The sequence below is a fragment of the Myxocyprinus asiaticus genome, chromosome 29 (assembly GCF_019703515.2).
Source record: "Myxocyprinus asiaticus isolate MX2 ecotype Aquarium Trade chromosome 29, UBuf_Myxa_2, whole genome shotgun sequence".
Lineage (NCBI taxonomy): Eukaryota > Metazoa > Chordata > Actinopteri > Cypriniformes > Catostomidae > Myxocyprinus > Myxocyprinus asiaticus.
In genome coordinates, this window is record NC_059372.1 from 26103599 (window position 1) to 26672930 (window position 569332).

General features: G+C 39.3%; 19 protein-coding genes and 1 long non-coding RNA gene across 35 annotated transcripts in view; 11 read left to right on the forward strand and 9 right to left on the reverse strand.

The window, feature by feature from the left end:
• Positions 1 to 14158, reverse strand: part of LOC127420474 (calcium/calmodulin-dependent protein kinase type IV-like) — a 72870-nt gene extending 58712 nt beyond the window's left edge. The window contains exon 1 of the mRNA XM_051662796.1: positions 14002 to 14158. The gene's annotated coding sequence lies outside the window, so the exon portion shown is untranslated. The remainder of the gene's footprint in view (positions 1 to 14001) is intronic.
• A 21744-nt stretch (positions 14159 to 35902) lies between these two features.
• On the reverse strand, positions 35903 to 48385 carry adnpb (activity-dependent neuroprotector homeobox b). 2 transcript variants are annotated; one of them, XM_051662571.1, is made up of 4 exons: positions 48307 to 48385; positions 40178 to 40294; positions 39682 to 39774; positions 35903 to 39568 (listed from the first exon to the last, which is right to left on the reverse strand). In XM_051662571.1, exons 2-4 carry the CDS (start codon positions 40283 to 40285, stop codon positions 36734 to 36736), a joined length of 3036 nt encoding a protein of 1011 aa, XP_051518531.1. In that variant the 5' UTR covers positions 40286 to 40294; positions 48307 to 48385; the 3' UTR covers positions 35903 to 36733. The 2 variants fall into 2 exon arrangements, with proteins under 2 accessions (XP_051518531.1, XP_051518530.1); XM_051662570.1 differs by lacking the exon at positions 48307 to 48385 and adding an exon at positions 47787 to 48156.
• Positions 48386 to 49038: 653 nt separating this feature from the next.
• dpm1 (dolichyl-phosphate mannosyltransferase subunit 1, catalytic) lies at positions 49039 to 54831 on the reverse strand. Its single transcript, XM_051662581.1, has 9 exons — positions 54663 to 54831; positions 54374 to 54473; positions 53716 to 53749; positions 53559 to 53635; positions 51739 to 51764; positions 50827 to 50922; positions 50557 to 50625; positions 50351 to 50465; positions 49039 to 49680 (listed from the first exon to the last, which is right to left on the reverse strand). The coding sequence occupies exons 1-9, from the start codon at positions 54791 to 54793 to the stop codon at positions 49576 to 49578; spliced, it is 753 nt and encodes a 250-aa protein (XP_051518541.1). The 5' UTR covers positions 54794 to 54831; the 3' UTR covers positions 49039 to 49575.
• Positions 54832 to 57055: 2224 nt separating this feature from the next.
• Positions 57056 to 115255, reverse strand: LOC127419710 (collagen alpha-1(XX) chain-like). The gene is made up of 42 exons (XM_051661358.1): positions 115136 to 115255; positions 113973 to 114094; positions 108583 to 108687; positions 106899 to 107042; positions 103719 to 103874; positions 95589 to 95780; positions 94618 to 94785; positions 94321 to 94440; positions 93552 to 93716; positions 84039 to 84197; positions 83755 to 83924; positions 83028 to 83157; positions 82749 to 82894; positions 82528 to 82657; positions 80780 to 80919; positions 80495 to 80621; positions 80077 to 80216; positions 77663 to 77795; positions 77420 to 77562; positions 75717 to 75846; positions 75093 to 75209; positions 74821 to 74967; positions 74665 to 74721; positions 72454 to 72492; positions 69689 to 69827; positions 69435 to 69577; positions 69141 to 69250; positions 68854 to 69012; positions 68358 to 68435; positions 68043 to 68129; positions 67834 to 67887; positions 67525 to 67620; positions 65791 to 65844; positions 65361 to 65414; positions 65161 to 65214; positions 64998 to 65069; positions 64364 to 64399; positions 64197 to 64263; positions 63884 to 64072; positions 63655 to 63732; positions 58757 to 58915; positions 57056 to 58653 (listed from the first exon to the last, which is right to left on the reverse strand). The coding sequence occupies exons 2-42, from the start codon at positions 114067 to 114069 to the stop codon at positions 58625 to 58627; spliced, it is 4713 nt and encodes a 1570-aa protein (XP_051517318.1). The 5' UTR covers positions 114070 to 114094; positions 115136 to 115255; the 3' UTR covers positions 57056 to 58624.
• Positions 115256 to 117390: 2135 nt separating this feature from the next.
• Positions 117391 to 120795, reverse strand: LOC127419717 (uncharacterized). Its single transcript, XR_007893714.1, has 3 exons — positions 120698 to 120795; positions 117902 to 117997; positions 117391 to 117630 (listed from the first exon to the last, which is right to left on the reverse strand). It is a non-coding gene; the product is annotated as an uncharacterized LOC127419717 (long non-coding RNA).
• Positions 120796 to 121570: 775 nt separating this feature from the next.
• Positions 121571 to 135115, reverse strand: slc35c2 (solute carrier family 35 member C2). 3 transcript variants are annotated; one of them, XM_051661361.1, is made up of 10 exons: positions 134779 to 135115; positions 134182 to 134325; positions 133885 to 134035; positions 132099 to 132162; positions 131924 to 131996; positions 127216 to 127384; positions 127017 to 127100; positions 123471 to 123646; positions 123041 to 123170; positions 121571 to 122620 (listed from the first exon to the last, which is right to left on the reverse strand). In XM_051661361.1, the coding sequence occupies exons 2-10, from the start codon at positions 134290 to 134292 to the stop codon at positions 122493 to 122495; spliced, it is 1086 nt and encodes a 361-aa protein (XP_051517321.1). In that variant the 5' UTR covers positions 134293 to 134325; positions 134779 to 135115; the 3' UTR covers positions 121571 to 122492. The 3 variants fall into 3 exon arrangements, with proteins under 3 accessions (XP_051517321.1, XP_051517322.1, XP_051517323.1); XM_051661362.1 differs by lacking the exon at positions 134779 to 135115 and adding an exon at positions 134691 to 134761; XM_051661363.1 differs by having other exon boundaries at positions 122965 to 123170; positions 134182 to 135115.
• A 19-nt stretch (positions 135116 to 135134) lies between these two features.
• On the forward strand, positions 135135 to 137052 carry taf13 (TATA-box binding protein associated factor 13). 2 transcript variants are annotated; one of them, XM_051661367.1, is made up of 2 exons: positions 135135 to 135277; positions 136093 to 137052. In XM_051661367.1, the coding sequence occupies exon 2, from the start codon at positions 136118 to 136120 to the stop codon at positions 136490 to 136492; it is 375 nt and encodes a 124-aa protein (XP_051517327.1). In that variant the 5' UTR covers positions 135135 to 135277; positions 136093 to 136117; the 3' UTR covers positions 136493 to 137052. The 2 variants fall into 2 exon arrangements, with proteins under 2 accessions (XP_051517327.1, XP_051517328.1); XM_051661368.1 differs by having other exon boundaries at positions 135184 to 135277; positions 136117 to 137052.
• Positions 137053 to 138141: 1089 nt separating this feature from the next.
• tnnc2.2 (troponin C2, fast skeletal type, tandem duplicate 2) lies at positions 138142 to 142293 on the reverse strand. Its single transcript, XM_051661366.1, has 6 exons — positions 142181 to 142293; positions 141042 to 141093; positions 140786 to 140929; positions 140489 to 140603; positions 140271 to 140407; positions 138142 to 138599 (listed from the first exon to the last, which is right to left on the reverse strand). Exons 1-6 carry the CDS (start codon positions 142181 to 142183, stop codon positions 138568 to 138570), a joined length of 483 nt encoding a protein of 160 aa, XP_051517326.1. The 5' UTR covers positions 142184 to 142293; the 3' UTR covers positions 138142 to 138567.
• A 1591-nt stretch (positions 142294 to 143884) lies between these two features.
• On the reverse strand, positions 143885 to 155194 carry tnnc2.1 (troponin C2, fast skeletal type, tandem duplicate 1). The gene is made up of 6 exons (XM_051661364.1): positions 155048 to 155194; positions 149156 to 149210; positions 148808 to 148951; positions 146650 to 146764; positions 145887 to 146023; positions 143885 to 144486 (listed from the first exon to the last, which is right to left on the reverse strand). Exons 1-6 carry the CDS (start codon positions 155048 to 155050, stop codon positions 144455 to 144457), a joined length of 486 nt encoding a protein of 161 aa, XP_051517324.1. The 5' UTR covers positions 155051 to 155194; the 3' UTR covers positions 143885 to 144454.
• A 23770-nt stretch (positions 155195 to 178964) lies between these two features.
• Positions 178965 to 192266, forward strand: si:rp71-17i16.5 (phosphatidylinositol 4,5-bisphosphate 3-kinase catalytic subunit gamma isoform). Of its 3 annotated transcripts, XR_007893713.1 has the most exons (12): positions 178965 to 179038; positions 182447 to 184437; positions 184624 to 184689; positions 184829 to 185054; positions 185153 to 185247; positions 187962 to 188108; positions 188228 to 188318; positions 189132 to 189262; positions 189456 to 189567; positions 189956 to 190113; positions 190552 to 190714; positions 191171 to 191319. XR_007893713.1 is itself a non-coding variant. In XM_051661359.1 (11 exons), exons 2-11 carry the CDS (start codon positions 182458 to 182460, stop codon positions 191426 to 191428), a joined length of 3264 nt encoding a protein of 1087 aa, XP_051517319.1. In that variant the 5' UTR covers positions 178965 to 179038; positions 182447 to 182457; the 3' UTR covers positions 191429 to 192266. The 3 variants fall into 3 exon arrangements, 2 of the variants coding, with proteins under 2 accessions (XP_051517319.1, XP_051517320.1); XM_051661359.1 differs by lacking the exon at positions 190552 to 190714 and having other exon boundaries at positions 191171 to 192266; XM_051661360.1 differs by lacking the exons at positions 184624 to 184689; positions 190552 to 190714 and having other exon boundaries at positions 191171 to 192266.
• Positions 192267 to 204061: 11795 nt separating this feature from the next.
• Positions 204062 to 295816, forward strand: lamb2l (laminin, beta 2-like). Of its 3 annotated transcripts, none has more exons than XM_051661354.1 (35): positions 204062 to 204167; positions 232187 to 232262; positions 254735 to 254904; positions 258776 to 258911; positions 259931 to 260004; positions 260179 to 260367; positions 260800 to 260863; positions 261001 to 261203; positions 261308 to 261428; positions 261541 to 261729; positions 262481 to 262660; positions 262770 to 262882; positions 263353 to 263432; positions 265196 to 265352; positions 272426 to 272566; positions 272660 to 272821; positions 273046 to 273167; positions 276830 to 276950; positions 277147 to 277339; positions 277845 to 277988; positions 278167 to 278398; positions 279370 to 279533; positions 279612 to 279836; positions 280166 to 280380; positions 282121 to 282217; positions 282340 to 282712; positions 283872 to 284056; positions 284369 to 284616; positions 285797 to 286012; positions 286092 to 286236; positions 291252 to 291459; positions 291557 to 291698; positions 294594 to 294770; positions 294859 to 295018; positions 295216 to 295816. In XM_051661354.1, the coding sequence occupies exons 2-35, from the start codon at positions 232226 to 232228 to the stop codon at positions 295350 to 295352; spliced, it is 5520 nt and encodes a 1839-aa protein (XP_051517314.1). In that variant the 5' UTR covers positions 204062 to 204167; positions 232187 to 232225; the 3' UTR covers positions 295353 to 295816. The 3 variants fall into 3 exon arrangements, with proteins under 3 accessions (XP_051517314.1, XP_051517315.1, XP_051517316.1); XM_051661355.1 differs by lacking the exon at positions 204062 to 204167 and adding an exon at positions 206147 to 206218; XM_051661356.1 differs by lacking the exon at positions 204062 to 204167 and adding an exon at positions 228756 to 228808.
• Positions 295817 to 298522: 2706 nt separating this feature from the next.
• Positions 298523 to 369465, forward strand: lamb2 (laminin, beta 2 (laminin S)). Its single transcript, XM_051661357.1, has 34 exons — positions 298523 to 298654; positions 298808 to 298878; positions 323220 to 323389; positions 323546 to 323681; positions 337372 to 337445; positions 337539 to 337727; positions 337841 to 337904; positions 342335 to 342537; positions 342628 to 342748; positions 342845 to 343033; positions 348164 to 348343; positions 348663 to 348775; positions 350640 to 350719; positions 350816 to 350951; positions 352134 to 352292; positions 352369 to 352496; positions 352658 to 352787; positions 353072 to 353264; positions 353386 to 353529; positions 353673 to 353904; positions 355948 to 356111; positions 358053 to 358277; positions 358732 to 358949; positions 360059 to 360155; positions 360336 to 360708; positions 361818 to 362002; positions 363032 to 363273; positions 364421 to 364624; positions 364769 to 364913; positions 365022 to 365229; positions 366307 to 366448; positions 366529 to 366705; positions 366774 to 366933; positions 368662 to 369465. Exons 2-34 carry the CDS (start codon positions 298848 to 298850, stop codon positions 368796 to 368798), a joined length of 5349 nt encoding a protein of 1782 aa, XP_051517317.1. The 5' UTR covers positions 298523 to 298654; positions 298808 to 298847; the 3' UTR covers positions 368799 to 369465.
• Positions 369466 to 370620: 1155 nt separating this feature from the next.
• LOC127419939 (ubiquitin carboxyl-terminal hydrolase 19-like) lies at positions 370621 to 421306 on the forward strand. 5 transcript variants are annotated; one of them, XM_051661772.1, is made up of 26 exons: positions 370621 to 370964; positions 371957 to 372278; positions 382448 to 382579; positions 382729 to 382865; positions 383253 to 383765; positions 401163 to 401496; positions 401600 to 401756; positions 401922 to 401993; positions 402080 to 402195; positions 404617 to 404840; positions 404964 to 405156; positions 407672 to 407805; positions 407916 to 408074; positions 408274 to 408384; positions 408558 to 408668; positions 408787 to 408888; positions 409091 to 409231; positions 409361 to 409479; positions 409581 to 409724; positions 410259 to 410581; positions 411175 to 411288; positions 411398 to 411614; positions 411735 to 411887; positions 412360 to 412526; positions 412609 to 412784; positions 416102 to 420004. In XM_051661772.1, the coding sequence occupies exons 2-26, from the start codon at positions 372113 to 372115 to the stop codon at positions 416381 to 416383; spliced, it is 4497 nt and encodes a 1498-aa protein (XP_051517732.1). In that variant the 5' UTR covers positions 370621 to 370964; positions 371957 to 372112; the 3' UTR covers positions 416384 to 420004. The 5 variants fall into 5 exon arrangements, with proteins under 5 accessions (XP_051517732.1, XP_051517733.1, XP_051517734.1 ...); XM_051661773.1 differs by having other exon boundaries at positions 404623 to 404840; XM_051661774.1 differs by lacking the exon at positions 416102 to 420004 and adding an exon at positions 420141 to 421306 and having other exon boundaries at positions 370622 to 370964.
• Positions 421307 to 426243: 4937 nt separating this feature from the next.
• On the forward strand, positions 426244 to 432197 carry LOC127420438 (uncharacterized). Its single transcript, XM_051662732.1, has 5 exons — positions 426244 to 426871; positions 428109 to 428503; positions 428588 to 428748; positions 430321 to 430453; positions 430537 to 432197. Exons 1-5 carry the CDS (start codon positions 426577 to 426579, stop codon positions 430705 to 430707), a joined length of 1155 nt encoding a protein of 384 aa, XP_051518692.1. The 5' UTR covers positions 426244 to 426576; the 3' UTR covers positions 430708 to 432197.
• A 570-nt stretch (positions 432198 to 432767) lies between these two features.
• lrrc23 (leucine rich repeat containing 23) lies at positions 432768 to 437922 on the forward strand. Its single transcript, XM_051662210.1, has 8 exons — positions 432768 to 432981; positions 434584 to 434693; positions 434861 to 435123; positions 435300 to 435430; positions 435534 to 435670; positions 435883 to 436087; positions 436261 to 436320; positions 437123 to 437922. Exons 1-7 carry the CDS (start codon positions 432862 to 432864, stop codon positions 436291 to 436293), a joined length of 999 nt encoding a protein of 332 aa, XP_051518170.1. The 5' UTR covers positions 432768 to 432861; the 3' UTR covers positions 436294 to 436320; positions 437123 to 437922.
• Positions 437923 to 440268: 2346 nt separating this feature from the next.
• On the forward strand, positions 440269 to 452742 carry LOC127419891 (transketolase-like). The gene is made up of 14 exons (XM_051661697.1): positions 440269 to 440522; positions 443118 to 443235; positions 443660 to 443773; positions 446093 to 446190; positions 446514 to 446705; positions 447193 to 447320; positions 447432 to 447628; positions 447957 to 448121; positions 449457 to 449613; positions 449717 to 449847; positions 449977 to 450060; positions 450257 to 450353; positions 450500 to 450619; positions 451907 to 452742. Exons 1-14 carry the CDS (start codon positions 440419 to 440421, stop codon positions 452077 to 452079), a joined length of 1878 nt encoding a protein of 625 aa, XP_051517657.1. The 5' UTR covers positions 440269 to 440418; the 3' UTR covers positions 452080 to 452742.
• Positions 452743 to 455198, reverse strand: tnnc1b (troponin C type 1b (slow)). The gene is made up of 6 exons (XM_051661701.1): positions 454970 to 455198; positions 454395 to 454425; positions 454110 to 454256; positions 453836 to 453950; positions 453214 to 453350; positions 452743 to 453102 (listed from the first exon to the last, which is right to left on the reverse strand). The coding sequence occupies exons 1-6, from the start codon at positions 454991 to 454993 to the stop codon at positions 453071 to 453073; spliced, it is 486 nt and encodes a 161-aa protein (XP_051517661.1). The 5' UTR covers positions 454994 to 455198; the 3' UTR covers positions 452743 to 453070.
• Positions 454239 to 487079, forward strand: si:dkey-32e6.6 (extracellular matrix protein 2). 2 transcript variants are annotated; one of them, XM_051661699.1, is made up of 11 exons: positions 454239 to 454283; positions 458988 to 459177; positions 459278 to 459427; positions 463327 to 463394; positions 463856 to 464285; positions 464506 to 464621; positions 465432 to 465564; positions 467593 to 467750; positions 467832 to 467971; positions 479303 to 479629; positions 486187 to 487079. In XM_051661699.1, the coding sequence occupies exons 2-11, from the start codon at positions 459150 to 459152 to the stop codon at positions 486374 to 486376; spliced, it is 1740 nt and encodes a 579-aa protein (XP_051517659.1). In that variant the 5' UTR covers positions 454239 to 454283; positions 458988 to 459149; the 3' UTR covers positions 486377 to 487079. The 2 variants fall into 2 exon arrangements, with proteins under 2 accessions (XP_051517659.1, XP_051517658.1); XM_051661698.1 differs by lacking the exons at positions 454239 to 454283; positions 458988 to 459177 and having other exon boundaries at positions 459193 to 459427.
• A 13658-nt stretch (positions 487080 to 500737) lies between these two features.
• On the forward strand, positions 500738 to 531065 carry LOC127420064 (biglycan-like). The gene is made up of 8 exons (XM_051662015.1): positions 500738 to 500955; positions 518585 to 518853; positions 523862 to 523974; positions 526813 to 527026; positions 527154 to 527264; positions 528378 to 528471; positions 529692 to 529830; positions 529912 to 531065. Exons 2-8 carry the CDS (start codon positions 518604 to 518606, stop codon positions 530107 to 530109), a joined length of 1119 nt encoding a protein of 372 aa, XP_051517975.1. The 5' UTR covers positions 500738 to 500955; positions 518585 to 518603; the 3' UTR covers positions 530110 to 531065.
• Positions 531066 to 547091: 16026 nt separating this feature from the next.
• Positions 547092 to 568296, forward strand: LOC127420435 (beta-1,4-galactosyltransferase 3-like). Of its 3 annotated transcripts, XM_051662725.1 has the most exons (9): positions 547092 to 547320; positions 547497 to 547638; positions 551584 to 552070; positions 553495 to 553730; positions 554349 to 554539; positions 560821 to 560943; positions 562323 to 562337; positions 564724 to 564828; positions 564964 to 568296. In XM_051662725.1, exons 3-9 carry the CDS (start codon positions 551809 to 551811, stop codon positions 565277 to 565279), a joined length of 1248 nt encoding a protein of 415 aa, XP_051518685.1. In that variant the 5' UTR covers positions 547092 to 547320; positions 547497 to 547638; positions 551584 to 551808; the 3' UTR covers positions 565280 to 568296. The 3 variants fall into 3 exon arrangements, with proteins under 3 accessions (XP_051518685.1, XP_051518686.1, XP_051518687.1); XM_051662726.1 differs by lacking the exon at positions 562323 to 562337 and having other exon boundaries at positions 547092 to 547638; XM_051662727.1 differs by lacking the exons at positions 560821 to 560943; positions 562323 to 562337 and having other exon boundaries at positions 547092 to 547638.
• Positions 568297 to 569332: the final 1036 nt, after the last annotated feature.

Below are 569332 nucleotides of genomic sequence, written 5' to 3' on the forward strand. Positions count from 1 at the left end.
GGCAATCTACCTACGGGTACGAAGCCAGCGCGGCTAGCACTGGGGGCAATTTGGGGACCCCAATGGGACCACCTCTGCCGGGTATCCCCCCACGGACCTCCCATTCCCCAGCACGCTCATCTGCCCCGATCGGGCTTCCGGATGAGTCCGCCGGCTCATCTCAAGGCAAGTTCGACCTCTTGTTCGGAGCCCGCAAAGCTGATGAGCTCTTGAGCGCAGCATCGGAGAGTGGGCTTGTCCAGCTGAATGCAGAAGCCTCAGCTGGGCCCCCCTTTGGGTACGGTAGCCCAGTCACAGGCTGATGCGGAAATGAAGGACATGCTTTCCCGGGCAGCTGCGAGCGTCGGGCTAGAGTGGAACCCTCCGCTCTCCCCTGAACCCTCGCAGCTCGATGATTGGTTCCTGGGCTCGTGGCGCCTCTCAAAGCAGCCACGCCCTGCCCCAGTCCCTTTCTTCCCGGAAGTGCATGAGGAGCTGACAAGATCGTGGGAGGCACCTTTTACTGCCCGGTCCCGATCTTTCAGCTCCCCCACCCTCACTACCCTCGATGGCAGGGCAGCCAGGGGCTATTCGGTGATTCACCCGGTGGATAAGGTGCTTGCGGAGCACCTATGCCCACAGAGCGCTGCCACCTGGCACGGACGCCCAAAGTTCCCGTCCAAGGCCTGTAGGTTTACGTCGTCCCTGACGGCCAAAGCCTACAGTGCTGCTGGACAAGCCGCCTCCGCCCTGCACGCCATGGCTCTCCTGCAAGTCCACCAAGCCAAGGCGCTAAAGGAACTGCACGAGGGTTGTTCCGCTCCAGATTTGATGCAGGAGCTGCGCTTGGCGACCGACCTCGCTCTCCGGGCGACGAAGGTCACGGCGCGGTCTCTCGGGTGGGCGATGTCCACCTTAGTGGTCCAGGAGCGCCACCTTTGGCTCAACCTGATCGAGATGGGTGAGGCTGACAAGGCACAGTTCCTTGCTGCCCCCATTTCCCAGGTTGGCCTATTCGGCGACACCGTTGAGGACTTTGCCCAGCAGTTCTCGATGGTGAAGCAGCAGACAGAGGCTATCAGACACATCCTGCCCCAGCACAGCTCAAGATCCCGCACCCTGCCTGCTCATCGCCAAGGGCATCCCCCTGTGGTGACTGCACCGGCTCTGCTGCAGCCCACCCCTTCAGCCCCTACAGCACCGCAGGAAGCAGATGCCACCCGTCTCAGGGCCGGCCACCAAGAACCCACGGAAGGCTTCGAAGCACCCCTGAGATGGGCGACCCAGGGACGACGAAACCCACCTTGGAGCTGGTAAGCAGACAACTCCATCCCCCGGTGGAGGGCCGGGAGGAGAATCTTTTGTTGCTTTTTCATTTAATTTTGCCCAAGTGGCTGCGGTACCCAACAGTTCAGCAAAAGTGTGGTTTCCTCGTTCCCTGGGTCACATACCCAGTGTGCATGGCCATCATCATGACCATGTCCACCTTTTCATCCTTGCAGGTTTGGTGCTCCAGCGGCGGTCTCCCTGCCCCTGCGCACCCAGCTGTGGCACAAATCCGCACCCGATGTGACAGTCTCCACGGGTCACGAGGACAGGCCTCTTCCTCCCCTGTCCCAGGCTGTTCCGGGGGTGGTCACAAGTAGCCAGGTAAGTGCTTTGATGTCCCTGAACTCAGCACAGCCACAACATGGCGTGGCACCTCAGGCTCCGCCCCACCGCAAGGCCCCACCTGCCGGTACATCCGAGGAGATTGTCCCCTTGGTCCCCCTTGCGCGGAGCTTGGATGCGTGGCTTGCGCTTCCAATCCGTCGCGATGGCTGATCCGGACCGTCCGACATGGCTAAGCGATTCAGTTTGCCAGGCGTCCGCCCAGGTTCAGCGGCATCCACTTCACCTCGGTGAAGGGCGAGAACGCTGCTACCTTGTGTGCGGAGATCACTACCCTCCTATTGAAGGATGCGATAGGGCCTGTCCCTCCGCCTGAGATGAAGAAGGGGTTTTACAGCCCCTACTTCATTGTACCGAAAAAAGGCGGTGGGTTGCAGCCAATCTTGGACCTGCGAGTACTGAACCGGGCTTTGCACAGACTCCGGTTCAAGATGCTGATGCCAAAAACCATTCTGGTGAGCGTCCGGCATCAAGATTGGTTCGTGGTGGTAGACCTGAAGGATGCGTACTTCCATGTCTCGATTCTACCTCGGTGTGCATTTGAGGGCCGGGGGTATCAGTACGAGGTCCTCCCTTTCGGTCTGTCCTTGTCCCCTCGCATCTTCACGAAGGTCACAGAGGCAGCTCTTGCCCCATTAAGGGAAGTGGGCATTCACATTCTCAACTATCTCGATGATTGGCTAATCCTAGCTCACTCTCGGGATATGTTGTGAGCACACAGGGACCTGGTGCTCTTGCACCTCAGCCGACTAGGGCTTTGGGTCAACTTGGAAAAGAGCAAGCTCCTCCCGGTTCAGAGCATCTCTTTTCTCGGTTTGGAGTTGGACTCAGTCTCATTGACGGCGCGCCTCACAAAATTGCGCGCACAGTTGGTGCTGACCTGTTTGAAGGCGTTCAAACAGAAAACAGTGGTTCCACTGAAACTCTTTCAGAGGCTCCTGGGGCATATGGCATCCTCAATAGTGGCCACTCCGCTCGGGTTGATGCATATGAGACCGCTTCAGCACTGGCTTCAGACTCGAGTCCCGAAATGGTCATGGCGCCGCGGGATACATCGCGTGGCCATCACACCGATCTGTCACTGCCTCTTCAGCCCTTGGACTGACCTCACCTTTCTACAGGCAGGCGTTCCCCTAGAGCAGGTCTCCAGGCACGTTGTGTTCCTCCTCTAGAGTCAGCAGCAAGGTCAGGGAGTACGAGGAGCAGGTCATCCTGGTAGCACCCTACTGGCCCATCCAGATGTGGTTCTCAGACCTCACGCTCCTCGTGACAGCCCCCCCTGGCAAATTCCCCTGAGGAAGGACCTTCCTTCTCAGGGATGGGGCACCATCTGGCACCCGTGACCAGGCCTCTGGAATCTCCATGTCTGGCCCCTGGACGGGACGTGGAAGACTTAAGCGGTCTACCACCCGCCGTGGTAGACACGATCACTCAGGCTAGGGCCCCCTCTACGAGGCGCCTGTATGCCTTGAAGTGGCATCTGTTCGCTAAATGGTGTTCTTCCCGACGTGAAGACCCCCAGAGATGTGCAGTCATATCGGTGCTTTCCTTCTTGCAGGAGAGGTTGGAAGGGCGGCTATCCCCTTCCACCTTGAAGGTATATGTAACCGATATAGCGGCACACTGCGACACAGTGGACGGTAAGTCCTTAGGGAAGCACGACCTGATCATCAGGTTCCTGAGAGGTGCCAGGAGGTTGAATCCCTTCAGACCGCACCTCGTTCCCTCATGGAACCTCTCTGTAGGTCTTCAGGGTCTACAGAGAGCCCCCTTTGAGCCCTTGCAGTCAGCTGAGCTTAAGGCACTCTCCTCAAAGACTGCCCTCCTGACTGCGCTCACTTCCATCAAGAGGGTAGGAGACCTGCAAGCATTCTCTGTCAGTGAAACATGCCTGGAGTTCGGTCCGGGCTACTCTCATGTGGTCCTGAGACCCCGGCTGGCTGTCCCGGACTTACCTGCTTGTGCGTGCCACTACACGGGACGAAACCGGTTCCACCCGGAGATTGTAGAACCTCGCAAAGGTGTTGGGTGTTGCCCAGCCTGCTGCTCTGCAAATGTCTGTTAGAGACACTAGGCCCCATCGTCCGAATGACAGACAAGCACTACACCCCATCTTCCGAATGACTGACAAGCACTACACCCCATCTTCTGAATGACTGATAAGCACAACACCCCATCTTCCGAATTACTGACAAGCACTACACCCCATCTTCTGAATTACTGACAAGCACTACACTCCATCTTCCGAATCACTGACAAGCACTACACTCCATCTTCTGAATGACTGACAAGCACTACAACCCATCTTCTGAATTATTGACAAGCACTACACCCCATCTTCCGAATGACTGACAAGCACTACACCCCATCTTCCGAATGACTGACAAGCACTACACCCCATCTTCCGAATGTCTGACAAGCACTACACTCCATCTTCCGAATCACTGACAAGCACTACACCCCATCTTCCGAATCACTGACAAGCACTACACCCCATCTTCCGAATCACTGACAAGCACTACACCCCATCTTCTGAATTACTGACAAGCACGGCACCCCATCTTCCGAATGACTGACAAGCACTACACCCCATCTTCTGAATTACTGACAAGCACTACACCCCATCTTCCGAATCACCGACAAGCACTACACCCCATCTTCCGAATCACTGACAAGCACTACACCCCATCTTCAGAATCATTGACAAGGACTACACCCCATTTTCCAAAATACTGACAAGCGTCTTCCCCCATCACACATTTCTGCAATCAATTTTAACACGTTCACCTTTCCCTGTGGTGCTACTGATAGCATACTCAGACCACTTATTTTCACGTCTGTAATTGGCCTAACATGGCGTAATTTTTAAGATCATAAGGCCCATTATTCTTATATTTTACACTTATTCCCCATAGTAAAAATATGTTGAAATGAATAGACAGATAAACATTGTATATAATCATAAGATTGAAGTGGGCCATGACAACCTTATTCTTTGTATACTACTTCCATTATTAAGAAATCAAATACAGCAATTCACTTTCAAAGTAATTAGAATTATAGCTTTAAAGCAAATTACAAAGACAAATCAGATTCCCCCCAAAAGCGAGGAGGGAGTGGAGAGAAATATATTAAGATAAAAGATTAAGAACCTAAAATTTGAACAGAGATGGGAACTGCTTAAATAATAATATAATATTAAACTATGATTATTCTTTCTCTTTGACTTTTCTGGTTAATTGGTTAAATGGGAACATAATTAGCAATTATACTGCCCTGAAATGGCAAAACGCAAAACTGAGTAATGACAGTAATCAGGTGTCTTAGACTATGATCAATGCGTGACAGACGAGTTTGGCTCAAACACTATATTGCCAAAAGTATTCGCTCATCTGCCTTTAGACGCATATGAACTTAAGTGACATCCCATTCTTAATCCATAGGGTTTAATATGACGTCGGCCCACCCTTTGCAGCTACAACAGCTTCAACTCTTCTGGGAAGGCTTTCCACAAGGTGTAGGAGTGTGTTTATGGGAATTTTTGACCATTCTTCCAGAAGCGCATTTGTGAGGTCAGACACTGATGTTGGACGAGAAGGCCTGGCTCGCAGTCTTCGCTCTAATTCATCCCAAAGGTGCTCCATCGGGTTGAGGTCAGGACTCTGTGCAGGCCAGTCAAGTTCTTCCACACCAAACTCGCTCATCCATGTCTTTATGGACCTTGCTTTATGCACTGGTGCGCAGTCATGTTGGAACAGGAAGGGGCCATCCCTAAACTGTTCCCACAAAGTTGGGAGCATGGAATTGTCCAAAATCTCTTGGTATGCTGAAGCATTCAGAGTTCCTTTCACTGGAACTAAGGGGCCAAGCCCAGCTCCTGAAAACCAACCCCACACCATAATCCCCCCTCCACCAAACTTCACAGTTGGCACAATGCAGTCAGACAAGTACTGTTCTCCTGGCAACCGCCAAACCCAGACTCGTCCATCAGATTGCCAGATGGAGAAGCGTGATTCGTCACTCCAGAGAACGCGTCTCCACTGCTCTAGAGTCCGGTGGCGGCGTGCTTTACACCACTGCATCCGGTGCTTTGCATTGCACTTGATGATGTATGGCTTGGATGCAGCTGCTCGGCCATGGAAACCCATTCCATGAAGCTCTCTACGCACTGTTCTTGAGCTAATCTGAAGGCCACGTGAACTTTGGAGGTCTGTAGCGATCGACTCTGCAGAAAGTTGGCGACCTCTGTGCACTATGCGCCTCAGCATCCGCTGACCCCGCTCTGTCATTTTACTTCGTGGCTGAGTTGCTGTCATTCCCAATCGCTTCCACTTTGTTATAATACCACTGACAGTTGACTATGGAATATTTAGTAGCGAGGAAATTTCACGACTGGACTTGTTGCACAGGTGGCATCCTATCACGGTACCACGCTGGAATTCACTGAGCTCCTGAGAGCGGCCCATTCTTTCACAAATGTTTGTAGAAGCAGTCTGCATGCCTAGGTGCTTCATTTTATACACCTGTGGCCATGGAAGTGATTGGAACACCTGAATTCAATTATTTGGATGGGTGAGCGAATACTTTTGGCAATATAGTGTATGTTAAAATTCAGTGAAAATTTTATGTGAAAATGCAGTCACTACAAAATCCAAATAAAAATAATTCAAGCCATTTTTTTTATCAGTTTCAGTGTTATTTACTGAGTGTGGCCTTTTTAGGGTAGTAAAGGGTTTTGATACAGTATTTTTAAATAGTGAAACTAAACGTGTAAAGTCATTTAGGTAAATATAAAGAAATTTAGATGGGTGGATGGATGGATGGATGGATGGATGGATATAAAGTAATGCCATGTCAGCACAAAGGGTTATTTTCATGGCAGAATCAGAGTATCTTAATGTGCAATGACAAGCAATAAACAACAAACTACTACAGCACTTTAAAAAGATAGATGTAAATAAAAAAGACGTAAGACACGAGGTGAAGACAGACAACATCTCTCTCATCAGCGACACAAAGCTTTCAACAGGGGAAATAGAAGCACGCGTCCCGCAAGTCACTACTGTATTCAAGCCATGATCGCAAATGATACCATCAGCTAATATTGGCTGGGATAATGCTTTACAATTCAGGTCCAGTATTTAGCTAACAACCGCAGCGTGATTTTGGGGAGCTGAAGTGGAGGGAGAGGGAGGCATTTGATATGCGGGAAGAGGGAGCCTGTGGTACATTAACAGAAGCCACATGGTCACTGCTAGAAGCACCACCAAGCTTCCTTATGGACACTAAAATATACGCAATGCACAAAAATATATCTTATTACGTACGTCACTCGCATGACGGTCTTTGGTCTATAGCAGAGTGAAGCCAGTCACCTCTTAAATGTAGAAAGTGTTGTTGCTTTCGGCCAATGACAAAAATTGAAAAATACTACAAATTTCTGGTGCTATTTTGTGATTGCTTGGGGTGGTCTACAGCCCACCCTCAATGCTTGCAACACACAGCCCACCCCCAAATTGCTTTTAACCAATGCATAGATCGTAAAAATAAAAATATTTTATTTAATACCGTGTTTGCCAAATGTTTGATTGGGTGGGCAAGACTCACATTTGGGTGGGCTCAGCCCACCCTTGCCCATGCCTACATCCGGCCCTGATCACACATTTCTTTGCCTTAATGCACATTGTAGATGTACCATTCTGTGACATGCTGAAGACCATTTTGGCAACAATATGTAATTACTAAATATACATGCATGATTAATCCAGATGCAAGGAAAAATACTGAGGTAAAAAGTAAATTTCTCAGTTGTTTCCAAGTCTTAAATGAATTATTCCTAAATATGATGCCTTAATACAGATATGATGTTGCTGGGTTTTGATTGAGAAGCAGATCTGTACTTAAAACAATTAATTAAAATAAAATAAAATAATTAAACAGCTATTAAATAATTAAAATAAAATAATCTGGCCCACATAAGATGACGTTTAGTCCGAACGTGCCCATGCAGTGTGTGCATGCATGCAGGAGAGAGATTTAGGCTATTAATTGATTTCAGAGTGCCAAATGTATTTTTGAAATATTTGAAAAACTTTTGGGGATATATTTAATATAAAGAATACATTTATTGAAAAGATGCTATTTTATATAGGCTACTGTATATATTTCTTGTTATGATCTGTATGCTGATAATTCCCCCACATGGGGAAAAAAATAGATATTTAGCTTATTTTGGTTGAGGCAAGTCCCTTATTTTAAGATTGTTTTCTAGACAAGGTCTCTTGTTTCTTGGCATTTTTTTTTTTTTTTTTTGGTCACTACATTTTGTTAGATTTATGATAACATATTTAAAACAAGTCAGTATAGCTCCTGTAAGTATACTTTGACATCACTCTCATAGTTCCCTTCATCTTTAGAGGCAGCACATAAAACAATCCCAAAGTTTCATAGTAATTATAAAACTGAACAAACTCTACAATGTATGGGAATATGTCTTGCTACCGTTTTACGAATCATATTTAATTTGCCATTATGGGAGGGTGTTCGTAGAGATTACACAAATCCATCAAGGTGAACAGCTCATTTGTTTCAGGCTGATATGATTAACAAGTGTTTACTTAATGTGTTCAGCTGTAAACAGCACATCTGAGCTTATCAGCTGACAATTGGACAAGATACTTTAGATGATTGGAGTACAAAAATACACCCATCCACACACTATTTTTTTTTTTTACAAAACGCATCTGTGGGAGGTGTGTAGTGTGTGGGCAAAAGTTAAAAATGTAACTTCTAAGTGCATTTCATATGTAGTGTCGCATCAAAATGCCCTACAGGAGTTGTAGTAGTGTATGTAGTAGTGATTGACCGAAATGGGCTTTTTAATGGCCAGTGCTGATATCCAGAGAGCAGGGTGGCTGACAGACTGATATAATGCCGATATATCACACAATTTCATATAGTAAATAACATAAACATAAAATTGCTAAAAATGAATAAACTCTTATTTAGCACTATATTTACTCAATTTCACACTAGACTTTAACTTTGTAAAAAAGAATACAAATAATAATATTGAATTTTAAATGGTAGATAGCAGTTTCTTCTGATTTCTGATTAGTCATCAAATTTCAGTAATTTATCTGAACATGAAGAAATTGTTAATATATTAGGAAGAAGGAAATAACAGTACACACAGTAGTCCTGCAACCATGGATGGCATGTCCATGTTAGCAATCGCATTTTCTCAAAAAAATACAGAATCAAACCAATCGCACATACAGTGCATAGTGTATAAGACATTTACTTATAGCACACGTGAAGCGCTTTTACTTTGAAGTTGCACTTACATGCTCGTGCGGATCCAGCACGAGCAGCAATCTCCTAACACTTTAAACATCCTGGATCACCTGCTTGGATTGTCACGGACTTACAGTCATGATTTGTGAATCAGAGGAACTTTTGATCCTGATTCTGAAGTTTTGATTCTGGCTGACAGAATACGCGCTTCAGAGGAAGATATTAGATGAGCGATCGACGGGAAGAAAACGCTGGATTTTTGTGAGGTTTGTGAATTACATCTTTTTAAACCAGATATCTACATATTTGCGGACGGTATATAATAGAAGTTTTATTGATATTTGCCTTTTATCACTAGAAAAGTTACAGGGAACTGTTGAGGAGAGACTGTTAAAATACATGCGTCAGAGGAAGATTTATGAGTGTTCCACAGGATGCTGGATCTGCTGACGTTTTGTGAGGTTGGTTTATTTCATCTGTTTAAACGAGATATGCGCATATTTGCATATGACGGCATATGATATTAATTTTACTGATATGCGTCTGCAGCTGCTCAGATATGCGGACTGTTACAATGACACTGTGTTGCACACTGGTCTATTATTGTAGTAACACAATGGCATGTAACAACAAAACGAACCGTGACTGGTTGATTACATGTCTCAATCACTTCATATGCAAGCAGGCAATTCTCAGCGCCCTCAAGAAACAAATCGGCCAATGGGGAAAAGTTATTGGCCGACGCGATAATTAAAAAATTCTGAATATCGGCCGATTTATCGGCCTCCGCGATATATCGGTCAGCCACTAGTATGTAGTATTTCACTGGTTGGAAAATGAACAGAAATATGGTTCATGTGTCATATTGTGTATATATACATTCTTTTCCACTAAATACATTTGTCTTTTTGGAAGATCTTGAGGGTAGCTACTGTAATGAGTCTCCAAAATTAAATAACCTCTTAATTGGCACCATCCCTAGAGGTAAAAACAATGTTGTGTGACACACTGCTAATGAGCATTAACATGTTTATAAATAACATACATATAGACAGTCAGCTTCAATTGTAACTCATTGATAGTGAGTTTCCTCTACTTGCGTTATGGAGAAATGTAGTTGTGATGAGGAGGAGGGCATGGCTGGGCCGTGATTGTGCACAGCCGGTTTCCGCACTGTGATAAGCCATGTGAAAAATCAGAACAAGGTAGCTTATGTTCTAGTTAAGGTTCTTCACTCTATCTAGTTCAGGGCTGCCAGCACTTACTCTCATAAGTGGGATAATTTGTTGAATAGCTGGAGGTGATAGAATGCAGGATGAGGGCTGAATTGATTTAGAGTTCAGTTCAGTAGGAACAAAAATAATGATGCTGACATTCAGCATATCAGTGTTCTCTGGAGTGCCTTTATATGATTTCAATGCACCATCATGTCAATAGAATGGGTGTGTTAAATTTACTTTGGTTACTTGCATAATGTTATATTTGCAATGGTTGTTATATTTGTCTTCATCAATGCCTAATGCCACTTTGCACCAAAGTCATCTTTCAGTTGCCGTAAATAATGGGAGTAAATTTGCATTGCTATCTTGGAAAAGAACATGCCTCAGACTCCACATTATAATCTTGCCAACAATGCTGGGTAGCAATGGATTACATATAATTTGGTTTACATAATCATATTACACAATTTAAGGATTTAGATTACATTACTTTTTAAAATTGAATAATCAGATTACAGTTACTTTTTATGGATTACATTATAAAAGTTTTGATTATATTTACAATCAGCCAATAGAAATAACTAGTGCATAATTTATAACTTACAAAAATGATATAGATTGAAAAGATTCCACATTCAATCCTAATGTACTTTTGGATTTGTAATAGTTTTGAAAGTTTTAATGTCATATTGAAAGTATGAGTACCAGCATTTCAAAAGAGTTATCATAAATCCCTTGTTCACCTGTCCATAATTAGACACTCTTTGGTAAAAACACATATTGCAAACAAAATTTTGCAAATAGGTGACATGCAAATACACTTTGGCCCATGCTTCAGGATGGCAAAAAAAGGGCCTGTCATAGGTAAGGCCACACCTTCTCATGATAAATTATGAGGAGGTAAAAATCGTACATCTCTACATCATATTTAAAGACATTCACTCAATGTTCATTTCATAGCCAGTTAAAAAATTAGTCCAATCTCTATTCCTAATTAACAGCAATTCTCTTAAAATTTAAAATTAATGCATGTTGTCATTGTCTTCCATTTTGGGTAACATAGTGTTCATTTTTCTCTTTTGTTTTCCCTTTTCAAGTACCGTTTGTTTTACTCAGTGACAAAAACAGCACATTGCTGTTTGATTTGATGTTTATGGATGTTTCATGAAAGGAGTGTTAATTGTCACTTAATCCATTTTAAATGAATGATTCAATTTAGCAAAACATGCTAAAGTGTTGTCTAAAAGATTGTGTTATTGATTACAATTTTAGTCCTTTAATTTGTAATCAGTACCGGATTACATTTAAGATCTAGTCAATACTGCTTGCCATATAAGCAATAACCACATGTCTCTGAATCACATTTTTGAGAGACCCTCAAACAGACAAGACCTGTTTACTTTTTTAATGTATGTTAAGAAATGCATGTTCCTGGTCTTACTGTGAACAATTCATTGGTGCCAGTTTTCCCAAAACTTTGTGTCTTTATAATCTTTATTTAAAATGTAATTTTAAACTTGCTTTTCCTCTGAAACAACTTTCCTTTTCTGCTGACATCACCTTGGTCTTGTAGGCTATAGGATAATGTTTACCAATAAGCTATTAAGCCATTATTTGAGCAAACTCACATTTAGGTCTGGAATGGAACGGCCATTTTTCATAATCCAAACAAGTCCTGATGGATAAAATCAAGTCCCACCACATTTTTTTTTTTTTTTTTGAATGGAAACAAATGGGAATTAAATGGGATTTCATGTTGAATTTTTCAGCTATAAGTATAAAAGAGTTCCAAATAACATGATAGATTTATACTCTACTTTTAGGACTCTCCTTTTCCTGAAGTTTATCTTATTGTTGGGATGGATTAGTAATCCACCCTATATCTGACCCCAGTCACGATTTGAATGGTCATGAATGCTAGCCCAAAAGTGGATTTATTTTTGTGATAAGATTATTTTTTTATTACAGCTGCATTTACATCACCAGACCAACAACTATTTGCATTTCATGAGGCTCGTTCCCCTTTTCATCTCTCACTAATACAAAAAATATATATTGTAATGCAATTACACTGCAATCATGCTAATTCCACATCAAGTTCCCAGCTCACCTGTGTGTGCGTCTGTCACTTTCACAAACACCTCTCTGGCTGTAAAGACTCTTTAAATGTGGCACGGCGCGTTTCAACAGCTACGAACTGCAGCTGAAAGTTCCAGAAGATTCTTCAGTAATCTTTGCATGCGAACATTCCAGATTCTGCTTATAGCACATCCTCAAACAGGAAGACTAGAGATTACTACTAAACAAAAGTACTGCCATCACATAGATGTGCTCTGTCCAGGTCGGCTATGCATTTACAATGTAAAATACTACAAATCTCAAACACACTAATTTCCAAATATTTATGACATAATTTAGGGAGTTTAGCTCACTTTTGTGAAATATTAATATAATGAAGATGTGCCTGCATGCATTGGGGAAAGCATAATAGTTCATTCCTTTTCAATAAGATTTGTGGGACTCCAAACATTCAATGGTTTTGCAAATTGAAATCTGTCACAAAACTGACATGAACCATTAATATACCATATCATTTCCCCCAGACATAATTCTTAGAAAAAAAGAAAAAGAAACAGTAGTTCCAAAAAGGAATAAAAAATATCATCAATAAAAACATTAAGATAGCTTACATTTTTGTTTATTTTACTATGCATGTCCAACCCAGGGGCGGTTCTAGAGGTGGGGGGCCAGGGGTGGCCGCGGCTGGACAGAAGCCTAAAAAATCCAATTTTATATGTTTTAAAGTTATGACAATTTTTGCACTGGTGGGGCCCAATGTCATGATTATCAGTCAAAAGAAATGTCTTTTTTTAACACAAAAATTTGAAATTGAGCCAGAAAATGAAATCAATGAGCTGGTGTGTTATGGTGTGGTGTGTTGTGGGCCAGGTTTGGTGGGCCGCTCTGGGCCAGAAAGTCCATTAGTCCCAGTCCCCCCACCTATCAGAAAACATAAACACTAAGACACACATGCACACCAGCAACCTTGCTGTAGTTACTGACCCTGGATTTCTCTCCATCCTAAAACATGTTCACTCTAGTTAAGCCTACTTGTAAAATCAATAGCATAGTATCTCAGTATAATGACAAGGACAACATGACAATAGGAAAATATGAGACAACTGCACAAGTGGGCAATCACGTTTAGTGATCTACATATGTATAAGAGCAAAACTCCGGTTCAGTGCGAACAAAACAAATGAACAAGCCCATGAAGGGATGTTATGTCACAATATGTCCTTTATTAATAATTCATTGGTTATTTAAAAAATGACCTTCCACCCCCAACAAACGTCTCTCTTTGATTTCCTGCCTGCACAGAACTCACAGAACATCTGCTTATACATACTGTATAGTCTATATATGACCTTTTCTGCCTTTATTCGATACGAAAGTGTCAATCTTCACTCTTTTTTAAGGATTCAAATCACATGTTAAACAACTTTCAGCTGTTAATGCTGTCAGGGTTCTAATTACTCCAGGAATAATTAAAAAACGCAACACTGGAGGCAATAACGCGCAGAGAAGCATCTCTCAAAAACCAAGACGCATTCATCGACAGGTTGGATTTCACGACTGCCGTCATCATGTTTCCTCACAAACTCCAATCAAAGAACTTGACGGCTACATGAACGTGGTTGGAATAGAAAGAAAGCGTAATGTCTTACTTTGTTTTTACTGTGCAAATATTTTCAGTTAGGACTGTAGAAGGAGGAAAATCTTAAAACAGGCAAAGATTTACGCCGATGAACAAAAATATCTGAACTTGGTTTACCTGCTCGGGTTGGCACAGAGTACGCACGGGCTGGATGAAGGAATCCAAACTTTGAAGAGCCCCTTGATCGGGTGTTAATAGCTCTTTTATGAGAGACGCAATGCTGCTGTCTGTCCCTCCCTCTTTCTCTCTCTCTTTCTCCCACAGAGAAATAAATAATCTCTGCTTTCATCTGGATCACCGAATCTCCATCCCTCCCTCTCCAGCGCCTCTCTCTGTCTCTCTCGTGCGCACACACATACAGTGAGAATTAACGCATTGTCTAAAACGCTTCCAGGTAAGCAGGTGTGCAGAAATTGTGACGCTCTGAAACCCCTCCAGTACATTTTTTTTTTTCTTCTGGGGGTGAGCAGCTGCATGCATAGAATCAGAGAGTAGGCTATTTGGGTGTACGAATATGCTTGTTCCACTGTGCGCTTTGCTGTTTGGTCATTATCATCAAATGTGATTGAATTGAGTAACACGTTTTTCTTGTAAATGGACGGGACTTTAGTTTACAAGTATTTAATAGCCTCCGAAAGGCGGTGAATTGCAGTGACTAGCAGATTGCGAGCAACCGGATTACTACATGGGATTAAACTGCAACAAACATCATTTCATTATCTGCGCATTAGAAGAAAAGCCCGAGGCAGTCGTGAAAACTGCTCACTAGCAATTGCTCTCGTGTCCAGTTTTGTTTACGGTCCATTGACAAACAAGGCTGTCCGAGATGATATAATTTACTAAATCTAATTTAAAACAAGTGTCAAATTCGTACAAATGTGATCTTTGTGTCTATGTTGGTTTACATTTTTGAAAAACATTCATTGCATTTGCTACAAAAAAGTGATTTAACCATCAAATAAATAGAATTAAAATACCTTTCTTGTGCCTTGAATATAAACTTAATCGAATTTTTTATTTAAAAAAGTTTTACAACTTTTCAATGTAAAGAAAAAAAAAAGTATCCTTACATGTATCCTTAATTGTTAAGTCACAAATATCAAGATGTTTTTTACTCCATTTGGACTGAACAAAATGTGCCTTTTCATAAAAGTGTAAAAAAATATCTGATATACACTGGCGACCAAAAGTTTGGAATAATGTACAGATTTAACTGTTTTGGAAGGAAATTAGTACTTTAATTCAACAAAGTGGCATTCAACTGATCACAAAGTACAGTCAGGACATTACTGATGTAAAAAACAGCACCATCACTATTTGAAAAAAGTCATTTTGATCAAATCTAGACAGGCCCCATTTCCAGCAGCCATCACTCCAACACCTTATCCTTGAGTAATCATGATAAATTGCTAATTTGGTAATTGCTGATTTAGAAAATCACTTGCCATTATATTAAACACAGTTGAAAGCTATCTGGTTCATTAAATTAAGCTTAACATTGTCTTTGTGTTTGTTTTTGAGTTACCACAGTATACAATAGACTGGCATGTCTTCATGACTTTGTTCATATAGGGCATCTGAACACACAAAACTGTTTTAGATCATTTAATAAAATTTTATTGGTTTTATTTTACTTTGTTACACCTGTGATTTTCCTGGTATAAAGTGACTGGCAATTAGAAATTAATGGATTAGACTACAAAAAAGCATCCCAATCCTTTAGAGAAGCAAATATGTGGACACACACACACACACACACACACACACACACACACACGTTGGTGCAGCTATCATTATGAGAACTCTCCATAGACATAATGATTTTTATACTGTACAAACTATAGATTCTATCCCCTAATCCTACCCCTAAACCTAACCCTTGCAAAAAACTTTCTGCATTTTTACATTTTCAAAAAATAGTTTAGTATGTTTTTTAAGTGATTTGAATTATGGGGACACTAGAAATGTCCTCATAAACCACATTTATAGTGTAATACCCTTGCAATTACCAGTTTGTAACCTAAATAAAGTCCTCGTAAAACACTTAAACCTGCCCCGTTGAACACGCTTTTGTGCATCGTCTTTCCATGTACACTCATTGAGGAATATTTCAAGATCTACTTATCACATTATGTTGTGTTTGGGGCTCATTTGAATCGGGATAGTCTGCTGCAAGTTGCAATACGTCATTGTCTATGTTATATGTATGTTACAGGAAGTAATAAGGATAAATGTGACAAAAAGACACTCATATTCATTACATTTGTGTCAGTGTGAATTTCATACACTAATACTCACTGCAGTTTTGCCTCTGAGTGAAACAAATTTGCTCATTGCATTTTACTAATTGAGACCTTTCCAACGATATATAACACATGGCTATCTCATATTTTTTATGCTTTTACCAACTCTGAAAATAATTGTTGTGATAACAAATGAGCAAATTCTGAGAACAAAGCAGTTTTAATTTGTCAGCAAATTAACAAGCATCATTATACACTAATACATACACACACACACACACACACACACACACACACACACACACACACACACACATATATATATATATATATATATATATATATATATATATATATATATATATATATATATATATATATAAAAAGAAGTACAAAACCTGTCATAATTACTAAAAAAGAAGTTGACAAAATGATCTAATGCAATATCTTGGGAAAATACATGCAATATGAGAGATTTATTAACAATTTTAGCAGGCCACATAACACAAGGGTTAAAAGTTAAAAATTATTTTCATTATAGAAAAATGTAAAAGTATGTTCATCAGAGAAATGATATAACTTAACATAACATAATCCGGAGAAGAAGTAAAAAAATGAGCGGACACATCATTGACCCTTATACACTTAATGCCACTATATGATACAATGATATCATTATGGTGCATTAATGTGCATTAATGTGCACCAACAATGGGCAATGCGTTTTTTGGAGTTCCCTAATGACCCATTGCAGTTTTGTGGGGTTTATGATGTCATTAAAGCTTTAGACAAACCAGTAGTCTTCCACAAATGAAATAATACTGGCATCTCAGCATGTAAGGATGTGTTTAGTAAACCCCACGGTTTCATGCCATAATGAAGTATATCAGTCAGACAGGGAAATGAAGAGCTCCCCCTTTTTGCTGTCTATAGCCATTATGTCTCTCTGGGTTCTGGGTATAAAGTAGAAGAGCTAGTTTCTTCTTAATGGGATAAACCACTGAACCACACAGAGATCAGACCAGCAGTGCTGTACTAGGTCCATAGTGTGCCAATGGGATACGGACATATGGCTGTGTAATACGCAGGAACTAACCCCTGTGCATGTGTGGCTTCCATTTTCGAATGTGAATATGCTAAATTATTCTGGTTTCCTTATCATGCTATTTTCTCTGATATCTGTACATGACTGATCAGAACAAAAATTCGATATGGTGTGATTTAGAAGGTAATGCAACATAAGAGCATGTTCATTCAAATTCAACAACAAAACTTATTCTGTTAAACACATATTTATAGCCCCAGGAGTTCAATGCAGCAACTCAGAGCAATGGTAGATGTAGACCAATACCCCAGGTTTAGAGTATGACCTTGATATTCTAAAGAAATAGAAAGTTAGCCATGCACATTATGATGAAGAGACAAAGCTTGGTTAAGGACTTATCAATACTTGTCATGTGTATTTTGTTGATTCATGTCTTTTATTTTGAAAAGTTTAGTTCCTGTTCCCTTGTCATGTGATTTCATGTTTTCCCTCCATGTTCATGTGTCATGTTTTCATTGATTTATTAATTATCTTGTTAGAGTTGTGTTTGTTCATTGGTTTATGTTCTCCCATGTCTTGTATTTAAGCCCTCATGTTCATCATTGTCTTTTATCAAGTATTGAATGTATGAGGATATGTTTTGTTCTAGACAAGTCAAGTCAAGTCAAGTCAAGCCAAGCCATGTTATGTTTATGTCAAGTCAAGTTTTAAGTCTAGTCAAGTTCATGTTTCACGTTTATAGTTAGGGTTTTGGTTTCACTTTTGTAAATAAACTGCACTTGGGTTCTCTTCACTCCTTCGTTATCGTCTTCATCATTGCCAGCAGCTAGCAATGTTACAGAATACTTGACCAAATAATGAACCCAGCAGTTCGGCTCATACGCCTACGTCAGAGGAATCGTCTCCTGGAGGATTACGTAGAGGACTTTTGCCAGCCAGGTGGATTTTAATGTGGTCACCCTCAAGGACATTTTTAGGGTGGCGTTAAGTGAGCCGATTTCCTCCTTGATGCCTGGAGGTCGCAGTTCCCTCAGCCTGGCTCAATATATCGACATCGCCCTACAGATCATTGGTTCCACGTTCACTGTGGGGGAGGCGGACGCCGAACCAGAGGTCCAAGACATGGCCGCCACTGAGCCAGAGGTCCACGACATGGCCGCCGCCGAGCCAGAGGTCCACAACATGGCCGCCGCCAAGCCAGAGTTCCAACCCCGCCTGGACCCTCCGAGCCCTGGACTTCACCTTGGCCTGTCGGTCCCTCGACATTGCCTCAGCTCTGCGTTCCCTCGGCTCCACTGCAGTCTTTCAGCCTGTTGGCTTTGCCATGGTCCCTCGTCCCTCCGGTTCCTCCTTGGTCTGTCGGTCACCTGGCTCTGCTTTGGCGCTCCGATCCTCTGGCTGTGCCTCGTCCCTCCGATCTGTCAGCTCCACCGGGGACCTCCTTCCCTACGGCTCCACCTTGGTCCTCAGTCCCACCGGCTCCACCTCAGTCTACCGATTCCCCCAGCTCCGCCTTGCTCCTCCGAGCCTCCAGCGCTGCCTTGCTCCTCCCTGCCATCGGCTCCACCCTGGGCCTTCGAGTCTTCGGCTACTCTCCGGGCACCAAGTTCCATGGCTCCGCCCCTCGAGCCTCTCACGGCTCCGCCTTTCATGGCTCCACCCCCCACGAACTCTGCCCTGGTCCCATGCCCCTCGCCCTTTCTCTCCACGCCACACCCCACGCCTCAAGACCCCCCTTCCCCCTCCAAGCTCCCTACAGAACTTAGAATTTATGTCATGTTTTACGTGTTTTGTTTATGTGTTGGGGCGTCGGGAGCTGTGCCTTAGTGGGGGGGATATGTCATGTGTATTTTGTTGATTCATGTCTTTTATTTTGAAAAGTTTAGTTCCTGTTCCCTTGTCATGTGATTTCATGTTTTCCCTCCATGTTCATGTGTCATGTTTTCATTGGTCTATTGTTTAATTATCTTGTTAGAGTTGTGTTTGTTCATTGGTTTATGTTCTCCCATGTCTTGTATTTAAGCCCTCATGTTCACCATTGTCTTTTGTCAAGTATTGAATGTGTTTTGTTCTAGCCAAGTCAAGCCATGTTATGTTTATGTCAAGTGTCAAGTTCCTGTTTCACATTTATAGTTAGGGTTTTGGTTTCACGTTTGTAAATAAACTGCACTTGGGTTCTCTTCACTCCTTCGTTATCTTCTTCATCATTGCCAGCAGCCAGCAACGTTACAATACTGCAGAGTGTGGTTCTCATTTGTGCACAGCGTTTCAGATAAAACCCAACAAAATAAAATATAACAAAGCCTTGTTAAGGCAGTCTTGTCTTTGACCCATGGTCCATAAAATCAAGAGCTTTATAATTAGCAATTGGGTTTTAAGGGAAGAAATGGCCCAACTGTCAGGCCTGTTCAAGACAACCTATAATTGGACCACAGGCACACCCATTGAGCCATCTACACAGTGTCCCTGCATCATGCATTACTGTTTAATTGTAATAATTAAATTGCCCAAATGCATTACAATCTAATAGATCACGACTTAAATGACAATCTGTTTAATGTAGATAAATAAGCATGTAAGCAATGTGTATTGGAATGGTTACCAAACATGCACTGATCTGGTCATGTATTGCAGAATTAGGTATCAAAGGATAAAGGAAGCATTTTGAATGGTATTCACCACACTTTTTTTTTTCTTGTGAACTAACATGCATTTGTCTTTTTTCAGATGTGGAAAGAGTGAAATTTGGCTTTCGCCTACACAAGTTCATACTGTGGCCTTGGGTATGTGTGACAAAGCCTTCCTCTTATAGCCATATCCTGTAAAAAAATAAAAACATCAGTAACTGTGAATGTATGTGTCTGTGTGGTAGCTTACAGACTAGATCGATTGAATATCACATACTGGTTGTCCAAAGAGCAAGATGGACCTACGCCTCAAAAATATGCAGACACAAAAGCTGTTGCCTCTCAACAGGGAATGATATGGGTACGTTCACTCACTGTGATTTATTTTAGGAATGCTATGGTCCTAATAAGGTGCCAGACGTGGTCTTCTGCTGTTGTAGCCCATCCGCCTCAAGGTTCGACGTGTTGTGCATTCTGAGATGCTATTCTGCTCACTACAACTGTACAGAGTACAGAGTTATCTGAGTTACCGTAGCCTTTCTGTCAGCTCGAACCAGTCTGGCCATTCTCCGTTGACCTCGCTCAATGCGTTTCCATCCGCAGAACTGCTGCTCACTGGATGTTTTTTGTTTTTGTCACCATTCTGAGTAAACTCTAGTTACTGTTCGTGAAAATCCCAGGAGATCAGCAGTTACAGAAATACTCAAACCAGCCATGGATGAAATCACAGAGATCACATTTTTTCCCCATTCTGATGGCTGATTTGAACATTAACTGAAGTTCCTGACCCGTATCTGCATGATGTTTATGCATTGCACTGCTGCCACACGATTGGCTGATTAGATAATCGCATGAATAAGTAGATGTACAAGTGTTCCTAGTAAAGTGCTCAGTGAGCGTATAAGCAAAACAGTGAATAAACATAGAATAATTGTACTCTCTTTACTATACTTTGTCTTGTTGAGAATTTTCTGATTATACAACATGGTTTAAAAGGAATCATTTCCCAGGCTAATGGGTTATTGGTCACGTGTACAAGATGGCCTTAATTATGAAGCTATATTTGAATGGGGATGTAGGGCAGGAATTACTCTGACATTAAGTGAGTATAGAGGTTAATCACAAAAGGATACATTCAGTCTACGATATGACAAAGTGCATTGTTAAGATCGGCACTGTAAGAGCGTCACTGATCCAATAAATGAGCACATTCACAGTGTTGTCTCTCTTAAATTTCTTAATTGGCTGGTCTCTGAAAGTTGATAGGAGAGTTGTTTTTTAGCACGTATCGACTGAAGTGAGCTGGCGTGGGGTGGGGGGGGGGGGGTTGTTCATTAATCACATAGACATAATGGTGAGCAGTTCTTAGAAATATGGGACAGCCTGTGATGGCTGATATTTGGGAAAAAGTTAAATGTATTTTATTTTACAATTTTCTGTCTATATTGGGGTTTTTATGAGTATCTCAAAAATATGCGCTATTTTCAGCCTTTCATGCGCAAAGCTGTTTTATCTTCAGACAGAGGTTTCCAATTAGCTTGCTCTCTCCTCTTGTAGGTCTTAGAAATCAGCAGTCTTACACACCTACACACACTATTATATATTGCGCATCTGAAAATGTGTGCTAGCATAGGCCCTTATTCAGGCTTATCCAAACTGCACGAGTACCAGGAAGAAATATGCACAATTGGATCACTCTTGTTGTTACAGTTTCATGTTGGAGTTTGGAAGAATGTGAGTGACCTGTAGTTTGGGCAGTGGTGCGTTATACCCATACAGAAATCTGATGGCCATATATGAACATGTATATAAAATTGTAATTAATTTATTTGGGAATAAATTTAAAATATACCAATTCCACCATGATTTGGAAAAATATATGTTACATACATGAAAACGGACATTTTTTAAGTATTTTGAAATAGTATTTTACAATATACACTCACTGAGCACTTTATAAGGAACAATATGGTCCTAATAAAGTGACCGACGTGGTCTTCTGCTGTTGTAGCCCATCCGCCATGCTATTCTTCTCTCTACAATTGTACAGAGTGGTTATCTGAGTTACCGTAGCCTTTCTGTCAGCTCGAACCAGTCAGGGCTGCTTTTCCAGAAAGCATCGTAAGCCTAAGCAGATCGTAGAAACCATTGGTGCCAATGGCCTCTACGATCAACTTAAGCTTACGATGCTTTTGGGAAACGCAGCCCTGGCCATTCTCCATTGACCTCTCTTATAACAAGGCATTTACGTCCGCAGAACTGCCGCTCACTGGATTTTTGTTTTGTTTTTGTCACCATTCTGAGTAAATTCTAGAGACTGTTGTGTGTGAAAATCCCAGGAGATCAGCAGTTACAGAAATACTCAAACCAGCTCGTCTGACACCAACAATCATGCCACGGTCGAAATCACTGAGATCACATTTTTTCCCCATTCTCATGGTTGATGTGAACATTAACTGAAGCTCCTGACCCATATCTGCATAATTTTATTCACTGCACTGCTGCCACATGATTGGCTGATTAGATAATCATATGAATACGTAGGTGTTCCTAATAAAGTCCTCACTGAGTGTATGTATAATGTTAAATGTACAAGTAGGCCATGTCACTTTTTTGCTAACATTTTGGTCCCCCCAATCCTGAATATGTGGTTACATTCTTGATTTTCACTGTTCTAGTTTATTTAATTTGAAATGGCATTATGACTTGCAGAAGATGTGTACAGGTTGTACAGTATTAGAAAAGGAATGTATCGTTACCCAGAGCAGTCTTTCCCCCAGATTTTAGAGGTCACCAGTAAAAAGAAATATACCCTAAAGAGGGAAAGCATGAACTGGGTCAGAGTAGAGATTCTTTCACTCAGTAGATGCTTTTGCAAAGACTCTTTAACTCATTCTCATTCATGCACTTTTCAAACTCAAAGCAAAGAATGTATGTTCAGGAACATAATACGACCAGGTCACACCTGAAATCAATTGGGCACTGTTGTCACAGCCTGTCTCCATCGTGTTTCCTAGGACTCTTATTTTGAAGTGAGAAAACCCAAGTGCAGTTTATTTACAATGTGAAATCCAAAACCGTAAATCCAAATGTGAGTACAAAACAAACATAAATGACTTGACTTGACTTGACTTGAAAGAACAATGACACTACGTTACACCAACACTACTCGAGCATAGACAATGGCAAACATGAGGGCTTAAATGCATGCCTGCTCTTGTTGTGTCATTGGTTCATGTTTTAGTAGTCTTGTTATTGATTGTCATTGTCATGTGTTTGCCCGTGTCCATGTATTTAAGCCCTCATGTTTGCCATTGTCTATGGTCGAGTAGTGTTGGTGTAACCTCGTGTCATTGTTCTTTCAAGTCAAGTCAAGTCAAGTCGTTTATGTTTGTTCTGTACTCACATTTGGATTTATGGTTTTGGATTTCACGTCGTAAATAAACTGCACTTGGGTTTTCTCACTTCAAAATAAGAGTCCTAGGAAACACGATGGAGACAGGCTGTGACAACTGTTTTCTCCCCACAAATGAAAAGGTTAAAGTGTTTAAAATAGCACAGGGAATATTCTTACCTCACAGCCCCAAGCCGTCTCTCTTTTAAGGTCAATTCAAACTTTTTTATTTAAATACCTACTCCTATAGAGCAAAAATATGTGTAAAAACATACAACAAAATAATTTACCAGTGATATAATATTCATATATAACAGTCTTCATTAAATATTATGCCTCACATTATGCCTCATATCATTTTGTCTGTAACAGGTTTCTGCACAAGAACATTTCATTTGGGCATGTCCTACTCAAAGTTCTTGCTTTGTATCCAGTTTGGCTCATAAAAGTTTATTTTTTGCAAAAAGCATCAGCTCTACCCTTACAAAAATGAACTGCAGTTAAACTGCAGTCTGATTGCAGTAATACATGCAGTATTGTAGTATTGTAGTACATTATTGCAGTAATGTAGTAAAAAGTGCAGTTTTGTGTAGTACAATGATGTTGTACTGCACAATGACAAACGTTACTGCACTTACAATGCCTTTTAACTGCAGTATTGATATAGCGCACTACAGTACAATTGCAGGTCAGTGTAGTACTACTACAGTTCATTGAAGTATGCCTGCATTCCACACTGGTATAACTGCAGTACATTGCAAAACAATAGCAGTTCAGTGAAGTACAATTTCAAATCATTGGAGTACAACTGTAGTTTGTGTAGTTAACCTGCAGTGCAGTGCAGTAGAACAGCTGTACTGCAGTATAAATGGAGCTGCAAATGCAAATGCAGATTTCACATTGAACAAAACTGCAGTTCTAAAGCATCTAAACTAGGGCTGTCAAAATTAATGCATGCGATTAATTTACAAAGTTTGACACATTGTTTATTTAACGTGATTAACGTAATTACCAATTTGACATTAGATTCTGGCATTCTATTCAGGTCTGTGTGAGATCTATCTAAACACTAGTTGCAATAGGGCGGAACCATTGCGATGTAACCACAGGGGACCTTACACAGAGACGCACCACAAACAAACACACAGCATCAAAGTGACGGAGAAACATAAACGACCTCTTAATGGTAATTGTTTTGTACAAAACAAACGCAGACACAGCAAACAAAAGACTCATTCACGCGACTCGTTGGAGTGAAAAAGCCAGCGTTTCCTCTGCGCCTCTGTCTTACCAGACTATTCGGATGAAATATAATTATGAGGGCAGTATTAGCGCTAAAAGCAAAACAAAGCCCTATTTGGATGGTCATTGTTTCTCAGAGTGATGTCTGTGAAACAAAATTCACATGGCTCCTCTGTGATAAAACTCATGCATTCGGATAACAATTAATTTACGGTGGAAAAGTGAGTTCGGTCATCCCACAAACCCGGAAATTTGCTTCTCATGTTGTCAGTCACACATAATATTTGTAATATTTGTATTAGAGTGTGTACAGTTTAGTTGACTTGTTGATTAGTTCTCCCACTAGTCATTGCGTTGGGTTGGTGCCTACTAGTCAAGGATCACATGAATTGAGTTGCGCTTGTTCCATATTGTGATAGCACAAGGAATATTCCTTAGTCCACAAACTGCATTCTGTGTATTTTGTGAAAATACATTTTCAAATATAGGCTATGTATATTTGGAATAACGCTAAAGTGTAAACAGAGTGAACACAGAGCACTTTGCTCAAGCTTTCATTTCTCACATGCTGAGATGCTAGCGCATCATCAGTTGCGCCCGCACGCTCGCTCTCTCTCTCTCTCTCTCTCTCTCCAGCATGCAATCAAACACACACTCTCACCAGGGAGAGAGAAAAGCCCCACATATACCACATACAGTAGAGAAAATGTGTAAAATACTGGGAAAAGTTAGATTAGCACAACTTTTTTCAATTTGTCTTCTACATAAGAGCTCCCACTTAGTGTGGTGGAGCGGGAATGTAACTTTATTAATTTGAATAATTTCCAACATACATTTGACAAATAAGACATATATACTGTATATATAGAGTCATATTTCAGCATTTTCAAAATCTGTGACTAACTAAAACAATTATGCAGTTAAATATTTTAAACAACATTGCCAATGCTTTGTGTTCTATACATTACAGTACTGCAGTTTAGAGGTCATGTACTGTACTGTGCACTGCATGTACTGTATCACATGTTCAGGACACTTGCTCTGATAATTTGTGAAAAAGGATGCCTTTAACTTTTTCATGTTTTTAACTTTTTCATATTTAACTTTTTCCAATATTTTCATGTTTATTTTATACTTTTATATTTGCTAGTGAATTTGTAATCTGAAATATTGCATTGCTGATGCTCAGGTGTCTTAATGGCCAGGCACACCTTTAAAAGCTTTTTTAGTATTCCTGCAGTTTCAGAACTGCAGTACAAGTGTGGTAATTTGGATGAAGTATTCCTGCAGTTTTCAGTACTGCAGTCCAAGTGTGGTAATTTGGATGCAGTATTCCTGCAGTTTTCAGTACTGCAGTACAAGTGGGGTAATTTGGATGCAGTATTCATGCAGTTTTCAGTACTGCAGTACAAGTGTGGTAATTTGGATGCAGTATTCCTGCAGTTTTCAGTACTGCAGTACAAGTGTGGTAATTTGGACGCAGTATTCCTACAGTTTTCAGTACTGCAGTACAAGTGTGGTAATTTGGATGCAGTATTCCTGCAGTTTCAATACTGCAGTACAAGTGTGGTAATTTGGACACAGTATTCCTGCAGTTTTCAGTACTGCAGTACAAGTGTGGTAATTTGGACACAGCATTCCTGCAGTTTCAGTACTGCAGTACAAGTGTGGTAATTTGGATGCAGTATTCCTGCAGTTTTCAGTACTGCAGTCCAAGTGTGGTAATTTGGATGCAGTATTCCTGCAGTTTCAGTACTGCAGTACAAGTGTGGTAATTTGGATGCAGTATTCCTGCAGTTTTCAGTACTGCAGTCCAAGTGTGGTAATTTGGACGCAGTATTCCTGCAGTTTCAGTACTGCAGTACAAGTGTGGTAATTTGGATGCAGTATTCCTGCAGTTTTCAGTACTGCAGTCCAAGTGTGGTAATTTGGATGCAGTATTCCTGCAGTTTCAGTACTGCAGTACAAGTGTGGTAATTTGGATGCAGTATTCCTGCAGTTTCAGTACTGCAGTACAAGTGTGGTAATTTGGACACAGTATTCCTGCAGTTTCCAGGACTGCAGTTCAAGTGTGGTAATTTGGACGCAGTATTCCTGCAGTTTTCAGTACTGGAGTACAAGTGGGGTAATTTGGACGCAGTATTCCTGCAGTTTCCAGTACTGCAGTTCAAGTGTGGTCATTTGGACACAGTATTCCTGCAGTTTCCAGTACTGCAGTTCAAGTGTGGTAATTTGGATGCAGTATTCCTGCAGTTTCGAGTACTGCAGTTCAAGTGTGGTCATTTGGACACAGTATTCCTGCAGTTTCCAGTACTGCAGTTCAAGTGTGGTCATTTGGACACAGTATTCCTGCAGTTTCCAGTACTGCAGTTCAAGTGTGGTCATTTGGACACAGTATTCCTGCAGTTTCCAGTACTGCAGTTCAAGTGTGGTAATTTGGATGCAGTATTCCTGCAGTTTCTAGTACTGCAGTACAAGTGTGGTAATTTGGATGCAGTATTCCTGCAGTTTCGAGTACTGCAGTTCAAGTGTGGTAATTTGGACACAGTATTCCTGCAGTTTTCAGTACTGCAGTACAAGTATGGTAATCTGGACGCAGTATTCCTGAAGTTTCCAGTACTGCAGTTCAAGTGTGGTAATTTGGACGCAGTATTCCTGCAGTTTCAGTACTGCAGTACAAGTGTGGTAATCTGGACGCAGTATTCCTGCAGTTTTCAGTACTGCAGTACAAGTGTGGTAATCTGGACGCAGTATTCCTGCAGTTTCCAGTACTGCAGTACAAGTGTGGTAATCTGGACGCAGTATTCCTGCAGTTTCCAGTACTGCAGTTCAAGTGTGGTAATTTGGACGCAGTATTCCTGCAGTTTCCAGTACTGCAGTACAAGTGTGGTAATTTGGACGCAGTATTCCTGCAGTTTCCAGTACTGCAGTAAATGTGTGGTAATTTGGACACAGTATTCCTGCAGTTTTCAGTACTGCAGTACAAGTGTGGTAATCTGGACACAGTATTCCTGCAGTTTTCAGTACTCAGTTCAAGTGTGGTAATTTGGACACAGTATTCCTGCAGTTTCCAGTACTGCAGTTCAAGTGTGGTAATTTGGATGCAGTATTCCTGCAGTTTCCAGTACTGCAGTAAATGTGTGGTAATTTGGACGCAGTATTCATTCAGTTTCCAGTACTGCAGTAATCCTGTGTCCAATTTACCACACTTGTACTACAGTTAAAAAACTGCAGTTATTTTTTGTAAGGGTAACTTTTGCTCTCATACACACGCACACACCATCAGCAACTTCTTTAGTGTTGACTGAGGCTATGGCAGCTGCTTTTGTATGTTGTTTCCCTCTAACTATTCTGCTGACCTTGAGCTTGTATTATCAGGAGAATAAAGACGTAGCTTCAATCTCAGCTGAAGAAGACGGGAGTCATGGTGAAGCTGTATGAGAGCGACTGATTGAAAATGATTTCTATCAAGCACCATGCTTTGGCCAGTTTTGATCTCAAATATGAGAGACACGTGAACTAGGGAGTTAAAGAGTTAGAGTTTTATTACCACTGTTGCCCTGGTTACTCAAATGACTCTTACATTTTTACACAAATAAATGAAATGTACTTAGAAAAATATGCTTAAAATCATATGAACTCGCATGAGATGAACACTTTCAGTGTAATAAAATAAATAATATAATAATAATAAAAGCTGTTCTATTTTGCATGGAGATGGTCGCCAGATTGGGGCAGATGTGTTGAGATCATGTGACCAGCCGAAAATTATGCGCTTTATCTCAGAAAATCCCAGTTTCTTTGACATTTCCCTGCTATTGGCTAATTTTTTTTTTACAATGACATCAGTAACATAAAATATTGATTTTATGTAATGCCACATTTTAACTGCCAACCCGATCTCATAAAAAGTCGTACATAATTTACGAGTTGGCTATTTTGTATAGTCTCTCACAATGTTGTTCACATAAACTCATACGACTTCATCACATGCAAATTCCCGGATGTCTAATGCAGAAGTAAGTGTGAGTTCCGCGCACGAGGCGTTAAGGACATACTTGTTAATGTTATGCCCTAACCCAAACCCCTTATCTAAACTTAACAAATCAGTATAGTGTGCAAACATGATGGGATGCTGTTGTGTGTGAAAGAATCTAGTAATTGCCGCGTATTAGATGGAAACAGTGTCCAGTGATGTCATTGGCTGTAGTGAAAGTCGTAGGAATTCAAACGAGTGCAGTCGCACAATATCATACGAATTAGCCAAATTTAGAAAAGTCGTACGAATCCTGACGATTTCGCCGTGAGAGTGTGTTGTAACTGCCATTCTAGGCAATGCAACATAAACAAAAGTGCTGAGTGGACCTTCAATGTAAGCCTACTGTGAGTCACTGTTTAAAAACAGTCTGCAAAATGACAACTAGAGTGTATATGAAGGGCGTTGATTTGAGAATAAAGATTTGAAAGATGTAAAACCTATCATCACCTCCAAGTTGCAACCATACGTTTTGCATAGTGAGCAGAAGCTGTGAAAAGTGAATTATTTGTCAGTAATTCAAAACCAAGACTAAATTAAATTTTCATTGCATATGGAAAAGGTCTTTTTAGCTTGACCAACTCAAAAGACCAATACACAACAGCCTGTCAGTGAGCAAATAGATATCCGCTCCCATCAGTGGGAATAACAACAGATTTAATTTCAATCTTTTGCTCTCTCATCCTTTAAGAAAGATGCACAATGAATAATCAATAGACGTGAATTTAATTAACTCCTTGAATTATTGATTTACCTTCAAATATGGCCTGATATCCAATATGCCTATTTTGATGTTAGTTTTTACAGCTAAAGAACAGAAAGGGGATACCTTAAAGGGATAGTTCACCCAAAAATGAAAATTATTTTATCATTTACTCACTTTCATATTGTTCCAAACCCCTTTCTTTCTTTTGTGGAACACAAAAGGAAATATTTGGGACTGAACTATTCCTTTAAAACATGCTGCATAAGACAGAGATAATCAGACAATTTCGGTGCATAGAATTTAGAGGAGGTTAAGTGATAAACAGGAGATGTACAGAGGACATATATTTCCGGCCATCAGGAACTCAGTACAGGGCACAGATTGTTCTTGTGGCCAGGGACCAAAACATGAGCTGAATGAAGAACCTTCCAACTGTGCAATGGAACATCCCACTGAGATCCCCCTTACATAAGCATTTTAACCTCTCAGTGCAGGCCAACAAGAACTACGGTGTATCACATCAATGGCCATCAATACAGATACAGCACCGCAGCAATACAGCAGGTAGATGCACCAATTTGAATGTCATACTCAGGCCAGCTTTGACATAATATAGTATAAAAACTATGAATTTACTACAAATGAATAACAAAATATTAGAAGTTATTCCTATAATTTCTATACCTAATATCTATACCTAATGTGTTGCTAAATTAAGCAATACTAAGTGTGAGCCAGCAATGTTTTTTTTTTTTTTTTTATAAGGATATGAGAGCACCAAAAGATATTTCACAAAGGTGTCTTTCTTTTAATGGTCCCTTTTCCCTTTCTTTAGTTTTCAGGCCAACCTTTCATTGCAGAAATATATTTTCATTGCACAACACACTTTTAATAACACTGCCATCTAGTGATAATAGACAACTACCACATATCTAACATTTTTAAATCTCAGTATCCTAATTTTGTTGAGTGGCATTGTGAATACTAAAGAAAACTAGATTTTGTTTATGTTATTTATTTATTTATTTTATTTAATAGCTTTTTTTACTTTAATGTATAGGACAGTTTACATTGAAAAAACATTTTTTTTTGCTTTAACTTAATTTAATTGGTTCCACACAATGAAAATTAGTTCTCTGATATGAAATTAAAATGTAGGATCTACTCAAATACTTTGTGTAGTGAAAACATAAATTAATTGAGTTAACCTAACTTAAATTTGATCTGTTCAAATAACTCTATTGAACATAGCTAGCAACAAACACATGAGCATATTATATACAGTATATTTTTGTATTGTATGAAAAGTATGGTGTTGCTGAGAGCTTACAGATCCCCAATCAGTCATTATTATACTTATGATCTCTCAGTAATTGTTTCATGAGAAAAGCAATACACACTGATTTTTCTGTAATAATATACCCAACCTCGACCTAACCATGCACAGGAAAGTTGAGTGAGAGAGATGGGCAGTGAGACCCTGTAAGCACACTGCTCTTGTGTGTCATGACCATGTGCACTACAGATATATATATATATACTCGTGTAAGGGAGATTGCTAATTATTTTATCATTATTATGTATGACCTTATATTAATTGAAAGTCTCAATGGAGTGTATATTTTTATTTTTATTAATTTGGCACACCACAGGGCAATTAAAAATAAACTAGTGAAGGCAAAAAGGTGACAAAAATTTTGAAAAATGGTGACTAGTAAGACCTAAGACATACTCTGCAATTCACTGTGGAAAATTAAATAGCATTTTATCCATCTTATGGGGATTTTTGAGTCACAGATTCTATGAAATGTGAATTACATTCATTTACAAAAATACACAGTTTTGCTGATTTGCGATTTCTCAGTATGCATCGCAACATGAAAAAAATTATGTGGTTAGTGTTGAAGGCTTATTTTTTGCCGTTTGCTGACTATATGGTGTTTTTTTTTTTTTTTTGCCACCGTTAGTAAGTTGATGTGTGGTAATGTTAGGAGCTCATCTTTGAACTTAATGAGGGTTGTTGATTGTCACCGTTATTGAGGTTTGTGTGTTAAGGGTTGAGGTCTATTGTGTCTAAACAATTGTATGTAATACCTTGCAAAATAAACCTCTCTTCAGAGGCAAAGATTAAATTCATATAAAAATAATTAAATGGTGACAAAATGAAATGAAAGTTCTCATATTGTAAATTGATAGTTGGCTGAACAAGAAATGAGTAGTTCTATCAACAAAAATGTATGCATTTAGTGAATAAAAAAAGTAAAACAATGTCAAACAATTGTATGTGCTACCTTGCAAAACATACCTCTCTTCAGAGGCAAAGACTGCAGTTAACTTCATGTAAAAATAATTAAATGGTATCAAAATGAATGTTCTCATACTGCAAATTCATAGTTGGCTAAACAAGAACTTAGTAGTTCTCTCAACAAGCATTTTTGCATTTAGTGAAACAAATTCACATTGACTAAACAAAGCAATGTTAGTGAGTACAGTTGTTGAGAGAACTCAAAAATCTGCATCATGTTGCCTTGATTTTTAAGTTTATTTAACAATTCTTTTTTTTTTTTTTACAGTGTACCCTTATTGGTTCATATCTGTTTTAATCTAAAATCTTGATACTGAAAAAAATGTATATTAAAAGTCCACAAACGCATTATGCATCAACTACCACTGTATTAAATTACAATGTTTGAAATTTCAGTTATCTGACTGTTTTCACTGAGTCACAACTTTTGGAGACTCTCAGTTCAAATATAAAGGAATGTTCTGTTAAATGAGCTAAACTTTATTGAACCCGGAATATTCCTTTAAACAAAAACGTTCTTTTTTGTACTGTATTTACAACATGTGCAATACAGAACATCTGATGGATGTAACACAGGTAACATTTACCCCATAATCAGAGACACAGATGTTGACTCAGACCCAAAACATTTAAAAACTTCTCCAGCAGTGGAAGAAGCTTTTGAGAGATTTTATAATATGCTTTTTACTGTTTGGTAGCCAGTGAAACCTTTGAACACATCTAAGGCCTTTAATGTTTTGTGAAGTCAAATACCTCTAAGCATTCAATGCAGTGCTTGTGCTGTTTCATTTTCAAGATATTTTATGGTTAGTTGCCAGCTTTTACCCTTACAGTAACTCCCTCCTCCAAGCCCAACCTTTGGCACTAGTACCTGACTCTCAAGTGCCCTGCATTAGCGCTGCCCTGACCATGACCAGGAGACTTCAGCATTTTTCAAACTGAGTCAACATGTTCCCCAAGCCAAGGTTCATGTTTTCAGGACAACTACCAAAGCTATATAAGAACTGCATCTTTAAGCCAGGTTCTTTTGAAAATGAACTATAAAAATCACAATGTCCATTAAGGATTAGATTATGTATTTATCAGTGATAATAGTTCAACACCTTTACAGTAGGAGTGTTAAACAACCCCATTCAAGCAATAGCATGTGTGGGTGTTGACTGTGCAGATGTTTACTTGATATCATACTAAAGAATGTGTGATTTTACACAAATAATACTATTTAAAGTACAGCATTTAAAATGCAGTGTAGAGCAGAATAATTGGTGATAATAGAGTGACCTCATCAAATGTGCCCTTAATCGAATCAAATCAAGTCACCAGAGCTGCTTTAATTACTCACCAACTTTCTTTCATTTCCACCTTGTCCTTTCTAGTATGCTTTTTTTTTTTTTTGCATCCTTTAAATGCTCTGCAAGTACATAGTTGACATCTTTTACTAATTATATGTTACTATATTTATGTTAAACATAAATAACAAAACAAAGAAATGGAATTTAAGTGCTGGAAAAAATGACCAAGAATACCTTTAAATGTGGATGAGGCAGTTGAAGAGTAATGACTTGTTTTCAGTGTCATCTGTAAAATTAATTGACAAGGCATTTAGCACAGACATTGAAAACAATGAGTTCTTGCAACACGGTAGACTAAAGAGTTATCCTTAATTTCTGCACAAGACAGGCCATTAGTGTTGCTGCACAACGAAACCACTTCATGAAATGACAATGACAACAATACCTTCTGGAGAGATTTTATATATATATATATATATATATATATATATATATATATATATATATATATATATATATATATATATATATATATATATACTTTTTAGTGACTCCAGCCATATGTAAACTAAAGTACTGTTTTATTTTCCTAGTTTAATTACAAAGTAAAACTTGAAATCAGAGAAATTGCAGCTTACAATATACTTGATAACCAGGCAAGAGGACATAAGCTTTTTAACCGCATTACAGTTTGCAAAACGTAATTACATTAATTTTAAAATGTACCTCCTTTGTGCTGTAATGACAACATGAACTTAAGCTGGCATGGACTCCACAAGCTTATACAAAACCTAATTAACCATGTTATCCCAGCATGATTTGAGAATGTCCCAAAAGCGTGTGCTTCAATGGAAGAAAGGGAATCTAACCTTTAGTTAAAAGCAGTTAGCATGGAGCATGTTTACAAGCACAGCAATATGCTGTGAACTACCATAAATCAGCTTAATCAAAACATCGACAATGCAACAAAAATGTGCAAGATTAGTAATAATCGGGATATTCTCTGCTTTTTAAGTCAAAATGTAAACAGGCATGCACACAACACTTGCACACATTGGAGAAGACAATAAGAAGTTAAGTTAAAAGCCGGTAAAGGTGTTTTCATGCAATGCGAAATCGGGGTAATGGGCAAAATCTACATGTGCCGTTGGGTTTATGCTTAAACCGATTATGACCTTACCTCCATAAAGGAAAACAGTTTAAGGCATTTACATGGCCACACACATTGTCAGCCTATTAAGCATAAACAGAGTTTTAAAGAAGTCAACTTATGGTTTAAAGAACTCATGGTAAACATAATGTCACAAACTTGCTTATTTGATTAGTGACCTTGAAATAGGCAAGTTCAAAATCTTACATATTTCTTAATCAATTTACATCATAACATTTCTTTGCTTTAAATTTTTCAAAATGATAAAACTTTGCTTATTTCCAGGTTTAAAATAGATATTCACATTACTGAATCCCAAATTTTCAATGTGCTCTCAGAATTTTAGGCCCTACTGTACATCACAAAGTTTTTGGAGGCTTGTACTCTGTCCTGTATTATTCTGTAGTCAACGCATTAATATTCTAGCTAATATATATTATCATTCATCAGATTTCATCTGAACATGTGTATGATGTGTGTGGCAATGTTCTGAACCCTAGTGCTAAACTCAGGACCCGTCCCACACTATCCACCGGAAGCAGTGCTGCTGCCCAAAGCTCCTCTCTGACTGCAGAGGGCACTATAGAGTTTCATCCTACCCCTCTAGTCACTCAGGTTCCCCCTCCCCCATTATGATACTGCTCTGTAGACAAGCACATCTTGCTAGGCCTGTTTATGCCTCTCTCCATCGGTACCCACTCACCCCTACCCACAAGTGCGCACACATTCGCAGCTCTCTCTCTCTCAGACTTGCATAGTGGGAAAAGTCATTCTGTGAGGGTGAGAGTGCACTTTACAGATCTTTCCTCCATTTTGAAACCTCTATCATGTAAAATTTCCATTTTAAATGAACCCCACTACAGCATTCTTTGGTTAGATAACATATGATAAACCATCTCCATCACATAGAAACATACTGTAATAGAAATATTCACGGCCACTAGTATATACCATGAATTAAATTTTGACTTTACATTCATGAGTAGACTGACCTCAGGGCCATAAGGATTACAACAATTTATCTTAATTCTGAATTGCATATAGATCTCTTTAAAGATAACAATTCTTTTCAGTGTAATAGCAAAGAAAAATCTCTAAAATGACAACTAAAGGAATGGATTAACACACCCAATTAGCAAGAGTTAATTTCAGTAAGCCGAGAGCAATCGTAGGTAAAGTTTAAAGACTTCTGTATTGCCAAAATCCAGCTATGCCCAGATGGAAGTCACATGAATCACCTGCTGCTTAATTAAAACTCCATTCGTAACACCTTATAATACAGGTAAGCTCACTTTCTACTGGGAAAAATGTGAGTGAAAAAAGCAATGCATTTTTACTTCTCATGCCGAGCAAATGATTAAAGGAACAGCTCACCTAAAAATGAAAATTCTTTCACCATTTACTCACCCAAACCTGTTTGGCTTTCTTCCTTCCATGGAACACAAAAGATGTAAGGCAGAATGTTAGCCATAGCCATCATTCACTTTCTTGAATGGTTACTGAGGCTGTCATTCTGCCTAACATCTTCTTTTGTGTTCCACAGAAGACAGAAAGTAACATACTGGAATTCTATTGTTTCTGAATTGTGTTATGAGAGGTGTTGAGAACATGGATCTACAAACTAGACGTGTGCAGTTTGCTGAAAACACGCTACAACAGTGAAGATGAAAGGTCATAGAGAGGTGGAAAAGTAGAGACTGTGCAGGGTTAAAACCACTGAGAGGACAAAACAGCACTTTATTTTTCAGAATGAAAAGAAAAGGAAAAAAAAAAGAGAGGAAAAACAATAACATAAACTGGAGGTCACAAATTTAAACACAAAGTTAGACTGAAGACAGAATGCTCATTCTGGACCTCATGTTACAACAGCAGTCCATCTGTAGAATTTTCAGTGAAATCGTTGGAAGAGAAAACAAACAGCATTCAGCAGGGGCTGAACCAAACACAGACTAGTCTACTTATCACAATGATACAGTGGTCAATTTAATGGCCATTTATTGTGAAGTTAGGGCAGTGGATGTATGGAAAGCTGCTCTTAAAGCAAAACACAAGTTTTGTAATGGCAATATATTTATATAAAAAGAAAATACTTCAATTATAAACAAGCAAAACAAAAACAAGAGATTGTTCTGTTTAATAAGCATTTTTATATTTATATATATATTTTTAGCAAAATGCTATACTTTTGTAAATAAAAGTAAACAAGAAAAACAGCCACCAAAGCCACATCCATTGTAAATGTGATCCAATGTAGAACATATGACCATTAAGCGTGAGCACAAAAAGTATAGTAAATCTTTTTTTTTTTTTTTTTTTTTTTTAAATCAGTGAGTACACCTTCACATCTCCTTAGGCATATCTAAAAGACTGTACAAATATACACTATCTATTCTATATAACATGAAATTCATGAAAAACTGTGGTGTTCTAATAAACACTCCTTTAGCCACACAACAGTGGCTGAACAAACATTAATAAGTACGTTTCTGGTATATGTTAAAGAAACATAAACTGAAGGCAAATCATGTTCTATTGTTTGGTGCATGTTCAGTGTTGTCTTTCCATATCCTGAGAGACAGTCAACCCTGGATTCATTCGCAGTCATCTTCATAAGTTCAAAACTGTGAAATATGACTTTTTTGCCTTTTAAATGGCTTTTGGAGTAAAAGAAAAAGCATATCCTTATAGCTACTCTCTGTAACCAAGGCCCAGAAGTTCAATGAGGCAGCATTGTTGGTGTACGTCAAACATAACACAAATGCATATATATATATATATATATGTCCATTTAATTTACCCTGTCCTGAAATCAGACCTGTTGCTTTGTTAAAACAGTCTCTGATTTTGATTGTTCAAGCTTGTTTGTGACATCTGACTGGCACTCACCTATTGGCCGCTTTTTTTCCTCTAACATGTCTTTTGACCCATAGCCATTTTCGCTGTGGGAGTCATCCCTGATATCAGAGTTACTCCCATCCTCTTTGTTATTGACCTCTGGTTCCTCACTGCTAACTGACTGTGTATTTAGCCAAGCATTCTTTTGCTGTTGCACAGCACTGACTTTCTCCTCATTATCACTGTCCGAGTCCACAGCAATTGGTTCTGAATTGACAAGTGCTCCAGGTTTTAAGGTGCTCTCGACTGAAGCATTGCAGTGGCTCCCTATGGTGGCCTTTTGACAATTCGAGTAGAGTGAGGCTTTCGTAGCAAACCTTGCCAGCGTCCCCTGCTTCTGTTGCAGGTCACCATTGGTTGTAGCCCTTTTCTGAATGTTAATGGCATTGGCAGACCGGCCTATACGATTTCTAGAAGTTCGACTTTTTGGCTCATGTTTGTTGCCCTCAAAATACCACTTTGAGTCAAAGTTTATGGGATGTTGCAAATGTACAATGTCTTCCATTTTAAATCCCAGTAAGACCCAAGTTTGTAGCGTTTCACAATTAAGCATGCATCTCCTCCTTCGATTCGCGAAGTGGCTTGAAATGTCAGATTTCCAAAGCCAAAGACTGGATGCCAGCTTCTCCACCTCTCGGCGAGTGGGGTAGGGCTGCTTGTTAAAGTACTGAGTGAGGAACGCTTTACGTGCCTCGTAGGACTCATTCTCAAGACCCTTTGGGTCCAAGGCAAAGACCACAGGGTCCTCAGGTGACACTGACCTAGCCTGGTCATCCGTAACAACTTTCCTTTTCTTTGGCTCGGTCTGGTCACAGTGTGCTAGACCTGACCTCTTGAGGCCTGCCCCCTGGGCCTGCACAACTCTGGCAGATGGAGCGGGTCGACCATTCTGAGTTTTGCTTACACCGCGGCAGTGCACTAGATGCAAAGTGATGGTGGAAGCTGTCATGTTACTAGTATAGACACCAAGGCAATGAATACACTTATAGGTCAACTTCTTCTCTACAGGATGAACCGTTTGTATAACTTGATGCCTCTCACGCAAGTGGTGGGCTAGAGAATCTGAAATAGGTCCCTTGAGAATAGAGAAACACAAAGGACAAAGTGTTTTCCCAACATCCCTCTTATAGGGTACAGCCGCTTGTGGTGAAGTCTTAGCTGGTATGGCACCTGAGGCATCAGAGGATGTCTTTGGGATTTGTGGCGTAACCTGTTTATGCACATACGATGATGGCAATGCATTGTTTTGGGCATGGAACGCCACAGATTCTTCAGGGGCATCTCGCATATTATATGTGGTGACAATCAGCTGGACGTTCTTCGGATTTCCCTGCTGAAGTGTAAGGTCAAATGTAAGTGGCGAGTCTGTACGTTGCTCGATGGATTCGTTAGGATGCACCCCTCGCATATGCGTCACCATTTTTTCGACATCATTGAACGTGGCCTTGCAGTGTGGACAGGACAGGCCATGTATCAACATGTGGTTAAGAAGCGTGTCACTAGGTAGGTAACGGTTGCAGTACAAGCACTTACTGGTGAAATTGTGGATTTTCATTATGTAGTTGGCCACCGCTGGCACCTTCTCTGCTTTGTGCTCTTTCTCAAAATGTGAGCTATATACATTTTCTGGAAAGAGTTCATTGCAGATGGTGCAGATCTTCCATTTCTGAGTATAAGATGTGCCAGTGACAGAGTTGCCTTTCTTGGGGGTAACAGAAGTCACAGTAGTAGCCGCTGCCTGAACTCGTGAGGTCAGTTGAGGAATCTTTAGTACAGATGTGGATGCTGATGTAGAGACTGAACTGCGGAGACTAGCAGAGAGCTGAGGTTTATATGTTTGAGACTGCTGCGCCATCGATAGCTGCACCTGTTTTCCTCCAATGGTCAAGGCTTGGGTAGACCCTGGCTTCAGACCAAATGCCCCTTGTTTCAGGTGAACACCTGACAGGAACCCAGTTGAGTTCAAACTTACTTTTGGAATGACAATTCGGCTCAGCTGCTGAGTAGACAAAGGCTGCCCTCCAGCTGCCACTGCCGTTCCCTTTGGCATTATACCAACAATGCCCTTATCCCCCTGAGCCTTAGGGGACACCATTATTACAGGCTTCGCACGAGGTACCACAACGTTGGTATGTCCAATCATGGCAGTAACTTGATAACCAATGCGCTCATGGTCCTCAATGACATGCTGCACAAGTGCTTCATAGGTACGTGGTACAAAGAGGCATCGTTTGCAATGGATGGCTGTACATGTATTGTTGGCACCAACAGCAATGGTGCTAGAATTAGCATTACTCCCTGTACCGGAGCCTGCTGTCCCATTAGGTGGTGTTGCCTTGTCACCAAGCCTCGCCACGTACGGTGCCGCTACGTGTTGGAAATGTTCCCGGTAGATATGCTTGCGCACCACATTGTATAGTGGATCCCTGTAAGTGCATTTCTTACAGTAGTACACTGCCTGCTCAACATTATCACGTGTCTTATCCAGGCGAGCAGCATCCTTTGAGCCAACCCCTACTGCCTGAATCCCACCAGCATTCTGTCGTACTGCATTGTTCGGCATATGAAACAGTCTGATGTGTGTCTCCAATGTCTTTTTGTTCCCATTGTAAGTGCAATAAGGGCAGTTCAAAAGAATGCGACTTTCAAAATCCTCGCTGTGCACATTACGAAAGTGACTCTTGTAGGCTGAGAAAAACTTTGAGGAGAATGTACATCCTGAACAACAGAATGGCTTTGATCGGTACTCCTGAGAAAACAAAGAGGGCAACTGGGTCAGAAAAACTTGGATTTGGTGGGAAACCAAAACTGACCAAAGATTAATAATTGTTTCCTTAATTAAGCTTTTTAGGTACTGCTCACTTGTGATTTGGTCATTGAGGGATCCCACATGCAAACATCGTCCCATGATGTGTTCTTAATGTAGAACTCATTGGGAACAAATTCTTTATAGTCCTTAAAGGGAAAAGAGGAGCACATAGTGAGAAAGACTGTCTCATTACAATCATTATGATCAAGGCTACATACAAAGTTAGAATTTCTGCATATTTGTGCATCTGACTAGTGTAAGCATTATTGTGTAAAAAGAGAGGAGTGTAGAAAACAACTGTATAAATTGTACATTGCACCCTTAGCTTGTTTCAAAACCATATGACTTTCTTCAGTGGAAAACAAAAGGAGATGTTAAGCAGAATGTTAGCATTATTCACTTTTCACTTTCATTGTACAGAAAAAGATGCAAAGTGACTGGTTATTGTGGCTAACATTCTGACTAACATCTCCTTTTGTATTTCATTGGAGAAAATGTTCCATGAAGGTGTTTTTGCCCATGTTGACATTTAACCTATGTAGTACTTACATCACTGTGCTCCTTGCAAAACTCCAAGCCAATGTCACCCAGCACTTTTTTCACATTTTTCCTAGCTTTCCTTAGAGTGCTGAGGTTGTTGACTGGGAGTTGAAACATTCTGTCCACCTAGAAATAAATTATTCAAATTAATTTGGGCAGGTATACATGCTGCTTGAAATGCAATTAACATGCATTGTCAAGTTATTACCATTATTCATGAATGTTAATTCCATTGATCTTCAGCACAGAAAATATGTCTGGTTTTGTCTTGCAATAGTTTGAATGACTTTATAAAATACTGTCACAATGTGGTCTATGTACCAATGCATCTCATTGAGTGAGTTTACAAAGATTATGCTTAATAAGCCAACAACATGTAAAGTCATGTAAATATTTATTGGGGAAATGTCATTAAATGGTTTAAAGCAAAACCTGATCAGCACATCTAGATTTTATCCCATTACCCTGATTTCTCTTTGCATATAAAATGTCTTTACCCACATTCTGGCAGCTTATTAATTGTGTGCATGTCTGTTTACGTTCTGAAATCAAGTCCAGGGGAAAAAAACTTATGAGTTTTATAATGAGCTGATTTCTGACAGCTATCTGCACTTTGATGTACATGTAAAAACATTTGCTGTGATGCTTCATGTCAGAGCAATGGTCTTGGTCACTAAAGCCGGCATCACACAAGCAGACTCCAAACAACTCTATGTTGACTGAGGGTGTCACACTTGCTAACCGTTTTGCTGAGATCTTGCAAAACAGAGGTTTGTCATACTTGCTATTACAAAATGGTAGAGGAGTGACAGACATAACTCCCCCTGACTCTCTGATTCCCTGTGGAGCTCGCCCAAATAACAACAGGAGAACTGCGTGACAGTGATTTAGGTAGGGCTGTGTGGTATGGCCAAAAAAAAAAAAAAAAATTCACAATATTCTTTCTTGTGACATTCCACAGTCCAGCTCAATAAGTGGTGGTAATGCACCCAAAGCTGGACTGCCAACCCCCATTAAATATCACAAAATACTTGCCTGTAACAGCGCTATGGATCATGAAAAATAATTTATTCTTTATTTTTGTCACACATTATACATTTTGCACATATACAGTGAAATAATTTGTTTTTTGTATCCCAGAGCGCAGGATCAGCCATGATATGGAGCACCTAGAGCAGATAGGGTCAAGGGCCTTGCTCAAGGGCCCAACAGTGGCATCTTGGCGGTGCTAGGGCTTGAACCACCAACCTTCTGGCCAGTAACCCAGAGCCTTAACCGCTGAGCCACCACTGCCTGCAAACAATGTATAAATAAACAGCAATGGTCTTGATGTTGGAGTTGTTGCTGTGTTCAGTCGATAGTTGTTGTACTGCATTTTCAGTGCTGTCTTGTTCGGTACACAGCGATATTAAATTAGCCGGATAGCTAGCGGCTACCGAGCCTCATTGCCGGTTTCCATGACAGCAGGGCTGACTACTAATTCTTTCTAACAGGCTGATTTCATGACTGTGATTCAGTTAGCTAGTTGTGTGAATAACTTTCCCAAACGACACGTACCTGATCTGTCTAGATGTAGGACATAGGCTAAATATCGAAAATTACTCAGAAGTTTATCATTGATATCGATATTGTTTTATTGCCCAGCCCTAGATTTAGGATGTGATTCACTGAGTAACTTTACCTTGTGAATTGTTCCCCTCAAGGTTTGCCATAGAATGCTTTTGTCCATATGCAGCTTTCAGTGAATTAAGAAATTACGTTCAATAAAAACAGGCTGTTGTGCGCTTTCTGATTTCATTAGTCATTTTAGTGGAGGAGAACCCAAGGATAATTGCTTGGTGACAGAATCACTATGGATTACAATATGGCTGCACAATTATTCGAAAAACTAATCACGATTACGGCTGCCTCGATTATGTAATCGTGAAAATTGACGATTACAGCGTTCAATTTAAGTATGCTCGTGTTGCCTCAATGGTCTCTATTTACAATGTGTTTTTGCAGCGGTTGAGTATTCTAACCAATCACTAACATGTTGAGCAATGAAACGGCAATGGCCAATCAGAGCCGCTTAAATTAATCCTCCGTCCTATCAGTAATGACAACTGATCCTAATGTGCAGGTTTTAAACCGTCTGAATGCCCAGATGCTTACTTTATGTTCCACCTCTGGTCGTGGTGGCACACGAAAATTAATACAGAGGAAACATCACCTGACACGCGAAAAGCACTTTGGAATTATTTGGATTCATTGCATCCACAGTTCCCTTTGAACTTAAATGTTAAATACACTGCAAATGAGCAACACGACAAAACTAAAATGCTTCCGTTCGAATCAAGGCATAGACGCGGTGTAAATAATTGATTTATTATGCTGATTAGACATCTTTGTTTTTAATGAGAGCATTCACGAGAGTGCAGTACTTTGTGCGGAGCGTCATTGAACTTGTGTCGAAATGCAGGTCTCAAACAGTGTAATCCTGTAGTGAGTGACAGCAGTCATTGTAATGGGAGAGTATGTCGCGTTGCTCGATTTCTGTGTACAATTTATTAAAAATCTAATAACAGTTTTGTTTTGTCATGTTAGTAAGTAGGCCAATGTGAATTTGATTTGTACAAAATAGCAATAAAGTAATTCAGCTTAACTGTTCTAAGTTTGTTTTGGAGGCATAGCCAACATAAAGAATATAGCATGAATAGCATATTTCAGGAGTCACCGTCATTGTTATCGCATCTGCTCTAATAAGACCCATTTGCCACACAGCTGGTATTAGTAGATTTAACATTTTCACGAATCGCACAAACTCCGATCGCAAATGACTGTTTTTAATTTCCAAAGTGCAACCACTGAGGCCAAAAATGATCTAACGTTGATCGTACATAAACAAGATCACCACTGAAGATCTAATGGGATGAATGTTCCCCTGTCTCGCCACCAAAGGGCTCACTGAACGCAGTAAGTAACTTGGTCAATTTAAATCGGCTGTTAAGTTTGAAAATTGAATATGTCATATTTACTGTATGTGGACTAATAATTTAAGAAGTAATTTAGGAATAATTTAATTTCTTTTATAACATAGATATCCATTTAAAATAAGTTTTATTTGGCCTAACATTAACAAACATTATTACAATATTTAATGCTTAAATGATGCTTAAAAGAAACTGGAGTGCAGCTCATATCCACCACTGAAATCTGCTACTTTGCTTACTTTGTGACGTCAAGGTAATTTAATATTTTAAATGACAATAATAATCGCGATTAAAATATCAAGGGCAATAATCGACAATTATGATTTTTGCTATAATCGTGCAGCCCTAGATTACAATCTCTATTTGAGATTATATGTGGCTGAGCGCAATGACCTCAGTTCTTCAGTAAAAGTTGGTCACTTGAAAAGAACTCAAGAGCCCGCCCCTGCAGAGAAAATTTTTTTCGAACAATTTTTATGTGCTTTTCCAGGTGATGGAACCATTACCTCAGCAAGGAGTCCCGACGGTCAAGAGATTAACGACCTCCCGCTGGCAGAGGCTCATGCGCACTCAATCTCTTACCTATTGGCCGGTGATTATGTAAATGAAGCTTACACCTGAAAATCACTTGAAAAATCAGCTAGTGTGGTGCCGGCTTAAGGAGAGGCAAAGATCTAAAGCAAATGAGCCATTCAGCATCTTTCTCTCTGTCCTCATCACAGCCTGCGATAATGAGGTGCATACAGAATAAAGACTACAAAAAAGATAACTTCGTTTTGCCATACAAAATTATTCTCTTATTTTAAACCGAAAATTATAGCACAAACAAAAAACATGAACACATCTAACGAAGCTGTGGCTCAGAGAGCCTGTAAGTCTACGTGCATTGTAGATCAGAGCTCTAATGAATAATAAATATCAGAAATTGTGAAATAAAATCGAAAAAGCCCACTAAACTTATGACATCCCCAAAATTTGACTTTAACTGAACAAACAGTAAACTGCAACCACATAAATGAGGTCAAGAGATCAACAAAGGTCAAAGGTCATATACCTATATGACCAGTCACCAAGGAAAACCTGTGTCAGCTTTTGGCCTAACCAATGACAGGCATCACTCTGTATAGCCTTTTTGAACAAAGAGCAGCAGCTTCACTTCAGCACAGAATGGGGGCTCTCTCTCTTTGGTTAGGCGTTCCACATCACCTCATTGACTTTCTCCCATCGTTTCTAGATGGCGCTAGAGGACATCTCTGCCTCCATGTTATATAAGCCTCTCCCAGTTCTGCCTGACTTTTTTCCACTCTCTTTTTTGTGCAGTCTTCTGCATTACAGTCCTGGAATGGCGCCTCCTGTTGAGGCAGCATCAGAGGGTAGTGTGTGGAACACACCTATTTCTGCAGTGTCTGCTCTGGGTGGAAGTTATTTTCTGAAGCCCACACATACAGATGACTGAGAATATATACATACTGCATATATACACAGGCAAATCCTGACTGATTAAGTAAAAACAAATATATGATGCACATCAGAATACATCTGACTTTTCATATTTTAGTTTCAAACTGAATTCCAGAGTCAACTTCAGTCATGACTGTCTCTCTCAGTGACCTCCCTAATCATGTCATTATAGACAAAACATTAACCCTGTGTCAGCATGAAAAACAAAGTGGTCTAATACAAGCATTACAATTTTGGCTTTACTCTAACTTTGAATCATGCTGTGATGATGATTAATGCTGAATGACATCTACACTGAAATTACACGGTAAAAAGGTAAACAGCGGCAAATATTACACAGAGGAATGGACAACATTCATTATAAATTACAAAGTGAAACAGCAAATTATATGGGAATGACAACATACCTGGGTGACTCCCGAAACCTGTCAAGAAAATGTCCTGATCCTATTTTACTCCATTATATTTATTAAAAAAAAAAAACAATTAAGAAATTATATTTGGCATCTAGAAGCATATTTTTGGGTCATTAAGAATTTTTACATTGCGACATTATTTTTATGACAGTTACACACATTTAATCCCCTAATTCTCATTACTGCAATGTGAAAAAATTATGTTTTTTAAATTGTAAAGCATTTATAGTTTATACATCATAGTAGGCTTGTATTTGCTCGGTACTGCCTTTCATTTTACGCAAGTCCTTTTATTATTCATTTCAAGTATTTTCTTTTTTTCTTTTCTGTAACAGTAGAAAATTATTTTGTAACGATGAGGAGACTTATCATTGAAAACAATGGAAAGAGTACAAGAAAAATGTCTAGACGCATTACGATAATGAGAATTGGGTGGTAAAATTCAGGTAAGTGCCCTGAAAATAATGTTGTAATAAAAAACTTTTAGTGATCCTAAATGTAAGCTTCCTGTTCTTTATGCAAAATATAATGTAATATTTTTTGCATTGATCAGGGGTTAAATATGACCAGTGATATAGCCACGGGTCTGCAGGTGCCACCTATTGGGCATTTATGCCCACCGAATCATTGTCTCATACCCCTATTCCACCAACAGTAAAAAGCTTGCTGGCTTCGAACCATGAACTGCTAATGTCAGAGGCTGTTGAGCTGAATAATGTCAGAATTAAAACTTTCAATACAACAGCAGTTTAAAAAACAAAACCAGATCGCTCTTATTATAAGGAAGCTATTTACACTGTAAACACCCGATGCAGCGATGAGATACGCATTCAGTTGAATGTATCGTTCAGCGGCTCCAACCACTTTATCTTCCCTGTCTAATAAAATATTTGTTGTCATATATGTGAATTGATTGCTATGAATTGTATTAATTAGCCTATATATTTAAATAACTTCCAACCTGTTCATCAAAACCAGTTCGAGTTGACAAGATGCTGAATTAAATAACTTTGGATGTTAAAATACTCTCAAAACTCCTAAAACCCAAAACGTGACCCACTTTATTTTTAATATAAAATAATGTTCATTACAAATATCATATCTATCCGTTGCATCATCTCTTCCCGACTTTTATGAGGGTAGAGTTGTGACACAAAATTGGTCCATTCTATGGTTAAAATGTCGAGTCTGGGCAATTCTTACATTATGATGAAGTCAGTTACTAGTATTTGGGTGTCATGTGAGACTGAACACTTTAAAACCAGAGGGAATACTTCCTGCTGGAAATATCATGACAAAGCATGTCAAAGCTGACAAAAATGGCTCACAGTACGTAGACTAGTTTTCTTGTGATACTGACTGACATGTGAAACACAATCCATAATATAATCCATTATAAAATGTAAGGTGGACAATTGGACCCTCCAGGTGGCCCGTACAGTTGTAGGGGTGGGTGTGGTTGTGGTTGTCAAGGTGGGCCAATACCTCCCTGTGTATCCAGGCCTAAAATAAATTATTGTACTCAAACACGAATATTGTTGATTGATCTTTTAATATTCTTAAAGTAGAAAACCTTTAGTAGCTAAATGTCCTAAATATGGCCCTGGAAACAATAAACTAAACACTAAAAATGTACAAAATTGTATTAAAGCTGATGTAATTTCTGTGCCGCTATCTCCACCGAACGGAACTGCAAAAATAAACAATATTTTCAAAACAGCTTTCCGAATACACTCCTCACCTGCATTTGTTCAAACAGTCAAATAGTCCCACCCCTAATTGGTCGTGTAACATTGTTGGGGCGGGTCGCTCAAAACAAACAAAATAATTTTTATAGTGCCACAGAGACACGATGTTTATAGTTTTTGAGAAAATGAACCTATGAATGGCTTACTTAGTTATTTCTGCATATTAAGCTAGGATAGAAGAAAGTATTTTAACACTGAAAAAGTAGCATACTTCAGCTTTAAATAAATAAATACAACATTTACAGATCTCATACAATCGATAATATCTTATGACCCACCCACCCATAAGTTTCTAGCTACACTACTGAATATGACCAGGACATTTTCTTGACAGGTTTCGTGAGAATCACCCACTGACTAGTAGAAAACTCTGACCAGACGATCAATAGAAATCTCACGTTGGACTGTTTACTTTGTGACCAGATTCAGTAAAGTAATGACTGTTTATTATTAGAGAAACTGCACATGCAGAGATAAATATCATTCAAACATGTCGGCATGAAGTTGACGAGTGATTCGTTGCACAGGTGAACTATTAATGAGATAAATGTCAAAGCAATCAGAGGTATAACTGAGCGAGCTGAAGTGAGTGGTCTGATTTAAGGGTTTGTGCGGATGATAAAACCACCAACAGACTAGAAAAAAAGTCGGACAGGTAACTACCCATCAATATAGACTTTCCTTTTCATCCACAACCAGGTGCAGCAGAGCGTACACACACACACACACACATATATATATATATATATATATATATATGTGTGTGTGTGTGTGTGGACTGTATTTCACATATCAGTCATACAGTGCGCGCGCGCACACACACACACACACACATAAATAAATATTTATATATTGTGTTTTTTTTTTTTTTTTTTTTTAAACTAAGACACATTTCCCATTCGTATTAATATGCGAGTTAGCAGGCTAGCCGGTCTCATATTTTATTCTGATTTAATTTCTCTGGTCTGGTTCTCCGTTGACTGCTCCCCTACTACGTACGCTGTGAAGAGATTTTAGTTACCTGTCTCGAGCTCCCGCTAACACAAAGCAGCAGCCCGTAATCACACTTTCCCTCCTCGCGAGCCGAGCGCCTCGTCGTCCACTTCACGGGCGGACACACCACGCCGTAAGAGGGAGCTCGACTCCTGTCACGGGCCGACCCAGAGCTGTCTTTCTGCCGGGGATGAGCTGCTGCAACTCATGTAGCAGCTCCTGTGGTGGTGTTTGGGCTCCTGGAGGGAAAGGGAGTGTGAAGCGCCGAGCGCCCGCTGCGTTTACGACGATGCACGGTCCACCCAGACGCACAATGATGATATAATTGAAAGCAATTAACGTAATCCGCCATCCACTTAAACAATACGACCCGGTCCAGCACCCAGTACACTATCAAAATGGCGTGTGAAAAAGGGCGGAAGTGACGTGTGTTTGATTAGCATTAAAAATGCATTGTGCCTACGGAGAGGAATTGGGGCTGGGGATTTGTGGTACCCCGTGATCACCAATCAAACATTTACCGGTCATAGAGGGATCTAATTGCTTACCTGAGCTTTACAAGGTGTCTCAAAAGGGTGTCTTTCTGCGCATATGAGGTTTTATTAAGTGGTCCTGAAATTGGTGTAAACAGCCCCCAGGGTGCAGTTGCGCGGAATGAACCCATAGGGGGCGCCACCTCCTGAAACTTGATTGGATAGAGGCGTCTGCGTCAATTCTGCATCTGGTATCTACCCCCGCATTGAGTCGGATGTATACAGTGCCTCGGTACTCACCCAGCGTCGGAGTAGTGTGGGTTCAGGTAGTGGCGCTGTACTGCTCTTTACTGCAACTCACCGGGACTACTTCTGTATGTGCAATGCTGGGTTTGCATGTACTGGTGATTCCCCCACCCACTGGCCCTTCAGCACTGGAAATATTCTCCAACCCTGTGGCTCTTGAGCTCTAGTTATTCCCCCACCCCGCATGTCCCAGTCCTCCCACCTTGACGATGGCTGCATCAAACTCACTCTAAACAATTCTTATATTATGATGAAGTCAGTTACTATCTTTTGGGTGTCATGTGAGACTGAACACTTTAAAACCAGACGGAATACTTCCTGTTGGAAATATCATGACAAAGCATGTCAAAGCTCATAGTACATAGACTAGTTTTCTTGCGATACTGACATGTGAAATACAATCAATAATACAATCCATTATAAAAGCTTACTAATTTGATCATAAGCCTAGATTAATTAGTAATATCTAGTTGTAATATACACAGCCATTGCACAACCAAACCGAATTTGCAATATGAAATGTTTATTTCATACATAGCATCTCTACAGCCACTCATAAAGGTACAAAATGTTTTTAGAGGGGTTTGAGCCTTTTATAAAAATGCTGATTATCTTGGTAGATATGAACTAAGTTCAATCACTTTTCCAAAATAAAAAAAGGGGGTAATGATCTTAGTTGTCTGCTTTCTTGATTAGAATAACAAACAAACAAAAAAAACAAACAAAAATTGGTCCTTTTTATGAAATTCTGAAAATGTTGCAGACATTTTTTATGTGAATTTCAAAACACAGTAATAAACCCAGACTAAGAAGAATATTAAGTGGTCAAGGCTTATTGATCTATACAAAAGCATCTGTCCTTAGTCTGCAGCCTTGTATGCATTCACAGAGCAATAAACCAGAATTTAAGAATGATGGGACAATTCATTTGTCATTATTTAAACAACTTATTATTAAAAGAACAAGAATGCCAACTGCATTGCAACAATTAGAAGCAATGATCATACATCAATAAACAGAACCAAATGAGGTCAAAGGTTATGTTGTGGCAAAAAGAGTGAGCAATCCTTTCAGGAAGGAGACAATTTCATTCCCACCCAATTTGGATTCCCCATAAACACGGTCCACAAATGAAATAGGAACCTGTGTGAGAAACAGATAAGACCCATTTTCAGCAATGCATAAAAAAAAGTACTCTGCTAGTTGAAACAAATGAAAAAAAAAAAAAAAAACTTCTCTTAAATGTATCCATGTATGGATGGATGTATAAATGTAATAAAAGTGAAAGTGTAAACTTAATAGTCATTATGTAATAACAGTCTTATTATGTAATTAAACATTAAAACAAATTAGTGTAGAGTATATACACTAAATAGTAATAACAGTCTTATTATTATGTAATTAAATATAACAAAAAATTCTTCTAAATCAGGGGTTCTCAACGGGAGTGGTACTAATCTAAATAATCTAAATATATTAAGTGAAATAATAGTTTTGACTTAATAGTAATAATGCAATAACAATCTTATTATTATGTAATTAAATATTTAGACATTCTACATCATCTATATGTAATAGTGTAATATAGTATAAGCTTAACAGTAATAACAGTCTTATTATTATGTAATTAAATACTTAGACATTCTAAATCATCTATATGTAATAGTGTAATATAGTAAGGCTTAACAGTAATAACAGTCTTATTATTATGTAATTAAATATTTGAACTAATTCTAAAAAATCTAAACTAATCTAACTATTTTTTGTAACAAAAGATTTAAAGAAAAATGCAGAATGAGAGAAGTGTGCTGACCTCCCCAATTGTATAGCCCAGTTGTCTAGCACGGACAATCATCTCCATCTGGAAAACGTAGCCTTTTGACACGCACTGCTCTACCAACTTTTCAAGAACTTCCTTTTTATAGAGCCTGAAACACACAACAGAACACAACACATGATAGGAAACAGTAATCTAACAATTTGATTAAAAAACAAATTCATTTATTGACATGCACTTACCTAAAACTCCCTGTGAGATCAGATGCTCCTGGTCTGAGTAGCACTTGTGTGATAAAGTTGGCTCCTCGACTACAAGAAAAACAATTATTTAGTTGATTCAAACAAAAAACTAGTGCCATAAAATCTATTCTACACAATTAAGGATGTCAGTTTAATATGAGATCACTAAGTATTTGTGCCCGTCAAAATGACCATGTCTGCATACATGACAGTAATTAAATATAAATAAATCATAAACAGTTTATAGTTGAAGCTGCGTCAATAGCGTACCTGATTAGTTTCCGACGCAGATCCCATCCATACACACCACCATCTCCACTGTACCTTGTGCCAGACACCAGGTCATATCCACCCTCTTTCTGTTTTCTGACCGTTCACAAATGCATATAAATGGCTGGTATTGAATCTGATATTGCCAAAAAAAAAAAAAAAAAAAAAACTATTCCGAAGCAAAACTAGGCTCAACCAAATTAAATGTGCAGACAGAAAATTCTCTTAACCCTATAAAGCCATACATATCCTATTTGATACATGATTGTTCATTCATGCCCATCACAAAAAAAAAAACACAGCTTTGAAATACTGACATAATTTACATAATATGTATTTTTAGTGTGAACTGATATTTATATGTAATTTGATATATGTAGCCCACTCTTATCATTTTAAAAATCTCATTGTTTTACATTACAAGCTATTATGATGTAATTTTACTACAACCTGAGACCCAGCAAAAAGTTTTACAGTTTCGCTTATAATATTTTGGTGCAGAAAAAGCATATGATAATAATTGCCGTTATATTTTATTTGATGAGCTGAATTGTAATACATTTCTATAGACCAAGGAGAGGAAGTTGTCATAGCCAAAAATTTGGTATCTCTGAAAAGCCCATGGATACCTCAAAATTTACTACTGTGGCATGTAAGGGCTAAGAGAAACTTAAATAACTAAAAGTCATATACAAAAATGAACTGCTGGGTCTCAGGAGCATTATGAACTTTAAAGCCTGATGTATCAAATATAATTAAAAAAATATATATTACATAAAATATTTTTTTTTTTTGGTCTATAGGTTTAAAGAAATGCTCTATTTAAAAAAGATCTTCTGACTATTAATTTATATGTCAGTCTTTATAGGGTTAATATCAGCAGCATGAGGTAATGGAAAGGAAATGACTTACTCGATGAATTGTGGGATAAACTTTGGCTGTGATTAGGAAAAAATAAACAGATTACAGTTGAAGTCAGAAGTTTACATACACCTTAGCCAAATACATAAACTCCGTTTTTCACAATTCCTGACATTTAATCGTAGAAAACATTACCTGTCTTAGGTCAGTTAGGATCACTACTTTATTTTAACAATGTGAAATGTCACAATAATAGTAGAGAGAATGATTTTTTTCAGCTTTTATTCCTTTCATCACATTCCCAGTGGGACAGAAGTTTACATACACTTTGTTAGTATTTGGTAGCATTGCCTTTAAATTGTTTAACTTGGGTCAAACATTTTGGGTAGCCTTCCACAAGCTTCTCACAATAAGTTGAAGGAATTTTGGCCCATTCCTCCAGACAGAACTTGTGTAACTGAGTCAGGTTTATAGGCCTCCTTGATCGCACACGCTTTTTCAGTTCTGCCCACAAATTTTCTATCGGATTGAGTTCAGAGATTTGTGATGGCCACTCCAATACTTTGACTTTGTTGTCCTTAAGCCATTTTGCCACAACTTTGGAGGTATGCTTGGGGTCATTGTCCATTTGGAAGACCCATTTGCGACCAAGCTTTAACTTCCTGGCTGATGTCTTGAGATGTTGCTTCAGTATATCCACATCATTTTCGTTCCTCTTGATGCCATATATTTTGTGAAGTGCACCAGTACCTCCTGCAGCAAAGCACCCCTACAACATGATGCTGCCACCCCCATGCTCCACGGTTAGTATGGTGTTCTTCGGGTTGCAAGCCTCACCCTTTTTCCTCCAAACATAACGATGGTCATTATGACCAAACAGTTCAATTTTTGATTCATTAGACCAGAGGACATTTCTCCAAAAAGTAAGATCTTTGTCTCCATTTGCACTTGCAAGCTGTAATCTGGCTTTTTTATGGAGGTTTTGGAGCAGTGGCTTCTTCCTTCCTGAGCAACCTTTCAGGTTATGTCGATATAGGACTCGTTTTACTGTGGATATAGATACTTGTCTACCTGTTTCCTCCAGCATCTTCACAAGGCCCTTTGCTGTTGTTCTGCACTTTTCACACCAAACTACGCTCCTCTAGGAGACAGAATGCGTCTCCTTCCTGAGCGGTATGATTGCTGCATGGTCCCATGGTGTTTATACTTGCGTACAATTGTTTGTACAGATGAACGTGGTACCTTCAGGCATTTGGAAATTGCTACCAAGGATGAACCAGACTTGTGGAGGTCTACAATTTTTTTTCTGAGGTCTTGGCTGATTTCTTTTGATTTTCTCATGATGTCAAGCAAAGAGGCACTGAGTTTGAAGGTAGGCCTTAAAATACATCCACAGGTACACCTCCAATTCAGTACACCTCCTACCAGTAGCTAACTGGCTAATTGTCTAAAGGCTTGACATCATTTTCTGGAATTTTCCAAGCTGCTTAAAGGCACAGTTAACTTAGTGTATGTAAACTTCTGACCCACTGGAATTGTGATATAGTCAATTAAAAAGTGAAAAATATGTTTGTAAATAATTGCTGGAAAAATGACTCATGTCATGCACAAAGTAGATGTCCTAAATGCCAAAACTATAGTTTGCTAATATGAAGTCTGTGGAGTGGTTAAAAAATGAGTTTTAATGACTTCAACCTAAGTGTATGTAAACTTCTGACTGTATGTACACAAATGTTTCCCCAAAGATTTCCGTATTTGAAAACAGGTACAAATAATTCAATTTAAATTTCCCAAAAACTCTAACTAATATCAATCAATAATTTAATCATCATCAAAATAATAATAATAAATGTTGTTCAAAAGCAACTTACATGATGTGAGAGATCTGCATCCATAATGATAACAAAGTTTCCTGTAGCATGCTTAATACCGTGGATGTATGCCGTTCCTGAAATTACATTAACATGTCGGTCATGCAACTCCTTTTGCTCAAAGGAGGACTAAATAAACAAATATGAAGCAACTTACCCAAACCAAGTTTTTGTGCTCTCGGTCTCAAGAGCTAAAAAAAAAGAAAGATGCTAGATTTCATTATTTCCTTTTACATGCAATCAGGTGCATCATGATCATATTTGCATGATTTGGGTCACTTATTAGCTCATATTACAACAACTCATTAGATCCATGTGTAAGTGCAAGACAACAGTCGAGTGTTGCAGATTCGTTAAGCATGCATGAGGACCCAGGTTCAAATCCAGACCTAATAAATATATTTTTTTAATAAAGCAACATCTAAACTGAACTTAAAAGCTAGTGATCACCAGGGATTTTTGTTGTATGGAAAAGAACAGCATTTATATTGTAATTTCTCTTTTTGTGTTCCACAGAAAAGAAGTTATAGAAGTTGAGTGACATGGGTGTATGGATGATGACATCATTTTCAATTTAAAGTAAAATATATGTGGAAGGTGCAGTACAATTGGACTGATTAAGACATGTGAGTTAAAAAACACACACACACACACAAATATTATATAATAACAAAATGTAAAATATTACAAAAATATGTTAAAAGCTCCATTCAAAAATTCACGTTATTCAACAACATGAGGGGCACGACTGCACACTACTGAATGCAATGAGCTGTTAATCAATCGACATGTGTGTATGATGACGGCCAACTCACAATCTTATCAGCTCCGTAGATCTTCTGCAGCTGCTCGGCGATCTGTAGTGTTCCGTCTGGACTGCCATCATCAATAACAATGATCTCATAGTTGTAGCCACTACGTTACAAGGCAAAACATATGATTTTCATGGTGATTTCTATTGAGATCCCCACACAAATATCTAATATTCTAAAACATATGGAATCCAATGGTTGAGTGATCATGCTGTGAGTGACAGCTCATCATTAGAAATAACTGACACACAGCTTAACTATTCCCATTGATTACTTATCACAACGTGATTACCTCTTGCCAAAGTATTTCACCAGCAACCATATAATCAATGGTAGGTTTTCTCGTTCATTGTAGGTTGGAAGCAACACAGAATATTTGTCAGACTGTTCCCGAGTCTTCGCATTACCTCTCCGGCTCGCCATGTTGGCATCTCCAACGTCAAAATAAACACCGGATGTTTACCTTAAAACGTTGTCCGTGGAAATCAGTAGCTCCGTCCTTTGGTTCCGCAGCAGATAAAGAGAATTAACTGAGCAAAGGATTAGAAATTACCTATCGAAATTCTTTAACCAAAACAAGCACTGTAAGTGAACAATATATTGCAAAATTATCCACATAACGTTTAATTTGTCATAAAATCCTGTCAAATCAAATAGTTTTTAAAAGTTTCCATTTGAAGGGAAGTTGTGTCCAAATTGAAGCACAATGCTTCGAAATATGAATTCAAAGTACTGCATTAGTGGTAAATCGCCCACGTGTTTTGTGTAGAGTTTTCTAGAAATGTGGCGCGCGCAGATCTCCAATGTTTAAAGGGATAGTTCACCCAAAAATGAAAATTCTCCCATCATTTACTCACCCTCATGCCATATCAGATGTGTATGACTTTTTCTTCTACTAAACACAAATAAATATTTTTACAAAAATATCTATGCTCTGTGGGTAAATGGTGGTCAGATCTTTGAAGGTCCAAAAAGCACACAAAGGCAGCATAAAAATAATCCATACGACTCCAGTGGTTAAATCCTTATGTTCAGAAGTGATATGACAGGTGTGGGTGAGAAACAGATAAACATTTAAGTCCTTTTTACTATAAATTCTCCTCCCTGCCCAGTAGGTGGTGATATGCATAAAGAATGTGAATCACCAAAAACAAAAGTAGAATGTGAAAGTGAAAATGGAGATTTATGGTAAAAAAGGACTTAAATCTTGATCTGTTTCTCACCCACATACACATTGTGTTCAGCAGAAGAAAGAAAGTCATACACATCTGGGGTGGCATGAGGGTGACTAAATGATGAGAGAATTTTCATTTTTGGGTGAACTATCCCTTTAAAGGTCATTAAAAAAGTTTAACCCCTAAAAAGGCCGTAACCATGGGGGGAGGCAAACCATGTTGAGGTCACAAATATAATGGTCCTCTTTGATCCTTTAATATAGTAAAGGCACTGAATGCAATAATTTTCTGAATAAAGGCTTGAAATGCGATAAAGGCCCAAAACTGTATAATTTTTGGTTTTATAAGATAAATGTATTTGTATAGTTCACACAGTACAAGACAAACACTGTGTCTGCATTGCTAGCAGTTTGCCTGTTTCAGTCATCTTATCTCTCTTTTTCGTGCTGTCTCAAAGAAAAGACGAATATAATTAGAATTTCTTTTCATCATTGATATATCTGTGAAATTACATGACTGTGTCAGCTGGCTAGCAAAAAGAAAATACACAAAATTATTTACTACCCTTAAGTAGACCCTCATTGCTTTTTCCTCCCAGTACAATCTTCATACATAATATTTTCTTCAAGAATCCTAACGCTGCTCTTTTCCAAACAAAAACAGTTCATATTGACCACTGCTGTCAAGGTCCAAAGAGAGAGAAAAATCATTATAAAATTCCATAAAAGTAGTCCATACAACACATAGCTGTTGTGTGGCCCCAGAAAGTTTGGAATATAGTGCACTTGTCATTTGGACTACTGTTATGATGTCTTTATACTGAACCGTTAATAATGCTTTACAGTATTTGTCCTTTTTGAAGCTTGACAGCTCCTGCTCACTATAAACTGTTATTGTATGGAATAGAGCTGCTTAAAATATCTATTTTTATGTTCCAAGAAAAAAACCCAGCATTTGAATTTTGAACAACAAAAGGGTGAGTAAATCAGTGAGTAAAAGTAAATTTTCCATTTTTAGGTGAACTATTTCCTTAACTGGTGACTCTTTTTTGAGCACAGGTCTGACAAGAACATACTTAAAATAAAACAGTCTCTTTTAAAAGAAGACTCTTAGAAGATGCTGTACAAAATTTAGAATTAATTAAAGACATAAAGAAATTATTTAGAAAATCTTAAATTGATTTTAAATTATTACCTAATAATATTTGCATTAAGATTACATGACACTGTCCTTGCCAAAACCTAAAAACTCAACTGAAGCCACAATTCACAGGTATAATGTTCTAGTTTTAATCTGAGGGTGATAACGCTCTACTTTTTTTTTTTTTTTAAGATAATTTTCTTACAATATCAAGAGAATTTTCTAAAAAGCTACTTCAAAAGCCTGCCAGATTACCACATTCATTCAATTCCTTAAAATAAATAACAATTATAAACAAATGTAAAAAATATGTATAAACCATCCTAAATGTATACATAAATAAGATAAAGAAGACAAATGATCAAAAAAATAAATAAAAATAAATTTATTTTTAACATATAAATGATGTATTTTTTTTTATAAGTCATGGGTCAGGAAAGTTCTCATTTTAGCATATAAGAAAAGATATACAATTTTTATTAATAACGCATATTAACTCAATGCATTTATTGCTAAAACTGTGGAGGATGTGGTTAGGGGCCGTGATTTTAAATGATGCTGCATCCAAGCCACTAGGTGTCACTGTAAGTCCAAGATGACATAAAGACAAAATTTACTGAGTGCACCTTTAAGGGTAAGTTCACAAAAATTTACATTTTGTCATCATTTACTCACCTTCATGTTGTTCCAAACCCAAACTACTTTCTTTCTGTGGTACACTTACCACACGTGTTCACTGGTGCATGGTGAGCGAAACGGGTGTTTTGAATACATTCCAATGGGAGCATAGTGCCATGCTTGCAAGGTGGATTCTCACTGAAATGAATTGAAAACGCCCGCTTCGCTTTGCTCACCATGCGCCAGTGAACATATATGGTAAAAGAGATGTTAGGCACTATGACACCATTCACTTAGGAAAAAAAGTATATTGTGAGCATACTGCTAAAAATCTCATTTAATGTTCCACAGAAGAAAGTCATATGGGCTATGAACAGCTTAACAGTGAGTAAATGATGACAATTTTTTTATCTCTGCGTGAACTATCCCTTTAAGAATAAAATGTCTATTTCTTTTTATTTATTCCTTATTTATATTCATTATATTTCAGTGAATCAGTATTGGTTCACTGGCACAGCATGGATATAACAGATCTCAGGTGAGACACATTTTTCAATTTTGAATAGTTCCATTTCATTCCATTTTTACACAAAAACAAAAGAGCAATTAACTTAGTATAATCATATAAAATACAATAGACAGCACACCTGCATATGTAGAAAAGTCAACATAATATCACAGTGTACATTATTTCATATTGACATGTATTGCTATTGCAAAATATTGCTTATTTCATATGTAAAAATACTTGGTACAAAAATCAGCAAGTAAGGGATCAAGATACTGGAAGGGGAAGTATTGAAAGTAATAAGCCTTCAACAATATACATTTAAAACACATATAGTGCATTAAATACAATAAAATACATAAAATATTAGAAATATTCTTAGTGCGGATTTTATCTGTTGTTTAGTAACACACTAGTTTCTCGTCTGGAAATGTCTAACTCTATAAAATGGAGTCTGCGTGTGTTGTGACCTCCTCAGCTTTCAAACAGAACATCAGTGCAGCACAAAATCTGTTCCACACAAGAATCTGCTGTTGTCTTGTAGCAGCAGATTAGGTTGAAACTGGGTAGTATAGACAGGGGTCAGGGATGATCAGTGCTTTGGTGGTCTCAGGATGTGTTTGTAATGGAGATCAGTTATCACTTGGAGAAAATAAAGTCAAAAGAGTCCATAAACAGGCTCACTGAAAGTCAACCGCTGGAAGAATTGCTTTATCTGTTACTTCCCACAATGTCTTTCCACAAAGTCTGGAGAGGGAGATGATTCTGGCAGCACTGAAATAACATCAAGTGACTTTTCACTGACTTTGCAATTCAAGGCTGGTATCCGAGGTATGGATCCTCTGTAAGATGAGAAAAACATCAGAAGTAATTTTACCCACAGGTCAACAAGGAGCTCACATAATTTTGCATGATAGTCAAAATGAAAAGGGATTCTGTACTTACCTGCAGCAGGGGCTCCTCGATAACACCCACTGCTGTCACAAACACCAGAAGGGCCAATTTCTCCTTGTTGTCCCAGAGCTCCTGGAATACCAGGAGGTCCTGCTTTACCATCTTCTCCTTTGGGGCCTGGTTCCCCTGTTTTAGTTTCACCTGGAGGTCCTGATATATTACAAACAAATAGTGCTGCAGTTATCACTTTACCATTAAAATTAATTTAACTGGGTTTTTGTATCAGTATATGTTTAAATTTAAATATTGTTTTAAATGGGGCCATATCATGATATCTTTTTAAATAAAAGAGTTTGATCTACAATGTAAATACACTGTAACCGTCAGAACTGAACATTTTCTTACAAGACCCCAAAAGACCATCTATTGAAACTAAGCTGCAAAAATTGTTCATTCCAAAACAGCTGGATTTTAGATGTTAGAAACCCATATTTCACTTATCATTTACACTTTACAACCCACATTCACACATAATGTCTATTCTGCGTCAAGAAACTTGGCCCGCCCAGTCAGGATGAAGTAATAAAGATGAACTAAATAATGGATACTATGACCGCCCACTATTTACACCTGGTATTAACACGGTTATTTCTTTAACCTCCTGAGACACGAGCATGACTGCTGTGTTCATTTTCCATCCCCATTTTTGATTTTTAACTAGCATCCCCTAAGAAACGCAAAAAATAAAAAATAAAAATAAATAAAATACAATTGTGTCCACATATGTGGGCAGCGGGACTAAGTTGTAAAATTTTTAACAATAAAAAAAGTGTTGAAGGAAGTCAGATTTTTTTTTTTTTAAACAAATAGTTTATTATGTTTCCAGAAGTGTTGGTTATTCATGTTTTTGAGATGTTACAGACAAAACATCAGAAATTAGCATAAATAATTCTGATTCAAAGTATTGGCCAACATCATCCAATCACTGCCAACCATGTTAAAATAAAATTATACATTATACATTCTGAATCTATGTACTGATTACCATTATCCCATGTCTGCCTAACATGTTGAGTGGTCCAAACATCATCTGCAGCCTGAAACTCCAAGAGACTTACAAATAACGCAACCAACTCAGCTGCATATACTGATAAATTATTTGACAATCTTTTGTTGACATGGATTTTAAATTCTGGGATGTATATTCCAATTCCAGTTATTGCAGTGTCTGGTGCTTTAGATCCATCTGTATATATTTGTATAAAAAGGAAATAATTCCTCCTTAAATAATTATCTATATAATTATTGCAAATACCCTCATATATTTATTTGTCTTTAACTAGATTTAAGTCAAACTTACCCACTGGCAATACCCATGGTGGTACCACTCCTATAGCTGCCGATGGTCCTAAAGTAATCTGTGACAAATTGTATCTCTCTACCTCACTCTTAATTCCCCAACCAAATCCTCTACCCTGTTTGCTCTGATATTCTCAACAATTTTTAACACATTACTTGCCAAGTGTTCTTTAGTACTGCTCTATAGTCTGCCCCAATACGCCAGTGCAACTTTTTTCCTTATTATTCTCAGTGGTAGTTATCCTGTTGCCACAATTAATGAATTAATTGGAGTGGAACAGTAAGCTATAATACATAATCTTAGAGCCCCAGCCTGCAGTCTATCCAATATATGGAGATTAGTTTTAGCTGCAGCTCCATAGATAATACACCCATAGTCTAATATAGGTCTCAGCATCCCCCTGTAGATATTCATCAATTATTTATTGTCAGTTCCCCAACTATTACCAGATATAGCTCTCATCAAATTCATAATTTGTTTACCTTTAGTTTAAACTTATCTACAGTATATGTAGCTTCCATGTACTGTATATCTATTATCAAACCACAGTCCTAATTATTTAAAGGTTGTTACACCTCTAATGGACTACCATACAGAAATAATTATTTTACTCTGGAATTGATTTTCTTGAGAAGAACATACAACATGATTTACTGATTGATAATTAAGTTTCCACTGATAACACTGCCTTTTGATTATTATTTCTTCTATATGTGGTTGATGAGACCACATTCTACATAATATTTTTCTGATATTGCAGATCCCACCTTTACTCTAAATGTTCTCTTATTCAAAAAATGTGATATCCAGTTGCACATTCTTCCTTCAACCCCCATTCGCCTTATTTTAACAAGTAACCTCTCCCTCCACACTGTATCATATGCTTTTTCAGTGTCAAAGTACACTACTGCCACTGTTTCTTTCATATTAAATGCCTTTTTCTATTTCGTTACTGATTCTTGTTAGTGCATCTAATGTTGACCTTCCTTTCCTGAAGCCTCACTGATCATATCTAATCAATCCTTTATATTCTAGGAAATATGACAACCTATGTACTATCATATTTCCATCACTTTACATAAATTGAATGTAAGTGCAATTGGCCTATAATTCATGGGACTTGAAGATTCTTTCCGAGCTGGCTTTTTTAGGTTCACAAATGAATTGCCTCAGGTGTGCCAAGTCCCATCTTTCACCGGACCACGATGACACGTTTATTTCGCTCAACAAAAATGAATGGTCAGAGTAAGTAGTAAATGGCCTTTGTAGGCTATGTACAGTATGCATTTTTTTTTACTCTATCAGTTCATCAATAGGCTACTTTTTAAAGAAGTGCCTGCTGTTAAATTGGTTAAATATATGTTATTCTGTGAGTGGATGCCATATTTGAGGATAATACTATATATTACGTTTATGTTTCTTACAGGCCAGTTTTTCCTATACAATGTTTTTTTGTTTTTACAGCATAACTGTTATAACTTTCTTAATCAAACAGCTGTCATTTTTTTGTAGATCATAATGCACGTTGCAAAATAATCGCAAATTTTCAGTGCAGTTTTTAGACTTGGCTCACCTGTTAATTATTTTCAGCAATGTGACTGTTATAAAATGTTGGGCAACTTTTACTTGGTGATTTTCGTTCAACAGGCTATTAGGGTTTCTCTTATTGGTCCTCCACTGCCTATTCATTCAGTTGTTTTTAACAAATATGCCTATATTGGCTAACGTTGATTCCGTGAATCATTCGTTTGAATGTACAGTAATCATAATGCAAGGTAATACGTTGCAAATATATGCCCTTTACCAGTGGCATTTAGTATTGGATTTAGCTACTGGAATAGATGAAATATTTCATGTGGGCCGCATATACAAACAATGTTTTATTAATATTATTATTTTGACTGCTTTTTGATGGTTTCTTACTTTTTAGACTAGCTGACTACCAAATTTCCATTTAAACTTTAATGAAATTAGTCTTTGCACACATCCCTAATACAAAAATAGTCTGCATTGTTCGCTTCAGTCAGCTCTGTGTGAGGTTGCGAGCGAGCAGCCTCTAGTGGGTGTGTTAGACATACAGGTGCGCTGTAAAATTAGATGATCCAGCGTTTACCATATTACAATTCATATTGGAAAGCTTGTCAAAGAGATCCCTTCTCAATGTTGGCTAGAGATGCAGAAAGCTTTAAAAAACATTTCACAGACCAAAACAGATCAAAGCAATAGTAAGCCATCTATCTGAGGCCATGCAGGTGTCAGTAGACAGAATACCAGAAAAGGCATATTAAAGCTTAATGAAGCTTGCAGCAAAGACTTAAAAAGTTCCCAATTTCATAACTTCTACACAATATTTGGGTGACTTTGTGCTGACCAATATATTTGTGTTTCTCAAGAATTCATTTAAGAAAATATGAAATAAACTAAACATTTTATCTGCTATCTTTATTAGTCAGGTGCATTTCTAGAAACTGGAAAAGGTATCAATGTGTCTTTTTTTTTATGGTGTGTTGCTGCCTTTGCCTGGTTCTTTTTCCTGCTTTAAGACTTTTTTGTCTTTTGCCGATCACATGCCTGTTTAAGGAAAATGAGCCTATAGTCCATGTACGTGGTCATTGTGTTTAACAGCGTGCTGTTTCGCAACAGAAATCAATGATATTTTTAAAATGGTATATCGAATGAAACAAGAGTCTATAATCTTTTGACTCGAACAGGTTTTAATGTAAAAACTTGATGTTTCTTACCAGATGTATGTTTAACCCTTTAATAATAGGCTAGAGTCTCCTGAACTGAGAACAGTCAGTTTAAATTAAATTAAATTAGGCATAGCCTATAGCGAAGCCAAAATGTAATGTCAACACATGTGGACACGGGGTCTCAGGAGGTTAAAGCTGCTTGTAACTGGCAAAGTTTAAACTATTGTTATAGTGCAGCGGTTGATTGACAGGTGATGAGTAGTGCTTTGCTGCTCTCCGGGACACATTTCGGACGGATTAGCATTTACACCTCAAATGCGATGTGGTCACATTTGTTTTTGAATACCTCCGTATGTGGTTTTTATGATCCATTCACAAAGCGTTTTAGACATTGTTTACACCTGTATTTAGTGCTGACCACTTGTTATAGCATCACCCGAAACACATCTTAATACCAGGTGTAAATGGGCTCTATTCTAAGCACCAGATTCAACAGATTCAGTTCTTGAAGTAGTTCTGTGGCTCAGGTGGTAGAGTGGGTTGGCTACTAATCGCAGGGTTAGCAGTTTGATTCCTAGCCCACATGACTCCACATGCTGAAGTGTCCTTGGGCAAGACACTGAACCCCAAGTTACCCCCAATGGCAGGTTAGCATCTTGCATGGCAGCTCTGATGTCATTGGTGTGTGAGTGTGTGTGTGTGAATGGGTGAATGAATCACAGTGTAAAGTGCTTTGGAGGTTAAAAAAAGGTGCTATATAAGTGCAGACCATTTACCAACTATACCAAGCCCCACTGAAAACCTGCAACCCATCCATAAGCACAGCAGCAAAAACAGCCTGATAATAAAACAATGTGATATGACCCCTTCCTGGATACACAACTATATTTCAATACCTGCAAATCCCTTTACTCCTTGTGGTCCCAGCATATTGGCTCCTGGAGACCCTTTTTCACCGGGCATACCTCTGCGTCCTATAAGTTAACCACAGAATTACACTCAAAGGAAAGTACAATGCAGAATTTGAATTCAAAATTTAATGTGACTATGGTCAACCAGACATATCAGATCTGGAGTTTGTCTAGCAAATTGCATCTCTACAGAAATGAAAAAGTTGAGTCTTACCCTGTTCACCAGGGTACCCAGGTTTTCCAGACTCCCCTCTGCTTCCTTGTCGCCCCTGAGGGCCACGCGATCCTGGTGGCCCCCTTCCCCCTGGTATACCTGGCTCTCCAGGTGGTGCTACTGGTTCCTGGATGGGCACTGGCTTCCGATTAATCTCATTCAGAAATGTGTCCATCTTCAGCACCTCGTCTAGAAAATAAAAAAGCTATAATCAACTCTAAGTGAAATGCAATTACTCAGGCCAAGACTGAATTACTGTGATTAAATAAAAACGGACATGGAAAGAATTGAATGGGGAGAATTTACTACATACTGTGCACAAGCTTTTCACAGGCCTGTGTAACAAGCTGGTAAATCATGGCAAGAGACTGTGGCTCTCCCTAATAAAAGGAACCATTATCAAAATCAACAAAATAACCTATGTTTAGGTTCACAAATGGCATGCATATAATTTTTTCTATTGAGAGGCTTTCAACCCACCTTCTCTCCTCTCTCACCCTTACTTCCTGGAAGGCCCTTCGAAGGGGGAAAAATACATGTTTTAAACAATCTAATATTGGACATCTACTAAACATCACATCCTTGTGCTCATATTTACCATCCTGTCTGTCAGTAATATCAAGTAAAATGTAATACTTCTCCTAGAATTCTTCCTCTGAATTATCATTGATTGGGTGGATAGGAGAGTATCACAAGTACAATTTACTCACCCTCATTTCATTCCAAGTCTGTACGACTTTCTTCTTCAAACAAACACCAAAGGAATTATTTACAGTAGAATGTCCAAGTTCCTCTTTTTCATACAATGAAAGTGAATGATGACCAGGACTGTGAAGCAATATTGTAAAGGCAAGATTTTCAGTGAATAATGCCTTCAATTTTGGTCTGTTCCTCACAAAAAGCTACCTTATGGCATTAGAAGACTTGGAATATAGTGTACAAGTTACATTCTGCTTTTTTGTCTTTTTTTGGAGATTGATAGCCCCTGGTCACCATCCACTTTCACTGTATGGAAGTTTGCAGCACAGACATTCCGCTAAACTTATGAAGAAAGAAAGTCATAAGGCTTTGAGTGAACTATCCCTTTAAACTGAAGTATGGTGGATTTACTCACAGTGGGCCCTACAGGACCAAGTGGCCCTCTCTCTCCCGTTAGTCCTGGATGGCCGGGTATACCCTGAAAACCCTACAAAGAGAACACCCTGAGATGTAAAGAAGAATGCAGCAAAAGCATATAATAGATATCCCTTGAATGCATGTAGGTAAGGCTGACTTACTCTCGGCCCTGTAATTCCAGGGGGACCCATGTTACCTTCCACTCCTCTGGTGCCCTGTGTAAAATTTGTGGACAGAAATGCAAATGATAAACTGTACATTTCATTTGATAGAATTCAAACACAATTAGACCAATAAGTGTTGTAACCTATTACAGTGGTACTGGCTCTAAAGTGATGCCCAGAGCCACACTGAGACTTGCCTTAGGACCAGGAATACCCTCTTCGCCTTTTAGACCAGGAGGCCCTGATAAACCCTGCAACCACACAATGAGGAAAGAGTGTGATACACACAAAATTAGATAGCATGAAATAACATTGGATTTTTCCATTTTCAGAAGAAAATGTGAGTGCTGCTTCCTGTGCTAAACATGATTTTTGTGTTGCCATGCAGTTGCTAAGGTTTTATAAATGTTGCTTTGTGGTTGCTAGGGTGCTCTGGGCAGTTGCTAGAGCACTGCTAGGTGGTTTTATTAATTCATCATGACAAGTTATATGACAAAGTTTAATACTTAGTGTAAGAAGTTTAGAAAAATTAGCAATAGTAATAGCCTTAGCAAGCACCACTAAATATATGACCAGCTATAACGGTCGAGCTGGGTGATGACCTAGAAGATGGATTCACAAGATTACCTGACTACCAGGTCTTCCAATATCTCCTTTTTCACCTCTGGCTCCTGGTGGACCCTTTACAGAGACAAAAAGAGAAAGGTTTTTAATCTGTTCCACATGCTTTATAGATTACAGGTGCATCTCAATAAATTAGAATGTCGTGGAAAAGTTCATTTATTTCAGTAATTCAACTCAAATTGTGAAACTCGTGTATTAAATAAATTCAACACACACAGACTGAAGTAGTTTAAGTCTTTGGTTCTTTTAATTGTGATGATTTTGGCTCACATTTAACAAAAACCCACCAATTCACTATCTCAAAAAATTAGAATACATCATAAGACCAATAAAAAAAACATTTTTAGTGAATTGTTGGCCTTCTGGAAAGTATGTTAATTTACTGTATATGTACTCAATACTTGGTAGGGGCTCCTTTTGCTTTAATTACTGCCTCAATTCGGCGTGGCATGGAGGTGATCAGTTTGTGGCACTGCTGAGGTGGTATGGAAGCCCAGGTTTCTTTGACAGTGGCCTTCAGCTCATCTGCATTTTTTGGTCTCTTGTTTCTCATTTTCCTCTTGACAATACCCCATAGATTCTCTATGGGGTTCAGGTCTGGTAAGTTTGCTGGCCAGTCAAGCACACCAACACCATGGTCATTTAACCAACTTTTGGTGCTTTTGGCAGTGTGGGCAGGTGCCAAATCCTGCTGGAAAATGAAATCAGCATCTTTAAAAAGCTGGTCAGCAGAAGGAAGCATGAAGTGCTCCAAAATTTCTTGGTAAACGGGTGCAGTGACTTTGGTTTTCAAAAAACACAATGGACCAACACCAGCAGATGACATTGCACCCCAAATCATCACAGACTGTGGAAACTTAACACTGGACTTCAAGCAACTTGGGCTATGAGCTTCTCCACCCTTCCTCCAGACTCTAGGACCTTGGTTTCCAAATGAAATACGAAACTTGCTCTCATCTGAAAAGAGGACTTTGGAACACTGGGCAACAGTCCAGTTCTTCTTCTCCTTAGCCCAGGTAAGACGCCTCTGACGTTGTCTGTGGTTCAGGAGTGGCTTAACAAGAGCAATACGACAACTGTAGCCAAATTCCTTGACATATCTGTGTGTGGTGGCTCTTGATGCCTTGACCCCAGCCTCAGTCCATTCCTTGTGAAGTTCACTCAAATTCTTGAATCGATTTTGCTTGACAATCATAAGGCTGCGGTTCTCTTGGTTGGTTGTGCATCTTTTTCTTCCACACTTTTTCCTTCCACTCAACTTTCTGTTAACATGCTTGGATACAGCACTCTGTGAACAGCCAGCTTCTTTGGCAATGAATGTTTGTGGCTTACCCTCCTTGTGAAGGGTGTCAATGATTGTCTTCTGGACAACTGTCAGATCAGCAGTCTTCCCCATGATTGTGTAGCCTAGTGAACCAAACTGAGAGACCAGTTTGAAGGCTCAGGAAACCTTTGCAGGTGTTTTGTGTTGATTAGCTGATTGGCATGTCACCATATTCTAATTTTTTGAGATAGTGAATTGGTGGGTTTTTGTTAAATGTGAGCCAAAATCATCACAATTAAAAGAACCAAAGACTTAAACTACTTCAGTCTGTGTGCACTGAATTTATTTAATACACGAGTTTCACAATTTGAGTTGAATTACTGAAATAAATGAACTTTTCCACGACATTCTAATTTATTGAGATGCACCTGTATATATCTTATACTGTCTCTATAGAAGAAGTGTTAGCATACCACTTTTCCCATTACGGTTATTCCCCGTGGACCTGTGGATCCAATAGTGCCAAAGCTGCCCTCAGGGCCTGGCTTTCCTGGAGGGCCCATCTCACCCTGGTTAGAGGCAGAGAAGAGTGATGAAAACTTTAATGAGATGTATAATAGGAAAATCAGTACTATCAAGAGTGGGTTGGCATGGCTAAGTGGTTAAAGAGCTAGGTGGGTAATCCAAATGTTTAGGTACAAATCAGAGGCTGCCTATAGAGGTTGCAAATTTGAAATATGGTGGTGACTTCACACACCATATCTCTGTGTGAGTTGCCCTACCTTTTGCCCCACCTCTCCTTTTTCACCCTTCTCCCCACGAGAGCCAGGTTTCCCCTGAAGTACAAGCATTGAGATCAGTTCATATCACTAATAATGTCTCCAACATTTTGCAGTCATCATAGTGATGTACTGAATATGATTTTACAAGCTCACAAATTTTCATGTCAGTTTTTGTGCAGTGGTGTAGTATATAAGGGCTGTATACTCACAGGTGGACCAGTATCTCCAGGTGCTCCAGGGACATTGGTGGTACAGGTGCATGCATATGGAGGGGCTGGACAGCTCTCCTCGTCTCTCTAGAGGACAGAGAGTGAAACTCAAAAAAATAGAAGCTATATTTACGAGTACTCCTACAATTCTTTCTTTATTACATACATTTTGCCACATCCATGTAAGGACATCCATGCTGAGATGTCAATTCAACCTCAAATTAATTGTCTGTCTCATGTCAGTGAAGCACTAGATGGCTAGACTGAGATTGATTTACACCTTGAATTAATCAGAGGAGTGTGGCTCTCATGTACCTGTGCGGGCAGATCACAGCAGGTATCTTCTGAAGCCCAGGTGGTGTTGCACACAATCTCAAAGGACTGCAGCTGAAACTGTGGGAAAAACACAATATTACAGGCTTTGACGTTCAAAACTGACCATGTGTATTGCCCTATAAGTGAGTATATACAGTGCCTCCAAAAGTACAGTATTTGGACACTTATTCGACACTTAAAATGCATTTAAAATAAAATTGTTGTACTTAATTTTATTTAATGTAATTTTAATAATTTAATATTTTTATTTAAATATTAATAAATTATTAATTATTATTTAATAATATATATTAATTATAAATTATATAAATTATATATATATATATTAATAATACATTATTTAATAAAAATGTCATATTTAATAATAGAAAATATTATGGGTGGGGTCAATGAGCATCAATAGGTTAAACAGGTGCATCTGTGTGAACTTGAAGGGAACTGACTTTTTATCATATATAATGTAAATCAGACTCACAGCTGCAGATCCGCTGTGTGGCCCACGTGTCCTTACTAGTTTGCCCAGCATTTCAAAGCCATCAGTTGGCAAAGTTCCCAAGGGGCGTGCAGGCCTCTCACCAACCCGCTGGCAATCTACAGATAATGATACGCTCACCTGACTGACAGATAAATGAATCTGCAAAACACATTGGATACAGAGATTAGAAGAATTAGTGGGACAAAATGTACTTGTCAAATCTTAATTTTCTATCCCCCTGTCGCTGTATACGAAGTACACTCTCCAGCAATCTCTCTCTCACTTACCTTATGAAAGCTGCCATAGAAGACAGAATGTACTTGTGGCTGGTCAAAGGTAAGCTCCTGTATCTCTCCTCTGTAATCCAGACTGAAATACAGCAGCACCTTCTTCTCAGCTGAAGAACAGAACACAGAAAACTTCATTTCATGAATGTGACAAGGCAATTATGCACAATATAGAGTAAAAATCAGCAATGTTTACAATGAGGAAAGTCCTGCTAGAAAATTTGAACCAGTCTTGAATTTAATTACAAAAATTAAGTCAAAGCACTACTTCTAGAATCCACCAGAGGCACTCACGGTCCAGCACCACCCCCATCTTGGGCTGGAAGTCATTGTCTGTGAGCTGCCAGAGGGCAAAAGGCTCCCTTGGTGAGTCCTGCAGAATCCTGAAGGCCATGCTGATTGTGTGTTCTGGAGAAAAGCCAGCTGGGTGGATGAAACTGAAATACAGAGGGACACTTAAACAAGGCAGGGTATAAGCTATAACTGAAGGGTGTAACTGGACTGTTTACAAATATGTATATGCATCTGTGCGTGTTTGCATTTCTCACCCTGTGCTCTGGGTAAGTTGAACATCTCTGTAGAGGGTGTAACTGGGCAAGGCACTGAAGATGAAAGGCTCGGCTGCCACACCCTCAATAGTAGAATGAGCTCTCTGAGTTAGACCAAATGATTCCATCATGTTGAAGCCTAAAAAACACAAGTGTACACACATATTTGAGCTCATTTACATAATGCTGCTTTCAAGAACTCTGAAATAAAGCAGTATAACCTAATAATGGTTGCAGTGGCATAGCCAAAACAATTGGATGGACAGGCCAAGAGAAATTATTGATTGCATGAGACTAGTAAACTTATTTATTAATAAACAATTACTAAAGCTTGTCTACTTCAAAAATATGAAAAGATCAATCAACAGTATTTATGTTTGAGTATGTTCAGACAATATATAGTATATTGTAAATATTTTACATGCGTAACATATGGAACATTAGGAGGCATTGCCGAGAACAGATAATTAGGGATTCACCAAAGGAATTTTTGAAAATTTATAATCAGAATGGGCATTTTTACAATATTATGGACCATTTATGTCATTTTTTGTTTTTGGACGGATAAAAATGATGGAAATGTGTATTGTCGCTATGTCTCTGCTATGGTTTACTGTCAATAAAATGACTTTTCTTTTGTAATCATGTCACTGCGTTGCAACTCTACGCTCATTAAAGTGGAGGTGAAATGACGCCGCTGCGATGGCACGGTAAGAGAGAAAATTCATAAGTAAATCAGGTTCGGAGGTATAGCTATCAGAGATATACACGTCCTCAAGTTTCCTCAAGTTATGACAAATAAAAGTCATAGCAATAAATTGCATATATAAACAATCATATGCAATAAACATTTGCATATGATATTTGAAAATAACAATTTTATTTTAGACGAATGGGGAAAAAGAGGCTGGAGTTTAAAAGTCTTTTTATCATCCAAAATTATTTATTTCAGTGTGGCTTATTTATGCCATCAAGAGCTGTTTTTGTTGCAAAGAATGGCAGTTTTAACGAATGAAATTCATAATCAATTAATACATATGACATTATTTTAACTTAGAAAATAAAGTGTATGGAGTTCAAAGTCTTAAGGCCTGGGTAAACTTCGTTTTTCTGCGTTCCGGATCGGATCGCGTCCGACCGACCGCATTGCCTTTCAAAGTATACTCTTCTTACCGCAAGCGAATATGAACACGCTAAACGCATGCGCACTATGACTGTTTTGCAATACTCTTCTAGTACGTCAATGGCCGGCGCATGTGGCAATGATGTGCACAGACGAGGACTGCGTCTGCTTTATGAGAAAATGTGACTGTGCTGATGACGAAATTTGTGTCACGCATACTGTGCGCGAAGCAATCAGCAACACGGACAACCGAAGTATACTTAGACCTTTAGGAGTTTTGAGAGCATTTTAACATCAGTATTTTAACTGAATTATATAACCAAATAACCAAAGTCTCTCTAGCAAGTCAGTCCACTGGCGGCCATCTTTAGAATGCTCTCGGGAGGCTATTTCCAGTCATGCCAGTTCAGCTCCTATCTACCTGAATGGAGAAGACCGAAATCTCCAAAACGGTTTGTCAAGATTACGATCAAAGAACATATTTCAAATCAGCAATAAAATATGACAACACTGGTCTCATAAATTGTGCTGCTTTACCTCAGATTACGCTAAAAAACAAAATTTTCCCAGCTTGTATATCTAATGCGCATGCACATTCTCAAGCTGACTGACAGGCGATGTCTATATCTTAAAGGTGATTAGCTCTTTAAACCTGTAGGTCGGGACTTCATTTCTACATTCACTGACCGTTGGCTGCTGTTGAGCGTTCCAATTTCTCCCATTAATTTTTTTATTTTTTATTTTCTCCCCTTTTTCTCCCCAATTTGGAATGGCCAATTCCCAATGCGCTCTAGGTCCTCATGGTGGCATAGTGACTCACCTCAATCTGGGTGGCTGAGGACGAATCTCAACACACCACGCGCCCCACCGAGAGCGAACCACATTATTGCGACCACGAGGAGGTTACCCCATGTGACTCTACCCTCCCTAGCAACCAGGCCAATTTGGTTGCTTAGGAGACCTGGCTGGAGTCACTCATCACGCCCTGGATTCAAACTTGCGACTCCAGGAGTGGTAATCAGCGTCTTTACTCGCTGAGCTACTCAGGCCCCTCTCCCATTCATTTTAATAGAAGTGGCCCATCTCTGCTAAATTTTCTCTGATTTAACAAGGTATATAATTTAGCATCTTATGTCAACTCGATCTGGTTTTGATGAACAGGTCAGAAATTATTAAAATATTTACTACAAAAAATTATAGCAATCAATTTACATATATGACATTTGTTACAAATAATTTATTAGATGGGGAAAATAAAGTGGTTGGAGCTGCTGCACGATACAGGATGCCCGTCAACTGAACATGCGTCTCATCGCTGCATCGGGTGTTTACAGAGTAAATAGCTTCCTTATAATGAGAGTGCTTTTTGAGCTGCTGTTGTTTTGAAATTTTTGGAGCTGACATTATCCCGTCCGACAGCCTCTGATGTTAGCGGTTCATAGTTTAAGGCCAGTAAGCTTTTGGCTGTTGGTAGAACATTCGCAAGACAATGACTGGGTGAGCCTGAATGCCCAGTGGGTGGCCCTGGCCCACTCAGGTACACCTATGGCTACGCCAGTGGTTAATCGTTTCTATCTACAGTATGTGCTATGTAAAAGTTGCACAACTGCCCAGAAAGACTCTCGTCAGTATATGATCTTACCTTTAAGGATGTGATTTCTGACTGTCATCTCAGGACACACTGAAAAATATAGAAAGCATGTTATGCTTGAAAAGAGCTGTAGTTATACTAGTAGTGAAAAGTTCTGTAAACACCAAAAGCGTAACAATAAAGCAGACAAATTAAATAGCAGTAAATTGCTATTCATCACTTCAAGAAGAATTAAACAAATAATCATCAGTCTGATTGAAAACCAAGTTTACTCAATAGCTTTTGGAGCATTTGCACAAACAAAATTATTCACATAGCTGCAGTGGCTCCAGACAGTTTTTATCACTGGGTGCAGACAAAAAAAAAAACTCAGAAGACAAAATTTCACTATAATGCTGGACAAATTTTTGTGCCAGGTGTGAATAGATGAACAGACACAATCTGCTTGGGGAGGGGGGTGGTTAGCATCAACACTTTGAAATATAACAGCCTTAAGTTGTGAAGCTTTCTTACATGACCAACATCTTCAGACACACGGAGAACTTGAGAAACAACAATAATTAAAGCCAAAAGCTCACAAACAATTCAGATTCACAAAATTTTAACCGTAACCTGGGATTATTTTATTGGGTGTTTTATAGAATGTAAAAAAACGCTGAAATCTTGAGAAGGGTATAACTCCAGGCATAGCTCCAAAAAGGGGCATGAGCCCCAAATCACCATTAAAGATATAGGGAGCCCCTAATGTTAATCCTTTTGGAGTTGGCGCAACCCCTTTTGGAGGAACTTTGTCCCCTTTTGGAGTAACTTTGCCCTCTTTTGGAGTAACCTCGCCCCCTTTTGGAGTAACTTTGCCCTCTTTTGGAGTAACCTCGCCCCATTTTGGAGTAACCTCACCCTCTTTTGGAGTAACCTCACCCTATTTAGGAGTAACCTCGCCCTCTTTTGGAGTAACCTCGCCCCCTTTTGGAGTAACTTTGTCCCCTTTTGGAGTAACTTCGCCCTCTTTTGGAGTAACCTCGCCCCCTTTTGGAGTAACTTTGCCCTCTTTAGGAGTAACCTCGCCCTCTTTTGGAGTAACCTCACCCTCTTTAGGAGTAGCCTCACCCTCTTTAGCCGTAACCTCACCCTCTTTAGGAGTAACCTCACCCTCTTTTGGAGTAACCTCACCCTCTTTTGGAGTAACCTTGCCCTCTTTTGGAGTAACCTCGCCCCCTTTTGGAGTAACTTTGTCCCCTTTTGGAGTAACTTCGCCCTCTTTTGGAGTAACCTCGCCCCCTTTTGGAGTAACTTTGCCCTCTTTTGGAGTAACCTCACCCTCTTTAGGAGTAGCCTCACCCTCTTTAGGCGTAACCTCACCCTCTTTAGGAGTAACCTCACCCTCTTTAGGAGTAACCTTGCCCTCTTTAGGAGTAGCCTCACCCTCTTTAGGAGTAACCTCACCCTCTTTAGGAGTAACCTCGCCCTCTTTTGGAGTAACTTTGTCCCCTTTTGGAGTAAATTCGCCCTCTTTTGGAGTAACCTCACCCCCTTTTGGAGTAACTTTGCCCTCTTTTGGAGTAACCTCGCCCCCTTTAGGAGTAACCTCACCCTCTTTAGGAGTAACCTCGCCCTCTTTTGGAGTAACCTCACCCTCTTTAGGAGTAACCTCGCCCTCTTTAGGAGTAACCTCGCCCTCTTTTGGAGTAACCTCACCCCCTTTTGGAGTAACTTTGTCCCCTTTTGGAGTAACTTCTCCCTCTTTTGGAGTAACCTCGCCCCCTTTTGGAGTAACTTCGCCCTCTTTTGGAGTAACCTCACCCCTTCTGGAGTAACTTCGCCCTCTTTTGGAGTAACCGTGCCCCCTTCTGGAGTAACTTCGCCCTCTTTTGAAGATTCTGCCCCCATTTGGAGGTCTCCGGCCTGCAGCTATACCTACTTGGAAATCTTTATAACAGATGGCTGATGATCAAATTTGTTATTTGTTAGCTAATGCTAGCCCTGCATCAAAATATTTGACAGCATATCCTAATGCCTCCTGTTAACTGTTCAACATAATTTACAGTTAAAAAGACTTGTCAATAGAGTTATTTATTTTGATTAAATGAAATTCAGTTAAAATAATTATTTTCTGTGGTTTTAGTCTACAGTTTAAGAAATTGAGACTGCTTTTGATATGAATTACACCATCGTCTGAATTTCTACATTAAAATTTCAATTACGCACCCTGGACACAAATACTGTATGTGTTTGGTTTGAATAGGCCTTAATTGAAAATCTTACCTTCGTTTTGAATAGGATGCAGGCGAGGAGGAACCTGAATTCTCACTGGAGCGGTTGCTTTATGAGACAATTACACACTATTACAACTGAGCAAAACAAACAGCAATAGCTTTTTTGGCTGAGATATGCTTCACTCACAATGAACAGGATTCTAACCTGTGGGATGAAGGATGGTTACTGCAGCGCCCTCTACTGTCCCCAGACGGGAATACACACTGATGCGATACACTGTTTCAGGCTGCAGTTCTAAGAAACAGTGACTGCTGCTGGTAGCATCCACTATATCCTCTTTTGTGTGTTTATCTGTTAACACACATACATAAAACTAGAAGTGTGATCCAATACAAACTGTCATTTCACCACTAATCACTAAATGATTAAAGATTTTGATTTTATGATGCCACGTATGAGCTGAGCGGGTCTAGTACCTCTGAGGGCCTGGATGACTATGCGATAACTGCTGACTGCTGCTACAGGCCTCCAGGACACACAGATACTGGAGTCATCAGACCGCACCACACTCACACTGCTTACCCGCAGACTGGCTGGTTGTGTAAAGAGAGCAACACACATTGGGATGTAATTACAAGACATTACCTGGCTTAGCAAACACTTAAAAGTGCAGTATGAAGTGTGAAGTATCCATTTGAATGGTACACATTAGCTGTGCCCAAATTATGCACTATACACTATGCTCTCAGCCATGATGTGTATGAATTTTCAAAGTGTAGTATCTTCCCAAATGGAACACTTAACAGTCTTTTATTACAAGGAGGCATTCGCCGTTTAACAGCTGACGGAGGTGACGTTTCAAAGGCATTCGATGTGTTGCCGCTAGCTTTAACACATTAGCCAGCCTCAGTTCATCACTCGTATCTTAAACAATGTACATACTGACACAGCGTGGGGTGATGATAAAGCATTTTTAGGTGCTGTTGCTACGTTCTCTATTATTTACAATAGTTTTTCAGAAGTATGTTATTTGAAATTGGGACACAGCTATTGTAATACTAATGTTATTGAATTGAGGTCTACATGTGTGTGTGACTCACTTGTCTTCCCCTGAGCTGAGGCACTGCCGCCCTCCCTGTTGCGGTACTCAGCAGTGACTAGCACACTGTAACGAGTGTCAGGCAGCAGATTCTGCAGCAGGACGCACCTCTCACTGCCTGCCAATGACACCTATTACAAACACCCCACAGGACTACATTACGCATGACACCACATAACATTTTTAACACAAGAAACAAATTGTGTGGAAATCAGCTCAGTTTTCACAGGCACTGCAGTCATTAGCCGTGTTTCCACTATCGGGCTAAATGAGCGCATGCTAGTGCGTCCCAGGGCCAGTTGCATTTACACAGTCACTTCCAGTGCTTAACTTATCTTGCTAGCAAGCTTATGTTTACATATGATATACTCTCGATACCTCTGATACCTCAGCTTGAGCTTCCCTATTGCTTAAGAAATGGGAGGGGTGTGTAAAGTTAGCACCAGGATGGTGTATTAAGGGCAGGTTTAAGGGCAACACTGCGGGGCTATTGGCCCGATGGTGGGAATGCAGATCGATTTTGGTATCAAGGTCCGATGCTATTGGCCCTGGCTGACCAATTGATAGCCCTGGCTAGCACAGGCCCGATGGTGGAAAAGCAGCTATTGTGTCCAGAACTGAAAGACTGTGTACATCAATATTTTTGGATTACACATTTGGCCATGCATAAAATATACACAAGGAATTTGCCTTGATGGCACACAGGACATTTCCATATACACTACCGGTCAAAAGTTTTGAAACACTTGACTGAAATGTTTCTCATGATCTTAAAAATCTTTTGATCTGAAGGCGTATGCTTATATGTTTGAAATTAGTTTTGTAGACAAAAATACAATTGTGCCACCATATTAATTTATTTCATTATAAAACTAAAATTTTATTAAAAAAAAAAAGAAAAATTATGTTTTTGAAATTGATGACTTGGACCAAATAATAAAGAAAAGCAGCCAATAAGTGCCCAACATAGATATTGAACTCCTTCAATACTGTTTAAAAAGCATCCCAGAGTGATACCTCAAGAAGTTGGTTGAGAAAATGTCAAGAGTACATGTCTGCAAATTCTAGGCAAAGGGTGACTACTTTGAAGATGCTAAAATATAACACAGTTTTGATTTATTTTGGATTTTGTTTAGTCACAACATATTTCCTATAGTTCCATTGATGTTATTCCATAGTTTTGATGACTTTACTGTTATTCTAAAATGTGAAAAAAAAATTATAATAAAGAATAAGTGTTTTAAAACTTTTGACCGGTAGTGTAAGAGCCAACAGACAGACACAAGACCACATAACCATTCAAACACCAGAGGTCAACTACAACTGTGTGTATTGCTATGTAAACTAAAGCCTACTGGCTTTTTTTTTTTTTTTTTAAAGGACGAGCTGTTCAGCATGTCTCGTCCCCAATTCCTGTTTCGCTGGAAATATGTCAAAACACCAAATAGAACTGCCCTCATCAAGGCACTTCACCATGAGCTTAACAGTTATTTTTTTGTGTGCCTGTTTTATCATCCTCCAGGCAGAAATCCTAAGTCAGATCACTTAGAAAAGTAATAGCACACCACTCCTTAACAATGCACATGATTAATGGTGTCAGTTATGTCTCTCAAGTTACTTTGCCATAGGATTAGGGGTGTGTTCATATCATTAACCCTAAATATGAGCGTAGTTTTAGTGATGTTTGCCTTATCAAGCACTCACTGTGTTTTCCCTTGCGTTTCCAGTGAGGGGAGTGTAGGACACATGGTAATGCTGCACATGGGCATTAGGGTGAATCCAGCAGACCAACAAACTAACTGCTGTCTCCTCTGAGATAGATAAACTGCTGGGACCACCTCCTGATACTAAAACAACACAATAAACAAACGAAAGCTAGTCATGTGTTTTAATGCTTCAAAAGTTATATCTGAGGATATTTCTACGTGTGTAAGTGTGTATACTCACAGGTGCTGTATCGTATTGCCACAGCATCACTCTGAGCCCCATCGGCATATAGTGCTGACAGTGAGATCTGATATTCTTTATCTTCCTCAACCCCCTCCAAGATGGCCCCCTCACCCTCCCCATCAACTTTCAACTGGAATACATCCACAAATTACCTCTCAACTGATCATTTTTTATTTTTTTTTATTTCGTACAGGGTTTAAATACAGGTGCATCTCAATAAATTAGAATGCCGTGGAAAAGTTCATTTATTTCAGTAATTCAACTCAAATTGTGAAACTTGTGTATTAAATAAATTCAGTGCACACAGACTGAAGTAGTTTAAGTCTTTGGTTCTTTTAATTGTGATGATTTTGGCTCACATTTAACAAAAACCCACCAATTCACTATCTCAACAAATTAGAATACATCATAAGATGTAAAAAATTTTTAGTGAATTGTTGGCCTTCTGGAAAGTATGTTCATTTACTGTATATGTACTCAATACTTGGTAGGGGCTCCTTTTGCTTTAATTACTGCCTCAATTCGGCGTGGCATGGAGGTGATCAGTTTGTGGCACTGCTGAGGTGGTATGGAAGCCCAGGTTTCTTTGACAGTGGCCTTAAGCTCATCTGCATTTTTTGGTCTCTTGTTTCTCATTTTCCTCTTGACAATACCCCATAGATTCTCTATGGGGTTCAGGTCTGGTGAGTTTGCTGGCCAGTCAAGCACACCAACACCATGGTCATTTAACCAACTTTTGGTGCTTTTGGCAGTGTGGGCAGGTGCCAAATCCTGCTGGAAAATGAAATCAGCATCTTTAAAAAGCTGGTCAGCAGAAGGAAGCATGAAGTGCTCAAATTTCTTGGTAAGTGGGTGCAGTGACTTTGGTTTTCAAAAAACACAATGGACCAACACCAGCAGATGACATTGCACCCCAAATCATCACAGACTGTGGAAACTTAACACTGGACTTCAAGCAACTTGGGCTATGAGCTTCTCCACCCTTCCTCCAGACTCTAGGACCTTGGTTTCCAAATGAAATACAAAACTTGCTCTCATCTGAAAAGAGGACTTTGGACCACTGGGCAACAGTCCAGTTCTTCTTCTCCTTAGCCCAGGTAAGACGCCTCTGACGTTGTCTGTGGTTCAGGAGTGGCTTAACAAGAGGAATACGACAACTGTAGCCAAATTCCTTGACACGTCTGTGGGTGGTGGCTCTTGATGCCTTGACCCCAGCCTCAGTCCATTCCTTGTGAAGTTCACCCAAATTCTTGAATCGATTTTGCTTGACAATCCTCATAAGGCTGCGGTTCTCTCGGTTGGTTGTGCATCTTTTTCTTCCACACTTTTTCCTTCCACTCAACTTTCTGTTAACATGCTTGGATACAGCACTCTGTGAACAGCCTCCTTGTGAAGGGTGTCAATGATTATCTTCTGGACAACTGTCAGATCAGCAGTCTTCCCCATAATTACGTAGCGTACTGAACCAAACTGAGAGACCATTTTGAAGGCTCAGGAAACCTTTGCAGGTGTTTTGAGTTGATTAGCTGATTGGCATGTCACCATATTCTAATTTGTTGAGACAGTGAATTGGTGGGTTTTTGTTAAATGTGAGCCAAAATCATCACAATTAAAAGAACCAAAGACTTAAACTACTTCAGTCTGTGTGCATTTGATTTATTTAATACACGAGTTTCACAATTTGAGTTGAATTACTGAAATAAATGAACTTTTCCACGACATTCTAATTTATTGAGATGCACCTGTACATTTTGACCAGAAATGTTCAATTATTTTTCTAAATGTATGTGATTATTGGATGAGGATTTGTAGAAATCATTTCAAAAATATTGCTCGACACAAAGCAAACTGAGCAAAAAAAAAAAGAAAAAAAAAAAAGAAAAAAAAAGAAAAGTATATTCACTACAGAAATTTCTGAGTTTCCTATGATATTTTAATATTTTATTCGTTAGCGTAAATCTTCCAAGGCAGGAAAACTGTGGTTAATTATTTTCTTAAATCCATTAAAAAATGTCCACGTTTTCCACACTATAAAAATTAAAAGATACTTGAGGCACCATTAGGGTTCCTCAGTTGTCACACTGGAAAAACTTTCTGCAGTCACTCTAGACTGTCAACGGTTCCTTCTGTAACCGCATTATAAGGAATAGACTTTGAGGCTCCTTGAGAACATAAATAGGATATCTGAGGCTTTGAAGGTTGTCTGGAGGATCTCCAGAGGGTTCAGCTTAGGTGTGGCAGCTGAGGTACCCCAAATGGTGCCTAGAGTATCTTTTAATTTTTACAATGCATGAACGTGGAAACCCTGTTCATAATGACATTAATCACACATTCATGTGGCCATCCATTCTATTTCTGACAGATCTGATAGCATAGAAGCAATGTATAAAGTGCTGAGAGCTGGAGCTGACCTGCCTGAGATCTCCTCCACTAAGGGAGATCCATTTGATGAGATAAGAGACCACGTCATCTGCTGCGGCTTCCCATCGTACTGTTATGTCACTGCCAGAGAAGTTAGTTACTCTCAGGTCTGAGGGAGCAGGTACCTTCACTGAGAGATAGATTGGATGGATGGATGGATGGATGGGTGGGTGGATTTGTGGATGGTTGAGTGGGTGGATAGATGGGTGGATGGGTGGGTGTATGGAGGGAGGGGTGGATGAATGGAGGGATGGGTGGATGAATGGATGGATGAATAGGTGGATGGATGAATGGATGTATTGAGGTGGAGGAATGGATGAAGAAACAAAAATTTGAATGAGCAAAAATCCTCAAATTTTGCATTAGTTTGTCAAAAATTTGTCACAAAAAGATATGTATGTAACTTACAGGTAGTGACATTGGCTGTAACAGGAGTGGACAGGCCTTTGTCGTAGAGTGACAGCACTGACACCAGATATCTAGAGAGTGATGACAGATTCTGCAGTAACACTGTGTTCACACCTTTGACTTCAACCTGAGAAGCAGGGAAAGAAAGAGTGTGACATACAGTAGCAAGATGTACTTTTATTACCAACGTGAGACAAGAAAGCAAGGGCTGTCTGCATAACTACAAGCTGTTCAAGCAGAACATCGAGAATATAAAAAAGGGAGAGATGTCCTGGATCTGCTCACCTTCTTGACATCACTGCCATGATTGGTGCTGTAGATGATGCGGTGGGTGGGAACATCGACAGCTCCAGGGACCCACGTGACCCTCAGAGTGCTGTGGCTGACCATAGGAAACTGTAAACTGAGAGGAGATGGCAATGGGACTGAAAGAGAGAAGATGAGAGGGAATGAGCAAAGGATATAGAGGTAGACGGATACGGTTTTATTTGTTGTGGTGCCGGACTAAATTTGAGTCGTCTAATTTTTTAAATGATGCATTTGAAACATAGTTCTTAGTTTCCTGTAGTGTTGGAAAGTCTGACACATTTCAGTTTTTGCAAACTGTTTGTTTCAGTTAATCAGTTCAAAAAATTATTGAGTGATTCTTTTACAGTTACGTCATTCACAGGAGTGTTCAAAGAGTATGTGTCTGAAGCAAAGACAGTCAGTGTTAGAATAGCAGTGAACAGCACATCATTTACAGATGGTTGTTTAAATAGTTTCATTTTCCAGTAATATCGTTTTCGTAAAATTTTCATTTTATAATTAACTTTGAGCAACTAGGATGTTAATGTAGTTAACTGAATGTTAATTTTAACATGAGAAGCAGCCATCTAGGTTTTGATATTTACTAGAGCTGTCAAATTAATGCTGTCAAAAATTAAAAAGTTTAATGAGTTAATGTTTCTTAATTGTGATTAACACATTTAATGTTAATACAGAATAAACCAGCATAAACTCTGGTTGGAAGGGCGGAACCTTTGTAATGTGTTGATGTTTCCACAAACACACACAGTGTCAGTGATAAAGTGATGGGGAAAGGATCTCTTAACTCTATTTGATGTACAAAACAAGCCTAGATGGAACACAGAATGAAAAGTTTTTGTCTGCTAGCGATTTTCATGTGGAGTTCAAATTGGTGCTTGATGCTGGTGTTGATGTTCTGACACGGATCATGAATGTGGCTTCATGATTGCTGTAACAAAGCGGATAGCCACAGTCTACCATCAGATTAATATTGTGGAGGATGAGAGTTTAAGAGATTTAATGACCATTGCAATGAATATGCAACCTATGTGGGGACTAGTTCTTTTAATTAGTCAAACTCCCACTTAGACTTTGGGAAATGTTTAATGTTACTTGAATTGGTGATATTTCAGTACATTTCTATCTTTATACTGTAGAAGGCTTTGTTTTGAAAATGTAAATAAAGCATTATATTGTTACATATTGCTTTGTTTTTTTTCCTAAGAAGGAAATAAATGCATTTTGAGTCAAATTTCAGCACTTTCAAAATTTGCAATTAATCATGAAGAATTATACGATTAATTGTGATTAAGAAATTTAATCGACTGATAGCAGTCATAGTACCTACATTAAGTGGGAGCATATGGGAAGAAAATCATTAGAACTGGCCGTTCACACAAAACACATTCCTGCGTTCAGCTGCGCTATTTTTTCATTGTTGCTCAATGTACACTTGCATTAGACAAATGTCTTTGACCAATACCAAGTTTCTCATTGTTTTTCTTTCAGTGTCTCATGCCATGAGATGCTGTGTAAATTTAAAAGATGCATCTTTTTGCTGTGTTGCATCTTCCTATTTTTTAAAGTAAGAACATGTTCTGTGTGAACGGCCCATAAGTAGGGAGAGTGTTGACATAGTAAAATTCTGTGGGAGCGGCATGGAAAAGTCAGCCCTGTACAGACATCTATATAAAGGCAGATACAGTATGTTTCTGTGTGAGTGTTGATAATAAATGAGTATTTACAGGTGGTGCCGATAGCTGTGACTGGATCACTTGGGTCCTCGTCATAAAGAGCATAAAGAGTGACTGAATAATCTGTGGATGGCATCAGATCCACCAACTCCACATCTGTCTGAGCAGGTCCGAACTTTACCTGCCACAAAAAACACAGGAAAAGTGTCAAACCATTGTGATTAGAGACAGCGCACTTAGCCACATGGGACATCACAATAATCCAAACTGACCTCTCTGGCATCATCAGGCTCTCCATCAGTGAGTGCTGAGTACAAGGCCATGTACTGCGTGGCTCCTGCAGCTGGCTGCCAGCTCACCTGCAAACTACTGGGGGAGGAGGCAGTGACCTTCAGAGCCTCAGGCATGGCCAGTGGCACTTCAGAGAGGAGAGGACAGGTTTTTTGTGAGATATATATATATATATATATATATATATATATATATATATATATATATATATATATATATATATATGATTTATATTCATGAATTTCAGTGCTGAGACTCACATGTAGTGAAGGTGCCTCTAAGAGCAGAGCCCACATTGTTCTCATAGACAGGGAAGATGGATATATGATATTGTGTCTGTGAGGACAGTCCTGTCAGCAGTGTCATGGAGTCTGTTCCATTCACCACCACCTGAGAGCAAAAATGAAATAACACACCATCAGTTTATTCATTTAAACAGAACATAAAGAATGATTTATAGTTTATAAGGACTTAGAATGTATTGCTTTAGACCACCTTTGTGTCCTTTTTTTAACCCCCACTGACCCAACTTACTTATATTGCATGGACATAAACACCTCATACCTCCCTCAGAATATCTTTGTTTGTGTTACAAAGAAGAAAGAAAGTCATACGAGTTTGAGACGGCATGAGGGTGAGTAAATGATGAATTTTAATTTCTGGATGAACTATTCCTTTAAGCATATTAGAGACACTTGCCTAGTCAAAGTATTACCAATTTAAGCAGAGAAAGTGTCCTGAAAGTGTTGTGTAGATGGCAGCAACAATCAGCCAAGCTGATTTCTCATTCCCTGTGCTTTTACATTTACATTCCACAGTGACATACTATAAACCACAGACATCTCAAACCTCACTCAAGCAATTAGAGCTTTAGACATCTTTACAAGACAACAGCCTTCAGGTGTGTACCAATGCATGGCAGATACCAACTCCTAGATATGTAGAAACATTTTTAGTGTCTAAGGGAGCACTACAAACTTGGCTCACCTCCTTCAGACTCTGTTCTTCTGCGGTGTGGTACACCACTCTGTACTGCTGGGGAGCTCTGCTGGGGGTGGTCCAATGCAGATGCACCTCTCTCGAACTTAGTCCTACGTACTGCAGATCAGTTGGGCTTGGATAGGACAGAACTGGGTCCTGAGTGGGATGTTCCATTCCTTCTCCACAAAAGACACACACACACACACACGTTTTTGTTAAAATGTGAGTAAACAGTGATATTGCGTGGGAATGTGTTGAATCACCAGTTAATGTGTGTGTGATCGACATACTCTTCGCTTTAATACGGTCTTCAATCTTGCCACAGACGATACGAGCTAGTCTTCCCACCAGTTTACTGAGCAGAGGAAAATCATTCACATTATACACATTTAGCTCCAGAGGCTCAGACGCCACCTGCCTCAACTCTGCCTCATCTGCATTTTTCACACCTAGTGTGGTTGGAAAGAGATAAAAAAGATATAACATATGTTATAACTATAGCAAAGGTCATTTTAATTACAACAGAGAACAGGCAATGGCATATGTTCCCTTACGACTCAGTACACTTGACATTGCGTCACTAAGCTGATGCATATGGGAGTGTCCTTCTACATGACCTAGTTGAAACCTCTCTACAATAATGGCAATTCTAATATTGGCTATGGTGTTTAAGCCCCGCCCTTTTAGGTATGAAACTGTCTGCTATAAATTCCTCAGAAATTTCTTCTTTCATGACAGCGATTCATCTCTCATCTTGAACCCCTCTACAACTTCGCCGTTGACATACACGAGTCAGCAGGTGGGATATTCACGGCAACGAGAAGACTCTCCGCTCCCCTGCAGTGTTCTGGCGAACATTTACTCCACCTTTGACGCATCACTGGTGAACGGACCGCTTCAGCTTCCTGATTCCTTGCAGCACTTTGGCACATATTTTGTATCCTTATATATAAGGTTTTGTATCAATAATATAATCCTTATTGTGTTATTGTGTATATGTATGTGTATATATACTGTGTGTGTGTATATATATATATATATATATATATATATATATATATATATATATATATATATATATATATATATATATATATACACACACACACACACTACTGGTCAAAAGTTTTGAAACACTCATTCTTTATTATAATTTATTTATTTATTTATTTTTTTCACATTTTAGAATAAGAGTAAAGTCATGAAACTATGGAATAACATAAATGGAACTATGGGAATTATGTTGTGACTAAACAAAATCCAAAATAACTCAAAACTGTGTTATATTTTAGCATCTTCAAAGAACTCACCCTTTGCCTAGAATTTTCAGAAATGTGTTCTTGACATTTTCTCAACCAACTTCTTGAGGTATCACTCTGGGATGCTTTTTAAACAGTATTGAAGGAGTTCAATATCTATGTTGGGCACTTATTGGCTGTTTTTCTTTATTATTTGGTCTGTCATCAATTTCAAAAACTTTTTTTTTTAAATAAAATTTTAGATTTATAATGAAATAAATTAATATGGTGGCACAATTATATTTTTGTCTACAAAACTAATTTCAAACATTTAAGCATACGCCTTCAGATCAATAGATTTTTAAGATCATGAGAAACATTTCGGTCAAGTGTTTCAAAACTTTTGACCGGTAATGTATATATACAGTTGTGCTCAAAAGTTTGCATACCCTTGGAGAACTGGTAATATATGTACCATTTTTAAAGAAAACATGAGTGAGCAGGCAAAACACATTCCTTTTATTTCTTATGGGATTCATATTCAACTGTAGGTTATAATAGAATGGCACAATCATAAAACAAAACATGGCAACAAAGAAAAAAATGAAATGACCCGTTCAAAAGTCTGCATACCCTTAGTTCTTAATACTGTGTATTGCCCCCTTTAGCATCAATGACAGCGTGCAGTCTTTTGTAATAGTTGTCTATGAGGCCCCAAATTTTTGCAGGTGGTGATGCCTCCAGGTCATACAAAGTCTTTGGTCATCTTGCATGAACCGCACGTTTGAGATCTCCCCAGAGTGGCTCGATGATATTACGGTCAGGAGACTGTGATGGCCACTCCAGAACCTTCACCTTTTTCTGCTGTAACCACTGGAGGGTCAACTTGGCCTTGTGCTTAAGGTCATTGTCATGCTGGAAAGTCCAAAAGCTGCACATGGGGCGCTCTCATGCAGAAGAATGCAAATTGTCTGCCAGTATTTTCTGATAACATGTTGCATTCATCTTGCCATCAATTTTCACAAGATTCCCCATGCCTTTAGAGCTCACACACCTCCAAAACTTCAGTGAGCCACCACCATGCTTCACAGTGGGGATGGTATTCTTTTCACTATAGGCCTTGTTGACCCCTCTCCAAACATAGCGCTTGTGACCATAAAGCTCTATTTTGGTCTCGTCACTCCAAATTACAGTGTGCCAGAAGCTGTGAGGCGTGTCAAGGTGTTGTCGGGCATATTGTAACCAGGCTTTTTTGTGGCATTAGCGCAGTAAAGGCTTCTTTCTGGCAACTCGACCATGCAGCTCATTTTTGTTCAAGTATCGTTGTATTGTGCTCCTTGAAACAACCACACCGTCTTTTTCCAGAGCAGCCTGTATTTCTCCTGAGGTTACCTGTGGGTTATTCTTTGTATCCCGAACAATTCTTCTGGCAGTTGTGACTGAAATCTTTCGTGGTCTACCTGACCTTGGTTTGGTATCAAGAAATCCCCGAATTTTCCACTTCTTAATAAGTGATTGAATAGTACTGACTGGCATTTTCAAGGCTTTGGATATATTTTTATATCCTTTTCCATCTTTATCAAGTTCCATTACCTTGTTACGCGGGTCTTTTGACAGTTCTTTTCTGCTCCCCATGGCTCAGTATCTAGCCTGCTCAGTGCACCCACGTGAGAGTTAACAAACTCATTGACTATTTATACACAGACACTAATTGCAATTTAAAAACCACAGGTGTGGGAAATTAACCTTTAATTGCCATTTAAACCTGTGTGTGTCACCTTGTGTGTCTGTAACAAGGCCAAACATTCAAGGGTATGTAAATTTTTGATTAGGGCCATTTGGGTGATTTCTGTTATCATTATGATTTAAAAAGGAGCCAAACAACTATGTGATAATAAATGGCTTCATATGATCACTATCCTTAAATAAAAGACAGTTTTTTGGCATAATCAGTCATATTTTCAATATCAATGCCAAAATTTCACAACTTCTGCCAGGGTATGCAAATTTTGAGCACAACTGTATATAAAACTAAAAGAGCCGCTTATGTGTTCGCGTATTTTTAAAGATGTCGTTCTGTAAGTGTTTTCTTATGCGAGGGACACATCCCGCCGTCAGATCAGCATGAGAGATGCATTCACTGTCTGAGCTGTGCCCAAGCAGAGACAGCTCTTATAGAGACAGACTGCCCTCATTGTGAGGGCATGAGTCTCAAGACACTTCGCTCATGAATCGCCCTCGTCCTAAGGGATGGTTCAGCCTCATGCGGCCAACCACCCTCCTCTTCTGTGACTACCGAGGGATCACACGAGGAGGCACGGCAGGGCCGCGAGGTCGAGCAGGATGAATTTGTGGTGGACCTCGTGCTGACACATGCCCCACGAGCCCCTCAATCTCCATGTACTGCATCTATGCCGATACAGTGTGTGCGTGACGAGCTTCAGCCCTCTGTAGGAGCGCGCTGCCTCGTCATGTTCGCCGGTTCTGATGCTGGGGATGATGATGTTTTGACTCTCGCTGCATCTGACGAGTGGTCATTAGATGATGTTTCCCCCAGCGAGGGCGAGGTGCGTGCATGCGCCACTGAAAAGGAAATACTCTGAGTCCTTTCAAGGGCGGTCGAAGAGCTTGGTCTCGAGTAATCTCCAGAGAAACCTGAAAAACCACGCCTTGATGAATGGTTCGGGTAGTCCAGACGCCATCAAGCAACCACGTTCTGCAGATCTGCCCCGCTTTTTCCGGAAGTTCATAACGAACTGACAAAATCCTGGAGCTGCTGGTAAAGCCACGCAAGCCGTGGCCCAAACGAAGGCATCCGCCTCAGCGCAAGCACCGTGCTGACGGGAAACCCCCATCGTGCAGCAAAAGCACTCCTGACAATGCTGTTCCCCTCTTCCCCACTGCTGTTTGTCAGGAAAGGAATATTGTTGTTCAAAATGTTGTTCAATATGTTGTTTTATGTGTCTCACATTAATCACATGCAATAAAGTTTGCACATTATGCACAACTGGTTCCCAGTGGTGAGCGGTGCATTATATCAGGTATGAACATACAAAGACTGCAAAAAAAGTACAGCGCTCGCAAGAGACGCTCACACTTTTTCAGTAAAGAGCTTTCCCACTTCAAAGCACACACATTTTGCACAACTGCTTCCCAGTGGTGAGCTGCACATTATATATTGTAATGAACATACAAAGATTGCAAAAAAGAGTACAGCGCTTGTTGCACATGCAGGAGACGCTCACGCTTTTTTAATAAAGAGCTTTCCCACTTCAAAGCCCACACATTATACACAACCGCTTCCCAGTGGTGAGCGGTGCATTATATCATGTTATGAACATACTAAATTGTCCTCTGTCCAGTTACGTGGACATGTGGTAAGCTCTTACTGACATTCCGACTGGGTGCTAAAAACGATCGAACATGGTTATACGATACAATTTGCAAGTCGGCCGTCCCGTTTCGGGCTTCGGCCCATTCATTTTCTGAGATGCTTGAATCGCGCACTCTCGACGGCCATTCAAAATGTTAACTCAGAAACAGATCTTATCGCACATCTGTCCTCTGGACTGATTGATTATTACTAGCCAATCAGAGGCATACGTGGGAACCACATGCTTTTATAGCGGACAGCTTCGTGCCTAATTGGGCGTGGCTCAAACACCATAGCCAATATTAGAATTGGTGTTATTATAGAGAGGTTTCAACTAGGTTGTGCAGAAGGACACTCCCATATGCGTCAGCTGTCTCGTTCCCCTCGTCTCAGGGAACCGAGGTTACGTACGTAACCGAGACGTTTTCATCACTAGCAAAAAGCATTAATCCCTACAAAGCATCTCGGGATGTGATCCAATATTCTTTTATTAACTGCACATCTGTTAACACAGGGGTTTTCAAACTGGGTTCTGAAGACCCCCAGGGGGCCACAATTAAAATTCAACGTTGTAAGGCATCTCTAAAACTGCTTTATAATGATACAATAAGGTTGTATTCAGTAACATTAGTTAACTACATTGGTTAACATGAATTAGCAATACTTAAACAGCATTTTTTAATCTTGTTTAATGTTAATTTCTGCAAATACTTATACATTTGTAAAACTAAAAGTTGTATATGTTAACATTAGTTAATGCATAATGAACTAACAATGAACAATTGTTTTTTTTATAAATTAACATTTACCAAGATGAATAAATGCTGTTAAAAAAATATAGTAATACTTTACAATAAGGTTCCATTCCTTTACATTAGTAAATGCATTATATATCATGAAATAACAATGAACAATATATTTTTTACAGCATTTTTATGCTGTAATTATTATTATTAATCTCAAGTGCATTAACTTATGTTAACATATACATGTTTAAATTTGTATGACTTTGAAAATGTATTACTATATGTTGAGATTAACATTAAGCAAGATTAATAAATGCTGTAAAAGTATTGCTCATTGAAAGTTCATGTTAACTACTGTCAACAAATAGAACCTTATTGTAAAGTGTTACTGATATTTATTGAAATTAACGCAACAAAAATACACTTGGATTGAATTGAAAATGTTTTTATTTTTATTTTTATTTTTTTATTTTTTTTAGGTTTATACATCTAATACTACTCTATTAGTGGGTAGAAAAAAGATACACTGTAAATTAAAGGTAATGTAAATATTTTCCAGATAATATTTTAATTTAATTTGTTAATTTGGCTATAGCACAATGACAATATACAGTTATACAATATACAGTTTTTTTTTTTAATCCCTTTGGTACTATTTTCACATGCAAGTGGTACATTTTCAAAACTCTTAGTACAAAACACCAAACTGATCACACTTGTAACAAAGCTAGTCATTCTTTCAAAACCTGCTAACATGCTTATATAATCACTGTTTCAGAACACAAGATTATTGTGACGTGTAATGAGAACGTTTACAACAGAAGGATCTTCTTTCTATTTAGTCATTTTATCAATTTGTTCATTCTGTAGCAAACAATGCAAGACACATGCTTCAAATTAACCTTAAAGATGTTAAATATTTTAAAGTCACATTAGGAAATACACTTACAATGCCTGACCAAACTAACATTACTGTAAATTCATAATACCTGTAATAATAATTGCAGTTGTGTAATGTGTAATCAAAAGATGTGAATAATGAAGATACAGTATGATGCTGGACTCACATTCTCTGTCAATTCTGACAGTACAGAATATGTTGTCAATATGTGATACTGTAAGAATTGTGTAACAAGTACAGTAATGTACACTGTAATGTAATTTACTGTACCGTACTCTTACAGTACAGTATGAATTGATAGTTTAGGAGTGAGTAGTAACATTTACTTTTAGTCATTTAGCAGATGCTTTTATAGTAACCAAAGTGAATTACAAATGAGACTCACACATTTGTCACAGTCCTGTAATTTGCTTTAAAGTAGTTAGGCCTTTGTTTACTAAATCACATAGTGGACAATGATGGGCTCACCAGATCCTGCCCTCCTCCTCCCTCTGATGCCCACCTCTGTGACTGGCTTCCAGTATAAAAATGCATTATTTGGTTCCTGTTCCTTGCAGTCTATACTGCACTTTGTTGACAAATTGCAAATGCTCATACACACAATCTGAATGCATACTGTAAACAATAGTGGTTACGTATGATGTAAATTGGCAATACTGTAACAAATGCATTATGTTTTCCTGTTCTGAACTTGTGATTTACTGTAGATGTTGATATTTTACAAACACATAAAATAGTCAAACCAGTTGAAAATCTATAGATATACCAAATGATTCATTGATTAACCATTATGATCAGTTGGATGAAATTATATTAAAATGTATTAAAACTGAATGACAACAGATGCAAATGAAAAGTTTAATGTTAAAAGCATTATGAGGTACACTCGCGGCCAAAAGTTTGGAATAATGTACAGATTTCGCTGTTTTGGAAGGAAATTGGTATTTTAATTCACCAAAGTGGCATTCAACTGATCACAAAGTATAGTCAGGACATTACTGGTGTGAAAAACAGCACCATCACTATTTGAAAAAAGTCATTTTTGATCAAATCTAGACAGGCCCCATTTTCAGCAGCCATCACTCCAACACCTTATCCTTGAGTAATCATGCTAAACTGCTCATTTGGTGCTAGAAAATCACTTGCCATTATATCAAATACTGCTGAAAGCTATTTGGTTCGTTAAATGAAGCTTAACATTGTCTTTATGTTTGTTTTTGAGTGGCCACAGCATGCAATAGAAAGAAACAGCTTTCTCTAGAAACGCGTCAGTCAATCATTGTTTTGAGGAATGAAGGCTATACAATGCTTGAAATTGCCAAAAAACTTACAGTTTCATACAAAGGTGTACACTACAGTCTTCAAAGACAAAGGACAACTGGCTCTAACAAGGACAGAAAGAGATGTTGAAGGCCAGATGTACAACTAAACAAGAGGCTAAGTACATCAGAGTCTCTAGTTTGAGAAATAGACGCCTCATATGTCCTCAGCTGACAGCTTCATTGAATTCTACCTGCTCAACACCAGTTTCATGTACAACAGTAAAGAGAAGACTCAGGGGTGCAGGCCTTATGGGAAGAATTGCAAAGAAAAAGACACTTTTGAAACAAAAAGAAAAGGTTAGAGTGGGCAAAGAAACACAGACACACACAGAAACACTTAACCCCATTGAGCTTTTGTGGGATCAGTTAGACTGTAAGGCGCGTGAGAAGTGCCCGACAAGACAGCCACATCTTTGGGAAGTGCTACAGGAAGCGTGGGGTGAAATGTCACCTGAGTATCTGGACCAACTGACAGCTAGAATGTCAAGGATCTGCAAAGCTGTCATTGCTGCAATGGAGGATTTTTTTGATGAGAAATCTTTAAGTAGTTTAAGAAGTTCTGAACATTTTTTTCAAATTGTAATAGTCATTTTTCACGTTATTAATGTGCTGGCTATCCATTGTGATCAGTTGAATGCCACTTTGGTGAATAAATGTACCAATTTCTTTCCATAAGAGCAAAATCTGTACATTATTCCAAACTTTTGGCCACCAGTGTATATATAGATGAAACACTTATTTGGTGTGGTGAAAATGTTACTTTGTGATTTTGTGTTTTGTACTTAGTCAATTGACATTATGCTAAAATGTTTGAAAAAACTGCATTTTTGATTATCTGTTGTGATATTAGTACTATTATAGTTATACTATAATAGATATTAGAGTTTTGAAAATTTACCACATACTTGTGAAAATAGTACCAAAGCGAACATCAACAACAAAAAACTGTCTTTAGAATGTCACACTATTTATTACTATTTTTCCCACACAGTGTAAATGGGTCTTTATACATGAACTTATAGCTGCCTTAATATTTTAGAAAGTGGGTCCCTCACAAGGGGATCATCATATTTCAGGGTCTTTGGCATCAAAACATTTGAAAACCGCTGCATTAAAACATCAACTCCTGTATGGGTATGGCATGAATATTGTACACACATGAGAATAAATCCATGAACCAACCATAAATGCATGAACCAATCGGCCCTTTCCCACCCACAGTCCCGGTACTTTTCCTTTAGTAACTTTCTAGATGAGAACTCTTATGAGGAATGGGACACCCGAGGATACTTTTCTCTTTTGCATTCGCATTAACAAAAGTACCTCCGTAGTGATGTCATCTAGTATTTTTCTTCTGACGTTGCATGTGAGATTCAATAGCAACAACAACAAAATCAACAACACTCACGGGGGACACGAGGATCGTATCTACACTTTTGTTAGGGCTGTTTTATACAAATTCTGGCTGCATCCGAAGACATAGGCAGCTACCCTGCTGCCTAATCAGTTAATGGTTTACATATCAGCATTTTTGGATGAATGAAACTCTTAAGGAAATTGGTCTCAGGACAGTTTAAAAAGCACCTTATTTTCATCCTACATCCTTATGCAACCTCTGAATTAAGCATTTTCCCGTTTTCGGACACAGCCTGTGTCTACAGGTTACAGTTTAGGCTGGGTGTGTGGTGCTCCGTGCTACACCCAGAGTGAGAGGAGAGACACCTCGCCTCACTTCCATAGAGCACACGCTGAACTCAGCAGACAACATGTTGAAAATGCATATAAACTTATTTATCAACACAATCTTTTACAATAAAGGCTTTAATAACTCAACATAAATTACTGTACTGAAATACTCACTCATTTACTTAAAAAAGATGTCTTCGTGCAAATTAACCACGCAGAAAAATGCACGCAAATCTTCCCTCATGTAAACTAGATTTCATGACTGTTTGGTCTATAATAGAATTCAATTACCCACTCTCAGTAAACATCTGATTATTTATATCCATCATTCCAGGAAAAGAACCTAACATGGGCTTTAGTACCTGCAGTGGGAAAGGGCCTAATTTTTTCAGATTTATCCAATTTATCCAAATATATTTGGACATCTTTGTCAAACCATACACAACCATTTTACACATGTATATTAATTTATATTAAATTATATCTAACCTAACCCCACCCACCCTACATACAAGTCTTTGGGCACAGGAGTCTCACCAATAGCGATGATCTCCACACCGGAGTTCTTCAACCTGTTGGCTGCAGCAATGGCATCGTCCTGAGATTTGCCATCAGTCAAGAGCAGCAGGAACTGTGGTGTGTTGGGCCGTGCCCCTGCCTCCTCCTTCAGATTGTTCTCAAGAACATGGATGAGAGCCTGACCTGTGATATACAGATCATTAAGTTAAAAATGTAAAGTGCTGATGTTCACAAGTCATCTTCCAATTTATGGACATGTCTTTGTATCAGTTTCATAAGATCATTGTATACCATAAGCTTGGTTGTTATTGTATTGAAGTTGGATAACCTGTATCTGCGCAGCCAAGATGGTTTAGATATTTATATATGATACAAATATTTATTATAAACCGAAAAGTCCAACTCTTGATTCTGATTGGATGAGCCATGTTTGAAGTTGTTGAAAAATGACTATATACGCACAACTGTGACAGTGCATTTTATATTAATGTGCCAAGTTGTTATTTTGCAACCACAAAAAAAAAAAAAAAAAAAAAAAAAAAAGCCTACAGTTAAGCTAATGAACTACTTTTTTTGTTCAGATAATTATTAACTATTATTAATAATACATGTAACTTTCTATTGAACATTAGTAACTTTAATCATATTGTACTCTGCTTCGTGATGTGAAAGAACACCCTTTACCCATGGTTAAATCACTGTAACACACGTCCTTGAGTGCTTGTAATACACGTCCTTATTTAATCCTGATGTAATCATGAATTTTAATGTTGGTGTGTACACATACCCGTGAAGGTGTTGCCTCCCTTGTATCTGAAGTTCCTGATGGCCTCCAGAAGCGGCACTCTAGAGGTGAAGTTATTGAGATTCCACTCTGTGCGTGGGTCTCCACTATACTGAGATAACGCTGACATGATAACAAAACAAACATTATTTATTGATTCTCATCCATGCTGCTAGTAATAACGTACAAAAGTCACACCAAAAAAATACAGTCAACCTTTATTTGAATCAAAATGTCAATATTATTTGCATTCGATATAAATTTCAATGTACTATATATAGCCCAGATATAACATCTCACCTATCTGCACGCCCTCTGGGCCTATGTGAAAGGGAATGACCAGGCCCTCTAAGAAGTCGCGCACCTTTCTAAAGTTGGTGCGGCCGATGCTCCAGGATCCGTCCACTAGAAGGACCAGATCTGCCTGTGCACCAGCGCTGCATTTAAACGGCTTTCGTGTGGATACAGCTGGAGATGGACAAGAATCAAATGGACAGGGGGACAATACTATTGTTTTACTACAGGCTAACATAAGAGTTAAGAGAATATAAATGTTTTAGTGAATATCTTTTAATGTCTTTAAGTCTGTGCAAGAAGGGCTGGCCTGTGGGTTTGTGGGGCCCTTTGCAAGATTGCATTTTCATTCATAATATAACACTTTGCAGGCCCCCTTCTGCATGTTGGGGCCCAAGGCAGCTGCCTGTACTGTCTATAGGACGGGCTGGGTGTGCATGTGTCAGTGCAAGTACAGTTTGTTTTGCTGTAAGCAACTGTGCATGATCAAAGGATTTTTATATCTGCAAACATTTTGCAATCTTCTCTGTACCTATATCAATCTATTTTTACACCCATTTCGAAAGATCCTGTGTGTGTATTTGTGAGAGTTCCTACACTGTGCATTCCAATCTGTGTGTGTGTGTGTGTTTTTATGGGAGAAAGGAGGGAACAAATTTCAGTCCTGAGGCAAAAAAGTGGCTCTGATAACAACCTACACAGTGTCATAAATTCTGTTTTGTATCTAATTCTGTTATTAGCCCCCACATATACAGACACAGGAAACATCAATAAAGCCCATTAACTCTATTAAGCACTGACCGTAACTTGTTCCCTGGCCTGTATGCCAGGTGTCTCTTAGTAAATGTAGATTAAACACAATTAATGTGAGTGCTACAAATGTTCATGTGGTGTAATTCATCTCTCTTCCAAATAAAACCTGTGATGTCTTACTAATACTTTGTTGGCCTGATGATGTGCATTATAAGTGGTGTTACCTGTGACAGGTTGGGTTGGGGAGGTTCTCTTTGGTTTTTCAGTGTTAGGGGGCACATCTTTTACTGGCTTCCCTCTGGTCTCTCCTTGATCATTTTTATCCTCAGTCTTGAAACGGTTCTTGTCTTTTTTCCACTTATTCTCTTTGGTACTTTTATCAACCTTTGGCTCAACCTCAGGTAAATCAGGGGGCTCTATAGTCACAGAGATTACAATTAGAACATTATGATAGATAGATAGATAGACAGACAGACTGACAGACAGACAGACAGACAGATAGATAGATAGACAGATAGACAGATACACAGATAGAAAACTATAAGTAAGCCATTCATAGGTTAATTGTCTTTAAAACTGTAAACACTGTGTCTCTGTGGTGGTATAAAAATTGTGACTTATCCAATGGCGGGAGTCAACCAGTGAGTTGGGTGCCTTACAGAAGATGGGGACGTATTCAGAAGGCTGTTTAAATTTTTTTTAAATATATTTTTGTAATTCTGCTTGGTGGCGCTGAAATTACACACTTTTTAAAGGGATAGTTCACCCAAAAAAAAATAAAAAATTCTCTCACCATTTACTCACCCTCATGCCATCCCAGATATGCATGACTTTCTTGACTTTCTGCTGAACACAAGCAAATATTTTTAGAAGAATATCTCAACTCTGTTTGTCCATAATGCAAGTGAATGGTGACCAGGACTCTGAAGGTCCAAAAAGCATATAAAGGCAGCATAAAAGTAATCCACATGACTCCAGTGGATAAATCCATATCTTCAGAAGCAATATAATAGGTGTGGATGAGAAACATATACATTTTTAAGTCCTTTTTTTACTTAAATTCTCCACCCTGCCCAGTAGGTGGCGATATCCACGAAGAATGTGAATCGCTGAAAACAAAATAAGAAGAATGTGAAAGTGGAGATTTATAGTAAAAAAGGACTTAATTATTGATCTGTTTCTCACCTACAATTATAATATCACTTCTGTAGATATGGGTTTAACCACTGGAGTCGTATGGATTACTTTTATGTGGCCTTTATGTGCTTTTTGGACCTTCAAAGATCTGGTCACCATTTACTGGCATTGAACCTACAGAGCTGAGATATTCTTCTAAATATCATTGTGTTCTGCAGGAGAAAGAAAGCCATATACTTCTGGGATGGCATGAGGGTGAATAAATGATGAGAGAATTTGTTTGGGTGTACTACCCCTTTAAGCTTATGTTTTAGGTTTTAGTTCTGTGTAGTTTTGCGTTTGTCATTGTCAAGACAAACGGTTTGTTTTCTGTTTCTTCTGGTTGTGCGCGAGAATCAACATGTAATAAAACACAGTTTCTGCGGTGGGGCAGCTATAAATGGTAAATTAGATATATGCAAGAGAGGAGACTAATTACAATTCAGTATACAAATGTTACAGTGTAGGTTAGTTTTTTAATGGTGAATATTTTAACAATGTAAAGTGGGATATTTTCACATTTTAATCTTATATTTCTTAAAAAGTATAAAGTTTACTAAAAGCTGCACTACATAAAAAGTTTTTTGGTTACAATTAACAAAAGTTATTTACTGAGTGAGTACATAAAAAATCAGAGTTCAAAACCCTGTCTTTGTCTTCAATAATGATTGTTATTTAGAGCTGTCGGGTCAGATCTGGTGCGAAATCGCTGGCTTATGTTATTCGTCCTTGCGTGTTTACGTCTTGTCCTTAAGCTCAGAAAAGAAGGGCTGGCTGTGTCTCACGCATGTTGGCTTGAGAAGCTATGCCAGTACAGAACAGCAGCGACAGGACATCAGTCTACGAATGGGTGTTTAACTATTATCTGTTTAGTGAAGTTGTTTACTTGCTATAATGCTTGGATATGTTTTCTGGTAGGGTTGTTGAAGCTTATATTGGTTGTCATGCAGGAGCAGACTGGGACTAAAAAGTGGCCCTGGACTTTCTGGCCCAGAGAGGCCCATCAAACCCAGCCCACAAAACACCACACCATAACGCTCATTGATTTCATTCCCCAGCTCAATTTCAAACTTTTGTGTTGAAAAAAAAAAAAAAAAGACATTTCTATTGACTGCTTGTCATGGCAATGGGCCCCACAGTGCAAATTTGTCATAACTTTAAAACATACTGTATAAAACTACTGTAAATTTGATGAGTGGATTTTTAGAGAAAGCACTAAAATAAGTACTTTATAGCTCAGACAAATAACATGTCCAAAAACTTTTTTTCCAACATACAGATGTTGGGTTAAAATATACATGAAAGTACAAGGGAAAATGTGTATTTTAGGTGCTGTGATAAGTCAACATTTCTTCAAAGTTTTTTAAGATATTAATCACCTTTCAACATTTTTCTAGATGTGCAAATAAACTATTGTCTTAGTTAATATAAGGTTGTGGAAACAATAAGTATAATTATAATATATTATATATGTATATATAGCTGTCACAGTCACAGTCGCCATGTTTCCTAGGACTCTTAATTTGAAATGGTTTTTATCCTCTGTCTACTGTTTTCTCCAGACTACGTTTCCCAGCATTCACATCCCTCATCACTGCCATCTGTTCCCCATAATTGTCACCTGTTCCCGATTCTGTCATCAGCCCTCTTGTGTATAAATACCCACTAGGTTAGTTCCATCATTGTCAGTTCTTGTTTGTTGTTATATTGTTTATGGTGACACAAATGTCTTGTTTTGGTAACCCTAGTCATTGTCTTCTATGTATCCTCACCTTCTTGTCATTGTTTATTAAAGGATTGCTGCATGTGGATCCTGTTCTCTCACCTCATCAATACAACATGTGACAGAAGAACTGACCCAACTAAATGGATCTACTGCCTGCAGTCAGCATCCTCCTCCTCGAGCAATGGGACCATCCAGTTGAGGATCATGTCTGAGTTTCTCCACCTGGCGAATCAGTGCACTACATGACCGCTCTCTGGTGATTTACTTTAGAGTGGGTCTGAATAGTGCACTGAAGGAACTGATGCCTCTGGCAGATCCTCACTGGATGCTGGCTGACTGTGTGGAGGTGGCTCACCCTTCCCTGTGGGAAGGGAGGATGAGGCTCCATGGCTCCTGTCTCCAAGGTAACTCCTCTCCATACACTTTCCCCCTAAATGTTTTTGGGGGGGCCCTCACAGTCTCCAAGCTCTAGTGGTTGATTCCCCGACACAGTCTGCGGTAGCGACCATGGAGGTGACCCTTCCCACATATGCTGGTGTTTATGAAGGCAACCCCGGGTCACAATCAATGCCCATGCCTGCCGCGGTTAACGAGCCAGTGCCCATTCCTGTAACCTCGACCGTCCCTGTAACTACGCTCCCAGTTGTCCAGAAAAGGACACCTTTCCCCAGTCGCTGCTCATGGCCATGGGAGTCATTTCCCAGTCATCCAGGGCTCTTAGTCCTGAGCCTCCCACGACTTCACCATCTACCATAGAAACTCCACCTCCTGACCTGGTCCCTGTCCTATGGTTGCCTCCCTGGCCTCCTGATCACTCCCAGACTCCATGGTCTTCTCTTGGATCCTCCCCAGTCACCTATTTCCTCCTGCCCCCTTCACCTTTATGCGCCAGGAGTTGCCTTGTGGGGGGGGTGTAATGGTCACAGTCACCATGTTTCCTAGGACTTTTATTTTGAAGTGGTTTTTGTCCTGTCTCCTGGTTTCCCCGGACTACATTTCCCAGCATTCACTTCCCCCATCACTGCCATCTGTTCCCGATTCGGTCATCAACCCTCTTGTGTATAAATAACCACTAGTTTGGTTCCATTCTTGTTCGTTGTTACACTTTGACACAAATGTCATGTTTTGGTAACCCTAGTGATCGTCTTCTATGTATCCTCACCTTGTCACTGTTTATTAAAGGATTCTTTTAACTCAACTTGCATTTCTGCGACTCACTTACTATTGCCCTTTTAGCAGATAGTCTGTTTAAAATCCACTAGGAACAAGGTACTAAAAGGCAATTCCTCATGTATATTCAAGTTGTCTATTGTACTGATTTCATAGTAATGTACATTAATTTGTTTCATGTAACCATCTCCATAACTTCCAAAGAAATGATTAAAGAAACATTATTTTTCCATTGCATATTTCTTAATATTGTCAGAGTATATTTAATCTCTGTTCTTGAACATATTTCAGTAGCTTGTATAAAATAAGTGTGTTCCATTGAACTCGGCCATATCACAGGTTTCACCTCTTAAATTGTGTAGTGCAATACAAACATTATTGTGTAGTGGATAAAACACTTGTTTAATCATTTAAATATCAGTTTTGTTTATCTTCCAAGCACATGATATATTGGTTATAGATGGTTAAACCAATAACGTAATAGCAACACTAACATTTTGAGAAAGCATGTTATGGCTCTGCAGGTGAAGATTTCTGAGTGCTGATCACAGGCAAAGCAGATAACCTCAAACCATGAGATTAATCCATGCAGAAGAGCAGTGTCAAAACACAACTAGTGTAAAATGTTCCTCTGCAAGTTGCTTGCAATTTTAGGTTTCAACCACAGATGTTGCTAGAGAGCCCAAAGTTCTATAGTGCAGCTTTTAGCTAAGAGCTTAACTGCAGAAAAAAATAAATAGAATTCTGAAGAATATCAATACTACCTTGCAAGCACTGTAATAAAAATCAATGACTTATTCAAAGATACAGTAGGTCATAATAGCCATGGGATCTGCCTGTATTCCCATACCCCGTCTAGTCCTAAATGGACACTTAGCATAGGTGGACAGGGTCCCCTCCATGTCCTGTTCCCCCTATACCATTTCTGCAGCTTTGATTACAGGTGTGTGTGTGGGAGAATGGACTCTTATTAATAGGTTAGTAAAAGAGCGGACACCAGTCCAACCATCTGCAGGTCCACCAGTAAAACATGTATAATAACAGAGATTTGGCAGGACAGAAGGTCAGCACACTGAAGTTCCTCTTCTCTGAACACCGGGTAGGGCGGGAACTATAAAAGTATGTCGGGTTTGTCAACTGGAGATGTTATGCTGTTAATACTTCACTTTAGTAACTTAAGGCCAATTTCACACATCCTGTGCCAGTAGCAAATAAGCAGAAAATTGCAATAGCTGTAATGTAAGACCTTAAAACATATATACAGAAAATAAAGTGATTTCTAGTTTACCACACTGAAGGCTAAATTTACTAAACAGTTGACCCAGGTTTGTGCAATATCTCAGCACAAAAACCCGTCTCATTTACCAACCACCCGCAATTTATTTTAACAAGGCACTAAATGTGCTGAAATAACGCTGTCCCTATTTGAATAAGTCAATGTCTGGTTCTAAAATTAACACCCGGTAAGCTGCCAATGCGGGTAAAGTTCTTAAAATACAGGAACTAAATTATTTTAATTGACATTTGTTCCATTAACAGATCTTGAATGTGCATCCTTTCAGTCATGCATAGAGAAGCCGTTTTCTGCAGTACTATTCAGAGGTGCTGCAACACCGCTACTGAATCTACAGCATGAAACATATGGAAACCGTGGAGTGCCATTTAAAAAAGAATGAAGAAACAATTGATCAATCTATTAATTTGAAAAAAGCGTGAATAAATAAACTATTTTATAAATGGACAAATAAACACATTTAAATGTTTATTTAATTCACGTTTAAAAATGTAATTATATTTAACAATTAAATTGTGCATTAATAAATCATCAATTTAATACGTTTTAAATGCAATTAAATATAACAATAAAATAGCACATTAATAAGTCACTTTTAAATGCACCTTTTAATTTGCCTTTTAAAAAAGCATTTGACAGTTGCTTTTCCTCGTTTATTTGCCAATGGCTTTTCTTTTTTGTTTTACTTTGGCTTTTCTTTATCCATTTGACAGTCGAGTTTAAAAATGCCATTGGATAGTTGACACGTGGGAGCAACCAATGAACTTTTGACTCAGTTTTAAGACACCCCCTCTCCCACGTCCCACTTGAAGGAGATGTATGACGGTCTGTCATTGGACGGCTATTGATAGAGGTTTATGTGGTTTATGAAGCCCGCGCAAATGAAACAGAAGCGAGGCGTGTCAGAAGTTAATGGTCACTTGTCGCTGCTGCAGTTAAATGCCGTGTGCGGTCCTCCACGAACGTGTACAGTGGTGCGTGTCCAGGAAGGGAGCACGGTAACTGCAATGCCGTCAAAAGAATGATCCATGCCGCTGACTGAAAGCACATGGGGCCCCATGCTCACGCTCCAACACCGTGAGATACCGAGCAGCTGGAGAAAGACGCCGGACCTCCGGGCCTCTATGCGGCCTGACCTTCCAGTTATTCAGCAATTTCATATGACTTTACTGTATGACCGCTCTCTCTGTCATATTTGTGAACAAACCCCCCATATACTGTACCTGGATCATTCACAACCATTGGGATTCGATAAAACTGTACTAAAGTGTTTCTATTCATACAGTTTGATAAAGTTATACTGCTATTTGCTTACACAACCGGAATTTTTTTTTTCTTTCAATTAAAGTGATACCTTTTAAGTGACATGACTTCATTTCACACAATTCAAGCAGTGAAAGGGGAGAGCAAATATAAATAAAACACTTGTTGATTTTTGATATTTTTTATTCAGAAAATGTTTAGCTTAGAGCTTTGACATTTTACCTCAAATATTTATGACATGTTAGCTACCATTATCTGTGTCAATTAAATGTAAAACACAATCGAGTCTGACAATTAAACTGTAAATTAATTAATGTTAAATCCATAACACCCAGACTACAGTTGCAAGAGAGGTATGTGATAAAGGTAGCAATACTTCACAAAGCACTTTAATGCCAAAGTACAGTGTGTTTAATTTGGGTATAGCTACTGTTATAGTCAATAAACATATTTATGAAGATGTGCACAACACAAGATTAAGAATTACAGGCTTTATTTGCAACATTATAAATAGTCATGTATACAGCAGGAAGATATTAATAGTATTTTTAAATTAGTATTCAAAAGAGACTGTTTTTAAATGCTTGACAACAAGTAAAACACAACAGTAGTTTAAGCGCTACCATTTTCAACAAAGTATGCTCGCCTTCTGTGTATCAGCTGGTCCGCCTTTTCCGGATCTGTTCTGGGAGAGGGATGTGTCTTAAAACAGAGTTGAAAGTTCTTTGGTTGCTCCCACGTGTCAACTGTCCAATGGCATTTTTAAACTTAATTGTCAAATGGATAAAGAAAAGCCACTGGCAAATAGATGAAGAAAAGAAACTGGCAAATAAATGAAGAAAAGCAATTGCCAAGTGCTTTTTTTTAAATGTGATTTAAAAGGTACACTTAAAAGTGACTTATGAATGTGATATTTTATTGTTACATTTAATTGCATTTAAAACATGAATTAAATAAATTATTAATGCCCAATTTTATTGTTAATTATAATTTCATTTTTAAATGTGAATTAAATAAACACAATAAAATGTGTCTATTTACTTGTCCATTTATAAATTGGTTTATTCATGTTTTTATTTTTGAATTAATAGACTGATAATTTATTAATTTTAATTGGCACTCTGCAGCTTCCATAGAAACATAAAGAACTACCAGTGCAATCCAATTCCGAAACAAATGACTCTTTTCAGAGAGTTTTTTTTTTTTTTTAGAGAATCAACAACATACAACGTGACCAGAGTTGAACAAATGACTCTTATGAGCCAGCTCTTTTAGTGAGTCAAAAACACTTATACTGTACATTAGTCGGTGAATTAATTAATCTGACTGAATTAATTGACTCACTCGAAATAAACCATAAACTGTTACAGTGTTATGTGTACTTAAGGCTCGTGAAACTTAAATAAGTAACTGACATGTTGTTCATACAACAGTGTTTAACTCTCTATGAAAATGAGGTTTATTACCTATTGTGACAAACTAAAAAAAAAAAAAAACTCTTTAACATCTTCTTTAAAACACAAATGTCAGATTGTGGTAGTCTGCTGCATTCTCCACAACTTCGCACTCTGAACCGACCTGCAAGTGTCTGTCACTGCATGTGTAACTTGCATCAAGCTGACAGATATCTTCTTTACAAACAATATCACATCCTGTTGATAAATATGTTTGTAATTAACACCTGGGAAACTGGCGATGGGCAAACAATGTTTGCAGGTCCTCTACCTGTGGTTGTTGGTTCTTGGTAGAGCACGGTGGGCAGGGCTGCCAGAGCTTCTGACACGTCATCCACCTCCCCAGAACCTGAGCCAGTGGCTGGAATCTTCTTCTTCTGCTCCCTGTTCCCACTGCGGATTAACTCCTCCTCACGCAAACCATCAACTGGGACACACCAGGAGGAAGAGGAGGAAAAGATCATGGGTGACAGAGGAGATGGAAGGGACAAACCATAACTACGTGACAGACAATAAAAACATATGAAATAAATGATAAAATGAATGAATTGATAAAATGAAGTTAATTTTTATTGTTAATTTATCTGATAAACTATTAGCCAACTTATTAGACGTCATCTTATTATAAGACAACATAAAGACCCCATGAAATAGCATGATGAGCACAGTTTTCTTTCCTGTGTTTACGTATTTCCTATTGAAACAGAAGTTTGGGCAGGACATATTGAAGGGCTTGTCCCTTTGTTTTCAAATAGCCAATAGCTTTTAGTTTATGTCACAGCCATGAACCACAATTTGCTTTTTGCTAGTCAGTTGCAGGTGTTATTAGGGGGAGGGACATTTCATTTTAGAGAGCATTTGATTGGACAAAAATCTGTGTAGTGCAAGATAAGTCATCAGTATTTTTGGTCTGTTTTCCAGGAAGAGAAAGTCAAATTTTTAAATGCATATAACTGCTAAAATGTAATTCTGTAAACGTATAGCAGTATACTAGCATATAGATATAGAAAGCTACAATTCTGATTTAACATTCTTTAAATCTTATTTAGATCCTTTTATGTCAAAGCAAGCCAATAAGTACAAGTTAACAACTAATTGGTGTTTAAGCCCCAGTTTATCAACACCAGCACCTCTTTGACATTTAAGCCGATTCACATGAAAAAACTGAGTGCATGCTTTAGCTGTTATGAGTGAACAATGGAATAATCCTCCCCAGACAAGCAAGACTGGCCCTCTAGCCAAACCCTACAGGCGCCTGTCCAGACCTGCACAGCTCGACACAGTAACCTACTCTCCCAACCTACACACAACCTCTCTCCTCTCAACATATCACAGATATTTAGCATAGTCTGCATCTTTTGACAATGAGAACACTATGCTCAAATGAATCTTTGTCTGGAATAAAGTCTGATGTCCTCCACTGCAATGCTTTATGGCAAAAATATACATTCTTATTTTAGCACTTTAACAGCAAGGGTGAAATCTGAATGCTAAGATGGGTTCCCCATTCATTATCACATATCATGATTCTTACAGGGTGGTCTTATAAGGTGGGGTATTACCAGAGGCTATTTGGCAGAGACGGGCCACTTCTATTAAAATTAATGGGAGAAATTGGAACAGCCTTTTAGATACAGACATCGGCCATCAATCTACTCAAGAATGTACATGCGCATTAGCTATTTTTGCGTAATCTGCAACAAAAAAGCACAATTTATGATACCAGTGTTGTCAGATTTTACTGCTGATTTGAAATATGTTCTTTTAATGTAATCTTGACAAACCGTTTTGGAGATTTCGATCTTTCCCCATGCAAGTAGATAGAAGCTGCACTTGTATGCCGTTTGGTTACATAGAAAAATAGCTGCCCAGCTTGCCCGAAAGCATTCCAAAAATGGCCGCCGAGTGGAATGACTTACTAAAAAGACTTTGGCATTATTGTGTTTTTTAAGGGAATTCCAAAAGTATTCTGTACCTATAAAAACACAAGCATCATGCCAGAGATTTCATTTAGAGTTTGTCACAGCCTGTAATCCTGCAGGAATCCTCTTTCCGACACTGTCAATTACAGACAGTCCCCCTCCCAAATGGGTGAATACTGTGTTTGCGTGAGTAAACTGAGTTTGAGGTGTGTTAAAAGTAGTTTTTCATTGACACAACAAAAGGACTGTACCTTGTTGACAGATCAACAAGGAACTACTTCAATAATGACATACAGATTTCTGTTTTTCACACACATACAGCACTTAACTGTGGGAAGATCCCTCACCTTCAACACCCCATAGTGAAACAAGCCCATAAATTAATATAGAAGAATGGTTCTGAGACATAGCTATGGACAAAAATAAACAGAAGCTGTGTCCCAGATGCTGCAAGTGCTATGCATTTATAGAATATACTATGCACTCAGCCACATAGCGTAAGAATTTTCAAAGTGCTTTATCGTCCCAAATGGAACACTTAACAACTACACAGAAGCATTTGTCATTTAACAGCTGATGAAATTGATGCTTCAAACGCAAGTGATGGGTTGCCTTTCAATTTGACACTTATATCTCAAATAATGTACTGTACATATTTACACAGTGTGGGGTGATGGTAAAGCAATCAACTCATATTTACAGTATAAGGTGCTGTCTTTACTGAAGTTTCGCTAGTTGGCACATTCTCCATTATTTACAATTGTTTTGTCAGACCAGCAATGCAGCCAGGTAACTCCGCCCCTTTTGCTATGAATGGCAAGTCACAAGCGCTGACTGCATGAAGTGTCCAAGGCTGAGTTCGGAATTGCATACTACCCATACTACTCGTACTACTTCTGCCATATGGCAGAAACAGTAAGAGTAGTATGGTAGTATGCAATTCAGAACTCGGACCAACATTCCACACTCCATTTTGATGGTTGTAGTGGTGCACCATTCAGGTACTCATAGTACACTTCTTTTTGTTGGATTTTAGTGTAAACATCACACTCCTTACACTACAAAATGGCGCAGAAATGTGTGGTTTGGGACACACCAAGAGACTTGGAGGGTGGGATCTTTTGATTTTGGCCAGTCAGGAACCATCCAGAATTGGATAGCAACTGGGTAGCAACATGCTAACAACCACGCATAACACCTTAGCAACAGCATTTCAACTTCCTAGCAACCACCCTGAGCACCTTTGCATAACAACATGCTAAAAAACTGCCCAGGCCACCACCCAAAACCTTAGCACTGTTGTGGCAAGTTTTGCACAGGCAAGCACCACTCACATTTTCTTCAGAAATCTTATTTTTTCTCTCTCTCTGAACTCTGAGCCTTTTCACATAATCCTCCTTTCCCATGATCCTTCACTTATTCATAGAGACAGGACCTGGATTCTGTGTTTCTCATCAGTTGACTACAGCCTTCCTCCATTCCATGCACTCTGATTCTCTCATACTCTCTCACTCATCCTCCACTCTTACTGGTGAAGCGTCTCTTTGCAATGAGTTTCTCCTGTGTTCCATTGAGTGCTAGGACTTGGAGGAGGTATTCCTGTCTGGAGTCCAGGCCTGCCACTGTGGCTCGGCCGCGTGTGGTTGTCAGCATTAGCTCTGGCTGAGGAACCTCTGGAAAAGATAAAGAGGAGATATAGATTTAAGGGAATTTACTACATTTTATGCTCCTTCCATTTCATTCAATATGAATGGAGAACGAGAATGCAAGCATGTTTTCACAGCATACTAAAGTTCAAGTCTGGCAAACTCTGAAATGAAAAACACATTTGACCAATTGAGGATGTACACATTGCAGATTTACTTGGCTAAAAATCTAATATGGAGGAATGAGAGAGCCATCATCCGATATAATACAAGTTTAAAAGAATGCCCCATTACACAAATGTCAAAAGTGATAGTGGTTTTAAAGTAAGTTCTCATTGTAAAGCATGCAAAATAAAGTGGCGAATTATGAAAATGTTTATCTAGGGTGGGGATTTTAAACCTTTCAACCTCCAACCTTTCAACTTTTGACCTTTAACCTCTGGTTTAAAACCCTGGATCTAGAGAATGGGCAGTGAGTTGATTGTGTATATTATACGGATTAGGTGATTAGGTTAACATCAATCACGCTGTATGTCAGTAATGTGTAAGAAGATGGCACAGTGTTAGAATGTATTATTACATATGGTTGCCAATTTCTGTCTGTCTCCCCCTCATCTCTTCTTGGAGCACTATGGGACATGTATGGTGTTTGTTTTTCAGTGTGAACTTTCTTGAGACTGCAACAGACCTGTCTGGACTCACCTAGCTGAAAAGGAGTGGAAAAGCAGATAAGAGAAACAAAGATAAAGGGGAAGGAGGGAGTGAGTGAGAGAGCAGGAATGGGAAAGAGACACATGGGAAGGGTGAGAATGGAAGGGGTTTGACGGAAAGATAGAGACACATATAGAGTGGTAACAAGTAAGATATCATAGACAGAAGCGATATGAGGAGACATATCCTCATTCCATCATTGCTTAAAAATTCTCACACATTCCTCACCTGTCCTGAACAATCTGAGAGAGAAAGAAAAAAGAAAGAAAGAGAGAGAGAGATGGAAAGAAAGACAGAGAAAGAATAGAAAGAAAGAGAGTAAAAGAAAGAAAGAGAAAGGAAGAAAGAAACAAAGAGAGAGTAAAAGAGAGAAAGAAAGAAAGAGAAATACAGAGGGAAATAAATAAATGAAGAAAGAAACAAAGAGAGAGAGAGAGAGAAATAAAATAAAATAAGAAAGAAAATTCATTTTGAGGGTTAAAGGGTTAGTTCACCCAAAAATGAAACTTCTGTCATCATCTATTCACCCTAATGTTGTTTGAAACAGAAGAGATTTTTTATTCTATCAAACAAAGAAGGATATTTTAGCAAATATCTAAATATTTAGCCGACAATATTGGTTGCTGCCGATGCCCTTGAGAATGCCTGATTGTGATTTATGATTTGTTTGTTATTATGAGTTGTAAGAAATGAGGGCGATAGAATCATGATAATGTTGGCAGTGAGCTGACACTGCATACTGTATACACTGTAGTATACAACATATGTTAGTGAAAGCTGTTCACCAATTTCATATTTAATCACAACAGCTTTTCTCTAAAAGCCCCTCCAATATCCACAGTTAGAGAAGTCTCACCTGTAATGGGCCGTACACGGACCTTGTAGCTCTGCACTGGCCCCTCTGCCTCCTTCCATTTAATCTGCAGCCGATCTTCAGACAGAACTGTTAGCTTCAAACGGCCTGGAAGCATATACAAAAGATTCATGGAGCAAGTTTCATGGAAATGCAAGTTCACAACATGTTATAAGCAAAGAAATGCATATGTGTAAAGAATGAAGTCATTTCTACTTGATTTGTACAGTATATGGACACACAATGTGTGTGTGCGCGTGTGCATGCGTGTCAATGGTCAGTGTGTCTGTATGCACAGAGTGACCAGTGGACAAAAGCAAGCTTGTAACTGTCAGAAAGAATCATGGGTAAAGAGCTCTGTATTTAGGGCTTTGGGGGTTAGGCTGAGAGCTGTATTTCTTCAAAGATCAAAGCCTTCCTCTAGATGCCTCTCAATGCCTTTTTTTCCCCTCAACTTCCCCTCTGAGAAGTTCTAATATTTGAACGGGAAGTTTTTCATTCAGTCCTCCTTTTCCTTCATCACTGTTCTCTTGCTCAACTCTGCCCTTGTCCTCACCTTATCTGCATAATTTCCACATGCCAACTTGCCACAATCCCCCTCTTTCATGTTCCTTGCTGTCTTTCCCTCTTCCCAGATGTCCAAGACCACTCAAAGCAGGCCCTGTAATGGCCTGCAGGGTAACAGGGGGTTGAAGACCACAGGAAATCTGCCTTTCGTTGGGGTTGAAGGTCAGCCTGAAAGGGGGCTGCTTGCATGTAGCGTCAAACCCCAGATGAGAGTTAAAGCTGGGAAATCCCCAAAAATCACAAAGAACTTTGGTCCATCTTACTGACCAGTCTGTAGCCTCTATAAGTTAAGGCACATTTTCACTCTTTTGTAGTGTGGTAACAGAAATATCAATGCTCTGCATTAACTGGCAGTGGATCAGAGCCGAAAAGAAGGTTTCCGCCCGACAGCAGCACCACCAACCCAGAAGTCAACAAATGTGCGGCCAATCGTTCAGACAAAAAAAACAGAGCAGAAAACAGGCAAAGCATTTATCCTGTAGGGAAGACAGTGATAACAAGAAGACTAAAGAGCACACATAAATTATTTCAAGCATTTTGAAGGCAAATTTCTTTGCCAAATGTGGCAACATCCACTGAGGGCTTTGTGCAGCTGTCTGGGGATTGCACAACTGCCCGCAGTAAATTCGCATTCTGCAGAGTATTCTTCTCTGGTGAGCTGCTTACCGAGAGTTTCCTTCCCTTGAGGAAAGTAGTGCATAGAATGAATGTACAGCTAAAAGTTTGAGATGTGGAGTGAAAAACTTCACTCTGAAGATTTTAATCTGTCTCAGTAGATTTAAATATACAGTACCATGCAGAAAATGTTTGACTTTTACTCTTTTTTTTTTTTTTTTATATTGTTGCGTGGGATTACAATACACTTTTCTTGCATGGGTGTTGCGATGTTTGGTCCAGTTAGATGAACTCGCAGTAATGTAGATGACATTTTCCAAACAAAACAAAAAACTTTCTGACAGCATTTTAGAAGCATCACAATAGAGTACATTGTTAAAGTGGCAACAAGTAATTGTTATTTCTACTTTATTTTACAACTATTTCTCCATGTTAACCTAGTATAGTCAGGTTGATTCATTCAGGTTGATAATATTTGATTTATAATATATAATATATTATAATAATTTATTTTGAATATTTTTGACCAGTTCATTAAGATGTTACCACATTCTTCTCATTATTTATGTTAACTGATAAATAAAAAAAATTCACAGTGTAAAAAAATACATAATGAATATAATTTCTGAACATCTTAACATATTCTTTCTCTAAAAACAATATTTTTACTGTTAAAACATACATCATTGAAGTAAATGCAATAATACACTACACTGAAAAATAAATGGTTTTGTGGCAAAGTAAATATAGCAGAAATGATTAAATACTTTCTAAATTGAATAAGTTAGTTTAAGCGTGAAATTGAAAATATTAAGTAAATTCTACATTTGTCCTCAATTTAAACATGTAAAAATGAATGCACTAGCTTATACAGAAGTAATATTTATGATTGTTTATTATCTTTACAGTGCATCATCATGTATTAATCCTAAAGTTGATAACCTTTTATTCGCTAATTTGAGTAAATTTCACAGGTAAATAAAATAAGTAAATTTTACTTAACTTTTCAAAGCAGGTGTTTCCAGCATGCAACAGGCTTAAATAATTTATGAGCTTGCATTGTTTCACTGTTTGAAAGTTTATTTACACTGTTTTTATTATTGATTTTGTTGTCACGTTTGGTAACTTTGTGAAGTCTGAAGTTCATTTTCTACTATAAATGACCAATTCAAGATAAAAAAAATGACCTTTTGATTGTTACATCATCATGTTTTTTTGCACTGAGTGTTGAGGTCTGCGTCTACAGCTCTGTATATTGTTTGTAACGTCAGTAATGCAAGATGATGTTGTCCAGTACACAACATAGCATGCATAAAGCTTCCTGTGGACAGGCTTGGGAGGGTTACTTTGAAATGTATTCCACTACAGATTACAGAATACATGCTGTAAAATGTAATTTGTAACGTATTTCGTTAGATTACTCAAGGTCAGTAACATATTCTAAATACTTTTGATTACTTCTTCAGCACTGGTAGATTTTTTCACTTGTTTTGACTATAAAAACTCTGCCAGTACAGTAAGACAAAATACACATGTTAAAAATACATTCTCTGAAAAACCTAAATATCTTATGCAGTGTTGTTTCTAAAACAAGATCAATTTGATTGATCTTGTTTAAAGGATTTTTAGATATTTTTACAGGAAAACAATACAAAAATTATTATCAAGAATACGATTTTTGCCCAAATATCAAAGGTCTTACTAGAAAAAAGAAATTATGTGGTAGGTGGCACATATCAAATTGATGTCCACATGAATGGCCGGACCCAGTGTTTCCCAGCAGAACATTGCCCAGAGCATCACACTCCCTCCACCGGCTTGTCATCTTCCCACAGTGCATCCTGGTGACATCACTTCCCCAGGTAAACGGCACACATGTACATGGCCGTCCACGTGATGTAAAAGAAAACGTGACTCGACGATCCAGGCAAGCTTCTTCCACCGCTCCAAGGTCCAGTTCCGATGCTCGCGTGCCCATTGTAGGCGCTTTCAATGGTGCACAGGGGTCATCATGGGCACTCTGACCAGTCTGCAGCTATGCAGCCCCATACGCAGCAGGGTGCGATGCACTGTGTGTTGTGACACATTCCTTCAATAACAATCATTCAAATTTTCTGTGGCTTGTGCCACAGGAGAGCTTCTGTCAGTTCAGACCAGACTGGATAGCCTTCATTGCCCTCACGTATCGATGAGCCTTGGGTGGCCAACACCCTGTCGCTGGTTTGTGGTTTGTCCCTCCTTGGACCACTGTCGTTAAGTACTCACCACTGCTGACCAGGAGCACCCTACAAGCCTTGCCGTTTCAGAAATGCTCTGACCCAGTCATATGGCAATAACAACTTGGCCCTTGTCAAAGTCGCTCAGATCTTTACTCCTGCCTGTTTCTCCTGCATTCAACATGTTGACTATGAGAACTAATTATTCGCTTACCATCTAATCTACCCAGACCTTGACATGTGGCCTTGTTAGATGATCAACGTTATTCGCTTCACCTGTGAGTGGTCATAATGTTTTGGCTAATCAGAGTATATGTAGTCTATAGCAGGGTTTCTCAACCTTTTGCCCACTGCAACCCAGTTTTTTTGTGGGGGGGTACTTAATTAATCTAGTTATGTTTATATGCTTATAATATAGCAGCCTAATATCTATACCCCAATATTTGTAGCCCAGGTAATTTCATAAATACACAAACATTTTCAAACATTAATATATATATAATTTTTATAGTGACATTTTTTTATATTAAGAATTCTTCATTTTATAATATAATATCATACAAGCCTATATAAAATCCTTAATTTGGGATTTAACAGTTCAGTTTTCTCATGGTTTGGTTTTAATTTTTCAAAGAGCTACTTTCTCCCACATTCATAAAAAGACAAACTAAATTGTGCCCAAGACAAACAAATGACCAAAACGGCAATTGCGAGAGGGGTAGCCAATGGGTGGCCAGGCTTCAGTCCATGGTGGCCACGGACACCCCTGGTCACCCCCTAGCTCCGCCCCTGCCCACGTGCCACATGTTGAGTAACGCTGCTAACGCATGCAATGCTACGTAAAGAGACCTTGTCCAAAAAGAATAATTCGTAGCATTTTTGGATTATTGTGATTCGACAGCTAATAATTAACATCAGAGAAATGCAGCCTCTTACTTACAGTTGTTTATGCAAACCTGGAGATATTAACACGATTCGACAATAGAGGTCACTGTTGCCCCAAACATTGCAAATATACAGTTCTATTCTTCTAATTGGTAATCTGTACTCATGACAGAAAAGATCTCACGATCCAAACCCAGTGGTAAAGAAACCCTGGTCTATAGTATTAGTATGTCTGCAATTATGCCCAGAAAGGACACAAATGAGTTAAAGGTGAATTGTGTCCTTTCTGTGCAAACTTGAAGTTCCAATGCAATCCAAATGGTTTTGGGTGACAACAGACCAAAATGTAACTCCTATTTCACTCTACATATGTACATGCAGTCTCTAGGCACAATCATGATTTCAAGCTCTATTATACTGCCTAGTGCTTGACACATATACAAAGCACTAGATGGTGCTATAAAGAGTGATCGAGCTTAAAAATCATGATCGCCAAGGAGACTGCAGATGTCAAGATTTATAGTGAATTCTTTTTAACATTTTGGTCTTTTCTCACACAAAACAGATTTGATTGCTTCAGAACATGGATTGAAGCAGTTGAGTCTTATAGATTACATTTATGCTGCCTTTATGCGCATTTTTGGGTCACCATTCACTTGCATTGTATAGAGAAATTCAAAACATCTTCGTTTGTGTTCTGCAGAAGTAAGAAAGCCATACACATCTGGGATGGCATGAGGGTGAGTAAATGACGAGAGAATTTGTCATTTTTGGGTGAACTATCTCTTTAATGTGGCATACTATTTTGTGTCTGTGTACATGACTGCAACATGAGCCATAATGTTATGCCATAGCAAAGTGCAGCAGGCTCTGCATTTTGGCTGGAAAAAAGGAAACCCAATAATGGAAGCAATGGAAATTTTCTGTGGCTCTCAAATTATGAACACCCTTAGGGCTGTACACAGATACATGTGAAAATACAGGGACAAAAGTACATTAACTGGAGAATTTTAAATGTAAGGATCATTACAAAGAATTGTTCAATCTAAAATTAGCACAAGAGCCTATAAGGGTAGCTTGAGAGAAAGGTAAAAGATAACAGTATTTAACCTTGGGTATGAACTTCAGAAACCAGCATTAGGAGAACGGTCACTAGGATGAGAGTCATCTGATCTGGGAAGAAGAATGGAGAGCAATGGGCCGGCATGATCGAGCTGGTATCAGTTAAAGACCTGTGAAAGAAATGATTACTGTGAGCAAGGATGCTGACTTTGGTCATTCCATCAAACCAACATCGCATGCAACGCTATTCATATCAACTTTTCAGGCTAAGTTCTCTGATGAAGCCACAGACAGACAATTCACAATGCTTTAATGTCTGAAACTCAGCTTTAATTATACCCTTCGAAATAACAAGGGACTGAGAGAGAGAGAGAGAGAGAGAGAGAGAGAGAGAGAGAGAGAGAGAAAAGGCTGCGCCCACACTTGTCATTAGGAGTGCCATTTAAGATAATTACAAGACAAGGGGAGGGAAAGCTGAACACCTGCTATAACATATTTATAACCCTAGGACTACATGTTCACATGTGTGTCTGCAAAATGTGAATGTAGCTTTAATATATAGAATATAGGTTTATATGTTTGATTATTTCATGTGAGCTAACCCACTTTCATTGAAACCCCTAACCTGTCCACATCAAAAATTAATGTTGTTAACAGACGAATCTTCTGAGTAGTGTGTTTGTATGATTAACATAAAAAATCCAGACTGTGAGAGAAGTGCAATTATTTGACACCTATTTAACATTTGACATCCATTGCTTCAGGCCAGTAATAAGAGGGTTTTTGCATGCACTGGCTTGTTATAATGAATACAGCGTAGCTGGACTGTAGAGCTCTGAATAAATGTTGAATCTCTTCAGACACCACACCTAAAATCAGCTGTCGAAATCTATTAACGCTAAACAGGCATTATGAAACCTTTCAGCTAAAACTCAAACAGCCCACAAATATGTGGAAACCTTCACATTCCTACTGGTGAGACTTTGCCCTCTGACCCATAATAAACTTATAAACAAGACAACCATGATTTATAGAAATAATGATAAACTCAGTCAGATTCGTAAAGCAATACGAGCAATTACAGCGAGGAAACATATTTGTTTTTAAAATTGAAGTTTTCTGTCTTTTGCAATACACGAATTCTCCAGAAACACACATATTCACAAATATGTCACAATGGATAAGGGTTTATCGGAAATAAGACAGTTTACCTGAAGTTGTTCTGTTCTTTCCGCTTGTACCTGGCGCATTCCACACAGGTAAGTGATGTTAACACACTGAGTTCCGTTCACTAACTTTCCATCCGCTCCCGATTCATGTCTCTGCTCTGGTGGGTTTGGTGTGAAATCTGATACGGTTCTTCGCCCTCCTCTTGTAATATAGAGGCGGGGAACACATTCAGGGTGGTATATCAGCTGTTCTGCAAAGCTGTGTCTCGGAACTTATAGGGGCCATTCACACCAAACACGTCTTTGTGCAAAAAAATAAATAAATAAATAAAAATAAAAATACCTACACGCAGCGGCACGACTAGAGCAGAACGCAATTTTGAACAGTTGGAGTTCTTTTTAACTTGACAAAGCGTCCAAAAAACCCAAGATAAAACGTCAATGTAGCGCATGTTTACATACAGTTGTGCTCAAAAGTTTGCATACCCTGGCAGAAATTGTGAAATTATGGCATTGATTTTGAAAATATGACTGATCATGCATTTTATTTAAGGATAGTGTTCATATGAAGCCATTTATTATCACATAGTTGTTTGGCTCCTTTTTAAATCATAATGATAACAGAAATCACCCAAATGGCCCTGATCAAAAGTTTACATACCCTTGAATGTTTGGCCTTGTTACAGACACACACAGGTTTAAATGGCAAGTAAAGGTTAATTTCCCACACCTGTGGCTTTTTAAATTGCAATTAGTGTCTGTGTATAAATAGTCAGTGAGTTTGTTAGCTCTCACATGGATGCACTGAGCAGGCTAGATACTGAGCCATTGGGAGCAGAAAAGAACTGTCAAAAGACCTGCGTAACAAGGTAATGGAACTTTATAAAGATGGAAAAGGATATAAAAAGATATCCAAAGCCTTGAAAATGCCAGTCAGTACTGTTCAATCACTTATTAAGAAGTGGAAAATTCGGGGATCTCTTGATACCAAGCCAAGGTCAGGTAGACCAAGAAAGATTTCAGCCACAACTGCCAGAAGGATTGTTCAGGATACAAAGAAAAACCCACGGGTAACCTCAGAAGAAATACAGGCTGCTCTGGAAAAAGACGGTGTGGTTGTTTCAAGGACCACAATACTTGTTGACCTCCTCTCCAAACATAGCGCTTATGGTTGTGACCATAAAGCTCTATTTTGGTCTCGTCATTCCAAATTACAGTGTGCCAGAAGCTGTGAGGCGTGTCAAGTTGTTGTCGGGCATATTGTAACCAGGTTTTTTTGTGACATTGGCTTCTTTCTGGCAACTCGACCATGCAGCTCATTTTTGTTCATGTATCGTCGTATTGTGCTCCTTGGGCTAAACTAACCCAGCAAGTTGGGTTGTTCATTTTAACACAGCAAATGGGTTGTTTATTCAACCCAAATGCTGGTTAATTTTTACAGGAATGCTGGGTTAATTTGATCTCATAAGTGGGTTAATATTTTCAGATGTTTTATCCTTTAAAAGATATTGTAAAATAAACCACACCATGAACAAATGTGTAAACATGGTAGCTCTTTTATATTTGGATGATTATAAATACATTCAGTGAGTACACTTAAACTATTTTACAAACATTTTAATAAACAGCATGTAGAACAATAAAATAACATTTATAATTAATGTTAAATACACTTGGCATTAAAAACATTAAACACCCATTGTATTATTAAAAGGATAGTTCACGAAAAAATGAAAAATCTCTCATTTATTCACCCTCATCCTAGATGTGTATGACTTTCTTCTGCTTCCAAAATTATTTGTTTTGTTTAGAATATTTCAGCTCTGTTGGTCCATTATATACAAGTGAATGGTGGCCAGAACTTTGAAGCTCTAAAAAGTACATAAGGGCAGCATGAAAGTAATCCATATGACTCCAGTAGTTTAATCCAAAGATATGATAGATGTGGGTGAGAAGCAGATCAATATTTAAATTCTTTCTTACTCTAAATCTCCACTTTAACATCAGAAAGAAAAACTAAACAGGTGCCATGTGTGACTTTTAAACGTGAAAGTGAAGATTTATAGTAAAAAACAAACAAACAAAAAACAAAAAAAAACCCCGTCATTTAACCACTGGAATCATATGGATTACTTTTATGCTGCATTTATGTGCTGTTTGGAGCTTCAAAGTTCTGGTCACCATTCATTTGCATTGTATGGATTGTATGAACCTACAGAGCTGAGATATTCTTCTAAAAATCTTTGCTTGTGTTCAGCAGAAGAAAGAAAGTCATACACATCTGGGATGGCATGAGGGTGAGTAAATGAGAGTATTTTCATTTTTAGGGTGAACTATCACTTTAAATGTTACTTATAATTCTAGTGTCTATTACTAGAAAACTATTTATGCAAAGAATGAATAAAATCCGTAAAATTAATTAAATTAAGAATTCAAAATGATCTATGTGCAGGCCTGCTTTGCTAAGTGTAGGAAGTAAGGGAATACAGCCTTGACATCTCAGCCAGTGTGAGGTACTCCACCATATTTGTTCCAACCTACAAAAAGACAATAAGAAAGAAAAGCAAAAAGGTTAAAGGAAGATATCAACCCATAATGTTAGCAATCTAACAGTCATCAGAATACTGGAAGCATGGTTAATAAATGTAAATGTTTCTGTGCAATAACAGGTTGAAGTTTGCACCAGTTTGTGATTTTTCACAGTCTTTGCCTCACTGGTGATGATTTTAAAGTAAAAAAAAAAAAAAAAACTCAGACTTTGATTCTAATATTTGATGGTTCATACTTTGTTTATTCATTAATAGTTACCTTAGGCTGCGGACCCCTCGTACAGAAGCCTTGTACAATTGGCTATCAACTGCCTCTTAAGCCGACATTTTTTCCTTCAGCTCAACCAACATGAATCTGCACACAGGACTGAGGGATTTCATAGGCAACAAGGATGCATCTATGCTGCCTTCAAAAATGTATCAGATAAAGCTATCTCAGTAGACAGGATGTGACACAAACATTGGATTCGGATGTGCCTCGGTCCCTTCCTACCTCCGTATACAGTCTCCTGGTTTCGGATGCAGCCATAATATATAACTGGATTGCTCATGACGTCATAACAGTGAAGACACTGCGCCACCATATTGCTATGCCCAAACATTCCAATGTCCCTATTGACTTAATAGGAAATCATCTCATTTCAGCGAGTAAACATTAGTCATCCAATCACTGATTTTATATCTGAAATCTGCATGTACACCCCTACAATGCAAACGTCCAACACATGTAATTATTTATTTATTTTTTCTCTCCTTTTCTCCCCAATTTGGAATGCCCAATTCCCAATGTGCTCTAAGTCCTCGTGGTGGCGTAGTGACTTGCCTCAGTCTGGGTGGTGGAGGAAGAATCTCAGTTGCCTCCGCGTTCAATCCGCACATTACCGCGGAGACAAAGCGTGTGTGGAGGCTTCACGCTATTCTCCACGGCATCCATGCACAACTCACCACACGCCCCACTGGGAGCGAGAACCACAACCGCAACCACGAGGAGGTTACCGCATGTGACTCTACCCTCCCTAGCAACCACGCCAATTTGGTTGCTTAGGAAACCTGGCTGGAGCCATTATTATTTATTTATTTAAAGTTGGGAATTTGTCCTGTTTCTTGAAAGCCAGAGCGAGTTATGTATATCTTTATCAAACAGTATCATGCTCTCTCTCCTTCTATCACACGCAAAGTTGGTTAAAATGAAACTGATATGCTAGGTTTAAATGGCAAACAAACACGTGTTTATGACATGTATCCATGTATGACTACAGAGAGCACTTCAATATGTAAACAAGCAAATCCCGGGCATTTAGAAATCCTGGTCTGACTTTTTAAATTCCTGTTCGGGGGTAAGGACGTATTGTCAACCTAAACAAGCAGCTATTTCAGCTTTTCATAATTGCATTACAACTTGTGGACAGTTTTCCCGCTTTCTTTGGTGATCGTTGTGCTGCACTGATAGACTGAACACCAGGGCAGGTGAATGCTCTGACATTGCGATCCACATATATCTTCTCCTTTGTGATGAATATTACCCAGAACGAGCAAATTAAACATTAAACATGATTGTCACAAGAGGGCGAAATGCAACTGTCGTATCTGCAGATCGGAGACGGTGAAACGGGGGTGTTTTCTCTTATCAGTCATTGATGCTCTATGAGAGTTTAGGCATACCAAGATGGCCGCTCGAACACTTCTGGTGGCTTCACCTCCTGCTGGCAGTTGAATGTTGCATCAGCGATCCAGTTCTACATATATATCAGTGGGCTAAAGGCACACCTTTGGTTTTTGGGAAATTTGCTTTTATCCCACAAAATGCATCAAGATCGAAAAAGGATTTCATTTTATTGAATATTGGTAGAGCAAAATAATTTGTGTGAAAACAAAAAACAACAGAAGGTTGTCTTGATTAAAATTCAGTTTTTAAAAAAGTTGGCGAGGGGCCTTTTACCCCACATTAAAAGGACCTCAGAGAATTTATAATGAAAACATGTAGAAATAGGGGCAATAGTTATAGGTCAAAATTTGTCAACTAATGCAAATAATCTTGAGACAGCAAGATGGTTTTTTTTTTTTTTTGTAACAAATTAAGATAATGCTTATTTAAAATAACTACTTAAGAAAAGAATGCACAATTTCCTGTCAATTTCCAACACATTTGGCAACTTATATCTCAAGTAGTCTATAAACAAATAAATCTCCATTGTGATTGGATCAGTCAAAGTGAGCCCGCTTTGAGCATTTTCCAGAACAAATCTATTCCCACCACTTAAAGGTGCAGTATGTCAGAAATACTTGTTTTTAATGACACCTGTGGCCGTTAAGTGCAGCCAGCTACCTGTTGCTCGTGCTCGCACGCACACACTCTAAAGGGACACGAGCGAGCGAGCCAGCGTCGACCAAAACAATGACGTAACTACAAAGAGACAACGTGATTCACTAGCATCATTAAAATTACAGTTATGATTGTTTTGCTACAAACTTTGAGACTGTATATTTGACTCTCCAATGCTGGAACAGGGCTAAAACAAAGTGTGGATGTAGGTCTGACTATGCGAGACTGTAGTTTGAAGTAATCACTTTTCTTTGCATGATATGTTGACTGCATTTATAGATAGTCTGTGTTGGCGTTAGCTAGCTAGCCAGCTTTATCAATAGCTGTTAGCTAAATTTAGTGGATGATGACAGTAGTTGTTTATAAATTAGACTGTACATTATAAATATGTTGACACAATTCAGTATTGATGTGATACCATCACAACTGTCATTTTGATACATCGATGCGCTACTGTTTTATAATAGATTGTATATATTTTCTGTATAACCAAGTTACGTTACACTAATGAATGGAGCTTTCTGCATTATCTTGAACATTGTCTAGCATTCATTTCATGTGTTATTGTAGTTTAGCTAAAATGACAGCTCAATCCTCATGGCACTATATTTCACATGCCAGGAATCAAATGCTCTGACGATGTTCACTCTAGTTTTCGCTCGTTCAAGATCACGTTCCCGCTTAGCCAGACAGGATTCAGTAATTTTTTTTTATTTTTTATTTTTGGCTTACTCTGAGTTTGTGTAGGAGTCGGTGTGGTGCTGGGAGCCAGACACTCGCTGGATTCCATCTCTAAGATACCATTACCTAGTGTTGCAGTTTGTTGTCGCTGTTGAATAGCGGAAGAGAAGCTACTGTCTGAGGCAAGGCTCTCGGGAGCGCGCAAAACCTCACATCCTTTGGATTTTCCCGGCAAAAGCGACCCGCTCCTTTCGCATGAAAATCAGTCTACAGGCTTTAATAGGCAACCTAGGAAGTCCGGGAAGGGCTCATTTTTTAAGTTGTATTACAAGCCGTTCACACATTGGCAAAAGGTGAATATTACATAAAAATTGTGTTTAATAGGGACCTTTAGCCGCTGCAACAGGGGTACTTTTCACTCCAAATTGGACAGTAATTGAAAAAATTTTGGTTTAATCACATCGAACAAAGCTGAAAATAACAAATTAATTTTGTCAAAAAATAAATTACATATTTCAGGAATTTTAATTTTCAACATTTAAAAAAATTATTAAATATTAGATCAAAGTGCCTTAAAATCAGCCTCTACACATCTCATGGATCCAGAACATGTTGCAGTGCATAATAACAAAGTACTGTAGTAGTTTTTGTTGCCAGTTTGGGAGAAAATAAAATCACACGTGCCTTTTTACCCCAGGAGGCCTTTAGCCATGTTGTATCCTCCTGTTTGCTTAAGAAACTTAAAGGTGCTGGTAGCGATTTTTACAGTTCACATAGCAAAAAAAGCAATGTAGCAAAATAGTGTTCTCAAACCATCTGACTACAGACAAATTTTCCCCCACGGTTTACAGAGACTAGTGCTGTAACTGAGACAAGTGTGATATTTCATTGCACCTATTTCATTGATATCTTTCAGAGAATAGGGACAATTTCTTCTTGATTTTATTATATATATATATATCTTACAGCACCTTTAATTACTTATTTTATATAACCAAACATTGCAACAACTTAATAAACACCCATAATTTCAATAAGCTATGTTTATATCCAGATATTTCATCTAGATATTGTTGGACATGTATAACTTTGTATAGCAGAACTTTCCTGGTAAAAAAATATTAATAAACAATATAAACAAACAACAACAACAAAAAAAGTCAATCCACTAAACAAATTCAATGAACCCAGTATCAGGTTGACGGATTTGCAAACTTTCTTCCCTCTACAAGAAAACTCCAAATAAATTAAACTAATAATATAATCTGCTTTGCTGAACACTGCCTCCCTCTCACCAGGCTGACAGAAATTGGCTGAATGATGATAAACCAAAGTAAACGAATGCCATTTATAAGTCTGCCGTGCATAAAGGTAAAAGGGAAGGAATCCATGTTCATGCATTATATTACAAAACATGTGCAAGTAATTCTCTCACATTCTATAGTTCATAAGAAAAGGAATTATTGCAGGGTACTGATTAAGAATTGATCTTTAGTAAAATAAGTCCTTTATTGTCATGTAAACAGAAATGAGTAAGGCCACTTGGGGAATTGGTCCTGTGCTGAGGCCACAAGCAGTTTTTAATCACTCAAGTAACTCTTAGAGTGTCTACCAAAGAGCAAAGTTTGTCTCTATTTCCTTAGTATAACAGAAACACATACTACAGAGATATAACCTAGTGCATTATACCACAAATGTCCAGTGGCTTTTTTATGCCTTTTCAACTCATAACTGGGTCTTGTTCTCTATCTGTGGTTGACATGACTGTCTAAAAGGAGAACATTCCTAGTGTCTTTTCAGCCCTCTTAAGTATAGATATGATATGGCATTATATGTCCTCCTCAGTCTAATGAAGAATCTCATGCTCCTCTTCATCATTTGTGTCTTCATAATAGTCATCTTTGGTCTGCAGAAGTGGAAGCTCAAGGTCTGGGTTGTCTCTGCCTGGAAGCTGTCGCACCGCAGGGGTTTTTCCTAGAAAGACAAAAAGACCCAGAAACTAAAAGCACAGATAATACCAGGCCTGCCCTTAAGCAAAACAATTAGCGAATCAGGTTGTCTGTGGTGTCACGTCTGTATGTGAATGAGAGAATCCAGCTTTGCACAATTCCTTCTTCCCAAAGGCCTGCTGTTGAATGGCCTAAATGTCTAGGAATATGATTAATTCCCGATTAGGTATTGGTATAATATGACAGTGTCTTGGAATTGTGCTGAGAAACGTAATGAGAACTGGAATACACCGGTAAAGAGTTTGCAAGTGACCACATGGTTAACACAAATGTACGAAGATCTTTTACATACAAAAATAACACACTAACCCCAACAACTAGATGAATCAGCTGTGCCATGTAAATGAGTTACATATCGAGTTACCAACTCCCACATGAGCCATACCTTTGTTATAGTATGTTTTGAGGCCAATATGCAGTGATATGCCAGACAGACAGACAGCAAAGCCCAGCCAGTTCACAGTACTCATTTTATCCCCCATGAACTCCACTGCCAGCAGCAGAGTGCACACCTCCTACAGGTGACAAAACCAAAGACAAGACAGGGAAATGTGTTTCAGTGGAATGTCTGTTTGAATATTTTAATATGAAGGTTTTGCTTTGAAAACTAGCTGAACTACTGAGAATGGCAAAAAAAAAATAAAAAGCTACAGTATGTATAGAAAGAGGTTTTGCATGGGAAAAAAGAGGAATACAAAAAATAATTGTAATTTAAACAAATGTAAAAAAAAAAAAAAAAAAAAAAAAAACATGTAATAAATACGTTCATATTGGTTGTGAAAGTAACTAAGAAATTCCTAAAAACGTATTCTCACCTTAAAAATGCCCGCAATAGACAGTGTGAGGCTGGATGTGCGGGACACCAACAGGAACTCTGAGAAGCCGAGCCCAAAAGCCAGCACACCACCCACAGACAGAGTCACCAGAGAGTAAAACAGGTGGGAGACCTCACTGACACGGAAGAGCTTCTCCGTGGTACTCACACTCAACCCTGATCATGCATAACACAGGACGAAGACACAAATGCACTGGTGACAAGACACAACATATTTCAGACTTATGATATACAGACTTACAGTATCTCACGAAAACTGTAAAAAATGTGCAGGTAACATTTTACTGTAATGTGATCAAATATATACAACATTATTTACAGAAAATGTTAAAGTACAATTGTAAGTATACATTATAGCAGTATTTGTTGTACTGAATCTATGCCTATGAATTTATGCCTTTAAAACAAATACCACAATACAATAAATACTCATATTTTTAAAAAGTCTTTATATATAAGTGTGTGTGTGTGTGTGTGTGTGTGTATGTATATGTATGTAATATATATATATATATAATGTATACACATATATGCAGTGCCTTGAAAAAGTACCCCCTGTGCAGTTTTCACAGTCTTGTGTCAGATTCCAAATTTAGAATATATTGAAGTATGATGATTTTTTCCCCTAGCTGGTACAACGTATAGCATATCATGACATATAAAAAAAAAAGTCAAAATCCCTTAAAATGATTATTTTTTAAGCCTAAACAGTGAAACATGCTGGTAGTAGCATCATGTTATAGGGATGCTTTTCAGCAGCAGGGACTGACAATCTTGTGAAGATTGATGGGGTAATTAATGCCACAGAATAACACAGAGATTTTGGATAAGAACCTACTCCACTCTGCCAGAAAGTGTAAAATTAGGAGGTAGTTTGTGTTTCAGCAAAGCCAGGGTAACACTGGAGTGGCTTAAAATGAATAAAACTTATGTCCTTGAGTGGTTCAGTCAGGGTCTTGACCTCTAATCTGTGGAGAGACCTCAGAATTGCTGTCCACTGCCAATTCCCAACTAACTTGGTACAGCTTGAGCAATTTTGCAAAAAGGAATGGGCTAATATTGCTTCATCACATTGTGCAAAGTTGAATTATCCAAAAAGATGTAATCAGAGACAATACTATTTTAGAAAAATACAATTGTAATTTTTTTAATGTTTGTAATCAGTGACCGTGTGTAAGCAGCATATGTATCTAACATAATTCCGTATTTTCAGTAAGCAGAATTATTAGCTAATATTTGCATTTGGTGTCACCATTGCCCTGTTCTGGGCTGTTTTTAGTCCCAGTACATTTCTGATGGATCATTTAGCACTTTTAGCTACATTTTTAAGGAAACAAACTGTTTTGCATAGGTCTATAAAGTAATAATAATAATAATAATTGAAAAACATTCAATCTTAACTTTTCTTGATTCACGCTTAGTTTAAAGAACCATGAAACAAAATGAACTGTGAGTTCAGTATCATGAACTGAACCGAATCGTAAGATACAGTGCATCCGGAAAGTATTCACAGCACTTCACTTTTTCCACATTTTGTTATGTTACAGCCTAATTCCAAAATGGATTCAATTTATTATTTTCCTCAAAATTCTACAAACAATACCCCATAATGACAACGTGAAAGAAGTTTGTTTGAAATCTTTGCAAATTTATAAAAAAATTAAATTAAATTAAATTTAAAAAAAAATCACATGTACATAAGTATTCACAGCCTTTACCATGACACTCAAAATTGAGCTCAGCTGCATCCTGTTTCCACTGATCATCCTCGAGATGTTTCTACAACTTGATTGGAGTCCACCTGTGGTAAATTCAGTTGATTGGACATAATTTGGAAAGACACACACCTGTCTATATAAGGTCCCACAGTTAACAGTGCATGTCAGAGCACAAACCAAGCCATGAAGTCCAAGGAATTGTCTGTAGACCTCTGAGACAGGATTGTATCGAGGCACAGATCTGGGGAAGGGTACAGAAAAATTTCTGCAGCATTGAAGGTCCCAATGAGCACAGTGGCCTCCATCATCCGTAAATGGAAGAAGCTTGGAACCACCAGGACTCTTCCTAGAGCTGGCCGCCCGGCCAAACTGAGCGATCGGGGGAGAAGGGCCTTAGTCAGGGAGGCGACCAAGAACCCGATGGTCACTCTGACAGAGCTCCAGCATTTTTCTGTGGAGAGAGGAGAACCTTCCAGAAGAACAACCATCTCTGCAGCACTCCACCAATCAGGCCTGTATGATAGAGCGTCCAGACGGAAGCCACTCCTCAGTAAAAGGCACATGACAGCCCGCCTGGAGTTTGCCAAAAGGCACCTGAAGGACTCTCAGACCATGAGAAACAAAGATTGAACTCTTTGGCCTGAATGGCAAGCGTCATGTCTGGAGGAAACCAGGCACCGCTCCTCACCTGGCCAATACCATCCCTACAGTGAAGCATGGTGGTGGCAGCATCATGCTGTGGGGATGTTTTTCAGCAGCAGGAACTGGGAGACTAATCAGGATCGAGGGAAAGATGAATGCAGCAATGTACAGAGACATCCTTGATGAAAACCTGCTCCAGAGCGCTCTGGACCTCAGACTGGGGTGAAGGTTCATCTTCCAACAGGACAACGACCCTAAGCACACAGCCAAGATAACAAAGGAGTGGCTACGGTACAACTCTGTGAATGTCACTGAGTGGCCCAGCCAGAGCCCAGACTTGAATCCGATTGAACATCTCTGGAGAGATCTGAAAATGGCTGTGCACCGACGCTCCCCATCCAACCTGATGGAGCTTGAGAGGTCCTGCAAGGAAGAATGGGAGAAACTGCCCAAAAATAGGTGTGCCAAGCTTGTAGCATCATACTCAAAAAGACTTGAGGCTGTAATTGGTGCCAAAGGTGCTTCAACAAAGTATTGAGCAAAGGCTGTGAATACTTATGTACACGTGATTTGTTTTTATTTTTAATAAATTTGCAAAGATTTCAAACAAACTTCTTTCATGTTGTCATTATGGGGTATTGTTTGTAGAATTTTGAGGAAAATAATGAATTTAATCCATTTTGGAATAAGGCTGTAACATAAAATGTGGAAAAAGTGAAGCGCTGTGAATACTTTCCGGATGCACTGTAAGTGAACCGTTACACCCTTAAATGAATACTTATAAATTTTTTTTATGTTATATGCTTATTATACTTTGCTTAATTTTTGGGCCCTGTTGCAGAGTTCAGTGATTCACAAATATAAAAAAATCTGTTAAAATTACTCAATCTCAGGTTGTGCAAATCATTTGAGTGAAATAATGGTTGGGGGCTGAGTACATTAAGGCACTGTGCATATATCTATATTAGTATAAAAACACAACATTTCTCTTTTTATATTTCACAAATATTTGGGGGTAAATATGACATTTCTTTTTGAGTTTCACCCTTACAGAAGATAAAATCTGCACAGTGTATGTAGCCTAGAAAAATAATAAACACAGCTCAAAATCCAGAGGGAAGTCAGCGAGGCATGCAAAATAAAAATAAAACATACATCTAACTAACCCTCATTAAGAAGAAACAGAGGAAAGAGGCCCAGCAACATGAGGGGCTGCAGATGGTACATGGTGTCAATGGGGTTCTGGAGGCCTGTGTTGAATAGAGATGGACATAACAATCAATCATACACTACAGAATGAACACATTATAACAAAACATGCTGACACAGCCGCTCCCGCCCCCCAAGTTTCTGACCAAGACTTACCCAGCTCTGATTTCTGCATAAGAACTTGGGTGAGAGTCCAACGGATTCCTCCAATAAAAGATGCCAAGAGGACCATGATGAAGCCCTCCAGATTAAACTGGGTAGACTTGAGAGTGAACATGAACAGACCACTGGCAATCAGCAACACCACTAGGATCAGGAATGGGTTCTGTTGGGTTAAAAGTACGGGAACACTTCTAGATCCAGGGTCATTCTCAAACACAAGCACACATGTAAACTACAGTGAACACTTGTTACCAAGGCTTGGTAGTAATTTAATGCATGCTAAATCAAAAGTGATCTTAGACCGGCATCCTGTGGGTTATAGAATTGATTTTTCACTCTTAATGCACTTTGCAACTGCATGCATTACTGACTGCTTGCCATTAAAATTCCAAGTACTAAGTACCAAAATGGAGAGGAAGCTTTCTGCCTTTGTCTTGTGATGAGGAGGAGGGCGTGGCAAGGCCGTGAGGATGCACGCCTGGCGCTGAGTTGCCCCAATCAGCGGGAGAGTGAGAGAGATAAGAGGACCCGGAGACGCCAGAGAGAGAGAGAGAGAGAGAGACAGACACGCGGCAGTGTGTGTGTCTACGTGTCAGTGTGAAGCAGTGTGTTATTGTGTGTGACTGAAAAGTGCAATAAATGTCTATGTGTACTGTTCAACCCAGTCCCAGCTTCCTCCTTCCCACACAACAATGAACCTTGTTACACTGGTGCCGAAACCCAAGGAGGAGGAAGGATTCGCTGTCATGGAGTCCGCATGCCGTCCGCCAGGAGGTGGAGGAGCCCGATGCCATCCGCCTTGAGGCAGTGCAGCTGGCTGAGGACCATGTGACGGAGTGTTCGGGGGCCTGCAAACCGGAGTGTTTTTTTTTCTCTCCCTCTCCGCTCTCTCTCTCTCAGGCTCTCCCGCTCTCTTTCTCTCTCCCCTCTCCTTCCCCTCATCCTACTCAGGTTCCCAGGAGGCGGGGAAGACCAGCCGGCGGCAGAATGGCCGAAGGGGCAACTCCTCCCCTCCAGGGAGGGAGGGAGGAGAGAGTAGGTCAGGCCGGTTGGTTCCCCGGCCTGAATCGGGCAATGGGGGTATGTGATGAGGAGGAGGGTGTGGCCGGGCCGTGAGGATGCACGTCTGGCACAGAGTTAATTAAAAGTCTTTTTGGTTGTTAACCCAATTCCCACATCCTCCTTTCCGATGAACAAGAGGCGTGTCTGCCACATGTCTCTATACATAGAACAGTGATGGAAGCTGGAAGAAATCACAAGGTACTGCTAAAAAAATACATTTATGGGGCTTTGTTGTATATGACTTTATATAAAGATTGTATGTTTCATTTGAGTTAAGATTGTACGTATTTTTTTTTTTATGAGATTTGTCTTGAATTTATTTTCCTTCTTTTATGGTTTAATAATCTGTATAAATCAGCTGTATTAAATTAAAGTTTCAAAAAGTCCAGTCTATAAATTTCCTTCCCAGCAAAGGTCTGAGCAAACCTAACTCAGGAGTCAATATCTTGTATGACTATTGAATTAAATGAACAACATGCATTAGAGGAATATTCATTGCAGGGCCTCACTGTCCTGTTTTAGAGTTTGAGATGTTGTGGACTTTTCAGGGCGAGGGGTCACAGGTTCAAACCTTGCTTGATTGACATTATGTTTTTAAAGCAAATAAAATTGCAACTGTAAGCAAGGGCGGATTTAGGGTCAGTGTGTAATCACGGCTTAGTCTAGACCTCTGTGAATATGCATGGGGCCATCCTTTGATTCAAGATTGGAATATAATACACTTTATAATAAAACTTTTAATGTTGCATCTGTGAGGTGTCATTTAACATAAAACTAAAAGGTCTCACTAACTTTTGTCTCAACCTAAAATATGCTCAAAGATCAGAAGTTGCGCACCTTAAACCTGTTCTTTAAAGCATGATTAAGAAAAAAAAAATGGTCCCCTTCGGCTTTCCTTTATTCAATGCACATTGTGTGCAATTGACCGTTCTATGATTCTTCGGGTGTTTTAAGTTGGTTTAAAAGATAGCAGGCTGTAATAGGCTAAAATAGGAGCGCATGAAAAAAAAAAGAGAGTTGCTAGATTCCGCAAAGTTTGTGAGGTTCATGCCATGGTGTCTTAAAAGAATGAAACTGTAACTAAAACTGTAATATGAAACCGTAATAAAGATGCACACACCTATTCAATTTCAATAATGTAAACTTCCATTTATTTGTCTCTAGCAGGCTTCAGTGAACATCAAATAGAACATTTTTGAGAAATATCGATGGATTCCCATTTGTTAACTTATCATTTCTTCAGAAAGATTTGTCATTCATGTCCATTTTCCACTAAATTACCTATTCAATAGCGTTAAAATTTTCTAATACTCTCAAATTGCGTAAATTACATGCATCCACAACGGGTAGGCTGCTTTGATTATTGGCCATGCCAAATATGTACATTAGAAATTATTACATCATGCATACCTCACAAGACAGGGCCTTCCACATACTGTTACTACGATATTATCTTATTGTATATTAATATTTTCATGCATTAACATAAAAAGTTGTATATGTTAACATTTGTTCATGCACTATGAACTAACAATGAACAATTGTATTTTTTTTAGTAACTAAGATTGATAAATGCTGTAAAATATTGTTCACTGTTAATTCATAATAGCTAATGCATTAACTAATGTTAATGAACCTTATTGTGTCAAATTATGTCATCATTACTCGCTTGTTGTTCCAAACCTGTCTGACGTTCTATCTTCCGTGGAACTCAAAAGGAGATGTTAGGGAGAATGTTAGTTTCTGTCTCAATCCACTTTTATTTTATGGAGAAAAAAAGATGCTGTGACAGTGAATAGTGACTGTGACTAACATTCTGTCAAAAATCTAATTCTGTGTACCTTAGAAGAGAGAAATTCATACAGGCTTGAGGGTTAGTAATGATTTACCATGTTCTTAATCCCTATCAGGTGCAAATGATGACAATGGAGGCTTTTCTTTTTTTCTATCTTACGTCCTTTCTTTTGTTTTTGTCTCCGGACAAGTAACTTTTTTATTTGGACAAGTGAATGACCAATTTACTTGTCCGAAGGACAAGCACATGACGATGCTTAATGTCGAGCCCTGTAATGGGTGTTTTCCCGATGACTGCAAAATTCCAGCTAAAAAGTTTGGAAGAGTAAGTCCAAATGGACTTGGTTTCAAAGCCGCATTCCACAGCTCCGGTGTGGGAACATTTTAGCTTTAAGCCGAGAGGAGAGTCCATTAATGTGAACAAGCCGGTATACTGACTTTGTTTAAAAACAGTGGCAATGAAAAGTGGCAATACAACTAACCTAAAAACTCTAAATCATAACCATCCCATCCAGTTTTCCGAGCTGGGAACAAAAACCGCAGTTGGAGATGAAGAGAGGTCTTCGCGATTTAAATTATTATTATTTTTTTTGACATTCCAATTCCAATGTCTGAATAAGAATTAAGAATTAAAATTTCATTGCTGTTTGAAAGGGTGTACTTGCTTTTATATGCCATTATATTATCATTATATCTGTGGCATAATATGGTCTTACAATGACAGTAATATCGTTTATCGCAATTATTTCTGGGACAATATATCATCCAACAAAAGTAGTCATCGTGACAGGCCTGGTCACTGCAGCTGTTATTTGCTCCACAGTGCATATTCTATAAACAATCTGCTTTCTGTCTCATTCTGTGAATGGAATCCACATGAGATCAGTAAAAGAAGCTGTTGTAACCACGATGATGATTGAAAGCTGTATGTACTGTATTATTCAGTAGCCTACTGTAAGTGCCGCCCATGATGCAAGTATATCAGAACCAGACATGTATTTGCTGCATTTTGTGATTTTGGACTGAAGTCTCCCTTAAAATGTCTGGAATTGCCTATGATTTTTTGAAAATGTACAGGTTAGTAGCATTACCTTTTAAGAGAAAGAAATAAAAAAATACTAGTACAATCAAAATAATCAACTGTTGTAAACAAATTGGTGACTTTTGGTATAAAGCACTCAGAGCTGACAAGTTTTCCTATTAACAGGGAAGGAGCATGTAAAAAGCATTCCACAAATTTTAATTTTTAACGAAAGGTAGTTTTGCCATTTAAGAGAAGATGATCTAAAGATGACAGACCTAAGATTTCTCCTGAATGTTAAAATATACTTCACTTTCCATAACCACAGTAGGAATGCGCTTTTGAAAAATTGCCTTAATTTCCATTAACTGCCCACTAGAACATGCTATTATTTATGCGGCCTGGAGGAGGAGAATGATAATACATTCCCCTTACATGGACAGACTGCAGCTACCAGCACAGAGTTGGAATAAATAAATAAATAAATAAATAGAAGCCTTAAAAAACATTGCTAAGGGACAGCATGATGTTGCCTTGTGCAACAATGTTTTGCATCACCATTACAGTAAACCAGAAGTGCTTGCTACAAATCATTAAAACATTTCGGAGCTAAAACAAGTTTCAAACTGCTCTTTAGCTAGCCATTTACTTGACAATTTAAATTACGTTTAAATATGCTAAAAAAATAAAAATAATAATCCGCCATGATACTAATTATGGTTAAAAGGGTTTTGGGGCAGCTTCTTTTGAACAATAGCTTCCCTTTCTTAGTCTTTCAGTCTTAGGATCAATAGTACACTGACATTCAATAAGAAAATAACTTACCGGCTCCTCTAGTTTGAAGACCAGGGAGAAAAAGAGAATGAAGAGTACAGCCGAAGACTTGGTCATGGTGTACCTAGAGGAAGCATATTTCAATGAACATTATTATGTCATTTCAAATTGACTTCTATTACAATGCAAGGCACCCAGTCTGTCGAAGAAAAAACAACATGCTTACAAACTGATAGTGATGAAAAGGAAGCTCCAGTTGGATAGTCCGATGTCTAGCGCTGTTGCCAGGGCTGATGGACACAGACAGACAATGTGGATGGAACGAAAGAACTTTTTGCCAATTAACAAAACTCATTAAAAGTATAGATATAATAATGAACCACTTTATCACTAATAGACAAGTCAAAGATGTGGTGCATTGAGCTGTGCTCATGCTCTCAACATATAAGAGCTGTTGGTTCACAGCAACAGGTTTGAGTCTGACCCGAGTCATGTCCTGATCTCAATCTTTCTTTCTGAAGGGGCGGCCACACTACGGTTTTGTGCATGTAATAACAAAAAATATTATATTAAAAATGTATAAATATACTGTCTACTCACTTTCCTGCAACAATAAAACACACAGCTTTGAAATATGTATTCTTTAAATTGGGCCAAGAGGTCAGTGTGTGACGTTTCTAACTTCTACTGGTCCCTGTCTTTCTGTCATTCAGATTCGACTTGTGTATGCAGCAAACTGCAAAATTTCTTTGCATGAGCTTGCGTTTCAGTTCACCAACATTCAGATGCATTTGAATGGGAGTGAAGTGAGCATGAAGTGTAGTGTGACCATGGTTTCACCCCTACTTTCCTGCAAACACTCACTCTACTTTCCCATAAATAAAAACTAGGTAAACCCCTGAAAATAATAATAATTATAAAAAAAAAAGGTAGAAAAGGTTTGAATCATTTTACATTTTATGCTAAAACTTGATAAAAATGAATTGATCATGAACAAAAGTTGGTGCTGAGGGAGTAGTTGATTCATACACATAAAAAGCATGCCCCTGCTCTGATGCTTTTGTTTTTCCTGTGAGGCTGCCAATTAGAATGGGGTGGAGACCCTAGGCTAGGCTAAGCAAGGTAAGACAAGTTTATTTATAGCACGTTTCACACACAATGACAATTCAAAGTGCTTTATATAAAATGATAAAGAAAATATAAGATCAAATTCATTTTAAAACCAATTAAGAACAAGAAATAAGAATAAAATGTAAATAAATAAATATTTTACTCTAACCAGCTACACATGAAGCCTATTTTAATAGGTGCTGGCTTCACTTCATGACGGCTGCTGCTGTCCCAATATTTTCATTGTTAACTTTTTACCCTGGCCAACGGGACTTTTGTTTTCTACTTTTGATGCTGTGTTATGTTGGTCCCAAACTAGAAATATAAAACATATGAAATTATACTTTTAAATATGAAACTAAATTTTGAAGTATATGCTCTGACATGACAAAAATAAAGTTTAAGGATGCTCTGATGCGGCATTTCATTTACACAGAACCAAAGTAGCATCAGAACTGCCTTTGATACTAAGGGCTGAGGTGGGTCAGAGCAAGCATAATTTAGTCTAGCTTTTATGCACCATTGAGTCTATACATAGAATTTTAAGCAGGCCCAGAGCAGTCTTAACTCAGCTGTGTTAAGACGCCTTTGGAGGCATCAGTAAGAATAGGTTTTATATTAAAAATCAATCAGTAATTTTTTTGTATCGTATGAAATTTTTCCCCCCAGCAAAGCTTGTTTATTGTAAAGACAACGAAACATGCAACAAAAAAATATAAATATCATTCCTGACACACACACATATATATATTATATATATATTTTTTTTTTTTTTTGTAGTGGGGCCAGCGAAAATTTTGGCAGGACAAGTAAAAATTTGAACTACTGGCCCGACTGGGCAAGCAGAGAAAAAAAAACCAATTAACACTGAACCCTGAAGAAGAAAAATTAAATAATCCAACCTGTTGGGGCCACTTTAGAAAGGTAAACTTTCCAGGAGAGGGTTACTCGAGGCTTTCCCGTCCAGCACTGCATTGCAGAGCGTGTCAGTGTAGAGAAACAGAATATTATAGTGAGGTGGACTAGGGTCATGAATAAAGGAAAGTGGAAGTCCTAAAGCAAATGGAAATGACAAAACAGTATTAAAGACAGCCATATCATTCCAACCCAACAGTACAAGTGAGGACTCATTAATACAAAAAATATAAGTTACAAAAAAAATTACATGCGAATTTCAATGTGGTGGATCTATACCTCACCTTCATGAGCCACTTGTTGTAGAATGTTATACCAATTGAAAATACATAGTAGAAAAGCACCAAGCCCACAGTGCGCAGCGCCCTGCAGATGAACTGCATTGGGCACGCCATCCTGGACAACCCGGATCGAAGGTGCAGCTTCCTCTAGATTGTTATGAATGTAAGGGAAGTAACTTTTAGTCCGATTTAAGCCAGTGTGAAAAAGATGTGGTCCACGAAGAGACACACAGTATAGTAACATATGGAGAGAGTCAAACGTTGAGTAGATAAGATTATGCAGGGCCAAAGTTTGACTTTCGTGCGTCGATTGCGCCGTATTGGTCTAATGAAAAGTGCAAAACATGTCCACACTTTATAACATAGGAGGCTGCATTTTTATGAGGTGTAATACACTGTTGTAATCAATGTGTTAAATTACTGGCTAAAATGTAGTCAATCAACAACAATTCCTTTATCAGATCTTGGTTCAACATGTTCTCAAGCATCGCGACCATTGAAAAGTTTGTTACCTGATTGATGCGTCACGCGCACGCTGGCTGTAACATTTACTGCAGCTAACTAATATTAGCTTTAGTCAGTGATCACATGTTTTCTTACCTCCGCGTTTACGTAGTCCTCGTAAACCACAGGCCCGTAACATTAAACGCTATGTAACCATTATCTGCACACGTGCTGTAGTGACATTGCGCGCGCGACTTCATCATACAAGTGTGTCATTCATATAATTATATGTTTGTCAAGCAACAGGCACCCCTGTGTAGTTACTTATGCTATGACGTGGACGTTTCTGTGCTGACATATACAGCGCAGCTCGGGAAAACTTGAATTCCACACCTAACAGATCAATCGAAGCGTTTTAAAATGAAATGTTTTTTATTTTCTTTATGTAAATTCTCTCACTCGTTCTTTAAGCCATTGTGAATTGCGCCAGATCGCTGAACATAAGCGATTGCCCTGTAACATCCAGAACTCTATGTGGCGCTGTACATTTTAAATCACCTTCCAGTGGCGCAGAAGAAGAGAATGAACATTATTTCCTGTTTTCTGCAGATGCTGGTTGGGAACTGTAGCTTTTGTTAGTATTCAGTTTTGACATGTAAGTTAAACATAAACACTATGTGAATGTCTATTTACGTTTTCCTAATTTGATCTCAGTCTGTAATGGCATGTATTATCATATTTGCCTTTTTGTTGTATTGTTATTAGCTTTAATGCAGACAACATTGCCTGGTAGTCTTCGTAAAGGAATGTTTCAGTACAAATTTGTGCATTCGTGGCATAATTATGCACCGCATAATAGCAGATTACCACATAATAATGATAATAATTTCTAATCGTCTATCGTTTCTTAAAATAAAAATAATTAAAAAAAACATTTACAGTAAGACATTTACAATGGAAGTGAATGGGGCCAGTTCATAAACGGTAACATACACATTGTTTCAAACGTATAGCCATAATACATAAACATTATTTGTGTTGAAATTACCTTAGTGTGGTAAAATGAGAGATTTACCAGGGTTATGGCGTTTACCAGAGGGTATACTGGTTTACGTCATGACAACAAATTTGTAATATTGTAATGTATTACAGATAAGATTGTTAAGCAAGTTTGTAACACTAAAATCATGTTAACAGATACAATGTTTAAGTCTTGTGGCTATACTTTTGAAGCAGTGTGTATTATAATGTTTATGGACTGGCCCCATTCACTTCCATTGAATGTGCCTTACTGTAACCATTATATATATATATATATATATAGAGAAAATGATTATTTGTGGAAATCAAAATTATGCTGCAGTGCTGTCTATTGAGCTTAACCTGTATTAAACCCGGAACATTCCTTGAAGAGACACGTAATCATTGACTCTTGAAATGCTGTAGAAAGTAAATGTTGCTCTTGCACAGCTTTGTTGTGCATTTCTGTTGAAGAATGGCTGAGGAAGAGGATGATCCTGGCTTTGACGAGGATATTGATGACGGAGGTAACGGTGCAGACTCGGGCCAGGGTAAAAGAAAGCGACTTTTTTCGAAGGAGCTTCGCTGTATGATGTATGGGTTTGGAGATGATCAAAATCCATACACTGAATCAGTGGATATCCTGGAGGATCTGGTGATCGAGTTCATCACGGAGATGACACACAAGGCGATGTCTATAGGGCGCCAGGGCCGTGTTCAGGTGGAGGACATCGTCTTTCTCATCCGCAAGGACCCTAGAAAGTTTGCGAGAGTGAAAGACCTGCTCACAATGAACGAGGAGTTGAAGAAAGCTCGCAAAGCCTTTGACGAGGCAAATTATGGGTCTTAAAATGGGCCATTATTTGTTATGCTTTTATTTTATTCAACCCACGTGAATATGGTTACTTTGTTCCTCTGTTTGAGTTTTACCTGTTATAAACATTTGTACGGAAATATACATCTTGCATAAGTCCAGTTTTATTATTGCTCTGTATTTTTTGTGTTGTGTGATAGTCCATAAGGATATTGTCTTAAAACACTGTGAAATATTTTTCATTTATTCCTGAAACAGTTTCAGTTTTGCAGTTTAATGAACGAATAAAGATGCTTGGTTAAACATTTATCTAAGAAGACAAAAAGGCTATGCTTTTATACTATTTTGTCAAACATATGTATACCTTGAATATCCCAAGAAACATGTCTCTTTTTAATTATGAGAGGTCTGTCTTTCTTTTTTCTTTTTTATAAACAACCTTTATAGCATAATACCTAAATGACAGTTTGGCTTGTACTTAAACTATGATGGCATTATTTAATACTGGAAATGTTAAATATTTGTCTGTTAAATAGTCCCTGATATTGGCTGTTCCCAGTAACAACGTGAAACATTAAAAGCAGTAAAAAACAGAATGCAAGCACCTTTGTCCGTAATAAACAGTATATATACAACTGATGTATTGAGGCTGGTGAACGTCGAGAGATTTTACAATTGTGGTAGAGTTTGTAAACTTGCAGTGAGACGCTAACTATATCAGAGACTATTTAGCGAGACGGGCCACTTCTATTAATGTGACTTGGAGAAATTAATGGTCATCGGATGTAGAAATGAAGTCCCGCCTTACAGGTAAAAGAGCCAATCATCTTTTATGTACAGACATCGCCTGTCAATCAACTCAAGAATTTTTTGTTTTAGCGTAATCTGAGGTAAAGAAGCACAATTTACGATACCAGTGTTGTCAGATTTTACTGCTGATTTGAAATATGTTCTTTAATTGTAATCTTGACAAACCATTTTGGAGATTTCGGTCTTTACCTATTCGAGTAGATTAGAGCTGCACTTTCATGACTGGAAATAGCTTCCGGGGAGCGTTCCAAAGATGGCCACAAGTGGACTGACTTGCTAGAAAGACTTTGACTATATTCAATTTTCACTGACATTGCACCTTCTAGGTTTAGTTATATCTTAGCTATACATTTGTAAGTCACGTTATGACATTGCTGCCGTACAAGCCAAATAACGTAACCCATTATTCATTATGTGTCAGAAGCCATTCAAATTGCCACTTTTGAAAGTTTCAGTGTGAGTTGAAATCATTTTTGATGTCTAGTTAATTAATTTATTTATTTATTTATTTATTTATTTTTTTTTTGCATTCTTAATGTGTAACCTTTTAATGTGCAAATAATACTCAGTAGCCATTGACCATATAAACAAGACAACTGACTGATTTACACACTTTGGAGCACACATAAAATGTCATCTTGATAATTTATATCTCCTGAAATGTGCAGTACAAAAGAAGAGCAATTTCCTATGGCTAATCACTTTGGTATTATAAAGGTTTGGGGTTTGTGGCTTGTGGCTCAAATAAACAGTAATAGTTATAGTCTTTGGTATATACAGAAATTTTGCACTAATTTGGGTAAGAGACTTGTGAGAAAAAAAAAAGAATGTTTAACTGATAAATTCCTCAAAACAAAACCATACAATTCAAAATGTCAGACCAACTAAACATATTTTTTATTATGTTTTCAAGCATTAGTTCTTCAGTACAATGAAATGGTGGTGGCTTTGGCATTGGTCAATGCAGCGATAACAAGCTGCTGATCTAGACTAAATCTAGACTTAACACCCACTAATGTGGGGTCTACATGGCACGTGCTTCAAAGGGAACTTATGAACCACACCACTGCTTGGCACATTGGGTCTTGCATTAGGGTCAGAGCCCAAAATCAGGAGTATTGTGGGCTGAACCTTGGCAAACCCCACAAAGGTGTTTGTCTGTCTGCTGAAGAGGCGAAATGGAGGTTTAGAGGCAGTGAGGCAGACAGAGGATGAAAGGAGGAGAGTTTGAGTGGCATTAAGAGGGTAGGGTTTCATTCGGCAGGGATGAGAGGGGGGAGGAATGTCCATGAGTCTCTGTTTTACTGCACGTTCTCCATCATCTTAAGGAATTCTGTGGAAAGATGGAAGGAGGTATTTAGTGTTATGTGTTTCAATATTACATCAAACTTGATTGGATTCCCTCATATACAGGTGCATCTCAATAAATTAGAATGTCGTGGAAAAGTTCATTTATTCCAGTAATTCAACTCAAATTGTGAAACTCGTGTATTAAATAAATTCAATGCACACAGACTGAAGTAGTTTAAGTCTTTGGTTCTTTTAATTGTGATGATTTTGGCTCACATTTAACAAAAACCCACCAATTCACTATCTCAAAAAATTAGAATATTTTGACATGCCAATCAGCTAATCAACTCAAAACACCTGCAAAGGTTTCCTGAGCCTTCAAAATGGTCTCTCAGTTTGGTTCACTAGGCTACACAATCATGGGGAAGACTGCTGATCTGACAGTTGTCCAGAAGAAAATCATTGACACCCTTCACAAGGAGGGTAAGCCACAAACATTCATTGCCAAAGAAGCTGGCTGTTCACAGAGTGCTGTATCCAATCATGTTAACAGAAAGTTGAGTGGAAGGAAAAAATGTGGAAGAAAAAGATGCACAACCAACCGAGAGAACCGCAGCCTTATGAGGATTGTCAAGCAAAATCGATTCAAGAATTTGGGTGAACTTCACAAGGAATGGACTGAGGCTGGGGTCAAGGCATCAAGAGCCACCACACACAGATGTGTCAAGGAATTTGGCTACAGTTGTCGTATTCCTCTTGTTAAGCCACTCCTGAACCACAGACAACGTCAGAGGCATCTTACCTGGGCTAAGGAGAAGAAGAACTGGACTGTTGCCCAGTGGTCCAAAGTCCTCTTTTCAGATGAGAGCAAGTTTTGTATTTCATTTGGAAACCAAGGTCCTAGAGTCTGGAGGAAGGGTGGAGAAGCTCATAGCCTAAGTTGCTTGAAGTCCAGTGTTAGGTTTCCACAGTCTGTGATGATTTGGGGTGCAATGTCATCTGCTGGTGTTGGTCCATTGTGTTTTTTGAAAACTAAAGTCACTGCACCCGTTTACCAAGACATTTTGGAGCACTTCTTGCTTCCTTCTGCTGACCAGCTTTTTAAAGATGCTGATTTCATTTTCCAGCAGGATTTGGCACCTGCCCACACTGCCAAAAGCACCAAAAGTTGGTTAAATGACCATGGTGTTGGTGTGCTTGACTGGCCAGCAAACTCACCAGACCTGAACCCCATAGAGAATCTATGGGGTATTGTCAAGAGGAAAATGAGAAACAAGAGACCAAAAAATGCAGATGAGCTGAAGGCCACTGTCAAAGAAACCTGGGCTTCCATACCACCTCAGCAGTGCCACAAACTGATCACCTCCATGCCACGCCGAATTGAGGCAGTAATTAAAGCAAAAGGAGCCCCTACCAAGTATTGAGTACATATACAGTAAATGAACATACTTTCCAGAAGGCCAACAATTCTTATGATGTATTCTAATTTTTTGAGATAGTGAATTGGTGGGTTTTTGTTAAATGTGAGCCAAAATCATCACAATTAAAAGAACCAAAGACTTAAACTACTTCAGTCTGTGTGCATTGAATTTATTTAATACACGAGTTTCACAATTTGAGTTGAATTACTGAAATAAATGAACTTTTCCACGACATTCTAATTTATTGAGATGCACCTGTATGTGGTAATGTAATTTATAAAACATAAACACACCATCAAAGTCCAGCATGCCATCGTTGTTTTTGTCTCCATCTTTAAGCAGCTCATCAATCTCGTCATCTGTGATGGATTCACCAGTGCTGCGGATGATTTCAGCAAACTCGTCTCTGTCGATGTAACCGTCACCATTCCTGCAGAATAACAGTGAAGTGAGTTCGATCTTGGGCCACCATCCAAAACAGGTGTACACAGGAAGATATCAAATGACATACTTGTCCAGCACACGGAAGCATTCAGCCAACTCTTCTTCACTCTTGCCAGCCTGGTCCTCCTTTAGGAGTCTCACCATCATGACCAAGAACTCCTCAAAGTCGATGGATCCACTGCCTACAGTTTTCCATAGTGAAGAACATCACATGTTTGCTTTTCATGCTTAATAACTAAACAGATCTTATTATTAATCTGTTATTAATGTATGCATATGCCATCACTTAGTATAATATGTGGAAATGTGTCTTGAAATGATTTCAGAGGGCCCATTTATGTATGTATTTATTTATTTTCCCTACCATCTTCATCAACCTCCTCAATGATTTCTTCCAACTCCTCTCTGGTTGGATTCTGACCCAACATCCTCATGACAGTACCCAACTCCTTGGTGCTGATATCACCACCACCATCGGTGTCGAACATGTCGAAGGCAGCCTTGAACTCTTAAAATTGTCAAAGAAAACCATTTAATGTAACGGAAAGATGTTAAAGATGTATGTGAGGCAAGAACTGCAAACAAATATTATAATATAATGTGTCTGTTTGTACACTCACCGGCAAGCATCTCCTCGCTCAAATATGAGCGGGCCTCCTGTTGCGCGTCAGTCTGCAGAACGACATGGTGAATGGTTAATTTCAATGGGTCACTGGTAACACTTCACAATAAGGTTCCATTTGTTAACATTAGTTAACAACATTATTTAACATGAACTAAGAATGAACAGTACTATTACAGCATTTGCTAATCTTGGTTTAATGTACTAATGTTAGTTTCAACATATACTAATACATTTTTAAAATCAAAAGTTGTATTAGTTAACATTTGTTAATACACTATAAACTCACATGAACTAACAATTAACAATTATATTTTTATGAACTAATATTAAGATGAATAAATGCTGTAAAAAATGTATATTGTTCGTTGTTTGTGCATGATACCTAATGCATTAACTAATGTTTACAAATGGAACCTTATTGTAAAGTGTTACCAAGTCATTTGTTTTTGTTTTCCAAATAATCTATAATTCAATTCATGCCTGTGTTCTACTGTGTTAAAACAGGGTTGTAGGCCCTGCGAACAGCAGTGGGTGCCCCAAACCCCCCTGCTGGACAATACTGTAACTATTTTAAGGCCCAACAAGTAATCCCCACAGTCAGTGACTGTACATGGTAATTCCAAAATAGGACCCTTGGAATGTGTCGTCTAAGCTTTTAGGTAACTCATTTAACCTGCTGACCAGTTGCATATCAAATAGCATGATATCCACCACCACCACCACACACTTACTGATTTTTGGTACCTTCCATCCCTTTCTTTTAAACGCTTATTGATCCCAACCATACTTTACTGATATGTGTAAAACGCTCATGTATACTTTAAAAGTCTGAATTAAGTAATATGACACAAATTGGGAGGAGAGTTTCTGAACACAAAGGCACAAAACGCCACAAGTGCAATGTTATCTCATTCCATTGAATTTTTATTCTTCATTAAAGAAATTATTAAATGAACACAAAACCGAATGGTAACTGTTAATAATGTTTTATATATTATAATATATAATAACAACAGATATAACTTACATTGACAGGCCTAGGTGTAATTCTGATAGGTTATCTGATTACTTTCTGACTATAAAGACACTTGCACATTTGATGTTTTCATGCGCTTAGATTATATAAACTCTTACCATGGTTGTGGATTAGCCTCCCTCACGTATATCCACGAGACAAGCAGTGGTCAACGCGATCGCACCTCAACAGAAAGACTAGACGTCAAGTGACAGTTCAGACACACTTTAAACAGCCCACCCAAGACACGCCCATCGCCGGTCCAGATTTAGAATCTTGAACTTTTAGGGTTCCGAGGCCCCGAATAAGCCAATCGAAATGTGAAATGTGTATGCTAATGGACGGTCTGTTAAAACACGGGAAAATTGTGTCTGCTTTATTCTGCTCTGTTTACTGACAGAAAGCCTATATTAATTAGTTTAGAGGGGAAAAAGTCTAGATTTGTCAGTATTGGAAATGCTGATGAAATTATTATTATCTTTTGAGTCTGGTGTTTTGTTGTTGTTGTTGTTGTTGTTGTTGTTGTTTGGAACATGTAAACAATATGTAAATATCAATTGGGCAAAAAGTCCCTGGGACTATAGTTCAATGCAGAAAAGACTTTGCTTTTATCTAGTTCTGCTCAAACCAAGTTTGTGAGAACTAAGTAACACTCTTCAAACATAGCTAGAATGTCTCATATTGTTATAATTATTTTAAATGAAATCTTAGAGCAAGGAATACTATAAAGCTTTTTCCAAAGTGTACAGATGGGAATTCATTTCTTAAATGGTGAGAGCCGATAGTGTTCTCCCCTTTTAGTCAAGCAGAGAAACCTTAAACCGATTGGGAAAGTGCTGTGTTGCAGTTCGTTAGCGTTCCCTGAATAGCATCTCCACTACACTCCGCCCCACCTAAATGCCAAAAACACAGGTAGTCCACACCCTGAAGACACTAAACCTGACACTCCTTGTATGGCATGTCTTTCCTGAGTGAGGAATCATAAGGATGTGGATTGGAGAAAGATGCAGGGGGAACCCGGAGGAGGGAGTTTCGGACTGTATATACCCTCAGGCAGAAATGGGGTGATTCAAAAGAATTTGAGGGGTGATGTGTACCACAAGAACAAAGAAGTCCTGGTTTACCGCCTGCCATCTGAATGATTTCATACTGTCTCCTAAAGGATGGTCCTGAGTTAAGATTATGGCATCTAACCATTGCAGCTGCGGAAATTGCATTTACAGCACTGGCAAGAGATACATCTATAAAGACTAAGAGGTGTCAAAAGGATCACATGTTTTTCCAGCTAAGAAGAAAACATGGACTTTCAAGCTTTTGCCTTTTTTCCACCACAAGAACATACTATGTATAGAGTATATGTGTAACTTGCATCCCTTTACTGCTGTGGCATGAGAGGTTGACATAAGGAATCAAAAGTGGTATTTTTTTGAATGGTTATGTGAAGACTTTAAATATTATGTTGTTTACATCAGAAGGCAGGGTAAGTATGAAGAGGGGAAATAAATATCGTAAGTGACCAACTGAAGAAAAAATAAATACAAACCTCAACATGCGTTTATGGATCTATTCTGGATTGCCAAACCGAAGAAAACAAATTGGTTTCGACATAGGGTATAGGGACGGGGCAGATTGAGGGGGTAATAACATGATCTTGGAATGACACAAGGGTGGGTGATAAGATCACACAAATCTCAGTTATAGTTTCTAGAAATGTAACATTTTGATTCATAACAAACTTTCTTTAGGCATGAAAGTGAAAATGCTATAGCTTAAATGATCATGTTAAAGCACTGAGTAAATTAGCTTCAGTTTTCACACAAGGAGACCATATCTAATTTTTATTCAAAATCAATTGAAATTAGCACAAATAATGAGTAGCTTGGCCAAAACCTCATGCTCTTTCTTTTTAATAGGTATATGCTGCTGACATGTGAGCTAAAGAAAAGAGGAGATTTCTTATTGCCATGACAACACAACATTATGTCAACTGTTTCTGAGAAAAATAATAATGCAGGGATATTTTGAAACACTTCATGGGTGGGGACGAAGTGAAGGGGGTTAAAAGAAGCTGGGATAATGTCTTGGGAGGGAGCAGGTGCAGTTGTGGACAGCTGGGGGCAAATCATGGTGGGTGGGACTATAGGGTTAGTGGCTTCCTCTTAAAAGGTATGGATGGTTATTTATAGACATATTCAAAGTCCAGTCACTGAGGGGCTTTGCCAAGGAGACTACACATCCACCATATTCTCTGTCTTTCGAAGCCAATTCCAGTCCACTCTTACTGTTAAAACTGGGTGGTTGTGCTCCTCGATACTCTTTTCTTATGCAGGATTTGGCATGGGTTGTCCTCTGCTTAGTCCCACTTTTGGTGGGTTGAATCTATTTGATTTTTTTTACTGGACATTCTCCATCATTTTCAGAAACTCTGAAATGAAAACGGAAAATGAATGTCAAACCCACGGCATGGTATTTATAATATAATTCAACAAGAAACTCTATTTAATTAGTTAAATCAAAAAATACTTGCCTGGCCTCTCACTAATAGCCATAACAACTGAAGCATCAGGAAAATATTTTTATTAAATTATGTTATTATTAATAGAAAGTATGTTTTTTAAAAAAAAAATTTTTTTATTAAGGTGCTATGTTTGACACTTTCAACTGGTGGGCAATTATTACCTTTATGAGGGAATATTGTGTTTTTAACCATATAAATACAAAACAATTCAATCTGAACAATTATGACCAATTATGACAATTATTACCTATAAAATTAAACAAACATCAAATGCACAAGTAGCTGAAATAATGCAGAAGATTAGATTTTTACAGCTCTATACTATCTATAGAAACAGTATATTTTAATGTCCATTTAAACTTTTGGAGTTATTATGAGTGTTGTCTTCAAATTAAGTGTATTCTGAGCATTCATATAAAACCACTTCATATTAGCTATACATTACAGGTCACTATTGTGTCTGCGCTGGAACTAAGCACACTGTATAACTGGATAGGCCTAGTGTATTATAAAATAATATACACTCACTGAGCACTTTATTAGGAACACCTGCACCTACTATTCATGAGATCATCTAATCAGCCAATCGTGTGGCAGCAGTTCAATTCATAAAATCATGCAAATATGGGTCAGGAACTTCAGTTAATGTTCACATCAACCATCGGCATGGGGAAAAAATGTGATCTCAGTAATTTCAACCGTGGCATGATTGTTGATGCCAGACGGGCTGGTTTGAGTATTTCTTTAACTGCTGATCTCCTGGGATTTTCACGCACAACAGTCTCTAGAGTTTACTCAGAATGGTGCCAAAAACAAAAACAAAAAAACATCCAGTTAGTGGCAGTTCTGTGGATGGAAACGTCTTGTTGATGAGAGAGAACGGTTACATGTTCGAGCTGACAGAAAGGCTATGGTAACTCAGATAACCACTCTGTACAATTGTAGAGAGCAGAATAGCATCTCAGAATTCACAACATGTCAAACCTTGAGATGGATGGGGTACAACAGCAAAAGACCACATCGGGCACTTTATTAGGACCATAGTGTTCTTAATGAAGTATTAAGTGAGTCTATAATATAATTATAATATGATAATATGAAGGAATATAATTAAATACATCAAATGTTTAACAAAAGATACAGTATAAAAAGACAGGCATTTTTGCCTCACATTTAAAATATTTTTGCCCTGAGCCCTGGATCATTTCTGACCCTTGTGTGTGGGTATTTGTGTACAGCTATGGATCCTTTTGATCCCACATGAGGGCAGCACAGAAAACATTGTTAATGAAAAGTAAATAAGATACCATCAAAATCAATCTTTCCATCTTTGTTTGTGTCCGCATCTGCCATGAGTTCATCTATATCTTCCTCTGTCACTGGCTCTCCAGTGGCATGCATGATATTTCCAAACTCCTCACGATCTATGAAACCATCTTGGTTCCTGTTTAATGGGACAAAATAGGGAAGAAATCAAGTGGTGGCTCACAGTTGACTTCATTCCATAATGCACTTATAGACAAATAAGACACCATTCAATATACAAATACCATATACCATATATACAGTAATTAGCATTTCGATATATTCAGTATTTATTAGGTAAGAAAAGGGTTGTCTAAAACTGTGGCAGACATCACGCTTTCACATGTCTGAATCTGGTCAGTCTGATAGAGTCGCACCTTCTGCAGATCTTTTAGCTAAAATTTCTGTATACATCATCTAACATCCTCATGTCCCTCCAAATTGTATTACATTTCCTGTGGCACAAAATGTCAAAGCTGATATTTTACATAATTAAAATGCATGGTGATTACGGAGTGTCAAAAATACTTTGGTCATGTCTTATCTCACCTGGATTATAACAAATGAGCCAAGATGGCCTCTAACTGCACTACACAATATTTAAAAATGTTAAAAAAAAATTAAAACTCCTGCTCTAGGATCAAATTCTTATCCTGAATTTTTTAAGCACCTTCCCATTGTGGACATGACAGATAAAGTCAAAGACCACACACCTTTTCTCACCCTGTTGGTACTTCTGTTTGGTGTAGACATTGGGTAACATACTTGTCAAAGACACGGAAGCATTCCGATAGCTCCTCCTCGCTCTTGCCAGCCTGGTCTTCCTTTAACTGCTGCACCATCATGACCAAGAACTCCTCAAAGTCGATAGTGCCACTGCCTGAGGATGCAAAACTTAGATGTAATACGGGAAGAGACAGGGGAAAGACAATGCTGAATGCAAATAATGCAATGCAACTAACAGAATGCAAATAAAAATATAAATTGGGGTCAAAATACTTCCGAAACATTTAAACAATTTCCAAAATTGCCAAATTTTAAAGAAAAGATCCATCAGGGGCACAGTAATTGTATTACATAGTACTCTAGTTACTTTGTAGGCATGTGGATTTCAGACGTACAAGAATTTCTTTTCAAGTGGACAAAAGTGGTAGTAAATCTTTCATCTTTCATTCACAGTTCAATTAAATTGCTGATAAATTTCATTTGCATAAACAACGAAAATTGAAGTTTGGCACACATCCTCAGAATGTCCTGTTGTCCATTTGTGCCTAGTTTTAAAAAATTTGGAGATTGCATTCACAAGATACAGTCCAACTAGATATTATATAACACACCCAAAGCATGTATAGGTGCCAATCTGTAGAAAATTAAAAGCCATATGACAGATTGTTTCAGGAGCACGTAAGGATTCAGAAGAAAAATAATTATGCTAGCATTTGCAGTTCCGGAGTTTATAACCCAAAAAAACGATATATTATCTTATTATAGCACCACCTGGCCAATTCTCACAAAATTTGGAAGACAGCCTAATTTTGGCAACCTGTATTTGGATGCCAAATTTCATAATGATCAGCCATTCACAATGCAAGTTATTAGCTCCTGATTGGCTACTGGCACCCATTTTTTTGAGTTGTCCAATCAATATTTTAAGGGCAGGTTAGCACATAACCCAAAAAACATGCATGCCAAATTCCAACTTCCTCGATCAAGCTGTTACTTCCTTCAAAAAATATTTTAAAGTTTACAATGTATCAGTAAGTTTAGACTTTGCGTTCAGAAGATATGTCAGTGAATTTGTGGCTATGATCAAAAATGCAATGGCTTTTTCTTTTTATACCTTTTTGTCATGGAGGAGTTAAAAAAAGTACATTTTTCTCAAAATTAAAAATGGAAGAAAAATGTTCTGGGCAATGATGAAATTAGAGATATACATTTTGTTTTGCTTGAATTCACTTATATGTTTGTGAAGATATAGCCAGGATTTAGTATTTACTGTATGGTTTTTGCTGCCTTTTTTTATTTATTTATTTATTTATTTTTATTTTTTTTTTTAAATGGACCTCATCGTAATATTAACTAAACAGCCTTGGTTTGCTTGACACATTGTGATGTGGTTACTACTTTGTAAAGTGTCAGGATCCTGGCATCTTGGTCGGTCTTGTTTGCAGTTTTTTGGTGTCAGCATTCTAAAACCCAGGCCATGTTTTCCCTTGTTATATGTGAGCACATAGCTTCTGTTTGTGTTCTCTTGCCTGTGCTCTTCTTTCAGTTCTTGGTCTCCTACATTGCCTTGTTATAAGTTTATCTGTTCCACCTGCTTCCCTCATTATCCTCCTTAAAACAGGTCAAAATGACCTGTGAGTCCATCCAAGGGTTAAGTGTATCATTGTTGGTGATTTTCAGTGTTATGCTTTTGGGATGTCAAAGTTTACATCAACATAAGAAAGAAAACTGCACTCAAGACATTTCATGAGGTCTTTTTAAACAAAGCTGCTGATAAGATGCATGTGTTCTTACAGCAAATACATTTGATCAGATACACACACAACTATCAGCTACACACATTTATTAGCATAATATTTGTGTACCAGAAACATGTTCAATCATAATAAGGACATATTAGGCAAAATATTAGCCTAAGAAACCATTTACTTTAATTTAATCTTTTTTCCATTCAATTAAAAAGTGAAAGGTGACTGAGGCTAACTGTTAGTCCCTAGCATTCTGCAAAACATCTCCTTTTTTGTTCCACAGAAGAAAGAAAGTCAAACAAGTTTCGATGGAACAACATTAGGGTGAGTAAATAATAACAGAATTTTCATTTTTAGGTAAAGTAACCCTAGTACTGTATAATGTATGATGAGGCACAATTACTTAAGTAGGCTCCTTTTCAACCCCTGGGATTGATTTAATGACTTACCATCTTCATCTACTTCTTCAATGATGGCATCCAGCTCCTCTCTGGTTGGGTTCTGACCCAACATCCTCATGACGGTACCCAACTCCTTGGTGCTGATATCACCACCACCATCAGTGTCGAACATGTCGAAGGCAGCCTTGAACTCTTTTATGTGGAATGAAAAAAAGGATTTCAGGATGTGAAAAGCTGCATAATCAGTTTGATTTTTTTATGATATCAATTTCAAAGGAAGGAAGAGTGATTCAAATGTTCCTCAGTAATGGGCTCCAACAACTGTTCAGACTTCTCTTCAGCCACATGTAATATGCTAAATCATAATAAGCTTGTCAATGGCGTATTCACACTCACCAGCAATCATGTCCTCACTCAGGAAAGAGCGGGCATCAGTCTGGGCATCAGTGGGCTAATGAGAAAGAGAAAGATTACTGTATGAGAGCCCCATGGGGTATATCAGAGTACAACAGTATGAAAGTACAAAATGACTTCCTTCATAATTTTGAACCACATTTGGTAGATGTTTTATCCAAATCAAAAGTGTATTCAAAGAATTAATTTGATCAGTTTGTGTGTTCCCTAATAATTGAACCCATGATCTTGGTGTTCCTAGCACTATGCTCTACCAGTTGAGCTACAGGAAACCCAGAAAATTTTCAAGGGGGATTTCCTAAAAAGTATTATAATGCAGGAAAGGTATTTCCAGAATTATTAATGAGAAAACAGGTGGTCAGTGTCACAGCATAGGAACAAACTTATGGAAAACTGTTTCCAGTTTATATAATATAATATAATTTAATAAAAAATTTCTGGTAAGATTTACTGTTTTATTTTGCAAGTTTTTGCACACATTTTTAAGTAAATTTTAATGGTATCAAATTAAATAAAATCGACTTTATTTTATGACATAATATTGATTAAATTGAATGAGTAAATTTAACTTAAGTTAATACAGTAATGTTAACTTGCAAATATGATTTACATGGTACTTAAACTTATCAAAATTTAAATGAACATTTCATTAGAACACTTTTGGACTTCCCTTATAAACACACATTTAACCACGTCCCACATGACATACTGAAGCCTTCCAAAGGAAAGCTTTATGCACACTATGTAGTCTATTAGACAACATCACCTTGCATTACAGATGATTGAAACAAGATACAGAGCTGTGCACGCAGTTTTCAACAATTGGTGCACAAAACATGATAACAATCAACACATAATTTTTGTGATTATGAACAGGTAATTCTGAATAGAAAATTAACTTCAGACTTCACAAAAAAAAAAAAAAAAAAAAAAAAAGAAATTACCAAATGTAAAATCAAAATCAACGCTAAAAACAGAGTTAATAATCATGCAAATAGAGAAAGTATAAAAGCTCATTAATTATTTAAGTATGGTGCTTGCTGGGAACACCAGCTTTGAAAAGTAAAATGTACTTATTTTATTTACCTGTGAAATTTTCTCAAATTAGTGAATAAATATGACAAGCCTTTCTACTTCAGGATTGGTACATGATGACAAATTGTAAAGATAACAAACAATCATAAATAATATTTCCTTACAAAGCTAGAGCTTAAATTTTTACATGTTTAAATTGAGTACAAATGTAAAATTTACTATTTCAAGTTCAAAATTCAACTAACCTATTAAATGTAGAAAGTACTTAATATTTTCTGCTATATTTACTTAGCCACAAAATATTTTTTTTCAGTGAATAATATCATATAATATAATATACTAACATAATATAATATAATATAATATAATAGTATATAATCAGTGATGGGTAGAATACTTCTGTATAATGTAATCCAATGTAATCCAGGACTGATTACAAATTAAATTATTTAAAATGTAATCATTAACTTTCAAGGTAATCTAATATGATTTCTTTTGGATTACTCATTGCATATTTTAATGAAAATCCAATCATTAATTTTAAATGTGTAATGGGGGTCTGGGTAGCTCAGCGAGTAAAGACACTGACTACCACCCCTGGAGTTGTGAGTTCAAATCCAGGGCATGCTGAGTGGTTCACTCTTGTGGGGCATGTGGTGAGTTGTGTGTGGATGCTGTGGTGGATGGTGTGAAGCACCCACACACACTATGTCTCTGCAGTAACATGCTCAACAAGCAATGTGTGGATTGATGGTCTCAGATGCAGAGGCAACTGAGATTCTGGCACACTGATTGAGGCAAGTCACCACACCACCACAAAGACTTAGAATGCATTGGGAATTGGGCATTCCAAATTGGGGAGAAAATAATAATAATAATTATTTATTTTTTTTAAATGTTACAAACCAATTAACACTCCTTTCATTAAAAATTAGTAAAACATATATAATGGGTCTGTCCAATACTTTGTGAGCTGCCTAGCTGTCTCCTGCCTACATAGGCAGCTTTCTTCTTTGGCAGAATCCTGACTGAAATGGAGCCTCTGAAGAGACTGATTTAGAATGCTCTCAATAGGTGACAACTCAATGCATCATTCAAATAGTGCTCATCACATACATCATGATGGAAACTCGACTCACAACTGATTTCAATACAGGTGACGTGAGAGGCACGACGCAATACTCTACTGAGGATAAACATAGCACACGCTCAAATTTTGCCTGAAATAGTCAGTTTTCTATTATTTTTAACTATTGTTTGTCAATAATTTTCAGTATTGAACTGAATGTAAGCAAATAGTTCAAATGTATTTTGCTTCATCCACCATCTTTGATTTATATTTCCACAGAGCTCATCACAGTGCATTCTGGGATCTGGATATGAAGATACCTTAGAATTGGGCCTTTTGGAACAGCCTTTGCATTGCACCTATGATGACTTAAAATGCTGCCTCCAGAGGCAGCTCACTTGATTTTGATACAGACCAATATAAGCTAAACTAGCCTACATATATAAACATATATAGAGAGCTTTCAAATTATTTTTGTTAAGCAAATATTGCATTGCTCATTTATTTTTAAAGAGTTAAAGTCAAGTAATAAATCAAGTTATTACTGTACATGGCTTTATGTAGAACGGGTCAACACTTTCTTCACTGTGTTTAGTGTGAAATAGCTAAACCTATCACACATATTTTAGGCTCTGTCTTAGGCCACTCTTTAAAAATTTAGAAGCATAATCAGTAAATTAGTAATGTAATCCACAAAAGTAACTGTAATCTGACTCTCCACATTATAAAATTATAAAATGTAATATAATCCAATGGCAAGTACTCGATTTTTGTAATCTGATTATGTAATCCATTACTACCCTAATATAATATAATGTAAAAATATTTTGACACCACACTTAAAAATGTATGACCTTCATCGCATTATACAATCAAATGTTAGACCAAGTGGAATTTGCAATCAAATGATGCAAGAACTTTCTCTGAATTAATTTAACTTTTCTTTGCTGTTTTTGCTATTATTTGGGTCCAACTGGTCCCAAGGTCATTTAAGTGGATCTTTAAAGACAGTCACCCTCAAAGGAACAGTTCCACCAAAAATGAAAATTCTAGCATCATTTTCTTACCCTCATGTCGTTCCAAACCTGTATGACTTTTTCTTATGCAAAACACAAAAGAAGATGTAATGAAAATCAACAAACAATATCAACGCAATGAGAAAAGCTAAAACAGCTTGTAAACGCAAGCCACTGTGAACGAGTTTCTCTTAATCATAACACTCATGAAATGTCATGCTTGAAATGTATGCTTGTGTGCTTGTTGTGTCTTTCTTTAAAATAAAATGCCACTTAGTTTTATATTTTGTCATCTATTACAATAACAAAGTACATTCATTCTTAGGTGTGCTTCAAGTGTCCAATTATCATTCAATTTTGGATAACCTGAAGGTAGTCATAGTGGGTGGAGGAGGTGGAGAAATAGGTGTATATGTAATGGAAGCAGGTGGTAGCTTCCTAATAAGATTTATTGAGAAATCTGCAATTGAATACACCAATAGATAAAGGTGCTTCCAGATACCAACACAATGTAGAACGTGCTGAATAATGAACTCCAACACAGCAATGATATATATGAACGCCATACTTATTCCACATTTCACATATTGTCTGACAAGCTGGACAAAGGCCAACAAATCGACAGTGAAGCCACTGGAAATTTTATATAAACGTAAATTTAATACCAATGCATATTAGAGAAAAAAATACTTACCGCACTTTCACTAAACAGCTGAAGCTGTAAAATGACCTTTTCTGCTACCTTCTTGTTGTTTGTTCTGTCTGCTCATCATTGATATTTGTGTTATTTTTTTATATTTATTTTTTAGGTATGTAGTGTTGCAACTTATTTATGGCTGTGTTCCATTATTTGTTTGGTGGGTGTGCATTGTACTGGTTTAGGTATTAGTTTGTATGCATTATCTGTATGTGATATTTGTGATAAGTTTTTTAATTTTAATTTTAGGTTGCATTTTTAAGAACTGGCCAATGACAACAGATGAAAATTAGCCTATAAGGCTAACTCTGGCTCTTTTACAGTCAATGTTCTATTTATTAATGAGCACTGTCCTTATATAAATAAAAAAATAATAATAATAATTTTACGATCAATGTGTTCTTGGCAATGTCCTCAAATGAGACAGAATGTGGCCTTCTAGTTGACATTTAACAGTCACAATTATTCCACAATCTCTATGTTGTTGATATTGGCAATAATGTGTTCTTGTTAAAGCACATTTGCAGGATTTTTTTCAAGAAAGTTATTGTAAACTGTGTATGATAAATGTACAGACCCTGCAAGTGGAGGTGGAATCACAAGAGGTCTGCCAAAAAACATGTGCTCACATACTCTATGCACTTTGCACAGTATCTCATATACAGTAGCTGTGATAAATACCTTTGTCAAAAACAGAAGTAGACCATCATTATAACAACACTTCTTGTTTTTTTATAAACAGTTGGTTGGGTTCCATGTAGCTCAACTGGTAGAGCATGGCACTAGGTGCTAGATAACACCAAGGTCCTGGAAACACACACACACACACACACAAAAAAAAAAAAAACATACTGTGGCAGAACTACATGCCCCTCCCTTGAATTATCTTCTCTTCTGAGGGCCATCGCCATGCCAAATTCTGACTTCCTAGTATTCTTATATTTAGGGGTAGGTGTAGGGGTGGGCTTTGGGGGTTGGGACCAATGACTCCCTACTATGGTTAGGGTTAGGGGTGGGGCCGTAGGGATAAGGACCAATCAGGTAGCAGGGAGTAAGAATCTGGCGGGGAGTCAGATTTCGGCACAACACCGGATCACGCTCCATTATACCTGGACCTTACACTATCTTCACTCCCCAACCTTCTTATAGCCACATTGCACCGCAAGGATGCCAGACTCCCCTTTATTTTGGACACTAATTCTCCATGGACACTTCATGCCCTTTTCTGATCATTTTCTGTTATTATTATTTAAAATAAAAGCCTCTCCGAAGTCTGACACCACACTCGCTGTGTCTGTCTCTTGCTCACCCCACCACAATACCTTTAATGCATTGTAAGTTGCTTTGGATAAAAGTATCTTGTATGTAAATATCTGGTAACCTCACACAGAGGTAGAATTACATTTCCTGCCTCAGATGCACATGCTCAGTAGATACCAAAGATATTGCAAATGTCAAAGTAAAAGATGGTCTCAGCACTGTAATTAAGCTCTATCTTCTCTGATGATATAGTTTACCACTTTTGTCCAGAGACATAAACAAGGCCAAACCCTATCAAGCCAACAGCAAGCGATTGCTTAAAAATGACAGGAAATGTAGAGAGTGATTCTACCAACCAACATTCTAAATACTTAACAGTAATGATATTTGTACTACTACATATAAAGTCTGACAAATTGATTGATGTTTCCCACCCTGTAATTTTATAAATTACCAAGTATGTTTCGAAATGACCAGTAATAGGCACAGCAAATCCTTGGTTTGCTTTGAGCAATTCAAGTCTTACATTGTTCATAGCTGATTCCCTGTTGTGAAAATTTAAAAAGCAGCATTTCTGTGCCTACATATCCAGCTGGATGTGTAAGTGCATGCTTTCAAGTGTTCCTTTGACCATGCTCATGTACTACTGACATATCCAATGCTGTGTTTCATCCTCAGATTCAAGATCTTCAACCAGACAAAGGTATGTGCTGTCTCCATTTTGTGCTCTCATGCTAAAAAGATCAGGCACTGAATGAAGCTTCTCATCCATATTAAATCCATTTTAAAAATCTTACCATACTGACAGCTTGTTGGTGAGATCAAAGAGTATCTGAAAAAACAGAAGATCAAAAAAAATTGATCTTCCTTCCAGCAGCCTTCCTCCTAAATGGCTCCAGATAGACAAACTTCTCCAGACTCCCCTAATAAGACCTCTCATAGTAATCTCATCTTTTCAGACAATGGCCAGGATTGGACAAGATACTACAGACAAGGAACTTGTCAACCAATGCCTGTGGAGCCAAAAGAAAAGCTCCACCCACCACCTTTATCCCTGTCTAATCCATCGCCACCTCTATGTGCCCTCTATTGCCCCATGTTTAGCTGGACAAGTGTTCTCAATGACATTTCCCCCCCAAAATTAAAAAACAAATAGGGAAAGCAATGAGAGGTTATTGAAGCAGTGGATTAACAGACATTTCAGAAACATATGCTGGCTACACTATCGCACATGCAAAGGAACAAACAAGCACACTGTCCAGTTGTGGCAAGAGGACAGGGGTAGGATTTGTTCCGTTACCCGCATGCTTGCATTTCTTCACCTTATCTGTCAGTAAATCACTCCCTTTGGCTGTGTATCCATGCCGTGCTCTGTTAATGCCTCACTTGGACATCCTCATCATCACAGAGACAGCAAGAATAATGCACAACAGAGATGTGCAGGTTATAGCCCTATAACTGGAAGAGAATTTGCATTTTCGACCCATGTGTTTCCTTTATCATTTCTAATGGGTTTTTAGAATAGCGGTTTCAATTTATGAGTAAAATAAGGTGTGGTTGATATTCCTTGATTTTTATGTTTTAAAAAGGCATGTCACTGCCAAGTTGCTACATAAGGACTACAGCTGTCAGATTTGCTAAACTTGTAGTTGTTTTAGTCACACAAGGGTTTCAAAATTCCCATTTGAGCTATGATTATGTGTAAATTATGATCTTCTAAAAACCCATTAGAAATACAGGTGGGAAAATATGGTGAAAGAGCTTACAAATTACAGGTCACATAGAACATAGCCTCTATTGGGAACATTAAAAAAGATGTGGCTAAGTGTGTTTTGGTCCTCCCACACACCTCCCACACTGGGTACTTAATATTGATCAGAACTGACAGGCGTAGTCACATTTACTGTCATTGAGAAGGGAGTTGTGTTATCAGATTGTTATGTGTGAATTAGGACTGTCAGTTGATAATTTTTTTTAATCACGATTAATTGCATATTGTTCTGTAGTTAATCGTGATTCGTCGCAGATTTTGAAAATGAGAAATGTTATGCCATATATACTTATTTTCCTGTCAAAATGCATTTATTTCCATCTTAGGAAAGAAAACAAAGCAATATGTAGCAATATAATGCTTTATTGACATTTTCCAAACAAAGCCTTACACAATATAAAGATAGAAATATCATCTATTCAAGTCTAATTGGGAGGCTGACTTATTGAAAGAATTAGTCTCCATAGGTTGAGTATTCATTCATATTTTCATTCATTTTATATTTCTATATTCATAATTTTACATTTAAAATATTCATCTCAAAACATTATTTATGCATTTGCATCTGCTGTGTAAATGCATTTATTCCTGCACTTTGAAAATACACCTAATTGCTACTTCAGACGCAGCTTCTGTGCCAACTTTACTGTGTAAAGATGGCTTTAGTCCCCATAGGTTTAGAATTCATTGCAATGGGCATTAAATCTCTTAAACTCTCATCCTCCACAATATGAATCTGCCAATAAACTGTGGCTATCAGTGTTTGTTATAGCAATCTTGAAGCTGCGTTCATGATTCACGTCAGAGCGTTAACGCCAGTGTCCAGCGCCACTTTGAACTCTATGGGAAAAGCGGAGTGATAGTTAAGACTTGCTGTGCTTCAGTTGTAATTAAAATGCGCTGAAAATAATTGATTTCTATCACAAGTCCCATCTGGGCTTGTTATGTACATCAAATAATAGCACTAAGAGGTCCTTTCTCCACCATTTTATCACTGACAGGAAACTTCCCTGTCAGTGATTCCCTGAGGGAAGTGCTGTTGTGGTGTGTGTGTCACTGTAATGACTCCGTGTGGACATGTTACAAAGGTTCCAACCTCCCAATGAATATTTATGTTTAAGTTGTATTAACAGTAAGTGCGTTAATCGCGATTAAGAAAAATTAACTTGTTAAACTTTTTGAATTCATCGCATGCGATTAACACGTAAATTCCGACAGCTCTAGTGTGAATACTTGTGAATACAACTTTTAGTGTCCAGTAATATTTGTAGGAGTTTTTACACATACAGATGTTGACAACTGTCACAACATTGTTTGGCTCAACATTAATAAAAAGAGAGAGAATAAGAGAAGTGGGAAAAGGAGAGAGACAAATGGCAAACCTAATCTGACACACATGCTAAAAGAACAATTATACACTAGTTTCAGTCCTGTAATCTGAGTAGACAAGTGGTGTTCTAAGAGTGCTGATATTTAGTATAACAGCAATGGGACCCTTCACTGTTTGTATCACTCCACTTGTCTATGTTGGCAGCATTTTCCACAGGCTATCAGACTGTGCGTTGCTCAGCTACCTGCAAAGGTTGATCTTGTTCTGGCCTCAATTGAGACTATTTTTGTTTGGGGAAAAAAATAGACAAAATAACTGGCCATATTGTGTCAAAAATGTAAGTAATAATGTAATATTAAATTCTTGTTTATAGAACTGTTGGATAAAAGCAAAATCATACAATTGTGCTGTGGTACTGAATAACAGCTCTCTTTCTTGTGTGATATTGCTTGAATTACTAGATCTCTATACAGTTGTGCTCAAAAGTTTGCATACCCTTGAAGAATTGGTAATATATGTACCATTTTTAAAGAAAACATGAGTGAGCAGGCAAAACACATTTCTTTTATTTCTTATGGGATTCATATTCAACTGTAGGTTATAACAGAATGGCACAATCATAAAACAAAACATGGCAACAAAGAAAAAAATGAAATGACCCCTGTTCAAAAGTCTGCATACCCTTAGTTCTTAATACTGTGTATTGCCCCCGTTAGCATCAATGACAGCATGCAGTCTTTTGTAATACTTGTCTATGAGGCCCCAAATTCTTGCAGGTGATATAGCTGCCCATTCATCTTGGCAAAATGCCTCCAGGTCATGCAAAGTCATTGGTTGTCTTGCATGAACCACACGTTTGAGATCTCCCCAGAATGGCTCGATGATATTAAGGTCAGGAGACTGTGATGGCCACTCCAGAACCTTCACCTTTTTCTGCTGTAACCACTGGAGGGTCAACTTGGCCTTGTTCTTAGGGCCATTGTCGTGCTGGAAAGTCTAAGAGCGTCCCATGTGCAGCTTTCGTGCAGAAGAATGCAAATTGTCTGCCAGTATTTTCTAATAACATGCTGCATTCATCTTGCCATCAATTTTCACAAGATTCCCCATGCTTTTAGAGCTCACACACCCCCAAAACATCAGTGAGCCACCACCATGCTTCACAGTGGGGATGGTATTCTTTTCACTATAGGCTTTGCCGACCCCTCTCCAAACATAGCGTTAATGGTTGTGACCATAAAGCTCTATTTTGGTCTCATCACTCCAAATTACAGTGTGCCAGAAGCTGTGAGGCATGTCAAGGTGTTTTTTGAGGCACTGGCGCAGTAAAGGCTTCTTTCTGGCAACTCGACCATGCAGCTCATTTTTGTTCAAGTATCGTCATATTGTGCTCCTTGAAACAACCACACCGTCTTTTTCCAGAGCAGCCTGTATTTCTCCTGAGGTTACCTGTGGGTTTTTCTTAGTATCACGAACAATTCTTCTGGCAGTTGTGGCTGAAATCTTTCTTGGTCTACCTGACCTTGGCTTGGTATCAAGAGATCCCCAAATTCTCCACTTCTTAGAAGTGATTGAACAGTACTGTCTGGCATTTTCAAGGCTTTGGATATCTTTTTATATCCTTTTCCATCTTTATCAAGTTCCATTACCTTGTTACGCGGGTCTTTTGACAGTTCTTTTCTGCTCCCCATGGCTCAGTATCTAGTCTGCTCAGTGCATCCACGTGAGAGCTAACAAACTCATTGACTATTTATTCACAGACACTAATTGCAATTTAAAAAGCCACAGGTGTGGGAAATGAACCTTTAATTGCCATTTAAACCTGTGTGTGTCACCTTGTGTGTCTGTAACAAGGCCAAACTTTCAAGGGTATGTAAACTTTTGATCAGGGCCATTTGGCTGATTTCTATTATCATTATGATTTAAAAAGAAGCCAAACAACTATGTGATGATAAATGGCTTCATATGATCACTATCCTTAAATAAAATGCATGATCAGTCATATTTTCAAAATCAATGCCAGAATTTCACAATTTCTGCCAGGGTATGCAAACTTTTGAGCACAACTGTAGCTTGTATTTCTGTGTTTACAAAACACTACTCCTTATTTTCCCTCCCCCTTTTGGTCCATTCCTCTGTTCATCTTTTCTTCTTCTGTATATCTTTCTTCTATGTGACAGCACAAGAAGTGACCTTGTCCTGTCTACATGTCATTACCCTTTCATGCCTTATCCAGTTTCTCATAGTAATCCTCAGACAGCTAGAGTTTCTAGGGAGTATCTACTCCCAGGTTGTGTCTTAGTGTAGTTAAGTATGATATAAATGCTTAACACTCCCACACACACTTCACCACATGTAACAAAGTCAAATTAAAGCCATGGTATGTAGAGATGCCACAGCCATTTGTAGTCTAATGTCATGGTCAAAAGCTATGATTAAAAGCACATATTCAGCCGGGTGACGCTATTGCCAAATTATTGTGAGCATGACCGTGTCAACCACTGATTGAATCACTCTCTCTTTCACACAATATGCACAGTAGGCACCTAACTCATTATAATAACAAATAACATAATTTGGTAATGCTTCACAATCCTATACGTTAACATAAATGCATTGGTTATTATGAACTAGCAATTTTAACGTTAACGTTTATTTATAAATATATTATTGCTCACTTTTAGTTCATAAGCCATTAATGTTAAAAATGGATTAGTAAATGTACAAATTAACTTTAGCTGATTTAGCTGCTCCTGTCCACCCTCTCCACTCTGGGCATCACAGGAACTGTGCTTGGCTGGTTCAAGTCCTATCTCTCATGAAGGTCTTTCAAGATAGCCTGGAGAGGTGGGGTGTCCAAGTCACATCAGCTATTTACTGGGATACCTGAGGGCTCAGTGCTTGGCCCACTTCTCTTCTCCATACTGTATATACAACATCAATGAGGCCCATCATTCAAGCACACAGGTTTTCTTAACACTGCTACGCCAATGACACCCAGCTCTACTTGTCTTTCCAGCCTGACAACCCCACTGTAACTGCTCGGATCTCGGCCTGCCTGACAGACATCTCGGCCTGGATAAAGGGACACCACCTTCAACTCAACCTAGCGAAGACAGAGCTTCTCGTCTTTCCAGCCAACCCTGCTGTTGAGCACATCTACAATAACACCATCTGAAACGGTCAGAAACATGGGGTAACCTTTGACAACCAGCTCAATTTCACCAACCACACCTCAACAACAGCCCGATCCTAAAGATTTGCATTCTACAACAATAGGAAGATAAGACCCTTCCTTTCTGAACATGCCAAACAACTCCTTGTTCAGTCTCTTGTCATATCTAGACTGGATTACTGCACTGCTCTTTTAGCTGACCTTCCTGCATGCACAATTAAGCCTCTGCAAATGATCCAGAATGCAGCAGCACGGCTGGTTTTCAATTAACCCAAGAAAGCAAATGTTACACCCCTCCTTGTCTCTCTACATTGGCTGCATGTATTAAGCTCAAAGCTCTGATGCTGGCATACAGAACTGTCATTGGTTCTGCGCCAGTTTACCTACAATCAATTCTGCAGAGCTACATTCCCACCAGAAGGCTGCAGTCTGCAAATGAGTGGTGCCTTGTGGTACCAACATAAAGAGGCGCCAAATCACATTCCCGGACTATTGGCTTCACTTTACCTAGATGGTGGAAGGACCTTCCCAACTCCCACCCCTCAAAAAACATTTTCATGAGTATGTAATTGTTGTGTAATTGTTTAATGCATCAGAGTGTTAAATTCAATATTATGATCTAGTCTTTCTCATTGTGATTATACTGTATATTCATGGTACTCATATATATCTTTATTACAAGGGCGTAGCAGCACTCTTTAAAAAGGTGATTTCTGTCCCCCGCACTTTTCCAAGCTAAACCCATACCAAGTCCAAATGGTGGATTTGTATACAGTATTCTTTTGTGTTTTGTTACTTTGGGCTGATTGAGCGACCATCCAGCCAATCACAGGTGAGTTTCATGAGCTGAAACAACCCTTACATAATAGGCCGTCAGTCAAACAGTCTAATCAACGCGGCTCCGTTCATTTCTGCAAAGTTGCTTTCAAAAATGCTCATTTATCCATGCTTTTTATCTGTATACCGTGTGGCCCGGCCCTACCCGGCCCAAACGATACCATCAGATTTTAAGCCCGAACCCTGACCCAAACCCGAAATCACTTACTATTTAATTTCTTCTCCTAGCAAGTACTGTTGCAATAGGCTGTATTTTATGTAAGCATATAGGCAACACTTCTAACAGTACTGAAACAGTAAACATACACATTTTTAACAAGGCACAGCAGCCCCTTTGTACACTAAAGCAGAATGTGGAAAAAGCATTGCCTTACTGTTTATTTGCTGTGCAGAACAAGGGGGTTATGGTTATGGTTATGGTTAAGGTTAGGGTTGGTAGGGTAGTGTAGGTTAGGGTTAGGGTACGGTAGGGTAGGGTAGGAAAGGGTTAGGCTTAGGTTTGTGCATGGGGGAACGCATTCTGACAGCGGAGAATGTTACCGTTAGTTACTGTTCCCCCATACAGATCTGCTGTGGGGAAACAGATCCCAATGGGGAAACAGAGTTCGACACAACACCGATCCTGCATGAAACACTGAAGAAAAAGTGAGACATAGTGCAAATATGAAAGACATTCATCCAGCATGTGTTTACATAGGAAAACAATGGGAAAACAGAACAGACACACGCAAAAATCACATACGGTGTGAATGGCCCCTAACTCATCCGTTCGCACGTGTCTGTGAATGAGAGCACGTGCACGAAACAAGTTCAGTAAGCCTGTTTATTTTTTCATTCATTACAAACCCGAACCCAACCCGAAGTCCTACTTGAAAAACTGACCCAAACCCGACCTGAAACCCATCGGGTTCTCAGGCTCCGTCGGGCCCGCATCGGGTTGCAGACCTCTACTCTATGTTTGTGTGCAGTCGACAAGCTGTAGGAAAAAAAAAAGAGCGATTTGCTGTGTTCTTAGAACAATTAGGCATTTTACTGAAGTGAATAGATATGTAGACACTCTTTTTTATACATGAAAACTTATAGACGTTATTGAAACTCATAATTATAAGACTATTATTGTTGTCTTTTGATAAAAGTCATGCTCAGCAGCTCACAAACTATAGGGAAATGATAGATTTGCTTTGTTCTTATAACGCTTAAAACCTCTATTAAAGTCTCTTTGTAGGTCTGTAGACATACAAATTTTAAAGGATTACAATTTTCTATTGATCATTAATTCAGTGACTATCTCATTTCACACAAGACACTCATTTGTCACCACCCTGGCATCACCAGAAATGGTCACTGAACGAATCATTAAATGTATCTGAATGAATTTTGGTAAACGTAGTCAAAACACTTGAGCCGTTTAAATCCCACAATGCACAAGCACAGAGTAAAATTTTTTATTGTGCACATGCACAATTGTCATTATTGTAACTGATTAAATCATTTATTTAGGACCAGCTTGTGGTCTGTCTTTCATTGCCATGTGTGAAACAGAAGTAAGTGCTCCACATGATGCCCTTTATTTTTGCAGCTAATTTTGGAATTATTTTGCAATATTGAATCTTTAAAATACCACAAATATTAAAAGTAAATAAAATGTATATATTAAAATAATACTTATATCATACTAATATATTAATATATACTGTAATATATTAATACTGCACTGTAAGTGTTGGGTCTGTTCAAGCCACCTTCTGACAGCTGTCAGTTTTAAATGACTGCTACACCCCTGCTTTATTATGCCAAAAGATGACCAGTTGATTTGTAATAGTCAGTGAGTTGTGAGGGGGAAAAACAAACAAACAAACAAACAAACAAAAACTTAACAATTGCTTCCGGTCTCCCTTCCCTTTAAAGTTTCTAAATCTCATGACTCTAAAACTAATGAGGTGTCTATAAATGTATGATGGTGAATTTGATCATCAGAGTAATTATTTTCTCTTTATGGATGTATGTACATAAAAGAATAAATCACGCAGAGAAGAGTGTCCTGTCATCGCTGTTTCCAATTATCAAGTACTGCAAGGTCAGCCCCCCGCTGAACGTTACCAAGCCCTTCGTCCATATCATTAAGGCAGACTGTGGTGGTGGGACTATCTTTACAAACAGTAGGCAACCCCTGTGGGGTTCAGATAACAAGCCTTTATTCTTCATGAGTAACTAATGTCACTCTTAGCTCTCCAAGAGACTTTAGCTGAGCTAAATGACAGCACCATCTGCAATCTCTCTCCCTCTTTGCCTTCATGTCCTTAGCACTCCTCCTTTTTTCCTCGCCCTATTCCTGGACATTCTTAAGGACAGCAGCTGAATCTTGGAGAACAACTAGACATGTTGCAAACTAAATAAGGAAAGAGTTGTGAAACACCCTCCCTCTCGTCCTCTCCCTAATGCCCTCTTACCTCCTATAATAACACACTGTATAAACACTCTACAGTCGTTCTTATCCAAAGCAATTTACAAAAATGCAGAAGCTACACATATGAGACCACTGTAAACAACAGATGGCAAGCATGCAATTTGAAACTTTATCTCCTTTAATAAATCTAGTAAATGTACAATACAACCATGTGCAAAGAAACAAGTCAACACACATGATGTGAGATTTAATCTGCGTCTGAAGATTGGGATGTTCTCACATATTGTGGAAGTTGATTCCACCATTAAAGTTAAATCATTTTAATTAAAAGTTACAACATAAAGTGTATTGTCAATTGGTCATCTAACCAGCTATCCTGAAACTAAATATGAATAATAATAATAATAATAATAATAATAATAATAATATGAACACAGTGCAACAGGGTTGCTTCAATGCTAGCTTGCTTCCAGGGTTGCTTCAGTGCTTCAGTGATATGTTGTAATAATTTTATTTATTTATTTTAATGCACATTTAGGTACATCGAGACACTCATTTTGTTTAGAGATGAAGCTGGTCAACCAATGAAGATGATTTGTGATTCTGTGAAAAGAAAATGATTGAAATGATAATACACAGAACAGATATTGACAAAAAAAGAGAATAATAATACAAATGTAATAAATAACAATAAAAATAGAATTTAAATAAGTAATTAATAAAATAATAATAACAATAAACTATAAAATAAAATAAACATTAAACAAGACATTAATGAACATAATACCCCTTGATTATGATGATGATTAGTTTCTGAGGGTATGCAGCTCAAACATTTATTTAGCTGCAATTGATGAGTACTGTCTATGAAATTAACTCTCTCTCTCTTTGTTTGAAGTACATCAACCACTGAAACCGTGATATATTGTTCACAGAGTGTATTAGAAATGTCTCCAAACTCATCCATAGTATGTGAATATATAATTAACAAATGGTATGCCTACTGTAAATAACAACAGACAAAACCTTGCTTGCCAGCCTGAGTTATATAAAAACTTTCGTGCACAGCCTCCTATAACAAAAGGCAGTGGCTATTTACACTAAATACAACCCCTAAGTGCAACCCCTAAACCTAAACATAACAAAAAATGTCCAATGGTTTTACTACAGTAGCCATAGTATCACCATGGCATTTTGTAATAAAATCATAGTAACCACAAATTTTTACATGGTTACTATATTACTGTAACACCATATTGCTGTAGTAACAACGTGGATAAGTGCATTAAAACTATGTCTATAAAAAAACATGGTTACTACAATATTACTATAGTAAAACCATGGTTAATTTTACCCAGATCAAACTAACTCCCCGACTGACAGTTTTTATTAATTATTATAAGTAGTATTAAAAGAAATATTAAGATTGGAATCAGCAAAACAGGATTGGAAAAAGTGGGGGAATCGAACCCGGGTCATCCGCTTGAAAAAAAGCACACATATATTGGTTTGACACACTAGGCCATTGGAGAACAATTGAAAAACAAAAACAATGTATCTTCAATTTGTTAAGATTGTTTTGTTTTCAATATTCCAGACACATTCAGCGATAAACAGTTATAACTCTTAAATGGCTTAGCAAATAAATTTCCAAAATAGTATTACTGTAAAACGTGAAAAGCTAATAATATTTCACAAGCTTGTTTTCATTATTTTCACTTGATATTATGAGCATTGGCCAGCAAAAGCCGTTGCAATGTGAGTTACCCAGGGAAGAGTTGCTCTTGTCATAGTGCTAAGTAAGGGACCGTGGAGAAAGTGCAATTTTCTTTTTTTTTGTAATAGCTTGATGTGTGACTGCGTGTCCAATATAAACCTTCTTTTTGGGGGGGGAGTGCGGGGGGATTTCTCCTGAAGTCCACTATCATCTCCACTGTTGAGCGTGTTCAGCTCAAGGTTGTTGTGACTGCATTAGACAGCCAGCTGGTCAACCTCCCATCTGTATGCAGACTCGTCACCATTGCGGATGAGGCCAGTGACCGTGGTGTTGTCTGCAATCTTCAGGAGCTTGACAGTGGGGTCTTTTGCAGTGCAGTCATTCGTGTACAGGGAGAAGAGCAGTGGAGAAAGAACGCATCCCTAAGGAGCACCAGTGCTAATAGTGAGGGTCCCGGATGTGAGTTTCCCCTGTCTAGCTGCTGCCTATCTGACAGAAAGCTGGTGATCCATCGACAGATTGGGGTGGGCATGGAGAGCTGGGTCAGTTTTGTTGAGAGAAGATCAGGCATGGTGGTACTGAAGGCTGAACTGAAGTCCACAAATGGGATCCTTGCATAAGTCCCAGGTCTGTCGAGGTGATGCAGGATAAAATGCAGTCCCATAATGACAGCATCATCCACAGACCTGTTTGCTCAGTAAGCAAACTGAAGGGGGTCCAGCAGGGGTCCAATGATGTCCTTCAGGTAGGCCAAATCCAGTCTCTCAAACGACTTCATGACCACAGACGTGAGAGTGACAGGTCTGTTGTCATTAAGTCCTGTGATGGGGGCCAGTTGGTCAATGCAGACTTTCAGACAGGCAGGTGAAACATCGTCTGGTCCCGAAGCTTTCCTAGTCTTTTGTTTCCAAAAGACCCAGCACACATCCTCCTCACAGATCATAAGTGCAGATTGAGTAGCAGGAGGGTGGAGGAGGGGGGTTCTAGGAGGTGTTGGTGTATGTGTGAAGTGAAGATCAGAGCAGGGGAGGGGTGTGAGACTGGGCTTTTCAAACCTGTAGTAAAACACATTCAGTTCATCTGCCATTAGTTGACTCTATACAGAGCGAGGGGGAGGTGTCTTGTACTTGATGATGCTTTTCAGGCCTTTCCACACAGATGCAGGATCGTTGGCTGAAAACTGGCTTTTCAGTTTTTCAGAGTAACTTCTTTTAGCCACTCTGATTTCCTTAGTCAGTGTGTTCCTGGCCAGGTTGTACAATATTTTATCCCCACTTCTGTAAGCATCCTCTTTGGCATGATGAAGCTGTCTGAGTTTTCCTGTAAACCATGGTTTATCATTATTGAATGATAAAAATGTCCTAGTAGGGATGCACATATCCTCACAGAAACTGATATATGATGTCACAGTATCTGTGAGCTTGTCCAGGTCTGTGGCTACAGCCTCAAAAACACTCCAATCAGTGCAGTCAAAGCAGGCTTATAGTTCCAGCACTGCTTCATTGGTCCATACTCTACAGTCCTTACTACAGGTTTAGCTGATTTTAGTTTCTGCTTATAGGTCGGGAGAAGGTGAACCAGACAGACAGTCCTAAAGCTGCACGTGGGACAGAGCAATATCTATCCTTTACAGTGGTGTAGCAGGGATCCAGTATATTCCTGTCTCTGGTGGGGCATGTGATGTGTTGTTTGTATTTTGGCAGTTCATGGGTGAGGTTAGCTTTATTAAAATCTCCCAGAATAATAATAAGTGAGCATGTGTGTTGTTGCTCCGTGTCTGTGATGTGATCAGCCAGCTGCACACTTGTGGCTGGACATAAACATTCCAGAATGAACTAGGAAAACTCCCATGGTGAGTAGAAAGGCTTACAGCTGATGAAGAGTGCTTCTAAATTAGGATAGCACATCTTCTTCAATGCCGTTACATCTGTACACCAACTTTCATTGATGTAAATGCATGTTCCACTACTTCTCGTTTTCCCCGATGATTCCGCAAAGCGATCCACTCTGAATAGCTGGAAGCCCAGCAGATGTAACGCGCTGTCCGGGATGTCTTCATTCAGCCAGTCTTCCATGAAACACAGAGCAGCAGAGCTAGAAAAGTCCTTATTTAAGTGAGCAGAAACAGTTCGTCCATTTTGTTGGTGAGGGAGTGGACATTCGTCAGATGAATACTCGGCAGCGGAGTCCTAAAGCCACGTTGACGAAGCTTCACAAGTGCGTCGGCTCGCTTCCCTCGCGTGCGCCTTTTGGATAACTTGTAGAGCACCGCTGCACCTCCAACTAACGCCGGGTTCACACATCCTCCGTGAGTGTGGCATGAGTGAGCCGTGAGTGGGGCGGTCGCGTTGGACGTTCACATTGGCCGCGTCTCTTCCACGAGAAGCAGCAGCGCCTCTGCGCAGAAAATAAAATTATCTATGGGGTCCTACACCAATTCTTTTCTTTAATAAGGTCATAATAAGCTGAGGTTATATAGGCAAAAATAGGCTCAACATCAAAACTATCCGCTCACTGCCACATCTGGGACGCTTCTGGGATGCTTCATCTCACGACTCACGCTTGCAGTGTAAACGGTGACAAGTCAAGTCATTTTTTTGTATAGCGCTTTTCACAACACACACCATTTCAAAGCAGCTTTACAGGAAATCATGCATTAACAAAAACAAAAAATGAAACTGTAATATCTATAATGTCTTACAGTGACCATTGTGTAGTTTGATTAGATATGATTGTAAAATGTGTATAGAAATTAAACAAATAATTAATAATTGTATTTAGATCCCCTGTGAGCAAGCTGAAGGCCACTGTGGCAAGGAAGACAAAACTCCATAAGATGTTTGTTAATGGAGAAAAATATCCTTGGGAGAAACCAGGCTCACTGTGAGACCCTCTGGCTAAACAACATGAATATAATGTCAATATTGGTTATTTGTGTGAAGTGCAAGTAATGATTTTAATTTGCAAATTAAGTAAGTGTTAAGGTCCAGTGTTTTAAAAATAAAAATAAAAGATTTTATTAACTTTAAGATTAATGACTAACGTCTTTGAAGTCCATCCTGGATTAACTGCAGAAGTTTACATAGATGCATTGTCCTTTGTTAGTTGGTTGATGAAGGCTTTTGTTGGCAATTAAATGATAGTCTATTTATTCCATTTCAAGAGTGTAGTCCATCAATAGACAAAGGTGATGCAGGCAGAGATTAATGAGGTGCATCGCAATTCAATCTGCAGGTCATTTCGGTGAGGTTCGGTGGGGTCCACCCTAAATCCAAGGTTCAGGCAGTGGCATATTGTTGTATTCAATGTCTTACAGTTGTAGTTGGCATCAGTTCATCCTCTGAAGTCAAAAGACTGAAGTGATGTCTGGCTAGCACCGGCTGTAGTTTGTCGCCATCTCTCAGCGACAAGTAGCAGTGGAGTCCGACACCAAGCAGGAGCGGAGCTGGATCTGGCAGGCTCTGGTAACCTCAGGATATGACTGGTTTTGGTTGAGACATGGAAACAAATAGAATAATATTAGCATAGATGCCATTCTATTTTATGCAGAGTTATATAGATCATGATGGATGTTTCTGGTTCAGGCAGACCTAAGTAAAGCAGCCTAATTTTGAGTTGAAGGAGAAATTAGGTGTATGCCTGGCTAAATAGATGAGTCTTCAGTTTTAGACTTAAACTGAGTGAGTGTGTCTGCATCCCGAACACTGCGAGGAGTTAATAATATTAAGAAGAGGTTCTGAGATTACTGGGAATACCTCTTTTAAGAGCTTAGTTGGTATTGGATCATACATGTTGTGGCTTTTGATTTTTTTATACGTTTTGTTAGCTCTTCATGACCTATGACAGTGAAGGATTGAAGTTGCTCTTGAGCAAAATTATGAGACACTGTTTTCTGAGTTACTGTGACAGTTGATTGCATAGTTCCAATTTTATTTCTGATAATTTCAATTTTATCGGTAAAGAAATTCATGAAGTCATTACTCTTGTGCTGCGACAGAATATGGTTCTGTTGAGGCTTTATTTCTAACCAATTTAGCCACAGCACTGAATAAACAACTAGGATTGTCATGGTTATTTTCTATAAGTTTGCTAAAATATGCTGACCTGGCAGCTTTTAGTGCCTGTCTGTAGCTACAGACACTATTCTTCCATGCATCGCAAAATACCTCTAATTTTGTATTCTTCCACTTGCGCTCCATTTTCTGAGCTGCTCTCTTGAGAGCATGAGTGTGATCATTGTACCATGGTGCGAGGCTTTTTTCATTAATTTTCTTTAATCGAAGGGAGGCGTCTCTATCAAGAGTGCTAGAGAAGACTTTATTTATATTTCATATTTATTATATGTTATTTCATCAAGATCTTCTAGACTTTTTTGCTAGATTATTGGAAGATTATTAGTGAAGCTATAGTTCTTCCTGAATGATAGCATGGTGTAGACTGAGTGACATTAGCTGATTGCAACAAACAAGAGATGAGGTAATGATCTGAGATGTCATCACTCTGCGTTTTAATTTCTATAGTATCAACATCAAATCCATATGACAGAATTAAATCTAGCATATGATAATGGTGATGAGTTGTTCCTGTCACATTTCGTCTGACTCCAAGAGAGTTGAGAATACGGGTAAATGCTAATCCCAATGTGTCATTTTCATTATCTATTTGAATGTTGAAGTCACCAACAATTAAAGCTCTATCTACATTAACTACTAGATCAGATAGAAAATGTGCAAATTCACCAAGGAAACCAGAGTAAGGCCCAGGTGATCTATATACTGTAGCAAGGGCAAAAGATGACAGAGATTTTTTATTTATTTCTGACGGTGTCATATTAAGCATTATTAGTTCAAAAGACTTAAACTTATATCCTATCCTCTGAGTAACACCAAAAACTTCACTGTAAATTGTAGCAACACCTCCTCCTCGACCCTTCAGATGAGGCTCATGTTTATAACAATAACCTGGGGGAGTAGATTTATTTAAAGTAATATATTCATCCGGTTTAAGCCATGTTTCAGTCAAACAGAGTGCATCCAAACTATGATCTGTAATAATTTCATTTACAATTAGTGCTTTGGTAGAAGAGATCTAATGTTTAGTAGCCCTACCTTTATATGATGTTTATCTGAATTTGTTTTAGTTTTTTTCAAGTTTGACCTTAATCGTTTTTTTTCTAAATGATTTAGTGAGAGTTTTGTGTTCGGCAGTTCGAGGAACAGACACCATCTCTATGTGATATCTAAGTGATACAGTCTCTATGTGTTGTAGTTTATGAGACCTATGTGACATCTCAAGGCAGCAAGCAGACGTTCGGATTAACCAGTTTGTCTGCTTCCTGACCTGGGCCCCAGTTAGTCAAATATTATCACTATTAAGTCTATAAGCCAAATTACTAGAGAGGAGAGCAGCACCTTCCCTGGAGGGATGGAGTCCGTCTCTTTTTAGCAGGTCAGATCTACCCCAAAAACTCTTCCAATTGTCTATAAATCCTATGCTATTCTCCACACACCACTCAGACATCCAGCCGTTCAGTGACACTAATCTACTATAAACCTCATCACCACAACAAGCAGGGAGGTGCACAGAGCATATTACAATGTAATAACTTTTTGCAAGTTCACGCACCTCTTTACCATTATCCCTAGTGATCTCTGACTGGTGAAGCCGGACATCATTAGTGCCGACATGAATAATAATTTTAGAAAATCTACATTTAGCATTAGCCAGCACTTGTAAATTTGATCTGGTGTCAGACGCTCAAGCCCCCGAAATGCATTTAACAAAGTTGGCTGGAGTCTCTATTTCCACATTCCTTAAAATAGAATCACCCATTTTTAAGGCTCTTTCAGCATGATTCTCAGTGGGTGCATCACTGAGTGGGGAAAATCGATTGGAAACCCTAACAGGAATCGCCCTGCTGCAGGGGCTCTAGAGCAGGAACCAAAGTGTGTGTTGGCTGCTGTACTACCCGTATCTGAAACAGTATCTACCAGCTTCTCTCTCACTTACCTCCACTGGTGTTCGGATGCGTGTCTCTAACTCATTAACCTTCTCCGACAGCCTGACTAATTCCTTACATTTATCACATGTAAATCCCTCACTGCTGAAGGAAGAAGCTATAGTAAACATGTGGCATGTAATGCAGGAAGCAATAACATGAGCAGATGCCAGGACTTACCGCAATTGTTTGCTGTTGTTGTTGTTATGGTTGTTCTTGAGCGGCGAGGGATGGAGATCGAAGTGGTTCCTAATCAACAGATGTTTGCGATTGATGCAATAATTAATGTAAAACACAGTGGAGAACACAAATGCACGAAGTCGAGACGCGAGATGTAGACAAGCGGAAACAGGTGTGCGCGGTATAATACACACAGATGAAACAGTAGAAAAGCGGAAAAACCCGAAGCACATGGTAAAACGGCAAAGGATAAAACGATGAACGTATAAGAATAAGCAATGCTAAGCAGGCTAGCAAGCTACAAACACTCATGCAGCGTGCCATCAGCAACATCTGTTAATATGGGCGGCGAAAAGAAAATGCGCCGCTCACGCCTCGCTCACACCCCTCTCACGGAGGATGTGTGAACCCAGCGTAAGATGTCAAATAAAACGTCAGAATAATCAAACAACGGCAAAACAATTATCAAGTATGCTCTGCTGAATATTCAGCATTTCATCCCTGGTGAAACTGATCAGGAAAGAGTGACAAAAAACACGACAAACAAACAAAAGTAACAAAAACGCTAGAAATCTCCACACCGAAGCAGCCATCTGCGGCGCCATCTTGAAACATCTTATGAGGCCAATGCTCAATAATGAAAACAATCTTGAGGAATATTATTAGCTTTCCACATTTTACAGTAATACTATTTTGGAAAGTATTTGCTAAGCCGTTTAAGAGTCATCGCCGTTTATCGCTGAATGTGTCTGGAATATTGAAAACAAAACCATCTTAACCTCGCTTTTCTGTGTTTCTACTAGACATTTTGAGTGAAAACAACCGCACTTTGTGGCAGGTGCTCCGTTAACAAAGCCGCTGCAAATGACGGCATTTAAATTACATTTCATGTAATTTCAGAATGAAAGTACCAAAACCTCCATGAGATCTTTTTCACAGCATAAATATTCGTTGGCAAAAATAATGAATCAAGTCAACTAGCTTCTGCTGTAATGGTAGGAGCTACTTTAAATATCGATATGCTGAATAAATCGCTATTTAAAGGTGCAATATGTAACATTTTTCATGTAATATTCCCCCGTTTTTGCCAATGTGTGAATGGCTTGTAACGCAACTTAAAAAATGAGCCCTTCCCGGACTTCCTAGGTTGCCTATTAAAGCCTGTAGACTGATTTTCATGCGAAGGGAGTGGGTCGCTATTGCCGGGAAAATCCAAAGGATGTGATGTTTATGCGCGCTCTCGAGAGCCTTGCCTCAGTGCTTCTCTTCCGCTATTCAACAGTGTCAACAGACAGTCTGCAACACTAGGTAATGTTATCCTAAAGATGGAATCCAGCAAACGTCCAGCTCCCAGCACAAAACCGACTCCTACACACACACACACACAAAAAAAAAGTTTATCTACTGAGTCCAGTCTGGCTAAGCGGGAACGTGATCTTGGACGAGCGAAAACTAGAGTGAACATCGGCATGGCATTTGATTCCTGGAGGGACCTTCGTTCGGTTTTGGGGATCAAAACCAACCCTGAATTGGCATTCTTCTTATTGGACAGGTAAGCTTACATAACTGCAAAGCATGTGAAATATAGTGCCACAAGGATTGATCTGTGTAATTTTAGCTAACTTGATCTTGCCTGCTAATGCTGATGAATTGCAAGCTACCTTGCTTCATAACTTTCAAATAATTTCAATGATCTTCTGTTTATACAAAAAGTCAGGTTAATGTCAATGTTAAACTGTCATTATTCAGCAAGGTAAACTACAATAACACATGAAATGAATGCTAGACAATGTTCAAGATAATATGAAAAGCTCCATTCATTAGTGTAACTAATGGTTATACAGAAAATATATACAATCTATTATAAAACAATAGCGCATCAATATATCAAAATGACAGTTGTGATGGTATCACATCAATACTGAATTGTGTCAACATATTTATAATGTACAGTCTATTTTATAAACAACTACTGTCATCATCCACCAAATTTAGCAACAGTTATTGATAAAGCTGGCTAGCTAGCTAATGCCGACATAGGCTATCGTATAAATGCAGTAAATGTATCATGCAAAGAAAAGTGATTACTTCAAACTACAGTTTCGCATAGTCAGACCTATATCCACACTTTGTTTTAGCACTGTTCCAGCACTGGAGAGTCAAATATACAGTCTCAAAGTTTGTAGTAAAAAAATCATAACTGTGTAATTTTAATGATGCTACCTCATCTGTCAGCATGATGTGCGTGTGAATCACGTTCAGCCTCTTTGTACTTTACATCATTGTTTTGGTCGATGCTCGTGTCCCTTTGGAGTGTGTGCACGAGCACGAGCAACAGGTAGCTGACTGCAGTTCATTTAACGGCCACAGGTGTCATTAAAAACAAGGGTTTCTGAATCTTATATACTGCACCTTTAATTAAAAATAGCTATTATAATTTAAAAAGCTATACTTGAATACTCGTCGTCGTTTTCTTTTTCTTTTTTATATATTAAAAGAGATATATGTATGTCAAAACGAAACAAAGTGCTGTCATTTCCATCTCAAAACTTTTTAAACTGGATGGATTTCTAAGTATTGAATGAACATAAGCCCCACCTTCCTACGAGTCACTCACAGGTCCGCATCCCGCATCCCTTCCGACGTTTGGTCGCTCTGTGTACAGATCAAGCATCACCGACCGTGTCGCAAAAATCTTTTATATAAAAATATATATTCATACCTTCGTCCAGATGTGTTTCAAACGTGCCATTCCATGTTTCGTCGTATGGACTACTGTCTATGCGTGTCCGTCTCCTGCACAGCTGGATCTCAACATCACTTTTGAGATTCTCCAGTCGTTAGACCGAGGACACTGCCTCTTCAGATCCATCCTGCCTTCAGATACAGCTGTGCAGGTACTGGTTTGTGTTTTTGTGGTGATGACCATAATCTCTCTGGTTGTTAATGGGTGCACTCTGTTCAGTCTTGGACATTCAGAAGATTTATCCTGGGAACCACAGTTTGCCTTGCTGAAAAATCTCATTGTGAGTGACATTCTACTTATTGTCACCCAAGGTCCGACGGTAACACACTGCCTGCTGCAGAAAACCACACTGCTGTATGGAGCTTGGTGCATCAACCAGTTCTTCATTAACACCACATGTGTTTTCTGCACTTTGATGACTATCACCTGCATGGCTCTGGAGCTTTACCTGTACGTGTGTCAGGCCATTTACTACCTGAGTATTCTAACAACTAAGCGCCTTTACCTCATTATTGGGCTCACCTGGCTTATTCCGGTGAGCGTGTCTGCTGTGATCACAGGGCTGATAAGTTTAGGGCACAATCACTTACTGCTGGGGAAACCAACTACAGGACTCCTCTGTGAGCCGGGCACACCTGGGATTTCCACGGGCTTCAGCTGTCTTTCGTTAAGTGGTGGGGCTCGTAGTGACTTTACTTTGCATCTTTTCCTATTCTTTCTCCTACCTGCGTATGTATCAGGAAGCATGCAATGCCATACAGCCTTTCCAGCAGGTAAACAGAAGGGCACGCAAAACAGTAGTCTTCTACTGCTTCATGCTGCTTCTTCAACTGCTCCCCATCTTTTTGAAGGTAGTGTCAGACGCTCTGTTGGAACTTGAAGGCAGTATGGCAATGATCCGCTCGACGAATTACCCTCCAGGCTGGACTTCAGTAGGGACCCTGCACATCATGTTGCTGGTGATGCTTCAGGTGCCTCCGTGTATTAATCCACTGATCTACGGTCTGTGCGACAAGGAGGTGAGGGAAGTTCTGCCCAGGCTGCCGTGGTGGAGGAGGGAAAACCACTAAGTGAGCCCCAGACAGGGACATAGACTAAAGACAGTAGGTATTGGGTCAAGTATTGCAAATGTTCTCATAGAAGATGTTTCAGGGAAATTTTGACAACATTCTAAAGACATTAAAAATGAATATATACAGTAAGAGTGTGAATGTCTGTTATTTGTTACATTTGTAGATCTTGTTTTCAAAGTTTATTTGAGTATCAGAATATGTTAATAGGTTACAGGTGAGGTACAGGTATATAATCAAACACACAATACAAGAAATTAATGCAAGGTACTTTGAATGCAACTCAGTTGACTGCATAGCAGGTGCCTTCCTTATTTTGTCACACTTTTTGAATTTATGTTTGGTTCACATTAAAAATTTTCAGAACATTATAAATGCTCAGTGCTTATGCTTATGTTTCTTTGTAAATAAATCTTTATATTCTCAATATATCCTTTGATTCCTACTATTGCAAGCAATCAAGTGAAATAGCTGCTTCATTCCTTTTGAATTTTAATCTACAGTGGTCACTTACCCTAAACGACTTTTGAAATAAGTGTAAATACCTGGCAGATTGGAACAGATGGAGTATAACTTTGAAGTGGTAGAACATATGCTGAAAGTTGTGAAATTGTATCATGTTTACATTTTCTAAAGGTATAGTTCACACAAAAATAAAAACAATTCTGTAATTTACTAACCCTCATGTCATTCCTGTTAAGACTGTTATAGGAATATTCAATACAATATTGATTACCACAAAAAATAATTTTGACTTGTCCCTCCTTTAAAAAAAAAAAAAAAAAAAAAAAAAAAAAAAAAAAAGAGCAAAAATCGAGGTTACAGTGAGACACTTACAATGGAAGTCAACAGGGCCAATCTGTAAACAAGACATAAACGATATGCGTGTTAACATGATTTTAGTGTGATTACTGCTCACTAACCTAGTCTGTGTAAAGTTTTAGCCAGTTTTACAACTTTATTGCCATGACGATGTAACATCAACAAACCCTAAAACGACTGTAAAAATGACGATTTAAACAAATTTACAGCTCAAATAATACATGCATTTTAAAAGAAGAATAAATGCAAGTGCTTATATAAAATTATAAGCTTCACATTTCTGCCTTCAAATGCTCAAAAAATTGGCCCCATTTACTTCCATTTTAAGTGCCTCACCCAGATTTTCTTTTTTTTTTTTTTTTTTTTTGTGATAATCAACATTATGCCACAAATGCTGTAGACTGAGCTTGAGGACCATTTAAGAGTAGCATCAACATTCTTCAAAATTTCTCTTGTTTCACAGAAAAAAGGTAAAGAAAACAAGGGTGACTAAATCATGACACAATCTTCATTTTCGGGTGAACTTACCCTTTAAAAATGACCTCGTATGGATGCAAAATAGTACCATGTTCACACTCTTAATAATTACCTGTCAAGAATGCAGATATAATGAGGCAGAAAAAAAATATATTATAAAGGTTAAATTATTTCCTGACTGTAAACCAATGCAGCTAACAACTTATAAATTACAGAAATACTTTTCCATGAGGGAAAAGATTTGTACAAAGTATATTTACAAATCTTTATGTGAATTCAAGGGAGAAGGATGTTTTAGTCATGCTTATTCTGTGTACATTTTTGTGACAAGATGAGAACCTTTTCTTCAGTTCAGTCATCTATTTGTAAGTTAATTAATCATGAATATATATATATATATATATATATATATATATATATATATATATATATATATATATATATATATACATATGAGTAAAAGAATATACTATTTTTTTTTTTTTAAATAGGCCTTTGTTTACTTGGTTAAAGGTGCAACAGTCTTATTATCTTTCATCACTGTCAATTTTTCAAAATAAAAATAACAGTAAAAATCACAAGTTCACACCATTGTTAAAATATATCAGTCAGGGAATGGAAATGTGTCCAGTCAGGTGTCTCCATAGAGATGTCGATATGCCATTCCTGTGCTTAATAAACTGTTTAAAATGATGAATACATTTATAATTGGACTCTTGTGACCTAATTCAATCAATATTACAGAGAAACTACTTCTCCATGTTCTTAATCCACAGAACAGAATGTACATTCATTGTCAAATGAGTGTCGTGTTCTTGTTGAACAGCTGGACTTTTTTTTGTCTTCCTAAAATAGATATGGCTTGACAGTAATTTCTGGTACTTGATAAACCAAGTATGACTATTACAAATTGTTGAGTTAGTATTAACTCTTCCTGCACTGTTTTTGCTAGGGACATGATTGATACTTAAAATCATGCATTTTTATTTATTTATTTTGAAGAGAGGTGTGCTATTATAGTAATACATAAAAAATAATAAAAAAAAAAAAAGATTACGCAATTCTTTTTTCCAGCCTGTGCTCAACATCTGTATGGATGTAGTTATTCAGCATCCATATGACTGTATAATCAGATCCCTTACAAGGGTGCATTCACCACATCCAACAATGAAGTGAATAAAAGCATCTGCTAAATAGCTAAATAAGTCAAGAATAATGCAAATCATTCAAAGACATAAAGACAAATTAGTTTATGATACTGATATTCTGATACTGACAGTCCAAAGAAGCAAACAACATTCTGTTGCCCCTCCAGCATGTTCTGTAAGTGACATGAAATAAATCTGCACATCATAGGGAAAGGAAAAAAATATTTTACACTTGAATCTCCTAATTTTTATTTTCTGAAATTCTCCTCGTAATCTAGGCTATAGGAGCCCATTCAGCCAAGTTGTTCAGTTTTCCCTTCTTTGTATGGCACACTTTCTTTGGGTACAGCCCAGCTCAGAGTTCAAATCATTGCCAGTTAGTTCATTCAGCTGGTCTTAAAATTGGATCTGACCTAACTAATTTTTATTGAGCACACACTGAAATAAATTTTTGAGCAACTGTAGATCCAACAGGTCTTGGTAACAAACTACATTGGAGAGCTTCCTCTAGTGGTTATAGAGGGTAATATATATATATATATATATATATATATATATATATATATATATATATATATATATATATATATATATGTATGTATATATATATATATATATATATGTATGTATGTATATATATATATATATATATATATATATATATGTATATATATATACAATTTTAGAGTCACATACAGTATATGCTCTCCAATGTCCTTTTCAATTCAAACACTCCTATCTGTCTTTACCAGGGATGCAAAACACCTTTTAATTAGATCTTGATAAACACTTAAATTATATAAATGTTTAGTTTAGATTTTTTTAGGGCAATAGGTCATAAAAATAAAAATCCTATTAAGGCATAAAAATTATTTGGTCATGGAAAATCTGTTCTGAATTAAATTAAATGAGAGACAATAAGTGTGGAGTGACTGACTTTTTCTTCCTCTCAGGTGCAGAGAGACAAAAGAATGAGGAAGTGATGAGCCGTTGTGCAATCAGTGACTTCACGTTGATGCATTACAGTAAGGGAAATTAAACAGACACATTCTCTCTCTCACACACACACACTCACACACAAGCCTGAGAAACTGACCAAAGACAAATACATAGGTAAGAGCTATTTTACAATCGTATTTTTTTAATCATGCAATATATGTTGGTGTTCAGTTGGTAATGTTAACGGGTTGTGAAATAAACAACTGCTAGATGTTTTTTTTTTCTTCTCTCTTTATCGAACAAAGTGCAACACAAAGGTGTCTGTTTAGTTCTGTATGAAGGCTCTTTGTATGGAATATACTTATAGAAGACTGTAGCTTTTCTTGGCTTGACTTTAACTTGAATAATGTAAACTGTGAGCTCAGCAAGGCTCAGCCTGAGAGTAAGACTGATGCACACTTTAAAGAGTGGCTGGTAGAACCAGATTTGTTTGTTGCCAAACCCCGTAACCTAAGAACGCATGTATTTTAACTGGTACAACTAGTATAATGATATTATGTTTTGGCGAGGTAGGGATAATGCTGCCAGTGTCATAAATCTAAATAAGAATTTACACATTTGTAAGTGCAAAACCTTATTAAATAATTGTGAGGGAGAGCGAGGTAAGATTCACCAGTGAATAAGTTAAGCCACCCAGTGTTTAAATTTTTTTCTACAATTTCTGTCTGATTGAAAGTAGCACATGGGAAAAGTGTGAAGTATTATATACCCTGAAAACCTTTTTTTATTTTTTTATCAATGTCAATTTCCTACGTGACCGAGTTGTATATAAAAGCACATTTATCCACATTAAAAAATGTATGTGATACATATTGGTGATTTGCCAACATATAAAATCTCTGGCAAAGTGAAACCCACATTTGCTTTAAAGAACAAAAACAATTTCACACAAATGAATATATTAAAGTAGGTATGTTGCGGAAATGCAAGGAGGAAGCAACACTTCAAATTTAACAGCAACATTAATGTCTGGAGTGTTAAAGCTAAAGTATTTAGCTACTTTAAATACATTCTCTTATGCAGAGACAACAGTAAGTAAGCCATTTATAGCTTAATTTTCTAAATTAAGCTATAATTAAGCAAAAACTGTAAACACTGTGTCTCTGTGGCACTTTTAAAATTGCTCTGTTTGTTTTGGGCAACCCATCCATTCTGAGAGTGCAACAGTGCCTGCCCACATTTCTGGAAGTATTTTTCCCATTCATTTTTTTCCACAGGCTTTTCATAAAATCCTTCTTATAAGAGTTCTAAGCCATGAACCAAACCAACCAGCTCTGAGATGAATCGCAACATTACAAACTTTGATTTGAAGCAAAAAAGTATTTGACAGTCTGCCAAAAAGCCAAAGGTACAAGACTGTGTACTTACCCCCGGTTGTCGCAAGTTCGAATCCAGAGTGTGTTGAGTGACTCCAGCCAGGTCTCCTAAGCAACAAAATTGGCCCAGTTGCTAGGGAGGGTAGAGTCATATGGGGTAACCTCCTCGTGGTTGCTATAATGTGGTTCTCGCTCTCGGTGGGGCACGTGGTGAGTTGTGTGTGGATGCCGCAGAAAATAGCGTGAAGCCTCCACACGCATTATGTCTCCACGGTAACATGCTCAACAAGCCACGTGATAAGATGCGTGGACTGACGGTCTCAGACGTGGAGGCAACTGAGATTCGTCCTCTGTCACCCGGATCGAGGCGAGTCACTACGCCACCACGAGGACTTAGAGCACTTTGGGAATTGGGCATTCCAAATTGGGGAGAAAAAGAAAAAAAAAGGGGAAAAAAAAGACTGTGTACTTACCGTCTTTTACAAGAGCACAAACTACAATCCCATGAAGCGCTGCGAAAGACGTAATCGAAAAAACTATTATGGAAACTAAAACATTTTTTTTAATTGATTTTAGGTCGTTGATTATATTCATATAGACAATATATTTTAAGCTTACTGCAAAATATTCTGATATATACAAATATATATGTAGTTTGATGGTGTTGGAAGACTTGATTGCGTCATTCGCTATGCATCATGGAAGTGGGTGGTCGCTGATTTGTGATGATTCAATTATTTAAAACATCACATTATTTGCTAAAAACATACACTACCGGTCAAAAGTTTTGAAACACTTACTCATTCTTTATTATATTTTTTTTTCCTTCACATTTTAGAATAATAGTAAAGTCATCAAAACTATGGAATAATAGAAATGAAATGGGAATTATGTTGTGACTAAAAAAATTACAAAAATCAAAACTGTGTTCTATTTTAGCATCTTCAAAGTACTCACCCTTTGCCTAGAATTTGCAGACATGTACTCTTGACATTTTCTCAACCAACTTCTTGAGGTTTCACCCTGGGATGCTTTTTAAACATCTATGTTGGGCACTTATTGGCTGCTTTTCTTAATTATTTGGTCCAAGTCATAAATTTCAAAAACTTTAAATTTTTTAATTTTAAGTTAAAATTTTAAGTTGGTAAAGTAAGTTAATTTCACAATTTCTGCCAGGGTATGCAAACTTTTGAGCAAAACTATAATTATATAGATAATGCATAATTTGCCAGTTATAATGTTTGTTATCTGAATCTCCTGCACATCCAGCACATCAATTTGGAGATGTTATAAGACTCAATTCCTCTGCCACACTGTCTGACGAATGGCATGACAAAGCTAAGGAGTGTTCACACCAAATGCATTTTTGTTTCAGTGCCATGTTTTTAGATGTCAAAACCATGCCTTGACACACCTAAATCATTTTCTATACACTGCTTCTACCTTTAACGCGAGTACACGTTCGGGCTGAATGGCCCCTAAGGTGTGTTTGCACAAGTTCTCTGAAAATTTTCGATTTGGTGCCACTGAAGTCGCAGAAATTACATATTTCATTTTTCAGTATTTTACAGTCTCTGAATATCTTGAAGTATTGTCCATTTTCTGCATTTGGACCATGAAACATTTCTCACTGTCCGTACATTTAAATAAAACTTTCACCTAACCGAAATGTAAACTAAACAGTTTTATCATTAAAATTTTGGTGGTTGGTTAATAAGTAAACTTTTTGAAGAACAGCAAAACCATTTGGAATGAGATAATGAATTATTATATTAAATTGTATCATTCATTTGTAATAATGCTCATATTTCTTGCATGAAAACACAAATTGTAAAATTTTGTCATGATAATTCCACTTAACCCTTGACATGGCCCAACTTAACCCTAACATAGGGCAAGTTGAGCCGTGGTATCACTTTTTGAGAAGTAATTTTTTCTATGGCCCTTTGTCATTGCTTCCATAATTTCAGTGGACAGTAGACATCCTGAAAAATAAATAAATAAAACAATTAGGTTAACTAGTTTTACCCATCTCCTTTCTCCTTAGATAAAGAACAATTTAAGTAAAACTAGCACATCTCACCAATCTACACAAGCTTTACCTTCAAAAAGTTTAGTATTTCATTGGAAAATGTCAGGGGACGTGAATATTATACATGTGATTTTTAAATAAAAGAAGCTTGTTCTAATGTAGATATCTCTTCAGTTCTAGCACTCATGGAGAACAAATGGGAGACATATGAGCAACAAAAAATATTGTTTAGTGGAAACCTTGAACAACTGCTTTGCTCTGATCACAGTCTAGTATTTATTTGCAAGTTACCTGCAAGGGAAGGTTCCCAGTCAGTGGACAACCAGAAGCCTTTTAGGATCAAACTCCCAGCGCAGTGCAGTGCCCACCAGCTTCGTGTGCGACTGTGTATGCTAGCACAGGAAACAAACAGACTCCCTGAGCCATTTGCACTTTTGGACCCAGAGAGATACAGTCTGCTGTACCACAAGGATGAAGAGTGGTATGAAATCTATGATGACTTTCAGGTATTGAGAACTTTGGATGCACCCTGGTTTCAGGGTACTGATGGTCTGCAGAGTGTTTGCGTCACCATTTTGGCTCAGCAAACTGCTTCTGAAGAAAGAATACACTTCCAACGTGTCCTGAATGACCTAATCGGCTATGATTTGGACACCTCAGACACTAATCGTTTAAATGAGCTGAGTTTTACCCGAAGAAAGTTTGCCACACCACGAAGGAAGGAACTGAAAAACCGGGATCCAAAAGCTTACGCCACAGAACCGTGGACAACTTCTACGCCACTACCTAAGGACCAACAAGATCATCTTCAAAGGAAACTGCCCGTGAAGCTTTATTACTATAGTTTGTGTCTTTTCATTAAAGCTAACATGAAACATACCCCCAGTGATCTACTCAAGATTATTTGGGAATCATTGCCAAAGGAGGACCAGTCATTTGAAACTTGGTCTGTTGATCATGTCCTCAAGGTGTGTGGTAGAGAGGAATTCTTGAGTGGGGCATTCCAACTCTCAGACTTCCTGTGGGTCAGGCACTGCCTGAAGAACATGTTGGAGCTCCATCTCTCAGTTGTTGCTGTTTCATCCATTCTAGATGACAAAGTGAGAAAAGAGTATTGGCCTCTGGTGGACAGTCCCACAGGCCTCTCCAGCTCCCATGAGGAACTTTCCCTGGCAGGGAAGGAAGTAGAGGAGATTGTGATGATTTCCCTGTGGGACTGTGAGAGAACATTCCGGGTAAAACTTCTAGGGTTTGACATCCCAGAACTCCCAAGTAAAGTATCTCAATTTGTTTATGTGGAAGCCACCATAATATATGGGAGCAAGGTTGTGTCATCAGTTTGTTCAACTCCAAAAGAGTTTACAGATGAAGTGCTGTGGAACACTTGGCTGGAGTTTGATATTCTGATCAGAGATATACCTCATGGAGCTAAATTAGGCCTCACGATTAATGCCAGTACCATGGAGGACATGTCGTCAATCAAGGACACAAAGTCAAGCTCTTCTAAAGTGCCAGACGACCAGAAGGGAAAAAAGAAAGTTCTATATTTTGTAAACCTCCAGTTGATTGACCACAGATGTCTTCTTTGCCAGGGCCCTCACACACTGCATATGTGGCCATTCCCAGAATGGGATGAGGAGGTGTTCACTTATGAAGCTGACAAGCTCTCTACCGCCACTAATCCTGATGTGGCCACATCTATGGCAATTACTTTTATGTTGGATCGCTACAGCTTTCCTGTTGTCCTGCCGCATAGCAGAAGCTCCTCTGGTACTCTCTCCCCTGGTAGAGTTACATCTGCTGTTTCAGACATCTCCTCACCAATCCTCTCAGCAAAATCCACACTCTCCTCTCCATCTAATGAGTCTCCTCAAAAATCACCCTTGGGAAAAAAAGATTGCCTGAGAAGGCTCAAAGAGGAAAGCATCCATTATGCTTCAAATTTACCCCAGTTTCTTCGCACAGTGGACTGGATGAAGCCAAGTGCTGTCCAGGATGTCCACTGGCTCTTGAGTCACTGGGAACCAGAGGGCATAGAGCTGCCTGTGGCCCTTGAGCTTCTGAACGTGGATTATGCTGATATGAAGGTCAGAAGATTGGCTGTTGAAAGGTTGGAGATGCTGTCCAATGAAGAGGTACTTAAGTACCTGCTGCAGCTGGTTCAGGTAAAAAGTTATTCAGTATAATGTAAGTGAACAGACCTGCATTATATAGCAATGTCATGGAGTAATGAGTCTCTTGATTTTGTGAATACAAATTAGGCCAAAGCTAAGTTAATGGAAATAAGTTCTTAGAATTTTGACCTATTATACCTAATAAAGCATGTTTCTAAATCGTCCTATTTTCTAAAGACTCTGAAAGTCGAGCCGTATCATGATAGCTGTCTGGCACAATTCCTCCTCAAAAGAGCACTAAGAGTGAGTCATTTTCTTCCAGTGTTGCATTCTTAAGTAAAGGATGTATTGCTTTTCTATGCATATTATGTTCACTAAAATAATATACTTAAAACATTTCACCTGCCATAAAAAAGGTTATTATTTTTTACATATGCAACAGAGCAAAAGAATTGGGCATTTCTTTTTCTGGTACTTGCGGAGTGAGGTAGCAGGATGCCCATTTTTTCGTCAGCGTATGGCTGTCATACTGGAGGCATACCTGTTAGGCTGTGGAGAGTCAATGCTGATAGAATTCCAGCATCAAGTGCAAGTAGTGAAGTGCCTGCATGATGTGGCTCTAAAAGTGAAGACACTCTATCCAGATAAGACGGATCTTCCACCAACAGGTAAAGTTCAAACAACTTTGCCCTGAATATTATTTGTGTTACTGGTAACACTGATAAACAGTATATACAGTAGTGTACATTATCTTCTATTGTGTCAGCTCCTCAGAAACTGCAGGAGTTATTGGAGGAGTGTAGTTTACCTTCTGACTTCCAGGTGCCTTTTGACCCCCGTCTCAGAGCAGGAAGTATCAGAGTGAGTTTGTTTGTTAAATTTACAAATCTACATATATGTTCCCTATCTGTCACTCACTCGACATTGGTGTCGATGTAGTGACACTAGGGGTCACTCTTGGGAGCCCGAGACACCTCTGGTCTTTGATAAAAGGCCAATGAAAATTGGCGAGTGGTATTTGCATGCCACTCCCCCGAACATACAGGTATAAAAGGAGCTGGTATACAACCACTCATTCAGATTTTCTCTTCGGAGCCGAACGGTCATGCTCACTGAGCTGAATACTACTGTTCATTCACCTCTGCTGGATCTGACGGCGCATTTCAGCGGCTTCTCCCTCCTCTGCACTGGTGCACTGCAGAGAATGCCCCTGGGCGCTTCGGCAGAAAAACTAGAGAGTATATTTTCTGAAAGAGCATTTTCCCCCTCTAAAAGAGTATATATTTCTCTAAAAGAGCGCACACATGGAACGTCTTTTTAAAGACGCGTCTTTTTAAAGATGCTTTTCCGATTGTGTGTTATTCCTGGTTGTGCTCGTTATCTCTCGCCTTCTAACGGTCACGATCACTGTCTTTCGTGTCTGGGCACTGCTCACGCGGAGACAGCATTCGTGGATGGTCATGTTCTCATTGCGAGAATATGTCCATGGCAACGTTGCGGTCGCGGCTCGCCTTCGTAAGAAAGCAAGCCACCCCAGAGGCTCCCGCCTCGGTCCTTTTACCAACGGGTTTGAGGCCAGCGCAGCTAGCACTGGGGGCAATTTGGGGACCCCAATATGACCGCCTCCGCCGGGTATCCCCCCGCGGACCTCCCATTCCCCAGCACGCTCGTCTGCCCCGATTGGGCTTCCGGGTGAGTCCGCCGGCTCATCTCACGGCGAGTTCGACCTCTTATTCGGAGCCCGCGAAAGTGATGAGCTCTCGAGCGCAGCATCGGAGAGCGGGCTCGTCCAGTCGGAAGCCTCAGCTGGGCTCCTCCCTTCGGGGGTCGATCGCCCAGTCACAGGCTGACGTGGAGATGACGACATGCTTTCCCGGACAGCCACAAGCGTCGGTTAGAGTGGACTTCACCGCTCTTCCCTGAACCCTCGCGGCTCGGTGATTGGTTCCTGGGCTCGCGGCGCCGCTCAAAGCCATGCCCCACCCCGTTCCTTTCTTCCCGGAAGTGCATGAAGAGCTGACAAGGTCGCGGGAGGCACTTTTTACTGCCCGGTCCCGATCTTTTCAGCTTCCCCGCTCTCACTACCCTCGATGGTGGGGCGGCCAAGGGTTATTCGGCAATCCCCCGCTGGACAAGCCGCCTCCGACCTGCACGCAATGGCTCTCCGCCTTCCACCTCCTTTTGAGCTGAAGACGTGCGCTGTTAATTCCCAGTAGTGTTCACAAAAGTTGTTCCCTGGTTGACTTCCTCCGAGCCCCGTGGCAGTCGAGTTTTCAGAGAGACTCGCTGCTGGCCCAGTACACGCGCTAACTAAGAGCCCGGTTCTGGGGTAGGTGCTCCGCATGTGGCGGTTCCCTGTAAGGCTAACCCCATGCGATCTGTATCTTCCGCTAGTTCGTTTCCCTACTGGCAAACTGCGTCTTCCTTGGGCAGAGCCCCTCTGCCTCAGTCTCCATGTTGTAGTAACTCCTCCCCCATTGGGCAGGATCTACCTTGAAGGCTCTCCACATGGTTGGAAAGACCATGTGATGTATTCTTCCACTTAAATATCCCCCCCTCTCTTGGGGCGAGGTGTGGTCTCCGCGGTGTCCTCCCCTTGGGAGGGACACCCCCCGACTAGACCTGGCGGCCTAGTCAGATAATCCCCCTTCTTTTTTAGGGAATGGAAAAAGAGAAGGGGAAAGAGGCCACGACTGGGTTAAGCCTGTCTCTATCTCTGGGTAGTCGACTTGTCCCCAAAAAGGGCCGTTCGACACTCATAACTGTGTTGGGGGAGGTTACGTGTCGACCTGGTGTGCTGGCTATGAGGCACACAGCAAGTCTGCCCACCGCACACCGCCAGTTCACGTAACACAGTTCAGCCTTGTGGCGTTTTGTATAGGGACCCCTAGTGTCACTACATCGACACCAACGTTGAGTGATTGACAGATAGGGAACGTCATGGTTACTGGTGTAACCTCCGTTCCCTGATGGAGGGAACGAGACGTTGGTCCCTCCTGCCACAACGCTGAACTACCCGCTGAAATGGCTGGACCTTATATCGGTTCCTCAGCATAAAACCTGAATGAGTGGTTGCATACCAGCTCCTTTTATACCCGTATGTTCGGGGGAGTGGCATGCAAATACCACTCGCCAATTTTCATTGGCCTTTTATCAAAGACCAGAGGTGTCTCGGGCTCCCAAGAGTGACCCCTAGTGTCAGTACATCGACACCAACGTCTCATTCCCTCCATCAGGGAACGGAGGTTACACCAGTAACCATGACGGTTTCCAGTATTGAAAATTAAAGATGCGCTCAACATAGTGGCTCTCGTAAGGCAGGCCAGCTCCTTGTAAAATAAAACATATTTTATTAGGCCACGAAAGACTTTAAACTTTATCATAAGTTTGAATGTAGCTAATTTGCAATGTTCTTAATTTTGCTTCCATCATGAGTTTCTCTATGTTTTGGGTTCGGTCTGTTCCCAACCCCATTGCAACCCAACCTAAACTGTTTGTAAGCCTTCCTAAACTGTTCTTTGCCAATCGTAATCTCTCTAAAATGATTCCCTAACTTAAAACATTCCTCAAAGCAGCTTAAAGACTGTAAGGTGATGGCATCTAAGAAGAAACCACTTTGGATTGAGTTCTCCTGCATGGAGTCAGAAGCTCCAGCCTCTGCACCTGTAGGCATCATCTTTAAGCATGGAGATGACCTCAGACAGGATATGCTCATTATCCAGGTTAATAAGCAACTTAAATCTAAAGGGATTTAAAAACAAGTTGTAATACAGACATATGTTGACTAATGAATAAAAACTGCCTTCTGTAATAAAGAAATGAACATTACATTGTTTTGCAGACGCTCAAGGTGATGGATTCAATTTGGCAAGAAAAAGGTTTAGACCTAAACCTGGTGCCCTATGGGTGCATTTCAACAGGATATAACATAGGTATATGAACAGTCTCTGTCCTGTTCTTAGGAGTATAACACATTAGTGAGAGCATCTTACACTTTTAACAAATATTGACAGACAGATCTTAATTATGACCAGCTGACTGTACACTATGGTCCTAATAAAGTGGCGGACATGGCCTTCTGCTGCTCTAGTCCATCCGCCTCAAGGTTCGACGTGTTGTGCTTTCTGAGATGCTCATCTGCTCACTACAATTGTACAGATTGGTTATCTGAGTTACCGTAGCCTTTCTGTCAGCTCAAACCAGTCTGCCCATTCTCCATTGACCTCTCTCATCAACAAGGCATTTCCATCTGCAAATCTGCCACTTAATTGATGTTTTTTTGTTTTTGGCTCCATTCTGAGTAAACTTTAGAGACTGTTGTGCAAGAAAATCCCAGGAGATCAGCAGTTATAGAAATTCTTCAACCAGCCCATCTGGCACCAACAATCATGCCACAGTCAAAATCACTGAGATTAAATTTTTTTCCCCATTCTGATGGTTGATGTGAACATTAACTGAAGCTCCTGTCTTGTATTTGCATGATTTTATGCATTGCACTTCTGCCACATGATTCGCGGATTAGAAAATCCTATGAATAAGTAGGTGTACAGGTGTTCCTAATAAAGTACTCAGTAAGAGTATTTCTTCAAAAACATTCATTTTGACAAATGTGATGAAAATCTGTGTCTACTATACTTCAAACCTTGTTTACAAAAAAGACAAATTAAGAAATCTTGAGCAATACAGCATATAACAACCACTCTGACTTTACATTCAGTTATATACTGTATCTGTCTTTGACACAGGTATGATTGAGATTGTGCGAAATGCAATCACTATTGCTTCTGTTCAGAAGAGTCAGGGAGGAATGGCAGGGGCATTCAAAAATAATGCCTTGTATGACTGGCTTGGGAGGAAGTGTCCATTCCAGGAAAAAGTAAGTAGATATACTACTGTAATACTCTCTTATACTGTATGAGCTACCCTCTCACACTCCACTGCATTCCCTCATATTTGCTTTCTGCCATACTTAGCACCAAAACAAAACAAAAAAAAACACATTACATGCCTCTACAGTCTGACAAGCATATATCTGATTATTCTCTTCCTTATGTCTTTAAATACAACAGCACTTTCAAGCTATGGAAAAGTTTGTGAACTCTTGTGCCGGTTACTGTGTGGCCACTTATGTTCTGGGTATAGGTGACCGCCACAATGACAACATTATGATCACTGATCAAGGTAAAAAAGAGTGCAAGTTTTTGTCCTTTACATCTAAAAAGACTGAAACCAATCGTTTTTCAAATGATTTATTCAATGAATTTGCATAACTGGTAAACTGCGCAGAAGAACAAAATACAAGAAAACTATCTAATGAATTATTCAGTCATGGTCTTGTTATATCTGGTAATTGAAATATATTCATACATCTCACATATTTGACATGCCATCCATATGAAAATATGGGTCAAGTATTTGAAAAGTTACGTTACACGGCACAGTCTGATTAGCACAAAAGAATGGAGCATTTAAATTAAACATGGGCATGAATATGTATAGCAGTTTTTTTCCTCATGAATTTGTCCACTGAGAATCTGACTAATATTATTACCTCCTCTGTTATTCTCAGGGAATTTGTTTCACATTGATTTTGGGCATATCTTGGGCAACACCAAAAGCTTCATGGGGGTGAACAGAGAAAGGGTGCCCTTTGTCCTCACCCCTGACTTCCTCTTTGTCATGGGCAGGGTGAAAGGCCGTCACAGCCTCTACTTCCAGAGATTCAGGGTATGTTTTGACACAGCATCTTAACAACAAGCGAGACACTGAGAAAAAAATTTGGTCAAAGATGTTTGCATAGCACGTTTACATAGAAAAACAGCGCAGACAGATAAAAAAACGTGTGGTGTAAACAGCCACTAAAGCAGCTGCATTTTGACGCACAACAATAAGCTGATGATCAAAATTATGAAAATGGAAGAAAATAACACTTACATGAGGTTTTTCTCTGGTTTTGACATCAAACATGAGCATGGTAAACATGCATACTCACAACACATGCACACATTGAAGCTGAAGTATGTAACTTTTTCAGTTTCGAAATATTTCTATCACAGCTTGATATGCAGAGACAACTATAAGTAAGCCATTTGTATGCTATTTTTCTCAAAAACTGTAAACACTGTGTTTCTGTGGTGCTATAAAAATTCCTCTTTTTGTTTTGAGAGACCCATCCAGCCTGACACAACATCACTGTATCAAACAAATGGAGTGAGTTGGGGACAGGACTATCTCTTTGTTTGATCAATGGCGGATGGGGGGTGAATTCAGAAATTACGCTCCGTGGCGCAGAAATTACATACTTCAGCTTTAAGCTGCCAGAATGAAGGTAAAAGTTCTTACATGCAGACAGAAATCGGAATAAAAGACAAAATCTATAAGCCTGTTAACATACATAATTTTACACTGATTAAACTTAATAACTCGACAATGCGTATGTTGATTAGGGTAAGGTCATTAATGATTTAAGCAAAAATGACATGCACCACAATTTAACTCAGCATGTAAACACCTTTACCAGCATTCTGGCAGCTTATTCAAAGTGCGCATGCATGTTGAATATTTTGACATCAAAAATGGAGAAAAAACATGTTAATTTTAAATGCCATGTATATATGGTTTTCTTACATTGACAGGTTTTTAGAATTAGCAAATTTTTTATGTTTTTGTTCAGTTTATGACCTTTCCTGTTTACATGACCTTTACACGTTGTCAGGTTATTACGCATAATTGGTGTAAGATCAGTACACTCTGGTCACTCTATTTATTTATTTTTTTCTCTTAGGACACTTGTATCAATGCGTATCTGTCCCTCCGGTCTCAGTCCCGCATGTTTGTCACACTCTTCTCACTCATGCTGCTCACGGGAATTCCTGAGCTCAGCACGTCACAGGACATGCGCTACCTGCGTACTGCGCTGCAGCAGGATCAAGGGGAGGAGGAAGCTCGTAATCATTTCCTGCAGCAAATCACCCTTTGTGAGCAGAAAGGATGGACCGTGCAAGCAAACTGGTGGTTTCACATGATGGCTGGCATTAAATAGAAAATATGACAAAACGACACACTGTTTTGACAGATAATGTGAGTTAGAAAAGGGAATGCAGCGGGGTTCAAAAGTCTGAGAACACATTGAAAAACTAGGATTCAGAAACCTGGAAATAAACAGACAGTTTTAGAATTACATTTTCTTTTAAAAAATGAAACGTTGTGACATAAAATGAATACAAATTATTTAAGATTCTGCACAATTTCTAGATAACTAATCAAGTAAGCAAATTTATGACACTGAAATGTAAAACTTTTTTTTTTTAATTTTTTTTTTAGAGTGCATATTGTCATTAAAGCAAAAGATTTGTAATTAAAAATGCATTATCTGTAAATCAGCTTATAGTGCTAAATAGAAGCATTTTCACTAGTGGTCTCAGAATTTTGGACTCATTTCAACTTAATGGAGTTCTAAACAAAGGCTCGGGAGGAGCTTGTCAAGTTAGTCCAGTCAATCACAATGCAAGTGCAAATAAGCAGCTACTTACATCACTCCCATGAAAATTCTTCTGACATCCCTAACTACCCCAACTCTCAACTTAGAGAGCTTAGAGATTGAGCCCCTCCTTTACGGACAGCAAGCCAAATTTGTTTACCCTTAACAATTTGTTACCATTTCCACTTCAAGGACTAGGTGGACATGCAAACTCGTGAAATGATGTTATGTCCCCTAGGGGTAAGGGTTAGCAACAGCTGGCAGAAGAGGTGTTTTAAACTTGCAACAGTCACCCAATCGCTGCTGACAGGTGGAGCATTTGGAGAACTGTTTTTACCATACAAACTACATGGAGAAAGTTTTTGTTCATTACAAATAATAAATGTCATTCTTTTTGCCACTGCAATGAGTATGTTTGATATTTTTTCAATTCAAGAATCATTATGGAATTTCAGTCGCAGAAATCACAGATCATTGCGACCATGACCATTTAAATGACCATTAGAGTGTCATGACTACTGTGAGTAATGAGGATGACTAACCAGGAAAAGAGATGCAAATAAATGGTGTAATCACATGCTCTCATATGACAAATGGTCTGCTATTTGTAGCCATTGCCTTTAGAGGGCACCCTGGCCCATATTCACCTCACATGCACCAAGTAATGAGGCAGTGGAGATAACATGAAAAACACGTTGCATGTTTTTGTTTTTGATTGATTGCATTAGAGACATCATATTGCATACCTGATAAATTCCCCCTGTCCAAATTATGCTGTGCCAGATGGGGTTTCTGTTCCTCTTAGCGATTATAGTGAGAGAGGGGAGGAGTGTTTGGGGGGTGTAGTGTTTGGGGGGTGTAGGGTTGTTGTCAAAGCCAGCAGTTTGGGGGGCATGGGCGGGGGGCTGTAGTAAGTCTGTCTGGGAGATTGTTGCCAGACAAACGAGCCTCCATGCTTCTCTCAGCCCTCCTCTCATCCACCATCCTCTTCTCATTCTGTTCTTTGTTCACTCTTTTCTTGTATTTTTAATTATGTACTTATATTTCATTATTTTCACATTTCTCATTCAATCATGTCTTATATTCATTCATAGCACTTTATTCATCGTTTCACTCTTATTTCACATTTTTGCTGCTCTTCCTTGCACTCTCTCTCTCTCTCTCTCTCTCTCTCACACACACACACACACACACACACACACAAACACGCACACACAACAAGACTGCATCACTGTTCTGCTGACAAGTATTGTACCTCTTGTAGGACTGTCCAAGAATTTTGAATCTGCCATTGCAAATCAAAAGGTAAGACCATTCACAATAGGTTAAAAGTTGATGTATTTCTTTACATTTTATCTATTTCATTTATTTCTGTCTCTTTTTTTAATACATTAAATTTCAGCCACTGATCCAACATCTTCTTCAGGCCAGACGAGAGTACCTGTATATTCATTCTGTTTACAGCACGTGATAAGAAACTATATTCATTTTTAATTTGTACATTTATATTTATAATTTAAAGAATTTTTAAGCCACTATTTATGGGTGTACAGTATAATATACATTTGTTATTGTTTGACTCAAGTGATGCTTTCCACTCCTTGATATTGTTTACATTATAAGATTTTTGTTTCCAGTACAACCAACATGATCAAAACTGTAGCATTACTTTATAGGAAGTCCTCTGCATGACATCGTGCTTTTAAACCCACATGGATGTGTGGTTTAATGCCATCGCCATGTGCACTCTACTGGGTCACACCCTAAAAAAGAAAAAAAACAACAACAAATCAAATACATGTTTGATTCAGCCCGATTTTTATAATTGAGAAGATGTGAATGCTCCAGTAATTATGAGGGTGTGTTAGAGGGCAAGTCAGTTCATATCAGTCAGTTCAATAGAGAGTGCACAGTGAAGTAATGGTTTCCAGTGCTGAAAGAGCACTGACCTAGTTCACATCTGACAGATCAGCCAGCATCCCCCAAAAACACACTGCATTTTAATATTTACAATACATTTACAATATTTTATATAAACATCCTTAAAACAAGATACATTTTTCTTATTTGTTCTACAATTTTACATTGGAAGTTTTTTTTTGACTTACAGTATGCTTAAAACAAGAAAAAACATATCTTGTTTTAGGGATGTTAAGATATTTTTACTGGGAAAAAACAACACAACAATACTGATTACGTTTTTTTTTTTTTTTTTTTTTTTTTTTTCAGTGTACCTCTTCACTTCTGCATCTTTAGAGATTTTTTGACAGTTATTTGTTTGATTGCTTTTGAATTGACTGAAATGCACCATGGAACACATCATAGTTATCAGCGTTTGCATTTTATTGCAGTGTTCAGAAACCTTGAATGATTCCCATGCTGAAAGCAGTACAGTAGCAGCAGTCATGTGTTTAAATGTTGTTTGTCCTTATTTCCTCCCAAGTACAGGGTGCTGTAATTACATTTTTTGTAAAGCAAGGAAAGAGAGAACCCTATTGGCCTTGCAAATGATTGCATGTGGAAGAATGGCTTAAAAAAAAAAAACAGCAGCAACACCTATTAGCTACATGTACCTATAACTTTACACATCCTTGTTTTGTAATTTATAATCACAGTCTGTGAAGTGACATTTCCGCTTTAAAGGAATAACTCTATTTCAAAAAATTGAATGTGGATTATAAGGGAACGCATGTTGAGTTAAAAATTTAAAACACTATATTTTTCTATAGCCTGCAAACATGTAGAGATTGTTGTAGGCACTATAGGTGTGTCTTTAATAAAAATCATTCTTTTGAAAGTAAGAACAGGTGTGGCTTCACTCAGCAAGAGGCAGTAGCTCATTTGCCTCCAGGGTTAATCCTAAAGTTGCACTCAGTAGTTTTTCCTCATTAAAAAGTTTTCCTCATAAAGAAACGAATGCTACTTTTGAAAAATATTTTTAAAATCATGTTGTTGTTTTTTGTTTTTTTACAGGGAGGTCACCTCCATGTTGGTGATTACATGACTGCAAACTTATATTCACTTTATCGCTGTTACCTCTCTGTTATTGGATTATTTTGCTCACAGAATAAATTAATCATGGCTGATTGCAAATAGCACATTTCTAAAAATGGCACTGGTGACTGAAAACTTTGATGTCTGCCATAGCCAAGCACAATATGAACAAAAAATTACAGAGTGCAAAATTAAGATACACAGAGTCTATGTTTTTGTCTACATACAGTGGCCCTGAAAAGTATTTGGACACTTAAGCCTCACTTAAAAATGCATAAATGTCTGAAATATAAAACAAAATATGTATTTCAATATATATTTCAAATTATAATGTCCATAGTTAAAGGAATAGTTCACCCAAAAATGAAAATTCTCTCATTTACTCACCCTCATTCCATCCCAGATGTGTATGACTTTCTTTCTTCTGCTAAACACAAACTAAGATTATTAGAAGAATATCTCAGTTCTGTAGGTCCATACAATGCAAGTGAAAGGTGACCAGAACTTTGAATCTCCAAAAATCACAAAGTCAGCATAAAAGTAATCCATAAGACTCCAGTGGTTAAATCCATATCTTCTGAAGCGATGTGATAACTCTGGGCGAGAAACAGATCAATATTTAAGTCCTTTTTTAATATAAATCTCCACTTTATCTTTTACTTCAACATTCTTCTTTTGTTTTTTTGCCAATTCACATTCATCATGCATATCGGCACCTACTGGTCGGGGCTGGTCAAAGGTGGAGATTTATAGTAAAAAAGGACTTAAATATGATCTGTTTCTCACCCACCCCTATCATATCGCTTCTGAAGATTTAGATTTAACCACTGGAGTCTGGATTAATTTTATGCTGCTTTTATGTGCTGCTTTTATATGCTTTTTGGACCTTCAAAGCTCTGGCCACCATTCACTTGAATTGTGTGGACCTACAGAGCCGAGATATCCTTCTAAAAAACCATAGTTTGTGTTCAGCAGAAGAAAGAAAGTCATACACATCTGGGATGGCATGAGGGTGAGTAAATGATGAGAGAATTTTCATTTTTTGGTAAACTGTCCTTTAAGTGTAATGAACTCAAGTGGTTACTCTGCTAGGACACCTGTATGAACTTGAGAGGAACTGACTTCATACATCCACTGAAAATCACTGTGAGACTAGTTGGAAAAGTGACATTTGTTCTGAGAAAATGTCTAGCACCATTTGTTTGCAGATGCCACTTAGTTTCATATCTTGCATATAATGCAATGGCATTTTTAAAGTGTGATTTATTTTTAATTGTCGCTTATTTTGTGGGAAATATATGTTTACGATTTAAAAACATATTTAAGGATGTATTCAAATGTGTGCGTGTGTTTGTCCTTGTTATCCCCCCTGCTCTCACACAGACCCGCTGCCATGCTGATTCTGGGAGGTCCTCTCTTTTCAGCACTGATTGTCCATGGCTAAGCTGCTATGACACACCACAGCATCTCTCAGAGGGGCCCTCCAATTACCACAGAGACACACCAACTACCATAAAAAATGTGCATGCTATGTATGGGAAAGTCCTCAGGAAGCAATCCATAAATCGGTATTAATAAATGAGACTGGTTACTGGGGATATACTGTATGTTTAGTAATAGGAGTTTAGGATTGAAAATGGTCTCTGATACTCTTTAGCAGCTCTTTAGTTGTTTGTAGAAGCCCTGTTAAATGCATTAACCCTATTTATGTATAAACTTATAAAATGGTGCCACACAGATATGGTCTTCTAATTTGTTTCTACCTTTTCCAGCGTGACTGATTTCCTCTGGTGTTCAGAGTGGACTGGGGTTTTCTAGCACCATTTGAAATCGGTCGTGCTGAAAGGCATGACGTCCCCTTCACGTGAGGATGACATGACCAGACCACAGACCACTTTTTAGATGGTGAAAAGAAGGGGAACTCTTGGGGTGAAGTTAAAGGTTGTCAATCAAAAAACCACTGTAGTAGAATGAAGCAGTAGCTCATTGTCTAACCCTAACTAACCCTAACTTTTCTACTGAGAGGAACATGCTGCATTTATCAAAAGCAGCAATGCAATCCAGGTTTGAGCTCCATAAGTTTTACATTAAAAAATCTTTTAATTCTGACATAATTTTCAGCTCAGGTAAAAAAAATAAAAAAAAAATAAAAAAGAGTTCATCCTAATATATATATTATGTACACTTTTATTACAAGAGTTCAGCACAATGTCTAAGGTGGTTATGGCCCCTAAATACAAACTCAAAGTAATCCCAAAATTCCATTGTATTCTGTGTGTGTTTAAACATTTTTTTAATTTTTTTTTATTTTATTTTTTTTTATGTTTTTATAGAATGTTGAGGTTTTCATTGTGGCTCCAGAGGCCCTTGGGGGCCCCTGCCATATCTCAGAATTAAAATGTCATAGAGATATGGGGTTAGGCTATTTTTACTTGGGCCAGTGTGCTGAGGGCCATTGTGGGCTCCCAGGGCCCTCTAGAGACCCAAGGAGACCCGTGGTGGCCCAAGACATATCTTAGAACCAAAACGGGAGTTGGCTATTCTCACTTGTGGCAACTCAATTTTGCAGAGGCAAGTTTTTCTTTAGGAGATGGACCTGTTCTGTAATGTAATCTTTTTTAAATAAACTGTGTTCAGAAGTCATTACCGTTTTTATGTCTTGTTGTGTATATTTATTTTAAATTATAACCAAAGCCTAACTGTCCATTAGAAGAAGCTGAATTCCTCTATCATCCCTTAATATCACTTACACTAATCAGGTGCTTTCTGTCACCTGGGTAACCGAATCTCCATGAATCTCTCAGCCAATCCACTGGCTAACTTAATGGTGCGTCTCCACCAAGGTCTGTCTAAACTTGATGTCACTCCCAGTCTTTTAGGACTGGAGATAAGACAGACAAAATCAATCACTGATTGAAAAGTTTGTGAATACACACCACTGACAAATAACCTAACACCACATACCAGTGCAATAACCTTAATACCACTGTGATCAGATGTAATATACATTTTGTGCATGCTCTTATCGAGTGTGTGGCTCTGTTCCTAGATCACATGAGTGCAGAGGCCCTGTGGGATGCTCTGAAACAATGCTCTGCACAGATCCTGCAGGAATACAATGCAGAGCCCTCAATGTTGAGCTTGTTGGATAATGAGGTTCACACCTAAAGTTTCTCTAGACATAACTAATTCAAACAATTTCTGCAATATTCAACTTTTGTTCAAAATCCACTCCATTATGAGACAGCACCAATGTTATGTAAGACTGGAAGACACTGATGAAACAGGACCATCTGAAGCACCTATTAGGAATGAATTACATGTTTCGCTGTACTCCGCATAACCAGGCCATCTCTGCCCACCTTCTCCAAAGTAATCACCTTTTTGACTATGAAATGGACCAAGCTGACACCTGCCAAGAAAAGAATAAAGAGATCAGAAAGCACATGGTGAGGCACAACTTCAAAACAGCAACGGGAAACAATAGGAAGCAGAGGACCAAATGCCCCACCAAACATTGAAAGTTGACCTATATGCTCTACTCACCTCAATGAACTGAGCAGCTAATGCTGGCGCAAGAAATTTAGTACATCAAACTGGAAGCTTCTATTGTTCCCTTTAAAGATGTGATCAGAGTTAAAGCATTCAAAAAAGCATTTGTACTAGCCCTCCATTACCATTGGGGGGCAGCATATTATATACAGTTGCCCCAAAAATTATTTGGAAACTTTAGCCACACTTCAAAACTTACATTTAAAACAATATGTTGTCATGTTTCAAATGAAAAAACAAAAGATATATTGTTCAAAATTAAGACAAAAGTATTTGGACACTTTCTGGTTGTCAAACGTTAGTGGAAGATGTCCATATTTAGTATGCTGAACTACACCTGTGGTTACTCCGCTAGGACAACTGTGTGAATATAAAGGGAACTGACTTCATACTATACTGTGCATCCACTAAAAATCACATTGAGAGCAGTTGCTTAAAAATAAAGGCAAAATTAAAGTGACCAGATTTCTGAAATGAAAAACGGGGACATTTCTAGTTATAGTGGTAAATATGTCATTGAAATTTCACTCATCTAGGAATTAAAAAAACGTGGACAATTAGGATATTTTGTATTTTGACCATGGTGAATGTAGTAATGTGATGAACTATAGCATATCATACTCTGTTGAATATGTCTCAATGAAATTCCGATACGGAGGTAAAGTTGATAGTTTCTGTTACATATGAGTTCATTCTTTTCTACACTGTATACAGTCGATGACATTGTGGCATAAAAGTGAACTAAACAAACATATAAACAACGATTGAATATTGGAACTATTGCAGCTGACTCCACAACGCAGGGACACCTGCCCTTGGTCACATTCTTTGCATCACCCTTCTCACTCTCTTCTAAAATTCTTCTAAAAGTAAATCGGTAGGCTGCTAACTTGCTTGCTGGTAAACTGGCAGAGGAATTTCAAAAGAAATGAGCTCACTTGACTACTATTTCACTCAGCATTACAACTGAAATAATATGTAACACTTACACTATGTATTATATCAGGGCCTGAAATTCATTTCTGAAGGGCTGATTGCCCCCCTTAGATGCTTCATATTGTTGGGGATTTTTTTCCACTTTGTAGTCATGACATAAAGATATTGAATGTTGTATAAGAATAATTATTATTTATTATTACAAAATTTTACCTAACTGTTTATATCAGTTATCTCAGATGGTATATCCTATGAACCTGTTAAACTCTTATGCATTATGATGCTTCTTTTCAGTCACTTTTTCCCAGCATGGCGCAATGTAATCTATGCTGTAATGTGCTGATTTACATTTATTGTTGTTTTTTGCAGATACTTTATTATACAAATCATATATTTTTCCATGTTATTAATGTTGTATTCTTATTTTAAATGCATTCATTTCATATAATACATAACAATATCATTCTTTGTAACATAACTAGTATGTGCCTCACCTCGACGCTGATGATGATGATTCTTTTTAATTGCGCTTCCTCTCTGGTCCAGTTCATAATGGCAAACCTGGTGCGAACAAGTAATCAGTAAAGGAAGACGAATGACTTAAAGCTGCTATAGCGAGCAGCCCCCTCTGTTGGACAAAATAAATAGCACACAATTAACCTTGTTGCCTGAAGGCTTCAATAGGGGCTTTCTTGTCATGTATTTTCACTTTGCGGACTGTTTTGAAAGCGCAGTAAAAACGGGGACATTTTCGGGTACAGCTCCAGTCAGGAACAGACCGTCAAAAACCGGGACTCTCCCCGGAAAACGGGGACGTCTGGTCACCCTAGGCAAAATGGCTAATTTCTTTGCAGATTTCACTTGGTTTGATTAATATATGTAATATATGTTGTCATGCAAGACTTTGAAACCCTAAAACCTAAAAGAACAAAACATTATACTAAATAATTATTTGACTATATTCATCATTAAACATGCAAACTTTGCATTCCTAAATGACCTCTGACCTCTGCTGTTCATGCACCAATTCCTCTTTCACCATCAACTGCCCTGGTTCTCATGGCTAACACTATATTTCACCCCCAAACAGATCCCTTAATTAGAAAACAATCAATATTTGTGATGAGAACAATTCTGCAATACAGTTCTCTTATGTATTTACATAACATTTTGCTCTGCTTGAATTAAAAGTGAAATATCCCATTTTTATAGAAATTAAAATTGTTACATTGTTATGTTTTTCAAATCCAAGTTTTCCTTTATCCAGTTTTGCTCACATTACATACTAGTATGTATTTCTCAGTAAACCAAATCCATTTCTGGTGATTACAGGGAGAAGGCTGTAATGCTTGAAGCCCTGGAGACCTCTTTGGTAGGTTGAGGGAGAAAGGATTTTAGCAATCATCTGCAAGTATGTTTGATATCTTAATGCCTCTATCAACTTAATTTTTATTTGATTTCTGTTACCACCTGTCATGTGAAATAACCAGTCATTCCATCTAAAGCAATTATTGAGTGCATCTCTTACTGCTACTGGACTGAGGCATTTTTTTAAGGGGATAGTTCATCCAAAAATGAAAATTCTCTCATTTACTCACCGTCATGCCATTCCAGATGTGTATGACTTTCTTTCTTCTGCTGAACACAAACAAATATTTTTAGAAAAATATCTTGGATCTGTAAGTGAATGGTGACCAAAAATTTGAAAGTCCATATAGCACATAAAGGCAGCATAAAAGTAATCCGTAAGACTCCAGTGGTTTAATTCCTGTCTTCTGAATTGATCCAATAGGTTTTGGGTTAAACACAGATCAGAAGTCTTTTTTTTTATTTTTATTTTTATTTTATTTTTTTTAATGTTTTATCATAAATCTCCACTTTCACTTTCAAAATGTGAAAGGATGTGAAAGTAAAGTGTAAGTGAAGATTTATAGTAAAAAAAGAACTTAAATATTGATCTGTTTCTCACCCACACCTATCATATTGCTTCAAAAGACATTAATTAAACCACTGGTGTCTTATTAATTATTTTTTGTGGCTGTTATGTGATTTTTGGAGCTTCAAAGGTCTGGTCAGCATTCACTTGCATTTTACGGACCTACAGAGCAAATATTCTCCTAAAAATCTTTGTGTTCTGCAGAAGAAAGAAATTCTTACACATTTGGAATGGCATGAGGGTAAGTAAATGATGAGAGCATTTTCATTTTCAGTGAACTATCCCTTTAAGGCCAAAATTATTGCTATTCTTTATTTTAAATCACATTTAATATAAGAAGCCTCACATTAATATGTGATGTGTCTTGACCTGAATTGATTCTGCTCAAAAATAGAGCATGTTACTCATTCCTGAAATGGGAAAGGAATGTAATAAACATATGACAAAATGGAGTACCTCAAAACTGCTGTAAACAATGTGACTGAGGGCAACAATCAAGCGCAAAGAATATTTTATATGGTCTCTTTTATTTTCTAGTAAATGTTATCATATTATAAACCATCAACAACACTTCTATGCTGAGGAGGATGTATGGTGCTGTGTACAGGTGCATCTCAATAAATTAGAATGTCGTGGAAAAGTTCATTTATTTCAGTAATTCAACTCAAATTGTGAAACTCATGTATTAAATAAATTCAATGCACACAGACTGAAGTAGTTTAAGTCTTTGGTTCTTTTAATTGTGATGATTTTGGCTCACATTTAACAAAAACCCACCAATTCACCATCTCAAAAAATTAGAATATGGTGACATGCCAATCAGCTAATCAACTCAAAACACCTGCAAAGGTTTCCTGAGCCTTCAAAATGGTCTCTCAGTTTGGTTCACTAGGCTACACAATCATGGGGAAGACTGCTGATCTGACAGTTGTCCAGAAGACAATCACTGACACCCTTCACAAGGAGGGTAAGCCACAAACATTCATTGCCAAAGAAGCTGGCTGTTCACAGAGTGCTGTATCCAAGCATGTTAACAGAAAGTTGAGTGGAAGGAAAAAGTGTGGAAGAAAAAGATGCACAACCAACCGAGAGAACCGCAGCCTTATGATTGTCAAGCAAAATCGATTCAAGAATTTGGGTGAACTCCACAAGGAATGGACTGAGGCTGAGGTCAAGGCATCAAGAGCCACCACACACAGACCTGTCAAGGAATTTGGCTACAGTTGTTGTATTCCTCTTGTTAAGCCACTCCTGAACCACAGACAACGTCAGAGGCGTCTTACCTGGGCTAAGGAGAAGAAGAACTGGACTGTTGCCCAGTGTTCCAAAGTCCTCTTTTCAGATGAGAGCAAGTTTTGTATTTCATTTGGAAACCAAGGTCCTAGAGAAGGGTGGAGAAGCTCATAGCCCAAGTTGCTTGAAGTCCAGTGTTAAGTTTCCACAGTCTGTGATGATTTGAGGTGCAATGTCATCTGCTGGTGTTGGTCCATTGTGTTTTTTGAAAACCAAAGTCACTGCACCCGTTTACCAAGAAATTTTGGAGCACTTCATGCTTCCTTCTGCTGACCAGCTTTTTAAAGATGCTGATTTCATTTTCCAGCAGGATTTGGCACCTGCCCACACTGCCAAAAGCACCAAAAGTTGGTTAAATGACCATGGTGTTGGTGTGCTTGACTGGCCAGCAAACTCACCAGACCTGAACCCCATAGAGAATCTATGGGGTATTGTCAAGAGGAAAATGAGAAACAAGAGACCAAAAAATGCAGATGAGCTGAAGGCCACTGTCAAAGAAACCTGGGCTTCCATACCACCTCAGCAGTGCCACAAACTGATCACCTCCATGCCACGCCGAATTGAGGCAGTAATTAAAGCAAAAGGAGCCCCTACCAAGTATTGAGTACATATACAGTAAATGAACATACTTTCTAGAAGGCTAACAATTCACAAAAATGTTTTTTTTTTATTGGTCTTATGATGTATTCTAATTTTTTGAGATAGTGAATTGGTGGGTTTTTGTTAAATGTGAGCCAAAATCGTCACAATTAAAAGAACCAAAGACTTAAACTACTTCAGTCTGTGTGCATTTAATTTATTTAATACACGAGTTTCACAATTTGAGTTGAATTACTGAAATAAATGAACTTTTCCACGACATTCGAATTTATTGAGATGCACCTGTATGTGAGTGCGTGTGCATGTAATGTTGTGTATGAAGGTGTATGCACCACTCTGTCTCCCACATCTAAAACTTTATTTTATAAAGAAGCAGAATTGGTGAGCAGATTTGACTGAGAGCAGAACATATAGTGGATAATGATGTTTTATTTTTTTTTATTTTTTTTTTATTCATTCATTCCCACTAAAACTTCAGGAGACTTTGATGAGAAGGACAATTAACTTGTCTAACTATGGAAAGAATAAAAGAAATAAATAAAATAAAAACTATGATAATTTTTTCTTCTCCAGGGAAAGTGACTTATGATAATAATAACAGTGTGCATTTATTTTTCATGCCAAATATCGAGAGCGTAAAGTGCTGTAAACGTTTTTGGAGAGTTTTTTGAATGGGCTCAATAACCCCTGTCAGAAGAAACAGTAGCAACTCTGAGTCTCACTTGCATGTGCACATTGATTTACTCACCCTGAGGATACGAAAACAAATGGGCGTGCACGTTAAACTTGTCATTTGAGAGTTTCTTTCAAATACACGCTATGACGTCGCTAAACAACCGCTCTTATCTGTATATGATACGGTGCGAGAAAGGAGCAATTGGACTCCTCCTTCCTCAGAAGTTAACGACAGTGTGTTGTGTTGCAATAGAGCAGGTGGACGGGAAGCTCACGGCAGGGGAGCGTTGCGCTGCTCACGAGAGTGAACCACAGGTGAGAGTATTGAAATTATTATTTTTTATTATTATTATTATTATTTTAAATCAGTTTAAATGCTCTCCTACAACTCAGTTTAAATGCTCTCTTAAAACTGCACCGACATTCTTCACTGTGACACCATAAGTAGTTTACAAGAGAGTCCATTTCTAATGATATACTGCATGCATTTTCTTTTCTTTCTTTCTTTTTTTTTTTTTTATTATTATTATTTTTTTTTTTTACAAATATACTTGCTCCTCCATGTGCTGAGAATGGAGATCCACTGAAATTGAGCTTCTTTTATTTATGTAGCATGTTGATATTCATCAAAACAGAACATTTTATATCAATATTTGGATCAACATGTATTTATGCACAGTGGTCGTTGCATTTCTTTTCCTTTGTGTCTTTCTTTATGTTAGAAGCTAGTAATGAACACCATCTTGCTGCCTGTAATGAAAACATTCTTAGAGGAAGAGAAGAGAGAAATAATTTATTATAACCGCAGGGTGTGGACTTTAAATGAGGATAGAATCAGTTTGATTGGATGTCCTGACAACATGACAAAGGCCAAATCCAATTTCAAAACATTTAAACTCTAAACAGATCAAAAGCCAGTGCAATTTTGGGAATAATTTTATTTATTTTTTTATTTTTATTTTTTTCACCCTATCAACTTCAGAAACCTCCCATGTTCCCAAACAGTTTCTCCACACTTTACTATGAATGCTGCACCATCTTTCTTTGTCAAAAGTCCTTGTATTCTGTTCAGTCTTCTCACAGATTGTGTTTTGTCAGTGTTACTGAAAGTGACAACTGTCACCCATTTGTGAATTCAGCTGTATAATTAATTGTAGTTAATCAGTATGTCACAGCATGTGACTCACATGATGTTTTATTCTAGGGAATTTTAGAAAGTATTGAAACCATGGCTAGTAAGATTATCGCAGATTATTGCAATCTGTATGGAATGCAAGTTTGTTTCAAAAGGTGCTGTTGCTCTAGATATTTTTGCCATTCACTAATCACCTTTGTTCTCTGAAAGCTAGAGAACTCATTGTGACATTTAATCAGCTTTGCGTGTTAAGGCTTGTTCATCATCTTGAATGTTTGTGCTATCAGAAAATCATACCAATCTCTCACTTCATTTATCCTGTGCACATATGCAATTGTTCCCTGTGCATGCAACTATGTTTTATATTTTATTCACTCTTAAACTGTTGCTTTATTCTGGGTGTCTAAAAGCCTTTATGACACATCATGCATTGCCTTGACCTTGAAGTGACCAAGTGCAACTGCTGCCGTTGACCAAACTGTTTACCTTTACTCTCCTACATACTAGGGATCTGCACTTTTGCACTAAGTTGTACTACTTTCAATCTGTTGCTGCACTTACAAACAGTATCAGATTTTCCTTTGCCAGTGCTGTGTGCATGTGCATGTGCATGCATGTTTTGGTGGTGATAGGTGAAAAGTTTAGACAGACATTTATTTAGTTTTCATGAGTTTCATGAGTGCACAAAGTGCAGTGCTACACACAACAACCGTGCACTACGTCTTACGCAATTTTCGTGAGAGCGCTAATTCTAAGTGCAATTTTCATGCCTGCGCAGATGGGCATGGGTGGGAGTGCTAGTGTTGTCTCTGGGTGTATGCACACAAATAGGGGTGTTTTTTGTATGTAAATGAAGTGGCACAAAGCGCAGTTTGCTATTTTCCTGAGAAATAGGTCATTGTCACCTCAAAATCACCTCTGTTTTTAGCAAAGCATACATTTCTAAATTTAGTTCTTGCATTTGCAGTTTGGAGATTCTACCAGCTGGTGGTAATAAAGTTCATGTCCAAACTCTTAAAATATAGTGGCACATCAAATAATGTCCATGACAATAGCCGTTATATGAAACAAAAATTTATTAGATTTCTGTTAAACTATCTATATGGTTTATTTTTCAGTTAATATTATTATTATGTTTACATTTACAGTTGTAATTTTTCACCTGTTGTCGTCAAGTGATTTTTAAGTCACTGCAAAAGGAGCCGGTGGAAGAAGTTGGAGAGAGAAAAAGGTTTGGATTTGGTATTATAATTATTATTTTTTTACCACTTCATAATTTTGATTATATTTTTGTTTTATTTGAAGTGTAATTTGAATTTAGAAAAAATGTTTGTTTATTATTTTCGTGTTTCAATAAATGAATTAAATTTTTTCAAAATCAACCGGTAGAAATTATGTGTGTTCCGATACAATCACTGTTAATACTAGCCATTAATTGCATGTTAGATGAAAATTAATAATAATATTACTAATAATACAACTTAACGGAGCGTAAATCCAAATTTTCCATGCATATAAAAGCATGTCACTGTTATAGAAACTTTCTTTTGTTAATGCACAGAAGTAAAGCCATATTTCTATTCTTCTCATTTATTGCAGACAGACCATTTACACTACTAACTTCTTATGAATGTGCTGTCTTTGTTTATATCGCTGGTGCTAGACAGGGAATGGACTATATAATAGGATGCAGATGCTGCAATTACCGGAGAAGAACCTCAGAATTAAACTGAACTTGACCTAGCCCATTAGTGCATTGTGTGCGTAATTTCGCCAAACCCACATTAGCACATGGTTGCACGAAAATGTCAAAAGTCATGACCATGCCCACTGACTGACTTTGGGCTTATGACTTAAAGCATAGCACTGCTCTTAGCACTAGTGCTCTTAAAATAGAGTTCAGTAGTTCGCAAGTTAACGTAATCTTGTGTTAAGGATAATGTAAACGTGTGGCTCACTGTCCAGGGTGAAGGGCTTGAGGCTCAAGACTTGACCTGAGCTCAAATACCCCCCAGACTGGATTAGTATTGATGGAGTAGAAAGAAGGAGATGGGGAGGTTGAGGGATGCCGGAAACACTCTATGCCTCGTAGAGGCTCGGTGGCCGTTCAAGCAAGCCAGCCCAATCTGTGTTCGAAAGGTAGGAGCCCTCACTGCAATAGACGGGGGAGTTGACCCGGCCGCGAATGGGAGAGCCCACGATACAAATGAACGTGAATAGCTCACATTGAGTTTGGGTAGGAGATCCCACTGCTGATCGAACAGGAGAGCCCTCGAATGGATTGTGTTGGAGGGGTCTGCAGTCTAGCAGGATCGCACGAGCAGAGGCGTGAATCCTAGCCGCTCGAAACGACCTTGACCCTCGCTGCACTTCGAATGGGGAGCCCACGATACAAATAAATGTGATTTAGCTCACACACTTTCGAACGGGAGGGCCCTTGAGTATAAGTGGTGGGCCCGTCCAACAAATTGAGATGGGGGGCCCCTGGACTGGCCAGAGAGGCCCCCGTGGCGTCTAAACGGTGGGGCCGGCCTAGATGGTTGACAAGAATAAGCAAGCATCCCCCCGGCCCTGGTCATGAACACCTCGTGGTTAGATGATGAGGGTTTGTTGGGAGGGAGACGGTTAGTACGGATGTAGCTGAGGTAAGCGTAAGATGACCAACGGCCTAGTAGACGTATTTGGTGTTCGTGCAGGCCTTTTTGGGCTGCTGTGGTTGCGGCACCAATATGGAAGGAATGGCTTGAGTATAGATTTCAGGGATGCTGTATTTGATCAGAATGGATTTGAGGTGTTTTTGGAACCAGAATCCGGAAACTGCATGGTTTTTGTCATCTACGAAAAGTGGATCGAGAGTGGTTCTGTTTAGGGACTTTCTGTAATGGAGATAGTGTGCTAGCAATTGAAAGGGCTGGTTGGGAGTTGACAGATTGAAAATGAAAATTGGATGCCCTTTTTTGGTCTGATCTGTTTTGCTTTGTTTGATAAGATATCTGATTGTCTCGTTGTCTATGATATGGAGGTCCAAAATGGTGGGGTGGATTCTTGGGTCGAATTTAGCTGTGGTAGTTAGTTCTGAACAGTGAAGGAAGCCGAAGAAGTTTAGGATGAACACTGTGTCTTGTGTTTTTGCGGTGTTTGGAGAAATGTAGTCCTGTTGAAGAGTATTTAAGCATCGGATTAGCAGGTCAGTGGTGAGGGGGAGCCTAGTGTCGGTTCTGGTGGGTTGGTATTTGTGGATACGTTTAAGGAGAAGTGAGATCTGGGGATGGTTTATTGTGAAGGAATTTTGGCCAAAAATGAATTTATAGAAGAAATGGATGCCCCTTAGATATCCTTCGATAGTTCCTGGATGGAGGTTTTTTGATTGATTGAGGTGTGAGGCGAAGGAGGATGTGGAGAGGAGCGAAAAATCAGGAAATGGTAGGTTGTAGATTTGGTGAAAATTTTTAAAGCATTTCCATGCTCCCCAGTAAGTTTGGAGGGTTTGAGGGGAAACGCCTTGAAGGATGGAGTCTAAGGAAGCTTTATGGAGGAGTCTGAGAGGGTGGTTTTTCAGTTCTGAACAAGGAGGAACTGGGGTTGGTGTTGGGTTCGCTTCTGGGGCCAAGGCTCTGAATCTCTGAAAAAGAAAACGAGAGAGAGAGAGAGTCAGCAATCTTTTTTTTTTGTTTGTTTTTTTATCCTGGAATGTGTTCTGCTTTGATGATGAATTGGTTATGGATTGAAATCTAAATTGGACAGTGGCTTGGTTATTGCAGTGAATTAGGATACTTTTGGATGTCCGTTCTGATCCCCAGGGGAAGCCTGCTACCATGATGGGATATAGTTCGAACACAGAAGAATGAAATGAGTGAAAAAATGAGTGAAAGTCTTGACTGGATAATTGGCCAGTTCTTTAGCTAGTGTTGGAATGATGACAGGAGTATGGAGGTACTTTCTGAATAAATTATTTATTGAAGGTTTTTTGAACGGACATATTTTGATCCACATATATGCAGGAAGCAACATGCTGGTTTGTGGCATCGGAAATCATTTAAGTTGTTCTGTTTGCCTGCTGAAAAGCTAACATTTCTTCCATTATAATCTTTGATGGATGAACGTGATGGTTTACTGCTGGGTTGGGGGATGTAGTTAGTTGGTTTGGTTGTGGTATCGGCAGACTGGGGGGGTGTGATTGTGGGGCAGTAAGAGGTTTGGTGCGTGGTTGATCTGCAAACGGCGCATGAAATGCTCCTGCATCCCAGGAACACTCTATTGTGGAGATTTAAATCTAGCGCCCCCCAGTACTGACACTGATCCCACTGTGTGACTCTTGCTGCGCATTTGGCTGAAAAAAGCTTGTGGTAAGTGAAAAAATGGCTTCCGCTGTAAGAAAGAGATAGTTCTGCTATGATAGATAGGTAATCGTTGAGCTTGCACCATCTATGTGGAAACATGGAGCATATGACTTCAGTAAAGCACCTGAAGGCGATACAAAATTCAGTGAAAGTGAGCGTGCGAGAAGAGCTGGGAGAGGGATTTTTTAGATTTACTGAAAACTCCCTGCAGTCTATAGCTCTGACCGTATTTTTGTGTGGGATTGCTGACAGTAACGAGGAGAGATCTATGTCTGCACCTGCGAGAATTTGAGAGCGGAGGTGATTGGACACTGGCGGAGGTTCTGAGATTGCAGCGTTTGAGGGAATGGCGAGAGGTATAGCTGTTTGGAGAGTGAAAGTGGCTGCTCAAATTTCTGCCACGCCACGGAAGCACAACTCACATATTTTTCATTAAATTCAACCCAAATCATTATCAAAGGACATAGATTATTTACTTTAGCATTCTTCATTATTGAAGAAGGGAAAAACCTTGGTAATTTTTGTGTGTACTGTCTGCAACCTGAACCACATCGACTTGCCCCATGTTTGATACCTGTGCCGTGTCCTAGCCGCAATGCAGCGTGGCGCTTCTCGTCCGGTGTGCGACCACCTTTATACAGTTCTGGAACATCATTCGTTCTAAAAAAAATCTCTGAAATGACCCTTTGAGGAATGCCTGTTCTTCTTCTGAAGATTCAGAAGAAGTTCAAAGGTGATCATCGAGCAAAACATGTGGACATTCTCTAACATGTAATTGGATCTTTGATCAAGCACGTATCTCTTCAGAGACCTGAGGCCTCAGGGATTCTGTTTATCCTTCTCAATCCTGTATTGTTAAATGCTAACTAGACTTGATGTGCGTGTTTGTGATCAAATCTTGAAAACCATTCTATGGCACTCATAGGCAACATGTCCTTCTCTATCATTTTGCATAGTCTACCTGTGTTTCTCTTTTGCACTCCACATTTTCAGCCAACACTTACGTGATTATTGCGATAATATCAAACCTTGGGAGACAGACAGGTGATTAATTCTTAGGTGATTTATCATAGTGTGTTGTCATTTTGTACTTCTAAACATTATTATAGTATTTGCAATGAACATAATCGTAGTTTCAAGTGAAATGCTCCCACACCTTCGACAAACCCAATTCATTTTTACATGTGTCTTTGTCTCAGATGTGACATACAGCTACATTGTGCCCTCTAGCAGTGTTTAATTATGGTGTTTTCACTGACTACATATATGATCACCAAAAACAACATTCAATGTGCCTAAATTGAGTAATTTAGCTCATCATAATAAGTTGAAGCATAATTGTAATTAATTGATAGATGATTAAGCTTATCATTGACACTCAAAAGTGTGTTTGTGTGGACAAAAAAGTTTTGAAAATTTTCTTTATGATTCATTCTGACTCTACAGGTGAGATAAAACACTGAGTCAAGGTATAAGTTTACACTCGGCTACTGTTTAGTCCTGTATTCCGGAAAGGCCGGAGGGAACAAGCCTCACGTGAGAGCATTCAGGTTGTCTGGTTAGAGATTAACCCTGGTAGAAAGTGTACACATGAGCAAGAACCTGCAGCCGTCCTACAGTGGAATTCAGTTTCCATCTTACAGAAATACACAAGCACATACAATGACTGTCATGCATTAATGCAGACATACAGAGCACATACACTTAGGCTATGTCCACATTAATATGAATACATTTGATGATGTTTTCGAAACGCTGTCCGTCCACACTGCTGTTTTCAAGCATTTTCCATCAGTTTGTCATCCACACTAAAATGTATGAAAACTCTTAATTCCCATTACTGAGCATGCAAAAAAGTTGCAGTTCCATTTACGTTTTGAAAGGCAACAGTCCTCGTGTTTCATCATCGGACAGCAATTCCGAGTAAACCTCCTGTCGCCTTTGAAGGAATGCAATGTGAAGGTTGTACAAAGTAACATTTATCTTTAACAACACTATCAAAATGGATAGCAGGTACAACAACGGCGCTACAACATGGGCCGTCATCTTGATAGTTTTGGGTTGAATGAATCACATGACTGTGTCATATGACAACAAATACATCATCGTTTTCAAATATCTTAATTTTCTTTGCCCACACTACAACACAAAGACGGCGTTTTCAGATTTATCCACTTGGGAGAGCGTTTTCGAAAAGCTCAGTTTTCACTGTCAAAAACGTTGTCTTAATGCCTTTTCACACTAAATGCAACACGATTATGAGAGGCGAATGGCCAGCGAATGCCCCTCTCCCATAGAAAGCTAAGCAAATTTTCGCCATTAGCACATTCATGCCTTTACAATAGGTGCCGCTAATCGACAAGCAATTTTACCCCGGTACGGTAGGTGGCTCAACGCACCTTTGAGCTGTTCCGCCCTCTGCCCATCACCAGGTTAAAATACATGACCACTTTGACAAGTTTACAAAACAAACAAGAAAAGCAAACGATTCTCTAATGAGCAGATCGAAAAAATAAAATGCATCTCTCTACAAGCTGCAGCAGCGGTGACAAGTTTGTTTTTGATTTCCTCAACAAGAAAGAAAGAATTTCGAGACACTTCACAAACTATTTCAGTTCACCTGCTGGACAAGTTGACTGACAGTATTATCATGTATACACAGTCTGAGGGGTGATTAGACAGAATCGAGTGTAAAAAAATGTGTAACAGTTAACATGTTATCATTTGGAACAATATTTATTATATGCCAATGTCTTGTGTTAAGTGCATTTGTTTAAAATCATCGCGTAATGCACACTCATAATGATGTTAAAATAAATGTTTAAAACAAATGTTTGACTGTATCTTATTGCCATGTACATCTACTTGCTAGAAACCCTGCATGTTACTAATTAAACGGGATAAAGATTAAATGCTATAAGAATGCAAGCAATAAAACAGATCTCACCCAACAAAACCTATCTTCAGTGTGACCCATTATTAGATACTGTAATATTGCTAAGGACAGATGAGGCTGTTAACAACTATTAAAAATAGCACAGCAATAATGATTTTGTTTTTGGTACTCAAAAGCAAACAGAGTGCACTGCAAGTCACAGCAATTGTGTTAATACAATTAATATTTGGCGAAGTAAAACATTTATGATCCATAAAGTTGTTTATTAAAAAAGTGATACAAAGGCAAAGATGCTGCAATATATATTATATTAAAGATATAAGAAAACTCGCATAAGATTAAATGCAAAGGCCAAACAATGCAGCAATATGGAATAAATTATGAAGGCAATCCACATAAGATCAGATCATTTTTAAAAGGGATGCAAGGCAGTGATGCAGCAATATAATTTACATGTTAAGAGAACCCATATGAGAATTTTTTTTTTTTTTTTTTTAGTTTTATGGCATTTGATGCAGATGAAATAAATATCTTCACTGCTGGATTTCAGAATTTCTTTCTCGAGTTACACACTCGACACACTCACCCTAAAAAAATCTTAGCTCTGTTGTATCGTGATTCAGCACGAATGTTTGCTGCAGGTGAGAATGGTTCCTTAGAAATCCATTGTTTTGATTCAAAAGGTTGATGAGATATCGTGCAGAAAATTCGCGTTTGGTGTGCAAAGGCCTTTAGTGTGGACGGAAGGCCAAAACGTAGAGAAAAAGATGCGTTTTCAAACGAAAACGTATTAGTGTGGACGTGGTCTTTGGTATCACTGATTTAATCACACAAATGCATGAATCACTATTAGCATGTGCTGTCTTTGAATCTGAAATGTTATCATTTTCATATAAAAAGGTAGAAGTCTTCAGATAAAAAAGTCACAGGCGCCTACCATGGACTATTTTTATTAGGTTAAACTTTCCTGGGACTAAAGGCAGCCGCACACTGGACGAGAATGCACATCGATGCGGTTCAGTTGGCAGAGAGTACACACAAAAGTTAACAATGTTTTTCCTTTATTAAAGAATGAACAAGGCTAGAGTAAATAATCCATGTCCTTTGATAATGATTTGGGTCAAATTTAATGGAAAATATGCCAGTTGCGCTCCGTGGCTCGGAAATTTGAACAGTCTCCGGAGTTGTAGGTGGGTGCCGCCGGCAGACCCCTAATGGCGGTGATGGTGTGTGTACATTCATAGAAAACAATTGTTTCGAATTTTAGAACGCGCCATGTCATCCACCAGACGCATCCGGTGTGTGACCCCCTTAAGAGTCTTAACTTTGACTTTACGAAATGTAAGCATGTAATGTAATGCACTGATGTAAATTGGTTTGTACGAGTTATTTATGCATTTTAATGTTAAACTGTCAACAATGAATTTTGATGATCAAAAAATACATACATTTGGACTTCCGGTTCCGGACGCAAATGGAGTAGACGTGTCCACCTCGCGCTCCCACTACAGATTTATCTATTGATAATAATAATAAAAAAAAACTAATTTTCAAGTATCATCAACCTAATTTAGATAGCATAGTTCTAAAGCAGAATGAAGAATGGCATCCAAATCAGCCAAGCAAGCAAAGAAAAATATAACAGCAAAAGACGAACCACCCGTGGCTCATTGCGAAGTTAGCATGTCAGCATTGGCCAGCCTACTTGAGGAACACAGTGCCACTCTCTCTGCCGACCTTAAAGCTGCTTTGACTTCAATCGAGGCAAAGCTTGATTTCGTCCAAGCTACGGTGTCAGATCATAGAACGCGATTAACTTCGCTGGAATCAAATGCTGACCTATTTCTGCAAGCCAGTCCAAGAAATGGAGGCCACGTGCGCAGAACTAACCGAGAGCAACGCAAAGCTCAAGGCGAAAACAGCAGACCTTGAGGGCCGCAGCCACCACAACAACATTAGAATTGTCGCTTACCGGAGTCTATCGAGGGTCCTCGTCCTACAGTGTTTTTCTCCGAGGTCTTGTCAGAGATCCTTGGTGATCAGTTCCTAACATCCCCCCAGAACTTGACAGAGCACATAGAGCCCTCACTGCCAAGCCAAACTCAGGAGAGAGGCCGAGAGCAGTAATTGTTCGATTCCATTGCTGCCAAGTTAAGGAGTCTGTGATTCGCAAAACCTTCAAAAGAAGAGGAACGCTGCAGTACCGGGGCAAATCAATCACCATTTATGATGACTACAGTCCAGAAGTCCTGGAACAACGCGCTCAATTCCGAGGCATAATGACAGACCTCTACAGTCTGGTAGAGTTGGGGTACTCGAGTTCGGACTCGAGTCCGAGTCACGAGTCCAATTTTAATGGACTTGGACTTGTCACGGACTCGGATGCATTTTTACTTGGACTTGACTTAGCCTTTTGGACTTGGGATTTTTTTCAGAGTCCAGAGTCCATGGCATTTGTGATGCAATGAAAAACGAACAAACAAACAAAAAAATAACATAACATAGGGTGACCATACGTCCCCTTTTCCCCAGACATGTCCTCTTTTTCAGACCTGAAAAAAGCGTCTGGCTGGGATTTCAAAATTGCCTCTAAATGTCCGGGATTTCGCTTTCATATTGATGTGCTCTCTACAGTTAATTCTATCATAAATTCTGTATATTTGATACTGCACATCAGTTTTCATGAGTATATATGTCCTTACATGTGATTATTCTGGCTGAGAGCAGTAGCGCACACTCTTTCAAAGTACTTTTTTAACTGTCTCGCCAAAGCCAGATGCTCCCATGCTGTATGTGTGTGGGAAAGAGATCGCCATTCGCCAGACGTGCTCTGCTGCTCTCATCCAGAAATATCAATAACGTAAGGACACTTTTAAAACTACGTTCCCCAACTCTGCAAATTATTAAATAGAACACATGTTTTATCAGACTCACGCTTACTACGCAAAGTCATTTCTAACTGAAAATGTTGACTATATCGAGACAAAATCAAATTTACTATGTATCAGGGACATTTAAACTAATATGACGGATGAAATAGACCATGAAGGAAATTGTACGACTCAGTCCATCACATAATTGTAGCGCAACCTCTGTGTGTTACCTGTAAAGCTGGCACTTGCATTTTAATGGCTTAAAAGTCAGAAAATACATTGAAGAACACAAGTGAGGGGAGAAGTCTCTATTCACCTATTATCCATAATAAATAATGTGAAAATAACGAAACGTCAGCCCAAGGTTAGTTTGAGCTTGTCTTTTGGGAAGTAGGCTACACCTGGACACAGCAGGACTGAAAAGTGTGAAGTGTAGTACTGTAGTATATAAATATTTTTTTAATGTTATCTGATCTTATCTGTTTTTATTTTATGTTGTTGTATTTAATTTTATGGGCATTATTAAATGTCTTAATATTACCATTTATTAAATGTATTAAACACATTAAATGTATTTAATTAATTACATTCAATGTATTTCGCCCATAATTTTAGATAAAACTAAACTAAACTGAATGGACAAATTGAAAATGAAGTAGAAATAAAAACAAAATTAAAATTCGAAATAATAATAACTCTGGTTGTGATGACTAATGCAGCTTTCACTTTCTTTGGTGTATGTTTGAGTGGAGGGGAAAAGCAACAAATAATTGAAATGTCAACAGAATGCAATAAGAAGTCTGTTGAAGGACAGTTTTGTCTTCATACACCAAAAGCATATGCTTTCATTCTAAAACCACTTTGAAATTTGTTCAGCAGGATACTAATCATTTGTTTTTTGCATTTATATTGACAAATTGTTTTTCTTAGTTGTGAAGGTTAAAATAAGCTTAAAATATTGATGTTTTGTTTACGGTTACATTTTTAATTCAGATTCTTGAACAGATTCATTCAGACTCAACACTGGCTCGGCCTGTTATGGACTCGGTCTTGGCCGTTTTCATTTGTGGATGATGCGAATAAATTTCTGACGGCACACCGCAGTATCCCATAACAGGCGATTGCCACAGAATGGAAATTCCTGATTGCCTTTGACATTATTCATGTTATGGGGTGGCTTCGTTATGTGATCGAGGACATTTAGATGCCTGATAAACAATTTCCTGTTCCTATGTGGTCAGCCCCTTTTTTTTTTGTTCATACATTTGGTAATATTTAAAGCTGGCAATTTTCCACACACTGTGACTGGCTTAAAAAGGTAGTGCTTGGACTTTGTTTACAAAAGACTGCAAGATCGGGCCAACTGGTTGCACCATATGTTCTCTTATGCGAGCATCGCCATATATTCATAACCTCCTTTAATAACATTATATTGTGGTGTTTATCTATGCTGCTGAGTGCCCTCCTTTCTCCCCCTTTTTAAATGTTTTTTTTTTATATTATTATTTTTTTATTTATTTATTGATTGTTTTCAGTTAGTTTTAGTATTTCCTATATTGAATAACGTCCCAGTTAATTTCGTAACCTCCAGGGAATGAGACATTGTGTCGATGTAGTGACACTAGGGGTCGCCCTTGGGAGCCCCAAACACCTCTGATCTTTGAGAAAAGGCCAATGGAATTGGCGAGTGGAATTTGCATGCCACTCCCCCGGACATACAGGTATAAAATTGCTCGCGACCACTCATTCAGGTTTTGTGCTGAATAGCCAAGACAGGGTCCCGGCCATTTCAGCGGGTAGTTCAGTGTTGTGGCAGGAGGGACACAAAGTCTCGTTCGCTCCGTCAGGGAATGAAAGTAACCAGGACATTCCCTATCTGTCACTCACTCAACGTTGTGTTGATGTAGTGACACTAGGGGTCCCTATACGAAACTCCACAACTAGCTGAACTGTGTTATGTGGACTGGCGGTGCGAGACGGGAAAACCATTGCGTGCCTCGTAGCCAGCACACCTGGCCGTCACGTAACCTCGGGGACAAGTCGACTGCCCAAAATGGGGACAGGCCTCGTTCAGCTGGGGACCATAAGTGTCTGCGTCGGGGGGATGTCCTTTCCCAAGGGGAAGGCACCACGGAGATCACGCCCTGCCTGAAGGGGAGGCAAACGTGTGGAAATACGTCACATGGTCTTAACGAGTCTTGTCGGCAGTGTCGCATGTGGAGAAGTCCCCATGGTAGGTCCTACCCAGAGGGGATGAAGCTCTACAAACACGCTGAACAGTGGCAGAGGGGGACTCTGCCCAAGGAAGATGTGGGTTTACCAACGGGGAAACCGTCTCATGGAAGATACATCACACATGGTTACATACAGGCAACCACAGCGCATGTGGAGCACCTACCCTAGTACAGGGCCTATTAGCACACATACTGGGCCGGCATTGAATTTCTCTGTGAACTCATCTGCCACAGGGCTAAGGAGGAAGGACATCCAGGGTCCACGACCTCGTGAACACGGCTAGGGGGTAAAAATGCACACGTCTCCCCCTCCAGGAGGGGAAAGGCAAAAGTGGTACACCCGGCCAGTTGTCCCACAAACTTACCTGTTTGTACCTGACAACACATGGGACGAAACCAGCTCAACCCGGAGATTGTAGAACCTCGCAAATGTATTGGGTGTTGCCCAGCCCGCTGCTCAACAGATGTCTGCTAAAGAGGCGCCATTGTTCAGGGCCCAGGAGGCCGCAACACTCCTGGTAGAGTGTGCTCGTAGCCCCAAAGGGGGCGGCACGCCCTGGGCATGAAATGCCAAAGCGATGACATCAATGACCCAGTGGGCAACCCTCTGTTTGGAGACAGCGCTCCTGTGGCAGGGCGAAGGGTGGGGCCGGGTTGTGATTCCGCACACCCGGCCTCAAATTAGGCTGATTAAGCCAGAGAGGAATAATGCCGACCAGAGACGGCAGTGCGACAGAGAGAGTCTGGTGCCGGAATCCGGGAAGAAGGAGGGATGCGCCGTAGAAGAGTCCTCGCCATTACCATCCACCCCAATGGAGCAGCCGTGGCCATCTGCCGGGGGACAGAGGAGCCTGGCCGCCTGAGAGCAGAGGAACGGCCGCCAACCACGAGGGGAGGAGGGGCTCCTAACCAAATTCCTGGAGAGGTCAGGGCCGCTGCCAGGGGCAGAGGAGACCCCTACCAGCAGCTGAAACGTGGCGGGGTCTGAGACTGCCAACAGCGAGCGGGGAGGGGCTCCTGGCCGACCGCCTGGAGCGGGAGGACCGCTGCCAGGGGCAGGAGACCCCTTCCGTCCACCGGAACACGGCAGGGCATACCATCCGCCAGGGGCCCGAGGACTGCCTCCGATCTGCCCGGAGAGGTGCGGCTGTCCTCCACTAGAGGGTGGAGGAGTGGCCGAGGACCAGGCTATGACGTATTGGAGAACTGGCGAGTAAATTTTTTTTACCACTGCCGCTCCACGTTGGCCTTTCCCTCTCTTTTTAAATATTATTATTATTATATTAAGTTGGTATCATCGGCCATTACGGTGTGTATGTACCGTGTTTTTTTATTGTTGTTTCCCTCCCCTTGTCACCCTCCCAGATACAGGAAGGCGGATGTACGTCATGCCGGGGGCTCCCCGGCCTGAGAGAACGAGGGAGGAATGTGGCAGGGCGGAGGGCGGGGCCAGGTCGTGATTCCGCACACCTGGCCCCTAATTAGGCTGATTAAGCCCAAGAGGGATAAGGCCGACCGGAGATGGCAGTGCAACAGAGAGAGAGTTACGGATAGCTGTCCGACACCTGTGAGTGTGTTTGTCTTTTTGGTTAAGTTTATCATTAAATTTATCATTTATATTATCAAGCCGGTTCTCGCCTCCTCCTTTCCATTGAACTGTGTTACAGCTCCCTTTCCGCTGTCCTCCAAAGCAGACAAAGAGCTGCTCAGAGCGTATAAAGCACTGCGTGCAAATAGATAACAGTCCAAATAGATGCACAAAGCATGCACCGGACACAGCAATGACAAGTCTGTGTCTGCCTCCTCCTGGGGCAGCTCGTGAAGGTTCACCACCTGATCCTGAAACGGGGTCGTGGGAACCTTGGGCACATAGCCCAGTCAGGGTCACGTGAGAATATTCCGAACTCCAGGCAAGTGTCACTGACAGAGAATGCCTGCAGGTCCCCTACCCTCTTGATGGACGTGAGCGCAGTCATAAGGGCAGTCTTCAAAGAGACTGTCTTTAGCTCAGCTGATTCCAGGGGCTCAAACGGGGCTCCCCGCAGGCCTCGCAGGACCACGGAGAGATCCCATGAGGGAATGAGGTGCAGTCTGGGAGGATTCAGCCTCCTCGCGCCTCTAAGGAACATGATGATCATGTTGTGCTTCCCAAGAGACCTACCGTCAACTGCATCGTGGTGCGCTGCAATAGCAGCCACGTACACCTTCAAGGTGGAGGGGGACATCCACCCCTCCAGCCTCTCCTGCAGGAAGGAAAGCACCAACCCGACTGCGCATCTCTGGGGGTCTTCGCATCGGGAAGAACACCACTTAGCGAACAGACGCCACTTCAAGGCATACAGGCGCCTCGTAGAGGGAGCCTTAGCCTAAGTGATCGTGTCTACCACCGCAGGCAGTAGACCACTTAGGTCTTCCGTGTCCTGTCCGAGGGCCAGGCCTGGAGATTCCAGAGGTCTGGTCACGGGTGCCAGATGGTGCCCCGTCCCTGAGAGAGGAGATCCCTCCTCAGGGGAATTCACCAGGGAGGGGCTGTTGCGAGGAGTGTGAGGTCCAAGAACCAAGTCTGGGTGGGCCAGTAGGGTGCTACTAGGATGCTTCCACAGGCAGCAGCGTTCTCGCCCTTCACTGAGGTAAAACGGACGCCGCTGAACCCAGGCGGGTGCCTGGCAAACTGAATCGCATAGCCGAGTCGGATGGTCCTGGTCAGCCATCGCGACGGGATGGGGAGCGCAAGCCACGCCTCCAAGCTCCGGGCGAGGGGGACCAAGGGGACAATCATGTCGAACATGTTGAGGGGGCTCAAACTCCAAGCTTGTGGCCGTGCTGAGTCTGGGGTCATCGAAGCACTTACCTGGCTCTGAGTACCCACCATAGAACAAGTCAGCGATGGGGGAGGAGGGGAACCTTCCTCATAATCCGCACAACCGCCCGGCTTGGGTGTGTTTGTGCCGCAGCTGGGCGTGAGGGGGGGGCCTGCCTCTGCAGCACCATGCCTGCCGTAAAAGTGCGGTGTCCAGCGATCGTGATAACGATGGCCGTAAACACTGGGTGTGTGACCCAGGGAATGAGGAAACTGCTCTTTTTCTGAAAATGTGGGTACCGCAGCCCCTCGGGCATGCAGCGAAATCAAAAGAAAAGGCAACAAAAGATTCTCCTCCCAGCCCTCCACCGGGGGATGGAGTGGTCTGCTTACCACCTCCAGGCCTGTAGCGGGTCTCCACGTCCCTGGGTCACCCATCTCAGGGGCGCTTAGAAGCCTTCCTCGGGTTCTTGGCAGCGGGCCGTGAGACGGGGGGCATCTGCTTCCTGCAGGGGGGGCTCTATGCCAGGGCCGGGCTGCTGGCCTGGGCTGCGGTGGAGCCTGTGCCGTTTCCTCAGGGGGATGCCCCTGGCGACGAGCAGACGGGGTGCGGGATCTTGATCCGCACCAGGGCAGGATATGCTGGATGGCCTCTGTCTGCTTCTTAACCACCGAGAACTGCTGTGCAAAGTCCTCGATGGTGTCACTGAATAAGTCAACCTGGGAGACAGGGGCGTCAAGGAACCGTCCCTCTGACGAAGGAAAGCCGCGACCGCAACATTGCCATGGTCATGTTCTCGCAGTGAGGACATGACCCGTCCATGAACATTGCCTCCACGTGGGCAGTGCCCAAGCACTTGAGACAGCGATCATGGCCGTCAGAAGCGGAGAGGTAACGACTGCAACCAGGAATTAAACACAGATGGAAAGTCATCTTTAAAAAGACGCTCTCCGTCAGTGCCACTCTTTTAGGATAAAATATACTCTTTTATTGCAAGAATATATACTCTTTTAGACTGTTGAAGCACCCAGGGGCGTTCTCTTCACTCAACCAGTGCACGAGGTGCAGAAACCGCTGTAATGCGCCATAAATCCAACAGCTTTCTTAGAGGTGAATGGAACGGCAGAGGGATTCAGCTCGCTGAACACAACTCTGAAGAAAATATCTGAATGAGTGGTTGCAAGCCAGCTCTTTTATACCCATATGTCCTGGGGAGTGGCATGCAAATTCCACTCGCCAATTCCCATTGGCCTTTTCTCAAAGATCAGAGGTGTTTGGGGCTCCCAAGGGTGACCCCTAGTGTCACTACATCGACACAATGTCGAGTGAGTGACAGATAGGGAACTGTTTTTTTATTTATTACATTTTTTTTTTTTTTTTTTTTTACCCTTTTTCGATATGCAGCTTACGAACGTATGATTGTTATGCTATTGCACTGTTTATCTTAAATTCTGTTGATTGGCACATTATTGTTGTCCACCTTTTTCTTTCAATATGGGGGTTCTTATTTTGGTCTTAAGGATTGAGGAATGAATGAAGTAAGGTGGAAGTAGGGAAGTGTATGGAAGATTTGGTTAAAGTTCTAAACTTTGTGTTAAACTTTGTTCTGGGGTGTGCAGTGTTTATTGGGGTTTGGGTTTACCTGATGGGAGGGTTGTTGGGGATGTTTTTTGGGGCACATTTAGCTGACAATTTTTTTTATTATTATTAATTTTCTCACATGTGCAGCACTTTTTTTATGCTTATATGTGGCCTTTTTTTCCTCTGGAGTTACACCTCTGGGCTGACTTTAAGAGCAGACAGTTTATACTGGATCTTCTAGGTAGGAGGAGTGGATCCAGGTTTCCTAACTTGCACATAGAGCTTTGACATTGATCCTAATGGGTAGTGATTTAAGATTTGTGAGTTGGAACGTTAAGGGCTTAAACCATTCAGTGAAGAGAAACCCGAGTTCTCTCTCATCTTAAGCAGATTAAAATAGGGGTGGTCTTTCTGCAAGAAACCCACTTACGCTGTATGGATCACTCACGTCTCACTCGAGGGTGGGCGGGGCAGTCCTTCCACTCATTCTTTCAGGCCAAGGCAAGAGGGGTAGCCATCTTGATTGATAAGCGTATACCTTTCACACCAACCAATGTCATATCAGACAAGAATAGGCATTATATAATAGTTGCAGGTAAATTATGCAATACTAACGTAACCCTGGCAAATTTTTATGCCCCAAATATCGATGATTTTAGCTTTTTATGAAAATGGTGAGAAAGGGGGGCCTGGGTAGCTCAGCAAGTAAAGACGCTGACTACCACACCTGGAGTCACAAGTTCAAATCCAGGGTGTGCTGAGTGACTTCAATCAGGCTTCTTAAGCAACCAATTGGCCCGGTTGCTAGGGTGGGTAGAGTCGCGTTGGGTTAACCTCCTTGTGGTCATTTATTGTGGTTCTAGCTCTCGGTGGGGCACATGGTGAGTTGTGCATGGATGCCACAGAGAATAGCGTGAAGCCTCCACACGCTAGGTCTCCACGGTAATGCGCTCAACAAGCCATGTGATAAAATGAGCAGATTGATGGTCTCAGACGTGGAGGCAACTGAGATTCGTCCTCCACCACCCGGATTGAGTCACTACGCCACCATGAGGACTTAGAGCACATTGGGAATTGGGCATTCTTAATTAAGGAGAAAAGGGGAGAAAAATCCCCCCCCCCCCCAAAAAAAAAAAAATTTGGTGAGAAAGCAGGGAAGTTTTTAGCCAGTCAGTTACACGGGATCTGAACTAAACAAATTATAAGTGGGCTTCACCTAGATAATGGGGAGATCACAACAGATCACAGTGCAATCAGTGACAGGTTCAGGGAATTTTACTCTACATTGTGTGCTTCAGACTCCGCTTCTAAGCAGGAAGCCATGGAAGAGTTTTTTAAGGCCACCTTAATATACCTACTTTAACTTCTGAATTTCAAACTCGTTTGGAGGAACCAATCTCTCAAGAGGAAGTGGTAGCTTCCTTGCAATCAGGGAAATCTCCAAGACCTGATGATTTTCCATCAGAGTTCTTTAAAAAAATTCTGCGCAGCTTACCCCTCATTTGACTTCCGTCTTTTCTGAATCTTTTAGGACTGAGGCTCTTCCCCCAATGCTGAACCAAGCTTATATTTCTTTATTACTCAAAAAGGACAAAGATACCCTGGATTGTGCCTCATATAGGCCTATTTTTTTGCTTAATTGTGAAGTCCTTGCCAAAGTGCTAGCCTCTAGGCTTGAATATGCCCTTCCCACTGTTGTTTCCCCTGATCAAATTGGGTTTATAAAGAGCCGCCAGTCCTTCTTCAATGTCCGCTGTTTATTCAATGTTATTTATTGTCAACAACCGGTTATTCCCAAGTGTGTAGTCTCCTTAGATGCCGAGAAGGCCTTTGACAGGTTGGAGTGGGAGTATCTTTTTTTAGTTCTGGAGGAATTTGGATTTAGTCCAGTTTTTAAATCCTGGACTAAGCTATTGTACAGGGCTCCCTCTGCAGTGGTTGCTACCAACAATCAATACTCAAAACCATTTGATTTTCACCACGGGACTCGACAGGGTTGCCCTTTGAGCCTGTTATCATTCGCTTTAGCCATTGAGCCTTTGGCAATTGCTTTACGTGGCAGTCAGCAGATCACTGGAATAACTCACGGAGGTGTTGAGCATAGGGTGGCTCTTTATGCAGACGACCTACTACTTTTGTTACTAGCCCACAGACTTCTTTGCTTACAGCTTTATCCTTGCTTGAACGCTTTGGTCAGTTTTCTGGATACAAACTTAATCTGAACAAGAGTGACATTTTCCCCATTTAAATATACCATTAAAGTTAGTGAAAAGTAAATTCACCTATCACGGTGTGTTACATGCCATTATAAACACCTTTTCAAACATAATTTTGTTAAACTTTTCGAACAGATTAAACAAGATCTTTCTAAGTGGTCCCCCCTAAAAAAAAATTCTAATTGAACATATTAATTCTATTAAAATGACAGTGCTTCCTAAATTTCTTTACCTCTTCCAGAGTCTGTCTATATTTATTCCCTTGTCTTTCTTTAGATCTTTGGATTCTACTATTTCTTCTTATATTTGGAATGGTAAGCATCCCCGCCTATGTAAACGTTTCTCCAGAGGCCTAAATGTAGTGGTGGTATGGCCCTACCCGACTTTAAATTTTACTATTGGGCAGCTAATATACGAAATATGCTGTACTGGTGGCATTATCACCAGCTACCTAACAGTCCATCCTGGGTTGTAATGGAAACATGTGCTCACAAACCAATCTCTCTTCCAGCACTTCTCACTGTTGCAATACCATTGACATCCCATACACCTGTCAACTGTCCGGTAGTGAAACACTCACTGAGGATTTGGGCTCAGTTTAGGAAAACATTCAGCTTCCGAGACCCTTCTCTTTTGAGCCCCATTGCCCGTAATCACCTCTTTCAACCGTCGATACAGGATGGAACATTTCAGGGTTGGCACGGTAAAGGGTTCAAATGCTTTAAAGACCTATTTATTGAAAACACATTTGCTTCTTTTGAACAATTATCACAACAGTTCAGTCTTCCCAAATCAGACTTTTTCAGATTTCTGCAAGTCAGACATTACATTAGGTCGCTTATATCAGAATTTCCATCGCTACCCCCTGAGAACCCTTTAGATAGTTTTCTTTTGCATGATGCATTAGCCAAAGGTTCAGTTTCTACCATCCATAATCTAATAGCAGGCTGGGCATCCTCCTCTTTACTCAGTCTTAAGAGGACATGGGAGGAAGATCTTGGTAGACCATTTTCAGAAGATACATGGGACAGTGTCCTCAGGCTGGTCCATTCTTCATCAATGTGTGCTCGGCACTCACTTATCCAATTCAAAATAGTACACAGAGCCCATATGTCCAAAGTTAAATTATCATAACATTTTCCTGGAACTAGTCCCTTATGCAACAGGTGTAATTGCGCAGAAGGCTCATTAATCCACACGTTTTGGACATGCCCTGAGTTAGAGCGCTACTGGCGATCTGTATTTGAGACTCTTTCAACAGTTTTCCTGCACAGGTCTGGTATCATTGTTTGGAGTTGCCCCACAGCAGTCATGTTTATCAGAGCCTATGACTACAGTCCTCGCTTTTACTTCTTTGTTAGCATGCAGAGTAATACTATTAAAGTGAAGGGAAGCTGCTCCGCCCACCCACATCCAATGGATCAGAGATGTAATGTCATGCCTCCACCTTGAGAAGATTAGATACTCTTTAAGTAATAAAATTCTTTAGGATCTGGTGCCCATTTTTTGATCATTTCGAATGTTCCAAATAATGCCTGGTTACTGATCGAGCTTGGGTCTGTTAAACTCCAAATGGATGTCAAATCGTTCTTATCTTGCACATGTGAATATGCAGTTACATGTATAAATGTGCATGTTTGTCTGTATTTATGTCTGTGCACATATGTTTATATATAATTATATGAACTGCTTCAAAAGTATCTTGCTGACTCTTTATATGTTCATATTTACTGTAGTTCATTGTAGTGTCTTAAAACTAATAACCCATCATCTGCTGCTGAGATTTTTTTTTTTTTCATATGGCATTGCAAGCAGCACATGTTCTCCTTTCTTGATTTGTATCTAGGTGTTTGTATTTAGGAAAATAAAGTGGCTTAGGACAAGGAAATGTACATTTACAATTGTGTGCTTTACCTTGCATGATATAAGATCTCAGTATGTATTACAATTCATTTCCAGTCAAATCAATATATCATGTCCATTTATTTGGTAAGTAGTAATTTTATTTAATTTGATATATTATTAACGTTTAGCCCCACTAGTCTCATAGAATGAATGTTACTATTACTACATTTTTGCAAACTGAGTTTTACGTGTCGCTTTCTCAGACAGAAAAATTCTAATTGGATTATTTATGAAAACTGGGACAGATAATGGACAATGTTGCTTTGTGTCACAGCGAATAATATGAAAATAATTCTAGTTTTCTGTTTAGCATTCCAGTTTTGATGAAACACCAGGGGCCTATATTATTTTAATACTACTGAAGGAGTCAGTTTTGTAAAATAATTTTGAATTGTTTTTCTGAATAAACATGATATATCAGATAAAGATTGCATGAAAAGAGAATTGTACTGTAAAAAAATACATGGATTTTGTGAAAGTTTAGCTGAACTGAAAGTGTCAGAATAAACACCTTGATATTTTTTTAACACTGATATCATGTTTTTATGTGTATAAATTATGTGTAAATATTCCCAACACTCTGACAGTGCAGTCTCTGCATGGTATACGTGACTGATAGCATATTTCTAAAATATCTAAAATAAGTGTCTTTTTAAACTATAAAAATGGTTGATAAAGACACGACTTTTGGGAGAAATTAAATAACATTTATACATTGGGTGATTTGTTCGTCATATTCATTATCATTTAAAAGCAACATAATTTAAATTACATCCACTTTATCAGCAACAAAGCACATGAACGCAAATCACATGATATCTACCTTTGATCTCGTAGGTGGCTGATCCACTGTGTGAAGTGAGAGCTGTCTGACTTGACAGCACTTATTTCACTCCTCCTCTGACTGCTGCCACCTACTCAAAACAAGGGTTTGGCATCTCAAACGAGCCTTTTGTGAGTCAATTAATCATTTAGCCCTAGCTCCAAGTTCACTGAAGTTCAAATGTTCTTGAATTTTAGCTGGATCTCATGAGGTTGAGATATCGCACTGAAACCAGGTCTGTCAATTTATCCCTGTAGTTACATGCAATTTCAGCTCGTTCTCATTAATTGATTCAATGCTGTTATAGAATGCCACGGCTCTTCAATTTAGGAAGGTAATCTTACACTATGACCCTTGTCCCAGGATAGTATATATCTCTGTTGTACCTGCTTTGTTGAGAACAGATGTCTTACGTTTGCTGTGAGCATTTATCTGAGAAAGGAAACCTGAGCAGCATATATGGTTGCAGTATATGTCACTCTCTGATAAGGAGTAAGGGAAACATTTTAAAGCCAAAAACCTGACAGTCAATGCTGGCTTGGAATAATTTAGTTCACTCCAAGTTTCTGTTATGTTGGAGTTTTTTGAATAGTGGAGCTTGAGCTTAGGTCAAGCACAGGTACAGTTTAAGATTGTTTTTCAATATATTGCTTTACTCATTGAGCAATTGCTATGTTTATTAAATCATAGGGTTTCTAATAAGCAAGCATTCGGTGTGTTAGCTTTCACTGTACTATAGTAGCTAGTACAAGCTAGTTAGGTTTCCTCTACTTGAATTATTTAAGTTGAGCTTACATGGCAAATTTAAGTTCAACCAAAGAGTTTAAATTTAAGGTTAAGTGCCATTAAAATGTATGAGTTAGCTTACTCAATATTTCAAGTTAAAAACAATTACCATGCATGTGTAGTACAAAATCAAAATCTGAAAGTTCTATTAACTGAAACTTGGGAGTTTATTAACTCAAAAAATTGACTTATTAGGGTTTACAGTGCAAAATAAAAGTTTTTTCAGGCATTTACCTTTTACATACAAAGTTACCACACAAAATGAGATGTTACGCAGAATATTAGTCTCAGTATCCGTTTACTTTAATTACATCTTTTGTCCATACAATGAAAGTGAATGGTGACTGAGGCTAACATTCTGCATAACATTTCCTTTTACGTTCCACAGAAGAAATGTCCGGAACATATGAGGGTGAGTAAGTGATGACAGAATTGTCATTTTTGTGTGAACTATCCCTTTAAAGAGTGTTTAATATGTTATTCATTAATATTGATGTCTATAATACAGTATTTCACCTGTGTTAGTTCAAACTTTCGAGGGACATGTTAGTGAAGTAACAGAAACTTTCATAATCATTTCATATTTAAAACTGCTTTGAGTACAATGTATTTTTGAATGTGTGTGTTTTTTCCATTTCATCCTAAGGTATGTTTATGACTATACTATAATGCTATCCGTTAAAAAAAATAAATGCTTAAGGTGAAGAGGGAACTCCTTCAATGAGAGATGCCATTATAAAAAGTTAACTTGCACTAACTCCATCAGTTTCAGTTAGGCATCTCTTTCAGGTATTTTGTAAGTTTAGAGGGCAGAGGGTTGAAAGGAAAGGGGGTGTATGGTCAGAGAAAGCCAAAGCATCACTGTCCTCCCCACCGAAGCCCTTAACCAGCTCAACGCCCCCCTGAAGAATGGTTCAGTGCATTCCGTCAGCCTAGAGACCAGCTCCCCCTTTCACACAGTGGCTTTTCAGAGTGACAGCTGCATTTGAATAAGAATCGCCCTCTATTCACCTCATTGCTGTGGTGACAGGAGTGGAGAGGGCGGGGGAATCGTGTACGTCCACTCTGATTGGCTTATGCCGTTCATTCTGTTTTTGTCTGGAAAGGCCAGTTTTGCCTCTAACGTTTTGTGTGTGTGTGTGTGTGTGTGTGTGTGTGTGTGTGAGTGAGTGTGTGTGTGTGTGTGTGTGTGTGTGTGTGCAAAGTTAAGCACTCATTTGTTATACACACTGAGTCTCTCTCACACACACAGAACTCATCTCTCATTTTGTCCCTCACTCACACACACACCTACAAACTTACAAAGAAAACTTTCTGACAAAGGGTCTTCCCTGCACAGAGGGATTTTATCAACTGGTGTGATTCCGTGAGTAAATATTTCTTCTTTTAATATACTTTGTTTGGCATAGATTCAAAGAGCCTTTCCCGTTTGGTCTATAGAGATGCAGCCGATTCATAGCTCAGTCATGCTGGTTTTATCTTCAGTTTTGACTCTGTCGTCTGTAATTCCTCTGGCTTCATCTCGTTACCCACTTTATCTGTGACTTTTGTCCCTTTTCTTTGATTTGTCAGTGTCATGTTGTGCTCTTTATCTGTGAGGCATCATACCTCACTGTCCTGTGATGTACTATCTGGACAGATTTTAAGGAATGCAACATTTCTTTATGTAATTACATTTACTTTTCTCTGGTTTGTCTTTGATGTGCAACAGGATTTCAGCATCATAAAATATCTAAAAAGTACCTGCACACTGTAAAGAATGTTTTGTAAGGAAAGTCAAATATTTGCTTCAGATGGTAACATCTAAATTAACATGTTTTATTTTAAAAAGAATATGATTTGTTATGACTGATTCAGCCTAATTACAAGTAATTTCTAAGGGTCAGATCAGGTAGAAAGGGGTGCTTAGGGTAACAACTGCAGTTAATCTAAAGTATTTAGCTTAATTCAGTGATGTTAAACAATATTTTTGACTTAATACCAGTTAATTAAGATGATACCACATGAAGCACATTTTTAGATTAACAAAGTGGTAACCTGCAATTGTTACCTCCAGGATCCATTTTTACTTGATCTTACCTATACAAATACTTTTATTATAACCAGATAATTCAAAAGCAAATTGTTTTTAGGTTACCTAAAATAAAGCATCAGTTTCACTCAGTAAATCTCTGTATATCAGTTAGGTCTTTTTTTGTTGTTGTTGTCTTTTGTCAGTCCAGCTGACTTTGCGATATTTTTGAAGATGGTAGGTTGATGTTGTTAAATAATTTTGGGTCTATGTGATTTGTACTTATTTGCTGCCATCATTTCTGTAAAAATCTGCCCTCTCTAATAGTTGAGTGACTATGAAAGATTATTGTGGCAGTGAAATGTAAAGTGGTTATGGTACTGGAGTGGAGTCTGTGTGGGAAACTCAGGCTGTGGTATTGTGTGATGGAGCTGACCTGTCATTCCTCTCACCAGCAGACTGAAGAGCCTGCAGCCAGGGGCCCAGTGCTCCTCTCTTGAGCTCACACACTCACACACACACACACACACACACACACACACACACACACACGTGGTTCACTATACTTTCTAGTTTCTCACTAGATTTAAATGTTGTATATTTATTTGGTGGAATACACTATGAAACTTTTTTATGATTATGTTACAACATCTTTATTTCCATCCATTTAACATCTCACAATAATTTATATCATATGTTCTTGATTTAATGAGTTTTCAGAATTTCAGCATGATTTTCTTCATCAGTAATTAATTTTAAATTGGTCGAAAAAGTGCAATGAATTTAAATTAACTAAATATTTCAATTTTAGTTGGTTGAATTGTTTTTTACTGCGTGTCCAGTAAAACTGGTGTGATGAACTTATCAAGTCCAGAACTGTCTACTGTCTTTTGGAAGAGCAAATATTTTTTTTTCCAAGTAGAGTTTGTAACGCAGTGACCGTAAGGAGTAATGTCTACACAGATGGTTACTTAATGTAGATAGCATTGTCTTTAGAGTGTACAATCAGTAAGCAATCTATCATCCAGCATTTATCCCTGGGAGGAACAGCAATACATTGTAAAAAATGTTTTGTTAGGTAACTTAAAAAATGAACTTCATATGGTAACATTATAAAATGTGGTAACAACCCGAACCCTAACATGTTCTAACCCTAACCATAATTGCCTGGTTTTAATCAAGTCAAAAACTGTGATTTAATCAACTTGACAAATTAGGTGACACAAATAAATGTCATTATGCTTTATGTGGTGACTTTTAAATTAGCTGGTTTGATTCCAGTCAAAAATATAATTTTTCATATCAACTGAATCTAAATCAACATTAGATTATACCAATAAAACTAATGTTAAGAGTTAAAGGAATATTCCGGGTCAAATATAAATTAAGCTCAACCGACAGCATTTTTTGCATAATGTTGATAACCAAAAAAAATTAATTTTGACTTGCCCCTCCTTTTCTTTAAAAAAAGCAAAAATCTAGGTTACAGTGAGGCACTTACAACGGAAGTGAATGGCGTCAATCGATAAATGTTACAATACTCACTGTTTCAAAAGTATAGCCACAAAACATTAACAATATGCATGTTAACATGATTTAAGTGTGATAAAATCACTTACTAACCTTTTCTGTGTAAAGTTATAGCCAACTTTATAACTTTATTGCCATGACGATGTAATGTCAACAAACACTAAAACCCCAAAATGACTGTAAAAATGACGATTTAAACAACTTTACAGCTCAAATAATACATGAATTTTAACAGAAGAATTAATGTAATTGCTTTTATAAAATTATATGCTTCACATTTCTGCCTTTAAACCTTCCAACAGTTGGCCCCATTCACTTCCATTGTAAGTGTCTCATTATAAACTCAACTTTTGCTTTTTTTAAAGAAAAGGAGGGACGAGTCAAAATAATTTTTTGTGTTAATCAGCATTATGCCACAAATACTGGCAATTGACCTTAACTTGTATTGAACCCCGAATATTCCTTTAAATCAAGTAGAAATAGCTCCATAAGGTAACAATTGCAGGTTACACTTTTTTCAGTGTATGACATTTTCAGATATCTTGCAGACTAAATTTGGATTCGTGGCTCTTGTTGCTGCACACAATAGTTTTTTTTCCCCTTGGTTTAATTTCATAACAGTTTCTGCATTGCTTACTGCAGTATAGTTGGGTAATTAACTTGTACTAGTGTGATTGATATAGCCCAGCATGTTACAGTGCCGGTAAGGTAGACACATCGAGAGGATAGTGCATAAAATAATTACTGTCAAAAGTCTGTGCTTAATGGAATAGATGCACTGACCTTCTTGTTCTGGTCAAGTGCTTTTCATTGATTGTGTGTCAATTTGCACATCATTGTAAAAAACACATTTCAGTACATAGGTTCGAGCATTTCAAACACCGTTAGTGTTTACTCTATTTAATGTTTGTGTCCAATGATCAATTAATTCATGTGGAAATAAGGACCATGCCATTTCATCCCACAATATCCCTTTTTAAATATAACAAAAATGAGTTTCATAGTCAGATGCATTTATTGAGCATGATTGTAAATCACGATAAATGTCATGTGATTGCCACTTCTTCATCAATTTAACACTTAGGGCACATAGAATGGGGGCCTGCTATATTTGTTTTAAATGCTTTATTTACATTTTATAGTATATATTTATTTACTATTTGTTTTATATATTTGTTCTAACATTTTTTCTTTGTATTTCAGGCCCCTGGGTATCAGCTGCTCATGTTTGTTTGATAACCCATGATGATGGTCATGTATTTCAATCTCCTCTTTCTGGGTAAGTCAGAGATTACATTCAACTGAATCAAGTACATTCTGGAGTATTTTAGACATTTCAAGTCGGGATCATAAAACGGCCGATGACAACACAAACAATCCTATGAGATTATCAAAGTCTTACTCTCCAGTGCGATGAATGGGGGATAAGCTGCTTAAACAATGTGAAGTTCAAACACGCAGACCCCTACCTAACCCCCACCCAGGAGTTCTTTCACAGAAGCTCCCACGAGAGCCCTTTTCAACACCGTACAATCTAGACTTAAGCAATGAAAACATGGCCAACCTGTTGCCCCCTTTCTTCTTCAGCATCAGTGCCTGGTCCTTTAACTCTCTGAAGAGCAGTAATCAGAGGCACTGAGCTTGCTTGGCCTTGCTTATTTGTGTTTCATAATGAAAGGTGTATGCATCATGGAGAGGAAACTGTACACCTGGGGCCAACTCTGCTCAAAAAGGCGAGGAAAGTTTCTTTCAGTGTTTGCACAACATTGAGAGATCAGGAATCGCTGTAATGACCACCCTAAACATACTAACAAAGACATATGGTCTGTGGAAGTTGTAGAGTTGTATGATAGATTGGGAGAGTGACCTTGGGGTGTCAGAGAAGTGATATCACAATGTGATCTCATTAGTATCAGCAGTTATTCGTTCAACATGATCGCATGGGAAATCAACATGCTGCTTCCAAATGTTTATGTATACTGAAATCGACCCCATACTGCCAGATTACTGACAAGTGGCATCCCCATCAGAAATTTTAGCATAAATTCAAATGCATTTACCGTTCTTTGTGGTGCTACTGACACAGGGGTTTTGGTCTCATGGAAACCAGTAAGTGATAGCGTTTAGATAAACAATGATGAGTGCGAATTGAAGGTTGCATTTTTTCTCTAAAAATTTAATTAGTACTTTTCTGATGGTTAGGTTTAGAAATGCGGTTTGGGTTATGGAGCAGGGTAATAAAATATGCATTCCTGTTTACTGTATTTCATCATTTACAACTAAAAAATAACAGCACGCTGTTGGTGCCACACAGTGTACATTTCACCTCAACATCACTTACAGCTTTGGCCACTGGGGGCAGTGATTCGAATTTCGGTAAGTACAGACTGATTTCAGCAGCTGAACTTTCAAACTCCTGTCGTAAAATTCACAGTGTAATCAGTCTGATTCCTTTGTAAATTGTGGTTTTAGTGCACATATATTTTCGTACGTTTCATAGAGATTAAAAAGATTCAAGATTTGTACCTCTCTAAAGTTGTACATACTGTAGGTAAAAGGCTTTATGTTTTAGATGTTTTCAGCACATTGATATTGTATTTTTGCAGTGTATATCTACATATACACAAATGCATGTGTACACTTTACATTAGAATCACTACAAATACAAGATCACCCTAGATTTTTTTTGGTTGTTATTTGTCACTGCCTATTTTAAATCCAGGATGCCAAAACTTCATCTCTCAATTTCTTCCCATGTGGCATCACCTAACAAGGTTCTCTTTCACATTGCTTTCACCCTCAAAGTTAAATCATTATTTGAAACTCCTAGTACCATTATGATAATCTGCTATTTCCCAAACATTGTCATGGATTGGTGTATTTTGAAGGGAGGACCCAAATGCAGAGAGCAACAATGAGCTTTTATTTAAATATAAAGAAAACAAACATAACCAAAAATTCCCACAATGGAAAAAAAGGAAAAACAAAACCAAACTAAAAACTTGAACCGACTGGGAAGGTAGACAGAAGACACGAGCACTTGACGACAGAAGAGACCAAAACAATCCAGTACAGGACAGCATACACGAGGAGCTAATATAGGGAGAGAAATAAAACAGGTTAACAAGAGGCAGGTGAAACAAATGAACTAATAATGAGCAGACAAGGAGGCGGGGTATGATGCAAGACTGAGACATGTGGCAGTATGGAAAATAAACAAAGCCATGCGCTCTCACATTCACAAACACAGGAATGACACGAGTGCATAACGCCAGAGACTACAAGGCAACATGCACTCATGCCAAACGACAGACGAGATGGGACATTTGTGCAAGGGTTCAGGACCAAATAAACAGGCACCAAGACAGAAGCGGCCGAACCGCGGCACAATATGAAAACAGATTGTGACTCGGACGTGCAGCTCAAAGCGAGCGCAACGCCAAGCATGCCCGAGGTCGCGAGAGACAGACACAAACAATTGACACAAGTGCATGCCAAAAGGATGACATAAGAGCAATGCAGTCATGCCAATAAACAGCAAGACAAGAGAAAGCATGACAATGCCAAAAGTGCGAGCCATGCGTTCTCACACAGACTAGACAAGACACTAAACATGAGTGTCAGAGCTCAGCCACAAAGACAACAAAAACACAACCGACAGAAGTGGCTGAACCCTGACAAACACAGCATAAGAATTAAGTTCCTCCTGAAGGAGGTGTGTAAAGGCAACAGAAGGCAGTCAATCCTCTAAACCATATGGTACAAAACAAAGCTGGGCTCATTAATAGTGTTACTGCTTTCTATTTACACACATTCTGTATGCAAAGATAGTGAAACATTGAAGTTGTGGCACAAAGTTTAGTGCATGTGCTCTCGACACATTTAAGCCCAAAGTAAACTTCAGGTAGACATGAATGCTAGGTGTCTGCATACAGGACGTGTGATGCAAATTTCATTATCAGCAGAGTGCTCGAGCAATGAACGTGAGTGCCATTTTTATAATAGTGTGTATTCTGAAATGCACCTGGAATTATTTGCACTAATTAGTGGGTCCACAAAGTGGCAACACTTACATTTGAGCCATTGCTATCATGAAGAAGCACTAGAAGAAGATGCAATCACCGCTAAAGAACAGAAGACGAATGTGGAAACAACAACAGTGGATGTGCAATGTGGATGTGTCAAGAGTGCATGTGTGAAGGGGCCTGGGTAGCTCAGCGAGTATTGATGCTGACTACCACCCCTGGAGTCGCGAGTTCGAATCCAAGGCGTGCTGAGTGACTCCAGCCAGGTCTCCTAAGCAACCAAATTGGCCCGGTTGCTAGGGAGGGTAGAGTCACATGGGGTAACCTCCTCGTGGTCGCTCTAATGTGTGGTTCTCGCTCTCGGTGTGGCACGTGGTGAGTTGTGCATGGATGCCGCAGAGAATAGCATGTAGCCTCCATGCGCTACGTCTCTGCGGTAACGCACTCAACAAGCCACGTGATAAGATGCACGGATTGACGGTCTCAGACGCGGAGGCAACTGAGATTCGTCCTCCGTCACCCGGATTGAGGCGAGTCACTACGCCACCACGAGGACCATGAGTGCATTGGGAATTGGGCATTCCAAATTTGGGAGAAAAGGGGAGATAAAAAAAGAGTGCGTGTGTGAGGTGGTCAGGAGATACCTTCATTTATATAACTCAAGTTTGAAGGACTATAAGACATATTTATGGGTCTAAACTCCTAAAGAAATAGTCTAGTTTCTCATTGTAGTAGTAGCGTGCACGCGCCAACCACCTGTGTATGTGTGCACAGTCAAATTAAGTATACTTTGAAAGGCTTTGCGTTCGACTGTACACAGACACTAAGCGTTCTCATCAAAACCAAAGTATACTTTGGGCTTAACATCACGGGCTTGTGCACGTCTCCTGAGCCTGCGGTACTATTAGCTGTCATGCTAACATGGGTGATGCAGGTTCAAGTCCCCAATAATTTCTGTCACTTTCTAACACTAAATCGGTTATATTAAAAAGGTAACAATTTTATTTTTACATTTATATTTATGTATAAGGCAAAGTGTATATTTTAGGTGCTCTGACTTGTCACCTTTTCCCATTTATGGTCCTGCGGTGTGACAAATTAACTTTTAAAAGTACAAATATTCCATGTAGTCTTTCAATTAATATGAAATCGAATGCATATTACTTATAAAATAATGAAGTACAATTCTGTTTAAAATAGTTGTAGGTGGAGTACAGCATGTCACACCAAAGGACATCAACTTTCCAAAATTATTTCATTTCAACCACCCGAATGTTTTATTGAGTGTGTGGTTTAGATGAGGGTGACATGAAAAATAAAGAGTTCATTAGTAATATCTCTACTGTAATACTGAAAAGAAGAGAGGAAGTGCAGAGAGCTTTCATTTCGTGAGTGTGCTTCACAGATAATGGAATGAATACAGTGTGCTGAGGATGTCCATTAGTTGTGACATGGGGTAGAGGCCAGAGAGAGAGAGAGGGAGAGGGCAACGAACAAGCTTTAGTTTGGCCCATTATACTCAGTGCAATTATCAGTACATCATTTTATTTTTTTCTAAAGCTCCTTATATACTCAATCGTCAGCCATTTTTCTACAACCAATAACCATTTATCCTATTTATATCCACTTAAAAGATTGAATAAATGGGAAAATGCAGTGGCTGTGTTCCAAGCCCACCTAGATAGCATTTTTAGACTTCATAGGTGCACTCCCCAACACAAACTAAATTATGCTGCATTATAAGATACCTCATTTAATTTCGGTTTGAATGTTACCTAAAGCACGAAACATGCTCTGTGCAAGTACATGAGCGACATTTTGCTACACAAACCTTGATTTCATCCGTTGTTGCTTCCAAAATGTGTCAGACAACAATACACAACTCAAGTATGCATTGCATTCTCAATGTTGCCGCAAGTGGTGGTATGGCAGATATTAGTATGAACTGTTCGCTTCTACGGTGAGATTTCTCTTTCAAGTCAACTGCTGTCATGGCGGACCAACTGTTTGAAGAGAGAATATTACTGAGCAAGTAAGATAAAGTTATCTTATCCCCCCCCCCGACCAAAAGAGTAATGAGGTTTGTTTCAAAAACATACTGTGCGTCCACATACTTGAGTAAAGCATGTTTTTGGCCTTAAAGTGTAGAGAGTAGGCAGTGAGGCAGCTCATTTGGGTTTGGAACAAAGCTATTGTCACCACAGTATTTAGAATAACCGGATGAAGGTGTTTATGGTTCTGTGTTGTCATCAGTGGCAACTTAGAGTGCCAGTCTTTTGTCCCAGACACACTTATTTTGATATTGATGTTCTTTACAAGAATGATTGTTGTTTTTTTCCTGTTGTACATTAATCAGTGGGTCTTAGTGTATACTTTTGTGGTTCCTCCTAAAATCTTTCCTCTTTACCTGTCTGCTGTCTCTGTTTTGTATAATTAGTAAATGTCACAAACAAAATCTCTATTTTGTATTTTTTTTTTATTTGGAATACCCAATTCCCACTACTTAGTAGGTCCTTGTGGTGGCTCAGTTACTCACCTAAATCCGGGTGGCAGAGAACAAGCCTCAGTTGCCTCCACTTCTGAGACAGTCAATCCGCACATCTTATCACATGGCTCGTTGTGCATGACACCACGGAGACTCCGCATGTGGAGGCTTCACACTATTCTACACACTACGCACAACTCACCACGCGCCCCACCGAGAGTGAGAACCACACATTATAGCAACCACGAGGAGGTTACCCCATGTGACTCTACCCTCCCTAGCAACCGGGCCAATTTGGTTGCTTAGGAGACCTGGCTGGAGTCACTCAGCATGCCCTGGATTCGAACTCATGACTCCAGGGGTGGTAGTCAGTGTCTTTACTTGCTGAGCTACCCAGGCCCCCAAATCATTTGTAGATTAATATTTTCTGCTAGCGTTCATGAGGAAGTCAACAACAGAATATGTTCTGTTCAAGTGTGAACTGTATAATACAAAGATATTACCTGTATATTTTCCTCTTAACACTTTGTTTCTGTGGATCAGAAAGCTTAACAGTGTGTTATGTCAGAATTTAGGGCACGAGCGGAATGCTGAGAAATGACAACTCAGGTCTCAGGTGTGTGATTTCCATAAGATACTTTTTAAAGATAGTTTAAGTGGTGACTGGAAAGCCTAGTGGGAAGAAGGATTGTTAAACAGCCTTTGAAGGATTCTTATGGAGGTTTCCCTCTAGGCCTTCCCTGTTTATAGCAGCTGTCAACCTCACTTATTCCTTTCCTTTGCTTTTTTGCTTTCTTATTTTTCTTATGCAGGGGAGGAAGTATTTTGCCATATTTGTTTAGACTAATACTCATAACTCCTTAATGTAAGATAAGGACCTGAACAATTCTTTCAATATGATCTCTCCACTCTTTCCCAGATAACATGACTTGTGTTTTTAAAAGTGCCTTTCAGTTGATTACAATTTTTAATCGTGATTAATCGCATAATTTTTCATAGTTAATCGTGATTAATCGCAGATTTTGAAAGTGCTGAAATTTGATTCTAAATATACTTCTTTTCCTGTCAAAATGCACTTATTTCATTCTTAGGAAAGAAAACAAAACAAAATCTAACAATATAATGCTTAATTAATATTTTCCAAAGTATAAAGATAGAAATGCACTAAAATAGCATTAAATAATATTAAACGTTTCCCAAAGTCTAAGTGGGAGTTTGACTAATTGAAAGAACTATTTTCACCAAAGGTTGCATATTCATAGCAACAGGCATTAAATCTCTTAAACTCTCATCCTCCACAATATTAATCAGACTGTGGAAATCTGGATTGCTACAGCAATCGTGAAGCCACGTTCATGATTCACGTGAAAGTATTAACGCCAGCATCAAGCACCACTTTGAACTCCACATGAAAAGCGCTTGCAGACAAAAACGTCTTGTTCTGCATTTTGGTGATAGTTAAGACTTGCCATTCTTCTGTGACAGTTAAAATGCGCCTTACTTAGGCTGAAAAAAACTTCTGTCACAAGTCCCATCTGGGCTAATTTTATACAGTAAATAGTGTTTAAGTTAAGAACTCCTTTCTCCATCATTTAATCACTGACACTGAATCACTGATGTGTGTGTTTGTGGTGTGTCCGTCAGTGTAATGAGTCCGGGCAAACACATTGCAAAGTTTCCGCCCTTCCAACCAGTGTTTATGCTGTATTAACGGTAAAAGCATTAATTGCGATTAAGAAAAATGTATGCTTTAAATTTTTTTAATTAATCATGTGCGTTAACGTGTTAATTTTGACAGCTCTAGTTTTACCGTTATTTTTCCATGGCAAAAGTGCCAGTTCATTATATGGAGCTGTGGGCTCTGTGCCCTGCTCTCCTTACTCAAAGTGGGTCAGTGAGAATGTGTGTTAATGATTGGACAAGGAATATGATCAAGGTGCCTGTAAGTGTGCACGTGCCTTTTAATGGAATATCTCTACAGTATGTCTCTTAGAACAGGTGCACTTTGTCAACTCTGGCCTGTTTTGAAATGAGCTTCATGTAGACAACATCTATAGGCTTAGAGACTGGGGCCATATGTATTTCTTCACAAGGGCTTTATTGTACAAATATCAGTCGATCTATAAATAGAGGTATTGTCTAGTGATAAGACTCTTGTGCCAAGTGTTAGATTGTGATTGTGATTGTGTTCGATTTCAAAACAATGGCTATGTTGCTTTGTCTGTGCCTGCAAGATCGCTATCTGATTTTAGTTCACATTCCAGTACTGGGTTTTGGTGCACTGTCTGTGCAAGACTACCTTTTATTCTTAAAGCACAATGCAGTCCTCTAACGAAGAATGCATATGCATGCTAAATTATTTCATGCTCTAGGAATTCTGTTTTGAATAAATAAAACATCAATAATAACAAATTATAATGAATACAAAATGTTTAAATATACCATACTCCACCTTCCAGCAATACTGCAAACCATGCAGCTTTGAAATTTATATTCACTGAATTCAGCCAAGAGGTCAATCTGTGTTTAAATCCTCTATTGGTACAACGAGGTCTAAGTTCACCAAACCAAACTTTTGTGCACAGTGGAAGATTAAATTTTTCCACGAGCTTGTGTTTCTGCTCTCCCATAAACGCATTCGTATGAATGTAAGTGAATAGGGCATGAAGTCTAATGGGACCATGGTTTTGTGACTGCTTTTAATGAATGATTTAATTTGAAGTAACAAAGAAAGAAATGATTGACTGGCAAACTAATTAATTAGAAGTAGTTGCAGGTAGACATGCTTTTTGTGGGTGAAAATGTGTTGCACTGTTTGGGTCTTAGGTCTCAAATAAGGCCACATCCATACTAATCTGTTTTCATTTTCATAACATCATCGTTTTCAAAAGTATGAAGTAATGGAGAGCGTTTTCAAAACTCTCTTTTCTCTTCCAGTGTGGATTGGAGGTGTAAATGTATCAAACATCAATGCGTTTTCAAAGGAAAACATATTTGTGTGGATGTGGCCTAAGGTGCATGGCACAATCATGTTTTTTGGAGCCTCTTCTGTGCAGCACATGTGGGGGCTTGTCCTCGTCTTGCAGAATGTTTTCCTTAGCTACAGATGGGCATTTTGTTAACTTTGTGTCAGATACTTTTACACTTGGAATTTTCTCTTAATGAATGACATTTTCCTGGCTTGGCATTCCTGTACTGCTATTGCAATGCAGTTGCCCATCTGCCTTTGGAACCGTTGTTGTTAATATGTCTTCAGGTAGATGTTTAAGTGAAGAATCGCGTGTCTGTGTGTGTAGTTATTATGCATGAATTAGTTTATGTAGTTTGTTGGTGTTAAAGAGTGAAGGGGCAAGTGGCCATGTGCTTCAGTCTAACGCAACAGATGTTTGTTGGTGTTCTTGTTTATGATTAGTTCTATTCTTGTTTACAGTTCTTTTACATGTACAATAGTTGGCAACAAAAAATACTTTTTACTGCCCTTGTTCAGATATAAGGGACAGTCATTGAGGCCAGTATCACAGACCAAATTAGTGAGGTTAAACAAATGTTTGTGGTAAAGAAAAATCAATGTATTGTCTGTAGAGATGTGATGGCTGTCGGCTAATCATCTAGTTGTCTGACAATTGACTAGTCGATTAGTGGGGTCGAATACTAACACAATTTTTTTTAGTGGTGGTTATACTAATGATGCAATTCTCAAATAAATTAAGAGACTCCACTTCGTGGAGTGTGTTTTTGTGTCATTATAGCTTGCTGTGATTAAAAGTAAATAATAGTCAGCACAGTAAATCCCTCTGTAAGAAGTTTCTTCTCTTTAATGCTTTAGGTTTAGTCCTTTTATGTGCTGCTGTTACAGCAATCAAAGTGCAGAATCAGCAATACATTACAAGATGATCACTGTCAGACATGAAATCCTCTGCTGAGTAATATTTCTGTATTTGTGAGGTGTTGTTGAGAGATTAAAATATTTTGCTGATTTTGTCTGACACTGCTTAAATAAATAGATGCAGGGGGAAAAAATTTAACTTCTTGATGTCATCAAGTTCATTAGTTCACAAGTTCATTAATATTGTGTGTCCATGCAATATTATCTTGCAGTTCTGTGCTTTTGAATGTCAGCAAGGATCCATTTATATGTAGTCCATTTATTTGTTGAATATCCATTAGTCACCATGTTCAAGTGCTGCATTTTGCATCCATACAGTATATCCCTCTGATACGTGTCTGATCGGGGTCACGTGAACATAACAGAGTCTAATTATACATTATTATCTTTAACACCAACCAGTCGAACAGTCGTTCAAACAAATGAGCAACTAGTCAATTATATAAATGTGTAGTTTTGCACATCCCTAATTGTCATGCAGAGTTATACATATACTTTGAAAACCTCCTAAACTATACTGTAAATTCTATCAAAGAATTAGAGCAAATTCAAAGTAATTAAGAAACAATAAATCTTAATTATTCATGTTTACCTTATATGGTCTTCATAATGGGTAAAATTGAGCATTTTAGCCCAGTTAACTAGTTGCAAGTAGTCTTAACTTAGTGTTAAAATAGTGTTGTTTTCACTTCCTAACTTCAAAAGAACTGGCTAAAAATGAATTATTTTATTGAAATATGGGATATAAATGGGAAGTTCTGATCTAAAACAGGGACAGCCAATTTATTAATTTATCCTCCCCAAAACAAAATCTGCTGCATATACAATTTTTATTTTTATTTTGCAAGGAGACAACTGGTTTAATCTGAACAGGATGCAAGTTCACCAATGATTTTTTTTTAATCAATTGTAAAATGTTTTTGCAAGATATTTTCATTTATGAGTACAAATTAGATTAGATTATTTTTCCAATGATGGCCTCAAGCTATACTGTAAAATAAAAGCAGTGTTTGTTTTCACTTAATTCGTCAGCGGAACAGATTTACTGTAAGAGGAAATCTAATGAGGTACCCTCATCTGCTGATTTATTTCTAAAGATGATTCATCTCTCTCTCTCTCTCTCTCTCTCTCTCTCTCTCTCTCTCTCTCTCTGTTTCTTCCTCTCTCTCTCTCTCTCTATGTCTCTTTCATGTGTGGAAGCTCAATAACAGACTATGACAAAACCATAGCCAAGACCTGTTCTTGCCTACCCAACCCCAAACACATACTCTCACAGTCACATTTTCCCCTTTGCTAGTCAGAACATGAGAAACCATGAAGAAAAAGTGCCAGTCCTTCACCTCAGGGAAGCTGTTACGAACGATGCATCAGTGTCATCTCTCAAAAAAGTCTTTATGGAGAAATGGGATTTTCTGGTGTGCGTGGCCTGTAAAAAAAACTGCACTCTGTGCTTATGAAAGTTGCTCAGACTCCTGTTCTGTAATTAAGAACCTGAACTCTTAACACATACAGTGGATATAAAAAGTCTACACACCCCTGTTAAAACAGAGGGTTTTTGTGATGTAAAAAATGAAACAAAGATAAATCATATCAGACTTTTTGCACCTTTAATGTAAAAATGACAACCTATGCAATGACACTGAAAACCAGATTTTGACAGGCAGAGAAGTATAGAATAAAATTTCAACACTTTCAAAATCTGTGGTTAATCGCAATTAATTATGAACAATCATGTGATTAATCATCGAGAATAAATATTTTAATCGACTGACAACACTAATTAAAACTAAAAACAGGCATATTTATATAACTGAGTTGAAAATAATGGTGTATTTAACTAAATATTTTGTCTCACAAAAGGACACATACAATGCCGCAAAGGGACTTCTGTGAATTGTTCCTTTTTTTTTTTTAAAGTGATTTACCACAATGAATTGGACTTTTCTACTTGAGAAAGAGAGGGAATTCTAGAAAAGCGTGTTTTGTACTGCCTCCTCTCACTCAGCTGTAAAGCAGTGTGTTCAATAAAATGTGATGTTTTGTCACACTACACCACTACTTGTTGCAAAAAGTAGCTTGTTACTAGATCTTGAAAACAGATCAGCCACTGTCACGCTACTAAAAATGTAGTTAAGTTTTTTTGAGTTGCTGCATTTAGTTAGTTACTCCACAAAACTGGGCATACTGAGTGACTCCAGCCAGGTCTCCTAAGCAACCAAATTGGCCCAGTTGCTAGGGAGGGTAGAGTCACATGGGGTAACCTCCTCGTGGTCGCTATAATGTGGTTTGTTCTCGGTGGGGCGCGTGGTGAGTTGAGCATGGTTGCCGCGGTGGATAGCGTGAAGCCTCCACACGCGCCATGTCTCCGTGGCAATGCGCTTAACAAGCATCGTGATAAGATGCACGGGTTGATGGTTTCAGACGCGGAGGCAACTGGGATTCGTCCTCCGCCACCCGTACTGAGGCAAATCACTACACGACCACGAGGACTTAAAAGCACATTGGGAATTGGGCATTCCAAATTGGGAGAAAAAGGGGAAAAATCCCCCCCCCCCAAAAAAAGTTACTCCACAAAACTGCATTAGAGCATTACAGCCAGATAGGTGTTTCACTGAGAGATGTAAACTCCACTGGGTATCCTATCAGAGCTTTTGCTAGACATTCAAAGAAATTTACACCTAAAGAAAATGACTTCTAAGCCTATAAGCACAGTATCATTGACAGGTCTCGGTGTGAGGCTGCTAATTGTTGAGCCCTCAAGTAACGTTTGCCCCGCTGCATTGCAGGTATTCACGCCAGTCTAATCGCCCTGTGCACTGCCTGTAATGCAGCTGTTTACCCAGGGAGAGTCGGATGTGTGCAGACTCACATTCCAAAGATCAGAGCCTTTATTCTATCGTTAGATAGAATAAAGGAATTTTATGGTATGTAAGTTAACTGAGGCACACTAGATTCTCAGGCACACTATATTAACTTTAGTTTAGCACTGTGACTTATTAGCTTATACACTGATGAGCCAAAACATTATGACCACCTGCCTTATATGCTTTTGATCCTCCGTATGCCGCCAAAAAAGCATTGACCCGCCGATGCATGGACTCTACAAGACCCCCCCCCCGAAGGTGTCCTGTGGTATCTGGCACCAAGACATTAGCAGCAGATCCTTGCCAGGTGGAGTCCCCGTGGATCGGACTTGTTGGTCCAGCACATCCCACAGATGCTCAATCAGATTGAGATCTGGGGAATTTTGAGGCCAGGGAACACCTTGAATTCATCATGTTCCTCAAACCGTTCCCATACAGTGTGTGCAGTGTGGCAGGGCACCCAGGGTTTCCCAGCAGAACATTTCCCAAAGCATCACACTTCCTCCACTGGCTTGTCGTCTTCCCACAGTGCACTCTGGTCCCATCACTTCCCCAGGTAAACGGGGCACACATACACGGCTGTTCACGTGTTGTAAAAGAAAATGGGACTCATCGGACCAGGCGACCTTCTTCCACTGCTCTAAGGTCCAGTTCTGACACTCGTGTGCCCATTGTAGGCGCTTTCAACGGTGGACAGGGGTCATCATGAGCACTCTGACTGGTCTGCGGCTACGCAGCCCCATACCCAGCAGGGTGTGATGCACTGTGTGTTGTGACACATTCCTCCCGTAACCATCATTAAAATGTTCTGTGACTTGTGCCACAGTAGACCTTCTGTCAGTGTGGATCAAATGAGATAGCCTTCGTTGCCCTCGTGCATTGATGAGCCTTGGGTGCCCAACACCCTGTCGCCGGTTTGTGGTTTGTCCCTCCTCGGACCACTGTCGGTAGGTACTCACCACTGCTGACCGGGAGCACCCCATAAGCCTTGCTGTTTCAGAGATGCTCTGACCCAGTCGTATGGCCATAACAATTTCGTCCTTTTCAAAGTCGCTCAGGTCTTTACTCCTGCCCTTTTCTCCTGCATTCAACACATTGACTATGAGAACTGATTGTTTGCTTACTATCTAATCTACCCAGACCTTGACATGTGGCCTTATTAGGAGATGATCAACATTATTCGCTTCACCTGTGGGTGGTCATAATGTTTTGGCTAATCTATGTATTATCTAATGCAATTTATGGCACCTGTTGTTGTTAAATTTTTTGATCTGAAAAGGGGCCTGGTTTCAATATTGTCATGAACTTTGTAGGCTTATCTGCACACTCATAACCATGCAAACAACAGGGTTGGGTAATTGAATGGTTTACTCATATTTCTGAACATCAATTTCCTTTACATAGCTGTAACTGGTATGGCTGGGCAATGTACGTTGTAAAAAAATTGCATCACTATTGTATATTTTTCAGACTTTAGATTATATTTAACATGCCAATATTTGTGTGTTTGTTCGCATATGGCTTAAAATGTGAATTTTTCAATCAGAGATTCAAATTAGATTCAAAATCTTTTATGTACGTACTAAAACACAGCAATATTCACAATCTTGCTTTATTTTATGTCGCCAACAAAATCATTGCAAATATATTGTGAATATTAAAATTATCACTGAGGTATACTGACTCACTTCATGTTGAGTCTACTCCCCTTCTCTGATTCACTTTCACTCATTCCCTGTCTCATTATTCTCTATTGAGATGATGAAATTATTGTTCAGAGTCATTGGTGTGTGGAAAATGTTAGCGCCAGGGGGCCCAAAGAGTGAGAAGTACACCCCTGTCCATGAGCCTGTCAGAGACCACTGACCCCCCAAGACCTGTGTGTTGTAAAAAGGGACTAAAAACGGTTCAAGGAACGAAGACGAAAACAAAAGAAATTATTTGCAGAATGTAACCGAAAACAGGAACAAAGTGATTTTCAATTGTTCCGGAGTGAAAACGTTATTTTTAAAAGCTGGTAACCGGTTATAACCAGTTAATTAAGTTCCAATAGTTTTTTCATGACACCAAAGACCAAAGGGTTTATCACAGTAATTTTTGGAACTACACCACATCATATTGCCTGAAAAACATGTGCTTTGATTCTGAAGGAAACTGCTGCATCAAACATTTCTTTGCCTAATTTGCCATTGTGGATGTAGCATTCTGTGAATGAAGACCTTTTTAAAAACTATGAATAATTATTACATATACATGTACAGCTAATCCATGTACAAGGAAAACATTATTAGAGGTCAAAAGTAAAATTCTAAATCTTCACTGAATTATTGTTAGATATAATGCATTAATACAGATTTGATGCTGTCGTGTTTTGACTGAGAAGCAGATTTGTTATTAAAATTACTGTTAATTAACTGTATGCTTGTCATGATTTCTATGCTGATAAATCCATCAGACAGGAAAAAATTTAATAGCTTATTTTTGCTTATTTTGGTGAGGCAAGTGGCTTTTTTTGGGCTTGTTTTTCCAGACCAGGTTGCTTGTTTCTCTTGTGAGATTTGGCAACACTGCAATTTCACCCACCCCTTAGCTCAGAGTACTGTCATTTTAAAAAAGAACGCTATTAACCGTTCTGTTATTTTGTTCTATCCGGTAACCTTTTCGAAAGGAGGCTGTGAATCTTCTGAACCAAAACAGAAAAATACAGTTTTTGCTCAGAACGAACCAAAATGACAAAAATGTCATTTTAGTCACTGGTTATAACAACCCCACTGTGTCAAGCCATCCTGCAACATCTACTTCAGTGGTTCTCAACTGGTTTTGCTTCAGTACCAAGATTTTACATTGGATATCAACCCAGCGACCCAACACAGGACCAAAATTGTTCAAATGCACAAAACTAAATAAAAATGTCCTAATAATCAAATATTTTAAAGGGTTAGTTCACACAAAAATGAAAATTCTCTCATCATTTACTCACCCTAATGCCATCCTAGTTGTGTATGACTTTCTTTCTTCTGCAGAACACAAGCAAAGATTTTTAGAAGAATATCTCAGAGGATAGGTCCTCACAATGCAAGTGAATGGTGACCAGAACACCAAAATCTCCATAAAGGAGGTCACGTGATGCCATGCAAGAAGCAGACGTGTGAGCGACGAGCTCTGCGCACTTTGCTAAATTTTTTATTATTTTCATGTTATAATCTGGTGATATTTGATAGACCCAGTTACACATTTTCTCTTTGAGGCAAAGCATGGCAAAGAAGTCAAAATCCTCGGGCTCTGGAGATATTAAAAGACACTTACGTGTTCGGGATGAAAGCCCTGACAGGCCTACAGACCGGGGACTCGATTTGGATGGCGCAGCGTCAGTTGTCCAACATGTTGGTGATGATGACGAAGGTTCTTGCTGACTTGGAGGATCTCGCTGTAATACGTTGATCGATTACGGCTGATGTTGAGAGACGAATCGATTGTCTGGAATCTTCGGAGAGGGAATTAACCGCTAATCCGCCCATGACCAAAGTTGATTTGAAACATCTCCTTGAAAAGCTTGAAGGAATAACGTTCAAATTGTTGGAATTCCTGAGCATGAGGAGGGCAGAGATATGGTGAAATTCCTAGACGAGCTTTTCCAGAGTCTGCTCGACATAACAGGCCACAAGCTGGAAATCAAGCGAGCTCACAGAGTCCCAGCTCACAGATTTGCTGAGGGAGATAGGCCCCGATCGATTCTGGCCAGATTTCTGAGATCATCCGATAAAGATCTTGTGTTGCGTCAGGCGAGGAGCAAAGGGAAGCTTTCTTGGAAGAACCATAATATTTTCTTGTTCCCGGACTTTGCGAGTTCAACAAGAGAGAAACACGATTGGTTCAAGGAATGTAAGAAACTCTTACATCAGCGAAAGATCACTTTTGAGTGATAGAAACGTAGGACGGTCGCAAAGTATTTACATGTCCCAATCAGGCAATGTCTTTTATCGAATCAATGGGTGAGTAAACCATTGGGTGTTTCTCATGTAATTGGGTCGACTCGCTGTACTTACTCTGGCTTTTGAGGAAGCTGAGCATCATTTTGGTTTCTTTTTGCTTTTTGCATAGGCTCCGCCGAGCGGCTGGAGTTTGTTTTGTGAATAACACTTTTCTTTAAAGAAACTTTTGCATTGACGAAAGATTACATTTGTATTGAAGTTCCCGGCCAGTTGAGAGTGGACACTACGGATGACCACAAAATATCTACGTGCTCAAATAAAGGATGTCTTTTATAAAGTTGACGGATTGTGTAAGTCATGGTATATACTTTTATGCGGCCTCCGAGTGAATTGACTCGACCATCCGGGGAACTGGGATGCCAGTTTTGTTTCTTTTTGTATTGGTTCCGCCTAGCGGCTGGAGCTTGTTCTATTGAATAACACTCCTTTGGAACAGCTGTGGATTAATCTGTTCGTTCTTCATGCTTATTCCTCTTGCTGGCTGGAGTTTGTTTTGTTGAGTATTTTTACGGGACATTGGAATGATTACGTCATCTGCTGAACTCATAACAGCCGGCTCACTGAACATTCGTTTGTCTGTCTGAGGAATCTGAACGGTTTTATATCAGCTGGAATTTGTTTTGTGGAAGATCACACCTTTGAGACAGTTCTGTGAATGAATCTACACATTCTTTGTGTTCATTCTTACTATTGGCTAGGGTTTATTTTACAAAGTATTTTCTGTTATGTAATTTTGCCTCACAAATTTGTGAGGCAAAATTGAGCAATCCGATGGCAAAGTTGTCGTGGAGGCTCGTGGGCGTTCATGAACCTTTTGAGTTTAGAGGGATTGTCGCCTGTTGGCGCTTTCGTGCGCGGGGATAATGCTCACATTTTTCTTTTTTCTGTTTTGTTCGGGGGGAAGTTCGGGGTTTGATTGTTTCACTAATGGGGAATGTGGTTTTGTTTTTGACACACAATTTATTTTTTCTACTATATCAAAATGTCAAATGTTAATATGAGTGTACTATCTCTCTCCACATGGAATGTAAATAGGTTGGGGCACCCCATAAAAAGAAGGAAGGTTATTACTTTTCTTAAACGTAAGAAATATGATATTGTGTTTCTTCAAGAAACACACCTTTCCCCGCAGGAAGCTGAAAATTTGGGAAGATATGGGGTGGACATGTTTGTTTTAGTGCTGGCTCAAGTAAGAGCAAGGGAGTCATTATATTGATTAATAAACATCTACGATTCAAATGTCTCAAACAGACTAAAGATAAATTAGGGAGAGTCATTATTGTTTTAGCTGAAATTCAAGGGCAAAGGTTGATTTTGGCTAATATTTACGCACCTAACGCTGATGATCAGGGCTTTTTTATAGATCTTGAAGGGATGCTGCAAACTGCTGGCACCCCTCATGATATAATATTGGGAGGAGAATTTAATCTTTTGACGGACTCAGTCCTTGATCACAGTGAAGCAAAAGTGTGTAAACCCCCTAGAGCAACATTGACGCTTCACAGAATGTGTACAAATCTTGGTCTTATGGATATTTGGAGACTTTTGAACCCATCTGGTAGGGACTATACATTTTTTCATCAGTCCATAAGATTTATTCTAGAATAGATTTTTTTTTTTAATATCCAAATCCCTCATTTCATCTGTTGTTGTTTGCTCAGTTGGAAATATCTTAGTCTCAGATCATGCCCTGGGTTTAGAGATGTTGCCATATACAAAGAAAAAGAAATCATATAGTTTGCGCCTTAATGTGTCCCTTTTGCAAAATCCTGATTTCCAACAAATGTTAAAGACTGAAATCAATGTTTATATGGAGATCAACTGGTCCTCACTATCCTCTGTGGGCGTGGCTTGGGAGGCACTTAAGGTGGTTCTTAGGGGTCGGATCATATAGTATGCCTTATTCATCAAAAAATCCAAAGCACGAGAACTCGTGGAGTTGGAAGAGAATATTAAAAGTGCAGAGGCAGAGCTGAAGCATCATATGTCAACTGATGGCCTCAGAGAATTGACCCAATTGAAATATAGATATAATACTATTTTGGAGGGAAGCTATTGGCTAGATATATAAAGCAGAGAGAGTCTCTTTCTATCATTCCCTCAGTAAAATCTGCTGGTGGTGAAATTTTTACCTCAGCCATTGATATTAATAATGCCTTTAAAGAGTTCTATCTTGATCTTTATATAGTTCCACGTCTTCGTCTACTGATGAAGTTATTAGAAACTTTGTGGAACCATTAGATCTTCCTAAACTGACGATTGAGCAAAAAAACTCTCTTGATTCTGAGATAACCTTGGAGGAGCTCGACGAGGTAATTAAGTCCCTACCTACTGGCAAGGCTCCGGGGACAGATGGTTTTGCCGCAGAATTTTTTAGATTCTATGCTAGAGAACTGGCTCCACTTTTGTTAGAAGTTTATACTGAATCATTAAAGAATGGAAAGCTTCCTCCAACCATGACACAAGCCCAGATCAATCTGATTTTTAAAAAGGACAAAGATCCAAGTGAGTGTAAAAGTTACCGTCCAATCTCCCTGATCCAACTAGATGTAAAAATATTGTCAAAAATTCTGGCTAACCGATTAAGTAAGGTTATGACATCTCTTATTTATATATAGATCAGGTGGGGTTTATTCGGAGCCATAGCTCTTCAATATCATGTGGTCGTCTCATCAATATCATGTGGTCAGTAGCGAATGATCGGTCTCCGGTCGCTGCCAGCTCACTTGATGCCAAAAAGGCGTTTGATATGGTAGAATGGGATTATCTTTTTAAGATTTTGGAAAAGTATGGGTTCGGGAGTACATTTATTGGTTGGATTAAGTTACTTTGTAGACACCCAGTAGCAGCGGTACAAACAAATGGATTAATTTCAGGTTATTTTACTCTGGATAGGGGCACTCGGCAGGGTTGCCCTCTTTCCCCTTTATTGTTCTGTCTTGCCCTGGAACCATTAGCAGCCGCGATAAGAAAGGAGGAGGATTTTCCGGGGGTGGTTGCGGGAGGTGTGGCGCATAAGCTTCTGCTTTACGCAGATGATATTTTATTATTTGTCTCTGAACCTACTAGATCTATGCCTTGCCTCCACAGAATTATTAATTCCTTTTCCAAGTTCTCAGGATACAAAGTCAATTGGTCTAAATCCGAAGCTTTGGCTCTGACAGCCTACTGTCCAGTAACGGCTTTCCAGCCAGGCGCCTTCCAGTGGCCCAAACAGGGCATTAAGTATTTGGGGATTTTATTCCCAGCAAATTTGTCTGATTTAGTTAGTGTTAATTCTGACCCTTTAATAAAAAGGTTTTCGAGTGATGTGGGCAGGTGGGCTTCATTACATTTATCGATGATTGGGAAGGTTAATGTAATTAAAATGAATTGTATTCCAAAATGTAACTACCTGCTACAGTCTCTCCCTGTAGATATCCCCCTCTCTTATTTCAAGTAATTTGATAGCATAGCGAAATCCTTCATTTGGAATGGTAAACGTCCCAGATTGCATTTTAATAAGTTACATAGGCCGATAGACAAAGGTGGGCTAGGCCTACCCAAGATTTTGTTTTATTATTAAGCATTTGGCCTCAGGCATTTGGCTCATTGATCGCTTCCACCTGAAAGAGCCCCTCCCTGGTTTCCCATTGAACAGGAAGTCCTTGCCCCTATTTTGCCACTGAAAAGCCTTTCTATCAAAGTAACCGGAGAGGTTAAATCACACCCCGTTATTTCACATTTGCATGTGATTTGGACAAGAGTGGCCAGAGTATTTAATTATGACATTTATTTAAATGTTGCCTCAAGCATATGGCTGAACCCCAAATTATGTATCAACAAGTCCCCTTTCTGCTGGTCAGAGTGGATTGTGAGGGAGGTTACTACACTCAATGACCTGTATGAAAGTGGAGTGTTGAGATCTTTTGAGAATTTGGTTAATCATTTTGGGATTCCCAGATCTCAGTTCTATAAGTATTTACAGCTACGCCACATGCTCTGTACTGTTTTTGGGAGTAGCACACACACCCCTAAAGTGGCAGGTGCTTTGGGAGAGGTGATTGCTGCTTTTGGAAAAGGTCATGAGGCATCAGTGTATTACTCCCTGCTAATTCAGAGTCTGGGGGATGGAGCCTTGACTTCTCTCAAGAGAGTATGGGAAAAAGATTTGAATTTGGTATTGGAGGATGGAGTGTGGACTAAGATTCTGAAAAATGTCAAGTCTGTATCTAGAGATGCAAGGGTTCACCTTATGCAATTTAAGATTTTACATAGATTTTATTGGACCCCCTCTAGATTATATAGGCTTGGTCTTAAAGACACACCCACCTGCTGGCGATGCCAATCAGAAGTTGGAAACACTACCCATGTCTTTTGTGGGGGTGTTAAGATTCAGGTGTTTTGGTTGAGGGTTAGGAGTTATTTGTGTGATGTTTTGAACATTCAGGTTTTGCTTTGTCCCAGACTCTGGGATTTTGGGTGATGGGGCAGTCATGAAATGAGGGGATAATCACATTAAAAATTGGGTTCTGACCAGTCTCATGATCGGCAGGCAAGTAATTTTAAGGGGTTGAAAGTCAAGTGGAGCACCCTCTTTTTCAGAGTGGTGTGTGGAAATGGGGAGGGTAGATGCATTTGAGGAAGCAGTAAGTAGAAGGCTGGGGTTTAGGGATTATTTGTTAAAAAATGGGGCAAATATTTAGTTTTTTTGGGGGACTCTCAGGGAGGGGATGTGGAGAGTGTAGTTTAGTTTAATCATGTGTGCTTATTATTATTTTATATATATATATATATATATATATATATATATATATATATATATATATATATATATATATATATATATTGGATTGTGTGTGTGTGTTATGTGGGACCACAGGGGTGTTTGATAGGGGTCAGGGTGGGATTGTATTAGTGGGGTTTAAATGTAAAATGTTGATTCTTTGTATATGTGTTGAGTTTTTCACTGTCATGTGCATATGAATCAATAAAAATTTTAATTACAAAATCTCCATAAAAGGACATAAAATCAGCATAAAAGTAATCCATTAGATTCAAATGTTTCAATCAATGTCTTCTAAAGTGATCAGGTTGGTTTTGGGTGAGAACAGACCAAAATAAACTCCTTTTTCACTGTACATCTTGACAGTAGTCTCCTTGGTGATCATAATTTCAAGCTCGATTATACTTCCTATAGCACCATCTAGCGATACGTGCATGTGTCAACAGTAGGAAGTGTAATTGAGCTTGAAATCATGATCATGCCCATAGACTGCAATGTCAAGATGTACAGTGAAAAAGGAGTTACATTTTGGTCTGTTCTCACCCAAAACCGACTGGATCACTTCAGAAGACATTGATTAAACCACTGGAGTCTGATGCATTACTTTTATGCTGACTTTATCTCCTTTTTGGAGCTTCACAGGCCTGATCACCATTCACTTGCATTGTATGGATCTACAGAGCAGAGATATTCTTCTAAAAATCTTTGTTTGTGTTCAGTAGAAGAAAAAGAGTCATACACATCTGGGATGGCAGGAGGGAATGGTAAATGATGAGAGAATTTTCATTTTTGTGTGAACTATCCCTTTAATGTTTATTAATATTACCATAAACTGCATAGGGCCAACAATTCTGAACAGTTTAAATATGACAATTTTGTAAATGGTTTGTAAATGTCTCTTCAATTTCAATTGTTTCATGATCTCAACAGCCAATAATTCACCATATACAGTAAAACACATTTTGGTCAGCACCACAAGCAATTTATATCCTTGTTGCAAGTAAACTTGTATTTATAGTTATGTAGTCTGAATATATCTTTAACTTTGCATAGTTTTGTTAATAGTTTTTGAGGATAAGGGCATGTCATGCAACCTGTCCATGTTGGCATTTGCAATTAGCATTATTTTTTCACTGCTGTCCGCAACCTTATCTGAACAGAGCTGCTACCCATTTTTGGGTCGCGACCCTTCCAATTGAGAACCCCTGATCTACTTGATGATAAACCATGGAGGCCACACAAACTCCTCTATAGTCATGTGGTTTACCAACAAATCCCAGAGTCTCAACAGCATGTTTGCCACACAAGACCTCCCACACATCTGTATCTCACCATGTCAGGTAACCCCATTATGAACTGTGTGGATTTTGAAAGCCAAAAGCTGTGTATTTTGAGCTCTGCCTTTGCAGAGGTAACCATGTGGAACAAAGCCAGTTATTTTCCCAACTCAATGGGAAACTAAACACTCTCTCTTTGAGACTGCTGCCTGGGCAGGACCAGAAGCTGCATGAGGTCATCAAACAGAAGCTGTGCTGTACGTCGTGCCTCTACCAATCATTGTCTCTGATGTGTGGTGTTATGTGTTAGAAAAGACTGAAACGTGGATTTGTTTGACTTTTGTATCTTGAAGCGGATAGGTTCAATTGCATTCACCCCTTCCTTAGAAATAGAATTTCAGAAACAGAATGACTTCTTCCCTTCTTTCCTTCTACTTCCTGTGTGTGTTCTGTCAAGTTCTTCCAGTTGTTGCTCAGGACATCCCCTCAGCTCCACACGGCTGCATGGAAGGCAGCTGCTACCCGGCGACAGGGAACCTTCTGATTGGCCGAGCTATCAACCTGACTGCCACCTCCACCTGTGGCCTGGAAGGACCTGAGCAGTACTGCATTGTCAGTCATCTACAGGTATGCCCAACATAATTAAATAATCTCATCCAGTTTACTCATTTAACCCTTCCATGCTGTTTTCATTAAAGATCCACCGTAGCTGTGACCGTACATTAAAAATCACACATCAAGAGTCACAATTTGGCGTTTCGCGATAAATCGCTACAATTTTAAAAATGCATATCGGATGAAAATAGAGACTCTAATCTTTTGACTCAAACAGGTTTCAGTGTAAAAATGTAATTAGGTTTCTTACCGGATGTAGTTTTGTTGCCATTTCTTCCAAAGACAAACTCTGCTATCACCACCAATGGACATGTGTCTAATGTGTGTCTCCTTTATGTTGGAGACTACCTGTCCAACTAACTGTTAGAGTTAGTTTGTTTATGTCAGTGTCCTCACAATATGCACAATTCGGTGTGAAACAATTGAAAATGGCATGTGGATTAGCCACAGATGGAGAAGCCCCTGAAACTGAAACTGTGACCAAAAAACCATGCAAACCAAACTGTGAGAAATTTGAACTGTTACATCTCTAAAAACAAAACAGAAAAATTAACATTTGTGTTTGCAGGTAAAATAAAACAGATAATTAAAGGAAAATCTTTTCTGCACCCTTCTACATTCTTTCTCTTTTATATACAATCAACATGAAATTCATGCAATGATCTCTTGCTTTGTAAAAAATATTGTCAGTTATCATTGGTGCTCTTTGCCCCTGCATGTATGGCCTTGTCCTTCAGCCTATGCTGATGGATATTATTTGTCATACGAAGATAGATGTGCTCGCTCACGCAACCTGCTTTAGCACATAACTTAATTTTTTTTATGCGTTATAGATACATTTGCACACACAATTTTGTCCCCAAACTAAAACTACATGAGTTAAACTCAGACTCATCTCATGGAAACTTGGCATTCATCAGTTTATCATTGTTACTGATTTTCCCTCTATCTAAACACACAAACACATTCACATACTCCACACTTGATCAATTACAGCCAGCTTCACGTGTTGCACGTTTTCCTTAGTGTGCCACTCCTCTGTCTCTGCAGTAAAATCCCTCCCTGTATTTCTGCGGCCATGAATTAAGGGCTTCTCTGTTCAATATGTGTGTGATTTAAAAGATCTTGTATTCATTTTTTACATCTACCCCTGTTTGCTTTCTCTTTTTTATCCTGAAACACAACCCCTCCTTTTTTCCCTTCAGGTGTGTAAAGCACTTCTTTCAGCCCTCATAAAATGTACTTTCATTGACGGCATTATGTTTGATGTTTGTAGGTCTATGAATGTTCAAAGTACTTAGTGCTCTCTTAGTTTTAAACAAATTGCATCCGGCATTTAAGGAGCATAAAATTGACATAGACCCTGTTAAACTGCCTGGAGGCACCATACATCATAGACATGGAGAGCAGGTGTTACCTGTCAGCCGTCTGTCAACTTATTTGTCAGTAGCATGTCTGCAGAATTCGGTTCACTGCTATTTTTATTTCAAGGATAAAATAACACATAAGGTATTCCTGTAACTCTGCTCTTTTTCTCATTAAGCACAGGCAACCCTTAAATAATGAAAATATCATGAGGCTGTCTTCTTTTAAACTACTTGTACTTAATGTACATGAATCCACGTGTATTTACATCACTGTACCTTGTGTTATATTGTTCAGACATAAAAAAAGAAAGAGAAGCTGGGTTCAAAGGTTCGTTTGGAATATACTCGTTGCAAAATACAAGCATAAATATGAAGATAGAAGACACGGGACGAATGCAACTGCGCTCTTTACTCATCTTACTCGCTCAAAAACACTATATCCCTGAAAATGAATCAAAACAAGGAAAGAACAATGAAACAGTTATACCAAATTAGGTAAATAAATGCCTTAAAGGAATAGTTCACCCAAAACTGAAAATTCTCTCATGATTTACCTACCTTTAAAGCATCCCAGATGTGTATGACTTTTCTTCTTCAGCAGAGCCGAAGTGAAGATTTTTATAAGCACAATTCAGCTCTGTTTGTCCAGAGAGTGCAATAAACAGGTGCCATCAGGCTGCTGGCTATTTGATGCTCCAAAAAGCATATTTAGGCAGCATAAAAGTAATCCACACGACTCCAGTCGATCAATTAATGTCTTCTGAAGCAAATCGATAGGTTGGTGTAAGAAACAAATTGATAATTAAAACATTTTAAATTTTAAATTGTTACTTCTGGCCAGCGCTGGATTGCTGTTTGAAATGACCTAATTCTCGCGTGACATTTGATCCTTTGTAGTATACAAAGCACACGCTTCCGACTCACGTGAACGCACCATTGTCCTTATGTTACTGATGCGTCGACTGCTGGCAGGAAGTAATTTTTTTAAGTTAATAAAGTTTTAATGATCTATTTATTTTTTACACAAACCTTTTGATTTGCTTCAGAAGACATTCATTGATCGACTGGAGTCGTGTGGATTACTGTTATGCTGTCTAAATATGCCTTTTGGCCCGAGAAACAGCCAGCAGCCTGATAGTATGGATAAACTTGCATTGTATGGATATACAGTGCTGAAATGTGCTTATAAATATCTCCTTACTTCGGTTCTGCTGAAGAAGGAAAGTCATACACATCTGGGATGCTTTAAAGGTAGGTAAATCATGAGAGAATTTTCATTTTTAGGTGAACTAACCCTTTAACTGCACTAAATATATTAATCTCATGCAGTGACAGCTGAGTGCTTTAAGATCCATACACCAAAATAGTACAGGGGTGAAATTGTTTTTCATTTTATTTGCTTCAGTCTCGATGTGTATAGACCTTTCATCGGCAGTTCATCTCACAAATTCATCACAAATTTGGTGTGAATAGGCCAAGTTGTAGTAGAGGAATTAGAAATTCGTTTTTTGTAGAGCCCCAGCGTAGCATTCCTGTAGTTCATAATCCTTAAAGTGGGCTGATCTCTGTTTATCCTATTGTTGGCAACCCGCACTCAAACTTCCTCAGTTTGTTTGTGTCTATGAGTGCGTGACCAGTCTGTAGACACAATATTTTAGAGGTGGTGAAGATCAGAAATAGATACTGGGGTACTTCTCTGGTCTTTGCCATGACCTTTTAAAGAGTGCTGAAGAAACACATGTGTCTCAATTTTTTTAGCCAGGCCACTACTGGAGATGTTGTTGCCCATGACAACTACCCAGCTTAGTCAAAGTGCTCTGGTGTTCTCCCCTGCTAACTCTCAAGTTCTGACCTGGTTTCAGGAGTCCCATTCCCCTTTTCTCTGCTTTCAGGTTGGCTTGGAACTTGCCCCCCATTTTGAGGCAACATTTTGCCCAGGCTGTGACCCAGAATTTTTGTATCACTTTGGCAGCTGCTTAAGCCACCAGCCAAGAGAGTTTAAAGAACCCATTAAATCAAAATTAGAGTTTTGTGGCTTTTTGTGTGTTTTCTTTTATATGCTAGTGTTGTAAAAAAATCACTTTTAACAGAGATACACATTTAAAACTGTCAGTCTTTCTCATCCAGAAAACAAACCTAAAGTATTGATGACTCGTATTGCACTACACATTTTTTTCCAATCAAATGCTCTCTATAATGAGAATGTCCCTCCTCCTGCAATCGACCAGATAGTATTAAATCATGTTCATTACTATGATGTAACTAAAGTCCATTGGCTATTAAAAAAAGTGGAAAAGCCAATTTCAGTATGTCCTGCACGGACTTCCTGTTTCAATAGAAAATACTATTACAAAGCATGACAGAAAACAGAAAACTATGCTTGTCAAGCCATTTCATGGAGTCTTGAAGTCCTTAAAGATCCAGATCGACTCCAGTCAGAATGTGCTGCTGTTAATAAATGTTCTGGCATTTTTTCTGCTCTCTCTCTCTCTCTCTCTCTCTCTCTCTTTATTTAGGAGTCAGATAAGTGCTTTATATGTAACTCGCAGGAGTCATATGACCCCTATCACCGCAGAAACAGCCATCCAGTGGAGAATGTCATCTACCAGAGAGACAGCAGAGCAGAACTCACATGGTGGCAATCTGTAAATGGTGTGTGTGTGTGTGTGTGTGTGTGTGTGTGTGTGTGCGTGTGTGTGCATGTGCGTGTTTTGGTATACAGTGGCCCCAGAAAGTATTTGGACACTTTTCTCCACCATATTTGCAATAACTTTAAACCAACTGGTGTCAAGGTCATTCACAGAGGTGTCTTATCAGAGTAACCACAGGTGTAGTTCATTACATTAGCTATGGACAAGTTCAGCTAGTATTTGGCAATTAGAAAGTGCCCAAATACTTTTTGTGTCTTAATTTAAAATAGTTTATGTAGTGTTTTATTATTTAAAACTTTACAAACCTCTTGTCTTTTAAAACTTTTTTAAAGTAGTGCAATGACATTCAAATATTTGTAACTAGCTGGGCTTCCATCCACGTAGTTTTATGCAAATTTTGGGATATTGCATAAAAATTGCTGGATGGAAACACCAAGTTGCAAATAAAATCTCTAATATGCACATAAAAAAACGTATACGCTCACTTGAGGTGGAGAATTTTTTTAAATTCAATCAGATGAAATGCGCATAAACTATGATGGAAACATATTTACCTAATAAGCTCCTATTGAATTTATTAGGAATACAAGATGCACATCTAGATCTGCATGGCAAAGACATAAGGAAGGAGGAATGCACACACATAGTACTCCCAGAACTGTGTGACACGTTGTCCCTCCCAGACATGAGACAAGTTCTTTACAGTGTTTGGTCTGTGTGCTCTAAACCACAAGTATTTTATTAATAAAAGATTCACAGTGGCTATAATTTCTCCGGAAGTAACAAATTTGTTCTTTTGAACACATGGGATGGAAACACGGCTTTATTCGCACATTGTTTTTGCCTTATTATTTTTTTTCGCATAAATTAATTTAGCAACTTAGATGGAAACATAGCTACTGTGGCTTAAGTGTCCAAATACTGTTTGGGGCCACTCTGTATGCATACAGTATGTGTATGAGTTTAATTGAATACTTAGAGTACATATTTCTGCTAACACTTTATTTCATTTGTTTGCAGGAGAGGAAAATGTCAGTATTAGACTGAATCTTGAAGCAGAATTCCACTTTACCCATCTCATCATGAAGTTTAAGGTACTGTATGTGAATATGTTTCAACTTGTACGGCACAACAGAAATTTGATAACATTATATTCAAGTGTACATCAGCATAACTGAAACCAGTCTTCCTTACTTTTAACCAGATTATTTAAACTGTTATCCAGACTTCACAAAGACTTTTGCCTTACTCTGCTTGCATCTGCACAGACATTTAGGCCTGCTGCTATGCTGATTGAGCGTTCTTCTGATTTTGGCCGTACGTGGAGGCCGTATCGCTACTTTGCCTACAATTGCACCAAGACTTTTCCCACAGTTCCTGCCCACTCTCTTCAATTTATTGATGAGGTCATCTGTGAGGAGCGGTACTCTGATATTGAGCCGTCTACTGAGGGAGAGGCGAGTGTGTGCTGAGGTTATTTTCAATATGGATGGGCATTATCGAGTAATTTTGTATTCGAGTACTCTAGCCCACAAAAAACAAGTAACTGATTACTTGTTATTAAAAATGTAAGTTAAAAAAAAAAAAAAAAAAAATGTATTCACAAACATCACCAAGGTCAACGTTTCAACATTTCAAAGTTAACTTCAACAAACTTATTTTGGAAAAAATGTATGGCAAGCAAGTGCGAAAAAGAAAATCAATTTTCAATTTTCGATTGGTATTTTTAATAGTCGATTTGTTGGTGCAGAATGAGTACTTGATTAGTCGATAACTTGTGCACATCCCTAATTTTCGTATGTATGTATTCTTTACTGTTACTCTTGCAATGCAATTTTCACTTCTAATCTCACTAATACTGTAAGATCATATTGTTTTGTTTGTCTTAGGTCATTTACAAAGTTCTTGATCCTGCAATTCATGTCGAAGACCCATACAGTCTTGAAATTCAAGGTTAGTGCAGTACTGCATAACAGTCATATTATAATAGACACAGCAGAACATGTTAACACAGATACAGCATTCAAAGTACAGTAAAGTTGCCATCAGTCATTATGCAGCCATTAAGTGTACTAATGATCTATCCTCAGATTTGTTGCGGATCACTAACCTTCGGATAAACTTCACCAAGCTGCACACTCTGGGTGATAACCTGCTTGATCGTCGTCCTGATGTGCTGCAGAAATATTACTATGCACTGTATGAGCTGGTTGTGCGTGGGAGCTGCTTCTGTTATGGCCATGCATCTGAGTGTGCACCAGTGCCAGGGGTGACCACCCGAGGTTCTGGCATGGTGGGTATAATCAGTCTCATGGAAATATGGAATTTAAATATGAACTTCAATTGATAGTTGTCATGATTATGGATAATGGATCATCTTTGCTTTTGTTTGGACAGATTCATGGTCGTTGTGTGTGTAAGCACAACACAGTGGGATTAAACTGTGAGCATTGTAGAGATTTCTACCATGATGCACCCTGGAGACCTGCCGAGACTGATAATGCACATACCTGCAAGGGTAAGATACACACAAATACACACACACATTTATACTTCATAGAAATTCAAGAAAAGAATGCTATAACTTAAATCTAAATAACAAATGATGTTGATTTGTGACTTTTTCCCAGAATGTAACTGTAATGGTCACTCCAACCTGTGTCATTTTGACATGGCTGTATATCTGGCTACGGGGAATGTCAGTGGAGGTGTGTGTGACAACTGTCTCCACAACACGATGGGCCACAACTGTGAGACCTGCAAACCCTACTACTACCAGGATCCAGCTAGAGATATCAGAGACCCGACAGCATGTATCCGTAAGTTAGCCAGCTGCTATCTGCTGTTCATTATCTTTTTTAGTAAAATTCTAATGCTTTCAGATTGAACAGAACCACCTTAGGTTTTTTCCTTCTGCAAGGTGACAAGAGTGTCAAAGTTTCATGTGGGAATTCACTACAAATTTTTTGCGCCATCTGATAGCATTGTGTATTTGAATGCACTGTCTGCATTGTTTTAGCACCTGATATAAATTAAATAAATTATGCAAAATTATGTAAATCAGGTAACAACACAAAAATGTTGAATGCAGTTTGCACAGTGTAATTTCCAGTCTTAAGTGCTATGCTGTGGAGGATGCAGCAGACTAATGAAAATTGGTACACTTTAATGGGACTGTACAGCACTTGAATCAGCTCTGTAAAATGCAGAAAGTGCACATGACTATACCTTGCATCTGGATATATGCTCGGTTAGAACTCTATTATTTGATCATTGTTTAATGAATTAACGATCAATTACCACAATCAGTTAAAAAAAATTGAACTTGTTTTCTTTCAATAAAATTCCATTGAAAGTGCAACATTAATTGTGCTGCCCAGAGTTTTTACAAAGAAAGTGTTTTTGCTGAAAAGAATGATAATGTCTTATCCAAATACACATGATGCAGCACTATTTCAAAGCATTTAGCACCTGATTAGGTTGGGTTAGTGAGTAAAACTTGTTCTCTCCCACCTTATTATTGCTATAAACCTCTCTCATTCTTCCTGTGTGTTTTCTCTGTGTGTACAGCCTGTGACTGTGACCCGGTGGGCTCTCTAGAGGGAGGAGTGTGTGACAGTCAAACTGATCTGGATCTGGGTATGATTGCCGGTCAGTGTCGCTGTAAGAAGAATGTCAAAGGTCAGCGCTGTGACTACTGCAAAGAGGGACACTATGGACTCAGCTTAAACAACCCACTGGGATGCCAACGTAAGTGTGTGTGTGTGTGTTTGTGTGCTAGAAAGAGAGTGTGTGTGAATATGCCTTGGAAGCATTTACTATATGTGTGACATTTATTCTGTAAATGTGTCATTGGCAGCATGTAACTGTGACCCCCGGGGCATCACTATGCTGGGGGCCCCATGTGATCAGATCAGTGGTGACTGCTACTGCAAGAGATATGTAACAGGACGCTACTGCAATCAGTGCCTAGTAAGAGTTAATTCTCTCTTTAAAAAAAATTCATTAAAAAAATATATATGCATACATATAAAATTGAAAATGCAAAATACAGAATTCGAGTTCAATTCAAATTTCGTCTGAAAAATTCTGTGCAGTATCTGTTCTAAATTTGAAAATACAAAATTCGGATTTAAACAATTCCAAATTCCATTTCTGAGTCCTAAGAAAAAAAAAAAAAAAAAAAAAAAAAAAATATATATATATATATATATATATATATATATATATATATATATATATATATATATATATATACAGTATATATATATATATATATATATATATATATATATATATATATAAATATATATATAAATTATTACATATATATATATATATATATATATATATATATATATATAATTTTTATAGAAGTATTATACAGATATGAAGCATTCTCTGTTATAATGTCAGACGCTCATTTTTGTTTATGTGTCCAGCCTGAACACTGGGGACTCAGTAATGACCTGGCTGGCTGCAGACCCTGTGACTGTGACTTTGGAGGATCAACCAGCAACAGGTGAGTCACTGACATGTGTTTGCATCTATTGAGTGTATTTACCATTGATTAGCAATTAGGAAATGTTAGGTATCTGTGTGATACTTTGCTATGCTAAGATTAAATTGCTGTATTGTTCTGTGATATGATTCAGCTTGGTACTGAAGTAAAAACTCTAGAATTTCGATAAGCAATTCAAAGGACTGAACATCAACTGATTTCATTATGAAAACAGCTCTTTAAGGCACGGGTGTCAAACTCATTTTAGGTTGCACATGGAACTTACTAGTAGATGCCAGATGCCTTTACATTAGATGTGCCTATATACAATATACATTTGTAAATACATATTCATCAAACAAAAATATTGACAAATATTTCAGTGAGAAAACCACTCACTGCTCTTGGCTGGATAACTTGAAATGAAAATTCTCTCTTCATTTACTCACTTTCATGCCTCCCAGTTGTGTATGACTTTCTATCTTCTGCTGAACACAAACAAAGATTTTAAGGAGAATATCTCAGCTCTGTAGGTTTATGTAATCTTGCTATTGCAGTCTCCTTGGTGATCATTATTTCAAGCTCGATTGAACTTCCTAGTGCTTGACGCATGTGCAGAGCTGTAGATGGTGCTAGGAAGTGTAATCGAGCTTGAAATCATGATCGCCAAGGAGACTTCTGGTGTCAAGATTTATAGTGAAAAAGGAGTTACATGTTGGTCTGTTCTCACCCAAAACTGATCATATCACTTCAGAAGACATGGATTAAACCACTAGAGTTATATGGATTACTTTTATGCTGCCTTTATGTGATTTTTGGAACTTCAAAGTTTTGGTCACCATTCACTTGCATTGAATTGACTTACAGAGCTGAGATATTGTTCTAAAAATCATAATTTGTGTTCTGCAGAAGAAAGAAAGTAGTACACATCTGGGATGGCATAAGGCTGAGTAAATAATGAGACAATTTGCATATTTGGGTGAACTTTTAAGTTGCAGTAAGCCATCTAATAGCAGATACTAACAAAAATAGGCCAAAAAAACTTTATGGCTCATTATTAACAGAGTAATACTTCCACAAAATTGAATCAGTGTTAATGTATCAAAAGCCTATCTATTTTTTAAGTGAGACTTGGAAACAATTGAGAAATTCACTTATTTATTTCCTCTACTAATATTTCCTTGTATCTATCATCTTTTCATCATTGCCGTGAGCACAAACCTGAAAGTGTGAAAATGAACTGAGACAGTTGTGTTACCCGCGATCCAATTTCACATGAAAAGCGTGAATTTGCATATACTGTACAGACAGTACAGTATGTACAAGTATCGAACACTGTGCGTAATTCGGCCTGCAGTCTGTGTCTTCGACACCCCTTCTTTAAAGGGATAGTTCATTAAAAAATTTAATTTCCATCATTATTTACTCACCTTCATTTAGTCTCAAACCCTAATGACTTTCTTTCTTCTGTGGAACACAAATGGAGATTTTAGGCAAAATTTTCTCTGTCACCATTCACTTTCAGTATATGCAAAAAAAGCTGCAAACAAACAGTACACTCTTTAAAATGTCTTTGTTTGTGTTCAACAGAAGAAAGTCGTAGGTGTATGAATGTGAATAACAGGAACGTGAATAAATGATAAATGATAATGAGGATAATAAATGACATAATTTTCATTTTTGAGTGAACTATCCCTTTAAGGTCTTGATGTTGGAGATAGTGTTGGTGTGGTTTATTTCACAACTATTCCTGATCTCTGTTTCTATTTGATCGTCACTCTCAGATGCATGATGGACAACGGTCAGTGTGACTGTCGACCTCACCTGATTGGTCGGCAGTGTTCTGAAGTGCAGCCTGGGTATTTCTGTGCTTCACTGGATTATTACAAATATGAGGCGGAGGGAGCCATAGGGCACTCCCCAGATGATCCCTCTCTTCCAGTGAGTAAAGCTCAAATACACAAGATCAACTTCCTAAAATCCCCTGATTTTGGGAGACTAAACTTTTAGAGTTCATGTCATATTATCAAGGCAGTGCCATAAATCTTTCAGTTGTTATGAATAAGTCTGTGTTTTGCTATTTGAGGTGATGCTGGTATAATGGGCCATGGAAACAGGCTCAGGCATAGCTAGAGAGAAAGACAGTAGTGTGAAAGAATTCTCTTATTTTTTAGTTGAATTGTCTTTGTTAGCCCCTAATGTCTTGTTTTAAAACTAGTATGTGTAAAATGTACAGCCACATTGCTCAGTGTACATTCATGTGAGTTCTGTTCAAGTGAGTTGAAACCTGAGGTACTTTTCCCTTCCCATGATGCTCTGCTCTGCGTGACACAAAACAATCGCAGTAGCCTGCTTATCTGAGACAGTCATATCGCCATATCACCTACACACACACAGACAAAGACAGGTATACCAAAACACGGTGTTGTAACCATTGGATTACAGGCTTGACACTGGTTTTAACTCTGTGACACCCTGGGGTTTGGGGATGGCTTTGGTTGAAGTGCTGTGGGATATTCCTGTAGTACATCTGTCTTAAAGTGTTAGTTCAACCAAAATGAAAATGTTCTCATCATTTACTCACCCTCATGCCATCCCAGATGTGTATGACTTACTTTCTTCTGCAGAACAAAAACAAAGATTTTAAGAAGAAAATCTCTGAATAGCTCTGTAGGTCCTTTTAGTGCAAGTGAATGTTGGCCAGAAATCTGAAGGTACAAAAAGCATATAAAGGCAGCATATAAATAAACCATAAGACTCCAGTGATTAAATCCATATTTTCAATAGCAAAATGATAGGTGTGTGTAAGAAACAGATCAATATTTATGTCATTTATTACTATAAATCTTCAAGTGAACGTGGAGATTTAAAGTGAAAAAGGACTTACATATTGATCTGTTTCTTACCCACACCTATCATATCGCTTCTGAAGACATAGATTTATCCACTGGAGTCTTATGGTTTATATATATGCTGCCTTTATATGCTTTTTATACCTTCAGATTTCTGGCCAACATTCACTTGCACTAAAAGGACCTACAGAGCTATTCAGAGATTTTCTTCTTAAAATCTTAATTTGTGTTCAGCAAAAGAAAGAAAGTCATTCACATCTGGGATGGCACGAGGGTGAGTAAATGATGAGAGAATATTCATTTTGGGGTGAACTATCCCTTTAAGATTGTGTCAGTTTGGCTGAGGGTTTGAGGGTGTTGTTTAGGATGGTTTGAAAGCAGTCATCTGCTTAATCTGTTTTTGTTGAGTTTTATCCACTGTACACTGTGCTGGAATGCAAACAGACAATGTTGGTTGCGTAGACGCACTGGAGCACACACAAAAATGCATATAAAATGCAGGATGTTCCACAGGTCCATGGCTGATGTGACCCAGAATAAGATCAGACAGCAGAAAAGATGCCATCCTGTCAGACAGAGTTATTAATGCCTGCCACACACATACACACACAAGCACTGTCTGTTTCACACAGTCTCTCACTTTCTCTCCACCAGCCTTCTTCCAATTCACACACAGTGCTGGGTAGATTCCTTCTGAATTGTAATCTAGAACTGATTACAAATTACATAACACCTTGGATTACATTTTTAATATGATTGCTTTTCGATGACTTTTGACCTAATTCTTGTTTATTTGATGTCACATGCATTTGAGTAGTACCATTTTGACTTACTTAATGGATCAAAAGAGAATTAATATGATATGTTTAACTCACTATTTGACTGTTTCTGAATGAAATAAAAAAGACACTTAAAATGTTTTTACTCCAGCAATTTTGGCATTACAAACATCACCCATGTGTGGTAAGACCAGTTATATTTGTGAATCAACTTCACAAATAAAAAAAGTAGTCTAAAAAGTATTTTTGTGAAGCAATTTGCGAAATTAAAATGTCATGGTTACTTGTGTAACCTCCATTCCCTGATGGAGGGAACGAGACGTTGTGTCGATGTAGTGACACTAGGGGTCACTCTTGGGAGCCCGAGACACCTCTGGTCTTTGATAAAAGGCCAGTGAATATTGGCGAGTGGTATTTGCATGCAACTCCCCTGGACATACGGGTATAAAAGGAGCTGGTATGCAACCACTCATTCAGGTTTTATGCTGAGGAGCCGAGATAAGGTCCGGCCATTTCAGCGGGTAGTTCAGCATTGTGGCAGGAGGGACACAATGTCTCGTTCCCTCCATCAGGGAACGGAGGTTATACAAGTAACCATGATGTTCCCTATCTGTCACTCACTCTACATGGTGTCGATGTAGTGACACTAGGGGTCCCTATAAGAAACGCCACAATTGGCTGAATTGTGTTACGTGAACTGGCGGTGTGTGGTGGGCAGACTACTGTGTGCCTCATAGCCAGCACACCAGGTCGACACGTAACCTCCCCCAACATAGTTATGAGTGTCAAACGGCCCTTTGGGGACAAGTCGACTACCCAAATGATAGAGACAGGCTTAACCCAGTCGTGGCCTCTTTTCCCCTTCTCTTTATCCATTCCCTAAAAAAGAAGGGGGATTATCCGACTGGGCCGCCAGGACTAGTCGGGGGGTGTCCCTCCCAAGGGGAAGACACCGTGGAGACCACACCTTGCCCAAAGAAAGTGGGGGATATTTAAGTGGAAGAATACATCACATGGTCTTTCCGACCATGTGGAGAGTCTTCAAGGTAGATCCTACCCAACGGGGGAGGAGTTACTACAAACATGGAGACTGGGGCAGAGGGGCTCTGCCCTAGGAAGACGCAGTTTGCCAACAGGGAAACGAACTAGTGGAAGATATATATCGCATGGGGTTAGCCTTACAGGGAACCACCACATGCGGAGCACCTACCCCAGAACAGGACTCTTAGCACGTGTACTGGGCCGGCAGCGAGTCTCTCCGAAAACTTGACTGCCACAGGGCTCAGAGGAAGTCAACCAGGGAACAAAGTTTGTGAACACTACTGGGAATTAATGGCGCACGTCTTCAGCTCCAAGGGAGGTGGAAGGCGCTATGTGTAAGCGATACACCCGGCCAGCAATCCTGGGCTTATCCGCTTGTGTTGCGTGCCACTACCTGGGACGAAACCGGTTCCACCCGGAGGTTGTAGAACCTTGCAAAGGTGTTGGGTGTTGCCCAGCTCGCTGCTCTGCAAATGTCTGTTAGAGAGGCACCTCTGGCCAGGGCCCAGGAAGCTGCTACACCTCTGGTAGAATGGGCTCATAGCCCTACCGGGGGCGGCATGTCCTGGGCGAGATATGCCGTAGTTATGGCGTCAATGAGCCAGTGGGCGATCCTCTGCTTGGAGACAGCGCTTCCTTTCCGCTGTGCACCAAAGCAGACAAAGAGCTGCTCAGAGATTCTAAAGCTCTGCATGCGATCCAAATAGATGCATAAAGCACGCACCGGACACAGCAACGACAGGGCTGGGCCTGCCTCCTCCTGGCGCAGTGCTTGCAGGTTCACCAGCTGGTCCCTAAAAGGTGTAGTGGGGACCTTGGGCACAGAGCCCGGTCGGGGTCTCAGGATCACATGAGAGTAACCCGGACCGAACTCCAGGCACATTTCACTGACAGAGAACGCTTGCAGGTCACCTACCCTCTTGATGGAAGTGAGCGCAGTCAGGAGGGCAGTCTTCAAGGAGAGTGCCTTAAGCTTGGCTGACTGCAAAGGCTCAAAGGGGGCTCTCTGTAGACCCTGAAGAACTACAGAGAGGTCCCATGAGGGAACGAGGTGCGGTCTGGAGGGATTCAGCCTCCTGGCGCCTCTTAGGAATCTGATGATCAGGTCATGCTTCTCTAAGGACTTACCGTCGACTGCGTCGTGGTGTGTTGCTATGGTGGCAATGTACACCTTCAAGGTGGAAGGGGACAGCCTCCCTTCCAACCTCTCCTGTAGGAAAGAAAGCACTGATCCAACTGCACATCTCCGGGGGTCTTCGCGTCGGGAAGAACACCACTTAGCAAACAGACGCCACTTAAAGGCAGTTGCCTCATAGAGGGGGCCCTAGCCTGAGTGGTCATGCCTACCACCGCGGGTATCCTGTCCAGGGGCCAGATATGGAGATTTCAGAGGTCTGGGCGCAGGTGCCAGAGGGTGCCTCGTCCCTGAGAAAGAAGGTCCTTCCTCAGGGGAATTCGCCAGGGGGGAGCTGTCGCGAGGAGCGTGAGGTCCGAGAACCACGTCTGGGTGAATACCCACCTCCCTTAACGGGGCAAGGGCAGCCTCTGCGATCTTCGTAAAGACGCGAGGAGACAGGGACAGGCCGAAAGGCAGGACTTTGTACTGATACGCCTGACCCTCGAATGCAAACCGCAGGAAGGGTCTGCGTCGAGGAAGGATCGAGACGTGGAAGTACGCATCCTTCAGGTCTACCGCCGTGAATCAATCTTGATGCCGGACGCTCACCAGAATGCGTTTTTGCATCAGCATCTTGAATGGGAGTCTGTGTAAAGCCCGGTTCAGTACTCACAGGTCCAAGATTGTCCGCAACCCACCACCTTTTTCCGGTACGATGAAGTAGGGGCTGTAAAACCCTTTCTTCAGCTCAGCTGGAGGGACAGGTTCTATCACGTCCTTCCGTAGGAGGGTAGCAATCTCCGCCGAATAGGCCCGCCTGGGAAATGGGGGCAGCAAGGAACCATGTCTTGTCGGCCTCGCCCATCTCGACCAGTTTGAGCCAAAGGTGGCGCTCCTGGACCACTAGTGTGGCCATCGTCCGCCCGAGAGACCGCGCCGTGACCTTCATCGCTCGGAGAGTGAGGTCGGTTGCCGAGCGCAGTTCCTGCATCAAATCTGGGGTGGAACTACCCTCATGCAGTTCTTTCAGCACCTTGGCTTGGTGGACCGGCAGGAGAGCCATGGCATGCAGGGCAGAGGCGGCTTGTCCAGCAGCACTGTAGGCTTTAGCCGTCAGGGACGACGTGAGCCTACAGGGCTTGGACGGGAGCTTAGGGCGTCCACGCTAGGTGGCGGTGCTCTGCGGGCATAGGTGCACCACGAGCACCTTATCCACCAGGGGAATCGCCGTATAGCCCCTGGCCGCCCCACCACCGAGGGTAGTGAGAGCGGGGGAACTGCGGAATCGGGGCCGGCAGTAAAAGGTGCCTCGCATGACTTCGTCAGCTCCTCGTGCACTTCCGGGAAGAATGGCACTGGAGTGGGACGTGGCTGCTTTGAGCGGCGCCGCAAGCCCAGAAACCAATCATCAAGCTGCGAGGGTTCAGGGGAGAGCGGAGGGTTCCACTCTAACCCGACGCTCGCGGCCGCCCGGGAAAGCATGTCCATCATTTCGGCATCGGCCTGTGACTGGGCAATCGTCCCCGAAGGGGGAAGCCCAGCTGAGGCTTCTGCATCCGACTGGACAAGCCCACTCTCTGATGCTGCGCTCGAGAGCTCATCATCTTCGTGGGCTCCGAACAAGAAGCCAGACTCACCATGAGATGAGCCGGCGAACTCATCCGGAAGCCCGATTTGGGCAGACGAGCGTGCTGGGGAATGGGAGGTCCACGGGGGGATACCCGGTGGAGACGATCCCATTAGAGGTCCCCAAATCACCCCCAGTGCTAGCCGCGCTGGCCTCATACCCGTAGGTAGAAGGACCGAGGCAGGGAGCCGCTGGGGTGGCTTGCTTTCTTACGAAAGCAAGCCGCGACCACAATGTTGCCATGGTCATGTTCTCGCAGTGAGAACATGAACCATCCACAAATGCTGCCTCTGTGTGGGTCACGCCCAGACACGAAAGACAGCGATCATGACCATCCAAAGTTGAGAGATAACAACCGCAACCAGGAATAACACACAATCGGAAAGGCATCTTTAAAAAGACACATCTTTAAAAAGACGTTCCGTGTGTGCCGCTCTTTTAGAGAAATATATACTCTTTTAGAGGGGAAAAAGCTCTTTCAGAAAATATACTCTCTAGTTTTTCTGCCGAAGCGCCCAGGGGCGTTCTCTGCAGTGCACCAGTGCAGAGGAGGGAGAAGCCGCTGAAATGCGCCATCAGATCCAGCAGAGGTGAATGAACAATAGTATTCAGCTCAATGAGCATGACCGTTCGGCTCCGAAGAAAATCTGAATGAATGAATCAATTTTCATTGGCCTTTTATCAAAGACCAGAGGTGTCTTGGGCTCCCAAGAGTGACCCCTAGTGTCACTACATCGACACAACGTCGAGTGAGTGACAGATAGGGAACTAACTTTCTAACACCTGGTTGATGGCTCATATCAGGTCTGTGTATGCAATTCCACAATCCTCCTCCCCCTTATGAAAACACTCAAAGACTTAAAATATTAAAAAATAAAATAAAAGAAGAAATAGAGGGATCAATAAATTATGAACAATTTACTGCAGTTGCCTGATTAATATGTAATCATGTGATAAAAAAAAATCCTTTTTTTATTCCATAAAAAAGTAACAGTAATTTGATTGATTATTTGAAAATTTAATTGAATCTAATTACAAGATTATGTAATCAAGATTACATGTAATCTGCTACTACCCAGCACTGTTCCCACATATACAAATACACTCTCTCACTGTCTAACACCTCACTCACTGGTTTCAGAATGGGTGTAAAATTGTCTTCATCTTTCACACTGTAGTTTAAAAGAGAAAAATGCTTAAGATATGTTCAAAATGGAATATTAGCAGACTGCTTAGTGTGCAGTATACTGTTTACTGTTTGCATTTTTGATCCAATTTTGTGTAACTTTTAGCCATCAGAAGAAATAATGGGTCAAGAAAGTGATGTTAAATATTGTTCTGGTTCAATCGTCATTTGAAATAGGTCAAGTCAAGCGCATTGCATTTTGGCATATGATATCCAACATAGTAGGTCAAGTATTTCATGCATACAGAAAATCTACATACAGTGCACAGTATACATACTGAATACTCTGCAATAATTGCACAAGTAATGTGGTAGTACGCTATTCCGAATACACCCTACAGGTTATACAACAGAAACAAAAGTATTTTAATGAATGTGAATACAATATATAGCCTGTGTACTTGTTTATTAGGGCAAGCCAAGGCCTCAAGCTGAGACCGACTGTGTGCAACATCTCAACAACCAGCTGAGAAGACACCGGCGTCACCGGCGCATTGCCACCGCCCAGCAGCAGAGGGCAGCACTGAGACGCATCCAACAGTTGCAGCAAACTGTGAGTCTTCTCACTCACACTCTGCTGTTTCTCCTTACCTTACACCATGCAGCTGTATTTAAATTGATATGAATCTGTGCGCATGTTTTTCAGCCCAGCGTGAGCACAGTGCACAGAGAGAGACAGCCAGGTCAGATGGTCACGTGGACTGGACCTGGCTTTGCTCGGGTTAAAGACGGTGCTGGCCTTGAGTTTACAATCAGTAACATTCCTTACGCCCTGGAATATGACATCATGATCCGATTTGAGCCAGAGGTGTGTGAAAAGTGTCCCCACCAGGCTTCTTAACTTGCTTAACCAGCAAGACTTTGAAAGGCTGTGCTGGCCTACCAGGTAGACCTGCACCAAAACAACAACATCCAGAATAAACCATTCTGGACTACCATGGAAATTCAGGCTGGTTTAAGACGGTCTTTTGGTTATACATGTCCAGTGTTCATTGTGGAATGCTATTAATGCATGGTCTTGTTAATATGCAGTCTACAGAAGACTGGGAGGCTTTAGTGAGTGTCACATCTCTGAAACTGCCCATGAGTCTCCGCTGTGGAAACATGCTACCCACAGAGCAGATGTACACAGTCACAATGCCCCATCACAGGAGGTAATAGCATTTTTGTGAGTTCATGTCTGTGTGTGTCCGTGCTTGCCTTTGTGCTTATCTGATGTATCGTGAATGCTTTGTTTTTGGATGCATGCCTATATTCATATTTCTGTGTAAGCACATCATGCATAATTTAGCAATTCTAGAAAATTGCTATTTTTAACCTTGTTTAGCCTTGCTTTACTTCATGAGAAACCTAGTTCCATTGAACTTGTTTTGATCATTTTCCTGCATGGCAGAGTCTTTAGGTGCCATTGTAATCTGACTCTAATTCAGTGGCGTAGCACAAACGGCGGTGGCCCAGCCACAAGAGAGGAGGCTTTCTGTATATATATATATGAATTAATTTGACAGACTTTTACACATGGATAAAACTTGTTAATTACAATGTTTTACAACAAGTTAGTTTGTTTCATTGCATCTTATGAAGGAGTGAAATAAAGCATCTTACCTTTAAAAACATCCTTTTCTCCTAGAATTTTCTGCGCAAACTCCTTCACAATGTCTGTTATGTCCATTTGACGTGCGCACTTGCTTTCGATGCTGAGAACTGCAAGTCCAGAAAGTCTGTCCTGGCTCATTGTGCTTCTCAAGCAGGTTTTTATTTGTTTTAGTTTAGAAAAAGACCTCTCTAGAATTGCCACCATGACAGGGATAGTTAGAAAAAGCTTCAGAGCATTAGCCACATCTGTGACACTTGGAAGAATAGATGCATGCTTCAGGAGCAGCAGCTCGGTCAGATCTTTAATTGACCCTGTTTCAATTGCTTTTATTTCTGACCGCAGGGCACTTCGAAACGAAAGCAATTGTGATGGAAAATTGGAGGAAATGTCATTGCAAGTGTTTCAGCAAATGCATGCAACAAATTATCAGTTGCATGCAGGAGTTCACTCAGACGTAAAAAGTGGAATCGTCTGACTGTTGTATCCAAACCTTTGAAACGACGTTTCAGCTGAGAAACAGCTGTATCAATGCAAGCATAAAAAACACCTACTTTGACATTTTTCTTGGGGTCTGTGAGATGCTGATCCTCTCTGAGTTCATCAAAGTGGCGCTTTATAAGTCGTGCACGTTTTTGAGTGGAATGACCGCTGATACCCAAGGATGCAGCAAGGCCTTGTGCGGTGATTTTGATGTCCTCAAACTGATCCCTTAGCAGTGATACGGTGTTGCAAGTATTTTCCATTAAGGTTGCTGCTTGAAGAAGGTCCACATCTTTGTTCTGCAATATATGCAAAACTACATTGACAGACTTCAAAATTTTCTCCTGAATCACAGTCAACATTCGAACTCGAACGTTTGCAGTGATTTGACAAGCCCTGTCGCCTCTGTATGTTCTTCTGCTTTTTTGGAATGTAAAGCGATTTTGGTCAGTGCCCGTAAGATGTCAGCATAACGAAAACGTATGTGCGTAGAGAGCATTGTGCCTTGACGCCCATCGCGTGGGACAAAGTCTTTTCAGTGTTGGCTTTGAAAGCTGATTTTCCAACATTTCCCACCTTTTGATGCTTTGGCTGAAGAAAACATAAAGTCTCTGAACCACGTCATAGAACTCTTTGATGACAAGCATCATTCAACACCAAATTCAAATTATGCACTGCACAATGTGTGTATACAGCATTGGGCTCCAGGTTTTGGATATGTTTCTGCACCCCAAAATAAATCCCACTCATGGCACTCAAGTGACAGTCCCTTACTTTGTTTCAACTTTGTTTGAAGACCCTCTGCAGTTTGATCGGTTATATTCTGGAATCAGAGAAAACTCTCACAGACATGAATGCCAACTGGATTATCATTTTCATCTTTGCAAACGGTAACATATCTGAAAACTTGACTGAGTTGATACATTTTATTGACATCCTGAGTAGTGTCCATTATGATTTAATAAAATTCGGCCTCCTTTATACCAGACACAATTTGGTCATGCACCTTCTGAGACAACAACATAATCAATTAATTCTGAATTGCTGGACTTAAATAACTGACGTGACTTTTTTTATCCAGTAACTTTCACAACACCAGATCATTTATTCAATTACTGTCAAAAAGTTCCCGTTGTTTGGGTCACCCAGTTTTTCATTATGTCCTCTGAATGCTAGATTACACGAGGCTAATGTCAGTGATTCTTGTTAGCATCTGAGTCCAAAAATTAACCTGACTCTTGTATTCGCTGTCAGGTAGAGCATCAACTGTTAGGTCGTTTTTCCATGTATCATACATTACGCAAGCTGCTAGATGAGCACGTGAAGATTCGTGTTTCTTTATTTTGCCCAAAAGGCCCTGCCAATCATTAATTCCTACAGTCCAGGATGGATGGTGGGATGGACACCTCCTGTCTGCAAAAAGCCAACACAGCTCACAATAGGCACGGTCCATATATGGCGAATAACACAGCCATTCCATGGAACCTTACCCATCTTAGAACGTTTGTAATAAAACTCCTTCGAAAAGCATCTGCTATGTTTGTCCCTGGGATAAGGCCCCTCTGGTTTAAATGGTCCCTTGTTAAGTATGGTCCTTTTCACATTAGGATCAGTTACATCAACTGGGAAGTTCGCTCTATCTGTTGGATAACGTGTATCTGTTACCTCATCTGTAATATTTTCAGTGCTGCTGTCATCTGCCGGACGGTGAGATCTGCTTTCAGCTTCGGGGTCTCTGTCTGGCGTCGGGTTAGTTAGCAAATCTGCACCCAAGTTAGCAATAGCTCTGGCCATGCTGGTACTGCTACCTTCCCCAGTACTGGTGCTCACAGCTGACTCCCATTGATTTGAGAGAAATATAGATGAGATTTCCAGTAGTTTTGCATTGAATTGCTCTTTTCGGTGTTGATTAATCCATTCTGGGCCCTAATGAGATATTTTCTTTTACTCATTTAGTAAAGAATCCGTTATTATAGACTACTACTAGGTTCACTGTCGAAGCAATTGTGGAGATTCTAGATGATCAAGGATTGTGATTGGATAAGAACATCAACAACAAAAGAGATTAATTGTGATTGGCAAACACAGGTAGACATCTCAGAATAGGCGATAATCGTGGGTGAGCACTGTTAAAACACTATCGGTTAGGTTTAGGTGTTGGTTTAGGTTAAGGATGTCTTTTTTGTTTGTTTTTGCTCGTTTATCTTTTAGGACAATATTGGTTAGGTTTATGCTATAGTTGTAGGTTAGGGAAGTATGTTTTACTCATTAAAAAAAATCCATGTAAAATTCACCCTACAAACCTCGTCTGATTACAAAGCCATTTCACTTGTGCTGATGTTAAAGGATGTAACCAAATATTCAAAAAGGCAGAGGGGCCTAATGTAAAAGTTCAAAGGTGAAGTGTGTAAATTGTGCACTGATATTGTCACCAAACATAATTACTAAAATAATGTTTTCAAACCGGTTTCCCGTGAACACTCAACCTTCTGCAACTGTTCAGCAATAAATTGTCTTAACACAAAATCACACCATTTTTTGAGCCAATATGTAGCAATGTTTTTATAACACTGTTTTTAAATGGTACAGGGCCAAAGTGTTTACACTAATCTAAATATTATGAGTGTGTTTAAATATTATGTGTTTAATTTGCAGAGACAGATCAAAAGAAATGAACAACACTAGATTGTTTAGAAATGTTAGTGTATCATTTTCCTAATTGTATGTAACTCTTAACAGGTATATTCAAATGCCAAGGCCCTTCTGTTTTGAGCCAAACAACCACTATGTGCTGTCTATCCGTTTCCAGCGTCATGGTGTCTCTCACCGACATCTCACCGCCTTCATCCTCATAGACTCAGTAAGCATTTTCTCCAATTACCATTATCAGTTTATACACAATTATATGATACAGTAAGAAAAACATTAATGCTAGCACTGCCCTCTGGTGTGTTTATTGTGGTGAAGATTCATATGACTATACTTCTGTTGTTATAATGATGTCAAATTTTTTTCTCTCTCTCTATCTCTCTCTCTCTCTCTCTCTCTCCTCACAGCTTGTGCTGATACCAAAGTATGAAGAGCTCCCTGGTTTCCAGAGTAAAGATGCCCCAGACGAGCGTAGGCGCCTTGAGATGGAGTTGTACATGTGTTTAGATTCTTTCATGACCATACCAATGCCTGCACTGGCCGAGTTGTGCACAACACTCATCTGCAGCATCTCAGCAATCATACACAACGGTGCCCTGGGTGAGTCACACAGTGACAGGGGTCAAAGGTCAAGTGTTAATCTTGAAGGTGGTAAAAACTCTTTCTAAAACAACAGAAATTATATACAGAAATATCAGGGAATATAATTTTAATATTGTGAATTTCAGGCCTGGAAAAATCATGGAAATTAAAAAAATCTTTAAAAATCACAGATAAGTCATGGAAATATACTGTATATTTTCCTAGTTATGTTCAGCTCTAAAATATTTTATCATCTTGAAATTGCTCATTGTGCGTGCAATCTCAAATTTTAAAAAATCCCTATCCAGTAATTACGAACGACTGGAAATTTCATGAAAATTCTTTGGTCAAACTGTGTGGTAACCTCATATACATATAGCTACATACTGTATGCATTAAATCACATGACATAAAATGCTTCAATTCCCTTTTCCTTTAGATAAATATTACTATTCATATTTTTATTAATATCTTCTAAAAAATTCTTAGAGTAATTATAGTTTGAATTCTTTTGTTTCTGCAGCATGTGAATGTGACCCGCAAGGTTCCCTGAGTGCAGAGTGTGATAGAGTTGGAGGCCAATGTCGCTGTAAGCCCAGTGTTATTGGCCGTAAATGTGATCAGTGTGCACCAGGGAGGTATGGATTTGGGCCATATGGCTGCACTGGTGAGACAGCTCTTAATTTGACATTGATAGTGTATATCTGTTAAATATATTTAATTTATATAGACTATTGCTTTAAAAATATATATATATTTTTTTCCTCCATGATAGTTGAGAGCAAATTCTAAATGATTTGTATATATTTCTCAATGTCTTTTCCCCCCATCTTTGTCCTCAACAGTATGTGACTGCCACTCGCAGGGCTCTGTGGGGCATCAATGTGACCCGGTTACGGGCCAGTGTCCCTGCCGGCATGGAGCGATGGGGCGTCAGTGCTCGGACTGCCAACCGGGTCAGTGGGGATTCCCCAACTGTAGGCCATGCCAGTGTAATGGCCATGCAGAGAGCTGTGACCCCGAGACAGGTGCCTGCTACGAGTGCAGAGACAACACAACAGGACAGCTATGTGAGAGGTGAGAATTTTACTTCTCAAGAAAGGGGTGCTGCAGTTTAGTGGTTAAAGATCAGAACCCTTAACTGAGAGGTTGTAGGTTCAAACCCTGCATGAAGTTATCAATAAACTATAAATGTGCCCTTGAGCAAAGAATCTAAAAGAGTAATTCACCCAAAAATGAAAATTCTCTCATCATTTACTCAACCTCATGCCATCACAGATGTTTATGACTTTCTTTCTTCTACAGAACATAAATATTTAGAAGAATATCTTAGCTCTGTAGGTCCACGCAATGCATGAGAATGGTGACCAGACTTTTGAAGCTCCAAAAATCACATAAAGGCAACTTAAAAGTAATCCATAAAACTCCAGTGGTTTAATCCATATCTTCAGAAGCGACATAATGGGTGTGGGTAAGAAACAGATTAATATTTAAGTCCTTTTTTTCTGTAAATCTCTCCACTAGTGAAAGTGGAGATTTATAGTAAAAAAGGATTGAAATATCGATCTAAGACATTTTAAACCACTTGAGTCTTATTAATTAATTTTATGCTGCCTTTATGTGCTTTTTGGAGCTTCAAAGGTCTGGTCACTATTCTCATGCATTGTATGGACCTACAGAGCTGAGATATTCTTCTAAATATCTTTGTTTGTGTTCTGCAGAAGAAGGAAAGTCATACACATCTTGGATGGCATGAAAGTGAGAAAATTAGAGAATTTTCATTTTTGGGTGAACTATCCCTTTAATATTTACTCTTATATAGTTTAAACCCATATGATTTATCTTCTGTGGAACATAAAATGAGACAATTTTTTATAAATATTTCAAGTTATTTAAAGGATATATCCAGACCCAATAATCCGGTAGCAACGGTTAACAGCTGGAAGGAGGAGAAGAATATCAGTTAATAAATGGATACATAAAGGTACATTGATGCTTAATCCTCTGCACCATCACGGAGTGTCCCATCCTGTCCTTTCTCACTTTAGGTGTATGAACGGTTTCTTTGGTAACCCAGTTTTGGGTTCTGGTGAGCACTGTCGTCCCTGTCCATGTCCAGGTCATCCTGACAGTGGACATTCCAATGGAGCTTCTTGTCACGTAGACTATGCCTCCAATCAAATCCTCTGCCAATGTAGCCAAGGATATGCTGGTAAAACATAAATTACAGTAAGTCAATGAATCAAAGTTGTTGAAATAGTTTAATTGATGCAAGACTGACTTCTCTCAGATCCTCGCTGTGATCGCTGTGCTCCTGGTTATTATGGGGATCCTGAGCAGCCTGGTGGGGCGTGCCGCCCATGCCAGTGCAATGGGAACATTGATCCCCAGGACCCCGAGTCATGTGACCCACTCACCGGTCAGTGCCTTAGGTGCCTGTACAACACAGGCGGCCACTTGTGCTCTGAGTGTAAACCTGGTTTCTACGGAAACGCACTCACACAGGACTGTAGGTGTAAGTACAGTGACCGTTCTTCTTATGCCTTATAACTATCATTATTTACTCACCCTTATCTGTCATTACTTTTCTCTCTTCCGTGGAACACAAAAGGAGATGTTTTGCAGAATGTTAGGGACTGATAGCCTCAGTCACCATTCACTTTTATTGTAATTTATTGGGGGAAAAATATGTAATGAAAGCGAATGGTTACTGAGGCTAACATTCTGCCTTTTTGTTGTCCAAAAAGTAGATTTTTGGGTGAACTATCCCTTTAAGCCATTTTTATGTGAAATTATATTCTGGGAATACATTTATATCCAATTCTGCTTTCTTTTGTTCTGCAGGCTGTACATGTGTAAATGCAGGCACTTTACCGGCCTACTGCACCGATGGACAGTGTCACTGTGATAGACAGACCGGACATTGCCCTTGCAGACCAAACATCATCGGCCACAACTGTGACCAGTGTGCCCCTAACCACTGGGACTTCGGCTCTGATTATGGATGTAAACCATGTGGATGCTCCCAACCAAATGCCCTCAGCACCCACTGCAACATGGTATGGCCTATTGTATTTAAGTACAGTACAATGTCTTTAGATGCTGTATTTAATATATGCCAGTGTAAGGGGGTTTAGAGGAAAGGAGGAGGTGAGAACCGGCTTGACAACTTAAATAATAATTTATTAACCAAAAACACACACACAACCAAAAACACAGCACAGCTGCCTGCAATTCTCTCTCTCTCGAACTGTCGTCCCCGGCCGCCTTTATCCCTCGCGCGCCCCGTCAGGCTGATTGGGGACCGGGTGTGTCTCATTCCAGCCCGGCCCCGCCCTCCTCGGCTCTACAGCCAATAATACATAATATTGCTGGTGTCTTAGATTTGAGTAGGTTTCAGGGCCATTTACACTCCCTCATGTCAATCAAAACCATTATGATTTTCTTGCTTTTGTGAAGCATGAACGTGGATTTTTTTAAGAATGTTCAGCCACTGTCATCTATACAATGAATGTGTAATTATTACTTCCAAGCTCTGTAAAAAAAAGCAAAGAAGCAATATAAAAGTAGTCCATGCAACTTGTGTGCTACATTTCTATATATTCTGAATTCTTAGGGGCTGTTCACATGGAATGCATTTTTGGCATGTTTTTCTATGTATCATTCCCTAGACGGACGGATATTTGACCGTTGCACTGCATTTCGCTGTTTTTTCAGCATCACATTTTTAGACGCTGTGCCAAGTAAAAAAAAAAAATTTACTTTTAAAACGTGTCTCGAGACACATGCACATTTTTTACACTCACTGAACACTTTATTAGTAACACCTGTACACCTACTTATTCATGCGATTATCTAATCAGCTAATCATTTGGCAGCAGTGCAGTGCATAAAATCATTCAGATACAGGTCAGAAGCTTCAGTTAATGTTCACATCAACCATCAGAATGGAGAAAAAATGTGATCTCAGTGATTTCAACCGTAGCATGATTGTTAGATCCAGACGGGCTGGTTTAAGTATTTCTGTAACTGCTGATCTCCTGGGATTTTCACGCACAACAGTCTCTAGTGTTTACTTAGAATGGTGCCAAAAACAAAAAACATCCAGTGAGCGGCAGTTCTGCAGATGAAAACGCCTCAACGGAGAATGGCCAGACTGGCTCAAGCTGACAGAAAGGCTATGGAAACTCAGATAACCACTCTGTAGAATTGTTGTGAGCAGAATTGCATCTCAGAATGCAAAACACGTTGAACCTTGAGGCAGATGGGCTACAACAGTAGAAGACCACGTTGGGCACTTTATTAGGACCATAGTATTCCTAAAAAAGTGATCAATGAGTGTAAGCTCAAGAACCCAGTAAGTCGGAAGAGCTCCTTATAATCTTCTGAAAGAGGGATTTTTGTGTCACATCGCCAATCACGCTGCATCAAGTTTGGATATGCAAAAATTTTAATGATATACATAGCTCTCAGATGGATTCAGAAGAACTGGAATATAGGGCACAAGTTATATGGACTACTTTTTACTTGGAGCTTTGCAGTAAAAATCACCATCTGCTTTCATTGAATGGAAAACAGCGATATTCTGCAAAATCTCTGCATTTGTGTTTCATGGAAGAAAGTCATACAAATTTGGAACATTTTTCCAAATTTGGAGTAAATGATGAAATTTCAGCTTTGGATGAACTATTTCTTTACTGTCTTTGCAATAATTATGTTTTACAATTAAATATTCTCTCCTGTTCTTTTTTCTATCTTCTACTCTCTATGTCCTCTTCTGTCTTATTTCATGTTGTTAGTTCAATGGTCAGTGTCATTGCCAGCCAGGTTTTGGAGGGAAACAGTGCACAGAGTGTGAGATGTTCCACTGGGGTGATCCCAGAGTGCAATGTGAGGGTGAGTATTGCACACACATACATACAGACACACATCCAACTCCTCTTCTGCAAGAACAGCCCTGCTTCTACTCCTCTGTGCCAGATCATTAGCCCTCATTGTTCTATCTGTCCTCTATACAGAGTGTAACTGCCACCCACTGGGGTCAGATACAGCTCAGTGTGACCGTGCAACTGGTGCATGTGAGTGTAAGGAGGGAGCTTCAGGACGGCGCTGTGACGAGTGTGCCCGTGGCTTTACTGGAACCTTCCCCAAGTGTGTTCCCTGCCATCCCTGCTTCCAGCTGTGGGATGATGCAGTGTGCCAAGTCCGCCGTGATTTGACCCACATCAAGGATGTCATTGCAATGATTCTGGAGAAGGGAGAGGTGCCCAGTATTAGTGATGCCCGCATTCATGAATTGGAAAGGAAGCTGGAACAGGTTCAGGACCTACTACGAAATGGAGACAGAGAAGGAACCTATAACTTAATCAACCAGTCCATCGATGACTTGAGGTAAAGCCTGCACAGGTCCACTCCAGCCATAAGTGTGTTGTGCTGTATACCAGGGTCAAAAATTCAACAGGGCTCAGGGCAAAAAGGATACTGAAACTGACAAAAATGCACCTGATATTTAAAATGTGGGGGCAAGAAAAAAAAAAGAAAACATCACAGCTACTCCAAAACTGCAAAATCTATTAAAGGAAGAGGGAAGATAACTGTATGATCTATCATAGTGACTGGCCAATTATTTAGGAAGTATTATAGCTGAACATTTATAGTTTATAGTATATTATTTTCAGATACTTGTGTATTTTATATTGATTTGATTTTATAATCAACTGCCATAATTGCCCTGATTGAGATTTGTTTTTCTTAAATTATTCAGTTGAAGTATTTGACATACAGTAAATGGATGGAATGCTGTGTGTTTTATAAGGTTAGTAAATAACTATGCCTTCAAAAGAAAAAACAACTCCAGAGGGCAAATATTGCTCCTTTGTTAAAAAAGTAAATTTCTCTAACTCTGCAGTAAAGGTCTCATTTAAGGGTGGGACGGGTGGGTCATGTCCCTACCACTTTTTCCCTTTGCCAATTTTGTCCCCACCACTTTTTTAAATAGCTTTCGTCAGGTGTCTAATGCAAAAGAAATATATTCATTTCTTGAGCTGGAGTTCCATTTCATTTGTGTGTGTTATAATAAGTGCCGATCTGGCACTGGAGTTTGTCATTCTTTGTTATAATTAGGGCTCATCGCGGCTGTTATCAGTTGCTTTGTGACAACAGGTGGCTACATTCTCTTGTGCACACAGACGCACACTTTGTTCTGCAGCTTGTGCTCCTTTCCAGTTAAACTGCAAAGCAAAATTGCAAACATATGTGTCCCCGCTCATATTTATTGGACCGCTTGAATTGATCATCAAGAATGACCATTATCTGCACATAACATAATTTATTTTCATGTGTTTCGCCAATTCACGAACCCTTACTAACCCCCAACTCCAAAAAAAAAGCAAAAAAATAAAAAATAAAAAAATAAAAACAGTCCCCACCACTTTTTAAAACAAAGTGATGCCCATGCTCTGCAGTATACAGCACTTTCACAGTTGTGAGACTTGCACATTGCTTCGGAGTGTATTTCTTCATTTGAATTGACTTCTACTATTTTCGTCAGAGCTGAGATAGCTTTGACTGATGGGCGTTTGATGGGTGTGGTTCACGAACTGAATATGACAGCAGAACATGATGACGCTCTGAAACGGAACCTAACCACATTGGAGCGAGAACTTAGAGACTTGAACAATACACTTCACCAACTGCGCAGAGAGCTCGAGAACTACCTCACTGCTGGGCTGGCAGGTAAATCAGTTGAAGTGGTTGATTGATGATTGTATAGACTACATATATAAAATTCAACTTTGTCCCTTGCTTGTTCGTTTATAAAATAAAATTGCCAATTTGTTTATGCTTTTGGCTAACAGTAAGATTGCACTAGCTCTATTTAACACATTCTATCATGTACATCAATTTTGAAGAATTTCACAGATTCTCCTCAGAAAATGCAAAAAAGTCTGCAAATTATGTCTGGGCCTGCTTATGATTCTCATACTCTACCATTTCCTTAAAAACATTTGATTCATGCTGATGTCTTTTGTTATTTTCCTTTTATAGAGCAGTTTGAGAATGTGCGCAAGTACTACCAGAGTTCACTGAAATCAGAACAGCGCTGTAATGCCTCTGTATACGGACCCCAAAGCCCTGTGGAACATTCTTACGATACACGCAACCGTACCGAAGCCTTGCTGAAACAGAGAAAGGACAGCTTCCTACGTACAGTTGCTGCTAACAATAAATCTCTGTCTGAACTAGAGGGAAAAGGTCATGAGATGGACAAAAAGGTCCGCCACCTCAGCAACAAGGTAGAGACATGGGGCAAAACTTTGGTCTAGAGACCTAGAAGTGGACCTGGTCATTAGAAGGTACAAGTGCAGAAACTAGCTCAGAGTACCCTTACCTACGGTGGTCCCAATACTTAAGACACACTTAAAAATGCCTGAATACCATCTGGTCATTTTTAGTGGTTGTATGAATTCAGTTCCCCATAAGTTCATACAGGTGTCCTAGCAGAGTAACCACAGGTGTTGTTCAACACATTTATTATGGACATGTTCCACTAAGTTTGATAACCAGAAAGTGTCCAAATTCACTTTTTTTTTTTTAAAGGGATTGTACACCCAAAAGTGAAAATCCTCTCATCATTTCCTCACCTTCATGCCATCCCAGATGTTTATTACTTTCTTTCTTCTGCTGAACACAAACAAAGATTTTTAGAAGAATATTTCAGCTCTGTAGGTCCTTACAATGCAAGTGAATGGTGACCAACATTTTTTAACACCAAAAAGCACATAAAGGCAGCTTAAAAAGAATCCATAAGACTCCAGTGGTTAAATCCATGTCCTCAGAAGCGGTATGATAAGTGTGGGTAATAAACAGTTCAATATTTAACTTTTTACTATAAATTCTCCTACCTGCCCAGTAGGTGGTGATATGCATGAAGAATGTGAATCGCCAAAAATAAAAAAAGAAGATTGATAGTAAAAAAGGACTTAAATATTGATCTGTTTCTCACCCACACAAATCATATTGCTTCTGAAGACAGATGTAACCACTGGAGTCTTATGGATTACTTTTATACTGCCTTTATGTGATTTTTGGAGCTATAGAATTTTGGTCACCATTCACTTGCATTGTATGGACCTACAGACCTGGGATATTCTTCTAAAAATCTTTGTGTGTGTGTGTGCGTGTGTGTTCAGCAGAAGAAAGAAAGTCATATACATCTGGTATGACATGAGGGCGAATAAATGGTAGAGAATTTTTCATTTTTGGGCGAACTATCCTTTAATTTTGAACAATATATCTACAGTATTTTTTTATTATTTGAAACCTCACAAAACATCTTTGTACTATATTTTGCTTTGATATTTTGTTATATAAAGCAATGGCATGCCTTAATTGTCAAAATACTGTACTTTTTGGGGCCACTTTATATACAGTAAATTACATGTTCATAGATTCTTGTTTGTCTTATGTCTTAAGGTATGTGGTGGCCATGGCAACACTAGTGCAAATAACAGCTGTCCTGATAGCCCATGTGGGGGTGCAGGTTGCCGTGACAGCGAAGGTGCGCTAAAGTGTGGAGGAAGGGGGTGTAAAGGAACCATTGGGGCCTCAGTGGCGGCCCTGAACCACACTGATGATGTTCGTAAGAACCTGACCACCACAAGCGAGGAATTACAATTGTTGGCTAAAAAGGTAAAAAGGTGTTTGTTTGAGCGTGGGTGTTGTGTTCACACTTATGAAAGAGCTTCAATAATCTCTGCTTTCCTCTCAGCTCAGAGACATTGCTACACTCGCCCAGAATGTGAAGACTCAAGCGAAGGACACTCTTGATAAAGCCCAGAGCAAGAAGGAACTCTTTGAGAACTCCAACAAAAAACTGAAAAACTTCATTCAGAAGATTAGAGACTTTTTAACAGGTTCGTTTGCTGTCAAATAGTAACGTCATAACATCAAATGGAACTGATTATACATTTGTATTTCAGTTTGGTTTTGTCATGTGAAATGCTGTTCTCAGAGTCATTAAAGGGATAGTTCACCTTAAAAATTAAAATTATGTCACGTTTAAAACCCAAATGATTTTCTGTAACATAAAAGGAAATTGTGACAGATCACTAGTTCTCTAGTGAAGGAGGAAGCGGGAGCCGGAAAAACAATCCAACGGAAGTCTTTTTATTCAAGCACTTTTCAGTGTAACACCAAACGGTTTGTTATTCAGCACAACAAATTAACATATAGATCAACTTGGCTGCGTGCGTCTCTCTCTCTTCCCTCCAGCGGTCTGGACTGCCCTTTTATCCCTCTCCAGCTCTCACTGCAACACAAAACAGCTGTTAGAGATAATTTCCCACAGGTGTCAATCCTTACTGCTATTCCTCTCCCAACCTTGCTCTCTACAGACGTCGCTCGGCCACGCCCCCATCACCACATACCCCCATCGCCCGACTCAGGCCGGGGAGCCATCCGGCATGTCACTTACTCCTCCCCCCATTTCTGGAGAGGAAATCTGCAACAGCCATCTGCACCACCTCAAACTTAAAAGGCTGGAGAGCTAGATACCAAGGGGTGATCCGCACGTTGGTCCGAACAGAGGGTGAAAGCACGCCCCAACAGATAGTATCGGAGGGTGAGGAACGCCCACTTGATGGTCAAACACTCAATTGTGCTGTACTTAGTCTCTCTCAGTGAGAGCTTACGACTAATGTACAGCACGGGGCACTCCTCCCCCTCCACCATCTGGGACAGTACCGCTCCCACCCCCCTGTCCGATGCATCCGTCTGCAAGATAAAGCGGAGAGTGAAGTCGGGTGAGTGCAAAAACAGACCACTGAAAAGTGCAGCCTTCACTTATGTGAACGCCTACTGACACGGTTCCATCCACTGGACCAGATCTGGTGCCCCCTTTTAAGTCAGATCAGTCAGCGGGCTGGTGGTGGTCGAATAGTTAAAAAAGTAAACCTACCATAATAGCCAGCCAGCCCCAGGAACTGTCTCACCTCCTTTTTGGTCTTAGGTTTTGGGCAGGCTGCATCTGCATCAATTTGGGGCCGCACCTACCCTTGACCCAAGTGGAAGCCCAGACACCGTACTTCCACCCACCCAATTGCGCACTTCTTTGGATTTGCCGTGAGTCCCGCCCATCTCAACGACCTCAGGACAGCCCTCAGATGTCGCAGGTGCTGCTGGCAATCATTACTGAAAATACTTTTGTCGTTTAGATAGGCAGTGGCCTAAGCAGAGTGTGGTCTGAGGATTCTGTCCATGAGCTGCTGAAATGTAGCCGGGGCCCCGAACAAACCGAACAGAAGTGTCACAAATTGGTGTAATCCGAATGGTGTGGAAAATGCCGTCTTTTCACGGGACATGGAAGTTAAGGAGACCTGCCAATATCCCTTCGTCAAATCCAGTGTCGAATAAAAGCAAGCCGCACCTAACTGATCGAGCAGCACATCAATCCGAGGCATCGGGTATGCATCAAACTTAGACACCGCATTGACTATTCTATAATCCACACAGAACCTGACCGAGCCGTCGCTCTTAGGAACCAACACCACCGGGCTGGCCCAGTCACTGTGGGATTCTTTTATTACCCCCATATCCAGCATGGCCTTTAATTCTTCTTTTTTGTGCTCGGGTAATCGGTAGGGACGACTACATACCACTAACCCTGGTGTCATTTTGATATGGTGCTCTATGAGAGTCGTACAAGAGAGGCGAGAACATGTCGGAGAATTCTCCTTGCAACCTGGCAAAATCCTTGACTTGGGATGGTGAGAGGTGGTCTCCACAAGTGACCGGGGTGACTCTTAAATTCACCTCCAGTCCGAGCTCCTCCATCTCTGGAACCACCATCGCCAGAGTCTTGGGGACTGCCTCTCTCCACGGTTTTAGGAGGTTGAGGTGGTAAATCTTATGTGCTCCTCCTCTATCCATTTTTTTCACCTCATAATCAATTTTCCCAACTCGCCATGTGACCTCAAAGGGTCCTTGCCATTTGGCGAGTAATTTAGAGCTCGATGTGGGGAGCAATACAAGGACTTTATCTCCTGGTGTAAATTCCCATAGTCAAGTACCCCTATTATACAGCTGGCTTTGACGTTCTTGAACCTGGGTAAATTCTCCTGTGTTAATTGCCCCAGTGTGTGGAGTTTTGCTCTCAGGTCAAGAAAATATTGAATTTTGTTTTTGCTGTTTGAAGATCCCTCCTCCCCAATTTTCCCACAGGACGTCAGCACGCCATGCAGTTGACGCCCATACAATAATTCAAATGGAGAGAACCCCATGGAGGCTTGCAGGACCTATCACACTGCAAATAATAAGGGCTCGAGCCACTTTTCCCAATTTTGAGCATCTTCGTGCATGAACTTACGAATCATATTCTTTAGGGTCTGATTAAATAGTTTGACCAAACTGTCTGTTTGGGGGTGGTAAATGCTGGTCCAAATCGATTTAATGCCCAATAATTCGTACAGTTCGCGTAGTGTACATGACATAAATGTAGTGATCAGTGAGGATTTCTTTTGGAATCCCCACTTGGGAGATAATTCTGAAGAGTGCTTCCGCAACACTTCGTGCTGAAATGTTGCGCAGAGGCACTGCTTCCGGATATCGTTGCATAGTCTACCAGAACCAACACAAAGCGATGCCCACATGCTGTCTGCTCTAATGGCCCGATGAGGTCCATACCAATTCTTTCGAAGGGGACATCGATCAAGGAAGGGGGCACAATGGCCCTCTTGGTGTGGCCGGCAGATTCACCAGCTGATATTCTCGGCATGTTGCACACCACCTGTGAACATCCCTACAAATGCCCAGCCAATAGAAATGGGTCATTAGATGCTTTAGTGTTTTTTCCTGTCCTAAGTGACCCGCCATCAGATTATAATGAGCCATCTGGAATAACTTCGGTACTAACAATTGGGTTGTATCCTCCTTTGTCGGAGTGTCCTGCGTCACTCGATACAACTGATCATTGATATTTGAAAAATACGGAGTTGCGAGTGCAATGTCTGGCTGCATGCATTTACCATCAATCACTCTCACTTGATCGAAGGTGTGCCTAAGGGTCTCCTCTAGCGTCTGCACCAGAGGGAAATCCCCTGCAGGGAATCCTCTATGGGCTGGGGAAGCCGAGACTTCCCCCTCACTTACATCCTCCAGATGTGGAGCTGACATAGACGGCCATGGTACTGCTTCCCCAGCCAGCGAATCACACACCACACACCAATACACTTGGTTGGGGACATAATTCCTTGTTTCTGGGGATCTGGAACAGGACGAGGGGAAGGAGAGGGGGAGGGAGGAGAGAGACAGAGAGAGAAGAAGAGAGCTTGCCGGCCCCCGAATACACCGCTATATGGTCCTCAGCCAGCTGGATCGCCCCATCCAGCGATGCTGGTCGGTGGCACTGGACCCACTCGGCTGTCCCTTTCGGTAGCTGGGTGATGAATTGTTACAGTACCACCAGATTGAATACCTCCTCGGCGTCACAATCTTCAGCCAGCATCCACCTTCGGCTGGTGTCATGGAGCTGTCGAGCGAATGTGAACAGGCGGCTGAGCTCGCTGAGCGTAAGTGAGTGGAAGTGTTGGCGATGTTGCTCTGGGCTTCAGCCGACCCATTGCAGGATGGCTTTCTTTAGATCTTCGTACACCAGGAGGTTGGACACAGGTAGTTGTTGGGCAGTGAGTTGGGCTTCCCTGGACAACAGCGGCATGAGGCAGGAGAGCTCAAGGAATGCCTCCAGATCATCCTGAGGTCCCATCTTTGTCAGCGTGGCATGCGGTACGGCCATAGGTGGGTCCAGAGTCACGGCTGAAGATCACTCCTGGTTTACCAAGCTCCGTAGCACCTGCCGGTCCTCCGCTTGAGCTTGGAAGAGCGCCTGGAACTGCTGCTCCTGTTCCATACGCAGCTCAAACAGAGACTGATGTTGGGCTTGGTGGATGCTGGCGAGAGTCTTGAACACTTCGGCCAGCAGCGAGGACTCCATGACGGCATTTTCTTCCTCCTAATTCCTGGGTTTCGGCACCACTGTGATAGATCATTAGTTCTCTTGTGTTGGAGGAAGCGGGAGTCAGAAAAACAATCTAACGTAAGTCTTTTTATTCAAGCACTTTTAAGTGTAACGCCAAACGGTTTGCTTTTCAGCACAACAAATGAACACATAGATCAACTCGGCTGCGTGCTCTCTTCCCTCAGGCTGTCTGGATTGCCCTTTTATCCCTCTCCAGCTCTCACTGCAACACAAAACAGCTGTTAGAGATAATTTCCCATAGGTGTCAATCCTTACCGCTCTTCCTCTCCTGGCCTCACTCTCTACAGAAGTCGCTCGGCCACACCTCCATCACCACAGAGATATTTAGCAGAATGTTGGCATGATAATAGACAATAACCAGGGGCTGTCAAGCTTCCTTAAGGACAAAAAAGCCCTATACTGTAGCTTTGTCTGAGCAACAGCTCAAAATTCAAGTTATTTTCTGCAGATTTTCCCCTTCGCCATAGCTCTTTAATTTCATTCATGCTTGCACACATTCAAACCTGGTGCATCACGACCAGTTTTGAGAAACACCAGAATCAATGACGTTTGCTTAAACCTGCTGTGTCAGGATCGGTGCACAATTGTGAATGAGATTTGAGAGGCAGAGGGGAAGATGTTCAGAAAATAGTGACTCATATTTCAGTCTACCAATGGTTTTGTCAATTTTGTTGTATGGAAAAGAGCATCTTGAACATTCTGCAAAATATCGGCGTTTAGTTTTTTACAGAAGAAAGAAAATAACGTAGATTTTAAACAACATGAGGGTAAATGAAAACAGAATTAAAAATTTTGCATGAACTATTCCTTTAAAACATTTAAACAAACCAAATGTCAATTTATTATTTGTAAACCATAAAAAAGCTTTTTTAATACTAAAGTTGATGTTATATTCAGAGGAGGGAGCAGATCCAGAAAGCATTGAGAAAGTGGCCCGGCAGGTTTTGGCGATCACCTTACCAGTCAACAGAACCGTACTAGGCAATATAGTCCAGCAGATCAAAGACAACATCGCCAACCTCACCAACATGGAGGGTGTGTTCAACCGCACATCAGAGCAACTGGCCGTGGCCAGGGATGTGCTTAAAAGAGCACAAAATGCAAGGTAAGTGAGATAATGTTTTTTGCTATTTTTTCACAACAATATATTCAACATAAATGATGTTGGATCTGCTTTTCTGTGTGATTTTGTGTTTGCATAGTGCACAAGCAGAGGGAGTGAGTGATAATATCAATAAAACTAATGAGGCACTTGAAACTTCCCAGAGTGCCATAAAGAAAGCTGAGAAAGAAATTACCACAGCCCTGCAAAACCTGAACAGTGCCCAGAACATCACCACTACGGTAATTAACCCCTTAAACTCTATGGACCCGGCACGCCATATATCACGAAAAATGTTTACGCATAAAACGTTAAAGTCCCCATATACATAATTCAGGCATATCATTTGAAAGCTTAGAATCTGAATTTTTCTGAGAATACCATCACTTTCGCATGTGTTACATAAAATAACAAAAGATGGCCTGAAAACATTGCGTCACAAATTAGTGCCCCCTAGAGGTAATGGGGTAGAAATATTAATATGAATATAAAAGTCTTTCATGTAGCACTTAAATGGAAAAGTCATATATCAGATGAAAGCTCTCATTCTCAGGAATGTGACTATACAGTTTATTTTGTTGCCCTAATACCACAGTTCAAAAGATTTTCTAAATAATCACAAAGTGAAATATGATTTGTGTAAGACATCATATACAAACGTCTCTTTAATGGGCTGATCACTGCTGCTGTAAGCCCCAAGTAGCCAAAAACTTTATTTATGGTCTTACCTTAGGCAGTTTTAAAACAAAATTGCCATTTTTACTTGTCTGTGAGCTTGCTTTGCTGAATAATCTAATGTTGTATCTTAGATGTCCAGAACAAAATATGCCATCCAGCAGGAAAAGCATGCTAAACAAATCATCATAAAAATATGTTTTCGACTATTGGTGATAAAATGTCTTACCTTTGACAACTAGACTGAGCTACTAGTCCACTCAGAGGCCAAAATATTTGATGAAACAATGGGGGGGTGGCGTAAACTGAAAATTAGACTAAATGTCTATGGATGAGCACATCTGTGAGGGCTAAAATGCGTTAGAGCGCCACCTACATTTCAGATCTTTGAAACATCTGTGTGTTCATGTGTACATACTATATACACACTTAAAATAAGCTACACTTGTATGACTGTCTTTGCATCATATTAAAAAAAAATCAAACCAAGTGGCATTTATTTTTAAGGAATATAGTATAAACTCACTTTCCAAGCAAAATATTTTTATACATCCACTAAAAATAACCTTGAGCTGGCTAAAATTAATAGTAAAAAATGCAATCTGAAAAGTTAGTAGGGAGAAAAGCTAAAGCATTATTTGTTTGCAGAAGCCACTTGGTTTAGTATTTTGTATCTAATGCAATAACATTCAGACATTTTTCAGTTGGATTAAAGTGCCTGGAAGTGCCCAAACCATTTTTGAGGCCACTGTATCATGTGCATCATATATGTTGGCCCAAAATACAGTGCATCCGGAAAGTATTCACAGCGCTTCACTTTTTCCACATTTTGTTATGTTACAGCCTTATTCCAAAATGGATTAAATTCATTATTTTCCTCAAAATTCTACAAACAATACCCCATAATGACAACATGAAAGAAGTTTGTTTGAAATCTTTGCAAATTTATTAAAAATAAAAAACAAAAAAAATCACATGTACATAAGTATTCACAGCCTTTGCCATGACACTCAAAATTGAGCTCAGGTGCATCCTGTTTCCACTGATCATCCTTGAGATGTTTCTACGACTTGATTGGAGTCCACCTGTGATAAATTCAGTTGATTGGACATGATTTGGAAAGACACACACCTGTCTATATAAGGTCCCACAGATAACAGTGCATGTCAGAGCACAAACCAAGCCATGAAGTCCAAGGAATTGTCTGTGGACCTCCGAGACAGGATTGTATTGAGGCACAGATCTGGGGAAGGGTACAGAAACATTTCTGCAGCATTGAAGGTCCCAATGAGCACAGTGGCCTCCATCATCCGTAAATGGAAGAAGTTTGGAACCACCAGGACTCTTCCTAGAGCTGGCCACCTGGCCAAACTGAGCGATCGGGGGAGAAGGGCCTTAGTCAGGGAGGTGACCAAGAACCCGATGGTCACTCTGACAGAGCTCCAACATTTCTCTGTGGAGAGAGGAGAACCTTCCAGAAGAACAACCATCTCTGCAGCACTCCACCAATCAGGCCTGTATGGTAGAGTGGCCAGACGGAAGCCACTCCTCAGTAAAAAGCACATGACAGCCCACCTGGAGTTTGCCAAAAGGCACCTGAAGGACTCTCAGACCATGAGAAACAAAGATTGAACTCTTTGGCCTGAATGGCAAGCATCATGTCTGGAGGAAACCAGGCACCGCTCCTCACCTGGCCAATACCATCCCTACAGTGAAGCATGGTGGTGGCAGCATCATGCTGTGGGGATGTTTTTCAGTGGCAGGAACTGGGAGACTAGTCAGGATCGAGGGAAAGATGAATGCAGCAATGTACAGAGACATCCTTGATGAAAACCTGCTCCAGAGCGCTCTGGACCTCAGACTGGGGTGAAGGTTCATCTTCCAACAGGACAACGACCCTAAGCACACAGCCAAGATAACAAAGGAGTGGCTCCGGGACAACTCTGTGAATGTCCTTGAGTGGCCCAGCCAGAGCCCAGACTTGAACCCGATTGAACATCTCTGGAGAGATCTGAAAATGGCTGTGCACCGACGCTCCCCATCCAGCCTGATGGAGCTTGAGAGGTCCTGCAAGGAAGAATGGGAGAAACTGCCCAAAAATAGGTGTGCCAAGCTTGTAGCATCATACTCAAAGACTTGAGGCTGTAATTGGTGCCAAAGGTGCTTCAACAAAGTATTGAGCAAAGGCTGTGAATACTTATGTACATGTGATATATAATATATAATTTTTTTTTTTTTTTTTTTTTTTTTTTTTTAATTTGCAAAGATTTCAAACAAAAATTCACGTTGTCATTATGGGGTATTGTTTGTAGAATTGAGGAAAATAATGAATTTAATCCATTTTGGAATAAGGCTGTAACATAACAAAATGTGGAAAAAGTGAAGCACTGTGAATACTTTCCAGATGCACTCTACTCTGTATATACTTATGACCTGATCTAATCTTCCTTCTATCCCCTCAGGTTGACAACAAACTCGTAAATGTAGGCAACAACCTGATGGATGTGATGATGCGATTGGCTAATCTGTCCAGTAGAGTGGACTTACTGAAGAACAAAATTGAGCAGAACAGGGAGATGGCACAAGATGCTAAGGCCCAGTCGGACAATGCTACACGAGAGGCTGCTGGTCTTCAAGAGGTTTGTTTATGCATGCATGCATCTATATGGATTTATGTAATGCTTTTGGCATTACCCTTCAATGTTTACTTGTGTGTGGGTTTACCAGGAACTAACAGATGTGGAGAATCTGTACAAGGAGCTGAAAGCGAAGGTACAATCTGTGAGAGGGAATGGCGAGGGGGATGTTAACCAAAGAGCCATGGACATGAAGAAAGAGGCAGAGGAGCTTCTTAATAAAGCCTCTAAGGGCATTGAAGCCATCAGAGGTATGTGCACTGCCGCCACTTTAAACATTTACTAAATTAAAGTGCTGCCTCAGACTGATGAAATGTTATGTCTACTAAAATTCTTGTTTTATATTATATTCAGCTTTGTATGTGAATATTTCTGAGTTCTTTGACATTTATTTGACTTTTTACTTGGCTATTATTTAATGCTTTTGTTCTGTTTTCCTCCTTTGAAGAACTGGAAAGAAAGTTGAGAAAAAATGAGAAGAAAATGCAGCAGCAGCGGATTGAACTGGCAGATCTGGAGAAAAACGTTACAGACATCAGAGAATATATCCGAATAAAAGTCATGGGCTACAACAACTGTCAGTAGAAATAGTATATAAAAGGACAATCTGAAATCCGAGTTTTCCCCCCTGTTATTGTTACGTAAAAACCCATATTGCTATTTCAGTAAGAATTAGCAACCTCGCTACTACCAATCTGATCAAATATGGCATTTTAATGCTCATGTTCAAGTAGTTGCCTAATGTGATTTTGTATGCTATGTTCTCAAAACGATTAAAAGAATTAATGAGTCTGTCAATTTTCTGCTAAAGTGGCTTTATTTCCGTGATGTGTGGCTTGAAATATTTCAACATTCAGTCTGTCAGCAAAGTTTTATTTTTTTATGACATTATTGACAAACTTTGGTATGAAGCACTAGGTCTTATTGTCATCCAACTAAATGCAGGTTAAAAAGCAGATAAAATGGCCTAGCCCCATATTTCATTTTCCTTTATTGTATAAAAGACATATATGGACACATTAAATAAACCTTTGATATTAAATTGTAAATTGATTGTGTCTTCTTTATATACTCTAAACCTGTTATTTTATGTGTTACAACTGAATTACAGGAGGGGGCGACAAAGAATGTAAAAAAGTTACCTTACAACCCTGTCAATAACTGATGTCTGTGTGGAGCAACCTTCCAATTTCCAACATACTGTATATTGCCACTTTGACCTTGTGTTTACAATTTTATTGCTTATTCCTCAATTTCTGGGTTGTTTACATACATAAAATGTTGCCTGTTTAGCTCTCTGCCTCTGCTGCATCTTTCTCCTATCTGAGTCTGTTATGCAGAATAAATTAATCTCTGTGGAATAATCCTCTCTTTGTTTGGATCAGTGAGTTAAACTGATCCTGAGCTTTGAATCATATTATACAACTGAATCACATTTATGCACCTTAAATTTGAATGCAAAATATTTTTCATCCCTTCTAACTATATTGCCCTGGTAGTGCTCTACTCTATCGTACATTTCACAAGAAAAATTTATTTGATAGAACACATCAATTATGAGTCTATATCCAATAGTAAAAGGATTTGTGACTACATAAATCTGAATTTAATTAAAGTATGCTGGTGTTTTGTTTAAAGTGGTAATGGCATGAGAAATACATTTGTAAGTTTCAGAACTTTCTCATATCTGCAAACAAGAGCCTTTGTTGAAACCAATCTGCCTAAACGACTCGTACTCTACTTCCTCCATATTGTGATGTCACACCGTGGTAGACATTTGCATCTGACCGCCTCCACAACAACACATCAACGCCTACTTTACCTTATCATTTCCATTACTTGCCAAATTTGTTGGGGGGGGGGGTTGCCAAGGGTGCCATACAAGCTAGCGGTGAGCAGTGTGATGGCAAGAGGAGAGCAGGTCAGTCAAGAGCAGATAGCAAATCACAACAGTGGCCGTTAACTGTCAAGTCTTAAAGGAGAAGTAGCACCAAAACAGCATTTCTTATAGAGGGTCAGAATGAAGGTGGAAAATGGTCATTTTTACAAATATATGACTGTAAAAACATAAAGTAAAACTTTACTAATATTATAAGTGAACCCCAAGGAACATAAAAAAATAAAAAAAATTAAAAAAAAGTATGTTACGACCCCTTTAAAAATTATTTTGTGCACTCTTTACACAAAACCAGACAGAATGTTTAACATAAAGGTATTTAGTCAGTGATTTTCAGAAATATAAAAATGTTTAAAAAAAAAAAAATTAAAACAGCATTGGATAAAATTGTATTGCCATTATTACAATTGTAACAGTAACACTTTACAATAAGGCTGTATTCGTTAACATTAGTTAACACAACAGTTAACATGAACTAACAATGAACAGTACTTCAGCATTTATTAATCTTGGTTAATGTTAATTTCAGCACATACAAATGCAATTTTTAATTTTTTTTACATTTAAAATTGTTTATAATTTGTTAATGCAGTATGAACTAACATGAACAAACAATGAATCACAGTATTTTGATAAATTAACGTTAAAGACATAGTTCACCTAAAAATTAAAATGATCTCATCATTTAGGCTCACCATCATGCCATCCCAGATGTGTATGACTTACTTTCTTCTACTGAACACAAACAAAGATATTTAGAAGTATATTTAAGCTCTATTGGTCCATACAATGCAAGTGAATGGTGACCAGACCTTTGAAGCTCAAAAATGCACATAAAGGCAGCATAAAAGTAATCCATAAGACTCCACTGGTTAAATCCATATCTTCAGAAGCAATATGATAGATGTGGGTGAGAAACAGATCAATTTTTAAGTCCTTATTTACTATGATTTCTCCTCCCTGCCCAGTTGGTGGCGATATGCACAAAGAATGCGAATCACCAAAAACAAAAGAAGAATGTGAAAGTGGAGACTGATAGTTAAAAAGGACATAAATATTGATCTGTTTCTCACCAAAACCTATTATATCGCTTCAGAAGATATTGATTAAACCACTGGAGTCTTATTGATTACTCTTATGCTGCATATATGCGATTTTTGGAGCTTCAAATGTCTGGTCATCATTCACTTGTGTTGTGAGGATCTACAGAGTTGAGATATTCTTTTAAAAATCTTTGTTTGTGTTTAGCAAAAGAAAGAAAGTCATCCACATCTGGGATGGCATTAGGATGAGTAAATGATGAGAGAATTTTCATTTTTGGGTGAACTATTCCTTTAACCAAGATTAAGCTGAATGCTGTAAAAATCACTGTTCATTTTTAGTTCATGATACCTAAAGCATTAAATGTTAACGAACAGAACCTTAATGAAAAGTGTTACTATTATAACTTATTTTTATTATGAGTTCGTGAGAGGAATCCTTTTAAAATAATTTCTCAAGAGCGCGCATTCCTGTTCTAACACACGCGTTCACGCACAGGGCGCTTCGGAAAACAAGAAGTAGAATCTTGTTTTGTTTTTCTAAAGGAGTCTGTGACTGAGTCCAAAAACTGGAAAACGCTGCCTTCGGAGGCTGTATACGGAGGAAGGATGAAAAGAAGGTGCTTTTTTAAACTGTTCTGAGACCAGTTTCCTTAAGCGTTCCATTTATTAAAAAGCGCTGTCGGTTAGGCCATTAACTGACAAGGCAGCAAGTCAGCTGCTTACGTTTTCGGATGCCACCTGTGACGTCACCCCGATCCAGCATGCATGAGACGCGCAGGGGTCGCTGAAATCCAGCGCGTAATTTCCATCAGTCATTCACACAGCTGTAACAAGACTTCAGAAAGTCCGTCTGATACTCTGATAGCTCTCAAAGTCTGCGGCGCGTCTCATCTCAATGGCTTTACTGCAAAGAACAGCTTGACCACCGAGAATATCAGAATAAAAATGTGAGTAATCGCTTCCAACTTGAACTTAAATAAAAGAACTCGGTGCTTTGGGCATGTTTATATATTATTACAGGTAGATTTTGTCCAGCAGTTGTATGCATGATGAGATGATGAATTTCAGTGACAGCTTATTGGTGATTTTCATATTTTTAGAGGCGTGCGACTGCACGGGGGACAGGACCATCATAAAGCCATGCGCGTTTTTGTTTTACTGTTCATCTCTGGTAAGTGTAACATGAATCAAGTGAATCATTAACATCAAGCTGTTTTAGCTGTGTAGTATGTAGGCTACTATTATGTATATCAAGACAAGAAGTTAATAGATGTTATTCTATATTAAATTTAAGTAGTCTATTAGTGTAATTTACAGTGCCTGAGTTAATATATATATATATATATATATATATATATATATATATATATATATATATATATATATATATATATTTTTTTTTTTTTTTTTAATGTACAGTTATTGAAGAGTTTGTTGAGGCTATTCCCTTTGCTTTCCCTGTAGGCTACCCTGCTACCACTTGACTGAACCAATTTTGGTATCACTTTAAAATAAGGTTTCATTATTTAACATTAGTTAAAGGAATTACAGTTCAATACGAGTTAAGCTCAATCTACAGCATTTGTGGCATAATGTTGATTACCAAAAAAAAAAATAAAAAAAAAATAATAATAATAATAAATAAATAAATTGACTCGTCCCTCCTTTCTTTTAAAAAAAAAAAAAAAAGCAATAATTTGGGTTACAGTGAGACAATTACAATGGAATTGAATGGGGCCAATTTTTGGAGGGTTTAAAAGCAGAAATGTGAAGACTTACATAAAAATGTCTGTTATAACTCATGTACTATTTGAGCTGTAAAGTTGTTTAAATCATAATTTTTACATTTGTTTTAGGGTTTTCTTGACATTACATTGTCATGGCAGTGAAGCTGTAAAATGGCTATTACTTTACACGATTGTATCACACTAAAATCATGTTAACATGCATATTTTTTACATCTTGTGGCAATACTTTTGAAACAGTGAGTATTTTAACGTTTACAGATTGGTCCCATTCACTTCCATTGTAAGTGCCTCACTGGAACACAGATTTGAGCTTTTTGTAAAGAAAAGGATGGGCAAGTCAAAATTAATTTTTGTGGTAACTTGTATTGAACCCAGAATATTCCTTTAATTACGTTATGAACTAACAATGAACAATACTTCTACAGTATTTATTAATCTTGTTTAATGTTAATTTCAACATATAGTAATACATATTTAAAATAAAAAGTGTTATATGTAAACATTAGTTAATACACTATGAACTAACATGAAATAACAATAAACAATTTTATTTCTATTAACTAACATTAACCAAGATTAATAAATACTGTAAAAATAAACATATTGTTCATTGTTAGTTCATGATACCTAATGCATTAACTAATGTTAATGAATGTAACCTTATTGTAAAGTGTATTACCCTAATTTTGTTTGTTAAATAGTTGAGGGAATTACTTTATATAACTTCACGATTTGGAAATGTAATTTAACCAAAGAGCCATGGACTCTTCCTAATTTTTATCATAATTTTATTTGATCTCTGCAAGTTATACATACTTTCATGGAGTGGGATGGACTGATTGGCACATTGCATGCTTTATGTGTCTGTGTCAGTAACCTGAACCAAGACCTTATTTTCCCAAGCATACAAAAATTTTACATTTAGAATTTCAGCAAGGTGTATTGCCATGTTGACATGCCTCATGAATCCTTTACACAACTGTTTATAGAATTGAAGTTTATTGCATTAATGTCTCAGTAAACAGCTCAGACTACCTGTTTTGGCCCCACAGTTAAACAGAGTCTAAATGAGTCATTATCAAAGGTCTGTAGATCATGTTATTACCCCCCTTGGGCCCCCAATTAGCTTATATGGTGATTTCCTCAGACTGTCTGGTTCAAGCTGAAACAAATTTATGGGCATGCGAAAAGGGAAACAAGAGGTCAACAGGTTACAGAAAGGTGATGTGGTAATGACTATGTGTACTGGGTTAGTGAGTGACAGTTCTTCACTTGACAAACACTCATTGAGTCAGATGTGTATGACTTTCTTTCTTCTGCTGAACACAAAAAAGATTTTTAGAAAAATAATTTGTGAATGGTGACCAGACCTTTGAAGCTCCAAAAAGCATATAAAGGCAGCAATAAAAGTAATCCATAAGACTCCAGTGGTGTAATCCATATCTTCAGAAGTTATATGATAGGTGTGGGTGAGAAACAGATCAATATTTAATTCCTTTTTTATTTAAATAAATCTCCACTTTCACTTTCACATTCTTCTTCTTTTTGTTTTTGGTGATTCGCATTCTTTGTTCATATCGCCACCTGCTGTGCAGAGAGGAGAATTTATTTTAAAAACTGGCTTAAATATTGATCTGTTTCTCACCCACACCTGTCATATCGCTTCTGAAGACATGGATTTAACCACTGTAGTCATGTGGATTACTTTTACGCTGCCTTCTGTGCATTTTGGAGCTTCAAAGTTTTCACCATTCACTTGCATCGAAAGGACCTACAAAGCTGAAATATTCTTCTAAAAATCTTTGTTTGTGTTCAGCAGAAGAAAGTCATACACATCTGGGATGGCATGAGGGTGAGTAAAAGATGAGAGAATTTTTGGGTGAAATGTCCCTTCAACCATATAACACAAATCCTTGATTACATTATGTGTTTTTTTAATGAATTAAGCATGCCTTTTGGATATCAGACAGTAAATCAGACTGAACTAAGGCCTTTTAAGTTTTTTTATTAAATGTATATCAAAAGATCAAGGAAAATGTGATTCATCATTGTAAGACGCCTTTAAAAGAGCCCAAAGAAAGGTTAAATGAGTTTGAGAAGTTACAATTAGAGAGATTTTACATTTCACTTTGCACTGTTTTACTAGCATCGCTTAATAAACCACTGTCTTCCCAGAGTTCAGTGTCTTTCTTTATCATTTAGAGTTAATGATGTCCAGTTGCTGTAAGTATGTGTAGGTGATGGGCTGCAGGGCTCGGCAGAAGCCTCTCTGTCTGAGAGGATTGATAAAGTTGACAGGAGAAGCTGGGGAGAATGAAGGTGTCAGAGGGAGAGTGGTGAAGACAGCGGTGGGTGTTATTTTTGGTATGGCTCTAATGAAAGTAGCAGGAGTGTAGGAGGCAGACAGCAGAAGAGCAGGTGCTCTTATTTTATTCTATATTTACTGTCTACTGCCTGTCAGAGTTTATTTTAGATTTTTTGAACCAGTTATACACGGATTGTGTGATTTGGACACACTAACAAACACTGGTGGTTGCATGTTTTTGAGTCAGTAATTGTCCTTTTGGTTGGCCCTCAGACTGGGCAAATAGGTAGAACCATTTTAAGCTAAAACACTTGAAAAAGCAAAGGATAATAAATAAGGAATATTTAATGACAGACCATTGAACTGAAAAAGACTGTAATACACACCTTAGTTGGTAATGGTTTTTAAGGTTTCTGTCCCTAAAATGCACTTGTGTGTTGAAGTACCTCTTAAATAAGGCTGTGTCGAGACAAATGAATATCAATATATTGCTATACTTTTTCTCATGATATTGTATCGATACTTTAGATCCATGTATCGATATTTATATACAACTATTTGTGCTTTCATATCATGTCCAGCATTTCATAAAGAAGAACCAGGTCGTCTAAATACTGTAAGTGCACACTCAGAGCGGCGTTCCTCAATAAAGTCAGAGAAGCTTTTATGAGGCGCGATAGAGACTGAAATTGAGCCCGTTTCTCTCGCGGACATGCTGGGCCTCTCTCACGCTTTCAGAACTAGGGCCAGGCAAAAATATTGATTATCTGATTTATCGTGATCTTCATTTGAACAATCCCGTTATCGATTCTTAAAATCCTAAGACTGCTCTTTTAATCTATGCGCAACCCTCTAAATCACTAGCATATGCGACTAAAAATGTGTGTGATAAGCCACTGGCTTGTAATGTTTAAGATTTCACTCACCAGTGATTGAGTAGTGAAGTGATGAAGATGTTCAGCACCGAGATCTTTTCACTGTGTGTTGAGAGTAAAAGTTTGGTTTGAATCATTCCGTGTAATCTGCCCAAAGAGAAGATCCACGCAATCCATTTGTCACTGAATAATATCTTTTTTAATAACCTTTCTGTCCTTTACTGTCAGTTGTTGATCAAAACAGCAAAAAAGAAACATTTAATTATAATCACACATAGCACGTATGCTGTAAAAAAAAAAAATAAATGATGCAAATTCGCTATGGGTTCCCTCTGGATTTTCCTATGTGTTTTTATAATGGGGTTTTTGAACTTATGTGTAAAATAAGGTCTGTGGTACACATTACTTGATGATACATAGACATTTTGTTCTACAGCATAAATTACACACAGTCATACCACAAACGTGAATTTTAAAGCCGCCATGCATTTTTTTTTTTAAAGTATGTAATTCAATTAGGCTTCAAACTGCATGTTTGAGGTATGAAAGTGTGTAATTTATGTTGTAGAACAAAACGTCCATGTATTGTCAAGTAATGTTTACCACAGACCTTATTTTACTCACAAGCTGAAAACCCCATTATAAAACTCATAGGGAAATTTTGAGTGAACCCATGGCAAATTCTCTTCCGGGTTCGTCTACAATATGACGTCACAGCAGAGCAGCTTAATACAGTCAACAGGAATGCTTATTTTGCTAACTCTACTCTCTAACCCAAACCCCAACCCTAAACTTAGCTGTAGTTTTAGAGCAAAAATGCAACCATTGTTTATGTGAACGCAATTACTTCCTAGTTTCCGTGGAATCAGAACCCGTGTCTCAGATGCATGTAACGCATTTGCAGTAGTGCCACGCGGAAAGGTGATCACATTTAAATTGATGCAAAAATTTCTGATGGGGGATGCCGTTTGTTAGTAATTCAGCAGTATGAGGTAGATTTAGAGTACATGAACATTCTGAAGAAGCATGCCAATTTCTCATGTCACATTGCACATGGCACCATTTTAAGTGTTTAATATAATTAAATAGTAAATAGTAAAAGTTTTTTGTGTAACAGCACCCTAAAATTCAGTCATAGTCTTTTTTCAGGAAAACGTCATGGTTACTTTTGTAACCTCCGTTCCCTGATGGAGGGAACGAGACTTTGTGTCGATGTAGTGACACTAGTGGTCACTCTTGGGAGCCCCAAACACCTCTGCTTTTTTGAAAAAAGGCCAATGAGAATTGGCGAGTGGAATTTGCATGCCACTCCCCCGGACATACGGGTATAAAAGGAGCTGGTATGCAAGGACACTAGGGGTCCCTATACAAAACACCACAACTCTCTGAACTGTGTTACGTGAACTGGCGGTGTGTGATGGGCAGACCACTGTATGCCTTGTAGCCAGCACACCAGGCTCTTATGAGCGTCGAACGGTCCTTCAGGAACAAGACAAGCCCAACGATAGGGACAGGCTAGCCCAGCCGAGGCCACTTTTCCTCTCTTTCTCCCCAAAAAGAGTGGAATTTGTTAACCGACTGGGAGCCATAAGTGTCTGCGTCGGGGGGTGTCCCTCCCAAGGGGAAGACACCGCGGAGACCACACCCCTCCCAAAAAGGGGGGGGGGGTATTTTGAGTGGAATACGTCACATGGTCTTACCGAGTCTTGTCGGAAGTATGTCATGTGGAGAGGTCCCATGGTGGGTCCTACCCGAAGGGGGTGGAGTTTCTACAGAGCATGGCGACTGGGGGCAGAGGGGCCTCTGCCCAAGGAAGACTCAGTTTGCCGTCAGGGAAACGATTTTGCGGAAGATATCACATGGGGTCGCCTTCGGGGAACCAGCACATGTGGAGCACCTACCTCAGTACAGGGTCTCATTAGCGCACGTACTGGGCTGGCAGTGAGTTTCTCTGCAAACTCAGCTGCCAGAGGGCTAAGGAGGAAAGTCATCCAGGGATCACAGTCTGTGAACATGACTGGGAGTCAAGAGAGCATGTCTTCAGCTCAAGGGAGGGAAAGGCGCTATGTGCAAGTGGTACACCCGGCCAGCTGTCCCAGAACTTACCTGCTCGTGCCTGCCAATACACAGGACGAGACCAGCTCAACCCGGAGATTGTAGAACCTCGCAAAGGTGTTGGGTGCTGCCCAGCCCGCTGCTCTGCAGATGTCTGCCAAAGAGGTGCCACTGGCCAGGGCCCAGGAGGCCGCCACACTCCTGGTAGAGTGGGCTCGTAACCCCGCAGGGGGTGGCACATCTTGAGCCTGATATGCCATCGCGATGGCATCAATGACCCAGTGGGCAATCCTCTGTTTGGAGACAGTTCCTCTCCGCTGTCCACCAAATCAGACAAAGAGATGCTTGGAGCTTCTAAAGCTCTGCGTTTGATCCAAATAGATGCGTAAAACTCGCACCGGACACAGCAATGCCAAGGCTGGGTCTGCCTCCTCCTGGGGCAGTGCTTGCAGGTTCACCACCTGATCTCTAAAAGGGGTCGTGGGAACCTTGGGCATATAGCCCGGTCGGGTCTCAGGATCACGTGAGAGTAACCCGGACTGAACTCCAGGCACGATTCGCTGACAGAGAACGCCTGCAGGTCCCATACCCTTTTGATGGAAGTGAGCGCAGTCAGGAGGGCAGTCTTCAAAGAGAGTGCCTTAAGTTCAGCTGACTCCAAGGGCTCAAAGGGAGCTCCCTGTAGACCCCAAAGGACTACAGAGAGGTCCCACGAGGGGACAAGGCACGGTCTGGAGGGATTCAACCTCCTAGCGCCTCTCAGGAACCTGATGATCAAGTCGTGCTTCTCCAAGTACTTACCATCTACTGCATCGTGATGAGCCGAAATAGTGGCTACATACACCTTCAAGGTGGAGGGGGATAGCCGCCCCTCCAGCCTCTCCTGCAGGAAGGAAAGCACCGATCCGACTGCGCAGGAAGGGGGTCTTCGCGTCAGGAAGAACACCACTTAGCGAAAAGACGCCACTTCAAGGCATACAGGTGCCTCATAGAGGGCGCCCTAGCCTGAGTGATCGTGTCTACCAGGTCTTCCACGTCCCGTCCAGGGGCCAGACGTGGAGATTCCAGAGGTCTGTTCACAGGTGCCAGGTGGTGCCCTGTCCCTGAGAAAGAAGGTCCTTCCTCAGGGGAACTCGCCGGGGGGGGGGGCTTGTCACGAGGAGTGTGAGATCCGAGAACCATGTCTGGGTGGGCCAGTAGGGTGCTACTAGGATGATCTGCTCCTCATCCTCCCTGACCTTGCACAGGGTCTGTGCAAGTAGGCTCACTGGGGGAAATGCGTATTTGCATAGTCCAGGGGGCCAGCTGTGTGCCAGCACATCTGTACCAAGGGGTGCCTCGATCAGGGCGTACCAAAGCAGGCAGTGGGAGGATTCCTGGGAAGCAAACAGGTCTACCTGTTCTCGACCGAATCGACTCCAAATCAGCTGGACCACCTGAGGGTGGAGTCTCCACTCTCCCCTGAGGGTAACCTGACATGACAGTGCATCTGCTGTGGTGTAGAGGTCACCCGGGATGTGAGTGGCTCGTAGCGACTTGAGGTACTGCTGACTCCAGAGGAGGAGACAGCAGGTGAGTTGTGACATGCAACAGGAGCATAGAACGCCTTGATGGTTAATGTACGCTACCGTCGCTGTGTTGTCCATCCGGACCAACACATGCTTGCCCTGGATCAATGGCCAGAACCTCCGCAGGGCGAGCAGTACTGCCAACAACTCTAGGCAGTTGATGGCCAACACAGCCACGGGCCAGTCCAGGAGCCGTCGGCTGTGTGCCCGTTGCATACGGTGCCCCAGCCCATCTTGGAAGCATCTGTTGTACCACGACATGGCTGGAGACCTGCTCTAGGGGAACCCCTGCCCGTAGAAATGCAAGGTCGGTCCAAGGACTGAAGAGGCAGCCACAGAACGGCGTGATGGCCATGCAATGTGTCCCACGCCACGCCACGCCATGCCGGACTCAAGTCTGAAGCCAGTGCTGAAGCGGTCTCATATGCATCAACCTGAGTGGTGTGGCTGCCGCTGAGGATGTCATATGCCCCAGGAGCCTCTGAAAAAGTTTCAGTGGGACCACTGTCCTCCGTCTGAACGCCTTCAGACAGTTCAGCACCGACTGCGCGCGCTCGTTCGTGAGGCGCACTGTCATCGAGACTGAGTCCAACTCCAAACCGAGAAAAGAGATGCTCTGAACCGGGGAGAGCTTGCTCTTTTCCCAGTTGACCTGAAGCCCCAGTCGGCTGAGGTGCCAGAGCATGAGGTCCCTGTGTGCGCACAGCAACTCTCGAGAGTGAGCTAGGATTAGCCAGTCGTCGAGATAGTTGAGGATGCGGATGCCCACATCCCTTAGCGGGGCAAGGGCTGCCTCTGCGACCTTCGTGAAGACACAATGGGACAAGGACAGGCCGAAGGGGAGGACCTTGTACTGATACGCCTGGCCTTCGAAGGCAAACCGCAGGAAGGGTCTGTGTCGAGGTAAGACCGAGATGTGGAAGTACGTGTCCTTCAGGTCTACCGCCGTGAACCAATCTTGATGCTGGATGCTCGCTAGAATACATCTTTGCATCAGCATCTTGAACGGGAGTCTGTGCAAAGCCCGGTTCAGTACTTGCAGGTCCAGGATTGGTCGCAACCCACCGCCTTTCTTCGGTATGATGAAGTAAGGGCTGTAGAACCCTTTCTTCATCTCGGCTGGAGGGACAGGCTCTATCGTGCCCTTGCGCAGATGGGTAGCGATCTCTGCATGCAAGGTAGCGGCGTTCTCGCCCTTCACCGAGGTGAAGCGGACGCTGCTGAACCTGAGTGGGCACCTGGCGAACTGAATCGCGTAGCCGAGTCAGACAGTCCAGGTCAGCCATCACGACGGGTTGGAAAGCGCGAGCCACGCGCCCAAACTCCGGGTGAGGTGGACCAAGGGAATGATCACGTCGGACGTTCCGGCGGGTGGACCTTGCAACGGGACGGAGCTCGAGGTGCCACGTCAAGGGGATTCGAGCCCCGTGGCCGTGCTGAGTCCAGGGACATCAAAGCATTTACCTGGCTCCTGCCGCCCACCATAAGATTGGCCGAGGAGGGGGGAGGAGGAGTCTCGTCCCCATAATCCACCAGAACCAACCCCGTGTGGGTGTGCTTCATCGCCCGGAGAGCGAGGTTGGTCGCCGAGCGCAGTTCCTGCATCAATCCCGGGTCAGAACTACCCTCGTGCAGTTCTTTTATCGCTTTGGCTTGGTGTACTTGCAGGAGAGCCATGGCGTGCAGGATGGAGGTGGCTTGTCAAGCGGCACTGTAGGCCTTAGCCGTCAGGGATGACATAAACCTACAGGCCCTGGACGGGAGCTTCGGGCACCCACACCAGGTGGCGGTGCTCTGCGGACACAAGTGCACCACGAGCGCCTTATCCACCTGGGGGATCACCGAATACCCCCGGCCGCTCCACCATCGAGGGTAGTGAGAGCTGGGGAGCTGAAAGACCGGGACCGGGCAGTGAAAGGTGCCTCCCACGATCTTGTCAGCTCCTCATGCTCTTCCGGGAAGAAAGGAACGGGGGCAGGGCATGGCCGTGGGTGGCGCCCCGAGCCCAGGAACCAATCATCGAGCCGTGAGGGTTCAGGGGAGAGTGGAGGGTTCCACTCTAGCCCGACACTCGCGGCCACCCAGGAAAGCATGTCCGTCATTTCTGAGTCGGCCTGGGACTGGGCGACCATTCCCGAAGGAGGAAGTCCAGTCGAAGCCTCTGCATCTGACTGGATGAGCCCGCTCTCCGATGCTGCGCTCGATAACTCGTCGTCTTCCCGGGCTCCGAACAAGAGGTCGAACTCACCCTGAGACGAGCCGGCGGTCTCGTCTGAGTGCCCGACTGGGGCAAGCGAGCATGCTGGGGAATGGGAGGTCCGTGGGGGGATACCCGGCAGAGTTGGTTCCATTGATGTCCCCAAATCGCCCCCAGTGCTAACCGGCACGGCCTCATACCCATAGGTAGAAGGACCGAGGCGGGGAGCCGTTGGGGTGGCTTGTTTTCTTACGAATGCAAGCCGCGACCGCAACATTGCCATGGTCATGTTCTCGCAATGAGGACAAGACCCATCCACGAACGATGTCTCCACGTGGGCAGCGCCCAGACACGTAAGACAGCGATTGTGGCCGTAAGAAGCGGAGAGATAACGACCGCAACCAGGAATAACACACAAACGGGTAGGCATCTTTAAAAAGATGTTCCCTGTGTGCCGCTCTTTTAGAATGAAAATATGCTCTTTTTTTAGAATGTACTCTTTTGTTGTTCTGCCGAAGTGCCCAGGGGCATTCTCTGCAATCCACGGGTGCAGAGGGGGAGAAGCCGCTGAAATGCGCCATAAAATCCAGCAGATGAGGTGAATGAACTCGCGGATGAATTCAGCTTCAATGAATAGAACCGCTCGGCCCCGAAGAGAAAATCTGAATGAGTGGTTGCATACCAGCTCCTTTAATACCCGTATGTCCGGGGGAGTGGCATGCAAATTCCACTCACCAATTCTCATTGGCCTTTTTAAAAAAAAAGCAGAGGTGTTTGGGGCTCCCAAGAGTGACCCCTAGTGTCACTACATCGACACAACGTCGAGTGAGTGACAGATAGGGAACATGAATAAATCCAATCTTTGTTTTTCTTCAGAAAAACATTGGGAAAAAATAGAAATATTATATGAAAACAACATAAAAAGCCAAAAGAAACTTTGTTCATAATTTTCATCTTGAAAGTCAAAGCTGTGGTGCAGTGTAGGGATAGGAAATGGCAACAATCCCTTTGACTCTCCAGCCTTCAGTCTCTTTCTTCTAAATGTTTGCCTTCTGTCTTTTTTTTATTATTATTCCTATGATGTGTAGTGAGATCATACAGCCCCCAGTGTGCAGCTGTGTGGTGGGAACCCAGGTAAAAGAGTAGGCAGAGACTGCTGCAATCAGGACGGTACTGTGATCCATAGAGCCGCTGAATGCTGCCTCTGCCAAACACCCCGGAACTCTGCACTTTATAACAATGGGGCAGTGAAACTCTTTGATAGAACTTTGAAAAGAGAAAATAGAAAAAAAGGACTATAGGGAGTGGAGAGTAGTAGTAATATGAAAGGGGAAGATTCACGTCTGTTTATTTGAGAGAGTAGAGTTGAATAAGATTTCTCCCTTGGGGGAAGAGAATTCTTTTTGGATAGAGGGAGAAACCAGGGGCCTGTCTCATGTTGGACAGTAATTGGCGTGTCCACGTAATGTGATAAAATGCGACTAACTTTCCCAGACAGAATCTTGGCTGTTGTTCTTTGTTTTCTAATAAAAAGCAGTTGTCAGGCTAAACTGCTGTTGTACTTTAGCATTGCTTTTAGGCTTCACTGTAAATTTGACACCCTGTACAGCATGAATCACTGCTTCAAAACGCACATGGCTTCAGTCTGAATATGCACCTTTCAGCAAGGTAGAATAACGTCCTGGTTACTTTCGTAACCTCCGTTCCCTGATGGAGGGAACAAGACGTTGTGTCGATGTAGTGACACTAGGGGTCACTCTTGGGAGCCCGAAACACCTCTGGTCTTTGAAAAAAGGCCAATGAAAATTGGCGAGTGGTATTTGCATAACACTCCCCTGAGGTGAAGTGGTCGCTGCTGAACCTGGGCGGACACCTGGCGAACTGAATCACGTAGCCAAGTCGGACGGTCCGGACCAGCCATCGCGATGGGTTGGAAAGCGCAAGCCATGCGTCCAAGCTCCGGGCGAGGGGGACCAAGAGGACAATCTCGTTGGACATACGGGTGGGGCCTCGCGGCGGGGCGGAGCCTGAGGTGCCACATCATGCCATGGCTGTGCTGAGTTCAGGGACATGGAAGCACTTACCTGGCTCCTTGTGACCACCCCCGGAACAGCATGGGACGGGGGAGGAAGAGGTTTGTCCTCGTGACCCGTGGAGACGTCACATCGGGGCCGGATTTGTGCCACAGCTGAGCACGCAGGGGTGGGAAGACCACCGCTAGAGCGCCAAACCTGCCGAAATGGAATGGTGGACGGTGCTCGTGATGACGCCCATGCGCACCGGGTATGTGACCCAGGGAACAAGGAAACCGCTCTTTTGCTGAACTCTTGGGTACCGCAGCCACTTGGGCATGCGACGAAATTAAATGAAAAGGTAACAAAAGATTCTCCTCCCGGCCCTCCACCGGGGGATGGAGTGGTCTGCTTACCAGCTCCAGGGCAGCGGGTTTCCTCGTCCCTGGGTCACCCATCTCAGGGGCGTTTCGAAGCCTTTCTCGGGTTCTTGGCGGCCGGCTGTGAGACGGCTGGCGTCTGCTTCCTGCTGTAGGCTCCACACCGGGGCCGGGCCATGGGGGTGGGCTGCGGCGGAGCCGGTGTAGTCACCACAAGGGGACGCCCTTAGCGACGAGCAGATGGGGTCTTGAGCCGCACCGTGGCAGGATGTGTTGGATAGCTTCTGTCTGCTGCTTCACCACCGAGAACTGCTGGGCAAAGTCCTCGACGGTGTCGCCGAACAGGCCAACCTGGGAAATGGGGGCGCCAAGGAACCGTACCTTGTCGGCCTCTCCCATCTCGACCAGGTTGAGCCAAAGGTGGTGCTCCTGGACAACCAAGGTGGACATCGCCTGCCCGAGAGACCGCACCATGACCTTCGTCGCCCGGAGGGTGAGGTCGGTCGCCGAGCGCAGTTCCTGCATCAATCCCGAGGCAGAACTACCCTCGTGCAGTTCCTTTAGCGCCTTGGCTTGGTGGACTTGCAGGAGAGCCATGGCATGTAGGGCGGAGATGGCTTGTCCAGCGGCATCATAGGCCTTGGCCTTCAGGGATGACGTAAACCTACAGGCCTTGGATGGGAGCTTCGGGCGCCTGCGCCAGGTGGCGGCACTCTGCAGGCATAGGTTCACCGCGAGCGCCTTATCCACCAGGGGGATCGCTGAATACCCCTTGGCCGCCCCACCATCGAGGGTACTGAGGGCGGGGGAGCTGAAAGATCGGGACCAGGCAGTAAAAGGTGCCTCCCACGACCTTGTCAGCTCCTCGTGCACTTCCGGGAAGAAAGGAACTGGGGCGGGGCGTGGCTGTGAGCGGCGCCGCGAGCCCAGGAACCAATCATCGAGCTGCGAGGGTTCAGGGGAGAGCGGAGGGTTCCACTCTAGCCCGATGCTCACGGCTGCCCAGGAAAGCATGTCCATCATCTCCGCATCAGCCTGTGACTGGGCGACCGTACCCGAGGGGGGGAGCCCAGCTGAGGCTTCCGCGTCCGACTGGATGAGCCCGCTCTCCGATGCTGCGCTCGAGAGCTCATCACCTTCGTGGGCTCCTAACAAGAGGTCGAACTCGCCGTGAGATGAGCCGGTGGACTCATCCGGAAGCCCGATCAGGGCAGACGAGCATGCTGTGGAATGGGAGGTCCGTGGGGGGATATCCGGCGGAGGTGGTCCCATTGAGGTCCCCAAATCGCCCCCAGTGCTAGCTGCGCTGGCCTCATACCCGTAGGTAGAAGGAATGAGGCAGGGAGCCGTTGGGGTGGCTTGCTTTCTTACGAAGGCAAGCCACGGCCGCAATGTTACCATGGTCATGTTCTCGCAATGTGTACATGACCCATCCAGGAACGCTGTCTCTGCGTGGGTAGCGCCCAGACACGAAAGACAGCGATCGTGACCGTCAGAAGGCGAGAGATAACGGCCGCAACAAGGAATAACACACAAATGGAAAGGCATCTTTAAAAAGATGTTCTGTGTGTGCCGCTCTTTTAGAGAAATATACTCTTTTTTTCAGAATATACTCTTTTATTTCTGCCAAAGCGCCCAGGGGCGTTCTCTGCAGTGCACCAGTGCAGAAGGGGAGAAGCCGCTGAAATGCGCTGTCAGATCCAGCAGAGGTGAATGAAAAGCCGTGAGAATTCAACTCAGTGAGCATCGACCGTTCAGCTCCGAAGAGAAAATCTGAATGAGTGGTTGCATACCAGCTCCTTTTATACCCGTATGTTCGGGGGAGTGGTATGCAAATTTTCATTGCCGTTTTTTTAAAGACCAGTGGTGTTTCGGGCTCCCAAGGGTGACCCCTATTGTCACTACATCGACACAACTTCGAGTGAGTGATAGATAGGGAACCTCTGTTTATTTAAGTATATTGTTTCTCTGTGATTTTCTCAGTAAAGTGCTAGGCAATGCACAATGGTGCAATGTTTATTGCACTAGGCAAATAGTGCTGAGTTTTGTGAATAAGGCAAATAAGAAGTCTTCCTTTTTTCCATAAGTCCACATCCTCCATTTCTCACACTTTTTCAGCCTTTTGACCTTTGTTCAAGTATGTCATGTCTCATGCTAACTCCAGATGTGTGTATCACAGCTGTATATACCTCCATATGCAGCCTTTCTGTGATTGGCAGCATATGAAACACTTTAACAGACTCTCCTTAGGGAAATGAAGAATGATCTCATCTGTCATCAGGTCAAGGGAAGGTGTAATTCATGCTTAGCTGTACCCATATTCCACAAAGTACCTAAACATCCAAACAACATCCTCTTCAATGAACTGAAACAGTTCCACCAAATACCAAAGGCCATTTGAATGGATAATGCATATGATAGTAAATCTCTTCTGTGCTTACACCATGTTAGTGTAAGATGGTCTTATTTCTCCACATTTCCTGTACTCTTTCTTACTGTCAAGCCATTATGACAAAGGAGAACTCTAACTGCCAATAGAAATAATTAATCTCTAAACAATTTGGAGCATTTTAAGAGGTTATAAATAAAGAAGCAGAAGAAAGGTAACAGTGCACATGCAATTAACAGATTAGGAGGAATATGACTGCTGAAATAAACATTAACAGACTTGCCTAGGGGGTTAAGTTTAGCGTTCTCATGGTTATAGGTGAAGTGAGTAATTTCTGTGCCACTAGTGCAGAATAGCAAAAACTGTATACGAAACCCTTAAAAATAGGTTTCCCAAACACTCCTCCTGTCTTCCATTGGTTGAATAAACAGTCCTTCCCCAAACTCACACCATTGGTTGAGCCAATGTTGCTGTGTCGAGCTGGTTGGCATGCTCAAACACACCTTTTGTGGAAATCAGCCCACAAATGGAGACTTGTGTCTTTGCAGAACAAAAATGGGCATTTCCCAATCAGTGGGCATTTTCAAACCGGAATGGGCGTTTTTCAGATGCTTTACACAATTTGTCTACTACATTGAGATTCCTTAATTTCATTGGATTGTTGAATAACGCCCATCCCAGTTTGAAAATGGCCACAGATTGGGAAATGCCCAGTACTGTTCCGCAAAGTATACAGTATTTCTCCACATATGGCTTATTTGTAGTTTATAATAAGCTGGGATAGGAGAAATTATTTTAACATTGACAAAATTATACACATCATCATCATCATCATCATAAATGAATATGTAAAATGCAAGTTAAGCCTTTGGATGTGGTCAGGTTGTTTGGGTATGTTTTCTTACTTATTATAATCAGATAGTCCAAAGGGAACATTACAGGAAGACACTGTCATAACACACCTGATTAATAAACCAGCTCCCCCACTTATTCCCTCTAGTCCTATCAGGGAAAAGGTATGGTGTGGATTTAATTTACACTCTTATGAGGACTGCTCTCATTGGTGACATCAATTCATTGTGTTTGTGTGTTCGACATGTTACCAGGAGTTTTTGTTCCAACAGACCACAGCTGTATTTCTGGATTTTTTGTAAATATTTTAAGCAGACAAAATCAAGGAAAAATAGATCTTTATTGTTTATTTCACTGAGCTTAAAATGGCATGAATTCAATTATAAAAAGTGATTATTCTAATTTTTGCATTTTAATGATGCTGACCTTGTGTATACATGTGGCTGTACTTTAAAGACTCCATGAAATGGTTTGACAAATGTAATGTTCTTTTCTGTGCTGAAGTATTTCCTATTGAAGTAGGAAGTTAGGGCAATATTGGCCCTAATGTCTTTATTAAATAGTTGTTTAAAGGGATATTTCACCCAAAAATGGCATGTTGTTCCAAACCTGTATGACTTTCTTTCTTCTGTGGAGCACAAAAGGTAGAATGATAGAGACTGACAGTGACCAATTTTTTCATACAATGAAAATGACTGCAGTAGTTTTGGCCAGAGGAGGTGCAGTAGAGTGTCGGGGGCAGAGGGCATTAGGAGGGTTGTGTGGATGTGTGACTGGAGAGGAGCTGAATGTGACAAGGGCTGGAAATAGCAGCAGGGTTAGAGGAGAGAGCAGACTCTGAGACTGGACAGTGGGCTCCAAATAGCAGCCAGCTATCATCAGACATGCTACAATCACAGTGCCAAAATAAACACACTAGAAAAGGAGCCAAATAAACTGCACCAACATCCTGCGTCCACATCTATTCTCTATATTTCACATTTGCCTACAACAGCATCTGAATGTTGCATCACCATTGCAGTGAGGCCCTGTTGAGACTGTGTCAAAATTCAGAACCTTTAGAGCTCATTGGTGAGAACTGTGAGTGACTTTAAATAGTTTGCAGTGTTGGTTTTATTGTCCCACCTGTTGTGGGTAAGACAAGAGGCCCTCGTTATACACAGTGGCCCTAAATGTATTTCGTAAAAAAACATATGAAATAAAAGTAACAGTTAAAATGTTTTGAATATCATGGCAATAGATAACAAGATATCAAACCAAGTGGAATTTATTTTAAAGAAGGATAGCACAAACACACTTTTCGGGCAAATGTTTGTTAGGTTTTCAATGGATAGTTCACCCAAACATTATAATTCTCTCAGCATTTACTCACTTTCATGCCATCCAAGATGTGTATGACTTACTTACTACTTCTGAACACAAAGATTTTTAGAAGAATATTACGAGAATATACAATGCAAGTGCATAGTGGACAGAAATGTAAAGGTCCAAAAAGCAGATAAAAGCAACATAAAAGTAATCCATTGGTTAAATCCATATCTTCAAAAGCGATATGATAGGTGTCGGTGAGAAACAGATCAATATTTAAGCCTACACTTTCACTTTCAGATGTGAAATTGAAACTAAAAAGGCTCCACATGTGACTTTTAGATGCGAAAGTGAAATTGAAAGTGGAGATTTATTGTAAGAAAGGACTATTGATCTGTTTCTTACCCAGACCTATAGTATTGCTTATGAAGATGGAGTCTTATAGATTACTTTTATGATACTTTTATCTGCTTTTTGGGCCTTCAGATTTCTGGTCACCATTCACTTGCATTGAAAGGACCAACAAAGATTATGCATTTATTCAGAAAGCTGTTTGAAAACAAGCATTTATTTATGCAATTCTGTTTGGTGTTGCTAATGGAGCAGAAATTACACACTTCAGCTTTAAATGATAAAACAGTAGATATACTGTTTTAAATGAAAAGGAAAAGTATTTGGACACTTCCTGACTGTCAGACTTATTGGAAAATGTCCATAGTTAATGTGATGAACTACACCAAATACCCTTTAAGGCGACAATCATACATTTTGTTTCTTTATCTCAAATCACGCTAAAAAAAGTATTTTTCAGGCTGGTCCAGCTAATGTGCATGCTTTCTAGAGTAAAAAACAATAGGTTCCATTCCTACATCTGCCATATTGAGCATTGCAATTTCTCCTTATATTGTCTTTGATCTTTGGTTACTCTGATCACAAGGACACCTGTGTGAACTTGAGAGTAACTAACTACATCCACTAAAATGAACTTGGGACCAGTTGGTTAACCCTCAGGGGTCGACGGACGCGCCGGCGTGTCCTGCTGGATTATATATATATATATTTTTTTTATTTATGCAATTTATTCCTGTGATGTAAAGTTGAATTTTCAGCATCATTACTCCAGTCTTCATTGTCACATGATCCTTCAGAAACCATTCTAATATGATGATTTGCTGCTCAAGAAACATTTATTTTTTAATTATCAATGTTGAAAACAGTTGTGTACAAATTTTTTCAGGATTCTTTGATGAATAGAATGTTCAAAATAACAGCATTTATCTGAAATAGAAAGCTTTTGTAAAATTATACACTACCGTTCAAAAGTTTGGGGTCAGTCAGGATTTTTTTTTTTTTTTTTTTTGGAAAGAAATTAATACTTTTATTCAGCAAGGATGCATTATATTGATCAAAAGTGACAGTAAAGACATTTATAATGTTACAAAAGCTTTCTATTTCAGATAAATGCTGTTATTTTGAACTTTCTATTCATCAAAGAATCCTGAATTGTTTTTTTAATATATTGTGTATATGCCCTTTATCAGATATTACATTTTATTCTGTTCCCAGGGGAGGGGTCTTTGTCTCCTCAGGTGTGAATCACATCAATATTCATGATCATTCACACCTCCTCGCATATGACCTTTCTAACACTAAAAGTGTCTTACAAAAGTTAAATGACTATATTGTTTTGTATGAATTGTTTTGTATTAGGATGGTTTTCACATCATTTTGTAGCAAAAACTCTAGGCTACAAGATCCAGTTCTCAAAAGTCTTGTGAACAAATGTTTAGTATGTGTTATATGGCCTTATTTCAGTGATTTAAAATGTTTTTTTTTTTTCAAAAACCACGCATAAACATTATTTTCTCAAAAATACAAACATGTACATACATGTTGCTCACATATTATTGTAGCCCAGTTTGTGCTGAATACAGTGTTATTAGACTTTAGCCATTAATATGTTTTTAAGCAACTGAGAAAAGCACAAATGTCAAGGCATGTCAAAACTTCTCCACGGCCCAAAAACACCCTCAGACCCCAGAGGGAAAACAAGTACAAAATTGTCTAAGAAAGGTAAAGTTAGTTTTGAGAGAAAAAGGAAAACGTTCTAGTATCATTTGTTTGTAGATACCTCTTGGTTTGATACAGTATTTTAATGAAATTCCTGTGGCTAAGATGTCCAAATGCTTTTTGGGGCCACTCTATAGCAGGTACCGCATCACTCAGACATATGGAGATGCTGGAGACCTTGTGTGTAAAACCAGGGTTGCATTTTTAGAAGTGCTGTCATAGGGAGGGTCAGAATGTTGGTACAGATGGCACGCATTCAGGAGTTCTGGCTTCCATCCATCCATCCCTGGTCAGATCAACTCCTCTCCCCTAGAGGATCTGTACCTCAGGATAACATTTTCTGTATTCCGTCAGCAGGTGGATGAATGAGTTGGAGGAAATGAGTTTAGAGTCTCTGAATCAAGCAGACGCAAGTGTGGACAGTATGTCAAAGGAAAGCACAGGAAATAGAGAGTCAATGCAAACTAAATAATTATTCATTAGATTTTAAAAGAAAAATGCTGGTGACATCTGACAAACTCTTGGTCGCAGTGTTGTGGAAGCTACTTTAAAACTGTTAAACTACAGTCAGGCTAGGCATTTAAAAAACTCCTTTAGCTACACTAGCACTCAACCCTTGAGATGAATGTATTCATTTTATATTTAATAAAACTAGAAAACCCATAATTTAGATGGATGGATGGATGGATGGATGGATAGATAGATAGAGGCTGTCATATGTTGGTGTTATGACATATGTCAGAGGGCCTCTGTGCTTCTGGACTATTTAGGAAGTGACCGGCTGCTTTCTGTCACTCAATTTCTGAAGTATGTGTCATGTTAGTGTCACTTCTTCACATCCCATCAACAAACAGTTCCCAGGATTAGAATTACTGTCTGGGGTTGGAGACCAGCACAAGGAGTGATTCTCTGCCTTCCTTCTCTTCAGAAGAATGAAAAAGTGGAGCAGGCATCCAGCTTTTGAACAAAGCAGACAGTCCCAGCTGTGATAATCTCTACCTGGCGTACTGTGCCAAACAAAAACTAGCAGAAACTGAAGACTACAGATAATAGAGGGAGAGAGGTATACTACATTTACTGAAGAAAAAAAAAATTATGAAAAAGAGCAAGAAACAGAAAGAGGGTCTCATTCACTAATAATTGCTATCCGCAAGATTCAAAACTCTAATTAAAGGTTATTACGCTCTCTCAAAATTAGCTATGAGAACATGCGCAGTAAGATCTTTGTGTAAGGCAAGTGTGCCATTATCAAAACCATTTGAAACTAAATAAACTTGCTTTGAAAAGACCCAGGGACAGAAAAAGAAGCCCTCTCTTTGTCTCCTCCTCTGGGTCATGACAGGAGATTAGCTTAGACAGGACAAACAGGACACCAGAAAGCACAATGAGAAATGCCCAGTCTCAAATCATAGTGGCTGTGTTTTTAGAGATATAGATAACACATTCTGCCCTACTACAGACTGCATTACGTACTACATTGAGATTTTGTCTCTATTCTGAGTCAGTGAACCTTGTCAGGACCACTGTGTAGATCCTTTACCAGGCCCCACATATTAGTAAAAAGAGATTTTAATTTGAAGGGCCAGCAAAGCTACAGACATAAATAGCCCAAATGTTTAATGTTTAGCTCTTCATTAAAGGGATAGTTCACCCAAAAATGAAAATTCTCTCTTCATTTACTCACTTTCATGCCATCCCAGATGTGTATGACTTTCTTTCTTCTGCAGAACACAAATTAAAATTTTTAGAAGAATATCTCAGCTCTATAGGTCCTTTCAATGCAACTGAATGGTAACCAGACCTTTGAAGCTCCAAAAAGCACAGACAATCATAGTAAAAGTAATCCATAAGACTCCGGTGAATTAATATATGTCTTCTGAAGCAATGCAATCACTTTAGGTGAGAAACAAATCAATATTTCAGTAATTTTTTACAGTAAATCTCCACTTTCACTAAAGTGAAAGTTTAGATTTATAGTAAAAAAAAAAAGACTTAAATATTTATCTGTTTCTAACCCACACCCATTATACCACTTCTGAAGACAGATTTTACCACTGAAGTCATATGGATTACCTTTATGCTCCCTTTATGTGATTTTTGGAGATTGAAAGGTCTGATCACCATTCACTTGCATTATTAGGACCAACAGAGCTGAGATATTCTTCTAAAAATCTTTGTTTGTGTTCAGCAGAAGAAAGAAAGTCATACACATCCGGGATGGCATGAGAGTGAGTAAATGATGAGAGAATTTTCATTTTTGGGTGAACACTACTATTTAGTTGCTTTAACACTTCTGTTTTGTAAGAAAATTACCAACAACTCTGTTCGGGTCAAAAAAGACCCGGTAGAGTACAGTAGATATACAGCACCTCCATTTTGATCATAAACATGCATATTGCCATAGGCTTGTTTTTTACACTAAACACAAGATTTTATAGAAGCATTTCAACTGGAACTCTTTCCACCTTAATGTCAGAGGTAGTATACTATTATTTACAGTTAATATACAGAAAACCCTTCATTTTAAGTGAAAAAAGCTGAACATTTTAATAGTTACATTGTGTCTTCTTGAAACAAATACAGAATCATAGTTTCTGTTCTAAATGATTCTAAACAATTGTTCTAAATCTCATAGAGACTTGGGGGTGGGCTCTTTTGCTCTGGGCCAGTAATCAAACTGGTGGTGATTGACCACACAGAATTATTTTTTTTTTTTTTTTTTTTTTTTTACACTACTTTGGTATACAATTTTAAATTTACATATACAGTATATACTATATTACAGTATATGTTTTATGTTTTTCTGAAACAGCAAACAGGAGTTTGGAGTCTTAACTTTGAGATCTCTTCCTCAGCGAGTACAGTAAGGCAACAGCAGGGCTTTGTTAGCTCAGAGGTATGCCTGCCTTGCCAGCTGTCCTCCCACATTCTTCACAGCTTGTCCATGTAAGGCAGAATCAGAGAGTGGCACACAGACCGAAGGAAGGGCAGCTTTAACAAACCAAACCTTCAGACAACATATTAAAAGGACTGTTCACTCAAAAATAAAATATGTTCATCCAGAAAAGATGTAATGAAAGTGAATGACTGAGACTGACATTTCGCCTAACATTTCATTTTGCGATCACAGAAAAAAACAGTCATACAGGTTGAAATGAGGGGTAAATGAGAGAAAATGATGACAGTTATTTTTTTTTATTTTTTTTATATTTTCCCATTAAAGTTTCATACCTGGATGAGAAGCTCCAACATTTATGATCATCATTTATTATAGGTGTTGTGACTAAAGGAGAGACTATTTCCCTTTGTCAATCATTAAAGTGAATTTTTTGTCCTCCATCCTTAACTTTATGTCAGTTTTGCTACCTGCTTTGTCTTTTCTAGCCAATAATATTTAACAGAGGATGTTTAAGAAGGGACTCCTCTGCCTTGCACTCACATTTATGCCTTTGTCTCCCATAATTCAGTTTCTGGCTATTTCATGGGTCAGCCCACTGCCAGAAAGATTAAATGTAATACCAGGGCCAGATTTGTCATTGCTAAGTAATTATATTTAGTGTTTCTGGACTGTGGAGTGTTGTTCCACATGTAGGGAATAAAACAGAGATGGATTTTTCATTGTGTTTGAGGGTGTTTTCCCAGCATCTTCAGTGTTGTGTGTTAGGGACAATGTCAAAACAGTGTCAAGGTTTTAGTTTGGTGCTAGGTGTCTGTTTGCATGTTATGGTGGGTGTTTTGCTGTAGGTAAATGTGCGTGAGGTGTGTGTAGTGGCAGAGGGGTGAGAGATGGTGCGGTGCCAGACTGTTGCAGTTGTCTTGTGTTGAAGAGTCAGGTCTATAAAGATAGTGTCTGTAAATTCTGTAAACAAAAGTTTTCCCAGGCTCCTCAAGTCTGTGCATGTTACTATACTTCCTAATTGTATTTGTGTTTTAGTTGACATTTATTTAATATCTTACAGACACTCTTGTGTGTGTGTATGTGTGTGTGTGTGTGTGTGTGTTTGGGCAGGTTTAAGTGGTTTACGAGGACATTTTTTAGGTTACAAACTGGTAATTACAAGGGTATTATGCTATAAATGTGGTTTATGAGGACATTTCTAGTGTCTTCATAATTTAAATTGCTTTAAAAAAATACTAAATTATGTTTTTTTGAAAATGTAAAAATGCAGAAAGTTTTTTGCGAGGGTTAGGTTTAGGGGTAGGTTTAGGGGATAGAATCTATAGTTTGTACAGTATAAAAATCATTATGTCTATGGAGAGTCCTCATAATGATAGCTGCACCAACATGTGTGTGTGTGTGTGTGTGTGTGTGTGTGTGTGTAAGTGTTTAACACAACACCTGTCCCATGCAGTCAGCTCCAGCACTCTGCTCTCCTGACTTTATACCCCAATAGCATCACATAGAATTTTTTTGGGACACTGGCAAGAATGTTAAACAGCTGTTGGGTGTTGTTAAAGTTTATTCTGAAACATTCAATAACTTTCCATCTGTCTCGATCTCTTTCTGTTCATCTTTTATTAAAGACCCCATGTAAACTTTTACAACATTCGTCATTAGACAAATTTTCCCTGTGTTGACATATTTTCTATTGAAACAGGACATTTTGGTCAGAATATATCGGATGGTTTTTTTACCTTTTTTAAAAAAAAAAAAATAATCAAATAGGCTTTAGTTACATCACAGCCATGAACCATGATTTGCTACTTGCTAGTGAGCTGCATGTATTGGGGGAGGGACATTCGAATTCTAGAGAGCATTTGATTGAACGAAATTTCTGTAGTGCAGCATGAGTCACCAATATTTTTGGTCATTTTTCAGCACTTTATTAGGAACACCTGTACACCTACTTATTTAATGTGATTATCTAATCAGCCAATCGTGTTGCAGCAGTGCAATGCTTAAAATCAAGTAGATTCAGGTCTGGAGCTTCAGTTAATGTTCACGTCAACCATCAGAATGAGGAAAAAATGTGATCTCAGTGATTTCAACCGTGGCATGATTGTTGGTGCCAGACGGGCTGGTTTGAGTATTTCTGTAACTGCTGATTTCCTGGGATTTTCACAACGGTCTCAGGAGTTTACTCAGAATGGTACTCAGAAAAACAAAAAACATACAGTGAGCGGCAGTTCTGCGGACGGAAACGCCTTGTTAATGAGAGTTAAGTGGAGAAAGGCCAGACTGGTTCGAGCTAACTGAAAGACTATGGTAACTCAAATAACCACTCTGTACAGTAGTAGTGAGCAGAAAAGCATCTCACAACACGTCGAACCTTGAGGCGGATGGGCTAAAAGAGCAGAAGACCATGTCGAGATCTTTATTAGGACCATAGTGTTCCTAATAAAGTGCTCAGTGAGTGTACATGAACTCAGAGCTAACAAACATGAACTGAAAGCCATGGGGTCTTTAAAACTAAATGTGACTGAATTCAACCCCATTTACTTGTTTCCAGATTTAACTGAGGCTGCAGCTCCGGGAGGGTTAAGCACTAAATATGCTCAATAATCCAAACATCTCCCCTCTTACTAAAGCAGCAATGATCCTCCTCATAGAAACACCACTTAGGAGGTACTTTAATGGAAAATTGCTGTAGCTCTAGCTCTAGTTGACCAAGCTGGCAAGGGAAAATAAAGCGGATGTTCAGTTGATTTTTTAGTAAAGATGAAAGCCTCTGCTAGAAGAGAGACCAACATCCCAAAAATAATAATGCTCTGCTCATCATTCCTGTATCTCTCTTTTTCCTTCTGTTCAACAGTCCTGGCAACAACCAGTGCGCAGGAGCCTGACCATGCACATGGATGTACTCATGGAAGCTGTTATCCAGCAACCGGCGACCTCTTGGTGGGTCGGGAAAACAAGCTAAAAGCATCGTCCACCTGCGGCCTGCGGAGGAGAGAACCCTACTGCATTGTCAGCCACCTGCAGGTAGAGCCCTCACCAGCTCTTATGGGCTGTCTCACATTTACACACACCATTCCCAGCTTTTTCAGAAGATGCTAATATAAACGTGTCAGACAACTCAAATGAATGTATTCACTGGATAGATGACCCATTCCATCTCTATACCTTCGCCATTTCTAGGAGGAGAAGAAGTGTTTCCATTGTGATTCACGACGGCCTTACGATCCGTTATCCAACTCCATGAGTCACCGCATTGAGAATGTCATCACCACCTTCAAACCTCACCGCAAGAAGTCCTGGTGGCAGTCTGAAAATGGTGAGATCAGAAGACCACAATCACTTTTGTCAAATAGATACAGTATGTTTACCCCTTCACTTCCACAGTAAACGATTAAAGGAGCACTCAGCAATTTTTGGTTTATGTTGTGATGGCCGATATGGCGGTTGTATTGGACTTATACTGATACCTAGTGATGTGGATGTAGCATTGCGCAACAGCAAAAGTTTTCCATTGCAAATGTGTAAATGCAATTTTCGCAGTCAGCCATGTTTAATTAATTCTGTGAGTAAAAGTGTCCAATAATAGGGGGGTAACTATGATAAAGTGAGTAGTATTTGGCTGGTCATGTGATCTCAACATGACAACCCCCATAAGTAAAAAGCTCCATGTAAAAAGCTTTTATTAGGCTACTGATTTGACTGGGAGTCTTCATCTCAAGTGAGTGTACATGATTTTAAACATATTTTTCATAAGTACTATTAATTTCTTTGTGTAAAACCTTCATTTTTTTTTATCCCCTTTTCTCCCAATTTGGAATGCCAATGCGACTCCAGGGGTGGTGGTCAGCATCAATACTCGCTGAGCTACCCAGGCCCCATGTGTAAAGCTTTAACTGCTTTATAAGATAGAGACATAGACAAAAGTTGACAGGAAATCATTGAAGATACAGGATTGAGACATGTTGCAGGTCATTACTCTCAATATATCTGGAGCATGTGCATTAACTGCTGCACTGTGGCTCCAATCACAGCTAAATTTTAAGACCTAGGAACAACCATGTGTTTTGATGGAAATACACACATCCGTTTGCTCTCAGATGACAGATGTCAAATGGAAAGTAATGTGTTTTCCAGGAAATATGATTGCCTCCCTGAGCCATGCAAACCCATCTGCTTGGCAAGAACTTACACTGAAAACACTTCACATGCATTATTAGAAGGTTGATGTTCAGGGCAGTCTATTAATAACACAGAGGGTGATAGGGGACGCTCAGAGTTTGCATGCACTCTGGTTTGGAGCAAAATGGCGCTGCAAATTGACCTGAAAAAAGTACAAATGTATGATTAAAAATTAAAATAAAATTGTTAGTGCTACAATAAATGTAGGTATTGAGAAAAAAAAGTACATATAAGTAAAAGAGTGGAGAAATGGAGGATTGTTGGTTGACTTGGCTTTTGTTCAAAGCTCACCCTGACACATTCTCCCTAAACCTTGCAGTATTACAGATAATTACAGATGGAGTTTGCTGCTGGCATACCAACAGAGAGAGGCAGAGAGGGATGAAAGAGAGAAGTAAAACTCTAATAGAGAAAAACATGGATGAAAACCAGGATGGAAGGAAAGAAAATATAGAGGGGGGGAATCAGTTTAATCCAAACTTTAAGGTTGCCTGAACTTAAAGACCTATTGAAATCAAAATTAGAGTTTTGTTGCTTTTAGTCCATGTATGTTAGCATACAGAGTTCATTTGCTAGTGTCCTCAAAAGTGTTGACAAAATTCACTTTTAGCAGATATATACATTTAAAAAAGGTTTCTTAGGTGAATAAATATTTTTTCCTCGCCCAGCTTTGCATCGGGACCTTATAACAACCGGTTATAACAAAGGACTGTACACTATCCTGCTTATTACATGGCTACTAACCAAATAACAAACAAAACTAAACAAACAAAAATAATAAAATAAAGGGAAGTAATTAACCTAGGAATATGAAAAAAATAATAATAGTAATACAGAAAAACTTACCTACCTACTCTAACAAAAAGAAGTAAACTAAATACAACCAAACAGGCAGGTCACCCCTACAAACCTGACTGCTTTAAAGGCAGAATACTAGTCGTGGTTTCAAGTATTAAACTGCACATGAAGTTACTGCTCTCAGAACTAACATAGCAGATAAGAATACACACTGAGTTTGGCGTGGCGGTTGGCAGAGAGTTGGGAACAGCACGACTGGCCCAGAGTCGTGACAGCTCACATCTGAGAGGCAGCACAGGGATTTTATAAAGCACAACTTCAAAAGCCACCAATCACTGTTACAAGTTGGAGCAGCTCATTTGCGAATCGGCAGCATCTGGAACAGACAGACACTCACAATGCAAACGAGACACCCACACACACAGAGAAAGAGAGAAAAACAACAACCAAAATGCAGAAAATAACTCAGAACATAACAGCTGGTTATTCAGGAAACCTGTTTGAAAACAGTCACTATTTTTGCTATTCTAGTTGGTGCCACTCAAAATAAAGGCACATAAAATACACACTTATCCATTAACCATGGTCAAATCACTGTAACATACTGCTTCTTGTGGCTTATTGCTTTTATAAAATGGCCATAAAAGACATGTTAAATAAGTAGTTACAATTGAAGTCAGAAGTTTACATACACTTAGGTTGAAGTCATTAAAACTCATTTCTTAACCACTCCACAGATTTCATATTAGCAAACTATAATTTTGGCAAGTCGTTTAGGACATCTACTTTGTGCATGACATGAGTCATTTTTCCAGCAATTGTTTACAGACAAATTGTTTCACTTTTAATTGACTATATCACAATTCCAGTGGGTCAGAAGTTTACATACACTAAGTTAACTGTGCCTTTAAGCAGCTTGGAAAATTCCAGAAAATGATGTCAAGCCTTTAGATAATTAGCTAATTAGCTTCTGATAGGAGGTGTACTAAATTGGAGGTGTACCTGTGGATGTATTTTAAGGCCTACATTCAAACTCAGTGCCTCATTGCTTGACATCATGGGAAAATCAGCCAAGACCTCAGAAAAACATTGTGGACATCCACAAGTCTGGTTCATCCTTCATACCTGAAGGTACCACATTCATCTGTAAAAACAATAGTAAGCAAGTATAAACACCAAGGGACCATGCAGCCATCATACTGCTCAGGAAGGAGATGCATTCTGTCTCCTAGAGATGAATGTAGTTTGGTGCGAAAACTGCAAATCAATCCCAGAACAACAACACTGCCTCAAAACTGCCATAAAAAAGCCAGAGTACAGTTTGCAAGTGCACATGGGGACAAAGATCTTACTTTTTGCAGAAATGTCCTCTGGGCTAATGAAACAAAAATTGAACCTTTTGGCCATAATGACCATCATTATGTTTGGAGGAAAAAGGATGAGGCTTGCAAGCCAAAGAACACCATCTAAACCGTGAAGCATGGGGGTGGCAGCAACATGTTTTGGGGGTGCTTTGCTGCAGGAGGGACTGGTGTACTTCACAAAATAGATGGCATCATGAGGAAGGAAAATTATGTGGATATACTGAAGCTACATCTCAAGACATCAGCCAGGAAGTTAAAGCTCTGTCGCAAATTGGTCTTCCAAATGGACAGTGATCCCAAGCATACATCCAAAATTGAAACAAAATGGCTTAAGGACAACAAAGTCAAGGTATTGGAGTGGCCATCACAAAGCCCTGACCTCAATCTGATTAGAAAATTTGTGGGCAGAACTGAAAAAGCGTGTGCGAGCAAGGAGGCCTACAAACCTGACTCAGTTACACCAGTCCTGTCTGGAGGAATGGGCCAAAATTCCAGCAACTTATTGTGAGAAGCTTGTGGAAGGCTACCCAAAACATTTGACCCGAGTTAAACAATTTAAAGGCAATGCTACCAAATACTAACAAAGTGTATGTAAACCTCTGACCCACTGGGAATGTGATGAAAGAAATAAAAGCTGAAATAAATCATTCTCTCTACTATTATTCTGACATTTCACATTCTTAAAATAAAGTAGTGATCCTAACTGACCTAAGACAGGCATGTTTTCTACGATTAAATGTCAGGAATTGTGAAAAACTTTAAATGTTTATTTAGTTTAAATGTATTTGGCTAAGGTGTATGTAAACTTCTGACTTCAACTGTACATATATTACTAATAATAATCACAATAAACAATTTTCCGCCATGTAATATAGTTCATTTGTAACAGTATATGCTCTTTACGGGTGCCAAGCAAGAAGGATATTATTTAAAGCTGAAATTATGTGATTATACTGCATGTAATTTTTTACATTATCTGATAGAAAACCTTTATATCTTAAAGTTGAATTTCAATTATATTTACAGTTTTAGAGCATGAGACAGGCCCCTGTGTGTCAGCTGTGTGACTCCTCTGTGTTTATTGAAATGAGGGAATTTATTAGGGGCTTTCACAGGAAATGGTCACTATTTTAGCTCATGGTCGCCATGGCTTCAGAGACTTTTCTTAATCAATGTCATATAATGAACAGTAGATCAGTTGTCCAGCACTTGTAGTGTGTGTCACAAGCATAGAACTGTCTGGGTCAAAGGACATCCCTCATTGTGACCCTGTATCACCCCTGTATTTCTGTGCTCTTCCGAAACCTAGTGAGGCAGCATTTTAAGGCATAATAGGCATACTACTGATGCAAAGGCTGATCCAAGGCTTTTTTAACCAACATTTGTGTGTGCTATGTATTTTGATGCTCACTAGAGTAACAGGTTGTTAGTTTAGCAACATGTTAACGTCAGTGTTGGGTGTAATCCAATTACAAAGTAATTTGTTACTTTAATTACTTTTCAGTAAAAAGTAGTGTAATGCATTACATTTTAAATTCTTGTAATAAAGATTACAGTTACTGACTTTCAATTAATTTAATTACTTTTAAGTACATTATTGGCTTATGCTTATTTCTAATATATTATTTATATAGAATACATGAAGTATGGCCCCATAATGAGTCATTGTGAATGAGAAATGTGAGGTGCTGACTGTATGACTATGGAAGCCGAGGAGTGCCAATTAAAAAAGAATAAAGGAATAAATGATCAATCTATTAATTTGAAAATAAAAATGTGAATTAATAAACCAATTTATAAATGGAAAAAGAAACAGACACATTTAAATGTGTTTACTTAATTTATGTTTAAAATGCAATTATATTTAACAATAAAACAGCACATTAATAAGTCATTTTAATGGACCTTTTCAAGTGCATTTAAAAAAAGCATTTGGCAATTGCTTTTTTTCATTCCTTTGCCAATTGCTTTTCTTCATTCATTTTCCAGTTGCTTTCATGATTGTCTGACTTTTCCTTTTCTTTTTCCATTTGCCAATTCATACCTGCTAAAGCCAAGGGGTGCCAATTAAAAAAGAATGAATCAATATATTAATTTGAAAATAAAAACATGAATAAATAAATAAACCAATTTATAAATGGACAAATAAATAGACACATTTAAAAATGTAATTATATTTAACAATTAAATTGTGCATTAATAAATCGTATATTTAATTTATGTTTAAAATGCAATTAAATGTTACAATAAAATTGCCAGTGGCAAATTCTCAGGGCTAGCAAAGCCTTCTCTGCTGGCCTAACATGCCAAATAAATAAATATTTTTCATCCTTTCATTCTCATTCATCTTTTTGCCTATGTATTTTTAATCGCTTTCCACTCTTAATTAATCTACAAACAAATAGAGAAAAATGAAAAGTTTATCCAGTCAAAATGTATTCCTTGATACTTACAAGCGAAGTGTGACAACTGTTTCACAAATCACATGCCTGAAGCCCGAAGCCGAAGCAGCGCGTGAGTCTGAGCTCCACCCCCTCAGGCCTTCAGAATTTCTGCAGAATCCCTCAACAGTGCAAATGGATGGGCAGCTAAAGTCAGATTGTCAGATTCATCAGTCAGTCAGATTGATTTATTTGTTCTTGGTGGGTGTGATCTTTAGGATATGTCCCGGTCGAGACCTTCTAGCTGGCCTTGAGTGACGCAATAACGCTTTAAGCGATGTACGTAATTTGAAAGCGAAGAGCGCGAGATCTTGCTGACGAGACGGCTGTTATCACTGCTGCTATCGCCGTTGAGAAAGAAATCCTTATGGATTTAAAAACACGAGATGTTCTGCATGACTGTGTGATTGCTTAATTTATTAAACAGGAAAGGAAGACTGATTTTCACTTCAAGCTAATTGGTAAGTGCTTTTTGCATTGTTATAGCAACATCAGGAGTTTTCTAACTGTAAATTAGGCTGCTTGAGCATTCAGTGTCAGATCAAGTTTTGAAAAGTAGTGCTGCGTTCCATTCAACTCGGAAAGTCGGATTTTACAACTTCCTACTAGGAAAAGTGCAATGGAATGCATCTTGAAGCCAGAATTAAAACTTGTAGGCTCATGCAGAAATTCTCAACTCCGATTTCGCCGAGATGCAGGTCACACAAACATGTCGACACTCAGAGAGATATACAAAGTAAGTTATAAACATTAACTTTATTAATATCGATAAATGAGTTTGTTTCCACATTACATGATATTAAAGTTTGTTTAACAAATGCCTGCAGAAACAGGTGTATAAAACATTATAATCTCTTTTGATAATCGTACACCTGTAGCACAAATGCTAGTGCTGCAGCATTGTTTATCAGTTGGGTTGCTAGGAGATATCTCTAATGAGAGTCAAACCCCTGCTAAGATAACGGGAGCGTTGCAGTTCCGAATATCGGGGAATGGAATGCATTTATGGTTGGAGATATCAAGTAGGAATATCCCACATCCAACTTGAATGGAATGCAGCATAACCATGTACCCTGACAAAATGAAATTTTTTGCAAACAACATTTAAATCACAAATATTATTAGATAGATTTTTCCAGGTATTATAGACCTCCTTGGTAGATTCATATGAAAAATTATGATTTTTGAATGTCTGTTCGGGAGAAGTTCATTTCACAAAAGTCATGCTGCAGTTAAAATTAGGCTTGCTTGAGTATTAAGTGTTGTTTCAAGTTCTGGCTTTCGTGCTTGGACGTGTTTTTAAAATGTCAGGTGGTATTACTAGTTAGCTGCGACATAATATATGATGCCCAAAGGCATAGTGTGTCTTATTCATTGTGAAACTGTGTTTTCTTAATGGCATTAATCACACTGAAGGCCTTGACTTTAAATGCATGGCCCGCCACTGAAAATAGCACATTAATAAGTCATTTTTAAATGCACCTTTTAATTTGCGTTGTAAAAAAGCATTTGCCAATTGCTTTTCTTCGTTCATTTGCCAGTTGCTTTTCTTCATCTAGCCGCCAGTGGCTTTTCTTTTTAATTTTACTTTGGCTTTTCTTTATCCATTTGAAAATCTAGTTTAAAAATGCCATTGGACAGTTGACACATGGGAGCAACCAATGAACGTTCTACTCTGTTTTAAGACACACCCCCTCTCCCACGTCCCACTCGAAGGAGATGTAAGACGGTCTATCATTGGATGGCTATTGATAGAGGTTTACGTGGTTTATGAAGCCCATGCAAAAGAAACAGACACAAAGCGTATCAGAAATTAATGGTCACTTGTCACTGCTGCAGTTAAATGCAGTGTGCAGTCCTCCCCAAACGTGCACAGTGATACGTGTCCAGGAAGGGAGCCGGTAATCGTGATGCTGTCAACAGAACCAGTCCTTGCCAATGACTGAAAGCATGAGGCCGCCATGCTCAGATACTGAGCAGCTGGAGAAAATGCCGGACCTTCGGGCTGCAGCAGCCACTAGATCCTTCCTGAAGTAAATGCTTCTCTGTGCGGCCAGACCTTTCCTCATCCACTCCTATCAAGTGGTGACACCACATCAACTTTCAGTGATATCACATTCCACTTAAAGGTTCTGTAAGTGATTTTTTTAATGGAAAAGTATGCAAAACATTTTCCTACTCCCTTAAAGATATTAATGAAATAAGTGTCCTGAGATATCTCACCAGTCTCTGTGACAGCTGCAGACTTTGTAAACAGCAAACAAAAATGTGTCTGCGGACCGCAGACAATGATGCTTTCTGCCTGTCAATCATTTTGCTCGTTCTCATTTGAAGTGGATCATTGAGGCTATGATTTATAATGTTTGTCAGTTGAGGGCGCTATTGTGCCACTGTTGAAATTGACAGTCACAGGAACAAACAATGCTGCTGTTTTGCTTGGTTTTTGTCTCAAAATTATCTTTGGAGGGCAGGGTCTTGGAATGAGGGGGCATGGTTAATTCAATGGCCTGCGATCGGTGGGTCTGAGCGGTGCAAATCGGCACTGGCCAGTAGAGCCCTCCGAGCCCGAGCCCAGGTCCGACGACAGCATCTTACGAATGCCACGGCTGAGGGGACAGTAGCATCCAGTTCCTGGGAAGAGAACAAAGGTGCTTGATAACCAAGACAAGACTGAAAAGGTGACATCCCTGTAGATGACACTGGCAGAGAATTGTGTGCGTACTCTATCCAGGAGAGATGGCAACTCTAGGAAGCAGGGTTCTGGGAGGCCAGACAATGGAGCATCCGTTCCAAGTCCTGGTTGACCCGCTCAGTCTGGCTGTTAGTCTGGGGATGGAAACCAGATGAAAGACTAATGGAGGCCCCTAACTGCCGGTAAAACTCTCTCCAAAAATGGGAGACAAACTGTGGGCCTCTGTCAGAGACCACATCCACCGGGAGGCCATGGATATGGAAGACGTGGTCTATAACAGCAGTCGCCATCTCCCAGGCAGTGGGAAGCTTAGGGAGGGGAATGAAATGGGCAGCCTTGATGAAACGGTCTACCACTGTTAACACCATGTTATTACCCAAGGACGGGGGAAGACCAGTAACAAAGTCCAGGGCAATATGGGACCACCGGTGGGAGGGAACAGGAAGGGGCTGGAAGAGGCCGGCAGGTGGGCGATTGGAGTGTTTGTTTTGAGCACAGGCCGGACAGGCTACCACAAACTGATGGACATCTCTAGACACTGTTGGCCACCAGAACCTTTGATGCACCAGTGCCAGCGTGTGCCTGACTCCTGGATGACAATGCAACATTGGTGGCATGGCACCACTGGAGGACAGGTGACCGGACCAACTATGGAACTAACAGCAGACCGCCCCCCCCAGACACCCCCTCTGAGCAGGTACCATCCTGAAGGCTCTCTTGACCCAAGCCTCGATCTCCCACGAGACCGCCACAGCCACCTGACTGGAGGGGTCGATGGGGTGGGGATAGACTGGGCGCTCGGGTCCAGGAAACACTCGAGAGAGCACATTGGGCTTAGTATTTTTGGAGCATCTGTTCCAAGTCCTGGTTGACCCGGTCAGTCTAATGAGCCCCACTGACAGAGACTCCTCGATGTACTTATCCATGTCCTCCCGTTTGGGACCAGACAAGGAGTAAAGATGGCCTTGTGGTGGAGAAGTTCTTGGCAGCAGATCCACAGCACAGTCATATGGGTGATGCGGCGGGAGAGATGCAGCCCAGGACTTGCTGAAAACCCCTGCCAGGTCATGGTAATCGGCTGGAACCCCCATCAGATTTTTGGTTCGACTGAAACTCAGGAGAGGACAAGATAGGAGAGGGTGCAACTCCCAGACAATGCTCAAGGCAATAGGAACTTAAGAGTCCTTAGTCCAACAAACAAGAGGATTGTGCTTTATTAACCAGAGGTGCCCCAATAATACAAGAGCAAATGGTGACCTGATTAGGTAAAGCTCAATCTCCTCCTCACAATTGCCGGAAATAGGCAGACTCACCGAGGCCATGACTTGGGAGATCCTCTCCAACGGTCTTCCACTGAGGTCACTGGCCATCCGAGGAGATGGCAGAGACCAGATGGACAGGCCCAACTGGATGGCTAAGGAGGAGTCGATGAAATTCCCCTCAGCCCCGGAGTCGATGAACATCAAGCAGTGATGTTGGCCCTTCCTCCAGCAGAGCATGGCAGGGAGGAGAGTGCAATGGACTGGGGCAGAATCAACAGACATTGTGCTCACCAGTATGCGCCCATCTACTGGCCTTTAAAATCACTTTAAAAGGTGCATAAAAAAAATTACTTATTAATGTGCTGTTTTATTGCTAAATATAATTACATTTTTAAACATAAATTAAATAAACTCATTTAAATGTTTCTATTTATTGTCCAAATTGGTTTATTTATTCATATTTTTATTTTCAAAAAAAATAGATTGATCAATTATTCCTTTTTTTTTATTTTTTTTTATTTTTATTGGCACTCCTCGGCTTCCATATATGACTTGTGTATATCAATGAACAATAAATAAATATTGACATTATTTTGAATTTGTTGAGTGGAAAAGTGTTTTAGGAAGTAACTTAAAAGTAAAGTAATTAGTAATATGATTTCTATCAGGAAGACTTGCAGACTTGAGTGAATTCAAGATGACATTTATTTGATGAATGTAAAACAGAAAATGTAATGTCTCTCTTTGGCGTAAGCCCCGTCTGGCGGTCCGAAGAAGTTGTACTTGGAACCGTCATATCCTGCCAGAGATAGGAGGCAGGGGCAAGGAGCCTACTCCTGTGCAGGACGGGACTCGACTGGTGGTGGTGGGGTGGTGGAGGTTGCCGTGTTAGCACAACTGAAACAGCAATGTGATAGAATGTGAGCAGACTTATAAAGCAATGGCTTACATGTGATTGGTTAGGAGTTACCTAGCTAATGATGCAATGATGTACAGCTGCTTGTCTTCCAGCTAGAACTATGCTGCGCTTACATTTCTTTTTCAATTAAGTAATTAGTAAAGTAATCTGATTACAATTTTAGAGAAATTATTTGTCATTTGTAGTAGACTACTCTTTTTAAGTAACTTACCCAGCACTGGCTAACGTCAAACCCTATTGATATCAATTGTCAAATGAAGCGCTATTTGTGAGGTGCGCAGAGTTGCGGCCTATGTAGAGTGTTCCAAATCATCGCTTATGATGTTAAATTTCAGTTAGGATGCTGCCTAAGAAGGCAGCTCGCTCGGTTTTGTAACAGAGCTTTTGTCTGGTTTTCTGCAGGGCATGTCACTAATGTTACATATGTTTTAGAGGGGAAAGTCAAGTGCTACACAAGTGTATACAGAAGTAGCCTTTTAAAGGATTCTTGGCATGTGCTCTGGACCGAGGCTTAACGACAGCCCTTAACAACTTTCTCCTCCAGCCAAAACACTGAAACATGTATTGAAAAAACAGCAAGCCATTCAGTAAATTTCCTTTTGTGCTCCAGTTCAACTTTCCTGGCCTCTCCCTCTCCATCCGTCCCTCATTCTCTTGGGCTGCGGTACAACCTCTCTCTCCTTTCCTCAACGACGTTTTACTTCCTGTTTATCTGCTGATTATGAGACACAGGTTAAATCTAGCTGTTACATAGGCTCCTTGAGAAAACAAACACACAGGGCGGCTGCTGTGGACTGAGTTACAGCTTTGTAATGGTAATGCAGGGAGGCACAGGTTATCTGTATGTGGTGCCAGCTTTGCAGAATACACTATCACTCTAGATGAATAATGAAGAGCTAAAAAAAAAAAAAAGTAGATTGTTAAACCTAATCTATTTCTAGCTCTTTTTTAGTCACTGCAGTACACTGCATGCATTTAAATGGAAATGTGCATATTGTTACTTTAGAGATGAGTCAGAACCTTCATTTACTCACCCTCATGTTGTTCCAAACCCATGTGATTGTGCAGAATGTTTTGGACTGACAGTCTCAGTCACCATTCACTTTCATTGCATACAGGTGCATCTCAATAAATTAGAATGTCGTGGAAAAGTTCATTTATTTCAGTAATTCAACTCAAATTGTGAAACTCGTGTATTAAATAAATTCAATGCACACAGACTGAAGTAGTTTAAGTCTTTGGTTCTTTTAATTGTGATGATTTTGGCTCACATTTAACAAAAACCCACCAATTCACCATCTCAAAAAATTAGAATATGGTGACATGCCAATCAGCTAATCAACTCAAAACACCTCCAAAGGTTTCCTGAGCCTTCAAAATGGTCTCTCAGTTTGGTTCACTAGGCTACACAATCATGGGGAAGACTGCTGATCTGACAGTTGTCCAGAAGACATCATTGACACCCTTCACAAGGAGGGTAAGCCACAAACATTCATTGCCAAAGTAGCTGGCTGTTCACAGAGTGCTGTATCCGAGCATGTTAACAGAAAGTTGAGTGGAAGGAAAAAGTGTGGAAGAAAAAGATGCACAACCAACCGAGAGTACCGCAGCCTTATGATTGTCAAGCAAAATCGATTCAAGAATTTGGGTGAACTTCACAAGGAATGGACTGAGGCTGGGGTCAAGGCATCAAGAGCCACCACACACAGACATGTCAAGGAATTTGGCTACAGTTGTCGTATTCCTCTTGTTAAGCCACTCCTGAACCACAGACAATGTCAGAGGCGTCTTACCTGGGCTAAGGAGAAGAAGAACTGGACTGTTGCCCAGTGTTCCAAAGTCCTCTTTTCAGATGAGAGCAAGTTTTGTATTTCATTTGGAAACCAAGGCCTTAGAGTCTGGAGGAAGGGTGGAGAAGCTCATAGCCCAAGTTGCTTGAAGTCCAGTGTTAAGTTTCCACAGTCTGTGATGATTTGAGGTGCAATGTCATCTGCTGGTGTTGGTCCATTGTGTTTTTTGAAAACCAAAGTCACTGCACCCGTTTACCAAGAAATTTTGGAGCACTTCATGCTTCCTTCTGCTGACCAGCTTTTTAAAGATGCTGATTTCATTTTCCAGCAGCATTTGGCACCTGTCCACACTGCCAAAAGCACCAAAAGTTGGTTAAATGACCATGGTGTTGGTGTGCTTGACTGGCCAGCAAACTCACCAGACCTGAACCCCATAGAGAATCTATGGGGTATTGTCAAGAGGAAAATGAGAAACAAGAGACCAAAAAATGCAGATGAGCTGAAGGCCACTGTCAAAGAAACCTGGGCTTCCATATCACCTCAGCAGTGCCACAAACTGATCACCTCCATGCCACGCCGAATTGAGGCAGTAATTAAAGCAAAAGGAGCCCCTACCAAGTATTGAGTACATATACAGTAAATGAACATACTTTCCAGAAGGCCAACAATTCACTAAAAATGTTTTTTTTATTGGTCTTATGATGTATTCTAATTTTTTGAGATGGTGAATTGGTGGGTTTTTGTTAAATGTGAGCCAAAATCATCACAATTAAAAGAACCAAAGACTTAAACTACTTCAGTCTGTGTGCATTGAATTTATTTAATACACGGGTTTCACAATTTGAGTTGAATTACTGAAATAAATGAACTTTTCCACGACATTCTAATTTATTGAGATGCACCTGTATTTTTACAAAGAATGAAAGTGAAAGATGACTAATAGATGAGGCTAATATTCTGCCTAAAATCTACTTTTGTGTTCCACAGAGAAGAAGTCATGTGAGTTTAGAATAACATGAGAGTGAGTAAATGATGACGGAATTTGCATTTTTGTGAACTATCGCTTTAAATTTACAGAGTATGAAAAGGGAAAATAAGAGGCTTATACAACGGAGCACGGGTGTACTGTTATTATACGTATTTCACACCACATACTCTGGATTACACTGACAATTACAAATCAGAGATTTTTGTATTCTGATTTCTAGGGGCTTTTAAAAGTGCTCTTATTAATGTTACCTATTAACCCTTAAACTGTCTACCTGCTGTATTTTTCTCACTTCTACTCTCTCCCACATAGGTCAGGGGGTATTTGATATCATTTATTTTGCATCACACAATACATTTTTTGCATTATGTTGGTGAGTTCAGTTGCAAAAAAGGTAGAAAACATCCATGGCTAATGACAACATAAAAGACCCCATGAAATGGATAGATAAGCACAGTTTTCTTTCCTGTTTTGATGTGTTTTCCTATTGAAACATAAAGTTTGGGCAGGGCGTATTAAAGGACTCGCCCCTTTTTTAAAATAATTTAATGTTTAAATCCCTTATTTTCTTAGGAAAATCTGAAGTTTACCTTCAGTTGGACCTGGAGGCAGAGTTTCACTTTACTCATCTCATCATGACTTTTAAGGTAAGAAATGTTTTTCCCTCCAAGAAATTGCATTTACTCTTGGTTTTAAAGTGGCTGTTACCTCTTAGACTCACTCTTTATATTTCTACACAGACATTTCGTCCAGCAGCTATGTTGATTGAGCGATCAGCAGATTTTGGACGAACCTGGCAGGTGTACCGTTATTTCGCCTCCGACTGTGACTCCAACTTCCCAGGAATTTCTCAAGGTCCTCTTCGCAAGGTTGATGATGTCATCTGCGAGTCACGATATACTGACATTGAACCCTCAACAGAAGGAGAGGTGAGAATTATTAAACAGGAATATTTTGCCCCAGTTCATTTGTTGAAGAATGCAGACATACCTGAACTTTTATTTTAATTTAAAAAAACATCTTGCACATCTTCTGCTCTTAGGTGATTTATCGTGTTCTAGAACCTGCTATCCATATCGATGACCCTTACAGCCCAAACATTCAGAGTAAGTGAACCCTAAGAATCATACCATCTGACCATAACACTCATCAAATCAGAAATGGCACATAAACCATCCTATAAGAGACATTATAGGCTAAGTGATAAACAGTCTTAAGCACTTTTAATTTAAATATTTCCCCTGAGGAACTTATAATGTTAGTAAAGTTGTTTTCCACCAAAAAAGTCATAATTTAGTAATACAGTATATGATCATTTTCCACCCGGTCTCTTGTCCTCTGTCTAAAACGCTCAGTTTAGGGCTCAGCGTCTCCTTTAAACTTCAATGTAAACACCCACTTATGATTAGCTAACATTGTGCATCCCCTCGAATTAAGCCATATACTGTATATCTGAAACACATTCAGAAGGAAATGAACCAGCTCCACAACAATAAAAAATTAAATTGCATGTTTAATACATAATGCACACCCAACACATTGCATCCGAATGTGTCAAACTGTTCACTTAAGCACATAAGCACCATAAACTATAAATATCAAACAATCATGACAAATGAAACATTTATTAATGTAACTGGTTACTTACAGTTTTGCATTTAGATCCAACAGTGTTTTTAACTGCTCCAACTTACAATAACATTATCTGAACTTCCTTTGCAAAGCTTGAATCACACTGTGACTGGTTCACAAGCAATTATACACACTGAAATGATCTGTAAACACATACAATCCATGAGGAAACATGACGCACACACATATCATCCTGCACTGATGTGATTAGGAAATTTGTTAAACTTCAGTCATTATTTCCTATGTTGGGATTGTTCAACAGAGGCTAAAGTAGAGATGCTGGTCTTCACAGTTGCAACAGCTCGCATGTTCCATCGTCTACTCTGGACGAGACGCGGTTCTCCCAGCCAGTGGTAGCAATGGAATGAAACAGAACAGACGTGTTTTTAAAAGTTAAGCTTGAACAGCTCTTGAAACGCGCCACCCATCATCAGAAACGCATCAAAATGGTTGAAGACGTCAATCTAGTGCATGTTTACATAGACCAACAATTAAAATGAGTGCAAATGGTTGCAAAAACTCATCCAGGATGTATTTATACTCAAAACAGCAAGGCGCAGAATAAGTGTTATAACTTGACATTTCGTCTTTTAAAAACTGCATGATGCATGATAATGGTTGAATCAGTTTGTATATTGCATAATTATGTAGAAAAACTTTTAAAAACGGTAAAGATGAGCACAAGAATGTGTCCTGTGTAAGTCCCTTTTGGTATGCAGGAATATTAGGCCCATCTTGCTCTCACCTCTTCACCTTTCTAACTGAGCGCCAGTCTGGGGGGGGGGCTAAGGGTGCGATGTTGTAAAGTAGGCATTGATTTCTTGCTGTAGAGGCAGTCATTTGCTGATGTATTAATCTCTGTGACATCACAAAGTAGGGAACATCCAAACGAGCTAGTAGTATTTGTCTGGTCATGTGATTCTAACATGGCAGCCCCCAAGTGAGGACCCTCTCTATAAGGTTACTTATATGGTTGGTTGGCCTTAATCTCAAGTGAGTGCTTATGATTTCAAAATTACTAATGATTTGTTTGGTGTAAAATTTAAGAAATTACTGAGTACACCTTTAAAGTACTTCAATTACAGTCAAGCTACTTTTTTGGAAAATAGTTATGTTCTAATCTAATTATAATAAGTAACTAACTACAATTAAGCTAATGGGGATTCTAGACAGCATTTATATGAGTCCAATATTTTTGGCCAGTTTTCCTGGAAGAGATCATGTACATTTTAAATGTGTATATCTGCTAAAAGTAACTGTTGTCAACCTTAAGGGGTACAGTGGCAGATATAGTACATAGCCTTAAAGCTAAAAGTAAACACCAAAAACAAAAACTCAAATTTTGTGGTGTCAGCACACTGCAACTCAACATGCAGTGCATTTGCAAAGAGTTATCACTCTAAGGAGTTATGTGCAGAATTGTGGAGTGACATTAGATGTTAATATTTGGTGACTTTGTCAGCCTAGAAAGGTTGGATGGAGCAAGGTATTGTGCAGAAAGCAAAAATAGCTGATGATTAATTGCCTGGTTAATGTAATATTCCCATATGGCTGTGAATTCTCAGTCATGCAGTGTGGGCAAGGGGTGGGTGTGTATAGATTGATCCCACACTCTCTCACATTGCCTGTCTCTCACATTGTCTTATGCTGAACATCTAGAGCGTGTCTAGAAGAAACAGCATGTGCACAGAAGCTGCACACTCTCAGGTCTTAGTAAACCTCAGCCACCCTCACACACACACGACTCTAGAACTCCATAATTTCCCCTTTGCATCTCTCTAGCTTTACTTTTCTCTATAATTCATGTAAGTCTCACTTCATTGAGTGTCTGTGAAGCGTAACAGGAGTCTATCCACCACACGTCTGCTAAATGCTTCCACGCTTGGCTAACTGTGACGTCTCACTGAGGGCCAGGGGCCGGATTCACAAAACTTTCTTAAGAAGAAATTTCTTCTTAACTACCATTTTCTTCTTAATTTATAACTTAAGAAAAAAGTTAAGAATATTTTGTATTCCCAAATAAACATTTTAAGAAAGTTCTTATCTTCTTTCTTAAGAAAAAACTTAAGAAGCATTCAAGTTCTCCCCCCAAAAAAATCTTAAATATCAATGTAAATAACATCTTAAAGTTAGGATAAACTCACAGTTGTCTTAAATTCTAAAAGGTAAGATGTTTAATGAATTACTGGGTTTCTCATGTTGAGTCTGAAGTTGCAGTGGGCTGTTTACGTAGAAATGTTATTTTAGATAACAACAAAAACATTTTTGATTATATTATTATTTTGATTTGTTTAATTATATTAAATTTTCAGCTTTCAAACCATGTAAATGTTATCACCAAATTCAAACAATAAATGTTGTTTTGAAGCTTCTTAATGTGGTGACCAGTCATGCTAACGGATGCGCTGGATATAGCGCTCTCTCTCCGTGATAGAAAGCTGAGACTTTCTTTTTCGCCCCCCATCCACATCCCTATCAGAGTTGGGCACAGCGGAGACAGCCTCCGCCACCTTTTCCCATTTACCCGCCTCGTACTTACAACGTGATAATTATCAAGCTTCCCAATGAGAACTTTTTCCTTGCAGTAATTTCCTCAACAAGAACCTCTTGTCTGCTAAAGGTTTTGTTTCTTTTCATTTCCTCCATGTCAAATTAAGTTATCAAATTAGCAGCAAGTAAATTCTCCTATGATGGTTGATGTCGTTAAACTAACACATCTCACGCACTTTATATTCAAAAACATTATAGTGATGTGCTTGTTAATAGATACATTTATTGTTACAATTTACCAGTGTTGAAGTAGCCTACTGAATTTGTTGTTGGCTATATGACGAGGCAACTCCATTAGCAGGCTGATCAGACAATGTCAAAGCCTGTTTTTATTCTTAAGAAAACAATTCTTAAGAAAATATTTGAGAACTTCTTAAGAATTTTTCAAGAACTGCACTTAAGAATGTTCTTACGAGCTTCTTATAATTTATCCTAAGAACTTTCATAATTTTTTTTCTTAAGAACATTTTCGTGAATCCGGCCCCCGGCCTGTGACTGAAGGGAGAAAAGGTTAAAGGTCATGGGTTAACAAGGATTAGGGATGTTTTATAGGGGTTTGAGGATGTTCTCATAATTGGGTTGTACCATTTGTGTGGTTAATGAAAGTTTGCCATCATCTGCTCAGGTGAGGCCAAGAACCTGAGGACCAAAACAAACTTCCTCAGCATTGCAAGAACATATAGAAACCTCAAATTATACACTGTAAAAGTGGTAACCTGCAACTTACTTGATCTAACCCTTAAAACATGTTTTGTATGTGTAACCTAATTTACATGTAACATTTTGTTCAGTGTAGAGACTGTCTGAGCTTTTGCTATAATAGCAACCTGTTGTGATTTTTATTACTTCATAGTCCAGGGTCAGACAGACTAGTCCATGGCTATGTAAAACCCGAGGAATGACTTCTCTTTTGGTTTTATGTGTACATCTGATTTTATGCATTGCACTGCAGCCACACGATTGGCTAATTAGATAATTGCATGAATAAGTTGGTGTACAGATGTTCCTAATAAAGTGCTTAGTGAGTGAATATATATTTTACTTACATTGTTTTTGGGAAAAGCATATTCAAGAAATGTAATCTAAAACTCCTTAGAGGATAAAGTATAAACTGTATCATTATTTTAAATTTAGCTCTTTCATCCATATTTTTGTATAAAAATAAAGTATATAAAACAAATACACAAACATAAAGCTGGGAGATGAAAACTACTTAAAATTATTGTGGGCTTGGTTTTCAGGCATATAGAGATGGCTTTGATCCATCCATTTTTACATCAAAGATGCTGTTACTGTCCAACTTCTTGGTTTTTGGGCCAACTTCCACTTACCCTAAAGTCTTTCCTCATTACAGATCAGCTGAAGATCACTAATCTTCGTGTGAACTTCACCAAGCTGCACACTCTGGGTGACAACCTGCTGGACTCACGCCCTGAGATCAAAGAGAAGTATTATTATGCCATGTATGAGCTGGTCGTCAGGGGCAACTGCTTCTGCTATGGCCACGCCTCCGAGTGTGCACCTATTGAAGGGATTAAGGATGACATTGAGGGCATGGTGAGTTTGGTGCGCATACCAAATTGCGGGGCCAAACATAAAGTAGTCAGATAATGCCATAGAGAAGCTGAAATTGACTTTTGACTCTAGGTACATGGGAGGTGTGTTTGCAATCACAACACCAAAGGACTGAACTGTGAACAGTGTGATGACTTCTATAACGATCGGCCCTGGAGACCTGCAGAGGGCCGTAACACTAATGCCTGCAAGAGTAATTATCAATAACCAAAATAAGGAGATCATAAATACATAGATTTTTGATATATCACAACATGTAATTATATACTTTCCACTTTTTTTCCTCCAGAATGCAACTGTAATAGTCATTCCAACCTGTGTCATTTTGACATGGCTGGATATCTCTCTACGGGGAACGTCAGTGGAGGTGTGTGTGACAGTTGTCTCCACAACACAATGGGCCGCAACTGTGAGACCTGCAAACCCTTCTACTACCAGGATCCAACTAGAGATATCAGAGACCCTGGGGTCTGCATCGGTAAGTGTGCCACAAAGCTAAGAAATGTGTGCATAGGAACTGAGGACACGTGACGCCATGCGAGAAGTAGACGTGTGATTGCGAGCTCTGCGCACTTTGCTAGTTTTTTAAGTATTTTCATGTTATAATCCGGTGAGATTCGATACACCCAGTTACATATTTGCTCTTTGAGGTAAACATGGCAAAGAAGTCAAAATCCTCAGACTCTGGAGACATTAAAAGACACTTACGTGCTCAAGCTGAGGCCTCTGACGGGACTGTGAGCTGGGGACTCGATTTGGAAGGCACGTCGGGAGAAGAAATTCAGCGTCAACTGTCCAACATCTCGGTGATGCTGACGAAGGTTGTCGCTGACTTGGAGGATCTCGCTGTAATATGTCAATCGATTATGGCGATGGAAACTAAATTCTCTGAGTTGGTCACAAGAGTGTTGATGTTGAGAAAAGGATAGATTATCTGGAGTCAACGGAAAGGGAATTATCCGTTAATCCGCCCGTGTTCAAAACAGACTTGCAACACATTTTGGAAAAACTGGAATTTCTTGAAAATATGAGCCGAAGGAACAGTATACGGATTGTTGGAGTTCCTGAGCATGAAGAAGGCAGTGATATGGTGAAATTCCTGGATGAGCTCTTCCCGAGTCTGCTCAACATAACAGGCCATAAACTGGAAATAGAGCGAGCTCACAGAGTCCCGGCTCGCAGATCTGCTGAGGGAGACAGGCCCCAATCAATTCTGGACAAATTTCTGAGATCATCCGATAATCTCATCTCGTGTTGCGCCAGGCGAGGAGCAAAGGAAAACTTTCTTGGAAGAATCACAATATTTTCTTGTTCCCAGACTTTGCGAATTCGACAAGAGAGAAACATGATCGGTTCAAGGAATGTAAGAAACTCTTACATCAGTGGAAGATTACTTTTGCACTGATGTTTCCGGCCAAAATGAAAATAGACACCAAGGACGGCAGCAAAGTATTTACATGTCCCAAACTGGCACTCTCCTTCATAAATACATTGGAGTGAGTAAGCCATCTGACTGACTCGCTGTTCAGTGACTCGATTGTCTGAGGAAGCTGGGCACTATTTTTGTTTCTTTTTGTGTTGGCTCCGCCTAGCGGCTGGAGTTTGTTTTGTGGGATGACACTTCCTTCAAGAAACTTTTGCTTGAGGGAAGATAGTTTTTACACTGAAGTTCCCGGCCAGATTGAGAATGGTCACTATGGATAACCGCAAAATATCTACATGCTCACATAAAGGACGTCTTTTATAAAGTTGATGGGCTGAGTAAGTCATGGTGTATTTTTTTTTTTTTACGCGGCCTCCAAGTGAATTTGACTCTTGATCATCCGAGGAACCGGGATGCCTGTTTTGTTTCTTTTCATGCTGGTTCCGCCTAGCGGCTGGAGCGTGTTTTGTGGAATTACACTGCTTCGGGACAGTTGTGGATGAATCTGTTCGTTCTATGTGCTTAAGTCTCCTGTTGGCTGGAGTTTGTTTTTGTGTAGTATTTTTAACAGACATTAGAATGATTTCGTCATCTGCTGCACTCATAACAGCCGGCTCACTGAACAATTGTAGCACTTGTTTGTCTGTCCAAGGAAACTGAACGGCTTTATATCAGCTGGAGTTTGTTTTATGGAGGAACACACCTTCAAGACAGTTCTGTGAATTAATCTACATGTTCTTTGTGTTTATTCTGCCTATTGGCTGGGGTTTGTTTTATAATGTATTTTCTGTTATGTAATTTTGCCTTACAAATTTTGTGCAGAAGCACCAGACTTGAGCAATCCGATGGCAAAGTTGTCACGGGGGCTCTCATATGCGTACATGGACCTTTTGAGTTTAGAGGGATCGACGCCGGTTGGTGCTCTCGTGCGTGGGGTTAATGCGCACGTTTTTCTTTTTTCTGTTTGTTTTGTTCGGGGGGAAGTTCAGGTTTGAGTGTTGCACTAATGTTGAAATGTGGTCTGTACAATCTTATTTTTGACACACAATTTATTTTTTCTATTATATCAAAATGTCAGATGTTAATATGAGTGGACTGTCTCTCTCCACATGGAATGTAAATGGGTTGGGGCACCCCATAAAAAGAAGGAAGGTTATTTATTTTCTTAAACATAAGAAATGTGATATAGTGTTTCTTCAAGAAACACATCTTTCCCCGCAGGAAGCTGAAAAATTTGGGAAGATATGGGGTGGACGTGTTTTCTTTAGTGCAGGCTCAAGTAAGAGTAGGGGGGTCATTATATTGATAAATAAACATCTACAATTCAAATGTCTCAAACAGATTAAAGATAAATTAGGGAGAATCATTATCGTTTTAGCAGAAATTCAGGGGCAAAGTCTGATTTTGGCTAATATTTACGCACCTGACGCTGATGATCAGGGCTTTTTTGTAGATCTTGAAGGGATGTTGCAAGCCACTGGCACCCCTCATGATATAATATTGGGAGGAGACTTTAACAAATCAACCATCTATGATGGATTTAGTCCTTGATCATAGTGAAGCAAAAGTGTGTAAGCCCCCTAGAGCAACACTGACGCTTCACAGGATGTGTATAAATCTTGGTCTTACAGATATTTGGAGACTTTCGAACCCATCTGGTAGGGACTATACATTTTTTTCATCAGTCCTTAAGATTTATTCTAGAATAGATTTTTTAAATATATATAAGTCCCTCATTTCATCTGTTGTGGATTGATCAATTAGAAACATCTTAGTCTCAGATCACAACATGGTGGGATTTTGCAAAATCCTGATTTCCAACAAATGTTAAAGACTGATATCAATGTTTATTTGGAGACCAACTGGTCCTCAGTATCTTCTGTGGGCATGGCTTGCAGTCGGATCATACAGTATGCCTCATTTACCAAAAAATCCAAAGCACGAGAACTCGTGGAGTTGGAAGGAAATATTAAAAGTGCAGAGGCAGAGCTGAAGCACCGAATGTCGTCTGATAGCCTCAGAGAATTGACCCGATTGAAATACAGATATAATACTATTTTGTCACAGAAAGTGGAGTTTTGGCTATTCAGGGCAAGACAGTCATACTTTGAGTCGGGGGACAAAGCAGGGAAGCTTTGGGCTAGATATATAAAGCAGAGAGAGTCTTTTTCTACCATTCCCTCAGTGAAATCTGCTGGTGGTGAAATTTTTACCTCGGCCATTGATATTGATAATGCTTTTAAAGAGTTCTATCTTGATCTCTATAGTTCCACGTCTTTGTCTACTGATGAAGATATTAGAAATTTTGTGGAACCATTAGAACTCCCTAAATTGACGACGGAACAAACATTTTTTCTTGATTCTGAGATAACCTTGGAGGAGCTTGACGAGGTAATTAAGTCCTTACCTACTGGCAAGGCTCCAGGGCCAGATAGTTTTGCCGCTGAATTTTTTAGATCTTATGCTACAGAATTGGCTCCACTTTTGTTAGAAGTTTATACGGAATCATTAAAGAATGGAAAGCTTCCTCCAACCATGACACAAGCCCGGATCAGTCTGTTTCTTAAAAGGACAAAGATCCAAGCGAGTGTCAAAGTTACCGTCCAATTTCCTTGATCCAGCTAGATGTAAACATTTTGTAAAACATTTTGGCTAACCGATTAAGTAAAGTTATGTCATCTCTTATACATATAGATCAGGTGGGGTTTATTCGGGGCCGTAGCTCTTCTGATAACTTTAGGCGTTTCATCAATATCATGTGGTCACTGGAGAATGATCAGTCTCCGGTTGCTGCCATCTCACTTGACGCAGAAAAGGCATTTGATATGGTAGAATGGGATTATCTTTTTAAGATTTTGGTAATGTATGGGTTCAGGAGTACATTTATTGGTTGGATTAAGTTACTTTTTAGACACCCAGTAGCAGCGGTACAAACAAATGGATTAGTTTCAGATTATTTTACTCTAAATAGGGGCACCCAGCAGGGTTGCCCTCTTTCCCCATTATTGTTCTGTCTTGCCCTGGAACCATTAGCAGCCGCGATAAGAAAGGAGGATGATTTTCCAGGGGTGACGGCAGGAGGCGTGGCGCATAAGTTTCTGCTTTACGCAGATTATATTTTATTATTTGTCTCCAACCCCACTAGATCTATGCCTTGCCCCCACAGAATTATTAATTATTTTTCTAAGTTCTCAGGATACAAAGTCAATTCGTCTAAAGGGGGGTTACTACACTCGGTGATCTATATGAGAGTGGAGTGTTGAGATCGTTTGAAAATTTGGTTCAACATTTTGGGATCCCCAGATCTCAGTTTTATAGGTATTTATAAATGCGCCACCTGCTTTGTACTTTTTTTGTGCTAATTCAGAGTCTGGGGATGGAGCTTTCAAGAGAGTATGGGAGAAAGACTTCAACTTGGTATTGGAGGAGGGAGTGTGGGCTAGGATTTTTAAAAACATTAAGTCTGCATCTAGGATGCGTCTTTTGCAATTCAAAATTTTGCATAGATTTTATTGGACCCCCTCTAGATTGTATAGGCTTGGTCTTAAAGACACACCCACCTGCTGGCGATGCCAATCGGAGGATGGAGACATGGTCCATGTTTTTTGGTGGTGTGCTGAGATCCAGAAATTCTGGTTGAAATTTCAGAATTTTTTGTCTGACGTGGTAGGCACTCGGGTTTCATTTTGCCCCAGACTTTGTGTTCTTGGCAATGGGGCGGTCATTGATGTGGGGGATAATCATATAGAGAATTGGGTTCTGACCTGTGTGATGATCGCCAGCCAGGTTATTTTGAGGGGTTGGAGGTCAGCTGGTGTGCCCCCATATCCGGAGTGGTGCACAGAGGTGGGGAGGGTGGCGGCTTATGAGGAGGTGTCATCGGGAAGATGGGGTGGGGGGGGGGGGGGGGTTGAGTTTAAATGTTGATTTTATATATATATATATGTTTTGCATTTCCTTGTTATTGTATGATTTAATAAAAAATATAATAGGTATAGGTGTTACGAAATGTAAAGGCGGCGGGATGCCAGAAGAATCGTCACTGGTGCAAGGGAAGCAGAAGTTTATATATCCTTGGGATATGATTGGCAGGCTTTGATGTACAAGCTCCTCCTGAACTTACATTTGGAACTTCATTTGTATGTGAATGCTTCAAAGTTTAACTGTATCTATTCCTTCCACCAGCCTGTGACTGTGACCCCGATGGCTCTCTGAATGGTGGCATTTGTGATGGACATGATGACCCCTCTCTGGGCATGATTGCTGGGCAGTGCCGCTGTAAAGGCAATGTCGAAGGCCCGCGATGTGATAAATGCAAGCCTGGATTCTTTGGACTCAGTGCTGGTGACCCTCGTGGCTGCCAACGTGAGTATAGGCCATTAATCTGCAAGGTTGTAGGTTCAATTCCCAGTAGGGGAAATCTATGGGCTACAACAGTGGTTCTTGCTTGGTATTGCAGCAGGATCCAGCAAAAGTAGTTTTTAGCTAACTGACAAAAAATTACTTTAAGCTAGACAATTTGATATTTCACTGGCCCATTGTTTAAAGTCTTTTCTAGTCAAGGTCAGAATGGAAATTAAACTACATGTGCACTAGAACGAGATCTTTTTGTGGAACATTTTTGTAGTACATTTTTACACTTGATACTTAATCATTCTCCCTTTCTCTCACTGGTTTGCATTAGCGTGTAAATGTGACCCTAGGGGTACGGTGTCTGGTGGCCCCCAATGTGACCCTGTTAGTGGAGACTGCTTCTGTAAACGTCTGGTTACCGGAAACAGTTGCAACCAATGTATGGTAAGTACAGCAGTGACACGTACTGTATATCTACACTACAACAAATAAAGTCTGCTTACAACTCTGATTAAATATGTGTGCTCTTCATTGTATATTATTATAAGAGGATTTTATCATCTGTGTCATTCACCAATCAGCACTGCACACTTTTAATAGTGCCATCTCTTCTCTGTTGGGCAGTAACATCAAAGAGTAATGTTTGCTCTACAGTAGAACTTAGTGTCTGCATTTAGCCCAAGGGATTAAGGCCTCTACAGATGGTGTAGGTTTACGAATGGCTTAAAATGGAATGAAAGTGAAGAGCTGTATCCAGAAATTAGCCAGGCAATAAATGCCTTTAGCATTAGAGTAACGTAATTTTAGAATGTTAGTCTTTTCATTTCACGAACAAAAATGTACCAAAGTGTACCATGGTAATTTTATGATATTATTTTATGTGTCTCATAAATATGGTACTGTATATGAATATGGTTATTATTCAGTACCATGGTATTCCCACCTGATACCATCACTGTAACATGGTACTGTCATTGTAAGTGTTGTGAGCTTTTACATCAGTCTTTTCTCAGGGCAGTTAATATTCTGCACTAATGCTGCACTATGTAACTTTGTGCTCTCTAGCAACATCTGTGGTTAAAACTTAAAATTGCAAGAAAGAAGGACACTTTATGTCAGTCATGTTCTGGCACTGCTCTTCTGGCGAATGACTCTCATGATTTGAGCTTACCTGGACATCTCTTGTGTGTGATCATGACTGGGAGATATTCAGAGCTGGAATCATAACGTGCTATTTTCATGTTGATATTATGTTATACAAATAAACATTTAAAATTGAAATATTACTTGCTTTGATGAAGATAAACAACACTCTTATTCACATATTTGAATGAATGAATTTTACACTTATAGCGCTTTTCTGACACTACACTCATAGCGCTTTTACAAAGAGCTTTTACAAAATCACCTCAATCACTACCAGTATATTTTAATATGATTTTTCAAGTGTTTTACAGTATGTATTATTTATGTTTGTATTGTACTACACTTATCAGTTTAAGAGGTGAAACTCGTGATACGGCTTGTACGAGTTCAATGGAAGATTTTATTATTTTTATATTATATTGTACTGTAATACTACAATAGCATGTCTATACAATGCACACAACCATAAACTAAAACATAAAACAAGGATTCAGTAATGATGGGGATAAAATATACTTTATTAAACATGAAAATAATATGCTTAAATATGCAATATAACAATTACAAGAAGCCAATTTCAGAAGTCATGAATATTAGTAAACATGTAACTTCCCCCGACAACGTAGATACATCGCAATTGGTTAACACACGAGTAATGTTCGATTCATACAAGTATTACAAGCAATATAAGCTTCAACAACCTTACCAGACAACATATCCAAGCATTATAGCAGGTTAACAACGTTGCCAAACATATAACAGATAAACATCCATCTAGACTGCAATGATGCTGTCCTGAAATGTGTGAGTGTGACTGAACTGAACAGCGTTGTTAGTTTCTCCAGCCGGAACATGAGACAACCGGCACTTCTTTCCTGTGTTTACGGACATGATGTAATGATGCAAGGATGAACCTCTTAAGCCAGAGAATTCACACAGAATTCAGCCCAACGGCTCAAAATACAAATAATTTTTATAGGCTTACCGTACTGAATCGGGGTAAGATAAGGACATTATTTTGAACTTTAATTGTTTATGTACTCAATCAATAATGACAATTTGTTTATTTTTAACCAAAAAATCTTATGTAGTGCAGCCTCAAATGGCACATTATTCGTGTTTAAATATCACATTTGCTTGTGTTTTTAAATGCTTCCCACAGCCTGAGCACTGGGCCTTGAGTCATGACACCAGTGGCTGCAGAGGGTGTGACTGTGATGTGGGTGGAGCAACAGACAACCAGTAAGTACTGAGAAATTTTGTGTTGGTTTTAGGCTTTTTTTATTTACAGTGAAAACACAAAACATTTAATTTAACTAATTCGCTAACTATCTTCAGATGCTCAATGGAAACTGGGCAGTGTCGCTGTCGAAGTCACATGATTGGTCGCCAGTGTAATCAGGTGGAGTCCGGGTATTTCTTCATGGCGTTAGACCACTACCTCTATGAGGCTGAAAATGCCAAACTGGGTCAAGTAAGTAAGAAAATCATTAAAACAAAAATTGTCAAAATACAAATTGTGCCTATAATAGTTATTTTGTTTTTAAAGAGATAGTTCACCTTCTGCTTCATTTACTCACCCTTATGTTGTTTCTAACCCATATGAAATTCCTTCGTCTGTGGAACACAAAAGGAGATGTTAGGCAGAATGTTGGTCTGCTAGATTCAGTCACAGCAGAATGTTAGCCTCAGTCACCATTCAATTTTACTGAAATCGAAAACAAGATGCAATGAAAGTAAATGGTGACTAAGGCAAAAATTCTGCCTAGCATCTCCTTTTGTGTTCCACAGAAGAAATTCATGCAGGTTTTGAACAACATGAGGATGAGTAAATGATGATAGGGTTTATATATTTGGGTTTATATATTTGGGTGCACTGTCCCTTTAAAAGGACAGTTTACCCAAAAATGAAAATTCTCTCATAGTTTACTCACCCTTATGTCATCTAAGATGTGTATGACTTTCTTTCTTCTGATGAACACAAACAAAGATTTTTAGAAGAATATTTCAGTTTGTAGGTCCATACAATGCAAGTGAATAGTGACCAGACCTTTCAAGCTCCAAATGGCACATAAAGGCAATATAAAAGTAATCCATATGACTCAAGTGATTGAATCAGAAGCTATATGAAAGGTGTTAATTCAGATAATTCAGAAGCGATATTATTGGTGTGGGTGAGAAATAGACCAACATTTAAATCCTTTATTTACTATAAATCTCCACTTTCACTTCAATATTGATCTGTTTCTCACCCAAAGTGATTGCTTAACTTCAGAATACATATATTAAACCACTGAAGTCATTTTATTTTATATATGAAGGATTTCTTTTATGCTGTCTTTATGTGATTTTTGGAGCTTCAATGTTCTGGCCACCATTCACTTGCATTAAAAGGATGCTAATTTTTATTCTTCTAAAAATCTTCATTTGTGTTCAGCAGAAGAAAAAACATCATACACATCTGGGATGGCATGAGGGTGAGTAAATTATGAGAGAATTTTCATTTTTGGGTGAACTATCCTTTAAACTTAACCAATTTACTCTTTTACTTAGCTACAGAGCAAATTTTTTGAATCAGACATCAAAAGTGTATGCTAAGTGCCAAAATGATAGAAATACAAATGTCAAAATATCTTTACACTTGTCTGTTTTATAGGGATCCACTTTTGAGGAGAGAGAGTACCAGCCTAGCCGTCCGACCTCATGGACAGGCACTGGTTTTGCACGGGTTCCTGAAAGGGGTACGCTGGAATTCGCCATTAACAACATCCCATATTCTATGGAATATGATGTCCTCATTCGCTATGAGCTTCAGGTAAATAGTGCTCCATAACACTATGTGCATCCCCATTTTATGTGTGTAGGAACATGTGTCTATGTGCTTTTTAAAGATGCCACGGGACTGGGAGGAGGTGCGTGTAATTGTGGTTAGACCTGGCCCCATACCTACCAGCAGTCCATGTGGAAACACCATCCCTGCCGATGACCTGCTAACCATATCACTGCCCTCAGGTGCCAGGTATGTGAAACACAAAACTGCTCTTGTAAAACCAAACCAACCTTGAAGTGTTTTTCGTTACTTTTATCTGTGATGTCTAAGAATCTGCTCATTAAGTCAGTCTGTTTTCTAGTTTTGACTACTTTATGAAGGCTTAGACTGTTTCTGATGCTCTACTGCAGGTTTGTGGTTCTGCCTCAGCCGGTGTGTTTGGAGAAAGGAGTGAGTTACAAACTGCGTTTGGAGTTCGTCCGTTATGCTGACAAAAACAGCATCCTTAGCTCTACTAATGCCTATGCACTCCTTGACTCTGTAAGTAGTAAATCTCAGATTTTATTTAACTCATGTGGTGACATATAAATGAACAGGTTTTATTTAAGTCAAAAGGATTATTTAACATAACTAAATAAATCTGAATACATTAGGTTACCCCACTGAAAGATTTTCTTAAGGGTTAGATCAAGTAGAAATTGTGCAACAATTGCACGTTTACGGTGTAGGAATAAATTGTCACATTAAATTTTTCCCAATTTCTTCTCTAACATTAACTTTGTTCTCTTTTTCGATATATTCTTCCCATCTCTTTACTTCTCCAGATTGCGCTACTCCCTCGCTACTCATCTCTAGAGATGTTTATCGCGGGTGACCCCGCCTCCGTTGCACGAAAACAGAGCTACGAGCGTTATCGCTGCCACGAGACTGCCAAGAGCGTTTCCCGCCCTCAGATGAGTGAAGTGTGTGCCAAACTTATCACCAGCATGTCTGCCCTCATTTACAACGGTGCACTGCGTGAGTGTCGACAGAGTGTGTAGGGTGATGGATTTGAGAACGATATACTTGGGGAATACTATTGTTTGTTTGTTTGTTTTTTTGTCCATGTTGTTATATTAAGATTACATTTCTCCCGCAGCTTGCGAGTGTGATTCTCAGGGGTCGTTAAGCTCTGAATGTGATGCTCGTGGAGGTCAGTGTCGCTGTAGACCCAACATATCAGGCCGTCGTTGTGATAAATGTGCCCCAGGGGCTTACGGCTTTGGACCTTCAGGATGCAAACGTAAGAGTCATATTTAAAAATAATTTTTTCCTGCTCTGGTACATCAATAACATTTTCTTATGTTCTTTTTTATTTGTTTGTTTGTTCGTTCCTTTCTTTCTTTCTTGATTTCTTTCTCTCTTTCTCTCTGTTTCTGTCTGTAGTTTGTGAATGTAGTCTGGAAGGCTCTCAGAGCCGGTTCTGTGATCAGTACACAGGACAGTGTCCGTGTCGGCTTGGTGCCTTTGGTCAGCGCTGTGATGGCTGTCAAGCTGGGCACTGGGGTTTCCCGAACTGCAAGTCGTGCCAGTGTAATGGGCATGCTGAAGAGTGCCACCAGAGAACTGGAGCCTGTCTCAACTGCAGAGGCAACACAGAAGGGGATAAGTGTGAAAGGTAAGAGCAAAATAGCAGACATTTTCACTTTGTTTTTTACTTCTGTACTCTCAGGGGATCACTAAACAATGTTTAAGGGGAGCAGAAGTAAGGCCACAAAATGAATGAATGTTTTGGGTGTTACTTCAGTTATGGACATTTGTTGTCCTGTTCGAAAATATAAAAGCTTTTTAATTTATAGCTTTTTATATATGCTAAATATACACAATTAAATAATATTTCACATGTACTGCATTATTTGAAAAAATTACAACTTCAGTGGAAATGACACAAAATAATAAAGTATTCTGTTCACAAGTTTTCTTTGTTTTCATCACACATCTTGTCATATATTTCATCTCAAGTATGGTCTTCACTGGTAAATAAGAACACTAATTTACGATGAAACTTTATTACACTGATAATCCTAATAAGCTGACTTTAATTTAATTGAATTAAGTAATTGTGTCTCCAAAACTTGTGCAATTAATTCACTGAACTTGGTGATCATATAGAATGAACTTAACTATTTTAAGTTAAGGTTACTAGATGCAAGTAGACTTAACTCAAATTTGCTGTTTAAATGTTGTAGTTTCTACATAATAATTTTAATTTAATGGACTCAAATTTAGCTAATACAATAACACAGCTTAAATATTGGAGATTAAAACTTTTTCTAGGTCAAGCATTAAATAAAGTTATTTCTCCACAGATATGCATACAAACCTGTTCCTTAGTTGCACATGCACAAGGAGAACTAAGATAATGTTAACAATTTGTACAATAGTTTGAGTTATTAACACTTTAAAAAATTAAAAAAAAAATAAGTTCAAGAAACAAAGATATTTCAGTTGAGCCCAGAACTTGACACTTCAAGGAATGTTTCATTAAGTTTTTCCAGTGTAGTGGGAAATGTGTTGGTTGTGGTGGAAATGACGCAACAACTGAGGAACAATCATAATAATGTAAATAATTTTGCACAATAAATATTAAAATGGTTTATGTTTATTTTACTGTAAGTTTATATTATAATAAAACATATAAATACAAAAACAAATATATATATATATATATTTTTGTGATGGATTTTCATATTTAAAGATTGAAGGTCTGGGTTAAGGGTAAAGCAATGAAATGTATATGTACAGTAAAATAAATTTGAAAAGAATAAAATGATGAAGGCCTGGTAAAAGGTTTCCAAGACAATTTTAGTGTGACCTTCATATATAATAATAATAATAATAATAATAATAATAATAATAAAATCTGTTAGTTTCAATAAAAATCAAACCCAGAAACAGCAATGTTGGCTCATCCAATGATGTGAGTTTAGTGCAGGACTATTTGTTTTGACCAAAAGAAGACGGGGAGTTTTCTGAGAATTTCTGGTAACATTTGGAAACGTTAATCGCACAGAAATGACACACTTCAACTTTAAATTCGATTTTCTATTTATACTATTTTGAATACAGAAGCATTTATGTCAATACTTGCTCTTTATCACATCACATATTGCCATATGCACTGCATTAACTACTGCCTCTCATCTATTCAGAATGCACCTGCAACTTCTTGGGCACAGAGCGCAGTCAGTGTCTATCTCGAAATGAGTGTGTGTGCCATCGTGCCACCGGAGAGTGTCAATGTCTGCCCAATGTTATTGGACAAACCTGTGACCACTGTGCCCCCAGCTACTGGAACCTGGCCAGTGGTTTGGGCTGTGAACCCTGTGGCTGTGACCCTAACACATTTAGTCTTATTTATTTACTTATCTTTTTTTAATTATTATTTATTTCTTTTATCTTCTTTCTTGTAACTTAGGCAACACTTGGCATCTTTTTGTAAATAGTTCATATGATTTGTGATCTATATGCTTTATTGTCTCAAAATACAATAAAATTATTGATCACAAAAAATCAAATCTAACCCTGGGACATAAACATTCCGTGGCTGAAAAAACACCCTCTTAAAAATAAGCCTGTTAGATGCAGAGTGAAAAGGCTTGACTGAGTGTTTATACTCATGCTCTATGCGAGCTAATGTAATAAATACCTCCTGTCATAGGTGTGCTAATGGTTACTATGGGAACCCAGTGCTTGGTTTAGGGACTCAGTGTCGGCCCTGCCCCTGTCCTGAGGGCCCAAACAGCGGACGCCTCCATGCCGCCTCCTGTTACCAAGACAACCGCAGCCAACAGGTGGTCTGCAGCTGCAACCAGGGTTACACAGGTATTTTTACCCCAGTACTCTCTCTCCCTCCTCAGACAAATGGAATAAAGTGGATAAAGATGAGGTTTGGGTCATGCACAGTTGCATTTCATGCATACATGCACAGCAGGGGTTGAGATGGAAAAAACAAGAGAATGTGTTTCCTGTATGACATCCCAGAATGAGTGCTTGGTTGGTATTTACTGTATATCTTAGGGATAATGTACAATCAGTCAGTCGTTATTGCAAAATAAACCCCTGACGGGGTGATCGGGACTTGTCTTGATCAAACCCTGAAGGGGTTTAATTTGCAAAAATTACTTGCTGACTTGATCCTGTTTATTACTTGGCTACGTACCAAGTAAATAAATACATGGACATTAAATATAGATTTGATTTGTCTATTAGAACGTTAACGTTAAATTGTCCATTATAGTCCATCACAACATAGAAAACAATTTAATTTATATATTATTGTCAACCTGCAATCCAAGTTACATATGCAGTATAGCTACAATGTAGCATGTCTTTCTTTAAAGGTTTTATGCCCACCATATTAAAACTAAAACTTAAGTCCTCAAGGCCATTTTTACTACAGTCTGTAAACATTTTGTGTCGCAAAAAGGTGGCAGATAAATATTTGAACTTGAGTTTGTGTGAAAAGAGAGAGATCCCAGAGTGATACATAAAACATGAAAGTAGCACATGTATGTTGAAAATATACAGTTTAGTGGCCGTTATACCAAAATATTTACTTGCCTATTGCCGCAATTGACCAATCAGAATCAAGTATTCCGTGAGCTGTATAATAATGCCATTTAACACCCTGAGATAGGATGCAGAAAATGTCATAATCAGAGATAAAGACCACTCTAACTCTGATGAGACAGGCAGTGGTCATGTGTGTGTTATTTCCTGCCCCCCTCAACTGGACCAACGAATTGTAAAGCGCTCTGGAGGGGCAGTTCTCAAGTGTGAGTAACCATGGAGACCCACCCCATCTCTGCTGCCCAAACTCCAACCCCTTCTCAACGCATGGTCTGTGCACTTTATACTTCACCCTACATGTAAATTTTTAGAACCCTGTGAAACTGTAGCAAGAGCAGTTTTAACCAGCTCAGCGCAATAGAATCATACTGTATGTGAATTGAGTTCCTGTGCCAGTGTTTGCACCAGAAAAGAAGACATCTGCATCTATGAAGAATTTGGTTGCAAAGAAATTTGAACAAAGCAACAGAGTGGAACATAAATGGCAGACGTAGATAAATCAGAACTTCTAGCCCTTATTATCCAGGAGCTAAATTGTAGCTGAAGTATTAATATAAGCTAACTGAACTTCAAACAGTTTCTTTAGATCATGGAAGGGGAAGTCCAAAAGCTTTCATTTTCACTCTGATGCTTTGTACCTCATCACTCTTCTGGAGATTACTACGATTCCCCTTTAAGTTCTTGTGCACTCAGGCAGCAGAGCATATCCTGATTTGGCATTAATAGTGAAGTGTGTCATTTTTGCGAGGTTCATATAGTTTCTTCTATTCCAGCCTAATATAAGGATACATGTATTTGTAAGCCATTCCTAGGTTGATTTCCCTGAAAAGTGTAAACATTGTGGCATTACAGTGCTATCAAAACATTGAAAGGAATTGTAAATCAGTGCAGTAAAGTAACCGGGAAGAAGTAGACAAGCCTGGCTCAGTTATACCAAAGGCAGGTGTTGTGTAAAGCCCAGTGCATAGTGTCGGATGATACCCACCCAGTGTACCATGAGTTTCAAACCCTCCCATCTGGCATCCGTTTTAGAATACCCATCATTAGAACGAATCAGTTCAGACATTCTTTTATCTATGATTCATTTTAAATTCTGGGAGGAATTTAATGTTTGTCTAACCAATGGCAGTCGGATGGGGGGGGACTTTGAGTACCAAGAAGTACAACTAAACTCCTTCTTTCTCCATTAACCAGGTTCACGTTGTGAGGATTGTGCTCCTGGTTACTACGGTGACCCCTCAAGACCCGGTGGCCGGTGCCAGCCTTGTCATTGCAGTAACAACATCGACCTATCAGATCCTGACGCATGTGACAAGCATACTGGCCAGTGCCTCAAGTGTCTGTACAACACTGAAGGACCTGACTGCGGTGTGTGCAAGAGTGGATACTATGGAGATGCTTCCCGCCGCAACTGCCGGAGTAAGTTTATCTGAGTCTTAAAGCTGAAATGTGTCATTTTTTTTTATCACACACTTTCTCTTATCCCATTTTAATATTCAGATACAACTACAAGTAAGCCATCTGTAGGCTGATTTCCCAGAAAAGTGTAAACACTGTGGTTCTGTGGCGCTATCAAAACATTCCTCTGTTTGTTTGAGCATCCCAACCAGCCAGAAACAGCAATGTTGGTTCATCCAATGTTGTGAGTTTAGTGCAGGACTATTTGTTTTGACCAAAAGAAGACGGGGAGTTTTCTGAGAATTTCTGGTAACATTTGGAAACGTTAATTGCACAGAAATGACACACTTCAACTTTAAATTTGATTTTCTATTAATACTATTTTGAATACAGAAGCATTATATCAATACTTGCTCTTTATCACATCACATATTGCCATATGCACTGCATTAACTACTGCCTCTCATCTATTCAGAATGCACCTGCAACTTCTTGGGCACAGAGCGCAGTCAGTGTCTATCTCGAAATGAGTGTGTGTGCCATCGTGCCACCGGACAGTGTCAATGTCTGCCCAATGTTATTGGACAAACCTGTGACCACTGTGCCCCAAACTACTGGAACCTGGCCAGTGGTTTGGGCTGTGAACCCTGTGGCTGTGACCCTAACAATGCCTACACGTCCTCCTGCAATGAGGTACCTTGTCTCAGTCACACATATAATACACAGTACATAAGGCCAAACAGACTTCCGTATCATTCTTTTAGGTTTTACACCAAGACAGATTGTTCATAAGTAGATTTGGTGTAGTAACAATCTGAAAATTAAGGGAACACATACTTTGCCGAGTAGTCCGACCTGATTTGCTGGTAAGTTGGCACTAGCCGTAGTAGTATTGGTGCTACACCTTGCTTGTTCACTCAGTTTGTTCTCTTACTTGGCTGGTAGTGTTTTATTTTCCCTGTGCTCACCACACAAAGTGAAACTTTTGAAATATACCGGTAATGATTATATCTTAAAAGTGGAGGGGGGTCAAACTTTGACATTTCTTAAAAGGGGAGAAGACATGCAATAATTGCTATACCCCTGAGTAGACTTTAAGGAATATTTCACCCAAAAAAGTGAACTATTTATGCACTTTTCTTCGTTTATTCACCCTTATGTCATTCAAAAACCATATTACTTTCATTTCTCCATGTAAAACAAAAGGTGAATTTTTGAAGAATATTGAAAAATAAATATAATGAAAAATAAATGAGGACTGGGGCTGTTCAACTCTAATTTAACTACAAAGCTCTCCATAAAATATCATAAATGTAGTCCATTTGACTTGTGTATTCATATGATCGTCAGAGGAGGCACGGGAGGCTGAGCCTCGTCAAATATTAAAATATTTAATTAAAATGAACTACAAAAGTGATCAAATTATTAGTTGTTTTAATCAACTTACCTACCAATGTGCATAACTCAGATGCCTTGATTAAAAAGTATGTTCTTTTTTTTTTCATGCATGCTTACCCAGGTGAGTTTTAATCACTGTATGAATCGGTATGAATGCCAGACAAGGCTGATGGCATAAAACCTCCTGTCATTAGTAGACTAACAGATATAAATGCATATTTAAATGATGCAACGTTATCTGCTTGGTCAGTCAGTAAAAGTAAGAGGCTCCCTTTCTGCCTAAAATCTCATTATGTGTTCCATGGAAGAAACATAAGGGTGAGTAAATGATGACAGACTTAAAATTTTGAGGTGAACTATCCCTTTAAGATATGCTCTTTGTAACTTCTTGAACGCATATTCAGTTCACAGGCCAGTGCCAGTGTCGTGCAGGGTTTGGGGGAAAGACCTGTACAGACTGTCAGGAGAACCACTGGGGTGACCCAAGGGTACTTTGCAGAGGTATGCTTTTTCAAAGCACTTTATAGATACTATCTGTTCATATAATGACCTTTAATACTAATTAAGCTAATTTCATGAGCAACAAACATTGATTGTAATGCTACTTTAAAGTAGAACATTAATTCACAATTAATAATAATTCACAAAACAAAATTGATTTGCTTACCTCTCTCTTCGCAGCATGCGACTGCGACCCACGTAGTATTGAGACATCTCAGTGCAACCGTGTGACCGGTCATTGCGTGTGCCAGCAGGGTGTATCGGGCGTCCGCTGTGATCAGTGTGCCCGTGGCTTCTCAGGCACCTTCCCAGATTGCAAGCCATGCCACCAGTGCTTCGGGGACTGGGACCGCATCGTTCAGGATCTGGCAACCAGAACCAAAGCTCTCACAGACCGAGCAAAGGAACTCAAGACGACTGGCTTGACTCGAGCCTTCGAGAGAAAGTTTAAGGAGCTGGAGGACAAGCTGGCACAAGCACAGGAGATTGTTAATGCCCGCAATGCCACTGCTGAGGCAGTGACCATTCTGATGGGCATGATAGAGGATCTCAGGTATAAATTGATCATAGAGAGGTACACTGAGGGTCCAAAATAAAGGGATAGTTCACCCAAAAATCTTTTTTTTTCGTGGAACACAAAAGGAGATGTTGAGCAGAATGTTCGCCTCAGTCACCATTTAGTTTCTTTGCATTTTTTTTTTCATTCAATGAAAGTAAATAGTGACTGAGAATAACGTTTATACTAGCATCTCCTTTTGTGTTCTAAGAAATTAAGAGAGTCATATGGGTTTGGAACAACATGAGGGTGAGTAAATGATGACAGAATTTAAATTTGAGTGAACTATCCCTTTAAATTTTGGTCACACCTGCCAATGGCTGGTGACTTGAGAAAATATATCAGCCATAAATATTTCTTACCAGCCATCAAATTGTAGTATGCATTTTAATAAAAGGTATAGCTGTTTTTTTATTGCATATGTGACACACAGCGCCAGTCATTGTGGAATAATATGCAAGATGAGAACACTTTCTCAGTGAAACAACACCTGTCACAAAAGCGTCGACACATCATCATTTTGTTCCTCAAATTTTGTTGTTTTTCAAGTTTTGGTGGCTTAATGCAAGAAATACTTCACATATGCGTTGAATAAAACCTTTCGGTACAAAACCTTTAGGTAAACTTTTTATGGTAAGTGTTCCAAAAGTTATTAGACGTGTGACAGATGTTTTCTTCACTAGTAGGTTTAATATGAATCACGCACGTCACTTACATCAGCAAGGTTCAGATCAACGTTCTTACAATTCGATTTTAAACCATGTGTTATATTACAGTTCCTTATAAAGTTACTGGCCAAGTATCGAGAAACTCAATGTTATTTACTTGCCATAGCCAATATTTACAAAAATGTGGCGCTTTTAGTGTTAAATTTGGACCCTGGTTACACCACATGAGCAAGCCCAAAATACACAAATCACTGTTGTATACTGAAAAAGGTAGCACTTGAAACCTTAAGCTGTAAGCTGGGCATGGGCATTTTCAACTAATTTTGTAGTCGAATACTCAAACCCACAAAAAAAAAAAAAAAAATTACTTGATTACTCGGTCAGTACCTTGGTCAGTTTATTGAGCCTTTTCCTCCACTTCTTGTTTTTGTCATGCAGAGCTCAGATTGGTGAGACCACAGACACACTGAACCAGCTGGAGGGAGATTTGACTGCTGTGCAGGATAGTAATTATGAGGCCAGTAATGCATTAAGCACCCTGGAGAGAGAGGCAAAAGAGCTCAACCTGAACGCAGATCAACTTAACCGTCAACTTGACATTCTGAAGAACTCTAACTTCTTGGGTAAGTCATTGATGTTGTCTTTCCTAAATATGCATTTATGTATCAAACAAAGAAACACTCAAATATTCTCTATATGTCTCGATATGTATGCACATTTAACAACATGCTTTACTTTACACATTAGATTAGATTACACAATCTACAGTACTTATTTTTAAAACTGCTTTCTTGCAGAGAACAATCCATTGACTGAATTTATAACTTTTTGGTCAAAAGGCAAAGTTAGATTTATTCATAAAGCATTTTAAAAAAAACTTCAAACAAGAAAAAAAACAAAAAAAAATCCTTAAAGGGATAGTTCACCCAAAAATGAAAATTCTCTCATCATTTACTCACCCTCATGCCATTCCAGATGTGTATGACTTTCAGTCTTCTGCTGAACATCTCAGCTCTTTAGGTCTGTGCAAGTGAATAGTGGCCAGAATTTGGAATCTCCAAAAAGCATATAAAAGCAGCATAAAAGTAATCCATAAAACTCCCGTGGTTTAATCCATGACTTCTGAAACAATATCATAGGTGTGGGTGAGAAACAGATCAATATTTAAGTCCTTTTTTACTATAAATCTCCCCCACACTTATAGTATCGCTTCAGAAGATATGGATTTAACCCCTAGAGTCGTATGGATTACTTTTATGCTGACTTTATATGATTTTTGGAGCTTTAAAGTTCTGATCACCATTCATTTACATTATTAGGACCTACAAAGCTGAAATATTCTTTTAAAAATCTTTGTTTGTGTTCTGCAGAAGAAAGAAAGTCATATACATCTGGGATGACATAAGGGTGAGTAAATAATGAGAGAATTTTCATTTTTGGATGAACTATTCCTTTAATAACAGAGAAAAACTTTAAAACATAAATTAAGAAACAAAAACAGATCCAAAGGGGAAACACACATTGTATCTGTCCAGCACACAGTAACTGGACAGTATGCTTTTGCAAAGGCCAAAACGAATAAGCTTTAAGATGGGTTCTAAACATGTTATCTTTGCCAAATCTTACTCTTTAACTGATTTCCTTTCTTGTAGGTGCATATGATAGCATCCGCGCCTCTTACAACAAGTCACATGATGCAGAACACCGTGCCAACAAATCCACCACCGAAATCCACAGCACAGTGAGCAAATCAGCAGACACCCGCAAGAAAACAGAGCGACTGATGGCTGATAAGAGAGACGACTTCAACCGCAAAAATGCAGCAAACAGACGCACACTCACAGACTTGAATGCAAAAGCTCAGATTCTGGACATTAAGAAAGTCAATGAAAAGGTGAAGCAGCTGTTTGAGATCGATTAAACAGGAAAGTCCACTCATTTTATATACACTGTTATATGAATTTGATATGAATATCGATGATTTTTTTCTTTTCAACATAAAGATTTTAGATTCAAATTAATATACTGTGTATATATATATATAAGGAAAAATATATATTTTAGGTGCGGTAAATGTTTTTTCACCATTCACCACTTTTTACAGTTTACTTAAAGGAATAATTTACCCAAAAATTCAAATTATCTCATAATTTACTCACCCTCATGCCATCCCAGATGTGTATGACTTTCTTTCTTCTGCAGAACACAAACAAAGATTTTAGAAGAATATTTCAGCTCTGTAGGTTCACACAATGTAAATGAATGGTGACCAAAACTTTTAAGCTTCAAAAAACACATAGAGGCAGCATAAAAGTAATTCACATGACTCCAGTTGTTTAATCCATGTCTTGTGAAGCTATCTAATCGTTTTGGGTGAGAACAGACCAAACTGTTACTCCTTTTACACTGTACATCTTGGCATTGCAGTCTCTAGGCATGATGATGATTTCAAGCTCGATTATTCGAGCTTGAAATATATATCACCGAGGAGACTGCTGATGTCAAGATTTATTGTGAAAAAGGAGTTACACTGTGGTCTGTTCTCACCCAAAACTGATTGGATCGCTTCAGAAGACATGGATTAAACATCTGGAGTTGTATGGATTACCTTTATGCTGCCTTTATGTTTTTTCTGGAGCTTGAAATTGACTTACATTGTATGGCAGTCAAGCAGAAATCATATCTCCATTCAGATATATTTGTCTACGTTCCGTGGAAGAAAGAAAGTCATACAAGTTTCAGATGACATAAAGGTGTGTAAATGAATTTCACTTTGGGTGAACTATCACTTTAAATACCCTTGCTTGCGTTCGACAAATTCAGTTTTAATGCACAAATATTCCATGTAGTCTCTCAATTAATATGAGGCAATAAAAGCTGCATGCATAATAATTATAAAAGAATTTGAAAAAAAAAAATAATGATATTTGAGTTTAGTATGTAGTAAATAAAGTATGCAGTATGCAGTTTAGCATGTCACACTGCAAGAAGTTTACCAAACGTATATCTGCTTCAAGGGCTCTTGTTCAATATTTTCCCAGGTTTGTGGAGCACCAGGTGATGCTCCTTGTGGGGAGAGCCCTTGTGGTGGTGCTGGTTGTCGTGACGATGAGGGCAAACACCACTGTGGGGGCTTGAATTGCAATGGAGCCGTAGCAGTGGCCAATAATGCCCTGGATAGATCCAAGCATGCAGAGAAGGAGCTGAATAAAGCTATGGGAATGTTGGAAGATCTCTTTAAGCAGGTAGAGACACATGTCCAATGTTGTCAAGACACACTTTTTACATAATCTGACCAGTAATCACCACAAAAAAAGAATTTTTTCAGTGCTGTTTATTACTTTTTTGTCCTTTCTCAGCATCTTATGTTTTCCTGATTGCTTATTAAGGTGGCAGATGCTAAAACCAAAGCTCAGGAAGCTAAGGATAAAGCCCAGGCAGCAGTGGAGAAGGCTAGTGATACCAAGAACAAGGTTGATCATTTTAACAATGACCTAAGGGACCTCGTCAAACAAGTTCGAGAATTCCTCATGCGTGAGTAATGGTTAATGCAAACTAAATATATATTATACATAAATATATGCTATGCCTGAAGGCTATTTATCATTTACACTTTGGGCACTATCATGTTGAATTTGGCAGAGGAGGGGGCAGATCCTGACAGCATTGAGACAGTTGCCAATCGGGTTCTGGAACTGTCTATCCCCGCTTCTCCCAAGCAGATTCGACACCTTGCGGATGAGATTAAAGACCGCGTCAAGAGTCTGTCCAATGTGGATGCCATTCTGGAGCAGACCCAGAATGATGTCCGCAAAGCAGAACAGCTGCTGCTGGATGCCAAGAAAGCCAGGTTTGTGTATGTGTGTGTATACTGTGCATTAAAGGATTTTGTGTCTTCTAAGAACATAAATCTGTAAACACTTTACAATAAGGTTCCATTGGTTAACATTACTTAATGTATTAGGTTTCATAAACAATTGAAAATATATTGTTTACAGAATTTATTAATCTTTGTTAATGTTAGTTAATAAAAATAACAATTTTCATTGTTACTTCATTTTAGTTTATTGTGCATTAACTAATGTTCACAAATACAACTTTTTATTTTAAAAATGTATTAGTATATGTTGAAATTAACATTGACTAAGATTAATAAATGCTTAATAAGTATTGTTCATTGTTATTTCATGTTAACTAATGTTGTTAACTAATGTAAACAAATGGAAACTTGTAAAGTGTTACCCATAAATCAAATCACTTTATTGTCACACCACAAGTGTAACAATGATTTTTGCTCTGCAAAGCATGCTGAACTCAACAGAAAATATGTTGAAAATGCACTATAAGTCTATTTATCAATGCAAACCTTTGTAATATTGGTTTCTATCAAGCAACATAAAATAATGAAGCAAACTACTCACCTATAGCTTGAAAAAAGTTGACTGTCGTCCTTGATGCAAGTTCCACATGCAGTGACAGTCACACAAACAGACATCTCTACTCAGTATATCTGACTGAATCCAGACAATTAAACAGTTTGTAGCAGCACTTTTGGGGTTTGGGTTCTTTTCCATGTAATTACCCTTTGGATGGAAATCTAGTCCCCCTTTCACTCCCAATAACCATTTTATAATTTATGACCATTATAAAAAGGAATAGCCAGTGTAGTAACCCAGAAATATCTTTATTTTCTGTATAGCCGCAGCTCTGTTTTGCAACAGAAATGCTGTCGGTGTGTGAAAGCACAACACAAGCCCCATGTTTTCTTACAGTAACACAGTTACACTTCTGTTTCGCTTATGCAGTACTAAAGCATGCAGTGTAAAACATGCCTAATATTCCATATACCTAATACATACATAATCAACAAATTTACCAAATGTGCAGAAATGTAAATGTGAATATTATCAGTATTTTCTTACTAAAGGAATAAGGCAGAGGGAGTGAAGAACACTGCACAAAGTGTAAAACAGGCGCTGGGCGATGCCGGCAAAGCCCAAGCAGCTGCAGAAAAGGCCATTCAGAAAGCTAGGAAAGACATTGGCTTAACTCAGAACCGGCTGGCACAGGTAAAGCTGCTAGCATTTAAGATTTTTTTCAATTGATCAGTTTGACCACAAGAGCTCTTGCAAGCATTCTGTTTCTAAAGATCCAATCAGAGACCACAGCCTACGAGAGAGATCTCAGTGATGCTATGGACAGGCTAGGAGACCTTGTACACCAAATAGAGGCATTAAAATTCAAACGTGCCAATAACAGCCTGGATGCAGCACGGGCAGAAGAGACCGCCACCATGGCCCGCGACAAAGCCAATGAAGCTAAAGAGGTGGGTGAGCGGAGCACGTTGCCTGTGCTTTGTTTGTCACACTTTAGTAACTTTTTTGTCTGTTTTAGATTCTGGACGGCGAGCTGTCCGATAAGTATCGTACTGTTCAGGGTCTAATGGAGAATAAGGCAAAGACAATGCAGGACGCCAAACAGAAAGCAGAGCGCCTGAGAGATGAAGCAAAGGAGTTACTTAAGGATGCCCAGGATAAACTACAAAGACTGGCAGGTGAGTGTATGGGAGACACAAAGACAACTGCCTATTCTTGGTGGAAGTCTATTCTTTCTGTTCAGCTGGCCTTTATTTCTACTTAAATGTTATGTTAATTTATATGTACTGTACATGTATGCTGCACGATTATAACGAAAATCATAATTGATCATTATTTTGCGTCAGCTACACATCCAAAGCAAGCTGAAATTGTTCCTGAATTGCTTTATTGTGTAAAATAAAACAATTGTTTTAATTTTTTTTTTTTTTTTTTTTTACATTTTTTTATAAATTATACACAGAAATTGTGCAACACAACAATACTAGATTACTAAATTGTCATTTTTAATATGCTAATAGACTAATTTAAACAGATTTTCTGATTGTCTATTGCATTCATGCACGCAACGGACCAAAACAATTTTTAATAAAAAATATTGACATTGCAGGAATAGTTCTAAATTTAATAATTGACACTTTTCAATTAGTTAATTGTAGCAGCTGTAATTGTAATCTCTGTTATTTTTTTATTAATTGTGCAGCCTTATATACAAGTTATATTGTTAGCATTTCAGTTTGAGTTAAGTTGTTGAAAAATTTACATTTCAGAATATCTTAGTATTTGGAATGTCCCCATTTTTACTTTAATAACAGCATTCATTCGAGCTGGCATGAGCACAACAAAACCTGATGACCCATGTTATTCCAACATGATTTGAGATAAATCCACAAAATAAGTATTTTTTATTCATTTGACATCATAACTTTTCCTAAAGCTTTACCTAAAACCTCAATTATGAAACCTTTTCTTCCTAAAACATTCTGTCTGCTTCAAGGTTTAAATTTAAATGCAAATTTTAAATTGCTGATTTTTTTTATGTGGACTTTTTAAAGGGATAGTTCACCCCAAAATGGAAATTCTCTTATCATTTACTCACCCTCATGCCATTTCAAAAGTGAATGATTTCCTTTCTTCTGTAGAACACAAACAAAAATTTTTAGAAGAATATTTCAGCTCTGTATGTCCATAGAATGCAAGTGAATTTTGGCCAGAAACTTGAAGGTCCAAAAACCATATAAAGGCAACATAATAGTAATCCATGTGACCCCAGTGGTTAAATCCATATCTTGGGAAGTGATATGATAGGTGTGGGTGAGAAACAGATCGATATTTAAATCCTTTTTTACTATAAATCTCCACTTTCACTTTCACATTCTTCTGTTGTTTTTGGCAATTCACATTCTTTGTGAATATCGCCACTTACTGGGCAGGGAGGAGAATTTATAATAAAAAATATTGATCTGTTTCTCACCCACACCTATCACATCGCTTCTGAAGATATGGATTTAACCACTGGAATTGTGTGAATTACTTTTATGCTGCCTTTATGTGCTTTTTGGACCTTCAGATTTCTGGCCACAATTCACTTGCATTGAAAGGACCTAACGAGCTGGGATATTCTTCTACAAATCTTAATTTGTGTTCAGCAGAAGTAAGAAAGCCATACACATCTGAGATGGCATGAGGGTGAGTAAATAATAAGAGAATTTTCATTTTTGGGTGAACTATCCCTTTAATCCCACTTTATATTTCTGAGACTTATCTGACAAGTAACCAAAAAACTTGCATAAATTGCCTTCTTGTGGTAACAAATAATATTGATCTTGAATGTTTTTCTAAGATGGTGGTTGTTGTGATACTGTATTTCCTTATAAAACTTACCTGGTTTTGTTGTGTGTCCATAGAGCTTGAGAAAGACTATGAGGAAAACCAGAGGGTATTGGAAGGCAAAGCAAGGCAGCTAGATGGCCTGGAAGATAAAATGAAGGGAATCCTGAATGCCATCAATAAGCAGATTCAGATCTACAACACATGCCAATAGTCTGTCACAGGAAGGAATCCTATCAGCTGAACTTCTGCTGCTGTCCCTCAAACTTCAGCAATGTCTGAAAGCAACAAAATTACAAGAGGATGACACATGGCCACCAGACAATATTTTTGGAAAAATGTTTTAATGAAGGGCTACTCTTATAAGAACAATAGATTAACCTATTTTAATTTCCAAATAGAGCAATAAATTGCAGATATTGACATTGTGCATTGTATGGCAGAGCAGTATTTCACTTTCTTGTCAATAATTGAAATTTGCTTGTAAATTACTGTGTACACTGATGAAGATCCTTTGCGATAAGTTTGCTTGAAAGTAAAAGACACTGAATCAAATCATTTTACAGAAGTTAAAGTGTATAGAATTCTGCTTGCCCTTCCTTTTAAATAAAGTATTGACAGATATTTAACTAACACTCAACTTTCTTATGAGGAAACAATTTACATGCATTGTCTTGGTCTTGGAAGATTTGTGTTTCTATAATTATCATAATATTTGTCAAATACTAAGAAAAATGAAGGGGTGACCAGCTGTTTATATATACATAATGTCATATATACATAATGGATCAATGTGTATCATGTACATATGTTCTTTACAAGATTAAAACAACAACAATATTTAAAATAATAATAATAATAATACATCTGTGTTATTTTTACTCATTTGTTTGCCAAATCTCTGTAAAACTTTGTTTAATATAAAGGCTTTTACATTAACCCTAAAAGATGTGCCATGAGGAAGGAGGAAGGGAGAGCACATGTCTCTCATCTACAAACTATGAATGAAAAAAAGGACAGGGAGAAAACCATCTCTTTGAAAAGGTAAAATCCTCTCTTTCAGGAGTATTGGATCTGATTAAAAAAGAATAAATAAATAAAATATAATGCATTTCAATTAATTACATAGGGGGGTTGAAAAAATAAAATAAAACTCAAATAAAACGGTTTTGTGAGCATAATTTGCTAAATAATATCTGGGTAAGAATGGTTAAAGTGATAGTTCACTCAAAAATGAAAATACTCTCATCATTTACTCAGCCTCATGCCTTCCCAGATGTGAAAGGCTTTCTTCTGCAGAACACAAACAAAGATTTTTAGTAGAATATCTCAGCTCTGTTGGTCCATACAATGTGAATGGTGACCAGAACTTTGAAGCTCCAAAAAGCTTATAAAGGCAGCATAAAAGTAATACACACGACTCCAGTGGTTTAATCCATATCTTCAGAAGCGAAGTGAGATTTGTGGTTTAGAAACAGATCAATGTTTAAATCCTTTTTACTATAAATCTCCACTTTCACTTTCACATCTAAAAGTCACATGTGGCGCCTCCGGAGTCTTATGGATTACTTTTATGCTGCATTTATATGCTTTTTGGACTTTCAGATATCTGACCACCATTCACTTGCATTGAAAGAACCAACAGAGCTAAAATATTCTTCTAAAAATCTTGTTTGTGTTCAGAAGACAAAAAAAAAAATAAATAAAAAAAAAAAATCACATCTGGGATGACACGAGGGTTAGTTATATAGTTATATAGAAAACATTGGTTATCAGGCTGCATTTTGTGCATTAGCACTAATAAACCATGATGACTTAGTTGAGCACTTTTTTCTTGCACTGTAGCGATTCCATAAACAAAGACTGCATTGTTTGTGTCGTTTATTAAATGGCAACGAATAATGTGACAATTCAAATATATTTAAGGCGTTTACATTAAACCTCTTTACAAGAAAAGTCTTCAGCGCACAGGGATTGCGCGCCCAGAAATGGACTGTGTGTGTGTATGTTTGTGTCTGAGGCAGGTTGGCTTGATCTCAGTCTCTTCCCGGTTTGTTTTTGTTCTCCAACAAAGTGCGAGTCATTGAGCAGGAGAGTCCGGCTCATCAAGTGGAGGAAGGGCAACGTCTTTGCGCCTTTGTTCCGATTCGCAACAGCTCGATTTTTGTTTTAACACTGCAGGATGGGTCCTGGTTAGGAATACTGTGGAAATAAGGAAACATTAAGATTTTGGGGGAGAGCTGATGCGGCTCAGGGGCGATCGGCGGCCCGCTGCCGTGTCTGAAGCCTGGGGCTGAGTTAAGTCGCAGTCGCTGCGGCTCCGCTACGGAGAAGGACACGACGTCGTAGACTCCTCATAACAGAGCAGCATCAAAGCAACGTAAGCTCTCATGAAACAATCGTCGTCATGTCTAGACCTCATATAATGCCTCTGTTTGATTACAAATGTAAATACTGTTGACAGCGCCGCACCACCCGACCTTGCGGCATAGCCAAGCGCGTGATTAGCTCGCGCTTGCGGGAGCCGGTCGAAGAGCGAGAGGCCTCGAGCTGCACTCTTCTCACTGGAACAGACTCTTAGCTCGCCCTTCACTTAAAACGGCTAAACCGACTTCCCTACGACTAGCAAACGATGTAAAGAAATGACAACCCTCTAACTAACGATATATGGCACTAGTAGAACGTATATTAACGTTAAGGGTCAGTTTGAGGTTGAAATGCTAGTTAGTGTAAGGAAAGACTTTGGTGTGATATCGAGTCAGACAGGCTAAGCTAGCGGGAGCATTACAGTTTTATAAGCGGTTTGAGTTTCCATGGCTGCAGTCTTCTCATACGACAACTGAATTAGAGAACAAAAGGTGGAAATTATCGTAGATACTGTTTATTTATTTTTTTATTCACAATATAATTTGATATAGAAAATGTTTCTGTTCTTGCCTATAGCTTCGTTTTAAATAATAACAGCCTACTGTGTCATTACAGTATCGGTATTGATGGCCAGACAATTCATATTTTTTCATAAACAGCCAGAGGTTGTTTTACAATACACTGGGTGTGTTGGAATCAACATGGTTTGTTAAATATCCCGAAGTGTCTTTAAGCGATGTAGACACATGTCGAAGGGAATCCTCTTGTATTATGCTAACCCATAGATGCATTTGTTTACTCCCTTTTTGTTGTGATTTTACTGGTGTTAACTGTGATTCTAAGTTCTCATTTAACCCCAATATATCTTTACTTCATATCTTCCTTTTATTTGCCACTCTAATGGTAGAAAAAGTGTTAATTCTTGTAATGGATGAATTTATTGTGAATCATCTAGAGTTAACTGTTCATTTTACATTACATTAATTACTGTCCTCTTGTTCACAGTCTCTCTGATTCTCTTCTGGGAGTGCCCTCACGTGCAACGCCGCCAAGATAGCTGGACCGGGCAGGAAACGGCACAGCTCAGATCCAGACCCCTGTGGAAGTGGCTCCGGGAGCGAGGTGGGCGACGGCCAACTCGTTAGTGGCAAGTGGCTGAAGATGGCCAGCAGCAGTACAGGTCCCAGTGAATCGGGCCGAAGACGAGGTCAGAGAGGACCTGACGACACGGCCAGCACAAGCAAAAAGAAGCAGAAGGATAGAGTCAATCAGGAGAGCAAGGAGGCCAAGCGGATGACCTCAGTTACCAACACAGAGACTAGGAAAGGTGCTGTGTGATCTTAGTTTGTAAACACTCATAAAAGTAATCATTTGATCTCATATGAGGCCTTGAATGCAATTTTTTTTATGGCCTTTGAAGTCTAGTTTGGCTTTTCACTCCACATGCCATGCTTATTCTTAATAGTCAAACTATCCAGACCTAGACAGAAATTTGATTCAAATGCTTTGTGGAAGAGAAAGAAAAAGTATAGGTTGTGCTGAATTTGTTGCCGCAGTGATATCTATTATCAGGTACAGATAGAAACAAATAGACCAGACAGTGATGGTGATAGTGGTGCAGTGTCCTTTTTGACCATTTGTTTCAGACCAGTGACTTGGGGTTAAAATCATTAAGGTATATAGTCTATGTCCTATTTTCATGTGCGCTGCTGGGCTGGTTTCCAATCAACTACACAGTGTAGGAAACGGGGAACTGGAAAGTTGACAGAAAACTGTATGTGAGACAAACAGACTTGCAGTACGAATGAGACGTGTGATTGGTCTGCTCTGTTATTCAGTATTTATATAGTCATGGCACAAAGTTTGTAGGTGTAGATTTAGCCTTTGGCAAGTCTATGAAATGAATGCTCTTTGAAAGTGGATGATGGTTTTAGCTGGTATGTGGTGAATCCAGTGTAATTGAGCCTAACATTTCTGGTTTCTGGTAATCATAAATAAACTTTGGTAATCACCTTTAATCTATGAAGAAACCAAAGAAGAGTTAATGAAACTAAAACTAAAGCAGTAGAAAGGGGTTTTTTTTTTACACTGGCTTTATCTCAAAACTATATACATCTGTACCCACAATGTCTTTGGGTCTGGATTCTTTCTCCGTTCCTTCAGAGCTGCGAATATTCGTAGAATTTAAGATAAAAATGCACATTCGAAAGTGTATATGAGCATTCGAATTTTGGATGTGTGCTAAGCACTGATAATTACTTACATTCTTGGGCTTAAACAGATGCATGCAACGAAGCAGAATGCGGATGTCTCGACACGTTTTAAATGTTGAATTTACTTTTAAATTACACAGCGTCTAAAACATATGGTACAGCTGAATTATTGAAGCTCAAGTCCACGGTAGTATTATGGCATTGATATGTGCAAAAGTGAACATAGAATTGTATATTGAAGAGTTTCTTTTCTCAGTTTACTTTTTTACGTAATATTTGAAAATATCAGCTTGCTAAATCTTTTGACTTTATCATTTTACACACATTTGTTAACAGCCAGATTTGTTCTGTGCTATAAACAATCACTACAACATGGTGCTGATTGGTTTACAGTGCCTTGAAAAAGTACTCGGCCTCCAGAGAGTATTTCAAAAAAAAATTTCAAATTCCAAATTTTGAATATATTAAAGTATGACGTTTTTCCCCCAGCTGGTACATATTATTGTATTTTTAAAAAATGTCCAAAACCTCTTAAAGGAATAGTTCACCCAAAAAATAAAAATTTGCTGATAATTTACTCACCCTCAGTCTATCCAAGATGTATCTGAGTTTCTTTCTTCATCAAAATCAGAATGAGCTTTATTGCCAAGTATGCTTACACATACAAGGAATTTGTCTTGGTGACAGTATCTTCCAGTGTACACCAATACAAAAACAATACAAAAACAGCAGCAAGACATAGATAATAATAAAAAATAGTTATACACATATGTACATACACACACAGACACATACATACATACATACACACATACACATATGTAGTGCAATCTAATACAGTCTGTTATGTATAGTGCAAATACAAATCTGTTATGTACAGTGCAAATGTTTCTTTTTTTTTTTTTTTTTTTTTCTGTCCCAGAGGATTGAAATGGCATAAGAGTCTGGATGTGTTGGATAAATATAAGAAAGACTAAACTGTATTGCACATAGTTATTGCTCAATGGGGCAGTTTAACTGTTCATGAGATGGATAGCCTGAGGGAAGAAACTGTTCCTGTGCCTGATGGTTCTGGTGCTCAGAGCTCTGAAGCGTCGGCCAGAAGGCAACAGTTCAAAAAGGTAATGGGCAGGGTGAGTGGGGTCCAGAGTGATTTTTCCAGCCTTTTTCCTCACTCTGAAAGTGTATAGTTCTTGAAGGGGGGGGCAGGAGGCAACCAACAATCCTCTCAGCAGTCCGAACTGTCCTTTGTAGTCTTCTGATGTCTGATTTCGTAGCTGAACCAAACCAGACAGTTATTGAAGTGCAGAGTCCTCTGCTGAGACTGCTGAGTAGAACTGTATCAGCAGCACCTGTGGCAGGTTGAATTCCTCAACTGGCAAAGGAAGTACAACCTCTGCTTGGTCTTTTTCACAATGGAGTCAATGTGTATCTCCCACTTCAGGTCCTGTGAGTTGGTAGTGCCCAGGAATCTGAATGACTCCACTGCTGCCACAGTGCTGTTTAGAATGGTGAGGGGGGTCAGTGTTGGGGTGTTCCTCCTAAAGTCCACAATCATCTCCACCGTTTTGAGCGTGTTCAGCTCAAGGTTGTTTTGACTGCACCTCCCTTCTGTATGCAGACTCATTGTCATCTCGGATGAGGCCGATGACAGTGGTGTCATATGCAAACTTCAGGAGCTTGACAGAGGTGTCCTTGGCGATGCAGTCATTGGAGTAGAGGGAGAAAAGTAGTGGGGAGAGCACACATCTCTGGGGGGCACCAGTGCTGATTGTACAGGTGCTGGAAGTGAGTTTTCCCTGTCTCACAAGCTGCTGCCTGTCCGTCAGAAAGCTGGTAATCCACTGACAGATAGACATGGGAACAGAGAGTTGGTGTAGTTTAGTCCAGAGAATAGCTGGGATGATGGTGTTGAAAGCTGAACTGAAGTCCACAAAAAGGATCCTTGCATATGTCCCTGGTCTGTCCAGATGTTGCAGGATATGATGCAATCCCATGTTGACTGCATCATCCGCAGACCTGTTTGCTCGATAAGCAAATTGAAGGAGATCTAGAAAGGGTCCAGTGATGTTCTTCAGGTGGGCCAACACCAGTCTCTCAAATGATTTCATGACCACAGACGTCAGGGCGACAGGTCTGTAGTCATTAAGTCCTGTGATTTTTGGCTTCTTTAGGACAGGAATAATGATTGAGCATTTGAAGCAGCATGGGACTTCACACTGCTCCAGTGATCTATTGAAGATCTGTGTGAAGATGGGGGCCAGCTGGTTAGCACAGGATCGAAGACACGCTGATGAGACGCCATCTGGTCCTGAAGCTTTCCTCGTCTTTTGTTTCCGAAAGACACGGCTCACATCATCTTCACAGATCTCAAGTGCAGGTTGAGTAGCAGGAGGGGGGTTGCAGGAGGTGTTTGTGTGAAGTGAAGATCAGAGTGGGTGTTGGGTGTGAGATTGGGCCTTTCAAATCTGCAGTAGAACACATTCAGGTCGTCAGCCAATTGCTGGTTCCCTACAGGGTTGGGGGTAGGAATCCTGTAATTTGTGAGTTGTTTCATGCCACTCCACACTGATGCAGGGTTGTTAGCTGAAAACGTGTTTTTCAGCTTCTCAGAGTATCTTCTTTTAGCCACTCTGATTTCCTTGTTCAGTGTGTTCCTGGCCTGATTGTACAAGACTTCATCCCCACCCCTGAAAGCATCCTCTTTGGCCTGACGAAGCTGCCTGAGTTCTGCTGTAAACCACGGTTTGTCATTGTTGAACTTTAAATAAGTCCTAGTTGGAATGCACATATCCTCACAGAAACTGATATATGATGTAACAGTATCTGTGAGCTTGTCCAGATCTGTGGCTGCAGCCTCAAAAACACTCCAATCCGTGCAGTCGAAGCACATTTCAGGCCTCCTCCTTTAAACAATGCAAGTAAATGTACTCCATTTTTTGACGGTCCAAAATGCATATTTAGAGTGCATCAAAATTATCCACATGACTCCAGTCGACAAATAAAGTTCTTCTGAACCCAAACGATTGATTATTTTTAGAAACAAAACAATACTTATATAGTTTTTAACTACAAATGTAGGGTGAAGGATACAAGGTCATCTATGGCAGTCCATCATACAGAAGTGGAAGAATATGGAACTACAGCCACTCGGCCTAATGTCCTTTCTACACCAGACGTGGGTGTTGCGTAAAAAGCAATAGAACCCCATTATAATCAGTGATGCTGTCTACACTGGAAGCGTCCATTGCGGCACGTCTGTCGTGCCGACAGTAAACGGGTGTCCCGTTCCATTTTGTGCTGCACGTGCTGGCGCTACTACTGCCAACATCACAAATAAACGGATTAGAACGTTTGTGTCGACGCGTCCAGTGTAGACAGCCTCAAGCCGTTGCGGCGTGTCAGCTAAATTTAGTCAGCGAGTAAGAATGGTTCTTGTCAGAGAGGCTACTGCAAACCAACCATCACTCTGACTGAGCTACAGAAGTCACTGGCTGCGACTGAAAATAATGTCCATGGCTCAACAATCTCAAAACTATTGCAAAAAAAGTGGCTGTATGGGAGAGTGGCTGGGAAAAAGCCATTGCTGAAAAAAAGCACATGCTTGCCTGAAAAATCATTGCAATACGTCACTTGGAAGATACATCAAAGTTGTGGCAGAAGGTCTTATGGTCTGTTAAGACTAAAGTGGAACTTTTTGGCTTAAATACTAAATGGTATATGTGGCGCAAAGCCAACAATGCACATCATTCACATAACACCATCCTTGCAGTTAAACACGCTGGTAGTAGCATCATGTTATAGGGATGCTTTTCAGCAGCAGGGACTGACAATCTAGTGAAGATTGATGGGGTAATTAATGCCACAGAATAACACAGAGATTTTGGATAAGAACCTACTCCACTCTGCCAGAAAGTGTAAAATTAAGAGGACATTTGTGTTTCAGCAGGACAATGACCCAAAGCACAAAGCCAGAGCAACACTGGAGTGGCTTAAAATGAAGAAAATTAAAGTCTTTGAGTGGCCCAGTCAGAGTCCTGACCTCAACCCTTTTGGATGTCTGTGGAGAGACCTTAAAGTTGCTGTCCATCGCTGATCCCCAAATAACTTGATACAGCTTGGGCACTTTTGCAAGGATGAATGGGCTAATATTGCTCCATCATTTTATGGAAAGTTGATAGAGACTTAACCCCAAAAGACTGATGGCTTTAATAGCTGCAAAAGCTAGTTCAACCAAGAATTACAGTAGGGGGATGAATAATTCTTGACATTTCGGTTATTGCCTTTTGCAGAGTTCAGTGATTCACAAAAAAAAAGAAAAAAACTATATTACTCAATCTCAGGTTGTGCAAATCATTTGTGTGAAATAATGGTTAGGGGAGGAGTACTTTTTCAAGGCACTGTATATCAAGGAGCTCTAAAATACTATATATACTGAAGCCAAAACATTATGACCACCTGCCTAATATGCTGTTGGTCATCCGCGTGCCGCCAAAACAGCGCCAACCCGCCGTGACATGGACTCTACAAGACCCCTGAAGGTGTCCTGTGGTATCTGGCACCAAGACATTAGCAGCAGATCCTTCAAGTCCTGTAAGTTGCGAGGTGGAGCCACCATGGATGTTGGTGCAGCACATCCCACAGATGCTCAATCAGATTGAGATCTGGGAAATTTGGAGGCCAGGGCAACACCTAGAACTCTTCATCATGTTCCTCAAACCATACCCGAACAATGTGTTTAGTGTGGTAGGGTGTATTATCCTGCCGAAAGAGGCCACTGCCATCAGGGAATACCATTGCCATGAAGGGGTGTACCTCGTCTGCAACAATGTTTAGGTGGGTGGTACATTTCAAATTGACACCCACATGAATGGCTAGACCCAGGGTTTCCTAGCAGAACATTGCCCAGAGCATCACACTCCCTCCACCGGCTTGTCGTCTTCCCACAGTGCATCCTGGTGCCATCACTTCCCCAGGTAAATGGCGCACACGTACACGGCCGTCCATGGGATGTAAAAGAAAACTGGACTCTTCGGACCAGGCAAGCTTCTTCCACCGCTCCAAGGTCCAGTTCCGATGCTCGCATGCCCATTGTAGGCGCTTTTGACTGTGGATAGGGGTAATCATGGACACTCTGACCGGTCTGAGGCTTCGTAGCTCCATACACAGCAGGATGCGATGCACTGTGTTGACACATTCCTCCCATAACCATCATTTGTATTTTTCTTTTCTTTTTCATTTTTTTTTTTTTTCTTTTTCACCCAATTTGGAATGCCCAATTCCCAGTGCACTTTTTTAAGTCCTCATGGTCGCGTAGTGATTCGCCTCAATCCGGGTGGCGGAGGATGAATCCCAGTTGCCTCCACGTCTGAGAACATCAACCCGCGCATCTTATCACGTGGCTTGTTGAGCGCGTTGCCACGGAGACATAGCGCGTGTGGAGGCTTCACGCCATCCACCGCGGCATCCGCGCCCAACTCACCACGCGCCCCACCGAGAACGAACCACATTATAGTGACCACGAGGAGGTTACCCCATGTGACTCTACCCTCCCTGGCAACCGGGCCAATTTGGTTGCATAGAAGACCTGGCTGGAGTCACTCAGCACGCCCTGGGATTCTAACTAGCGAACTCCAGGGGTGGTAGCCAGCGTTTTTTACCACTGAGCTACCAAGGCCACCCCCCGTAACCATCATTAAAATTTTCTGTGACTTGTGCCACAGTAGACTTTCTGTCAGATCGAACCAGACGGGATAGCCTTTGTTGCCCTCGTGCATCTTGTGCACTCAACACCCTGTTGCCGGTTTGTGGTTTGTCCCTGCTCTCACCACTGTCAGTAGGTACTCACAACTGCTGAACAGGAGCACCCCACAAGCCTTGGAGTTTCAGAGATTCTCTGACCCAGTCGTCTGGCCATAACAATTTGGCCCTTGTCAAATTCACTCAGGTCTATACTCCTGCCCATTTCTCCTGCATTCAACATGTTGACCACGAGTACTGATTATTGTAAAAGAAGATGTTAGTCACTTTCTTTGTATCTTTTATTCCAATACAATGAAAGTGAATGATGACGTAGACTGTCAATCCCTAACCTTCTGCCTGACATGTCCTTTTGTGTTTCAGAGAAAAAGAAACTTTTATATGGCTTTGAAAACATGAGGTTGTGTAAATGACAGAACTTTCATTTTTGGGTAAACTGTCACTTAAAGATCAATTGAACCCTTTTTAAAATGGTAATTTTAAAAAACATACATCTACATTTTCTGGTGATGTTTTTTATTTAGAATGACTAATGCTTGTTGACAGTCATGACCAGGCTGGCAAGTGAACATGAATGTTTTGTCTATGTGTGCTAACCTGCGACTCGGGCTGTGCCCGGTCTTCTGCATGTGTTTTGCCTCTGCAATGCTGTGCTGAGTGCTAAACTGTTGTAATCTAATCCTGTGAGTCTCTGTTTCACTGAAGAAGGGCTTTGTCAAGGTCAGTATAGTGGCTCTGCCCAGTACACACATGGGAAGACTTCACTCAGCCTATCAGGACCACTCTGCAATCTACAGACCTTACAGAATGCACCTCACATTTCCACACGCCACAGGCCATCATACACTTTCTTCCATTAGGCTGAATGTTCACCTCAGTCACTTAACTTTTTTTGTATGGAAAAAAATGCAATTAAAGTGACTGAGGCTAACATTCTGCATAGCATCTCCTTTTGTGTTCCATGGAGGACAGAAAGTCAAGGGTTTGGAACAACCTGAGAATATAGAATATACATTTTTGCATTAACTATCCCTTTAATTTATTCAGTGCCCTTATTGCCCTCTCTACATGGATCCGATATGGGCAAGCTGTTGTCTTCCTCTTTCATTCTCCTCTTTAAATGTGTTGAGTTTCTTCTCAGTGAGCTTAGAGACGGTCTGTGTCGGAAGGTAGGATGAAAAGATGTGGCGTAATCTCACTCTGTAGTGTTAGTGTTGGTTCCTGTCATGCAAAGGAGGCTGGCAATGCAGAGATTACATCACATGGAATTGGAGCACAGCTGTGGGGTGTGGTACACAAAAAGCCAGGCTTCTTTTTGACCTTTCAGATGTGCGTGTTAGAGTGAGAGGGTTAAGTGACGGGACAAACTGTCACTTGACTCTGAAGCCTGATCCTTCTAGATAAACATGCTCTCGGCTCTTTCTCGCTCTTTCCTGCTCTCTCTCTCTCTCTCTCTGACCTGTTCACTAACACGCACATAAATACATCTATGCCATACCCAGTAACAGAGCAGCTAGCACTGTCATGCGTTTGTTTGAAATATAGGGAGTTTCTGCCATGTCTGGCTGTAAGGTTGAGTAGTGTTACCATGAAATCAGGTAATGTTCTTTTATTTCTTGAAAGTGCGTTTCTTTGTTTTTGGTCCACAGGGGTTTGTAATGCACAAAAACTTGCATAGCTTTTGTATTAGTTTACATAAATCCTTATGTGTTTCCTTATCTTGCTGCTTGTGACACTTCAACATCAATATATTTAATAGTGAATATATTTACCTTGTGACATTTAGGGGTGTAATGGTATGATATTTTCACGGTATGATTACCATCACAAAAATTACCACAGTGTTACGGTATCATGGGATTGAGGTGCATTGATGATATTATTAGCAGTTTAATATTTGGTTATGAAATGTCTGATAAACACATAGAGAAATATTTGTTATAACCAATTCTTGAACTTTATTTTGGATTTCTTCAATGTTAATCCTTTAACTTTAGATCTTGAACATCAGGACACTCTCTTATTCCGACAAGGTAAAAAAAATAATAATAATAATCTCAAACAGGTAAAACAATAAAAACAGTAGTCAGATGATTATAACGAAAAAAAATATTTTATTATTTTATGATTTATGAAATTGAATTGTAATCATTTGTAATGATAATTGCCCAGGCTAACACTTAAAATATGCATTTGCATGCATTCAGTAATTTGTTTCATTTGTGATTGTTTAATTCTAAACAATACCTACTGAAAATATATTATTCATTTGCAGTTTATTTATTGCCATTTTATCCAATACTGTGTACAGTTGGCATATCATAATGTTGAATGAGTGCTTAACAGTTTGCTGCATTTGTGAATGTGACAGAAAGCATAAACATAACTTTAGCCTATCTAGTCTTACATATCACGTAAATCTACATTGAATCAGATGTTTTTATGAAACAGAGGCTATCATTTATTATACTGTATTTCCACTTTACATCATCTCAGCAATTCTGTGGAATGGTGCTCATGGAGAAGCTGCTTAAGGTTTGAGGTGTTTCTTGCCTGAGCCAGTCCTTTTTGCAACAAACTTTACAGACTAGGTAGCCATCAACATTGATGGTGCCTTGTGGGTCTTTAACATACCCAAAGTAATCCCAAAAAGGTTCAGGCTCAGACATGTTTGTATGTTGCGCTCTGCTCGTGCTGCACTTCTGATGTGCTCGTGATGTGCTGTGCTCGCATCACCTGCATGTCACCTCCCCTTTTTCTCCCCAATTTGGCATGCCCAATTCCCAATGCGCTCTAGGTCCTCGTGATGGCGTAGTGACTTGCCTCAATCCGGGTAGCGGTGGAGAAATCTCAGTTGCCTCCGCGTCTGAGACCGTCACTCTGCGCATCTTATCACGTGGCTTGTTGAGCTTGCTCACCACAACACCCCACCAAGAGCGAGAACCATATTATAGTGACCACGAGGAGGTTAACCCAACATGACTCTACCCACCCTAGCAATCGGGCCAATTGGTTGTTTAGGAAGCCTGACTGGAGTCACTCAGCATGCTCTGGATTCGAACTTGCGACTCCAGGTGTGGTAGTCAGTGTCTTTACTTGCTGAGCTACCCAGGACCCCTGCATGTCACATTTAAAATTGAATGACAGTCGAATGTAACATGAAGACGACGCAATTTAAATATTTATTTTATCTCGCTTATGTGATGCTGTAAATGTCGCAGATTCTATCTTAATTAAACAGATTTGGATTTTAGAAAAGTTCTGAAAAATCTGTCGTTATATTCGTGCAATAACGTCAATGAGAAGATTTCAATGGTATGATAACCGTCCGTTTTAAAACTGAGGTATATTGTGAAATATTGAAACCGTTACATCCCTAGTGACGATATTATTAGTGATCGAACAATTTTATTTATTTATTTTTTTTTTAATCATAGATGCTGATATGTTGTGTGCTCGTCACTTTGATTGTATTGGTATAAAGACAGATTCAGCCTACATGTATGTTCATTTGTCTGTGTAGATTTGTTTCTGGACTGGAAACAGAGTGCATATGAGGTGATCGTCAGGCTGAACTGTGGAGATGCTGGGGTGCAGAGAGTAGAGGACATTGATTCTGCCTTTTCTGATACAGCCTGCCATATTCGCTTGCCAGGTAAAGAGCGTGTGTGCGTATATTTTTCTATATTAAATCTCCATCTTTTGTGGTCTGTGTTCATCATCCTTTTGTAGTTTGCTCTGCTTGTCTTTAATGTCAGAGTTTATAATGTATATATATACTATGACCTTTGTGTGTTTTCTCAGATGGCCGTGAATGGAGCTGTCACCTCCATGAGGAGATTGAGGCCTCCTGCAGTAAACTGCTTTATAAGGAGAAAGCAAATGTTCTGCAGCTGGTCATGCACAAGAAGATCCCCCTCAACACCTGGCCCATCCTTGCGGTAAGAAATGCTGTTGATTCTGCTCTCATGATGATGACTTTAACAGGCACTATCAAAATCTGCCATTGTCCATCTTCTTTTCATCCATTCAAACAAGCTTATATCAGGCTTCCCACAGTCATGGAAAACCTGGAAATGAACAAAATCCTAAAATGTCATGGTAGTTACTACAGTGACTAAGTTGTTCTAGTTCTGCTTGGCTAGAAATTGCTCTTGGTGAACAGAATTGCCATAAAATGATGATTAAAATCCTTGTCCTGGAATCAGGAATGTCAAAAGGTGTTGGAACCCTGTTATACTGTGTAATTATACTTTTGTGCTCATGTATTTCTCCCTGGTCATTGATCCCTCAACTAAGCTATATTTATGTGTGTTTCCCCTAAACAGAACAAGAAAGAAACTGAACCAGTCAACATTCTTAAAGAGAATGGCAGTAACCACCACCAGTCAACCACAGGGCAGTCCAAAAAATCTGCCGAAACCATTGAAACGCAGAAAACTTCCGCACTGAACTCTGCGGAGCAGAAACGAAGTAAACCCGACCGAGGGTTGAAGCGAGTAATGAAAGGAAAACAGATTGAGAACACTGACAGCGCAGGTGTAAAAGCAGCTGAGCAGAAATCAGGTGATAAAGCAGACCTGAACAATGAGCCCAGTGCAAAGCGCACCACACGGCCCTCCAAAAACACAAAGGAGGCCTCTCAAGCCCCTATTTCGGCAAGAGAGCCTGAAACCAAACTAGCAGTTAATGGAAAGCCACATGCATCAGCCATTAGCAGCACTGTATCTTCATCTAACAAAGCTAAAGACAACAGAGCTCAGCTACAGTGCAAAGATCAAGCATGCCAGTCATCGCTGAAAGAAAAAGGGGTGGACAGGAGGCCAAAAAGCCATGCTCAGGTGAGACTTCACACCTCTCAAAGAAATATTTTATAGTTTAATAGTATAATGATTTACCCTCATTATTGTGATTTACTCTCATATTGTTCTTAACACACATGATATTCTTCATTCTGTGTAGCGTAAAAAGATTTGTTTAGTAGAATGTTCATGCTGCTCTTTACCATACAACAAAAGCATATGGAGAATTGGGGCTTTCGAGATCCAAAAAGGATTACAAAAGCACCATAAAATAAGTCCAAGTGACTCTATATTCCAAGTCTTTGGGAGCCATACAATAGTTTTGTGTGTGGAACAGATCTAAATTTAAGCTGCTTATAACTCAAATCTTTCCTTTACGGATTAGCTCTGAAATGTCATTTACACTTCTGTGTAGACACACAATACTCGATGTCTTTTGGTGTCAATTATGTCAAATTGGGCCCTGATTTACTTAAGGTTTGCATGTATAAAAACACGCGCAAACATGATAGCACACGCAAAAAGGTCCAAACTGTTCTAAAATAGTCTTTTGAGGTTTGCATCTTTCAGATGCGCAAAATAGCAAGTCTTGGCAATTTTGCCATGTTTCCCCAAAATGAATGTGCAGCATGGAGGTGTGCCTCCAAATGGGCAAAATTAAGGCCAGTGTCGATGCAAATGTATAAAATTACACCCGCAAAGTTTTTATCAAGCCCGTAAGTTATTTCAGAAATGGAAACTTTGAGAGCAAATTAATATGAATAAAAAGGCAGGTTAATCTGATTCGTGCTGTGCATCATGCTGTCATTGTGGCAAAACAGAGACTTTGAGTATGGAGAATACATAAGCTGTGTCTCGTTTGGAAGGCTGCATGCTAGGTAGGACGCATCCTTTGAAGGCTGCAGTATACCGAGTGTCCTCCTTTAAACAAGCCTCGTTTAAACGAGACGGCCTTTGTAGGACAAACGGAAACGGAACATAACATGGTTGTTATGACAGCACCCACTCTTTAACAAGTGCCAGCGCTTTGAGTGAGAAGGGAACAATGTCCCCTTAGGAGGGATTGTATGAGGTACATTTTAGGAGTGTTATAATGATGTAAAGAGAAAAGAAAATAGATTTTACAGGTGTACTTTCACTGTTCATTCACCTCTGCTGGATCTGATGGCGTATTTCAGCGGCTTCTCCCTCCTCTGCACTGGTGAACTGCAGTGAACGCCACTGGGCGGTTCGGCAGAAAAAAGAGAGTATATTTTTCTAAAAGAGTATATTTCTCTAAAAGAGCGGCACACACGGAACGTCTTTTTAAAGACGCATCTTTTTAAAGATGCCTTTCCGTTTGTGTGTTATTCCTGGTTGCGGTCGTTACCTCTCAACTTCTGACGGTCACGATCGCTGTCTTTCGTGTCTGGGCGCAACCCACACGAAGACAGTGTTCGTGGATGGATCATGTACTCACTGCGAGAACATGACCATGGCAACGTTGCGGTCGTGGCTTGCTTTCGTAAGAAAGCCACCCCAGCGGCTCCCCGCCTCGGTCCTTCTACCTACGGGTATGAGGCCAGCGCGGCTAGCACTGGGGGCCATTTGGGGACCCCAATGGGACCACCTCTGCCGGGTATCCCCCCACGGACCTCCCATTCCCCAGCACTCTCGTCTGCCCCGATCGGGCTTCCGGATGAGTCCGCCGGCTCGTCTCACGGCGAGTTCGACCTCTTGTTCGGAGCCCGCGAAGCTGATGAGCTCTCGAGCGCAGCATCGGAGAGCGGGCTCGTCCAGTCGGACGCAGAAGCCTCAGCTGGGCTCCCCCCCGGGTACAGTTGCCCAGTCACAGGCTGTCTGGAAATGACAGACATGCTTTCCCGGGCAGCCGCGAGCATTGGGCTAGAGTGGCTCCCCTGAACCCTCGTGGTTCGATTATTGGTTCCTGGGCTCGTGGCGCCGCTCAAAGCAACCACGCCCCGCTCCAGTCCCTTTTTTCCTGGAAGTGCATGAGGAGCTGACAAGATCATGGGAGGCACCTTTTACTGCCCGGTCCCGATCTGTCAGCTCCCCCGCCCTCACTACCCTCGATGGTGGGGCGGCCAGGGGCTATTCGGCGATTCCCCCGGTGGATAAGGCCTATGCCCGCAGAGCACGTGCTAACACGTTAGTTGCGCTCGGCGACTGACCTCGCTCTCCAGGCGACAGAGGTCACCGTGCGGTCTCTCAGGCGGGCGATGTCCACCTTAGTGGTCCAGGAGCGCCATCTTTGGCTCAACCTGGTCGAGATGGGTGAGGCCGACAAGGCACAGTTCCTTGCTGCCCCCATTTCCCAGGTTGGCCTATTCGGCAACATCGAGGACTTTGCCCAGCGGTTCTCAACAGTGAAGCAGCAGACGGAGGCTATCTGGCACATCCTGCCCCAGAGCGGCTCAAGATCCCGCACCCCGCCTGCTCATCGCCAAGGGCGTCCCCCTGTGGTGACTGCACCGGCTCCACTGCAGCCCGGCCCCGGCGTGGAGCCCACCGCAGGAAGCAGATGCCACCCGTCTCACGGCCGGCCGCCAAGAACCCACAGAAGGCTTCGAAGCGCCCCTGAGATGGGCGACCCAGAGACGATGAAACCCACCTTAGAGCTGGTAAGCAGACCACTCCATCCCCCGGTGGAGGGCCGGGAGGAGAATCTTTTGTTGCTTTATCATTTAATTTCGCTGCATGCCCAAGTGGCTGCGGTACCCAACAGTTCAGCAAAAGAGCGGTTTCCTCGTTCCCTGGGTCACATACCCGGTGCGCACGGCCGTCATCTCAACCACCGTCCACCCTTTCATCCTTGCAGGTTTGGCACTCCAGCGGTGGTCTCCCCGCCCTGCGTGCCCAGCTGTGGCACAGGACAGGCCTCTTCCTCCCCCATCCCAGGCTGTTCCGGGGGTGGTCACAAGGAGCCAGGTAAGTGCTTCGATTTTACACAGACTCCCATTCAAGATGCTGAAGCAAAAACACATTCTGGCGAGCGTCCGGCATCAAGATTGGTTTGTGGCGGTAGACCTGAAGGACGCGTACTTCCACGTCTCGATTCTACCTCGACACAGACCCTTCCTGCAGTTTGCATTCGAGGGTTGGGCGTATCAGTACAAGGTCCTCCCTTTTGGCCTGTCCTTGTCCCCTCATGTCTTCACGAAGGTCGCAGAGGCAGCTCTTGACCCGTTAAGGGAAATGGGCATTCACATTCTCAACTATCTAGACGATTGGCTTATCCTAGCTCACTCTCGGGATATGTTGTGTGCACACAGGGACCTGGTGCTCTCGCACCTCAGCCAACTAGGGCTTCGGGTCAACTGGGAAAAGAGCAAGCTCCTCCCGGTTCAGAGCATCTCTTTTCTCGGTCTCTTTTCTCATTTACGACACGCCTCACAAACGAGCGCACTCAGTCGGTGCTGACCTATTTGAAGGCGTTCAAACAGAAAATAGCGGTTCCACTGAAACTCTTTCAGAGGCTCCTGGGGCATATGGCATACTCAGCGGTGGCCAATCCGCTCGGGTTGATGCATATGAGACCGCTTCGGCACTGGCTTCAGACTCGAGTACCGAGATGGGCATGACGCAGCGAGACACATCGCGTGGCCATCACGCCGATCTGTTACCGCCTCTTCAGCCCTTGGACCGACCTCACGTTTCTACGGGCAGGCGTTCCCCTAGAGCAGGTCTCCAGGTGCGTCGTGGTTACGACAGATGCCTCCAAAACGGGCTGGGGCACTGTTTGTAACGGGCACGCAGCCGCCGGCTTATGGACGGGCCCGCGGCTTCGTTGGCACATCAACTGCCTCGAGTTGCTGGCAATTCTGCTTGCCCTGTGGAGGTTCCAGCCGTTGATCCAGGGCAAGCACGTGTTAGTTCGGACAGACAACATGGCAACGGTAGCATATGTCAACAGTCAAGGCAGTCTACGCTTCCGTTGTATGTCACAACTTTCCCGCCGTCTCCTCCTCTGGAGTCAGCAGCACCTCAAGTCGCTGCGAGCCACTCACATCCCGGGTGACCTCAACACTGCAGCGGACGTGCTGTCACGGCAGGTTACCCTCAGGGGAGAGTGGAGACTCCACCCTCAGGTGGTCCAGCTGATCTGGAGTCGATTCGAACAGGCACAGGTAGACCTGTTCGCCTCCCAAGAATCCTCCCACTGCCCGCTCTGGTACGCTCTGACCGAGGCACCTCTCGGTATAGACGCGCTGGCACACAGCTGGCCCCCTGGACTACGCAAATATGCGTTTCCCCCAGTGAGCCTACTTGCACGGACCCTGTGCAAGGTCAGGGAGGACGAGGAGCAGGTCGTCCTGGTAGCACCCTATTGGCCCACCCAGACGTGGTTCTCGGACCTCACGCTCCTCGTGACAGCCCCCCCCCCGGCAAATTCCCCTTAGGAAAGACCTTCTTTCTCAGGGACGGGGCACCATCTGGCATCCATGACCAGACCTCTGGAATCTCCATGTCTGGCCCCTGGACGGGATGCGGAAGACTTAAGCGGTCTACCAAGCGGTCGACACAATCACTCAGGCTAGAGCACCCCAAACCCCCCCCCCCCGACTAGACCTGGTGGCCCCAGTTGATTAATCCCCCTTTTCTTGGGGAGTGGAAAAAAAGGGGATAAGAGACCATGACTGGGCTAGCCCGTCTCTATATTTTGGGTAGTCGACTTTAGACACTCATAACAGTGTTGGGGGAGGTTACGTGTCAGCCTGGTGCGCTGGCTACGAGGCACACAGTGGTCTGCCCGTCACACACCGCCAGTTCACGTAACAGTTCAGCCAGTTGCGGTGTTTTTTATAGGGACCCCTAGTGTCACTACATCGACACAACGTCTAGTGAGTGACAGATAGGGAATGTCCTGGTTACTTGCGTAACCTCCGTTCCCTGATGGAGGGAACGAGACTTTGTGCCCCTCCTGCCACAATGCTGAACTACCCGCTGAAATGGCCGGGACCTTGTCTCGGCTCTTCAGCACAAAAGCGGTCTCAGCTCCTTTTATACACGTATGTCTGGGGGAGTGGTATGCAAATACCACTCGGCAATTTTCATTGGCCTTTTATCAAAGATCAGAGGTTTCTCGGGCTCCCATGAGTAACCCCTAGTGTCACAACATCGACACAACGTCTCATTCCCTCCATCAGGAAACAGAGGTTACGCAAGTAACCAGGACGTTTTTCTTAGTAAATCACCTGCAAGACGCCCACGCAATTTGATCGATTGCTGATTAGTACCCGTTATTTGGAACCTTAGTAAATTAGGGCCTTGATGTGATGTGTTCTTATGTGCCAAGTTCGAATGTGCACATGAGATCACTATGTACATACGGAAAGGTGCTAAAGAATTTTTATTTTGTGGTGAACTATTCCTTTAATGAACAATATACACTGCCTGGCCCAAAAAAAAAAAAAAAAAAAAAAGTCTCTGTTTGGATTTAAATAAGCAGATACTTAAAGGAATAGTTCACCCAAAAATTAAAATTTGCTGATAATTTACTCACCCTCAGGCCATCCAAGATGTATCTGAGTTTCTTTCTTTATCAATACAGAATTTAAGATATTTAGGATTTCATTTCAGGCCGCCTCCTCTAAACAATGCAAGTGAATGTCCTCCATTTTTTGACAGTCCAAAATGCATATTTAGGGTGCATCAAAATAATCCACATGACTCCAGTTGACAAATAAATTTCTTCTGAACCCAAAGGATTGATTATTTTGAGAAACAAAACAATACTGAGATACTTTTTAACTACAAATGTTCGCTTCAGTACATCTTTGTGATGTTCGCTCATGAGAGGAATGACGTAAGCTTGTTGGTAAGATCACGTGTCACGTGGAGGAGGCAGGAACCGTGTCATTGTTTACAAGAGAAACTTGCACAGACCACAGATCAAGCATCGTTCATGAACCAAAACAGTCCAAAAAATGTCAAAACAATATAAAATTAAAAATAATTTCCAAATAATAATAATAAAAACATTACTGCAGTAAATAACCACCCTTTATTTCGGAGCAATGCTGTTGCGTTATCTACTTGTGCTTGTTCTTTAGCAGAAATATATAGGCTTTATGACTGTCAGGAATTCAAGCCACACAGGTTGTAGTTAGTGAAACCAAGTGCGAGAGCATTTACTAATATTCACAGGATATACAGGGTTTACACAGTGAGTTCAATGGTACAGGTGATATTACACAGAAGAGAAGCTTCACAAACTTATTTATGCAGGCAGTGATGAGCGAGTGAATTGAGTGCAGGTGTGGTGAATTAGAAATCATGCGATGAGGAGCGGAGCGCTGAGGGAGGTGCAGAGCCCGAGGGAGGCATGACAATGACAAAGTTTTCATACATACCTGTGTTCGCTCCTCATCCAACAGCACGGTGAAGCTGTGCTTCATTCACTGTGAAGCCGATTAATTCAGATATCGACCCTTTGTTTCTTTCGATGGTCTGAAATGCTCAGGGGTGAAATGTTCACTGCACACCCTCCAGTATTTGAGAGAATGTAGAGGTGTACTATATCCAGGTTCAGTGCGATAAGCCAGAGCTTCAGTTGCTCATGATCATGTATTGGCAATCGCTGAAAAGTTTATATTTTTCCCGGCGTGCATTTTCTTTGGGGTTTCTGAAGGTTGAAGCATCCAGGATACACACTAGGGATGTAACAGTATGAAATTTTCATGGTATGAAAACCATCACAAAAAATACCTCGGTATTATGGTGCTTATCTTATAAACCTTTAATTTTAGGTTTGGCACATGTCTGATAAACACACAGAAATTTCTTTAGTTATAACAAGTTCTTTAACTTTTTATTTTTTATTTCTTTGGAATACTTTCTTAATCACATGACAAACATAAGATAATCATAAAACAAGTTTAAAAAAGTAAAAAAATAAAATAAATGTTTGCAATAAGTCAAATGGTTTTTAATATAATTGAAAAATGTCAAATATATGTCAAATCAGGTTCATACTCTATCATGTCAGGGTAGGTTGTGATGCAAAAAAGTAAGCATGTTTATGTTATCTGTGCTGAGGCGGAAGCGTTGTTTTAAGCATAAACCTTGTTGAATTTTGATAAATTACCCTGAAAACACAACATTATATTATATTGTGTAAATATATTGTGTAAATGAAATAAAGTTCAGATATCTTGAGAAAAATATTTTTTGCAGTGTAATGAATGGATGTAATTTTAAAAAGTTTATGAAATCAAATTGAGCCAAACAAGATACATTTGTGACCTGCTACAACAAAATGAGACATAATGATTTTTATTTTATTTAAAAAAAATTTAAATCATGAAATTCACAAAATAAATGTTATTTTGACAGTCTTTGCCATGACCACCAATCACTGTTTTTGCCTCAAGATCGAGCAGCATCACTGAGCAACACTCGCGGCCCACGGGTGTATCATTGTATGTACATTATTACAAGTAGCACAAAATGGAAAATATCAGAGATTTTAAAAGATACAGTATACATTACTAAAATGTTTAATCTGCATGCCAAATCTGTGTTTCAACCACAGGGAGACGGCTTGTCATCTAACACGCGACATTTACCTCATCTAATTCCCATAGTTCATTATTTGACTAGAACAATAAATTCGAGAGGAGTATATTGCCAAAATGTTAAATATAATATTACATTTGTGCATTAATATGTATATGTGAATTATATATTTTTTCTTAATCTGTTATTGATGGCTGAGACTTTTTTCGTTCATTCAGAATGCATTTTGGGGTCAAAATGACCTAAAATGATGGATCAGGTCACATTTGAAGGTAATATATTAATGTTTTACCACAGTAAATTTGACTTTCTGTGGGTTTTATTATTTTGCAAATACATCATTGCCTTAGTCTTTTAAAATGTTACAGATAAGCGCATAGAAAGCAGAAGCACTAATGCAACAAATGTTTATAAACCAATTCCAAATAATGGGTAACTAGTCTTGTAAACATGTATTGCATCTGCTTATGTATTCTATGAAAGGGGATCTATATTTTTTAATTGATTACAAGACAATTTAATTTAATTGATTTTTCGCTTACATCCACCCGGGTACGGCTCGGGACCCATCTTTATGATGGTAGCCCGTGAATGAACAGTGGCACGCTCCTTCCCTCCGTAGTGCTAGGGTCGTCTCCTTGGGCAAGAGAGAACAACCCTGAAGTCCCCCTTGCAAGGGTTACAGCAAAAAGTTTTTTCCATCACTCTTGTATAGACCTGGAGTAAAATAGATCCTTATTATCCCATTTCTGTTATAAGAAGGAAAAGGACGACTCGTTTGCCATGAGTTGTGGCCCGTGTCGGTGGAGGAAGAGATGCTGGTCCCTGAGAAATGTGGTTTGCTGCGGCTTCCACTATTTCAACACGGTACTTTGGCTCCTACTTCACCTAGGTGGGAGGTTGGAATGGCTCGATCCAATCAATCGGCTGGTCAAGACATGCCCTGGGAATACTCTGTGATAGCTGAACATCAAATACAGTGCATCTGGAAAGTATTCACAGCGCTTCACTTTTTCCACATTTTGTTATGTTACAGCCTTATTCCAAAATGGATTAAATTCATTATTTTCCTCAAAATTCTATAAACAATACCCCATAATGACAACGTGAAAGAAGTTTGTTTGAAATCTTTGCAAATTTATTAAAAATAAAAACGAAAAACAAATCACGTGTACATAAGTATTCACAGCCTTTGCTCAATACTTTGTTGAAACACCTTTGGCACCAATTACAGCCTCAAGTCTTTTTTGAGTATGATGCTACAAGCTTGGCATACCTATTTTTGGGCAGTTTCTCCCATTCTTCTTTGCAGGACCTCTCAAGCTCCATCAGGTTGGATGGGGAGCGTTGGTGCACAGTTATTTTCAGATCTCACCAGAGATGTTCAATCGGGTTCAAGTCTGGGCTCTGGCTGGGCCACTTAAGGACATTCACAGAGTTGTCCCGGAGCCACTCCTTTGTTATCTTGGCTGTATGCTTAGGGTCGTTGTCCTGTTGGAAGATGAACCTTCGCCCCAGTCTAAGGTCCAGAGCGCTCAGGAGCAGGTTTTAATCAAGGATGTCTCTGTACATTGCTGCATTCATCTTTCCCTCGATCCTGACTAGTCTCCCAGTTCCTGCCGCTGAAAAACATCCCCACAGCATGATGCTGCCACCACCATGCTTCACTGTAGGGATGGTATTGGCCAGGTAATGAGTGGTGCCTGGTTTCCGCCAGACATGACGCTTGCCATTCAGGCCAAAGAGTTCAATCTTTGTTTCTCATGGTCAGAGTCCTTCAGGTGCCTTTTGGCAAACTCTAGGCGGGCTGTCATGTGCCTTTTACTGAGGAGTGGCTTCCGTCTGGCCACTCTACCATACAGGCTTGATTGGTGGAGTGCTGCAGAGATGGTTGTTCTTCTGGAAGGTTCTCCTCTCTCCACAGAGAAATGCTGGAGCTCTGTCAGAGTGACCATCAGGTTCTTGGTCACCTCCCTGACTAAGGCCCTTCTCTAGGAAGAGTCCTGGTGGTTCCAGCCTTCTTCCATTTACGGATGATGGAGGCCACTGTGCTCATTGGGACCTTCAATGCTGCAGAAATTTTTCTGTACCCTTCCCCAGATCTGTGCCTCGATACAATCCTGTCTCGGAGGTCTACAGACAATTCCTTGGACTTCATGGCTTGGTTTGTGCTCTGACATGCACTGTTAACTGTGGGACCTTTATATAGACAGGTGTGTGTCTTTCCAAATCATGTCCAATCAACTGAATTTACCACAGGTGGACTCCAATCAAGTTGTAGAAACATCTCAAGGATGATCAGTGGAAACAGTATGCACCTGAGCTCAATTTTGAGTGTCATGGCAAAGGCTGTGAATACTTATGTACATGTGATATTTTTTCGTTTTTTATTTTTAATAAATTTGCAAAGATTTCAAACAAACTTCCTTCACGTTGTCATTATGGGGTATTGTTTGTAGAATTTTGAGGAAAATAATGAATTTAATCCATTTTGGAATAAGGCTGTAACATAACAAAATGTGGAAAAAGTGAAGCGCTATGAATACTTTCCAGATGCACTGTATCTCTCAGATTCCCTGTAGGCGTTGGCTAAGGGTCAGTCAAGTAAATTGAGCAATTTGTTGCTCATTTTGCTTGAGGATATCATCCCTGTATCCCTGATGCATAATCTGCTGGAGATCCGCGGTGCTGTGCATCCCTTACTTTTGGGCTCCAAGGTGGGTGGGGAGCAGAGATGATGAAACTAAAAACCCAAAACATGGCTACAAAACACACCTCAAAAAAACGTTTCTTGGACCTGGATACCGACAATACCTCAGAAAATAGACGTACTCTTGTGCCGAGTAATGATGACTGGCCAAAATTCATCACCATTGAAGCTGCTGTTCCAGATTCTCCAATCATCAAGCTTTCCCCTTTCGCTATACAAAAAGATATTGCAGGAATAGCGGGAAAAGTAAAGGAAGAGAAAAAACTATGATCTGGACAGATTCTTGTGGAATGCAGTAAAAAGGCCAGTGCTGAAAATCTACTACATGCCAGCAGGTTAGCTGGAGTTCAAATGAAGACATCTCCTCATCCAACTTTGAACTACAGTAAAGGAGTAATCCGAACTAGAGAGTTGGATGATGTGGATGAAGAAGAAATAACATATGAGCTCAAGACCCAAGGAGTAATGAACGTCACAAGAATAATAATGAAGAGAGAAGAGCGAACGATTAAAACTAGTACGTACATCCTCACCTTTAATAAACCGCTAATCCCAGATAGACTTCGAATTGGATACTTAAGTGTTCCAGTGGATTTATTTGTACCCAACCCTCTGCGGTGTTTCAACTGTCCAAAATATGGCCATGGATCTAATGGCTGCAACAACAAACATACCTGTTGTAACTGTGTTGAGGTAGGACATGACAAAGGGAGCTGTGAAAAACCATCAAAATGTTGCAATTGCTCAGGTGACCATTCAGCTGCATCAAAACAGTGTCCCATGTGGATCAAAGAAAAGGAAATACAGAAGATCAGGTGGACTAAGAGAATCAGTTACCACGAAGCAAAGAAAATGGTGGATGTCGTCCCTGTTTTTACACTGAATAAAACCTTTGCATCTGTTGCAAAAAAAAAGCTGTGAGAACAATAGACTGCCAGGCAGATATCACCTGGATGCATAAAGACAAACCCCATACCGTTAACCATAGTAATATTCCCCCAAAGATGAAGAACACAGGAACCCAGTGCAAAATGACATTCTAAATGACATTCACTCCAGTCAGAGCTCAATAACAGGAAACCAAAAGGCAAATAAAAACAACGGTAAGGCAAGTTCTTCACAATCAAATGTATCCCAAGATGAAGCCTCAAAGACAAAACAAACAAAAGATGTGGAAATGAAAGAGAATGAATACCATAGTAGAAGTCCATCCCCTAAAGGCAGAACCAAGAAAACTGTCCCTATTCTCCCTAATAGGTAATGGAAAATTATATCATCCAGTGGAACTGTCGTGGTATCAGGGCAGATTTTACGGAGCTGCAGCATCTAACTGCAATTATTAACCCTCTAGCCATATGTCTTCAAGAAACACAATTACCACCAGACGGTACTCTCTCTTTTAAAATTTTTACAAGTTTTAACACTTTCGGTCCCAATGATAAGCGGGCTTCCAGTGGTACAACCATTTTAATAAGAAAAGATGTGATCCATATTTATATAAATATTAATAGCAACCTACAGGCAACAGCAGTACGCCTGACTTTGCAGAAAACCATTACAGTCGTCTCTATCTACATTCCTCCAAATTTTAACTTGACACACATGGACCTAGATCACCTTATCGCTCAGCTCCCATCTCCTTTTATTCTCATGGGAGATTTTAATAGTCATAACACTTTGTGGGGCAGTAATCACTGTAACACAAAAGGAAAGAAGATTGAAGATTTTATAGATGACCACACCTTATGTCCTTTAAATAATGGATTGAATACCTATTTACATCCAGGACATGGAACGTACTCTGCAATCGACCTAACAATTTGTCAGCCTGAATTATTTTTAGACCTCTCATGGAAAGTTTGGCATGACCTCTGTGGAAGTGATCATTTCCCAATCATTGTAACCATCAAAGGCAGAGAGGAAGGAACAAATGTACAAAGATGGCAAATTAAAAAAGCAAATTGGTATCAATTTCAAACCCTCTGTCATGAGAAACTGACACAGTTTCCAGAAGACAGCCCAGATGCTATGCAAAATTTCACTGAAACGCTCGTATCTATAGATAATGATACAGTCCCAAGAACATCTTTAAACATAAAACATAGATGACTTCCATGGTTTGATGATGCATGTAAGGAAGCTATAAAGGAGAGGAAAAAAAACTGAAAGACTGTTCTTCAGACATCCATCAACTGAAAATCTTCTCAAACTCAAGATGAGTAGAGCACGTGCAAGACGAATTATAAATGAAGTAAAAAAGGAAAGCTGGAGAAGATTAGTTTCCAACATGACAACAAGTACTCCATCATACAAAATATGGAACCTGATATGGAAAATGAAGGGAAAAAACAACGGTCCTCAAATACAACACATCAAACAGCACGGCACACTCTTGACTTCAAAATAAGAAATTGCAAACATTCTAGCAAAAACTTTCGAAAACAATTCATCTATTGAGAACTGCCTTCCTGCTTTTTGAACTTTTCTTGCTCAACAAGAAATAGAAAAGATTAACTTCGGCTCCAGTAACACAGAGCCATACAACCAGCCTTTTTCTATGGAAGAACTACAGCGAGCCATTAAAAAATCCCACGACACAGCTGTTGGACCGGATAAAATCCACTATCAATTTTTAAAGAATCTACCCCACCTTTCCCTGAAAATGCTCCCTTTCCCTAAAATTTTTAACTCCATCTGGATATCGGGAAAAATCCCATCTGCCTGATATGAAGCAGAAATAATACCTATTCCAAAGCCAGGAAAAGACCATAACGACCCCATAAACTACCGCCCTATAGCTTTAACCAGTTGTTTATGCAAAACAACGGAGAGGATGGTCAATGATCGCCTGGTCTGGATACTGAAATCTAAACACCACATAAGTAACACCCAATGTGGTTTCAGGAAAGGTCGAAGCACTACAGATCACCTTATTTGTCTTGAAAGCTATATTCGTGACACCTTTACCAGAAAAGAACACGTTGTAGCTGTCTTATTTGATTTGGAGAAAGCCTATGACACGACATGGAAACATGGAATTTTAAAGGATTTGTACCAAATGAATTTTAGAGGTTGACTGCCTTGTCTTCACTGAAAGTTTTTTATCGAACAGACTTTTTAGAGTTAAAATAGCAAACACCTTGTCTAACCTACATAAACAAGGACTTGGTGTACCTCAAGGAAGTATCCTATCAGTAACCCTCTTCAGTATTAAAATAAAGAGCATTGCAAAAGTCATTGGCTCTGATGTCCTCTGTCGTTTATACAGTATGTAGATGATATCTGCATTTGCTACAAGAGCAAGTACATGAATACTATCGAGCGAAAAATCCAATTGAATATAAACAAAATGCACCCCTGGTCAACACAGAACGGTTTCAAGTTCTCACAAACAAAAACCATCTGTATGCATTTCTGTCAGCTTCGATCGCTACACAATGAACCAGAGCTGTTTATGGATGGAGTCCCCATTAAAGTTGTTAAAGAGAACAGGTTTCTTGGTATCACTTTTGACAACAAACTGTCTTTCATTCTTCACATTAAATCACTAAAAAAGAAATGTTTTATAGCTATGAATGTTTTAAAGGTTTGATCCAAAACCAAATGGGGAGCAGACAGCTCAACTCTCATGAACTTGTACAGAACCATGGTACGCTCAAAGCTGGACTATGGAAGTATCATTTATGGATCAGCTAGGAAGTCATACATATGACTTTTGGACACTGTACACCACCAAGGTATACGACTAGCTTTGGGAGCCTACAGAACATCACCAATCCAAAGTCTCTATGCGGAAGCCAATGAACCTTCTTTGGAAATCAGACACCTAAATTTGGCCTTACAATATGCAACCAAACTTAAAACAAATAAAGAAAACCCAGCCTATTCAGCAGTTTTCCCACTTCAGCATTCAACAATATATGAAAAAAAAAAACAAGCCTTTTTGGCCTACGTATAAAAACCCATCTGGAGAATCTGAAAGTGGATCTAAACTGTGTGGAACAGACACATTTCTGCAAAATTCCTCCATGGGATCTCAAAAAGCCTAAAATCCATCTGAATTTAACAAGGAACCAAAAATCCAAAACGCATCTGAATGATTTCCATCAACAATTTCTGGACATAAGAGCAGTATACTCACAACATGTCCCAATATACACAGATGGATCTAATTCTGGAAATAAAGTGGCAGCAGCTTTTGCAACAAACCAACTGTGTCAGGGTATCCGCATCCCTGACCAAAGTTCGGTTTTCACTGCAGAGGCAAACGCTCTACTACTGGCACTGAAGTTTGAGACTGCTCCACAACACTTTTTTTTTTTTATAATAACTGATTCAAAATCATGTCTTGAAGCATTGGAAGCTACTAAAACTGATCACCCAACAATCGTGAAGATTTTAATCAAACTGTCATCTCTTGAAGCAAAGAGTTTTAATATTATTTTCTACTGGGTACCTGGACACTCAGGAATCTCCGGTAATGAACAAGCAGACAGAGCTGCCAGAGAAGCACTATCTACTGAACCAGTAAAATGCCCTATACCTTCCACAGATCTGAAACCAACTCTGAATGTATATATCAAAAACAAATGGCAGTCGGAGTGGGATCAATGTTTAAACAACAAATTACGAGAAATAAATCTTGTTGTTGGAACAAGATATGTGTTCCCTTTTAATAATCGCTGGGATCAAGTCATTTATACACGATGTCGGATAGGACATACAAGACTCACACACCAATTTTTACTATCAGGAGAAAATTCACCAAAGTGCTCATCTTGTCAGAACCCACTATCCATTAAACATTTTACTGGACTGTCATACCTCTACACATCTGAGGAACCTGTATTATTCAGTTGATTCTTTTGAAAAGGTTTTTAATCAAGTGAATCCAAATTTAGTTTTAAGGTTTTTAGGAAAAATTAATCTTAAACACCTCATTTAACTTATTTAACTATTTTAAATAACTAAACCTGGTTCCCGCCATGAATATAGCTATAGAAGCTGACATGGCGTAAAAAAATGAAAGAAACAAACAAACATTCATGTCCACAAATTCTGTGTGATGGTGCTCTTGGAGATGGTGCTTCACGATTTAAGCGTTTCCCGACTGAGCCGACACTTTTCTCTGACACATTTTGCAAATAGGGTGTCTGTCAACACTGATGTTGCCTCTTGTCTCTTTTAAATAACCGAAATACTCCCACACAGTGGACTTTAACCGCTTAGGTGGGTGGAAAAGAGGCTCCTCCGAGTCCGAAATTTCGTTCTACACAGCGCTCATGTGCTGCTGTCCGTTGGTCTGACAGAGTGACATGACGTGTTGAATGCGACTTTCTCATCTTTCATTTAAACTCACCTTTTTTTGATTCTTTTATTATTAGTAAATGGAAATATAATTAATTTACTTGGGATTTTTTAAATATATATAATTTTTTTCACACAATATCGTCATTAAGTAAAACCGGTATGGAAACCGTCTGTTTTTAATACCACGGTATACCATCATACCGTCATATCATTACATCCCTAATACACACACACCAAACGACCATTTTGAACAAAACACCGAGCTTACGTCATTCCTCTCATGAGCGTGCGTCAATGAGATGTACGAAAGCAAACATTTGTAGTTAAAAAGTATACAAGTATTGTTTTGTTTCTAAAAGTAATCAATCGTTTGCATTCAGAAGAACTTTATTTGTCGACTGGAGTCGTTTGGGTTATTTTGATGCACCCTAAATATGCATTTTGGACCGTCAAAAAATGGAGTACATTCACTTGCATTGTTTAAAGGAGGAGGCCTGAAATGAAATCCTAAAAGTCTTAAATTCTGTTTTAATGAAGAAAGAAACTCCGATACATCTTGGATGGCCTGAGGGTGAGTAAATTATCAGTAAATTTTCATTTTTGGGTGAATTATTCCTTTAAGTGCCTATGATTGGATCATTATTGCAGTAATTAATATGTTGCAGCTGGCGACAATTCTTTTAACCCTTACTGATGTAGTGTGTAGCTTCTTATTTCTTAACCATGTCGGAAGACGTATCTCGTGGTCGTGGAAAAGATGTTACTGTGTTTCAGAAGGGGCAAATTATTGGCCTGCATCAAGCAAAGAAAACATCTAAGGAGAGTGCTGAAATCACTGGAATTGGGTTAAGAACTGTCCAACGCATTATTAAAACCTGGAAGGATAGTGGTGAACTGTCAGCTTCGTGGAAGAAATGTGGTCGGAAAAAAATCTTAAATGATCATGATCGGAGATCACTAAAACGCTTGAAGTCGCATCGTAAAAAATCGACAGTAGAAGCATTAAGAGTAATTAAGTAAGAGCATTTCCACATGCACAATGCGACGAGAACTTACAGGATTGGGACGAAACAGCTGTGTGGCCACAAGAAAGCCACTTATTAGTGAGGCTAATTGGAAAAAACAACTTCAGTTTTCTTGGGAACATAAAGATTGGACTGTGGAGCAATGTAAAAATGTCATGTGGTCTGATGAGTCCAGACTTACCCTATTCCAAGGCGATGGGCGCGTCAGGGCAAGAAGGGAAGCACATGAAGCGATGCACCCGATGCATAGTGCCCACTGTACAAGACTTTGGAGGCAGTGTCATGATCTGGGGTTGCTTCAGTTGGTCAGGTCTAGGCTCAGCAATGTTATGCGGCAATAAAATGACGTCAGCTGGTTACCTGAATCTACTGAATGACCAGGTTATCCCATCAATGGATTTTTTTTCTTCCCTGACGGCATGGGCATATTCCAGGACAATGCCAAGATTCATCGGGTTCAAATTGTGAAAGAGTGGTTCAGGGAGCATGAGGTATCATTTTCACACATGTATTGGCCACCACAGAGTCCTGACCATAACCGCATTGAAAGTCTTTGGGATGTGCTGGAGAAGACTTTACGGAGTGGTTCGACTCTCCCGTCGTCAATTCAAGATCTCGGCCAAAAATGAATGCAACTCTGGACAGAAATAAATGTTGTGACGTTGCAGGTTGAAGGTTGTCGAAATGCCATGACGAATGCTTGCTGTAATCAAAGCTAAAGGCAGTCCAACGAAATATTAGAGTATGCGATTTTTTTTTTTTTTTTTTTTGTTTGTTTTTGGCCAGGTAGTGTATGAAAAAATATTTTTGTGTGAGAGGAAGTGTGGAAGAAGTGTCTCTCACATCCTGTGGTCCATCCTTTTGTGTTTATAGGCTGAAGCAGATGAGAGCAGGACGCTTTCCCCAGTGTATGAATCAAAGGTGGCACAGCAGGAGAATTCTTCCTCTCCCGTGAGAATACACACTTCTGGTGATTCATGCGCTGAAAGAATAGAATCAGAAGAGGGAGAAAACAGAAAGGAAAAGAAGCCAGAGGCTGCTACACAGATCCCTAAAATGATTCAATCTCAAAATATGGGATCTGGAGAGCCTGTCTCAACAACTGCCTCTAAGAGAGAGGAGTCCCCTCAGAAGATCTGCACAGAGGAGAAGAGAGACATGTCCAAGGAGGAGCCACATGGAGTACACCAGGAAGAGGACACGGAAGGTCAGTTTATTTATTTGACCTTTTATATGGTGTAGTTCAGATATGACAACACGCTAGGTGGAGTGTACTAAACCTTTTTTTCTCATTACTAATGTGTGATTAGGTCTTGAGCCGATGGTAAACCTGAAGTTTGTTAAGAATGATTCATATGAGAAAGGGACCGACCTGATGGTTGTTAATGTCTACGTGAAAGAAATATGCCGGGAGACATCCAAGGTGCTGTTCAGGGAACAAGACTTCACTCTTATATTCCAGACCAGGTGAGGGTATATGGAAAATATTTTTATTGTTCGAGATTAGCATTTAGCTGCCCACATCATGTGAAGCTGAAAATTTTAAGGCTTTTCATCATCATACACAAACTACTAAAAACATTCATGATATGACTCTGTTTTCTCATTTGTTATAAACTTTTCTGTCCACAGTGATTCCAATTTTTTGCGCCTTCATCCAGTTTGTGGACCAAATACTGTCTTTAAATGGCAGGTTAAACTCAGGTAAGATTTTTGAAAGGGCATCTTGATCTTGGTCAAGTGTGCCTTTCTGAAGGATGGTTAATTTGTTCCACCTGCTGATGTTTCAGGAATCTAATCCAGCCAGATCAGTCCAGCTATGCCTTCACTCCGTCCCGTATTGACATCACCCTGAAGAAAAGACACAGTCAGCGCTGGGGGGGTCTGGAGGCCCCAGCCACACAAGGTCTGCTGCCTGGATTCTATTTGCTTCTGAGCAGACATTTACAAACACACATATGCTCATGCTACCTGTGAATGTATCCAAATTTCTGTTTATTTACACCATTAATAACCAACTGTGGTACTTCTGTATATACAGTGGCAAGAAAAAGTATGTAAACCCTTTGGAATTACCTGCATTTATGTATAATTTTGTCTAAAATCTGGTTTGATTTTCATCTAAGTTACAATAATGAACAAACACAATCTGTTGTAACTAATAAAACACAAATTATTTTATTGTTCTTGCACATATTGAATACATCATTCAAACATTCACAGTGTAGGTTGGAAAAAGTATGTGAACCAATAGGCTAATGATGTCAACAAAAGCTAATTAGAGTCAGGAGCTGGCAAACCTGGCATCCAATTAATTAAACAAGATTGGAGGTGTGGGTTAGAGCTACTTTGACTAACAAAAAGCATCTGCTTATGTGGACCATGCCTCACAAAAAAGAGATCTCAGAAGATCTACAATCAAGAATTGTTGCTTTGCATAAACCTGGAAAGGGTTATAAAGTAATCTAGAAGACCTTAGATATTCATATGTCCACAGTTAGACAGATTGTCTATAAATGGAGATGATTAGGTACTGTGGCTACTCTCCCTAGAAGTGCCCGTCCAGTGAAGATGACTCAAAGGGCACACAGCAAAATGCTCAATGAGGTAAAAAAAAATAAACCTTGAGTGACAGCTAAAGACTTGAAGGAATCATTGGAACTGGTTAACACATCTGTTCATGGGTCTACTATACGGAAAAACCTTAAACGGCATGGTGTCCATGGCAGGACACCATGAAGGAAGCTGCTGCTTTCCAACAAAAACATTCCTGCGTACATGAAGTTTGCCAAAGACCACCCTGATACCAACATGAAAATATCATCCCATTGGTTAAGTACGGTAGAGGGAGCATCATGATTTGGGGCTGCTTCGGGCCTGGACCACTTGCCATCATCAAGGGAAAAATGAATTCCCAAGTTTATCAAGATATCCTACAGGATAATGTCAGGGTGGCTGTGCACTAGCTGAAGCACAGTAGAAGTTGGGTGATGCAGAAGGACAATGGCCCTAAACATCGAAGTAAATCCACTACAAAATAACTTCAAAAAAATAAATTCCACCTTTTGGAGAGGCTCAGTCAGAGCCCAGACCTTAACACAATAAAGATGCTGAGAAGCAGTTCTGTAAGGAAGAATGGTCAAAAATTCCTTCTGAACATTGTGCAGGTCTAATCCGCAGCTACCGGAAACGCTTGGTTGAGGTTATTGCTGCCAGAGGAGGATAGACCAGTTAATAAATCCAAAGGTTCACTTACTTTTCCCACAGCACTGTGAATGTTTAAAGGGATGTGTTCAATAAATACATGAAAGATTATAATTGTTTGTGTGTTGTTAGCTTAAGCACATTGTGTTTGTCTAGATTTAATGACCAATTAATGTTGAAAACCAGGTAATTCCAAAGGGTTTGCATACTTTTTCTTGCCACTGTACAATCTACATGCGAGTGTGTTATAGGGAGCGTAAATTAGATTATTGTGGGAACATTTTACTGTTTTTGATTAAATTTAGCTGTTTTTGTTGAAATGAGGGCACCAGTCATGAGGTGAAATGTGACAACAGGTAGTGATCCAGTAACTCAGTATGAGTGAGACGGTGTCAAGCCACATGTGCCAGTGTGTCCTTGTCTTGGTGCCAGGCTCCTGACCTACTTTGCATAGCCTTCCATCAAGTTTAGCTGCCCACTCACAAATGTTCCTTTTTTTTACTGTGCCAAAGCAATCATATATTTATATATTGTGATTCTTGTTCTAACAATTTTGCATTCAAACTTTAGACCACTGTTTCAATAATTTTTTTTATTATGTGTGCTTTCATATGAATAATTTCCTCCATTTAAATTGATGAAGCAGCAGGTCATCCAAATAAGGAGAATTGCTGAAACTGGCATTTCTTACTGTGCTCAGAGCCACTTTTATTAAGGCACTATAGAGGGCAAAAGTGTAGCAAACTGTACAGACATGCAGGGTTTCTCTTGTGCATTTGGGTAAGTTTAAATCGTGAACCAAGTCTGATATTGCCATGCATTGTGTTGTATTGAGTCGTGTATTGCAATAGGAGTCATATCTTGAGGTCTTTATACCCAGCCCAACTTTTATCCTTGAGAAACTGACTTATTGCTTGGCTGTGATATTGGAGTGCATCATTATGGCATATATATATATATATATATATATATATATATATATATATATATATATATATATATATATATATGATTTTAAAATCAAACATCTGTTTTGCTGAGAAGGGATGAAACTTTCATGTGTCAGATTTATTCTGCCGTGACCTTAGCTGCTAACCACAAGCTCTATTGTCCTTTGTTTAAGGTGCAGTGGGGGGCGCCAAGGTTGCTGTGCCCTCCAGTCCTTCCTCACTCGAAAAGAGTCAGCCAGGAAGCAGCCAGCATACACTTCCTACTAAAGAAGAACCTCGAGTTGGGGAGGAGAAAGCCAAACCCCCTCGAGTGCCACAGGATACAGGTCTGGATGCCGTGGCCCCTCGCTCGGTCCCCGACCACATGCCTCTCAAACAGGAACCAACTGTTGCCACGGTAATAAAACAGAGGAGTGCATCATTTTATTTATTCCATGTGTGATGATCTAATGATTGCATGGGCACGTAACTGGTCTTAGGTCTGTTAGTTTTTATTCCTTGTCTTTTTGTCTCACCACAGCCCAAGCCCACCTGTATGGTGCAACCCATGTCTCACACTCCTCCTGTATGCAGTGAGAGAGCTGAAGAAGTTGAGGAGAAGAAGGTGTGTCTCCCTGGCTTTACTGGATTGGTAAATCTGGGAAACACCTGCTTTATGAACAGCGTGATCCAGTCGCTCTCCAACACACGGGAGCTCAGGGATTATTTCCACGGTCAGTGGCCTTGCATTGATGAGAATTGCTGCTTTTGTGCTGTGGCCTAACCTGGGATGATGCGACAAGCTTCCAGTGACAAGTCCTTTGCCTGTCCACTGTGAAACTGAAAATGCTATGCGACACAACACACTCGCAGCCAATCAGAACAGATTTGATTTTTTAACCTCTTCAACTCTGTGGTATTTTTGGGCTGCCGCCTGCAATTTTACACTCTTATGATGAATGTAAAAAAAAATTACTGTTTTTTATTTTGTCCTAACCTTGCATGTAATTCTGGTTCTTTTCACTCCATCTCCCTCAAAAAAGTCTTATTTTATTCCACTAGATGGCAGCAAGTACTATAATTTCTTTCCCTCATCACAATCCTTCACAAAATGCCAAACTGAAATGTAGGTGTCGCTCTAATGCATTTTAGCCCTCACAGATGTGCTTGTCCATAGACGTTCAATCAAATTTTCAGTTCATGCACCACCCCCATTGTTTCATTGAATATCTTGCCTCTGGTTGGACTAGAAGCTCAATATAGCTGTCATTAGAAAGCAGAGATCCTCACCTTTGTGGTGATACATATAACATTTTATCATCAGAAACATATATTTCTGATGATTTGTTTAGCATGCTTTTCTTGTTGGATTGCATATTTTGTTCTGGACATCTAAGATATAAGATTGGATTATTCACACAAGCAAGCTCAATGACAAGAAAAAAATTGCTATTTTTTTAGAAAACTGCCTAAGGTAAAAGCTGATATAAAGTTTCAAGCTATTTGAGGCTTACAGCAGCAGTGATCGTGCATAAGAGACATTTGTATTTGAAGTCTTACAGAAATTTTATTTCACATTGTGTTTCTTTTTAAAATCTTTCAAACTGTGCAACTATACAGTCACATTTCTGAGAATGAGAGCTTTCATTTGATATGATTTGCCTGTTTAAGTGCAATTTAAAAGACTTTTGTATTCATTAATATTTCTACCACATAAACTCTAGGTGGCGCTGATTTGTGACACAAATACTTTTTTGTAACATAAATGCAGAAGTGATGGTTATCTAATATCTATGAAAAGTTCAGACTCTAAGCTTTAAAACGATACCCCTTATGCCTGACTTACAGCTCTGGAAAAACCAATCCTCAGAATTTGGGAACATTGTCAGAGTAGAAGGAGGCAAGTTTTCTTCCAGGATAACCTTTTACGTGGCTTGATTCATGTGTCCTTCACAAAGACAAATCTACCCGATTCCAGCCTTGCTGAAGCACCCCTGGATGATCATCACCAATCCTCCACCTGGTCGTTTAATGGTTAGACGGAGACCTGGAGAGGCCTTCAAGCCATAGTGTCTTGCACCCACTGTGAAATTTGGTGAAGGATCTGTGATGATCTGGGGCTTCTTCAGCAAGGCTGGAATCGGGTAGATTTGTCTTTGTGAAGGATGCCTGAATCAAGCCACTTACAAGGTTGTCCTGGAAGGAAACTTACTTGCTTCTGTTCTGACAATGTTCCCCAAGTCTGAGGATTGGTTTTTCCAGCAGGACAATGCTGCTTGCCACACAGCCAGGTTAATCAAAGTGTGGACTGAGGACCACAGGATCAAAACCTTGTCATGGCCAGCCCAATCTCCAGACCAGAACCCCATTGAAAACCTCTGGAATGTGATCAAGAGGAAGATGGATGGTCACAAGCCATCAAACAAAGCTGTGCTGCTTGAATTTTTGTGCCAGGAGTGGCACAAAGTCACCCAACAGCAATGTGAAAGACTGGTAGAGAGCATGCCAAGACGCATGAAAGCTGTGATTGAAAATCAAGGTTATTCCACCAAATATTGATTTCTGAACTCTTCCCAAGTTAAAACTGAATATGAACTTGTTTTCTTTGCATTATTTGAGATCTGAAAGCACTGCATCTTTTTTGTTATTTTGACCAGTTGTCATTTTCTGCAAATAAATGCTCTAAATGACAATATTTTTATTTGGAGTTTTCGAGAAATGTTTTCAGTAGTTTATAGAATAAAACAAAAATGTTCATTTTACTCAAACACATACATATAAATAGTAAATCTAGAGAAACTGATAATTTTCCAGAGCTGTATGTATTCCGAGACGTGAACATTTTAAGCGTTAAATTTTTTCACAGTATAGTGCCCCCTTTTGGACTCATCGTGGGTCTGCAAACTTGAAGAGGTTAATATACAGCTAAATGGAGTGGAATTTTGGATCAATGGAATGCAACTGTGGTTATCTAGGGGGTTATAAGCAGAAATAGAAACCAAGCAACCGTTAAAATGTCCAGTTGCTCATTGCTTTGGTAATGGCTGGTTAGGACAAAAACTCGTTTACATGGAAGAGAGAGCTTTTATAACTTGTTGCATCTTGCCTGGTTAGGACACAGTGTTATTATCATACCCTATCATCCATTTTTGTCATTTAACAGACTTTATCACTTATCACTCATAATTCATTGTTTGTATCATTTAACTGAGGTCATCTAATTTTTTGTTCTGTTTCTTTTGTTTTAAGATCGAGCGTTTGAGTCTGAGATTAACTGTAATAATCCACTGGGCACGGGTGGTCGGCTGGCCATTGGGTTTGCTGTTTTGCTTCGAGCTCTGTGGAAGGGCACTCACCACGCCTTTCAACCCTCCAAATTAAAGGTATCGGCAACGAAATTGTCCTCCTTAACTAGACCTTTTAGTTTGCTATATTTAATTATGCTAATAAGCCATTATGTCTATTTTCATTTTTATTTGCTCTGTCTTCACAGGCTATAGTTGCCAGTAAAGCCAGTCAGTTTACAGGCTACGCCCAGCATGATGCTCAGGAGTTCATGGCTTTCCTGCTCGATGGGCTGCATGAGGACTTGAACCGCATCCAAAACAAACCTTACACAGAGACTGTTGACTCAGACGGCCGTCAGGACGAAGTGAGCTCATTGCTTTTAGCAACATAATATCATTTGATAGGGTTTCAATTGAATTGAGTTTCTGTATTTTGAAATGAACTGTTTACTGATATTTTGGGAAATGTTAATAAACAGACTAATACTAAGTAATAAACATTTATTAAATTTTCATATTTTGTTCATTCCACTCATGTCATGAATCTCGTTTATGGTTTGTCAGGTTGTTGCAGAAGAGGCGTGGCAGAGGCATAAAATGAGGAACGACTCCTTCATTGTTGACCTCTTTCAGGGCCAGTACAAATCAAAGCTTGTGTGTCCAGTGTGCTCTAAGGTAAGACTTGTCTTTTGAGTTATAAGAAGAACAATTGACCAAAATGGACCCTGGAGTTTGTGTTGTGAAAAGCTTATTACTTTTAAGCGGATAATTGTGATAGTGTTCAGTATTTCTTGGAAATTTGGTTATGGGAGTTATCTGACCTGTTATTTTATCTTCTAATTTTTTAGGTTTCCATTACCTTTGACCCCTTCCTGTATTTGCCTGTCCCCCTACCTCAAAAACAGAAGGTGCTTACTGTTTTCTATTTTGCTAAAGAGCCTCACAAGAAACCAGTCAAGGTAAAAACAACACAACTTCTTAGTTTTTGTAGCTTGTGCGCAAACGGCTCAGTCTTTTCAGCTTTTTTAATGGATACCATGTTTCTTAATTTTTGAACTAAACCTTTTGCTTGTGCAGTTTTTGGTCAGTGTAAGTAAGGAGAACTCGAGCACAGCAGAAGTACTGGAGTCGATATCTCGCAGTGTGAGGATCAAACCAGAGAACCTGAGACTGGCAGAGGTATGATGGTTTTGTTGTGAACCTTTCATTTGCTCGTGTTTGACCCATGTTTCATGGGACCTTGTCTGTGAAATACACCACAAACATATTTTGACAATATATTAACGATAAAAAAGCCACATACGTTAGTCGGCACCTATAGGAATTTGAAACTGTTCTTGAAGCTTGTTATTGAGTATTTACCTTAATTTTTTTCTCTCAGGTGGGAAAAGGCAGATTCCAAAGAATCTTCACCCCGTCTCACTCCTTGGACACAGTCATGTCCAATGACCTGCTCTTCTGCTTTGAGGTGTTGTCAAAAGATCTCGCCAAAGAGAGGGTTGTGCTGCTGAAGGTCCAACAGGTATAACAATTCTGTCTTATTCTCAAATCAGAAAAACTTTCTCTTTAGCCTCTTGTTGAGTGTTTTCATTGTTTGTTTGTTTGTTTTTTGCTTTGGTATTATACATTGAATCATTCTGTTGATCTTCAGAGACCTCAGGTTCCCAGCATCTCAATTACAAAGTGTGCTGGCTGCATGAAGCCTCCTGCTTCTGACGACGAGAAGCTCAAACGCTGTACACGCTGCTACCGTGTGGGCTACTGCAATCAGTGAGTTGTCTCTGTTTTCCTTCTGTTCATCAAAAGTGTATGTTGTGCGTGCTCACGAGTCTTTGCCTTTGCTAAGTTATATTTTTTTCCTCTAAATACAGGGCCTGCCAGAAGAACCACTGGCACACTCACAAGACTTTGTGCCGAACCAACGTGGAGAATATTGGACTCCCGTTTTTAATCAGTGTGCCTGAGTCTAGGCTGACTCACACCCGCCTCACACAGCTTCTGGAAGGCTACTCTAGGTATAATTAAAAATATAGCTTTGGGATTCTGAACTATTTACCCAGATAGACTATTTTTGGTTATTTTAAATAAAGAATTTTTAGGTTAAAATTTAAATGAATGTACTGCATTGTGTGTTTTAGGTTTTGTGATCAATATTTTAAGTTAGTCATCATTTTAATCACTTTATTACCTTCACTAGTTAATTGTAAATGGTCCTACATTGTGACAAATGTTTTTTTTAAAGTACAAATGATCCGTGTAGTCAACTAGTTAATATGATATCATAAAGCTGTCTGCATAATAATTATAAAATTAGTAAAATGCTTTTTAAAATGCATAGCATGTCACACTGTATTTAACTTATGTATTGAAAGTAGGTGCATTGCTAGCCTTTTATTATTTATCTTTCCTTTTTTTATATAGTATTTTATAAATCTAAGGTAGTTTGGCAATTGGTTGGGTATATTGAATGTAAAGGAAAATAATGTAAAAAAAACAAAACAAAAAAAAAAGACCAGCAGCATTGTGTAACTCTCTCTTTCTGTGTGCAGGTACTCTGTGAATGTATTCCAGCCACCTTTCCAGTCTGGCCGGACGTCCCCAGAAGCCAGCGTGCCCCGTGTTGATCTGTCCTCCATGGCGAGCAGTGTCTCTAGCAAGCTAGAGGAGATGCCGTCATCTGTGGCAGAAACCGAGAACGTTGAGCAGGGTGATTCTGTCACAGCCCCACAAACAGAGACTGTGTCTGCTCTCTCCACAGCAGATGGGGACACTCTCTCCACACACACCATTGATTCTGGCTGCTGTGAACTTGCTGCCAGCTCCCAAGATTATTTGGTGGAGAAAGACACATGTGAAAAGGCTAAGCCAGAAGGTACATTTTCTAAAGATCTTTGCTAAAGTCTTGTTACAGATCATATTAAGGCATATTTGACTTATTAGGGCTTATACAGTACTGTGCAAAGGTTTTAGGCACTTGTGAAAAATGTTGGATAGTGAGGATGTCTTCAAAATATAATGCCATAAATAATTGTAATTTACCAATTAACTTCATACAAAGTCCAGTGAACATAAAAAGCTAAATCAATATTCGGTGTGACCACCTTTGCCTTCAACAGCACCAATTCTCCTAGGGACACCTGGACACAGTTTTTCTTGGTTGTTGGCAGATAGGATGTTCCAAGCTTCTTGGAGAATTCACCACAGTTATTCTACCTGTGTAGGCTGTCTCAATTGCTTCTGTCTCTTCATATAATCCCAGACTTACTTGATGTTTAGTGGAGGGCTCTGTGGGGGCCATGCCATCTGTTGCAGGGCTCCCTGTTCTTCTATTCTAATCTTTTCTATTTGCAAAAGGAATGTTTGGGAGTCTAAAATGTTTCTATTGACACTAAAGCTGAAGATAACCATCTTACAAATCATAAAAATGTGTTTGATAATAGTCCATTTTTGTGTTTTCATTGGTAGCTGTAGTAACTGGGTATCAGCAGCCATCTGAGTCTGGAACTGGAAGTGCCTCTCAATTCTACATCTCAGTTCTGGATTCAAACCAAAAGGAGGACAAAAAACTTGAGGACAAAGGTCAGTCAGATCTCTGTCCCTTTGGGTGGATATGTTTCATAGAGGATCCTTTTGATATAATCCTTATGTTGAGCTCAATCACATACAGTATGACTGGTGCCCTCTACAGGTGATGCAGTGCTGGAGCTGCCTGATGACAGCACACTGGAGCTGGTGTGGAAGAACAACGAGCGGCTGAAAGAATATGTGCTGGTGCGTACTAAAGAGCTGGAATTTGACGAGGACCCAGGCTCTGCTACAGAGACTGCCAGGGCAGGACACTTCACTTTGGAGCAGTGCCTGAATCTCTTCACCAAACCTGAGGTGCTAGCCCCCGAAGAGGCATGGTATGGACACACGTACATTTTAAGCTCTTGAAGAATTGCTCGGAAGTGTTTTTGTTTATGTATTTCATATGGTGTTATAGACGTGTTTGGTCCATTGTGTTGTCTCTTTGTGTGGTTCAGGTACTGCCCTAAGTGTCAGCAACACCGAGAAGCCTCTAAACAACTGCTGCTCTGGCGTCTACCCAACGTGCTCATCATTCAGCTCAAGCGCTTCTCGTTTAGGAGCTTTATCTGGAGGGACAAGATTAATGATATGGTCGATTTCCCTGTCAGGTACACTAAAATACACCCTTACATTCATGCACACTGTTAGTCTGGACTTGTTTGTCCCACTGCAAAAATAAGGTTCTTGATAGTTCTGGGAGTTTAATGATTGTTTGAATGGTGACATTTGTCATGTTGCAGAATTGATTCTAGTAGGGTTGTTAATGATTAATCGTTGATTATTTGCCATTAGTAATTTAATAGATCAACAATAGTGATTAAACAAACAAATGAAATGGGATAGATTTACGATGCTGATTCAATTAGAGAAACAAAACAGATATAAGGACCATGGCAGACCTTTCTTTAGCCACTTAACATATAAAGTCACTCCGTGAAGAGTATATTAAGATATATGCATGTTATCACAGTGTATTTGGGCTCTGTTTAATCGGGAGCATCTGCTCAGTTTGTTTGCAACCAGACAAACAAATTGATTCCATTCCAGTGTGTTTCACCTAGATTTTTCTGTTCACATCAGAAACTTGGACCTAAGTAAGTTTTGCATCGGTCATAAGGAAGACATCCAGCAGCCCCCCATATATGACCTCTACGCTGTGATCAACCACTATGGCGGAATGATTGGAGGACATTACACAGCCTACGCTCGGCTTCCCAGTGACAAGAACAGCCAGCGCAGTGATGTTGGTATGTGTGTGCTCTTCAAGCTCATCAGCAAGTAATCAAACATCACACCCACCTCATCTCACTCTGCATTTTACCATCTCAGGTTGGCGTTTGTTTGACGACAGCACAGTGACGACAGTGGAAGAGAGCCAGGTGGTGACACGTTACGCCTATGTGCTATTCTACAGGCGCAGGAACTCTCCTGTAGAGAGGCCATCACGCTTGCTGGGGCCCCTTGGCACCGAATCCTCTTCTGCAACCGGTGGTGCTGTCAGTCAGGTGAGCTCAGCGCCATCTCATGTCACCTCGGCTCAATGGAAAAGAGTTTAGTCTTTGTGGAGGTGCTATATACTTGTTCATTAAAGTTGCAAAGGATTGTGTGTGTAAGTTGTTTAGTTGTTCTTGGTGGATTCACGTTACATTTGAAAGTATATTTCTCTATTTTTCATTTTAAATGAGGTGTTTAAAAATGCTCAGAGCTTTAAAGGAATAGTTCACCCAAAAATGAAAACTCTCATAATTTACTCACCTTCATGCCATCCCAGATGTGTGTCTGTCTTCTACAGAAAACAAATGAAGAATTTTAGAAGAATATCTCAGCTCTGTAGGTCCACACAATGCAAGTGAATGGTGACCAAAACTTTAAAGCTCCAGAAAGCACAAAGGCAGCACAAAAGTAATCCATCTGACTCCAGTGTCTTATGAAGCAATCCAGTTGGTTTTGGGTAAGAAAAGACCAAAGTATTACTCCTTTTTCACAATAAATCTTTACATCAGCAGTCTGCTTGGTGATCATGATTTCAGGCTAGGGCCATCTAGGGCTCTGTGCATGCGTCAAGCACTAGGAAGTGTAGTCGAGCTTAAAATCTTGATCATGCCTAAAGGCTGCAATGGCAAGATTTACTGTGAAAAAGGAGTTATATTTTGGTCTGTTCTTACCTAAAATCAATTGTATCGCTTCAGAAGACATGGATTAAACCATTGGATTCATATGGATTACTTTAACCTCGTGGGACCCCACGTCCACATGCGTGGACGTTGTGTTTTGACTTTAACGCATACATTAAATTAATAAAAATCGACTGAATACTGTTCACAAGACTCTAGACTGTCATTTAAAGCGTTAACTTCTGCCACACCGACTCACATGACACAACAACATGATGTCGATTTCCTTGAAGCGCTCCTATGGATACAGTGCCAACAAAAGTGCCTCTGGTAAGAAATCTCTACGTTTTTTCATTGAAACCTGTTTGGTTGTAAAGAGGAGAGTCTCTAGTTTCGTTTGGCGGCATTTAAAAAAAAAAAGTTAATTTTTCGTCCGTCAGTGCCCTGATGGCCACGTGTGGAAACTCGTACTGCATTTCCTCAAAAGTAGAAAAAACATGTTAGTTATTTTGAATAACTTTCAACTCTAACACATCTGTGAGTCATTTTGCTTCATTTTAATATACATTTTGGTATATTTATATATACATTAACATTAATACATGCATTCCTATATATTTACTATGCATTTTCACATTGAGAATAAATGTGTTCATCCAAAAGCTGAAAAATGTTGCTTTCTGAGGCTTTATATGGACTTGGGATGAAAATAAGGTGCATTTCAAACTGTTCTGAGACCAGTGAAGACAGACAGCACACTGGAGGTTAAGTCATTCAATAAATAGGGAACAAGGGAGCATCCTATAGCTTGCGATGCAGTGCATTCAATCCTAAAATCCAACCAAAAGTTCAGTTTCAGTCTGCAGGTGATGTTTGGACCACTCAACATATTTGGCAGACATGGGACAATGGTAATCAGTACATAGATTCAGAATTTACAATGTATAATTTTATTCTAACATGGTTGGCAGTGATTGGATAATGCTGGACATTACTTTGAATAAGAATTATTTATTCAGCTTTACAGAAAATCAGCTGTAATGTCTGTAACGTCTCAAAAACATGAATAACCAACACTCCTGGAAACATAAACAATTTGATTAAAAATCTGGCTTTCTATAGCTTAGTGTTATTTCACAACATATGTCCACATATGTGGACATACACTGATCAGCCACAAAATGAAAACCACCTGCCTAATATTGTGTAGGTCCCCCTCGTGCCGCCAAAACAGCGGCAACCCGCATCTCAGAAAAGCATTATGAGATGATATTCTTCTCACCACAGTTGTACAGAGCGGTTATCTGAGTTACCATAGACTTGTCAGTTCGAACCAGTCTGGCCATTCTCTGTACAATTGCGGTGAGAAGAATAGCATCTTATGATGCAGGTTGGCGCTGTTTTGGTGGCACGAGGGGGACCTACACAATATTAGGCAGGTGGTTTTCATGTTGTGGCTGATCGATGTACATTTTTAGGAAAACTGTTTGCTTTTTTTATTTTTATTTTTTTGCTCGTTTATTAGATGCTACTAGTTACAAATCAAAAAGGGAAACAGAAAATGCACACAGCAGTCACGCGGGGGTCTCAGGAGGTTAATGCTGCCTGTATGTCCTTTTTGGACCTTGAAAGTGTTGGACCCCATTGATTGCATTGGGCAAAATATGGGCAAACACTCCATCAATCTCCATCAAAAAAAAAATATTGTTTGTGTTCCGCAGAAGAAAGAAAGTCATATGTGTTTGAGGTGGCATAAAGGTGAGTAAATGATGAGAGAATGATAATTTTTTGGATGAACTATTCCTTTAACATACTATGTTTTGCTCTAATTACCAGTTTCATTAAAGGCAGAGATTCTAACAGATATTCAGCAATATAATCATCTTGTAAGATGTTAAATAATGATTAAAAGATGAATTGCAGCATCTCGCAGGGTATTCAAGAGTCTATCCGCAAAGTCATCTTTGCTTGTGCTAGGATCTCATTACTTCATTTTGATGAAATAAATGAGCTTCTCAAAAGACGAAATTTGCGTCATGGTTTCAACAATAATGTCTTGCGGAAATTCCCATCACTGCTGTCTACCTGCTCACTTTAACATAAGCCTGTGAATTGTTCAGGGAATAAAGCAGTATTTTAATTTTGTATTAATAGATGGATACTGAACCTGAAGCGAGTAACAAAGGCCATGTGACTCTTATGTATGTCAAATGGGAAAACTCACTCTTAATGTTTTCTGTGTCACAATATAATAGTTATAAGTATGATGCACATTAGAACATTGGTGCTGCTCATAGGAAATAATTAGACATTTGAGAGGGTTCAGCACAACAGAGGGACCCATGCAGTCCTTCCTGGTCATCTGAACTTGTGTAAAGCTGCCAAAGGAAGATCAGTTCCCTGGCATTGAAGCTACATGAGACCAACATCTGTCGCTATAGCATCAGACAGTGAAAATTTCCATCTAATCTCTGGTGCTGTCAGGGAGTCACGGTTTTTGTGCTTAGTGTGAACATTTTGCAATATGAAAATGACCCATTTGTCCACTAATCATCTGAGTGTGTGGGTAGAGCATGAAATTGGAGCATTGAGCTCTCACATACTGGCTGTATTTTTGTATTGTGGGGATTTGGTGTTCTGCAGTGTAATGGTGCTTTTTGAGGCAAGGCCCATTCCCAGAAGCTGACACAGGTTTCCGCCAATCGCAGGCGTCTCTGATGTGGCAGGAACTGGAGGAGGATGAGGAAGGGCAGAGAGAAGCCTCCTTTAGGAGCCTATTCCGCTCCGGTCTACGAGGAAGACGAGCCAGGACGAGGCTGGAGGAAGAAGAGGCTGGCAGGGGAGGGCTGGCGCGCCTCAGACAAGACAGCATCTCCGATTACTCTGACAGCGACCGTCTAAGATATTTTATCCTAGGCACTACGGCAGCACTCCTAGCATTGCTTTTCAACCTCATCTATCCTTTGTTGTACAGGTCCAACTGGGGTTAATTTACTCCTCACAATCATTAGACTGCAGTTACAAACCGCCTGTAATGAGTCAGTTCACCCTCAGCAGAAATGAAATATTTGCACTTTGCATTTTAAGGAATCATTTACATATTGATAGTGCTTCTGTTTAGCTTTTGAGCCACACAGCCTGGTAGATTGTAATTTACGCAGACCTAAGATCTCTACTGTCCAGTTTTTAAATGTTTTAAAATCAACTCCTCTACATTGTTTAGTGGCAAGTTTAAAAGAATGCTTCAAATCAAAAAACACTCAGGGAAAACTTGTTTTCTTTTATGAAGGTTTATTGTAACAGTAAGCAACATATACATTACTTTTAGTTTTTTTTTTGTTTGTTTGTTTTTTTTAATAGTTGTCTCATCCTTTAGGCTAGACTTAATTATTTAGCTGGATGACCAATCAATAAATCAAAACTGAGATAAAAACCCAAATCTTTAAAGCTGCTAATCATGGTCATTCTTATCAGATACAAAATGCAACTTTATTACAATAATAATAATTTAAAAAAAGCATAATGGCAACATCTTAAACTCATTAAAACTGTGATAATTGCCTTTCCTTAGCTATTGTAACACTCTTTAAACCTATAGCTGTATTATGTCATCTCAATTTTAAGTCAACATAAAATCAAAATTGGCCCTAGTTACTTTAAATTATAATCTTGGTCTTATTGCGCATGATTCGTCAAAGGGAAAAAGGTCTTTGTAATCTTTTAACAAAAAGTAATATCTTGTACTGCCTCTGAAATGACTTTCTTTTTAAATTTATGTCATTCTGCACAAGAAGAGAAAATAATGTTAACCAATAACAGAATAGTTAATTAGGCATTGCTTTAGGCTACATAATGGTAAGGAATCCCCACTTTTCACAAACATTTAACAAAAAAATATTTTTTTATTTTTTTATATTCTGTTTAATTCAGAAATATGTTGCATTATGGGAGTAAAATGGGCTATGAATGCCAGAATCATTGTTCTTTTGAGTAAACCTTCCTACTTTAGATCCTTAATGAAATAATCCCAGATTTTCAAGCATTTTTGTTGCATGTTGATGTTTTTCCTTTAAAAAAAGAATTTAAGGGGCTTACTCATACAGTGGCAATAAAACGTATGTGAATCCTTTGGAATTACCTGGTTTTCTGTATTAATTGGTCATAAAATTAAATCTCATCTTCATCAAAGTCATAAGTATAGACAAACACAATGTGCTTAAGCTAACAACACACAAACAATTATAATCTTTCATGTCTTTATTGAACACATCTAATTAAACATTCACAGTGCTGTGAAAAGGGTACATGAACCCTTGGATTTAATAACTGGTCGATCCTCCTTTGACAACAATAACCTCAACCAAGCATTTCTGGCATTTCAAGTAATTTTTTACCATTCTTCCTTACAGAACTGCCTCAACTCAGTCATATTCTTAGGATGTCTGGTGTGAGTGGCTCTCTTTACGTCATTCCACAGCGTCTCTATTGGGTTGAGGTCTGGGCTCTGACTGGGATGTACTTCAGTGTTTAGGGTCATTGTCCTGCTGCATCACCCAATTTATACTGAGCTTCAGCTGGTGCACAGCCACCCTGACATTATCCTGTAGGATATCTTGATAAGCTTGGTAATTAATTTTTACCTCGATGATGGCAAGCGGTCCAGGCCCCGAAGCAGCAAAGCAGCCCTAAATCATGTTGCTCCCACCACCGTACTTCACCATTGCGATGTTTTCATGTTGGTATATGGTGAACTTTTGTTCTTCACCAAACAATTCAACCTTAGTTTCATCAGTCCACAAAACATTTTCCCCATAGCACTGTGTCAAGGTGGTCTTTGGCAAACTTCAGGCACGCAACAATGTTTTTGTTGGAAGGCAGTGGCTTCCTTCTTGGTGTCCTGCCTTGGACACCATGCCTGTTTAATGTTTTCCGTATAGTTGACTCATGAACAGAGATGTTAACCAGTACCAATGATTTGTTCAAGTCTTTAGTTGTCACTCAAGCATTCTATTTTTTAGCTCATTGAGCATTTTGCTGTGTGCCCTTTTGAGTCATATTAGCTGGACGGCCACTTCTAGGGAGAGTAGCCACAGTACTAAATTGTCTCCATTTATAGACAGTTTGTCTAACTGTGAACAGATGAATATCTAAGCTCCTTGAGAACTTTGTAACCCTTACATTTTGTTGACATCATTAGCTTAGGGGTTCATGTACTTTTTCCAACCTATACTGTGAATGTTTGAATGATGTATTCAGTATGTACAGGAACAGTACAATAATTTGTGTTATTAGTTAAAACAGACTGTGTTTGTTCATTATTGTAACTTAGATGAAGTTCAAACCATATTTTAAGACAAATGTATACATAAATGCAGGTTACTCAAAAGGATTCACATACTTCTCTTTCCACTGTATTTTAACCACTAAATTAAGACTGGATTGTAGCCAAAATGTGCTTGTCTTTTTGGTTTTTGAAGCAGTTTGAATTGTTACTGTTTTCCCAGTCAGTGCAGTACTGTATGTATGTACCCTGTTGGGGTACTAACAGGGGTTTAATTGGGGCGGAACAGTCCAGAACAGCATTCTGGCACCTCCGATTCAAAAAAGAAATATTGGCAGTTTGTTTGTCACTTCATTCTATGTCCTGCAGGCAGGCTCTAGTTCAGTTGTTTTATGCATTCTGTCTCCATTTAGTAAGTGTGCTTGCTTGAAAACACCTTTAAATTTAATTACATAAGAATAATGCTTTCATCTAGTCTGTATCAAAACCTGGTCCACTATTTTTGCCTAGAGCAGCACTCTTTTAAACAGGGCACACACACTGTTGCCCACTACTGTTCCTGGATAGGGATCACAAATTAATATGCAACCAGTGCTCCAAGTGGGAAGAAATGTGTGTCCCCCCAAGAATCCCTATTAAATTCCAATTTAATCCCTGGAAATTATATTTGTTTTATAGTTTGCACAATTAATCCAAAGTTTAGTTGCGCATTGTAAAATGAATGGTGGGTCTTATGATTGGAGTGCTGCTAGGTTTGTGGGGATATAACATTTTCAAGTCTCCGGGATGCTGAAGGTCTATAATGGTTCACAAGGCCGCTCACACTACAAAGCCTGAAGACATTTGGCTTCTGGTAATGACTCAGTTGAATTTAAACTACTCAACTTCTGACTCCTTCTGGGACAAAGTGACTGAAACTAAACTAAACAGATGTTGTACCTCATTAAGATCACTTCAAAGTCTAAAAGCGAATTAATTTCTGGAGTATCATGATTGGTGATTCTGTTCAGAGAATGTTACTTGTTCTAATTAGGAGGTGAATCTTTGGTCTTCTTTTTCCAGTCTTTTGAGCAAGGGCACTTACATCAATAATCAAGTCTTTATATTGTATATGTAATCACATGTCTGCTTGTTTATGGGTTCATGTTTAAGCAGCGCTTTAACATTTCTAGATTGTTGATTTTATTTAAGTAAATATAACAATCTATAAACAAAATGTTAATATATTTATGATGCTGCAAAAAAGTTCTCGGCAATAAATTCTAAATGCTGCTCAATTGTAAAGGTACCCTTACTGCCTTCATAAATAAAGGTCAAGATCAATCAGCAATTGGATTAGTTGAATTCTTAAACTGTTTTTATCTGATGTCTTTTATAATTTCATGTGAATCTCCTGAGTTGGCATGTACTCCACTCATAGAGGATGCAGAGAGTTTCTCCATTTATAATGGTCGTTTATTTTACAGGCTTCTAGCCAGGCACTGTTTGGGACAGACCTGGATCCAGATGGACCCCCTCAGTTGAGCACAGATGTGACCTCTGATATGTTTGCACACTCTGGAGAATGCTCCGCTCCATCATACAGCAGCATGGAGGAGGTGGATTAAAACTTAACCATAAAGCCCATGACAATGATCACCAATGGCAGCCAGTCAGGAAGACTTGCTTCCTCAGAAAATAGAGACGTAAATGTCACAATTGGATCTAGCATGGCAAAGGTGCTCAAGTTGCACTTTTTTTTTTATTTGCAATGTTGACAAATATTTGGCTGAGCATACATTTCCAAAAATGTAAGACTGTTTGGAATTTAAATGGACTGTATGCTCTCTGCTCAGACGACTTACAATAAGATGATGCTTAAGGTAAAGATAAATCACATATACATATTCACACATATATTCGGTGAGATGCACATTAAAAATACTGTCGTAAGGGGAGTGGTCTTTAAAAGTTCTTGTTTATGCACAGACTTGCAAGTTTTTTTGTTTTTTTTTTAAAGATGTATATGTAATCATTTTAACCTAAAAAATTATGCCATTCACAATTTCACATGGTAGGTTTGAAATATATTTATCTTGCTTGTATTTACACTTGAAAACTCATCAATGAGCATGATCAACATAGTGTGGATGCACAGAAGAGTTTGTTTGAATGTTGTTAGTTTTTGTTTTATCTCACTGAAGTGTCACCAGGCCTGATGTGTTTCTCTGTAAGAGTCTGGTATTGATGTGCAAATTTATTGGAGGTGGTGGTGTAAATAATTAGGTGTGCGGACAAGGCAGATTGTTTGGAGCCATTCGTCAACTTGATGTCCTTTTTCCCGAGAAAATTCAGATTTTGAAATAGATTTTCTTTTGCTTTACTCATTGGTAAATCCTGTGGAAATGCATACATGAAGTGCAAAGGCTTGATTGAGATGCATGTTGAGCTACAATAGTCGTAGTACTGTGTATCTTATACCATCTCTGTACTATTGTTTTTCTAAGTTTTGGGTTGTCTTGTTTCCCCATACCTTCTGTTTTCATATTGGACTGCATAGTAAGTGGGAACTGGGGGTTTGATCGTGAGAATGCTGCTGTGAATAAAACAGAAATGGTTAATATAAATAAAAGATTTTTTGCATAACATTAAATATTTCAACTTTATTTGCATTTTTTTTTAATCAGTTGAATTCCATACCAGATTAATGGATGAATCTCATGAAAACTGGCAAGAAATGCTTGTCATTTTTCTCCCCCCAAGTCATGAGTATATTGTATGTGTGAGTGCATGTATAGACATATATATATATGTATATATATAATACACATATATTATACACACATATATATACACTATATTGCCAAAAGTATTCGCTCATCTGCCTTTAGACGCATATGAACTTAAGTGACATCCCATTCTTAATCCATAGGGTTTAATATGACGTCGGCCCACCCTTTGCAGCTATAACAACTTCAACTCTTCTGGGAAGGCTTTCCACAAGGTTTAGTAGTGTGTTTATGGGAATTTTTGACCATTCTTCCAGAAGCGCATTTGTGAGGTCAGACACTGATGTTGGACGAGAAGGCCTGGCTCGCAGTCTTCGCTCTAATTCATCCCAAAGGTGCTCTATCAGGTTGAGGTCAGGACTCTGTGCAGGCCAGTCAAGTTCTTCCACACCAAACTCGCTCATCCATGTCTTTATGGACCTTGATTTGTGCACTGGTGCGCAGTCATGTTGGAACAGGAAGGGGCCATCCCCAAACTGTTCCCACAAAGTTGGGAGCATGGAATTGTCCAAAATCTCTTGGTATGCTGAAGCATTCAGAGTTCCTTTCATTGGAACTAAGGGGCCAAGCCCAGCTCCTGAAAAACAACCCCACACCATAATCCCCCTCCACCAAACTTCACAGTTGGCACAATGCAGTCAGACAAGTACCGTTCTCCTGGCAACCGCCAAACCCAGACTCATCCATCAGATTGCCAGATGGAGAAGCGTGATTCGTCACTCCAGAGAACACGTCTCCACTGCTCTAGAGTCCAGTGGCGGCGTGCTTTACACCACTGCATCCGACGCTTTGCATTGCACTTGGTGATGTATGGCTTGGATGCAGCTGCTCGGCCATGGAAACCCATTCCATGAAGCTCTCTACGCACTAATCTGAAGGCCACATGAACTTTGGAGGTCTGTAGCGATTGACTCTGCAGAAAGTTGGCGACCACTGCGCACTATGCGCCTCAGCATCCGCTGACCCCGCTCTCTGACTTTTTACGTGGCCTACCATTTCGTGGCTGAGTTGCTGTCATTCCCAATCGCTTCCACTTTGTTATAATACCACTGACAGTTGACTGTGGAATATTTAGTAGCGAGGAAATTTCACAACTGGACTTGTTGCACAGGTGGCATCCTATCACAGTACCACGCTGGAATTCACTGAGCTCCTGAGAGCGGCCCATTCTTTCACAAATGTTTGTAGAAGCAGTCTGCATGCCTAGGCGCTTCATTGTATACACCTGTGGCCATGGAAGTGATTGAAACACCTGAATTCAATTATTTGGATGGGTGAGCGAATACTTTTGGCAATATAGTGTATATACACACACACACACTGCTGTTCAAAAGTTTGGAGTCACTTGACTGAAATGTTTCTCATGATCTTAAAAAATCTTTTGATCTGAAGGCGTATGCTTAAATGTTTCAAATGAGTTTTGTGTACAAAAATATAATTGTGCCACCATATTAATTTATTTCATTATAAAACTAAAATTTAATAATAAAAAAAAAAGTTTTTGAAATTGATGAATTGAACCAAATAATAAAGAAAAGCAGCCAATAAGTGCCCAACATAGATGGGAACTCCTTCAATACTGTTAAAAAAGCATCCCAGGGTGATACCTCAAGAAGTTGGTTGAGAAAATGTCAAGAGTACATGTCTGCAAATTCTAGGCAAAGGGTGACTACTTTGAAGATGCTAAAATATAACACAGTTTTGAGTTATTTTGGATTTTGTTTAGTCACAACAGAGTTTAGATGACTTTACTATTATCCTTAAATGTGAAGGAAAAAAATGTCAATAAAGAATAAGTGACCCCAAACTTTTGACTGGTAGTGTGTTATTTTATATGTATAATATATATATAATAACTCAAGATTAAACGAAGTCTTTTTTTTTTTTTTTTTTAAGAAGTATTGAGATTTTTAGTATTGTTAGAATGTTAAGTACAATTGTTACATGATGGTAGTGTTTGTTCAGCTGAATTTAATTTATACGACTAATTACAACAATAATAATGATTATACAATTATTTACGAAAGCCTCATTCTTGGGCAAATAATTTTTTCCTATTTTATTTTGGGATGAAATGTGACTTGGACATTTCTTCGTGAGATTCACCCCTTCACACAATCTGAATTGTATAATGCCAGAGACTATATAGCAGAGACTCTTCTATTAATATGAATGGGAGAAATTGGAACGGTCAAAGGATGTAGACAAGGAAGTCCATTCACCTTTTAGATACAGACATAGCCTGTCAATCAACTGGAGAATGCGCATGCGCATTAGCTAGACAAGCCGAGTAAATATCGTTTTTCAGCGTGATCTGAGCTAAAGAAGCTCAATTTATGATACCGGTGTTGTTATATTTTACTGCTGATTTTAAATATGTTCTTTGATCGTAATCTTGACCGACCGTTTTTTAGATTTCGGTCATTCCCCATTCAAGAAGATAGGAGCTGTACTTGTATGCCATTTGTTTACAAAGCAAAAATAGCTGCCCAGCCTGCCCAAGCTTTCCAAAGATGGCTTATTCTTATACTGGTAACAATGAACAATTTGCTGTAGTGATACAAATACAAAATGCTCAGACATCAAGGTACAGTTTTCTTTCTAATACTAATTTAGACTACGGGAGGAGAAGAGAAGCGCCAGTAGAGGACGATATCTCAACGTACTCCCACACATTGTCAAGTATGCACAATATTCTTGAGTCCCATGTTATGTTATGTCCTAACACAGCATTGAAAATGACAGAAACTTGAGAACAAATGATCACATAATTATAGCGAGGTGATATTGTTCTTGCCCACCTATCTGTTAATTATTACGGGTTTGAGGATGATGGCCAAATATCGCAAATACAAGCATTTTAATTATTTTGTTGAGTCTTTATCCATCGATGGAAGAACCTGAGCAGACTAACCTGAAGAGTTTGTTGTAGGGAGATTATGTACTTACTGCAGATACAGGGGAGGTCCAGACAGCAGGATGCTCGTGTATTACAGGACTCAGGCGATGATACTGTCATGCTGCTGTTTTTCGGATAAAATACAATTATTTAGCGGGAGATGAATGTGTAAGCTCAATCTAGCTTTATAATTGTTAGTTTACATACATAATCTCCGTATCTAAATGCTATAAACTACTTGAAATGTTTTAGTGTTGACTGAACAACTGATCCTGTTGATAGATTGAATTTATTGTTCTTGTATTGGAAATAATGATGGCTTATTAGCCACACAATAAACTGTACTGTACAAACAGAACTACATGCAATACAAGTAAACATATTTATTTGGACATACATTATAAACATTGTACATAAACGTTCAATGTTCTCTGTAAAGCAACATAAAACAGTATGTATTATTCAAAGCAGTGTACAAATAAATTTAACTGATACTGAATTCATACTCACACTGTTTTCCAAATCACCTTTTCCCCTTAAGGGAAGACATGCACATTCAGTAAAGACACTCAAAAGAAAGTGAATTGCAGGCAGGAAAAATGCAGGAAAGAGGAAAATCATAATTCAATTAATTTCAAACGTGATAAAACATCTCACTACTGTACATGTCTCATATAATAATTATGGTCTTCCACAGTAGAATTTATCCATTTAGTATCACAGCATGAAAACTGTTGAAAACATAATCTCTACTCACAGACAGTTCAGTAAAAACACTGTTCCTTTTATACTCAGTAAAACACGTTCAAAACACGTGAACCATTCACAAAGGCCAACGTTGAATAGAAATGAACAAACTCTCAAAATGTCTAATGAATTTTCAGCACATGTACACACACCTGTTAGAACAATAATGCTATCGTTTATATGTAATTCATTGCACTCCGATTCTTGACGTCTTTCATAGCCGGACCATAACAGTGATAATATAAGTACTCCCTGCTGTTGACTTCTTGCCAATAAAGTGACAAGAGCACAAAAACGAATTATTCCAAGCTTTTTCAAACAGATGTTCTCAAATCAATTCCTCTGTAGGCAGCCGATGGAAGCAGCAGCGTCTGGGAATGGAGCGCTTTACGAGTGGTTTCTCTGATAATTACATTGTTACACACAAAACGCCAACCAATCGCACTTCCGTTAGCCAACCGGAAATTCCGCCAACCTAGCGAAATACAGTGGACTCGCTGAGAATATTGTGGATAGGTCTCTACAGAACATTAAAGGATGTTTCAAATCCGTGGGCGTTTCTAAACTATCCAATGAAAGTAGGGAATCTCAATGGTTTGAAAACGCCCACTGATTGGGAAAAGCCCGTTTTTGTTCTGCAGAGACGTAAGTCTCCAATTTTTTTTTTTTTTTTTTTTTTTTTTTTTTAATGCTTTATTGATTCAATGCCACAAGAACAAGAGGTATTACATATCCACATAATCAAATTAACATTAGCTGCCAGAGAGAGAGAGAAAAAATAAATAAATAAATAAAGGAAGAAAATTACATAAATTTAAATGCTTTCAGAGCATTACATGTTTTCAGTGCTTTTTTGTTTTTTGTTTGTTCCAAGAGATTTACATATAAAGTCATTTATAAAATGTGCAACATTTCGTTTACACTGAGCCCACTTCTTTTTATGTATATGGAATTTTCCTAACAAAATAAACAAATGTTAAATTGTTCTTTACAATTAAAATTTTCTTTTTCTGTATAAAAAAGTACATCAAATATACAAAGTCTCCAAATTGTGATAGGTGGCGGTATTGCACTTATGTGTTTGCGACCCGCCGTAAAGCAACAAGAAGAAGAAAAAGAAGAAGAAGAAGAAGAAGAAGAAGTCTCCAAATCGCTACAGTGCACCGCTCTTTCTCGCGAGATTTCAACTAGCAAGGAAGTCATGCTGTCATTGTGAAATCCGGTTTTGAGAACACAGCGATTATAAAATGCTCTGGAAAGAAGAGACACACTTCCTTTCGCACAGAATGACTCGATGAATGTCTAAGCCAACAAACGTTTGTTTAAGTGATTTTTAAAGATCTACAAATAGATAGAGCATCATATGGCACCAACTTAGGCTGTTGTCCCGTTGTTGGAAATGTGTGTCATCCCCATAACTCATATGGAGTCTTCAGTCATTCATCTCCAAAGATCTCTCAGTTCGTCTACACCGGTGTTTCTTTATTTATGCTTTATTTAAATACGTCAGATCAACATTTTACCGCTATGTATAACTCGTGCAGGACATCAGAAACAAGTACTGATGAACACAAAATCAATGGATGCTGTGACGTGAACTCTAGCCGGACAAGTAAAAAAAAAGACCCGACTGAGTCGGTCCCGAGAAGAACTGCCAAAAAACTTATCCTTCACTTTGATCTCAACAACACAGTTCTTGTATCTGATGCAGTCACAAGACAAGGAACAACTGCTGCTCTTGAATACTTCCTCTCCACTGTTACCTGGGGGCGCATGACAAAAGGTAACGTGGCGCACTCATTAATTTGTTAAGCATGTCGTCATAGACTTACACTAACACCCAGGGGCTTGAGTGTAGCATCATTCAAACGCAAAAGTATACAGTTACCGATGCCATTGTAGAAATTCACTATTCACAGTCAGCCATGATTGATTTAATCAATGAGTGAAAGTGTCAAATAACAAGACGGCTACTGAGATTAAGCGAGTAGTATTCGGCTGGTCATGTGATCATAACATGGCAGCTCCCATGGTGGGACCCTCTCCATGTAGAATAAAACAGCTTTAATAAGGTTACTGATATAACTGGAGTCTTCATCTCATGTGAGTGGTAATGTTTTTATACGATTTTATATATGTTTCAAAATTAGAGTTAATTTCTTAAGGAGTACAATTATTTTTATTAGGAAAAATGTAACCAGAAACGTTTCTTTCACCAGATATTTTCAACCTTACAGACACAGTGACCCCCACACAGAAAAATATCTAATATTTTTAAAGGTGCACTCAGTGTTTTTATTTATTTTATTTTTTTTTTGCTAACAGACCATATTCAGAGTAGCGCCATATTTCATTTCGTAAATGAATGAAAATGAGGCTGTGTTGTATAATTGTCCGAGATCACATCTAATTTTCATTGCTTGTTTTTTTTTTTTTTTTGTCTATTCTATGTTTTGTCAGCTGAATGATCAACACAAATATAAACAGTAGTACCACCCATTGAAGAGACAGTAAGTCTATCCCTCAAAGCCTTGTTTTCATTTTCATCAAAAAATTAAATATGGCACTATTTTGAAAATAAGGTCCATTGCTAAAAAGATATGTAAAAAATATGTTTAATTTATGTACACTCACATGAGAACAATCTAGTCATATCAGTCTTGGAGAAAAAGCTGCTTTATTTACATGGCGCTGGGTGCACATTCATGTGCAGCGCCATGTTTAGATCATATGACCAGCCAAAAATAACTAATTTTTCTTGATAATCCCCTGTAATTGGACGCTTGCACTCGTGGACTAAATTAATAATGGCTGACAGCGAACAGAGTATTTCCACAATCACACTGGTAACTGAGAACTTTTGCTCATGTGTGAAGCTGAATCTTCACTGCTAGATGTCATTGCAACATACACAAAAACATTAAGTGCACCTAAAAAGGAAATTCTTTACATATACATTGACTCACAGTTGAAACCCATGGACTTTTACTCATAAAGAGTATACTTCTTACTGTTCACAGGTAAATGGGAGTGGCTATCTGATTCACCATCTCTCCTCCAGCCTTGTGAGGGCGCTGTAACATACTACACTCAGTTTGGTCGAGTGGCGAATTTCACCACCGTTGGTCCAGGTCGAAGGTTCTGGAACGTCCTGAAGGAACACCTGGAGCTGCTGCAATGGCCGTCTGACTTGCCTGAAGACAAGGAGCTGTGTGTTAAAGGAGAAGATGGGAAGCTGTACCATTGGATCCTACCGTCCTTCTTCCAGATGCTTCAAGACTTGAGCTCACAGCGTGTGGAGTTATCCATCATATTCCGTACCTTTGGCACAGATCTGCCCCGTGTTCTGACTGCTGTCCAACGGGCTGTTGAACATGGTTCACATCCGCTCTTTCCTGACCTCCCATCTCTAAAGGTATTAGCAATTTGAAGAGGTAGAATATTCTCTTTTGAATGATCTTAGATGAACTGAACCTATTAGGAATGTCTCCTCTCACAGTTGAAGGTGAATCTAATTGCTGGACAGATCAGGTGCAGCAGTAAAGGTGCAGTTCTGACTTGTGGTGAGGGGTGTATATCCTCACGGGATGGAGAGAGATGTCTGTATCAGTATATGAGCTCTGTTGAGGGTCTGCGTGGCTTCCAAGATCAATTTGACTGGTGAGGAACCAGTAAACTATATTTACTAGGGATGCACCAATGTATCGGATGCCAATATTTATCGGCCAAATATTGACCAAATTAGAAACATCATCTTATCGGAAATAAGCATGAAAATGGCAATATGAAAAGCGATGGTTAATTTAAAAGTAATTAGTAACACACTTTGTAAAATCCCTGTGAATTTAAATGTACACCCCTACAAAAGATCTAAACTAGCTGCAAACTTGCCTCAAATTGTATTGCTGCTCATTATTTTCTATGGAAATGAGCATTTAATTAGCTGCAGATGTTTGCCAGAAGTTTGCAGCTCTTTGCTGGTAGCGGTGAACCTCTGGCAAACCTTTGGCAATGATGGACAATTTGCCGCATGTTTGCCGTAATGCTCATTTGCATGTGAAAATTATCAGTGGCGAATTTGCCATGAACTCTCGATTATGTAAGGACAAAAATAATAATAGCCACAATATGTAGAAAGGTTGACACTCCAAAGAACATGTAATATTTAATTTTATTCTTTCTCATTATTATGTTAACGCAGTAAACGGGTGTGACAGTTGTAAAAACAGCACATACCTATAGGCTAAGTGATGAGGGAAATCATTCAAAATGCTTTGAAACCAGCAGACTTTAACTTCTGAGACATCGCTATGATATCCATTAATGCTGCGTGATTGATTGAATTAAGATTGAAATCGCGATATGGCCTTGCACGATTACTAAACTTTAAAAGGCTGCTTTTTAAAATATAAGCTGTGTCAAATCCTTCAAATGAGTGAACAAATGTAGGGAGCGAGTTCACTTAGAATTTAGACACTATTACAAAATGGTGAGACCTGAAATAGTGTACTATATTGTGGATAGGGGGTGATTTTGTACACAGCTATAGTCTGCATTCAGTGCTTCAGTCAGTGCTTTAGTCAGCACTGTGTAAGCAAGCGGCGCCCTCTAGCGGTCTGGATGGCATTATACCACAAAAATACAGAATTTAAAAGGGGGTTTTGTTACTTTGGTTAAAACTTGTTATTTTTCCATTATGTGGTTGACATTTCTGTGGAATTGCCGAACATATTCAGTCATTATGTTATATTTAGTTATTTTTCTTTTTATCTTATATTTATTTTTCATTGTGGCTCTCTTTAAAAATTTGCCCTGACGTGTTCAACAGATCCAATCCATGTTAAATGGAAAACATTTATTGTTAGAACAGTAAAAAAGCTTTTGTACCTCATTGTACATTTTTAACACATAATTCCAAAGTAAAACTGATGACAAAATAAGGTAAGTGGCAAAGTATTTGTATCAGCCAGTGGATTTTTTTTTAAATTGGAATGACTTTTGGCCAAGAAATTTCAAATCGGTGAATCCCTAACATTTACACTGATTTACATTTGCCAGTGCATTCATGGTATACATGTTGTTACTTTTTGTGCTCATTGGGATTTGAACCCATGACCTTGGCATTGTTAATGCCATGCTCTACCACCTGAGCTACAGAAACAAGTGCTATAAATAAGCTACAGGAGAGCAATGTCAAATTATCAGTGTCAAGCCTATGTTTTTCCTCAATAGGTGGGCAAGGAACAATTACTCCATTTTGGGAGGTAAACCTATCTGGATTGACCCTTTTGATTCCAAGGTTCAGCATATCTTCATTGACGACAACATCCGGCAAAACGATGAGTACACTATCGTCCATCCTAAGGTATGTGATGCACATTGTTTCTTCTCCAGGATGACCATCCCATTTGTCATACATGTTACTTTGTAATCTTTCAATCTTTGCAGGTGTTTTTGGACCCAGAGGGATTGCAGACCCGAACAGCCTCCACATCAGAGCTGTATGATCTGTGTCTGGTACAGAATGATCTGCTGAAGGCCATTTCTGACCCAAGCTATTTCACCAAACGCATACAGATGTGCATGGAGAACTATGAGGGGAACATCCAAAAGGGATAGCTAGATTCAGTGAAACACATATACATGCGAGTAGAGAAAGATCTATTTCATTAAAGAAAGGTCTTTGAAATGTATCATTACTCATAAATGCAATCCCACAGTATGTGCTTACACTCTATGTAGCAAACAATATCATGCTTAGATCATGACCAGTACACTTTGTTTAGCTAATGAAGAATGTTACAATCTATATATCTATAAATATATTTTACTACATTGAATTAATTGCATTTATAGTTTTGGGTTATCCCTGAAGTGCAATAGATTAGTTTTACAGGTGTGTGAAAAGGACAGATTGAAAGTTAAAGGGCAAAAGAGGGAGTCTTCTTTGACCCTGTTTGTGTTGGGGTGTAACTTGAGATCATACAACAGCATATTCCATAGTTTATGTAGATTATTTATTTTAGGCTTGAACATTGGCAGCTGCTCCATTTGGGAACATGCCAGAGGCAGGAAGATCGTTCGTTTGTGACATTTGGTTTGTGAACATCAGGGATTTTTTTAGTTTTTATGCATTTTATTAAAATATATTCAACAAAATAAGTTGAATATTGAGACACTTTAATTTTTAGACTTTCTTTGTGAAGGAGAGTTATTAGTTTCCGCACTTCTGCTGTATTTTGAAACTCCTTTGATCAGTTTGGTAAAACGTAACAATTACAGTTTCATTTGTTTACATTAGTTAACAACATTAGCTAACATGAACTAACAATGCAAAATATGTTTTTCAGCATGTATTAATCTTGGTTAATGTTAATTTCAACATGTAGTAATCCATTTTTAAAATCAAAAGTTGTATATGTTAACATTAGTTAATGCACTTTGAACTAACAATGAACAACTGTATTTTTATTAACTAGCATTAACAAAGATTAATAAATGTTGAAAATATATATTGTTCATTGTTTGTTCATGATACCTAATGCATTAACTAATGTTAACAAATACCTTATTGTAAAGTGTTACTGTCTGCTCTAACTCTGTTTGAAGAGGTGTAGCTGAGACTAACCAAAGCAGGATTTGTCAATATTTTTAAAATTTTCCATGTTAAAGCACTTTTACATGTTACATCCTCATTTGTTATGGATAAAATGGACTGCCCTTTTGCCATTGTTCATTATCATTATGTCAAATAGGACTTAAAACATTGAGACAAGACAAAAAGATGACTGCTAATCCAAATTTTGCCATGATTAACATCATATGTTGCAGTTTTACGCTAAAGTGTCTGTCTGAGATAATGGTATCCTAAGAGAATCTAAAAGCAACTTCTAATGATGTTAGTATATTCCCCCAACAACTTTAGCTTTTAGACTGTGGAAAATAATAGAATTGAAAGACAGTTTTGTTTCTTTTCTTTTTTGTTTTCATTATCTACATTTTTTTGACTAGTTCACTTTCAATGAAGTGTTATGCTACCGAGCTTTGTTACTGCATTTATGTGTTTACAGTTACTATATAAAGGATTATTTATGATATTTGAAAATCAATATTGTGTGTAGTTTATTTGGATAGTATTTTTCTTTCAGGGCAACAAGGCCATAAATTATACAGGAATAAATTATTTGAATTTGAATGACTGGTCATCTTTCAGTTGTGTTCCAAAGAGGAGCATTACACTGATCTGATGCTCTGTATTTATCAATGTACAAGTCATGCCTCCTACGGGCGTAATTTCATCACATTATTATCTAATGCTTTTACACTTGGAACACATAGTACACCACAAGAAAATTCACCCAAAATATTCCTTACTTCATTTAAAATGTTTGTTAGTTGTTTTTTTTTTTTTTTTTTTAATTGAATGACAAAGCAATCAAGATATATACAGGCTAGTATTTTGTACATATAGTAAATGTACAGATTTTATGCCATAGAATTCGCGCTAGGGGGTTTTAAAGTGTCCATTGCCATGGTAACGACTATAAACACGATTCTGTTCGAGGTGAGAGAACTTGTTACGTTCTGCACATTGAAGGAAATATTTGTATTATAATTAGAAATACTGTGTTGTCCCACATAGATAACATTTAATAGATATTTTGGGTGAGGGTAGAAGTTGTTATTGTTTGATTCAATCTATCTGTTAGTTTATTTACTGGCTAGCAAACTAGCTAGCTGAGTGTGCTAGTCGATCAACAAGCCAGCTGAAGAATGTCAGACTATGATGAAGATGAAGTGCTGAAAGCGGAGTCTGAGGAAGAGAAAGTGCAGCGAGAAAGGGAGGATGATTTTGGAAAGAATGAAAATGAGATTTTAACACAAGAAGACCAGGTAACCCTAATTTATATCAGACATTTAAACCAACTACGCAAATGTTGTGATATTGCCAGGATTTGTTTTCTGTTGTGTTGGCTTGATAAAGTCAACACAGACCTTATTCACGGTAGCGCCATCTTTGACTTTTAATGGGAATTACATTAAATGAAAAGAAAAATGAAAATCCTCTCTTGATTGACTCACCTTTAAGCCATCCCAGATGAATATGACTGTCCTTTATCAGCAGAACCGAAGTGAAGATTTTTATAAGCACATTTCAGCTCTTTTTGTCCATACAGTGCCAGTAAATGGGTGCCATCAGTCTCCTGGCTATTTGACGGTCCAAAAGGCATATTTAGGCTGCATAAAAGTAATCCACACGACTCCAGTTGATCAATGAATGTCTATAAAAATCTATAAAAATATAGATTGTAACAAAAAAAAAAAATAATAATTTAAACTAGGGATATTATTTGGTTACCATGAACATGAACAATAATCATAAGCTTCAAAGTGAAATAAAAAGGATTAGGCTATATTAACAAATATTTGTGCAGGATGGCAACTATTTCTTCTTCCGCTCATCTTAACATGCATGCTGAAAGACACGAGCAGACAAACGCTTGCTCAAACAAGAGGGATCAGTGCTTTGTAAAGGTAATGATAGAAAATCAGAGAAACATATTCAAGTTCTGGAGTAAATTCACGCTAAAATAACAACGTATCTAAAGGTGACATTTCTCATAATGAGTTTGTTTGTAATTGTTGTAAAAGAAGTTAAAGAAAAAAATAGTTAACCATGGTTTTACTACAGTAATATTGTAGTAGTAACTATGGTTAATTGTGTGGTAACTGTGGCTTAACTAAATATCATGGTTAAACTATAGTTACTGTAGTGAAACCATGGTTAATTTTTGTAAGGGTAAACAAAACAGAAGTCTTATAATTTTCTTTTTAGGCTCACAAATGTAAAAAAATAAAAATAATAATGACTTGAATTATGACTATAATAATAATATTTTAAATGTAAAAATATTTTTTATCCCAAGAAATTGCAACAAAATAAATTTAATAGAAGTATCAGTATTGGTATCAGTATCGACGATATTGGACTTGAAATTATTGGTATCGGATCGAAAATAAAATATGTTGTATCACCCATCCATAGACCTAACTTCGTTCCTCTGTTGTTTACAAAGTGCGCGCTTCCGACTTCTCACGTGAATGCACCATTGCGCTTACATCACTGATGTGTCGAATGCTGGCAGGAAGCAATTTTTTTTTAAAGTTAAAAACATTTTAATTATCGATTAATTTTTTACATGTCATGTGGATTACTTTTATGCTGCCTAAATATGCCTTTTGGCCATCAAATAGCCAGCAGTCTAATGGCACCCATCTATCTATCTATCTATCTATCTATCTATCTATCTATCTATCTATCTATCTATCTATCTATCATATTTTTAAAACTTTCAGACAAGGCTTTGTCAAGCCAATATCGAAGTTTGTCTTAAACTTTACCTATCTGGTTATTATATTTGCTTTTTCTGAAAGAGACCTATTTAATAACAGATAACACTATGATTTGTTTTTTGCTTTTCACATTATTTTTAGATTGAGCCCTGTCCACTAACCCAAGACATCTTAGCCAAAGGCTTATCCTTATTGTGTCGCACTGGAAATGGCCTGGCCCATGCCTATGTCAGACTTGACCTTAAAAACAAGTAAGCTTCTTAAAAAATGTAGATGAATGACATGGGAGTATACAGTATATTACATAATCAGCATGATCCGGCAAGAGTTTTACTTCTTATTCATGATGTAGGTCAGAGTTGAGCATGCTATAAACCATTTATATTTACATCCGTATCCATGATCCTGTCTCAACCAGGGGTCTGACGGACTTGGCCTTGGTCAGCTCCTTTGTCCATCTGCGCTACTTGGACATCTCCTCTAATCATTTGTCAGACCTCTCTCCATTGGCTGCCCTCACCCAGCTGCTTTGGGTGAAGGGAGATGGTAACCTGATTGAAAGGTTCGATGGAGAGATGTTTGGCCAGCTTAATTACCTACAGTGGCTCAGCCTTGCAAGCAACCGTATATGTGATGTGAAGGGATTTGGAGGTCCAGCACTGGAGAGCCTTAATCTCATTGGTTAGTGAAACCTTAGGGCCACTTAGTAGGTTATATTACTTTTACAGCTCAATTTAATTAGCTCTTTTTATACTCTAGTACCAACCACAATAATTTATAACTGTAAAACAATGCATCTACAACATTAAGCTTCATAGTTGGCACAAAGCAGCAAAATTCCATATCTTAATTTTTAGGTAATGGTATTCAGACCATGCAAGGTTTGGAATATCACAACCTGACCAATCTGGTGACTCTTGAGCTTAGAGGAAATCTATTGGAAACTACAGATGGCATTTACCTCCCCAACTTACGTCACTTGTACCTGGTATGATGGCTGTTAGTGGTGTTTATATTTACAGATACACTGATACGTTGGCAAGTTAATGATTATCAACCAAGGATCTACCATCTTTCGCTAAACTGTTTAGGCTCAGAACAACATAGCGCGATTGGAGGGTCTGGAGAAGCTTGAGCAACTAAACACGCTTCACCTCAGAGATAACCAGTTAGAAATGCTGGATGGAATCAGCCCCAAGCTGAAATGTCTCCACTATCTTAATATCAGGTAACAGAAATGGTGATGGTGAGACAAGAATTTCAGTAAGAATTAAATGGTATGAGAGTGAAACAAAGCTGTATATTTTTAGTCAGGCTGAAACTAAGTAAAAAAGATGTCTCACAATAATAGAGAAAAACATTGTTAATTGCATTAATTGGCAGTCATGTATTTTGCCTTACTATTTGATAACCCACTCTTTCTCTTTCTCACAATTAAAGGGGTAACTTTATATCTTCTCAGAAGGCTTTGCAAACTCTAGTGAGTGTGGGGCAAACACTGAGGACCCTTGTGCTTTTGGACAACCCTTTAGGAAAGAATGGGGATTACAGGCTCTATGTGATCTCACATCTCCCCCAACTGGAGCGACTGGATAAGGATCCCATCACTGAAGGAGAGAGGTCTGAGGCTCTGGAGAAACTCAAGGTGTGGAGCTGATCTGTTTGACATATTATATACAATATTATATACATTGTCTTAGATTATGTAATCTATTTTTATAAGTCATAGAGTAAGTCTGTGAAACTCATAATGGAAACAAATACATTTGTGGTACACTTGAAGCAGTGATCATTTTAAATGTCTTAATTATTTTTTAGGAATTACAGGATGAGGATCAAGAAGATAACTGAAATCACAGCCTCCTCCAAAATGCAATTGTAAATATAATTTTATATTCAATAAAGTGTATATTCACAAAAATGTTCGTCTAGTTTTACTATTTTCACTGTTGACACTGATTGGTGATTCTTATAGTTTAGCAAAATGATTTTTCAATAACACATCGTTTGTAAAGCATTATTTATATTGCACCTTTTAAAACAGTTTTTACAAAGTACAACCCCAATTCCGAAAAAGTTGGGACAGTAGGAAAAATGCTATTAAAAACAAAAAGGAGGGATTTGTAAATTGTATTCAACCTTTGCTATATTGAAAGCTCTACAACTAAACATTATATGATGTTTTACCCTGTGAATTTCATTGTTGTTGTTTTTTTTATATTTACAGTCATTTCAAATCAGATGATTGCAACACACTCCCAAAAAGTTGGGACAGTCGAGTGCGTACCACTGTGAAACATCACCATTTCTTCTAATAACACTTAATAAGCATTTGGGCACTGAAGACACAAGTTTGTTAAGTTTAGAAAGTGGAATTTTCCCCCATTCATCCATTGTGTAGGTCTTCAGCTTCACAATTGTATGGGGTCTTCGTTGTCATCTAATGCACTTCATAATGCGCCACACATTCTCAATTGGAGACAGATCAGGACTGCAGGCAGGCCAGTCTAGGGCCCACACTCTCTGCTTACACAGCCACGCACTTGTAAACCAGGCAGTTTGTGGTTTGATATTGTCCTGCTGAAAAATGCAGGGACACCCTGGAAAAGATGGTGCTGGATGGCAGTATACATTGCTCCAAAATTTTACATATCTGTCTGCATTCATTGTGTTCTCACAGATGTGCGAGTTACCCATGTCATGGGCACTGACACACCCCTGGCACGTACAGACATTGGCTTTTGGACCTGATGCTAATAACAGCTTGGATGGTCCTTTTCCTCTTTGGCCCGGAGAACATGACGGGTGTGTTTTTCAAAAACTTTTTGAAATGTGGACTCTTCGGACCAAAAAACAGTCCCACTGTTCTACTTTCCATCTACGATGAGACCGAGCCCAGAGAAGGTGGCAGCGCTTCTGGACAGTGTTGATGTATGGCTTCTGCTTTGCATATTAAAGTCTTAACTTGCATCTGTTAATGCAGCGGCAAGTGGTGTTGACTAACAAAGGTTTACTAAAGTTATCCCAAGCCCATGTTCATGATATCCATTACAGATGAATGATGTTTTTTAAGACAGTGACATCTGAGGGATCAGAGATCACGTGCATTCAGAAGTTGTTTTCGTCTTGCCCTTTACGCACCGAGATTTGACCAGATTCCCTGAATCTTTTAACTATATTGTGCACTGTAGAGGGTGAAATGCCCAAAATCCTTCCAATTTGTCTTTGGGGAACATTGTTCTCAAAGTGCTGGATTGTTTACTGCAACATCTCTTGGCAAATTGACAAGTCTTGAACGATCCATGCTCTTGAAGGACTAGGCTGTTTTTGGAGGCTCCTTATATACTATGACACAGTTGCTTCACCTGTTTAACATCTCCTGTTTCACATTACCTTGTTATTTCAACTCGTCAAATTGTTATTAGTCTTAAATTGCCCCTGTCTCAACTTTTTGGAGCGTGTTGCAATCATCTGATTTGAAATTACTGTACATTTAAAAAAATAATAATAAAAAAAAAAGGTAAAACATCAGATTATGTGTAGTTGTGGTGCTTTCAATATCAAAGGGTGAATTTAATTTACAAATCCCTCCTTTTTGTTTTTATTAGCGTTTTTCATACTGTCCCAACTTTTCGGAATTGGGGTTGTACTTTAAATAAAAATATATATTTAAATGTCACATAAGTAGAATAAAATAAACAGCAAAAATAAAATAATACAATTAAAAAATAAGAAAATAAAGTGAATAACACATATACAGTGGCAAGAAAATGTATGTGAACCCTTTGGAATTACCTGCATTTATGTATAAATTTGTCTTAAATTCTCGTTCGATCTTCATCTAAGTTGCAAAAATGAACAAACACAATCTGTTTTAACTTATAGCACACAAATTATTGTAATGTTCTTGTACATATTGAATACATCATTCAAACATTCACAGAGTAGGTTGGAAAAAGTATGTGAACCCCCAGGCTAATGACATTAACAAAAGCTAATTAGAGTCAGGAGTTGGCAAACTGGGCATCCAATTAATGAAACGAGATTGGAGGTGTGGGTTAGTGCTACTTTGACTTATAAAAAGCACTCAAACATTTTAAGTTTGCTAATAACAAGAAGTATCTGCTGACATGCACCATGCCTTGCAAAAAAAGAGATCTCAGAAGACCTATGATCAAGAATATTTGATTTGCATAAAGCTGGAAAGGGTTACAAAGATATCTTGAAGAGCTTAGATAGAAGTGGCTCTCCAGCCAAGATGACTCAAAGGGCACACAGCAGAATTCTCAATGAGGTAAAAAAAAAAAAAAAAAAAAAAAAAACCCTAGAGTGATAGCTAAAGACTTGATGGAACCATTGAAACTGGTTAACAACTCTGTTCATGAGTCAACTATACGGAAAATATTAAACAGGCATGAAGGAAGCCGCTGCTTTCCACTGAAAACATTCCTGCGAACCTGAAATTAGCCAAAGACCACCGCTACTGGGAAAATGTTTTGTGGACTGATGAAACTAAAGTTGAATTGTTCGTGAAGAACACACAGCACTACATATGGTGTAAAATGGGCACAGCATACCAACATTAAAACATCTCAATGGTGATGTACGGTGGAGGGATTTGGGGCTGCTTTGCTGCTTCGGGGCCTGGAACACTTGCCATCATCGAGGGAAAAATGAATTCCCAAGTTTATCAAGATATCCTACAGGATAATATCAGGGTGGCTGTGCACCAGCTGAAGCTCAGTAGAAGTTGGGTGATGCAGCAGAACAATGACCCTAAACATAAAATTAAATCCACTACAGAATGGCTTCAAAAAAAAGAAAATCCACCTTTTGGAGTGGCCAAGTCCAAAGGAGGATCGTCCAGTTACTAAATCCAAGGGTTCACTTACTTTTTCCACAGCACTGTGAATGTTTAATGTGATGTGTTCAATAAAGACATGAAAGATTATAATTATTTGTGTGTTGTTACTTGTGACTTTAAATGAAGATGAGATACAATTTTATGACCAATTAATGCAAAAAAAACAAAACAAAACAATAACAGCTAATTCCAGATTAACATACTTTTTAAGGGTTAACATACTTTTTCTTTCCACTGTAGATTAGTAATAAAAGCCAAGGTTGGAAAGACAATTACAATGTAATCAAATCCTGAAAAAAATATTAGTCACAAGAGATGATAACAAGGAACATACCAATGTAATCTAACGGCAGTTAATGCTAGGACAGGAAAAACACACCTTATTGTAAGGTGTGTATATGTACAACCATTTTTATACATTATAAACATAAGATTTTATAATTTAAAATTTTTTTAATAGAAATTGAGCTTCAATATCCTTTCTAAATAAATATGTATATTCCACACACACACACACACACACATTTTCTGCAATGTCACACAAACTTTGATTTTCTACCAAGAATGAGGGAACAAAAAAATGCTCTTCCTTGTTTGTTCAGACACGCCCACATTAAAGGGGTAGAGCGTATTTTCAAATAATTTCCCACTCATTTCCTCATGATTGTCATCATGACTCAACGAATCAATGATTTAATCAGATACTTTTTTAAGGTTTTTACAACAATCGCAACATGTAATCACTGTAACAGTGTATGCAAATGAAGGCTTTATTTGAAGAAACACCATTCTGTCTCGCTGTAATCAATATGTGTGCGCACTGTTCTGCTTGTCTATGTGGTCTCTGCCCTGATCTGGCAACCTCATTGCTGTGGTCTGGTCTGTTGCGAAAAGCGCTTCGTCCAATGGTTCGCCTCACCGGATGAGTTGACATCTGACGTAATGCGTCGTACATAAGCTACAGCACACCGAGTTACCACGCACGTGCCTCGCCTCGCCTCGCCTCGCCTCGTTACTGAGTTCATCTTCAGATATACGAATCGGAAGAGTTTATTTTCTTGAGTTCCATCACTCGCATTTATTTCAACGCATTTCCCGCACACCGTTGAAACATGAGCTATCACAAACCCGACGAGAAAACTCTTCAGGGCCTGAAAGACAAAGCTAACAAGCTCAGGATCCACTCCATCAAGGAAACATGCGCCTCAAACTCCGGGTAAAATCTTATTCAGTCATTCAAAATTAATTCTCAGCAACCTTCTACACGATAAACGTCTGAGTTCGTTAGATTTGCACTTTTATGCATACAAATTCTCCTTTTTCGTACAAATGTTCACTTAATACCCCTGCACAACATGTGAACTTGACAAGGGGGCGGGTAACACTCTGGTTACTATTGGCCTGTATAATCTGGTTGTGAATAGTTTATTAGCATTGCGCAGTTACATCATTTTGTAACATAAATCGCGCTATGTTTGACATCCTTTTAGACTAGCGTGGCCTCCGAGCGAAAATAGGCTTAGCTCTCACCGCCCCTATTATTAGCACATCCTGGGGCTGCAGGTGGGATTATAAAATGTGTCAGCAGGTATAACTTTTAAAATTAACCAGCACATGCTCGTGCGCCACTCATTTAAGATATATCTGACGCACCACGCGCTGAGCTACAACAGACTGATTATTATGTGAACTCGCGCGTGCATGTTCTTCTTTAACAGGTTGTCACGTGGAGTTTTATATCGCGTGGTATCCATTGTGCTGTGGGTTAAAGTGCTGATAGCCCCCATGAAGTTATGGTCTGATGAAAAGCCCAGTTTTTTGAAATATGTGGATACAAGCAGGGTTCAACTGAAACTTTCACAAAAGAAAGCTTTGTTTTAAGATTGCTCAATCTATGCTCGCCAGTTCTCTTTTGTGAGGCTGACCAACTTATTTCCTCAGACAGTGATTTCTTAACATGCGCTGAAATAGATGGAGGAAATTTCTAAACTTGTAAAAGATGGAAAGGCTGCCTTGTTAATTAAATTAATCTCAATTCACTGCACACACGCACTTGTTCACAATGGAATGCAACAATCTTTTATCGTTGTAAATAGAGGAATTTCCCTGAGTGTTGAAACTTTCACCTGATACGGTTTGTTTTACAGTTATGACTCTTCCTCCTTTTCTGTTCCCTCTTATTTCTGGAAATGTATGATGCACACATATTTTTATAATCACTTTTATACATGTTGCTTCATTCAAACATCTACAAGGAAGTGTTGATTTTGACTAAGTCAGACCTTTGGCTGTCCCTTTTGAATTCCTCATGCTGAAACTGACCTGTGAAGTCTTGTTTGTTAATGCCTTTTCCAATTTTGTATTTCAGCCTAATTGAATCTCACTGTAGGACAAAGATGGTAATTCATCACTGTTGTTCTGTGTAGTGGGAAATTGGGAATGCATCGAGCAATAACATGGGACTGCATGTATTTTGACTAGCAGTTAAGATAACCGTTTTTGTCAACTGACATTTTTGTGGCCACTTAATTGCTTGACTGATTTCCAAACTCGGACCATAAAAAAAATCAACACTTTAAGCCTCTTTGGAAAAAGCAAACTAACAGTTGTACAATACTCAATTCAAAAACTTGGCCATTTTGTACTTTTTGATTGCAGCATGTCTAGGGAGTGGTTACAATTATATTTACCCTTAGTGAGTGAATTTTTTTTTACAGTGAATAATGCAGCCTTTGTAATGGCAAACTGTACTGTTTTTTTTTTTTTTTTTAGCCTCTCTAGCCCTTAAAGGGATAGTTCACCCAAAAATGAAAATTCTCTTTTCATTTACTCATCCTCATGCCATCCCAGATGCGTATGATTGACTGATTTCTACAGAACACAAAGATTTTTAGAAGAATATTTCAGATTTGAAGGCCCATGCAATGCAAAGTGAATAGTGAACAGACCAGAAGCTCCATAAATTACATTAAAAAAATTTTTATAAAAGTAATCCATATGACTCCAGTGGTTTAATCCATGACTTCTGAAGCGATCCAATCGGTTTTAAGAACAGCCCAAAATATAACTCCTTTTTCACAATAAATCTCAACATCTGCAGACTCCTTGGCGATCATGATATCAAGCTCGATTACACTTCCTAGCACTGTGTAGTGCTCTGTGCCTTTGTCAATCTCTAGGAAGTGTAATTGAGCATAAAATCATGATCATGCCTAGAGACTGCATTGGCAACATGTACAGTGAAAAATTAGTTATTTTGGTCTGTTCTCACCCAAAACTGATTGGTTCACTTCAGAAGACATGGATTAAATTGAGTCTTATGGATTACTTTTATGATGCCTTTTATGTGATGTTTGGACCTTCAGAGTTCTGGCCACCATTCACTTGCATTGTGAGGCTCAACAGAGCTGAGACATTTTTCTAAATCATAAGAGAATGTTCATTTTTGGGTGAACTGTCCCTTTAAGATTTATTGCATTCTAGTTCCTTTATTTGAATACTAGTGGCTATAGTCCTACTTAATGAAATATAGCTCTTAGTCTTGTGTGTACAAACTGTAACTGTTAGGTTTGGCAGTATTTTAAGTAATTGATTCTGATAAGGTGAATTACTGCACCTCAAAACCAGTAATGACGGTATCAACTTTTACATTTTTAATGCCATTTGCAATCAGTGTTCTACATTTTAAAGTGACCAGATGTTTGAAAGATAACCTGCATGTCTGATTGGTCTTTAACATCCAGCATATTTGAGTTGTCTGTTAATAATTGATGGATGGAGTGATTACACTTGTGTGCATTCCCACTTGTAGACATCCAACCTCCTGCTGCAGCGCTGCCGAACTCATGTCGGTGTTGTTCTTCCACACCATGCGTTACAAAGCTGATGATCCCCGCAACCGCTGCAACGACCGCTTCATCTTGTCAAAGGTGGGCTGCTGTTCTGTGTTGGACAAAATTGCTTACAATTTTTAGCTGTACTTGAAGGTCAAAGAGTTTAGAGAATGAAAGTTCTTATGGTACACTCATCCTCATGTTGTGCCACACCCTTATTACTTTAATTTTGGAAACATACAAGAACATGGAACATAAAAGATGACGTTAGGAATGTTGCCCCAGTCAGCATTCACTTTCATGCATGGGGGGGCGGGTGGAAGATGAAATGAAAATGAATGAACAAGTTAGTCCGTAATATTCTGCCTAACATCCTTTTGTGTTTCGTGGAAAAAAGACTCCTACGGTTGTGGAACAACATGAGTGGTTAATGTTTGTGTGAACAAACACTTTAATTCATGTTGTCCCTCCAAAGTGATTTGAGATTAAATGTATTCCCCTTTTACCTCACTGCTTTCAGGGCCATGCTGCTCCCATTCTTTATGCAGCCTGGGCAGAGGCTGGATTCATAAAGGAATCCGAGCTGCTAAACCTGCGTAAGATTGATTCTGACCTGGAGGGTCACCCTACCCCTGTGAGTAACACCCCTCAATCATGGCACATATCAACTCTCCAGCATAACGATTCATCATGCAAATAACTTAATTATGTTGGATTGACAAAGCCAACATTTTGTTATTCTACAAAGTTTTAGTGTTTTTTTCAAAATCCTTTAAATAAGATCAAAGTTTCTGACTAACTTCTCTGAGCTTTCAAGCTACATCCAGCAAACTCTGAATAGACCATCAAACTGTTCTGGAATCATGTGCTATGTCTTTTCTAACTGATCAGACTTGCAGTTTTCGCACAGTGGACAATCAATAATCGGAAGAATCTCCATAGACTTGTATTGACAATGTTCAAATGGGCCAACGGAATGCTTGTTAATTCAAACTCCAACTGTCAAAAATTCACATGTAAACAAACCAACACAAGGCCTTTAACCCTAGAATGCGTATGTAACTTCACCCCCCTTGTGGGTCAAAAAAGACCCAGGTGAGATCTAGATCAGTGGTTCTCAACCTTTTTGACTCCAAGGCCCCTCATTGTCTTAGAAAATATTCGAAGGCCCCCCATGTAGGGTATTAGATATAATAGATATATCTTATAAAATAAATAAGATATTTCCTTAACTTGTGATTCCAGAAATATCTAGAACTGTATGTTCTTCATAAAAAGCAAGCTGTTGAAGGGTGTTATTACAGTAGCATTTTCAGTAAGTTGAATTTTATAATAATTCTATTAAAATTATAATAATCTATCATATTTTAAATAATTAAGAGATCTTGAGGCCCCCATGGAAGTGTGCTGAGGCCCCCTTGTGGGTCAAAAAAGACCCAGGTGAGATCTAGATCAGTGGTTCTCAACCTTTTTGACTCCAAGGCCCCTCATTGTCTTAGAAAATATTCGAAGGCCCCCCCATGTAGGGTATTAGATATTTATTTTATAAGATACATCTATTATAAGATATTTCCTTAACTTGTGATTCCAGAAATATCTAGAACTGTATGTTCTTCATAAAAAGCAAGCTGTTGAAGGGAGTTATTACATTAGCATTTTCAGTGAGTTGAATTTTATAATAATTCTATTAAAATTATAATAATCTATCATATTTTAAATAATTAAGAGATCTTGAGGCCCCCATGGAAGTGTGTTGAGGCCCCCTTGTGGGTCCTGACCCCCTGGTTGAGAACCAATGATCTAGATGATTATTCTTTATAAAACTACTTATATTTGTTAATTTTGGTAGCCGTGTCTTATGTGGTTAAATGTTCCCCGTCTTGTGATGTGTAATTGCAGCAATATTTTTTTTTTTTTTTTTGTTTTGTTTTTTTAAACAAGGGGTTGCTCCATGAGGACAGTCCCTGTAATGGTTGTAATGTCATGCATTTTGGATATAATCATTGGCTGAATTAAACTTTCTGTACTTACGACACACAAATATGAACACGAACATGGTATTTAACATTTATTTGCATAAAAATGCAAATTGAAAAGATGTAGGAATGCAGATTCTCTTATTTTAAAAACTAAATTTTAAAGTCAGTTCACATGGTAGACACCTTAATTGAGGAATACCTGGAGTGGCAGATCATAGACCACTTAATGTAAATTATGTCTTAAAAATTAGATGCAGGGTCATTTTTGGCCCACATATGTGTTCTAGGGTTAATCTGCTTTAAGTCTCTCTTTCTCGCTCTTTCCACCTCAGTCGACTTGTGCATTCTTAGATGCTATTCTGCTCACTACAATTGTACAGAGTGGTTATCTGAGTTACTGTAGCCTTTTTGTCAGCACAAACTAGTCTGGCCATTCTCTGTTGACCTCTCATCAACAAAGCATTTCCAACCACAGAACTGCCGCTCACTGGATGTTTTTTGTTTTTAGCACCGTTCTGAGTAAACTAGAGTTTACTGCTGTGCGTGCCATGGAAATCCCAGGAGATCAGCAGTTACAGAAATACTCAAACCAGCCCGTCTGGCACCAACAATCATGCCACGGTCGAAATCACTGAGATCACATTTTTTCCCCATTCTGATGGTTGATGTGAACATTAACTGAAGGTCCTGACCCATATCTGCATGATTTTATGCATTGCACTCCTGCCAAACGATTGGCTGTTTAGATAATTGCATGAATAAGTAGGTGTATAGGTGTTCCTAATAAAGTGCTCAGTGAGAGTATGTTAGCTAGCTGTTTGTCTTACTGTAATGTCTGTATAACCATGAAACTTAAAACTTTTAAAACTAGTCGAAGGCTTTGTCAAGCCAACAACAATGTTTGTTTTGATAAACTTTGCCTTTCTGGTTAACCTTATTAAACAGTTTTAACTAATTGTAAAATTACTTTACAGAAACTAGCATTTGTGGATGTGGCGACAGGCTCTCTTGGCCAGGGTTTAGGAGCTGCTTGTGGTATGGCTTACACAGGAAAATACTTTGACAAGTCCAGGTACTCCAGTTCTCCAGAGGATGCAGTCTCAACATTTAATACCCTTGTTTTAATGAACAGATTCACCATTTTGAAAGCTTAAAACTATACAGTGCATTTTAATACAATAGCCCACTGTCTGGACAGCCCATATATAAAAATTTAAATGCCCATAATCGCATACTGGTAGGCCCCACTGGTCAAGAGTAAACATCTTGTAAACAACCCTGTGTGCATGTTCAGACCATGGCTATCATTTAATAATTGTGTCGTACAGGAAGAGTTAAAAGTCTGCTGCTCATTTGATGGTACTGTAACTGGATATGTCTGTTTTGTCTCATTAGCTATCGTGTTTACTGCATGCTGGGAGATGGTGAGTGTTCAGAAGGGTCTGTCTGGGAAGCCATGGCTTTTGCTTCATATTACAAGCTTGACAATCTGGTGGCCATCCTTGATGTCAACCGCCTGGGCCAGAGTGAGGCAGCCCCACTGCAGCATAACATGAACACCTACAAGGAGCGCTGTGAGGCCTTCGGGTTGGTCTCACTTACTTATACTGCTGATTTTTCTCTTTGGCTATGTTCAGAATAAGCATACTACTGTACTACTACTGTTTCTCCAGTGTGTATACTGTGTACTGTATACGCATTTTTCGTATGCATTGAACAATAATTTTAACGTTAGTTCTTGTTTCATTATATTTGGCAGTTCAAGAGTCAAGACTGAATAAAGTTGGATTTAAAAATGCAAGACAAACACTTCTGTGTCCGAGATAACTGATGGGATTCGCTAACTTAAACATGCACCGTAATGAGTTCATATGACAACAATGTAGCATACTACTTACTAAATGTTTGTTGCATAACACATGGTTCACATACTATTTAAAAAAAAAATAAATAAATAAAAATATATATTATTCAGTGTATACTGTGCAGTGTGCTAGTATCCATTAGAGCATTTCTCTCTGTAGTCCATGTTCGGACTTTATAACCTCTGTATGTTACTCATTTGTTTTATCAGCTTCAACACCTATGTGGTTGATGGACATGATGTGGAGGAGCTGTGCAAGGCTTTTTGGCATGCTGAGCAATTTAAAGGGAAACCCACTGCCATCGTAGCTAAAACCTTTAAGGGCAAAGGTCTCAAATGTGAGTAACTATGGGAGCCTCTACAGTAATTCAGTCGGCACACTTGATGATGGTCAACATTTAATGGTGTCTATTATTATAGTTGTTCTCATTCGTATTGTCTGTGCCCAGGCATTGAGGATCAGGATAACTGGCACGGGAAGCCTATACCTAAAGACCGTATGGACGAACTGCTTAATGACCTCATGAGCCAGATCCAGTCCCCCAACAAGTCCCTCCACCCTCAGTTGCCCAATGAAGATGCTGCTCCTGTTGACTACACACCCATCCACCTGCTCACAGCTCCAGAATACAAGATTGGCGATAAGGTTGGAGAAATAACACTTATGACAATACTTGTATCTACTATTAGGCTTTATACTGTTGTGCAAAGGCAAAATGCAGTTACTACAAGATCCTCACAAAAAACAAGCAACTTTTGAAGCCATGTTTCTTTGTTTCAGTGTTTGTGTAGTCACTACGTTTATTCTTTAAAGGGAAGTATAGTTCTTGGAGCAGCCCTTGATTGTTACACAATTCACTTTGAGCAAATGCCTTTCCATCTTCAAAAGTTGCTAAAAGGAAAAATCTAATGCCCTAGAAGACTAACTTATTTTTCCTTTTTTTTTTCTTTTTTTTTTTTTTCTGCCCAATCAGATCTCCACCAGGAAGGCCTATGGTGTAGCCCTGAAGAAGATGGGAGATTCCAGTTCTCGTGTTGTGGCCCTGGATGGTGACACCAAGAACTCTACCTTTTCTGACATCTTCAAGAAAGCCCATCCTGATCGCTACATTGAGTGCTTCATTGCTGAGCAGAACATGGTGTGTAACTGGGTGTTAGGTTTTACACTTAAGGTCCCGATATACTTCTAGAGAAGTTTTCTTCGTTCAGGGGTAAAAAGAAGTTCTAAACAGCTGAGCAACAGTATACTGTTTGTAAACATTCAGAAACCCGCCACACTGCTGTGGGAGGTAAAAAAAAAACCTGTAAAACCTTAATGTGTTACGACTTTTTGCCTCATTCTTTAAGTAGAATTCACAAGAGGTCAGTAAAAAGCTGTTTTAACCACTCGACAATGATTTAATGTAATATATATGCAATAGAAATTTTTTGTCTTTAGCATCATGAATTCAGATTGTAATGCGCTGACACGCTATATGATATGCGCCAGTTAATAGTTATTGTAATTTATGATGACACTGATACTACTGCAAAGATGGGTGTATAAACGAGTAATAATGTGCAGAATACAGACAAAAGAATGGTGATAGAGGCATATCTTACTTTGGGCAGATGTTTGAGTGTCTTTCACTGCAGATGGCACATGAGTGAATGAGCACTTAAGAATATTTGAGTAGATTTGATTCCTTGTAGACTAAAAACAAAAAACAAGCAAAAAAAATCGCATGACGTTCTTGTCTCCATGCAAACGATCGTATAGATGTAGGTACATTTGCACCAGCTCGCTAATAGCTCTGCACCCTGGTGTGTTCATGTTGAATACTGACTGAGAAGCGTAAGCAAAATAGTAGGTGGAGCTTCAGGTCACACATACCGATGACATGAACCAGTGGCAGTAAGATGTTTATCAGCCAATTAGAAGTTTTCTTAAAAGTTTGCCCAGGCAAGCTGTTACAAACCACTGAAACAAATGCAAAAACACCTTTTTGGCCAGATTTTGTTCTTAATGTCGTCAAACCCATTCGTTTGATTTCGAATGAAGAATATCAGAGCCTTAAGTTAACCCATGTGAGTGTTGTATCAGGTATACACTTATAGAAAAGTAGAAAACCATATGAGAGGCTGAATGGGTCTTAACATTTTGAGGAGTACTTTGTGACCACTATTTATTCTGATGGAGAATCGTAAGTACATGACCTCACCCGGTTAAACCGTAATCTCCTCTGACTGACTCTGTAATCTGTTAGTATCCTTCCTCATTACTTATCTCTCAGTGTGGGTGGTCAGGTCCAATTGAGTAAGCACTTGACAATGCTAATTCCCTCCTTCCACATCCTTATAAACATCCAGCTATGAGATCAAAAAGTCAAAATCATCCAGAAGTTTGATAGGTTTTTAAGTTGTAACACCAGGTAGTCAGGTTGTTTTATTTGGGGGAATGTATAATAAAATTTTTGTCTTGTGTTGCTCTCCAGGTCAGTGTGGCCATTGGTTGTGCCACTCGCGATCGCACTGTTCCATTCGCCAGCACTTTTGCCGCCTTCTTTGCCCGTGCCTATGACCACATCCGCATGGCAGCGATCTCCCAGTCCAATGTCAACCTGGCTGGATCCCATTGTGGTGTTTCCATTGGTAAGGAATCTGTTTTTCCTGCTGTAAACTAAATTGCTCTCAAATTTTTTGATCTTAGCATTTTGTGAATTTTTCAGATCAAAGCATTTTTAATTTTGTCCAGGTGAGGATGGACCCTCCCAGATGGCATTGGAGGATCTTGCAATGTTCCGTGCTATCCCAACATGCACTGTGTTTTACCCCAGTGATGGAGTATCTACTGAGAGAGCTGTGGAACTTGCAGCCAATACAAAGGTGAGGTCAATGGGTGCCACCTAATTTTCTGTTATAGAAACAACTTAAAATTAATAAATTCACCCATTTCGGAGAATGAGTGAATCTATTATTCTTTGACTTTGTATTAATGTTGTGATCTGTTTTCAGGGTATCTGTTTCATCCGTACCAGCCGGCCTGACACTGCAGTAATTTATGACGCTGGAGATAAATTTGAAGTTGGCAAAGCCAAGGTGAGAACAAAAACCTGTTTAGAGAATTTATCAAATTACTGTAGTTTGCTTTTGTAAATTTAGTTGACATTTAAAATGTTAAACAATTTGTTTGGTAATGCAGTGTCCACATGGAGCCTCCTACTGGGCAGCAATGAACTTTCTGGTTTTCAAAGGTTTTTTTTCCCTTGGTAACAGTTCACTTTCTGTCCTGTAGGTTGTGCGCCAGTCCGACAATGATCAGGTGACTGTCATTGGAGCTGGAGTAACACTGCATGAAGCACTTGCAGCGCATGAGCAACTGGCTAAAGAAGGTTTGCACAACCTCTACTGGCCATAACAGGAAGTTACATTGCAATCATTAACTACCTCTGATTTCATATACCAAGTCACAGCTTTCAGTGTTGAAGGACCTAAATCTTTGAAAATTATTAATGTGTTTATTTCATCTGTGTGCCAGGTGTGAACATTCGGATAATTGATCCATTCACCATTAAGCCCCTGGATGCCACCACTATTGTGGCGAGTGCCCGTGCCACAGGAGGAAGGGTGATCACTGTTGAGGATCACTACAAAGAGGGTGAGCTGCTTCTAGAGTTTTGTAATCTCATGATGGTCCAATTTCATATGACAGTGGTTCTCCACTGGTGTGTTCTAACAGCGACTGCAAGGAAAAAAAAAAAAAAAAAAAAAAAATATATATATATATATATATATTTTAAATGCGAATGATAAAACGTAATTAGGTTTACAAATTTTCTAAAGGGAGGAGGGAACGCTTCCCATATTCTTTGATGTGAAACGCCATGCCAAACTAAGCAGATACCGACATGAACCAGTTGTGTGACACTCCCTCAACCTCAAACCTGAACAAAACTTTGCAATGTATAAGAAAGCATGTCCCAGACAACAGGGATGTTGTCATGGTGTTTTTTTATTTTTTTATAAAAGTATCAAAGTAATACCAATTTGATTCCAATAATAATAATGCCTATAATCCTCAGCTTTGAAGTTCATTGTTGCTTTAAAAGAATATTCCAAGTTCAATAAAAGTTAAGCTGAATTGACAGCATTTTAGGCATAATATTGATTACCACAAAAATAAATTTTGACTTGCCCATCCTTTGCTATAAAAAAATAAATAAAAAGAAGCACATCTAGGTTCCATTGAGGCACTTACAATGGAAGTGAATGGGGCCAATTTGTAAACATTAAAATACTCAGTTTAAAAAGTATAACCACAAGATGTAAACAATCTGCATGTTAACATGATCATACTGTGATCAAATCACTTACTAACATTTTCTGTGTAATGTTATAGCCAAGTTTACTTCGTCTGCCATGATAATGTAATGTCAAACACTTAAAGCCTAAAATGACTAAAAATAACCATTTAAACAACTTTACAGCTTAAATAATACATGTCTTAACAGAAGAATTAATGTAAGTGCTTTTATAAAATTATCAGCTTCACATTTCTGCCTTTTTAATCCCTCCAAAAATTGGCCACATTCACTTCCATTGTAAGCGCCTCACTGTAACCCACATTTTTGCTTTTAAAAAGGATGGACTAGAAATAATTTTGTGGTAACCAAGATTATGCCACACATGCTGTCGACTGAGCTTAACTTGTATTGAACCCAGAAAATTCCTTTAATTTTAATGACAACTTTGTTTACTTTTTTACTATAAGTAGTTTTAGTACCTTGTTGGGTCACCACATGATGTCCTGAAGAAAAACCTGTTAAGAACGATTGTCATGATACAAGGAAAAGACTGGATTTTCTCTCTTATTTTTTTTCCTCTTTTGCTCTGAGAATTATTTTAGTGTTTTTTTTTTTTTTTTTTTTTTTTGTGCTCTTTGTAGGTGGCCTGGGTGAGGCTGTTCTGGCTGCAGTGGGTGAGGAGCCCGGCATCATGGTGCAGCGGCTGGCCGTGAGCCGTGTGCCCCAGAGTGGCAAACCACAAGAGCTTCTAGACATGTTTGGCATCAGTGCCAAATCTATCGTTGCTGCCGTCAAGCGCACTTTTGCCAACTAAAATCATCCCGTCCTTAAACCAACCTGAATTACACCCTCCCTGTTTCTCCTCTCCTAACCCAGCACCAAGAGACCAAACTCACAACACATTTATCATTCCAGAGGCTCACAGCATTTTCACTGACTAGATGAGTGGATGGTGAAAGCTGGGGATATGCCCATTTAGTCTGACAATTTTCTCAAAATCTGTGTGCACTATAGTTTAGAGAGCATCACCCCATGGCTCTGAAAGGTTTCCATTTTTGCATAATCAGTTTTGCCTTCTCGAGAGCTTTAAATGCTGCAGTAACATTGGGCTTTAAAGAATGTATTCCAATTGACATTTTCAAACACCTTAAAACAAGTCATGTCACATTGAAGTCATTTCATTATGTCCCTGTATCTTTTCACTGTGCTTTCTGTAATTACTTTAAAGCTAATATCATGAAAACTTCAATGCATGATGGTGCTTTCAGAGAGTAGTGAGTGTGTCTCTATCATCTTTTCCCATTTTGATTGCTGTTGTGTAAGCTACTGAATATCCCAGTGTTGCTTTGGTACTTAAACGGTTTGGTTTTCGTGACTTGACAATGTTTCTCATGTTACTGAGACTCCCTTACTATTGTTGCTTGTGTAAACTTAGTTTTCACTGCATTCCAGGTGTTAATAAATGGAACTGTCCATATTATCTGTCTGTTTACTTATTTTCTAGTAGACTAGTTTTATTTATTTTGTTTTGTTTTAAATCAGTCATTTTAAACCTTGAAAGTAGATGTGTGCATTAAATATTAAACAAGAAACTTTTAAATTGAGTACAAATAATATTACTATTATGGACAGTGAGACATGACGCCTTTGACTATTAATGCCAACACATTCCAGAATATGAAATGTAGACACGATTCCCATGCATCTGTACGTGTGAAAATGCTTAATTTGTCCATGCGCTGATTGTGACGTCAGGAATGAACTTGATTTCTTTTTTCTGTCCTTTGCATGAGTCGGGCAGGATTTTACTCGACACCCTTCATGAAGTCCAAAAACTCTGCAGGCATTAAAAATAACACGTTTTAGATTTAGATATGGATTTATATATAATGTAAATATTAATTTTGGTTTTTAAAGTTTGTTGAGAAATAGTGTAGCATAAATTTACCGTCGTAATCGATCTTTCCGTCATTATTTTTGTCTCCATCCTTCATGAGTTCCTCGATGTCGTCCTCGGTGATGGCCTCACCTGTCGACTCCAGCATGTTCTTCAGCTCGTCTAAATCAATATAGCCATCTCCGTTCCTTAATGAGACATGAATTTTAAACAGTAAATTGTGAGTGTGCAGTAGGCTACACTGTTGGTACATGATACAACCCTTTCAGCAAACCAGTTAGGGCGAATATCAGAATAATTAATAAATAACATTAATTATTAATATTCGTGACAGTTACATTACGTAAATAATATTCACGACCCAATCTGTGCCCGTTTGTGCAATGTGCCATTCACAGAAATTAAACTTGGAAGAGAATGTCATCTTTGACACAAAAATATAGGCCTTTTTACATTAATAGTTGTAGCAAACAATCGTTGTTTTAGGCCTATTTTTTAACTTTCATGACAAAAATGCTCAGTTGACTGATGTTTTTGGGGAAAATTGTTTTTGTTTTCAATCTTATGTGTCATAGGAACTAGGTATTTAAAACTGATGAGATTTATAATGTGCCCCCCACTTTTCACATCATTCCTATGCCTCTGTATGTAGTCTTCTGAAAAGTGTACATACTTATCAAACATGCGGAAGACTTCAGCGAGCTCTTCTTCTGATTTTCCTTTGCTCTCCTCTTTCATACAGCGCACCATCATCACCAAGAACTCATCAAAGTCCACTGTCCCGCTTCCTACAAACAAACAGAGACCGTGCCCCAAAGAAAACCAAATTCATAATTATATCGGAAAATTAATTGGTTCAACTCATTTTAAGATATTGTTTCTTTAAATCTATGGCACTGACAAGTTGTATTCAATGTTTTGCATTGAGTCTCTAATGGCTGACGTACCATCCTCATCTACTTCATCCACCATTTCCTGCAACTCTTCTTGGGTGGGGTTCTGGCCCAACATCCTCATCACCTTCCCCAACTCCTTAGTGCTGATGCAGCCATCCTCGGCGTCCTGTACGAAGATGTCAAACGCAGCGCGGAACTCTGCCAGATGCAATCAGACAGATATCAGTATGTCAACAGCAGTTTAAATAGAGTTTATAAAGAGAACGGAAGAGATGAAGTTGTGTTGAATCACAACACTATGTTAAAACTAACATGACAAGAAAGAGAGAAACTTACCATTTTTCTGTTCTTCTGTTAAGTTCTCTACCTGTTGGGTGGAAGAGGGAGATGAAAACCTTGCAATATTTGACTGAAAACTGCAGAGAAACCACAATTTTTTGTGAGAAAATATAGTATTTCAGTTCACAACGACTTCTACAAGAATAAGACACCTGTCTTATTTTAAAAGCGCTTAATGCTTGGCCTTCAGACACCAGATACCCTCTGGCCCATTGTTAAATGCTTTAACCTCAGTCCTTATGACCCCTCACAATTTCACCAGCTATTGTTAGATATTCTAATCTTAAATCCATGAACCAGCTACAACAGCATGCTAATAATTTGTCAGAATAGTTTTCATGGTATCTATTTCATCTATTTTGATGGTGTGTCCTGAGGCCATATGCCCAAGAAAGGGAACCAAACTTCTCTGTCCCATCTTCCATTTATCGATTTAACCTTGAGTGCTTACTACACACACAGTTTGCCAGGTTAACCTTGCAGTTACCAGCCCAGATTGGTAACCATTATGTAACACCAACGATTGGACCCACCACCATAAAATATGCCAAATTATTGCATTCCTAACTTACCGCTGCTTTATATACATCATCCATGGTTGTCCTTGGTTTGGGGTTTCCTTGTCAGAATTCCTTTAAATTCCTCAGAGGTAATCCAGCACTGAAGCCCAGTCACCCAGCACTCCTCTCACCACGGAAAACACAGGACGAAGAGATCCAGGGCCACCTGCTCTGGCCTTTATGGCTGGAACGGATGGCTCAGAAAAGACAAAGCCTTTTGTCACTCCCCTCTTCTATCTGAGAGTGACCGGGATGGGTGAAAAAGGAAAGGGAGTGGGGCAGAAAGGGGTTAGTGATGGTATGGGCTATAAATAGTAGAGGAATGTCAGAGACAACAGGCAGGAGAACTCGAGTTATGACAATAAGTCCTTGGCACTGGGCTTCCTGGCAGCCTGAGCAACACCCCCATATCAAAGTTCTAAACTTACCCACTGGTCACCTGCATTTGCCAATCATCGCTGAACAGCATCATGGCTCCTTTCTTGTAGCAGGCATTAGCCTGTTTTTCTGTGTGCAGAATTGAAGCTGTGTTTTTGGCACATGCAGCCATTTAAAATGGAATTCTCAATGAATGATAAGCATGGTCATCCAATCCTTCCAATCACAAGACCTTTATATATAATGATATATAAATGGCTGCTAGCCTTCTTCTGGCATCATTCCATCACCTCAAGTTCACCTTGATTTCTATAATTAAGTCTGAGAAAGTCAAGTTTCGTGCCTGAGTCACTCCATTGCAGACTGCAAGCCAAACCTGATTACATTTATCCCATTTAAAAAACATATTTGAACATATGCGCTTGTGAAATATTAACTATTATACAACAGTTAGTTCTGGTCCCCAAATCTGATTAGCCAAATGGCATTTTAACAGTGCTATTGTACAGTAACAGCCTTGGGACACCACTGTTTGTATTAATCCACTTCTCTGTATTTGCGCTGTTCCAAATGGTGGGGATTTTGATTAATCCCAATGACTCAAGTCTTTTGAATCGTCTCACCAAAGGGATTCATTCATTGATCATTGCTACAGATTACATCAGATGACATGTTATATTTGTGTTAAGGCTTGTACAATTGCCTGTGCTTCTATTGTTTATCATACTTAGAGATTCTTAATTTTTATTGGGGTGCTCTGACTCATAATCTGTCTGTTTAATGTTAGTATCAGTTAATAGCAGTCATGTTAGGCCAGAAGCAGCATGAACGCATAGACTAATGGCTTCTGAGCTGACATCATAATGATATGCTTCTATTCTGGATCTCACTGGCCTAAATAAGGAACTGGCAACTAGCAATAAACCTTACCTTAAAAGAGTATCAGAGTGGTAGATTACATGGCACCACTGCTGAAAAGACCAGCATTGCTGGTCACCAGTTTATGTTGTGTTTTGGGTCTTGGTCCCCCAGCATGGAATGCTGGTGTGCTGGTGTGTCCACCAGGGTTTTAAACTAGCTTCCCCAGCTTCATCAGAAAGACCATGCTGGTCAACCAGCTTCACCAGCTAGGTGTTGCTGGTGAAAAGCATGCCTATGCTGGTCCAGCATTTAGACCAGCACTAAACCAGCACTAACCAGCATAAACCAGCCCAGACCAGCATGGAAATTGCATGCTGGTTAAGCTGGTCTTTATAGTAGGGACACACACAATACATGCACAATAATATCATTGAGCGCAGATGTGGGTTCATTTTGCAGTCACTGTTTCAGGACATTTTCTGTTTTCGGGGAAGCTCTTCTTGCTTTCCCTTGGGATGTCTAACTGATGACAATATGTTAGCTTAGTGTATCTCTACCCATGTTCTTGGCAGCGTACTCCACAGCCACCTCGTTCTGAGAACATGTAACAGCTGAGACTCTGAGTTTAGAGGGCGTGTGTGGGACAAAATAGTTAGAATGGAGGGGTTTGACACTGGGCAGGTCAGCAGAGAGACTACACCAGTGATTCACTACAGATAAACATTTGGATGTGGAGAAGGAGTCTGGCAAAGTGGTTTTGCCAGATAGCGTAAAATTACAGATATTGTCTCATTCTTGCCCACTTTGTTTGTGTGTAGTACAGGTGTAATACAGGGTCATCCTTTATAAGAGGCAAAGGTTCAGGAAACTTGGAAACGTTGAGGGGAATCTTTTTATTACACTGCTCATTTTAAAAAAGGAGATTTTTGAAAAGTCTACCCTACAATATTTGTATCAAATTTCTGCCAAGCAACTTTAAATTTAGCAAGCAAATCACTTAATTTACTTTTATATACAATATACTTTCACAGTACATCTACTATAATAATTTAACAAAGCAGGTTTCAGTAATGAAACCTCAAACCAGATTTGAACTGTTAATAAAGCTAAAGAGATGAATGTATGAAGAAAAGTATGAACTTCATTCAAGGTGGGTGTGTAAAAAACATGCTTCTTATGTAAACATATACAGTTGTTGCCCATTTTGTAGCCTGTGTTGCCTAAGCAAATTTAAACAGTCGCAAGGCAGTATCTCACTTTGCAGTGATACTCTGTGGTGAAAATGTAAATGCAAACAATCTCTCCCTACACAATGTGACCCTGGAGAGCTCTTCTTTTTGTATGTGTATGTGAGACTCTGGCCCAACCTTAAACCTCAGGCTTTTTCTTGCTCCCCCATAGCCGGTTAGATTTTTCTAATCTCTGGTTTTACACTAATGAGTGAACTAAAGATATCTTGTGTACTGAAATTTGATACAGTGGACTCAAAAATATTTGAACATTCAAGCTACACTTAAAAGTAAGAATGCCATTTCATTAGATATCAAAATAGCAAACTAAGTGGCATTTACTGTAAAGAAGGTTAGCACAAGGACATCTTATTTACTTTCAGAGCAAACAGGCAAAAAAGTATTTGGACACTTTCTGATCGTCAAAACATATTGATATGAACTATACACTTACTGAGCACTTTATTAGGAACACTATGGTCCTAATAAAGTGCCAGATGTGGTCTTCTGCTGTTGTAGCCTATCAGCTTCAAGGTTCGACGTGTTGTGCATTCTGAGATGCTATTCTGCTCACTACAATTGTACAGAGTGGTTATCTGGGTTACTGTAGCCTTTCTGTCAGCTTGAACCTGTAACCATTCTCTGTTGACCTCTCCTCTGGAGACTGTTGTGCATGAAAATCCCAGGAGATCAGCAGTTACAGAAATACTCAAACCAGCCCATCTGGCACCAACAATCATGCCACAGTTGAAATCATGGAGATCACATTTTTCCCCATTTTGATAGTTGATGTGATCATAAACTGAAGCTCCTGACCCATATCTGCCTGATTTGATGCATTGCACTGCTGCCGCACGATTGGCTGATTATATAATCGCATGAATAAGTAGGTGTACAGGTGTTACTAATAAAGTGCTCAGTGAGTCAATGTCCATAGTTAATCTGATGACCTATACCTGTGGTTACTCTGCTAGGACACCTGTGTAAATCTGAGGATGGCTGACTTCATACATGTACTAAATATGACCTTGGGACCGGTTGGTTAAAACTAACTGCAAAGAAAGAATTTCCTTCTGAGAAAATGTCATAATTTGTTTGCAGATGTCACTTTTTTTATTATTTGATATTTATGCAATGACACATTTTTAAGTGTCGTTTGAGGGACCAAATACTTTTTGGGCCCACTGTATATGAAATTGCTATAAGCTACATAATGTATAAAACAAGTGTAGCTATATGCTTTGGACTGCATTTGTCAATGGCTGTCTGCCTCCATCTGTTTGTTTTATGAGTAAGAGAATCATGTCTTTTTCATTTTCTTACATTTGTGCTAATGGCAGTTTGCCAGTCAGGAATATCTTGTGGACGAGACATGGAGCCAGAGAGAGATGTGTACGGGTCAGTCAGGCTGATCGCTTGCTCCCCACTTGTTTGGATAACTCTCTCATTTGTCCATCTCAAGTGTTACAAGGTGTGAACACTGTATCATTGTGGCAGACATGACGTGACTAAAACTGACCATCACTTTCTCTCTCAACTCTCTCTCTCTCTTTCTTTCATAGACCTTTAGTGTTTGTTGGCACATCCAATGACTTTATAAGGAGGAGTTGGTATTTTTGTGAACATGGGATAAACTTGAAACCTGGCAATGAAACTCCTTGTACACGTCTAACCCCAGTTGTGTTCTCCTCCCTGTTTCTCCTCCTCCTACCTCTCTGCTGGCTATGAGGGAATTTAAGAGGGCAGCTAGAGGTGAGGCTGCAGGTACATGGTGAATGTCAGAACAGTGAGTGTGTAACAACAGATCAGATCGGAACCATGCAGGCTCTTTTGGTGGTCTGTGTGTGCTTAGGTATTTTATCTGGAACAGAAGCACTGAATGAACTGGGAAAATCCACAGAGAGAAATGAAGTAACAGACTCAGACTCACTCGTCACATTGTCACCTGAAACTGATGTATCATCCTCACAAGATCCACTGATAGATTCTCATCCAGAATCAGGTGAGTAGAGCAGCAATAATAACTTGAAAAGCTGTAGCACAAAATGAGTCTCAAGGCAGGTCAGACAAGACCATTGTTAATAGTTTATGGTCTTTGTTCTTCTCTATTTTAGTTTGACGTGTTTGTACAGAAATTAAATGACACTGTTATAACATAATTAAACAACATTTTATTAAGTAAATGTTTCAGTTTACTTAACGTTTTTTTAGCCAATTCTGCAGTTTGGTACTCTTATCGTTCTTGTTCCAAAATGATTTTTCGTGCATTGTTGGGGAGTAACTAAAAGTGGTGATGCTACTATCTACATTTTTCAGTTAGTTAGCTATTTTCACAATACTGTAGCATTTTCAGTATGGAGCTACATTTTCCAACGAGTAGCACTGTAGTGTCACATAACATTCCATATGTCATGTTGAATATTTCCTAATCCCTTCGAAGGGTTTACCCTTCAGACTAAGATCTTTGGAGGGTTCGGTATGCACTTTAGCATCATGTATCCAAGCCAAAGAAGCTGCTGTAATGAACATCACTTGCGATACACTTGCACCTAATCAGTAATCTTTATACATGATTTTGCCTCACAATTAACTATTTTTAGAATGCAAACCGAAAAGAAATTCTTTAAAATTTTAAAAAGATTAAGACATGTAAGCTTTATTTTTAAATATTTGTGTTTTATTTATTTTAATTTAAAAAGGTAAACAAATGTACAGCAAATGTTCAATTATTAAATAATAAAATGTCATGGCATATACTTATTTTGTTTCTACTTCTTTATTAAAATAACAGATTGAACAAATTTATAGTAAAATAACACAAGCAATAGCCAGTTTTAAACAGAAATCCTTTTATTTATTTATTTATTTATTTATTTTTTTAAAACATTCCAGGTCCGCTCCGTCTAGCAGCAAAGTGTCCATTGGTTGAACCTTACGGAAATGTTCAATTAGAAGGGCCCTTCGATGCAGCTATTTATGAGCACTTCGGTTTGGAATGAGCCTTTACCATGGTAGCCATGATTCTTTTCCCTTCGAAGTGCACTTCGGAGGCTGATTTATACTATTTGGAACGCACAGAAAATATTTTAAGTGAAACGTTTCTTTCGGATAGTTCATGTACTGTAAATAAACTGGTTTAAATAAATGATTCACTTATACTCCGCATCGGTAACTCTAATTTATTTAGTAAGACAGCTTGTTCGGAGGGTTTGTAAAGCCAGCGCCACATTAGCAGACTCCAAACAATGAAATTTTGCCCGAGGGTGTCACACTGGCCAACTGTTTTGCTGAGATCTCACTCTCTTCAGTCACAGGTGTGTCACACTTGCCAATAAAAAATAGTGGAGGGGTGACAGACATTACAGTTGTTTCCAAACTGCACACTTCTGCCCTATTCTACGCCATTTTGTAGTGTAAGTAGTGCAAATAGTATGTTAACACTGAAAATGCAACAAAAAGGAGTGTACTATGACGATGATTTACTTCCATAACCGTCAAAATGGAGAGTGGAATGTTGGACACTTTGTGCACTCAGCACTCGCGGATTGCTAGCGGCAATACATCATGTGCATTTTTAAATGTCTCTTCTGTCGGCTGTTAATTGGCGAATGGATTCGTGTAGTAAAAAAAAAGTCAAATGTTCCATTTGGTACAATACTACACTTAAAAATGTACACACTACATGGATGAGTGCATAGTGTCAGTGTAGTGTATCGTGCATCATTTGGGACACGGCAAACAACCCCCCCCGACTGTCAAGTGGAGCTCACCGAAATAAGAACAGGGGTACTGCGTGAACATAAATAATTGTAATAGAGTAATTTAGTGATTTTATTGGATAAGGGTTCTCAACCTCTATGTGTTGTCATTTTAAGCTTGAAGAGAGAGACTTCTGACATTTTTTTTTGTCAAAGTTTAGAAGAACACTAGCTTATGGATGACCTTAAAGCTAATAGATATGGACTAAAAGCAGCAAAACATTCATTTTGATTTCACAGGTTCTTTAAAGGGACTTTAAGTCACCATCGTGCTTGCTGCTGTTTATCATGATATTTGGACTCATTTACATCAAATATAACTGTGTTTTCTCTTTTTATTAGTTTATAGGCTATTCAGTATAAGCAGTAACAAGAGGTGTAGTTTATTACATTAACTATGGACATGTTTTAAGTTTTACAACTTAAAAAGTGTTCAAATATACACTCACCGGCCACTTTATTAGGTGCACCTGTACATCTACTTATTCATGTGTTTGCCTAATCAGCCAATTGTGTGGCAGCAGGTAAATGTATAAAATCACGCAGATATGGGTCAGGAGCTTCAGTTAATGATCACATCAACCATCAGAATGGGGAAAAATGTGATCTTGGTTATTTCAATCGTGGCATGATTGTTGGTGCCAGACGGGCTGGTTTGAGTATTTCTGTAACTGCTGATCTCCTGGGATTTCCACACACAACAGTCTCTAGAGTGTATAGAGAATGGTGCAAAAACAACCAGTGAGCGGCAGTTCTGTGAATGAAAACGCCTTGTTGAAGACAGAGGTCAACGGAGAATGGCCAGACTGGTTCGAGCTGACAGAAAGGCTACGGTAACTCAGATAACTACTTTGTACAACTGTAGTGAGCAGAATAGCATCTCAGAATGCACAACATGTCGAACCTTGAGGCAGATGTGCTACAGCAGCAGAAGACCATGTTGGGTTCCACTTCTGTCTGCCAAGAACAGAAAACCGAAGCTGCAGTGGGCCTACCATTTGTGTACCTCAGCAGAAATCTAGATTTTTCAAACCAGGCGATGTTTTTCCAATCGTCTATTGTCCAGTTTTGGTGAGCCTGTGCCCACTGCAGCCTTATTTTCTTGTTCTAAGCTGACAGTAGTGGTACCCAGAGGGGTCTTCTGCTGCTGTTGCCCATCCGCCTCAATGTTCAACATGTTGTTTGTTTAGAAATGCTTTTCTGCATAGCACTGTTATAACGTGTGTTTGTTTGGATTGCTATCACTGTACCTTCCTGTCAGCGTGGACCAGTCTGGCCATTCTCCTCTGACCTCTGTCATTAACAAGGCACTTTCGCCCACAGAACTGCCACTCGCTGGATGTTTTTTGTTTTTCGCACCATTCTCTTTACAGTGTGTGAAAATCCCAGGAGATCAGCAGTTACAGAAATACTCAAACCAGCCCGTCTGGCACCAACAATCATGCCACGGTCTAAATCAATAAATCACTGTTTTTCCCCATTCAGATGGTTGATGTGAACATTAACTGAATGGGCTCCTGACCCATATCTGCATGATTTTATACATTACACTGCTGCCATACGACTGGCTGATTAGATAATTGTATGAATATGTACAGGTGTACCTAACAGAGTGGCCGGTGAGTGTATTGTCTTAATTTAATTTTGAACATTATCTATCTACTGTTTTATAAAATTGTGTGAAAAGTTTTTCACAATTTTTTTTTTTTTTTTCATTTAAGCATTTTGTAGATGATTCTATCCAAAGCAACTTACAGTAAGTTCAGTGTATACATTTTATATATTTGTGGGTTTCCTGGGAATCAAACCCATAATTTTGGCATTGTCAGCACCATGCTCTACCAGTTGAGCTATAGAAACCCTTTTGTGAAATGTTTTGCTTGGAAAGTGTTTCTTTAAAAGTATTCTTTAAATAATGCCTCTTGATTTGACATTTTGTGTTATCCAACGATATTCATACATATTAAAATGTCCCAATATTTTTTGGAGCCACAGGATGTGTCAAACAAAATTCACACTTAAAATCACTCTATGTGCAGCTTCCTCTTATCAACCGTCCATTGGTTGGTTCACACATAGTTCTGTGTTCAGCAGTTGTTCAGTGATTTTGGTATTACTGTGTTAAATCATGGCTGGATTTCAGGGGGAGAGGGAACAAACCAGGCACAAAGAATGAGGCACTTGAGGGACACTGCCACAGATACTACACAGGTGAGGGGGATGTACCCATGTATTTTTTGTACCCATTTATTTACATTTATGTGTACATTATAACACCCACAAGGCTGTATTTCTGGAGTCATAATTACAGTAATCTAGTTTCTTACATCAAACAGGATCAATATAGTAAAATAAATTGGAAAAGTAAATATTGAAATCTTGACCATACTTGCAACCCATAGTGATGCCCATTTGCTGCACAAGCTGCTGCTGTTGTTACAGTGGAACCAGCATGTGTACTCTGGCAGTCCAAGATAGCACAACCATATTATTAATGCAAATTACAAGTTTTTATTTCCTGTCTTGATGTTCAGCCTCTCATTTTCCACCTCCTTTATTCCTGTCTGTGCTATTTGTCCACTATATTTAGTTTAAGTTTGTTTAGCTTATTTCTGGTCATTCCTGTGTCACTAATGGGCTCGATGTTCCTGGCGTTCTCTCTTTACCTGCAGTCAATTATGGGGCGAACCGAAGCTGTGTGGGTGGAGCTAAATGCTGTGTTAGAGAGATGGGGTGTAACATCAGGCAAACTAAACACAATCTTGAGGGAACTGAAAGAGGAGAAAAAACGCCTCATGGACCAAGGTGAAGAGCAGAAAGGGAAGAAAAAGGAGGAGGAGGATGATGAAGAAGAAGAAGATGATGAGGACGAGGAGGAGGAGGAGGAGGAAGAAGAAGAGGAAGAAGAGGAAGAGGAAGAGGAAGAAGAGGAAAATGAAGAAGAGAGTGAAGCAGCTAACAGCACCCTGACCAGAGATGGTTTCACAGACTCATTACCAGACAGCTGTCAACTAGGCGGAGCTCGAATATCCTGCAAGCAGATTGGTTTGTCCCACCTGCCTGTCATTACGAATCTGGGAGTCACCATACTTGAACTGCCTGGTAAGTTTTAAAGGAAGAATACATCACTGAGACACTCTATTATAACAGTATTACCGTAATTAAACAACTGCCATTCACTTGCAATTACATGTTTGATAAAGGATAAGTGTCAGGTGACATCATATGTGAATGAGGTTATATTGGATTGCTTGTTGTATCCATATGACAGCTTGTAATAAGCATAACTGTTAATCGTTTTAACCAATGTGCCATCTTATAGGGAATAACATAACAAGAATTCCTCCCCGTGGTTTCTCTGGACTGCCAAATCTTGAAGAGGCTGACCTAAGTATGAATATGCTGGAAGACTCCTCTCTCAATACAAGCCTCTTTATGGTACTGTCATTTCTTGCGTATCCCTTTAATTACGCCAATGATATACTGTTATATTCTTTAAAGAGAACGTAAATGTCTCCACCCTAAAATTGTTGTATCTTATGTAAGGATTTTTTAAGAACATACACAAATTAAAAAAGCTTTAAATTATAACTGCTAACTATAAGTTTAGCCCAGATTCCCCTCAAAATAAACCATGTGTCTCTCTGGGTCCTTGAGAAGTGACCACACATCCCTCCCAATGCAAACACAGCTTCTTGAAAATAGGAACCACATACTGACCAATGGAAGATTTTGGAAAAAAACACTGTCCTTTTTGGACTGTCTATGCAATGTCGGTGAAATTGCGTGAGAAGCAGATGCTCTTTGATAGGGGAATGAGTTCATATTTTACAGTGTCCATTTCTGATGTTCCATAAATGATAGAGATCTGTAGTCTAGCTAAGGCCACATCCACACTAATCCATTTAATTTGAAACTTCCATTTTCAGTTTCCTAATGTCATAGTTTCCAAAGTATTCGGTTATAGATAGTGTTTGTGAAAGTTTCGTATTAGTGTAGACTTGGCCCTAAATGAGAAAGAGAGCACTGAATCATGCCAGGGTTTGAAAGTCATATCTTTACCTTAAAATAATTTAACCTGCATACTTATTTGAGGCTATTCATTTAGCGGTAAGCACAGTGGAAACATTGCTGCATTAAACTGGTATACTATTCAAACAATGTGTGCTCAGGCTTATGAATCATTGCGCCCAAAGCAGACAGAGTCCCAAGTAGCACCTCTGCTGTTATTTTCTCCTCTTTTACCAGAATCTGACAAAGCTGAGAAGACTGAACCTTGACGGCAATCAACTCACAACAATTCCGCGCTTGCCATCTTCTTTGGAGGAGCTAAAGATAAACAACAACAAAATAAACCAACTTGCTACACACAACTTCAAAGGTTTGCACTGCTTTCATGCCAAATGCACAAACATGATAAACAGCCCGAGTTTATTTTTTCTTCACTTTGCTATGTAGTTCAAAGTAAGTCTAAGGACTCTATTTTCATGAGTGTGCAAAGCACAGTGCAACACGCTATGCCCGTGCGCAACGTCTTATCCAATTTTCATGAGAGCGCTAACTCTAAATGCAATTTTCGTGCCAACGAAAAGTGCAAATGGGCATGGGTGGGAGTGTTTGCACTATCTGTGGGTGTGTGCACGCAAACTGTGGGTGTATTGCATGTAAATGAAGTGGCGCAAAGCGCAATTTACTATTTTCCTAAGAATTTGGTCGTTGCGCTAAGACGTTTCAATACCACCTCTTAACTCAGCGTAAAGTCCAAATTCAGTTCCTGTATTTGCAGCTTGGAGATTTCACCAGCAGATGGTAATAAAGTTCATGTCCAAACTTAGAAAGTACAGAACATCAAATAATGTCCTTGGGTGCTTCTCAATTGGAAGGCTGCAGCCTCCTTAGGCTGGATATCTCAGCTGCCACGTCATCAAGCACTGTCGAAGGCCGTCTCAATTGTGAGAACACTTGGAAGGCAGCCTTGTTTCACAGCCTTCGTTTGCCATATTTTGGAGGATGCATCGGGTGTATCCTTCGTGGCCTTCAATCACCCACAATCCTTTGCACATGTCCATAATTATTTTAAAAAAGGGTGGAAAACGAGTCACGTGACTGTGGAGGCGGAAACCTTTATGACACAGCTTACATTTTTCTCTCTCTTCAAGATTTTATTCACATTTGCAGCTATGACAATATGTAGAAAAATAAACAATGCAAGACGTTTAAACAATACAACAAATTAGAAGATACAAAGCACAAAAAAAATAAATTAATAGAATTAATAAAAGGGCAGTTACATGAATTTGAAAGGTTTTATAGTTTTTACAAGTCTAGGGTTCCGTTTTTTCATATTTGAAAGGGTTTAAATATAAATTCTAAGATCAGTGTTGCAAAATGTATTATATAATTATGACTCTAGCTTTGTGAATACATTTTTTTTGCTAAAATAGCTTAGGGATTAAGGACATCGTTTTCTGAAGTATATGGGTTTTTGAAACAAAGTAAAATATAACATGGTTCTAAGCATATGCTTCGCCATGTGTTACTAGACCGTCTCATTCTAGTGCTGAATGCTGAGGAGGAGACTAGCCTACAGCCTCCGAAGGACTCGTCTAGGAAGGACACAGCCTTACTAGGCTGCAGACTTCCATTTGAGAAGCACCCCTTGACAATCACTGTTGAAGCCAAGGGGCCGGTGGAAGAAGGAGAGAGTAAAATGTTTGGATTTGGTACACTTTGTTATTTTGATTATATTTTCATTTCGTTTGAAGTGTAATTTGAATTTAGAAATATTTTTGGTTTAATTTGTTCATGTTTCAATAATTGAATAAAATTTTTCAAAATCAATGAAGTGCGTGCTGATACAATCACTGTTATGACTAGCCATGATTTGTGTGTCAATAGATAAAAATGATTAATAATACTTATATTCTCTTTAATTTAACCGGAGCCTATATCCATATCCTGAACCACATTTTCCATGCATGTAAAAGGAACATGTCCCATTTAACAAGGAAATAATGTAAATCCATATTTTTATTTTTCCAATTCAGTGCATACAGTCCATTTACACTGCCAACTTCTTATGAATGTACTGTCTTTGTTTATATCGCTAGTGCTTGACAGGGAATGGACTGTATAATAGGACGGAGACAGTGCCGGAGAAGGACCTTTATTGGCCCAATTAGTGCCTTGCGTGCGCGATTTCACCAAACCCACTTGCGCCAAGACCTAGCACACGCTTGCACGAAAATACCAACACTTCATGGCCATGCTCATTGACTTTGCGCTTATGAGTTAAGGCTCATAAGCTGTGCTAAGCGCTTGCACGCTTAAAATAGGGCCCTAGATAGCAATATTAAAATGAGAAAGGGTCTTCTTTAACTAAAGGAACTAAAAACACTCTTTGCTGTAGGTCTGATCAACCTACAAGTTTTAGAGCTGACTGGAAACCTCCTCTATGAGGGTAGTGTTACACCCTGGACTTTCAAACCTCTGAAGACACTCAAGTACTTACGGTTGGATAAAAACCGATTCAGTTCCATCCCAGCTGGATTGCCCCCATCTTTAGAGGTCAGTTCTGTATCCCAGCCAAATGTTGCAGTCACTTACTTGTTTGTAGGTGTATCTTAATATATCTTGTTGTGTTTGCAGGACTTGAGGATGAAGGAAAATCAAATAGTGGAGATCCAGGACAGGCTTCTGGATAAGTGTGTCCACCTGAGGGTGCTAGATCTCAGTCACAACCTTCTGAAAGAGAACAGTATCTACCCTGAGGCCTGGGTCAACTTGCCGTGAGTTTAAAATGCACATTTTCATACTTTATTAATGCACACAATAGATATGTTCATAATAGATTATTGTAATGCGCAACCAGATTCTACAAAATAATAATAATAAAAATATTTCTTTATATTATTAAATTGTATAAAATATACTTTTGAGTCTATTTATATTTTATTCATATTATAATATATTTTCTTAAGAATAAATGTTTATATAATATATATTTTAAAATATTGTCTAATCTATTATACAAATATAAATATCATAAAATAGATTTTATGTTAAAATAATTTTAAATATAAAATTAATTTCGGTAAATATAACACACACAGTACAACAAAAGACCACATTATTAATCAACTTTCGAATTTTAGGTCTCTAGACGGAGGAATCTTCAACTACCAAACTGTAGTGCATTTCTCATATCAGCCACTAGGTGGCGCACATTAGACACGCTGAGAATCCAGCTCATCACAGTCCTTAAATTAAATACATTGTGATAGAGCAGAATTCCAAGAACCTGTGTGTTCAGAATCAGATGGGGGAGAGCGATCATTTATTCTGGCCCTGCTGTCAGCCTGCATCTGTCTCACAGTTTCACTCTAACCCAAGAAGATGTGCTTCTCCAAGGTCTCACATCACTCATCCTCAAGAGCGTGTTATGCAGGACACAGAAGTGACAGAGAGCTCACTCATCACTCACTCTGCCCTTTACCCTGTCTATTACACTGAGTGATGGGGTGAGGTTAGAAAAACAAGCTTGAAAACACAATTACCATGTCCCAGATTTTAGGGAGCAAGAGCTTAACTTAATGAGTGATAACGGCTTTTATTAGGGTTGTGTATGGAGGACTACTGGGGTGTATTTTGTAATTAAGCATAAATTCACTCTCTTTGATAATAATTTGCACTTGGATTGTGGTGTAGAGCAGATGTATTCACTGATCAGCCAACTGGAGCGGTCTAAAGAGCTGGTTAAGTGATTGGATGTATGAAGATGAATGTGTGGGGTATGGTTCATACAGGGATTATCGTGATGCTCAAACATTTCAGTAGAGAGGCATTTACTGGATTTCTGTGAGTTACCAAAGTACAAACATGAGTTTAGCGAACACACAGCCATATACTGAAAGAAAACAAAAAGTTAAAAATAACAAAAGTCAGATGAAGTCAGTAATCATTAGGTACACTTTATTGATGACATTCTTTTCTCCTGGCCTTCCATTACAATTTTGATGCTAAGATAAATATTCTCTTTTTTATATTCATGAGCTCTGTGTCTTTTCCACACCCTTCATCCCCACTCATTATCAGCAAATCATGCTAATGCTTATTCATCATCTACAACATCTTTTACTCATTTGCTGTCCTGGTGAATCGTGAATCTTTCCAAGAGAGTGCCATTCAAAGTCAGTATGAAAGAGCTTCTTATTCTCTCCCTCTCTGTCTAGACAGCAATGAGATTATATGGAGAGCAAATGGTGACTTTTACTCAAATTTCTTACTTCGGAAATTTTACTCTGGGGAAAATGGGATCTTAATAATGTCACACACTGTGTTTAGATTTGCCACAATACCAAAGTCTGCAATCAAATGTCAGAGATTTCAATATGAACTCAAATATTTCTCATCGAATTCTTCCAAGATCAAAATCTGAGCTATTCTATTCAGAATCATTTTTGTAGCTTAATACTCTTACTATGTTGTTTCATTTGTCTATTTTTATGTCCGCTAAGGAATTTTAAAAGAAACATCATAGACAAAGTTGATACTTACACTATAACTGAGATCCCCATTAAAGGAATAGTTCACCTAAAAATGAAAATTCTCTCATTATTTACTCAGCACCATGCCATCCCAGATGTGTAGGACTTAATTTCTTCTGTAGAACACAAACAAAGATTTATAGAAGAATATCTCAAATCTGTAGGTCCTTACAATGCAAGTAAATGGTAACCAGAAGTTGGAATCTCCAAAAATCATATAAAACCAGCATAAAAGTAATCCATTTGACTCCAGTGGTTAAATCCATGTCTTCCGAAGCAGTATGATAGGTGTGGGTGATAAATATTTAAGTCTTTTTTTCTTTGACCAGCACAGTCCAGTAGGTGGTGATATGCACAAAGAATGCGAATCACCAAAAAACATAAGAAGAATGTGGAAGTGAAAGTGACTGTGGAGATTTAAGGACTTAAATATTGATCTGTTTCTCACCCACATCTGTCATATTGCTTCTGAAGACATTAATTTAACCACTGGAGTCTTGAATTGAATTACTTTTATGCTGATTTTGGGGGATTCAAAGTGGCCACCATTCACTTGCATTGTATGGACCTACAGAGCTGAGATATTCTTCTAAAAATCTATGATTGTGTTCTGCAAAGTAAGAAAGTAAGTCATTCACATCTGGGATGGCATGTGGATGTATAAATGATGAGAGAATTTTCATTTTTGGGTGAACTATCTCTATAAAGCTGGAGTGTGTAACTTTTTCTGTGTTAAAATACTTTCTCATATCTCAGCTTAAAATACAGAGACAACTAAGTATGCCATTTGTAGGTTAAGTTTCTCAAAAACTGTAAACACTGTGTATCTGTGGCACTTAAAATTTGTTATGAGCGACTAGCCTGACACATCAACTTTGGCTCAACCAATGGCATGAGTTGGGGGCGGGACTGTTTGTTTTGCTCAACAGCAGACTGGGGGTGTATTCAGAAAGCTGTTTGAAAACAATGTCTATTTTTGCAATTCCGTTCGGTGGCGCTAGAGGTGCAGAAATTACAAACTTCAGCTTTAGGCTATGTCCACATTAATCCAGATTTAAAAACAGCATTTTCGTTTTCGAAACACTCGAAGTGTTTTCCAAAAGTTAAAAGGTATCCTTTAATTAACTGTAACAATTGTTTGTGAGCTTTGATCAGCCATAAGCTCAACTTTACAAGCTCTTTATTTAAAAAACTAGTGTCACTTTGTCACCAAATTGTACTTAATTGTTAGTGTAAATGTGTGCATGTGTTTGTGCATTCATGTGTGTGATCTTGTGATCTACGCAAATACTCCAGCACCATACTATTATCTCACCATAAATCTGTGAACCTCCCCGAGTTAAGGCAGGACGTTTACTGTCTGCTTTAATCTCCTCACCCTTTATAAGAGCCTGTCAACCCAAATAAAATCCAAATTGGCACCCTGGACCCAGTCTAAATACCGCTTTAAACCCCAGCTCCATCAACACCTCCTCAAGACTCCATGCGTTCCTCAGACTTTCACTCACGTACTCATCTTGCATGCGGCAGAACTGTCATCTAGCAATTGTCGTATGAAGTCAAACTGCCGACAATCACAGAGATTTTGGACATTATACTCATTCTTTATTATTAATTTATATAATTTATATATAGCATGTTTATTGTGTTATTTAGAGTTCACAGACAACCTACACCAACCCTTACCCCTTAACCTAACCTTCCCTGCAAATGGTTTTAAGGCTGTGTGGCAAGTGCTATTTATACCTAATCCAAATAGTCACTTCGATATAAATAAATAAATATATATATATATATATATATATATATATATGTGTGTGTGTGTGTGTGTGTGTGTGTGTGTAAATAGCAGTGATGAGATATAGTAGTGTATATATATATATATATATATATATATATATATATATATATCAATTGCAATTATTCAATTAAAAATAAATGTGAAGAAAATAATATGTAGGAACAAATTATATTTATAAAAGAAATATATAAAATTCCTTGCCCTCGACAATGAAAACCCTTACAATAATTTATTTATGTGTACTTTATTCTCCTCATCGCCTTACGCTCTGTTATCCGCTTATAAAGATCCAGGTGCCTGCCCCATAAAATCTAATTCCTTGGTTAGATTTCACTCAGCAACCTTCACGGTTTATTTTGTATCGCTGTTGTATGGTGTAAGCAAAACTGCTTATAGGAGTTACAAATTTCTTTAAAAGTGACCCGTCATGTCTGCGCTCCACAGCTAAATGTCATGGGAATCTGTGCTGCCTGGAGATGAAGAATCGTGGTGCTCTGTGTGGTCAGCCAAGTGCACTGTCATAACCATGTATGTAATATGGGTGCACAAATGCATGTCTGTTTATGTTTGTGTGTGAGAAATAACAACATGGGCCCCAAGTCATCAGCAGAATTGTTTGGTTCTCGTAAGACTGGGGTGAAGAGCAGGGTATGCGGTTATAGGGATCTGCTGCAGGCCAATGACCTGAGACTCTGAGGATTATGATGGATGGCGAGGACAGTGATGATACGCTAGCTGGACTGAGCTTACGGGAATCAGCAGGAAGCTGAGAGAAGGGGGTGAAACAAAGGACATGCACGGCTTGTGTTTTTACTGAGTTCTCACACAAGTTTCAAGCTCTGCATGGTGGAGTTGTGCTTCATGAAGAAGTGGACTGCACAATCCCATTTCATAATGAGTTACATAAAGTGTCCTTGCCTGAGGAGACAACCAAGAGCCAACAGTTGTACAGATATGTGGACTTGTGGAGACAAACACACACACATAGACACACATTTGCTTTCTTTTAAAACCTAGTGAGCTGCCTACGTAGACAGTTTTTTAACGCAACATAGTCGCACTACCGACGCAAAGGCTGTTCCTAATGGTAGGAATCCTTATTATGCTGTCTCCGAAAATATATTTTGGTACCTTTCTGAAGCAGCATCGTATGTATCCTTTACAGAGAAAGCAATTCCAAACTGCATTGTGATGAGATATTAAGAATAAATTTAAGATGGCAGACAAAGCGAGAGAAATGTTGATTATAAAATAAACTATATAAATAATAGTTCAGTGTAATTACAAATGGATTGTGTATCCAAAATCTGTGTGTACCATGTATTTTTATGCTTATTAGAGTATTACATCATTAGCTTAGCAACATGCTAACACCAAATTCTATAGCGCACAACGGTGCCCACTTACCCATTTTAGAAGTATTTTTCACATTAATTTCTTCCATAGGGATTTCATAAAATCCTTTATAAAGGAGTTCTAAGCCAAACCAACCAGCTCCGTGGTGAATCACAACATTATAAACTTTGAATTGAAGTAGAGCTGTCAGAATTAACGTGTTAATCGCATGCGATTAATTAAAATAATTTAAAGTGTACATTATTCTTAATCACGATTAATGCTTTTACCGTTAATACAGCATAAACCAGCATAGCTCTTGTTGGGAGGGCGGAACCTTGTAAAGTGTCTGCCCAGAGTAATCACAGTGATACACACACCACAACAGCGCTTCCCTGTCAGTAATAATATTATGGAGAAATGACCTCTAAGTGCTATTATTTGATATACAAAACAAGCCCAGATGGGACTTGTGATAGAAATCATGTATTTTCAGCACATTTTAATTACCACTGAAGCACGCAAAGTCTTAACTATCACTCCGCTTTTCCCGTAGAGTTCAAAAAGGCGCTGGACACTGGAGCTGGAGCACAGCTTCACGATTGTTGTAACAAAGCAGATAGTCACAGTCTACCAGCAGATTAATATTGTGGAGGATGTGAGTTTAAGAGATTTAATGACCATTGCAATGAATTCTAAACCTATGGGGACTAAAGCCATCTTTACACAACAAAGGTGGCACAGAAGCTGCATCTGAAATGGCAAATAGATGTATTTTCATAGAGCAGGAATAAATGCATTTACACAGCAGATGCAAATGCATAAATAATGTTATGAGATGAATAATTTAAATGTAAAATTATGAATATAGTAATATGAAATGAATGAAAATATGAATGAATGCTTAACCTATGGAGACTAATTCTTTCAATAAGTCAACCTCCCACTTTGGGAGACGTTTAATGTTACTTGAATAGGTGATATTTTAGTGCATTTCTACCTTTACATTGTGGAAGGGTTTGTTTGGAAAATTTTAATAAAGCATTATATTGATACATATTGTTTTCTTTCCAAAGATAAGTATACAGGTATATGGTGTAAAATTTCAGAATTTTCAAAATCTGCGATTAATCACAATGAACTAAAAAAAAAAAAAAAAAAAAAAATTCGATTAATCGCGATTAAATGACTGACAGACCTAATTTTAAGGTAAAAAGTATTTAAAAATCGGACAAAATGACAAAGGTTCAAGACTGTGTACTTACCATCTTTCATGAGAGAATGAACTACAATCCCATGAAGCATCACAAATGATATAATCGAAATAAAACGATGGAAAAATTTAAAACTATTGATAAAAATTTGTTCCTTATATTTAAGTATTGGAAAAAAATAATTTTGATTGTATTGCAAAATATTCAGATAAACAGGCAGTCTGAGAGTGTAGGGACACCGACTCTGTTATGCCATTCGCAGTGTGTCATGGGAATGGGCGGTCACTTCAGAGCTTGTTTGGCAGGCCTTGTTGGCTGTGATTCTCTGATTGGTGAATCTTTCTCTGCTTGATAATAGGTAGTGTTATCATCGATTAACAACCTCGGAGCTCATGGTAGGTCAGTCTTTAAAGGTTTATAAGTTACCATTAAATATTAAATATTAATTCGCCTATAAAAACAAGGAATGTGATTTCAACTTCCAGAATCGTTTGCGATCTATTGAAATCACCCATTTCTGTGGCGCACAGAGTTGCCGCATATGTAGAGCGTTCCAAATTGGGCAATTTTGAAGTTCCATGATGTTTAGGATGCTGCCATACAAGGTACATAGAAGGTACCTACATAGACAGTGAGGCACTTCACTGGGTTTCAGAAACTTCTGAATCTTGACAGGGAAAGAACACGAATTAAAGTACAGCTGGAGATAGTTATTCAATTGCTTGCTCTTGCTAGTTGAAATCATAGCATCCAAAATGAAGGGGCTGAATTTGGCCAAGCTCAGGTCTCCTGCATGCATTATAATAACCCGAGATCCAATGAAGTCTGCCTTGTTGTGACAGTGGTCTTCCTGTCCTGCATGCCAGGTTATGTAAGGGCGGTTTTTCAACGCTGGCATTGGTGTGCCCCTGGACATGTGTTGGCAGCTGTGAGATTTCAGTTTTTCATAAGGGGACTGCACCCTCAGTAACCCCACCATTATTGATTATGCTTGACTTGTTGGTGGGAGGGATTTGTGGAAGAGCAATGTCACTGTCTAAGTGATCTGATTCACACATCAGGTGCCAATAATTCTGAAGAGCAAAACTGCTTTGCAATCTATGACTCTAGTCTTCTGTAATTATGCTTTATCATGTTTTTACAAGTCTTTATTTATGATACTTGAGTTCTGAAACAGTATTTCCAAAAAGTTATGCTTTATACTTTTAAGTTTACACTCACCCTCTCATATCATTTGACTACTAGCACACATTTCTCCAAAAAAAATCTATTACATTTAAATTTTTAAAATATGAATATACTGTATGTATAACTGAGTGTTGGCTCCCTTGTGACAGTGCTAGAGAGAGAGAGAGACATTACAAATGCAACTAGTAAATGTTACTGGTACATTGAATCTTCGGTAATGCATAACGATAAGGTTGTATACGCTAACATTAGTTTACGCACTGGTTAACATGAACTAACAAAGAACAATACATTTACAACATTCATTATTCTTGTTTAATATACATTTCTACATATACTAATATATATATATATATATATATATATATATATATATATATATATATATATATATATATATATATATATATATATATATTACATTAAAAGTTGTACTTAACAGTAATTAATGCATTATGAACTAATGTGAACTTACAATTACCAATAGCTGATCATGTTGCAGCCATATAATGTATATATTAATGCTAACCATGATAAGTAAATGCTGAATTTTTTTATTTTTTATTATTATTGTTGGTTCATGATACCTATTGCTATAATTGCAGCGAATACTGTTGAACCATACTGTAAATTGTTACCAAATCGTTTGGACTATTTTTTCAATGTTCAGTTTTAGCTTTGACATTGAGCTGATTTTTATTATATCTCTTTACAAAAGAACTTAAAAATAGAACTGAAAATATTAGCTCCTACTGAAACACTTTCTGCTGTTCACTGCCAAATATCTTGATTGATGTTCAGTCTGCAACATATAAAAAGTTTCATCTCTCATCTCATGGTCAGTAACAGAGCTTGTTCAGTGAATGAAAACCACATGGAGGTCATTGTAGCTTTGATTGAATAACGCTCCTTGCTATATGAGACTCTTCCCGTCAGTGTGCTGTTGGACTGGGCAGCCTTCACTGCTACAGAGGAAATGTGCTTCTGACTCCTACTGAGTCCAACATTGTAAATTTACACCAGCTGCCTCCTCCAGACCCCTCTAAAAAAACACAACCCCACTCATACACTTATTAGCTCTTGTAGGTCATTCTCTCTCTTATATACACACACTCAACAGAAATCCTGCACCCTCATCCCCCCGGAAACGCAAACACTCATTCCTGCTGCGCTGCTGCTCTGTGCCCCCTCAGAACACACACACACACACACACACATACACACTTACCCAAACTCCACATTCCTTGTTGTACACAGTCTTTTTTGGCTCTAGCTGCCTTGTTTCCTGGGTTAATGACCTGCAATGGGGCCCTTCTCCATAAAAACACTGCAAAATACTTTCCTCTCCGTACACAATTTCTCTCAGCACTTGAGAGAAACCTACTATAAAGTGATGCAACCTATGTATACTAACCATAAACAGTAGCTTCTAGGGGTGTAATGGTACACAGAAGTTACGGTTTGGTATGTTCCTCGGTTTTGGGGTCACGGTTCGATACGAGTTCAGTACAACAGGAAAAAGCGACAAATCCCAAATGCTAGGTTTCTTTTTATTTATTTTTTACAGACAGTAGTGCAAATTACAGTTTGTTCCACCTAGCGGCATTTAGTCCCCCCTGAGGTAGTTGGTACAGTACAGCCTCCTTTAGTGTATTAAGCACTAAGCAGTAAACAGAATGCACTCTTGCATAGGCCATATTTTTTTGTAGAGTTGATAAAAAACAAAAGGTATTTGGTCACAATCAGCTACAAAACTGAAAAGCATCTCTTCTGTTATAAAAGTACAAAATAAATAGAATAATGAAAAATAAAACTTATGCATTAGGAGAATCCATTCTTGTTTTGGGTTGGTGCATAGATGGTCTCTTCTTCTTCTGCTCTTTATCCTGTTGTGGTGTTGCAATACCGTGCGCCCCCTTCTGGATTGGAGTGTGGATCGCCTGTGACTGACTGACTGCATGCACCGAACCGTGACGTCAGTACTGTGATGGTTCGGGACGAATACATGTACCGTTACACCCCTAGTAGCTTCACATGGTTTTCACAAATACGAGTAACATGCCCAGGCAAGTTAATTTGTTAAAGACAATGCAGAAACACAGACAAGACAATTCCATGGATGTTTTCACATTAAATTTATACTGTTTCTTGTTATTTTGATGCTGGTCTAGCTGGTTGGACCAGCATAGCCATAGGTAGTGCACCAGTAGTCGGACCAGCATTGAACCACCTAGTAGTCTTGCTAGTCAAGGAGTCTTGTAGGAATACAAGAATCCAAAACAAAGCACGAGTCTGTACTATTGTGTAGCAAACTAACTTATGTTTGAGAAAACTTGCTTTTACACATCCTTTCAAAATCTGGATCTAAAACCCCATTTCCACCTGGTATTACGATGCTTGTCGTGTGTTCCAATCACATGTGGTCAGGTGAGACATATAGCTGTTTACACCTGGTCGCTTAAATGTGTCTCCTGTGACCACTTGTGTTCGGATTTGTAGGGGAGGGTCTCTGTTTCATGACGACCAGTGCTGGTTAGTAACGGATTACATGTAATCTGGATTATGTAACCAGATTACAAAATTCAAGTACTGTTAATTGGATTAAATTACATTTTAAAATACTCAAAATCGAAATACAGTTACTTTTTTTATAAATTACATGATTACCTATTAGCAAGGCAACGGCAGTTAATTGTTAATAATTTATGGATCATTTTCATGTCAGTATCATCACATTCTTAAACTGGGGCGCAATAGTCTCACAGATGAACATTTAAAACGTGCTCCTTTTACACTGCAACAGTAAGATATGCACCTCAGTTAAGGAATAGGTGATGGACTATTATTAAGTAGTAAGGGTTAAAAGTAATTGTATCAGAATTTTGAGCTGTTAGCTTTGACCTAGCAATGTCATTGCTGTTGATTTCAGGTGCATTACTGTTTGTTCATGTAATATTTCTATTGTTTTATGCACTTAAAATGAACTAGATATGTTTCAAAAAAAAATTTATTTCTTACTACCTCACCAATGGTGAGCAGCTCACACATTAATCTTTGTTGCTTCAAAGGAACAAGTGGATGCTATCTCTAAGGGACCTGGCCGCAGATTACACAATAGTTCAAAGAATGAAATATGTTTTCTTCCTCTTTGTACTTTTATGTTAAAATGATTATCCTACTCAAATGCATGTGACATAAAATAAAATAGAATTAGGTTGAAAGTAATCCAAAAGTTATCCAAAAGTAATCGGATTAGATTACCCCAAAAATGTAATCTATGAGACTGTTACTGATTGCATTTTTGTCATGTAATTTGTAATCAGTACCTGATTACAATTCACAAGTAATCCACCCAGCACTGATGATGACATACATCAATCACTGTGCCAGTGTGTTACTGCATGATAATAAAGTGCAACAAAGTTAGAAATGATAAAGGAAGTGTGAAAAAAAACTGCTCTGTTTCTCCCAGATGCTGTTGAAATTTAATCTAAGCACAAACGCAACATGTTGAGCAGAATTAGCCATTATTTTATTGGAGTACCTGTATTAAAGGAGCTTCAGGTTTTCATGCTTCTCATATGACTTGATATCAGGCACACTAAAAAAGATCCGTGAAGCTCTCGTGATTGTGTATGTTTTCCGATCGGACGGTTAAGTCAGCAAAGTTTAAACTCTTGTATTTGCGCAGCGGTTGATTGACAGGTGAGGTGCGGTGCTTCACTGCTGCCGGGACATATACAGGATGGATTAGCGTTTACACCTTACATGCGTTTTTGACCACATTTGTATGTGGTTTTTGTGATCCGATCACAAAACTTTTTAAACCCTGTTTAGACCTGTACTGTATTTAGGGCTGACCACATGTGATCGGATCACCCGAGATGCATCTTAATACCAGGTGGAAACGGGGTCTAACAGGCACATTAAGTTCACACTATAAAGTTAATGATACATACAGTACAGTGCAATAAACAATCCACAATTAATTGTAGTTGACATCTCACCTCTCTCTCTCACTCTTTGCTTTCTCAGGAAGTTAGAAGCTCTTGACCTGTCCCATAACCAGATGTCTGTGGTGCCATCACACCTGCCAAGGGCCTTGCGCCAACTCTCCCTGCAGCACAACCACATTCATGCCATTCCTCCTTACACCCTGAGTCACCTTCGCCCAGGTTTAGAGTCTCTACGCCTCTCCCACAATCTGTTAGAGGAGCATGGGGTGCTAGGAAAGTCATTTCGTGGTGTTTATCAAACACTGGTGGAGCTACTCTTGGACAACAACAGGTTTGATAAAGTGCCCCGGAACATGCGCCACTTCAAGAACCTCCAGCTTTTGCGTCTAGATCACAATCAAATAAGGTGCGTACACATAAGTTCAGTTATTAAACCTAGTGAGCAGCCTCGCAGCCTACATAGGCTAGTTCTCTTTCATCATCTTGTGTTCAAGATCCATCTACGGAAAGGGCATCCATACCTGACCTCTGCAGAATCATCCAACTGCAACAAGTCTGGCTAGACAGACAGAAGCGCGTGACCTATGCCCGGTAAGGACCCGCCCCCTTACATAAGAGCATATAAGGACCTGCACGCGCTGCTATTCCTCAGTTTCTCTCAGCTCGGTTGGAATTTGGACTTTCACAATTTTGTCTACAGGAGGACAAATCGTTCAGATCAGCCTCCACCAGATGTGACTGTCTTGCTTCAGCCAGGTTAGCTGTTTTTGTTTGCTGCAAGCCGCCCACGCTCACTTAAATCTACCAGTCAGGCTGCCCGCCTTTCTCTCTCACCACTTACCCAACTCCACGGTTGCCCGCCACAGATTTTACAGAGTTTTTCTCTAATATGGCACTTCCCAAACCTACGGCTAACCCCGGGGACAACCTATCGCGTGACTGCCCGGCCATGTGCAGTGCCCTCATCACCGCCAGAGACCCTCATCCTTTCTGTGTCGTTTGTATGGGACTCATACACGTGGAGGAGGCTCTAGAATTCCCGGAAAACTGTAGCCACTGCCTGGTGCTGCCCAAAAAACTCCAGCACCAGAGGCTCAAGGCTGCCGCTACCCAGTGCTCCGACCCCGATCTTTCCGACTCTGACGGGGGAAACGGTGACAACGACTCAGTTGGGGCGATCAAAGCAGCCTGGTGTTCCCTGAGGACATTGTCTCAGGGGATCCCTCGTTCGCCAGTGAGCCGGCTGGCTCTGGTGACGAGGACGATGCGGGCCTTCTCGAGGGTTCAGAGGATGAGGAGGCCATCCTGTCTTCCATGATTCCCCAGGCTAATGCCCCCGCAGCCTTACCTCAGTCCGTCCTTATCGAGGTTTGCGAGTGAGCGGCCGCTCACCTCAATATCTAATGGCCAGCCCTACAAAGTGCCACTGATCAGGGAAACTCCTGGGACTCCCTCCCGGCCCAAGAAAACAACTTCTCCCGGTCCTCCCTGCATGTGCTAAGCATATTTGGCATTGTTGGGGAGACCCGTTCGACCTCAAACACGGTCTCATGGGCCTCAAAGTGAAGGATATGATGGCCCTTGGCATGGGTGACCACCCCCGCCATCGAGCCCTCTATCGCCAGACACCTTAATTCCTCTCAAGGTGGCCTACTTGCCCCTCCCAAGCCTGTTCTCCCCAACAAAATTGACCACTTTTCTGCCTCCATCCATCAGGCCTCTTTTAAAGCCTCAGCCTTGGCTGTCAGGGCCCTCAACGTCTCCTCCCTCCTCTCTGCATACCAGGCTGAACTCCTGGTCGACATGGGGCAACAACTAGAGAAAGAGACCCCACGCCCTCTCTGTGGAAGGAGATTGTCACAGTTAATGATCTTGTTCTCCGTAATGCCCGTCAGGCCATCCAAGCCTGCAGGCGTTCCATGGCTCTCTCAGTGGCTGGAGAACGTACGCTCTGGCTTAATCTGTCAGGCCTCCCTGACAGTGAGAAGCGGTGCGTCGCGGGTGCCCCGGTAAAGCCTGGCCAGGCTCTCTTTGGCCCTGCCGTTGCCTTGATGCAACAACGTTGCGACGATAAGAAAAAGGAGGATGAAGTGCTTAAATTATGCCTTCCTAGGAGAGCGGCACTGTGCCAGGCACCCCCCGCACGGCCATCCAACCCTTCTGCCACAGGGTATCTTTTCCAGCACCCTGGTAAGGCAAAGCCATGCAGTAAACCACCTCCTCAGCAGAGTAACCCACCCTCCGCTAAGCCCTGGGAGAGAACATCTTTCGCCACGGCTGGGCCAAGAAACCACCTAACTCTACCCCCTCCGACTCTAAATGTAAACACGGCCTGATGCACGGCCTCAGGGGGCTTTGAGTCCACATTCTCGGGCCGCCAGCCCCCCGGACCCCTATCCTGCCCTCCTAGTTCACCCATTCAAAAAAAGGAGGTTTTCTCTCAGTGGGGTCAGCCCCCCCCCCAGCCTTGCGCCATTGGAGGAGCACAGATTTTTACGCACATGGGACCCTTTTCGAGGCTGTTATGTTGCAAAAAGTGGTAAGGACAGACGTGTCTTTAACAGGGTGGGGAGCCACTCAGGAGGGCAGGACGTTGAACGGTTCATGGCCGAGCGAACTTCATTCAGCCCACATAAATTATTTGGAGCTCATATCTCTATGGAAAGCTCTGAAACATTTTCTGCCCCGCTTGCAGGGGCATCATGTGCTCGTTCGCTGCGACAATACCACAGCAGTGGCATATATCAATCGCCAGGGCAGAATGCGCTCACCCTAGCTTCATGCTCTAGCTCACAGACTTTTAGTGTGGAGCAGGCAGCACTTCCTGTCATTATGCGCGACCCATATTCCAGGCATTTTGAACAGGGGCACGGACCTTCTGTCGAGGTGGAACCCGCTCTACGGAGATTGGCGCCTCCACCCTCAGATAGTGGGCATGTTGTGGGAGAGGTTCGGACAGGCGACCGTAGATCTCTTCGCCTCGTGCGAAAACTCCCATTGTCCTATGTTCTTCTCGCTAAAGGATGAGGATGCGCCCCCTCGGCGTGGACGCACTAGCCCACCCGTGGCCCAAAGTGCTGCTCTATGCATTCCCTCCCCTGTGCCTGTTAATACCCACCCTGGCCAGGGTGAGAGAGCAGGGTCTGTCCCTCATTTTGATAGCACCCAGGTGGCCCAAAGCACCGTGGCTGGCAGAGATAATTCCTCTTCTGCATGCCCAGCCGTGACCCCTCCCTCTATGCACAGACCTGTTGTCTCAAGCCAATGGGGAGATAAATCACCCCCACCCGGACAGGGTGGCTCTTTGGGCTTGGCCCATGAGAGAACAAACTTAAGCTCGATGGGGCTCCCCCCACGTGTGGTTGCCACTATACAGAATGCTAGGGCCTCTTCCACAAGGTCCTTATATGACTGTAAGTGGCAAGTGTTTGAAGGGTGGATTGATGGGCGTGGTTCCATATCATATCAGTGTTCAGTCTCTGATATTTTGTGTTTTTTACAAGACCTTATGGATAAGGGCAGGTCTTTTTCCACTGTTAAGGTCTACCTGGCGGCTATTTCTGCTTGTCATGTTGGGTTTGATGGCTCAACGGCAGGGCAGCACCCCCTCATTCGTAGATTTATGAAGGGCACTTGCCGTTCTCTCCCAATTACTAGGAGAACTGTTCCCGAGTGGGACCTCTCTATGGTGCTGGAGGCTTTATCTCAGCAGCCTTTTGAGCCCTTGGGGAGCATTTCCCTAAAATTGCTGTCTTTCAAGACAGCTTTGCTCCTGGCCTTAGCATCAGCTAAACGTGTCAGTGACTTGCATGCACTCTCTGTTCATTCCTCGTGCACTAGATTCTCTCTTAGTGGAGATAAGGTTTTCCTTAGGCCCAACCTGGCCTTTATGCCTAAACGCTTCCCAGCGTTCTCATGTGAGGTAATGGAGCTTTTCACCCTCCCCCTTTTTCTTCTGCGGAGGATCAGAGGCTGAATACTCTGTGTCCTGTCCGTGCCCTGCGGGCATACTTGGATAGGACCAGTGCTTTTTGAAAGGGCGATCAGCTCTTCATCTCTTGGGCCCCCCCCCTCACACGGGGAATCCCATTTCTAAGCAACACCTCTGTCATTGGCTTGTGGAAGCTATAATTTTGGCATATGAATCTAGGGGAGTGCAGCCTCCAGGAGGCCTCAGAGCCCACTCCACAAGGGGCATGGCTGCCTCTTGGGCTCTGTTTAGGGGAGTTTCATTGCAGGACATCTGTTCTGCTGCCAGCTGGGCTTCTCCCCATACCTTTGTATGTTACTACCGGCTGGATGTTACCAGGACCCCGGTAGCTCATTCTGTCTTGGGGGTGGGTTCTTCATAGCCCCTCTCTTGTTAGCCCCTTTTTCTTTCTTTTTATATTTATAATATAAGAGTAAGAAAAATGGGTTATGGGCCGGTTGGCCATGCACATTCATGTCACCAAGCATGCATTTACATTCCTGCCTGGGTGCTATCTTCACTGCATATATGCTGCTGGGCTGATTTTTATGTTTGTGCCACTAACATGTTATTCATTCTCTGCCTGTGCACAGTTCTCACTTGTGTGCTTCAGGGTTGCCAGGTGTGTGATTATGGGACATGTCAAGCACCGCCTCTTTGAGGTGACCTGGCTTGCAGGGTCTCACTGTGAGTGTATTGGGTAATCGGGGAACTGTCAATGTCTCCCATAGGTGGATCTAAAACACGAGATGATGAATGAGAGCAATAAGTTACTAGCGTAACCCCAGTTCTCTGAAACATAGAGTGGAGAGATCCACCAAGCTTGCCCCGCTTGCTGCACGAGAAGCGAATATACTTACTGAGGAACAGCAGCGCGTGCAGGTCCTTATATGCTCTTAGGTAAGGGGGTGGGTCCTTACAGGGCATAGGTCACGTGCTTCTGTCTGTCTAGCCAGACTTGGTGCGACTGGATGCTTCTGCAGATGTCAGGTACGGATGCCCTTCCCATAGGTGGATCTCTCCAATCAATGTTTCAGAGAACCGGGGTTACGCTAGTAACCTATTGCTTCTAAGGCAGCATATGTCATAAAATCTCACAAGTGACTGATTTAGGCTACATACTGTACTTGCATCACACAAATAGCACTCCACACACAAAGCAAACATGAATGCGTTCTTGCGACATCTGTGTTTTTTTTTTTTTTTTGTGTGTGTTTTTTTTAAATTAACGCCCAAACTTACTCTCCGGAAGGACGTGATCGCAAATGCTTCTAGCAATGCAAGCTCAGTTTTGTGCATTGTTGCATTCCAATATGCATCAGACCGCAGTTCTTAACACCAGTGTTATGATAGCAGACATTAGTGTGAACTACTGTCATGACAGAGCAGCAGTTTAAAGAGAATATTGCTGAGCAAGTGAGGTAAAGTGAACATAAATATCAACTTACCTTAATAATAACACATATAGTTTAATGGCATACTTTGATGCATCTGCACATGGTACATATGGTAGTTGATTTTATTATTTTATGTTTTGTGAAGGTTTGAATATAACTCTATCACCCCCTTGAGTACTGAGTTTTGTTACCGACACAGTAAAGCAAGAACGCACATAAGCAAGTTCAATGGCACATTGACAATACATTAGTCAAATTTCCTTACTATAAATATATCTTAATGGCCATGAAACTATATTTTGTATCTTGATTTTGCTCCTTCTATTTTAAATGTCTTGTCTATTTTAAATGTCAACACTATATCCCTTAAATGCCTTGACACATAGATTTCTGGACAATTTTTGTCAATTGTTTTGACAATTGATATAAATTGTTGCTAGAATGACAGCTTTGTTGGACTCAAAGCTCTATGTGTGGTGGTAAATTTTCAAATGTCACAAAAAAAAAAAAAAAAAAATCATATAATATGTATTACTATTTATGTAATAATAATAATAAAAAAAAGCCACTTTATGAGGCTACGTCCACATCAATCTGGATACATTTGAAAACTACGTTTTGGTTTTCGAAACGCTCTTAGTCCACACTGCCGTTTTCCAAAATGTATTCATCCACAACGAAACATATGTAAACTCTTAAATCCCCATATGCATGCGAAAAATCGCCATTCCATGTACGGTCTGAAATGCAATTGTCCTCGTGTTCTGTCGCCGGACAGCAATTCCTAGTAAACTTCCCATTGCCTTTGATGGAATGCAATGTGAAAGTTGTACAACGTAATATTTATCTTTAACAACACTATCAAAGTAGGGGGGCCTGGGTAGCTCAGTGGTAAAATGCACTGGCTACCACCCCTGGAGTTTGCTAGTTCGCTAGTTCGAATCCCAGGGCGTGCTGAGTGACTCCAGCCAGGTCTCCTAAGCAACCAAATTGGCCCGGTTGCTAGGGAGGGTAGAGTCACATGGGGTAACCTCCTCGTGGTTGCTATAATGTGGTTTGTTCTCAGTGGGGCACATGGTGAATTGAGCAAGGTTGCCACGGTGGATGGCGTGAAGCCTCCACACGCGCTATGTCTCCGTGGCAACGCGCTCAACAAGCCACATGATAAGATGCGCAGGTTGACTGTCTCAGACGCGGAGGCAACTGGGATTCGTCCTCCGCCACCCAGACTGAGGCGAATCACTATGCGACCACGAGGACTTAGAGCACATTCCAAATTGGGAGAAAAAGGGGAAAAAACACTATCAAAGTGAATAGCAGGCACAACAACACCGCTAAAACATGGACCGCCATCTTGATAGTTTTGGGTTGAATGGATCACATTCAACAATTCACAATGCGAAGACGCCGTTTTCAAATTGATCCGCTTGTGGGAGCGTTTTCGAAAAGCTCCATTTTGGCTTTCGAAAACGCCGTCTCAGTGTGGACAGAAGGCCAAACCTAGAGAAAAACATGTGGACGTAGTCAATGTGTAATTCTGGACCCAGACTCAACCCTACACTTTTCAAAATAAATCATATGGCTTTGTCTTTTCAGCTCTGTCTCAGTGAAGTCTGTATGTAAGATTAAAAGGACTGAGCAATCTCACCTGACGGCTGTCCATTTAGAGTACAACTACATAGATGTGAAGAACATCCCCCGTACTGCTTTCTCCTGCATCCGGGACCCCAGCAAAATCATACTGGAGCCCCAGACCCAAACAGAGGGACAGCAGACTCTGGCATAATCAGCTGTCACCCTGTCACTTCATAGCCTTCCCTCTACTCCTCCTTTCATCCACTCTCACAGTCATTTACTCGGAATACTGTAAACACTATATCCCTTAGATCTATTATTAGCGTGCAATCTTGCTCTTGAACTGCACATTTACATCATGTTCTGTACCCTCTAGCATAAAAAACATTATCTTTTCACTCTTTATGTAACAGGCATCTATTTGGCAACTCTAGTCTTTAGTCTTTAAGCAGCACCAGCAGGGTTGCTCATTTAGGATGCAGTTTTCTAAATGAATGATCATAAAGGTTTATACTGACTGATTGCAACTGGTGATGAACTGTTCTTATTGTTAATCATCAGTGTGACTGTTTTTGTCATTAGAGATGTAATTTCTGGCTTCTTTTAAATTTTTCTTTGTTTATTTCTTTTGTGTGTGTGTGTGTGTGTGTGTGTGTGTGTGTGCAAATTTCACAACTTAGCTCAGAAATAAACTAACATTGTAAGAAATGAAATATTAATATTAATGTATCCTTTGGTGCATCTGCACATGGTACATTTTGTAGATGATTTTATTTATGTCTTCATACTCTGTTCTCTCACATTAAACCATATTAATTTAAAAACGTAATTTTACAAACATTTGCCTTGTTTTTATTTAATAATTTGATTCAATACAGCTGCAAGAAAGTGAATGAATGCTTTAGAAGTGGAAATGCCCCCTAAGTAATGCAAAGTCTAAATTTACTATAATGGTAACACTTTACAATAAGGTTCTATACATTAACATTAGTTCATGCATTTGGTGTCATGCACTAACAATGATTTATTTTTTTATTTTTTTATTTTTTTACAGCATTTATGATGTTGATTATTATTAATTTATAAATGTACTATTGTTCATTGTTAGATCATAATGCATTAACTAATGTTAACATATACGTTATTTCATGTAAAAATGTATTAGTCTGTAGAAATTAACATTAACCAAGATTAATTAATAAATGTTGAAAAAGTATTGTTAATTCTTAGTTCATGTTAAGTATTGGGTAACAAATGTTAACGTATACAAACTTACTTTACAGTAAGTTGCGTTACGTCTATCTATCTTTTACAAATAATTTGTGATGGAACCACATACAGCAAATTTCACAGTGTACACACAGCTACCAGTTTTTTATGTGGGGTTTGTGAAAGCATCATTATAATGCATGAACTCCAAAGCAGGATTCTGTGAAGCCTCAAGGTGAACGGCTGGAAGACGAGTATAGATGATGTCTTGAATGGTAGGGTAATGAGATAGAACTTATGAGCTGTGATGTCTGCTGAGTTTAGGCATGAATGATGCCTGCAGCTCTGAATAGGGCCTCTCTGTACACATTCAGTGGCATTACACCTGGGTAAAGAATGGTTTAATTCAATGAATCTTAGTACCATAAATCAGATTTCTCATAACTAAGAAATCTATCAAAGATTTTTTTTAATAGGCTATCTAGCTAGCTTACATTTCTAGATGATTTACATTAAGCTGTTGATGCCCCCAAAGGCCAGAACATTCAGAGATACTCTGATGGCGTAACACATTTGGTTTGAATTACATTACAATGATGCCATGTGGACGCACTCAAAGTCCGTTTTAAAGGAAGTCAGTCCACTCAGTGGCTATCTTGGTAATGCCCCCGGGCAGTAATTTTCAGTCATGAAAGTACAGCTCCTATTTACTTGACTGCATGGGAAAAGACCGAAATCTTTAACAGCTTGGCAAGTCTACATTTTAACCCTTAAAGAAGTAGTTCACCCAAAAATGAAAATTCTCTCATCATTTACTCACCCTTATGGCATCCTAGATATGTATAACTTTCTTTTTTCAGCAGAACACAAATTAAGATTTTTAGAAGAACATCTCATAATAGTAATCCATAAGACTCCAGTGGTTAAATCAATGACTTCAGAAGTGACATGATAGGTGTGGGTGAGAAACAGATCAATATTTCAGTTAATTTTTACTATAAATTCTCCTCCCTGCTCAGTCATTTCCACTTTAACTTTCACTTTCACATTCTTGTGTTTTTGGTGATTCACATTCTTCATGCATATCACCCCCTACTGGGCAGGGAGAAGAATTTGTAGCCAAATAATGGACTTAAATATTAACCTGTTTCTCACCTGCACCTGTCATATCACTTCTTCAGATATGGATTTAACCAATATTTTATGCTGCCTTTATGTGCTTTTTGGAGGGTCAAAATTTTGGCACCCATTCACTTGTGCTGTGAGGACCTACAGAGCTGAGAGTTTCTTCAAAAAAATCTTAATTTGTGTTCAGCAGAATAAAGAAAGTCATACACATCTGGGATGGCATGAGGGTGAGTAAAAGATGGGAGAATTTTCATTTTTTGGTGAGCTATTCCTTTAAACTCATAACTCGGGTCCTCATTCCACCCCCTGTACCTCATCCATTCTGGTTCCCACACCTCTTTATTGTTCCCCAATCTTTTTCTTATAAATCGTATAACCCACACAACAAAATGCCAAAATTGCGGAAAAAAAAAAAAAAATGGAAAAAAAGTATATATATATATATATATATATATATATATATATATATATATACAGGGTTGGGGAATACATGTAATGGTATTACGTATTTAAAATACAAAATATAAGTAACTGTATTCCACTACAGTTACAGTTTAAATAATTGGTAATAAGAATAGTTACATTCAAAAAGTATTTTGATTACTGAAGAGATTACTTTGCATTTTATTGTCATTTGTTTCTTTTAATATTTAGTCCTTTCAGATGGAAAACATTTATACAAATAAATGATGCGATCCAAAGTGCATTTGAACAGCGGTGAAACACTTTCTTATGATGGGTTACATTCATACGAGCAGACAGAGAAGTGCGTTTGAAGTAAGTTTGGAGTAGAAGAAATAGAAATAAACCTTATGTAAATTGTCAGCTTTATGCTATGTTAAAATGCTATTTCTAACCATTTTACATGCACGTTACCAGGCACGATCATATTTTTTTATCAAGAATATTCACGTTGGATCATAATTTCTTCTTTTCTAGTAAGACCTTTGATATTAGGGCAAAAACCATATTCTTGATAATAATTTTTGTATTGTTTTTTCTGTAAAAATATCTAAAAATCCTTCAAACAAGATCAGTTTGATTTGTCTTGTTTTAGAAACAACACGGCATAAGATATTTAGGTTTTCCAAAGAATGTATTTTTAACTTGTTTATTTTGTCTTACTGTACTGGCAGAGTTTTTATTGTCAAAACAAGTGAAAAAATCTACCAGTGCTGAAGAAGTAATCCAAAGTATTTAGAATACATTACTGACCTTGAATAATCTAACGGAATACGTTACAGCATGTATTCTGTAATCTGTAGTGGAATACATTTCAAAAGTAACTCTCCCAACCCTGTATATATATATATATATATATATATATATATATATATATATATATATATATATATATATATATATACACTACCGGTCAAAGGTTTTGAAACACTTACTCATTCTTTATTATTATTATTTTTCACATTTTAGAATAATAGTAAAGTCATCAAAACTATGGAATAACATAAATGGAACTATGGGAATTATGTTGTGACTATAAAAATCCAAAATAAATCAAAACTGTGTTATATTTTAGCATCTTCAAAGTAGTCACCCTTTGCCTAGAATTTGCAGACATGTACTCTTGACATTTTGAGGTATCACCCTGGGATGCTTTTTAAACAGCATTGAAGGAGTTCCCATCTATGTTGGGCACTTATTGGCTGCTTTTCTTTATTATTTGGTCCAAGTCATCAATTTAAAAAAAAAAAAAAAAAAATTTAATTACAAATTAGTTTTATTTGTCTACAAAACTAATTTCAAACATTTAAGCATACGCCTTCAGATCAAAAGATTTTTAAGATCATGTGAAACATTTCAGTCAAGTGTTTCGAAACTTTTGACCAGTAGTGTGTGTGTGTAGTATATATATATATATATATATATATATATATATATATATATATATATATATATATATATATAATGATTTAAATACCAAAAGTGGATAGGGTCATTAAAGATCCTAGATATATAATAGTGTCAGGGTTTTTTTGTTTGTTTTTTTCTTTTTGTGCTTCCATAAATTATATTTTTATGATTATTTAATCTAAATAAGTTTACGATAACAGGATATGTATTTCTTTGTTTATTACAAGACAAATCATTACTATATTCATACATTAAATACTATATCACATTGATATTCTGTGCAACAATGGTCAGTATCCCATATATGTTTACACATGCATACAGTGTTATACATGCTATTTTTTACTTAAGGTGGTGATAGTGTTTCAGTGATTGACTTGATTACAGTGATTGACATTTGACATTGCTATCTGATGATGAAACAATATGGAAGTAAACTATAGCAAGTGTAACATATGAACAGTATGATATGACAATTGTGCTTTTGGTGTACTACTGAAATTATTTAAGTTGTGCATCTATGCTTATGTGTTATGTGTAGCTCAATATGTGTTTGACAGCCAGTTGCATCTCAAGAAATTTCAGTGTGAAAGTAATGTATCCTGTTCTAGATTTGTCCTGATTTGTTGCATTATCTCTTTGATATATGAAAATTAAAACATAAAAATATATTTTATTCTATTATTTTCTAATTGTCTTGAAAATATTTTGAAAATGTTACACTATCTGGGCATTTTGTAGATATATTTGTGATAGATATACGTGCCGGGTCTCTAAAGACCCGAATATGTGTTTGGTGAAATTCCAACGCATTTAAGCGTTAATATGGGTAGTTGACAAATAACATGGACATGGACTTTATTGTTCAACATCAAGATTTTAAGTGAAAATATGTATATAATATAGGCTATAGAAAAGTAAGTGTAAATTCACAATTTTAATCACCTTTCACTTTTATTTATTTATTTTTTTTTTTGCTGTTCACTGAAATAGTCCTGCAGGGTGACACATTAATTTTTAAAAGTACAAAAATATATGTAGTTTCTTAAATAATGAGCTAATAAAGGCTGTATGTATAATACAGTAATTATACAATCATTAAAACATGTAAATCGTTTTTGATGAAGTCTAATAGCATGTTACATGGGACAGGACAGTTCTTGTCATTCTGAACTACCCAATCAAATTTAACAAAAATGTTTTCAAAATTATCAAATAATCAGATGTATTTTTCAGGTTGGTCTACATGCACATTTTAGAATAAAGATTGCTGAAAAACCTGATGTCAGAACAAAATTTAATTGAAATGTGGGCCTTTATTGAGTGGCCCATTTCCTCCTTATCCTGTCTCCCACATCTAAGTATAGGCCTAGTATAAGTAGGCCTATGTATACTCACATCTTGTAAACACTGACTCCATCAAAATAGTAGCTGGATATGTTAAGCAGAGAATGCTAGTCTTTGAAAAAAAAAAAAAAAAACACTACATGAATTTATGAGATCATATCATACATGTTGGTGCTTTTGTCAGCTGTTCGCACCACAGATCATGACTCATAGGTACAAACATGCATTCTGGGTAATCACACTGCTTAAGAAGAAAGGATTTGATAACAAAGTGACTGGTATGTTTGCATAATCTAAAGACTGTGTTCTTGCAGCCCCTATGTTCTCAGAGCAGCAGGAGCAAAAGGAAAACAAATACAGTGGAGCCAAGCACAGAGACATAAGCTGAAGATCTATTGGTGTTCCTCTCCAGCATAATTAATAATGGATGCATTACAATTTCTATCCCTCCCATGCATCACTTCTGCCCAAAAGATGTTAATGGTATTTATTTGCATAAAGACAGACAGCTGCAAAAAACCAGCTGCCCTAGAACAAAAATAAATGCATCTGAAATTTGTGAAGCCACACTAGCAGCACAGCTCGCAATTTCTATTGTAACAGAAAGCAAAGCATCTCTTTTCTTAAAATCCCAGCTGAGCATGTAATCACACATTACCTCAATGACCACTTCTGAGTTGCCCAGCACAATTGGTTATCCACTCTTCATGCAGAATAACCTTGATGCAACATAATTGTACTGTCATTTTGAAAAGAGAACTAGAAAGCAGCAACCACAAGCAGCTACAGGTATGTTAATGGTCCTGCTGGGTTTTGTAAATTACATATCTGACAGTGATTTTAGCTTGGGGGACCATTTTTGAATAAAACAAAAATGCCATTTATTTTCATCAGAACACCTTCCCAACAATAATATATACTACAAATGATGCAGACTCTTTTATTTGTCATGGTGCTGAAACATTTGTTTCATGTAGCAACTGGTTTGATTCAAGTAAAAAAATACAAAACCTTTTTAAAGGTTAGATCCAGTAGAAATAGCTTCTTAAAGGGATAATTCACCCAAAAATGAAAATTTTCTGATCATTTACTCACCCTCATGCCATCCCAGATGTGTATGGCTTTCTTTCTTCTGATGAACACAAACAAAGATTTTTAGAAGAATATCTCAGCTCGGAAGCTCCATACAATGCAAGTGAATGGGGTTAAAAACTTTGAAGTTCCGAAAAAGGCACATAAAGGCAGCATAAAAGTAAACTATTAGACTCCAGTGGTTTAATTCATGTCTTCTGAAGCAATATGATAGGTGTGGGTGAGAAAGAGATCAATGTATAATTAATTTTTTACTATAAATCTTCACTTTCACTTTCACATTCTTTCACATTTTGAAAGTGGAGATTTATAGGTACAAATGACTTAAATATTGATCTCTTTCTCACCCACACCTATCATATCGCTTCTGAAGACATGAATTAAACCACTCTCATGGATTCTTTTGATGCGGACTTTATGTGATTTTTGGAGCAGCAGAAGAAGGAAAGACATACACATCTGAGAAGGCATGAGGGTGAGTAAATGATGAGAGAATTTTCATTTTTGTGTGAACTGTCCCTTTAAGGTAACAATTTCAGGTTACCTCTTTTTACAATGGTCTAACCAAAGAAAAGAAAAATCACAAATGAGATCTCTTTAATAGCTCAGTTGTTTTTCCTAGACAGCTCGAGATTAAATTGAGAGCACAAATGAGAGCAAAATCTCCTCAGATTTTTCTCCTGTGAAAATGACCCCAATAATCTCACACTTCTCCTCTCAGAAGAAATCCTTATGTCTCAAACTGTGCAGAATTGGCAAGATATCAAACCAATAATCCTCTCAGCAGTCCGAACTGTCCTTTGTAGTCTTCTGATGTCTGATTTCGTAGCTGGAACAAACCAGACAGTTATTGAAGTGCAGAGGACAGACTCAATGACTGCTGAGTAAAACTTTATCAGCAGCACCTGTGGCAGGTTGATTTTCCTCAGCTGGCGAAGGAAGTACAACCTCTGCTGGGCCTTTTTCACAATGGAGTCAATGTGGGTCTCCCACTTCAGGTCCTGTGAGATGGTAGTGCCCAGGAACCTGAATGACTCCACTGCTGCCACAGTGCTGTTTAGAATGGTGAGGGGGGTCAGTGTTGGGGTGTTTCTCCTAAAGTCCACAATGATCTCCACCGTTTTAAGCATGTTCAGCTCAAGGTTGTTTTGACTGCACCAGACAGCAAGCTGTTCAACCTCCATTCTGTATTAGGGGCAGTGGTGGCTTAGTGGTTAAGGCTCTGGGTTACTGATCAAAAGGTTGGGGGTTCAAGCCCCAGCACTGCCAAGATGCTGCTGTTGGGCCCTTGAGCAAGGCCCTTGACCCTATCTGCTCCAGGGGTGCCATATCATGGCTGACCCTGCACCTATGTGGGGAGAAAAAAGAATTTCACTGTATGTGTGACAAATAAAATTATTATGAATCGGTCATTGGTGTAGAGGGAGAAGAGTAGTGGTGAGAGCACACATCCCTGGGAGGCACCAGTGCTGATTGTACAGGTGCTAGAAGTGAGTTTCCCCTCTCACAAGCTGGTAATCCACTGACAGAATTTATTCTGGAGTATAGCTGGGATGATGATGTTGAGAGCTGAACTGAAGTCCACAAAAATGATCCTTGCATATGTCCCTGGTCTGTCCAGATGTTGCAGGATATGATGCAATCCTATGTTGACTGGTCTGTCTGTGACAGGTCTGTAGTCATTAAGTCCTGTGATTTTTGGTTTCTTTGGGACAGGAATAATGATTGAGTGTTTGAAGCAGCATGGGACATCACACTGCTCCAGTGATCTATTGAAGATCTGTGTGAAGATGGGGGCCAGATGGTTAGCACAGGATCGAAGACACGCTGGTGAGATGCCATCTGGGCCTGAAGCCTTCCTCGTCTTTTGTTTCCGAAAGACACGGCTCACATCATCTTCACAGGTCTTAAGTGCAGGTTGAGTAGCAGGAGGGGGGAGGAGGGGGGTTGCAGGAGGTGTTGGTGTTTGTGTGAAGTGAAGGTCAGAGTGGGTGTTGGGTGTGAGATTGGGCCTTTCAAATCTGCAGTAGAACACATTCAGGTCGTCAGCCAGTTGTTGGTTCCCTAAAGGGTTGCGGGTAGGAGTCCTGTAATTTGTGAGTTGTTTCATGCCACTCCACACTGATGCAGGGTCATTAGCTGAAAACTTGTTTTTCAGCTTCTTAGAGAATCTTCTTTTAGCCACTCTGATTTCCCTGTTCAGTGTGTTCCTGGCCTGATAGTACAAGACTTTATCCCCACCCTTGTAAACATCCTCTTTGGCCTGACGAAGAGCTCTGCTGTAAACCATGGTTTGTCATTGTTGAACTTTAAATAAGTCCTAGTAGGAATGCACATATCCTCACAGAAACTGATATATGATGTAATAGTATCTGTGAGCTCGTCCAGGTCTGTGGCTGCAGCCTCAAAAACACTCCAATCAGTGCAATTGAAGCAGGCTTGTAGTTCCCGCTCTGCTTCATTGGTCCATCTCTTTACAGTCCTTACTACTGGCTCGGTTGGTTTTAATTTCTGCCTGTAGTTTGGAAGAAGATGAACCAGACAGTGATCAGAGAGTCCCAAAGCTGCTCTAGGGACAGAGTGATATGCATCCTTTATTGTTGTAAAGGACAATGTGGCATGTGACGTGCTGTTTCATTTGGGCAGTTTCTTTGCTGTGTTTGTTATTAGAGGAGGCAGAAGGGGGCAGTGGCCCATAAAACACCCTTACTGGACATTTAACCCCAAAGCAAGGCAGTCCAAACTTACAGAGTGTGCAAAGAAAATGGAATGAGTGAGAAAGTTGGGAGAAAGTGTTCATGGCACATGAGGGAATGCACAGACACAGTTAGCATAGAGGCTCTTGAAAATGAACAGCTACCAAACAGTGTAGTTTAGCATGTCTCAGAAGCCTCACCATATACATATTTATCACTAGAGTAGGATCACATAAAAAACAAGAGGACAGTCTGGTGGATAAAAAAGACAAATTATATAAAATTGAGTGTTGCATTGTAAACCTGGCCAATAATTAGACGCATATAGTACCATATGTATACTTTGTTGTGATGCTTGCATTGCAGAGGCATTAAAATAATCATATCAAATTGTTTAACATGTATTTTAATTTCTTTTTCACAAAAAAATATTCAGATGTCAGATTTTACTATTGCATTTTGGACCTTCTCCTCATTATCATATCAGAAGATTTTAGAAGAATTTCTCAGATCTTTTGGTTCATACAATACAAGTGAATGGGTACCAACATTTTGAAGCTCCAAAAATCACATAAGTCAGCATAAAAATAATTAATATGACTCCAGTCGTTAAATCAATGTCTTCTGAAGCAATATGATATGTGTGGGTGAGAAACAGATCAATATTTAACTCCTTTTTGACTATAAATTATCTTCCCAGCTCAGTCAATCTTTACTTTAACTTTCACATTATTCTTCTTGTGTTTTTGGTGATTCACATTCTTCATGCATACCTGCTATTGGGCAGGGAGGAGAATTTCCAGCAAAAAAAAAAGAAAAACAAAAAGGTTTAAATATTGATCTGTTTCTTACCCTCACCTATCATATTACTTCTGAAGATATGGATTAAACCACTGGAGTCTTTTTAATTACTTTTATGATGTCTTTATGTGCTTTTTGGAGCATCACATTTTTGGCATCCATTCAATGTTTACGTTGTATGCACCTACAGAGCTGAAATATACTTCTAAAAATCATAATTTGTATTCTGCAGGAGAAAGAAAATCATAAACATCTGGGATGGCATGAGGGTGAGTAAATGATGAGAGAATTTTAATTTTTGGATGAACTGTCCCTTTAAAAGCAGTGTACAGAATTCTGAAGAACCCATTAGGCCAATTTATTTACCTCCACCTTCACCATACCTCTCCCAAAGCCATCATTGTCTCTGGAGCTGCAGGTCCCAAAGTCCTCAGTGTACCTCCACCTCTACATATCCCGCACGAAGAACATATTATAACCCCAAACATTAATTCATCATTATATGTTCATCAGGAGTGGAATTAGTTGATCAGATGGTAGATCAGATGTGACCAGGTGACTGATACTCTTTATTTATAAAGAATCTCTGAGACAAAGATTGCACTGGTCAATGATATGTCTCTTTTATTCATCTGCAAAATATGGGGTAAAGGCCACTCTAAACATGCATTCACTTGGTCATAAAAGGTAATCGTCACTACAAAGGTCATTTTCCCCCACTTAACTATACAAGTGTGTGATTATAACTCCCCATATTGAAATATTACACAATGACATAAACACAGTCTTACAAAAAATAGGTATATTTCACATTATTTTTCACATTTTAACAGAGACAACAGCGATACCAACCCAATCTCATGAAAAGTCGCACATAATTTATGAGTTGGCTATTTCTTATGGTCTCGCACAATGTTGTTTGCATAAACTCATACGACTTCATCACGTGCAAATTTCCAGATATCTAATGCGGAAGCGCAAGTTCCGCGCACGAGGCGTTAAGGACATACTTATTAATATTATGCCCTTACCCAAACCCCTTATCTAAACTTAACAAATCAGTAGAGTGTGTAAACATGATAGGAAGCTGTTGTGTGTGAAAGAAGCAAGTATTAGATGGAAACGATGTCCAGCGACGTCATTGGCTGTAGTGAAAGTCGTTGGAATTCAAACGAATGCAGTCGCACAATATCATACGAATTAGCCAAATTTAGAAAAGTCGTACGAATCCTGACGATTTCGCTATGAGAGTGTGTTGGCAATACTTGCCCTCAATCAACTGAAATTACATTGATGATTATAGCAAACTCTTAAAGGAACGTCTTGCGCCTTCAAGCAAGGATTGTTTAACTAACTATGAAAATACTGACATTTAACCTTTTGTCTTTAGAATGGCAAGTGTCATTTAGCACCAGGAAACTGCTTTCCCTTTTCCACTTCAGAAGTTTTACAGTACCACTTTTCTCTTCAAATGGGTCCAGCTGCAGTCAGTGGGTGGGTACTGGCAGTAGGATCGACTTAATTCAGAAATGAATAACAGAGCAGGTTGCCAGTGGTAAATAGAAAACAGACCTGAAACTCAGCATCTTCATGAATTAAGCTGTGCTTTCTATTGCTCAGCATTACACAGAATAAACAAGCATTTTCATAAATCATGATGATTAACAGTATTTAAGTATAAAAATAAAATTATAAACATAATTCAAGTCCAGCCCCTATTATGTAGCCTGTGAAGTTTAATAGGTAGATGACAAAGATCAAAAATGGTTTGCATCTTACAGCTACAGTTCATCCAGTTCAGCAAGACGCAGGCTGAGGCTAATTTCTTTTTCCAGTATGTGTCTGTGCAAACCAGCATTCTCTGTGGTTGCATACACAGATCTGATAATTTAATAAAGAAGATATTGATGCTGGATCTCAAACTGACGTTCTAATATATGTTATGAATATGTCTGAAGACTAATGAAACATAGGATTTGAATATTAAGTGATAAAAGAGTGAAGATCAAGTCCATGGAGGATATTTTGTGGAGTTATGAGTGCACATCTCTCAGTGCCAAAAGAAAGTGCATTTCAGTGCATCTCTTCCATGCTAGTTGTCTCCTCATAAAGTGCTACACTTATGAAACCACAACTATGTGCAACTCTTCAACCTCAAACATGGAAGTTAACTGGTTTCTCATCAGTGTCAGAGAGGTGATCATCCTGGAAGTCACAAAGTTTCATTGATGATAAGCTGAATAGTTGAGAGAACAAGGGAATAAATAGAATAACACAAAATAGAAATGTTAAATAGTAATATTTAAGACGTTTTTTTGAAAGAGACACACTACAGCTGAGTAAAATTCATTTTCCTTTATAATAGGTTTTGACAAGCAAAACTGATATTAACACCTAATGATTCAACTTGGATGCACTTCTGAGACTGAACCGTTGCCTTTAGGTATTACATTCCCCAGCTTTACATCTGTCTATCTGATAATTATATGTGCCCACAAAACATCCTCATAATATGATCCACTGCCACTGATTTGTAAGAGAAATTATAGTGATTAGTGATTATAAAACTTTAAAAAACATACACACATTCACCACGATAACCATAGTTTCCTACACATTTAGTTAGGCTACAACAGTTACACTGTAAACCCTAATAAGTTTGCAGAACTAAAACAATTTGAGGCAATCAGTTACATCAACATTTTTAAGTTAATAAACTCCCAAGTTTCAGTTAATAGAACTTTCAGATTCTGATTTCGTACTTCACATGCATGCTAATTCCTCTTAATTAGAAATATTGAGTAAGCTAACTTATACATTTTGATGGCACTTTAAATGTAACCCTTTGGCTGAACTTAAAATTACCATGTAATCACAATTTAAATACTTCAAGTAGAGGTAAACCTAACTAAATTAGTCATGTTAAATTTACTTGTTTCCCAGTTGTAATTACGACTCAAGGGGTCGTTCATGTGTGTTCATGTGTCTCCGAGTGGGAGACATGTATTTACAATATTTCTGATAGCAAATGAAAGCAGTATTAATCTCTTTCTGTTATAAACTGGCCAGGATAGTGAATGCTAGCATGGTAATTGGAAACACTATACTTTGATTAGTGCAGCAATTACTTCTTGTGTAAAGCAATATACAACAAACTAAACTTGAACCTTTCCTCAACCTAAGCCTAAACTCCAGTATTCACCGTAATGGTAATCCCCAAAACTCAAACATAACAGAAATTCTTCTAAATAACAAAACATTAAACACTAACAAGTCTCCCCTTTACATTCATCTTGCACAAGATACATTTTATAACACTTCATTTTACCGTGTGGCTATTTGCACTAAATTAATCTAGTGGAAACACAAAAATGAAAGACAAACAGCACCTATAGTGTTGCTGCAGTGGCATGGGGTGTAATGGTAGTCAATTCCACCTTTTTTCCACAGTTTCCTCTTCCTGTCTCCACCATTAATATTTCCTTTAATACTACTTATAATAATAATAATAAATAAAAATGAATATAATGGTTGATTTCCTCGCAATGATTTAGTCACGGTGAAGGCTGGGAAGTTAAGAGATGATCTGGAAAAAATTAACCAGTTTTACTACATTAATATTGTAGTAACCATGTTTTTTTGGAGGAAGTTATTGTTTTAATGCAGTTAACCATGGTATTACTGTAGTAATATGGTGTTAATATTAACCATGTTTAATTCTATGGCTACTATGTTTTTTTTTTTTTTACAAAAGACCATGGTGATACTATGGTTACTGTAGTAAAACCATGGTTAATTTTTGTAAGGTAAGGTTAAGGGTAGGGGTTGGTAAAGGGTGTCTGTGGGACTCCAAATAAACACAATAAACATGCTGCAGTTATGCCACTGTCCTGTATTTTAGTATTTTATAAGCATCTAACACTATTTGGACAGTGCAAAGAAGATGGTTTTTGTTGCTATTTACTCTTTTTGTAAATAGCAATTATTGCTAGCATCTATCGCTATGTGCATTTAGTGCAAATAGCCTCTGCCTAATTTATTTGAACTCATATGTATGATTTAATATTTTCTACTCAAAATCATTACTTTGATTATTAGGGTTTAAAGTGTATACAACAGAACTGTGGAAACTTTATATTATGACTACATTGGTAACAATAAATGTAGTGAATAGTATTTAGGCGGAAGCTATGGTTACCATGGCTAAATGTGGTCAGGGAAGTCATTAGTATATGCGGGACTTCAACTTTGATATTCAGGATTTTAGAGGATTAGAAACTGTTTCATTTACACCTGGACATTTGAACCTGTCACAAATTATTTAATAAATGTACTGCTTATATACAGATTACTCACGCGCATCATTGAATGAGGTTGGCTCTAGTTCGGGGCATTCACCCAAAAGTTCGCCCGAGTTCGCCTATTTCCTCAGTGAGTAAAGCCAGTCCCACTCTTCTCTCCACTGACAGATACAGGCTTCATGACCCGAGGGAGTATGTAAAGATACACTCGAAAACAAAGGCTCACCAACGAGAATATTTTTTAGAGCGCGAAATTCAGAGTCCAAATATCAGTCACTAAAGAAGAATCGATTACTATCGGACGCAAGAGCGAACAGTCTGGAAAAACTGCAACCCAATTACAAGTAAGTAGATGTTTGTTTGGTTTTTCTAGTCATTAAGGCAGAAACACATTTGTTTTAGGTCACTGATATCAGATAGTTTAGTTCTTTGTCAAAGTGGGGGTTTTCCCGGGTTTTATATTCTTATTATTTGGATTTGAGTTTGACTTTGTTGAAAAGCCACCCCACCCCCTTTTGATAACTGAAATGCAGAACTTGTTTCCTATACTGATAGCCTATGTAAAGCATCAATTAAAGCTTTAATAAGCCATATAGGCGTTACAGACATAGTAACAATTCTTTCCAAATATTTGGACCATTCAGTCACATCTACAAATGTTTGAATGTCATTACACAGACAAAACACATCAAAACATGTTTATATATATATATATATATTATATAAGATATCAGATGTATACTTTTCAAACAAAACATTTTGTAAAGTTAATGAGGTTGAAAATGATTTTATATTTGAACAGTATACTGTGTGTGTGTGTGTGTGTGTGTGTGTGTGTGTGTGTGTGTGTGTGTGTATATATATATATATAGTATAAGTAGTCACCCTTTGCCTAGATTTTGCAGACATGTACTCTTGACATTTTCTCAACCAACTTCTTGAGGTTTCACCCTGGGATGCTTTTTAAACCATATTGAAGGAGTTCCCATCTATGTTGGGCACTTTTTTGGCACTAAATTTTTTTTTTTAATTACATTTTAGTTTTATTATGAAATAAATTAATATGGTGGCACGATGATATTTTGGTCTACAAAACTAATTTCAAACATTTAAGCATACGCCTTCAGATCAAAAGATTTTTAAGATCATGCGAAACATTTCAGGCAAGTGTATATATATATATATATATATATATAACACACACAGTATACTGTTCATAATTAAGACAAAAAAGTAGGGTACAATGAGCTAAAAGGCTCCTTTGATTTTGTTTTCTCCCAAAACACTAAATAGCAACAAAAACCACTACAGCACTTTCCTAAACACCTATTTGTCACTATACACTGCAACATTTTCCTGATTCATGAGACATTTGCATGTGGTGTCTAAAGGTTTATTTCGAGGCAATTCGATTTTGTGTATTTTTTATTTTTTTAAATGTTGCAAATTCATGTAGCTAATAAAAATCCCTGAAATTAACATTTATTTTGAGACAAAATACTTATTTATAATTTTCAGTTTTGTTCAAGGCCATTAAATTGCAAGTTGTTTAATAACTATCAATTAAGTGAAAGGATGGTATTTGGGGTAAAAATGCCCCCTGTTGCAGGGGCTAAAGGCCTGTATAAAACACATTGCTTTTCTGGGGGTTAAAGGCTCCGTCACCACCTTTTTTTAAAACCCAAATTTTCAACCTTCTGTTGTTATTTCTTTTCACACAAATTATGTTGCTTCATCAGTATTCAATAAAAAGAAATACATTTCTCGATCATTATACATTTTATGACCAGAAAAAAGCTAATTTTCCTTAAGGTGTGCCTTTAGCCCTGTTGTACCCTACAGTTGGTTGCCAAACATTAGTGGAACCTATGCATAGTTGATGTGATAAATATAGCCTAATCTAATGCAGTGACATTAAGACATTTTTAAGTGTGGCTCTAAATACTTTTTGAGGCCGCTGATTGTCTGTGCAAACTAGTTGCACTCTCTGTCGGATGCACAAATGTGATGGATGAATAGTGAAGATATTGATGCTGGGCGTCAAGCTGACATTCTGGTGCATCAGCATGTCATTATTTTTGGGTGAATAAAGAGTGAAGTTTAAGTCCATTAGGGTTATTTAGAGGTTTTTGACTAATTTAAAAGCGTGTATAAAGAAATACTTTGAAATGTAAAGAAAAAAGGAATGATAGGCCTAGGGAAATCTGAAATGTCTTCTCTTGTCTGATTTATCAGTTTTATTTGTTCATTGGCAATAGAAACTTGCTATTCAAAAATGTGATAATTTAAATTCCTCTTCCATCTTTAGATTTGATCAATTAATCAATCTGGATAGATACTCTTAAAGATTATTTAATCATGAAATAATCTGAAACTCAGTAATGTGTATGTGTTATTTTTTTCTTCTTGCTTTGTTACCTCATAAGCCCATAAGGAAGCATTCAGAGCTAGAAGGTATATTTTTCTAATGTACATGATTTATAGAAACATCTCCATGCCTAAGCACTCAGCTTAATACGTATACAGACTTAAAGCTTCCTCAGTGTCCCTCTGTACACTCACTGAGCACTTTATTAGGTACACCTGTACGCCTACTTATTCATGTGATTATCTGATCAGTCAATCGTGTGGCAGCAGTGCAGTGCATAAACATCATGCAGATATGGGTCAGGAGCTTCAGTTAATGTTCACATCAACCATCAGAATGGAGAAAAAATGTGATGTCAGTGATTTCGATCGTCATATGATTGTTGGTGTCAGATGGGCTGGTTTGAGTATTTCTGTAACTGCTGACCTCCTGTGATTTTCACGCACAACAGTCTCTAGAATTTACTCCAAATGGAGCCAAAAACAAAAAACGTCCAGTGAGGGGCAGTTCTGCAGATGGAAATGCCTTGTTGATGAGAGAGGTCAACGGAGAATGGGCAGAATGGTTTGAGCTGACAGAAAGGCTACGGTAACTCGGATAACCACTCTGTACAATTGTAGTGAGCAGAATAGCATCTCAGAATGCACAACACATCGAACCTTGTGGCGGATGGGCTACAACAGCAGAAGATGACGTCGGGAATTTTATTAGGACCATAGTGTTCCTAATAAAGTGCTCAGTGAGTGTATATACAGAGTACTGTATATGGATTCAGTAATTTAGGATTAAACACTGGGACTGAAAGAGGAAAAGCATGGATGGAGGAAAGGATGGACAAATGTTTAGGAGATGTTGAGTAAGGTTGTGCCTGAGAACCACGCTCTTGCTGGATTCAGGATGAGAACTTGGCTCTCTCTGAGTCTCTATCGAGTTGTGATTCTTACATTTCCTTTTGCTATTTCCTTTATCCTTTTTCCTTTTTCCTTTCCTTTTTCCATTCCTTTTTTATATTTCCTTTAATATATCTGGTGTGTCCTGTATTATTATTTGTGTGTTTTTTAGAGGGATCAATGAAGTTCTATTCCATTTCTATCTCACTTAAGACTGTAACCACATATTCATGGTTGGGGGTCCCCACCAAATGTAATTGTTGAAATGGCCAATAAAAACCCATATCAGTTCTAATCTGGTCTGTACTGTTGCAATTTACCTTGATTGTTTGAATTCTCTCAAATCTTACATGTTCTGAAGCACAAGTGTTCAATGTTCTTCTCTTTTTCCTTTTTATTTAAATTTCCCTTGCTTTCTCTCTCTTTGTGTCTATCTCAGAGAATTTTCTAGATATAAAATTGTGGAAATGGCCTGTGTCTTTTTTGTTGTTGTAAATAACAGTTTCACACTCAGTATGACTGCTTTAACAACCAGATTACCACAACACTACACAGTAGATTTCTTGACTTAAAGGCTTCATCCTATGCATTGTTAATAAAATCTGCCTTCACCCTGTGTTATGCCAGTCACCACATTCAAGCAAAGTGGTAACAGACATGGCCAGGCAGAAGTTTTTTTTAGGGACAGAAGTTAACAAGTTACAGTCAAGCCAGCAGGTTATTCTAGCCAAGTGCATGGAACCCAGAACCACCCAATGGTCTGTCAAAAGTGAAAGATCGAAAGAGAGAGAGAGAGATGCATAGATGCAGTTGTGATGCATAGATGTTGCAACAGGCAAAATAGCTCAATTTAGATGATTGATATTACTGGTCAAAATAAATTACATTGGAAATCTTAATTTGGTTGGAGATGTAGGCTTTTACTGGCTGTTCGACATTGAAAGCAAGTGTGTTCTTGGACCCCTAGTCAGACCATATGTAATGTGTTGAAGTTTGAGCCTCACTTAAAGTGTTTTTTATCCATGGCCTTTCCAACTAATGTTGCAAACCACAGATTCACCAGAGTCAAGTGAGTTCACTTGCTCCCACAGTTAAAGTGCAGTAAACCAAACAACTTCCTCCTCCCATCTTTGGTATGTCAGTTAGAGACGTACCAGAATTTAACTACATACAGTCGGTTCTTAATGAGCATATTCCAAAAGATAAAGAGCATTTCTAATTACCAGAAAAAACAAGATTCTTATTCACAAATGACAGACTAACAAAAGGAAATTGTCCTCTTGAAGTATAGAAGATAAATATTTGGTAATAATTGACAAATAAACAAAGCAAATTCATCAGAAGATAAATATAAACAATAAATCAATACATAATACAGAGTATAGAATAAATAAAGCAACCTAGGTTAAAGTAAGTTCACATACAGCTACCAAAACACAGTTGCATGCAGCTGTTGCACATACTGTCTAAAGCGTTTGCAAATGTTAAAATATTTGTAATTAAATAAATTAAAACTGGTACAGAGATATAATATAATTGTCCAGTTTCAGTGTATTCTGCGATCATTAGGAGCAGCAAATGAGAATTTATGTTGTTTTTGTAAGAGCCAACTCGTATGACATCTTACTATTAGGCCATCTGGGTAATTTACAAAAATTATTACAAGTGTGTCATGAGACTATGCTCGTTCTTGCCTAATTTGTATCTTGAAAAGGGTATTTAACAAATGTATTGCTTCTTGTCTTCTAGTTCTATTATAGCAGTTTCTTGTGAATCAAAGCTCTATATACAGTTTGCTTGATAGAAAATAAAGAAAGTCAGAGATTTTCATGGAGCACTCTTTATGCACTTTTTGAATGTTTCTTGTGATGTTCTTTCACAGATGTTTTATCTCCTTTCTCCGTTATATTGCAGCTCACAGTTTAACCCAGCACATACGGCATGGCATTTATACTGTTCGCTTTCCAGGCTTATTGCCATGGTGTGGATAAGATACAAACAGAGACTTAAACATGCAATAAGCATATGCCTCACAATGTGGGCATTGTCCACCTTTGACTAATGTGTTATTGTTGTGTTTTATTATTATTACAGTAATCATGTCAAACATGCTCAAGTGTTTTGAGAGAGTTCTCTGTAGCTGCTCGTCTATGTAGGCATTACTTTTTTCCCCTCTCATTTCTGGGGAGGTGTCTGCAGTGTGCTCTGTTATTAAAATCTGACATTTAGACTACATCCAGTCCGGATAAATTTGAAAAACGCTCCCACGTTGCCATTTTTAAACGTTTTGCCATTTTCAAAATGCTTAAATCCCCTTAAATTGTCCTTGTGTTCCACCGCTGGACAGCAATTCAGAGTAAACGTACGGTTGCCTTTGAAGGAATGCAGTGTGAAGGTTGAAAAAATTTACAATTATCTTTAACAACCCTATCAAAGTGAATATCAGGCACAACAACACCGCTACAACATGGGCCACCATCTTGCTTTTTTTGGCTTGAATGGATCACATGACTGCGTCAAATGACAACAGATACATCATCGTTTTGGAATACCTCCATTTTCCCTGTTGGCATTACAATGCAAAAACAGCATTTAAAAATGTATCCACTTGTGATAAACTTGTGAGCGGTTTCGAAAAGCTACTTTTTTTTTCTGGATAAAAACGCTGTGTCAGTGTGGGTGGAAGACCAAAATGTAGCGAAATTAATGCGTTTTAAACAACAACGTAATAGTGTGGACGTGGCCTTAGTTAATTACTGTATGACTTTGTCAGAAACACCAGACTAGGTGGAGATTGAAAGAGTAATTCATTGTTTTAATGTGAAAAGACATGTATCAGTTGCTTCAGATCTAAATAATATAGAGAACTGATCATAAGCTTATTAGCTTGAAAGACACTACAGCAGTCATTTAAGTAATTTATTCACGCTATCAGTGTTGTAATGGGTTAGCAATAATTCATTACACTTGGAGTCACTCCAATATACACTCACTGAGCACTTTATTAGGGAACTATGGTTGATGTTGTCTTCTGCTGTTGTAGCCCATTCGCCATAAAGTTCGACATGTTGTGCATTCTGAGATGCTATTCTACTCACTACAATTGTACAGAGTGGTTATTTGAGTTACCGTAGCCTTTCTGTGAGCTCGAACCAGTCTTGCCATTCTCTGTTGACCTCTCACATCAACAAGGCGTTTCCATCTGCAGAACTGCCGCTCACTGGATGTTTTTTGATTTTGGCACCATTCTAAGTAAACTCTAGAGACTGTTATGTGTGAAAATCCCAGGAGATCAGCAGTTACAGAAATACTCAAACCAGCATGTTTGGCACCAACAATCATGCCACAGTTGAAATTACTGAGATCACATTTCCCCCCCATTCTGATGGTTGATGTGAACATTAACTGAAGCTCCTGACCTGTATCTGCATGATTTTATGCGTTGCAATGCTGCCACATGATTGGCAGATTAGATAATCACATGAATAAGTAGGTGTACAGATGTTCCTAATAAAATGCTTAGTGAGTGTATGTAAAGTACCAATCATACATACATTTTTAATGTTCCAGTTCGGTAGAACCAAAAAGAGTTTTACAGCCTGATACCACAGGACAGGGGTTGGTAACCATTTATACATGAAGTGCCATTTTTAATTGTTTGTGTTCCAATCACTGTTCCAACCTCTCTCCTGTTCTCTCTCTTTCTCTCTCGCTCTCTCTCTCGCTCTCTCCTACTTTCTCTTACACTCTCTCTCTTACTGTCTCAGGAACACACAACTCTAAGACTAATATGGCTGGTAACAGTTTAAGTGATAGAAATAGCGTTATCTGTGCAGTTATACTAGCATCTTAAAATCCTGCACCTCTAATCCACCCTATTACCTAGACAGTTATTTAAATTCAAAGCTGTCTTCCTAAAGAGAGTGCTGAGAGTGCATGAGATATGCATTCTTCGTAGAGGAGTATGTGCTGTCTAATTACCAGAAGAAGCAGTTGTTATGTCTAAGCCAGGCCATTCCTACACGGTCACTACACGAGATAGATGTCAGAGTGCACAGTGTTATTTCATGAGCATCAGATTGTCCGCTGATGTATTTGGCTCAAGCTGTGGGATAGGATTATCTTTGTCTCAGTTAATGTCTGTCTGACTTTTGTTTGTTTCCCTTCTCTTTGTGTGGATGTCAACAGGATCAGCTGTACTGTGGCTTTTGCTCATTGAGGCACCTTGTTTTGTTGAGCAGCTGCTAATTAAAGAGTTGCTTCTTGAAAGTGCTGAGCGCAACAGTATTCTATCTCATAAAAACAGCACATATACTTAAGCATATTATGGTGCTTGTGTTCATAAATAACGCATATAGTTTGCAGACTTTTGCATGGAGAGCGCCCTCGGCCCTCTCTCCTCGCATTCCTCTGGCCAGTCTAAACTGGGCCTTTTTTGGGGAGCACTGTATAATTTAGTCGCTATTTTTACAAATGGATACAGACTGTATACTGCTTTTTCCCTTTTTGCTTTTATTCCAGGTCAGCAGCATAAAAAATGGCCACTGCTTTCCCACGTGTTTGACTTTAAAGTAAAAGACGGGCAGAAAATGTGTGAGCAACACACACAGTTGTTGGCATATCAGGGTGAAGAGTGTGATTCCATTGGATGATACTTTAGGCTCTAATGCCTACCTTTGGAAATGCTACTGCACAACTGATAGTTAGCAAATGTTTGGATCCACAATGTACGGGCAGTTCTGGAAACTGTTGGCTAACGTGACAAATTTGTAATGTAAATGTCTCTTTGTGAGTCCATTTCAAAGATCTATCTATTGCTCCAGCCCCGGATGGCAAGTCTGAACATTCTGAGAAGATGATTGAGCAGTAGCCAAGGGGAACGGCAAAAGCATCCATGCGCATTACTCAGTTAATGACATGGAAGCTTTGTGAAATAGTGTGTTTGATGAGAGATATAAAGACCTCAACAGAGACACATTTACATGAACAACACTTGTGTGGGATTCCTGTGAACTTAATGGGAGTCTTTACTGTGAGTTTGCTATGCATAAAAAGGGACTGGGACTAGTTTGCTAGATTTCTAGATGTGCCCCTCAACTCATTTGCCCTGCCTGAAAGACAAAAACTGTTACAGTACACATTATCAAACTTAGAAATAAATTAAAAAATGATCTGTATAAGAAGTCTTGGGTTGTTGGCAAACATGATTACATGGGAAGTCAACATGTTGCTACCAGATGTTACTGACAAGCAGCATCTCCCATCAGACATTTTTACGTCAATTCAAATGTGTTTATTTTTTCCTGTGGTTCTACTGATAGCAGGTTGCATGACCAATCTCAGAGACATGGTGTAACATGTAAACAGACGGGCAAGGAGGAGGCAGGAACCGGCTGAACAATCAACAAACTTTTAATGCATAAATGAACTTAAACAATGAACTTAAACAAACATAAACAGACACACATACAACGCAGCCACGTGCGTCTCTCTCTCTCCAACCGGCACCTCCGGCCGCCCTTTATCTCGCTCTCCTGCTGATCAGCTGATTCAGCGCCGGCCGTGCTCCATCACGGCCCGGCCACGCCCTCCTCCTCATCACACATGGTTTCTTGGACAGTTAGGTTTAGGGTTGGGGTTCAAACACAGCCCTCTACGTTGCGAGTAAATCACTCGCATATGCGACTAAATTCCACGCTATGCGACTAAAATATGTCAGTTATTAGCCACTGGCTAGTAAATATTCATATTTCAATCACCAGTGATTGACTTGTGTAGTGGCAAAGCACAGAGACCCCTTTAATGAATAAGAAGCTAACGATTAAGGCCATGTCCACACTAATATGTTTTCATTTGAAAATGCTTTTTATTCTCTACTATTTGGCCTTCCATTCACACAGAAACAGTGTTGTCTGACTGCAAAAAACGACTTTTCAAAAACGCTTTCCCAATTGATACATTTGAAAATGCTGTCTTTGCGCTGTAGTATGGACAGGGAACACAAGGATATCTGAAAACGATGACATATTTGTTGTCATGTGACGGAGTCATGTGATCCATTTAACCCAAAACAATCAAGATGGCGGCCCTTGTTGTAGCAGAATGTTGTGCCTGCTAACAAAAATGTACTAGCTAATGGCGATTCTTTTTCCAACGTGTCCGTACAACTCATTTTTTGTGCTACCCTGTGGACTTTTCACCTGGAAACTCAAGTAAGTATTGCTGCTGTTGGGCCTCATGTATTCAGATAGAAGACAAAGGTAGGCCTAATACAGTCATAAAACCTAACTGAGGCCCACATACAAAGTCATAAATCTTACTGATAAAAACCACGCCAAAATCAAACAAAGGGAGTCCAAAACCGACTACAAATCCCATGAAGCCTTGCTCAATAAAGGATCGAACTCTCAACTCCTATTGGATGAGGCACACAACAGAACGCCCCTCAACCATGATGTCATCGGTAGTAGAAATAACTCTGAGATGCTTCTGGGATTTGCTTCCAGCAACTTTGCCCGCCGTGCGTAGATGCAGCTCATCGCTGCTCTCAGGTGTAGCCTCGTGGCACAAGGAAGTAACGTCCGACTTGAAACTGTGGCCATACAATCTCCATCTCGCTGGACGAGTTGAGATTACTCTTTGTTACACCGAACACTCTAATGGATCCGAAGGAGACTGCTGACCAATCCGCATCTTCATCTGTTTGCCTGCAGAAGTGAAGAGAGAAGATTTCTCTTCCATCTTCAATCAAGTCGACGTCGCTGATTTCTCTGCCAGCCCGTCGAGAATCAGCACCTGTACCGCCCGCTGACAGAGCAAGGAAACGGCCTCCTGTCATCACCCGAGCCTCGAGGAACCAAGTCGGAGTTAAAGGACGGATGAACACACATTCTAGCTGCATCCTCATGTGATTCAAGTAAGAGGTTTACATCTGGGCAGAGATAGAATATTATAGTGTGTTATTCTTGTGTATCAAGGTTATTGCTTGTACAGTTTATGGACTGCCGAGTCTGCTCATTGCTGCTAATAATACTCAAGGTATTACTTTAATGTACGGTTATCACGAATGAGATCTGCTGTGTTGTAGTCCAACCACATTGGACTGTTGTGTATTTCTGCCATCGCTGGTGAGACCGACACTGAGTTTATCCATTAAAGTATCAAAGACCGCGGGACGGTTTACGAGCCGTCCACCGCGTCTCTGAGTGATAAACTAACAGCTGCTTTCTCTCCCACGATCGCGAAACCGGCTTTGGAGCCATCGCTTTATTCTCTCTCTCTCTTGTACTAACCACACACACACACACGCGACCCCTCACAAACATTTTCGCACACACTTTTGGCTAGTAGATAACTTCGTGATAAAGCTCAGCTTTGTCCCTAAGTTATCATAGTTACAAGCGGAGACACGCGGTAAACTGGTAGACGCCATTGACCGGTTTCTCTCTACCCACATTCGCGGCCATATTCTCTGGCCGGAAATCTCGCGTGACGTAGTCTCAACGAGAGTCACATCCGCCTTTTTGTGTGCATCCCTCCTTACGCACACAACTTCCTCATGTGTTATAGGATTATTTTGGTCACCATATCTAATCATATCACTGTTTATTTTGTAGTTGAAAGTCGGAAGTTTATTGACTGCTTTGTATTGATTATTAATTGATATTACTGCATAAATAAACTTCGTTATATTTCAGAGAGAAGTGTTTTGGTTTGTTTGTATACACCTGTGTCAAATGCTGACGGGATGTCACTGCTCGGATTCAAGCCTTCATTGTTTTTTTTTTCTTCGAAAATCAATATTTTTCGGATGTCGATGTTCTCTTAGGGAACAATCTAATATTGAGACTGTTATACTATCTGGTTATTAGTCCCTGATTCCAGGGTGGTGCCCTGGCGATATTAATCCTTATTAATATTCTATTGATTTTTGATAATTGATAATTATCTTTTGATGATTGTTGAATTTGAAGGATTTAAAAAAAGCTAATATTAATTCAAATCAATGTTCTATTAATTGTAATAATTAATAATTATCTTTGATAAATATTAATTATTGCTAATAACCAAACCTGCTCCTACACGTAGCGCACTACATTTACTGGAGCCCCATATGAGGTTTTAATGAGTTAGATTCTATTATTTAATTTAAATATTAATTAAAAACTAAAGAAATAATTTCTGATAGTAACACTGATCTAAACAACCAGTAAAGCCCTACACTGCAGCTCGGAGAAACTCCAAATCACTTAAACCCTTTTCTGTTCACTTTGTAAATGAAGAAGCTGATCATTCACAACTTAATGAGATGATTTATGTGTTCATCCTACAGCGAGAACTAAGTAGTTTCTTTTCACAGGATTCAACCATTAAACTTGCATGACGTTTTAGTTGTTAAAACACTTAAGAACTGATGAAGCACTGTCCGTCACTGCCATAGTTTCTCACGTTTCACAATTGTAGTTTTGAAGCAAACTTTCCGTCAATCAACGAAGCAAGGGATTTTGGGCAATATTAGCCAAAAAAGCATGCACGGATCCACACTTCGAGAATCTACCAGAAACGGTAAACCATCCAGGCAACTATGGCATACCTTTTAAAAATACTATGATTTGAGACACACTAATTCTCATCTCGCATACTATTTAGGACAGATATTATGAACCTGGTGACGCAGATCAGTCTTTTATCCGAATCAAAATATTAGTTGTTTGTAGTCTGAACAGCAAAGAGAGACATGAACCCAAATTTTATATAAACATATGATTTGAAATCTGCTTAAAATCAGACTTTTGAAAACAATCAGATCGGATTTTAAGTACTGTAGTTTATCTGTCATTCAGAATGCAGTGTGTATATAACATCATAAAGAGCAGTGTCTATAGCTGTGTCTGAATTCACTCATTTATGTTCACATATGCAATTCACTATGTATTGAATGTTGAATAAGCGAACGAGAGAGTGGTTTTGTACACAGCATTACGCATTAATGTGTAAATACTGTCTGAAAAGTGAAAACAGCCTCTGCATATTGTCTAATTTGTCTCAACAATTCAGCACTATGGCATCTTCAAATCCTGACTCATGTTATGGTGTTGTTGAAGACAACTATTTGAATGTGACAGTAAAGAGTAATGGGACAGTAACGGAGAAGACATGGAATTTCTACACTGCATGCTTCTCTCTGGAAAATATCACTGAAGTTCCTCCAAGAGGAAATGTCAAGGGACATCTCAAACTGACATCCTCTGACCATCTGATTTCTCTCACACATCCACACTTTTCTTCGCAGCATGTATAGTACAACATGAATTTCAATAAAGTAACAATGTGGCAGCTCATGGTGGAGTCGCATGAAGACCTCTTGTGTAGAAATTCAACTAAGAATGCATTGAAATTTATTGGATATTTTGTTGTCCAGCTGGATGATATTAACACATTTTTCAATTTTAATTGATTTTGATTTCTTTGATTTCTTCACAATTAATATTGTTCCAAAGCAGCTTTACAGAGAACAATGCCTTACAAAACCTCCAGTGAGCAAGCCAAGGGTGACAGTGTTAAGAATTAAAAATAATGTGTTTTAGAGTTGTTTTAGTTTTTGCCATGAGAAATCACATTTAGTTTGAGGCACAGCATGAGGTTGTGCATAATTCAGGGATCAGCTTGGGGGTTTTCTTGGGTTTAGGACAGTTATTGGCTTTATTTTTATGCATTGGTTAGATGAGGTTCAAATGAAGGGCCAAGGTTACGTCAGGAACTGACAGGTGTAGGTTTGGTGGAGGGTATGTGAGTTGGGTTTGGGATTTTGGTTATATGACCATGTTAAAAGCATAGGCTTAGCTTTAACTAGGGATGATGGGGACATGTCCCTACAAACTTTCAGAAAATCAGAAGTGTCCCGACATACATTTGGGCAATTTTACCTCATAAAAAATACTTTTACATTATACAATGTTTTTATTAAGTTTTTATTTTCATTATTCATGTGTAAATTATCGTCCAATCGCTTCAGGAGAAGCGTAAAAACGGCACTGTCACGTGTCACCTTTTACTTTTATCAGCACTGTTCAGGATGCACCAGTTATTTATAATTACTGCAACAAAAAAAAACAAAAAAAAAAATCTGGAAATTGCAAGGGTGAATTTTCATTTGTATCTTAGGTCTAACCCTTAAAAATAGTAGATTTAATTTTGCATACTTTTCTTGTACAAATGTTTTTTGTCTAAGTAAAAAAAAAAAATGTCCAGAGTTTTCCCCAATGGATTCTGCTATTACGGTCGGTCAGCACCCTCTTTAGGAAGACAGCTTTTAATTTGAATAACTGTCTAGGTAATGGGGTGGATTAGAGGTGCAGGATTTTAAGATGTTAGTATAACTGCACAGATAACTAATTTGTGATGGCAATATGAGACAAGTTTATGTGGGAGTGAGAGGAGTTAGAAAGCAGAAAGTAGGAAAAATCATTCTCCCCATAATTAGTCTAACTTTAGAAGTCACTTTGCACATGTAGCTTTTTAATTTAACCCACCCTTTGTTTAGATTTCCATTTTTTTTTTAGTGCTGAATAATAAATTTTACAGAATGTCACTTTACAGTGGCAAAAAAAAGTATGTGAACATGTTGGAATGCATTTATGTATAAATTTGTCTTAAAATCTGGTTTGATCATCTAAGTTATAATAATGAACAAACACAATATGTTTTAACTAATAACACAAATTATTTTATTGTTCTTGTACATTCTGAATACATCATTCCAACATTCACAGTGTAGGTTGGAAAAAGTATGGGAACCCCTAGGCTAATGACGTCAACAAAAGTTAAATAGAGTCAGGAGTTGGCAAACCTGGCATCCAATTAATGAGATGAGATTGGAGGTGTGGGTTAGAGCTACTTTGCCTTATTTTATTTATTTATTTTTTTCTCCCTTTTTTCTTCCCAATTTGGAATGCCCAATTCTCAATGCGCTCTAAGTCCTCGTGGTGGCGTAGTGACTCGCCTCAATCCGGGTGACAGAGGATGAACCTCAGTTGCCTCTGTGTCCGAGACCGTCAACCCGTGCATCTTATCAAGTGGCTTGTTGAGCGCGTTACCACTGAGACATACTGCATATGGAGGCTTCACGCCATCTACTGCAGCATCCACGCACAACTCGCCACGCTTCACCGAGAGCGAACCACATTATGGCAACCACGAGGAGGTTACCCCATGTGACTCTACCCACCCTAGCAACCGGGCCAATTTGGTTGCTTAGGAGACCTGGCTGGAGTCACTCCAGGGGTGGTAGTCAACGTCTTTACTCGCTGAGCTACCCAGGCCCCCGAGCTACTTTGACTTATTAAAAGTACTCAAACATTTTGAGTTTGTTATTCACAAGAAGCATTTGCTGACGTGTACCATGCCACACAAAAAAGAGATCTCAGAAGTAGAACTAATTGTCTGATTGTAACTGAAAGGTTACAGAGTTGTCTCGAAGAGCTTAGATATTAATCTGTCCACAGTAAGACAAATTGTCTGTAAATGGAGACGATTTAGGACTGCCTACTCTCCCTAGAAGTGGCCGTCCAGCCAAAATGACTCAAAGGGCACACCACAGAATTCTCAATAAGGTAAAAAAAGAACCCTAGAGTGACAGCGAAAGACTTGAAGGAATCATTGGAACTGGTTAACATCTCTGTTCATGAGTCTACTGTACAGAAAACATTAAACAGGCATGGTGTCCATGGCAGGACACCACGAAGGAAGCCACTGCTTTCCAACAAAACCATTGCTGTGTGCCTAAAGTTTGCCAAAGACTACCTTGACACTCCACAGTGCTACTGGGAAAATGTTTTGTGGACTAATGAAACTAAGGTTGAATTGTTTGGGAGGCAGCACTACGTATGGCGTAAAAAGGGCACCGCATACCAACATGAAAACATCAACCCAATGGTGAAGTACGGTGGAGGGAGCATCACGATTTGGGGCTGCTTTGTTGCTTCGGGGCCTGGACCGATTGCCATCATTGAGGGAAAAATAAATTCCCAAGTTTATCAAGATATCCTACAGCAGTGGTTCCCAACACTGTTCCTGGAGGCCCCCCAACACTACACATTTTGGATATCTCCCTAATCAACCACACCTGATTCAACTCATCAGTTCGTTAGTGGAGACTCCAAGACCTGAACTGGGTGTGTAAGAAAAGTGAGATATACAAAATGTGCTGTGTTGGTGGGCCTCCTGGAACAGGGTGGGGAACCACTGTGCTATGGGATAATGTCAGGGGGGCTGTGCACCAGCTGAAGCTCAGTAGAAGTTGGGTGATGCAGCAGGAAAATTACCCTAAATATCTAAGTAAATCCACTACAGAATGGCTTCAAAAAATGTAAATCCACCAAAACATTTACCCAGTAGCACTGTGGAGTGTCAAGGTGGTCTTTGGCAAACTTTAGGCACACAGCAATGTTTTTGTTGGAAAGCAGTGGCTTCTTCGTGTTGTCCTGCTATGGACACCATGCCTGTTTAATGAAAGAGATCGCCACATGTGTTTGCCACTCTCATCCAGACATATCAAAGTAAGTACACTATAAAAAGTATGTTCCCCAACTCTGCAAATTATTAAATAGAACACAGTTTTATCAGACTCAAGCTTACTATGCAAAGTAATTTCTAACTGAATATGTTGACTATATCGAGAAAAAATCAAATTTACTATGTATCAGGGACATTTAAACTAATATGATGATTGAAATAGACCATGGAAATTGTACAACTCAGTCCGTCACATATTTGTAGCACAACCTCTGTGTGTGTTACCTGTAAAGCTGGCACTTGCGTTTCAATGGCAAAAAAGTCAGAAAATACATTGAAGAACACAAGTGAGGGGAGAAGTCTCTATTCACCTATTATCCATAATAAATAATGTGAAAATAACGAAACGTCAGCCCAAGGTTTCATCTTGACCTTTGGGAAGTAGGCTACACCTGGACACAGCAGGACTGAGAAGTGTGAAGTGTAGTACTGTAGTAAATAAATATTTTTTTTTAAACGGTATCTGATCCTTTCTATTTTTATTTTATGTTGTATTTAATTTTATGGGCATTATTACATTTTTTAATATTACCATTTATTAAATGTATTAAACACATTAAATGTATTTAATTACATTCAATGTATTTCACCCATAATTTTAGATAAAACTAAACTAAACTGAATGGACAAATTGAAAATGAAGTAGAAATAAAAACTAAATTAAAATTCGAAATAATAATAACTCTGGTTGTGATGACTAATGCAGCTTTCACTTTCTTTGGTGTATGTTTGAGTGGAGGGGAAAAGCAACAAATAATTGAAATGTCAACAGAATGCAATAAGAAGTCTGTTGAAGGACAGTTTTGTCTTCATACACCAAAAGCATATGCTTTCATTCTAAAACCACTTTGAAATTTGTTCAGCAGGATACTAATCATTTGTTTTTTGCATTTATATTGACAAATTGTTTTTCTTAGTTGTGAAGGTTAAAATAAGCTTAAAAAATAGTTTTTATTCAGATTCTTGAACAGATTCATTCGGACTTGGACTCGGCCTGTTATGGACTCGGTCTTGAGTCCGACTCGGCCCCTTTTGGACTCAGACTCGACTCGGACTCTATTGTTTAAAGACTCGGAATTTACTCGGACTCAGCTAAGGTGGACTCAAACCCAACACTACAATAAAGACATGAAAGATTATAATTGTTTGTGAGTTGTTATCTTAAACACATTGTGTTTGTCTGTACTTGTGACTTTGATGAAGATGAGATCACATTTTATGACCAATTAATGCAGACAACCAGCTAATTCCAAAGAGTTCACACACTTTTTCTTGTCACTGTATGTCACCTGAATAGTTGTTCTCTTGATGTATATCTACTTGAAGACAACTGAATTTCACTTTGACACATTACAGATAATCTGCATAACATATCATCGATGCATAATCCAACAAGTTCATATATTACATGTAACATTTTTCCTTCATATCTTGCAGCCCTATAGTGGTCAGTTCTAAACCTGTTTATTCTTCAGAGAAAAAAAAAACATGCTAATAAATTGTGGTGGGCCAGAGAAATGGTAAAATGAGACTTGTTGTATGAGAAAATAATGTTAATTTGCCTATATAACCAGACTAAAGTTCTTGCATTTCCTTAATACCAACATTTTAAATATTATCCTCCTTGCAGTGTCCCTGCCAACTTTCAAACCAAACCTACGCCCTTGGTTGAAGATATCAGTGAGGGCCCCCTGTGGGTTCGGCAGACCCCATATCCTTAGCCCCCCCTTAGTGATGACATCACCAGACTCAGCTCATTCAGAAATGACATGGCTCACCACCCATCTAGACACAAACACATGCACAAACACAGACTGTCAGGAATATCCCCCTCCTACCTCCTTCCTGTCTAATGAATGGCTTGTTTTAAGAAATGTTTTAAGAAGGCCAGTTTGAGTTTTTCCACCACCACACTCCATCTGACCAGACCTGTCCTACAGACACGGTCTCACCAGCTGTCTCTTTAGTTTCCTTTTTTCTTAAATTGCAGGGATTTTTTTAAATGTCAGTGGATGATACCAAAAGATGTTATTCAATTTCAGTAATTTGTAATATTATTTAACCCAGTAGTAGATAGCCCCATTGTCCCTTGTTGTATTATATGTAAAGTTTTATAACTCTCTCTCTCTCCTCACCTTTTAGGTCTGTGTTTATCTCAGTAATGTTTTCCTACCACTCTTTCCTGCTGCTGCTGCTGCTCAGTATCTGCAGCCTGACTGCTCCTTCATTGGCTCTGCCCTTCGAGCAGAGAGGATTCTGGGACTTTGGCATGGACAGTGATGGGGGAGATCTGACAACGGTAATAATGAGAGATGAAGAGGGTTCAGCTATGGAGGAGCTGCCACCAGATGTGCCCTTATGCCCCTTTGGTTGCCAGTGTCAGCTCAAAGTGGTGCAATGCTCAGACCTAGGTGAGTATCAGTGTGTGAGAGTCTGTTGGGGCATTTGCATACATTTATGCATTTGGCAGACACTTTTGTCCAAGGCAACTTACAGTGCATTTAAGCTATACATTTATCAGGAACTTATCAGTTTGTGGAATTTATTCCCAAGGATCAACTCTTGTACCTGGGAATCGAACTCATGACATTTGCGTTGCTAATACAATGCTTTGCCAGTTGATGACCTCATATTAATTTGTCATATCGCAGGACCATTTAAAATAAACTAGGGACATCAAAAGGTTATTTAAAATGGTGAAAAACCCAAAGAAATGATCTAAAATGACCTACACTTTCACTTCATATATTTTAATCTGAAATCTTGAAAAAAGCCCATGGACGTTGTACTCATTTGCCTTAAAGCATGAATGAGCAGAGGAATGAGCCAATGAGAGAAGGAACAACTGAAGTGACAGATCAGTGAAATAAAAAGTGAACAGGAGAGGTGAAGTCTTCGTTCTCTGGCATGAAGAATGGTAAAGAGTGTGTTTGAGAGAGAGAGGGAGAAAAAGAATTCCACGGAGATTTACTCAAAATGGGCAGAAAAAACATGGCATTTGATGGAAAACTATGTAAAATGTCTTCCTATTGAGTTGTTTTAGTGACACACACAGGATGTTTTAAAGAAAAGTGTGTGAGCTAGAAGTGAAATTGAGAGAGAATGCAATAGGGAGAAAGAGACCTAAAGTGGAGAGAACTATCTTTTAGAATTCACTTTCATCTCTAACATATTTATTACTGTTGTTAACCAATATTTGCGATTTTTTTTTTTTTTTTTATTTATTTTTATTTTTTTATTTTAAATTATATTTCTTTTCAATTCACTTGTAACGTCAGCATTTGTACTGTCCATCTGTTCACTAATCTTTATTGTCTATTTGTTGTGTTTGTTGTTTTATTCCCTTATTGTTGCTTTTACTATCATTAACATCATTGTTGCTGCTGTTAACCAATCTTTTGATTTGATTTTATTTATTTTCTTAAGTCACTTGGATTACCAGCACTTACTGTGCATCTGTTTTCTCTTCCCATTCAAAATTCTATAAAAAACAGCTGAAATACAATTCACTGTCATCTCAAGGACATTAGCTTGTCTTGTCTTAAAATAATAAACATATTGCGACTTAAAAGTTTTACTGAAACAATACTTTTCCGTCTCACTAGGTGGCGACAGTGAGGAGAAATGTGATTAAAATGAAAAGGAGAAGCTAGTGGTGTGCTAGGCTAATAGGCTAACCAGTTAGCTTGTGAGCTAACTGAAGAAAACAGAATTTTCATTTCACCAAGTTTAATTTCACCATTTACATATTCGGTTTAATAATATTATATGTGTGTGACATATAATTTATAAGACAACATGAATCATTAAGCGATTGCATAGGATTTTAAATGTTCTTTTAGCCAATAGAATCACTTTATGATCCAAGGGGGCATTCCTTGGAGTGGGCGTGTGGTGTAGTGGGTGTTCCTTGTCATCAGATATACAGATATACTTGAAATTATCACATGCTGAGGGCTGTGTTCCTCTTCACTTTAAACATCCACTCACTAACTGCCCTAAACACTCCCCCTTGGAGAAACCCTGATGCCAATTTGGAAGTCCGTTTCACTTCGTTACGTGGGCGAGGGAAGCTTGACAGACCCTCAACCCCTTGATTTTGACCGAGGGAGTGAGCATACTCAGATGTACATTTAAGGCAGCTCTATATCCCACAAAGCAGCTCGATTGTGACGTCACAGTAGATCGCGCTTCATCAGCTCCCACCCACACAACATTAGTGAATGATTTAACGGAAAGCTGTTTACAGCTGTAAGTGACGTTTGGTCAAATAAGCAGTTTAGAAGAGTTGAACCGATATTCAACCGCATAATACTTGTAGCTACCTCAAACTAACACAGTAATAGCCAATAAATTAATTGCAATGTTACCATTTTCATTTGTGTAAAACTTGATTAATCCTTTCTAACAATTAATTCTAAGAAAGTTAAAGGGATAGTTCACCCAAAAATGAAAATTCTCATAATTTACTCACCCTCTTACCACCCCATTTGACAGGAGCCTTCACTTCAGTGTGATTGCTTCTACTGTAGCTGCTATGTTTTCTTTTCCAGGAAAGTAGGAAATAACAGGTGTATCTAAGAGGAACTGATTTGTTGATAACTTGATATAAAACAGTCACCCTCACTTCGTGATAGCAATTCTTGCATTTACAAGCCAAGGCCGCTTAGAAAGATCAATCAGTTCTCCAACCTAAATACACAAACTGTGGATAGACAAGCATAACCAAGAATTGTATAAACACAAAACAAACAAAGCGCCATGCATGTGTGCACACCCATATAGTCATACTTATGAACAAACAAACATACTCTTTCTATTTCTCTCTGTCTCTCCAGCCAAATAATGATCCTCATAGAACAACAAGAGCTCAGGTATTTGGAGCTTATGATTTTAAATATATGTATTCCATTTTTGTTTGTGCATGTGTGAATGTGTTTGCATATGCACATGAGTTTGTGTGTGTGCATGCTTCTGGCATGTGTTTTTGTCATAGATGATTTGTTTTGCACATGTTTTTGTAAATATCATTGCATCATCGTTTATGGTTGTGGGTTTGATATAAAACTGAAAAAATACAGCTATTGCTTCAGGCGGTTCATTATATGTTTCCTCCCAGTGGTTCTTTATATGTTATGAATATTTTCCTATAATACATTGATCAGTCCATTGTGCTGTCTTTCTTTCCTCAGTATCTGGAAGTTATTCTGTTATGTAGGCTATAACTGAATTGTGATTATATGCCTCCATCATTGTAAAACATGTTTATATATATATATATATATATATATATATATATATATATATATATATATATATATATATATATATATATATATATTTGATGTGATGGAAAGTGTATAGTGTATAGAAGATATCATTTGGAATCCATTTATACTGTACAAACCAAGAGGTTAAATTTTGGTTGGTTAGCACGGTCCAGTTAGCTGGTAGATGTTGTAACTACAGCATCTGGAGCCAGAAACATTACTCGTGTTAGCATGAAACTAGTGTGACAGCATTAGAACAACCTTGTCTGTGCAAAGTGATATCAAATTTTTCCAATTTCTTATTTCTAATCCCATGTCATTCCATGTTTACCCTATAAACTTAGTTGGCCTCATTCATGAAACACGAGAAGAACAAATTGTTGCATTAATTTACATAAAGTTTTCAAACATCTTAAATGAGGCTTAGTAATTTTCACACAATCAGAACACCAGAAAGGGAGGTAATGGTAAAGGTACAGATGAATTACAATGTATTTTAATTAGAGCTGTCAAAATTGACGTGTTAACGCATGTGATTAATTAAAAAAGTTCAATGCATTCATTTTTCTTAATCGTGATTAACACTTACCGTTAATGCAGCATAAACCAGCATAAACACTGGTTGGAAGGGCGGGACATTTGGGATGTGTCGATGTGTCCACCCGGAGTCATTACACTGACGCAGACACCACAAACACACACAACAGTTATTCAGTGTCAGTGATAAAATGATGGAGAAAGGAGCTCTTAACGCTATTTGTTGTACAAAACAAGCCTAGATGGAACTTGTGACAGAAATCAAGTATTTTTCAGCCTAAGGTGCAGTTTAATTACCACAGAAGCATGTCAAGTCTTAACTATCACCAAACATAACGCTGGCGTTGACACCCTGATGCAAATCATGAATGCACGATTGCTGTAACAATACGGATAGCCACAGTCTGCCAGCAGATTAATTTTGTGGAGGATGAGCATTTACGAGATTTAATGCCCATTGCAATGAATATGCAACCAATGTGGGGACTAATTCTTTTAATTAGTCAAATGTTAATTAAGCATTATATTATAATGCATTATATTATCTGCATTTAATCACCAAAAATTATGTGATTAAACTTTTTAATCGACTGACAGCAGTAATTTTAATGCATAATCAGAAGCTCCATTTAGAAAAGCAGTCCCATCTCAAAAAAAGGACAATGTAGACAACTTTACAGCCCAAATAACACACTTTTATTTTTTACTGAAGAGTTCATAAAAGTGCTTTAACAAAAATACAAGTTTCACATTTCTGCTTTTAAACCCTCTGGAGAGCATGCCTGCTGGGCTTCCACTGTAAGTGCATTACTGTAAATGATTTTCCATTCTTTTTCTTACAAACTGGGGAACTATTCAAGTTTGTTTATAATTATTTTGGTTATTGACAGAAGGCCACAGATGTATTTAACCTGGAATATTCCCTCAGTGCATTAAATATCTCTTGCAGTGATTTTACTCTTCACCTCTGCTGGGAAGCAAGGTGGCCTGGGTGGCTGTTGTGGTTCATTTATAAATGGCTGGAGGGGAATAGAGGTCCAGCCCAACCTAGTATAAATTATTGGGCTCTGCTGGAAATCATCATGAATCATCACCCTGATTTAGAATCTTGGATACAGCACTGCTAAAACAGACACACTGTTGGATTTATGCTCTTGATGTGGTTCTGGTATAATTTACATATAGCTTGTGATGTGGTCCATGTGTTGGCAGAAGAAGCCAAATTATTTTAAAGTGCTTGTATAAAGTGGTGGCAAATCACCCACAGGTGTACTCTAATACAAAGTTGATACATCTGACTGATTCAAATGTGAATCGGACACTGAATTGAAATTGACCAATGTTGGTTTGCACAATAAACAATAAGCTTTTATGCACAATAACTAGCACACAATAATTTATGCACACCATATCAGAATTCAGGCTGTCATGGTTGAGATATTCCATTCTATTCACTATTTTTTTCTATTGTTTTGACACAGAGGAAGCCCTGTCTTAAGAGGCTAAAGGAAATCTAAACCAGATGGCAAGCTAATGGTCTCCCAGATTTGTGTATACAGAGCTGTATATTCTATAGTAAACTAGTGTGTAAAAATTTGTTCTTGTTGTTTAGGTTTGACTGCAGTCCCCAAGCAGATTCCCATAGATACCAAACTCCTGGACCTACAGAACAACCGCATCACAGAACTGAAGGAGAATGACTTCAAAGGACTTGCAAACCTCTATGTAAGACACAGATACTGAAATGATAACTAGAGGGGGTGAAGTTGGAACTATAAATAAGTGGGAAAATAAAGGAAGATTTAAAACAGTAGGTGAATGTAAAATAAAATGTGCTGAAAATATCTGCCCGGTTTTCCTAGATTAAGCTAAATAAGTAAACACTCAATTAAGTTATATCTATTCCCCAAAGCAGTAACTTATTACTCAAATGGTTAATATTATTATGATATTTATGATAAATATAAATTAAATGAGCGATATCACACTTGCAAGCGAGTGACTGCGATTTGTGAAATTGCTTTTGCACAAAAGTTCTATAAATAAGAAGTTAAAGGAATGTTCCAGGTTCAATACAAGTTAAGCTCAATTGACAGCATTTGTAGCAAAATTTTGATTACTACAGAAAATATTTTTGACATTTCCTTTTGTTTATTTAAAAATTGCGGTTACAATAAAAAAACTTGCAATAAAGTGAATGGGACCACTCCATAAACATTACAATATGCACGGTTTCAAAAGTACACTCACTTCGCATTTTATTAGGAACACGTGGTCATGGTCCTAATAAAGTGCCGACGTGGTCTTCTGTTGTTGTAGCCCATCCACCTCAAGGTTTGACATGTTATGTATTCTGAGATGCTATTCTGCTCACTACAATTGTACAGAGTTGTTATCTGAGTTACCGTAGACTTTGTCAGTTCAAACCAGTCTGGCCATTCTCTGTTGAACTCTCTCATCAACAAGGCATTTCCATCTGCAGAACTGCCCTTCACTGGATGTTTTTGGCACCATTCTGAGTAAACTCTAGAGACTGTTGTGTGTGAAAACACCAGGAGATCAACAGTTACAGAAATACTCAAACCAGCCCATCTGGCACCAACAATCATGCAACGGTCGAAATCCCTGAGATAATTTTTTTTTTTTCCCATTCTGATGGTTGATGTGAACATTTACTGAAGCTCCTGACCTGTATCTGCATGATTTTATGCATTGCACTGCTGCCACACAATTGGCTGATCATATAATCCCACTAATAAGTAGATGTAGAGGTGTACCTAATAAAGTGCTCAGTGAGTGTATAGCCAGTATTAGCCACAAGACGTAAACATTATTCATGTTAACATGACTCTAGCATGATAAAATCCCTGTTCTACATTCTTTTATTGTGGATAATATCGCTTATAGGGTTTATTTGCATTGTCATGGCAACAAAGTTGTAATATTGTATCTCTTAACTTATCTATAACACTGAAATCATGTCAACACATATAATGTTTACATCTTGTGGCTAAACAGTGTGTATTTTAATGTTTATAGACTGGCCCCATTCACTTTTTCACAAATTGTAAGTGCCTCACTCTAACTGTGATTTTTTTTGTTTGTTTGTATTTTGTTTTGTTTATTTTTTCTCCCCAATTTGGAATGCCCAATTCCCAGTGCGCTCTAAATCCTCATGGTGGTGTAGTGACTCACCTCAATCCGGGTGGTGGAGGACTAATCTCAGTTGCCTCCACATCTGAGACTGTCAATCCATTCATCACGTGGCTTGTTGAGCGCATTACTGCAGAGACCTTGCGCGTGTGGAGGCTTCATGCTATTCTACGCAGCATCCACGCACAACTCGCCACGCGCCCCACCAAGAGCGAGAACCACATTATAGCGACCACGAGGAGGTTAACCCAACATGACAGTATGCACCCTAGCAACCGGGCCAATTGGTTGCTTAGGAAGCCAGACTAGATTCACTCAGCACGCCCTGGATTTGAACTTGCGACTCCGGGTGTGGTAGTCAGCGTCTTTGCTTGCTGAGCTACCCAGGCCCCCTATTCTAACTGCGATTTTAAATAAATGAGGGATGAGTTGAAAATATTTTTTCTGGTAATCAATATTATGCCACAAATGCTGTTGATTAAGCAAAATAGTTCCAAACAAAGCCAAACCAACTGTTGTATATCACCAAGCAACAAACAAGACTGATAGCCTGAATGGAATGCTGCAAACACAGACAAGTGGAGTAATAGAAACAGTTAAGCGTAGCTGTGCTGTTATTCTAAATGTTTGCAATATTAGAACACTATTTGTCCAATTAGATTAGACGACAGAAACTGTTGTATAAGGATATATAACTTTTTGGATGGCTTCTCATGCAGTTGGTTAATGCCTGCCACAGTTGCATAGCTTTACCTCAGTGGTTAATTTTTCACCATTGGTTGCCGCCGTTCAGGAGTTTCAAAAAGTTCCATATTAGCTAAATATTTAGCTGTGCATTATTCTGTTAATACAATATTTGGTTGTACATTTGTAACATTATTATTTTTAACATTTGAAGATTTCTATTTTTAAGATAAAGACTTGGAATAATATTTAACATTTAAATCTTTACTTAACCCCAGATATATATAAAACAGTGACATTTAAAAACTGCACAACCAGTTGTAAAGCATGTTTGGGCTAACTCTTGAAAAATTGGGCAGTCATTTGCAGGGCGCATTACTTTACATTTGGCACTCAATACAAAACAGTCTGACAGGATGTTAAAACGGTTCAAGTCTCTGAAGAAGAATGCTCCTGTAGTTCTGGAAACACATGCCTGTGCCAAACTTAATGTTTTATTTCCCTTCTTAGAACTCATATTATCCCCAATATTTATTCAGTCTGTCTCTGACCAAACACAATATTTGACATGGCCTGTAAAAGAAAAAAAGAACAAGACATTAAGTTATAACAGCATTTGTAAATTGCTTGTTTTCATGAGCATATTTCATGTTCATGCTCAAGCTATTATTAATTAGTTATGTCTTTTTGAGTCTCAAATGCTAACCTCTCACTTTCTCTTCCCAGGCCCTGTCACTGGTCAACAACAAGATCTCCAAAGTCCACCCACGAGTCTTCATGCCACTCAGACACTTAAAAAAGCTCTATTTCTCCCGGAACCTCCTGACAGTGGTACCCAAAAACCTGCCCCCGTCCCTGGTGGAGCTGCGTATTCATGAGAATCGTATTAATAAGGTTGCAGAGGGAACGTTCTCTGATCTGGGCAGCATGAACTGCATTGGTTTGTATGCACTCTTGCCATTATGTGGTATAGAGGTTACAGTGTGACCAAACCATTTCCTTTTTTAGATGGAGCCTGCTGGTTTTTGTGATGGGATATTCTGTCTGATGTTGAATGCTTCTTATAGAGATGGGCGGTAACCCCATTCAGAACAGCGGCTTTGAGCCTGGTGCTTTTAAAGGCCTGAAACTCAACTATCTGCGCATCTCTGAGGCCCAACTCACTGGAATACCTAAAGGTGATTCATTTTAATAACGAGTTAGTTCACCTGAAAATGAATTTTTTTTTAATCATTTACACACCCTCATGTGGTTCCAAACACATATGAGTTAGTCTCAGTCACCATTCACTTTCATGGTATGGGAAAAAAAAATAGTATGGAAGTGAATGGAAGAAAGTCATACAGGTTTGGAACAAATAAGGTAAATAATGACAGAATTTTTATTTTTGCATGAACTGTCTCTTTACATAGTGAGAGTGAGGGTCAAATGATAGGCTCCTATTGTTTTCCAGGTAGTACAGTTGGACAAAAACTCCATGATTTCATGAAGTATAGGTTTCTGCGGAACAATAAGGGGTGTTTCCCAATCTGTTGCCATTTTCAAACCGGGATGGGAGTTTTTCAATTATCCAATGAAAGTAGGGAATTTCAATGTAGTAGGCAAATCATGTAAAGCAGTTGAAAAATGCTCATCCTGGTTTGAAAACGCCCACTGATTGTCAAACGCCCATATTTGTTCTGCAGACACACCAGTCTCGATTTCATTGTCCTTTATGCAGTTTCTCACTTGAATGGGTTTTGGTAATATCCTCAGAAATAAATCACAATTTGCATGATGTTTTTTCTTTTTTCCCCTCCCCTTTTCTACCCAATTTGGAATGCCCAATTCCCAATGTGCCCACAAAAAAAAGGGGAAAAAAAATCTGAGGATATTACCAAAACCCACTCAAGTGAGAAACTGCATAAAGGACAATGAAATCGAGACTGGTGTCTCTGCAGAACAAAAATGGGCGTTTCCAAACCGGATGAGTGTTTTTCAACCTAGTGCGTGTGGAGGCTTCACGCTATTCTCCCCGGCATCCACGCACAACTTGCCACCAAGAGCGAGAACCACATTATGGTGACCACGAGGAGGTTACCCCATGTGACTCTACCCTCCCTTAGCAACCGGGCCAATTTGATTGCTTAGGAGACCTGGCTGGAGTCACTCAGCACGCCCTGTGGTAGTCAGCGTCTTTACTCGCTGAGCTACCCAGGCACCCTGAATGATTTTTAATGTAAGGATCTAAGAGCTGACATGTGGTGTAACTTTCAATAAATATAATGATGAATTTCCCTCTTTCCTCACAGACCTCCCTGCCAGTCTTCATGAGCTCCACTTGGACAATAACCAGATCCAAGCCATTGAACTGGAGGACCTGAGACACTATAAACTCCTGTACAGGTAAGTCGGCTCATGACTCTATAGCACTTCACCACACATCACTAACAAACTAGGTGCATGGAAATAACGAGTGAAGAAGGTAAAACTAGCAAGACTGGAGTTCTTCACTGACTCCTAAGGCAACAGCGCCATCTGGAGTATGAAGGTTCAAGGATGATAATAAGTAAGCATAGACAACAACAGACCTTTTTCCACACTCTGGGTTTTGGAACGCGGAAGTAAACGTTTGCAGGGTAAACTTCAACAGCGGTCAATGTGAGACCACAGCAAATATTATTTTCACGTACCCATTTGCTCCAAGATCAAAAGAAAAAATACACTCGTACGTTTTAATGACTTTCCAGAAAAGGAAAAAAAAAATAGTGAGCGGTGGATTAAGACAGTAAAATGGGAGAAGATGCCAAATTTGCTGTCACTCTCTCAGCAGCTGCAATAGAAACCCCTCACAGCTGTGGTAATTCAGTTTTTTAAAACTAATTCCAGGGTAATATAACACAAAGCATAATGTTATAAATTTACACTCAATATTTAAAAACATTTATAATATAAAAAAATGTGTGAGATTTACGCTGCTCAATAAGGCAGAAACGTGTCATCACAGTCTGTGGAAAAAGGTCTATGCTTATCATTAGATGTTACATTAGAGACTAAAGAGACAAAAGTCTAAGTGATAATCGAAACATTCAATATACATTTTAATAACAAACAAAAAACAAACAAACAGACATTTAACCTTTAAACTTGTTTTCAGTCATACAAGTAATTGTAGACTCTATATGCAAGGTCTTTTATCTCAAGAAAATCTGTGGTTATGTGATCTTTCTTCACGTTTACTGAAAACAGCAGCTGCACTTAGTGTTATTAGATCCTTTCACTCTAAATTCTCCCCTTACCCCTTGTTAAAAAAACTTAAAACACATCAAGTATTATTCTTAAAATTTCTCAAAAATCATTCCTATTATTTATCAGTTTAATCTCAGTTGGCAGCACACAACATTTATTTCAGCTCAAAAGCCCTGTATTTGAGAGATGCACATCTGTGGAAGACAATCTTTCTTTGAATATAATGTGGTTTGCCCTGCTTGGCAACAGTCGACCCAATGCCTGTTCACAGTTTACAGTCTATTGTATTTCCACCTCACTAGGTGTCTGCCACAATGTATGTGCCTCATCTATTATCTGTTTTCTCACACAATGTTTTGCTTGTCCTTGTTTGCCAGATTGGGTTTGGGTTACAACCATATCCGGATGATTGAGAATGGCAGTCTATCATATGTCCCAAATCTGAGGGAGTTGCATTTGGAAAACAACCGCCTGACCCGCATCCCAAGAGGCCTGCCAGACATGAAGTACCTGCAGGTCAGGAATCATTGAAAGACCAAAACTTTCACATATATCTCATTTAAACATGCCCATCATTTTCTTTTGTTTTTTTCCCAGGTGGTCTACCTTCATTCTAACAACATAAGCCAGGTGGACACAAATGACTTCTGCCCTCGAGGCTTTGGCATGAAAAGGACCTTCTACAATGGCATCAGTCTATATGGCAACCCAGTTAACTACTGGGAGGTGCAGCCTGCCACCTTCCGTTGTGTTAGTGACCGTTTGGCCATTCAGTTTGGAAACTATAAAAAATAGAGAAAGGATTATGGAATGAATATGGGAACAAGTAATGCTGGAATTGAAGCAAAACATGGAAAAAAAATTGATAAAATACATTTGGGGTGGGGGGGTGGGGGGGGTAAAGTGTGCCGAAGAAGTTTACCATGTACCCTTGGATGTGAGATCTACAGGGAAAAATAGAAGGTGCAAGAAAAATAAGTATTGGAAATTTCAAAAACAAACCTAAACTTTATAAAAGAATTGCATCTATTTTAAATATGTGGAGAATGCAGGGAAATGACGATATGTGAGGTCTATTTGCAAAAACAAATATTGGCCATTGTTTTGTAAGTGTTTCACAGAAAGTCTTACCAATATATTATGTTTTCTTTTTAAGGGCTCTTTGTTTGCTCGACATTTCCATAAGTAAAATTATTGTTATGTGCTGTTATGTTGTTATTATTTTATATCAGTTTATTTTTTATTATCAGTGGTAAAGTTTAATTGGGATGTTGGAATAAAAAAGGTTGAATATAGATTTTAAATTCATGGTGCTTAATAAGTGTACCTTTGTGTTGTTTGTCAAGTTATGCCTTATTTTTGTGTCTTTGCATTGCTTCCTTGCTTCAGGTGTCTTTTTTCTTGTGGGAGTGCTTTAGGGCAATTGAGGAACTGAGTGCTGTATGGTGTTATATGGTAGATACACAATACAGTTTTCTCTCCAAGAATAAGTCAACCAAATGCCTCACATCCTTATACCCACCCACATTACTTAGCTTGTGCCAACTTGAGTTTGAGGCTGATTCATAAAAGGATTGTAATGTTGTATTGTTTTGCACAGTTTCTCTACAAATTCCAAATCTTTTCTTTGTAGGGTTTTGTTTTTCTAATTTTGTCTTTTTTCGTTTTTCGGCTGAATTTGGCAGTGAAACTGCATGCATATACTGTTCCCTTCACTGTCACATGTTCCAATAAATCATTTTTCAACTTGATTTCAAGAGCAGAAATGGCGTACCATCATGGTTTGAAAGCTGTGACTAATAAAACTTTAGTTAACATGAATTTGATGAGTTCAGTGGAATAAAACATTTCCAATGTTCTTTGTTAAACAAGCTTTTTTCTCAATAAAGCCAAATATTGATTGATTGAATGATCAACAAGAACAATGTCAATGAGTCATTCTACTTTAAGTGGTGCAAACCATGTCTGATTAATTCACTTCATAAATAAAAATAAAATATGAAATTATTGAAATATTGGTGGAGATGTGTTTGATTACTTATTTTAGGATTAGCCAATAAAACGAACATAAAGTTTGTTATATCAACAGATCATTAAAAACTGCATGCCCCTAGCCACACTTTTTGAGTGCATTGACAACAAAGTGGCAAATATTTCAATAACACAAATGAAAATATGGGAATTATGCAGAGCTCCAAAAAGGGGCGGGAGATCCAAACCGCCAGCAAAGATAACCTAAGTGACGCCCCCTTTTGGAGAAACCCCGCCCCTTTCTGAAGTAAATCCGCCCTCTTTAGGAGATTCTGCTCCGATTTGGAGATCTCCAGCCTGCAGCTACTGACTCCATGAGGTGACAGCTACAACCTTGTTCTTGTGAATATTAGTAAGGAAATTCATACATTGGCACTAATATTTGTCTACAGAACCAAAAGGTTTTAAGATTATGAGAAACATACATTAAGTCAAGTGTATCTAAACATTTGACTGATATTGTGGCTGAGCTACAGTATGTGGTGTTTGGAAATGCTATTTTTAAGTGAACTACTTCACAGACCCCATTAATCACATTATAAAAATCAAAAAGAGGACAATGTAATTATAACCAATCTGGAATAATCCACATGATTACGCAATCTGTCCCCTTTTTGATCAACTTGATTTGCCTTTATAAACCTGCGTCATCATCACAATATCTTCTGGACAACAAATATGGGAAAACAGCCTCCGGTGTTCAACCTAATGTTGTTACAAGATTTTCAAGCTTTGCTGCAGCTGGAGATCTCCAAACAGGGGCGGAAACTCCAAAAGAGGGTGGGTTTACTCCAGAATGGGGTTGGGCCCACACCAAAAGTGGCTGGCACACACCCCACAATTTGGGTTTCACTGGGATGAGCTTACATGAATATTCATGTGTTTCCTCAAAAGGCGTGTGGAACCGAAAATGTCCCCTCTCTAAATCTCAACATTAACACCTTTAATTGATTATTTTGAAAAGGTAATTAAGTTTCAGTGTCTAAATTCAGCCTAAACTACAATTGTTCTTATTTTCGCAACGGTTTGTAGATTGTAATGTGTTTTGATGAGTCTGTGCATTTTGTGCAGTCTTGCGATGCTGACATGCATTCTATGACGTTAGGATACAGCAGAGCAACCTTTAGAAATCAGCTAGTCTACAACTATTAAAGTTATTTTTCATTGCGCTCTTCTGACCTTGTGAGCGTCTCTATTAGTTGTTATCAGTGTCTCTACATCACTGCTGGCTCAAAAAAAAAAAAAAAAAAATCTGCACAAATGTAACATTGGCATAATCAATTTTCTTTTTTAATTTATGTGTGATTATTCTGTCACCCTAATTTCTTTTTGGTTCATATTGTTAATACCCTACATAGTGACATGAACATGGAATAGACCCTGATGTCAGTTCTTTTACCACAAGTTGCTTAGTGGACCTACAATATGTGAAAATCATTGATATCCCAGTGCCATTTAATTTAATTTCCTAATGATCTTCACAGAGATATATAGTGTGGAAGCATCTTAATCTAATGACCCATGTGTTAATTTACCCTGTTCTGACTATATAATATTTGCAAATGTAATTCAGAAGTATTACCATTTTGCAAGTATGTACTATGATAACATCACCCATAATTCATACCAAAGTCCATTGCTAATTCTGGTCTTCTTCATTCATTGTGTGTTAAAAAAAATATTAGTAAACCCAATTTACTAGTTAATAGTTTACTAATACAGAGCCTTGGCACCCTGGATAAATGAAACGATCCAATCGTTTTTGTGTGAGAACAGACCAAAATGTAACTCCTTTTTCACTGTACATCTGTACATGCAGTCTCTAGGCACAATCATTATTTCAAGCTCGATTACACTTCCTAGTGCTTGATGGCGCTAGGAAGTGTAATCACGCTTGAAATCCTGATCGCAAAGGAGACTGTTGATGTCAAGATTTATAGTGAAAATTGAGTTATATTTTGGTCTGTTCTCATCCAAAACTGATTAGATCACTTCAGAAGACACTGATTAAACCACTAGAGCAGTGGATCCCAACCCTGTTCCTGGAGGTCCCCCAACACTATACATATTGGATACCTCCCTTATCAAACACACCTGATTCAGCTCATCAGCTTGTTAGTGGAGACTCCAAGACCTGAACTGGATGTGTCAAAAAAGGGAGATATACAAAATGTGCAGTGTTGGGAACCACTGCACTAGAGTCTTATGGGTTATTTTTATACTGTGTTTATGTGCTTTTTGTAACTTCAAAATTTTGGACCCCATTCACTTGCATTGTGTGGATCTACAGAGCTGAAATATTCTTCTAAAAATCTTAATTTGTGTTCTGCAGAAGACAGAAAGTCATACACATCTGGGATGGCATGAGGGTGAGTAAATTATGAGAATTGTTATATTCTGACTACTCTTTTAAGACTTGTTTTCAGAGAATGTATATTGACAGTGTATTGTACTTTTTATTTATTACTTTTTCTAACATTAATTTTTGCTGTGCGTATCCATGTGGTGCCCTTTACACATGCTGTGAATAAACAGATTTTTTTGGGAAAATTTTACACAAAATATAAAATATTGCAATAATTAACTAACAAGACACAACAGAACACAGTGAACAGAAATAGTTGTAGTTCAGTTGTTTAGGCCTGATCTGCCTTAAATATAATCAATCAGGCAAAGCTGCTCAAAAGTTACAGACCAATCATAAACACTTATCACATCAGCCTATCACATATCACAACTATAAACTGTTGCGAAAATGAGAACAGTTGCTGTTTAGGCTTAACTTAATCATTGAAACTTTCTTACCTATTCAAAATAATTAATTAGAGATGTTCATGTTAACATTTGAGTAGCATGGACTGAATTTAATTCGCATGTTGATGAAACCAGAGACTATTTAGCCAGAGATGGAGTACTTGTATTAAAATGAATGGGATAAATTGCAACAGCCAATATGGCAGATGTAGAAAAGGAAGTCCCGCCTTAAAGGGCGGGCATACTGAGCTGCGTGTACCATAGACCTTATTAACAGCAGAGCCATCTTTGATTTTTAATGGGAATGACAATGAGGCTGTGAGGGAGAGACTTACAGTATCTTCAGTGGGCTGTACTGCAGTTTCAAGTGTTTTTGGATCGTTCCGCGGACAAAAAATTGAAAAGCATCTTTTCAAGAACATTCAGTAGACAAAAATCTCCAGACAACATGAGCTGTGGAAATCAGATGTGATCTAGCTTTTTACAGCATTATACTGTTCATACCTGCAAACTGCAAACATGATGGGAAACGACTTGCTGACGACACAGCTTAATGCTCATTGGCTTAAACAACCTTGATGAAAAACAAATAACAAAAAAGCACTGAAAACATGTAAAGTTTTAAAAGAACTAAAATGTATGTAAAATATTGTGTCTGGCAATGTAAATTTATGGTGACTATGTATAAATACCACTTATTCGTATGGCATTGAACGAATAAAAAGAAAAAAGAAAAAACTTGATGTGGTTTCGTTCTCTTAAATGTTTGATTTTTGCTTTGTTTTTCTCCAATATCATGTTTTATGTGTATAAATTATATGTGAATATTCCCAACTCTCTGACAGTGCGATCTCTGTATGGGATATGTGATTATCATATTTCTGAAATATCTAAAATACGTGCCTTTTATTAAACTAAAAATGGATGAAAAGACATGTCTTATTGGCTAAATTATATAACATTGAGTGTCTTTCATCATATTTATTTTCATTTTAAAGCAACAGAATTTAAATTACATCCACTTTATCAGCAACCGTGCATGAATGTGAATCCCGTGATATCTGCCTTTGATTCCGAAGGTGTCTGATCTACGGTGGCCGTGAAGTGCAAAACAAAACAACAAATCTAAAAACAACAGCAAATCCAAAGACAAAATAACAATTGAGAAACACAATAAAAAAAAATCATAAAACACAACAGCAAATCCGCTAACAAAAGAGCAAATCAGAAAACACAACAGCAAATCTGGGAACAAAACAAAAATTTAGAAAACACAACAGCAAATCAGAAAACACAACAGCAAATCAGAAAACACAATGGCAATACAGAAAACACAATAGCAATTCAGTCAAAACAGAAAAGTTAGGGACCATAGCTTCTCATGGTTTGGCATCCTTAAATTATAAAGGTTCCAGTTGCTGCCAATGGATAGATTTTCCAAGTATATCCAATTATATGGAAACAGTATTTAATTATTTTAGGAAAAAAACTCTAAAATTCATCAAGATGTAATTTTCTTCAATTACAACAGGTTGTAACAGGCTGCTAGTGGTGTGAATGACTAACTTACATTGTTTATATAAGGCTGCTATTAGATGTGCTGATTTACTCTAAGAGAGATTTTCCCAGGATGTGGAATTATACAGTGTGTGTGTGTGTGTGTGTGTGTGTAATATATATATATATATATAATATAAATGAATACTGTATATGTATAATTCCACATTCGCAATGTCACCTGTGATGGTGGCTGTGTCTCATTTGGAAGGCTGCGTCCTCCGGAGGTCGCATTTGTCAGCCGTATACGTCATCGAGGCTGTCTCGTTTCATAAAAGTGAGTAGGACACTTCAAATGCGACCTTCTTTCACGTGAATTCGGAGGATGCATGAGGTGTATCCTTCATGGGCACTCACAACCCACAATTCTTTGCTTCAACGGAAATGTCTAAAAAAAAATATAACGCCAATTTGCCCGTAAATATGATGTTCAAATCGCAAGGAATGTTAATTCCCAAGTTGAAGTACCTCAGTAGATGGGTGCAGAGTATATAATATGTATAACTATATAATTAAAATAAAATATTAGACTAAAAGTACAACTGTAAAATCTATTTTCTTTTCTCTTTACATCATTATAACTCTCCTAAAATGTACCTCATACATTCCCTTCCAGAGGGACTTTGTTCCCTTCTCACTCAAAGTGCTCGCGCTTGTTAAAGAGTGACATGCTGTCATAGCAACCATGTTACGTTCCGTTTCCGTTTGTCCTACGAAGGCCATCTTGTTTAAACAAGACTTGTTTAAAGGAGGACACTCAGTATACTGCAGCCTTCAAAGGACGCGTCCTACCTAGCATGCAGCCTTCGAAACGAGACACAGCCTATGTATATACCAGATGTGACAATAGCCACACATTTAAGTGGGCATATCAGTTTGCCTTCAGGACTTTCTAGCAGAAAGGCTTTCTAACACATGGTTGAAACTGGCTACAAATAAGACAGGAACTCCAGCCTCCTGAATGAAATAAAAGTCCATGACCCATTCAGCTGTCAAGAAATTTACACTTTCTGAGTTTTGTCGCTCTTTTTACAACCTCATCTAAACCCTTTGGTAGACAGCTCGGACACTAGCTTTGCATTAGGTTGATGTACTTATCCACGACATTGGAGTCACACGTCTATAGCGGCGACGTACCCTCCTCTCACGTAAAAGTACACAACTGTCTCCTTCGGTAGGTAATTGTGGCACAGATCGCTCGCCATAGGTTAGACTAAACTTCATTTGTTTAATTGTTGCCATATCAAAACTGTGTAGATAAAAATACAATTGCAGAAAAATTCTAAAAACTTTGGAAGATATTGCCAAAAGTTCATTTTAAAGTAGCAAAAGTAAAAATTCACATGTAAGTAAATTTTCATCTTTGTTTTTACTGTTTATTTAAAATGAGGAAAACTTGGTATCATTTTAATCTCCAATCTTTTAGCTAGCATCTTACATAATCTTTTTATTCTCAGATAGCCAGCAGAAGTGACCAGCCAGGTTTAAATTCCAGTTGCGCCGACGGGGCACGTTGTAACACTGCGTTACAATGTGCCCCAATTACAAAAAAAAACTAAAGGCAATTCCATGCAATCAGATATGTAATTTATATAATTCCCCTTAATGCCTGTGTGTGTGTGTGTGTGTGTGTGTGTGTGTGTGTGTTTTGTCATCAATCCATGTATTATTTCGGTCAGTGCTGTGGCTTTGTTTTGTATTTATTGTCAAGTGTCAAAATTATTGCTATATTATATATGACAAAGTTAATAAATGGCTTTTATTGACATGAAAATTTAGTTTATCTTCTAGGCTTTTTAATTAGATCAGATACAGTTGTTAGAGGGGGGTTTTAAGCTGTTATATGGTCTTGTTACAATGTGCCCCTCACCTGTTACAACGTGCCCTGCCTACGTATGTAACATAGCGTTCTTTTTTTCAAGGTAGATTGCGGAAAAAGTATACGATGAATTCGTGAAATAAGACAACATATGTATAAGAGACACGTGTGAAATTAAAGGAATAGTTCACCCAAAAATGAAAATTTTTAGATAATTTACACACTCTCAGGCCATCCAAGATATATCTGAGTTTCTTTCTTCATCAAAACAGAATTTAAGACTTTTAGAATTTCATTTCAGGCATCTTCCTTTAAACAATGCAAGTGAATATCCTCCATTTTTTGATGGTACAAAATGCATATTTAGGGTGCATCAAAATAATCCACACGACTCCAGTCGACAAATAAAGTTCTTCTGAACGCAAACGATTGATTATTTTTAGAAACAAAACAATACTTATGTACTTTATAAATACAAATGTTCACTTCAGTACATCTCTGTGACGTGCGCTCATGAGAGGGATAACATAAGCTCGTTGGTAATGTCACGCATCACGTGGAGGAGCAGTCACGATATAGCAGCTCGAATGGGGAAAATCCCGTGGAGGCTTGCGGGACCTCTCGTACTGCAAATAACGGGATCGAGCCATTTGGCCCAATTTCTAGCATCCTCGTGCACGAATTTACGAATCATATTTTTTGGGTTTTATTAAATCGCTCCACCAGGCCATCTGTTTGTGGATTGTAAATGGTGGTGCGGATTGATTTAATGCCCAACAATTTGTAAAGCTCGCATAGTGTTCGTGACATAAAGGTTGTGCCCTGATCGGTGAGGATTTATTTCGGAATCCCCACCCAGGAGATTATTTTGAAGAGTGCCTCCATAGCACTGCATGCTGAGATGTTGCGCAGAGGCACTGCTTCTGGATATCGCGTTGCATAGTCCACTAGGACCAATACAAAGCGATGTCCGCGTGCTGACTGCTCTAATGGCCTGACGAGGTCCATTCCAATTCTCTCGAAGGGGACCGCGATCAGCGGAAGAGGGTGCAATGGTGCTTTTGGGGTGGCCGGTGGATTCACCAGCTGGCATTCGTGGCATGCCGCACACCACCTGCGGACATCGCCGCTAATGCCCGGCCAATAAAAATGGGCTATTAGGCGGTTCAGTGTTTTTCTTTCCCCTAGATGACCCGCCATGGGATTATAATGAGCCGCCTGGAACACCATTTCTCGACGGCTCCACGGTATTAAGAGCTGGGTTGTATCTTCCTTTGTTTGAGCGTCCTGTGTCACTCTATACAACCACTCGTTTATAATTTCAAAATAAGGATATGAAAGGGCCAATTAGTCCCCAAAATCAGCGGATGGGTGAGGCGGGAACTAACCGCAGCCTCCACTCTATGTTTTGTTCCCTGAAATTTAATAACAAGGGTCACCACAGGGTAGTTGTAAATATCCCCATGCACACACTTCACCCTCACCGTTTTAGCTGTGCCCAAAGCCTCGTGTTGAACCAAGAGTTGGTGGATAGTGGTTTGATTACAACCTGTGTCCACCAATGCTTGGTGAGTACCCCCCTTGACACTTACCGGTATCCGGTACGCTCTGGCCCGATCGGGGGCAGCCTGCGGAGTGTCGGGGATCCGGACCACCGTTCCCAGCTCCATCACAGGGCACTGATCCCGGAAGTGTCTGTTTGTTTGTTTCTTTCATTTTTTACGCCATGCCAGCTTCTATGGCTATATTCATGGCGGGAACCAGGTTTAGTTATTTAAAATAGTTAAATGAGGTGTTTAAGATTAATTTTTCCTAAAAACCTTAAAACTAAATTTGGATTCACTTAATTAAAAACCTTTTCAAAAGAATCAACTGAATAATACAAGTTCCTCAGATGTGTAGAGGTATGACAGTCCTGTAAAATATTTTTAATGGATAGTGGGTTCTGAGCACTTTGGTGAATTTTCTCCTGATAGTAAAAATTGGTGTGTGAGTCTTGTATGTCCTATCCGGCATCGTGTATAAATGACTTGATCCCAGCGATTATTAAAAGGGAACACATATCTTGTTCCAACAACAAGATTTATTTCTCGTAATTTGTTTTTTAAACATTGATCCCACTCCAACTGCCATTTGTTTTTGATATATACATTCAGAGTTGGTTTCAGATCTGTGGAAGTTACAGGGCATTTTAGTGGTTCAGTAGATAGTGCTTCTCTGGCAGCTCTGTCTGCTTGTTCATTACCGGAGATTCCTGAGTTTCCAGGTACCCAGTAGAAAATATTAAAACTCTTTGCTGCAAGAGATGACAGTTCGATTAAAATCTTCACGATTGTTGGGTGATCAGTTTTAGTAGCTTCCAATGCTTCAAGACATGATTTTGAATCAGTTATTATTAAAAAAAAAGTGTTGTGGAGCAGTCTCAAACTTCAGTGCCAGTAGTACAGCGTTTGCCTCTGCAGTGAAAAATGAACTTTGGTCAGGGATGCGGATACCCTGACACAGTTGGTTTGTTGCAAAAGCTGCTGCCACTTTATTTCCAGATTTAGATCCATCTGTGTATATTGGGACATGTTGTGGGTATACTGCTCTTATGTCCAGAAATTGTTGATGGAAATCATTCGGATGCGTTTTGGATTTTTGGTTCCTTGTTAAATCCAGATGGATTTTAGGCTTTTTGAGATCCCATGGAGGAGTTTTGCAGAAATTTGTCTGTTCCACACTGTTTAGATCCACTTTCAGATTCTCCAGATGGGTTTTTATATGTAGGCCAAATTTTCATATATTGTTGAATGCTGAAGTGGGAAAACTGCTGAATAGGCTGGGTTTTCTTTATTTGTTTTAAGTTTGGTTGCATATTGTAAGGCCAACATTAGGCATCTGATTTCCAAGGAAGGTTCATTGGCTTCCGCATAGAGACTTTGGATTGGTGATGTTCTGTAGGCTCCCAAAGCTAGTCGTATACCTTGGTGGTGTACAGTGTCCAAAAGTCATATGTATGACTTCCTAGCTGATCCATAAATGATACTTCCATAGTCCAGCTTTGAGCGTACCATGGTTCTGTACAAGTTCATGAAAGTTGAGCTGTCTGCTTCCCATTTGGTTTTGGATAAAACCTTTAAAACATTCATAGCTATAAAACATTTCTTTTTTAGTGATTTAATGTGAGGAATAAAAGACAGTTTGTTGTCAAAAGTGATACCAAGAAACCTGTTCTCTTTAACAACTTTAATGGGGACTCCATCCATAAACAGCTCTGGTTCATTGTGTAGTGAACGAAGCTGACAGAAATGCATACAAATGGTTTTTGTTTGTGAGAACTGCGTTCTGTGTTGACCAGGAGTGCATTTTGTTTATCTTCAATTGGATTTTTCGCTCGATAGTATTCATGTATTTGCTCTTGTAGCAAATGCAGATATCATCTACATATAAACTACAGAGGACATCAGAGCCAATGACTTTTGCAATGCTATTTATTTTAATACTGAAGAGGGTTACTAATAGGATACTTCCTTGAGGTACTCCAAGTCCTTGTTTATGTAGGTTAGACAACGTGTTTGCTATTTTAACTCTAAAAAGTATGTTCGATAAAAAACTTTCAGTGAAGATTGGCAAACGACCTCTAAAATTCATTTGGTACAAATCCTTTAAAATTCCATGTTTCCATGTCGTGTCATCGGCTTTCTCCAAATCAAAGAAGACAGCTGTAACGTGTTCTTTTCTGGTAAAGGTGTCACGAATATAGCATTCACTCCGGCAGGCGTCTCGGAACCGCTGGGTGAAGGCAAACGGGCGGCCAAATTCATCGACCGTAAGAGCTGGCGATGTTGCTCCGGACTGCAGCCAACCCGCTGCAGGGTGGTCTTCTTCAGGTCCTCATAAGCCAGGAGGTTCGCCGCCAGCAGTTGTTGTGCTGCTTCCCCGGACAGCAACGTGAGGAGCCTGGCCGCCCACTAATCACGCGGCCAGCTCCATATCTCAGCAGTCTGCTCGAATAAGTCGAGGAAGGCTTCCGGGTCATCATCGGCCCCCATCTTCAGAAGCGTGGGCAGGGGCATGGGGCTGTGGTTGTCCGGGGATGCGGCCGGGGCTCTCTCCTGGTTGAGAAGGCTCCAGATCGCATGCCGGTCCTCTGCTTGAGCCCGAAGGATCTCGAAGAACCGGCGATCTTGGTCTTGCCGGAGCTCAAGCAGGGATTGTTGGTGAGACTGGTGTAAGCCAGCAAGGGATTTGAGGATCTCTGCCAACTGGGAGGACTCTATGGGGTGTACTTCAAGATCCTGGGTTTCGGCACCAGTGTAACAGCTCACACACAGAAGGGAAAGAACACAGGGAAGCAGGTTTTTCCAGGTTCAGGTAGGACTTTTAATCAGCCACTTCAATTCTTTACAACTTAAACTCGTCAGCTTCACAGGCACTAGTAACTTAAACACATCAGCTTCACAAACATAACAGATTAAACGTAGCAGCTTCAGGAGCACTGTGGCCTTCCTTGTGCCAGACTCTCTCACTCTCTCTGCTGGTGGTGTGGCTGCTTATATGCTGCTCTCCCCATGCTCACTGGAATTAGAGACCGGTGTTACACATAATCATGCTCAGGTGCAAGCACCCTTACTGCTTTCTCTCTCTCCGGACGGACGCTTGACCACGCCCCCACTACCACAGGGCTCTAGCATGCAAAATTGTATTCTTTATTGCCTGTGAGAGGTCTTCGTCATCCGACGTGACCCGCTCAATGGCCACACATGTAGATTCCATAACTCCGGCCACGGATGCCAAATCGAGCTGCGAGCCTGAGAAAGAAGGTCCCATCTTAGTGGGATTTCCCATGGATGCGCATAAAGGAGCTCCACTATTTCTGGAAACCACGGTTGATTCAGCCACCTCGGTGCGATCAGTAGTAATGTTTCCATTGCCTCCCTGATTTTGGAGAGGAGTGGAGGAATGATGCGCAGCGGGGGAATGCATACTTTCGACCTGCTGGCCATTTGTGAGCTAAAGCATCCACCCCTAACAGGGCCTGTCCTGTCATGGAATACCACAGGGAACAATGAGAGGTCTCCTGGGAGGCGAATAGATCTATGACCGTCAAGGGGTGGAGTTTCTATTCCCCTGCGATCACTCCCTGTCAAGAGAGCATGTCCGCTCTGAAATTCAGGGCTCCGGGCACATGAGTTGCCAGTAACGACAGGAGATGCTCGCCACTCCATTTGAAGAGCTGTCACGCAAGTGTCATCATTGCTGGAGATCACACACCACCCTGGTGATGGATGTATGCCACTACCGACTTGTTGTCAGTGTGAATCAGAATATGATGCCCCGTCACCTCTGACTTGAATGCTTTTAGGGCTAAAATAACCGGCAACATCTCCAAGCGGTTGATGTACCAGGTCTGTTTTACATTCGTCCATTCCCCGAATGCCGGGCGACCATTGCATAATGCGCCCCAGCCCGTGTTAGACGCATCTAACTACTTTGCGTCTGGAAACCTGACCTAAGGTGACCCCAGGCCGGTAAAACCCCATGAGCTGTCCATGGTGCTATTGCAGATAGACAATGGTTGGTGACTACAACACATGGTGCCCGTAGCGCCATGCCTGTTGAGGAACTTGGCGGTTGAGCCAGCATTGCAGAGGTCTCGTGTAAAAGACCAAGGGGAGTGACTGCGGCTGCCATAAGCCCGAGGAGTTTCTGAAAGCATTTCAGAGGCAGAGCCCTGCCTAATTTGAAACTCGCTGTTGTGCTGCATATCGAGTGTATTATCTCGGTCGAGAGCAAAGCGCACATTGTTACAGAGTTCAAACGCAACACCAGGAAGAATATTTCCTGACTGGGAATTAATGAGCTCTTCCTCACATTGACCCGTAGATCAAGTGTATTCAAACGCGCGAGCAACCTGTCCCCGTGCGAGTGCGCCACAATCTCTGACTGTGCTAAAATGAGCCAGTCATCGAGGTAATTGAGTATGCGCAGCCCCTCTGCTTTCAGAGGAGCTAAAGCTGCATCCACACATTTTGTGAAGGTGCACGGAGCGAGGGAAAGGCCGAACGGCAGGACTGTGAATTGATATGCCGTCTCCTCAAATGTGAACCTCAAGAAGCGTCTGTGATGAGGAACGATCGGGATATGAAAATAGGCATCTTTCAGATCTATTGAGACAAACCAGTCGTTCTGACGGATGTGTGCTATGATCTGCTTTTGTGTCAACATTCTGAATGGGCGCTTTGACAGTGCACGATTCAGAAGCCTTAAGTCCGCCGTCTTTCTTCGGGACAAGAAAATAACGGCTGTAAAGGCCCTTTTGACGCTTGCTGAGCTCGACAGGTTCTATTGCCTGTACTGCTAGCAGGCTGTCGATTTCTGCCCGCAGAATGTGAGCGTTTTGAGATGACATTGTGGACAGCATCACGCTATTGAAGCGCGGCGGCCATCTCGCAAACTGAAGTATGAAACCGTGCTTTAGAGTTGTTAACACCCAATTTGATATGCCGGGAAGGGATTCCCACGCTTTTATTCACTTGGACAGTGGGGATAGCGAGATCACTGAAGAGCTTAACATGGCGCCCGGCCCAGGGGCGGGGCTGATGGTTTGTGGAATGTGTGTGGGTGCGTGAAGAGGAACATAGCTCTTTTCGTGAGTGTTTGCGTATTTTTCTCTCTTTGCACTGCCGGCAAGGTGGGCAGAGTGCAAATTTTTTATACACTTTATAGGCACAGATAAACAATTGTGAACATTCTCCTGAACAGGAATGGCGGGAGGAGAGAACAGGGATTCTGTGCGAGTCCGCTTGGGAGCAGGGCTTACCCGTGGTGAACAATGCGGGCTCCTCTTCATGCTACTGAAGCCATCAGGAACGCTGAGGCTGATCAGAGGAAGGTTTTCCCAATGGGCAGGGCCCTTGGCGTGGTGGCTGTGGATAGCGGTGCTTCGGCTAAGGCTTTTTCGGGCGAGCGGCCAGCTCAGATGGACCCTGGGGGGCCTGGGGAGTAGAGTGCTGCCGTTTCAGGGGGCGCTGCGCTGAAGCGGAGTGTGAACGGCTGGGCTGAGCGGCAGTACTGCCTCGTTTAGGCATGAAATGCTTCATAGCCTGCTGCTGTTTTTGGGCTGTCTGGAAGTGCTATGATAAGGCTTCCACTGCATTGCTGAAGAGACCAGCGGGGGATACCGGTGCGTCGAGGAGGGCCGACTTGTCCCCATTGCGCATGTCGGTCAGCGTCAGCCAAAGGTGACGGTCTAGGATGACCAGATTTCCCATGGAGCGCCAAATCGCTCCGGTGGTGGCCTTTGTTGCTCTTAGCGCCAAATTGGTCACGACGTGAAGTTCTTTGAACATGGTCGGGTCGGGACTGGATTCATCCATTTTTTTTTTAAAGAATTTTGGCCTGGTAGACTTGGAGCACTGTCATCGTGAGCAAGGCGTCACCAGCTTATCCAGTTGTATTATAGGCGTGTCCCACTAGTGTCGAAGTAAGCCGGCATGGCTTAGACGGGAGTAGTAGGCGGGATCTCAGGCCAGTTTGAGTTGAGGGACATAAGTGGGCTGCTACCGCCTGTTCAACAGGGGAAGCGAGCCATATCCCATTTGGTCTCCGCGGTTGACGAATGTGAAAGCTGCTGTATTGGAGAGGTGCAGCCTCCCTGAGTATGGTGAACTCCACAATTTGGAGAGTTCAGCGTGGACCCCGGGGAAAAATGGGCCAGGTCTATGCGGGGTGGTCTTAGTTTGGCAGCCCGGCAAAAACCACTCGTCCAGCCGAGACCGAGTTGGCCCTAATGGAGGTGACCATTCGAGTTCCAGCTCATCTATAGCCTTAGCGAGAATGCGGACAAGCTCCGCATCCGCTGTTGAAGAACGGTCTCCGCCTCTTGGGGGGGAGAAGCAACGTCCTCCATTGATGCGGACGAGGTGACAGTGTCTGAAGCCGTGAGAGATCCGGCGTCGTCATTCTCCTCTTCTCCATGTTCACCGCTGCTGAACTGCACGAGGGCGGAAGCGCTGTCGGGCGGGCGAAGACTTTTAGTGAACATGACTGGGGAAGAAGAGTGTGGGGGTGTGGTGCATGCGGGACCTGAGCCGGCGGTACAGCCTCACAATCCATTTGCTCCGTATCCTCACCTTGAGCATCGTCGTTCCCCAGGTCCTTGAGGGACAGGGGTGGCAACGGAACGAGAGCGGTCAGGCCACTGTGCTTAAATAGCGCTATCCGAGCGCAGAGCGTTTTGAGGCACATTGCCTCGCAGTGTGGGCATTCAGCCTCGACCAGCACTGCTTCTGCGTGGCCCAGACAGATCACACAGCTCTTGTGGCCGTCAGACGTGGGAACAGGTTTTCCCACATCTGCACTTATACGATGGCATCTTGAAAAAGATGGTTCAGTCAGCGCAAGTGTGGAAATATTTAACTCTTTTAGCTCACCAGAGCACGGCAGGGGAACTGACTGATGGCGTTATGCTGCCTGCTTATTTAGAAAGCTGAGCGCCGTGCTCAGTGTCATCTGCTGAGCAGGCGCGAACGCCATTGGCTCAATTCAGTTGCATCTGAATTGCCGTGATCCAATAGAGTTCAGAAATTGGAGAAAATGAGTTTTTCCCATTAGCATCAGCGACGCAATGTAAGTGACCGAAATCGAAAGGGAACCAAAAAATCTTAGTTTGTGCCCCGCACTCCCCTACGTCCAGCGTGTTTGATTATGTATGGACATACATCAGTCACTATACCAGTGTGTTACTGAATGATAATAAACTGCAAAAAAGTCATAAAGACAAAAAACGCGAACTAAACCGGCGCGCTGTTTCTCCCAGATGCAGCTGAGATTTAACCTAAGCACAAACGCAACATTTCGAGCAGAATAATATGTTGTTTTAGTGGAGTACCTGTGTTAATTCAGCTTCAGATGTGTATACTTGTCATCTTGTCACCCTGCATGTTCAAATCAGACTGACGCAGTGAGGAAGAGCCATGAAGTTCTCATACTTGGGTATAGAATCGCTTTTTCAAGAACGGACGGTTATTTTCTTTTAAATCCGCATGTTTAAACATTTGTTCGGCGAGTGATTGACAGGTGAGAGGTGGTGCTTCGCTGCTGTCCGGGATGCATCAGGACGGCGTTTTAAACCTCAAATGTGAAGTGGTTTTTGACTACATCTATGTGTTTTTTGTTATCCAATCTCAAAACATTTTGCACCCCATTTACAACTATAATTAACGCTGACCATTTGCGATCGGATCATCCGAAACGCGTCTTTTTACCAGCTGTAAACAGGGTCTCTGCAGCCAGAGCTAAGGAATGCTTGCTAGGGAACAACTTCCGGCGGAAGTCCCACCCACATTCGTTTCCTCAGTAAGATCCCCAGGAAAAAGGTGGATACAATTGTCAGATTTAACTGCTGATTTGAAATATGTTATTTGTTTGTAATCTTGACCAACCGTTTTGGAGATTTCGGTACTTCCTCATTCATGTAGGTAGGAGCTGTACTTTCATGCCGCTTGTATCCAATGAAAATAGCTGCCCGGGATGGTTCCCAAGATGGCCGCTGAGTGGACTGACTTGCCTTGAAAGTACTTTGAGGAATCTCATGAATATTCATGTTATCTCCGCCCAGTGGAACCCAAAATCTCTTCATACCGGTCAAACATGTCTGCTAGCGGGAATCACGCGGCAATGATGCGCTGAGGACGCCGTTCAGTAGAGCGAGCCGCGACTGCGGACGATGTGATGCATTGTGTCGAGTGCGACATAGAGGAATGATTTTCAATAAAATCGTGTTTTTTAATACTGAATAAAGGCCTAGATATTGACTGCCGCTGGAGCCTGAGGCTTGATATCAAACGTCGCTGAGATCGGTGAGTCAAATGAATCGTCTGACCGGAAGAATTAAAATAAACACGTAATTTTCACGTTTTGCACGGATTCCCCTTTGGCTTTTTTTCTTTTTCTTTTTTTAATTTTCTGGTGGTAGTATTATTTTTGCTGCTGGTCTTTTATAATATTAAAGTCATTTGCCATATGATATTTATAGAAATATGAGCCAGATTAGGTTCGAAAATAATCAGGACATCTTGCCAGTCAGCTGAACTGGTTGTCTTCTCAAGGTGCACAATGTTTTGTGATGGACAAGATGATGAGGACGTGTTTCCAGCTATGACCATTCAAATGCACAGGTACAGTGGCATGGTACTCGCCAGAAAAATTACAAATAATGTCTCGTTTGTATCTCAATTGTTTCTCCTAACAGCAGTGAGATTAAATGAAGAGCAAATGAAGTCCTTTACTTAAAGGGATAGTTCACCAAAAAAATGTAAATTCTGTTGTCATATACTCCAACCTCGTGTTGTTCTAAACCTGTGTGACTTCCTGTCGTCAGTGGAACATACAAGGAGATGTTGGGCAGCATGATAGCCTCGGTCACCATTCACTTTCATTGTATTAAAAAAAAGATGCAATGAAAGTTAACAGTGGTTGAGGCTAAAAGGGTACACACATTTTCCTATGGTGTTCCACAGCAGAAAGTAAGTCATACAGGTTTGGAACAACATGAAGGTGAATGAATTATGCCAGAACGATAAAAGATCAACCTCCAAGCAATATAATTTTCTTCTGGGTCACTCTGTTAATCAGGGCTAAAAAAAAGTGTCTGGTCTTTGCTGGTTTTATTTGAACTCTGCCATTGATCCTGTGCTTACTGGCACTTAAAATTTTCTCCTTTCTATAGGGATGGGCATTTTGGTCATTTTGTCTACTCGAGTACTCGAGGGGCAATGACATGTACATAACTGTATATTTAATAACATGTCTGACAAACATCTTTGGCTGCTGCATTGCGTCTTGTTCCAGTATATCGTCTATTCATTATTATAGGCTGTTATAAAATAATCTGTTAAAAAAATGTACAAAAGAATGCATAATCAAAATTAGAGCCCGACCGATACCGATTTTAGAGAGGGAAAATTCACCGATTACCGATATGGTGGCCGATATATTTAATTTGAGCTGGAATGAAAACAGATTGTGGATTGTGCACTGATTTTGCACCGATATGACTATGCAAATGTTCTCGGATGGCTGATTTCTTAAATATTTTTATCAAAGAATATTTGACATTATTCTTATTATTATTATACATTGTCAACAAATTCTAGAAATGAACACTGAGAAAATAAAGAATAAATAAAAATACAATAAATAGCTAAATAAACATCAGTACTGTTTAGTATCAGTCAAATGCTGACCATTAAAATAAAGAATAAATAAAATAAATAGCTAAATAAACATCAGTACCACTGTTTAGTATCAGTCAAATGTTGACCATTAAAAAAAGAATAAATAAAATAAATAGCTAAATAAACATCAGTACTGTTTAGTATCAGTCAAATGCTGACCATTAAAATAAAGAATAAATAGAAATAAAATAAATAGCTAAATAAACATCAGTATTACTGTTTAGTATCAGTCAAATGCTGACTATATTAATACTGCCGAGTCAAGATAAACAGCGGCAGTGCTTTTACACCGTATTCTGCTATACAAGTTCAGGGGAAACTTTCAACGGTGGAAAACCAGACTTAAATATTACATTTTATAAATGCAACGACTGGAATTGTTCGGTTGAAGGGGGTACCAAACTGTGAATCCTAAACAAAACAGTTTGGTGAGTACATGTACACATTAGCTTCTACTCAGATGACAACAATGATAGTAGCTACGTGGTTAGCTATAAGCTCGTTGTCACGGAGAGTAAAAGATAGACGTTGTTTTTTACTTTCCAGCATTGTGTCTCACCAACTAGGTAACAGCGTAGTGTGAAATCAACACTCAACAGACACAATCCACCACCGCACCATTGTCTGCTGAGCTGCAAAAAGATGCTGTGATATTTACCTTTCAATCTGTTACATTACTGACTGCACTGACAAACTATAGCTGGCTAACAGCAAACAGACATGAGTGACATGGTTGTCAGGGACAGGGTTAATATTATATTAGTTATATTGAAAAGGGAACATGATGGGGTCATTGTTTATTAACTTTCCAGTTTATATTTCACAAACTAGTTAACTTACCGTGATGACACCGCTGAACTCCGCCCTGTCTGCAGAGCCACCGTCAGTTCAGAGTCAGCTCTGTAAACAATGGAGTCGGAGCGTGCTCTGCTGGACAAACTATGCTATGACACCAATTCTAAAGCATTGTTTTCTGCATTATATGTTCTGAAAAAAGTTTTCATATCGGAAAAATATACGCCGATAATATCGGCTGGCCAATATATCGGTCAGGCACTAATCAAAATGTAATGCATCATATTTTGTCATTATGTGACGATTTGTTGAAAAACTCCATGAAAGCCTGTGCACAACGCGCGTCTCTGGGCGAATTCCAAACTGAGTTTTTATGCCCTTGAAGGGCACTGCGGGAAGGGGACATCACACGAAGGGGTGTTCCAAACGAAAGTGGGCAACTTAAGCCCTCCACGAAGGGCCCTCCCAAAAGGCCATTAGCAAAGGGTACATTCGATGGTCACTTCGAGGAAGTAATTTTACCGTTTGATCACGTGACCCTGGGTGACGTGTTCTCAGGATATATTTTAAAGCAAGGTTGTTGATCAGAACATATTACATGTTCAAAGGCTCAGGCAAGCCCTTTTATAACAGATACTTCTCTGCAGTTTACATTCATCCTCATACATAAGATAGTAGACAGCCATAAACAGAGAGATCCTCAAAAAAACAGGGTCCATTTTTCCTGTAGTCTAGTCTAAACCCAGTGGTTTATTATTATTTATTTATTAAGACCTCTCATGCACCGAATAACTTTTGTCGGGAAACGTTCATTCATATATTTGATATACATTTATGTACAGATTATTATTATTATTATTATTATTATTATTATTATTATTATTACAGCAACAGTAAGCCATTTTATATAAGACACAAGGCAATGTTTGAAAGAAAAAAAAAACTATTACAAAAAGTATATTTATTTGCAACAACAAATTATCAGCAATAAATAAGAGATTTTTGTTGTTGGAACAGCTGCACTGCGTTGTCATGGTAACGTTTCAGGTGAAGATAAAGTGGAAGTGACGTATGTCTTTCATTACTCCCTTCATCAAAGGTGTTCCAAACGGCCACACATGAGACATGAGTGCCCTGCTCCCTTTAGAGTTCCCACTTCAAGGGTTCAGCCCTTCGGAGGGAGTAGGGCATTGGGATGCTCACTTCCATATGGAATTTGCCCTCTGTTGACCTCCTGAACTGTCTATTTTCAAAACGCAGTTGGCTGTTTTTTTTAATATGCATATTAAGTTGAAGTTCAGTTTTGAAGACGCTGCATTCTGTTCCATTTAGCTGTGCTCTGTCTAGCTGTTTGAAATACTCGCCTGCTGTATATGCGCTGCTTCAGCTTGTTGAGTCCACTGCCACACGCGCTGTGTGTGTGTGTGTGTGTGTGTCTCCCCAAGTGTTCGCTCCTGTGGGGAAAGCTGCGATGCTCCGTATTGTTGTTGTGGTGATGATTCATGAAGCGTTCCATTCAACTCAAGAGTCTGAATTTCCACCTTTCAACTGGGGAAAGTGCAACGGAATGACACTTTATGTCTGACTTCTAACTTGGAAACTCGTGCGGAAATCTTCAAGTTTACAGTCATTGACAGACATTCACTTTTATTCAATAATATCCATTAACGAGTCAAAGTTCTTACATTAAATGATAATAAAACGTGTTTAGTGAACGTTTTGCAGAGACAGGTGTTCAAAACACAATTAATTACACTCTTTGTTTTGATTATCGTAACGATAGCATTGCAGCATCGTATATCAGTTTGGTTGCTATGAGACATCTCTGACAATCAATGTACTCCTCAAAATCACAACGTAATCAATCTAAAAATTAAAAATAGCTCCCTCTTTGATGGTTTTTAGTTGTCAGGTAATTGTCGCTGAATTTCGAATTAAGTCACATCATGCATGATCACCATCGATCATCGTTTTCATGATCGATCATTGCTGCCACATCTGAGTGCTCGAGTACTTGTGCCCATCCCTACTTTCTAGTTAGATGTGTTGGATCTGTCACTGTTGATTTTGGTGTTCCTCTGTTTTTTCCAGTGACTCCCACTCGTGCCGTAGATGTCCTCCCTTTAGCTCACAGAGCTAACTTTATTTCTCCTCGTCACCCCAGCTGTCCTTCCCCTCTCCTTTCTCTCATGCCTATTACTCCCTCCTCACTGCATCTCTCCTCTCTAATCTCTCCCTTCTCCATCCCGTTGACTTTCCTTTCCTCCCTTCCTTTCTCACTCACCCTGTCACTCCTGTTCTGTGTCTGATGTCATAATGGTGTGCTGCGGTCGAGCACTGGACTCCCCCTGCACTCTGGCTCTGTTGGTGGGCTTCCAGTTTGCATTTGTCCTCTATTTCTCCCTGGGAGGTTTTCGTGGCCTAGTGTCTGTTTTGGTTCATTCCACTGAGCCGGAGTTCGACTACTCTCGACCACATGATGTCTACACCAACCTCAGCTCTCTTCTGCTCCACCACCCAGGACCCAGTGGACCAGAACAGCAGCTCAGACACTGTATACTGCCCTCTCCACTGCTGGGTATATAAAAATTCACATTTAACTATTTAAAGGTTAAAAAAAAAATCTCCTATCCTTGCTTTAAAAGTAAAGTTCACCCAAAAATAAAACAAATTCTGTCATCTTTTACTCACCCTCATGTTCTTTCAAACCCATATGACTTTCTTTAGTGGAACACAAGGTGTTCCTCAGAATGTTAGCCTCAGTCACTATTCACTTTCATATTTTTTCCACACATTGAATGTGAATGGTGTTTGAGGCTTACATTCTGAGCAACATCTTTTGTGTTCCATGGGAGAAAGTCATACAGATTTGAAACAACATGAGGTTGAGTAAATGTTGACAGAATTTTCATTTTTGGGTGAACAATCCCTTAAATGTGCAGACAACTTTAAGTAAGCCATTTATTGTAAATGCTGTGGCTCTGTGGTGCTATCAAAACATTGCTCTAAGCATCTCAACTAGCCCAACATAGCAACATTGGATCAAACAATGGATGTGACTTAAGGGTTGTAATCTCTGTTTGTTCACCTAATGGGAGAAGTGTTTGTGAAACCTGTTTGGAAACAATCATCATTTTTGCATTTTTCGCTTTGTGACTCATAAATTATAAACTTCACCTTTAGGAAATGGATCAGTTTTGGATTAGGTAATTTACACTGGATAAAAATTGCAAAGAGACAATTTACCTTTTACACTTTAAACAGTTAAAGGGATAGTTCACCCAAGAATGTTAATTTTCTCATCATTTACTCGCCCTCTTGCCATCCCAGATGTCTATGACTTCTTTCTTCTGCTGAACAAAAATTAAGATTTTTATAACAGTTTCTCAGCTCTGTTGGTCCATAAGTAAATGGTGACCAAAACTTTGAAGCTCCAAAAGCACAAAGGCAGCATAAAAATAAAACTCCAGTGGTTAAATCCATGTTTTGGACTATATGATAGGTGTGGGTGAGAAACAGATCAATATTTAAGTCCTTTTTTACTATAAATCTCCACTTTCAGTTTCACATTCTTCTTTTGTTTTTGGTGATCCAAATTCTTCATGCATATCGCCATCTAATGGGCAGGAAGGAGAATTTATAGTAAAAAAAGGACTTAAATATTGATCTGTTTCTCAACCAACACCTATCATATTGCTTCTGAACATAAGGATTTAACCACTGGATTCATATGGATTACTTATATGCTGCCTTTATTTGCTTTTTGGATCTTCAAAGGTTTGGCCACCATTCACTTGCATTGTATGGACCTACAGAGTTGAGATATTCTTCTAAGAATCGTCGTTTGTGTCAGAAGTAATCATATACATCTGGGATGGAATGAGGTTGAGTAAATAATGAGAGAATTTTCATTTTTGGGTGAAATATTCCTTTAATTTGATATTAAAGTAGAACAGATTTCTGCAACAAGTGCATGTGCTCTTTTCCCCTGCTGTCTGCTAGTGGGTCCTGTTTCTGTCCATGTCTCCTCACCCCCCTCCCTGGAGGAGATAAAAGAGAAGAACCCCTTGGTGACCTTAGGGGGTCATTACCACCCACCAGACTGTGAGTCACGTCACCACACAGCCATCGTGGTCCCCTACCGGAACCGCCAGACCCACCTCCGTGCCCTCCTCTACCATCTGCACGCTTTCCTGCAGCGCCAGCAGGTCCACTACGGCATTTACATTGTGCACCAGGTCTCTTGTTCATGATACGCTGACTTGCTGCATCCATTGTATGAAGGAATCCTAGCAGTAATTAGGGGAAGTAGCTGGGACAAAGAGTAAACATACACTAAATGGCCAAAAGCATGTTGACACCCGAACACCACACACATTTGTGCTTATTGAACATTTAATTTTAAAACCATGGGCATTAATAGGGAGTTGCTTGTCCCTTTCCTACAGTAGCTTCCACTCTTCTGGGAAGGCTTTCTACTAGATGTTGGAACATGGCTGCAGGGATTTTCTCCCATTCTGATACAAGAGCAAAAGTGAGGTCAGGCACTGTCTAGCTCACAATTGCCATTACAGTTTATCCGAATGGTGTTCAGTGGGTTTCAGGTTTAGACTTTGTGCAGACCGGTCAAGTTCTTCCATACCAGACTCTGTAAAGTATTACTTTCTGGACTTTACTTTGTGCTTAGGGGCATTGTCATGCTGGAACAGATAAGTTGCCACTCACATGGAAGCACACAAATGTTTTCATACTTTTGGCCATGTAGTACTTCATAGCCCATTCACGCTTTGTCAGGGTTCTATTCTTTTTGAAGAATGCATTTGTGTACACTTGACTTACTTGGTCTTTGTTATCAGTCAGGTAATTCTACGTTTAACCGGGCAAAATTGCTGAATGTCGGGGTGCGTGAGGCACTGAAAGAGGAGGACTGGAGCTGTATTTTCCTGCATGACGTAGACCTGCTCCCCGAGAATGACCACAATACTTACACCTGTCACCCCCAGTATCCTACACACCTATCCGTGGCTATGGACAAGTTCAGATACAGGTACCCTACCCACTATTACCAGTTTTCTTGGGTTTATGTACCAGGCCTGTAACTCTACAATCATTTTGTATCATTTTAGTAACCACAGCAATTTTAGTTTGGAAACTAGAACTTGTCAGATCTTAACTGAAGAATTTAAGGAAGAACTTAAAGCCCCTGCATACTCACGGAGAAGTTCTTTGTTGTTCGCTCCGAGCCAAAAAGAAGTTCAAAACAGTTTAGCAATGGTATACTGTTTGCAAACATTCAGACACCGGACACGCCACTGGGAGACGTTTAGATGAGGGTTTAAAAATGAGGATGCCCAAAACTACATGTAAAACCTAAACTAATGTGACATTTGAAATGTGTTATCATGCCTCATTCTGTTAGTAGAATTCACACAAGATATGCAAAAGAAGCTATTTTAACCACTCAATGATTTAGAGTAATATATATGCAGTAGGTAATTTGTCATGTTTACATTCTGCATTCATGGCACTTATTTACTAATGCTATATGCGGCCATAATACTGTATGCACTGCTGGTAACCCTCTGTTATTGTAATGTATGATGACACTGATACTACTGCAAAAATGGATGAATAAAGAGTGTTAATGGGCAGAAATCAGACAAAAGATTGATAAGTGGCATATATTTCTGTGAATGGCTTTTGCTGCAGATGGCACATAAGTGAAGCAGCATATAAAAAAAAGAGTGTATGAGCACTTAAAGAGTATTTGATTAAATTAAACAAAAAAATAGCATGATATGTTCTTGGAAAATGTCTCTACGTGAATGATCGCACAGATGTAGTAAATTTAGCACCAGCTCGCTAATAACTCTGCATGCTGGTGTGTTCATGTTGACTGATCTCAACTAACTGAACGAGAATTAGTTTTCGTACTGTGTTAAGTTGACCTTAAAGTTGGTGGAGCTCCAAGTTACACCTACCGAATGTGTGGACTAATGGTAGTAAGAAGGTGTTTAGTGGCTGGTTCAAAGTTTTCCTGAAAGTTTGTGCTGGCAAGCTGTTATGAACACCATTTTGACCAGATTTTGTTCTAAATGATGTCACACCTGTTTGATTATTTTATTTTGTGTGAAGTGTGCCAGGGCCTTTAGACTTGAAGTTTCTGAAATCTTTAGTTACATAAGTTTGATAACTAATTTAATTTGTTGTCCCTAATTTTATCATATTGAAACTGAAAAGACATACCGGTAAGTGAAAAGTTTTTACATTAATTTTACTTATGTTTGCAGTCAGTATAAACAGTATATCAGTATAAACACTCATTCAGTGGCTAATTTGTTTTGTACTCACAATATGCTTAAGTCAGAGACGATGTAATACACTTAAAAAAATAATTAACTTGTATATAAAAGAATTGCATTTTCTATCATTCCAAATGTGTGTGAAATCAAGTGAATTCAAGGATTAATATATCTTTAAACGAAAAACTCATACCCCTCATTTTTACAGATTTTCTCTAGAATGTGATAGGTTAAATATTAGAAAACTTCTAGAAGCAAAAAAAACATACCTCTTCTGCTTCGCACATGGTTCAATAGACTGTAAAGTTCAATAATGTCTCTCCTTTATCAGTTCTGACACAGTGTACGCAGAAAACACATGGGTCTGGTCTCATGAAGTGACGTCACGGAGTCTTTAGTCCACAGTCTGCAGTTGCAATGTCTACCTAGATAGAAACATTCACAGGGAGGGAAAAGATTGTAGAGAAAACAACCCATATTCTGTATATACACTTCAGCAAGGCTGAGGACGACATCAGGACCTCTCTGTGATGAATCCACTAAAAGGCTGTAAAGCATTTAGACAAGACCCAGAAAGTTAGTCCTTATGTAGATAAATGGAGAGATGAGCATGCAAAAAGACAGATACAGTGCTGTGAAAAATTATTTGCCCCCTTCCTGATTTCTTCTGTTTTTGATATTCAAACAAGATAACAAAAAATGAAGGCAATCTGAGTAAACACAAAATACCATTTAAAAAAAAATGTGTGTGTGTATATATAATCTAATTTTATTATTTTAAGCAAAACAGTTATCCAACACCTACAGGTGCTGGTCATATAATTAGAATATCATCAAAAAGTTGATTTATTTCACTAATTCCATTCAAAAAGTGAAACTTGTATATTATATTCATTCATTACACACAGACTGATATATTTCAAATGTTTATTTCTTTTAATTTTGATGATTATAACTGACAACTAAGGAAAATCCCAAATTCAGTATCTCAGAAAATTTGAATATTACTTAAGACCAATACAAAGAAAGGATTTTTAGAAATCTTGGCCAACTGAAAAGTATGAACATGAAAAGTATGAGCATGTACAGCACTCAATACTTAGTTGAGGCTCCTCTTGCCTGAATTACTGCAGCAATGTGGCGTGGCATGGAGTCGATCAGTCTGTGGCACTGCTCAGGTGTTATGAGAGCCCAGGTTGCTCTGATAGTGGCCTTCAGCTCTTCTGCATTGTTGGGTCTGGCATATCGCATCTTCCTCTTCACAATACCCCATAGATTTTCTATGGGGTTAAGGTCAGGCGAGTTTGCTGGCCAGTTAAGAACAGGGATACCATGGTCCTTAAACCAGATACTGGTTGCTTTGGCACTGTGTGCAGGTGCCAAGTCCTGTTGGAAAATGAAATCTGCATCTCCATAAAGTTGGTCAGCAGCAGGAAGCATGAAGTGCTCTAAAACTTCCTGGTATACGGCTGTGTTGACCTTGGACCTCAGAAAACACAGTGGACCAACACCAGCAGATGACATGGCACCCCAAACCGTCACTGACTGTGGAAACTTTACACTGGACCTCAAGCAACGTGGATTGTGTGCCTCTCCTCTCTTCCTCCAGACTCTGGGACCCTGATTTCCAAAGGAAATGCAAAATTTACTTTCATCAGAGAACATAACTTTGGACCACTCAGCAGCAGTCCAGTCCTTTTTGTCTTTAGCCCAGGCGAGACGCTTCAGACGCTGTCTGTTGTTCAAGAGTGGCTTGACACAAGGAATGCGACAGCTGAAACCCATGCCTTGCATACGTCTGTGCGTAGTGGTTCTCCCCCACAATTTTGAATGGGTTTTGTTTCACAATCCTCTCCAGGGTGCGGTTATCCCTATTGCTTGTACACTTTTGTTCTACCACATCTTTTCCTTCCCTTCGCCTCTCTATTAATGTGCTTGGACACAGAGCTCTGTGAACAGCCAGCCTCTTTTGCAATGACCTTTTTGTGTCTTGCCCTCCTTGTGCAACGTGTCAATGGTCGTCTTTTAGACAACTGTCAAGTCAGCAGTCTTCCCCATGTTTGTGTAGCATACAGAACTAGACTGAGAGACCATTTAAAGGCCTTTGCAGGTGTTTTGAGTTAATTAGCTGATTAGAGTGTGGCACCAGGTGTCTTCAATATTGAACCTTTTCACAATATTCTAATTTTCTGAGATACTGAATTTGGGATTTTCCTTAGTTGTCAGTTATAATCATCAAAATTAAAAGAAATAAACATTTGAAATATATCAGTCTGTGTGTAATGAATGAATATAATGTACAAGTTTCACTTTTTTAATGGAATTAGTGAAATAAATCAACTTTTTGATGATATTCTAATTATATGACCAGCACCTGTATATCACCCATGTGGAAAAACTAACTGCCCCCTTAAACTTCATAGCTGGTTGTGCCACCTTTAGCAGCAACAACTGCTCTTAAATGCTTCCGGTAACTGGAGATCAGTCTTTCACAACGCTGTGGTGGAATTTTGGCCCACTCTTCTTTGCAGAACTGCTTTAGTCAGCCACATTGGAGGGTTTTCGAACATGAACTGCCCCGTTTATGGTGCTGCCACAGCATCTCAATCAGGTTCAAGTCAGGACTTTGACTAGGCCACTCCAAACCTTTAATTTTGCTTCTTTTGAGTCATTCAGAGGTGGACTTACTCCTATGCTTTGGATCACTGTCTTGCTGCATAATCCAGTTGCGCTTGAGCTTCAACTCATGGACTGATGACTGGACGTTCTCTTTTAGATTTTTCTGGTAGAGAGCAGAATTCACTTTCCCTCAATTATTGCAAGTCACCCTGGCCCTGAAGCAGCAAAGCATCCCCACACCATCACACAACCACCTACATGCTTGACCGTAGGCATGATGTTCTTTTTGTGGAATTCTGTGTTTGATTTACACCAGCTGTAACGGGACCCCTGTCTTCCAAACAGTTCCACTTTCGACTCGTTAGTCCACAGAACATTCTCCCAAAAGATTTGAGGACCATCAAGGTGTGTTTTGGCAAAATTTAGACAAGCCTTAATGTTCTTCTGGGTTAGCAGTGGTTTTCACCTCACCACTCCATGGATGCCATTATTGGCCAGTGTCTTTCTGATAGTGGAGTCATGAACAGTGACCTTTATTGATGCGAGAGAGGCCTTCCTTGGATGTTGTCCTTGGCTTTTTTGTGATTTCCTGGATGAGTCGTCGCTGTGCTCTTGGAGGAATTTTGGAAGGTCGGCCACTTTTGGGAAGGTTTACTGCTTTGGAGTCCCAGAGCCCTTGAAATAGCATTGTAACCCTTCCCAGACAGATGTATTTCAATCACCATTTTCCTCATTTCTTTCAACCTTGGCATAATGTGCTACTGGGTGAGACCTTTTAGCCAACTTCATGCTGCTATTTAGGTGTTTATTTGATTGAATAGGGCTGGCAGTAATCAGGCCTGGGTGTGTCTAATCCATCTGAACCCATTATGAATGCAGTTTCATAGATTTGGTGATTTAGTAATTAATCATAATAAAAGTAATAAATGCTTTTTCACACAGGCCCAGTTGTTACCGGATAACTTATTTTGCTTCAATAAATAACATTATCATTTAAAAACTATTTTGTGTTTACTCAGATTGGCTTTTGTAACAAAGGATGGACAAGGAGGAGGCGGGAACCGGCTGAACAGTCAGCGTAAAGTTTAATGGTATAACTCAATATAAAACAAACAAACACACACACATGCAGCGCGGCCACGTGTCCCTCTCTCTCCTCTCTCTCTCTCTCTCGAACTGGCGTCTCCGGACCCCCTTTATCTCGCTCTCCTGCTGTCATCTGATTCAGCGCCGGCCGTGCACCCTCACAGCTTGGCCACGCCCTCCTCCTCCTCGTCACAGCTTTGTTTTATGTTAGATTTTGTTTTAATTTTTGGAACAATTTAGTATGAGAGAAACACAAAAATAGAAGAAATCAGGATGGGGGCAAATATATTTTCACAGCATTGTACCTAGCAGCTGCACATCTAGCTATGACTCAAAATTTAATGAATAGTACTAAAGAATGTAGAACAGATTTTGGGAGTTTGTGTGATCTCTGGAGGCAAGGTTGAACGAGAAACAGTTATACACCTCGGATAACACACACACACAGTTCCTTTTATGAACTCCTCCCAACATTATTCAAAAAACAATATGTAAAAATAGAATAAAATAATACTCCAGGGCTATGTTTGGAATGGAATACTAGCCCTCTGCCTAAAGGATATACTGTATAATGCAAACTATAAAAAAATAATAATAATAATAAAACAATCGATTCGCATACTGAATTTAAAAAAAAAAAATATATATATATATATAATATGTTTTTTTTTTATTTTTTTTACTTCTATGTTTGCAATCAGTATAAGCAGTATAAACGCTAGAATTTATGATCTAATTTTTGTACTTAATGTCCAAGTCGGAGACAATTTAATACAATTAATTGCATACTATTCTTTTCAAAATAGAATCAGTTTGCAATGATAAACATTTCAAACAACGTTGTCACATGACCTTTTCATGTTCAATTCAGCAAGTGGCATCCAGTTATCTCAGAAATAAAGTTATTTTGCTTTTTTAATCCAAGTTTGAATAAAATGTGTTAACTTTTGGCAGTCTGATGAAAAAATTAGTCAAGAAAAAGAAAATTGCAGCTGATATAACCTCTGGTTCATTTGTCATATGGGAAATGCATACATAATATATACAGCAGAAATAGTAAAAGTATTATGCCAGTATGTGATTCCAAACATAACCCAGGACATCATTACACCATTTAATCAATATTCTTGGTTATTTGGGATCCAGCTTTTATTAACCCCTTCAAAATGACTGTATAGATGTAATGCAGATGTATAGACTAGCGTTAAACTGCTTGGGAAGCTGTGACACTTCAGATGGAATGATTGATGAAGGCTGGTAGAGACAGATGACCTTATTTTCTCTGTGCCTTACCAAATCACCCACTCTGACTCTACCGCAGGCTTCCATACTCTCAATACTTTGGAGGTGTGTCTGCTGTAACCCCAGAGCAGTACCTCAAAATGAATGGCTTTCCTAACCAGTACTGGGGCTGGGGAGGGGAGGATGATGACATCGCAGCTCGGTGAGGACAGCAGAATACAGTCTAAAATGCACACTGTTTCACACTCATGAACCATTGGCATGAGCATCATAAAGGAAGTCAAAAGAATACTGTACTCCGGTATCAATTTGATACTAAACTTATGTGTAACATTTCCCAAACAAAAAGACCAAACCTCTCACTGCTCTTGGCTGAATAACTTTAGTTGTTTTAAGAGCTCTACAGTCTAACATGAACACAAATTTAAGGCCTAAAGGAATTATTTTATTTGAATTATTAAATATTGAATTATTGTTATTTGAAGGGCTGTCATTAATTGTGATGAATTTTTTTTTATTTTATTTATCGGAATATCATGTACTGTAATTTGATAAAGTTTAATGGATTGACAGGGCTGATAATATATCGCACTGTTTTGTTTTTCACTTATTTATTTTTTTATATCTGAATGTTCATTTGAATAGTTGATACTGCTGTTGGATACCTGAAAAAATTGCACTCTTTATTTTAAAGGGATAGATCACCCAAAAATGAAAATTCTCTCATTTACTCACTTTCATGCCATCCCAAATGTGTTAGACTTTTTCTTTTGCTGAACACAAAGATTTATAGAAGAATATCTCAGCTCTGTTGGTCCTCTCAATGTAAGTGAATGGTGGCCAGAACTTTGAAGCTCCAGAAATCACAAAGGCAGCATAAAAGTAATCCATGCGACTCCAGTGGTTTAATCTATGTCTTCAGAAGTGATATGATAGGTGTGGGTGAGAAACAGATCAATATTTAAGTCCTTTTTTACTATAAATCTCCACTTTCAATTTAACGTATTCTGAAGTGAATGTGGAGATTTATAGTAAAAAAAGGACTTAAATATTGATCTGTTTCTCACCCAAAGTGATTGCATCACTTCAGAGACATATTTAACCACTGGAGTCGTATGGATTACTTCTATGCTGCCTTTGTGATTTTTTGGAGCTTCAAAGTTCTAGCCATTATGCACTTGCATTGTATGGACCAACAGAGCTGAGTGTTCCCCAGAAGAAAGTCATACACATCTGGAATGGCATGAAGCGTGAGTAAATGATGAGAGAATTTTCATATAAGTTTAATAATATGTATATCAGTTTTTGTGTTATCCAAATTGGTATAAAGAATTGTGAAATTGCTCTGATATTGGTATCGACTACAGCAATTTTGGTATTATGACAACCCTGAAGTACATACTGAAGTCTCAATCACAGTAACTGGAACATCTACATCAGAGATGCATCTTGTTAAACATTTATGTTGCCTGTCTGTCAGCTCTCCAACTTTCTTTTTTCATTTTCACATTCACATTTGTTTCTTGTCATTATTCTCATTTTCACTGCATCCATCTATCCCTCATACCCTCCCCCGCATAGCCACAGGAGGGACCAGTAAGTACTTGCATGAATCACTAGTTTGGACTCAAAGCTTCAAACGCTGACTCGCAATTTAGATTTCATTATTGCTTCAGTGGTGATTGCTTTTTGATTCAATTACAAGTTCAAGTAATTTTATTTTTGTGACTGAGAAATTTACTGAAATGATTTAAAGTCCACAAGTTGTTGAAGCCTTGAATCCAGATCGAGTTAGGCTTAGTGGTTTATTTATAGGGTTGAGGAGTTGAAACATTTTCTGTATGGTTGGTTCTCTCTTCTGTGTCATTGCCCCAGCCTCTAATGCTCATTGATGTCTGCGGAGCATCTTTGACAAGGCAGAACCTCTGAGTGCATTGTTTATTCGTATTCTTTGTTTAGTATGTATACACGATTTGCTACACTAAGGGTTTCCACGGTCATGGAAAACCTGCAAAAATCCGGGAATTTTAAACTGGTGATTTCCAGGCCTGGGAAAGTCATGGGATTTAATAAAATCTTAATGTCATGGAAAATTAATGGATATGTCTAAAGTTGAATATACATTTTTAGTTGAGCGCAGCTCTATAATATTTCATCAGCTAGAATTTTTTCTTTGTGAGTGCTTTATAAAATTATTTTTTATAATCTTTAATATAAATAAAAGTCCTTGTCCAGTAATCAAACTGAAAAAAGTGATAGAAAAATCTCAGAAATTAATTGGTCAAAAGTTGTGGGAACCCTGTACACTATATGTGAGTTTTCTGGCCACAGTTTAAATCCAGTCCAAGACCAAAAGGATTTTTAGTGGAGAAGTTCGCAATAATTTAGGACAAGGCTTATATTTCTAAATCTGTGTTTAGAAACTTAAATATGTTGTTGGCAAACATCCAGCAGTTCAGCTAGTGGTAATTTGAAAACCTGATTGACAGTGACCATCGGTTTGATATGTTGGCCTGACCCAGAGGTGAGAACCTAAAGTTTTAGGTATTTAAAACCTTTAGACTCGCCACCTTAAGATGAACCTGCTTAAAGGAATAGTTCCCCCAAAAATGGTTGTGTTCTCATCATTTACTTCTAATGTCATCTCAAACTCGTATGACTTTCTTCTGCGGAACACAAACAAGGATATTTTAATGGAGATATGATGTCTGTTTGTTCATACAATGCAAGTGAATGGTGACCAAATTTGCAAGCTGCAAAAAGGAGACAAAGGCAGAATAAAAGTAATCCATAAGACCCCAGAGGTTTAATCCATGTCATCTGAAGGGATCCAGTCAGTTTTGGGTGAGAAAAGACCAAAATCTATCTCATTTTTGACTGTTCATCATGCCATTGCAGTCTTTAGGCACGATCACAATTTCAAGCTTGTTTACATTTTCTAGTGCTTGACGCATGCGCAGAGCACTAGATGGTGCTAGGAAGTGTAATCGAGCTTGAAATGATGATCGCCAAGAAGACTGCTGATGTCAAGTCTTGTAGTGAAAAAAGAGATGCATTGTGGTGTGTTCTCACCCAAAATGTATTGGATAACTTCAGAAGACATGGATTAAACCACTGGAGTTTTATGGATTACCTTTATGTGCTTTTTGGAACTTTAAAATTTGGTCACCATTCACTTGCACTGTATGGACAAAAACACCTCATATCTTCATCAAAATATCTTCAGTTGTGTTCCACGGAAGAAAGTCTTACAAGGGTGAGTACATGAGAGAATTCTAATTTTGAGAGAACTATTTCTTTAACCTGTATGCAGTATTTGTTATTTTATCTTTAGGAATATGTTTAGGAATAGTTCACCCAAAAAAATAAAGTCCTGTTATTTGTTTTTCTTGCACCCATGTCATTTAGACCTGTCTGCTGCTGTTTTTTTTTCTGTGGAACACAAAAGTACAATTAATTTTGAAAAATATTCACCCTTAATAGTGACCACAGCTCTAAAAAAAAAAAAAAACAGCTTGTGTGCTATATTCCCAGACTTCTGAAGCAGTTTCTTAGTGTTTTTTGCCCTTTTAGAGCTTACCATCCATGGTCACTATTTATGTTGTATTTAAAAGAGAAGTGTGTACATTCTAGCCTACCAACTCCTTTTGTAATTCACAGAAGAAAGTCATGCGGGTTTGGGAACATATGAGAATGAGTAACTTTCAGCTTCTTTTTTGTTCTTCCCAAAGTATCATTTATATGTTTTGATCAGAAAATGTGGGGGATTTGTGGTAAGAGTCTTTTAAAGGATCCTCAACAACAGTGTTTATTTTAAACATACATCTGGTCCACCTTGCGGACTTGCTGAAATTGGTTTGCTTGCTGTCCTTTGTGCTGCTCTCTCTTTTGTCTCTGTCTGCCTGATAATTCATATCATCCTTCTTCTGGATGTTTTTCTTCTATATTACTATCTCTACTTGCCCTGTGGTTCTGTCTGCAGAGTCCGTCTCTCTGGAATGAAGATAATGCGCCCCCCTTTGGCCATTGGTCATTACAAGATGATCAAACATAAAGGAGATCAGGGTAACGAGCAAAACCCTAGAAGGTGAGGTCACTTGGCCTTTGTTGTTTTTGCAGCCATACCATGAAACCTCATTGAAAATTCTTATTTAATGTGTGTGTATCAATTTATTCAGTCTGTTTATTGAATCTGCTCCCCTTCATGAATTCACTCTCATAGGTTTGACTTGCTGAAGCGTACCAGACTGAACTGGCGATCGGATGGACTGAACTCACTCACGTATGAGCTCCTGTCCAAAGAGCTGGAGCCATTATACACTAATTTATCAGTCAACATTGGGAATGATCCCCTCCATCCCCCTGTAAAGGCTCTGCCCCTGAAGTCAGAGCCTCAAGCCACACTCACTAATAAGACAAAGACTAAAGTGGGTGTGGCCTCCAGAAATGCTCCAAAATTAGAACCCTCCAATTTGAAGGCCAATAACGAAAGTTCAAATGCTCTTCAGAATGCTCCTGTGAAACAAGAAGTAGGATGATATCGATAATCAAGTTCCCACACTGCAGTTGCTACACAGGGTGAATTTATTTTTGGATAACGGATGGGAGGAATACCAGTTTCTTTCTTTTTACATGGATTTTATTGTGAAGCATTGCTAGGCATTCTCACAGACAAGTTCATTTCACTGAAAGTGTTGAGCAAAGTGATCAGCCATCTCTAAATGTCTTCAAACACTGAAATGCTGACATTTGCACAAGTCTGCAATCATTTGCTGTATGAGTCGTATCAGAGTGGACAGAGTTGTAAAATGCTCTTGAAAGTGTCCTATCGATAAACTACAATAACTGTGCAAGTCCTGTGTATTTGAGGCAACCCGCTGCCAGCTGCTGCTCTTTACCCCACTGTGTGGGTCTGTTTATCTGTGCCTTTTCTTGCCCATAAACTAGTCTATTGTTAACATGCCATGACCAGTGTTGGGTAAGTTTTACTTAAAAGTAGTCCACTACAATTTACAAATTCTCTAAAATTGTAAAAAAAACTAAAATAATAATAATAAAAAAATATTTCTAAAATACTTTTCTGCTCAAATTTAAAACAATGACTATATTTCCTCCTTGTTCGTTGTTGACTTTTTAGGGGCGCACACCCTTCAAATGTCTTAAAAACGTGAATAGATGTATATGTGAACATAATTCATGTTTTAAATGTATTTTACATAGTATTATTTTAAAGAAATTGTAACCTTAGTAATGTACTTAATTGAAAGTCAGTAACTAGAGTAATAAAAAATGTAATGTTACACTACCTTTTGACTGAAAAGTAATTGAATTACAGAAATTACTTTAATCAGATTACACCTAACACTGGCTATGACTCAGTTAAAAATGATTACTACTCACTATGGTTATTATGACATGATTAATACTAGAGGTCAATGTTTATTCCACATCCTTATCTATTTTTCTCTCTTTTTTTTTTTCTCTTTAAGCAGCACACACTGTTTTGTGGTCTAATGCTTGAGCAGACTTGTATCACTGTGGTCGGTTTTGTTTTTTTTGTTTTTTGTTTGTTTTTTTTTTTTTTTTTCTTATTTAGAAATTACAAAGTGTGATATTTGATACCAGCGAACACTGGTTTATGTTCTCTCTTAGCTGCTTGGATATCTATTAATAATTTTATGATATAGTGTCAAAGAGTATGTTTATTTTAGGTATTGTGTGGTGCCTTTGGGTTCATTTTTGGTTGTAGACAATCACTGGGATAAGCATATAGGAGTTATATATGTTATTAAAACATAGAATTTGATTTCAGGCATTACATACTGTATGTGTTTTAATGCATATTCAGATGTTTCTGTTAAATGGAATATATTTAATGGTTTAGGTTGAAAGTGTGACTTTACATTAAAGAATTACTGCATATTTTGCGATTTTATAGACATTAAACAGGTAATGGGAAAACAGGTCATGGTAAGTTAAAGTGAGTACAGGGAGTCAAAAAAAGGTTGGACTGTAGCACTACCTTGGCTTTATTTTCAGTCAGTTAAATTAACTGCATAAATACATTCCTTAAGTATAAGCTATGTTTCAAGAACACAGGTAATAGCAGACAACTTTTATGTGAAAAGGTTTCTTTGGAAATAAAAATTACACATAAGCAAGTCCACTAACATTTATGTTATTTTCTCCCCCACAACGTACTAAAACTATTAAGACAAAAATGAAACCAGAACAGTGGCTATATCCTATACGGTAATATCATTTACTGTTAATGATGGTCTTAACATGCTTTAAACTGATTTCTATGGGAATGGTTTTACCTAGTCACAAAGAGAAAGAGGTGCTCACTGGAAATTCACTCGATCATAATGCATATCTTACTTGTACAGTATGTGCAACATATTTTACACCTAGATAAACATTTAAAGTTAGAGTACATTTTTGTTTTCTGCTTTTGATACTGTACTTAGTTTGAAGAGACAATTTGACAATGGTTTGTTCTGTGAGCCTCACATTTTCTTTATGCTTTGGTATTAAAACAAGAAAAGGTATAACTATGATGAAAATATTATTTGCCACTATTTTGTTTAAAGTAAGAAATCATTTAAGACAGCAATCCGAAATATGCTTGCATGTGGCAGAGAAAAGTCTTTACTCTTAACATATTTGCAAGATTAGTACATATTTAATGAAGTACATAGTTTTGTATCAGATATTTGGTAGTGGGCTCTAGCTACTGGAACCAATATTTGCTATTTTGAGGTGATTTACTGTGTAAAAGACAAGTGATATGATTTTGAGGATTGTGTTTATTTTTTTATGTTTGATCACAATATGTTGATTCAAATGTTCTTTTGACCATGATTGATGACTGTTGATTTTTTTTATATGCTGTATAAAAAGAGACTTTATGATGTTTCCAAAGGTCACCCTAATTGACTCGTAGGTTGAAGCTTCGCCAGTGACAGAGTTACGTAAAGGTTTTAAAGCTGCCTGCTGCCATAGATAGGATGCAAGTACAATTGATCAGTAATCTTGTGAATAAATGCATTGTAGACATACAGCATTGTGACCTGTCCATGTAACATTCTGATTGTATGTTTCTCATCAGAGAGTTGTCTTTGATTCTGAGACTGAATTACAGGATTCACCTCCAGTTCCCCGAGCTTACAGTGTCTGCTGGTGTTAAAATCACTTATTTGCTGCCAAGCACCAAAAATATAAACCGATGACTAGTGAATCAAGCTGATGCTGTGTTCTAGGGGGACTACAGGTGTGTCAGTGCATTTATTGAGCAAATAAAGACAAAAATATTGAAAAACTCTGATGTTGTTATTTTGAGGATATTAATGTTATAAGGATAACAGCAGATTTTGAAAGTGAAATAGTATAATTTAGTGTGATACTTGACCCTGCATTCAGGCAGCATTTCATCTAAGTAGATTCCATTACAAAAGCCATTTAGTAAAACAAATCAGCTTTAAGCTTCACTGAATCAATTCAGTTAATGTGTTCCAGTTCACACACATTGTTATGGCTACACACAAATAGAGAATGGGAAAGCTGAACAGTTAAAAATCAACACAAATGATTTCTGTAAAGTAAAACATAGCATACAGTAGCATATGTAATGCTAAATCATTGAACAATTTTGACAAGCTGAGATGCTTGTCTCCTGTTTCTGGTTGGTGGTCTTTGCTCAGCTTGGCTGTGCTGAGTGGCCAATCTGGATTGAGCCAGGTGGCTGTTCTGGCTTGCTGGTCTAGACTGGTCTTGGTTTTCAGGAAGGTTTACTGGTTTTGACTGGACTTGTTGGCCAGGCTGGCTAGTTGGTCAAGACTGGGCTTGGTTATGCTGTGAATTGGGCCTCTCTGTGACCACCTCTGATTCATTTTGGACTGGGTTACTCACAGGTTTTTTGACTCCTTAGCAGGTTGGTCCACATTTATGTTTTCCTGCAAAAATAAGAGTCAGGACTATTCAAATGTAATATTTTAGAACAACAGCATAATAAGGAGGAGAAATGGTTGATATCAAAACCTCATCACATTGTGAGAGATTCTGTTTGATGCCTGGCTGCCATCAGGGGCCTCATGGGCCTGGCTTGTAGCTGATTTTGTCCATCCCCAGGTACTGAGGTGATCCTGCCGTCCTTTGAGTGTGCAGTAGAAGATGGATGGATTGATGGATGGATGGTTGGTTGGTTGGTTTATGCGAACAGGAAGAATGTGTCATGGTACATCCCATGTACCCTGGAAATGACACCATGCACTTCCATGCTGATAATGGGAAATGTATGAATTAGATAGATACTGTAGAGAGATAGATGGATGGACAGACAGATAGAAGATGGTTGGTTGGTTGGTTGGTTGGATAGATGGACTGATGGTTGGATGGTTGGTTGGATGGAAAGGGATTGTTGGTTGGATAGATGGATGGATGGATAGAAGATGGATGGTTGGTTGGTTGGTTGGATGGATGGTTGGCTGGATGGTTGGATGATAGGTTGGATAGATGGACTGATGGTTGGCTGGTTGGTTGGTTGGTTGGTTGGTTGATTGGATGGATGAATGGATGGATAGAAGATGTAT

Coding starts and splice junctions, on each gene's coding strand:
- lamb2l (XM_051661354.1), top strand. CDS start 232,226: ATGATGATGGTCATGTATTTCAATCTCCTCTTTCTGG. Junction 261,730..262,480: donor AGACCCGACAGCATGTATCC/GTAAGTTAGCCA, acceptor CTGTGTGTACAG/CCTGTGACTGTGACCCGGTG. Junction 273,168..276,829: donor ACAATGCCCCATCACAGGAG/GTAATAGCATTT, acceptor AACTCTTAACAG/GTATATTCAAATGCCAAGGC.
- tnnc2.1 (XM_051661364.1), bottom strand. Junction 148,952..149,155: donor GAGTGAGGACATGATTGCTG/GTGAGTGTGAAT, acceptor TCCACATAAAAG/AGTTCAAGGCTGCCTTCGAC. Junction 144,487..145,886: donor TGGAAAGATTGATTTTGATG/GTATCTTATTTA, acceptor TTTTCATTTCAG/AGTTTCTGAAAATGATGGAG.
- LOC127419710 (XM_051661358.1), bottom strand. CDS start 114,069: ATGCCGGCCCATTGCTCTCCATTCTTCTTCCCAGATCAGATGACTCTC. Junction 67,621..67,833: donor AAGGAGAGGTGGGGCAAAAG/GTAGGGCAACTC, acceptor GCCTCTAACCAG/GGTGAGATGGGCCCTCCAGG. Junction 64,073..64,196: donor CTGTGAAAAGCTTGTGCACA/GTATGTAGTAAA, acceptor TTTATTTTCTAG/ACGAGGTGCTGAAGATGGAC.
- LOC127419891 (XM_051661697.1), top strand. CDS start 440,419: ATGAGCTATCACAAACCCGACGAGAAAACTCTTCAGGGCCTGAAAGAC. Junction 447,321..447,431: donor TAAGGGCAAAGGTCTCAAAT/GTGAGTAACTAT, acceptor GTCTGTGCCCAG/GCATTGAGGATCAGGATAAC. Junction 447,629..447,956: donor AATACAAGATTGGCGATAAG/GTTGGAGAAATA, acceptor CTGCCCAATCAG/ATCTCCACCAGGAAGGCCTA.
- adnpb (XM_051662571.1), bottom strand. CDS start 40,285: ATGTTTCAACTCCCAGTCAACAACCTCAGCACTCTAAGGAAAGCTAGG. Junction 39,775..40,177: donor TTTGCAAGGAGCACAGTGAT/GTAAGTACTACA, acceptor TTTCCCTTTAAG/GACTATAAAGAATTTGTTCC. Junction 39,569..39,681: donor CCTCAATGACCAAATCACAA/GTGAGCAGTACC, acceptor TTGTTTTCTCAG/GAGTACCGATCAAAGCCATT.
- si:dkey-32e6.6 (XM_051661698.1), top strand. CDS start 459,244: ATGCAGGCTCTTTTGGTGGTCTGTGTGTGCTTAGGTATTTTATCTGGA. Junction 464,286..464,505: donor CACCATACTTGAACTGCCTG/GTAAGTTTTAAA, acceptor GCCATCTTATAG/GGAATAACATAACAAGAATT. Junction 467,972..479,302: donor GAGGCCTGGGTCAACTTGCC/GTGAGTTTAAAA, acceptor TTGCTTTCTCAG/GAAGTTAGAAGCTCTTGACC.
- LOC127420064 (XM_051662015.1), top strand. CDS start 518,604: ATGTTTTCCTACCACTCTTTCCTGCTGCTGCTGCTGCTCAGTATCTGC. Junction 527,027..527,153: donor GGGCAGCATGAACTGCATTG/GTTTGTATGCAC, acceptor TGCTTCTTATAG/AGATGGGCGGTAACCCCATT. Junction 529,831..529,911: donor CAGACATGAAGTACCTGCAG/GTCAGGAATCAT, acceptor TTTTTTTCCCAG/GTGGTCTACCTTCATTCTAA.
- LOC127420435 (XM_051662725.1), top strand. CDS start 551,809: ATGGTGTGCTGCGGTCGAGCACTGGACTCCCCCTGCACTCTGGCTCTG. Junction 554,540..560,820: donor ATGGACAAGTTCAGATACAG/GTACCCTACCCA, acceptor ACTCTACCGCAG/GCTTCCATACTCTCAATACT. Junction 564,829..564,963: donor AACGAGCAAAACCCTAGAAG/GTGAGGTCACTT, acceptor TCACTCTCATAG/GTTTGACTTGCTGAAGCGTA.
- tnnc1b (XM_051661701.1), bottom strand. CDS start 454,993: ATGGATGATGTATATAAAGCAGCG. Junction 454,426..454,969: donor ATGATGTATATAAAGCAGCG/GTAAGTTAGGAA, acceptor TCCACCCAACAG/GTAGAGAACTTAACAGAAGA. Junction 453,951..454,109: donor GGATGAAGTAGATGAGGATG/GTACGTCAGCCA, acceptor GTTTGTTTGTAG/GAAGCGGGACAGTGGACTTT.
- si:rp71-17i16.5 (XM_051661359.1), top strand. CDS start 182,458: ATGGAGAACAAATGGGAGACATATGAGCAACAAAAAATATTGTTTAGT. Junction 184,690..184,828: donor TCCTCAAAAGAGCACTAAGA/GTGAGTCATTTT, acceptor CATATGCAACAG/AGCAAAAGAATTGGGCATTT. Junction 188,109..188,227: donor AGGATATGCTCATTATCCAG/GTTAATAAGCAA, acceptor ATTGTTTTGCAG/ACGCTCAAGGTGATGGATTC.
- lrrc23 (XM_051662210.1), top strand. CDS start 432,862: ATGTCAGACTATGATGAAGATGAAGTGCTGAAAGCGGAGTCTGAGGAA. Junction 432,982..434,583: donor TTTTAACACAAGAAGACCAG/GTAACCCTAATT, acceptor CATTATTTTTAG/ATTGAGCCCTGTCCACTAAC. Junction 435,431..435,533: donor ACTTACGTCACTTGTACCTG/GTATGATGGCTG, acceptor TAAACTGTTTAG/GCTCAGAACAACATAGCGCG.
- slc35c2 (XM_051661361.1), bottom strand. CDS start 134,292: ATGGCGTGCCCAATGCAGTTCATCTGCAGGGCGCTGCGCACTGTGGGC. Junction 132,163..133,884: donor TTCTAAAGTGGCCCCAACAG/GTTGGATTATTT, acceptor TGTGTCCATCAG/CCCTGGCAACAGCGCTAGAC. Junction 131,997..132,098: donor CTTTTCATCACTATCAGTTT/GTAAGCATGTTG, acceptor TGCTTCCTCTAG/GTACACCATGACCAAGTCTT.
- tnnc2.2 (XM_051661366.1), bottom strand. Junction 140,408..140,488: donor TGCTTCCGTGTGCTGGACAA/GTATGTCATTTG, acceptor GTTATTCTGCAG/GAATGGTGACGGTTACATCG. Junction 138,600..140,270: donor TGGCATGCTGGACTTTGATG/GTGTGTTTATGT, acceptor ATCTTTCCACAG/AATTCCTTAAGATGATGGAG.
- dpm1 (XM_051662581.1), bottom strand. CDS start 54,793: ATGGCGAGCCGGAGAGGTAATGCGAAGACTCGGGAACAGTCTGACAAA. Junction 50,466..50,556: donor GATCTCACAGGGAGTTTTAG/GTAAGTGCATGT, acceptor TGTGTGTTTCAG/GCTCTATAAAAAGGAAGTTC. Junction 49,681..50,350: donor TGGGCTATACAATTGGGGAG/GTCAGCACACTT, acceptor TTTCTCACACAG/GTTCCTATTTCATTTGTGGA.
- taf13 (XM_051661367.1), top strand. CDS start 136,118: ATGGCTGAGGAAGAGGATGATCCTGGCTTTGACGAGGATATTGATGAC.
- LOC127419939 (XM_051661772.1), top strand. CDS start 372,113: ATGGCCAGCAGCAGTACAGGTCCCAGTGAATCGGGCCGAAGACGAGGT. Junction 408,889..409,090: donor AGAACCTGAGACTGGCAGAG/GTATGATGGTTT, acceptor TTTTTCTCTCAG/GTGGGAAAAGGCAGATTCCA. Junction 411,615..411,734: donor CTAGCCCCCGAAGAGGCATG/GTATGGACACAC, acceptor TGTGTGGTTCAG/GTACTGCCCTAAGTGTCAGC.
- lamb2 (XM_051661357.1), top strand. CDS start 298,848: ATGCGCGTTTTTGTTTTACTGTTCATCTCTG. Junction 350,720..350,815: donor GGTGGAGCAACAGACAACCA/GTAAGTACTGAG, acceptor AACTATCTTCAG/ATGCTCAATGGAAACTGGGC. Junction 350,952..352,133: donor AAAATGCCAAACTGGGTCAA/GTAAGTAAGAAA, acceptor TCTGTTTTATAG/GGATCCACTTTTGAGGAGAG.
- LOC127420438 (XM_051662732.1), top strand. CDS start 426,577: ATGCTTTATTTAAATACGTCAGATCAACATTTTACCGCTATGTATAAC. Junction 428,504..428,587: donor CTGACCTCCCATCTCTAAAG/GTATTAGCAATT, acceptor CTCCTCTCACAG/TTGAAGGTGAATCTAATTGC. Junction 428,749..430,320: donor TTCCAAGATCAATTTGACTG/GTGAGGAACCAG, acceptor TTTCCTCAATAG/GTGGGCAAGGAACAATTACT.